This window comes from Grampus griseus (genome assembly GCF_964374135.1).
Source record: "Grampus griseus genome assembly, chromosome: 4".
Lineage (NCBI taxonomy): Eukaryota > Metazoa > Chordata > Mammalia > Artiodactyla > Delphinidae > Grampus > Grampus griseus.
In genome coordinates this window covers 33853163-34429878 of record NC_138997.1, presented here as the reverse complement: position 1 = coordinate 34429878, position 576716 = coordinate 33853163, and the positions used below count along the sequence as shown (strand labels likewise).

Below are 576716 nucleotides of genomic sequence, written 5' to 3'. Positions count from 1 at the left end.
TTGTAATATGGGGACTCATGAAAACCTAGCAAACAGTCTATAATGATAAGCTCATGGAAAGTAAATAATTTTTTAAAAGCCCACTCTATACTGGTTAGAACTGTAATGCAGTATCTTTCAGATATCCATCTAAAACTTTGTGTTCACAAACTTGTGTTCTTTTAGAATAAATTTCATAGGTTACTTTTCTTATTCTTCATTTTATCTTTAAAAATATAGTTGAGTCATTATTTTGACCATGTTGAGGGAAAATGAGCATATCAATATATAAAAGAAGGTAAACAACCCCTCAAACATAAATATCAGAATAAGAAGACTTACTGTGCCAGGTGACCAGAGGACAATTAGGAAAGCTGCTTGGAAGTGTGACAATGACCCTCGCCCTTTGGATTTCTCACATTATTATTAGACTGGCTAATGACCAAGGTGTGAAGGATTAGGATTCTGAGCCTTCAGTAATTAGCAGCATGTAACGTGTTTTGATTGGGATGACACAGGGAGGTGGAGGCCACTTCTGTGGGGGAGGGGGAAATAAGATGAAGGACTCGGTAGTTAACTGTGTATTCCTGACAAGGCTTGTTATTGTGTTATTCTTATTGCTACTATTTGAGTTTCTTCCCTGTCAGCCTCAGACCACGTTTCCTGCTCTGTGAGTAAAAAGCTATCTTCATGAACAATAAAATCATCTGATAGTTGTACAAAGTGAAAAGAAATCACTTGAATCAAGAGGTGAAATGATTCAATCATTTTGTGCGGTCATATGGTGAAAGATGTCCTTAATCAATAGCTCCAAAGTAATTTTTTGGCAAAATCAGGGCTGGATTCTCCCATAGGTAGATTAACATAATTTTGATAGGTACAAGGGAGAGATCTGCCCTGGAGAGAGGGCCTTGACAGGGGTCTCTGAGCAAGTCTCACCCAAGGGAACAGTGTACTTACAATAAAAGGAGAAGAGAGAAGAGGGTAACAGACAGTCAATGGGAACCAGCAGAAAAGACGCCCTGTGTTTTTAGTTTTGATTAAGCCCCTGAGCAGGATAGGGGAGAAAATATATCAGTTGCACAGTTATCTTCAAGTTGTTTTTTGATATTAATATTTTGTCCTTTAGTTTGTTCGCTGACTTTGGTTGATGTTATAAACTAAGCCGTCACTCAGCTTCCTCACTGGTCGAATGCCAGTTGAACCACTTTTAGCTTCTAAATGGAAAGTTCTGGTTTTCTTGCAAGTATCCACACTAGTGTGATTTTTCTTTCTTTTTGCAAGTTCCAGGGTCTTTTCCTCTCTGTTATGTACACTCCAGGGACAGATGACAGAGGAAAATACCACTTGTTTGACATAAGACACTGCCTGGTTGGGGCTGTGACTGTCATGCTGGGAAGCAGTGGTTGTCTCCAAGGAAGCATTGACTGTTACATCACTGGAGATTCCAGCACCTGGTGGTGATTTGTTTTGCTGTTGATTGTGTACTGCCTTATATTTTTAAACTTGATGTATATGTCTCTGCAAACTGTTAACCCCTAGAGGACAGAGACAATGTCAGCTTTTATAGCCTCCAAATAACAAGAAACACAAGAAAATTAAACAAATACTTGATAAATTATATTCAACACTGGACTGTAATTTTCATGAGGATAGGGCTGTGACCATACTGTTCACCATTATATCTCTAATGCTTAACACAGTTCCTGATGTGTAGTTAAGTGCTTCACAAATATTTGTTTAATTGAATAAATGAATTTTTAAAAAAATTATGAATTGTCAGCTGAGATTGAGGTTGCAGTGAAGGGCAAGAAGAGTGGAGTGGAAAAACTTGCTGCTCTTGGAGCTGTGCTGCTGAAGGTCCCATGAAGACGCCTCCTCTCAGAGGGCTTCCTCTACCTCATTGGCCTGTGGTCAAAAATACGGGTGGAGTCGGAGAAACTTGGATGGATCTAGTTATACTTTTAAATCTTTAGAGCCAGGATATATGTCACCATCCAGTAACCCATTCCCAACTCCCAGTTCCCTCATCAAAGGATGGACTTGGGCTGGACGCTTCCCTGTGTTTTGGTTAGAGGACCCGCTTCTCTTTTCTGGTCAAGTAATATTATCCTTTGTGAAATTCACAGCATATGGTTTTGATCATTTTACACTTTAAACTCGAAGGAAAAAAACACTCTGTCTCTGTAACATGTTCTGCTCGGCCAGTTATAGCTCCCAGTGGCAGGAGCACTCGACTCACACACAGACTCGCAGGCTTCACCCACAACCTGTTAGTTCACGATTTCAACACATCATCTATTCTGTCCTCTTTTCACACACTAAATTAAGACTTACGTGCCTTGCTTTAGGCATTCTTGTATCTCCCACCTGGCACATGATGTGTTCATTAGTATTTGTTAAATGACTGGCTGAATGGAAGCTCATCGTATTTTCTCTTACTACTAACACATGTTCTTTTTCTCCTTGAAAGGACTTACTATTTTTCAGGATATATCCATTACTCCTCTGATTCATGTTCATGTCCTGTATTTTAAGACCTCATGCTGGAAAATCATAGTTTCCTATGTCATAAGGTTGATTTGACAACTCAAAATCTTCTTAACCTTGGTTTGTTACTGCAAGTTTCCAGCATTCTGATTCATGATAGCCTCATTAAAATCAGCAAAAAAAATATACAGAGGGAACATTTTCCCTACATTTTTTAGGATATATTTTTTTCAGCTCTCCCTCTGCCCATCAGTTGAAACTATAGCTAGGAACTTAAAAAAATAAAGCAGCTGAATGGGTATTTCAAATTACAATTTGATTTACCTGAAGATAAATATGAAAAGGGAAAAAAAAAAACCCAGTCTAACCACGATCATCTAATTTAGTTAAGAACGTGTTTAGTAATCCATTTAGAAAATGCAAATGAAAAACATAATATTGATATATTTTTAAAACATAAGTGCCATTAGGTTGTAATGTACAACATGGTGACTATAGTTACCACTGCCGTCTGGTTTATAGTAAAGTTGTTAAGATTTCTGATTATTAATTTCTGATTATTAATGATTATTAATTTCTGATTCTAATACTATCCCCTCTAAGATTCCCAAGACTATCCTGTGAAATACTTCTCTTTTAGAAACTTTATGCTTTTCATCCTAATCTACAAATCTGACTTCCTGAAATAGTTTTTGAATATACTCTTTTTTGCTTCCCAGTTATAACAAAAGGAGATGAAATAATTTATCTTGGAATAACTCTGAGAACTTTCACAAAATTATAACATAGGTTACAACTTGACCTTGGTCCCATCCCTCTGTCTATCCCACCTGCTTTCCAGCCCTCTAGGCCTATCTGGAGCCCAAGAACCTCATTCTCAGCTGTTATTAAATACCTGGAAAAGGTGTTGGCTGGTAACTTAAACTGTATGGTCCCCAGTAATATATTTTATCACAGGATTTTATAAACAGAATATCCTTGAAAATTCAGAAGAAATTATTGCTAGTGATGATATTTCTTGGGACAATATTTTAAAGTGTCCTATGGTGGCCACATGTTCCGGTCAGACCCTGTGAACAGACAATTTAGGAAGGACTGTGCTAGTGGTAGGGTTGGATAGATGTTGTAAAAAAACAAAAAAACAAATACAGCAGGCACAATGTATGTGTGATCAGATAACAGATACTTTCTTTGTTATTTCTCCAAAAGTTTTTAGGAAACAAAAATGTCCCCTGCAAATTGTCCATATATATGCCTCAAGATATTCAGCAGGTGGTTGTGTACATAAATAAGGTAGGTGGGTTGTAAAGAAGCAAAATGAGAAAGGGGTTTGTTGGTATATGTCCATCGACAGAGAAGAGGTCAACTACCAGACTCTAGAAACCCAACCAATTTTCTGATGGAGAAATGTCAGGTGGCAAGGTCCCTGAACACTGTATAAATCTACGGTTTACTCTCTTACCAGCTGTAGAATCACCTCTTGTACCAAATGACCTAGACTTTAAATTTCAAGTCTTTAACTTTTCTAGTTGAAAATCTAAAAGTACCATTACAACTTTAAAATAATTTTTATCATATTAAAGCTTCCTAGAATATTTTGTACATATATTTTACAATTACTCTTAATTTGTGTGTGTACGTGTGTAATTTTTTTATTTGTACATACTCATGTTTATTTGCATTTTATTCATAAAAATTATAAAAGGGGGCTTCCCTGGTGGCGCAGTGGTTGAGAGTCCGCCTGCCGATGCAGGGGACACGGGTTCGTGCCCCGGTCCGGGAAGATCCCACATGCCGCAGAGCGGCTAGGCCCGTGAGCCATGGCCGCTGAACCTGCGCATCAGGAGCCTGTGCTCCGCAACGGGAGAGGCCACAACAGTGAGAGGCCTGCGTACTACAAAAAAAAAAAAAAAAAAAAAAAAAAAAAATTATAAAGGACTTCCACTTCTAATATATATATATATATATATATATATATATATATATATATAAAGAAAATGTTCATAAGTATGCATAAGTACAGTTTACATACAAGTTAAAAATACCTAATCTTTAGAAATCTAGGTTATAATGTGAATAAATAATGGCATCTTGATTTGCTTTCCCTGTCATTCCATAAAAATACTCATGAAAACCCAAAATAGAGAAACAAAGACTCACAATTATTTTTATTCTCTGTTTTAAATTCTGCTTTTTGATCCATTTAAGCAGCTCTTACTACTATTGTCTTTTCTTTTTCATCTTTTTGTGCTATATTTGGCATGTCCAAAGAATACATGTGACATAGATTTAATTTATAAGGTATAACTAATAAAATGAATGACCATGTACCTAACACCTCTGTGCTCTTTTCCTATCCTGTCCTCCTGCCTCACCTTCTAGGCATAACCACTATTCTGAATATTATGTTTGCATCCTCCCCACCTTTTTTGGTTTTATTGTGTATGTATACAGCCCTAAATATCATATTGTCTTTTCTTCAACTCTAAGAATGTTATCATACAATCACTGTGGTTTGGTTTTTTCACTCAACATTGTATCTTTAAGATTCATCTTTGTTGTATATAAATTTACAGTGTTATATGCATATACCATAATATATTTATCCATTCTTCTGCTGACAAACATTTGGGATCTCCCAGCTTTTTGATACTGTGAAGTGATGCTATAAACATTCTTTTACTTCTGGTGCATATGTATAAACCCTTCTCTAAAGTAAGTACCTAGGAGAATTGCTGATTGTAGTGTATGAACATCTTCAGTTTTAGTAGGAAATGTTAATTATTTTTTTCTAAATCTGTTGTGTACATGTCCTTAACAATACTTGGTACTATCAATCTTCTTAATTTGTCCCAATTTAGGGAATAAAATAGAAGATCACAATGTTCTTAATTTGCATCTCCCTGATCTTTAATGAGATTGATACCTTTTCATGTACCTATTCACTATTCTTGTTTTCCCTTCTGAGAAATGCCTGTAGATATTGTCTTCTTATTTTTTTTTATTGCATTATCTGTCTTTTACTGATTTGTAGGAATTCCTTATATATTTTGCATACTAGCTGTTTATTGGTTGTATGTTACAAATATATTCTTCTAGAGCGTGGCTTGTTTTTCACTTTATTTATGGTGACTTCTAATGAATACAAATTCTTAATTTTTAATATAGTGTAAGTTATCAGTCTTTACTTTTGTAGTAGTACTTTTTCTGTCCTCTTGAAGAAATACCTCACTGAGAAGATTGGATTTTCCCACAGTGATGTGTTCCTATTTTTGCCCTAAAAGTTTTAAGTTTGTCTTTCACAGTTAAATCCTTAATCTGTCTGATAATTATTTTCATATGTGTTGTGAGATGGGATCCATCTTCAGTTTTTCCATATGGCTGCCCAACTGTCCCAGTCCTATTTATTGACTATTTTCCCACAGTTATTAAAAATACTCCCTGTACTGTATAGTAAATATCCAAATAAGCGTGGGTATGATACTGGGTTATCTCATGTTTCACTGGTCAATTTATCTACTCCTGTGCCATGTTTTTTAAATTAGTATAGCTTAAGAGTAAATGTGCATAAACATAAGGCAGGGCCCCACCTTATTTTTCTGCTATAGGACTGTTTACTTGGTTATTTGTTTTTATGCATAAATTGTAGAATCATCCTGTCAAATTTACAAAGAACTCTAGGGATTTTGATAAAACTAACATTAAGTTTACAGAAATTTGAGTGATAATTAAAACTCTGTGATACTGAATTCCCCTAGCAATAAAACTGTTTATCTCCTCATTTATTTAGATCTACTTTAATACCTTTCCTAAAAGTTTTATATTTTTCTTAATAAAATATTTTCACAACTTTTGTTAGAATTATTTTTAGGTATACAATATATTTTGCTCCTATTGTATTGAATAAATGGTAACAGTCTTAAAATCTGATTTTCATAGTATTTGGTGCTGATCTAAAGAAATACAAGGGTATTTTGTTGTTGATCATACCTCCAACCAGCTTGCAAAATTTGTGTTTCTAATAGTCTGTAAATTTGTGAGGAAGTTTTGTTTTGTTTTGTAAACAATTATATAATTTGAGAAAAACAATTTTATTTCTTCCTTTTAAGTGTGGATAACTTTTATTTCTTTTTCTTGTATTACTATACATATAGTATAGTAATATAGTATATATTACATATAGTATAGTAATTTCTTGTATAAATTACATTATAGTATAAATTACATATAGTATAGTAATTTCTTGTATTATATATTTCTTGTATGCTAGCGAAGACTGCTGGTACCATATTTAATAGCATAGTAAGATTATGTGTCCTTAACTCATTCATGCTTTTTAAAGGAATTTTCCAACTGTTTCACCATTAGCAATGATGTTTCCTTTATCGTTTTGGTGGAAACCTGTTACCAGATTAAAGGAGCTTCCTTTTATTCCTACTTTGCTAAAAAATGTTATCATTTGCAGTGCTGTGTTTATGAAATTTTTGTTTTGTATGTAATTAATATTTGATGTGGTGAATGATATTTATAGATTTTAACATGTTAAACCACTCGTGAATTCCTGGGATAAATACAATTTGGTCATTTTTAACTAGGTTTTTTATCCATTGTTGTATTAACTTGGGCCTATTGCATTTTTATTTGTGACTGAAACAGGCCTTTAATTTTCCTTTCTCATATAATCCTGACTTTGGTGTCAAGGTTGTTTTGACTTCAAAAGAGGAGTTGGGAAGTATTTCTTCAACTATCTTTAAACATGTATATAAGACCAAAATATTTGGTACCTTGAATGTTTTGTCCAATTTGTAAAACTATTATGTTCCATGTTTATTATATGCATATTTTAACTACTGATTCAATGACTAGTATACATTTAGACTATTCTTTTTTGAATCAGTTTTATAAGTGCTATTTTTCTCAAAATTCACTCATTTTACATATATTTTCAATAATAGAAAGTTTATCTTGGTATTTCTTTATAGTCTTTTAATCTTTGCTATAACTGTAGTTTTGTTGTCTTTTTAATTCCTTTGGTTGGTTGTTTGTGTTTTTTTTTAAGTCTTACTCAGAGAGAGCAGATTTTTAAAAAAATTAATTAGCCAAATACTCCCATTCTGCTGTCAATATCACCCTCTGTCCAACACAAAATGACTTCCAAAGACAGGTAGAGAATAAAGGGTACACATCATTAAGAATAAATTTGTCTATAGGTGGAATATTTTTCTTTGTCATAATAGTATCCTTCTAAGGTTTGCCCTTCAGAATTCTTGCTATTTTACAATCTTCAGGAAATTCCAGTGAACAATGAAAATCTAGTTTTTATTATACGTTTTCTCACTGAGGCTGTTTCTCCATGTCTATAATAGGACAGCAGGCAAACAAATCTCAAATTCCATGATTCAATACAATTCTTCTATGTTGTCTGTTCAACATGATTGAAAAAATGTACAGACTCCTGCTGATTGATCTAAACTTAAATTCATGACTGCTACCATCAGTTTTATTATATTTACCCAGTCTTTTGATACTCTCCCCCACATTTTTGCCCTTAATTATATCATTTCCATTATTATTCAAGTATGCTGTAACTGCATTTTAAATATTCTCTCATTACCATAGAAGACTTCTCCAGGTATTGCTTAATTTCACTATTCCTTTACAGCAAATGTCGTGTAAGAGTTGTCAATGTTTTCTGTCTTCATTTGATTTCTATTTTCTAACCAAATGCAAGAAGACTTACCCTCACTGATGTTCTCTCATCCAGGTCACTCATTTTTGACTGCTAAAACCAATGGTAATTTTTAACCTCCTACTCTATACATCAATCAGCATTTGAAAGAGTTCATTACACTTTGTTAGATGTTTTCTTCACACGTCCTCCAGGAGTCATTCTCTCCTAACCCTCCTCTAACATTACTGGCCTCACTCTTCTCAACTTTATTGTTCAGAGAAGACCAGAGCTCAGTCCTGCATCTCTACTCGAGTCAACTCACCCTAAATACAACCTCTTATGTCTCATGATTTTATATTCCATTTATTTCTGAGGACAAAAAATTAAATTAACAGATTGAACTTTGACCTAAAACCTAACACACAAACATCTACAAAGACCATTAGGTATCTAAGCAGTTCAAAATTTCACATGTAAGATGCACAAAACCAACTGCTTGGTTTGGATCCCCACTGACTCAGAAAGTAGCTTCTTACTTAGTTTTCTGCATCTCCATAAAGGGAAACATTATTCAGCCTTTTGCTTTGACAAAATTGTTTACAAAGCCCTTGATTCCTATTTTTTTTAAATTTTATTGGAGTATAGTTGATTTAAAATGTTGTGTTAGTTTCTGCTGTACAGAAAAGTGAATCAGTTATACATATACATATACCCACTCTTTTTTAGATTCTGTTCCCATATAAATCATTACAGAGTACTGAGAAGAGATCCCTGTGCTATACAGTGGGTCCTTATTAGTTATCTATTTTACATACAGCAGTGTGTATATGTCAATCACAATCTCCCAATTTAACTCTCCACCCCTTCCCCTCCTGGTAACCATAAGTTTGTTTTCTACATCTGTGACTCTGTTTCTGTTTTGTAAATAAGTTCATTTGTACCATTTTTTTAGATTCCACATATAGGCGATATCATATGATATTTGTCTTTCTCTGTCTGACTTACTTCACTCAGTATGACAATCTCTAGGTCCTTCTATGTTGCTGCAAATGGCATTATTTCATTCTTTTTTATGGCTGAGTAATATTCCATTGTATATTTGTACCACAACTTCTTTATCCATTCCTCAATTGATGGACAGTTAGGTTGCTTCCATGTCTTAGCTTCCATTGTTGCTTCCATTGTCAATAGTGCTGCAATGAACACTGGAGTGCATGTATCTTTTCGAATTATGGTTTTTCTCAGGATATATGCCCAGGAATGGGATTGCAGGATCCTATAGTAGCTCTATTTTTAGTTTTTTATTGAACGTCAATACTGTTCTCCACAGTGGTTGTACCAATTTACATTCCCCCAAATGTAGGAGGGTTCTGTTTTCTCCATAACTTCTTCAGCATTTATTATTTGTAGATTTTTTTGATGATGACCATTGTAACAAATGTGAGGTGATACATCATAGCATGTTTGATTTGCATTTCTCTGATAATTAGTGATGTTGAGTATCTTTTCATGGGCTTTTTACCCATCTGCAGGTCTTCTTTGGAGAAATGTCTATTTACATCTTCTGCCCACTTTCAATTGGGTTTTTGTTGTTATTGAGCTGTATGAGCTGTTTGTATATTTTGAAGATTAATCCCTTGTTGGTTGCTCCATTTGAAAATATTTTCTCCCATTCTGTACATTGGCTTTTTGTTTTCTTTATGATTTCCTTTGATGTATAAAAGCTTTTAAGTTTAATTAGGTCCCATTTGTTTATTTTTGTTTTTATTTTAATTACTCTAGAAAGTAGATCAAAAAAGATCTTTGCTATTTATGTCAGAGAGTGTTTTACCTATGTTTTCCTCTGAGTTGTACAATATCTGTCCATACATTTAGGTCTTTAATTCATTTTGCACTTTATTTTTATGTATGGTGTTAGGGAGTGTTCTAATTTCATTCTTTTACATGTAGTTGTCCAGTTTTCCCAACACTATTTATGGAAGAGACTGTCTTCTCCATTGCATGTTCTTGTCTACTTACCATAGATTAAGTGACCATAGGTGCTTGGGTCTATCGCTGGACTTTCTATCCTGTTCTAGTGATTTATATTTCTGCTTTTTGTGCCTGTACCATACTGTTTTGATGACGGTAGCTTTGTAGTATAATCTAAAGTCAGGGAGGCTGATTCCTCTAGCTCTGCTTTTTTTTTTTTTTTTCCCCCTCCGGATTGCTTTGGCTATTCAGGGTTTTTGTGTCTCCATACAAATTGTGAATTTTTTTTGTTCTAGTTCTGTGAAAAATGCATTTGGTAGTTTGATAGGGATCACATTGAATCAGTAGATTGCTTTGGGTAGTATAGTCATTTTCACAATGCAGATTCTTCCAATCCAAGAACACGGTATATCTTTCCATCTGTTTGTATCATCTGCAATTTCTTTCATCATCCTCATATAGTTTTCTGCATTCATGTCTTTTGCCTCCTTAGATAGGTTTATTCCTAGGTATTTTACTCTTTTTTTTTGCGATGGTAAATGGGAGCGTTTCCTTAATTTCTCTCCCAGATTTTTCATAATTAGTATATAGGAATGCAAGAGATTACTGTGCATTAATTTTGTATTCTGCTACTTTACCAAAATCATTGATTAGCTCTAGTAGTTTTCTGGTAGCATCTTTAGGATTCTGTATGTATAGTATCATGTTATCTGCAAACAGTGACAGCTTTACTTCTTCTTTTCTAATTTGGATGCTTTTATTTCTTTTCTTCTCTGATTGCTGTGGCTAAAACTCCCAAAACTATATTCAATAATAGTGGTGAGAGTGGGCATCTTTGTCTTGTTCCTGATTTGGGAGGAAATGGTTTCTGTTTTTCATCACTAAGAATGATGTTGGCTGTGGGTTTGTTATATATGGCCTTTATTATGTTGAGGTAAGTTTTCCCTATGCCTACTTTCTGGAGAGTTTTTATCATAAACTGGTGCTGAATTTTGTCAAAAGCTTTTTCTGCATCTATTGAGATTATTGTATGGTGTTTATCCTTCAATTTGTTAATATGGTGTATCACATTGATTGATTTGAGTATGCTCAAAAATCCTTGCATTCCTCAGATAAAGCCCACTTGATTATGGTGTATGATGCTTTAATGTGCTGTTGCATTCTGTTTGGTAGTATTTTGCTGAGGATTTTTACATCCATGTTCATCAGAGATATTGGCCTGTAGTTTTCCTTTTTTGTGACATCTTTGTATGGTTTTGGTATCAGGGTAATGGTGGCCTCATAGAATGATTTTGGGAGTGTTCCTCCCTCTGCTATATTTTGGAAGAGTTTGAAAAGTATAGGTGTTAGCTCTTCTCTAAATGTTTGATAGCTTTCCCTTGTGAAGCCATCTGGTCCTGGGCTTTTATTTGTTGGAAGATTTTTAATCACAGTTTCAATTTTGGTGCTTCTGATTGGTCTGTTTATATTTTCTATTTCTTCCTGGTTCAGTCTCAGAAGGTTGTGCTTTTCTAAGAATTTGTCCATTTCTTCCAGGTTGTCCATTTTATTGGAGTATAGTTGCTTGTAGTAATCCCTCAAGATTCTTTGTATTTCTGTAGTGTCTGTTGTTACTTTTCCTTTTTCATTTCTAATTCTGTTGATTTGAGTCTTTTCCATTTTTTTCTTGATGAGTCTGGCTAGTGGTTTATCAGTTTTGTTTATCTTCTCAAAGAACCAGCTTTTAGTTTTATTGATCTTTGCTATTGTTTCCTTCATTTCTTTTATATTTATTTCTGATCTGATTTTTATGATTTCTTTCCTTCTGCTAACTTTGGGGTATTTTTGTTCTTCTTTCTCTAATTGCTTTAGGTGTAAGGTTAGGTTGTTTATTTGTGATGTTTCTTTTTTCTTGAAGTAAGATTGTATTGCTATAAACTTCCCTCCTAGAACTGCTTTTGCTGCATCCCATAGGCTTTGGGTCATCGTGTTTTCATTGTCATTTGTTTCTAGGTATTTTTTGATTCCTCTTTGATTTCTTCAGTGATCTCTTGGTTATTAAGTAGTGTATTGTTTAGCCTCCATGTGTTTGTATTTTTTACAGTTTTTTCCCTGTAATTGATATCTAGTCTCATATCATTGTGGTCAGAAAAGATACTTGATATGATTTCCATTTTCTTAAATTTGCCAAGGCTTGATTTGTGACCCAATATATGATCTATCCTGGAGAATGTTCCTTGAGAACTTGAGAAGAAAGTGTGTTCTGTGGTTTTGGGATTGAATATCCTGTAAATATCAGTTAAGTCCATCGTTTTTAATGTGTCTCTATAAGTTTCCTTATTTATTTTCATTTTGGATGATCTGTCCATTGGTCAAAGTGGAGTTTTAAAGTCTTTTCCTATGACTGTGTTACTGTTAACTTCCCCTTTTGTGGCTGTTAGCATTTGCCTGGTATATTGAGGTGCTCCTATTTGGAGTGCATAAACATTTACAATTGTTTTAACTTCTTCTTGGATTGATCCCTTGAACATTATGTAGTGCGCTTCTTTGTCTTTTTAATAGTCTTTATTTTAAAGACTATTTTGTCTGATATGAGAAGTGCTACTCTAGCTTTCTTTTGATTTCCATTTGCATGGAATATCTTTTTCCATCCCCTCACTTTCAGTCTGTATGTGTCCTTAGGTCTCAAATAGGTCTCTTGTAGACAGCATATATATGGGTCTTATTGATGTATCCATTCATTCAGTTTATGTCTTTTGGCTGGAGCCTTGAAGCCATTTACATTTAAGGTAATTATCGATATGTATGTTCCTGTTACCATTTTCTTAATTGTTTTGGGTTTGTTTTTGTAGGTCTTTTCTTTCTCTTGTTTTTCCTGCCTAGAAAAGTTCCCTTAGCATTTGTTTTAAAGCTGGTTTGGTGGTGCTGAGTTCTCTTAACTTTTGCTTGTCTGTAAAGGTTTTCATTTCCCTGTCGAATCTGAATGAGATCCTTGCTTGGTAGAGCAATCTTGGTTGTAGGTTTTTCCCTTTCATCACTTTAAATATGTCCTGACACTCCCTTCTGGCTTGCAGAGTTTCTGCTGAAAGATCAGCTGTTAACCTTATGAGGATTCCTTTCTATGTTATTTCTTGCTTTTCCCATGCTGCTTTTAATATTTTTTCTTTAATTTTTGGTAGTTTGATTAATATGTGTCTTGGTATGTTTCTCCTTGGATTTATCCTATATGGGACTCTGTGCTTCCTGGACTTTGGTGACTATTTCCTGCCCATGTTAGGGAAATTTTCAACTATAATCTCTTCAAATATTTTCTCAGTCCCCTTCTTTTTCTCTTCTTCTTCTTGGACCCCCTATAATATGAATGTTGGTGGGTTTAATGTTGGCTCTGAAGTCTCTGAGACTTTCCTCAATTCTTTTCATTCTTTTTTCTTTATTCTGCTCTGTGGTAGTTATTTCCACTATTTTATCTCCAGGCCACTTATCCATTCTTCTGCCTCATGTATTCTGCTGTTGATTCCTTCTAGGGAAATTTTAATTTCATTTATTGTGTTGTTCATCATTGTTTTTTTCTCTTTAGTTCTTCTAGGTCCTTGTTGAACATTTCTTGTATTTTCTCCATTCCATTTCCAAGATTTTGGATCATCCTTACTATCATTACTCTGAATTCTTTTTCAGGTAGACTGACTATTTCCTCTTCATTTGTTTGGTCTGGTAGGTTTTTACCTTTCTCCTTCATCTGCTGCATATTTCTCTGTCTTCCCATTTTGCTTAATTTGCTGTGTTTGGGGTTTCCTTTTCACAGGCTTCAGGTTCATAGTTCCTGTTGTTTTTAGTGTCTATGCCCACTGGGTAAGGTTGATTTAGTGGCTTGTGTAGGAATCCTGGTAGAGGGGACTCTTGCCTGTGTTCTGGTGGGTGGGGCTGGGTCTTGTCTTTCTGGTGGGCAGGGCTGCATTTGATGGTGTGTCTTGTAGTGTCTGTGAACTTAGTATGATTTTAGCAGCCTCTCTGCTAATGGGTGGGGTTGTATCCCTGTCTTGTTAGTTGTTTGGCATGGGACATCCAGCACTGGAACTTACTGGTTGCTGGGTGGAGCTGGGTCTTAGCATTGAAACAGAGATCTCTGGGAGAGCTCTTGCCAATTGACATTACATGGGGCCAGGAGGTTTCTGGTGGTCCAATGTCCTGAACTCGGCTCTCACACCTTAGAGGCTCAGGCCTGACACCAAGCCAGAGCATGATGACCCTGTCAGCCACACAGCTCAGAAGAAAATGGAGAAAATATGAAAGAAAAATAAATAAATAAATAGAAAAGAATTAAAATTTAAAAAAATTAAAATAAAAAAAAGAAAAAGTAATAAAAGAAAAGAAGAGAGCAACAAAACCAATAAACAAATCCACTAATGATAACAATCGTTAAAAACTGTACTAAGATAAACATAAAAATCAGAAACAAGTCAGTCACAGACAGCAAACCCCAAGCCTACAGCTGCTCCCAAATTCCACCACCTCAATTTTGGGAACATGTGCTGTCTATTCAGGTATTCCACAGATTCAGAGTATTTCAAATTGATTGTGGGCATTTAATCCACTGCTCCTGAGGCTGCTGGGGGAAATTTCCTTTTCTCTTCTTTGTTCATGCAGCTCCTGGGTTTGGCCCCACCTCTGAGTGTAGGTCGCCCTCAAATCCCTGTTCCCACCCAGACAGGACGGGGTTAAAGCAGCGGCTGATTAGGCGGCTCTGGCTCACTCAGGCTGGAGGGAGTGAGGGATACGGAATGTGGGGCGAGCCTGCAGGCAGAGGCCAGCATGATGTTGCAACAGCCAGAGGCACGCCTAGTGTTCTCACAGGGAAGTTGTCCCTGGATCAAGGCACCCTGTCAGTGGTGGGCTGCACAGGGTCCCAGGGGCAGGGATGTGGATACTGACCTGTGCTTGCACATGTCAGATTCTTGGTGGCTGCAGCAGCAGCATTAGTGGTTCATGCCTGTCTCTGGGATCCAAGCTGATAGCTGCAGCTCTTGCCCATCTCTGGAGCTTGTTTAGATGGTGCTCTGAATCCCCTCTCCTCGCGCACCCTGAAACAATGGTCTCTGGCCTCTTAGGAAGGTCAAGCGTTTTTCCCAGACTCCCTCCTGGCTAGCTGTGACACACTAGTCCCCTTCAGGCTGTGTTCACACAGCCAACTCCAGTCCTCTCCCTGGGATCTGAACTCCAAAGCCTGAGACTCAGATCCCAGTATCCAACCGCACTGGCAGGTGAGCAGACAAGCCTCTCAGGCTGGTGAGTACTGGTCAGCACCAATCCTCTGTGCAGGAATCTCTCCACTTTGCCCTCTGTAACCCTGATGCTGTGCTCTCCTCCTTGGCTCTGAAGCTTTCCCTCCACTAGTGAAGCGGCTTCCTAGTGTGTGGAAAATTTTCCTCCTTCACAGCTCCCTCCCAGAGGTGCAGGTCCCATCCCTATTCTTTAGTCTCTGTTTTTTCTTTTTTCTTTTGCCCTACCCAGGTATGTGGTGGTTTTCTTGACTTTTGGGAAGTCTGAGTTCTTCTAATAGCATTCAGTAGGTGTTCTGTAGGAGTTGTTCCACATTTAGATATATTTTTGATGCATTTGTGGGGAAGAAGGTGATCTCCACCTCTTACTCCTCTGCCATCTTGAAAGTTCCCTCAGTTCTGGCTTTATTGATTTGAAGCCTCTCCCTTTTTTTCTTGATGAGTCTAGATAAAGAGTTGTGGATTTTGTTTATCTTTTCAAAGAACCAGATTTTAGTTTCATTGATCTTTGCTATTGTTTTCTTACTTTCTATTTCATTTATGTCTACTCTGATCTTTATGATTTCTTTCCTTCTACTAACTTCAGGTTTTGTTTGTTCCTCTTTCTCTAGTTACTTTAGGTGTAAGTGTAGGTTGTTTTAGATTTTTTGTTTCTTGAAGTATAATTGTATTGCTATAAACAATTGCTCTCAGAACTTCTTTTGCTGCATCCCATAAGTTTTGGATCATCATTTTTTTTGTCATTTGTTTCCAGGTATTTTCTGATTATCTTTTTGATTTCTTCAGTGATCCACTTGTTATTTAGCAACATATTGTTTAGCCACCATGTGACTGTGTTTTTTACAGTTTTTTCATGTAATTGATTTCTAATCTCATAGTGTTGTGGTTGGGAAAGTGGCATGATGTTTTCTTAAAGTTTCCAAGGCTTGATTTGTGGCCCATGATGTGATCTATGTTGGAGAATGTTCCATGTGCACTTGAGAAGAAAGTGTATTCTGCTGTTTTCAGATGAAATGGTCTTTAAATGTCAATTAAGTCTATCTGGTCTAATGTGTCATTTAAGGTTTGTGTTTCCTTATTGATTCTGCCTGCATGATCTGTCCATTGGTGTAAGTGGGGTGTTAAACTCCCCCAGTATTATTGTGTTACTGTTAATTTCCCCTTTCACAGCTGTTAGCATTTCCCTGATATACTGAGATGCTCCTAGGTTGGGCGCATATAAATTTACAATTGTTATATCTTCTTCTTGGATTGATCCCTTGTTCATTATGTGGTGTCCTTTTTGTCTCTTATAGCAGTCTTTATTTTAAAGTCTATTTTGTCTGACATGAGTATTGCTACTCCAGCTTTATTTTGATTTCCATTTGCATGGAATATCTTTTTCCATCCCTTCACTTTCCGTCTGTATGTGTCCCTAGGTCTGAAGTGGGTCTCTTGTACTCAGCATATGTATGGGGTTTGTTTTTGTATCCATTCAGCCAGTCTATATCTTTTGGTTGGAGCATTTAATACATTTACATTTAAGGTAATTATTGATATGTATGTTCCTATTGCCATTTTCTTAATTGTTTTGGGTTTGCTTTTGTAGGTCTTTTTCTTCCCTTCCTCATTTGTTCTCTTCTATTTTGGTTTGATGATCATCTTTAGTGTTTGTTGCTGTTAGTTTTTTATTTGTATCTATTGTTTATTGGTTTGCATTTTGCATGAGATGCTGATATAGCAGTCTATATATATATAAGGTTGTTTTAAGTTGCTCATCTCTTAATTTCAAATGTAATTCCCATTTTCTGCATTTGTACTGTCCTCTTCTCATGGTTGTTGGTTTTGATAGCATATCTGTGTGTGGATGATTTCCTACTTTTACTGTATGTTTACCTTTACTAGTGAGCTTTCCTATTTGTGAATTTCTTGTTTCCAGTTGTGGCCTCTTTTCTTTCCTGCCTAGAGAAGTTCCTTTAGCATTTGTTGTAAAGTTGGCTTGGTGGTGCTGAATTCTCTTAGCTTTTGCATATTTGTAAAACTTTTAATTTCTCCATTGAATCTGAATAAGAGCTTTGCTGGATAGAGTCTTCTTGGTTGTAGATATTTCCTTTTCATCACTTTAAATATATCATGCCACTCCCTTCTGGCCTGCAGATTTTCTGCTGAAAACTCCAGTGATAACTGTATGGGGCTTTGCTTGTATGCTATCTGTTGCTTTTCCCTTGTTGCTTTTAATAATTTCTCTTTGTATTTAATTTTTGTTAGTTTGATTATATGTGTATCTCATGTTCCTCCTTGCATTTATTTTGTATGTGATTCTCTGCACTTCCTGAATTAGATGACTATTTCCTTTCCCATTTTAGGGTAGTTTTCAACTATATTTTGGAAGATAGATATTTTCTCAGGCTCTTTCTTTTTCTCTTCTTCTCCTGGGACCCCTATCATGTGAATATTGGTGCATTTAATATTGTCCCAGAGGTATCTAAGACTGTCCTCATTTCTTTTCATTCTGATTTCTTTATTCTGTTCTGTGGAAGTCATTTCTACCACTCTGTCTTCCAGCTCACTTATTCTTTCTTCTGCCTCAGTTATTCTGTTATTGATTCCTTCTAGCATATTTTTCATTTCATTTATTGCATTGCTCATCTCTGTTTGTGCTTTAAACATTCTAGCTCCTTGTTAAACATTTCTCGTATCTTCTTGGTCTGTGCCTCCATTCTATTTCTGAGATTTTGGATCATCTTTACTATCATTACTCTGAATTCTTTTTCAGGTAGATTGCCTATCTCTTCTTCATTTAGTGGATCTTGTGCATTTTTATCTTGCTCCTTCATGTTCAAGTTATTTCTCTGTCATCTTATTTTGCCTAACTTACTGCATTTGTGGTATCCTTTCCACAGGATGCAGAATAGAAATTCCTCTTGCTTCTGGTGTTGCCCCCTGCGGAGAGTGAGGTTGGTTCAGGGGCTTGTGAAGGCTTCCTGAGAGATGGGGGGACTGGTACTTGCTCACTGGTGGGTGGAGTTGTGTCTTATCCTTCTGGTGGGCATAGCCATGTCCAGGGGTATGTTTTGGGGTGTCTGTGAGCTTAGTATGACTTTAGGCAGCCTGTCTGCTGGTGGGTTGGGCTGTGTTCCTATCTTGCTGGTTGTTTGGGGTGAAGCATTCTGTCCCTGGATCCTGCATGCTGTTGAGTGGGGTCAGATCTTTGTGTCAAAATGGGGACCTCTGGGAGAGCTCATGCCAATTAACATTACACTGGGGCCTCTGCTACCAGTGTTCTTGCCCCCACAGTGAGGTATAGCCAACCCCCACCACCCCAGGAGAGCCTCCAAGATGCGTAGGTACATGTAGTCCACGTTCCTATGGCTATACTGTTTTGTGATGGGTCCCAGTGCACATGATACCTTGTGTGTGTGTCCTCCATGAGAGGAGTCTCTCTTTCCTCCAGTCCTGTGGAGCTCCTGCCCCCAATCCCTACTGACCTTCAATGCCTAAAGTTCTGAGAGTTCTTTCTCCCAGTGCCAGACCCTCAGACTGTCTTGGAGGGTTATTTTTATGTGGGAACATCCTTGCATAGGCTGAGTGAGTTATTTATTTATTTTTGTGTGTGAGGGCTTATTTTACTATGGTTATCTGCCACATCTTTCCTCAGTGCATGCTAGCCGTTATCCCCATGAGAGGGGGTTTTGACTGGTCTTGTGGTGACCTGAGCCTGCCCTGGATATTGAGTGGGGCCTCCCCTTTGCTCTGTGGTTGCCACTGCCTTTTCTGTGTTGGGTCTGCTCTCTAGATTTTGGAGTAGAGACCCTCAGATCTGTTTCTTAGCTCTGTTTCTGATTTGCAGTGTGAGGTAGGCAGGATTGGAGCACTCCCACTTAGAGGGAAGCCACTGAGTATTCCTCTTCTGGAGATGTCCACTTATGATTGTGTTCTGTTGTGTCACCTTTCACCCGTTGGGTGAGCTCAGAAGTTACTCTGTTTTTGGCACTGATCTCAGTCCCACCTTAACTGTGGGTATGCTGGCAATTGGCCCTGGTGTCTCCCAAGCATTGTTTTCACCAGGCCACCAGAGTGGATCCACTGACATCAGGTTCCAGGATTGCAGTATCATGGATCTGGCCTGGTCCATTCCCCATGTGTATGTGCTCAAAGTCCACAGTGCTAAACTAGATTCGTCTCGGCTGTGGGAGCACTCTTTGACCATTCAGATGTTTGTAGCAGCTGAGTTTACAAAGCTAGTCTCGGGGGTGTAATTCCACAGTTTGTGCAGTCATGAGGAGAGATTTCAGCTCTTCTTCCTTAGTTGCATGAGCCCTGGAGCTCAGCTGTGGTTTCAGCTCCACCTCTGTGTGTGAGCCACCCACAGATGTCTGCTCCCAAGGCTGCGCTAGAGCACAGGAGCCCACCCTGGTGGGGATGGTTCTTTCAGGGGAGCCAGCGGCCCCAGGGGTGAAAGAGCCCGCCCTGGAAGGAGGCCTTCCTAATGCCTTGGGAGACAGGGTTCAGTGCATGAGGAGAGAGGGTGCGATGGTGGCTCCACCCTTTGTGTGTCACATGGCAGGCTTCCTCCAAGAGCATTCCCAGTTGTGGAGCTCCTCTATCCCGTCCCATCAGGCTTTCTCCTTGCAGTGGACAGCAGTTCTCTCCCCTGGTCTGCTCTCCAAATCACACGTTCCAGTGCCTGGCCCTGTCTGCACTGGTGGACACACATCTCAGGCTGGGACATGCAGAGCTATGGCTCAGACTCTCTGTGTAGGTGTCATTCTGTCCTGCCTGGTACAGACTGGTTGCTGCACTCTCCCTTGAGCCCCCAAATCTCCCCTTCTGTCACCGCTGATCTCTCTGTCTCTGATGGGGCTTCCTGGTTCAGGAATGTCTCCTCTCTTTCAGCTCCCACCCCGCAACAAGGGTCCCATCCTGCTTTCTCTCCTCTTCCTTTTCCCTTCTTTTTTCTTTCATCCTATCTGGTTACACAGGGATCCTCCTTTTCCTTCTAGGTGTCCTTGATCCTCTGCTAGTGTTCAGCATGTGCTCTGTGAGAATTGTTCCATTTGTAGGTGTACTATTGATGTGTTTGTGGGGAGAGGTGAACTCTACATCCTCCTGCTCCTCCACCATCTGACTCCCTCTCTCTTCTTTTTCTTGAAAAGTATTTCTAGAGGTTTGTTTTTGCTTAGCTCTTCTTTACATCACTTATTTCCACCATTTAAAAAAGGATCTCCTAATTTCTATATTGTTTGATTTATTCTGTTGTTCTGTTTTTACATTTTGGATGATTAGCTCATTAATTTTTGTTTTTCTTTGAATATAACATTTATAACTATAAACAGTTATACTTCAAAGTACTGCAGTTACAGCAATTTACAGGGTTTGATATTAAATAATTTGTATAATTGTTCAGTTCTATGTAAATTAAAGTCCCCATTATAGTCTTTTTTTAACCCATAAATCACAGGCATACCTCAGAGATGATATGGTTTCAGTTCCAGACCACCACAATAAAGTGAATATTGAAGTAAAGTGAGTCACACCACATTTTTCATTTCCCAGTGAATATAATAGTTATGTTCTACAACATACTGTAGTCTGTTAAGTGTGAAATAGCATTATGTCTAAAAAATGTACATACCTTAATTTAAAATACTTTTGCTAAAAAATGCTAACATCATCTGAACCTTCAGTGAGTTATAATCTTTACACTGGTGGAGGGTCTTGCCTTGATGTTGGTGGCTGCTGACTGATCAGGGTGATGCTTCCTGAAGGTTGGGGGTGGATGGGGCAATTTCTTAACATAAGACAACAATGAAGTTTGCCACATCAATTGGCTCTTCCTTTCAGGAACAATTTCTCTGTAACATGCAATACTGTTTGAGAACATTTTACTCACAGTAGGACTTCTTTCATAATTGGAATCAATTCTCTCAAACCCTGCTGCTGTTTATCAACTAAGTTTATAATATTCTAAATCCTTCGTTGTCATTTCAACAATCCTTACAGCCTCTTCACCAGGAGTAGATTCAATCTCAGTAAACCACTTTCTTTGCTTATCCATAAGATGCAACTCTTCACCCATTAAAGTTTTATCATGAGATGGCAACAATTCATTAACACCTTCAGGCTCCACTTCTAATTCTATTTCTCTTGCTATTTCCATCACATCGGCAGTTATTTCCACCATTGAAATCTTGAACCCCTCAAAGTCATTCATGAGTGTTGGAATCAACTTCTTTCTAACTCCTGCTCATGTTGTTATTTTGACCTTTACCCATGAATCACATATATTCTCAACGGCATCTAGAATGGTGAATCTTTCCCAGAGGAAATTACTTTGCCCAGATTCATCAGAGGAATCACTATCTGTGACAACTATAGCCTAATATTTATATATTTCTTAAATAAGCACTCAAAAGTTGAAATTACTCCTTGATCCATGGAATACAGTATGGATGTTGTGTTAGAGGCATGAACACAACATTAATCTCATTGTACATCTTTATCAGAGCCAATGCCCCTTGGGTGACCAGGGGCATTTTCAATGAGTAGTAATATTTTTCAAGGAAGCTACTTTTCCCAAGTGATAAATCTCAATAGAGGTCTTAAAGTATTCAGTAAACCATGCTGTAAACAGATGTGCTGTCATCCAGGCTTTGTTGTTCCTCTTATAGAACACAGTCAGAATAGATTTAGCACAATTTTTAAGGGCCCTAGGGTTTCCAGGATGGTAAGCGAGCACTGGCTTCAGGTTAAACTTACCAGTTACACTAACCTCTAACAAGAGAGTCAGCTTGTCCTTTGAAACCTATTTGTTTGTTTGCTTTTTATTTTATTTATTTATTCAATTGTTGGTTGGTAAGTTCATTGGTTTATGGACCATAGATGCAATCACCTCTATTGCTTGGGAATTTTTTTTAATTGAAGTATAATTGACTCACAATATTATATTAGTTTCAGTTGTACAGCATAGTGATTCTACATTCTTATATATTACAAAATGATCACCACAATGAGTCTAGTTACCATCTGTCACCATACAAAGTTATTAGAATATTATTGTCTATATTTGCTATGCTGTACATTATGTGACTGTGACTTAGTTATTTTATAATTAGAAGTTTGTACCTCTTAATCTACCTCACCCATTTCTTTCATTCCCTAATCCCCTCCCCTCTGGTAACCACCAGTTTGTTCTCTTTATCTATGACTTTGTCTCTGCTGTGTTGTGTTTATTCATTTATTTTATTTTATAGATTCCACATATAAGTGAAATCATATAGTATTTGTCTTTCTCTGTCTGACTTATTTCACTTAGCCTAATACCCTCTAGGTCATCCATGTTGTTGAAAATGACAAGATTTCATTTTTTTATGGCTGAGTGATATTCCATTGTAGTATATATACCACATTTTCTTTATTCATCCATCTATCAATAGACACGTAGGTTGCTTCCATATCTTGGCTATTGTAAATGATGCTGCAATAAACATAGGGGTGCATATATCTTTTAAAATTAGTGTTTTTGTTTTCTTTGGAAAAATACCCAGAAGTAGAATTGGTGGATGATACTGTAGTTCTACTTTAATTTTTTGAGGAACCTCAATATTGTTTTCCCTATTGGCTGTACAAATTTGCAATCCCACGAACAGTGCATGAAGGTTCCCTTTTCTTCAATCCTCCCAACAATTGTTATTTGTTGTCTTTTTAGATAATAACCATTCTGACAGGTGAGAGGTGATATCTCACTGTGGGTTGATTTACATTTCCTTGATGATTAGCAATGTTGAGTGTCTTTTCAGTTGTCTGTTGGTCATCTGTATGTATTCTTTGGGAAAAAAAAATCTCTTCAGGTCCTCTCCCTGTTGTTTAATCTGGTTGTTTGTTTTTTGGTTTTTTTTGATGTTGAGTTGTATGAGTCCTTCATATTGGGTTGGCCAAAAAGTTCATCTGGGTTTTTCTGTAAAATATTATATATATATATATATATATATATATATATATATATATATATATATGATATTAACCCTTTATTAGCAGTATGGTTTGCAAATATCTTCTCTTATTCATTAGGCTGCCTTTTCATTTTGTTAATAGTTTCCTTCACTGTGCAAAACCTTTTTAGTTTGATGTAGTCCCATTTGTTTATTTTTGCTTTTGTTTCCCTTGCTTGAGAAGATCCAAAAAAATACTGCTAAGACACGTCAGAAAATATGCCTATGTTTTCTTCTAGGAATTTTATGGTTTCAGGTCTTACATTTATGCATTTGGAGTTTGTTTTGTACATGGTGTGAAACGGTAGTCTAGTTTGGTTCTTTTGTTTTCCCTACACCATTTCTTGAAGAGACCCCATTGTTGCCTCCTTTGTCTTAGATGAATTGATCACATAAGTGTGGGTTTATTTCTGGGTTCTGTTTACTATTCCATTGTTCTATGTGTAAGTGATTACCTTACATCTATGATCTCTTAAGTTGAACTCATTCTAACCAGCCTGGACTTTTACTCCCACTTGTCTCATGTAATGTTTTTGACATATTTTACATCTTTTTGTTTTGTGTACCTCTTAACTACTTAGTGTGGATATAGATAATTTTACTACTTTTGTCTTTTAACCTTCTTACTAGCTTTATAAGTGGTTGATCTTCTACGTTTATTGTATGCTTGCCTTTACTCTTGAGATATTTTCTCTTGTAATTTTCATATTTCTGGTCGTGGTCTTTTCTCCTTAGAAAAGTCCCTTTATTATTTCTTATAAGGTCAGTTTAATGGTGCTGAATTCTTGTAGCTTTTCTTTGTGTGTAAAATTCTTTATTTCTCCTTCAAACGTGAATGAGAGCCTCATGGGTAGTGTGTACTTGATTGTAGGGTTTTTATTTTCATCACTTTAAATATATCATGCAAGTCCCTTAAGACCTGTAAAGTCTCTGCTGAAAAGTCAGCTGATAATCTTAGGAGATTTCCCTTGTACATAACTGTTGATTTTCTCTTACTGCTTTTAACATTTTCTCTTTATATTTAATTTTTACTTTTCAATTACCATGTGTCTTTATGTGGACCTATTTTTGTTCAACTTGTTTGAAACTCTCTGTGCTTCCTGGACTTGGATGTCTGTTTCCTTTCCCAATTTTTAGGAAAGTTTTTGGCTATTATTTCTTTAAATAAGTTCTCTGCCTCTTTCTGTCTGACTTCTCCTTCTGGGATCCCTATAATGTGAATATTAGATGCTTGCTGTTGTCTCAGAAGTCTCAAAAATTACTCATGTTTAAAAATTATTTTTCTATTTTCTGTTCAGCTTGGGTAATTTCCATAACTCTGTCTTCCAGTTGCTGATTCATTCCTCTGTATAATCTAATCTACTCTTGATTCCTTCTAGTGTAATTTTGTTGTTGTTGTTGTTTCATTTCAGTTATTGTATTCTTCAGCTCTGTTTTATTCTTCTTTATATTTTCTAACTCTTTGTTAAAATTCCCCCTGTGTTCATCCATTCTCCCAATTTTGTTGAGCATTTTATGATCATTTTCTTGTGCTCCTTATCAGGTAGATTGCTTATCTCCACTTTGTTTAGTTCTTCTTCTAGAGTTTTGTCTTATTCTTATGTTTGGAACATATTTCTTCATTTCCACATTTTGTCCAATTCTCTGTGTTTATGTCAATGTATTAGGTAGTTTGGTTATATCTCCCAATCTTGGAGAAGTGACCTTATATAATAGGAGACATCCTAGGGGGCCCAGCAGCACACTACCCTCTTGTCACCAGAATTATATGCTCTAGGGGTGCCCCCTATGTGGGCTGTGTGGGCTCTTCTGCTGTGGTAGGGCTGACTACTGTGGGAGTGATGGTTGGTGGACCTGACCCTTGGCCCTGTTGACTTCTAGGTCCTTCCTCTTGCAGTGACTGCCAGCCTACCTGTTTTCAGGTTAGGTCCCAGGATGGCTAGATGCACAGCCTTGGGTGGCATGGGGTTGGTCTCAGCTCACTTGTGGTAAGGGCCATGAAATGGGATAGCTGGATATTCAGCCTAGTGTTGTCCCAGAACTGGTACCAATCAGATGGTGGGCAGGTAAGTTCCCAGCACTAATAACCTAGAGAGAGGAATCTAAAATGGCAACAACAGTCCCTCATGGTGGGACCAGCTCCCCAAAATACCTGCCACCAGCATCCATATCTCCATGGGAAATTAGCTGGCTCCTGACTTCAGGGAGGCTCTCCAGTATCAGCTTTGGGTCTGACTCAGGCTCCTTTCACATTTCTGCCTCTACAGTTGTCTCAAAGCATGTGAGATTTTTGCATGAACCCTTCAAGAGCAGTGTCTCTGTTTCTCATGGCCCTGTGACTCCTCATACACAAGCCCCTCTGGCCTTTAAAACCAGATGTCCTGAAGGCTCATCTTCCTGGTGCAGGACCCCTTGGCTTGAGAGCCAGATGTGGGGCTCAGACCTCTCACTCCTTGTGGTCATCCTTCTGTTTGTAGGTTGCCCACTTGGGAGTGTGGTTCTTTACTGTACTGCATCTCCACTCATCCTACATATCTCATTGTAGTTCTTCCTTCACACCTTTAAGTTGTGGAAAATCTTTTCTCCTAGTCTTCATGTCATTCTCAGATATAGTTGCTTGGTAAATAGTTTTAGTTTTGGTGTGTTTGTAGGAGGAGGTGAGCTCAGGGTCTTCCTACGTTTCCATATGTAGAGTACCAAAGGCCACACCCATCCATTGAAGCTTTGAAGCCAGGCACTGACTTCTCCTCTCTACCTATGAAAGTCCTAGATGGCATCTTCTTCCACCATAAGAATGTTTTATCTACACCAAAAATCTGTTTTTTAGTGTAGCCACTTTCATTTGTATCTGGATACAAATGAGCTATATCTGGATAACTTGCTGCAGCTTCTACATCAACAATTGCTGTTTCATCTTGTACTTTTATCTTATAGAGCTGGCTTCTTTCCTTAAGCCTCATGAACCAAATTCTGCTAGCTTCAAACTTTTCTTTGGCAGCTTCGTCACCTCTCTCAGGCTTCATAGAATTGACAGGAGATAGGGCCTTGTCCTGGATTAGATTTGGCTTAAGGGAATGTTGTGCCTGGTTTGATCTTCTATCCAGAAAACTCAAACTTTCTTTATATCAACAATAAGGTGTTTCACTTTCTTACCATTCATGTATTAACTGGAGTAGCATTTTTAATTTCCTTTAAGAACTTTTCTTTTGAATTCATAGCTTGACTGTTTGGCACAAGAGGTCTAGATTTTAACCTAGCTCAGCTTTCAACATGCCTTCCTCACCAAGCTTACTCATTTCTAGCTATTGATTTAAAGTAAAGAGACATACCAGTCTTCCTTCCACTTGAACACTTAGAGACCATTGTAGAGTTATTAATTGGCCTTATTTCAATATTGATGTGTCTCACAAAATAGAGTAGCCTGAGAAGAAGGAGAGACACAGGGAACAGCTGGTTAGTGGAACAGTCAGAACCCACAAAACATTTACTGATTAAGTTCACCTTATTTTATGGGTATGGTTCTTGGCAACCCAAAACAATTACAATAGTAACATCAAAGATCACTTATAACAGATCACCATAACAAATATAATAATAATGATAACATTTGAAATATTGGGAGAATTATCAAAATGTGACACAGAGACATGAAGTGAGCAAATGCTTTGGAAAAATGGCCCTAATTGCTCAATGTAGGGTTGCCATAAACCATCAATTTTTAAAAAGTGCATTATCTGTAAATCACAATAAAGCAAAGCACAATGAAATGAGGTGTGCCTATATTTAGGAATGTGTTTTTTAGGTTACAAATATTTGTTGTTATTGTTGTTTTTAAATTGTGTTTTAATTGCACAGTGTCCAGAGAATATGGTCTCATAAAATTACTTTTTAAATTATCTTAGACCTGAATTTGACCTAATGTATGGTTACTATTTTATATTTTTTTAATTTACCTTTGTTAAAATATTTTCAAGAAAATTTTATTTTTTTTACAAAATCATTAAAGGAAAAACTAGACTTTGTAGCAGAAAACCAGAAGTAGATTTTTTTGGTATGTGTGGTTAATTCTTATAAATGTTTTATGTACACATTAAATAATATGTATTCTCTAATTGTTGCATGCAGAAATGAAATTTTCTAATCCTGTGTTTAGATTTTCTCTGTCTTTACTAATTTTTGACTGTTTGAACTGTCAATAATTGAGTGAAATATGTTGAAATTTCTCTCTTTAGGTGGATTGACATTTCTTCCCTATTTTCAATGTGTTCTTACTTCCTATATTTTAATACTAATTTTTCCCTAAAGGAATCTGAGTTTAGACTTGTTAGATACTCTTGACAAATTAAAACTTTTATAGGAAAAAATATTTGCAAATGTTGCAAACAAGTGCTTAATTTCCAAAATATACAAACATATAACTCAACAAACAAAAAAACCAAAAACCCAATCGAAAAATGGGTAAAGACCTAAACAGAAATTTCTCAAAAGAAGAAAAATAGATTGCCAATAGGCACATGAAAAGATGATCAACATTGCTAATTATTAGAGAAATGCAAATCAAAACTACAATGAGGTACCACATCACACCAGTCAGAATGGCCATGATTAAAAAGTTTACAAATGATAAATTCTGGAGAGGGTGTGGAGAAAAGGGAAACTTCCACACTGTTGGTGGGAATGTAAGTTGGTGCAGCCACTCTGAAAAACATTATGGAGAAAACATTCCTCAGAAAACTAAAAGTAGAATTAGCATATGATCCAGCAATCCAACTCTTGGAGACATATCCAGAAATAAACTATAATTCAAAAAGATACATGCACCCCTATGTTCATAGCAGCACTATTCACAATAGCCAAGACATGGAAACAACCTGAATGTCCATCAACAGATGAATGGATAAGGAAGATATGGTACATATATACAATGGAATATATACTCAGCCATAAAAAAGAACAAAATAATGCCATTTGCAGCAACATGGATGCAATGAGAGATTATCATACTAAGTGAAGTAAGAAAGAGAAAGACAAATACCATATAAGATCATTTGTGAACCTATCTATGAAACAGAAACAGAATCAGGGACATAGAGAATAGACTGGTAGCTGTCAAGGGGGTGGAAGTGGGGGAGGGATAGATTGGAAGTATGGGATTATTAGGTACAAACTGGTATATAGAGAATAGATAAAGAACAAGGTCCTACTGTATAGCACAGGGAACTATATTCAATATCCAGTGATAAACCATAATGGAGAAGAATATGAAAATGAATCTATATATAGGTATAAATTAGTCACTTGGCTGTAGAGCAGTAATTAACACAATATTACCTATAGTAAATCAACTGTACTTCAATTTAAAAAAGTACATTTTAAAACATGAAAATTAAAAAAAAATTATCATTATTTAATTCCTTCTCTCATCTTTAACAATGATTTTTATTTTAAAGTCAATTTTGTCTGATTGAACCTAGGTAGCCTCATCTTTCTTTTGATTGTATTCCTTTGATATATTTTTGTTGTAGCCAGCCTTCACAGTGACCCCCAATGGTCCCCAGCTTTTGGTAATCACAGCCTTGAATAGTTTCCTCTCATAATGAATAGGGCTGACCTGCATAATCACTATGATATTGTATAAATGGCAGTGTGTGGCTTTAGGCCCAGGTTACAAAGGGCACCATGGCTTCTTGAGTCATCTACTCTGAGGGAAGCCAGATGTCATGTTGTGAGGGTATCAGGCCTATAAGAGGTCCTTCAGCCCCAGTCAGGCCTTGAGATAACTGCAGGTCCAGCCTATATCTTCACTGAAATCTCTTGAGAGACCCTAAGTCAGAAACATGCAGTTAAGCCACTTCTGAATTCCTGATCTATAGAAAATGTGAAATAATGCTTGTTCATTTTAAACCATTCCATTTTGAGGTAATTTGTTATGTAACAATAAATGCAGATAGATACATAGATAGATAGATAGATAGATAGATGATAGGAAATACAATCTAATTACTTCATTTTACTTAGTCTTCCCATGTTCTTATACTAGGGATAAATAGCATATAGTTATATTTAAAAATCCAATCCAATAATCTGTCTTTTAATTAGGGAGTTTATTGATTTACTGTGATTGTTGATATATTTTGACTTATTTCTACAATTCCTTTTTTTTTTTTCCTGCGGTACGCGGGCCTCTCACTGCTGTGGCCTCTCCCATTGCGGAGCACAGACTCCGGCTGCACAGGCTCAGCAGCCATGGCTCACGGGCCCAGCCGCTCCGCGGCATGTGGGATCCTCCCGGACCGGGGCACGAACCCATGTCCCCTGCATCAGCAGGCAGACTCTCAACCACTGTGCCACCAGGAAACCTCATTCCATTTTTTTAAATTGTCCCAGTTTTTAATGTTCCTTTTCTTTTTTCCCCCTTTTTAATTAATTGGTTGAGTTCTTTCTTATTTTATTTTTCTTTGTATAATGTTAGCATTTAAATTATATTACTTTTAACTTAGTGTTTTTATAGAAAGTTTTGTCATTCATAACTAATTTATAATTTCTAAAGGTAACTGAAGTCCTGCCAAAATATTATCAAGCTGTAAGAATACAGTAACACTGATTATTCCCACTTCTGACTTAACTGTGTTTTTGCCCAGTATTTTAGAATTCACTTTCTAAATAAAACTACAAATAATTAAACACAATTTTTATTACTTTACACAGACACCATTGTTTAGATCAAGATACATGTCTGTCATCTTTTCACAATTTTTTCTTTTATCTCAGATTGTCCGTCTGTGATGATTTTGTTTTGCTGAACTACATCTAAAGAAGTTCCTTAAGTAAAGAATTGTTAGTGGTAAGCACTCCCTGTTTTTGTTTATCTGAAAAAGACTCATTTCACTCTTACTTTTGAAAAATAACTTTTCAGGGAAAAGAATTTGCTTACAGCTACAATAGTTCAGCACTTGCTGTTGAGAATTCTCCCATCCACTTAATTTCCAGTCCTTATTAAGCGACAGGTCTTTATTCTCTTGATGTTTTTAAGAGTTTCTCTTTGTTTTGGATGTTCTGCAATTTTGCCAAAACACATCTAAATGTGGATTTCTTTTTATTTATATTGATAGAAAGCCATTATGTTTCCTGGATCTGCAAATTTAGGTTTTTCATTTATTTTGCAACTTTTCAGCCACTAACTATTCACATATTTCCTCCCCTCCATTATCTCTGTTCTCTCCTTTTAGGCTTTCAACTACACATGTTGTAGAGTTTCTCATTCTATCTTCTATATATCTTAACTTCTTTTTTTTTCCTTCTGCACTAAATTCTGGTTAATTTCATCAGATATGTCTTCAGTTCACTAATTATTCAGCTGTGTCTAAAAAGGTGTTTAACTGGTTTATGGAGATTTTTTTTTAATTTCAAAAATTGTATTTTTCGTTTCAAGAAATTCCATCTTGTTTTTTTAGTCTTTCTGACCACTACAGATGGTTGTGTATTGCTTACTCATGTTTGTAGCTCTATATTTCATTTTCTTAAGAATTTATGATATAGCTTGTAGTAGGTAGAATAATATCCATGTTTTAATCACCAGATTAAATATGTGAATATGTTAGGGTACAGGGGAAAAGGGAATTAAAGTTGCGGATGGAATTAAGATTGCCAATCAGCAGGTAGGGAAATTATCCTGATCATCTATGTGGGCCCAATATGATCACAAGGATCATTAAATGTGGAAAAGAGAGGCAGAAGAAGGGTCAGAGGAAGAGATATGACAATAAAAGCAGGATTGGAGACACATAACATGAATGGCTTTCAAGATGGAAAGAGGGTCATGATCCAAGGAGTTTAGCTGGTCTCTAGAAGCTGGAAAAGGCAAAAATGTAGATTCCCCTCTGGAAGTTCCAGAAAGGAACAGAGCCCTGCCAACATCCTAATTTTAGGACACCTGACCCCCAGAATTTGTGTTATTTCAGAATACTAATTTTGTGGTTATTTGTTATAGTAACATTAAAAACTAACACATAGTTATTATATATTCCGTATTTGGCTACTTCAATATCTGAAGTCCCTAAGAGTCAAACACAGTTGTTTCCCATATATGGCTTTATTCTTGGTGATACTTGTATTTTGAACTTATATATATTTTTTGATATTAATTTGTAGGAATTCTCTCGGCCTCATTGGGAATGTTTTCCTCTACCTCTACCAGAGATCTAGGGGCAATAAAAACCTAAAAATTAATTCTCTGGATAATTGCTTTTTCTATCCAAATACAGCTATCAAATGTTTGTTTAAAGGAAAAATAATATATGTCATTTGAAACAAAATTATTCTTAACTTCCTGCTCCAGTTTTCACGTTACGATGGTCAGAGGTAAAATAAAAAAAAAAAAAAAAAACCTTTTTTTCTCTTCAGTTGAAATGTTCTTAAAAACAAGATTAAGGATTGCAGTCTTTATGTATAACATGTTTACAGCCAAAAGGAAAACTTGAATGAATTGGAATAATTTGACTCTGTATATTATTTATTGAAGGATCTTGTGTATGCTTATGTATCTTTCTAGTTAGAACTTAATTCTGCAGTACTTAGTTGTATAAACTATAGATAACTATTTATTCAACTTTAGCCAGTTGTTTTCATTTACACTTCCATGAGATATATTTTTTTAAATTTTATTTATAATTGGCTGTGTTGGGTCTTTGTTGCTGCACTTGGGTTTTCTCTAGTTGCGGCAAGCGGGGCTACTCTTTGTTGCAATGCATGGGCTTCTCGTTGCAGTGGCTTCACTTGTTGCAGAGCAGGGGCTCTAGGCATACAGGTTTCAGTAGTTGCAGCATGTGGGCTCAGTAGTTGTGGCACACAGGCTTAGTTGCTCCACAGCATGTGGGATCTTCCCAGACTAGGGATCTAATCTGTGTCCCCTGTATTGGCAGGTGGATTCTTAACCACTGCGCCATCAGGGAAGTCCCCTTCCATGAGATTTAGAGAATGGAAAGTAAAAATGTTAAAAGCAATATGAATAAATAAATTTTGCCATCACAAACTTGGATAAGAAACTTGAAAAGAGGAACTTTAAAGCCAATGATGGACATCAGATTTTATTATCTCTGATTTTCACCAGTCCAATTTATTCATATATCTCTTTTTCACAAACAAGTAGAATTATTTGTGGTTCACATCAACTGATTGTATGACTAATTCTTAGGTATAATCTTCTAGATCTATTTAATTGCCCTAAGGGAAACACATTAAAGTTGTCAGCACTATCTTTTCTGCTTAGACGATGATCTATTATTAGTGCAAATTGTGGGCATTTCTGGGAAATAATTTACAAGTGTACTTATTTTAAAGTAGATGAATTTATACTATTCTAAGCTCAGCCCTAGTCTCCTCACCAATGACCAATTCAGGAATGGACAGTTTGCTCCATCCTGCCAATAAGATGAGAAGGCTTAGGAGAAGGTCACATGAAAAGTTGTCCCTCTTGTTCCTCCTGACATTTTCCTGCTCAGAAGAGATACCTAGAACAAGCTGCAGGCTGTTTCCTAGCACTTTAGGGGGAAGCTAAGAGTGAGGGTGTCAGACACAAGGACTGAAAGGACCTTGGTCTTTGATGACCTTGGTGAGCACTGAATCAACCATCCTGGAAATTTGCCTGACCTCTTGAAGTCCTATTATATAACAGTTAGTGCATTTCCTTATTGTTTAGCCAGTGTAAGTGGGACTTCAGGATACTTGTAGAATGCATTCTATCTCATACAAGGCAGGCAGAGAAGCAAGTGTATGTTCAAAAACGTCAACCGAAGGGGCCAAAATCATTGCTGGATTTCTAAAATATAATTTTGTCTGATATTTACATATATGCACACAGCACAAATCTACATATATTCATTCTGCCTTTGACTTTGACCAAGTTGCTGGAAGGTTTCTATGTCATGCTCCCATGTGCTGTGACTAATAAAATAGAGGACAGGTTAAATTTTATATTTAAATCTTGAAATGAAGAGGAATGATGATTTTATTCTTAATGTATAAATTTGTGTACTCTTCCTTATAGATGCTTCTACTGTTCACACCCAACTTTAAAAAATCCAGCAAAATACCAAGATTACTACTCTCTTTAATTCCTCACTTGTCATCCTTTCCCACCCACTACAGTCTCTGATCAGGAAGGTCACCAATAATATCTTCACTGTCAAATCTAATGGACTGACTTAGTCCTCAACTTCCTGGTTTCTTTTTAGCTCTTGACTAAGGTGTGCATCCCTGTCCTTACTGAAACTTTTACTCACTTGGCTCATGAGGCACTGTAATGTTTTGTCCCTCGTTACACTGCTGACATTACTCCTTTCTGTCTGTTCAGTTAGCATTTCCTAATTTTCCTTCTCTTACAGGAATGTGTGCCTTAAGTTCTCTCTTTATCCCTCTTTTCTTTTAGTTTTCTGACAATATCTTCTTTGTCACACATATTCATTTCAGAGATGTATAGATAAATAAGCAATATATCTGTGAGTCGCTTTGATCTGTTTCACTGGGAAATAATGACATGGCTATCGATACATGAATCTTTCAGAAGACTGAATTACATCCCTGAGATTAGTATAAAATTACACTACAGGAGTTAAACCTGTCTTCATTCATTAGTCAAATTTTTCTGACTGATTATTCTAAAAATAATCACATGACAATTTTAATATCTAACCTTATTTCCTGGGACCTTTTCTGGTATGATATATGATCACTAATTTTCATAAACAATCCACATTCAACAACAAGAAATAGCATTGATCTTGGAAAAATTTAATAAGTTCTATAATTGCTTGAGATTACAAATACAAATTCAGGGACTGTTAAGTTCATGTAGCAAAAGAGCCAAAATCTAAGCTAATAATTTTATAGAGCTTGCAGCAACAATATATATGCTGGGAGATGTTTATTTTCTGTGGAACAATGAAAGCTTCTGTAAAACTTTGCTTGTTTTCTGTTACTCTATTGAAACTTAATTAATGTTTTTTTCCATATTAAGTATTTCTGAAGAAATAAAATCATAGTCAGAAAAATTCTTATTCTTTTTGAAATCATTTATTGTGATTAGCCATCTTCACACACAACACTGTCTGGAAGAGATGAACTGTATCATGTTTTAAAGACCCCTAGAGAAAAAGGTTTTAGAGCTTACCTTTGGTGACTTATTCCAATAAGTCCACAGGAAATTATTTCTCATGAAACCTGAATATTTCACAATAGGCTTAAATGTTTCCTTTTATTATCTGACAATGTCTGTAAAGAAACTTCTTTAAACTGCAAAACCATTTTTAAAATTACTCCTTACCAACTTTCTTTAATCTAACTCAAGTCTTTAAAAAAATTAAATCATAAATCATTTCTAAGATACTCTCAATGCTTTCAAATTTAGGTTCTCATTTCATCTAAAATTTTAAAATTATGTTATGTAAATTCATTTTTTTCCTGATATACAGATCAGAACATCCTATATTGTATCCATTTAAATATACATTATTATAAAATATATGCATTTAGTTAGACTTACAAAAAATATTTTTTGAACAAACCCTCCATCAAGTTTATACCAATGACAAAACAAAACAAAAAGATGGTCTAAGGATTTTTCTTCTTTTTACTGTTCTTTTCAACTTCCTGATTTTTGTGGATGCTGTAACTCTTAAGCAAGATTATCACAGTGTAACATAAATAAGAGATTAACTTTACAGTCACTCTCCATTCACCGTAAAACTCCTTGGCCTACTCAAGTCCAGTAGGGTCAGCGTTTTCTTTGGCCAGCTTGAGTCTTTGGCTGTAGTAACATGGGGCTCACGCCATGAAATACTGTCAGCACAAGGGATATCCTTTGGAAAACAAGGCAAACTCGCCCTCTTTTTTTGCATACAAAAGTAGGGAAACTATCATTCGTTAATTCATTAATGTCAAAGAGTCTAAAGAAGTTTGTAAGGACAAAGAAAGGCCCAGCTAATTAACCATTGTGTTGTAATCATAATCAAGACTTACAAAGTACTTTTTGTGCCAGGTAGCACATAGATTGTACAAAAGACAATTTCTGCTGACAAATTTTCTGCCAGCCCTGTGTCTCAGGTCTCAACAGTTGAACTCTTTGTGCCAAAGACTACTGATTAATTAGGAAAATTCAACAAGCAATTATGAAAATAACTCCCCAAGTCATTTAGCCACAAGGTAGTGTTTTCCTGTTATATTTCAAGTAAACAAAAGGATATTGGTTGATTGTTGGAAGGGAGTTGATTATAACCTTTTGGCTCTGAATAATGAGTGTGTCTTAATTCCATTTAATGGTTTGGAATTCCAAAGCTATGGAGTTCATTAGGGAAGCAGAGGAAGTAAACACATGAAAAATAGGGAAGGAGGCCCATTGAATCTCAATCAGCTTCCCTTCCCCAACATTAACTTGCAGGTGGACTAAATCCACAGCCACTTCTAAATGGCTTCTAAATAAATAAACTAAATAACTTTTAGATGTCCCCATGCTATCTTTCAGCATAGAAGCTGACTGTGCACGTGCTCAAATGAATTGACAAGGGGAGCAGTGTCGCGGGATTTTGGACTACACATGAGTAGAATTACTGAGAAGCTGATAGAGACGGGATGTTTTCAGTTACAATTTTAACTGGACATAATGGCTTCCCCACAGGAAAGCTTGTGGATCCATAAACCTAGGCCACTTCTCCCTTACAGGAAAGGAGCTGTTTATTACTGCAGCCCATGCCACCTGCTCAACCATCAAGTGTACATTTGTTCTTTGGGGAACAACAGGGTGGGGTATTTACTAGAAACAGGGCTGAGAGCCAGCAGTATTCCACTTCCAAATTCTGGTTGACTCCTTTAGTGAACTCTGTCTAGTCCCCTCAATAAAGCTAACCGCTGCTTATTTAAAACTGGAGCCAGATATGCAGTGCCTTAGGAAATAGCCACACCTCACTGGGATTTCTTTGGCACAGAATGCATTCAACATTACCCCTGTCACCAGCAAATATTTTTTGGACACCTTCTATTAATGTGTAATAAATGAGTCAAAGGGCTTATAGTATACCTGGATTTACATGATGTGCTTCTGAAAACTAAGTGTGTAATAAAAGGGATTCTTTTATACATTTTTTTAAAGCTTTGGATTTTAAAAAAAGAATTCATGTAAATTTATCCATTTAATATTTCTGTAAATTGAGTCAGCTCTGTAGTATCTTATTGTTAGGTGTTATCTATATGACACAAAATTAATTTTAAAGATAAACATCAACGACAAAACAGAACGCAAATTTCCCCATACAAAGAATCAGAATGCTAATATACAAAATAAATTCTTTTTATTGTTATTAGATTGGAATTTTTAAAAAACTTGCTCTCCTTGGAACTCTATATTTGCACAATTAGAATCATGAAGGTATATAATAACAAAATATTCTCTATGCCCTCTAAAGTAGGTGACAGCTCTTGGACATGGTGATATGCCATAAACAGCTCAAGTAGCAGAACATCCCTAGCAGCAGAATTCACTGGCAGCTGACCAACTTGAATGTTTTTGTACTATCCTTGACTTCTATAGTTGGCAAAGAGAGAGAAAAAACTGTTCCAGAAATGTTGAAAGAATGGATGTCTAGAAATGGAAGATGAGGGAAGAGAAATGCTTCTCTCACATTATTAAGCACTGGAAACAGTTAAGTCGTTACTCCAGAGATCTCAAATGTTTTAGAAATAGAAAAACTAACAAAATCTCCTGGTGTTTTAAAACCCAGATCACTTAGCTTAGTCTCTTTTTAAGAACTTTAGTGTTACCATACAATATTAGAGAAACAAATAGTAATAGTCACAGTGAGATACACTTACAATCTCATAAAAAGTTCACTTATGAAAACTGTTTCAATAAGGACTTGGGTCCTGCTAAGGTAGCTCTGAACAGTAGCACTCAGCCAAGCACGTGCCTCTACGCCCACCTGCTGCTGTTGGAGCCTTGTTTTGTTTTTTTTCAAATTCTTAAGAAATTACTTAGCTGGAGTTGAAGATAGAAGAGAACATAGATGTAGAAGCACAAAACATGAGAGTACACTGTTAGTTGGAGTCTCAACTAGTTCTTCTATGACTCAGTTTCCCATTTGAGAACAAGACCACCTAATATATATATACTTATCACAAATATCTTGCTACTGACAGCCTCAGGACAAAGTAGACAAGAGATGAGCCATACAGAAGTACATCTGACTCCATCAGAAAGACATATTACTAGTTTTTTCCAGTCATTTTTCAAGATGCACACTAGAGGTATAGGTTATCTGAGAGAGCTCTAAGTTCTGCCCTGTGATTGTAAAGCTCTCTTTTCCTAATTTTTACACATGTGACATCATTGTTTTTGGGTGCCATCAAATCCCCATCAGGAATGATGTACTAGTCTACTTGGGCTGCCATAACAAAATGCTGCTTACTGGGTGGCCTAAACAATGGAAATTTATTTTCTTATAATTTGTGAGGCTAAAAGTGCAAGATCAAGGTGCCAGCAGTTTGTTTTGTGAGGACTCTCTTCTGGCTTGCAGATGGCTACCTTCTTACACTGTCTTCACATGACCCATACTTGGAGAGAGAGAAAAAGTGAGAGAGATCTATCTCTAGTGTCCTCCTCCTCTTCTTATGAGGACACTAGTATCATTAGGGACCCATTCTTACAAACTCATTCAACATTAATTAACCTCCTTAAAGGCCCTACCTCCAAATATAGTCACACTGGGGATTAGAGATTCAACATATGCATTTTGTGGGACACAATTCAGTCCATAACAAATGATAAATATTGATTAGTAATTATTAACCAGGAATATGCACAGGGAACTGATATTTTCCAATTAAATTACTAATACTAGGTAATAATTGTATAAACTAATTAATAAAATAAGTCAGTTGAAGACATTATGCTAAGTAAAATAAGACAGAGAAAGACAAATACTCTATGATCTCTCTTACATGTAGAATCTGAAAAACCTGAACTCGTGAAAACAGAGACCAGATTGGTGGTTGCCAGAGGCAGGGGTGGGGAAATAGGTGAAGGTGGCTAAAACGTACAAACTTCCAGTTATAAGGTAAATAAGATCAGCACGGTGACTAGAGTTAACACACTGCACTGCATATTTGAAAGGTGAAACGGAGCATGTCTTAAAAGTTCTCATCTTAAGAAAGAAATTTGTAACTATGTGAGGTGGTGGACTTTAAGCTCATTGCGGTAATCATTTTGCAATACATAAATATATCAAACCATTATTTTTTACTCTTTAAATTAATATAATATTATATGTCAGATATATCTCAACAAAACAGGGGAAAAAAAACTTAGGCGACAATACCTGGCTTTATGTCACAGACAAATGTAAGAGGTATTTAAATATCACAAATAACACTGTATTTATTAGAACCAGATTGGTTTGGAATCCCAATTCTATCACTAAGTAGTTATGGATACTTGGGCAAATAGCTTAACCTCTTTGATTTCCAGGTTGTTAGTATGAAAGAGGGTTACTATAAGAATTGACATGAAGTACTTTGTATTAAGTATTTAGCACAATGCCTGGTGAATAGTATATACTCAGTATATCATTCCTATTATGCTGATGTAAATATCAAAATTGAATTAACTTCATTAGCAGATGGACATTTGTCAGAATTCTGTAGTAAGTTACAGCTTTTGTATTCTTCACACTGACAAGCAGGAATTTTCCTGGACTACATTAGGGTTGTAACTCAGAGCAATATTGTTCTCTCTGGTGATATGTAAAACCCCCAAAAGGCTTAGAAACTTGCCTTAGGTTTGGATATGGGCACTGGGCACATCCCCACAAGATGCCTGGAAGTTCAGGTGCCTTCTTTGGTTTATTAATTTTTATTGGAGTACACTTGCTTTACAACGTTGTGTTAGCTTCTTCTGTGCAGCAAAGTGAATCAGTTATACTTATACATATATCCACTTTTTTTTTTAAGATTTCCTTCTCATTTAGGTCACAAAGCATTGAGTAGAGTTCCCTGTTGCTATATAGTAAGTTCTCATTTTTTATCTATTTTATACATAGTAGTGTATATATGTCAATGCCAATCTCTGAATTCATCCCACCCTCCTTTCCCCCCTTTGTAACCATAAGTTTGTTCTCTACATCTATGACTCTATTGCTGCATTGCAAAAAAGTTCACCTGTACCATTTGTCTAGATTCCACGTATAAGTGATATTATACAATATTTGTTTTTCCCTTTCTGACTTAGTTCACTTTGTATGACAATTTCTATGTCTACCCACATTTCTGAAAATGACACTATTTCATTCCTTTTTATGGCTGAGGAACATTCCATTGTATATATATACTACATCTTTAGCCATTCCACTATTAATGGACATTTAGGTTGCTTCCATGTCCTGGATATTGTAAATACCACTGCAATGAACATCGAGGTGCATGTATCCTTCTGAATTCTGGTTTTCTCTGGATATATCCCTAGGAGTGGAATTACTGGGTCATATGGTAGCACTATTTTTAGTTTTTTAAGGAACCTCCATATTGTTCTCCATAGTGGCTGTACCAACTTACAGTCCAACCAACAGTGTAGGCGGGTTCTTTTCTCCACACCCTCTCCAGCATTATTGTTTGTAGATTCTGACCAGTGTGAGGTGATACCCCACTGTAGTTTGGACTTGCTTTTCTCTAATAACTAGTGATGTTGAGCATCTTTTCATGTGCTTTTTGGCCATCTGTATGTCTTTGGAGCAATGTCTAGTTAGGTCGTCTGTGCATTTTTTGATTGAGTTGTTTACTTTTTCAAATACTGTGCTCCATGGGTTGTTTTTGTTTTGTTTTGTTTTTTAACATCTTTATCGGGGTATAATTGCTTTACAGTGGTGTGTTAGTTTCTGCTTTATAGAAAAGTGAATCAGTTATGCATATACATATGTTCCCATATCTCTTCCCTCTTGCATCTCCCTCCCTCCCACCCTCCCTAGCCCACCCCTCCAGGCGGTCACAAAACACGGAGCTGATCTCCCTGTGCTATGCGGCTGCTTCCCACTAGGTATCTACGTTACGTTTGATAGTGTATATATGTCCATGCCTCTCTCTCGCTTTGTCACAGCTCATCCTTCCCCCTCCCCTTATCCTCAAGTCCAATCTCTAGTAGGTCTGTTTCTTTATTCTTGTCTTACCCCTAGGTTCTTCATGAAAATTTTTTTCTTAAATTCCATATATATGTGTTAGCATATGGTATTTTTCTCTTTCTGACTTACTTCACTCTGTATCACAGACTCTAGGTCTATCCACCTCATTACAAATAGCTCAATTTCATTTCTTTTTATGGCTGAGTAATATTCCATTGTATATATGTGCCACATCTTCTTTATCCATTCATCCGATGATGGACACTTAGGTTGTTTCCATCTCCGGGCTATTGTAAATAGAGCTGCAATGAACATTTTGGTACATGACTCTTTTTGAATTATGGTTTTCTCAGGGTATATGCCCAGTAGTGGGATTGCTGGGTCATATGGTATTTCGATTTGTAGCTTTTTAAGGAACTTCCATACTGTTCTCCATAGTGGCTGTACCAATTCACATTCCCACCAGCAGGGCAAGAGTGTTCCCTTTTCTTCACACCCTCTCCAGCATTTATTGTTTCTACATTTTTGGTGATGGCCATTCTGACTGGTGTGAGATGATATCTCATTGTAGTTTTGATTTGCATTTCTCTAATGATTAATGATGCTGAGCATTCTTTCATATCTTTGTTAGCAGTCGGTATATCTTCTTTAGAGAACTGTCTATTTAGGTCTTCTGCCCATTTTTGGATTGGGTTGTTTGTTTTTTTGATATTGAGCTGCATGAGCTGCCTGTAAATTTTGGAAATTAATTCTTTGTCAGTTGCTTCATTTGCAAATATTTTCTCCCATTCTGAGGGTTGTCTTTTGGTCTTGTTTATGGTTTCCTTTGCTGTGCAAAAGCTTTGAAGTTTCATTAGGTCCCATTTGCTTATTTTTGTTTTTATTTCCATTTCCTTAGGAGGTGGGTCAAAAAGGATCTTGCTGTGATTTATGTCATAGAGTGTTCCCTATGTCTTCCTCTAAGAGTTTGATAGTTTCTGGCCTTACATTTAGGTCATTACATTTTGAGCTTATTTTGTGTATGGTGTTAGGGAGTGAACTAATCTCATACTTTTACATGTACCTGTCCAGTTTTCCCAGCACCACTTATTGAAGAGACTGTCCTTTCCCCACTGTACATTCCTGCCTCCTTTATCAAAGATAAGATGACCATATATGCCTGGGTTTATCTCTGGGCTTTCTATCCTGTTCCATTGATTTATCTTTCTGTTTTTGTGCCAGTACCATACTGTCTTGATTACTGTAGCTTTGTAGTATAGTCTGAAGTCAGGGAGCCTGATTCCTCCAGCTCCGTTTTATGTTCTCAAGATTGATTTGGCTATTTGGGGTCTTTTGTGTTTCCATACAAATTGTGAAATTTTTTGTTCTAGTTCTGTGAAAAATGCCAGTGGTAGTTTGATACAGATTGCATTGAATTTGTAGATTGCATTGGGTAGTAGAGTCATTTTCACAATGTTGATTCTTCCAATCCAAGAACATGGTATATCTTTCCATCTATTTGTATCATCTTTAATTTCTTTCATCAGTGTCTTATAATTTTCTGCATACAGGTCTTTTGTCTCCTTAGGTAGGTTTATTCCCAGATATTTTATTCTTTTTGTTACAGTGGTAAATGGGAGTGTCTTCTTGATTTCACTTTCAGATTTTTCATCATTAGTGTATAGAAATGCCAGAGATTTCTGTGCATTAATTTTGTATCCAGCAACTTTACCAAATTCATTGATTAGCTCTAGTAGTTTTCTGGTAGCATCTTTAGGATTCTCTATGTATAGTATCATGTCATCTGCAAACAGTGAAAGCTTAAATTCTTTTCCAATTTGGATTCCTTTTATTTCCCTTTCTTCTCTGGTTGCTGTGGCTAAAACTTCCAAAACTATGTTGAATGAGTGGTGAGAGTGGGCAACCTTGTCTTGTTCCTGGTCTTAGTGGAAATGCTTTCAGTTTTTCACCATTGAGGATAATGTTGGCTGTGGGTTTGTCATATATGGCCTTTATTATGTTGAGGAAAGTTCCCACTTTGCCTACTTTCTGCAGGGTTTTTATCAGAAATCAGTGTTGAATTTTGTCGAAAGCTTTCTCTGCATCTATTGGGATGATCATATGGTTTTTCTCATTCAATTTGTTAATATGATTTATCACGTTGATTGATTTGCATATATTGAAGAATCCTTGGCATTACTGGAATAAACCCCACTTGATCATGGAGTATGATCCTTTTAATGTGTTGTTGAATTCTGTTTGCTAGTATTTTGTTGAGGATTTTTTCATCTATGTTCATCAGTGATATTGGCCTGTTATTTTCTTTCTTTGTGACATCCTTGTCTGGTTTTGGTATCAAGGTGATGGTGACCTCGTAGAATGAATTTGGAAGTGTTCCTCCCTCTGCTATATTTTGGAAAAGTTTGAGAAGGATAGGTGTTAGCTCTTCTCTAAATGTTTGATAACTTTCCCTTGTGAAGCCATCTGGTCCTGGGCTTTTGTCTGTTGGAAGATTTTTCATCACAGTTTCAATTTCAGTGTTTGTGATTGGTCTGTTCATATTTTCTATTTCTTCCTGATTCAGTCTTGGCACGTTGTGCATTTCTAAGAATTTGTCCATTTCTTCCAGGTTGTCCATTTTATTGGCATAGAGTTGCTTGTAGTAATCTCTCATGATCTTTTGTATCTCTGCAGTGTCAGTTGTTACTTCTACTTTTTCATTTCTAATTCTATTGATTTGAGTCTTCTCCCTTTTTTCCTTGATGAATCTGGCTAATGGTTTATCAATTTTGTTTATCTTCTCAAAGAACCAGCTTTTAGTTTTATTGATCTTTACTATTGTTTCCTTCATTTCTTTTTCATTTATTTCTGATCAGATGTTTATGATTTTTTTCTTTCTGCTAACTTTGCGGTTCTCTTTTTCTTCTTTCTCTATTTGCTTTAGGTGCAAGGTTAGGTTGTTTATTCCAGATGTTTCCTGTTTCTTAAGGTAGGATTGTATTGCTATAAACTTCCCTCTTAGAACTGCTTTTGCTGCATTGCATAGGTTTTGGGGCGTCATGTCTCCATTGTCATTTGTTTCTAGGTATTTTTAATTTCCTTTTTGATTTCTTCATTGACCACTTCATTATTTAGTAGTGTATTGTTTAGCCTCCATGTGTTTGTATTTTTTACAGATATTTTCCTGTAATTGATATCTAGTCTCATAGCATTGTGGTCAGAAAAGATACTTGATACAATTTCAATTTTCTTAAATTTACCAAGGCTTGATTAGTGACCCAAGATATGATCCATCCTGGAGAATGTTCCATGAGCACTTGAGAAAAATGTGTATTCTGTTGTTTGTGGATGGAGTGTCCTATAAATATCAATTAAGTCCATCTTGTTTAATGTATCATTTAAAGCTTGTGTTTCCTTTTTTATTTTCATTTTGGATGATGTGTCCATTGGTGAAAGTGGGGTGTTAAAGTCTCCTACTATGAATGTGTTACTGTTGATTTCCCTTTTATGGCTGTTAGTATTTGCCTTATGTATTGAGGTGCTCCTATGTTGGGTGCATAAATACTTACAATTGTTATATCTTCTTCTTGGATCGATCCCTTGATCATTATGTAGTGTCCTCCTTTGTCCCTTCTAATAGTCTTTATTTTAAAGTCTATTTTTTATGATATGAGAATTGCTACTCCAGCTTTCTTTTGGTTTCCATTTGCATGGAATATCTTTTTCCATCCCCTTACTTTCAGTCTTTATGTGTCTCCAGGTCTGAAATGGGTCTCTTGTAGACAGCATATATATGGGTCTTGTTTTTGTATCCATTCAGCCAATCTGTGTCTTTTGGAGGGAGCATTTAGTCCATTTACATTTAAGGTAATTATCGATATGTATGTTCCTATTCCCATTTTCTAAATTATTTTGGGTTCGTTATTGTAGGTTTTTTCCTTCGTGTTTCTTGCCTAGAGAATTTCCTTTAGCATTTGTTGTAAAGCTGGTTTGGTGGTGCTGAACCCTCTCAGATTTTGCTTGTCTGTAAACGTTTTAATTTCTCCATTAAATCTGAATGACATCCCTGCTGGGTAGAGTAATCTTGGTTGCAGGTTTTCCTCCTTCATCAGTTTAAATATGTCCTGTCAGTCCCTTCTGGCTTGCAGAGTTTCTGCTGAAAGATCAGCTGTTAACCTTATGGGCATTCCCTTGTGTGCTAATTTTCTCTTGCTGTTTTTAATATGCTTTCTTTGTAGTTAATTTTTGACAGTTTGATTAATATGTGTCTTGGTGTATTTCTCCTTGGATTTATCCTGTATGGGACTCTCTGTTCTTCCTGGACTTGATTAACTATTTCCTTTCCCATACTAGGGAAGTTTACAACTATAATCTCTTCAAATAATTTCTCAGTCCCTTTCTTTTTCTCTTCTTCTTCTGGAACCACTATAATTCGAATGTTGGTGTGTTTAATGTTGTGCCAGTGGTCTCTGACACTGTCCTCAGTTCTTTTCATTCTTTTTTCTTTATTCTGCTCTGCAGTATTTATTTCCACTATTTTATCTTCCAGGTCACTTATCCATTCTTCTACCTCAGTTATTCTGCTATTGATCCCATCTAGAGTATTTTGAATTACATTTATCATGTTGTTCATCATTGTTTGTTTCATCTTAAGTTCTTCTGGGTCCTTGTTAAATGTTTCTTGCATTTTGTCTATTCTATTTCCAAGATTTTGGATCATCTTTACTATCATTATTCTGAATTATTTTTCAGGTAGACTGCCTATTTCCTCTTTATTTGTTACATCTGGTGGGGTTTTATCTTGCTCCTTCTTCTGTGGTGCGTTTTTCTGCCTTCTCATTTTGCTTATCTTACTGTATTTGGGGTCTCCTTTTTGCAGGCTGCAGGTTCGTAGTTCCCATTGTTTTTGGTGTCTGTCCCCTGTGGCTAAGGTTAGTTCAGTGGGTTGTGTAGGCTTCCTGGTGTAGGGCACTAGTGTTTGTGTTCTGGTGGATAAGGCTGGATCTTGTCTTTCCGGTGGGCAGGTCCACGTCTGGTGGTGTGTTTTGGGGTGTCTGTGGACTTATTATGATTTTAGGCAGTCTCTCTGCTAATGGGTGGGGTTGTGTTCCTGTTTTGCTAGTTGTTTGGCATAGGGTGTCCAGCACTGTAGCTTGCTGGTCATTGAATGAAGCTGGGTGTTGGTGTTGAGATGGAGATCTCTGGGAGATTTTTGCCATTTGATAGTATGTGGAGCTGGGAGGTGTCTTGTTGATCAGTGTCCTGAAGTTGGCTCTCCCACCTCAGAGGCACAGCACTGACTGCTGGATGCAGCACCAAGAGCCTTTGATCCACACAGCTCAGAATCAAAGGGAGAAAAATTAGAGAGAAAGAATTAGTAGAAGTAGGAAGAAAGAAAGAAGAAAGAAAGAAGAAAAGAAAGAAGGGAGGGAGGGAGGGAGGGACAGAGGGAGGAAGGAAGGAAGGAAGAAGGGAAGGAAGGAAAAAAAGATAGAAAGAAGATAAAGTAAAATAAAATAAAGTGAAATATAATAAAGTTATTAAATTAAAAAAAGAATTATAAAGAAAAAAATTTAAAAAAAAACGGATGGATAGAACCTTAGGACAAATGGTGGAAGCAAAGTTATACAGACAAAATCTCATACAGAAGCATACACATACACACTCACAAAAAGAGGAAAAGGGGAAAAAATCATAAATCTACCTCTCAAAGTCCACCTCCTCAATTTGGGATGATTTGTTGTCTAAAGGAGGGAAGGAAGGAAAGAAAGAAAGAAAGAAAGAAAGAAAGAAAGAAAGAAAGAAAGAAAGAAAGAAAGAAAGAAAGAAAGAAAGAAAGAAAGAAGATAAAGTAAAATAAAACAAAGTTATTAAAATAAAAAATAATTATTAAAAAAAATGGACAGATAGAATCCTAGGACAAATGGTGGAAGCAAAGCTATACAGACAAAATCTCACACAGAAGCATACACATACACACTCACAAAAAGAGGAAAAGGGGGAAAAATAATAAATCTTGCTCTCAAAGTCCACCTCCTCAATTTGGGATGATTCGTTGTCTATTCATATATTCCACAGACCCAGGGTACATCAAGTTGATTGTGGAGCTTTAATCCACTGCTTCTGAGGCTGCTGGGAGAGATTTCCCTTTCTCTTCTTTGTTCTCACAGCTCCCAGGGGCTCAGCTTTGGATTTGGTCCTGCCTCTGCGTGTAGGTCACCTGAGGACGTCTGTTTTTCACTCAGGACGGGGTTAAAGGAGCCGCTGATTCAGGGGCTCTGGCTCACTCAGGACGTGGGGAGCGAGGTACATGGAGTGCGGGGCGAGCCTGCGGCAGCAGAGGCCGGCATGACATTGCACCAGCCTGAGGCGCACTGTGCATTCTCCTGGGGAAGTTGTCCCTGGATCCCGGGACCCTGGCAGTGTCGGGCTGCACAGGCTCCCCGGAAGGAAGATGTTGATAGTGACCTGTGCTCACACACAGGCTTCTTGGTGGCAGCAGCAGCAGTCTTAGCGTCTCATGCCCATCTCTGGGGTCTGTGTTTTTAGCTGTGGCTTGCACCCATCTCTGGAGCTCCTTTAAGCAGCGCTCTTAATCCCCTCTCCTCGCGCACCAGGAAACAAAGAGGGAAGAAAAAGTCTCTTGCCTCTTCGGCAGCTCCAGAGTTTTTCCCGGACTCTCTCTCAGCTAGCTGTGGTGTACTAACCCCTTCAGGCTGTGTTCACACCGCCAACCCCAGTCCTCTCCCTGCGCTCCGACCAAAGCCCGAGCCTCAGCTCGCAGCCCCGCCTGCCCCAGTGGGTGAGCAGACCAAACTCTCGGGGTAGTGAGTGCTGGTTGGCACCGATCCTCTGTGTGGGAATCTCCCCGCTTTGCCCTCCGCACCCCTGTTGCTGCACTCTCCTCCACGGCTCCGAAGCTCACCCTCTCCGACACCCGCAGTCTCTGCCCGTGAAGGGGCTTCCTAGTGTGTGGAAACCTTTCCTCCTTCACAGCTCCCTCCCACTGGTGCAGGTCCCATCCCTATTCTTTTGTCTCTGTTTTTTCTTTTTATCTTTTGCCCTACCCAGGTACATGGGGAGTTTCTTGCCTTTTGGGAGGTCTGAGGTCTTCTGCCAGCGTTCAGTAGATGTTCTGTAGGAGTTCCACGTGTAGATGTATTTCTGGTGTATCTGTGGGGAGGAAGGTGATCTCCGCGTCTTACTCTTCCGCCATCTTCCCCTTGTCCTCTGCATGGGTTGTTTGTATATTTTGGAAATTATTCCCTTGTCAGTTGTTTGTTTTGAAAATATTTTCTCCCATTATAAGGGTTGTCTTTTCATTAGTTTATGGCTTCCTTTGTTGTGCAAAAGTTTGTATGTTTAATTGGGTTCCTTTTGTTTTTATTTTCATTACTCTAGGCAGTGGGTTGCAAAAGACCTGGCTGTGATTTATTTCAAAGAGTGTTCTGCCTATATTTTCCCCTAAGTGTTTTATAGTATCTGGCCATATATTTAGGTCTTTAATCCATTTTGAGTTTATTTTTCTGTATGATGTTAAGGAGTGTTCTAATTTCATTCTTTTACATGTAACCATCCAGTTTTCAAGAGACTTATCGAAGAGACTGTCTCTTCTCCATTGTATATTCTTTCCTCCTTTGTCATAAATTAAGTGGCCATGGGTGTGTGGATATATCCCTGGACTTTCTATCCTGTTCCATTGATCTGTATTTCTATTTTTGTGCCAGTACCATACTGTCTTGATTACTATAGCTTTGTAGTATAGTCTGAAACCAGGGAGCCTGATTCCTCCAGCTCTGTCTTACTTTCTTAAGGTTGCTTTCACCATCTGGGGTCTTTTGTGTTTCCACTAATATTGTGAAAATTTTTGTTCTAATTCCCTGAAAAATGCCACTTGTAATTTGACAGGGATTGCATTGAATCTGTAGATTGCTTTGGGTAGTATAGTCATTTCCACAATATTCATTCTTCCAATCCAAGAACATGGTATATCTCTCCATCTGTTTATGTTATCTTTTATTTCTTTCATCAGTATCTTAGAATTTTCTGAGTAAAGGTATTTTGCCTCCTTAGGTATGTTCATTCCTAGGTATTTTATTCTTTTTGTTGCAGTGGTAAATGGGATTGTTTCCTTAAATGCTCTTTCTGATCTTTTGTTGTTAGTGTATAGAAATGCAAAAGATTTCTGTGTAATTAATTTTGTATCTTGCAACTTTACCAAATTTATTGATGAGCTCTAGTAGTTTTCTGGTAACATCTGTAGGCTTTTTTATGTATAGTATCAAGTCTTCTGCAAACAGTGACTGTTTTACTTCTTTTCTAATTTGGATTCCTTTTGTTTCTTTTTCTTCACTGATAGCCATGGCTAGAACTTCCAAAACTATGTTGAATAAAAGTAGCATGAGTGGACATCCTTGTCTTATTCCTGATCTTAGAGGAAATGTTTTCAGCTTTTCACCATTGAGTATGATGTTAGCTATAGTTTTGTCATATATGGCCTTTATTAGGTTGAGGTAGTTTCCCTTTAAGCCAACTTTCTAGAGAGTTTTTGTCATAAATCGGTGTTGAATTTTGTCAGAAGCTTTCTATGCATCTATTGAGATGATCATATGGCTTTTATTTTTCAGTTTGTTAATGTGGTGTATCACATTGATTGATATGCATGTATTGAAGAATCCTTGCAACCCTGTTGTTGGATTCTATTTGCTACAATTTTGCTGAAGATTTTTGCATCTATGTTCTCAGTGATATTGGCCTGTAACTTTCTTTTTCTGTGATCTCATTGTTTGTTTTTTGTATCAGGTTAATGGTGGCCTTGTAGAATGAGCTTAGGAGTGTTCCTTCTGTAATTTTTTGGAAGAGTTTCAGAAGGACAGGTGTTAGCTCTTTTCTAAATGTTTGATAGAATTAGCCTGTGAAGCCATCTGGCCTTAGACTTCTTTTTGTTGGAAGATTTTAATCACAGTTTCAATTTCAGTACTTGTGATTGGTCTGTTCATATTTTCTATTTCTTCTTGGTTCAGTTTGGAAAGTTGTATCTTTCTAAGTATTTGTCCATTTCTTCTAGGTTTTCCATTTTATTGGCGTATAGTTGCTTGATGTAATCTCTTACGACCCTTTGTATTCCTATGGTGTCCATTGTACCTTCTTCTTTCTCACTTCTAATTTTATTGATTTGGATCATCTCCCTTGTTTTCCTTGATGAATCTGGCTAAAGGTTTATCAATTTTGTTTTTCTTCTCAAAGTACCAGCTTATAGTTTCATTGATCTTTGCTATTGTTTCCTTCATCTCTATTTCATTAATTTCTGCTCTGATTTTATGATTTCTTTCCTTCTACTAACTTCAGGGTATTTTTGTTCTTTTATCTCTAGTTGCTTTTAACTGTAAGTTGCTTATTTGAGATATTTCTTGTTTCCCAAGGTAGGAGTGTATTGCTATAAACTTCCCTCTTAGAACTGCATTTGCTGTGTCCCATAGGTTTTGCATTATTGTGTTTTCATTGTCATTTGTCTCTAGTTATTTTAAATTTGCTCTTTTATTTCTTCAGTGATCCATTGGTTGTTTAGTAATATATTGTTTAGTCTCTACGTGTTTGGTTTTTTACAGGTTTTTCCTGTAATTGATTTCTAATCTCATAGTGTTGTGGTTGGATAAGATGCTTGACATGATTTCAATTTTCTTAAATTTACTGAGGCTTTATTTGTGACCCAAGATGTGATCTATCTTGGAGAATGTTCCATGTGCACTTGAGAAGAAAGTGTATTCTGCTGCTCTTGTGTGGAATGTTTATAAATAGCAATTAAGTCCATCTGGTCTAATGTGTCATTTAAGGCTTGTGTTACCTTATTCATTTTCTTTCGGGATGATCTATCCATTGGTGTGAGTGGCGTGTTAAAGTCCCCCATGATTACTGAGTTACTGTTGATTTCCCCTTCTATGGCTGTAAGCATTTGCCTTATATATTGAGGTGCATATAAGTTGGGTGCATATATATTTACAATTGTTATGTCTTCTTGGATTGATCATTATGTAGTGTCCTTCCTTGTCTCTTTTAACAGCCTTTATTTTAAAGCCTATTTTGTCTGATATGAGTATTACTACTCCTTTCTTTTGATTTCCATTTGCGTGGAATATATTTTTCCATTCCCTCACTTTCAGTCTGTATGTGTCCCTAGGTCTGAAGTTGGTCTCTTGTAGACAGCATATATATGGGTCTTGTTTTTGTATCCATTCAGCCAATCTGTGTCTTTTGGTGGGAGCATTTAGTCCATTTACATTTAAGGTAATTATCATTATGCATGTTCCTATTTCAATTTTCTTAATTGTTTTGGGTTTGTTTTTGTAGTTTTTTTTCTTGTGCTTCCTACCTAGAGAATTTCCTTTAGCATTTTTTGTAAAGTTGGTTTTGTGGTGCTGAATTCTCTTAGCTTTTGCTTGTCTGTAAAACTTTTGATTTCTCTGTAAAATCGAATGAGATCCTTGCTCGGTAGTAATCTTGTTTGTAAGTTTTTCACTTTCAATATATCATTCCACTCCCTTCTGGCTTGCAGAGTTTCTGCTGAAAGATCAGCTGTTAACCTTATGGGGATTTCCTTGTATGTTAATTGTTGCTTTTCCCTTGCTGCATTTAATATTTTTCTTTTCATTTAAATTTTGTTAGTTTGATTATATATCTTGGCATGTTTCTGCTTGGATTTATCAGGTATGGAACTCTCTGTGCTTCCTGGACTTGGGTGACTATTTCCTTTCCCATGTTAAGGAAGTTTTCAACTATAATCTCTTCAAACATTTTCTCAAACCCTTTCTCTTCCTCTTTTGTTTGGACCCCTATAATTCGAATTTTGGTGTGTTTAATGTTATCCCAGTGGTCTCTGACACTATCCTCATTTGTTTTCACTCTTTCTTCTTTATTCTGTTCCATGACAGTTATTTCTCCATTTTATTTTCCTGTCACTTATCTGTTCTTCTGCCTCAGTTTCTCTGTTATTGATTCTTTCTAGAGTATTATTCATTTCAGTAATTGTATTGTTCATCACTGTTTGTTTGTTCTTTAGTTCTTCTAGGTCTTCATTAAACATTTCTTGTATCTTCTTAATCTTTGCCTCCATTCTGTTTCTGAGATCTTGGATCATCTTTACTATCATTACTCTGAATTCTTTTTCAGGTAGATTACCTATTTACTCACCCTTTATTTGGTCTTGTAGGTTTATACCTTGCTTCAGGTGCCTTCTTGAAGCTGTACTATGAAAGAAAAGTACTAGTCAGTGGGCAGAATAGAGCTAGCAATTGATGTATTTATCATAGTTTTACCAAAAATCACATGTACTAATATAATGCTTGGCTTGTTATACGGCCTCAGATCATAGACCAGTACTTGCCTGTAAGTGTAAGTGAAGATGGATGTCTGGATTTTCAGATGTAAAATCTATTCTTGGCCACATTGACTTCAGTGTATTTCAGATCTTATAAGCAAAGCAGTAGAAGATTTCTTGTGATTATTTTTAAGTTACTACTCCTCCTACAGTTTTTGACATTTATAAGCAATTTAGCTCTTTCCTAAACATGATTTTATAGATTTTTCTAGGTTCGGCATTGCACTTGCTTCTTGGCTCTACATTATGTTACTATTTTTTTTTTTTAATGAACATGACAGTGTAGATACTGAAATGGAAACTGGGAGCCAAAACAAAGTTTGTATTCAATTGGAAGAACCGAAAGGCTGACATTCAAATATTAATGGATCCTCTACTCACTTTTTTATTGTAATATTTATTTTAAAAATATGTTACTGTCAGATTAAGCTATATCAATTAAACAGTATCAGTTTAATTTCCATCACAGATAATATTCATAAGTGCTTTAATTTTAGTTGTCTCCTAATGACTTTATACTTGAACATATCCTTCAAAATTAATGCTATTCAAATATTTATCTCCACTCATCCTTCCTCTTCATAAAAAAATTTAAGAGGAGGAGAGATTGTAAAACTCTGTTAGGTATCATTACATAAAATTAATAAAAGTATTTTGATTTTTAAGTTGCTGTTACAGTCTAGATATCCACATTTGATTTTTCTCAAGCTAAACTTCACTTTACTTTAATCGCTCCAAGTGGCATAGTTATTTTAACATGTAACTAGAAGATATTTACATAATTATTTTTTCCCCTCCTAAAACCTGATAAGGTGAAAGGTTTTATCTAAGGTTTTTTGGTTTCACACTTAGGGAATTTACTTTCTAAAAAGAAGAAAATAATTACCAGATCCTTTGGAAATGTATGCAGTGAAATTTTGTCTGGTCATTTTTTGAGAGATCAGGAAAAATGCTGTCAGCCATAACACTAAATTTAGAAGTGCAATGTCATGCCAAAGGGTATTTTAGCAAGGCTGATGCTACACTTGAGAATTTGTCAGGTACATAAATAATATATCATAGCACATTTGGCTGTGGGCAAAGTAGATACAGAATTTATTCTTTACCCTAACAACAAGAAATACCACACATTTAAAAATGTATTAGGGTAAATTTCTCCATTCTGTTCTATTTATCTTTATGCTGCTTATTAAGGAAGTACCAAAGCTTCTTTTAAATTTTCATATCTTAGCTAACACCATGAAATTTTATCCAACACGTGAGCTTTGTGTTCAGACAGCTAATGGGAAAATTAATAATTTAATCTGGACACTTGGACAGCAAAAACTTGCTGGTTAAACCAGCTGCTGGCTGGTGAAATAAAGATATTTTCCAATTCGCTATCCTTAAATACTCACTCAACTGTATCTCATTCACCTGTTGCTGCTCTTCCAGAGCCTCTGGTGAAGACAGTGGCAAATGTGCAAGGATAATTGATGCACGATCATGTCTGTGGTGAAAATACATCCACTGAGGAAAGACATTCTATTAAAATGTTGGAGTTCAGAAGTACCTTGGAAAAACAATTCTGACCAGGTTTGCATGAAAAGACATATACTCTTAGACATGTTAAGTCAGATCACAATAGTCAACTAATCTAGGGCCCTTTTCATTGCACCATGGTACTTTTTGCCCTAAAATAGGTTATTTATGATAATTTGTCAGATTTGTATTTGTTTGTTTACATCTAGACTTTTGTGTTCTGATACTAATGATTGAAAAGAGAAGTTGCTTCTCACAAATCCACAGATTTTAGTTTTTGAGAAGGGATTACTTTTTAAGGGGAGACATTTTGTTCCCCTTAACACCCAGAAAGAGCCCTAGATTTGAGGCCTCAGACACCACCCCCATTAAGGCACTCCCTGACGACGTACCCACAGCCTTTCAAGTAACACAACCTTTAAAGTAACTTTTCACGATTAACGTGACAATTCACATTTATTGAGCACTTTACACTCTTTAAACAGTTTAACATCCCATGACTGTTTTCATCCTTATTTCACAGATAAACTGAGTAAATTGCCACAAATCATACCAGCAAGTAAAGACAGGAGTCAGAAATTGAAACCCAGGAAGGCCAATTTCTGAGCCCAAGCTTTTAACAGTTACTCTACTCCTTGTCTCCTACTCCAGAATTGGTGGTATCAAAGGCCATGTTCTTACTAAGTTTGATTAATATCTTTTATGTTTTAACATCTCTCATAATGCAGAAAAGTTTTCTATATATTTACTTCATAACTATGACAACATAATTTTAAATAAACAAACTACTTCTTTTATAATTTTACGGAATTTAGGCAGATAAATTAATTGTAATCTTACATTTATAACACATTATAATCATTGGTCAATGTAGGGCTCTATTTTTTGCTCAATTAATTTAAAATTTTATGATTATAGTCTGCAAAACTGTCATTCAAGAACTAAAGTGCTACCAGTAATTTATACTAACCAGGATATGCTTCCTCCCACTGACCCCTTCCCCTCCCTACTGCCAATTCTATTCCAAAAGTAATATCTATCCTTAATTTCATGTTCGTATGTCCCTTAAATTTTAAAAAGGACTTTATCATATATGTAATAAAATATTTTTAAAATCTTTACTTATTTTTGAACTTTAAATAGCATTATATTGTATATAATTTTTCAGTAATGGATATAATTATAGTTCATTAATTTTTACTTCTGTAAAATAGTTAATTCTAAATATAATAAAATTTATTTACCCATTCTCCTATTGATGGATATTTTAATTATTTCCAGGTTTTGCTTTTAAATAAAATAGTATATATATATACTATTTTTAACAAAATAGTATATATAGTATATATATATTCTTACATATCTTCTAGCACACATATGTCTTCTTAGGCATAAATCTAAGAGAGATAATGCTGGATTGCAAATATTAAAATTTATAAGATAATGTCAACTTATTTTTCAAAGTGGTTGTACCAATTTACACTCGTACTAATAATATGTAAGCAATAGCACTGATTTATTTTTCTTCAACATTTTTTTATTGTCAAACTTCTTAATTTATGAAAATCAAAATGGTAGCTCATTGTGGTCTTGATTTGAATTTTGCTAATTTCTAAGAAGTTGAAAACCTTACATTTTAATTGGCTCTATGTGTTTACTTTTAGGATTAATGCTCCTACACTCTCCCATTCTCCTGCTAAGCTGACTTTTTTTCTTATTCATTTGTAGGAATTCAATATATAGTCTATAATAATTATCCTGTGTTGACTATTTGTGTTGCAAAATTGTTGTAATAGTGATTATTGTTTTACCTTTTATAACATTTTTTTGATAAACAGCTGTTAGTTTGTACATATTCTAATTTGTCATTACTTCTATGTTTAACAATGTTTATAGCTTATATAAGTTTGGTTATATATTCTTTAATTTTTTATATTCTTTAATTTTTATAAATTTTGTTTTTCATAGTTGTCTTTAATCCATCTAGAGTTAACTTCTGTGTAGTTATGACAGAAAGACACAATTTTATTTTTTCCCCTCACTGTTAATTATTTTTCCCAGCTTTTTTTTTTTCAATAGTTTCACCTTTCTTCACTGATCTATCATGGTACCTATGACAATATTAACATTCCTTGTATATGTGGATCTGTTTGGGGCTTTCTAGTACCTTCCACTGGTAATTTGTCTTTCTGCCGGTTCTACATTTACTTTAATTAGTACTATAGTTTTACAATAAGTCTTGTTATGTGGTAGGAAGTCCCTTTTTCATTTTCCCCTGCTCTTTAGCTCTACTCTGGCACCTCTGAAATATTTACTCTTCCATATAAATTCTTTTAAAAACCATGAGAAATCCCATGAAAAATACTATTGAAATTTTAATTGGAGTTATGAATTGGAATTTATGAATTATTAGGGATATTTAACATCTCTATATATCAATTTTCCTAGTCTTGAACATGGCCACCTCCACTTTTTAAAGTCTTCTGTAATCTTTTAAAGTAAAATTTTATCCTTTCCTTTTTAAGATCTTGCAACTATTTTAAGTGTAGTCTTTGATACTTTGTAGTATTGTTGCTACGTAAATGGTGTTAATTAAAATTATATGTTGTATTTTTTCCCTGTTGTATAAATATGTAATTGACCTTTGTATATTGATTTTATATCTGGTCATCTTGCTGACCTATATTTTAATGTATAATGATTTTTGAAGGTTTTATAGCTATATATATAATTAAGGGATGTTATATAATAAATTATTTGTCTTCACAATAAGATAGTCTTCTGTATTTTCCTCTTTTTATCTGTTAATCTTGTGAAAGACATTTATAGATTTTCTAAAATTTAACTAACCTTGTATTCTAGATATATTAGTTTATATTATGTTATGTTAGGTTATACGAGTCTAGGTTTATTATCTTTTTTCCCTCCACATTCCTGGTTTCAGATTGCTGTTATTTTGTTAAGTTTTTTACCAATAATTTTTATGAGCAAAATGGGTTTGTAAATTTCCTTTTTAGTTCTCACCTCATTGAATACATAGAGAAGTATTCCTAGTTTGTTCTCTAGACAGTTTACATAAGATTAGGATAATCTGTTCCTTGAAAGGTTAGTAAAACCAGCTTATAAAGTAATTTGATCCTGGTCTTTTGCTTGTAGAAAGATTTTAATTATTGCTTCAAGTTCATTAATAATTATAGCACTATTCAGGTTTCCTATTTATTGTTGTCAATTTTTGATATCATATTTTTCTGTAAATTTATTCATTTTATCTAAGTTTTCAAATTTATTTGCCTAGTTATTGATTATATTCTAACATTATCTTTTTAATCTTTTACATCTGTATGTCCCCCTTTTAACCATAATCTTATTCATTTTTACCTTTGGTCCAGAGTTTAGCTAAGCTACCCCATGGTCTGCATTCTGTGTGGCTAAGTGGTCTGCAGGGTCCTTAAACTGACCAGCCCCTCATGCAAATGAAGCACACTCCTTGGATAGCAAAGAAAGGTCACAAGCAAATGGAAGTTCCTGATGTGACTCCCCAACAACCCTTGTGATCAACAGTCTCCCTGTCTCCCAGGGCCTGTTTACCTTATGCACCCCTTAGATATGACCCCTTGGGGCTTACCAAAACTGGTCTTTTGGTTTGAATTGACCAAACCCTAATAAACGCATGTACCCCAGGTCCGGAATCTGTCTGCACCCTGCTTGACCTCCCCGTATGGCCCTTCCAGGGATGCTTGAATTTCCTCCAAGACTTGTGAGTAACAAACTTCTGTTTCAACTTTTCTTGTGGTCTGTTGTTGAACCCTGGCTCCCCACCCAGCACAGTGTGCTCCATTTAACAGGTGTTGAGTTAAAGTCCTAACTCCTTCTCAATATTTTTCCTTCCTAGTCTCACAGAGATTTAATTTTTTAAATAAATACATTTCTCTTTTGTTAAACCTCTCTAATGTATTCTGGTTTTCTATTTTATTGATTTCACATAATATATTTATGATTTCCTTCCTTCAAATTCCTCTGGATTTATTCTATCACTTTTCTCCCCTAACTTAAATTGGACAGTTTATTAATTTTTAGTCTTTTTTTATTTAAGTATTTAAGTCTATAATTTTCCTTTGTATTGCAACTTTCACTGCACTCCCAAAATTTATAATATATTCTTATTCTTTCAGTTATAAGTATGTTTTACTATTTGCTATAATATTTTCTTTAACACGTGGGTTATTTAGAAGTATATTTTATAATTTTGAAATGTTCAGGAATTTTGAAATTTTATCATTTTTTAATATGTTCAAACAAAATTGCTTTGCGGTCAAGGTATGTGGTCATTTTGAAGTCCACTTTCTGATATTTATTGAGACTACCCTATGTTCCCCTATTTTATCAATTTTGGTCAATTTTAATAAATACTTAAGAAGAATGCACATCTATAATAATGGTATGCAGAATTTAAAATATGCTATTAGACCAATTTTTTGCACATTTTCTGTCCCCATTTAATTGATTCATTTTTTATTTTTATTGAGGTGTATTTTATATACAACATTATATAAGTTTCAGGTGTACAACATAGTGATTCACAATTTTTAAAGTGTATTCCATTTATAGTTATTATAAAATATTGGCTACATTCCCTGTGTTGTATCCTTGTAGCTTATTTATTTATACATAGTAGTTTGTACCTCTTAATCCCCTACCCTTATCTTTCCCCTCCCCCTTCCCTCTCCCCAGTGATAACCACTAGTTTGTTCTCTATATCTGTGAGTCTGTTTCTTTTTTGTTATATTCACTAGTTTGTTTTATTTTTTAGATTCCACATTAAGTGATATTATACAGTATTTGCCTTTCTCTGTCTGACTTATTTCACTTAGCATAATACCCTCCAAATCTATCCATGTTTTGCAAATGGCATAATTTCATTCTTCTTTTATGGCTTAGTAGTATTCCATTGTATATGTACACCATATTTTCATTATCCATTCATCTGTTGATGGACACTTGGGTTACTTCTATATGTTGGCAATTGTAAATAGTGCTGCTATGAACATTATGGTGCATTTTCAAATTACTGTTTTCATTTTGGGGGGGGATATATATCCAGGAGTGTAATTGCTGGGTCATTTGGTAGTTCTATTTTTAGTTTTTTGGGGAAACCTCCATGCTGTTTTCAAAAGTGGTGTACAGAGGTTACCTCTTCTCCACATTATTGACATCACTTGTTATGTGTGGTCTTTTTAATGATAGTTGTTCTGACAGGTGTGAGGTGATATCTCACTGTGTGTTTGACTTGCATTTCCCTGATGATTAGTGAACTTGAGCACCTTTTTATATGTTTACTGGCCATCTGTATGTCTTCTTTGGAAAAATGTCTATTCAGGTTCTCTGTCCATTTTTTAATTGAGTAATTTGTTTTTTGATGTTAAGTTTTATGAGTTCTTTGTATATTTAGGATATTAACCCCTCATTGGGTATATTTTTGCAAATATCTTCTTCTATTCAGTGAGTGGTCTTTTCGTTTTGATGAAGGATTCCTTTGCTGTGCAAAAGCATTTTAGTTTGGTGTAGTCCCATTTATTTATTTTTGCTTTTTTTGTCCTTGCCTGAGGAGAAGACACAAAAAAATATTGCTAAGACTGATGTCGAGCCTACTGCATTTATTTTCTTCTAGGAGTTTTATATGATTTCAGGACTTACATTTAAGTTTTTAATCCATTTGGAATTTTTTTTATGGTGTGAGAAAGTAGTACAGTTTGATTTTTTTGGCAGGTAGCTGTCCAGTTTTCCCAACGCCATTTATTGAAGAGGCTGTCTTTTCCCCATTGTATACTCTTGTCTCCTTTGTTGTAGATAAATCAACCACATAAGTGTGGGTTTATTCCTGAGTTCTCTTTACTATTCCGTTGTTCTACGTGTCTGTGTTTGTGCCAGTACTATACTATTTGATTATTGTAGCTTCGCAGCACAGTTTGAAACCAAGGAATGTGATAATCCCAGCTTTGTTTTTCTTTCCCTAGATTGTTTTGACTAATCAGATTCTTTTGTGTTTCCAAACAAATTTTAAATTATTTTTTCCCGTTCTGTGAAAAATGCCATTGGTATTTTGATTGAGATTGTATTGAATCTGTAGATTGCCTTGGATAGTACGGTTTTTAATAAAAAAATCTTCAATTACAAGTCTTTTACTTCCTTGGTTAGCTTTATATCTAGATATTTCTATTCTTTTTGATGCAACTCAAAATGGAATTTTTTTCCTTACTTTCTCTTTCTGATAGTTAATTGTTAATTGTATAGAAACTTCACAGAATTCTGTATGTTAATTTTGTATCCTGCAACTTTACTAAATTCATTTATTAGTATAATAGTTTTTTGATGGCATTAGGACTTTCTGTATCATGTCATCTGCAGACAGTGACAATTTTACTTCTTTTCTAATTTGGATGCCTTTTATTTGTCTTGTCTAATTGCTATAGCTAGGACTTCCAGTACTATGTTGAATAACACTGGTGAGAGTGGACATCCTTGTCTTGTTCCTCATTTCAGAGCAAAAGTGTTTAGCTTTTCACCACTGAGTATGTTGTTGGCTATAGGATTGTCATATATGGCCATTATTATGTTGAGGTATGTTCCCTCTATATGCACTTTATTGGGAGTTTTTATCAGTAAACAAATGTTGAATTTTGTCAAAAGCTTTTCCCACACCTATTGAGATGGTTATATGATTTTTATTCTTCAGTTTGTTGATGTGATGCATCACATTGATTGATTTTCATATATTAAACCATCCTTGCATCTCTGGGATAAATCCCACTTGATCATGGTGTATGATCCTTTAAATATAATGTTGGATTCAGTTTGCTAATATTTTGTTGAGGATTTTTACATATATGTTAATCGGTAATATTGACCTATAATATTATTTTTTTTGAGGCGTCTTTGTCTGATTTTGGTATCAGGATGATGTTGGTCTCATAAAATGTCTTTGGACATTTTATTCCTTCCTCTTCAATTTTTTGGAATAGTTTGAGAAGGATAGGATAAATATTTGGAAGAATTCACCTGTGAAGTCATCTGGTTCTGCACTCTTGCATTTTGGAATTTTTTAATGACTAATTCAATTTCATTACTGGTAATTGGTCTGTTCATATTTTCTATTTCTTCAGTCTTGTGAGATATATATTTCTAAGAATTTGTACATTTCCTCTAGGTTGTCCATTTTTATTGGTGTATAATTGTTCATAGTAATATCTTATGATCCTTTGTATTTCTGTGTTGTTATAACTTCTCTTTCATTTCTGATTTTACTTATTTGGGCTTTCTCTCTGTTTTTCTTGATAAGTATGGCTAAAGGTTAATCAATTTTCTTACCTTTGCAAAGAACCAGCTCTTAGTTTCATCAATCTTTTCTATATTTTTTAGTCACTATTTCATTTATTTCTGCTCTGATGTTTATTATACTTCCCTTCTACTAACTTTGGGTTTTGTTTGCTCTTCTTTTTCTAGTTTCTTTAGGTGTAAGGTTAGATTGTTTGTTTGAGATTTTTCTTGTTTCCTGATGTAGGCTTTTATCACTATATACTTCCCTCTTAGAACTGCTTTTGCTGTGTTCCATAGATTTTGGATCATGGTGTTGCTATTTCTGTTTGTCTCCAGGTATTTTTTAAAAATTCTTTTGATTTCTTCATTGACCCAGATGTTTAGCTTCCATGTATTTGTGTTTTTTGCAGTTTTTTTCCTTGTAGTTGATTCTAGTCTTATACCATGTGGTCAGAAAAGATGCTTGATAAAATTTCAATATTCTTAAATTTATTGAGATTGTTTTGTGGCTTAGCATGTGATGTATTGTGGAGAATGTTTCATATGTACTTGAGAAGAATCTGTATTCTGCTGCTTTTAAATGAAATGTTATATATATATTAAGGCCTAATGTAGCATTTAAGGCCAGTGTTTTCTTACTGACTTTCTGTCTGGATAATATGTCCTGGATCATCTGGATGATGATATGTGGATGATATAAGTGGGGTGTTAAAGTCCCCTATTATTATTGTTACTGTCAATTTCTTCCATTAAGTTTGTTAATATTTTCCTTTGAATTTAGGTGCACCTATGTTGGGTGCATAGATATTACAATTGTTGTAACTTTTTATTGGATTGATCACTTTATCATTATGTAACATCCTTCTTTGTCTCTTGTGACAGTTTTGTTTTAAAGTCCATTTTGTCTGATATAAATATTGTTACTGTGGCTTTCTTTTAATTTCCATTTGCATGAAATAATTTTTTCCCTCCCCTCACTTTTAATCTGTGTGTGTCTTTAGATAAGAATTCTCTTATAGGCAAGATATAGATGGGTCTTGTCTTTATCATTCATCTACTACTTGTTTTTTGATTGGAGCATTCAAGACTATTACATTTAAAGTGATTATTAATAGGTATGTACTTACTGTCATTTTGTTAATTGTTTTCAGATCACTTTTAGTTCTTTTTTTTCCCCTCCCCTTTTTTTTGTTTTTTGCTCTCTTCCCTTGTGATTTGATGACTATGTGGTTTTATGTTGGGATTCTTTTCTTTGTGTGTGTGTGTGTATCTATTATAGGTTTTTGATTTGTGGTTGTGGTTACCGTGAGGTTCATATATAACAATATATTTATACTTGTATTAATATAATTATTTTAAGTTGATGATCTCTTAAGTTTGAATATATTCCAACAACCCTACATTTTTACTCACTTCCCTGACATTTAATATTTTTGATATCATATTTTACATATTTTTGTTTTGTGTACCTCTTAACTACTTATTGTGAATATAGATGATTTTTACTACTTTTGCTTTTTAATCTTCCCTTTATCTTTATGAGTGCTTGACAACCAACTTTCTGTATATTTATCCTTACCAATGAGATTTTTTTCTTTTGTACTTTTCATATTTCTAGTTGGGTCTTTTATTTTTCCCTTAGAAAAGTTTCTTTAACATTTCTTATAAGGCTGGGTTAGTGGTGCTGAACTCTTTTACCTTTTACTTGTCTGTAAAATTATCTCTCCTTCAAATCTGAATGATACCTTTGTGGGTAGAACATTCTTGGTTGTCTCGGTTGTAAGTTTTTTCCTCTCATCACTTTGAATATACTGTGCCACTCCCTTCTGGCCTGCAGTTTCTGCTGAGAAGTCAGCTGATAGTATTATGGTAGCTCTGTTGTACATAACGGTTGATTTTCTCTTGCTGCTTTTAAGATTCTCTCTTTATGTTTAATTTTTACTTTTTAATTACAATGTGTCTTTGTGTGGACCTCTTTGTGTTCAACTTGTTTGGAACTCTGTGCTTCCTGGACTTGGATGTCTGTCTCCTTTCCCAATTTTTAGGGAAATTTTCAGCTACTTTTTCTTCAAATAAGTTCACTGCCCCTCTGTCTTCTCCTTCTGGGACCTCTATAATGTAAATGTTAGTAAGCTTGATATTGTCTAAGAGCTCTCTTAAACTATAGTAATTTTTTAAAGTTATTTTTTTCTTTTTCATGTCCAGCCTGGGTGATTTCCACTACTCTGTCTTCTGGTTCACTGATCCATTCCTCTCTACCATCTAATCTACTGTTGATTCTGTCTAGTGTATATTTTATTTTAATTATTGTTTTCTTCAGCTTTTTTTCGTACTTCTTTATATTTTCTAACTCTTTGTTAAAATTCTCCCTGTGAATTCTTCTTTCATGTTCAATTATGATCATTATCTTGAACTCTTTATCAGGATGATTCCTTATCTCCACTTCATTTAGTTCTTTTTCTGAGGTTTTGCCTTGTTCCTTGGTTTGTAATATATTCCTTTGTCTCCTCATTTTGCCTAATTCTCTGTTTTTATTTCTATATATTGGGTAGGTCAGTTATAGTTCCTGATCTTGGAGAAGTAGCCTTATTATGGAGGGGTGCTGTGGGGCCCAGCAGCACTCTCCCTTCTGGTCACTACAGCTATATGATCTAGAGGTGTACTCTATGTGGACCATGTGCACCCTTCTGTTGTGGCAGGACAGTCTACTGTGGGCACCCTGGTAGGTAGAGCTGGCCCCAGCCCAGCTGGCTGCCAGGCCCTGCCTCATGTTGTTGCCAGCCTGCTGGTGTGTGGGGTCTGGTCCTGGTGCAGTTGAATGCATGGCCTGAGAGATCCTGGGGTTTGAGCTGGTCTGCTGGTGGATGGAGCTGGTCCTGTGGTTGCTGGCTTTGGGGCTGGTGGGGGCTGGGATTGATGTCAATTGTTTGGTGGACGACTAATCCCCTGGCTCTAATAGGCTAGGTAGTGGAGTCCAAAATGGTGCTTGCCAGCACCAGTGTCCTCATGGTAGAATGAGTACCCAAAATGGCTGCTGCCAGTGTCTATGTCTTCAGGGGGAATCCCAGTTGTCTCCTGTCTCTCTGGGAGGCTCTCCAAGATCAGTAAGTGGGTCTGACCCAGGCTTCTTTCAAATTACTGCCTCTTCACTGGGTCTCACAGTGTGTGAGAATTTTTTTTTTTTTTTTTTTGCCGTACACGGGCCTCTCACTGCTGTGGCCTCTCCCGTTGCGGAGCACAGGCTCCGGATGCGCAGGCTCAGCAGCCATGGCTCACGGGCCCAGCCGCTCCACGACATGTGGGATCTTCCCGGACCGGGGCACGAACCCATGTCCCCTGCATCGGCAGGCCGACTCTCAACCACTGCGCCACCAGGGAAGCCCTGTGAGATTTTGTGTGTGTGTGTGGCCTTTAAGAGTGGAGCTTCTGTTTCATACAGCCCTCTGTCTCTCCCGTTTGCAAGCCCCACTGATCTTCAAAGCCAGATGTCCTGGGGGCTTGTTTTCCCAGTGCAGGATCCCAGGCTGGTGAGTTCAGTGTTGGACTTAGACCCCTCACCCTTTGGGGGGAACCTCTGAATTGTAATTATCCTCCAATTTGTGGGTCACATACCTGGGGGTGTGGGTCTTAACTATATTGTGTCTCCACTCCTCTTCCTTGTCTTGCTGTGATCCCTTCTTTATATATTTAGTTTTGAAAAATATTTTCTCCTAAACTTCAGGTTGTTCTCATAGATAGTTACACTGTAAGTAGTTGTAATTTTGGTGTGCTGGTGTAAAAAAATGAGCTCTGTGTCTTCATACTTTGCCATCTTGGACATCCTAATTTCATCTGATTTTTAATGTTATTTTAAATGCTAATACTACAAAATTTTAAATTACATTGCTTCTCACATTATATTTCTACTGGACAGTGCTTGTCTTAGCAATTATATCATCTAAGCAATTTCTCTATGCTCAAGGGTGTGAGGGATACAAAAATAAGGGAAATTCTGTCCACTAGGAATTTGTATACTAAATGATAGATACACAATCCTATCCAAAATCTTGTTTTCTGGGACTCAATAATACTAATTTATGAATAATTAAGGATAATAATATGAAAACCTTCAGAAAAGGGAAGATATTTGAAGCAAAATTAATATCAAATGTATCAATAACAAAAAATAGTTTTCCCAGCAATTGAGATGTTTCTTTTGACACTATTAGCAGGATTTCGTGGAAGGGACGCTATGGTGACTTCATTTTCTCAAAGTTCTCACTAAAATTAGTAGAATTTAACAAGAGTTTAATTGCTTTAAAATTTTATAAACATTGGGTCAATTTAAACACGATTGCATAAATATGAAATACTTTAGCTAATAAATTTCCCAAATATTTTGTGTCATTGATATTTTGAAATTAATTTGATTTCAAGTACTTCAATCTTGAAGGAAATGTAATTTTCACTAAAAACTTCTTAATTTAGTTATTATCTGACAATTTGTACTTTCACTGGGTATTTGGTGAATGCTTGCTAAGGATATGGTGTCATCTCATACCCAGTAATTATACAATTACTAAGGATAGAGGAACCCAGCTGTGTTTTGGTTTCATTGAGCATCTTGAACTATTATTCAAACATTTTGGGTAAAATAAAATCTAAAATGCATTTGCCAAGGACTTTTCTTCTATTTAATTTTAAACCCATGTACATTTCAAAGAAAATCTAACCCATATGTTTCTGATTCATTTACAATTAACTCATCAAAGTTTTTGGTATGTAAGAACTGTATGATGTTCATGAAGTTGGATAAGCCATTTCATGATGCTTATTTGTCCATTTTTTTCCATTACCTAAAAGAATGTCACCTTTCTGAAACAAATACTGTTTTAAACCACGTTATAAAACTCAAAATCAACAATTTTTTAGTTGTTTCTAATTGTGTCTAACATGAATTGTTCCCTTATTATTGCAAAAACATTTTGGAAGACTGAGTTATCATTAGTAAAAAAAAAAATTAAGAAGCCTAGTGACAAAATCTGATTTTGTGTAATACTCCTTTTCATTGGCAACTTAAAGCAGGGATTAAATATTTGCTAAATCACTATTTTGTATACTGCTTTTAACTTAAAGTAAGGAGCAGCCAACACAAAGCCTGGCAAAGAGTTGGAACTTAAAAATATTTTTTAAATGAATGGATGAAAAAATGATTGAATATATTAAGCTCAACTGGGGAATATGGTGCACCTTTGTTATTTGATTTTAGATTTTATTTAATAGGACTGCTATGTAAACAAAACAATGTAATAATCCTATGTTGATAATTTCTTTTTAAAATTTGTTCAAGTGCTAAACATTAATGTAAAATGAAAAGTATACATTTATTCACTCAATCATTTGGTTGAGTTATACATATTATACACAGATGTTATACAATGGACATAATATGTAAACACATTGTATATGATATATCTTATGTTATACCTATATTATATATGCATATGTTATACTAAAATATGTACATATATACACATAGTTTACAATATATACATATAAGGATTATGTATACTGTATATTATTATATATGCTATATTATGTTATATAACTATATGTAGATATATATTCTTACACTATCTCATCTCATTTGATATTCACAGTGATACCATGATGTATTAACCTGATTTTCTAGAGAAAGATACAGAAATGTGCTACTCTTTGTCTGTATATATCTGAAAAATCTGAAGTCTCCTTTAAGCACTTTCAAGATGAGATACTATTATTTCACTGATTTTTTGCTTTCTTTGGCTATATTAAAAAGATAAACATTCTCTAGACATGTTCTAGATTTTACAGTAGAATTATACAATAGCAAGATATACTCCATACAAGGTGCAGGATAATTAAGATTCCTGAAATCTTGCCAGGCCAAACTGTTGAAACCACTAATCTAGGGGATTTTCCACACCACTGAGCTGTTGGATCTTCCTCTTCCTTTCATCTCTCTCTCTAGTCTTTCTTAAATCACAAAAAAATTATAGTTGTATAACTCTTGTAATAGGTAATCTGTCCTTCAATTACTTTGCACTTAGAATGAATAATATGATAGAAACCGTAAGGTTGTACATAAAAAATGAAACATGTACATCTCATTTTGCTTTGTCTATATCCAGGAATAGGAAATAAGCAGTTATGGGTATCCTTTACATCTTTTACTATAGGCTGTCTTACTGATTGTCAATGAACTCCCAGAATAGTGAACATTTAGCAGAAATTTGTGCTGCCTGATCTGTTTTATATGTTGGAGGACATGAAAGTTAGACATTCTTAGAAAAATGTTTCTTCATTTTTCTTTATACTCTGTGACTTATGTACTTTGGGTGCATTGAAAGGTGCATTTATCTTAAACTTTCATTTCATCAAAAGCTCAGATCTTTCCTAATTCATTACAAAACATTCATTATTGAAAATGTTCCCAGAGACATATGCATTGGGTGCCTTTTCTTAAACTAAAAGATAAACAAATAAAGAGTGAATTCTGTTAAGTGAACAGATGCCATAATTTTATATTCTATATCTATCACCAGACTGTGAAAATCCTCATCTATTTCTGAGAACTGTTAGAACATTAGCTCTGGTTTTAAATGATGTTTTTCTAGCAGGCTTGCACATGCCATATGAATTTTATGTACACATGTAAAGCATGGCCTGTGGTTCTTCTGTCAAAAATAAACTGTTCAAGGACATATCAAATTCTGATGGTACTGACATCCAGATTGGTTTTCTGTACACAGATTCGAATATGTTATGCTGTTACATTTGACATCTCTCTTTAAGATTGTCCTGTTAATTTACTCTAGATGATATACTCAAGAAAAATAGATTGACTGTTCTCATTTACTTCAGTTGGATTTCTTTTTAGATTAACTTCCATAGCAGGTGAAATTCCTCATGGTTTTGTATTGCAAACTGTGCACAATTCCTTTGTCAGCTTTTGCTAGAGTGTAAGCAATGAATTCTTCCTTGTTAAGGGTCTCTCTATAAACCTAAGAGGGAGTCCCACTTTTCTCCCAGCCACCTGAGCCTATCCATGTGGAGAACTCGCTCATAAGGGAACGTGCTCTAGCACACACTGGTCACACACACCAATTGTGCACTCTTTCTTTCTAAATAAACATTTCATTATGTTTTTTGGTTTTCACTTGGGAACTGCCCAACCACACACAGAGCTGATTTGAAATTAACCTTTCCACTCAACTCAACAGAAAGGGCAACTTTGCCTGGGCAGATGGTCATGTGCACTGCCATGTGCAATCCATTTTCATGTCAGTGGGCATTCTGGACTTTTCAGAAGCAATTTCAAGTATATTTTAAAATAAAATGTGTTGCAATGAGTTGTGCTCTAAATTTCTGGATTAGCCAACAAACCCCATTTTCCTGCTTTAGGATAATAAGCTAATTAATGTTAAGTAAGTGAAATCAAGTTATAAAGTAATCTTTTGCACTTTGTGTGTATGTGTTGGAGTGGGGGATTTTAGCCTAAATAGCATAAGAGTTTTAATAAGCTTCTAGCTTTACCACCAACAATAATTTCTGAGATAGGAACATGTGGAGACAAAATTTTCTCATAAGAAAATATTAGTTTGCCATCATATTATATAAAATATCAGTTTTAGAAGAAATAAAAGAAAAAAATCACTGGACAAGATAAGGATCTACAGTTTCTAGTACTGTCTCTGCCATTACCTAGCCACTTAATTACCCTGGATTTTAGTTCTGTCACATAAAATAAAAAGTTCAATTTATATTTCTGAAAGTAAAGTTGTACCCTAGCTCTTCAAGATCCACAGTTAAGAGTTGCATGATCACATAGGTTAAATAAACATAAATATTGTAATTCTACCACATTTAGGAATTCATGAAGAAATTTGCATTTGAAAGACTTTTAGAGGTACAACAGTAAAGAAACCATGTAACTCAGTGTTTCTGAATTTTATTTGACCATGAAACATTGCATCTATTAAAATGCTAGGAGACATACTTTGGGAATCAGTCCTTTAACTAATTTCTATTCTGATTATTAAAATGATCTTGAATTAAAAAAATAGTAATTTCTAAAAATCTGTTATTCTAAGTTTTATGAATTTTTATACATCTCTGATGAGTTGATTAGTAACATTAAAAATTCAGTATTTTAATTAATATAACACATTTGATATTTTACCATTTAAATTTCCCTATCCCATGTATTGAATACCTCATATCTCAGAAATGAATATAAATAGTGTTGAGATAATGAACAATTCTGGTTTTCAGATTTCATGGTCATGTTCTTTATCCTCATAAAACTTGTGTTTTTAATAGTCTTTACTTTTTAATTAACTGACCATTTTGAACTCACATACCTTACAACCATTTAGTATATTATTAATTTTATTATTGTATCCTTAAGTGCCAAAAGAACTTGAGGTCCAGTAAATACCTGCTGAAGTTAGACCTCAAAGTTCAGATGTTTTGTTCTGTGGCTTAATTTACTGGGCTCTGCCCCACACAAATGGCTAGAATGGTCCAAACACTTTAGAAGAAAGTAATAGATCACTTTTATTTAAAACTCTAGACAAATCACTATGGTGCTTGGTTTATGGGCAGTTTGCAGTAGAGATGATAAAGTTTTGGTGGTATGAGGAATTGATGAAATACTGTGGGGTATAATTAACAGTAGCTTAAGAATAGTAATCTCTATAAATTACATGATAAGAGAAATAAAAACATTTGGGATCGCCCAAATTACATTAGCTGTCATATAGCCTGGTCATCTTGAAATGATACAGGCAATAATTTGGCAGCAGTCACATTGTGGGTGCCATATGTCTGGTGATCTCACAGAGCTGGCTTGATGTCTTCTGAATCAGCTTCATAACTGTGATTCATACTCTGTGAGATAATCACCCTACATCCTTTACCTCTCATGCTATTTTAGCCTCTTTCTTGTTCTGCATCTCATCTCCATAACTAAACACCTAATTATTCCAGAATGGGTAATGAATGAACAGAGAAGACGTACAGTACTCCTCATACTTACTTCAGAAAATTGTTAACTTATGAGAGGCAAGGTTTGACTAATGTTTGTTCTTTAAGGTAATACTAATTCTAAACCGCCCCCAATTATACAAAGGTGCTTTGTTGAGTACTTACTATGTTCTGGTAAAATACGAATCATTTCCCATGAATTTTCTCCTGTAATTGTCAAGACAACACTAGAAGTGCTTTGAAAATGAGGAAAATGAAGATTAAGTCAGGCAGCTAGTATCAGAGTTGTAAGTTAACTCTACCCTCTCACAAAACTCTACTATCTCCTGACTACCATTTTCATAATGTCTGATCTTCAGGAAAGGAAGTTTTATAGCCTCACAAATAAGGCCAAATACATTTCTCTATCATTTGATTAATATTGATGTTTTTCTACACGTTGAAGATTCAGCTTAGGAAGTAATAACATCAGCATAAACAAAAAAACTACATAGTATTTAAATAAATATTTGAGAATAAGAAGATGTTTGTTAGATTAATTAGATTAAAAATCCACTATTAATTAATTTAAATGTACATTGAAAGCTATGCATAATGAAACGTTGGAATAAGCCTATGAATTCTTATTTTCAACATTACACCCAGAAATCAGTCATAACTGTTTAAATGAGTCTATGCAGAAACTTACGCTGTTGGTTTATTCCACCTTCCAATATTCTCCTGGTACAAACCGACATGAATGTATTACCACTGGTGCTAAGTAGGAATTTTCTCAGATATGTTGGCTAAAGTCAACTGTTTGCAATAGAATACTGTAAAAGCTGTTATGGCATTTCACCTGATTTTCACAGCTATTATTGGGAAAAGAAGTCATAGCTTGGCTATAGTCTTGGCCAGTTTTAGGTGGAAAAAGTAAACATTGTTTTACACACCATTCCATTAAAAGGAGATTTTGATTTTAAATTGTATCAAGCTGGAAAAACCAGTACTATAATGCCAAGCAAAGCAGGAGAAAAAAGAATTTAGGACAACATTCAAAATTACATTGCTAATCTAATACAATAAAGAGATAAATTAAGAAAATATTTCCTAGATTTCACCTCACAGATCACCTAGATTTTAATTCATGAAAAATGTGTGAAAATATCTCCCATCACAAAATAGTGCATCTGTTTCACTACTGTGTAAGGGCTAAATTCTGAGGCATCTAGAAAATTGTACCAAAACCCACTCATTCTATCCCCACCCCACTGCCACAGCTTTGCACATCTGCACAATGTCAGCAACTCCAATAAAGCTTCTGAACAGACAGAGGAGTCCATCCAGGGCACCTTGCTTCTGGAGAAGTCTAGTGTCAGTAGGAACATATTTTGCGTGGGGTAAGAGACAGGAAGAACCTGGGAATGCCTGCTGGTTTACATACAACTTTGTTTGAACTGTCAGAAGAACATATTGCAGGATGATAAGAGACCAGCAAAACATAGCAGATTTGCAAATGATGAATGTCTACACTGAGAACTATGCACATAGGTCTCTTCTCCAATTAAAGATTTGAGAAGAGAATCTGGCTGCCATACAATTTAATCATAATTCACACTCTCTGACAGCTGATGAATACTTAAGGTGGATAAAATTAACCTTGGAAAACAGGAAAAAATAAAGCTCCTTAGAACCTATGAAAAGGCACTGAAAAATAGCAAAATGAAGGAAAAGGGATCACATTATAAAGCTCAAAGAAAGAACATATTTATGAAAATTATTTTTATATATCAAGAAAAATTTTCAGTCAACTGTTAAGCATCCTCAGAAAATGCAAGAAGTTACAGTCTTAAAGAAATAGGAGGATGTCAAAAGATGAGAAAATGCTGAGATGAAAAGGAAGAGGAAAAGATTATAGGATGAAGAGAAAATGGAAAATGGATAGATGACAGACAGTTGTAAGAAAAATAGACTGTAAAAGCAAATTAAAACCTACAAGATAGGCAGTAAAAAGAGAAATTGATATTTCAGGAAACTATTTTTTTGATGGCAGTAAATGTAAAATTATCTACTAAACATGATATGTGAGACTGTTAAACTAAATGGATAGCCATGTGGAAAATGACAAAATTCCTTAAAGCATACACCAGGATAAATTCCAAGTCAATCAAAGAAGTAAATGAGAAAGAAAAAAGCACACAAGTACTAGTAGAAGCATAGCTGTGTTCCTCTAACACCTCAGAGTTTGTCAGACTTTCCTAACTATGACCCAAAATCTAGAAGCAATAAAGGAAAAGTGTGTAATTTGATTACATAGAAGATTTTAAAAAATCTGTTCAAGGCAAAAAGTAAGTAAAATAAAATGACAAATGACATACAGAAATAATGTTTGCAAATTATATTAGAAGCATAGAGCTAATATCCTTTTGATATAAATAGCTTCTAAAGAAACAGAGTGGGAAAATAAGGCCAACAATCCTATAAAAGGGGAGGGGGTAGAGACATTAAACTGACAGATTACAGAGAAAAAAAAATGGCTTTTAAGCATGTAAGAATATACTCAAACTTACCCATAATATAAATGCATATATAAGCTACATTCAGAGATCACCTAACAGATTAGCAAAATTCAAAATTTTAACCAGTTAGTCGATTAGTGATTCCTTCATATAAACTGATAAGAATGCAAAACAGTATGAACCCTATGGATGTGAATTTGGCAATATCTAACAAGTTACTTATCCTTGTAACTTTTTAAAAAATTATTCAAATTTATTCTTGTTTAACTTCAGTAATAATAAAAAAATTGAGTATTTCTGGAAAGACTGTCTAGGTAGGATACCTTAATATTTCTTTGACAGATATAGGAAATACAGCGTTCTTCTCTTATTTACTTAAGTGTATCTTACATAATTATTCAAGTCCATGAATTCTCAGAATCTAACAATAAAAACTCAGAACTGAAGGCAACTTTTTATGTTTTAAATAAAATCCTTGTGACTTTTGATGAAGGAATTCTAGGTATTGATCCCAAAGATACACAGGAAAAATAATTGAAATAGTAAATTCAAATTTGTAAAAGTAAAGTTTGTAATAGCAAAAGACTAGAAATAACCCAAAATATCCATCAATTGGGATTGATTAAATAAACTATTATAAATCTACACTATGGGGTACTGTGTAACTGTCAAAATGAGTGAAGACTCTCTCTATACATTGTAATAGGATAATCTCCAGAATATGTGGTTATGTAAACAACAGGAGAGGAAAAGCAAGATGGCAAAAGTACATGCAGTGTGCTAACATTTATCTAAGTAAAAATATATACTTGTTTTTAATAAATGCATATATATTTGCTTTTAATAAAGAAAAGTAGTGGGAAGATAAATTATTAAAATTTTATAAATGTTTTCTTTTTCATGAGGGAGAAAAGGGATAGGATTGTGGAAAAGGGTAAATTTTAGACTTCTTTGAATATAGCTGGTTTTGGAGATTTGACTTCAGAACCAAATATTTTTCATAAGTATACAATAAAATAAAAAAATTTAAAATTTTGAAAGTTAAAATAAAATGAAACAAATGACTAAAAATTTGTACCCATTTGATAGCATTTTCACACAAAGAGAAATCATTGTAAGTGATCATAAAGAACAGTAATTTGATTCTGTCTCTCTAGTGTGATATATATGCCCAAAGAACAAAAGAAAGCACAAAAAATTTTAGATCATTTAGTAATTAAATTGTTGGTAGTATTATTTGATATTGGTATTCTAATAGTGTATTTATATTATAAAATAAGTCAAATAAATCATTATGTTGCCTCCTTAGGGAGGTTTATTCATAGGTATTTTATTCTTTTTGATGCAATGGTAAATAGGATTGTTTCCTTAATTTCCCTTTCTGATTTTTCATTGTCAGTGTATAGGAATGCAAGAGATTTCTGTGCATTGATTTTGTATCCTGCAACTTTACCAAATTCATTTATTAGTTCTTGTAGTTTTCTGGTGGCATCTTTAGGATTTTCTTTGTATAGTATCATATAATCTGCAAACAGTGACAGTTTTACTTCTTCTTTTCCAATTTGTATTCCTTTTATTTCTTTTTCTTCTCTGATTGCCATGGATAGAACTTCCAAAACTATGTTGAATAAAAGTGGCATGAGGGGGCATCCTTGTCTTGTTCCTGATCTTAGAGGAAATGCTTTCAGTTTTTCACCATTGAGAATATTTGCTGTGGGTTTGTTGCATATGGTCTTTATTATGTTGAGGAATGTTCCCTCTGTGCCCACTTTCTGGAGAGTTTTTATCACAAATGAGTGTTGAATTTTGTCAAAAGCTTTTTCTGCATCTATTGAAATGATCATATGGTTTTTCTTCTTCAGTTTGTTAATATAGTGTATCACATTGACTGATTTGCCGCTTGATCATCGTGTATGGTCCTTTTAATGTGTTGTTGGATTCTGTTTGCTAGTATTCTGTTGAGGATTTTTGCATCAATGTTCATCAGTGATATCGGCCTGTGATTTTCTTTTTTTGAGTTATCTTTGGTTTTTATATCAGGGTGCTGGTGGCCTCATAGAATAAACTTGGGAGTGTTTCTTTCTCTGCAAATTTTTGGCAGAATTTGAGAAGGTTATGTATTAGCTCATCTCTAAATATTTGATAGCATTTGTCTGTGAAGCCACCTGGTCCTGGACTTTTGTTTGTTGGAAATTTTTAAATCACAGTTTCAATTTCAGTATTTGTGATAGGTCTGTTCATATTTTCTATTTCTTCCTGGTTCAGTTTTGGAAGGTTGTATCTTTCTAAGAATTTTTCCATTTCTTCCAGGTTGTCCATTTTATTGGCATATAGTTGCTTGTAGTAGTCTCTTATGATCCTTTGTATTTCTGTGGTGTCTGTTTTAACTTCTACTTTTTCAATTGTGATTTTATTGGTCTGAGTCCTCTTCTTTTTTTTTTTTTTTTGGATGATTCTAGCTAAAGTTCTATCAATTTTGTTTATCTTCTCAAGGAAGCAGCTTTTAGTTTCATTGATCTTTGCTATTGTTATCTTCATTTCTATTTCATTCATTTCTGCTCTGATCTTTATGATTTCTTTCCTTCTACTAACTTTAGGTTTTGTTTGTTTTTCTTTCTCTAGTAGCTTTAGGTGTAAAGGTAGGTTGTTTATTTGAGAATTTTTGGTTTCTTGAGGTAGGCTCACATTGCTCTAAACTTCCCTCTTAGAACAGCTTTTGCTGTACCCCATAGGTATTTGGTCATCATGATATTGTTGTCATTTGTCTCTAGGTATTTTTTAATTTCTTCTTTGGTTTCTTTAGTGAGCCATTGATTATTTAGTAACACAATGTTTAGCCTCCATGTGTTTGTGTTTTTTACTTGTTTTTCCCTGTAATTGATTTCTAATCTCACAACATTGTGGTTGGGAAAGATGCTTGATATGATTTCAATTTTCTTAAATTTACCAGTGCTTGATTTGTGATCCAAGATGTGATCTGTCCTGGAGAATGTTCCATGTGCAGTTGAGAAGAAAGTGTATTCTGCTGTTTCCAGATGGACTGTCCTATAAATGTCAATTAAGTCTATCTGGTCTAATGTGTCATTTAAGGCTTGTGTTCTGTTATTAACTTTCTGGTCCATTGGTGTAAGTGAGGTGTTAAAGTCCCCCACTATTACTGTGCTACTATTGATTTCCCCTTTTACAGCTGTTAGCATTTGCCTTATGTACTGAGGTGCTCCTATGTTGGGTGCATAAATATTTACTATTTTTAAATCTTCTTCTTGGATCATTATGTAGAGTCCTTTCTTTTCTCTTGTAACAGTATTTATCTTAAAGTCTATTTTGTCTGATGTGAATATTGCTACTCCAGCATTCTTTTGATTTCCATTTGCATGGAATATCTTTTTCCATCCCCTCACTTTCAGTCTGTATGTGTCTCTAGGTCTTAAGTGGGTCTCTTCTAGACAGCATATATACAGATCTTGTTTTTGTATCCATTCAGCCAGTCTGTGTCTTTTGGTTGGAACATTTAATCCATTTACATTTAAGCTAGTTACCCATATGTATGTTCCTATTGCCATTTTCTTAATTGTTTTCAGTTTGTTTTTGTGGGTCTTTTTTTCTTTCTTTCTTTCTTTCCCTTTCTTTCTTTCTTTCTTTCTTTCTTTCTTTCTTTCTTTCTTTCTTTCTTTCTTTCTTTCTTTCTTTCTTCCTTTCTTTCTTTTCTTTCTTTCTTTCCTTTTCTTTTCTTTTCTTTTCTTTTCTTTCATTTCCCACCAAGAGAAGTTCCTTTAGCATTTGTTGCAAAGCTGGTTTGGTGGTGCTGAGTTCTCTAAGCTTTTGCCTGTCTGTAAAGCTTTTGATTGCTTCATCAAATCTGAATGAGAGCCTTGCTGTGTAATCTTGTTTCTAGGTTTTTCCCTTTCAGTACTTTAAATATATCCTGCCACTCCCTTCTGTCCTGCAGAGTTTCTGCTGAAAAATCTGCTTATAACCTTATGGGGATTCCCTTGTATGTCATTTGTTGCATTTCCCTTGCTGTTTTTTTTTAATTAATTAATTTATTTATTTTTGGCTGTGCTGGGTCTTCATTTCTGTGTGAGGGCTCTCTCTAGTTGTGGCAACCAGGGGCTGCTCTTCATCACAGTGCACGGACCTCTCACTATCACGGCCTCTCTTGTTGCAGAGCACAGGCTCCCGACGTGCAGGCTCAGTAGTTGTGGCTCACGGGCCCAGTTGCTCCGTGGCATGTGGGATCTTCCCAGATCAGGGCTCAAACCCATGACCCCTGCATCAGCAGGCAGATTCTCAACCTCTGCACCACCAGGGAAACCCTCCCTTGCTGCTTTTAATATTTTTTCTTGTATGTAATGTTTGTTAGTTTGATTAATATGTGTTTTGGTGTGTTTCTCCTTGGGTTTATCCTGTATGGGACTCTCTGTTATTCCTGGACTTAGGTGACTATTTTTTTCCCATTTAGGGCAGTTTTTGACTACAATCTCTTTAAATAGTTTTGCAGACTCTCTCTCTTTCTCTTCTCCTACTGAGACTGCTACAATTCTAATGTTTGGTGCATTTAATGTTTTCCAGAGGTCTCTGAAACTGTCCTCATTTCTTTTCATTCTTTTCCTTTATTCTGCTCTGTGTCAGTTATTTCCACCACTCTGTCTTCCAGCTCACTTATCCATTCTTCTGTCTCAATTATTCTGCTATTGATTCCTTCTAATGTATTTTTAATTTCAGTTTTTGCGTTGTTCATCACTGTTTGTTTGTTCTATATTTCTTCTAGGTCCTTGTTAAACATTTCTTTTATCTTCTCTATCTGTGCCTCATTCTATATTTGAGAGCTTGGATCATCTTTATTTTCATTACTCTGAATTCTTTTTCAGGTAGATTCCCTATTTTCCATTCATTTATTTGGCCTTGTGGTTTTTTATACCTTGCCCCTTTGTCTGCATCACATTTCTCTGTTATCTCATTTTGTCTCACTTACTGTATTTGTGGTCTCCTTTTCATAGGCCATGGGGTCATAGTTCCTCTTGCTTCTTATGTCTGTCCCCTGGTGAGTGTGATTGATCCAGGGGTATGTGTAGGCTTCCTGATGGGAGGGACTTGTGCCTGGACTCTGGTGGGTGGAGCAGAGTATTGTCCCTCTGATGGGCAGGGCCATGTGCTGGAGTGTGTTTTGGGGTGTCTTGAGCTTAGTACAACTTTAGGCAGCATGTCTGCTGAGAGATGGGGCTGTGTTCCTGTATTGCTTGTTGTTTGGCATAATGCAATCAGCACTGGAGCCTGCAGTGTTTTGGGTGGAGCCATGTCTTGATGTCAAGATAAGCACCTCTGTGAGAGCTCATGCCAATTAATATTCCCTGGCACTGGGAATTCTCTGGCAATCCTGTGTCCTGGACTTGGTGCTCTCACTCTTGATGCTCAGGCCTGACCCCGGCAGGGGAACAAAAACCCCTGCAGGCTGCATGGTGCAGCAAAAGAAAAAAAAAAAAGGAACAGAAAACAAACAAGCAAACCCAAGGCAAACTGTAAAAGGAAACCAAACAAATAAAAAGAAAAATAGACAAAAAAGGAAAGAAAACAAAAAACAAGAGAACAACCAAACAAACACAAGAATCCAAAAACAATAAAAGCAAAGCTAAAAAAAAAAGTAAAACAGAGAGCAAACTAAAAAAAACAAAGAAAACATAAAGTAAACACATAAAATGATGAATAAAGTTAAAAACAGAACAAAAAGAAAAAAAACACAAAATAATAAAAAAGTAAAGTAGAAAAATAAAAAAATATTAAAAAATTAAAAAGAAAGAAAACAAAAAATAAATTTAAAATAAAAAATATAATAATAAACAACAGAACAAAATGAAACCAAAAAATAATAGTAATAATAATATTTTCCTGGGGCCTGAGCTGTCAGTGTCCTTGTTCCCACCTTGAGCCATAGCCAACCCTGCCTCCTTAGGAGGTCCTCCAATACCTCTAGGTAGATCTCTGGACCCACTGTGGGCACTGTGGGGGCAGCTCAGACTCTGACCTGGCCCAACTTCCACATGTACTTGCCCCCAAAGTACACAGCTGCTAAAGCTAGACAGGCTCACAGGAAGGTGGTGGCAGTGACCTGCACTAGCTCACAGGATCCTTATTGGCAGTGACAGAAGTAGTAGCAGTCCCCTCCCACCTCTGGGGTACAAGATGGAAGCTGTGGCTCGTGTGCACCCCTGGAGCTCATTTAGGTGGTGCCCTGCCACCTGTGAGTGCACAGAGAAATACACTTTTATGACAGACCCACCTCTCGTCATGCACCCCCCGACAATGGTCCCTGGACTCTGGCAGGCCCAGGCTTCTTCCTGGACTACCTCAGCTGTGGTGCACTACATTCTGACCTCCTAAGGCTGTCTTCACACAGCCAATCCCAGTCCTCTCCCCGGGGTCTGACTTCCAAAGCCCAAGCCTCAGCACGGAGCCCCCACCTACCCCAGCAGGTGAGCTGACAAGCATCTCAGGATGGGGAGTGCCAGTCAGTGCTGACCTTCTGTGCATGTCTCTCTCTGCTTTGCTCTCCACTGACCTGATGCTGTGCTCTCCTCTGAGGCTCCGAAGCTTCCCCTCTGTCCACCCCAGTGAGGGGACTTCCAAGTGTGCAGAAACCTTTCCTCCTTCACAGCTCCCTCCCAGAAGTGCAAGTCCCAACCTGATTGCTTGCTTTCATTTTTCTTTTGACCTATCCAGTTATGTGCAGATATTCTTGCCCTTTTGAAAGTCTGAGGTCTTCTACAAGCATTCAGTAGATGTTCCACATGTAGACATATTTTTGTTATGTCTGTGGGGAGAAGGTGAGCTCCACGTCCTACTCCTCTGCCATCTTGATCTCCTCCCCAAGTATTTAGTTTTAGACAATAATGGCATTCAAATTGGCTTGAGAAAGATTATTTGATGAATCTTTTAGATATTCAATTAGTCTGATAACTCTGTGTTTCCTGAAGTATGATATTGAACAGCAATTTTGGAGCATATTAAAAGGTGTGATGTGAAGTAAAAGATTTCAAGGTTCAAAAAAGACTAGATAACAGCAAACATTTTTGTTAAATTCAGAGACAGAAAAAAAAATGAAGAGAATACATGGGTAAAGCAACTCACCATAGAAAATAAAACAGCCAATAAATTGTTTAAAATGTTACTATTCTCTAGTCAAGAAAATGCAAATAAAACAAGATACTGTTTCTTAACTCAGCAACTGGCAAATATTAAAAAGTTGTAAATAAAATACCATGTCACTGACTAGAGAAATATTATATGCTGCTGATAGGTACAAATTTTTCTGGCATGTAATTAGTCAGTATGTACCAAACTCTTTAAAAGCATCATATTGCTTATTTCAGATATTACATTGGTTGGAATTAATCCTTAAGGGCACAATATACTCAAAGATGTTTCTCACAGCTTTATCAACTGAAATATTAGAAACAAGCTCAATGTTTAACAATAAGAAATTGTGGCAGCTGTTTAATGCTGATTTAACTTATTTTCTTAGAAATCAGTTTTTGAGGACATGTAAAGTCTGAGATAACATGTCCCCTGAAAAACCTTTGGACAAAGTTAATTTTCAAATAGGTTATCTACCGCAACTACTGAGTCTGTGCTCTAGAGCCTGCAAACCACAACTATTGAACCCATGTGCCACAACTACTAAAGCCCATGCAACTAGAGCCCGTGCTCTACAACAAGAGAAGCCACCACAATGAGAAGCCTACGTACCTCAACAAAGTGTAGCCCCCACTCACTGCAACTAGAGAATGCCTGCGTGCAGCAACGAAGATTCAACACAGCCAAAAATAAATAAATAAATAATTTATTTATTAAAAAAATTCCTTTGACCTTCAAAAAAATAGGTTATCTATTCTAGAAAACAAACAAGTGTCAAGGTAAATTATTAGAACTTGATGTTTATATTTCCAAAGATGAAATTCTATGTAGTCATTGAAAAATAGTGTCAAAGAAGAATAGTTTCTCATGAGTGGTCTGTGGAGCCTTAGTGATTCCATGGGGACACAAGAAGGTCACTTAGGAGGGAGATGTGAAAGGAGGGCTCTGGACATTTCACTTAACTCCTTGTTTCAAGGAATCATTCTGGTTTAAGTTTCTATGACTTTTCTGATTAACTTTTACTTCTGAGGTAGGTTCAGATGGCTAAAACAACACTGAAAATGTTCATAAAATGTCAGGAAAAAATTTGAAAGACTTTTGAAATGGGGAAAAACACATTATTGAGTGTCTGTGAGTGGTACAAACTGACAATAATGCAAATGATTCTTGTCCATTGAAATACAAATGAATCGAGTCTTCACAGATGCAATTTATTATTGGCCATAGAGTAGGACATTTTGTATCTATTTGACAATTCATTTCAACATTCTTTATTTGCCTATTCTTGTGTGGTTCTTTGAATTTTCCTTTGAACTGATTATATCACTTTACTGATTCTGTCATTAATTATTGAGTAAAATAAAATCATATGTTCATTTTACATATGATGAGTCATAATTTCATTTTATTTAAAAAGATATTAATTATCCTTTAACATAAGTGTCTTTTTTTTCAGTAAACTTTATCTTGGATAAAGGTTTACTCAGCTAAAATAACTTTTTCCAAGCAATGGAAAATATTTAATGACACACCTGTTTACAAAACAAGTGGAAAAGTAGGTAATAAAACAGAATGCATCATACTAGTTTTTTGCTGACGTGCCGTAAATTTAACAGGGTTATTTCTTATGGTCTCTCTCTCTCTCCTGTCTGTTGCTTTGGGCTTCTTGGCTAGTTAACTTCTGTTTTTTGTTTGTCAGTTTGTTTTTAGTGTATCTCCTTGATTTACTTCTTCCTAAGTGTACACAGGAGCACTCTCAATTTTTCCAAAACCCACCTAACAACAGGCTTAGAGTTCAATAAAATGTTACAGAAGGCTTGGAGGAAAACAAACAGGGAATTAAAATGGAAAGAAAGGGGGACAAGTCTTAATGCTAAGTATTCTAAATTATTGTATGTTGAGTCCACCAACAATGCTGCTCTAAAGAAGACCATTCACCATTGGGTGTTTGTTTTCTCAGCTGTGTTCTGCTGCAATGTTGCAAAAACTTCCTTACTTCCCATGATGTAGGATAAGGAAGTGCTGCCTTCATAATAATCTCTACAAAAATCCAATTTTGTCTTTAAAGAACAGTTTCCTTCATATTTCAATAAAAATTATCTACATTGATTCCTTTATTCTTAAAATATTGGGAAGGGGCCAACCTTACATTTTCATGTCTAATGTCGCCTAGAACCAGGGGAGATACTGTCCCAAATACCAAGTCCATATTGTACCCTAAGAAGAAAGAGTTAATGGCTCCCCTAATAGCTGTTTTCTGTCTTACACAGTGTTTAATCTTCAAATTCCACATTCAGCAACAGGAAAAAATTTTGACAGTATAAAAACCAGCAGCTTTTCAATATTACATGAATGTTCCATATTTTCTTTGAGCCCCTAATAATAAAAATAATAAGAACAAAAACTACACTATGATAATGATTACAATGGAAACAAGGAACTAAATACAAGTGAAAAAAACATCTAAATGAAGGGGTTTGAGTGATACTGGCAAGGTTTCAGTTATAACAAAATATAATATTTAGTAAAAATTTCTGTTTTATTAGTTATTATTTTATTATAGCAATATATTCTGCAAAAAAGTACAAGGCATAAGCTACCACACCATCTGATGATAATCTCAACTGAATAAATGTGTGTTTTACTTGCAAATAAAGATAAAACCCAAATCCATGTGGTAACATTTGATTTCCCAATCAATATTTTTTTCTGGACAATTTTGTCTTAGCTCTGAAGGGAGAGTGTTGTGAGACTGCTAAGGTGATGACTTTTTTCTCAACACATTAGGTTAGATATGGAATAGATGATCTAATATGTTTCCAGCTAATTTTTAGCTAGCGTATTTGGGGTTTCATTAAAATGCTTTGATATATTGGGATCTTAGCATATTTTGAAGTCATGAACTCATATACACACACAACTGTTTTTATGATACTTTTGAATTTCTGTCTATTTTTTTTAAATACAGCAAAATGGTCCCATAGCTGGGTTAATCCTATTCATATCTCCTCAATTTCTCTGATTGGCAGTAGATGGTCTTTGGTTTTCTTGGTCACTATCCATGACGCAGCTTTCTTAACCCAAATACATTATTTATTTTCCTTAATGTGTAAGTTTTCTTTGTGATTTGCTTTGTAGAGGGATTGAAAATATGTAGCATATCCTACTGGGAAGATACAACTTTTGGAAAACTTGGCAGAAGTGGCTTTTTGTATTTGTTACTTAGAATTACTGACACCCAGAACAACAGAGGGGTTTATAGTAACCCTGGGGAAAATTTCCTTTAGTTCCAACTACTATTTTAAATTAATAGAAAGTTATAAAATTTAAATCAGTAGCAGGTTTAAAAAGTAAAGAATTTACTCAGAGTTTCTGTTTTTGAATCTTCAGACAAGGAGTAGTTTGCTTTTTAAAGAGCTATACAAAAAATTTAATTTTTGGTCTTTGTCCAGGGAGGCAAACAATGTCAAATTTTGTTATTCTTATTTTACAAATTGAACAACAGAAAATGAGAATTTGGTTCCATAATATGAGATGATTTAGTAGGTATTAAAACTCATGTGTGTTTGATCTTCATTTACCTTGCTTCTTGCCTGGTATTACACACATACACACACAACATACATACATATATACAAGTATATTAACAATATTATATATGAAATCCAACTGCTGATGAGGAAAGTAATAAAACTGGAGAGAATTTAATTCATTCTCCCCATGAATTTTATTCAGAGTTTACTATGAAAGAATCAGTTCAAAGTTTGGTGCTTTTTTTCATATTTACATTTATTCAGGCAACTTGTTTCTTTTTTAATCTCCATTTCAGGAACAGAAAGGCTCCTCTAGCCTTAGTTTACTCTTCTGTCACTCCAGAAAGACCTCCAAATATTTAGAGTTTAGAAAGATTCCAACTAAAATGTTGGCTGATGATTGCTGTTTTCTCAAAAAGTTCTAGAATTAAGAAAGTTCTTTGTTGTACAAGCAATGAGTAGAATGGTTTGAAGTTTAGTAGAGATACCAAAAAAAGATTACACATTATGAACACAGGAGAATTGAAGGATTCAATGCATTTAAAATTCTTTGCAACAAAAAACTACAATTCTTATCTTGTTGAACCCTTCTCTTATTTTTCACATATTGCTATTTGATTAGCTTCTTTTCATTTGATAATACAAATAAATGCAAAACAGGGCATGTAGATTATCCTGATAACTTAATTCAGTTTCACTCTTGAAAAATATTAAGCTTAGGCACAAGTTCTGTAAGCTGTTATAAAATGAAACTATTAGTAAGAAAGCCATTTGATTTATTTTTTTCCTGTAATGATTTCTTGCATCTAAAGGTTGTCCATATGTAAACATTGTATTCTTCCTGGCTGATCTTACTATAGGGTATGCATTATTATAGTATAGCTTTGTGAGAGTGTGTACTAACAAGTAAGCATGTAATGCAGTCATTATGTGAGTACATAAGGCTGGCATTGAGGGATTCAGTCATACTTCATAGTAGTCTGAATTTAAGATAGATGTACACCTGTGTATCATTGCCATTATTATTTCCTCGTTGTTGATAGCAGAACATTGTCTAGAAAGCACTTTTATTTTTAGCTTATTTAAATCACAGGCCTTTTCTTTCCTTTGGGAAAACGCTTACCTCCCTTACAACTTACATATTAACTTGACATTTCATAGACTATTATTTGAAGCAAATGATGTAGCATTCTTATGGAAAACATTTTTCATAAATTCAGAGATACTTGGAATTTTTCACATTCTAAAAACAGAACTATCTTTGTGTAGACTGATCAAGTATTTAATATTATTTTTGATGTTTATTTCTAAAAGTTATAATCATTTGAAAGTATATCTTATATGGAAATTATATGGAAGACTTTATCCTATCACATACATTGTCACTGTTAAATAATATGCTTTGCAATAATTATAGTAGTAATGAAAAATAATAATGATACTTTACCGTCTTGAGTCAGCTTTCCACAGAGGTGGAGGAGTGGGAAAGAATTCAAAAGCTTACATTCTATAGGTGAGGGAATAGAAGTCAGAGAGAGTGGACATTTTGCCCCTGGTCATGGAAGGTATTATTTAAATGCTATGATTCTACCATGGATCTCTTTGACACTAAAATCCATACCCCTAAAAGACTGGCTATAAAAACTGAGACAAATCTGGCACTGGAAATTACCATGCTTTAACTACTTGGGAAATAGATTTATATGTAATCAAGTTTACCAGGCCAAAAATTGGGTCTACGAAACAATGGTCACTTTACAACTTTGATGCACTTCATTTAATTCAGGTATATAGTGTTCCGTTGTATGTGCTCAATACAAAGTTTGCTTTGTTTCACAACTCCAGGGTCCACAATTTACATTGTATTCTATGTCATGTGGATCCCCAGGAATACATCTCTCAGCAGTGCCAATGACCTTATGGAAAATACAGAAAATTACAGCAGATGCCTGGTTAAAGATGCTTCTAATTTTAGTTCATATATAGTCCTTCCACAAACAGTCAAACAACTTGCAGAGCAATACAAAAACTTAAAATAATTTAATTGTGAGTTAAACATGTGGTAAAGGCACAGCTTCTAGCAAACTGTGGAGCATTTAAAGTTTTTATTTGGTGGCTTCCCATTCTTACTTTTCTCTATTTGCACTGCATGGACACTCATGATGTGTCACCACACTGGCCTCCACAATGGCTCATCAGCACAGTCATGTCTAAGCTTCTAAAGTAATTCCTCTTGCCTATGGAATTCCTTTAAAATTCTCTCTTTATCTAGTTTGTGTGTGTGTGGGGGGGGTGAGTATTTGTGGAAGGGGATGATATCTGATTAATCCAAAAAACTGGAGGACTCATCCTCTTCAGGAGTGTCTGTATGTCAAGAAGTGTGATCCAAAGGAATGAATCTCCAAGAGTTGAACAGGAAGTAACTTGATTTCTGAATTGGTAAGACAACTGTGCTGGTCTTTCTGGGTGTGAATCTGTTGTCTTCAACAATTTAGGATCACCTCTGTCATTACCTCTTCAAAATTGGTGGGGGAGGGGCCAAGTCAAAAGAGTGGAATTGGAGAACATGGAGTTCACCTCTCCCCACAAGTACACCAAGAACATATCTACAAATTGAACAATTCTCACAGAGCACCTGCTGAACAATAGCAGAGGACCTCGGACACCTAAAAGGATATGAAAAATGCCAACACAACTGAGTAGGATGAAAGAAAGAAAAAATAAAGGGGAAACAGGGTGAGACCTACACCCCTGGAGGAGAGCTGAAAGGCAGGAGACATGTCTGTACTCACGGAAGCCCCCTCACTGGTGGGGAGATCAGGTAAGAAAGAGTAACACTTACAAGGATGGTCCATGCCACAGCCCTGTATGCCCCAGCCTGAGTCGTGTGTCTGCTGGTGTGGAGGAGGGGCTGATTGTTGGAACATGGGGTTTTGAGAGTGGACCCAGGGAGGGGATGGCTGTTGGCCAAGAAGAGACAGTCTGAAGGGATAGGAGTGAGGAGCTCCATAACTGGGAAATTTTGTGGAATAAGCCCCAGCCAACATAGAAGCAGGACAATATTGTTGAGTGGTGCACAAGGGGCAGGGTCACCATTGCAGACCCCTTCCCCAACAACTGGCCCCTGCTGTGTGAGCACTCAGACACACTTCTGAGGAATGGACAAGGTCAGAATCTGAGCTGCCTCCATAGCTCTCACAGTGGGTACAGTCCATAATTACTACAGTCCTGGGACTGACTTTGGCAGATCTGCACTGGTAACCTTGTGAAAACAGTGCCTGAGAGACACCAGGGCCAATTTCTGGCATACCCATGGTTAAGGTGGGTCTGAGAGCAGTTCCAAAAAGAGTGTAATTTGTGAGCCAGCACAATGGGTAAAAAACAACACAACAGAGTACACTCACAGTTGGAGGTGAACAACTCCAGAGGAGGAAAACTCAGTGGCTTCTCTCCTACTAAGAGTGCTCCAGTCCCACCTACCTCACACTGAGGATCAGAAACACAGCTAAGAAACAGATCCGGGTGTGTCTACTCCAACAACTAGGGAGAAGACGGTACCCCTGACAGGACAATAACAACCAAAGAGCAAAGGGGAGGCCCTGCTCAATATCCAGGGCAGGCTCCAGTCACCACAATGTCAGTCACACCTTCAATCAAGGGGATAACAGCCAGCATACACTGAGGAAAGTGGTGGCAGATATTCATACTAAAAACATCCCTCATACCAAAAAATATTAAACACACAGAAAATGCACAGGGATGTTCCCACATGAAAATAGCCCTCCAAGACAGTCTGAGGGTCAGGCATAGGGAAGAAGAACTCCCAGAGCATTTTGCTTTAAAAGCCAGTGGGACCTGAATGCAAGAGCCCCACAGGGCTAGGAGAAATAGAGACTCCACTCTTGGAAGGTGCACACAAGACCTCAAATGAGTTGGGACACAGCACAAAGCAATACCTCCATAGGAACTGGGGATAGACCTACCTAGGGGTCTGAGAGAGTCTCCTGGGGAGGCAGAGGTTAGGTGTACCTCACTGTGTGGGCAAGGACACTGGTGGCAGAGAACCCAGAGAGTATTGATCAGTGTGAGCTTTCCTGGAGGTTCTTATTTCAGTACCTAGACCCAACCCCACCCCAAAACTTACAGGCTCCAGAACTGAAATGCCTCAGGCCAAGCAACCAGCAAGACAGGAACACAGCTCCACCCATCAGCAGACAGGCAACCTAAACTTGTGCTGAGCTCACAGCTACCTCAAAACACACTGGTTGACATCAGAGGGAAAAGACCCAACTCTACCCCTCAGAGAGAAGGCACCAGTCCCTCCCAGCAGGGACCACTGGATCACCCTCACCCACCAGGGGGCAGACACCAAAAGCAAGAAGAACTACAATCCTGAAACCTGTGGAACGAAGTCCCAAAACACAGAAAGTTGAACAAAAGGGGATGACACAGAAATGTGTTGCAAATGAAAGAATAAGAAAAAAACTCACAAGAACAACTAAATGTAGAGGAGATAGGCAATCTACCTGAAAAAGAATTCAGAGTAATGATAGTAAAGATGATCCAAAATCTCAGAAAAATAACAGAGGCAAAGATTGAGAAGATACAATAAATGTTTAACAAGGAGGTAGAAGATTTAAAGAACAAACAAACAGAGATGAACAATACAATAACTGAAATGAAAAATACACTAGAAGCAATCAATAACAGAATAACTGAGGCAGAGGAACGAATAAGTGAGCTGGAAAAAAAAGTGGTGGAAATGACTGCCACAGAACAAAATAAAGAAAAAAGAATGAAAATAAATGAGGACAGTCTCAAAGACCTCTGGGACAACATTAAATGCATGAAAAATCAAGTTATAGGGGTCCCAGAAGGAGAAGAGAAAGAGACAGGGCCTGAGAAAATATTGGAAAATATAGCCAAAAACTTCCCTAACATGAGAAATAAAACACTCACTGAAGTCCAGGAAGTGCAGAGAATCCCATACAGGGTGAACCCAAGGAGCAACATGCAGAGACATATATTAATCAAACTAACAAAAATTAAACACAAGAAAAAATATTAAAAGCAACAAGCGAGGGCTTCCCTGGTGGCACAGTGATTAAGAATCTGCCTGCCAATGCAGGGGACACAGGTTTGAGCCCTGGTCTGGGAAGATCCCACATGCTGTAGAGCAACTAAGCCTGTGCTCCACAACTATTTAGCCTGGCCTCTAGAGCCCACAAGCCACAACTACTGAACCCGCATGCCACAACTACTGAAGCCCACGCACCAAGAGCTCATGCTCCACAACAAGAGAAGCCACCACAATGAGAAGCCTGCAGACTGCAATGAAGAATAGCTCCCACTCACCACAACTAGAGAAAGCCCACATGTAGCAACAAAGAACCAATGCAGCCAAAAATAAATAAATAAAATAGATACAACATTAAAGAGATAGAAAATGTTTTTTTAAAAAAGCAACAAGTAACATACAAGAGCATCCTCACAAGGTTGATAGCTGATTTCTCAGGAGAAATTCTGCAGGTCAGAAGGGAGTGGCATAATATATTTAAAGTGATGAAAGGGAAAAACCTACAACCAAGAGTACTCTACCCATCAATGTTCTCATAGAGATTTAACAGAGGAATTGAAAGCTTTACAGACAAACAAAATCTAACAGAATTCAGCAGCACCAAACCAACTATACATCAAATGCTAACGGAAATTCTCTAAGAGGGAAAGAAATCAGCAACTTAAAACAACCTTGTACACATATAGACTGATATATCAAAACCTCATGGGGAATGCAAACCAAGAAACTACAATGGATACACACACAAAATAAAAAACAACCCAAACACAACACCAAAGATTGTTATCAAATCACAGGAGAAGAGAACAAAAGAGGAAGAGAAGAAAAAAGAACTACAAAAAAAAAAATTAAGAAAATGGCAATAGGAACACACATATCGATAATTACCTTAAATGTAAATGGATTAAATGTTCCAACCAAAAGACAAAGACTGGCTGAATGGATACTAAAACAAGACCCATATATATGCTGTCTACAAGAGACCCACTTCAGATCTAGGGACACATAATGAAAGTGAGGGGATGGAAAATGGTATTCATGTAAATGGAAATCAAAAGAAAGCTGGAGTAGCAATACTTATATCAGAAAAAATAGAGACTTTAAAATAAAGACTATTAAAAGAGACAAGAAAGAACACTACATAATGATCAAGGGATCAATTCAAGAAGAAAATATAAAAATAGTAAATATATATGCAGCCAACATAAGAGCACCTCAATATATAACCCAACTGCCAACAGCTGTAAAAGGGGAAATCAACAGTAACACAATAATATTGAAGGATTTTAACACACCACTTTCACCAATGGACAGATCATCCAGACAGAAAATTAATAAACACCAGCCTTAAGTGACACATTAAACGAGGTAGAATTAATTGATATCTATTGGACATTCCATCCAAGGGCAGCAGAATACATTTTCTTCTCAAGTGCACATGGAACATTCTCCAGAATAGATCACATCTGGGGCCACAAATCAAGCCTCAGTAAATTTAAGAAAATTGAAATAATATCAAGCATCTTTTCTGACCACAACCCTATGATATTAGAAATCAATTACAGGGAAAAACCTGTAAAAAATCACGAACACATGGAGGCTAAACAATATGTTACTAAACAACCAATGGATCACTGAAGAAACCAAAGAAAAAATTGAAAAATACCTAGAGGCAAAAGACAATGAAAAAAGAACCATCCAAAATCTATGGGATGCAGCAAAAACAGTTCTAAGAGGGAAGTTTATAGCAGTACAGTTTTAAGTCAGAAAACAAGAAAATCTGAGATAAACCTCCTAACTTTACACCTCAGGCAACTAAAGAAAGAAGGACAAACAAAACCCAAAGTTAGTATAAGGAAAGAATAAGAAATATCAGAGCAGAAATGAATAAAATAGGGATGAAGAAAAGAATAGCAAAGATCAGTGAAACTAAAAGCTGGTTCTCTGAGAAGATAAATAAAATTGATAAACCTTTGGTCAGACTCATCAAGGAAAAAAAAGGAGAGGACTCAAATCAATAAAATTAGAAATGAAAAAGGAGAAGTTACAATGGATACTGCAGAAATACAAAGGATTATAAGACTTCTAAAAGTAACTATGCACCAATAAAATGGACAACCTAGAAGAAATGGAAAAATTCTTAGAAAAGTACACCCTTCCAAGACTGAAGCAGGAAGGAATAGAAAATATGAACAGACCAATCACAAGTACTGAAATTAAAACTGTGATTAAAAAATTTCTAACAAACAAAAGTCCAGGACCAGATGGTGTTGTAGGCAAATTCTATCAAATATTTAGAGAAGAGTTAACAGCTATGCTTCTGACAAACGAAGGAACACCCCTAAGTTCTACAAAGTCAACATTATCCTGATACCAAAACCAGACAAAGATATTACAAAAGAAGAAAATTACCAGCCAATATCACTGATGAACACAGACACAAAAATCCTCAACAAAATACTAGGAAGCTGAAGCCAACAACATATTAAAAGCATCATGCAGCATGAACAACTGGGGTTCATCCCAGTGATGCAAGGATTTTTCAATATAGGCAAATCAGTCAATGTGATACACCACATTAACAAACTGAAGAACAAAAACCATATGATCATCTCAGTGTATGCAGAAAAAGCTTTTGACAAAATTCAACACCATTTATGATAAAATACTCTGCAGAAAGTGGGCATAGAGGGAACATACCTCACATAATAAAGGCCATATAGGACAAACCCACAGCTACATCATTTTCAATGGTGAAAAACAGAAAGCATTTCCTCTAAAATCAGGAACAAGATAATAATGGCCACTGTCACCACTTTTATTCAACACAGTTTGGAAGTCCTAGCCACATCAATCAGAGAAGAAAAGGAAATAAAGGGATCCAACTTTGAAAAGAAGAAGTAAAACTGTCACTGCAGATGACGTGACACTATACACAGAAAATTCTAAAGATGTTAACAGAAAACTACTAGAGCTTATCATTGAATTTGGTATAGTTGCAGGATACAATATAAATGCACAGAAATCTCTTGCATTCCTATAAACTAAGATTGAAAGATGAGAAAGAGAAATTGAGGAAACAATCTCATTCACCATTGCAGCAAAAGGAATAAAGCACCTAGGAATAAACCTACCTAAGGAGGCAAAAGACCTGTACTCAGAAAACTACAAGATACTGATGAAAAAAATCAAAGATGACACAAAGAGATGGAGAGATATAACATGTTCTTGAATCAGAAGAATTAATATTGTAAAAATGATTATATTTCACAAAGCAACCTACAGATTCAATGCAATCCCTATCAAATTACCAATAGCACTTTTTGCAGAATTAGAACAAAAATATCACAATTTGTATAGAAACACAAATAACCCTAAATAGCAAAAGCAATCTTGAAAAAGAAAAACAGAGCTGGAGGAATCAGGCTCCCTGACTTCAGACTATACTACAAAGCCACAGTCTTCAAAATGGTATGGTACTGTCACAAAAACAGAGATATAGATCAATGGAACAGGAAAGAAAGATCAGAGACAAACCCCCACACCTATTGTCTCCTAATCTTTGACAAAGGAGACAAGAATATACAATGGAGAAAAGAATAAGTGGTGCTAGGAAAACTGGACAACTACATAGAAAGAATGAAATTAGAACACTCCCTAACACCATACACAAAAATAAACTCAAGATGGATTAAAAACCTAAATATAAGGTCAGAACTATAAAACTCTTAGAGGAAAACATAGGAAGAACATTCTCTGATATAAATCATAGCACAATCTTTTCTGACCCACCTCTTAAAGTAATGAAGATAAAAACAAAAATAAACGAATCAGACCTAATTAAACTTAAAAATTTTGTACAGCAAAGGATACCATAAACAAAACAAAAACAATCCACAGAATGGGAGAATTTGCCAATATTTGCCAATGAAGCAACTGACAAGGGATTAATTTCCAAAATATACAAACAGCTCATGCAGCTCAATAACTAAAAGACAAACTACCCAATTAAAAAATGGGCAGAATATCTAATTAGACATTTCTCCAAAGAAGACATACAGATGGCCAAAAAGCACATGAAAAGATGCTCAACATCACTAATTATAAGAGAAATGCAAATCAAAACTACAATGTGGTATCACCCCACACTGATCAGAATGGCCATCATCAAAAATCTACAAACAATAAATGCTGGAGACGATGTGGAGCAAAGGGAATCCTTCTACACCATTGCTGGGAATGTAAGTTATTACAGCCACTATCTAGAACAGTATAGATGTTCCTTAAAAACCTAAATATAGAGCTACTATATGATCCTGTAATCCCACTCCTAGCTATATACCTGGGAAAACTATATTTCAAAAAGATACATGCACCCCAATGTTCATTGCAGCACTATTTACAATAGCTAAGTCATGGAAGCAACCTAAATATCCATCCAAAGATGAATGAATAAAGAAGATGTGGTACATATATAAAATGGAATATTACTCAGCCATTAGAATGAATTAAATAATGCCATTTACAGCAACATGGGTGGATCTAGAGTGAAGTAAGTCAGACAGAGGACAGACTTTGATAGTGCTTATATGTGGAATCTAAAAATGTGGTAAAAATGAACTTATTTACAAAACAGAAATAGAGTTACAGATTAGAAAATAGTCTTACGGTTAACAGGGGGAAAGGGGGAGGGATAAATTGGAATATTGGGATTGACATATACACAATACTATATATAAAATAGCTAACAAGGACCTACCGTATGGCACAGGGAACTCTACTCAATACTCTGTAATGACCTATATGGGAAAAGAATCTAAAAAAGAGTGGATGTATGTATATCTATAACTGAATCACTTTGCTGTACACCTGAAACTAATACAACATTGTAAATCAACTATATTTCGATAAAAATTAAAACAAAACAAAATTGCCTTTCTCCCATTCTTTCTCTTCTCTCTTTACTTTATCCTCCATGACTTTTTAATCTACATTACATATTTCCTAATTCTTTGTCTCTCCATGCCACATTCTAAGTATTTTCTTCATATTTATCTTCTAGTTTACTAATTATCTTTTTGGTACTGTGTAATCTGCTTTTAAAGTAAGGGGTAATTAAATTTTCAGTTATTATAGTTTTGTTTTTAAAAGTTCTAAGTTCTTTTCCATAACTGCTTTCTCCATTTTTATAGCTTTTGGTTGATGCTTGTATATAATTTCAATGTCTTTTATTTAAACATAGTAGATATTATTTTATATTTTAATCTGATTATTCAGTACCTGAATTTCTAAAACATGTGTCTTCATTCTTTTGTTTCTGTTGCTTCTTTAGGTATTTCATAATATTTTACTGTGCACTCATGTGTTTTCAGAACTTGTCTGTGGGAATTAAGACCTTGGCTCAAAGTAAGTTTTTCCTCAGAAAACTGTATTTATTTATACCAGGTAATTGAGGGCACTTTCAGCTCAAGACTGAATAAATTCTCAATTTAAAGTTTTGAAGATGCTGGCAATGAGAAGCCCATGTGCCACAACAGAGTAGTCCCTGCTCGCCACAACTAGAGAAGGCCCATGTGCAGCAATGAAGACCCAACACAGCCAAAATTAAATAAATAAATTAAAATAAAATAAATTTAATTTAAAAAAATTAAAAAAAAAATCTGACCTCAAACCCAGGTGATACTCCGTTTATAGTTTTTAACTATCAGGACATTTTTTCTTTTTAACCAGATAAGACAGGCAAGTTTTCTTGCTATATATTTCTGTTCTTAGTTGTATTTTTGGATTTCCTTTATACTCAGGGAATAACTCTTTGCATTCCTCATTTTAGTTTGGTGTTTCTATTAGCCTTCCTGCCTCCCTGGAAAGCCTGTAGACTATGTTTTCTTAGCTTTTGACACATTCAGACTGAAAAATGAAAGTTTGGTGTATGCCCTCGGGTTAGAAGCTACCTTCAGTGCTCACTTACTCTTTAGATTCCTGCTTTTACCCCATTTTTGTCTGCTTAAATTTCCTTCCTTTTCATTAGGTTAGCAATGAATTTAAAATACTTAAGAATATATTTATCACAAGCACCACTTAAACAAGAAAAGAAGAAGACAGAAAAAAAAGGAAAATACTAGAGGCAAATTTCCATTCCAAAGAGGAATTTACCCAGAGAAGGAAAATGATGAAGTACTGTAGGAAAACGTGTTTGGTTGTCATTACTATGACTTTACCTGTGGAATATCAGGTACCAGTGTTCTGTAATCTGTCCCACTTCACAGTGGAGGAATATTCCTCAGGAGAGTGACATTGATCTGCTTCTCCTAACTTTCTTTGTTCCACCCATAAGACTCACACAGTTATCCATCACTGCTCTCCTATCATGTACCTGGGGCACATCTCTAGGAGCCATGACAAAGCCTGTATCCCCTCTACCACCCCACCATCACCACGTCCCTGGTCAGCCCTGTACTGTTGGATCTACCAAGGTGGAGGAAAGATGGTGGGCATGGGGGTGGAGATGGAGATGCTATTAGAGGAGAAAACAGTCCCACAGAAGTTTTAAGCCTCTGTACTGTGTTATTATTTAACTTTAATCTTCCTCCCTACCTCCCCTCCCCCATCACCTCATATACTCTCAGACCTATAGCTCCAGGAATTACTCTCTTGCCTAGATCTCAGTTTATACCCATCTTAGCAGCTCTAATCCAGTCAGAGGAACACATCCTGATTAAAACAAACAAAAAACTAACACAGTCCTTGTTTCTGTATCCCATGATGTCCTATAGTTTTTGTAGTTGCAGTTATTTACACTGAAATAGGAAAGGAATATAGTGATATCTTCACCAATTTACATTCCCTCTCTACTTCCTTCCTATTTTCAGTTTTATTTATATAGATATGCACTGCTTAACAAATACATGAAGCATATTTATTGTTAGTAATTTTTTTAAAAATTCTAGCTCTCAATTTTAGATGTTTTACTGACAAACTTTTCCGGAACGCTAATTCTACCTATTGTGAGAATTGAAGGTCCTCTCTAAGTTTTTATTAAAATAACACTTTTGATCTCCCCAAAGAATTGACTTCCCTAAATGTGGTTTTGATAAACATCTTGACTTATATTTATAAGTAGCATAGCAGCTGGCAAATAATTAAGATATTATTCCTGAAAACACTCACTCAGAAAATATAACCTGGTAGTTTTTCCAATTACTTGGCAATTCATCATGACTTAGAAAAGCCCTTCATAAGTCCAGTCCTGTTGGAGCCTCAGTCCTGTTGGAGCCTCACTATATTTCTGAGTTTCCCATTAGAAACAAGAATGCCCTGAAACCAGTTGGGATATCCAAGGAAGCAGAACTGTTAAAATCAGTTTACTCTGGTTTCTTCATTTGTATCACAGAGTGTTACAAGGAGCAAACAAAAGAATAGATTAAAAGCACACTGGACAGGGGAAAAGTGCCACAAACATGTAAAATAACACAAGACTTGTTAGAACTGTAAATGGGGTAACTTTGTGGTAGGAAAAATTGGAGTGCAAGAAGTTGGTCATGTCCCAGGTCTTGAGTGAGTCCCTGGGATGGGCCTCCAAGTGAGGGTCCTTGGCTTCGTGCAGGAAAGAATTCAAGAGCAAGCCATAGTTAAGTGAAAGCAGGTTTATTAGAAAAATACACACTCCATAGACAGAATGAAGACCATTTCAAAAGGCGAGAGCACGCCTAGGTGAGGGGTGGTTAGTTTTTATGGGCTGGGTAATTTCATAGGCTAACAAGTATAAGGAATATTCTACCTATCTTGGAGAAGGGTTGGGGATTTCCAGGAATTGGGCCATCGCTCACTTTTTAGCCTTTTATGGTTGGCCTTGGAACTGTCATGACACCTGTGGGTGTGTCACTTAGCATATTAATGTATTACAATGAGTGTATAATGAGGCTCAGGTCAAATGGAAGTCGAATCTTTCACCATCTTGGGCCTGGTAGGTTCTAAACGTTTTTTGACATATTCTGTTCTCTATGGTTGTATCATTCTTTTAATGGTTGTGCCCTGCCCCGTTCCTTCCTGTCTCACCTTGAGAATATTTTTTTCCCCAGCTTCATTGTCCTTGAGACTACATAAACCACTGCAGGTACCTGAGGAATTTGACTAGCACTAGAGTGACTGGGCACTCAGCTAGGGCAACAGTTCCCCTCAGCAGCCTGCAGTGCTTCCAATCTTCCTTGTTTTTTTGTTGCCCTTCCTGGTGAACCAGGAGTATTAGGCTGGATAAGTTTGAGTAAAACTCCTAAAACTGGTAAAAAATAAAAGTAATGACTACTATTTATTCTTCTACAAATGGAATAGTTTCACTTTAATGTCCTTTGTTCTCCATTCTTTTCCTATGATTGTCCAAGATGGTCCTCTAACAAGCACGATGTGACAAGAGCATTTCCAGGACACTTCCCAGAAGGTGCACTAGTGTGACAATTGCCCCTTAATGATTCTAGATTTTGGTTAAAGACTGTGGTTTGCACAGCAAAAACATTCAACTAGCCAATAGTCCTGTTTTTATTCAGTTACTGTGTACACAGATATAGAAAGAAGAAGAAAGACATGGGCCAAGGAAGGGGATGCTTTCCCAATAGTGAGGAAATTGCCAATAATTCACAAAGGTAGAGCTTCAAAAAGTTGAAAAGGTCACTCTCCCAGCTGTGACAACAGTGGGTATTTGTTTTATACAGGAGTTATGCACATTGTTATCTGTTATATGCTAACTGTATAAATCATTTTGACCTGTGTTACTTCTTAAACAAAATTACCTAATTAGAGTTGCTTCCTATCATGATGCCATCAATATTTATATCTTTTTTATTATGTTAAAATTCCAGTGTAATTTTAATAGACTGTTTTTGAAACTAGAATTTTTACTTGCAACATTTTGATGTGATATATGAATTTTAAGGCAAAGTTGGAGTTTCTTGAAGCCAGATTTTAAGAGTAGGGGAATTCAACTCTTATGTGAATCAGATAGAAATAGAAGATTTCGAAAGCTGCTGTGGTTATAAAATATTAATTAAATTATGATTTAAACTCATAAAAGTAGCACAGTGGAAATTTAACACTAAAAAAGCCTTAAAAATTATGTCTGGTAAAAGTCACTTCCTGTGGAACACAGAATCCCTACCATATGATGGCATCTATAAAGTGGTCTTCATTAATTTAGAAAAGTTTTGGATTTTTTTTTTTTTTTGGTCAAATAACCCTTTTAAGAAAAGTGTTTAATACATAGATTTGATTATCTTCATTAAGAAAAGTTAAACTGAAAAAGAAGAAAGGGGGGCTGTAGCTCTCCTATAATAAACATTTTCTCTGGATGGAATCTGTAAATTCTTTCTAATGCATCATGAACGAAACATAAGTCACAAGGGCCACTTGACCAGCATTTACCACGATACAAACTAAGACAACTACAAACACATTTCCTTTCTGGAAGTAGCAAGGTTTTGCCTCACTTGCTTCTTTCAGAAATAGCTAATGGAAATTGGGTGTTCTCTTCAAATGTTTTAAGAGTAAACAAATCAAAGGTAATGTTTTGTTATTCATACAATATTTCTATCACTCCCTATTCTCCACCTTCTTTTTGTATGTCGATTAAGCGATTTTCCCCTGACCCTTACTGTGAATAATATTCCTCCAACAAGGATTCTGGTCAGGTGCCACATTCTTGGGCATCCTCTGACATATTTGAAAATGCTTTCTAATCTATCAAGTCTTTGAGTTGTATTAATGAGGATTATTGTTTAAACGCTCATTTTTATGTTTGTTTCTTTTCTTTGATAGAATATTCACAACATGTTGTTCATTAGACCCAGAGTGAAAATAATGTGATTTCTGGTATGATTATGATTTTTTTACATACTATGTTCAATGTCCTTTAAAATGTATAATTCAAGTGGTACGCTACAAAGACTTCCTTTGATTTTTTCTTTCTCACCTTTTTATATCTTTTTTTTTTTGCGATATGCGGACGTCTCACTGCTGCTGCCTCTCCCATTACGGAGCACAGGCTCCGGACGCGCAGGCTCAGCGGCCATGGCTCATGGGCCCAGCCGCTCCGCGGCATGTGGGATCTTCTCGGACTGGGGCACGAACCCGTGTCCCCTGCATCAGCAGGCGGACTCTCAACCACTGGGCCACCAGGGAAGCCCACCTTTTTATATCTTAAAGCTTGCTTCCAAGCATACTATGAATAGGCTGAAAATTTGGCTACCTTTTAATAACATCCAGTGATAATAAGGCAATATGACCATTGTTGTTATAGTTCTTTGTTTCTATTTTGTTTTGAAATCCCCTGCCTTTTATAAGTTGATTCTGTTGTAAAGTTTAAAATATGTACTTGTATATATGAATGTAGATAAATGTGCTTGAGAAAGAAATGAAGAGAAATGCTAGTACCATTTAAATACCCACTCTTTGATCTAAATCAGCACAAGACACCCTAATAGGTCTGAGGGGAAAATGTGAAGAAAAAAAAGTCCATTACAGTGTTTTAACAGAGTCATTATTTACTTGTTAAAAATGAGGAATTATTTAGATCATAGCATCTATCTTTGTCCCTCTCCATTGGATTTATTTGGTTTACTTTGTCTTCAGCAAAACTTATACATGCAACTTGAAGTAAATTTGCTTGACAGAAAATACCAGAAGGAAGAAATTTGGATTACTGACTTATTACATATTCCCAGCCAAACCTAAATCTAACAACAGAAGAGTCTGTTTCTGTTGGTTTTATTTGCTCCAGGTCAGTTTGTGAGGGCAGACCAAATAGAAATGAAATATTTATTGTTGATAAAAAATAAAGTGTTTATCTGAAGAACAGAGGCAAATGGAAGACTGAAAGGAACATTCTATTTCAAGTGACTGGATTATCAGACAAAGTTACACTGCCCCATGCTCCCATGATCAGCTAGAAGATAAGGTCTCCACCATCTGTTCTCTGGAGGTCCTGAGTTTAAATCTCAATGGAAGACTACTGCAGGATGCCAGGGGAAAGGGAAAGGTAATTTGTAAATAGTTCCTTCTTTATGCCAAAGCAATAATGATTCTTGCATACGTTTGTTTATGAGAAAGGATAGCATTCCACCCACACACTAACGTTAAAGAGACTACCATCAAATAAAAAATCAAGATCCATTTTAATTTACCTTATATGTTTCAATTTTAGCTTATTGGGACATACTATACCAATAAAAAAGGTGTCAGCAATATTACCTACTGTTTAGTTTGTCTAACCATTAATGCTGTTGGATTCTGACATTGTTTAAATTGGAGTTGGCTGATGAAATTTAAAAGTATTTAAAAATTCCATCAAATGTAATCTTGTATTTTTACCTAATTCTGGAAATACAGTAAATTAAGGGTTCACAATCATGTTGAAGTTGCATTAGTATTAAAACAAAATAAAACAAAATAAATACACTTTTAGATGTATACTTGTATGTTTGAAAATAACCCAGCAGATATTGGCATCTGATGCTATCTAAACTGGACTTTAACAGCCAAAGATAACCGGTTGCAATGGTTGTTATAGTTACTCAAAAGGAGAAGGGTCATACATTTCTCCATATATATCAGGTTTTTTGCATCATGTCTATTTCAATTTCCTGTAATTTCTCCTGGTATCCCAGAGAGACAACATTTATAACTCCAAAAAGCTTTAATACTGAAAGCATTTATATAAAATATAACATTTTTTTCTTAAAACAACAAATGTCCTAAAATACAAAAGCTACTTCTCCATTTCCTCTCCTTTTCCTGCTCACATCCACCCATGTTTGTCTCTCTCTTACCTCCATGGTACATGTAATCATTTCATAATGAATGAAAGAATATGTCCAGAGAAACACATTGGATATTTTTAAGGGAGTATTTATTGTCTGTGCAATGCAACACACAGTTGTGCCCCTTACCTAAGGACCTTAAAGGAAAGGTCTGATCTTTACTTTCTCTGGACACTGCAACTGGAGCAACCTTGATATCTCTTTAGTATGTAACCCCCTTGGTCAGAGCCTTCCTTGCCCACTGGCTGCCTGATGAAGCACAGACATTCAAAGCCCTTCACAATCTGGCTTCTGCCTATCTCTTCCAGGTTTATTTCTGTTTTCATATACTACTCTTCAGCCAACCACCCATTATTACTGTAACAAATCATGCTTTCTCCTGCCTTTGTGTTCTTGTTCAAATTTGTTCTTCCTAGAACATTCTTGGGACCTTTCTAGTAGTTCTGTTAATTGATTTCCTAACAATTTTTCAAGATCTAGGCCAAATACCTCTTCATTCATGAAGACTTTCTAGATAGAACCATTGAGAAATAATTTCTCCCTTCTTAGTATTTTGTAACTCTTTTAGCAAATACCTTATTTTAATGATATTAATGTAAATTATACATAACTAATTACATTAAGGCAAAAGTTATGTCATTCATCTTAAATTGTTTTCTCCAAATTATCTTGCATACTCCCTGATAGAAAATACTCAGTAATTACTGAACTGAATGTGTTATAGACCAAATAGATGTTGCTTATGAAGATCTAAATGCTAAAGGTATATAAAACAGTCCTGGTTTTCTTATCTTTGTTTTCACTCAAGCGTTCATCTAACAAATATGTATCTAGTGCCTACCTGCCTCTTTTTAAAGCACTGTGGATATAAGAATTAACAAAACAGAGAGGTGATTCCTCTCTCATGGACTACCACTCTCTGGACTTATGGTTTTAAGAGATTTTAATTTCTTTATCTCTAAAATGAAAGGTTTAGATTATATAATCTCATAGCCTCCTTCCAATTTTAAGATTATGAAGATTTATAAGCAGAATATATATTTTTTATTTAATTTTTATTTTATATTGGAGTACAGTTGGTTTATAATGTTCTTTTAGTTATAGCAAAGTGATTCAGTTATACATATACCCATTCTTTTTCAGATTCTTTTCCCATATAAGTTATTACAAAACTTATATGGGAGTAGAGTTCCCTGTGCTATACATTAGGTCCTTGTTGATTACCTATTTTATATATAGTAGTGTGCATAGGTTAATCCCAAACTCCTAATTTATCCCTCTCCCACCTTTCCCCTTGGGTAACCATAAGTTTGTTTTCAAAGTCTGTTTCTGTTTTGTAAATAAGTTATTTGTATCATTGTTTTAGATTCCACATATAAGTGATATCATATGATGTTTGTTTGTTTGTTTTTTTTTTTGCAGTTCGCCAGCCTCTCACTGCTGTGGCCTTGCAGAGCAAGGCCGTTGCGGAGCAAGGCTCCGGACGCGCAGGCTCAGCGGCCGTGGCTCCCGGGCCCAGCCGCTCCGTGGCACGTGGGATCCTCCCAGACTGGGGCACGAACCCGTGTCCCCTGCATCGGCAGGCGGACTCTCAACAACTGCGCCACCAGGGAAGCCCTGATGTTTGTTTTTGTCTGACTTCACTTAGTATGATAATCTCTAGATCCATCCATGTTGCTGCAAATGGCATTATTTCATTATTTTCTATGTATAAGCAGAATATAGTTTATGAGATGAAATATCTACATTAGAGACATAAACTAACTTATGTATTATATATTTATAAATATAATACTTTTTCATAGATCCTATGTCATAAAAATATGACAGTCATAAAAAGCTGGGTTTGGGGGGAGGTAGAAAACTAATTGTCACTTGCTAATTAGATGTGGTAGTCAAAAAAGTTATCAGACAATTCCTCTGAATTTTGGGGATTTTGGATGAAAATATTATCCTTCCTCATTGTAGGAATCAAGAAACAAGATGATGTAGGAGACATGGAAATTTGTATATTATATATATTTTTGTCAGATATCTGTAATCTTTCTACATATCAAATTCACCATAATGTTAAATTCCCCCCTTTTCTTATATGTATTTTAAAATAGCACTGGGAATGTTTAAGATAGAAAATATGGTAATATTCTTGACATCATGTGGTCTGGTTGAATTAGTTCTTAAATCATTTAAGTAAAAGTTACATATGCAACTAAGTCTTCAATCTGAGGAAACTTTGTAAATTTTCTTCAGATGCTCTTTTACAGAAGATAGTGACTATGATGAACGTGGTTAGAAATAGCCATGCAGCTATGAGATTTTCTTTAGCCAATTAATCTGGCTGCATAATAGAATGACAGTTAATCCTTTTAAATCATTTAAAGCACTAATGAAAAGACACAGTATATTTCCAGCTCTGTACCAATGCTGATTAATCCTATTGTTCAAAACCTTTAGATGGCCATCATCAAAAAATTTACAAACAATAAATGCTGGAGAGGGTGTGGAGAAAAAGGACCGCTCTTGCTCTATTGGTGGTAATGTAAATTGATACAGCCACTATGGAGAACAGTATGGAGGTTCCTCAAAAACCTAAAAATAGAACTACCATACGACCCAGCAATCCCACTACTGGGCATATACCCTGAGAAAACCATAATTCAAGAAGATATATGTACCACAATGTTCATTGCAGCACTATTTACAATTGCCAGGACATGGAATCAACCTAAATGTCCATCAACAGATGAATGGATAAAGAAGATGTGGCACATATATACAATGGAATAGTACTCAGCCATAAAAGGGAATGTAATTGAGTTGTTTGTAATGAGGTGGATGGACCTAGAGTCTGTCATACAGACTGAAGTAATTCAGAAAGAGAAAAACAAATACCGTATGCTAACGCACATATATGGAATCTAAAAAAATGGTACTGATGAACCTAGTGGCAGGGCAGGAATAAAGACTCAGATGTGGAGAATGGACTTGAGGACGTGGGGAGGGAAGGGGAAGCTAAGACAAAGTGAGAGAGTAGCATTGACATATATACACTACCAAGTGTAAAATGGATGGCTAGTGGGAAGCAGCCGCATAGCACAGGGAAATCAGCTCGATGATTTGCGACGAACTAGAGGAGTGGGATAGGGAGGATGGGAGGGAGGCTCAAGAGGGAGGGGATATGGGGATATATGTATACATATAGCTGATTCTCTTTGTTGTACAGCAGAAACTAACATACCATTGTAAAGCAATTATACACCAATAAAGATGTTAAAAAAATAAAACCTTTAGATGACTCCAATATATAAAAATGAGTAAAAGTACTCTTTTGTGAGCTCTGTATTCTTTGAGCCAGGCAAGATGAAGAACTACAGTCCAGAAATGTGATATCCTGAATATTTGATCCTGTATTGGGGGGGTCTTTGGGGAAAACTATGTTTGTTTTTGATTGGATAATCTGGACACAGCAAATTCTCAGCAAAAGAGAGATAAAGTAAGTAGAGCAGAAAGCGGAAAGGGTAAAGTGGAAGAATTACTTAAACTCAAATAAGATCAGGATAATAATTACATTGTTTTCATTTAAATATAACCCTTATTCTATTATGAGAAATTATCAGACTGAGTGTAGGAGGTGAATCCATGTTTATACAGATGTGAAACTGGTGTCAGGGCTCATTATTCCGTCGTGACTCAGTTAAATCATGCTTGCAAAGGAGAGTGATTTGTATATTTGTGAACAGGTGGTAGCTTCATTGTACTCAGAGACCAATTATGTAAAGCAGCATGAAAATGGCCAGGGTGCCAATGCTGGCACAGAGAGAGACACACACACACACAGAGACAGAGAGAGAGAGAGAGAGAGGAGAAAATTTGCTACATATTACAAAAGCAATAGGGATTCAAGTTTTTAACAAGGAAATTTTTTGTTTTGTTTTGTTTTGTTTTTAAATATCCAGTGAAATAACTCCCTGCATAAGTGTCTATCATGTGAAATCCATCTGAGTACCTCGTAGTGAATCTATTAGTGCATGTAGTAGGAATGAAACTCAGCTCTATTATATATCAATGGTATTTTGCTTTAGGATATGCTGGATAGGCAGACTAAATGTTAAAAATTGAAAAATACCGATGGATGAGCTTGCAACCCCAAGAGATCTGGCTGCAGATACCATCCTTTCGGGTTAAAACATTACCTATCAAAGCTACTATAAACATGCAAATGTATCTGTTCAGTACAGATTTGTTTATTGAATTAGCTAGTTATCTCCTGGAAATGTAGAGAGAAGATCTTTAGAGAGATGAGGGACAAATCTGGTTAATTTTGAAAAGGGTGAAATAATCAGTAGAGTTGCTGGGAGACTGAAAGTTTCTAGGAACCAGGGATAGCATGAATGAACAGGACTCTGAGAGAGTAAAGTGTCTGCAGGAGGAAATAGAAGCCAACTGTTTTGCAGAGTTACCAGTGACTGCGTCTGCCAACAATTTTAAAAATGCTTTTCTCCAGTACTTCTGGGTAAAGGTCTTCTATACTAAAGTTTGCAAGTTTTGGCAGGGGATTAACTCATTTTACAGCTTAATGACAATTCTCACAAGCCCAAAGATGAGTTGAGCTTATTCCTTTAGCCTGGAAATGACTTAGATGATGGTAAACAAGTTAGAAATATAAAGGTGTTTAAATAATTGAGACTTGACCATATTTTTTGATTTTCACATGGCAAATCTTGTCTTCAGGAAATGAAAATATTAACAATAATCAAAACACTGTATTGTTTGTGAGTATTGGGGAAATAATGAATTCTCTTTGTTTCAAAATAAGTATTTTTTCAATAATTATTTGGGATTCAACTCCTGTGCTAAATACATTGATTTAGTAGAATAAGCGTCACTAGATTTTGACCAACCAGACACAAGCAAGTGGGATATTTAAAATGTATTGGGAATCACTCTGATTGAGCTCATCTTGACTTTACAACGATACAGTATGTAATAATGAATAACTTAGGTTTGAGGAAAATTGAGTTTCTGAAGGAGATTTTCTTGTGAAATGTTTTCAGGTCTCTCAGATGACATGCAGTTTCTTTTGTCATTTGGGAATGTGACACAGCTGAGCATGGAAATAAACATCCAGCTGCACCTATCTAAACACATAATTATTCCACCTAAGAGGTCTTCAGTGTAATCAGTATAATCAGCATTAATGAATTGTTTTGGGGTTGTAGCTGATGTTGACTCTCTCGTTAATGTCTTACGTGAATTTAAGCTTAGGCTAATAAGCAACTAGTAAAAGTTCTGTTACTATACAGATGTTTACACATAATTTAGGTTATAGCCTACTGTCAGGTTTAATGTTTCTTTCTGAATGAATCAAAATTTCTATCTATAGTTTGCTTAATTTAGATCAATTTTTGTAACTTCTGTTGTTTTAGATTTGTGTTTGCTTTTCCAAGGTGCTTACCACAGTCTCCTGATTTGGCTATTTCTATGTAATTTGGGATAAATCCCCAAGACCTATTAGAGGTATAGGAGAAGAAATCTACAGAATTGAGAACTTTTGTGGGAATAAAATGTTTCTCAGTTTTTAGAAATTTGATTAGTCAGATATGAATTATTAAAATAGCCCTTTTGATCTGTCTCCAGTGTGAGTTGGAGAGGAAAGGAAGCTGCAAACCTTGGGGGTTTTCAACACTTCTTAATTCAGTATTATTTGTGACTTTATTAGTATGCTACCTACCTTTTTAGCTAGATTTAAATAAAATTAGGTTATTCTGATTCCTCTGGCAGCACTTCATCATCCTTCATTGGATGATTGGATGATCTGGCAGCACTTAATCATCCCATCATTGATAGTCTAGACAATTTGCCTTCAATTTTTTCAAGGCTCTTCATCTTTTCATTAAGTTCCATTTTAAATAACTAACTTTTAGTTACATTATATTTGTCTGTCTCCAGTCTACTAGTTTGTTAATATGTGAGTCACTCATTTGAATTCTATTCACAATAGAAAACTATTCTAAATGTGAAAAAGCCTAGTAACAAATACATGTTAGAGATATTTTGTGTCTATAACATCAGAGCAAAAGTCTCATACTCCTGTATAATATTTTTTTAAGTAAAATGATCACAAATATTAAAATATTTTCCAAAGTATTTTGTTTCTGTTAACTGCTAACTTTTCTTCTGCAGATACCTTATGTGTGGGAATGAGCATAGTACACAAAGGGAAAAGGAGAGGAAATCTTTTAGGTACAACTATTCTTCCTGAATCTGTTTATCTGACCCACTGAACTGTTTTAGTGTCTCATGTAGTGTATTCAAGGCCCCTATACAGCTTAGCTCAGGTTTCTAGTTGGAGTCTGTGATGGGCATAACTGCTTAGATTTAACAATTTTTTTGGTAAATACAGAGAATGGTAACAGGCATGAAAGACTTTACTTAGTTTTTCACATACATTCACAACTGGATGGGGCAATATTTCATATGTTAATGTTTGTAATCTCCTCAAATAAAATTTACACATACACAAGTGACATTTTCCTACAATTCCCTAAATAAGAAGGATTTCTTTCCTAATACCATGATTCATTTTCCCTATAAGAATTACATACTTGCATGGTGAACCTGTGAGAGGTTTTGTTACTTATTTCACAAGAATGGAATATAAAAATACATAACTACAGGATTTTATATCAAGATAAAAGAACAATTTCTGCATTGGAAAAACAGCAAATTGAGGGATCCCAGTTATCAAACAACACAGAATCTAATCAGCCATGAAATAAACATATTGATGTCTACAAAGTCAATAACTGAATCTATCCAGAAAGCATGTAATATTTAAAATAACATTCTAGATGGCACCCAGGATCTTTCAGAACACCATGACTTCATAAAGATATGGACTAAAGCTCACTGTCCTACTCAGTCTCACCTGTAAGCTATCTTTTGAGTAGAAAGGCTACCTGAGTTCCATCATCAGCTCACTTCTAATTATTCATATCTGCAGATATGGGACATATTCCCAATGTCCTGATTTCTACAATTTAGCCTCCTCTCCAATTTCCATTTTTCTTTTCAAAACAACAAAAACAACTAGTATTGCGGTATGTAAATATGTGTATGTGTGTCTATACACCACCCCCCAACACATGCACAGTGTTCTAAGATGTTTCCACTCAGAGTTTTTTTGTGTATATATTTCTTGCCCATTTTTTTCAATAGATGTCTAAAACTCTCATGAAAACAAAATCTGATTACAACTTACTATTTACTGCACACTGGAGAGCCATTTCATATGAAACCCACTTTCAGTTCCTTTAAATGAGAAAATTCCTTTACTCAGTCTGGAGAGGATGTACTCTCATGGAAGGCAGCCAGTTGATTGTGCCAGAGAATTCTATCTCCACAGTCACTGGAAATTTCTCACATAGTGGTACTAGTATCCCTGGTGAGGACAATGATGACTTGGCTTTAAAAATTTTATCAATGATCAGTCAGATTTGGAATATATCGAGCTGTTTACAAATTGTTCTACTAATATATCTTCCATGAATATAATTAGGAAGGAAGTTACGCAGGTTAATAGAAGTTTCCAGGATTTCCCTGTTCTCTTTGTTTGGCGTTTACCTCCATATTTATTTTTCTTTAGTTGCTCTGACACCTGCTTAGATTTCTTTTAAAGTTTATTCTGAAATTCTCAGTTTAAAAATATTAGATTGTTAGATTTGCTTCTGATTCACATTTTTTCACTTTTCTATGTCAAATTATACTTTGCTATATTTATGAATTTTTTTTCTATTTCATTATCAACCTAGGATTCATCCCCATACAGTCTTCTGTCATTTAAGATGATTACACTCCTTATTTCCAAATTCTGCCACTTTTCTTGTCCCAAATAACTATGTTTTCTCTTAAACTGCTCATGAAATAATCACTCATCCTTTATTATCACATTAATAACAACAATCTATATTTCTGGAATACTTAATAGATGTAATGCTAAATGCTTTGGAATTAGTTTACTAGACCTTAGTAACAACCTTCTCATGTGGGTACCATTTTAAAGTTGAGAAAATTGAGGCACTGAGAGTTAAGTAATCCACTCCACATTTTCAGTTGCTTTCCAGTTCACCTATCCATTGACTAGATTAATACCAAAGCTTTCTTTTAAACAGTGATTCTTAACCTCTGCAGCCTTCTGAAGCTCCTTTTCCTTTGCTGGCTCCCCTCTACCTTTTTCTTGCACTGACTTTTCCTGACATGATTCTTTATTTGGGCTTGATTCTTTCCCAATATTTCCATTTAAATTGTGAGATCTTTTTCACCTCATAAATCCCTAAATGTTACCTGAGAGTCAGGAGGAAATCTGGGAGTACACAAGGCCCTCTTTACAGGTACGCTCTTAGAGGCAAGATAACTGGGAGCTGGGAGTCATAATGAGCATCTTTGTCAGTAGAGGGCAGGAAAGCATACTCCCTCAGTCATGTAGATTAGTGTTGATTATAACTGCCTGGAGTTCTCGCTGGGATACAAGGCAAAAATAATAACTTGATATTTGATTTATCTGCTTGGCAAACCAGAGGTTTATTCCACTGAAAATGTTTGTTATATATGAGCCTTCTCTGTTTGGTGAAGGATTTTTGGGAATGGGGTGAAGAGAAGGGAGGTAAATTCATTTTGTTGTCTTTCTCCTCCTCCAAATCTGGTGTGAAATTCCATTTGGCATACTTTCTAAGATTTGGCCAGAGTAGCACATACAATGATACACAGTGTATGCAGGAAGCAACATTCAACAGAGTACCTTTGGCTACCACCCATACTTATACGAAAGAGGAAATGGGCCATTATCCCACTCTCTACTTGCTGAACTTTGGCTACCACTGCTTTGAGGACAATATTTATCTTCATCTCACTTCATTCAAACTACTGTATTGTTTTCAAAGCACAGTATGAGGCAACAGGAACAAAACCCAAGCAAAACAAAATCTTACCTACCACAGCCAGACAGCTAATAAGTAAGAGAAAATACTTTACCAAATTGGGTATACTAAACGTTGGCGGTATTTGGATGTAAGGTAGTTTATAAGGTAGGAGTGGATAAATCACCAAGATTTATTCTCTTGAGGGCATTTAAAGTTTTTGAAATCATAGAATTTATAAGTGGAAAGGTCATTAGGTGTTGTTTAATTCATAGACAATTTACCAGTTTTACAAAAATGTTCAGAATACAGACATACAAAAATTTAGAATCAAAGGGAATAAACTCATTACCCAGTGTGAGATAGCTAGTAAGAGACAGAACCAAGTGCTGGATTAGGATCTCTGGATTCTCTGCCTAATATTCCTCACATATATTACATGCTTCTATATTGTTCTTCATGGTACCTGAACCTGATGTGAAGACTGAGTAGCTATGGGTTTGATTATAGTCAGCTGATTCTTACCCACATTTAACATATTCTACTTGTAAATTTTCTACCACAAAATTGAAATCTTGTGCTGTTTTCTCTATGATAGAGCACACATCATTCCACCTCCAACTTCATTTTACCAATATTACTTCATTGTAGCTAAATACTATAATTATTATACTGTTTCAAAAGAAGTACAGAGGGATTATTTCTGTCTGGAGGAAACTGGGGAAGCTCTCACAGAGGACCTTTAGCTCAGGATTCAAGAAGTGAAGAAGTTAACTAGAATAGGAAAGAGGGAAGCATGAACTGAGTCAACAGTCTGCATACTCAGCACCTAGGACAATGGCTGGTCCATTGTAGGTGTTAAATGGGAAAAGGCAGGGGTATAAAAACTTAACGCACAGGAGGCAATGAGAGAGAAAGGGAAAGGAGGGAGATAGAGATAGAGAAATAGACATAGATGAGAGACGGAAAGTGGAGAGATGGGGGAAGAAGAGAGAGAGAAAGAGGAAAGAAGAAGGAGGATGAGGAAGAGGGGAGAGGGTGGAGGAAGAAAAGGAGAGAGAAAGCACAGGATAGAGAAGAAAGAGAAAAATCCAGAATACTGCAACAGAAGAAAAAAGCAGCTATTTAAATCATTGGTGACAGAGTCACTCTTAGTGAGAAAATTGTTTTGTTGGTATATTTGTGTATTATGAAACATTTAATGGGTTATTTAAGAGTGACATGATAGACACTTTGAGGTTAGCTTCTGGAAGAAGCTGGCATAACAGTATATTAAAAGTAGTTGTAATTGATTGCATTATAAAAAGAGAAAAAACACAAAAAGTATAAGCTAAAAAAAAACAACTTTAGAGGAATCTGATTTTTAATTTATACAATGAAGTCAGTGGCAGAAATAAGCAATTACTAAAAATAGTATTGCAGTGATATTTCAGTTCTGCTTATTAATCTAACAATATTATATAATGCAATAACACTCTTATCAAATTAACATATTTAAATGTTCATTTAGCCAAAAATATTGAATCATTCATTTTAAGTCAGAAATTTAGCTCACATCTAGCATTAGAATGCAGAAAACCTTATTCACATACGTAACGCTTATTCAGTTGGGTCATAACTCTAACATGTCACTTCATGGTGATATGTTGCTGTAGACAGCAAACAGTTGTTTCTATGGGTTTGTACAATATGACACGGTGCAGAGAACTTTTGTAATCCATCAGGTGGATTCTCACAGAAACTCTTTGAATTCAAAACACTGTGACATTGTACAAACAACTTAACCTTCTCTATAATAAGCCTTAGATTACTTAGATATAAAGTGGAAATTATAATACTTATAGCTTTTTTTTTAACATCTTTATTGGAGTATAATTGCTTTATGACGGTGTGTTAGTTTCTGCTTTATAACAAAGTGAATCAGCTATACATATACATATATCCCCATATCTCCTCCTTCTTGTATAGCTTTCTTTTCTGAGGATTAAATAAAGTAAGATATGGGAAGCATGTACCACAATGCCTGATATGCATAGGATGTACTCAAGTATAAGTTCTTTTTCTACTTGCCTGTCTAATCTAAACACTGATATTTACTTTTTATCCCTCAGGGAGAAAAACATAATTCAAAAGACAGGAAGTTGAGTTAACTAGTAAATTTGAGATAGAGAAATATACCTTAATTTTTAAGGCAGTTTAATTTTTTTCTAGTACTACTAGAAAATCAATGCTAATATCCAGCTAATTTTGTGCTGAAGAAATACTTAGATTATTTCTCCAGACAATTCTGAAATCCATGGACACTAATCCAACTTTCTTTGTGAATAAGAAATCTTGCCCCTGAATAATGCACCTAGTGTGTATAAGCGCTGGAAGGAGAGCAAGGACAAACATAAAAAAGCAAAGTGCCCAATCTCGCCTCTCTTTCTAAGTAAAATAGATTCTAGACCCACAGATCTCTACTAAATTGTGATCATGAGGCACTAAAAGGAGATTCAGATCCTATTTACATAATTTCCTTTTTAAAGGACATTTTACAAAATTTTGTCTCCTCTCTATCTCTACCCCCCAAAGAACAACAAAAGGAGAAGAGAAACATTCAGCCAATGTTTTCCTGAGACTTACTCTACTCTGACAATTAATTCAGCTCAGCAATTGGTTAAAGCCATGCGAGTTGAAGTGCTGAGTACTCTTCCATCACTGCCTTTATGGAGGGTGACAGTTTAGCTGTCCTGCACTGTTTGTATTCTAAACTCAGTTATCTTCAGGACAGAAAGAGGGTGTCAGATTTCTCACTACTGCAGACAAATAATGCTGTATATTTTATGGACCTTCTTGTAGAGTTTCTGGTTAATTACCATTCTGAGAAAAACTAAACCCATAATATCATGTATGTCCTTAGGATCAAAATTCCTTGTAAAATTCAGACCTCTCTATTTATTTGTGTAAAATTTATAATTAAAAATCAATTATGGGGCTTCCCTGGTGGCGCAGTGGTTGAGGGTCCGCCTGCCGATGCAGGGGACACCCGTTCGTGCCCCGGTCCGGGAAGATCCCACATGCCGCGGAGCGGCTGGGCCCGTGAGCCATGGCCACTGAGCCTGCGCGTCCTGCTCCGCAACAGGAGAGACCACAACAGTGAGAGGCCTGTGTACCGCAAAAAAAAAAAAAAAAAAAAAAAAAAAAAATCAATTATGGTAACAATATTCATATTAAATATGCTATTAAACTAACAACACATTTTTTGCCCTTTGTATTTTTTCAAGTGTGGTGTGTAGTGAGTAAAATGATTTTTTTAAAGAAAGAAAATGCTTTGGTTTAGGCTCATTAAACTTCATTTTAACAAACCGAGCAATATCCCCTCCCTCTTGCGTCTCCCTCCTACCCTCCCTATCCCACCCCTCTAGGTGGTCACATATATGAATGCATATAGCTGATTCACTTTGTTATACAGTAGAAACTAACACAACATTGTAAAGCAATTGTACACCAATAAAGATGTTTAAATAAATAAATACATAAATAAATAAATAAATAAATAAATAAATAAATAAATAAAAGAGACATGATACATTTGCATCCTCTGATTAAATCAGGTTATTTTCTCAAAGCCTGACCATGTAAATAATTCAAATTCATTCATCACTGTACAATAGATTTAATAAACATAATAAACACTTTGAAGAAAAAAATACAAAGGCAGAAAAACTAGTATATTAAGAATGAAAGTTATTATTGAGCCAATAGAAAGAACTTACAATGCATCTTTTGAATCATGGTTTGACATATCTTAATAGTCTCAGAACTACTTAGATACACAAGCACACTCTCTTCCACATCTGATGTATCATCTGCCCCATTGTGAACAAGGGCCAAACACCTTCTCTGAATCAAACAATTCACAGCCTCTATCCCACTGTTTCTTACAGAAGCAACATCCTCTATATGGGCAATTTCCACTCCTGGGTAACATCATGTCTGTGCCACTAACAGAATGCCTGCTATCCTCCAGGACATTCTGTATCCTCCGTGTCCCCTTACCTGTGTTGTCCTGGATTACACAATGCTAGGAGCAGTAGGAAAGCATGGGCACCATTTTTTTTTCCCTAGTTCAAAATAAAAATCAAAATATTCTTCTTTGTAAACATAAATTATAATTAATTTCTGGTTTAGTATTAATCATATTTCCACCCTTATATCCTGCCCGCTCCTGCCCTTGAGTGCCAGAGAATCACTTCAACCTCAAGTTCTCTTCTACTTAGAACATCCTGTACTTTTGTGTTTACCCCATTGTGTTCCCTTTCTATATACCGTCCAGCCTCCCATTCTTACATTTTTAAAATTTACAGTGGATTACAGATAATCAAAATAAAAGGATTCATTTGTATTAGACACTAATTTATTTGTATTATACAAATATTGCTTAAGTAATGATTTCCTTCATACATGGACAGTTTCAGAAACTTTCTCAATTAAATTCAAACGATTGTCTAAACGTCAGATTTTTGCTTCTGCGCATTTTTTTTTTAATGTGAAAGACAACATGACTTATGTTTGGTCCTATGAATAAATGCATATTTGACCCTGTACTCTAATTAATGGATTTCATTTTCCTACCAGGTTTCTATTGGCACCCCAGGGTGGATCAGAGCCAAATTTCTGAGCTTGGTTGCTCGCTGAGTAGCTTAAACACACAGACACACAGACACACACACACACACACAGGCATGCACACTCACACATTCACTCACTCACACAGCAAATGGCATCAGCAAATGGGTGTTTAAGGTGCTCCTTCTGGAGCAGGTTCATTGCAAATGGAAATTTCTCCCTCCTCGTCAAATCCTTCCCTTTAAATTATATTTAAGTATAAAAACTTGTTTAATTTCTCTTGAGCTTTCATGCCTGATCATAGGAGATACTGACAACTCTCAGTATATCTTATCTTCCTCACCCAGATACTTTTTAAAAAATAATTTTGAACTGTAGATTAATTTAAAACCTTCTCACAACAAGAAGAATATGCAGTATAGGGTGGTGGTAATGAGTGCAGTCTCTGGGATGGACAAGACTGGATGATGACTCAGCCATTTAGAGCTATATGACTAGACTATTGCTTAATCCTTGTAAACCTCAGTTTTCATATCTAGAAAATGGGAACATTTTAGTATCTACCTAATGGCGCTGTCATATAGATTAACTGAGATTTAGCATTAGTGTCCAAGCACTCAGTAGATGGTAACTATTATTATTGAAATTATCGGGGTACTCTCCATCATGAAGATGTGGGCTATAATTAATTTTGATCCGTTTTAACCTGGCTAAAAGTGATCAATAGTCTCATCTTATTGGGAGATATTTTAACTTTCAGGATCTCTGAAATATTTATAGCAGTGAACGTAATTCTAGGCTTTAGAGTAGATGGGAGCACAGCTCAATCTCTCGCCAACAGACACCATAGCCTCTAATTCCTTTTTTTTTTCTTTTTTAAGTTTGAAAAAGACTATGTGCTGTCCAAGGATAAATAATATTTACATTTTCTGTCATTTCTTCTCAAGTGCACAAGGAACATTCTCCAGGCTAGATCAAATCTTGGTCACAAATCAAGCCGCGGTAAATTTAAGAAAATTGAAATCATATCAAACATCTTTTCTGACCAAAACACTATGAGGTTAGAAATCCATTACAGGAAAAAAAAAACTGTAAAAAATACACAAACACATGGAAGCTAAACAACAAGCTACTAAATAACCAAGAGATCACTGAGGGATTCAAAAAGGAAATTAAAAAATACATACAAACAAACGACAACGAAAACACAATGACCTCAAACCTATGGATGCAGCAAAAGCAGTCCTAAGAGGGAATTTTATACCAATTAAATCCTACCTCTAGAAACAAGAAAAATCTCAAATAAACAACCTAACCTTACACCTAAATCAACTAGAGAAAGAAGAACAAACAAAACCCAAAGTTAGTAGAAGGAAAGAAATCAGAGCAGAAATAAATGAAATAGAAATGAAGATAACAATAGCAAAAATCAATGAAACTAAAAGCTGGTTCTTTGAGAAGATGAACAAAACTGATAAACCTTTAGCCAGACTCATCAAAATAAAAAAAAGGGAGAGGATTCAAATCAGTAAAATTAGAAATGAAAAAGGAGAAATCACAACTGACACCGCAGAAATAAAAAGGATCATAAGAGACTACTACAAGCAACAATATGCTGGTAAAATGGACAACCTGGAAGAAATGGACAAATTCTTAGAAAGGTACAACCTTCCAAGACTGAACCAGGAAGAAATAGAAAATTTAAACAGACCAATCACAAGTAATGAAATTGAAACTGTGATTAAACATCTTCCAACAAACAGAAATCCAGGACTAGATGGTGTCACAGGTGAATTCTATCAAACATATAGAGAAGAGTTAACACCTATTCTTCTTCTCAAACTCTTCCAAAAATTTGCAGAGGAAGGAATACTCCCAAACTCATTCTACAAGGCCACAATCACACTGATACCAAAACCAGACAGAGATACTACAAAAAAGAAAATTACAGACCAATATCACGGATGAACATAGATGCAAAAATCCTCAACAAAATACTAGCAAACAGAATCCAACAACACAGTAAAAGAATCATACACCATGATCAAGTGGGATTTATACCAGGGAAGCAAGGATTCTTCAATATACACAAATTAATATGATACACAATATTAACAAATTAAATAATAAAAACTATTTGATCATCTCAATAGATAAAGGAAAAGCTTTTGATAAACTTCAACATCCATTTATGATAAAAACTCTCCAGAAAGTGGGCATAGAGTGAACCTACATCAACATCACAAACCCACAGTGAACATCATTCTCAATGGTGAAAAACTGAAAGCATGTCCTCTAAGATCAGGAACAAGACAAGGATGTCCACTCTCACCACTATTATTCAACATAGCTTTGGAAGTCCTAGCCATGGCAATCAGAGAAGAAAAAGAAATAAAAGGAATCCAAATTAGAAAAGAAGAAGTAAAACTGACACTGTTTGCAGATGACATGATACTATACATAGAGAATCCTAAAGATATCACCAGAAAACTACTGAGGCTAATCAATGAATTTGATAAAGATGCAGGATACAAAATTAATGCACAGAAATCTCTTGCATTCCTATACACTAACAATGAAAGATCAGAAAGAGAATTAAGGAAACAATCCCATTCACCATTGCAACAAAAAGAATAAAATACCTAGGAATAAGCCTACCTCAGGAGGTAAAAGACCTGTAAGAAAACTATAAGACATTGACAAAAGAAATCAAAGATGACACAAACAGATGGAGAGATATACCATGTTCTTGGATTGGAAGAATCAATATTGTGAAAATGACTATACTACCCAAAGCAATCTGCAGATTCAATGCAATCCCTATCAAATTACCAGTGACAATTTTTACAGAAATAGATCAAAAAATTTCACAATTTGTATGGAGACACAAAAGACCCTGAATAACAAAAGCAGTCTTGAGGGAAAAAAAGCAGAGCTGGAGGAATTAGACTCCCTGACTTCAGACTATACTACAAAGCAATCAAGACAATATGGTACTGGCACAAAAACAGAAATACAGATAAATGGAACATGATGGAAAGCCCAGTTATAAACCCATGCACCTATGGTCAACTAATCAATGACAAAGGAGGCAAGGATATACAATGGAAAAAAAAACAGTCTCTTCAATAAGTGGTGCTGGGAAAACTGGAAAGCTACATGTAAAAGAATGAAATTAGAACACTCCCTAATACCATACACAAAAATCGACTCAAAATGGATTAAAGACCTAAATGTAAGACCAGACACTATAAAACTGTTAGAGGAAAACATAGGAAGAACCCTTTGACACAAATCACAGCAAGATCTTTTTTGATCCACCTCCTAGAGTAATGGAAATAAAAACAAAAATAAACAAATGGGACCTAATGAAACTTAAAAGCTTTTGCACAGCAAAGGAAATTACAAACAAGATGAAAGGACAACCCTCAGAATGGGAGAAAATATTTGCAAACAAATCAACAAAAGATTAATCTCCAAAATATATAAATAGCTCACGCAGCTCAATATTGAAAAGACAAACAACCCAATTAAAAAAATGGGCAGACCTAAATAAACTTTTCTTCAAAGAAGGCATACAGATGGCCAAGAGGCACATGAAAAGATGCTCAACACTGCTAATTATTAGAGAAATGCAAATCAAAACTACAATGCGGTACCACATCACACCAGTCAGAATGGCCATCATTAAAATGTTTACAAATAAAAAACTCTGGAGAGGGTGTGGAGAAAAGGGAACCCTCCATACTGTTGGTGGGAATGTAAGTTGGTGCAGCCACTCTGAAAAACATTATGGAGGTTCCTCAGAAAACTAAAAATAGAATTACCATATGACCCAGCAATCCCACTACTGGGCACATACCCAGAGAAAACCATAATTCAAAAAGACCCATGCACCCCAATGTTCACTGCAGCACTATTTACAATAGCCAGGTCATGGAAGCAACCTAAATGCCCATCGTCAGAGGAATGGATAAAGAAGATGTGGTACATATATACAATGGAATATTACTCAGCCATAAAAAGAAACAAAATTGGGTCATTTGTAGAGACGTGGATGGATCTGGAGACTGTCATACAGAGTGAAGTAAGTCAGAAAGGGAAAAACAAATATCGTATATTAACGCATATATGTGGAATCTGGAAAAATGGTATGAACTGGTTTGCAGGGCAGAAATACAGACACAGATGTAGAGAACAAATGTATGGACACCAAGCGGGGAAAGTCGGCAGGGGTGGTGAATTGGGAGATTAAGATTGACATGTATACACTAATATATATAAAATAGATAACTAATAAGAACCTGCTGTATAAAAAAATAAATAAAATAAAATTCAAGAATTCTGAAAAAATAAATAATCATTTTGTTTAGAATTTTTTGAATTAATTAAATAAATAAATAAATAAGAACTCAATACTTTCAATTTGGAAAGAAATGGCTTGCACTGAAAAAAAGGAAAGAACCTGTTATTGATTAATAAAATATACTCTCCTTGAATTACTGCTCTTACGACTTAACATTTTTATTCTAATAAAAGAGATATTTAAACAATGTATTTTTTCCTTAAGTAATAAGACAATAAGACCTAGAGGTACTTGTCAAATCATAATGCAAAATAACAATTCATATCGCTTATCTAGGTCAGACTGATAACCTTTAATAAAACAGTAATGTTTCAAAACCATAAGTTTAAAGAAGTGACATTTAACATTTGATAAAGCTTGACATTTTGCAATAGATACTAAGATTAAAAAATAGTTTTAAATCAATTGCCTTTCTTTCTAATAGCATCAGGAAATTGTATTCTGTGGTGTCACCTCCATTTGGGCTTTAGGTCTCCAATCACATTTAAAAAAAAACAAAACTGTTTTCCTGTTGCAATACTGATCAGTCCTCAGCAATATTAGGTGAAGTCCAACTTAAAAAAAAAAGGTTATGGGGGTGGAGGTGGGAAGGGTGGACATAACTGATATATAAGATTTTTCAAGTGACACCTCTCATTTGTCTTTTATCATGCCTTTCCTAGGTCTCCTTCTTGAACAGTTTGTTATCACCGGCCATGTTCACAGGATAAACTCAGTATTTTCAAGTAATCTGGATCCAAATATGCCCTAGGCTTTTATCTCCAGGGCCAACTTCCGGTTTAAATCATTTGTACATCTTGACTACTTGAGAAAAAAAAATCAATATGCCTTGTAAAACATTTTTAAAAGGTATGTACATTCATTTGGATCATGTTTTGTTTATTAGATTTTCCTGGACTAAAATGAAACCATTGATCTCAGCACAAAAATATCCACTTGAAAACTCTAGAGGAGCACAGGGAAGTTACTGAAAATTGACTGAAGAATAACTGGCTGTCTTATCTATGTCAACCACACAATTCTTCTTGACAAGTCTTCTTATTGCAACACACACACACATTTATACACATACTCACACAAGCACACATACACAAGCACATACACTTTCAAATCTACAGAAGTGGCTAGTTTTGTGCATTCGTTTGTATGTCCTATGTTCTGTAGATCACAAAAACGTCTGCTTTCCTGTATGGAAAGAAAAGTTAGGCTTGCTATTATTCCTTAAATAGCCAATAAATTATATACAGGTTGTATATAGGTTAGACAAGAGAACAAAACAAGAAAGAGGGCTACTTGACATTCTTCTCTTAGCAATTCAACCAAACTCAGTGTGAGACGCCAGAACCTGGAATCATATGGTATCATCATCAGTCATTGTTTATTGTGTGCCTACCAAATACATGGTATTATTATAAATTACTTTTCTCCAGGCTCCTTAGGATGACCCTCAAAAATTTAATAGGCAAATTAAAACATAAACAAAATAATATTCACTCAAAAAATATCAATTGGTGATGACTCTTTTGAGAAAAGTTTTGCCAGGAAAAGTTCAATTAATTTTGAATCAGAATCTCTTGTACTTTTTCAAAAATCCCAAATGATTTTTAATCAATTTATAAATCTTCTCTATTTGCTCATACACAAATAAAAAAGTAACGGTTTTTGAAAATGTGTTTTTATCACGTCAAAACTCTCTCTCTCTCTCTGTCTCTCTCTAACCCTTTTTCTGTCTCTCTATATCCCTTTTTGTCTCTGTGTCCCTGTCTCTGTCTCTGTCTTTCTCTATATACATACATGATGACTTAGCCATTGTCTTTAACAAGGTCAGCCATTGTCTTTAACAAGCTCCTGACTTGAAATTTGCCAGTTTTGGAGCAAACATTAGTATCAGTTCTTCCAACAGATATTTAGTCAGTTTTCATTACCAGAAAACAATGTATTTCTACCATAATCTAAAAAATGTCATAAATTGTGAAGATGAATTGATATTTGTTATTAGATATTTGTATTAGTTAGATAGAAAGTTTTTCTTAGTGAGAACTTAGCCATACATGTGGAAGTTGAGTAGAGTAATTTGAAGAGGCCCCAACTTTCCAAAAGGGACTAAATGAAACTCAAAAACAGAGAGAAAACTAGCAACAATCTTGTTGAAAATTCTTGTTCTCTTCTTACATAGAAGAGAATAGATTTTTCTGTTTATTAAGTTAAGTTAAAACAAGATTTTTTCATATATTAAGCTCTTAAGTTATGACAAATTGTGAGACATAATTTTTTCAATATATAAATATGCATATAAATATTATTTTGATATACATATTAATATAACATGCACAAACAATTAATATAATACATGTTGGCATACACATTAATATAACCATGAGAAAAATTCCCACTTCTTTGAAGTATCAGAGGGAGCTTTTTAATCTTTTTTTTACCAGCATATTAAGAGCAAGGTGCTGTTCAATTTATTTGCAGCAAAGTAGTTTAATGCCAAAAAACCCATGGGATATATACAGTAATAATTGCCTAATTGTCTAGAAAATTTAGGCTTAAAGCACATTGCTTAGGGGAGAATTCTGAAAATAGAGTTACCTTCTCAACTCCCAAGTCCATAGTGTCTACTTCTGAGCTAAGCAGTGACTTGTTCTCAAGAGCTCCAGACAATCAGGAGGTGTCAGAGTCTCTGAGAGGCCCAGAGGAAGAAAAAAATAATGACATACTTTCTTCCTATGGCCTAGTGAGAGCCTGAGGCCCACTGTTGGGAGGTTCAGCACTCAGACCAGAAAAGGGTAGATCCTGGGAGAAGCCTCACCAGTGTGAATCTCAGTAATTCAAGATGAAGGCTGAATTTGGCTGATCCCAAGTGTGTCAGGACTCCCTGTTTCCCAAGGAGTCAGGATGGAGCTGCAAAGGAAGGCCAAATGTGTATGTGTTATTAAAATATTTTAAAAGAATAATAGTGACATTAATGATATTATCAAGATAGTTTAACTATATAGCTACTACTCAATAATCTCTTAGTGCCAGAATAATTGTCTTAATTGTTTTTGTACCTTATCTAATCAAATGTACATTTAGCCAGATCAGAGTTTGCTCTTTAATATTAGTATTCATTTTTATAATTCAGTTTAGAATTTAAAAATTTCATCAGAGTTTAAGAATAATGAAAGTGGAGCAGGCCCAATACTGGGCAATAATTTCAAAATAGGCTACTCTTGCAAGATACCAGGTCATTTGTCTAATGCCATAACTTCTGGGCCAAACAATGAAGGTAATGTCACAGACCATTCAGTGACATATTTTTGTTTGTTTGTTTTTTAACTTTCTCATTTATCATCTTTGAACTTAGGGAAACTGAATCTCAACATTATTTTTTTAAGCTGTGAAATCTGGCAGGCTCATCTCCTCATTTCATCTCTAATTTTCACATATTCATATGGTCTCTAGTGTTTGACTTGATTACATTTGCCACGACTTGACAAAGAGTTGGTATTTTTACTATAATACAGTATTAATTATGAAGAATTAAATTTAGTTATGTTTCCATTTGAACTCTGAAAGCTCATGCAGGCCTCCAATTGATCCTTTTGTGTTGGGTTAACATGGTGTCAGTCAAATGAAATGTTTTAATTTAGGGGTTTTCTTAAACTATATGAAAAAGTATACATTGATTCTTTTTTTTTTCTTATCTAAGGATATATTCCAGAAATATTGCTATATGTTACTGTAACATTTTAACTGGGTTAATTTCCTCTATCATAAGCTTTGTGTCTTCCAGTTTGTAAGGGAATTATTTTCCTTCTTAAATCATTCTTGCCCTGTGAGCTGCCATGGAGGTTAAGTTGGCAAGAGCCATTCCAGAGGTATGAATGTGGTTAAAAACTGGTTTTTCTTTCTTTCTCTTTCCCACATGCACACAACTATAACCTAAACACACACACCACACATTACACACACACAAACACAGAAAAACACTATTAATTTGTAGCAATCCAGGGGAATTCTAGGTTTAAGAGTCTTTGTTCTGCCCATAGGAAAATGAATTTTTGTTCATGACCTTTTGTGCCAGGACTACTGTGACTGCTAAAATGCACCATGATCACCTAAGAAGCATTGCCTCTCTGCCAGAGCTCAGTTAGCAAATTAGTATTATAAATATTACCAGCAATCATATAATATCCAGCAGCAATAGAGATTTCATTTTTCTCTTCTATATTGCCAATAAAATGGTTTGTAATTGCATGTGCTCTATAAATTATTTTTTACTATCAACTTTGATCATCTCTAACCACAAGTTAAATAATTCAAGGTTAATTATAAAGTCAAGTAACATGATATGTAAATATTAAAATAGTATTAATTTTTAAATATTCCTGACACAGAGGCTAATGTAAGTGAGCTATTTTTACTGTTCTTTCTGCCACTGTACTGTCTGAAGACTCTGGCCAGTATTTGAAAGCTCTTTCAACTCCAGTCTCCCTTAGATACTCTTTTATGACAAGGAAAAAGGAGGAAGCAGGATAACTTTGTGTTCTGTGTGATGAAGGATCAGAAACCACAGCATATAGATTTTTAGAAAGAATGATAACTTTTTAGAGAGAAAAGATAAAGATTATTAGCAACATTGACCTTGCAATCCAGTGTGACCATTCTTAAGACTAAATTGAAGAACTGAAGCAAATAACATGCTGACCCTCAAAACCACCTCATGTGACCATGAAGAATATGTAGCAGTTGGGCTGAGGCCATGAGGGGTTTAGTTTTAATTATAGCAGTAACATCAGGCTCACATAACAAACTCTAAGCAGTTTCCCCAATATTTTATCTTTTTTGTGTATACTAGGAGGACTGTAAATACTGTATTTTTTGGCTTGCATCATCGCTATAGTAAGCATAAAAATTATCACCTAAACTACAATACTTTTGAGAGTGCCAGGGATACTACTACTCTTCTGGAACCACAGGCATAAACTAGGACTGACTGGGAGAAACAAGGAAACGAGAATGCATGGTCACCTAGGAATATATTTGTGGTGGAGAAGAGATCTTATCAAAGAATACGCACTAGTATGCACCTTTTGGAACCTCAGTAGTAGCTTCTAATGATTTTTCACGCAATCTAAAAATAAACCAGTTCATCTTGTGAAGTTTGGTCAGCAGTGAGATTTGTTGCCAGAGGAAAAAGTGAGAGAGTTTCACCTAAGTTTTAAACACAATGCTTTAAAAGTTGTGTTCAATAAGCAATGATGATATGGTCTAGTAAATATCAGAAATGAAGTCTCATGTATGAGTTGCAATTATGATATAAAACATTGTTGAAATATAAGTCTATAAATGGAATATTCCTAGGATGCAGTTTTTGTTCTAAGTACCTGTAGAATATTGTGGAAATTCTAATAAAAATACATGTATGGCTCATCAAACAGAAATTCCATTATGTTTCTGTTTTATGGAAGGGTGTTTATAATTAATGTCTAGTCTAGAGACTGGAGTAGTCACAGCTAGTAATACTGAGAAATTCTTTAGGTAAAAAGAAATTTGTGTTGAAAATACTATCACAATACACATAAGTACAAAGGATTAGGCTAAATTTAGTTATTTCCTTCAACTGGCCACCTTAATTTTTAAGTCTGCTTTTATGTGAAATTGTGGCATTTGACTAAAATGTAAAATTTTCCAAAGTCAGCTTATTTGATCTAGGACAAATAGTAAATACATATATTTACTTTGAGTTTTAATTGAGTAAGTTGGCTTAAAAAGCTGAACAAGTGATATGTTGTGGCACAATCTGACTCTGTTTAGACATTCCAAGTGCAAAGTCAATCTGTAGGTTTCATGGATCAAAGAGGGAATGCTGAGATCACAACAAGGGCCTTGGTTTGTGGAACTGGTCCTGAGTGACTGGGTGTTGGTGGAACCTCTCTGAACCTCAATTTTCTCGCCTATAAAAATTAAACAACTGGATTAGATTGTACTGTAGGTCTTTTCCAGCTCTGACATTTTGTATTTCTGTCCCAGAGATTCAAACCATCAAAACCATTTTGCTATCATTTGGCCAATAATCTTCCTCTTGACCTTGTAAGTATTTATATATGAGAATGGCTTTCACTGAAATCCATAAAAAATTAACTGTTTTTAAATGAATAATGATACGAAAATTTTGGGTTTGGATTTTTAACCTCTAAGAAGTATATCTTTCTAACAGCTTGCCTCTAAACATCTTCATGTTAGCAATAAGCTGCACATAGTGTCATTCTCTAGGTAGTGTGTTTCAGCTGCATTTTTATTTCACTTTTACATGAGAAAATAATCAAAGTTGATTCATAAGGATTCACTTTCTGGAGAGATATGGAGGAAATTTCTGATTTTTTTCCAGAGGTACATCTGCCAGCTGCAAGTGAGATTCCATATGTTGTGTGGAATTCGAAGAGAAACTGTTTTTGACTTTTTTTCACACACAAACTACCCTATTTCAGATGTTTTGAAGAATGCCTGCCTGAAAAGGAGCTGCAAAATGATTATAAAATTATTTTGGTATCATTTACTGGAGAAAAATGCACAGTATTTACTAACATATTATCATACCAGCATGTATAAAAAAGGAAGCTAGTAAAGTTGCTAGTTACTAACATATCATTGAAAGCAACTGATTTTGGAATCTAAAATAATAAAACAAACACACATATATAACAAAACAGAAATCGTTCACAGATAGAGAACACACTAGTGGTTACCAGAGGGGAGAGGGGTGGGGGGAGGGGTGAAATAAGTAAAAGGGATTGAGGGGTACAAACTACTAGATATCAAATAAATAAATACAAGGATATATTGTAGAGCACAGTGAATATAGTCAATATTTTATAAGTTTGTATGGAATATAATCTATAAAAATATTGAATTACTATATTGTACACTTAAAACTAATATCATACTGTAAGTCAACTATACTTCAATAAAAATAATTAGGTTATTACAAGATATTACTTTTCTGTACACCTGAAACATTGTAAATCAATGTATAGTTAAATTTAAAAAAAGAATAAAAAATAAAATTGCAATGAATAAATAAATAAATAAAGCACGCAAGCAAGCAAGCAACTGAGTGAACAGAAAGGTTCTTTATATCTCTTTTTCTTGCTTGAAATGACTTCCACACTCAACTGTTACGCCTAGCTATGTGCTTTCTAAGATCCTGATCTTTCTCTGTAACACTTTACAATTATTAATAGTCCATTAAAATTTACAATATACAATCATAAGTATAAATGCACGTAATCTTGGTTTTGTGATGACAAACTTGAACATAATTCAAGTGATTTGTTCACTTGTAAGTGTTACTCCCTCCTTAGTAATTCTAACAATGCACTAGAGAATGAGAGCCGTGTCGGCACTAAATAAGTCCCTACTGACAGAGGCTATGCATAGCAGGACTGCTTGTGGGTGCAAGTTCAGTTATACAAAGCATTTATTAAACCAGATTCCACCACTGCAGGATCTTACTGAATTTTCTGAGGCTTGAATATAATACGCATTAATAAAGTCTCTACTGAAGCATAGAGAGTGAGAAACTGCCCCAAGAATAGATACCCTCTTGGTGTGAACATATAAATCTCTCCTTTTAAAATTGGTGCTCTTTAGACTGAATTCTAATAACACAATACAATACAACAGCTGAACATAATTGGTTCAATTTATTTCCTGCTATACAATTTTATGTATCTTTTCTTTAGTTGTGGCTATTTTTACGATATTAATGGAAAGGACTTTGCCTGGTATAGCATCTTGTGCATCATATTCTAAAACCTTTTTTTCCTGGAACCTTAAGAACAATGAAATGTACACGATGATGCAGAGATGCCTACAATATGAATCACTGTAGAATGCTACATAAACTGTTCTCTCAACAACAAGTAATGAAATATCATCTCTAAGTATTCCATATATAATCAGAATGTTGTAGCATATTTTTTCAAAGCATCTTTTTTTTTCTAAACTCAGAGAATGCCATGCAAAACCTTGAAAGTACTCATTCATGGCTAAAGCAGAAACATAAACATACATTTTTTACCAACTGGAATTTAATTATTTAGTCACAACTTGTTATGTTAAAAAATAAATAATTGTCCAAGAGACGTCCTTAAGCCTTGGATTGACTCTTCTGATTTTTAAGTCTGAACTAAACATAAAAGCTACATCCTATGACATGATGAAAACACAGTTCTGGATATACAGCTGTTACAAAGCAATGCTGACACCTACAGAGAATGTATGCAAATATCCAAGTTTAAGTGGTATGTACTTCATTGATTGGTATTAATCCTTTAAATTCCAGCTATCTTGATGTGCAAAAACAAAACATCTTAAGTTGGATTGCAGCATTTAAAAATGCTATTTGATTTAAAATTAAAAGGATATTTTATTGTCTGTTCAATAAACTTAACTGTTTTAACATTATTATTTGAGTGTAAAATCAAAATGATTTGGTTATTTTAATAATCAAGGGTGGAATTTATCTTACCAGCACCGTTGCTATGGGGCCATCTGCTGATGTCAGCTGATGACCTGTGTGAAATATGCTCACAATGAAAAACAAACAAATGTTTTTTTTCTTTTTCCTCCTGAATTTGTGTAGTATCTCTAGTGAGGAAAGAGAGCTAGTTGTCTCTTTCTGGGAGAATTAAGATAGGGTGTTCCCAAATCTATTACTGGAGGACAGGGAGAAGCATATTGCCCCTTATCCAGTATTCTCTCTAATGCCCTTCACCTCCATGCTGCAGAAGAACTATTCCCCTCAAATTAAAGCACATGTGAATTTGGTCCAATGAATATCTTTTATGTAGACAAAACTCAATACTCTCTTTAATGAGGATTAGCCAAAGGAAGGCAAAAACCAAATTCTTTATTAAACAAGTATTGGAGTGCCTAGTTGTCTGGGGGGCAGGGAGAAATCAGGCTCCTGCACTGATGCATAATGAGAGTCCACTGATTCCAGTTTAAGGCTCAGTATCCAACTAGCTACTCTGATAAAAAATATCCTATCTATTTTCAATAAAAATACTGAAGAATAACTTTTCAAATGAAAGTTCAGCAGCTTTATAAAGAAAAAGTAGGGAGACCTTCAAGATGGCAGAGGAGTAAGACGTGATCACCTTCCTCCCCACAAATACATCAGAAATACGTCTACATGTGGAACGATTCCTACAGAACACCTACTGAACACTGGCAGAAGACCTCAGACTTCCCAAAGGGAAAGAAACTCCCCACGTACCTGGATAGGGCAAAAGAAAAAACAGAGACAAAAGAATAGGGACAGGGCCTGCACTTCTGGAAGGGAGCTGTGAAGGACTAAAAGTTTCCACACACTAGGAAGCCCCTTCACTGGTGGAGACGGGGGGTGGGGTGGCGGGGTGGGGAGCTTCGGAGTCATGGAGGAGAGCACAGCAACAGGGGTGCAGAGGGCAAAACGGAGAGATTCCCGCACAGAACATCGCTGCTGACTAGCCTGAGAGGCTTGTCTTCTCACCAGATGGGATGGGCAGGGGCTGGGAGCTGAGGCTCGGGCTTCGGAGTTCATTTCCCAGGGAGAGGACTGGGGTTGGCTGCATGAACACTGCCTGAAAGGGGCTAGTGTGCCACAGCTAGCCAGGAGGGAGTCCAGGAAAAATTCTGGAACTGCCTAAGAGGCAAGAGGCCATTGTCTCAGGGTGCATGAGGAGAGGGGATTCAGAGCACCGCCTAAAGAAGCTCCAGAGAAGGGTGTGAGCCATGGCTATCAGTGCGGACCCCAGAGACGGGCATGAAATGCTAAGGCAGCTTCTGCAGCCACCAAGAAGCCTGTGTGCAAGCACGGGTCACTATCCACACACCCCCGCTCCTGAGACCTTGTTACAGCCCGCCACTGCCAGGGTCCCGTGATCCAGGGACAACTTCCCCCAGAGAACACACGGCATGCCTCAGGCTGTTGCCACGTCATGCCAGCCTCTGCCACCGCAGGCTTGCCCCCCATTCTGTACCCCTCCCTCCTCCCAGCCTGAGTGAGCCAGAGCCCCCTAGCCAGCTGCTTCTTTAATCCCATCCTGTCTGGGCAGGAACAGATGCCCTCAGGTGACCTACACGCAGAGCCAGGGCCAATCCAAAGCTGAACCCCAGGATCTGTGGGAACAAAGAAGAGAAAGGGAAATTTCTCCCAGCAGCCTCAGGAGCAGCAGATTAAATCCTCACAATCAACTTGATGTACCCTCCATATGTGGAATACCTGAATAGACAACGAATCATCCCAAAATTGAGGCGGTGGACTTTGGGAGAAACTGTAGACATGGGGTTTGCTTTCTGCATCAAATTTGTTTCTGGTTTTATGTTTATCTGAGTTTAGTATTTAGAGTTTATTATCACTGGTAGATATGTTTATTAAATTGTTGCTCTCTCCCTCATTTTTTTTAATATATAGATATATATATTTTTTTTCCTTTTTCTCTTTTTGTGAGTGTGTATCTGAATGCTTCTTTGTGTGATTTTGTCTGTATAGCTTAGCTTTACCATTTGTCCTAGGGTTCTGTCTGTCCGTTTTTTTTTCTTTTTTAAGTATAGTTTTTAGCGCTTGTTATCATTGGTAGAATTGTTTTTTGGTTTGGTGATCTCTTCCTTCATTCTTTCCTTTTTTATTACATTTTATTTTTTTAAATTTTTTATTTTAATAAATATATTTCATTTTCTCTTTCTTTCTTTCTTCCTTCCTTCCTTCCTTCCTTCTTTTCTTTCTTTATCCCTTCTCTTCTGAGCCATGTGGCAACAGTGTCTTGGAGCTCCAGCTAAGTATCAGGCCTGTGCCTCTGAGGTGGGAGAGCTGAGTTCAGGATATAGGTCCACCAGAGATCTCCTGGCTCCACATAACATCAAACGGTGAAAGCTCTCCCAGAGATCTCCATCTCAATGCTAACACCCAGCTCCACTCAACGACAAACAAGCTACACTGCTGGACACCCTACAGCAAACAGCTAGCAAGACAGGAACACAACCCCAACCATTAGCAGAGAGGCTGCCTAAAATCATAATAAGTTCACAGACACCCCAAAACACACCACTGGACGTGGTCCTGCCCACCAGAAAGACAAGATCCAGCTTCATCCACCAGAACACAGGCACTAGTCCCCTCCAGCAGGAAACCTACACAACCTACTGAACCAACCTTAGCCACTGAGGGCAGACACCACAAACAACAGGAACTATGACCTGCAGTGTGCAAAAAGGAGACCCCAAACACAGTAAGATAAGCAAAATGAGAAGAGAGCAAAACACACAACAGATGAAGGAGCAAGGTAAAAACTCACAAGACCAAAACAAATGAAGAGGAAATAGGCAGTCTACCAGAAAAATAATTCAGAGTAATGACGGTAAAGATGATCCAAAATCTTGGACATAGAATGGAGAAAAATACAAGAAATGTTTAACAAGGACCTACAAGAACTAAAGAGCAAACAAACAATGATGAACAACACAATAAATGAAATTAAAAATTCTCTTGAAGGAATCAAGAGCAGAATAACTGAGGCAAAAGAATGGATAAGTGACCTGGAAGATAATATAGTGGAAATAATTACCACAGAGCAGAATAAAGCAAAAAGAAAGAAAAGAATTGAGGACAGGTTTAGAGACCTCTGGGACAACATTTAACACACCAACATTCAAATTATAGGGATCCTAGAAGAAAAAGAGGAAAAGAAAGGCACTGAGAAAAAATTTGTAGAGATTATAGTTGAAAACTTCCCTAATGTGGGAAAGGAAATAGTCAATCAATTCCAGGAATCACAGAGAGTCCCAAACAGGATAAATCCAAGGAGAAACGTGCCAAGACACATATTAACCAAACTATCAAAAATTAAATACAAAGAAAAAATATTAAAAGCAGCAAGGGAAAAACAAGAAATAACGTACAAGGGAATCCCCATAAGGTTAACAGCTTATCTTTCAGCAGAAACTCTGCAAGCCAGAAGGGAGTGGCAGGACATATATAAAGTGATGAAAGGGAAAAACCTACAACCAAGATTACTCTATCCAGCAAGGATCTCATTCAGATTCGACAAAGAAATTAAAACGTTTACGGACAAGCAAAAGCTAAGAGAATTCAGCACCACCAAACAAGCTTTACAACAAATGCTAAAGGAACATTTCTAGGCAGGAAACAGAAGAGAAGGAAAAGACCTACAATAACAAACCCAAAGCAATTAAAAAAATGGGAAAAGGAACATACATATCGATAATTACCTTAAATGTAAGTGGATTAAATCCTCCAACCAAAGGACATAGACTGGCTGAATGGATACAAAAACAAGACCCATATATATGCTGTCTACAAGAGACCCATTTCAGACCTAGGGACACATACAGACTGAAAGTGAGGGGATGGAAAAAGCTATTCCATGCAAATGCAAATCAAAAGAAAGCTGGAGCAACAACTCTCATATCAGACAAATAGGTTTTAAAATAAAGACTACTACAAGAGACAAAGAAGGACACTACATAATGATCAAGGGATCAATCCAAGAAGATATATCAATTGTAAATATTTATGCACCCAACATAGGAGCACATCACTACATAAGGCGAATGCTAACAACCATAAAAGGGGATATGCACAGCAGCAAAATAATAGTAGGGGATTTCAACACCCCACTTTCACCAATTTCCAGATCATCCAAACTGAAAATAAATAAGGAAACACAAGCTTTAAATGATACAGTAAACAAGATGGACTTAATTGAAATTTATAGGACATTCCATCCACAAACAACAGAATACACTTTTTTCTCAAATGCTCATGGAACATTCTCCAGGATAGGTCATATCTTGGGTCACAAATCAAGCCTTTGTATTTTTAATAAAATTGAGATTGTGTGAAGTATCTTTTCCGACCACAAAGCTATGAGACTAGATATTAATTACAGGAAAAAAACTGTAAAAAATACAAACACATGGAGGCTAAACAATACATTACTTAATAACCATGAGATCACTGAACAAATCAAAGAGGAAATAAAAAAATACCTAGAAACAAATGACAATGGAAACACGATGACCCAAAACCTATGGGATGCAGCAAAAGCAGTTCTAAGAGGGAAGTTTACAGCAATACAATCTTACCTCAAGAAACAAGAAACATCTCAAATAAGCAACCTAACCTTACACCTAAAACAATTAGAGAAAGAAGAACAAAAAAAAACCCAAAGTTAGCAGAAGAAAAGAAATCATAAAGATCAGATCAGAAATAAATGAAAAAGAAATGAAGGAAACAATAGCAAAGATCAATAAAACTAAAAGCTGGTTCTTTGAGAAGATTAACAAAATTGATAAACCATTAGCCAGACTCATCAAGGAAGAAAGGGAGAAGACTCACAGTATACTACAATGCCACAGTAATCAAGACAGTATGGTACTGGCACAAAAACAGAAATATAGATCAATGGAACAGGATAGAGAGCCCAGAGATAAACCCACACACCTATGGTCACCTTATCTTTGACAAAGGAGACAAGAATATAGAATGGAGAAAAGTCAGCCTCTTCAATAAGTGGTGCTGGAAAAACTGGACAGCCACATGTAAAAGAATGAAATTAGAACACTTCCTAACATGACACACAAAAATAAACTCAAGATGGATTAAAGACCTAAATGTACGATTGGACACTATAAAACTCTTAAAGGAAAACATAGGCAGAACACTCTATGACATAAATCACAACAAGATCCTTTTTGACTCACCTCCTAGACTAATGGAAATAAAAATGAAAAAATGGGGCCTAATGAAACTTTAAAACTTTTGCACAGCAAAGAAAACCATAAATAAGAAGAAAACAGAAACCTCAGCATGGAAGAAAATATTTGCAAAAGAAGCAACTGACAAAGGATTAATCTCCAAAGTATACAAGCAGCTCATGTAGCTCAATATCAGAAAAACAAACAACCCAATCCAAAAATGGGCAGAAGACCTAAAGGAACATATCTCCAAAGAAGACATACAGATTACCAACAAACCCATGAAAAGATGCTCAACATCACTAATCATTAGAGAAATGAAAATCAAAACCACAATGAGATATCACCTCACACAAGTCAGAATGGCCATAGTAAAAAATCTACAAACAATAAATCCTGGAGAGGGTTTGGAGAAAAGGGAACCCTCTTGCATTCTTGGTGGGAATGTAAATTGATACAGCCACTATGGAGAACAGTATGGAGGGTTCCCTAAAAAACTAAAAATAGAACTACCATATGACCCAGCAATCCCACTATTGGACATACACCCTGAGAAAACCAGAATTCAAAAAGAGTCATGTACCACAGTGTTCATTGCAGCTCTATTTACAATAGCCAGGAAATGGAAGCAACCTAAGTGTCCATCGACAGATGAATGGATAAAGAAGATGTGGCACCTTTACAGAATGGAATACTACTCATCCATAAAAAAAATGAAATTGAGTTATTTGTAGTGAGATGGATGGACCTAGAGTCTGTCCTACAGAGTGCAGTAAGTCAGAAAGAGAAAAACAAATACCGTATGCTAACACATATATATGGAATATAAAAAAAAACAACAAATGGTTCAGAAGAACTTAGGGGCAGGACAGGAATAAAGACACAAATGTAGAGAATGGGCTTGAGGACACGGGGAGGGGGAAGGGTAAGCCGGGACAGAGTGAGAGAGTGGCATGGACTTATATATACTACCAAATGTAAAATAGATAGCTAGTGGGAAGCAGCCGCATAGCACAGGGAGATCAGCTCGGTGCTTTGTGACCACCTAGAGGGGTGGGAAAGGGAGGGTGGGAAGGAGACACAAGAGGGAGGGGATATGGGGATATATGTGTATGTATAGTTGATTCACTTTGTTATACAGCAGAAGTTAACACACCATTGTAAAACAATTATACTCCAATAAAGATGTTAAAAAATAAAAAATTTAGGTCCTATGTAACTGAAATTTAAGACATAAAATGAGGAAAAAAAAGGAAAAGTAGAAAACTTTCCTGAGAGACAATAAAGCTGATGTATATGAATAAAAGAAACATGTTCCTGAATAAAAACATGGATTAGTATAGAGATGTCAATTACCTCCTAATTAACTTGTAGTTTTTATATAATTACAGAAAATCTCCAATGGAGTTTTATTTGCTTAAGCTTGTTAGAAATTGTATAAGCCAGGGTTTTCCAGAGAAACAGTACTGATAGGAGACATATACATATATCTCTGAGACCCACACACATTGGGGAGGGCAGTCTCCTTTACTCAATCTGTTGATTCAAATGTTTGTCTCATTCAGAAATACCCTCATAGACACACCCAGAGTAATGTTTAACCAAATATCTGGGCACCCTCTGGTCCAGTCAATAAGTTTAACCATCATAGAAGTTCATGGGTAAAACTAGCTAAGAGCATTTTGCACAAGAAGACTCATAACAGAACAGTCTTAGCAAATAATTATATGCCTAAAGAAGTGTATATTCCATAATATATACTCTATGCCATATTAAATATATATAATATGAAATCAAAATAATTAAAACAATGTAGCACTACATAGGCAGACACTTCAAAAGAACAGAATCTATAGTTTGTAAGTAGACTGGTATCACAAACTATTGTGAAAAGAACAATTGGTCAATAAAATGGTGTTAAAAATTGATTTCTAGGCCCGTGTACCGCAAAAAAAAAAAAAATTGATTTCTTAGCTTATTAAGTTAGGAAAAATATAGAGAAAATATGCAGAATGTAAATTGCATATATCATCTGGTCTTTAGATATGAATGAAGAGATCATAAACTAAAATGAAATTGAAAAGTAAAGAGTGATTGAATTAAGACCCCAAAAAAGTAGAAATTGCTATGTGTTACAAATATGCCATGTGAATTAAAACAAAAATATCAAAGTTGAGGAAAATATTTACAATGATTATAAAAAACCAAAACCTATAAGGAAAATCCAAAATGTCCAGTTGAAAACTAGGCAAGGATTATAAAAGGGCCATTTCAGAAAAATTAATACAAATATTTAATAAATAAAAGAAAGCATTGTTCACTATAACTAGTATTTAATCAAATAAATTCTAGTTAATGTGATAATACTTTTTCGGAAATTAAAGTTGTCAAAGATTAAAAGTAGATTATATTCACTATTGGGTAGGTATGTATATGGTGAGAATACATACTCTTATATACTGCTGATAGAATATTAACGTAGTAAAACCTTCTAAAAAGATAATGTATGGATTAATGCTCATAATTTTTGATATTATTTTCACTATATGTTTTTATTCTTATTGAATTATGCTAAGAACTATATTCTAAGGAAATAACAAAAGTAGCCTAAGATATTAATACAAGTAAGAGCACTCACTTAAGCACCACACAATTGGGAACTGTCTAAATGTTCAACAGTTGAGAAATGGTGAAGGTGATTTTGCTGCTTCCATAAGGTAGAATATTATATAGCTATTAAGAAAATATTTTCAAAGAAATTTTAACATGTAAGACAGAAAATTCACTGAGATAAGAAATATGGCTACAATATAGGGTAAAGTCAGGATGGGGAAGATCTGTTTGGGTTAAGAACTTAACTTGTGTGTGCTAACGTTTAGCTGAATGAGAAGTATCCAAACAGATTGGCAATTGAATATGTGAGACCTGAGCACAGAGGAGATATAAATTGGAGAGTTAACATATCTTGCCAACCTTTTTATTTCTGTTTCTAGCGTCTCTGGTCATTCTGGCTAAAACTCTTTGTGTAGGAATTGACTTTTTTTTCCATATGCTGTCCCTTTCCACTGGAAAAATTTAATCTACTTTATCAAATTCTATGAATTACTCCTTCATAGTAATATATTTACTTAATGGAGTATTTAATATTCCATTCAGTGGACTGACATTTTCATTGTCATGAATGACATGAACTGTGGCAATATATTCCTCCACATCCTCTACACTAGATAATCTTCCAAAACCATCAGCTCTATTATGTCTCTCTCTTTCTCGATATCTTCAATGGATCCTCATTGCTTATAACATTAAAAATCCCACATTAGCTTTAGCAAACATTTACTGTATTGTCACAAGACCAACCTCGGATTATTTGTTCCCATGGGTTGTAATGTCTTCCTCTCTTCTATAACACTAAATCTTATTCATATTTCAAGAATCACATAAAATATCTTATCCTATATGGTACCATTTTTCAATCCCCACAGACAAAAAGTTTCCTCACACAGAACTTTTCATGGTTCCTATTTTTACTTTTCAGTTACATATATCCCATACTAACCTATATTTTGCTCATTTGTTAAATATTTTACTTCATCTCCTAACTCTAAGTTATTTTTAGCAAAATCGGAGACTTTTAAACATCCCTATCTTTAGCAGATCTCCTGGGGTTTAAAACAAAACAAAATGCAACAACAAAAATAATAAAACAAAACAAAAACAAGGGAGTGACAGTTTGACTAATATAAATAAAGACATTAACACATACAAATTAGTTTCTTATGTTACAGAAGAGAAAACCTGTTCCTTTCCCATGCCTATGGGGCTTTTACAAAGCTGGTTGGCAACACACACAAAAACCTTAATACATTCCAAACAGCAAAAAAATGCGCAAGACCATTTTCTTTGATCACACTGTAAAAAATAAAAGGAAATAAAAATTAATAATAAATTGGCAAAAAAAGAAAACAAAATTCAGATGCTTTGAGATTAAAAAAATAAATCTTCTAATTAATTTTCGAGTGAAAATTAATAAAATTAGAATAAAACTACATACTATCAAAAAGCATTACAACGAGAAAAATAAATTTTAAACTTTATGAGATATTGCCTAAGCTCTTCACTAAAAAATACTTCATGTGGAAGATATAGTGCCTTAGCTTGCTCAATACTCATTTCAACTTTCAGTCAGGGAGGCTTTCTGAATGACAGGAGCTAGAAAGCTAAAGCCTACTTTTACATGACTTCCTCACAACTAGATTTTTGGATGTGAAATTGGTTCTTCTAAGAGATGCACTCTTGTGAGTTTTAGAACAGCACTGTTCAATAGAAATTTAATCTGAGCCACACATGCAATTTTAAATCTTCTAGTAGGCACGTTATAAAAAGTAAAAAGAAAACAGATGAAATTAATTTTTAATACTGCATTTTACTTTACGCAGTATATTCAAAATACTGTTGTTTTAACATGTAATTAATATTTAAAAATTGGAATGTTTTACATTCTTTTTTTTCCCATTTAGTCTTTGAAGTCTGGTGTGTATTTTAAACTTAGAGTACATCTCCATTTGAACTAATCACATTTCAAATGCTCAGCAGCCACATGCGGCTAATGACTACCGCGCTGGGCAGCAGAGCTCTAAATAATGAAAACGGGGAGAAGCAGTTTCCTGCTGTAGAGGCAGTTTCTCCTGGTACACACTGGTAGAGAAGTTGGGTTTTCTGCAGGGGAAATAGATGAAGTGGTGATAGCGACTTGCTGATTTCTGGATCAAAGCTAAGTAGTGCGTTCATGAAGTCAGCATTTCCAGCAATTGGCATCCCAATTCCTCCCTTTCTGATTGTATCAAATGTGGTACCTCCCTAACAGGCTGGTTCTGTGGTCTTCTTCTGGGGTCATTCCTGCTGGATCAGAATCAAGCTTGCTTCTTCAGGCCTTCCAATGTCTAAGTGTACAATCCCAACAGATTTCTTTTTGCTTAAAATAGAACAGTTTTTCCTCCTGCAACTAAACTCCAAATGATATACTACATTATAATAAATCTTCTCAGGCTTAAAAAATAGAAGTACATATGCTGAGAATTTTTAACTGTTTTTAAACCCAACTTCAATAAGATGAGTATAAAATGTAAAAGAAATCAATTAATAGAAAGATAAATTAACTAAAAAAAAAAGAAAATCATTTTTACTAGTCTAATAAGTAAATAAAACCTAATTGGAAATTAGGCATAAAGCATAAAAGCATAAAAATGAAAACAGCATGAGTTGTACAATAAAAAACTAGAAAATTATAATAAAACACTGTGTTTACATCAGTCTTTGTAAATTTTAAAATCTTAATCAAACTAATGAAATGAAGGTCATAATTTTCTAAGAAAAATGAAATTATCAAATTTGATTCAAGATACAGTAAAAACCTGAATATCCATGAAAGAACCAGGCATCTCAAAAGATAGAATATCATCTTTCTACAAAGGAACTTCTACTAATGGAAAAGTCACTCTAATCCCTGTATCAGATGTACCAGTTGGAAAAAAATTAAAAAGTCAGCTGAGCAGAGACTAGAGTCTTTAAATTCTTTAGGTTGCATGCTGCTAAGGCTCCAAAGTTTAGAGCATGCAGCAATCAGAAATATTCATAAAAGTTAGTGGGGAAAACTCGTAATCTCAGTGATGAAAAGTATAATCTAAGCGTTCAAAAAGGTCTGTACATATGATTTATCTTAGAGCAAACAGGGTATTGATACAGAAAAACAGTTGATGCTTATGGGTAGATAATGTTTGACAGTTTAAAAGAAGCAAAATCTTTCTCCAACTTACTGTCATTGCCAAGATGAGTGTACCTTTCAATTCAGCTAACCAACAAAGTAGATGATAAAGTTACTCAGAAAGAAAGGCTATCTAGCATGTGATTTATGAATTAGAAATTAATGTTTTACTTACCTTTCCTTAATTACTAAAAAAAGTCATTATACAGAGCCTACTGTATCCAGCACTGTGCTCATGAAAGGGTGATAAAACAGAAATATAAAATATTGTAAAATATTCAAAAGATTCATACTCATTTCTTTAGGCAACATTTTATAGTTATGGACCCATTTTGAATTTCCATTACAGCCAAATAATCAGCTTCTGGATAACTATTTTCACATTACATAAAACATATTTTGCTTCATGTAAGAAATCATGTCTTTGCCTCTTTATTCCCTAGAGTACATAACAGAATGCTGGTTGAATTGAGTTGGAAATAAAATAAAATTGAATTTAATACCCTGCATTGGTTTACTTTGTGAGTAATAAAATAACACCAACACCACCAGCAACAAATTCTACCATATAATCTTAATCTTAACAGTTAACCTGTTACTAATTTCTCTCTGAGTAATTAGACAGCTTCTGAGTGACCACATCTGTTGCTGGTGTAAGAGACAAGAGAACATCAGGAGAGTGATCTGGATGTTTTTGGTCAGTTCCCCTTCATCCATTATGTAGAAGAAATTGCCATTATCCATACTCTTTTGTCTGTGGAGACACAGCTAAGCAATGCTGCTCCCAAGATCTGGCTACAAAGAACTTCAAGTACTTTCTAAAGTACGAACACTTAAAAACACTCCAAAGAATTTGTGCCAACCGGAGACTCAGTCATCTGACTCAAATCCTAAATCAGAAACTGAGAAAGAAAATTCAGACTAAACCCAAAGAAAATGACTATAGCTAAGAGTCATACTGGCTACCTGACACTCATGCAGGTCTCCAAGGTAAGAACAGATTCAATTATTTTAGAAATGAGAGAGTTGGACATGATCTATGATCATTTCAATTGTTATGATTCTGATGATCCATGCCAACAGTTTCATTAAAAGAGTCTAATAGCTGATATTTTAAAAATTAAAACAAGTTTTCTGACTACGTCACCTCACTCTATACATTTGTTTAGTTGAATTATATTGGTTGACTAATTTTAATTACATTTTCTAAATTACTAATCACAAAATTTGAAACTACCCCAGTATTGCCAAATATGATGGAGAAAAATATCATCTAATTCCCTGTTTTTTCTTATGATATTCTTTAGTTTAAAAACCAATTTACAAGAATTTTAGGAAGCTAGCTCCATAAGAATAGATCTAGAACTATTTAGACTAAATTCCCTACCTAAAAGAAAGAGAGAAAAGATAATCATAGCAAACAAATTACATACTATATGGCCAAATATAATCAATTTTGTGCTCAGTTGATTGAGAAAAGATTTCTATAGTCAATAATTATTCAATATCTTTGTATGGTAACTATTGTGACAATTATTTTGAAATGTATAGAAATATCAAATCACTATGTTGTGTAACAGGAACTACATAGTGTTATAGGTCAATTATACTTCAATAACAAATAAGCAAACTGATAGAGATTAGATTCGTGGTTACTAGAGTCAGGCGTGGGGAGGGCGAATTGGATAAAGGTGGTCAAAAGGCACAAACTTCTAGTTATAATATAAGTACTAGGGATGTAATGTACAACATTATTAGTATAATTAACACTGCTCTGTGTTATATATGAAAGTTGTTAAGAAAGTAAATCCTAAGAGTTCTTGTCACGAGGGAGAAATATTTTTTTCTATTCCTTTAATTTTGTACCTATATGAGACAATGAATGTTCACTAAACTTATTGTGGTAATCATTTCATGATATGTAAGTCAAATCATTATGCTGCACACCTCAAACATACAGTGCTGCATGTCAATTATAGCTCAATAAAACTGGAAAGAAAATTTTAAATTAAAGAAATTTTTAAATGCTTAAAAAATAAAATATTTTATTATTATCTGGGTAGAGTTTATCCAATGGAATCTTTAGGACATAATGAGAATCACTCTCACACTCAAATCTCAGAAAAATTACATGTGTAGGTAATAAGTCTTAAGAGATTGTCAAAAAGTTTGAGATTCAATTAAATTAAATACATTTACTTAGTCTGGGGGATATAAATTTTATAAATAAGTATAAAGTATAAAAAATAAATAAAATAGATACCCAAGAAAATATTTATTTGATCACAGAATCTTGCTCTTTTTTTTGAGGAAGGATTTTTTTTTGATTGAACTCATGTTTCTTGGAACATTTTTAAATGTCATAGCACTAAGGAGGTACGGAGCACTTCAGTTTTTCTAAGTGAGGATAAATTTATAATTCCCAAAGCAGCTATAGTCCTGAAATGTTGAAAAACTATATATAAGTGTTAAGTGTAAAACTCTTTTAAAATGTGTATTATTTATACCAAACACCCTAATGTAAACAATGCATTAATATGTTCACTACTGTTATTTCTATTAACAATAGAAAGATTAAAATACAGAAAGTTATAAAATATATGTGAAATTTAAGAAAAAATAGAAGGTTATTACCCAAAGTAAAATGTAAAGAGAGAATATTTTTCATAAATAAGGCCAAGTAAGATAAACAGGATTTAGACACACCAAAGGAAGCAGAAAGGTACTTGCTTTTTCCTCTTTCATTCTCCCTCATATTCTCTTTTAAGGTACAAGACCCCCATGAATACTCTTCCCTCATTCTCTAAAGTGAAAGCTATCACTTTTCATAGAACATCTATAAGCTTTCATTTGTTCATCATATAAGGTATTTATCACATTTGATCAAGTTACTTCTGACATCCACCTTACTAAATTGTACATTCAGGGTGATGACCATATGTCATTCATTTTTCTGTGCCTATGTTTTCCTGTTAATATATATTGATCTCAAACAACTAGGCATCATTATAAAAGTTATAGTTGTTACAACTAAATTTATCAGAATGCCAGGTGCTGTGCTATGTGCTTTGAGAGTTAAGGCCATGATATTCTCATTCAAACCGTATGTACTTATTTATGCATTTATATATTATGCATTTATATTTATGCATTGAAATATACTTAACTAATTACTTAATGTCTTAATTTAAGGAACTAAACTAAGCATAGTTGCTTTATGGGATTATAGTATAATATAGTAAATATAGTAAATATAGTAATATTAGTAAAATTATAGTAATATAGTAATATAGTAAAATTGTATCATTCTAAAATTTGAGCATATAAAATTTGCAAAAATAGTTGCTAAAAAATGTCAAATAACTGTCCAGTTTTATTTGTAATATATAGTCATTTTCTTTTTTCTTTAATACTTAGCTTATATCATCATTGAACTTTTCACACTTTTCCATTTATTTGTATGCATTTTAATTTTCTTTAGTGTAGTAACTGACTGCAATGAAATATCTGAAAATTTGAAGAAAACTTTCTAAAGATATATTTTCACCCTCCCAAACTTGAATTAATACTGTGATCTGAAAAAAGAAAAAGTATTCTACGAGCCTTGCTGAGGTTCTTTTCTGTCTTTTTCTGTAGTTCCTATAGGGACTCAGACTGGACGAGGAAATTTATGTTGGCTAACAACTTCTGGTTCTCACTAGAGGTCGCCGGATGTCAAATAACTGACCAGCCAACAAGGACATAGTTGCCAAATGTAGTCTGCATAAAGCATCCTTTTTGTACAATATGGGTAATGCCTCACACAGCACGCCAATTAGAACACCATACTCTAAAACATATTAAGGCCAATTAGTGCCTAGCTCCTGCACTGGTTCTGTCTTTGAAACTAAGAGCTTCAATGTTATGTGGCCTTTGAAGACCTGGCAGAAAAACAAGATCTGAAGGATTGGTATAACATTCTTTAGGGCAAATGCGTCAATGTAGTTAAGATTATCTGATGACTTAGGTTATTATTATATTTTCTCTCTTTTATGAAGTGCTAGACATATTTAATGAGCATCACAATCAATATTATAAATTCAACTTTTACAAAATCAATAATTCTTTAAGAGTTTACTTATGTTGCTAGAAAAGGATGTGACATCATCCTGTCCTTTACTCAACACACTTGAGTAGGTTCCACAGGCAAATATTCATCTGATGATCTCAATTTCCAAATTTCATCATATACAGTACTTTCAGTATTCAAATTCTGATGTGGAGCTCATACTTTTTTTTTTTTTTTTGCGGTACGCGGACCTCTCACTGTTGTGGCCTCTCCCTTGCGGAGCACAGGCTCGGGACGCGCAGGCTCAACGGCCATGGCTCACGGGCCCAGCCGCTCCGCGGCATGTGGGATCTTTCCCGAACCAGGGCACGAACCTGCGTCCTCTGCATCGGCAGGCGGACTCTCAACCACTGCGCCACCAGGGAAGCCCCTGGAGCTCATACTTTTGATTTTTTGCCCATCATATTAACTAGAACATTAATAAAATATGCTTAAAATATATACAAAAATATCTCACAACTATACATCCTCAGGAGAAATTTTAAATGGAGAAATCATTCCAAAAACATACCCTAAAATGAGTGATAAGGTTAAGGGGTTAATCTTATGGAAAAATATATTATGACAATTGGGGAAAACCAGATTCCATCTTCGAAATTCAAAATTAGAAATTTAAAACTTAGAAATTCAAAAGCCACAGAAAATCTTTCAGATCAAAAGAAATAATCACTTCAGCCTATAGTACTTGACATGTGAAAGAAACAACTAATTTTGCAATAAAATAAGTTCTATTGAGCTAAACGAAAATTTATCATCAGATTATTCACTTTACTATTTATTATTTTGGGAAATTATTTATTAAAAATAACTCAGATAACTGAGGTCAAAACAGTAAATATAGATTTAACTAGGGGCAAGTGAGTTTTGGGGGGTAACAAGAATACAATTTAGTAACTGGTCTGCTCTGATATTGTTTTTTGTATAGTTAAGATCATTAACAAAAGATATGAAGAGCTTATTGTTTTATGATCATTTTATTATTCTTGGAGAGCATGTCCTGTGAACTGAGGCATTTATGTACTGGGTTATTAGAATAAAATGGCTAGTAAAAGATTCTACTACATATTGAATTAATTGCTCTACTAATTGTTTTCCTGTCTTACTAGTAATTAAGAGCAAACAGCTCAGGTTCTCTGCATGTGGCCTGATGATTTCAAAAGAGAAAGCCATAAACTTTGCACTGATTTTAAAGCCAAACACATGACATTTTCCATCTCTCATAGCAATTGTTATTAGAGAGTAAGAAAACAAAGGAGAACCAACTCATTTTTACAGGTTCAAGAAATGTTTAAAACTTGTTATTCATTTTGAAATTATTAAAGCATTTTCTTTCAAAACGGAGCTGTATTTAGAAATTGGTCTCGCAATATAATTACTTTTTAGTTTGTTGTTGGAACCCATATGAATGAAACTTTTTTTAATCCTTCTGAAGAAAAGTGAGAGAGAGAAAAAAAGGTAGCGACCCACTACATTTCTGTTACCACCAGAGTACTTAACAGTGAGGATTTGGTACTAAGCACAGCCTTAAAAATGAACTGTGACCACAGTCACAGATGGTGTTTTTGGAGTAGTTCTAATAATTTGGAAAACACTGGGTATAACCTTCTATCAAATACATGCTAACTAAAGTAGGAAAAGGAGGAAATTATGCAGAAATGTCAGCACTTTTCCACGAGCAAAAAATGAGGGCACCACGCCCATCTTCATCTGAAATAGCTAAATAATTGATGGTGAGGGGTGCTTTCAAACCTTGTCTGAGTAATTAGCTTTCGATAACCCAGCTCTCCTCAGTACTCTGGCAAAGCAATGTGAATATTCCAGTGCTCTAGTGACCTGAAGAAATCGGAATCCACTGGCACAGCTGTGCTCTGCTCTGCTGACAGATTTTTTTCTTTTTAGTTTTAGTTGTCAGACATAGAGTAAGTCTGAATAAAAACTTCCCCAGGAAGTGAGGAAGAGGAAAAAATGAAGGAAATTGTCCCCTCTGAGTTGTAGCCACTTCAGTATCTTAGGGTTTTAGAGTTGCTGTTGCTAGCCTTGAACAAACCTTGTTCACCTATTTTAAGGACCATCAGTTAATGTTGTTAAAGTGCTTCGAAGATGAAAAGCAATAAATATACAAATAAACACACCTCAGATGCTTCATATTGATTGGGGGTTGGTTATACAGTGCAAAAATATTGCTTTAGTGGTTGGAAAATCGATCCAGAGTGAGTTATCATGCCTGAAGCTGAAGGCCAAGGTCATTAATTATTGCCACCTGAGAGCCGCCCAGTGCAGCTTACAAAATAAATCTGGCCTGGCCCCAGAACCAGACCCAGAGCATGATGGAGAGTTTAGAAATACTCACAGAAAAAAACAGTGTTCAAATGCAGCTGCAAATTGTGAATAGAGTTAAATAAGTTACAAAATAACTTGGTGATTTTACAATGCATCATAAAAACTGATGTCAAACAAATTTTAAATATATACCAACCAATTACCCAGCAACAGTTTTTCCAGTGTTACTCAAAGATGTTTGCTTTGATAAATCTAGGCTGTCAGAAATTTATTGTGAGAAGGTAGATTAATCAAGTTAGCTATGGGGTATTACTGCTACTTGGACATTTAGCTGCTTACAGGTAGGGACAAGAAAGGAGAGATAAAAGCCTGAAATCCCTGAGTGCTGTTATGAATATAGGCATTCTTCTTTTTCATTCTCCCTTCAGATTCTCTTTTTACCTCCAAAGGAATTATCTCGTATTTCCCAACCATTTTGTAAATACTTATTACAAGTTTCTTTTCAGGGTATCTGATTTGATTGTGATCTCATGGATATTTTTTATTTGTGGGCGTGAGGAGGTGAGGACTTCGTAGCCACAGATCTCCTGTCAAACACCATGTTCCGTGCTAAGTGATTTATATACCGGATATACGAGATAACCACAGGAGGTTTAAAGGTGAGAAAAATCAAGCTAAGACAGAATGTGTCCAAAGACATCTAATAAGTAGAACAAGGATTCAAGGACATTTTCTAATCCTAAGCTCTGCTTTTATATTAAATGTATAGATTTTTAAAATTAATTTTCACTTTTATTCCAATGTTAAATGTTTCCAGTGATGGCCTATATTACTTGGATTGCTGAAATAGGCTCAATTCTATTTTTGTCAGTTAAAAAATTATTTTGCTCTAGTACATATGTACATGCAAAATATGTGTTTTATGGGATTCATGCATGGGGAGGACATGGTCTAGATGAGAACAATGACTTGGATGCAGGCAGAGTAGGCACTTCTGTCTAGAATATAATCTGTAGAGTCAGGAAGGAACAATGCAAAGTGAGGCTTCACCAGAGGCCAAAGGAAGAATGCACTCTTACTGGGGCTAGAGGCTCTTGGCCACTCTTAGACGTGCATTTCCCCACTGCCCAACACTTGTCCACTGGATTAGCAGAACTGCATGCCCCCAAAGAACAGCCAGCTGAAGGAGCCAGTGGAGGGTCAGAGGTTACATGGTGACAGTAATATGTTCATGAATGACTCAGTCCTTCTAACTCTTACTCCTTATCTTCAAAAGAGCATAGGATCAGAAAAATGTTTGCAAGTGATCGACCTAGATAATGGGCCTTATGGAGTTTAGGTATTTCTTTCTCACAAGAGGCTGGTACTACTTCATTATTTTATTTTATTTTATTTATTTATTTTTATTTATTTATTTTTGCGGTACGCGGGCCTCTCACTGTTGTGGTCTCTCCCGTTGCGGAGCACAGGCTCCAGACGCCCAGGCTCAACGGCCATGGCTCACGGGCCCAGCTGCTCCGTGGCATGTGGGATCTTCCCGGACAGGGGCACGAACCCGCGTCCCCTGCATCGGCAGGCAGACTCTCAACCACTGCACCACCAGGGAAGCCCATTTTTTTATTTTTAAATTAATTTATTCTCATTGTATTGAAAGAATATAGTATGTTTCATGGAAAGCTTGAATGCCTGTTTTTTAATTTTCATGAGAAAAGTAGAATGAAATGAAGTACAAATGTTGTTTGATAGGGAAATTGTGTAGGAAAAATTGGAAGACCTACTTTATTGCTCATAATATGAAAATATGAACACAAGACCATATTAGCTAAATCAAGGGGACAGAAAATGGCCAGATGAAAAACGTTCTAGATGTCAGTCACAGGAGTAAATATACTTCTATAAATTGGGGAATTTATAAGCAACACCAGCAATGTCACCTAAATCTTTATTTCAATTTGATAGGTTTTGTATCAGTGGAATTTTTCAAATAAAACTGTCCTAGCTTTATTTAATTTGTAAACAGGTTTGTGTGTGTGCTGAATTTCTTGTGTGACAGTGGAAAAGATCATAATGTACAGGTTTTCCCCATAGATCACTAGGAAAATGCCAATTAATAATAATAACCACCCTTTATAATGTGCTTATCCCTGCAAGAAAGTACATTACACTTATAATCTTACTTAATTCTTAGTCCAACCCTATTAGGTATTTCATTCTTGCTTCAAAAGTCAGGAGAGTGGAGCTAGGGAGGGAACTTGCCCAAGGCCAAACAGCTCCTCAGTGGCAAAGTCAAACTTAGAACTCTGAGTTTTCTGCTAATGAAGTCTATGTTCTTCACCAGTCTATCCACTGCTTCTCTCCAGCATAACCTTGAATAAGTCACTCTGCCTTAGAGTTATACCATTTAGGTCAAAGTGAAGGAGAAGAAGGCTGTTTTCAATTAATGTGTTTTAGAAGAGCTGGAAATAGTTTGACTTTTTAAACTTATTTATGATGATAATAGCAAGCAAATACAAAAAGTGCGCTCTATAGTAGGAACTGTAAGTACATCACATATGTTAACTAACAATCTTTATAACAACTCTGAAATACTATGGAATAATAAGATAACCCCTGTTTTATGGATGAAGAAACTGAAGGCACATGAGATTTAAAAAGTGGGTCTAAAATTACCAAGCTATTAAGCAGAGAGCTGGAACTTGGATTGAGAGACTACTTCCAAGTGATACACTTGTACCTCCCTAGCTCAGTGCTCAGGGGACAACACTGAAGATTCAGTACAGACATACATTGAATACATACTGTTGAATACATATGGTGGACTCAAACCTATCAGTCTCACCAGGTGGGAAATGAGATGACCCCCCCACCCCGCCCCTTCTTACTCCATTCCATTCCCTCCATTTCTCTTTGGCAAAGCTGATGCCTGAATAAAGAATACAATCATACAATCATTTCCAGATGCCGTTAGGCAATAATACATGGTTTCTGAACAAATAAGTCAGTGGAGCCATTCTTGAGACTTCTATAGCAAATAATGCTTAAATAAGAGAACAAACCAAAAGTGCTGACAGAAAATACATGCAGCTTCTGTGCCCAAACATAGTCTTTCTGCATTGTGCTACTGGCAATGAGAATGGGTGATAAGCAGGTACGAGAAGGAATAGACTGCAGTACAGGTGCAATGATTTCAGTTCCTATGTCCCCCTACCTAACAAACAGCATCGGGTAGGGGGACATAGGAACTGAATTAAATCAGTGTTTATCAGACATCAGCTAACCTTCATGGGCTTCCTATATGGTTGACTTAATTTCATAAAGCAACTAACTTGTTTTTTAAGCTAAGCATCATTATAAGACATGCATATACAACTGCAAATTTGTTGATTTTTTTCTAACATACACACACATATGTAACTCTTAAAAATGTTTTAAGTTTATCACTATGTTACCCAAAATGATCTCATGTAGCATCAGTAGCATTTGGGACTCACTTAGAAATAAGAGGTGCTATGTAGAATGGCTCAGGACTGAGAGAGAGCCTTAGAAGAAAGAAGGTAAAATAAAGCTTATGTGTGCTGTAGAGGGTCCCATGAGAATGGGGCAAAAGGGAGAGTTAAAAGGTCTGGAGTAGCTAAAAGCCATAAAAACAAAGGGTGTCTCTGTCTTCCACAGCAAGGGCAAACTAGTAACAAGGGCAGTACAGCCAATCAGCAAGTACTAAGGAATGACCAGAGACTGTTAGGTCAGTAACCCCTGCTCAGACTAGAATCCACTGCAGAGAAGGAAGTCTCTTTTCTTTGTCTTCATTTCCTGGGGAGGTGTGTGTGTCTTTCTCTAAACAAGCAAACACCTTCTGTAACACTTGTTGTGAAACAAACATTGCCTTCTGTTCACTTCTTCAGTCTGTCTACTTGCTACTAGGAAACAGAAATAAGGGACAGATTTTTGACTGAACGCAGTATCATCCTAATTATCAAGAGTTGGGAACATTCTGCAGTGGGGATGCATGAAATAATGTGATATAAAAAGTCATAGAATGTAAGATTTAAAAATAAAGAAAAGAAACTGTGGGAGGTAAACACCATTGAGGCCCAGAGACTCATCTTCTCATGTAAAAATATTTGACTAAGATGCATATAGATTCAGAAAAACAACAACATTAATACAGAGTAGAATTTTTTTAAAGCACTTAAGTACTAGGTTGAACCTTATAAAATTGCCAATATTTGCTGTTTTCAACCAACAGATTAGACAATTTCATGGAGCCAAAATATATGCACACTACTTAGCTAGCAGGTTGACAGGGGTGAAACCAATGGAGAGAGGGAACCACATTTTATTCCATATATGTCTGAGTTATCTCTTTTTACGAGGAACATGAGCGGAATATATTCATGTATTACCTGGTTTCATAGCAAAAACAATCACTACTAGCTAATAACAAATTGACTAGATTAGAAAATAGATATTTTTAATTGATATTGTCTACAAGGCAAGTTTATTTTAATTACTGTGATAGCAAACAAGATATACCAATTGGCATAGAGAGTACCTCTTGCTTCAGCTATCTTTGGTGGCTTCCTCCCTAGGATTGCTGGGGTCGATGTGGTTCTGCTGCAAGTGGCAATGGTAGTCAGAGGCAGCTGCTGCCAGCTAGAAGCCAACGTTCACTCAGCATGTCTTACTGAAGCAATTAGTCTCCTCTTTTATCTTCTAAGGAGACTGGATTTACATAGGGCACATATCTATGGCTATATTCGTATGATGGAACACTCAACTCCTTTCTCGCATGCATATTGTTTTTATGTTTTCTTGTAAATTCTTGCAAATTTATATTTTTCAAGGGCAGGGCAAAATCTATTTTTGTTTGCAATCATACCAACTATAGAAATAAGGCTTAAAAGTAAGTATTTTATTATGAAAAACTTAGATTTAATACATATTTTAAAATAATATTTAAAAATAAATCAGGGATTTGAGGCCTAGGATACCGTGATGTAAACAAGCATCCTCTGCAAGTATTTTAGCTACAAAGAAACATTTCTACATTTTGATTTGAGCCTCTACTATGTCAATCATTCTAACTCTGAGTTACAAATTTATAAAATTGTAAAACTGAGCAAAGATAAATTCTGTAAGGAAAATATAATAGGTAGATGTCCCTATATTGTAACATTTTTTTCAGGACAAATGAATGAAACATACTTATTACTGCAAAGTAAGTGATGTTTAGGCAAACTCCAGGTACAAACTCTTACGTATGATAAAATAGCCTAAGGAAACGTTTGCAAGTCATTTAAATTAACAAGGGACATTTTAAAGGTCTGGGGGTAGGGTGTGGGGACACTGTCAGCAGCTCAAGAGGATCCTCTAAAAGAAAGCTGTATTTCCTGGGCTTTCAAATAGGCTAAACAAAATACATTCTTGTTTAGAGGATGCACTAGAGGAACGCCACTATTAATTATGCAAACATGTTTTTGATGGGTAAAAGAACTTGAGAATGACTCAGCAAGAGATTTCAAAACCAAATACTTCTACCTGCTAATTGAACATGTTCTTTCCAGATCTGCTCTCTTTTCTATGACGTGTGGTTAGAAGTTTGAGATTTATGAAAGGGAGGCTCCTTCACTTTAGTGGCTTTCTGAGAAAGCCCCAGTTTTGCCAGGAACATGGAATCAGTCAGTTCTACCCAGCCCTCCCATCCTTTTACTCTTAGTTTAACTTGGAAATAATTGATACCTCTTCAACTTTAGCCTCTAATTTTTCTTTAACAAACATAAAACCTAGTCAGATCCCCTAACCAAACACTGGGTCTACCTGTCAAAGGTTTGTGTGTTTGTGTGTGTGTGTGTGTGTGTGTGTGTGTGTGTGCATGTGTTTATGTATGTACGTGTGGATGTGTATGGTTGCCTTCATATTTCCCTCTAGATGAGATTGTATGTTGATGGTAACTCAGAAAAGGGGCAGACATTTAGAAGTCAAATTAAGATGTAAAGGCAACAGAATATTTTTTACAAGTCACTGCTAAAGTGACAGTTCAAGACTTAGTTGGAAAAGAGAAGGCTCCCAATCATGAGTCCTTTAAACTTGGGGGAGGAGAAGTCCTCTCACCTATTTTGGAAACTACTTGCAGATGTAGGGAAACCTCTGAATTGCTCACAACAGGGGTTTTGCAGAGATTTCCTCTGATTTTTTTTCCTCCCCAATTTCCCACAGCCTGTGTTTGTCCTGCGTCTGCTAGGCTGACATGTGGTTTACCTCGCTAATCCTGCTGCCAGGTTTTACACACTCTCCTCCGAAGTAAAACAACTGAAGCCAGAGGATACTGAGTAACTCTGGGCATGGGCGCCAGAGCTGTCACAGAAAATTTGCTTCCCAAGCGTTCCTTCCAACTTCCCTTCCTGAGCCCGCGTGAGCCACAGCGCAGCCCTTGGCGAGGTCTTCGCGTTTCCTGCTGCTGCAATCTGTAACTGGATTTTGGAATTTTTTTTAACTGCAGTTCTGAGGATCTTAGTTCGTAGCACAACTTTGTTGGTTGGGGGACTTTGAAAGCAGTTTCCTTACCTCGGTCGCGGGGGCCCAGACACTTTTCCTCCCCTCCGGGCTGCACCGAGGCGAAGGCAGCAAAGGGGAGTCGCAAGCTCCTTGTGTATTGGGGGGGAGAGGAGGTTTGAGCCGAGTTGTCACCATCCCTCGCCCACCCCCGGTCTGGCGTTCTCGGTTGGCACGTACATCATCTATTAACTACTGTTCCTGGACGCAGTGCATGATATATTCATTTTTATCTTTAGTAAATTATAAATGGAATTCTCGGCGCGCTCGTCTGTCTGCTCGTGTAGGGCTACCGAAAGGAGGCGGAGAGGAGGCTGTGGCCCGGATCCTGACCCTGATTGTATGAATAAGTAAGCAGGATGCAAGTGATTGGGTTAGATGCTGTGAAGATTTTTTTTCTTTTCTTTTCTTTTCTTTTCTTTTTTTTTTTTTTTAAGTTAGGAAGAGGGTAAAAAGACAGCCGGGGTGGGGGGGGAGAAGGCAAACAGTGCATCCCCAAATCCTCCCACTTTCGCCCTTCTCGCAGCCAGTTGCCGTGCTGCTTCTGCGGCTTTTAAGGTCTGGCGGCGCAGGGATGTCTGCCCCCCACCCGCGACCGCGGTCCCCACTTTCAGCTCAGACGCGTTGATGTGCAGAAGGGTCTCGTCCTCCCAGGGCGGTGCCGGGTCTTGGGTGCGGGACACGTGCGGGGCCTGAGCCCGGGGACCTGGGAGCCTGAGCCCGGGAGCCTGAGCCTGGGGCAGCCGAGCCGTTGAGCCGCAGGAAGGACGGCCGCGGGGAGGCAGCCTGGCCGCGCGCCCGCCCGGACCCGCTCCGTACCTGCCCCCGCCCGCCACCTAGCCCGCGCCGGGGGACAGGCCGCCCAGCCCTCTCTCGGCCCGACGGCGCCCCATGTCCCCAGACACCTGAGCGCCGGCCGCGCCGAGGAGCCTCCCACGAGGACAGCCACCGGGGCCCTTCCTCGCGAGGAAGATGGGGCTGGAAACGCTTTCCCTGGGGATGCTCGCGTGGCTGGTGGCCACGGGGGCTGTCCTCTGCGCGGAGCTGGGGGTCTGCGCCGGCCTCGACTATGACTACACTTTCGGTGGCAACGGAGAGGAAGAGGCGGAGGCGCTGGACTACAAGGATCCGTGCAAAGCCGGTGAGTGCCCTCTCGGGGCGAGACAGCGGGGGCGCGGCTGGCGCTGGGAGGGCGCCGGGTCTCACCTGTCTCTTTCCCACCCCCTCCCCACCCCGAGGGGCCGCGCCGCCTCCTTTGCCGCAGCTCTGCGCCGGCGGGACCGGGTGCCAAGCTCTGTCTCCGAGTTTGGGGACCTCCTGGAGTTCCTACACCCCACCCCCCACCCCCGCCCCGGCGCGGCGTGACGAGCCGCGGACGCAGCAGCCAGGACTCTGAGTCCAGCGCCCGCGGCCCGGCGCTTCTCTGGCGGCGCCGCCCTGCTGCCGGGCGCCCGCTATCCCGCGCTTGGGCGGGTGGACTTCACGTCGGGACACCTTCGCCCCCTCTCGGCCAGGGTCCTGTGTGCGTCCCAGGCGACAAGGGGATGGCGACATCCTCCAAAGCTCCCCCGCTGAATGGATTCAGCGCATTTGCCCATTTCAAGAAACCCTAAAAACACTTCCAAGTTGCCGTCCCATTCAAACTCGTTTCTCGCCCCCACACCCTGTTTGCACCCTTAGACCTGCGGTGGCACCGAGACGCCCCGCCCGGCCCTTCTCCCGCAGCCTGAGGTCAGAGTCACACGCCCTGGCCCCGGGCCCTGTTCCACTTAGGTGAGGCCAAGGTGAACCTGGGTCGGTGGACCCACCATTCACTTTGCGAGGAAAGTGATCACGAGGGTCCTGGGGCCGATTAGGTGAGTGTCTGTAAACAGAAGGCACGTTCTGCCGCATCTCAAGAGGAATGGAGGGCAAAATCCCCAAAGTAGCATTGCCGCTCCGATTCTGTGCGGATGGTCTGCCTGCGATGTCTTCCTTTCCTTAGCTAGGTAAACCTCTTTTGACCTCTCTTGGGCCTGAAGTTAGGAAAGATGTACGCAAATGAAGGAAAATGCTGGAAATTCCCTTGTTAACTTGTACCTTTGATGGCACATTGTTCTGACAAGGAGGGTATGTTTGTGACAGGGAACATATGTGTTCGCGTTGTCAGATCTTTCCTGGTGCACTCTTACTCGCGTACTTCTTCAAAACTTGGAGTAGCTTAGCAGAAATACGTCAGTCTGGAATTCAGAATTCTGATTTAATTCAATTTTGCTTATAAGTTTCCTCATCACCTTTAACACTCAGTCTATCCCACCAGAAGTTTCCTAGGCCTTCCTTGATAGTTTAGAGGACAAGACACCTTTCTGCTGTGGTTGGGCAGCCAGAACTCAGTATACAACTCCCTTAAACCTACTTTTTATTGAGAAATTTGTTTTGAATAATGTTTGCAACTGGGTGGAAATTGAGGGTTTTCTTGTTTTAGGAAAGGTAGAAATGAAGTATATTATTTCTAAAGATTGTCTACGAAAACACCTATTCTGATGCTCTGTTGTGTGAAAGATTCAGCCAGCTACCAATATAAGAAAATCAGGGCTTATCTATACATTGATCTGATTTCAGGAAAATAAGTGTAGTTTTCTATACACATTAAAGTAAAAGCTTATGCTTTAAAAAATCATTAACTTCAAATATGCATATATTATAAGAAGTATCAAAAGTTAGCTAATTCATTTTCAGAAGTTATGTTGTTTCAGGCTTATCTTAACATTAGAAATTGTATAGAAGAAGGTTCTGTGAACATGTGTGTTTTTCTATTTAAGAGTGCAATTTTACAATTTAGTTGTACCATGTGTATTGAAACACACCTCAAGCATAAATGTCTATTTTCTTCAGCACATAAACATCCAGGCAAGATAAAAACAACAACAACAACAACCTTAAGAGCATTTACTTTTATTTTTCCTTTATTACTGGTTTATTTTATTTTATTTATTTTCTTTTTTTTTTGGTTTATTTTTGAACAGAGCTGTTGAGGATAAAACAGCAATAAAACCAAATTTGTATGGATTATTATTCTAATCTTATTTCTTCCCAATTTTTGAGTACAAGAGGCAAACCTGTACATGTGTGTAATGAAAGAGATATAAGAATGGCCCAAGTGGAAGACTGAGAAGTATGGCCAAAATCTGAGATCACTTTTAAATGATCAACCCTGCTTTTTTAACTTAGTGAAATGAAAGGCTTTAATTTACCATCTTGGCTAAAGAGTAGCAAAATCTTAGTCCCTCTTTTTGGCACTGTATAAGACAAATAAAAGTAATAACAGGGAAAAATTAAATAGTGCATTGAAATCCCAAACAAGAGTCAAAAAAAGGTCACTAAAATAAGAAAGATGAAGACAGATATGTGAAAGATAGCCAAAAAGCAAGAGGGGGTGCTCTCCAGACTCCAGGATACCTTTGATCTGCCCTTCCCCAAGAGCAGAGTGGAGGGCATGGCCCACTGAATAAGGTGCCCTTCTCTAACAGGGGTCCTAAGGTTCCTGAAACTATATGGTAGCTTAATGTCATAGTGACTAGCATAGCTTTATGGTTTCAGAGCACTTTGAGTACATTATTTCAGCTCAATGCACAGCCCAAATAGTGGAATTTGTTAATGTTACCATTACCCAGATAGGAAAACAATTGCTCCATGAGCTCAAACCCATTTGTTAACGTTACCCAGAACTTGATTCCAAGTCTCCTTGCTCAAAGTCTGCTTGTATTAAACAATTATACTGTATTCTTAGCTGGCCTTTTGGAGGCCTTCCTTGAAATGCAAACAACAGAAATTTGTCCAGGTTTATCTGAGTCTAAACTAATAGAAGTGCAGTTACTTTCATTAACTGATATGAATGAAATGACTAAGAACGTAATTTTATCTTTTCTAAATACAGTGAGAATATAAAGTCCTTGAGGACAGAGATCATAACTGATTTTTAATGTTTATCACAGGGATGCATTAACATTGTTAGATATCTGGAAAGTTCTCAATACTTTCTCATATCTATAGACTATTAATATTGATCTTCATCCCTCATTTACATCTCATTCTAACCAAGATCAAATGTTACCCAAGGAGAAATATTACTTGTTAAAATTATGCCATCCTTAATATATTTGTGAAACAATATAACTTGTATGCCTTTCAAAACTCTGATTTGAAGTTCATGAAACTATAGGACAGAAAGGAAGAATTTGTGTTAATTTAACTTTGCTTTAGAAAGAAATTTTTGATATAAATAGAAGTAGGTAAGTCAGTGTAGCACAGCCTCAGATGTAATTTTTATAGCCAAATCCATTAGGACAGAAAAGAGGTAAATGATCTCTATATATAAACAGACACAGAGATGCAGATAATTCAAAGGAATGTCTGTCTTGTACATTAAGGTGTCAGCACAATACATAGTCATCTGAATTTGCAATCAGATTTCTCTTACTTTCTCTAGTTCAAAAGGGTCCTGTGGGATACTGAGAAGCTGATGCTGCAGGAGGTCATTCCAGAACAGAGACTGAGGTGTCCTGTTTCATTGCTGTACTGTACCAGTAGATGTTAATCTGCGTATCTGTGAATATCTGTGAAGAGCCTGGGCAAATTCAGTGTGCAAATTAATCTCTCAGATTTGTCTATAGATTACCTGGAAAAGCAGACATCTGATAAACCAACTCTGTGTTCTCTCCCTACTCCCTACCCGCTTCCTTCCTCCCTCCCTCCCTCCCCAAACCTTCCTCCCTTCTTTTCTCCTTTTGTATTTAAGGGGGTATCAGGAAAGCACAGGCAATTGGAAATATAATATCTAAAGAGGAAGAATGAATAAATTAGAATTTTGAATGATGAGTAGAGGCTGATAAGACTGATAAGGAAGGGTATCTTTATCCTCTTAAACAAGTGTGAAAACTCTGAAAAAAAGACTTCCCTACCTTTAATCTTCTGAGTAAATGGTTTATTTTTCTTGAAAAAAATCCAAGCATGATTAAAGGTCAGTGACTTGCAAGGTTAAATCTGTCTTTAGAGTGGCATATGCAAGCTTGTTTATATAGAAATAGGCTTTTGGTATCCTAAAGGATTATTCTTCCTGCTTTTCTTTATAACCAGTGTCCTAATGTCCTAGTATACTAATTCTTAGGGAAATTTTCATAAATTTATAATCTCTCAGTAAGATCTTATCATTTTTTGGTTCTCAGTGTTGTACTTTCTAGCTTCATTGGCAGCCTCCCAGGTATGGCATTTTAGAATTTGATGTTTAACCCTATGTCTACTTTATTCCATCATAATATTAAATATCCAAACATATATTTACTGCCTGGCACCTCTTTAGGTTGCCAAACCCTCATGTTAAAAATGTATTTCATAGAGCTGCTTCTCTTAGCTAGTCTCTTCTGTTTTAGTTTTCATTCCTCAGATCTTGATTTTTTTTTTCTCCTCCTGCCTCTAGTGCCAACTCAGAAGTGGTCAAAATACAGTTTTTGCAAAAGGGATGGATAAGAATTCTGTAGAGTTGAATTCTATTCATCATTTGCCAATAGTAATTCTTTAGCCCTTGTCCTGAGGGCCTACATTGATTTTTTTTTGGTCCACCAATGGCAGTTACTGATATTAGTTAGGAATAAGATAGATTGTTTTTTCTTAAATATATCCTCTCAGTCTAAGATGGCTCTAAAGCTCCTTTTTGTTTGCTTGTTTACACAGTCTCCTGAGATCTTCCCACTTTTTGTCTCTGAAGAGGGTAGTGTGCTTTACAAATTCAAAATTTAACTGGCATCCCTTCTGTGAGGTAGTTCCTGTAATAATTCATGGAACTTTTATGGTTTCCCTTCAAGTAGGTGCTCTTTGAGCCCTCCTTTCTCTGTTTAGGCCTACTTAGCCCACCGCAGAACAGTTAAAAGTGGGTAAGAGCTAGTAAAGGCTTTTTGAGAAAGTTAATATATAATTCCACAACTTTTCCTCTTGCCCTCATGATGGCTCACTTTTCTACAAAAGTCTAGTATATACCATATATAGTTTCTTCTACAGAAAACATATTTTCTTCCCCCATTGTGTATGTATGCATCTGATTTTTGTACATCTTAGCAACTTTCCCTGATTTAAAATTTAGACTCACTTGTTTGTAGTTACCACTGTATTCTTTGTAAACCTTAAGAATATTAGTCACATTAATGATCCTTTAGGCCTCTCAATCAGTGAGTGTACTGGACAGGGGTTACCCTTCATTGTTCCTAGAACTCAGGTAGATAGTATCAGATGCTAGTGATTTACTATCATTAATTTTTTTCTTTTTAGACTGTTATCTATTGTTTCTAATAGTATATTAGCACCATCTGCTTAAAATGTTTAAAACTAGGACCTTCCCTAAGCTTTTCTAACAATGCTTGGAAAAGATAGAGGCAAATAATCCATTTAAAATGCAACCTTGCACATCCTGCTGGGACCATCTGGTGTCTGGGGAGGTGGGGGAAGGGAGCTCTGCTGATCCCCCAAACTGTAAGGAAGGCCCCCGCCCACAGCATTTTGAGCCCACAGTGAGGCCTGGGCTAGGCCAGGGCTCAGGTGCCTGGCCAGATTCCTGGGGATATGAGATTTCCTCTACTAGGGGAATTTTGAGGACCCTTACAGCTCTTTTATGTTCCAAGATCTGGAATTAATCATGGACTTATCCTTCCTAAATTAAGGTGTAGAGAGTTCTCTCCCCAACCCTGGATACAATAGAATGATTTAGCAATGTGGCTTCGGTGGTTTATCTCCTTTAGTTATCTATTGAAGAATGCTACGAGAGGAGGAACATTAAAATATAATTTTAACTCAAAGCTATGAAACAAATTGCATAGAATGTGTTCTTTCTCAGAAATCAGAAGTGGGGGCTCCTTGCTTATTTATTTAGTTCTTGACAACATCAGCCCTGAAAGTGGGATATTGACTATTAAATTTTGAGACATTGTGGGCTGGCTAATGGAATGCTTGCTTTGTCAGCTTCTTACAAAATGTGTACTAATCCTGCCAAGCTGCATTTGTATTAAGAAGTATCGTAAATTAGGTGTTAACTGAAATTCAGAAAGTGAACCAATGAGGTGTTTGTCTTAATCAGCTCTTCTCCTGCAACTTACATTTATAGTTCAACCTAAAATATTTGCTATTGACCATATTAAAAAAAACACAAAACTTCTCAAATGATAATAGTTCCAAAAAGTTGAAAGCATGGTCAGAAGTGTTTCTAAATATACTACTTTTCCCAAAACTAAATCTAATTTTATGTATTAATATGCTACTAAAGCATTCATCTCAATGTTTGAAAATGACATTTCAACAATTTCTAACACACTGCCCCATTTTACAAATCAGGGAGTCATTACGGAGGTGGAGACACAAAGCATGTATTTACTATCAGTGTCTTCTGTGTTGATGAACTTCCTATTGATGACACTTAATTTGTGTGATGAGGGAGGAGGATGTGGAATAGTTTTTGTATTCCTTACATTTCTCACTTTTGTTAAATTTCAGCACATGGATTGTGTGCCATGGGGGCACCTCGAATGGCCCCTAGGCTGGTGGTTGATATCAGCAGGTTTGGAGTTCTCTTTCGCCATGAGTGGATTTGGAGTGTTTATTAAGATAATCCCGGCCCTTGGGCAGCATTGGAACCACCTTGGCCTTTGTTCAGTCAATTGACTATCCTGAAAGGAGGGAGCTCCATTCCTCTACCCTGATCTTTCTGATCCAAATGCCTAGTAGTTGAAGTTTATGGTTTTGTGTTTTGTACTCAGATTTTTGTGTTATTAAGTATCCCTCACTGCATGAAAGTTAAATACCAGGGGAGAGCATCATGCAGAACTAGAAAAGAGCCAAATGGAGAAATTTCCAGAGAATAAATCCTTGGACTCCATATACCTCACATATCTAGGAATTGCCTTCATGACTCATGTCAAAGTAACATAGCTCATATTTTTACATTGTAAAAAGTCTCATGTCTTCACCATACCCTTATCAATTAACATTATTGTTAACCCATTTGGACACATGAGGAAACTGAAACTCAGAAGGATCCAGTGTCTGGTCTGCCATCCCAGTTGATAAACAGTGAGAACTTGACCCCAGGTTTGGTCTGTGATGCCTCTCTTTTTATGAATCTCCTTTGCTGGCTCTCCAGTCAGTACAAACATATTAAGACTGGCAATTGAAGTGATGGTATTTGTGCCATGTGCATTCATCCACTGTGATTTTCTTTAGTGAGGGTACATCTTGCCTTCAACGTTCTTGCATTTTATAAGCCATATACTGTACTGTCAGAGTAAGGCCAATACTTACTTTCAATTGTATGGAATATTGGGCAGGCCCTACTCCCTTTCAAGAGGGTATTTCTTAAGTGTAGAGTCACAAATGAAATACCTCAACTACGTGTAAGACAAATGAAAATGAATACGACTAATTCTAATAGAGATATATTTGAGTGCAAAGTAGTCTGGGGAGAAACTGCTATATGTTGCCCCAAGTATATAAATTGTGACAGCAGGCTCTCCATGTTGTTTAAGGTGGGGGTTGAATCGGATTTGAGTAGAATTCAGTCATTAGTGTCTTGTTCCTGGCACAGGCCCTGGCGTTTTATGTGGTACCCATTAAATTGTTTCACATTTTAGATTGCTCTCTGAGTATTCATTGAATTCCTGCTTATGAGCCCATAAAGAGTGTGAAGAACATCCTTTCAAATGCAGGCTGTTCAGGAAAGTGGTTTACAGTGTACATTATATATGTAAATGATGTGTGAATGCCTTTGAGAAAACAAATATGCTGTAAGAAAGTACCTAAATAACTTTATCTTTTCAATTCCAACTTGTCTAAAAACCCTCAGGTCAAAAACTTGAAAGTTCGACGGCTCATAGAGTTAACTAAACTTCTTGGAACTCCAGTCTGGTTTCCTAAGAGTAGGAAGTCTGGCACATTCAAAATATATAGTATGTGTAATATTTACTATATTACAGTTTCTTAGAAGAAAACATATTACTGTTAGCAAATTATCATGTTGTCTAGGAGGAAGATTTTCTGCTTGTACTTTTCCTCTAACAAATGATTAAGAATGAAACTGGTAAAACAGTTTTTCTAAACCTAAGAACAAGGGGAGGTTTTCCTTTCATATTTACTTTTTAGTCCCAGGAGAAGAAATAATATATATTTGGATCTCCAAGAAGTGTGGCCTGCAGGCAGTCATCAGGGGAAGAATAATTAGGATTTGCCCCCTGGAATGGGTAACAGAAGTAATGACCTAAAAATCAGGGGTCTTGTGTTGCATTATGTTTCTATGCACAAAGAGATTGTGAGCAGTTTGCTGGGGGAACAAGTGACCAAGAATTAAATGCAGAAAGAAGATTCTGATTATAGGCTATACCTCCTGTGTGTCCCAGGATTTAAATGTTTATAATAAGAACAGATTTCTCGTGTATGTGAAGGTGGAATGGAGAATCATACACAAAGCTGTATGCTTCATAAACAAGTATCCTTTAATACCCCTTATTTCTGTATTGCATGGTACCTGTAGCTTAATGATAACATGTGTTATGTTACCCAATGATAGAATCAGAATTTGAATCCAGAATTCTGGATTCCATGTGCTGCCATGATGTTTCTTCCTTTTTCTTCTTCTCCCTCTTCTTCTTCTTCCTCTCCCTCTTCTTCTTCTTCCTCTCCCTCTCACCTTCCTCCTCCTCCTTCTTTTTCTTCTTCTTTTGGTATGAGGGCTTTTTTGCAACTTGGGGATGGTTTCAAAAATCATTTTCTTGGGCCTCCCTGGTGGCGCAGTGGTTGGGAGTCCACCTGCCGATGCAGGGGACACAGGTTCGTGCCCTGGTCCGGGAGGATCCCACATGCCGCGGAGCGGCTGGGCCCGTGAGCCATGGCCGCTGAGCCTGCGCGTCCGGAGCCTGTGCTCCGCAACGAGAGAGGCCACGGCAGTGAGAGGCCCGCGTACCGCAAAAAAAAAAAAAAAAAAAAAAAAGTACGTGGTTACCTTTTTCTTTGTTTACAAATTAGGAGAAGCAAAAGCAAATGATAAAACAGATGAAATGAATATCTAGTTTTTTTTACTTACACTATTCTACCGTGGTTTCAAAAAGTAAATGTAAATTTTTCTTTCTTTACATAATTCTAAGTGGGTAGTGGTATGTCAATTGGAAAACAAACTGGACTGGTAATTAAGAAATGTAATTTCTACTATTGGTTCTGCTGTTGTATTTTCACGTAACCTTGGGGACGTCCCTTGATTTTTCTTTACCTTAGTCTCTGAGACTTAGAAATCTCTAAGCCTGTTCAAGTCCCAAAGTTTTCAGAATCCTCGTTTCTCTGACATCAGAACAAGAGCTCTTCTGATGTGGTACCAAGAAATCTCAGGGCCAGTGACTCACACTGTCCACTCAGAGGACAGGGAAGATTTTACACCTCTTCAGTGGTCAGTCTTGATAAAGCCTGAGGTTTCTCATGGTTCCAACCAAATCATGACAGCCACCAGGTTGCAGCTGCAATAGGTTGTGCAGTTCCTTGACTTGACTTTGCCAAAATTGGCCTTGAAACCAATTTATGCATAATTTCCCACTGCTGTTTTCCAACCTCAGTCCATCAGTAAAAATCTGCCAGAGTAGTGACAAGTTATGTGGGCATCACATATGTGCTTATCAGAGCATGTTAGTCTCACAACAGCATCAGAATTGAGTGTTGTTCAGTCAGATTTGTATGTTGGATGAGCAGAACATGGTCAGTGGATGGAAAAAATCCAATTCTTTCAAGTTTTATATCAATATTCATAATGGAAAGAACAAGAAATTTAGGCAAGGAAATTGCAGGAAAGTTTTTCTGGCTCTAAGCATTTTTACTAAATTCACGACATATTAAAAGACACATTATATTAATCACTTATATCTATCCTTGAAAACATTCTTCCACTTGGTACAAGAGAATGATGCTAATTATCTTCATAAAATTCAACTTCTCAGACCTCCAGTTTACTGAATTGTCTAGTAAGGGACTACTCTTTTCATCATAAGTTAACTTATGTATATATTTTTTTAATGAAGAGTCTCAATTCTCAACCAAGTCTTTACCAAAGGAAGTTTTCATTCTTGAGCTTTTATAATAGTAAAGAACGAACTCCAATAGAAATTAATAGCATGACTCTAGGCAATGTAGTTTAAAGAGCACTGGATATTGTGCCAGGAGACCTAGGTGTAAGTCTTGACTCTTCTGTGTTTAATTACATTATCTTGGTCTACTTACTGAACATTTCTGAACCTAAATTCTCTCATTTGTAACATGGGGGTAGTGATACTTGGTCCATAAAACATGTAAGGGCAAAATGCACAAGGTCTTGGTAAACTGTGATGCACCATACAGATGCAAATTAACACAACCAGTATTTTGCAACTGATATGTTTCAGGAAGATGCTTGAAACAAATAAGGTGTGTTCCCTGATAGTAAGGATTTCAGTATCTGCCAGAAAAAAAGCAACATGTGTTTCAATTATCAATATGAATGTGTAATAAACAAAATACTGTGGTAACACAGAGGAAGGAATTCATTAATTATATTTGGAATTGAGAAGGCTTGTAAGGGAATGTGGCATTTGAACCGAATCTTGAAGTCTGTAGTATTGTTCCTGGAGAAAATGTGGTGTAAAACTTTAGAATCAAATAACTAAATAAAAACTGAAGTTGTGAAGATTCATGGACTTTTATGAAAGGACAGTAAGTGGTAAATAATCTAATGTGGGTAGGGTATGTTAGGGTTTGTGCTTTGGCAAGAAATGATTCTGTTAGGTGCAATGTAAAGGATCTTTAATGCCTAACTAAGGGGTGTGAATTTGATCCCCTTGGCAGTGGGATGGGGACTTACTGAAGTTTTGAAACAGGTCATTGGCTTGATAACAGCCAGATTTTTTTAAAGATAAGTGAGGATGTGAAGGATGGTCAGATGTAGTTGATGTAGGAAGTAAGGAGCAAGTGGGAGGAGGGAAACATGCTGGAGTAAGAGTAGAGGCAAGTGTTGATGAGTACTTTCATATGCACTGTGTCAGCAGTTGTAGAAAAGAGGGGTTCTATTTAAAAGACCAGTCAACAAGTGGATAACCTTGGGGTGGAGGTCGAGAGATATAAAGAAAAGGAAGAGTTCAAGATGATGTCTTCGTGGCTGCCTACGTGAGTGGCGTGAGAAACTGGTACAGATGAGCCACGTAAGAAACAGGATAAAAAACGCATTTGTGTTTTGTAAAGCAAGTAAGTTTGGATCTCTTTGAGTTGCACAAAATTTTTGATGTTTGTTATGCAGGTCTTGGCCTGTTGTTGTTCTTTAGGAGTAGATTGGTTATATCTGAGCTTTTGTATTCTGTATTAACTTTGAAATCAACTCATCATGTCCCACTGTTTGGATTTAGATGAGAATTGCATTGAATCTATGGGTTATTTTACAGAGAATTATTTTTATGATATTGAGTCTTCTAATTCACGGGTATGGTATATATCTGCATGTTTAGGCATGTTCTTTAATACTCTTAATATTTTTATCTCTAAAGTTTCTTTCTTCATGTTTGATAGACTTATTCACATATATTTTCTACTTTTGATGACATTTTGATATACAATTTTATAAAATTTCTCTTTTAAGTCATTTGCTGCTCTTGTGTAGAAATGTATTAGATTTTTGATGTAGTTAATTTTTATCCAAAATCTTTTCCAGTCTCTTATAAATTTTAATAATTTATCTGTATATTTTTCACATAGGTAATCAAATCATCTGAAATAAAAGTGTAGCTTTGTTTCTTCATTTACAATTCCTGTGCTTTTAGTTTAATTTAATTTATCTTACCTTATGTGCTGATAGTCTTCCAGTGTTACATAGAAGTGATAACTGAGACCTAGTTTACTCTGTTCCCAGTTTTAAAGAGAATGCTTTCAATTATTTATCAATTATGCTACTTGGTGTCTTTTTAAAAAATAGGTACCTTTTGTCAGATTAAGGATTTCTGCCTTTCCTGAGATGATATAATTATCCTCATTTCACCTTTTAATGTGGTAAATTAGAATAATTGATCTACTAATATTAACCCACTTTGTATTTCTGAGATGAACCCAATTTGATCACAAGCTATCATTCTTTTCATATCCCTATATTCAATTTGTTGATATTTAGTTTGGAATTTTTGTTTTATGGTCAGTAGTTAAACTGGCCTGAAACTTTTCTTCTTCTATTGTTCTTGTTAGGTTTTAGTGTCAAGGTATGTTTGCCTTATAAACACTCTGGAACAGTTTGTGGAAGATTGGAATTATTTGTTCCTTATAATGTATTGAAAGAGTTTCTCTTTGTTTCTGTTGGGTGTCTGGGAGTACTAACAATTCAGGACAAGTTTAAACTAAATTTTCTGCTTAAGTTTATTGGACTACCATGGTAATATAAATTTATAATGCAAAGCTACTTTGGGGGTGATTTTTGCTTATGAGATTTCAGAGGATATTAGCTTTTCTCCATTCTACTTAGGTTCAAGCTTTCAGAAAATCAGTTTTTGTGAAGTTACCTGGGGTGCTATGAGTCCCAAATTTGGGAGTCCCAGATTTTTGAGAGCTTATTCTATTATTCTTTTCAGCTTGGGTGGACCTTGGACTGTGTCTTCTGTCCTCTGAGCCCTGCTTGACAACAAAATTCAGTAGCCATGTCAACCAAGCTTGGCACATGCCCTCAGTTGAGGGGTGGCTTTATTTAGTCTTCTGCTTATCTGTCTGGATTCCCTCCTTCGCTCAGCCATGAAAATGTTTTACTCATGTTGTCATACATTCAGGGAGATTTTTAAAAGTATTTTATCTAGCATTTTTAGTTATGTAGGAAGCTCAGCCCCATAGTACCTAGTTTGTCATTTTGGCAGAAACAGCAGTCTTTAAAAGGGACTTTAAAAGTTAAAAAGAACTTTAAAATATTAAACATCATCAGGACATTTCCTTCTAGATCTTAAAAATTATGATGATTAAATGGCTTTATTTAAAAACTCATTTATCATTGTTTATTAAATATAACCATAGGTCTTCTATAAGAATATACCATATGTATACTTTGGTTAATTGGTAATTTCATAATGATCGAGGCTCCATTTGTCTTATCTGACCTTTCAGGATAGCTATGCACAAGAACTCCAGAAGTTTCATGAATTTTGTGTGACGACTTCATTGTAAATGTACACTTTTTTTTTTTTCTTTTTGCTGTACGCGGGCCTCTCACTGTTGTGGCCTCTCCTGTTGCAGAGCACAGGCTCCAGACGCGCAGGCTCAGCGGCCATGGCTCACGGGCCCAGCCGATCCACGGCATGTGGGATCTTCCTGGACCGGGGCACGAACCTGCGTCCCCTGCATCGGCAGGCGGACTCTCAACCACTGCGCCACCAGGGAAGCCCAATGTAAACATTTTTATACCCTTCACTTGAAAGGATTCAATTCAGATTTCACAGGGGAAGAACATCCATGTGTAAGTCAAACTAGCCATTGTGATTTGCAAGGGAAAGATGCACTGCTTGAATGAAGCAGTGTACAAGTTATCTGCACTGACTTGCTGCCTTTAGGCAAATTTGATTACTCTAATCTTGCAGGATTATGCTTTTCTTAAACTTTCCAGTGAGGTAGATTGGGAATCTGTTTCTACATCTTTTGATATTTAATGTATCTGTTTTACCAATTTTGAAAAAACAGAGAAGCAACCCACCATCATTCGATATCTTCAATTTTTAAAAAAATAAAGTTTTTTATTTAAAATAAGAATAACTTCTTTGGGGCTTTCCTGGTGGCGCTAGTGGTTGAGAGTCCACCTGCCGATCTAGGGTACACGGGTTCGTGCCCCGGTCCGGGAGGATCCCACATGCCGCGGAGCAGCTGGGCCTGTGAGCCATGGCCGCTGAGCCTGCGCGTCCGGAGCCTGTGCAAGAGTAACTTCTTTAACCTCTTCTCATATGACTATTCAAAGCTTTAAAAATACAATTTTAACCTCAATTGAAATTTACTCATTCAAACTTTCCTGTATTGCCTTTTTAGTTACAGGACCTCAAATGAAATCTTATTAAGTCATAGAAATGTAGCTCTGAATGTACTTTTAGAGGTTATAACCTCAAACTCCTCATATTAGAGACACTATAATATTTTGAAGTCCTAACCAATCCCAGTTATCATGCTTAACCTATTTTGGAGGAGATTATGTAAATCGATGAAGTTGGTGGTGGTGACTTGTGTATATGAAAAGAGGTAGATTAGAAAGGTCACTGCCATACACTGTGTCATTCACTGATTCGTTATTGTTTCCTGAAAATATGCCGTTAATGATTGCTTTGAATTAAGCACTGCTCTTTCTATGCCTCTTTTCTTTTAACACAAATACTCTTTGCTGGGTAAATGTTAAGTCATTAACATGAAAATCATTAATGTGAAAGATCAGACCTGTTTCATAAACATACTAGGAACACAGAAAATAAGAAGGTGGAGAAAGCAGCTCTGAGGACAACCCTAGCCTACTTTACCACTTTGCTTTTGGGTAGCTCCTAGTCTGGGTACTCCAATGACTCTCTTGCCGTTTAAATTTTTGCATTCCTTATATTGGTGCCTCTGCATTATGCTCAGTCATTCTTAGTGAGCCTTGATCTGGGTTGCGTTTATAGAGATTTTTCTTCTCTAAAAGAAAGTTTTAGAGATTTCATCTTTAAGATGGTAGCCATTTCCCTCAACTTCATTCTTTCTTTTAACTCCAAATTGTATTTGTCATTTTAAGTCATTAGTGAGCATGTAAGCTAGTACTGAGTTTTTGAGCGAGACTATCACTTGATAGTCTTATAAACTTCCGTAGAATGATAATAAGTTTTAAAGTGCTTTTTTAGTAGGTTTTCTAAATGAGTGTTCACTACTTAAATAAAATTTGATCCAAATTTAATGATAATATTTCTTGATATGGGACTGACTAAAATCATGCTAAATTCAAGCTGTGTAAATTTCTGCTTCTGAACAGGATGGAGTAACAGGGACCAGATTATCACTGTGCTTAAAACTGTACAAAATATAAGGAACAATAGTTCCCAAGACATTGGAGATCAGGCAACAAAGGAGAGTGGTCGTTGGGAAATAGGAAATAAATGAGGTGAGCCCTATGACTGCCCCAGCTTACTATGTATACAACAGGGCTGGAGAATCCAGGCAGAGACCAGAAGTTTCCCTGTTGAGGAGATGGAGCTGGGAGTCCAGAATCCAAAGAAGCTAGAGTTTATGAGGCAAAGTACCAGAGAGGAGAGAGCTGCATGGAGAAAATTTTGGAGACCTGCAGAGAATTCCCAGCAATGTCCAACCTGAATACTCAGCAAACTAGTGATTAGTGCATATATGTAAAAAGACTACCCAATACTCAGGAAATAACTACCCAAAAGGATAAGAGGGAAAAATCCTTGGAGCTCACATAGAGCTGGTAAGAATGCTCTGTTGTCACCCAGGAGAGTGGAAAAACCTCATAATTTACTGGACATCAGATAGAATCTGAGAAGAGTTTTTCCGCAGTATTGGGAATAGCTCTACCCTAAACCCTGCTCTGGTCCTACCTAACAAAGCTTGAAAAAAAGATCAGAAAAGATCCAAGTAATTTAACTGCTTCCCAGAATAAAACTCAAGAGTATTTATAGGAATATAAAGATATCCAGCAACCAACAAGTTAAAATTCAATCAGCATTGCTTCTGGCATCAAATCAGTGTTGCAGCATTGTTTTAAGAGGCAAAAAAAGAAAAAAAATATGGTAACAATGAGAATGTCTAATATTAGGAAAATGGTTGACTAAAATATGTTATATCCTTAGTAAAAAATAAAATGAAGATATTGAAAAGAATTAGTTAAAGCATATATGTGTTGATTCAGCTCTCTAAATCAACACATATATGCTTTAACTAATTCTCTATATTCATGAGTTAATGAATGAAAAATAAAAGCAAGCTGCAAAAAACCCCACAAAAATTATATATTTTGTCTATATATTGTTTACATATGAAAAATAGAAAAAGGTATGGAAGAACACATACCAGGTTGTTAATATTTGTTACCTGAGGAAATGGAATAGGCGTAGAGTGTACAGACTATATAATTTTTTCTTTCATATAATTGAATTGTTTTATTTGTAAGATAAGCATAAAGTACTTTGTAATTTTTCAAGCCTTAAAATATTTAATAGGAAAAATTAATGACAAAGACTATGTAGGGATATTAAATATTTTTATAATACAAAATGACAGTGTGGAAATATTAGTTGACTATATGCTTTCAGTACAACTGTAAAAATGGGATAAGCATGTAAAAGATAAAGACTAGTAAGAACTTGAGAGTTTTTTTTAAGGAATGCTAGATTTATGTATACTTCCCCCCTTTGTTATGTCTGAATGTTTGTGAGCGATAATAATGATAGTTCTATTATGTAAAGTATGTAAAATATAGATGGAAGTGGATGAAGTGTAAATGAGAAAACAAAAATGAAAGTTATTAGCATGGAAAGCTTATAAATCATTTTGCTTTTTCAATTTCCCCAAACTTTATGTAATGTTGTAATGTATTTATAATAAAGTAACTCAAAATCCAACTGGGCTTGCAAAGAACTACAAAAATATAATTCACAATGAGGAGGAAAATCAGTCAAATAAAATTGTCTCAGAAATGATACAGATGATGGAACTAGTAAACAAAGACATTAAACTAAATATTATAATGTTATTTCATATGTTCAATAAGCTAGAAGAAAGATTTAAAAAATAATTTTTAGACATGAAGAATATTAAAAAAGACCCAAATCAAATTTCTAGAAATGAAATATCCAACATTTGAAATTTACAATATACTGAATGGTATTACCAACAGATTGTACGTCGCAGGAGAAAAGATTAGTAAACTTGAACACAATACAAGAAACTATGCAAGATGGAGCACAAAGAGAAGAGACTTTAAAGCACAATAGAGTATCAGTGAGCTGTGGGACAATGTTAAGTGGCTTAGTGTGCAAGTAACTGGAGTTTCTGAAGGAGAAGAGGTAAATGGGGGTGGGGTGGGAGAGAACAAAGTCTAGAAAACTATTTGAAGAAATAATACCTGAAATTTTCTAAATCTGATGAAAACAGTAAATGTGTAAATGCAATAATCTAAATAAATCCCATGTACAAAAAGCACAAAAAAATCTGTACTATGTCACATAATATTTCTTATATCCAGTGATAAAGAGAAGATATTAAAGAAGCGAGAGTAAAGAACACATGACAGAGGAACATACAAAGGAATTACAGTTTACCCTTGAACAACTTGGGGGTAAGGGCACTGACCCCAAACAGTTGAACATCTGAGTACTGCTATCTGTTCCTCAAAAACAAAGGAATTGATAAATGACTCACCCAAGGGAAGGAGGCTGAATCATTTTGGATAGAATCAAGACTCAAATCCTAGTTTTTTTGATTCCACATATTGTGATCTCTAATTGAACACAAACTTTCCTCGACACTTAGTTAATTTAAAGATCTGTAAAATGAAAATACAGGCACTATGTTTATTGAAAAAAATCCATGCATGAGTGGATCCTGGCACTTCAAACCTGTGTTGTTCAAGGGTCAACTGTATATAAGGAGGAGCAAGGATAGGAATGACAGCAGATTTCTCATTGTAAGCAATGTAATCTAGTAGATGGTAGAGCAACATCTTCAAAATACTGAAAGAAAAACAGTGTAAACTTAGAATTCTTTACCTAGTAAAAACATCTGTCAAGAAATGAAGGCGAAATACTTTTTCAAACCTACAAAAGCTGAAATAATTTATCCCTATCCAACTGACCCTACAAAAAATGTTAAAAGAAGTCCTTCATATACAATGGAATGTTAGCCATAAAAAGGAATGAAATCTTGCCATTTGCGACAAGGATGGACCTTGAGGGATAAGTGAAATGTCAGACAGTGAAAGACAAATGATGCATGATTTCACTTATCTGTGGAACCTAAAAAACAAGTGAACAAACAATAAAACAGAAACATAGTTATAGATACAGAGAACAGACAGGTGGTTGCCAGAGGGGAGGAGTGTGAGGGGAGGAAAGAAATAGGTGAGGGAGATTAAGAGGTACAGAATTCCAGTTGCAAAATAAGTGAGTCACAGGTATGAAATATACAGCATGAGGTATATATTCAATAATTATGTAATACCATTGTATGGTGACAGCTTGTAACCAGACTTATTGTGGTGATCAATTTGAAATGTATAGAAATATCTAATCACTTTGTTGTATACCAGGAACGAACATAGTGTTATAGGTCAGTTATACTTCAAAAACAAACAGACTCATAGAAAGAGAGATCAGATTTCTGGTTACCAGAGGCAAGGTGTAGGGGGAATTGGAATTGGATGAAGGCAGTCAAAAGGTACAATGAATTCTACAAAATATTTAAGGAAAGAAACCCACCAATTTTCTAATTTTACACAAAATTTTCCAGGGAACTGGAGAAAAATCATATGATCATTTCAATATGTGAAAAAAAATCATCATGACTAAAAACTTAGCAAACTTAAGTTTGCTAAGAATATAATGGAAGTTCCTTAATTTAATATACATTACCTACAAAAAAATCTATAGCAAATATATCTAATAGGGAACTGTTGAATCCTTTTCCTCTAACATTGGGAATGAGGCAAGGATGCCCACTATAACCACTTCTATTCAGATTGTACTGGAGCTCCTGGCTAGTGCACTAAAGCAAGAAAAATAAAAGATTAGAAAGGAAGATATAAACATAAATGTCATTAGTAGTCAAGAAAATATGAAGTAAACCCACACTTACTAGAAGGACTAAAAAGAAAAAGCCAATACTGAATGGGAGAATGTGGAGCCACTGAAATTCTCATACAATGCTGATAAGATATAATCACTTTGTAACCCACTTAGCAATATCTACTGAGGGTGACCATACACACCCCCCACAACTCAGCAATCCTACTCCTAGGTATGTGCCCAACACAAATGCTTATATAGGTTTACCAAAAGGCATGTACAATAACATTCATTTCATAAAAGCACTATTTGTAATAGTTCAAACTGGAAACAAAACAAATGCCATTAACAAAAGAAAGATAAATTGTAGTATATTCACATGATTCGATACTACACATAGATAAGAAGAAATGCCCCACAATGCATACAACAATGTGGATGGATTCCACAAACATTATACTTAGGAGAATAAACGAGACACAAGAGAGAAAAAAAAAAAGAGTACAAATTTCCAGTTAGAACATAAATAAGTACTAGGGATGTAATGTACAACAAGGTAAGTATAATTAATACTGCTGTATATTATATATGAAAGTTGTTAAGAGAGTTAAGAAAGGTCTCATCACAAGGAAAAATATATTTTTTCTCTTTAATTTTGTATCTATATGAGATGATGGATGTTCATATTGTGATAAACATTTTATGATGTAAGTCAAATCATTATGCTGCACACCTTAAACTTATATAGTGCTATATGTCAATTGTACCTCAATAAAACTGGATGAAAATATAAGTCCTCCAAGTAGATGGCAAATGACAAGAGATGAAGATCTGAATATACTCAAAAGAATAAAAAGCATGGGAAATGGTAACTGCATTGCTAAATGAAGACTTTCTCTTTCATTATTTAAAATTTTCCTTCTGCCCTATATTATGTGTCTGATTTCACAAAGGATTTGATGTACTAAATTCTCCTGTTTAATGTGACTTTCCATACTCCATTTAGTTCTTATCTTCTGGGCCATATCCACCTTGTCATCTTCTCCCAGTTGTCTTCCTGTTCACTGGCAAACACTGCTTGCACCCCCTCCCTCCCTAGATTAAACACGCACACACCTACTTTTATAGAGGTGAGAGTTGGTTAAAATTAGCATCAAATACAACTTTGAAGGAGTCATGGAATAATTATGAGTGATAAATATTAGAAACGTTTAGGATTAGGAGCTGAAATGAAGATAGTATCTAAATGTGTTAAAACCAATTTTATGATTCCTAATCTGTTTTCTAAAAGCATCATCAGTTGCTTTTATGACTCATTCCTCAGTCGCTCACCAATGAGAGATCCCACAGATGTCCAGTGAGGCAGGTACCCACGTTATAGTCTAAGAATAATTCTGCTTGTGTTTTTAGAATAATAATGCCACAGCTCATTTCTAGGATAGGAGCAGTTTTCTGAACATTATGGTCCAGGAATCAGAAAACTGCTGACTTGTTTTTGTAAATAAAAGTTTTATTAAAAAAAGGTTTTATTGGAACACAAGCCATTTCTTTTACATCTTGTCTATGGCTGCTTTCACGCTACGACTGTGGAATTGAGTATTTGCAACCACTAGAGTCACAAGCCTTCTTGCAAACCTAAATTATTTACTCTCTTTAAGAAAATGTTTGCAGACTCCTATAGTTAATTAAAATTAATAGCAGCAAACACAGAACTTACTACGTGCCAGTTTATTTTAATATATTAATTAAAATATTAATTCTAATATACTTAAAAATCATATGAAGTAGGTTCTCTTATAATACTTATTTAACTGAGGAAACTGAGGCACAGAGTGGTTAAGTAATTTGTCCTTAGTCACAAAGCTAATAAGTAGTAGGGCCAGGATTTGAACAAAGGTGGCTTGACTCCAAAGTCTGGGCTTTTAACAGCTTGTCTCATACTGCTGCTCCAATTGAAAAAATAAAGGAAATACAGAATTTTTAAAAAGTTGAGCATGTGGAATACATGGTGAATTTATGGTGGACAGCCAGCCAATTTAGGTGAAAATCAGGGAATTATTTTAATTATAAGAAAGAAGATAAGAGATATTTAATTAGTTCTGGATTAATTACTGCAGTTTCTTCAGGCTTATTCATGAAAGAATAATTGTGAGAGGAGCCAATTTTTAAAAAATTGTAAGTTACTTTTTTGAATTAGGCCTGTATCTCAGTACAGTAATTTTACAAGACAGTAGACTCAGGCTCCTTTTATCAGCTTCTTCATTTCTCGATTTTGTCTTTCTGATTCAGTGTCATATCCGTGGAACTGTTTCACAGAGAAATCAAAATCATTTCCAAAATTTAGTTTCCTAACTTTGAGTTTTCTTTAAACCTGTTTTATATCTTCTGCATCAGTGTAGTACAGAAATCAGTAAACATTTATTCCAGTAATTTTTGCAACTAAAACTTGTGAAACGAAACAGGTTCGAGAGATTCTGACAACTTGCTTATTTTTCTTGAAGCTACTTGAGTTTGGATTTTTGACACAGTGGCCTCAAAAAAGTTTAAAAATTATAAGCGTACAATTTGGTAACTGTTTCTCCTTATGGAGATTATGCTTGTGACCAGAGTTTAGAGTTATGTTTTTATTAAAAAAACATTATGCCACAGCTTAATCCATTTTTGGACTCTAGGGCCATAATAGTTCTTTCAATATGCAAAGCATGAGTTTTTTTCATCATGAGGTGTTAAAGCAATTCCTGTTTATCGTATCAAACAGCCACAAAAACGTGTTCATTTCCTTTTAGTAGGTACCTGCGGAATATATGAGGAATTAAAGAGTATTTTGTGGAGAGTGTCATATCCTGCAAAGAGACTATAGTCTGGTAGGGAGTAGTAGAAAAAAGTATACAGATGATGGTAATAAAAAAATGCAGAAGTAAGGTCAACTTCACATAAGACACTATAAACTTGTGATAAGTTAAACAGCATTAAAATATTGAAATACTTGTTCAGGAAAGTATAAAATATATTATATATATATATATAAGTTGATATGGAAGATAACAAATCTTTGCCACAAACAATCTTATAGGACTTGAAAAGGAAGAGATACTCTTTTACTAGTTCACCTTTGCACTGCTTTACAAAAAGGTGGAACTGGGTTTTAGGTAGATAGGAAGGATTAGATTATAAGAATACTAAATATTTCTATAGCACTTAATTTTTTAAATGCTTTTTTATATCTAATCTGATTTTGTAGCAACTTAATAGAACAAGTAGTATTGTTATTCTAATTTTTAAAGTAATTTGAAACCAAGAGGGGTTCAGTGGCTTCTGTGTACACAGCTGGTATGTGGTGGAAGTACTATTCACACCCAGGTCTTCCAGCTCTGAATCCTCTTAAGTTCTGTATTGTACTACGCCTTAAAGAGAAGAGTGGAAAGCACAAAGCTAGAGTCAGTCTGCCTGGGATTCAGGGAAAGGAGGTTGGAAATTAGGCTGGGAGGCAGAGAGGGTCTAGATTCTGAAGCTCCTTAAATACCTGAGAATAGATTTGAAGTGGGAGCAGGGAAAGAGAAGATGAGTGGACCATTGTAGGACAGACATTATTGTGGCACAGACCAGGGTATTAGTAATTAGGTTGGAGAGAAGTGTTTAGATTCATTTTGAATATAGAGCCAACTGGATGCCTGGGGTTTTGAGAGGAAGAGAGAGTCAAAAATGATTCCAAAGCTTAAAACTTGAGCAACTAGAAGAATACAATTATGGGGAACACTGAGAGATGAGCAGGTCAGAGTTGAGTTTTAGATGTTTGCACTTGTGGAATAAAGATGCCAGTTACACATCCAAATGGTGGTGTCAAATGGGCAGTTGCAACACTTGAGTCTGGAGTTCAGTGGAAAGTCTAGGCTGGAGATAGGAATTTGGAAGCCATCAGAATGTGTATAGTGTTTATAGTGGTGAGATTGAGTGACATCACTAGAGGAATGATTGTAGATAAGAGGTCTGAGAACTTAGTTCTAGGGTGCTCCAGCATTCTGAGTTCTTGGAGATAAGAAGGAACCAGTATGGGGCTTGAGACTAATGCAGTTGCTTTGGAATAATAATAATAAAAACAGAAAAGAGGTTGCTGGATGTGGGAAGAGCTCTAAAGGCATGTTGATCTGTAACTTAAGAATGACATGGAGAAATGTTTTTCTAGATCATGCTATGGGCCTAATGATAATGTTAGGCAATGAATACTTCAAGGAAAGTTCATCCTTAAACACTGTATTGATTAAATATTTTTATTTATTGTATGAAGCAATGTTTATTTAGTTGTCATAATAACAGAGTAAGAAGTAAATAATAGGAATAATGACTCCCTATTATTCATTTTTAACATGAGGAAACTGGTATCAGAGAAGAGTTGCTTGTAGTTTTACAGTTAATAATAGCACTTTTCTTGGTTATTAAAGTCAAGTCAATTTTCAATACCTATTATAGCCTATGCTGCTAATTTTCTAGAGTGATGTGTTTTATAAGAAGGAACCAGTTAGAGACCAGAGCAAAGTAGAGAAAAGTGATTGATGTTAAGGAAAATAACAGAAGAACATTTAGAACAAAGCGAGATGATCTACAAGGACACAAAGAATCATGGTGTGGTGAAAAAGCACTAGACTGAGAATCAGGAAATTTGGAGACCAGTCCTGGCTGTTTAACTTTCTGGAAGCCTTGAAACTAATTTCTGAGAGTTCTGTATGTTGCTGAGGGCCTGACTTTCATGTAGGAAAGGATTTGTGGGCACATTAAAAAGGTCTGGGAGGACACACCTATCAAGGAGTTACTTCTGCGGAGAAGATAGAGCTTGGAAGGGCAAAGCAAAAGGAGACAATTTCCTCTATAGTGTTGTTTGATTAATTTACAATGAACACATATTACTTAAGTTTCATCAAAAATAAAAATGGTAAAATACTGTAAGACAAAATTCAATTCAGCAATTTCTAGACATCAGTAGAAAGAGGTAGTTCATACCCATTTGATCTCTAAGTTTCTCCTGTAAAATGAGGGAGTTTGACTAGAGCCCCCAAAACCAATTCCAGCTCTAGCAGCCTGGGGTCCTATGGAGAGCACAAATGTTAACATCTGGGGCCTTTTCCTCACTACTAGATAAAAAAGAAACTGAACTAATATATTCATGAAAATCGGGTAACCAAAATGCTGTGGTTCACCAAAATGCTGAACTTGTAATGTGGATCTATACTAAGTTATTTAGTAAAACAATACATTATTTCATATAACCATAATAATCACTTGAAATAGTTGCTGTTATTATCACCTGTCATCTAATTTTACATATGAGGACATTGGGGCTTATCAAGATTAACTGACATGCCCATGGTCACACAGCTGCTAAGTGACGAAACCCAAGCCTGAGTCCTACACCTGAAAGCTTAACCATGAAACAGTCTGATCTCAGTTTTTTAGGGGGTGTACACCTTCCTTGACGTGGAGAAGTAATGATTTATTTTAGTTTACAGAGTGGGAAAACCAGTTAGCTCGGTTTTTGTCAAGTACCTCATTTCTGAACCCGCTTTCTTTCAAGTTAATTTTTCAAGTTAACTCAGTTAACTGCTCACATCTCTTTCCTGTGCCTAACATTTTATAACTCTACCCTCATTCTTCAGACATAAATTGCACTGCCCCTTTAATTTGTGTTTCTGAAACACAAATCCCTTCAAATTTATGTCTGTTTAATGTGACAGTATTTATTTTTTCTACAGAAAAGTTAAAGGTTTTCTTTAAAATGATATCATCTCTGAATTCAGAGCATTAGATAATAGACTTTATGTTGGCAGCACTGCTTGCCCCCTTCAACAGCCTACAGACCCACACATCCAGCTGACTGTCTTCCCGGTCCTAATACACTGTCTTACTCAGATCTCCAGCATGAGTCTGTGACTTCATTTCTCTCTTAACTCTTGGACATAGAGCACTCCCAGGTCTGACCCACTTCTCTGCAACTTCCTAATTCTCATTCCAAAACGATTTGGTTTGTCTACTATTCTGTTTTCCTGCTCAGTTTCTATGACCTATGTGAACAGCTCTCAGACCTATCAGAGCATCAGAATCACCCAAAGAAATGTTTAAATTACAGATTCCAAAGTACATATCAGAAGTGCTAAATCAGTTGCTTGAGTTGAGAGCTGGAAATCTATATTGAAAAGAATTGCTTTCATGCATAGCCAAACAGGGAATTCCTGCCCATGTGATATCTTTACCTGAAACAGGTGTCCATGCCAGTTTTCTCCTGGTTCAATGATCTTTCTTCACCAGATATGGGAAGTTAAATAATTAGCTATCATTCTGTCGTGGCACCTTGATTAGAAACTTTGTATTTGAGAATTATAATAAGAAGACATTCTAATCTCCAGGAAAATGGTGTGTAAGCATTTTTCTGGAGATTAGAAAAATAGTTCTAAAAATAGAAATTATTTTTAGAATCATATTCCCTATAGAGGTGCTCATTTTACCAAAAAATAAAAACAAAATCTTTTAGGTTAAATCCTTTTTCTCTTTTACCCTCTTTAATGAAACATAAAACACTATATGCATTGGAGTTTACAAGCAAATTTTTCCTTAAAAATCATCATAATACCATATAAGCTGTGAGATTATTACATGTTTATTCCAAACAGTTTTTGAAATAAGAGATTTCAGCCAATTTTCCAATGGATATTTTTCTTAGTTGAATAACAAGTCCAGATCACTGATTTTTTAAATCCCTTTTAGTACAAGGTTTTTGTAATTAAAATAGTCAATGAAAGTAAACCTATTTAGGTTAATTTACTTAGTGAATGTTTAAAAAATGTCTACTAAATGCAAACAATCTTATTAGGTACTAAAGACAAACACAGTTTCTGTCTGCATTTTGCTGTCTATTGTCTATTTTCGTTGTATGGAAAGAGCCTTTACAGAGCTGAGTGTTCTTGTTTGGCACGTCATGTTACTTTTCTGTCTGAGGCAGCATATGCAGATTACTTTTTGAACTATGGCTTAATTACAAAGAACTGATTAAAGCAAAAAAAAGATATATAATTTATTCACCTGAGAAATTCAGGGTAAAGCCAGTCCTGCTTAAGCATGGAAGTCTAGTTGAAAATATGTTAATACTGTGTTCCAAAACAGAATTCCATATTATTGAGTTTTCTCTTCTGCATCTTACCCTTAATTTGCAGTTGTGCAAAATAACAGCTGTCTCATAGTACCACTTAAACTGAAGTACTATGTAAAACACTTATATTTCAGTTTCTAATTATTTACAGCGTACACTAGGGAAGTTCCAAAGCTATAAGAAGTTAATGCATTAAATCTCCATGATTCTCTCCTTCTTCACCATTTTTAGTTGCTTATAGCACCAACAAGAAATGATGTTTAAACTCTTTTCAGGAATGTTTGTTTTTTTATGTTCGTTATCTTCACTTGATAGTATTTTGTGTATGGCTTTTATTTTATACCACGTGTAAAATGTTTGTAGGTTTGTTTTTCCATTGCTGCCCCAGAGAACAGCAGGCTCTAGTAAAAAAATGTATTTATGCAGATTTGGAGAAGTCTTGAACTTATTCATGATTTTTCTTCAGATTTTCTTATCTGAATAAACATTTATAATTTTTGATTCCATGAAATGCAATTTGTACTGCTATTCAAACTCACGGAGTTCTCTCTGACTTCTGGAGAGTTATTGAAGGCTTGATGTTCAAGCCATTTCAGTGTTACCTGAGGAGAGACTTGGTGACCCCTCAGTTGGAACAGAAGGATGCACGGGATGACAGCACGGACAGTGATGATGCCCTTGTGAAAAACTGTGAAGGTCTGAGATTCCTGCAAACTACTTGCAGGCTGAGGGGTTAGCCGGCCACAGTTTCACAGATGCTGGCAGAAGCTTTTGTTTCTGAGAAAAACAACACCTAGTAAAGCAAACAGTATGGACTTCACATTTGTGGGAGTTTTTTATGCACCCCAGGTCCCTCGGGGGTGCTGTGGAAGGGTCGAGTAGTTGGCGCTAACGTGGAGGAGCAGAGTCGCAATCAGGGACCTCAAATGGGCTGCAGCCAAGCCTCTCCAAACTCTGCCCTGGAAAGAGATGCTATACTGCTCAGAAAATAAATCTGCCCACTGCCCTATCTGTCTAGACTGTTCTCTGTAAAAATTCCTTGAAAAGGTAGTCTAGAACGAAGGACATCAGTACTTACCACAAGATATGCCCACAAGAGACCTTTGGAGAATTGTCTCTCAATAGTCCTGAGCAATGAATATGATCATTTTAAACTATTCCTATCAGAATTTTATACCCATTCAACTAATTCTGGTTACCTGAGTTTACCTTGGAGTGTATCTTTTTATATCACCAGTATCATAGGCAATATTGATGGTTAACAGTGTGGCTAGAACATAATGCCTAGAAGCACAGAGGGAAGGGCAGCTCATCCTAGACCAGCCCCCTTTCATACAGATGAACACTACGTAAGCGGGTTCTAGGAAACATGTTCAATAACAATAGCCCAAACTGGAACTGCCTTTCAAAGAAGATCTGAGAAACAAAAAGGAAATAAGATATGTCAGCGAAATAAGGGCCAGCTTTTCAGACAGGACTGTTGAGAACAGTCTCTACAGTTGGAGTTAAAGCTCCTGGTTAGGATTGAGAGTTTAGGGGATGGTGTGATGTGATGAACTACAGGCTATCCTTTCTTTCTTTCTTTCTTTCTTTTTTTTCTTTTGCCAGGTACTTAATTGCCTGCATTAAGATGTCTCTTTTTTCTCTCTCTCTTTCTTTCTTTTTCTTTCTCTCTCTCTCTCTTTCTTTCTTTCTTCTTTCTCTTTCTTTCTTTCAATTGGGGTATAGTTGCTTTACAATTTTGTGTTAGTTTCTGCTGTACAATGAAGTGAATCAGCTATACGGGTACATATATCCTCTTGCTCTTGGACCTCCTTCCCCCCTCCCATCTAGGTCCCCACAGAGCACTGAACTGAGCTCCCTGCACTGTACAGCAGGTTCCAAATAGCTATCTGTTTTATACATGGCAGTGTATATACCTCAATCCCAATCTCCCAGTTTATCCCATAACCCTCCATGTCCAAATGTCTGCTCTCTACCTTTGCATTTCTATTCCTGCCCTGCAAAAAGGTTCATCTGTACCATATTTCTAGATCCCTCATATATGCATTAATATACAATATTTGTTTTTCTCTTTCTGACTTACTTTGCTCTGTATGACAGACTCTAGGTCCATCCACATCTCTACAAATGACCTAATTTCATTCCTTTTTATCACTAATATTCTGTTGTATATATGTACCACATCTTCCTTATCAATTCCTCTGTCGATGGACATTTAGGTTGTTTCCAGGTCCTGGCTATTGTAAATAGTGCTGCAATGAACATTGGGGTGCATGTGTCTTTTTGAATTATGGTTTTCTCTGGGCATATGACCAGTAGTGGGATTGCTCAGTCATATGGTAGTTCTATTTTTAGTTTTTCAGGGAATCTCCATACTGTTCTCCATAGTGGCTATATCAACTTACATTCCCACCAACAGTGCAAGAGGGCTCTCTTTTCTCCATACCCTCTCTAGCATTTATTGTTTGTAGATTTTTTCATGATGACCATTCTGAGTGGTGTGAGGTGACACCTCATTGTAGTTTTAATCTGCATTTCTCTAATAATTAGTGATGCTTAGCATCTTTTCATGTGCCTCTTGGCTGTCTCTATGTCTTCTTTGGAGCAATGTCTATTGAGGTCTTCCACCCATTTTTTGATTGTGTTGTTTGTTTGTTTGTTTTTGGTATTCAGCTGCATGAGCTGTTTGTATATATTAGATATTAATCCCTTGTCAGTTGCTTTGTTTGCAAATACTTTCTCCCATTCTGAGGATTGTCTTTTTTGTCTCATTTATGGTTTTCTTTGCTGTGGAAAAGCTTTTGAGTTTAATTAGGTCCCATTTGTTTACTTTTGTTTTTATTTCCATTTCTCTAGGAGGTGGGTCAAAAAGGATCTTGCTGTGATTTATGTCATGGAGTGTCCTGCCTGTGTTTTCCTCTAAGAGTTTTAGAGTGTCTTGTCTTATAGTGTAAAACCAAAATGGTTTTCAATCCATTTTGAGTTTATTTTTGTGTATGATGTTAGGGAGTGTTTTAAGTTCATTCTTTTACAAGTAGCTGACCAGTTTTCCCAGCACCACTTATTGAAGAGACTGTCTTTTCTCCATTATATGTTCTTGCATCCTTTGTCATAGATTAGGTGACCATAAGTGCGTGGGTTTATCCTTGGGCTTTCTATCCTGTTCCATTGATCTATATTTCTGTTTTTGTGCCAATACCATACTGTCTTGATGACTGTAGCTTTGTAGTATAGTCTGAAGTCAGGGACCCTGATTCCTCCAGCTCCATTTTTCTTTCTCAAGATGGCTTTGGCTATTTGGGCTCTTTTGTGTTTCCATATAAATTGTAAAATTTTTTGTTTTAATTCTGTGAAAAATGTCATTGGTAATTTGATAGAGATTGCATTGAATCTGTAGATTGCTTTGGGTAGTATAGTCATCTTCACAATATTGATTCTTCCAATCAAAGAACATGGTATATCTTTCCATCTGTCTCTGTCATTTCTTCTCAAGTGAACACAGAACATTCTCTAGGATAGATCACATCTTGGGTCACAAATCAAGCCTTGGTAAATTTAAGAAAAATGAAATCATATCAAGCATCTTTTCTGAGCACAACACTATGAGGTTGGAAATCCATTACAGGAAAAAAACTGTAAAAAACACAAAGACATGGAGGCTAAACAATAATCTAATAAATAACCAAGAGATCACTGAAGAAATTAAAAAGGAAATTTAAAAAATACATAGAAACAAATGACAATGAAAACGCAACGACCCAAAACCTATGGATGCAGCAAAAGCAGTCCTAAGAGGGAAGTTTATACCAATTCAATCCTACCTCTAGAAACAAGAAAAATCTCAAATAAACAACCTAACCTTACACCTAAATCAACTAGAGAAAGAAGAGTAAACAAAACCCAAAGTTAGTAGAAGGAAAGAACTCATAAAAATTAGAGCAGAAATAAATGAAGTAGAAACGAAGATAACAATAGCAAAAATAAATGAAACTAAAAGGTGGTTCTTTGAGAAGATGAACAAAACTGATAAACCTTTAGCCAGACTCATCAAGAAAAAAAGGAGAGGATTCAAATCTGTAAAATTAGAAATGAAAAAGGAGAAATCACAACTGACACCGCAGAAATAAAAAGAATCATGAGAGACTACTATATGCCAGTAAAATGGACAACCTGGAAGAAATGGACACATTCTTAGAAAAGTACAACCTTCCAAGACTGAACCAGGAAGAAATAGAAAATTTAAACAGATGAAACACAAGTAATGAATTTGAAACTGTAATTTAAAATCTTCCAACAAACAAAAGTCCAGGACCAGATGGTGTCACAGGTGAATGCTATCAAACATATAGAGAAGAGTTAACACCTATTCCTCTCAAACTCTTCCAAAAAATTGCAGAGGGCACAACACTCCAAAACTCATTCTATGAGGCCACCATCACCTTGATACCAAAACCAGAAAAATATATCACAAAAACAGAAAATTACAGACCAATATCACTGATGAACATAGATACAGAAATCCTCAACAAAATACTAGCAAACAGAATCCAACAACACATTAAAAGCATCATACATTATGATCAAGTGAGATTTTTCCCAGGGATGCAAGGGTTCTTCAATATACACAAATTAATGTGACATACAATATTAACAAATTAAATAATAAAAACTATATGATCATCTCAATAGATAAGAAAAAGCTTTTGACAAAATTCAACACCCATTTATGATAAAAACTCTCCAGAAAGTGGAGATAGATGGAACCTACCTCAATGTAATAAAGGCCAATATGACAAACCCACAACAAACATTCTCAATGGTGAAAAACTGAAAGCATTTCCTCTAAGATCAGGAAAAAGACAAGGGTGTCCACTCTTGCCACTATTATTCAACATAGTTTTGGAAGTCCTAGCCATGGCAATCAGAAAAGACAAAGAAATAAAAGTAATCTAAATTGGTAAAGAAGAAGTAAAATTGTCACTGTTTGCAGATGACATGATACTATACATGGAAAATCCTAAGGATGCCACCAGAAAACTACTAGAGCTAATCAATGAATTTAGTAAAGTTGCAGGATACAAAATTAATGCACAGAAATCTCTTGCATTCCTATATACTAACAATGAAAGATAAGAAAGAGAAATCAAGGAAACAATCCCATTTACCACTGCAACAAAAAGAATAAAATACCTAGGAATAAACCTATCTAAGGAGGGAAAAGACCTGTGCTCAAAAAAGTATAAGATACTGATTAAAACTGGCTCTTTCGAAGTGACTTTTTGTGTTAACTAGTCATATGATTGAGATTATTAATGCTGAGGAGTATTTAGTACCCCCCTCTCAAATCAATATTACCAACTAGAAAACTGAGGCCCAGGGAGTCTGGGAGACTCACCTAAAGTTACACAAGGGGGAGGGGCATATCTTCCTGGAGGTCGTTGGTTTATTCTAAAGGAGCACATTGTGTTCAGGTCGAAAATGAGTGAGACAAAGAGGTGTAGACTGACTGATCTCAGTAGGACTTTAATCCTCCATGTATAGAAAACTCCACTTGTCAGTGTAAATACCTACTCAAATTAGTATTGTATTTGCGAACTTGCCAGCATGTATGAAGGTGCATTTCAGTTTATTATTAGAGCTTGGCCCTAGTGTGGAAAAATATTAATTGCTATTCAGAATAATTTTTAAAAGATGAATATCTGAAATGCAAATACAGGATTGCCTTAAGCACAATAAACAATTAAATCAATTACAATTTACCAGTGAAACTTTCAAGCATTGAGATGCTTAGTGAAAGGCAGAGAATGTCAGAGTGGTTTAAATATTTTCATCTGCAGTCAGAGGCATTGGCCGTGCTGAGCTGGAAGGTATCTTGGCATCTGTTGGGATGATTTTCTTCCCTTTAAGGAGCCCCAAGCTCTTGAAACACTGGAGCAGGACAGAGGGACCCTCTGAGGGTTAAGATCTTCACTTTGACTTATTTCTAATAGAGACACTCTACTTTTACCTGTTTCACAGCTTGGCTTCTCTTATTTAGAAAACAAACTGAAAAACTTGCTTGTATAGTATTTTATATCTTTTATTTTTTATTGAATATAGTTGTTTTATATTAGTTTCATGTGTACAACATAGTGATTCAATATTTTTATAGATTGTACTCCATTTAAAGTTATTACAAGATAGTGGCTATAATTCCTTGTGCTATACAGTGTATCCCTGTTGCTTATTTATTTTATACATAATAATTTGTACCTCTTAATCCCCTACTCCTATCTTGCCCCTCCTCACTTCCTTCTCCACATTGGTAACCACTGGTTTGTTTTCTATATCTGTGAGTCTGTTTCTCTTTTGTTACATACATTCTTTTGTTTTAAGATTCCACATATAAGTGATAACATAGAGTATTTGTTTTTCTCTGTCTTCTCAAGTCATCTCTTGATGACTTATTTCATCAAGCATAATACTCTCTAGGACTGTCCACATTATTGCAAATAGCAGAATTCCATTCTTTTTTATGATTAAGTAATATTATATTTATATATATATATATACCATATCTATATACTATATATATAGTATATATATCCATTCATTTCTTCATGGACACTTAGGTTGCTTCCATATCTTGGCTATTGGAAATAATGCTGCTATGAATATTGGGATGCACATATCGTTTTGAATTAGTATTTTCCTTTTTGTCAGATATATACCCAGCAGTGGAATTGCTGGATCATATGGTAGTTCTATTTTTATTTTTTTGAGGAACCTCCATATTGTTTCTCATAGTGGCTGCACAAATGTACATTTCCAACAATAGTGTCCTAAGGTTCCCTTTTCTCCACATCCTTTTGAACTTTTGGTATTTGTAGACTTTTTTTTTTTTTTTTTTGGTGGTACTCACTCAGGCCTCTCACTGTTGTGGCCTCTCCTGTTGCAGAGCACAGGCTCCAGATGCGCAGGCTCAGTGGCCATGGCTCACGGGCCCAGCCGCTCCACGGCATGTGGGATCTTCCCGGACCAGGGTACGAACCCATGTCCCCTGCATCGGCAGGCAGACTGTCAACCACTGCGCCACCAGGGAAGCCCTGTAGACTTATTGATAATAGCCATTTTCACAGGAGTGAGGTGATATCTCATTGTGGTTTTGATTTGCATTTTTCTGATGATTAGCTATGTTGAGCATCTTTTCATGTGCCTGTTGACCATCTGTATAACTTCTTTGGAAAAAATGTCTATTCAGGTCTTCTGCCCATTTTTAATTAGGTTGTTTGCTTTGTTTGATATTGAGTTATATGAGCTGTTTATAGATTTTGGATATTAACTCTTTCTCAGACATATCATTTCCAAATATTTTCTCCCATTCAGTAGGTTGTCTTTTTGTTTTGTCAATGGTTTTCTTTGCTGTGCAAAAGCTTTTAAGTTTAATTAGGTCCCATTTGTTTATTTTTGCTTTTATTTATTTTGCTTTAAGAGACAAATCTTAAAAAAATATTGCTATGATATATGTCAAAGAGTTCTGCCTATGTTTTCTTCTGGGAGATTTATGGTCTCAGGTCTTTAATACATTTTGAGTTTTTTTGTATACGGTGTGAGGAAATGTTCTAATTTCATTCTTTTATGTGTGGCTTTTTTCCAGTTTTCCCAGCATCACTTATTGAAGAGACTGTCTTTTCTCCATTGTATATTCTTGCCTCTTGGTCATAGATTAATTGACCGTAAGTGTATGAATTTATTTTCTGGCCTCTTTATTCTGTTCCCTTGATCTATGTGTCTGTTTTTGTGCCAACACCATGCTTTTATGATTCCTGTAGATTTGGAGTATAGTCTGAAGTCTGGGAGGGTTATACCTCCAACTTTGTTCTTTTTGTCCTCAAGGTTGCTTTGGCAATTCAGGGTCTTTTATTGTTCTTTTGGGATTATTTGTTCTAGTTCTGTGAAAAATATCATGGGTATTTCAATAGGGATTGAATTAAATCATAGATTGCTTTAAGTAGTATAACCATTTTAAAAATATTAATTCTTCCAATCCAAGAGCAGGAATATCTTTACATTTCTTTGTATCATCTTCAATTTCCTTCATCAATGTTTTATGGTTTTCAGAATATGTCTTTCACCTCATTGGCTAAGTTTATTCCTAGGAATTTTATTCTGTTGATGTGATTTTAAACAGGATTTTATTTTTGCTTTCTGTTTCTGATAATTCATTATTAGTGTATAGAAAAGCAACAGATATCTGTATATTAATCTTATATCCTGCAACCTTTCTGAATTCATTTATTAGTTCTAGTATCTTTTTGGTGGAGAGACTTTAGGGTTTTCTACATAAAGTATCAAGTCATCTGAAAATAGTGACAGTTTTACTTCTTCCTTTCCAATTGGGATGCCTTTTATTTCTTTTTCTTTTCTGATTGTTGTGGCTAGGACTTCTAATATTATGTTAAACAGAAATTCTGAGAGTGGGCATCCTTGTCTTGTTCCTGATTTTAGAGGAAAACTTTCAGCTTTTTACCACTGAGTATGATGTTAGCTGTGATTTGGTCATAAATGACCTTTATAATGTTGAGATACCAACTTTGATGAACTTTTTTTTATCATAAAAGGGTGTTGAATTTTGTCAAATGCTTTTTTCTGTGTCTATTGAGATGATCATGTGATTTTTGATCCTACCTTTTGTTAATGTGGTGTATCACACTGATTGATTGTGAATATTGAACCATCTTTGCATCCCTGGAATAAATTCCACTCGATCACGGTCTATGATCCTTTATATGTATTGTTGGATTCAGTTTCTTAATATTTTGTTGAGGATTTTTGCATTAATATTCATCAAAGATATTGGCGTGTAATTTTCTTTATTGTAGTGTCTTTGTCTGGTTTTGGTATGAGAGTAATGCCCCATAAAATGAATTTGGGAGTGTTTCATCTTCAATTTTTTTGGAATAGTTTGAGAACAATTTATAACTTGATAGGAGTTTGGATGCATGCATTTGTATGTTTTATTACATTTGAATTTTATGTAAAACACTATAAACAATTAATGATCTCAATTAGAGCATGTTGAAGTATTTAGGGGGAGATATACTGATATCTGTGATTTACTTAGAAACACACCAAAAATAAGGTAGATTGATGGGTAGATATAGGATGGATATACAATGAAGAAAGTATAGTTGTCTGTTAATGGTAGCATATAGATGGAAGATCTTAGGTGTGCTTTTTTCAACTTTGCTGTACATTTATAAAACTCACCAATATAGTTCAACTCTCTCATTTTCAAAATGAGGAAAGTGATGTTTAGGGAGAAGAAGATTAATTCATTGTCAGAGCAGCAATTAGAACCAAAAGAACTCATTCGGCAGCTTGTCATTACATTCAAATTTGATCATTTGCCCCAAGATTTCTTTATATAAGTGTCAGAAAAATCATGAGTGTTATCAAAGATGAAAAAAGGCATTCTATGGTATTATTGAAACTCTTAATTTCAGGAAAATATCCTTTTCCTTCCTTTTTTATTTTTCATGCTTGTAGCATTGAGGCAGTTTTCATGCTTCTTTTTGTTTAGTACATTAGAATCAATTGTGAATTTATATATTCTGTGGTATTTATGAACCAACTATCCATTTCAGTTTTATATTCACATACAAATGAATACAACTGGCATTTCCTGATCAATGTATTCCTTTTAAAGTATAGCAGTGAAGGCAACTTCTTTAGAAAAGGTCCATGAACTTTACATAGATTCTTTTAATGTCTTTTTTGGGAAAACAAAAAAATGGCTTTGCATCTGGTGTTTGACTGGTATAAGTCATAATGAAGGACTACTAAAAAATGCTTCTCCTTGGTCTTATACTCTTCTAGAACATTTAGAGGGTAAGAATCTCTGAAGTCAAGACTACCTTAAGTTTAATTCTTGTGACATTTCTAAGTGTGAGATCTTGGGAAAGTTACTCAAGTTCTCTGAGTCTTTTTCCTTGGGTATAAAATAGGGATAATAATCACACCCTACTGATCAGGGTATTTAATAAAATCTATTATTACAATTTTATTAATGGTAACCTTAGAATTTGCTGGTGAATGACTTTTAGTTTTAACATTGTATGTTTATATTTTGTTTTGTTTATTTTACTTTTTATTTATAGCTGACATTTACTTTCATAAGAGATTGTGCTTCTGAATATTTATAGGATTTACAACTTCACTTGTCACGTCAATAAAACATGCACACTGTAATTCTTACAGTTCTTTATACAGAAACATGAGTCATCTATAAAGCACGTTATGATTGGGTTTATTTATTCCTTAACTCTGTTCTCCTTTAAGAGATTCTTTCTTATTTCTCAGATTTTAGTGTTGATTACTGCTTTCTAGTCTTCTCCCTAAAGATTTCAAAATGTAAGAATTGTAGACTTGTACAACTCAAAATGTAAGGAATGCAGACTTTTAAAAGGGTGAGAAATTAAAATTTCAATCATTACTGTAACTTTAAAAAATTGCAATGTAAAGATGCTACTTTTGGGCTTCCCTGGTGGCTCAGTGGTTGAGAGTCCGCCTGCCGATACAGGGAACGTGGGCTCGTGCCCCGGTCCAGGAAAGATCCCACATGCCGTGGAGCGGCTGGGCCCGTGAGCCATGGCCGCTGAGCCTGAGCGTCCGGAGCCTGTGCTCCGCAACGGGAGAGGCCACAAGAGTGAGAGGCCCGCGTACCGCAAAAAAAAAAAAAAAAAAAAAAAAAAGATGCTACTTTTTCATATTAAGTGGATAAAGATGTTCTTAATTGTAGTAGGCACCACTCAGACTAATGAAAATGTTAGCTGGGATATATACATAAATAAAGCAAATACATTTTATTCTAAAATATTAAATATATTTTATCCACCCCAGCATACATATACATATAAGATAATAGTATATCATTTGAAGGAGAAACAAATGTCAAAGTTTTATGTACTGTAGTTCAGTAGTTGTATAATGCTTTCTTTGTGTATCATCTCAAATTCTTTTTTTAATCATATTTTATAGTTTTCAAGGTGACAAAATGAGCTCACTGTACAGAATCATAAAATTTGGAAGGTTGGGAGGAAGCGTTGAGATCTGGAATTCTAAATTAGTGGTTTTTAATCCTTATTTCAGGAGGTTTTAAAAAATTACTAATGCCATACTCCAGCTGCATTAAATTAGGATCTCTGTGAATAGGGCCTGAATAGTCCTAGTTTTCAGAAGCTCCCCTGGTGATTCTACCATGATGTCAATGTCAGAATCATCCATCTGTTTTTGTTTTTTGGCAACATTTAGAAAGGAAACAGAAGTGCTCTAGATCTTGGTGAAGTCAGACTATTTGCCTTCAGAATTAAAAAAGAATCTTGGTCTCCTCTTAAACCAGTGCTTTTTCCACTCTCCCACACTGCTTTCCTTTGATTACTCCAGACTGTGTTTTTCTTAATGAGTTCGTGTGGTCCTCCAAACCCTTGGGAGAGATTATCATGTGTAGTCAGGCCTTGTTTTGGTGGATGAGCCTCACGGGTATCCTACATTTGTATTTTCTGAAGCACTGGGGAATGAGTGAAGATATTGGCTTAGCCCCTAGATACCTGAACTTGATTGGTCAAGCTGCTCCATAAACAGAGTTATTTCTGGCCAGGAGAAAGTACAGTGCACTTTTAGTTGGCTACTCTAAATTTTATGCACTGCATATTTATTATATTATATTTAATTTTTTTCTGTGATAATGTACTATATGTGTAATAGACTAGTTTTAATTATGGGTCATATATTAAGTTTAAAGATCATATAATAAAAAATAAATATTTAAAGTAATTTTACCTATTGTAAAATTATTTTATATTAATTCTTATGATTTTGTTCTCATTTATAGACAACAATATTATTCATATACTATCTAGTTAACTTGCCTTCTATGTATTTCAGAATTTTTTAAAATATGGAGTTACAATATTGTCATGCCATTACAGCTAATTTCCAAAGGAATCAAAATGTGGAAAATCTGTTCATAAACCTTTTTTGATATATCCTTTTGAAAAATACAGTTTATTCTAGGTTTTCATCACCATTTCTTGCTGTGGCGGGATAATGTTATAGTCTCAAGTGACATGTGGACAAACATGGATTCAAGGGTAGTGCCTCTTGAAGGCCTTGTTTAAAACACTCACTCTGGGATACTACTGTGCTTCTTTACTTCCAGACTGACCACTGCTCTAAGCAGTGTTGGGGCAATGCCTGGGCTGCCCGACCCCTTGAAGTTCAAGAAGAAGCACCAGGACTTCTCATGATGGGAGGTCAGAATCAATGTAAGTGACTTCCTAACAGGGACAGCTAAATCCCTTCAGTGATTTAGGTCTGTATGAAGTCTGCCATATAAAAGATTATTTCCAGTGTGTGGTGTTTGTCATCATCATACCCCAAAATCTTGCCTTTGACATAAAATGAAACTTTAGAAGCATTTCTCAAGTGTTAATTCTTATGTATCTCTGGTGAAAAGCACAGTGCAAAGATATAATGTGTTCAATTTGTTGTTTCCTTAGGATTACCCATCAATATTTTCAATTCCATTAAATATTAGTTTAAGGAAACTGGAGTTACTTTGAAAATTTCCATCAATGATAGCTTAGAGAAAACTTAGAAAGTCTAATTTAAAATTTTTGTGGACTTTAAAGATGAGCATAAATGTACTCATAAATGCATAAGTGGGCAAAGCTGCAAGATTTCTATCTTTGAGAAAAGTTTTAATTTTGTTGTAATTTGACATTGTTGTTGAGCATTGTTGCTTAGTACAGATTTATTTCTTTTCAGTGATGTTACTTCATGAAATCTCAACCATGTAGGAATTCCCAAAGATAACAGCTCAGTAAATTGTATCAGAAAACACTTGATGTGTACAAATGGATAATAGAAATAGTAGAAATAATGTTCATTTGTGATAAATTACACAAGACTAGGGTTGGATTTTTCCTTTGGGGCAAAATAAAGAAGTTGTAATATGATGCTTGTATTAAGATGGAGTTTTCATTAAGAATAGAAGAGGAGAAAGTGATGACGTAATAGAAAACATCATAATACCATCAAATTTATTCTCATCAAGTCCTGGGGATCTAAATATCTTTTCAAACAGTTTTCTTCTAACTGTTTATAAGTGACAAGGTTATGGTGTTTGAAGATAATGAGAGGATAATTTTCTTGTACTGTTGAACTCTAGAACTTTTGTGTAAAATTATAATACTTCATTATATAGAAAGGACAACAAAGTTCTACAGTAAGTAAAGATTCAAACTGGTTTCTGTTTTTCTATCTAATGGCTTGCATCTAACTCTGATAAACAAGTTTAAACTTATATCATATAAAGTAATGTTTCACATATTGCTATTTTCCTTCATTGAATCCAATCCATAACATATTAAAATAATGAGTACTGGAAAGTACCTAAAGCAAAAAGCCCCAGGTATATTTTAGGGTTCCCATAATCAGTTTAAAAGAGAGTCATTTAAGTTCTGTGAGTATCAGATCTGATTCCCTTCCCTGCCTACCCTCCTAGGCTGTTGTGAGGATGAAATGAGAGTAAATATGTAAAAGTACTATGTTAACTGTAACAGACTGTAGAAAATTTGTTAATCTTTTGGGCAAGATTTAGAACAAAACATTTAAAATAATCTGGGTATTTTATCCAGCAACGTTAGAGAAGGACATCTTCCTTATATAACTTTTATTTAAAAAGAGTAAGAAGGGACTTCCCTGGTCGTCCAGTGGTTAAGACTCCATGCTTCCACTGCAGGGGGTGCGGGTTCCATCCCTGGTAGGGGAATTAAGATCCTCTCCTGCATGGTGCGTGGTGTGGCTAAAAGAATTAAAAAATTTTAAAGAATTTTTAAAGATGTGAAAGAAAGAGTAAGAAACACAGCAATTAATATATAGTGGGCTGAAATACATAGAGTAACAACATCAAAATATTTACAAAAAGCAGCCTTAGCTATCACGGCATATACTGGAATCAGGCTGCCTTTGTCAGCCCTCCCTCCTCTCTCTCCCCTGCCCTCTCTAACTTCTCCACTTCCTTCTCTTCCTTTCTCCACTCTGTTTTCTTTCTACTCCCCTACTTTCCGAGGTTGGTAGGACTTCCTTGCTTGTCTCCTGACCTTACGTTTTATATTTTGTGGACCCTCTTTGTTGGTATTACATCACATAGACATCCTGGCAGGCTTTGTAGAAAGAGTTTGGACACCTTTCCCTTGGTGTTTTGTAGTGAAACAAGATGGAGCTCTCAGCTGTGGACCAGAGAAAAGAGAGCAGTCTTTGGTCCCAGTGAGTAACAAAACCACAGGCGGTGTTGACAGGAGTGTATGGCCGTGCATTAACTGAGACAGTTCTGTGGTTTGAAACTCTTTAATTGTATCTGTCACTACCATTTACAACTAAAGAAAAATTTATTGAATCTCACCACATGTTTAGAATGAAAACTCAAAGAAGGGCAGAACCAGAAAAGTAATGCATAAAAAGGAATGTAAGCAGAGTTTGAGAAGAAATACAAAGAAACCTGAATTGCATAAACAGGATGGCAGTCAAAGGTGAATTTTTCTGTTGGAGATGAGTTCTGGAAGGCTGTTGGATGAGAGAAGGACAGAGAGCTCATTATACCAGGGTTGCTGTGGCTTGTCAGGGCTGATTTCAGGAGAGCTGACTGGAGTTCTGAAACCTGGGGGACAGCACACACCAAGAACACTGGAAGGGAGAAAAACACCAAAAATGAATGGGTAGCAGGAGGTAAGGAACTCATTTATCTTGGCATTCATAGTTTAAACATCATAAACTTAAGAGGAATATGTTTTGAAACGATTTAAACTTATTAGCATCAAATACTTCTGTGATTCTTTGTTATTGGTTGTTTAGTTTTGAAGCCTGCAATTGAAAAAGTGAACATTGTATACCATTCTGTAATTACCCTGAGGTGGAAAATTGGGTTCTCCATTGTTCCCTTTTCTTCATTTATTATAATCATCCTTTTCCTTCCCTTTCTTCCTCTGTCTCTTTCTGCTTCCTTTCCTTCCTTGTTTTCAATTCTCCCACTGCAAGATTTTAGAATGATTTCTTTAGACTTACAGGTCCTCACTGGACAATGGCACATCTCACAAGTATTTTCTTCAAACATATCAATCATAGGCACCATAAACTCAAAGGAGATTAATGTGTCACAGTGAATTTTCAAATTTTCCCTGTTACATAAAGAAACTGATATTGACAAAGACAAAACAGTTAAAAAAAAAACAGAGCATTACTTCAATAATTTGGGCTATTTGTTAGCATTGTCTTATGATTTTCAGAATATATCTGTGTAAAAACTGGAAAATTTGGAATGTGATCTTTAGACAGAGGCTGCTCTTCTCTGAGGGTTAGAATCTGGTAACCAGTACAGGTTTTGAGAGTCGACCTCTGGTCAATTGACATTCCTTCCTCTGCCTGATTTTCTGCATTTGAGGGATTCTCAAGCTGCTGTAGTGTACCTCGGTCTCTCAGGTAGGAATATCGTTAACTAGCTTGTATTTGTCTTTGAATAAATTACCAAAAAAAGTGCCTTCTCTGAGCAGAAGAATTGCACCAATAGACTCTTCCTTTCAAGTGTGGCTTGGCACTGAGACTGGGCTAGGTTTAGGTCTCCGTATGCCACCTGGAAACCATCGCAGATGTATAAATAGTACTACAGTTACATGCAGTAGCCCTACCTCCAAGCCATAGGGCAATGGGAAAAATGGGAAATTTTCTCTAAACATGATGATGCTTTATATATTATCAAACCCCAAAATACAGCAAAAACTTGTTTTCACTCTTAGTCAATAATCAGGAACTGCTGACTTTTGGAATTAGCAGATTATCAACATTTTATCTGTCAGTTTTCAAAGTTTTAAACAAAGTATTATTTAACATATTATATAAATAAGTATCTTAACTATAGTAATATGATATTAATTATTAGAAAAGTAAATCAGAAAATTGTTTCAATGCTATTCAGTGAGGGCTTGGCGTAGAAAAATAATGCAATTTACATGAAAGATTAAATTTTGAATACTATCATGGGTCAAAGACTTGATGACAGTAATTTTGATTTGCCAGCCTTGGTAGCATCCCAGATTCTCAGATAACTTGGGAACCTGTGGGTTGCAATAGAAGTAAGATATCAAATTGTGCCTCTATGTGTGTGTGTGTGTGTGTGTGTGTAGGTTTTTTCTATCCAGTTATCTTTTTATCTCTATCTATCTCTTTTTCTTAACATATGAATTCAGGTTTTAAGACCTACTCAGGAGATAGCAAGCTGGATGGGAAAGGTTTGCAATTAAAAACTTTATATTTAAAGCTGTAATATTCCTCTTAAATGTATTTAAAACATGAATATTAAAACCCCAGAAGAAATGAAATTTGGAAATAATGTGATTGGCAATTTGCTCTTATCCTCTGGCTAACGTTCCTATGGGAGAAGGTGACTCAGGGAGGGAAACAGGAGGCCACTCTGTCTCAAGAAGCAGAAGGCAGAGGGTGAGTCTTGAGTATATTTTAGGTTCAATTTGCACAATCTAGTGATGAAATCACCTAGTTTTCAGGAATTCCTACTGTTGTTCTGGACATTTCAGCTGGCATTTGTGCCACGCATTCTTTTCATTGATATTTAAGCCAAAGTAGACAGGTGCTACCCAGTGGTGCCATACCAGAGCCAGGAGCTGAAAGTCAGACCCCAAGAACTCCCAGCCAGATCGCTGTACTGTCCAACTCTGTTGCTTCACTAACTTCGCAATATTGGAACATTATGGTTTATACAATTGAGCAACTACAGTTTTGGACTCTATTTATTAAATCATGATAAGGTTTTATTGCACTAGATGAGTGGAGAATACTAGGTTTATGTTATTCTTTTTTTGAAATTAATTCCAGCTTCTTTATCAAAATAAAAAGTAATAGCTCTGGCCATTGACTATTCATGTTTGATATTACAGTTTTGAAATGTGAATTTGATGTTATATTACTTATTTAGAATCTAGAGCAGAACTCTAACTACTGAAGCTACCTTTAAGAATTAAAAAAACAAGTATATAAAAATCTCAATTGGAAACTTTTGCTTCAATGAAGGAAGGCATGGCCTTTGGAAGATACATACTAAAATCAAGTGAAGGATATTAGCTTACTCTTTCAAATTTTTTATTTTCCTTTTATTTCCTTAGACTGTGTTTTATAGGAATATTGAATTTGTGATTCTTATGTTTGATACTGATGAAGGACCTTTAAGCAAGTTCAAAGTAAAACTAAAATAAAAATTATTAAGATTATCTCTAGAACATATTAAGTGTGTTTAATTCCCTTTAGAACTGGAAATTTTAGCTAGTTTTTAAAAAAATTTTTCCTGCTCTATCTATTGCATTAGCAACCATAGACCAAGTGACATGATTGTTTTTAATAAAACAGATTAATAAAAATGTAAGAAGATTAAGCATTTTAGATTCTGGCTTTTATGCTTAATATGAGAGTATTGGTTTGAAGCCAGTACATGCTAATTTATTGGCACTTTCCTTGAAGTAATGTAGAAGATTACCTCCTCTGAGATTGTTCACCTGGGGTAGTCATTCTCAGCCAAGGAGCAATTTTGCCCCCAGGGAACATTTGGCAATATCTGGAAACATTTTTTGTTGTCACAGCTGGGGAGGTGGGTTGCTACAGGCATCCAGAGAATAGAAGCCAGAGATGCTGCTAAACATCCTACCATGCATAGGACAGCCCCCAGCAAAGAATTATCCAGTCCAAAATGTCAAATAGTGCCAAGGTTGAGAAAGCCCTGGTCTAGGAGTGTTTATTGCTTCCTCCTATTGCTTTCCTTTTTCCTTTTCCTTCTTTCTTTTTCCATTCCTCTTACTTAAATAGGTATGTGTAGCTCTGTGGAGAAGGGTAAGTGGCTGTCTGTTTTGTACTAGATGTAATCTTTTAAGAGTTATTTCCTAAGGTGTGGCTTGTACAGAATGAAAAGGTGGTCGGGGGCCTGCACTTGGCTGTACAACCTTGGACTTGTCACTTACCTCTTTCTTTCTCTAAAAGTCAGAACTGAGCGAGATCTGAGGTTTCTTTTAGCCTAAGAAAATCAAAATATTTTGGCTAAACCATTCATTCAACCTCACACAAGCACCTTCTTGTGTCAAATGCCATTCTAGGTGCTGTGAGTGAACTGGTACAGAAGATCAGAAGACGTAGCTTCTGATTTCTCAATGCCTGTGATTTAACTGGGGAGACGGATGTGTAAACAAAAGTGATCACACACTGTGAAAAGAATTCAAATAAAAGAGGCTATTGGACGAAAGGAGGAATTTGCCAGAAGGGGAGGCAGGGCATCTCGGACAAAAGGAATGGCATAGGCGAAAGCTTAGGATTATGAAAGCCCTGTTAGGTTAAGTAATGTTGAAAAGTTTCAGTGTGATGGGGATATGGTTGCTGAATGAAAATGCTCTTCTTGTGTTGCTTTAAAATATCAAAAATTTACAAAAGAATTTTACAGCTATGAAAAATAAATATTATCACATAGTCCTTGCACTGGAGCCATTGGTTCATGTCCAAAGTGTTCATCACAAGCACAGACAGCCTGGATCACAGTCTGAGGATCCCGTCAGGTCCTGTCTTTCCTACTGTACTTGTCTTAACTTGTGCCTGATCTGCTGCTTCATTGTTAAAACTGTGGATTGTGGTGCAGAAGAGCCAGGAACAACGCATCCAAATTTTAAGAAGTGTCTGCTTTTCCCCTCTATCAAGTTCCCTGGAAATAGTTTAGAATTTTAATAATCCCCTTGGGGCAATGGACTTGGGTAATTAAAACAGCTGATTTAATTCACAAATGTAGGTGGGCCAAATGTAGTGTCATCCCATTTAACCCTCCTAAAACAAATAGAGAGCATGATGACAGAAATAGTGCCAAGGCTTCTGCCACACATGGACAACAGGCAGCACCGGTTTTTGGCTTGGTGACCAAACACTGGTCAGCATTGCTGAACTAGTGATTCTCAGCTCGGCCTAAGGCACCATCATACTCAATTGTCTTTTGCAGCTGTGAAAATCAGTATCTTCCCTTAGAGTATGTCATAAAAGGAAATGAGAGTATTCTGAGGGAAACTGATATTTTATCAGCTGTAAAGAAAGAGACAAATTTTGCATGAGTTTTCCCTCAGCAAATCTGACTTTTCTCAGGAGAAGGGAGTTTAAGTAGAATAACTCCTTTTGCTGCTTTTCTTTGGAAATATCCAGATATAAAAAGAAGTCATGTAGTAGATATCACAGTGACTGGAGAGTTCAGGAAATCTCTCTACTCTTTCCAGCCAAGAGCTGACTTTCTATTACGCTTAACTTCTTGACGTCTGAACTTCTCCTTCTAGAAATAAATCTAATAGTACCTGCTATTCTTGGCTCAGGACTTATGAAGTAATGTCTATAGAGTATTTGTGAAGAAAAAGGTTCTATAACACAAATAAGTATTTTTCCACCCTTGATATCAGTTAGTTTCCGGTTTGTATGACTAAATTCTAAGTAGTCTGACATTTGGCAACCTCTTTTTTTTCCCATCAGAATGTAAAATTCATGATTAGCCGCTCGTTATGAATTTGTCACAACTTCACTTAACCTAATAAATATCCCAGAAAGAGTTGACTTGGCTAGAGCTGAATCAGTACAGCTTTATGAATTTGGCCACTAAGTTAAGCCAATAGTTTTAAATCTGTACTGATCTAAGGACGAATGTGCAGAAAGCAAGACCTGGGTGCATTCTCCCAGAATCAGTGGAGTTCAGCTGTCAATCAGGTTGGTTAGAGGAGGAGGAGGTACAGATGAATGTGCAGAAGGTCAGCATGTCCCCCTTTGACATGTAGAGACCAGCAGTGGTACTAGCAGAGGAACCAACTGAAGAATTAGTGGGCAAGCAATCTTAAGTGTGACTTACGAGATTTAAAATGTTTTGAGTTCTTAAAGATTGTTCATTATGCCATAGGTGCATGTTCTTTTATGGTCTATTAGATTTTGTTTTCTATGTAAAAAATCATCTGCTGCCTGCTTAAGATACAGCTGTACATGCTCATTTATAGATAGGCTGTGGCTGCTTTTGCATTACAATGGCAAGCTACGCAGTTGCAACAGAGAATTTTATGGCCCACAAAGACTAAAATATTTACTATCTGTCTCTTTACAGAAAAAGTATGCTGACCCTTGCTTTAAAGAAATAACTTTGGTAAACAAAAACTATAGATAAATTCTCTCAGTGTCTAATTCACCTAGACAAATGAAATTATTTTCTTTTGAAGAAATGATAACCCCCAATACTTTCTTTTCATCTTATTTGCTTTATAATACCTGAGAAAGTCTTTTAAAATGCAAATATTGAAATAATGTGTAAAAGGAACCATGTTTCTTATGATCTATAAGCACTCCAGAAAAAAACATATGCATATAGTAGTATAGTGACTGCAAAGTGATCTCTAATAGTGTTACCAGTTGTATTAGGGAAGTGAATAAATAACAATAACAACAGCAAATGTTTATAATATGTTTATTCTGTATTAGACACTGTTCTAAGTACTTTTAAATTTTTTCTTCAGCAACCCTTTAAAGTAGGATAATTATTATTATTTCTTTAACATCTTTATTAGAGTATAATTGCTTTACAATGGTGTGTTAGTTTCTGCTGTATAACAAACTGTATCAGCTATACATATGGCATACATCCCCATATCTCCTCCCTCTTGTGTCTCCCTCCCATCCTCCCTCTTGTGTCTCCCTCCCACCCTCCCTATGCCACCTCTCTAGGCAGTCACAAAGCACCGAGCTGAACTCCCTGTGCTATGTGGCTGCTTCCCACTAGCTGTCTATTTTACATTTGGTATATATGTAAAATATATATGCATATATGTCTCTCTCACTTCATCCCAGCTTACCCTTCCCCCTCTTCGTGTCCTTAAGTCCATTCTCTATGTCTGCATCTTTATTCCTGTCCTGCCCCTAGGTCCTTCAGAACCTTTTTTTTTTCAGATTCCATATATGTGTGTTAACATATGGTATTTGTTTTTCTCTTTCTGATTTACTTCACTCTGTATGACAATCTCTAGGTCCATCCACCTCACTACAAATAACTCAATTTCATTTCTTTTTATGGCTGAATAATATTCCATTGTATATATGTGCCACGTCTTCTTTATCCATTCATCTGTTGATGGACACTTAAGTTGCTTCTATGTCCTGGCTATTGTAAATAGAGCTGCAATGAACATTGTGGTACATGACTCTTTTTGAATTGTGGTTTTCTCACGTTATATGCCCAGTAGTGGGATTGCTGGGTTATATGGTAGCTCTGTTTTTAGTTTTTTGAGGAACCTCCATACTGTTCTCCATAGTGACTATGTCAATTTACATTCCCCCAACAGTGCAAGAGGGTTGCCTTTTCTCCACATTCCCTCCAGCATTTATTGTTTGTAGATTTTTTGTTGATGGCCATTCTGACCAGTGTGAGGTGATACCTCATTGCAGTTTGATTTGCATTTCTCTAATGATTAGTGATGTTGAGCATCCTTTCATGTGTTTCATGGCAATCTGTATATCTTCTTTGGAGAAATGTCTATTTAGGTCTTCTGCCCATTTTTGGATTTCATTTTTTGTTTTTCTGATATTGAGCTGCATAAGCTGCTTGTATATTTTGGAGATTAATCCTTTGTCAGTTGCTTCGTTTGCAAATAATTTCTCCCATTCTGAGGGTTGTCTTTTCATCTTGTTTATGGTATCCTTTGCTGTGCAAAAGCTTTTAAGTTTCATTAGATCCCATTTGTTTATTTTTGTTTTTATTTCCATTTCTCTAGGAGAAGGTGCAAAAGGATCTTGCTGTGATGTATGTCATGGAGTATTCGTTCTGCCTATGTTTTCCTCTAAGTGTTTTATAGTGTCTGGTCTTACATTTAGGTCTTTAATCCATTTTGAGTTTATTTTTCTGTACGTTGTTAGGGAGTGTTCTAATTTCATTCTTTTACATGTAGCTGTCCAGTTTTCCCAGCACCACTTAGTGAAGAGACTGTCTTTTCTCCATTATATATTCTTGCCTCCTTTAGCAAAGATAAGGTGACCATATGTGCATGGGTTTATCTCTGGGCTTTCTATCCTGTTCCACTGATCTATATTTCTGTTTTTGTGTCAGTACCATACTGCCTTGATTACTGTAGCTTTGTAGTATAGTCTGAAGTCAGGGAGCCTGATTCCTCCAGCTTCGTTTTTCTTTCTCAAGATTGCTTTGGCTCTTCCGGGTCTTTTGTGTTTCATACAAATTGTGAAATTTTTTGTTCTAGTTCTGTGAAAAATGCCAGTGATAGTTTCATAGGGATTGCGTTGAATCTGTAGATTGCTTTGGGTAGTATACTCATTTTCACAATGTTGATCCTTCCAATCCAAGAACATGATATATCTCTCCATCTGTTTGTATCATCTTTAATTTCTTTCATCAGTGTCTTACAGTTTTCTGCCTACAGGTCTTTTGTCTCCTTAGGTAGGTTTATACCTAGGTATTTTATCCTTTATTTCGCAATGGTAAATGGGAGTGTTTCCTTAATTTCTCTTTCAGATTTTTCATCATTAGTGTATAGGAATGCAAGAGATTTCTGTGCATTAATTTTTTATCCTGAAACTTTACCAAATTCGTTAATTAGCTCTAGTAGTTTTCTGGTAGCATTTATAGGATTCTCTATGTATAGTATCATGTCATCTGCAAACAGTGACCGTTTTGCTTCTTCTTTTCCGATTTGCATTCGTTTTGTTTCTTTTTCTTCTCTGATTGCTGTGGATAAAACTTCCAAAACTATGTTGAATAATAGTGATGATAGTGGGCAACCTTGTCTTGGTCCTGATGTTAGCGGAAATGTTTTCAGTTTTTCATGATTGAGAACGATGTTGGTTGTGCGTTTGTCATATATGGCCTTTATTATGTTGAGGTAAGTTCCCTCTATACCTACTTTCTGGAGGGTTTTTTATCATAAATCGGTGTTGAATTTTTCAAAAGCTTTTTCTGAACCTACTGAGATGATCATATAGTTTTTATACTTCAATTTGTTAATATGGTTTATCACATTGATTGATTTGCATATATTGAAGAATCCTTGCATTCCTGGAGTAAACTCCACTTGATCATAGTGTATGATCCTTATAATGTGCTGTTGGATTCTCTTTGCTAGTATTTTGTTGAGGATTTTTGCATCTACGTTCATCAGTGATATTGGCCTGTAGTTTTCTTTCTTTATGATATCTTTGTCTGGTTTCTGTATCAGGGAGATGGTGGTCTCATAGAATAAGTTTGGGACAGTTCCTCCCTCTGCTATATTTTGGAAGAGTTTAAGAAGGATAGGTGTTAACTCTTCTCTAAATGTTTGATAGAATTTGCCTGTGAAGCCATCTGGTCCTGGGCTTTTTGTTGTTGGAAGATTTTAAATGACAGTTTGAATTTCAGTGCTTGTGCTTGGTCTGTTTATATTTTCTATTTCTTCCTGGTTCAGTCTCAGAAGACTGTGCTTTTCTAAGAATGTGTCCATTTCTTCCAGGTTGTCCATTTTATTGGAATATAGTTGCTTGTAGTAATCCCTCAAGATTCTTTGTATTTCTGCAGTGTGAGTTGTTACTTCCCCTTTTTCATTTCTCATTCTGTTGATTTGAGTCTTCTCCCTTTTTTCTTTATGAGTTTGACTAATGGTTTATCAATATTTTTTATCTTCTCCAAGAACCAGCTTTTAGTTTTATTGCTCTTTGCTATCATTTCCTTCATTTCTGTTTCATTTATTTCTGATCTGATCTTTATGATTTTGTTCCTTCTGCTAACTTTTGGGTGTTTTGCTCTTCTTTCTCTGATTGCTTTACGTGTATGATTAGGTTGTTTATCTGAGATGTTTATTGTTTCTTGAGGTAGGATTGTATTGCTATAAAGTTCTCTCTTAGAACTGCTTTTGCTGTATGCCATAGGTGTGGGATGGGTTGTTGTGTTTTCATTGTCATTTGTTTCTAGGTATTTTTTTTATTTCCTCTTTGATTCCTTCAGGGATCTCTTGCTTTTTAGTACTGCATTGTTTAGCCTCCATGTGTCTGTAATTTTTACAGATATTTTCCTGTAATTGGTATCTAGTTTCATAGCACTGTGGTCAGAAAAGATACTTCATATGATTTCAGTTTTCTTAAATTTAGCAAGGCGTGATTTGTGACCCAAGATATGATCTATCCTGGAGAATGTTCCATGAGCACTTGAGAAGAAAGTGTAATGTGCTGTTTTGGGATGGAATGTCCTATAAATATCAGTTATGTCCATCTTGTTTAATGTATCATTTAAAACTTGTGTTTCCTTATTTATTTTCATTTTGGATGATCTGTCCATTGGTGAATGTGGGGTTTTAAAGTCCCCTACTATGATTGTGTTACTGTCAATTTCCCCTTTTATGGCTGTTAGCATTTCCCTTATGTATTGAGATTCTCCCACGTTGGGTGCATAAATATTTACAATTCTTATATCTTCTTAAATTGATCCCTTGATCATTATTTAGTGTCCTTCTTTGTCACTTGTAATAGTCTTTATTTTAAAGTCTATTTTGTCTGATATGAGAATTGTTACTCCAGCTTTCTGTTGATTTCCATCTGCATGGAATATCTTTTTCCATCCCCTCACTTTCAGTTTGTATGTGTCCCTAGGTCTGAAGTGGGTCTCTTGTAGACAGCATATGTACGGGTCTTGTTTTTGTATCTCAGCCAGTCTATGTCTTTTGGTGGAGTATTTAATCCATCTACATTTAAGGTAGGTATCAATATGTTTGTTCCTATTAACATTTTCTTAATTGTTTTGGGTTTGTTATTGTAAGTCTTTTCCTTCTCTTGTGTTTCCTGCCTAGAGAAGTTCCTTTAGCATTTGTTGTATAGCTGGTTTTGTGGTGCTGAATTCTCTTAGTTTTTGCTTATCTGTAAAGGTTTTAATTTCTCCAACAAGTCTGAAATCCTTGTTGGGTAGAGTAATCTTGGTTGTAGGTTTTTCCCTTTCAACACTTTAAGTATGTCCTTCCACTCCCTTCTGGCTTGCAGAGTTTCTGCTGAAAGATCAGCTGTTAACCTTATGGGGTTTCCCTTGTATGTTAATTGTTGCTTTTCCCTTGCTGCTTTTAACAGTTTTTCTTTGTGGTTAATTTTTGTGGTTAGTTTTTCTTTGTGGTTAATTTTCTTTGTGGTTAATTTTTGATGGTTTGATTAATTTGGTTAATTTTTGATGTTTCTCCTTGGATTTATCCTGTATGGGACTCTCTGCGCTTCCTGGACTTGATTGGCTATTTCCTTACCCATATTAGGGAAGTTTTCAACTCTAATCTCTTCAAATATTTTCTCAGTCCCTCTTTTGTTCTCTTCTTCTTCTGAGACCCCTATAATTTGAATGTTGGTGCGTTTAATGTTGTCCCAGAGTTCTCTGAGACTGTCCTCAATTCTTTTCATTCTTTTTTCTTTATTCTGCTCTGTAGTAGTTATTTCCAGTATTTTATCTTCCAGGTCACTTATCCATTTTTTTGCCTCAATTATTCTGCTATTGATTACTTCTAGAGAATTTTTAATTTCATTTATTTTGTTGTTCATCATTATTTGTTTGCTCTTTAGTTCTTTCTGGTCCTTGTTAAACTTTTCTTGTATTTTCTCCATTCCATTTCCAAGAATATGGATATCTTTACTATCATTACTCTGAATTCTTTTTCAGGTAGACTGCTTATTTCCTCTTCATTTGTTTGGTCTGGTGGGTTTTTGCCTTGTTCCTTCATCTGCTGTGTATTTCTCTGTCTTCTCATTTTGCTTAACTTACTGTGTTTTGGATCTCCGTTTCACAGACTGCAGGTTCGTAGTTCCTGTTGTTTTGGGTGTCTGCTCCCAGTGAGTAATTGTGGTCCAGTGGGTTGTGTAGGCTTCCTGGTGGAGGGGACTGGTGCCTGTGTTCTGGTGGATGAGTCTGGATCTTCTCTTTCTTGTGGGCAGTACCATGTCCGTTGGTGTGTTTTGGGTGTCTATAAACTTATTATAATTTTAGGCAGCCTGTCTGCTAATGGGTGGGTTCATGTTCCTGTCTTGCTAGTTGTTTGGTATTGGGTGTCCAGTACTGTAGGTTGCTGGTCATTGTTGGAGCTGTGTCTTAGTGTTGAGATGGAGACCTCTGGGAGAGCTTTTGCCATTTGATATTACATGGGGCCATGAGGTCTCTGGTGGACAAATGTCCTGAACTTGGCTCTCCCATCTCAGACGCTAAGGCCTGACACCCAGGCAGAGCTCCAAGACTCTGTCAGCCTACAATGCTCAGTAGAAAATTGAGAAAATAAGAGAAAGAAAGAAGGAAAATTTTAAATAAATAACATAATGTTATTGGGCTTCCCTGGTGGTGCAGTGGTTGAGAGTCCTCCTGCCGATGCAGGGGACACGGGTTCATGCCCCAGTCTGGGAAGATCCTGCATGCCACAGAGCGGCTGGGCCTGTGAGCCATGGCTGCTGAGCCTGCACGTCTGGAGCCTGTGCTCTGCAACAGGAGAGGCCACAACAGTGAGAGGCCCATGTACCACAATAAATAAATAAATAAAAATTTAAAAATAAAGTTATTAAAATAGAAAGAAATTATTAAAGATAAAACAATTTAAAAGTAATAAAAAGCAAAAGAAAGAGAGAAGGAACATAGCAGGCAACCAAACAAAGAAAACAAATCCACCAATGATAACAAGTGCTAAAAACTATACCAAAAACAAAAAACAAAACAAAAACAAAAAAAAAGGACTGTCAGAACCCTAGGACAAATGGCAAAAGCAAAGCTATACAGACAAAATCACACAAAGAACCATACTCATACACACTCACAAAAAGAGAAAAAAGAAAATATATATATATATAAAATGAAAAAAGGAAGAGAGCAATGAAATCAATAAACAAATCTACCAATGATAACAAGCTCTAAATACTAGACTAAGATAAATGTAAAACCAGAAACAAATTAAATGCAGAAAGCAAACCCCAAATCTACATTTGCTCCCAAAGTCCACCACCTTAATTTTGGAATAATTCATTGTCTACTCAGGTATTCCACAGATTCAGGGTACATCAAGTTGATTGTGAAGATTTAATCTACTGCTCCTGAGGCTGGGGGGAGAAATTTCCCTTTATCTTCTTTGTTCACGCAGCTCCTGGGGTTCAACTTTGGATTTGGCCCCACCTCTGCTGTAGGTCACTTGAGGGCATCATTTGGAAAGTCTGAGGTCTTCTGCCAGTGTTCAGTAGGTGTTCTGTAGGAGCTGTTCCACATGTAGATGTAGTTTTGATGTATTTGTGGGGAGGAAGGTGATCTCCATGTCTTACTTCTCTACCATCTTGAAGGTGCCCCCTCAATAATTTAATTAAATTTTAAATGTTTTTCTACTAACTGATTGACGGTTATTTTCTGGAAGAGATGAGAAATTACTGCTAAGTTTGCTGCTGGACAATATGACAGAAGTTTTCTATGATATTTGAAGACTTTAGATGCCTTTTCTCTCAACTTAGAAAATGTAAAGTCAGCTGGAATAAGACAAGGTGCTTCCTAGCCATAGGAGCAGAGATGGGCAGGAGGAGAAATCTTGTTGTGCAGCATTTTACTTCTTAAAAGGAAATGTGAAAACCTCCTTTCCATTTAGGTCTCTTTCCCTTCCCCAACTTTAAATATTTAAATTTAAGTATCATTGTCTTAACAACTGTATGATATCACTTATATTTAGAATCTGAAAAGCTGAACTCCTAGCAATAAAGACTAGAATGCTGATTACCTGGGCCTGATGGGTGGGAGATATAGGGAGATATTGGTTCAATAGTACAAACTTCCAGTTTTAAGTTGAATAAGTTCTCAGGTTCTAATGTACTGCATGTTGATTATAGTAAATAATACTATATTATACACTTGAATGTTACTGAGGGAGTAAATCTTAACTTCTCACCACAAAAGAGAAATTGTAATTATGTGACATGAAAGAGGTGTTGACTAAAGCTATGATGGCCATCATTTTGCAATATACGAAGGTTCCAATTCAACCCATACACCTTAAAGTTGCACAATGCTATAAGTCAATCTTGTCTCAGTAAATCTGGGGAAAAAATAAATATCACTGTTTTGAGTAACAGATAGTATTATAATTTTCATTTTAATCATCAAATATGACTTATAAAACCCATGAGGAAGAGACCCTATTGTGTACCCACCCAAATTCTGCTCCTTCTCTTGTTCTTCCTTCCTTCATCATGCTCCAAGATCCTTTCATCTATCATTTATCATTTCTTGGCCTACTCACTGGAAAAACTATGAAATATCATGTATTTTTAAAGATGAAATACCTGATGTGTTCATTCAGATATTGCTAATTCAAATTTTGGATCTTGGGGTTTTCACTTATCTCTTTATTTCATTTTGGTTCTCAAGGACAACAGAGGGTATTAGAATATTCCATGATTATTCTGTCTCACATATCACACACAACATTCTCAGAATAACAATACTAGAATTATTATTACCAATTCTGATTACTGAAAACAATAAAACAAAATGTCTTTGCATATATACATCTATGAACCTCAATTTTTTGTCAGAGCTTATAACCATAACATATAATATTTTCTTCCTTCTAACCTTCATCATTTTTCTTTGTTCTGCAAATAACTACTTATTTAATGCTCCACACAAGTTCTTCTGTTGATGTCCCTCTAGACATTTTTATTGTCTGAAATTTGTTCTCTAATAGATTCCTGAAGAAGGGCTAATAGTAACCACCTTCTGTGAGTTCTTTCCTATTGATAACAGTTTACTTTGAAAGTCAGTTTTGTTAAGAATGATCTTTGGCTCAAATTTTCATTTTTTTGAGCATCTTAATCATACTCTCCAGTTATTTCTGAAATAGAGCACCACTTTGAAAGACAATTGTTTTCTTTCCCTTATACTTCATATACTCCTTTTATCTCAATGTCCACAGGATTTTATTTTTTTCTTTCAAGTCCAGAATTTTACTAGATTATCTGTTGATGTTGGTAGTTATGGGTTGATACTCTCAGGTATATTATGTGCTTTCTTAATATATAATTTTTAATATCTTTATTTTGGGAATTTTTATTATAATTTTTATTATTTATTTTGTTTCCTTCAGAGACTAGATATAAAATAATAGAGTGGTTATAAGGTCCTTTAATTATTTTGATAGTATTGCCTCAGTGATTTTTAGCATCTAATATTATGTAAAAATTCAGAAGCTGTTGTGATTCCTATTTTACTGTATGTTTCTCCTTTTTCTGACTCTTTTCATACCCGGTGTTCTGAAATTTCTCAAGTATTTGCCTTAGTGTAAGTCTTTATTCTTTCATTGGGCTAGGCACCAGGTGAAATGTTTTTTATGTAGAAAGTCTGGTTCTTCAGTTTGGGAAAATTTTCTTCTTTTATTTCTATTTTTTAATTGAAATATAGTTAGTCTCTGGTGTACTACATAGTGATTTGACACTTTTTTCAGTTAAGCAACAAATATTTATTGATTGATGTTTTAATGCTGAATAGGACAAACATTTCCTGCCCTCCTGGAACTTAGAGTTTTGAATGATATGGAAACAGTAGTCAGTGCCATTGCAAGGGTTGAAACTCATGTGCCTCTTTACTCTTAGTCTAGTATTTTCTCCATTACCATCTTCTTATTTTAGCTCTTATTGAAAAATTGCACTCCTTACTGAGTTTATTTTAAATTATATTTAATTATTATAATACCTAAGGATATTATGAATATCATTCATTGTCTAACTCAGGAGTATAGCTATAACTACCCAATTTCCAGAATTAATACAACCACTGAAAATTATGTTTTTGATGAAATGCTTAATGATTTGACATTTGCATATGTTATGAAATGATCACCATGATAAATCTAGTAACCATCTATCCCCATACAAACTTACTACCATATTATTGGCCATATTCCTTATGCTGTATATTACATCCCAATTGATTTATTTTATAACTGGAGGTCTTTACCTGTTAATTCTCTTCACCTGTTTCACCCAATCCTTGCCCCCAGGAATCACATATTTGTTCTCTGTATCTATGAGTCTGTTTTCATTTTGTTTTGTTCTTTAGATTCCACATATAATTGGGAGCATACAGTATTTGTCTCTCTCTGTCTTATTTCACTTAGCATAATACCCTGTAGTTTCATCCATGTTGTTGCCAATGGCAAGATTTCATTCTTTTTTATGGCTGAATAATATTCCATTGTATATTTTTACCACATCTTCTTTATCCATTCATTGATTTATGGACACTAAGGTTGCTTCTATGCCTCAGCTATTGTGAATAACAAACACTGTATTGAACATAAGGATACATATGTCTTCTTAAATTAGTGTTTTCATTTCCTTCAGGTAAATATCCAGAAGTGAAATTGCTGAATCATATTGCAGTTCTATTTTTAATGGTTTGAGAAACCTTCATACTGTCTTCCATGTTGGCTGCACCAATTTACAATCCCAACAACAGTGCATGAGTGTTCCCTTTTCTCCACATCCTCACCAACACTTATTATTTCTTGTCTTTTTGTTAATAGCCATTCTAACAGGTATGAGGTGATATCTCATTGTGGTTTGGATTTGCATTTCCCTGATGATTAGTGTCTTCTATTATCTCTTTAATTTTTCTCTCCTCCCTTTCTTAATTCTCACATTTTATAATTCTTATTAGTTGAATGCTTGGCTTCCTGAATTAATTTTCTAATTATTTTCCTTTTGTTTTGTAGTTTTTACCTGCTATAGTCTGACTGCTTGTGTCCCCACAAAATTCATATATTGAGATCCTAATCCCCAATGTGATGATATTTAGAGATGTGTAAGGTATAAGGTGGTTATGTCATGAGGGTGAATCCCTCATGAAGGACATTAGTGCCCTTATAAAAGAGGCCCCAGAGAACTCCCTTGCCCTTTCTGCCATGTAAGGACACAACAAAAAGAAGACTGTCCATGAACCACAAAACTGGCTCTCACCAGCCAGCACCTTGGACTTCCCAGCCTTGAAAACTGTGAAAAATAAATGTCTGTCATTTATAAACCACCCAGTTTGTGGTAATCTGTTTTAGCAGCCCAAAAGGAGTAAGGCACCATCTCTTTGCCTTTTTTAAGAATATAATTATATAATTTATAAAAGCCATGCTTTTCAAGTTTAAGTTTGATGTGCTGACAAAAGCATGCAGTCATTTAACTGTCAGCACAATATCCCAAACTTCCCTTGTGCTCCTTTGTTGTCAATCCCCTTACCCTGTTCTCATCTCCAGACAACCACCACTGTGTTTTCTATTCCTAGAGTTTCCCCTTAAAATCTCTGTCTTTTTGTTCTCTTTTCCTGTAAATTTCCTGAACTTATAGTTTTTCTAATTACCCTTCTAACAAGAATTTTAATTTAAGCTGTATTTTAAATTTTTCTTAACATCTTATTCTTATTTCATGGCTGCAATGTCATTTTATCTGTCTGTGGATATTAATTGAGGTTTCCTGAAAGTTTTTTCTGCATTTCCTCAGAGTTCCCTTTTCCTTTTGCTATTCATTTTTTAAAGTTGAATATATTTTTCGGATGTCCGATGGTTCTTAACTATCCAATCATATTCAGTGTGAAGTGCTGAAAAGCTGATTGGAAGTCTGTGTGCCTGGGTGGGTCTTTCAGGGTTTTGGGCTTCACTGCAGAGTGAATGTATTCATTGTTAACTCCAAAATTATTTGTAAATGTTTTGCTTGGTGTGGTTTGCTACTTCCAAAGAATGAGCCACTCATGTCCTTCCTGATTATTCTAGTCTTACAAATTTGGGGCAGGAAAAACAAATTTGGGGCAGGAAAAACAAATTTGGAGCAGGAAAAGGGGTCTGTGGATCTCACTGATGGCTATGAAAATATCACTTAACCATTTTGTTTGAATGCCACATCTCATCCTGTGTTTATTCTCTGCTTGGTGTTCCTAAGTCTGGAATCTGATCGGCTATGTTTCTCCAGAAACTATAAAACTTTTTTTTCTGGGAAGCTTGACAGATCTGGATAGGGTAGGGTTTGGGTATCCAACTATTCTTTAAACAGATTTTGAAAAGACCCACCTGTTTTCAGCCCCAGCCTCGTCTTAGCCTTCCACTATACATGGAGCTCTCCATACTTTAACCTTTCTGGGGTTCTACAGGGTTAATTGGCTTGCTTCCTCTTCATTATTTCTTAAGGATTATCTTTCTTCCATTTTGCTAAGTCACTTATGCTTCCTCTATCTACTTACTATTTAGATTTAAGGTATATCTTAGTTTCATTCAAGATGGTGTCTAGACTTTGCTTTCTTGTTCTAGCTATTGTTTATGGGATGTTTTTGAGAGTAGAAGAGTATGGAAATGTCTTTAAATATCCATCTTGAAATGAGAAGTCTACAGCTATATCCTTAAATATAGCTATGGACTTCTCATACATAAACTGCAGTCTTTTACAGCATTTGACACAACTAACATATTACTCTTTTTTTGAATTGAAGTACAGTTGATTTATAATATTGTGTTCATTTCGGATGTACAGCACACTGATTCAGGTTTTTTTCCAGATTATACTCCATTATAGTTTATTACAAGATATTGGGCATAATTCCCTGTGACTTTCATGGTTGTTATTACTTTTATTCTCTTATATCTTCCTTTCTCTATTCTTATGGTGTCACTGTCATCTATAATATCTGTTAAACATGGATGTAATTCAGCATTTTAAAATTATCACTTTTTTGACTTTCCATCAGTGATCACTTGGATGATCATATCTAACTTTAACCAAACTGCAATTCTGTATGTCCACCTTCTTACTGGGCATTTTCATTTCTGTGTTCTATCCATTTTAGTGAAAGTCGAATATTAAAATCAAAGATATATTTCTTACAAAACCAGCTTCTCTTCTCTTTCCTACTTCAGGACACTATAGTTTTCCTATGCAATCATGCTTGACATTTTAGAAGTACCTTTAAATACAGCCTACATATATAATTGGAAATTAAATCAATCCACTTGTTTTTCTTTAAAGTTTTATGTGATTGCAGTCAACGTTTTCTTTCCATCGCTGCTGCTTAAATCCAGTTTGAGCTATTTTTTCTTTTATTCTAATAAGAGATATACATTACACATTTGTATAACTAAAGAAATCTGCTCAGTGTAAATTCTGTCACACTGATGTAAGGAAGTTGAAATTCCTAAAAACTGTACAAAATAGCTCTTTCTTTACACACACACACAAACACACACACACACACACACACACACACTGTGTATATATATATATACACTAGGCATAAAGATAGCCAAAGAAATTGGTAATTTTATCATGGACAAATTTGTTGTATGGAGAGGAGAAATTTATTTCTTAAGTTGTTCAAGAAAATAAGGTTTCTCAATTATATGCACATGTGCAGAGTAGAAATTGTTCCAAGCAAAATACCATGAGATTTTTTGCCCTCCTAGATATTCCTGTCTGTGTTATTGTTAGGAAAGACATGAAAGAGGATGTGACTTTTACTTATCATATATCATCTGTTTTATTAAAGAGCAGAATGCACATGGCAACCTTTGTTATCTAATTTTTCAACTGAGTACAAAATTGGACAGCATCAAACTTGCTTGCATTTTGTAAGCATTCACCATGTATTGGGATATTTCTCCTTGGTGTTCTATATCCTGCTACTTAGCTGGAAATGTTATACATTTGCTCAGTCTTGTCTCTTAAGATTGCTTATTTCATTCTATATACAGAATAACTTAGAATTTAACATGATTTTGTTGTATCAGAGATTTCATTATCACTTTACATCATTTAGATCTGTGAATAAGATGTATTTTCTATATCTTCAGAGCTTTGTAATTGGATCAAGGTTATATAAAAACCTAAAATGAATGTCTTCTCAGTACATGTTTGAAAGACATGATTTGGTTTTCTGTAACTCTTGTTCTACTGTCTTTACTTCTGAACATAAAGCCTTTACTGAATTAATTTACTTCTTATTTACTGGTTTATAAAAGACAGAGCTTGAGAAGAGGTGATTCCTCTCAGGCCCTACAGAATAAATTGAGCTTGTTCTAATGATGAGGAAAGAATTAAATTTTGGGAGAAAAGTAGAGATAAATTGAAGACAAGAAATTGTTTAAAAGTATAAAAAGAACATATACCATGTATGAATGAAACAAAGTGCAAACCATTTTAGCATAGCTGAGAATTTATGAGGCGGGAAACAGAGGACAGGATATTTAATGAATGATGAGGCTAAGACATATTTTAATAATTCACTGTTGCTGAAATGTATCGACTGATCAAACTTAGCATTACACCTTAACAAAGATTGGGATTTTTATGTCCCAATACCAACATGAAAATGTATTTAAGTTTGAAGTACATTCATTTGAAAAATGAACTTAAAATTAAGTAAAAAATAGGAAATAATTGTCCAAAGTACTCCCACATATAAGGAGTAAATGCTGTTACCAATAGCTAATTTTTATTAGCTTTCCTTCCTTCCTTCCTCTCTCTCTCTCTCATTTATTTTTCTTTTTTTTTCTACATAATAAAACACAATTACTATATTCAGGCTCTCTTTCCTGTTATTTTTCCCTCCTTCCTTGTCACCTTGACTTTCTTTTTTTAAATTCTGGGATTTTAAAAAATTGGGGAGTTCCCAAGTAAAAAAATGAGGAGAAACAACACTTGTTGTTTGAAATGTGTTGACTTAAGGTAGGGTTAGAATCAATGACTTTAGAGTTCCTCCAGTCTGCGTTTAGACCTCAGCTAGGATACTTACTAGCTGTATGATCTAGGTCTAGCTACTTTTCTTCTGTTAGCTAATAATAGCAAATATTTGAATATGTATGGTGTTCTGGTCATTCTTTTACATTTTGGTTATTAACCCATTTATTCCTCACATTTAAGCCATTTTACAGATGAAGAGATGGGAGCACGGATAATAACTAAGTAGCTTTCCCAAGATAACATAATTCATGGTTCTTCATCAGGGACATCTGATATTTTTTCCAGTTTCACTTTTGGCCATTTCTCTACGCAAGCCTATACTTCCAACACCACTGGCATTTGCAGTTGCCATTTCATATATGTGTGACTTTGTAATGCACTTATCTCTGAGGTTCTTCCCACTACCGTGCCTATTTCTCTTCCTGGCCAACTTTTCACCCTCTTCCAAGACTCAGTTCCAACCCTAGCATCACTTCCAGCAGAAAGCCTTCCTTCTCTGTCCACCTATGGCTGTGTTAAAAAAAGAAGATGCTGGGCTTCCTTGCTTTACCTTTTTACTTTGCTGTATAGTTACTGCTTTATTTGTCTATCTCCATGATCAGGCTGAGGCAAAAATTACTTCCTGTCTTTCTATTACCAGAGTCTAGCTGAGTATCTTTTAGTATGGAAGAGCAATTGAGAGAAGAATATAATCTTTTAAATTATAAATTGGTATAATTTGAATAACTTACTTATTTTAGCTTTTGCTTCTTCAGTTGTACTTCAGTTGGCTTCAATACTATTTCCATCCTCATAGGATAAGTATGAGAAGTGAGATAGCATATGTTAAGTGCATACATGCCATGGGAAGCTTACTCAGTAAATGAGAACTGTTTCTGGATTATTATTAGTGTCCTAGATTATTCACATACATAGGCTTTCTCAGAACACCAAACTATGTTGATTATCACTGGTCATGGATCTTCTTGAGCACCATTTATTTTCACTTCAGACAAATATTTTCTCTGAAAGAGTATTTCATTTAAAGATTGGAAAGAGCAGAGAAAAATCTTTCAGTTATCAAAGGTAAATAGGACATTCAAGTTCTCTTTATTCCTCTCTAAATTTAAAATGTTTGTCTAGGTACTTTAAACCAAAATTAATTGCACTGCAAGATTAACTTCCTTGTTTATTTGCTATACTCAGCATAAAAGAAAAAATTGCTAGCTGATGCAAATAGAATAATTGCTTAAATGGATTTTCCTTCTCTCTTTTTTTTTTTTTTTGTGGTACACGGGCCTCTCACTGCTGTGACCTCTCCCGTTGTGGAGCACAGGCTCCGGACGTGCAGGTTCAGTGGCCATGGCTCATGGACCCAGCCACTCCGTGGCATGTGGGATCCTCCCGGACCAGGGCATGAACCTGTGTCCCCTGCATCGGCAGGCGGACTCTCAACCACTGCGCCACCAGGGAAGCCCCCTTCTTTTTTATTTAACAATTTAAAAACTAACTTTCAAAACAATACATTTTAAGCTTTCACACAAAGAAGCAAAATGTTAATTTTCTTAGAAACTCCTTGATTTAAAAAAATCTTAATTTATTAGTTGTATACACTGTAATATCAGTTTTAATTAATTAAAATTAGTTAATTTAATTAGAAATCTTCTTAGAGAGCTTTGAAAGTTCCAAATTTTAAGAGATCATAAGCTCTTATCTCTTGGTAGTATTTTACATTTTTTTGTTTCTTTTAGATATTCCTAATATGATTTTTCTTAAGAAGAGATAAAATGCATATAATATAAAAAGCTTTCTTTAAAAGAAAACCACTTATCTCCTTAAAATTGAACCTTTAAAATGTCATGCCAGGAAGTATTAAGTAAACCATGAATCTGAGTTCTAATCTGTGGTTATTCGGAAATTGTTCCCTTATAGTCTTCCTAAGCCACATGTACTCTTTGGAAAATGTGAAGCAAAATACTTATTACAGACCTCATCATTAAAGCCATAATAAGGAAAGTCATGAAAAAGAAAATGCGTGTACTACATAAAGCTGCTAAGTAGATTGGAGTTGTTTTTTTTTTCTTTATTACATTGTGCTGTGTATTTTATTTGAATTGAACATTTATACTTTTTTTATTGATGCTGCATATGCACAATTGTTTATTGACTTTTGCGCATCATGATATTTGGTTAAGCTAGTCAACCTTCCTTTTGGGGACTGACTTCTTTATGCTTCTGTGTATATATTTTTAGTAGTTTCAAATAAATTCTTGTTTCAGACTTTATGAACTTAACTATTTGAGAATAAGCTGATATAACTTCATAAAAAAGGATAAAATGACCCTTTGGAGGACATTCATTATTTGCAGATACTCTTTTTATCGGTGATCTCAACTGTTGATTTTGAGAGAGAGCCGTTAAAATACACTACATTAAAGTTATTTTTATACATTAAATTGTGTCACTCTATTGCTTAAACAACTCCAAAAGCTGTCCAAAATCCAAATTCCTACCTGATTAGGCCTTTATCTGCCCTCCTACTTTATTGCAGGACCTTCTGTTCTGACTCAAAGTGCTTGAGTCTCCATGGCCATATTTCAGTTCTTCTAACATAGGACACTCTTTCTGGATTCAGGGCCTTTGCACATTCTCTTCTCTTTGCTTTGAATGCTCTTGACTCATTTACTTAACTGACTTATGCTTATCATGCAGGCCTCAAATGAAATATTACCTTCTCAGAGAGGTCTTCTCCATCAACCCCAAATTACTCCTTCCCCCATGTCCCCATGTCGTCTGTCATGATATCATTTATTTACTTGATCATACATATATATTTTTTTCTTTTTTATTGTCTTCTCTACCATAAATGTTAGAACTTGAAGACCTGAGATTTATCTATATTGTTTAATAGGAGCAGCACAATATACTAAAGGTTAAGAATGAATGATTAAGAATATATTTCTTCCCACATAGAGAACAGTTTATGCAAAGTTCCTGAGGCAGGAAGGAGCCTGATGTGTTTCTTTTTTTTTTTTTTCTCCATTACTGCCATGGATGTCTTTCTATTTAGGCAACGTTTTAAAGTATTCTTAAAGAGCATATAGTATTGTACTACGTTTTCTCTTGTTACTTGCTTTATTTAGTGTTATCTTTGCTCGGTTCATCCATGCTGACACATAAAGATCTGTGTAGTTGATGTGCTTTCCTCACTATGTAGGATTCCCATGTAGGGAAATACAATAATTTATATATGTATTTTCCTGTTGATGGACATTTATTATTTTTTTACATCTTTATTGGAGTATAATTGCTTTACAATGGTGTGTCAGTTTCTGCTTTATAACAAAGTGAATCAGTTATACATATACATATGTTCCCATATCTCTTCCCTCTTGCGTCTCCCTCCCTTACACCCTCCCTAGCCCACCCCTCCAGGCGGTCACAAAGCACCAAGCCAATCTCCCTGTGCTATGCGGCTGCTTCCCACTAGCTATCTACCTTACTACATTTGTTAGTGTGTATATGTCCATGCCTCTCTCTCGCTTTGTCACAGCTTACCCTTCCCCCTCCCCATATCCTCAAGTCCATTCTCTAGTAGGTCTGTGTCTTTTTTCCTGTCTTTACCCCTAGGATCTTCATGACATTTTTTTTTCTTAAATTCCATATATATGTGTTAGCATGCGGTATTTGTCTTTCTCTTTCTGACTTGCTTCACTCTGTATGACAGACTCTAGGTCTATCCACCTCATTACAAATAGCTCAATTTCGTTGCTTTTTATGGCTGAGTAATATTCCATTGTATATATGTGCCACATCTTCTTTATCCATCCATTCGATGATGGACACTTAGGTTGTTTCCATCTCTGAGCTATTGTAAATAGAGCTTCAATGAACATTTTGGTACATGACTCTTTTTGAAATATGGTTTTCTCAGGGTATATGCCAAGTAGTGGGATTGCTGGGTCATAGGGTAGTTCTATTTGTAGTTTTTAAGGAACTTCCATTCCATACTATTCTCCATAGTGGCTGTACCAATTCACATTCCCACCAGCAGTGCAAGAGTGCTCCCTTTTCTTCACACCCTCTCCAGCATTTATTGTTTCTAGATTTTTTGATGATGGCCATTCTAACTGGTGCGAGATGATATCTCATTGTAGTTTTGATTTGCATTTCTCTAATGATTAATGATGCTGAGCATTCTTTCATGTGTTTGTTGGCAATATGTATATCTTCTTTGGAGAAATGTCTATTTAGGTCTTCTGCCAATTTTTGGATTGGGTTGTTTTTTGCTATTGAGCTGCATGAGCTGCTTATAAATTATGGAGATTAATCTTTTGTCAGTTGCTTCATTAGCAAATATTTTCTCCCATTCGGAGGCTTGTCTTTTGATCCTGTTTACGGTTTCCTTTGCTGTGCAAAAACTTTGAAGTTTCATTAGGTCCCATTTGTTTATTTTTGGTTTTATTTCCATTTCTCTAGGAGGTGGGTCAGAAAGGATCTTGCTGTGATTTATGTCATAGACTGTTCTGCCTATGTTTTCCTCTAAGAGTTTGATAGTTTCTGGCCTTACATTTAGGTCTTTAATCCATTTTGAGCTTTTTTTTGTGTATGGTGTTAGGGAGTGATCTAATCTCATACTTTTACATGCACCTCTCCAGTTTTCACAGCACCACTTATTGAAGAGGCTGTCCTTTCTCCACTGTACATTCCTGCCTCCTTTATCAAAGATAAGGTGACCATATGTGTCTGGGTTTACCTCTGGGCTTTCTATCCTCTTCCATTGATCTATATTTCTGTTTTTGTGCCAGTACCATACTGTCTTGATTACTGTAGCTTTGTAGTATAGTCTGAAGTCAGGGAGCCTGATTCCTCCAGCTCTGTTTTTCATTCTCAAGTTTGCTTTGGCTATTTGGGGTTTTTTGTGTTTCCATACAAATTGTGAAATTTTTTGTTCTAGTTCTGTGAAAAATGCCAGTGGTAGTTTGATAGGGATTGCATTGAATCTGTAGATTGCTTTGGGTAGTATAGTCATTTTCAAATGTTGATTCTTCCAATCCAAGAACATGCTATCTCTCTCCATCTATTTGTGTCATCTTTAATTTCTTTCATCAGTGTCTTATAATTTTCTGCATACAGGTCTTTTGTCTCCTTAAGTAGGTTTATTCTTAGATATTTTATTCTTTTTGTTGCAATGGTAAATGGGAGTGTCTTCTTGATTTCACTTTCAGATTTTTCATTGTTAGTGTATAGGAATGCCAGAGATTTCTGTGCATTAATTTTGTATCCTGCTACTTTACCAAATTCATTGATTAGCTCTAGTAGTTTTCTGGTAGCATCTTTAGGATTCTCTATGTATAGTATCATGTCATCTGCAAACAGTGACAGCTTTACTTCTTCTTTTCTGATTTGGATTCATTTCATTTCCTTTTCTTCTCTGATTGCTGTGGCTAAAACTTCCAAAACTATGTTGAATAAGTGTGGTGAGAGTGGGCAAGCTGGTCTTGTTCCTGATCTTAGTGGAAAGGCTTTCAGTTTTTCACCATTGAGGGCGATGTTGGCTGTGGGTTTGTCATATATGGCCTTTATTATGTTGAGGAAAGTTCCCTCTATGCCTACTTTCTGCAGGGTTTTTATTATAAATGGGTGTTGAATTTTGTCGAAAGCTTTCTCTGCATCTATTGAGATGATCATATGGTTTTTCTCCTTCAGTTTGTTAATATGGTGTATCAAATTGGTTTATTTCCGTATATTGAAGAATCCTTGCGTTCCTGGAATAAACCCCACTTGATCATGGTGTATGATCCTTTTAATGTGCTGTTGGATTCTCTTTGCTAGTATTTTGTTGAGGATTTTTGAATCTATGTTCATCAGTGATATTGGCCTGTAGTATTCTTTCTTTGTGACATCATTGTCTGGTTTTGCTATCAAGGTGATGGTGGCCTCGTAGAATGAGTTTGGGAGTGTTCCTCCCTCTGCTATATTTTGGAAGAGTTTGAGAAGGATAGGTGTTAGCTATTCTCTAAATATTTGGTAGAATTTGCCCGTGAAGCCATCTGGTCCGGGGCTTTTGTTTGTTGGAAGATTTTTAATCACAGTTTCAATTTCAGTGCTTGTGATTGGTCTGTTCATATTTTCTATTTCTTCCTGGTTCAGTCTTGGAAGGTTGTGCATTTCTAAGAATTTGTCCATTTCTTCCAGGTTGTCCATTTTATTGGCATAGAGTTGCTTGTAGTAATCTCTCATGATCTTCTGTATTTCTGCAGTGTCAGTTGTTACTTCTCCTTTTTCATTTCTAATTCTATTGATTTGAGTCTTCTCCCTTTTTCTCTTGATGAGTCTGGCTAATGGTTTATCAATTTTGTTTATCTTCTCAAAAACCAGCTTTTAGTTTTATTGATCTTTGTTATCGTTTCCTTCATTTCATTTATTTCTCATATGATTTTTATGATTTCTTTCATTCTGCTATCTTTGCGGTGTTTTTGTTCTTTTTCTCTAATTGCTTTAGGTGCAAGGTTAGGTTGTTTATTCGAGATTTTTCCTGTTTCATAAGGTAGGATTGTATTGCTATAAACTTCCCTCTTAGAACTGCTTTTGCTGCATTGCATAGGTTTTGGGTCGTCATGTCTCCATTGTCATTTGTTTCTAGGTATTTTTTTTATTTCCTCTTTGATTTCTTCAGTGGTCACTTAGTTATTAAGTAGTGTACTGTTTAGCCTCCATGTGTTTGTGTTTTTTACAGATCTTTTCCTAATTGATATCTAGTCTCATAGCGTTGTGGTCAGAAAAGATACTTGATACAATTTCAATTTTCTTAAATTTACCAAGGCTTGATTTGTGACCCAAGATATGATCTATCCAGGAGAATGTTCCATGAGCACTTGAGAAAAATGTGTATTCTGTTGTTCTTGGATGGAATGTCCTATAAATATCAATTAAGTCCTTCTTGTTTACTGTATCATTTAAAGCTTGTGTTTCCTTATTTATTTTCATTTTGGATGATCTGTCCATTGGTGCAAGTGGGGTGTTAAAGTCCCCTACTATGAATGTGTTACTGTTGATTTCCCCATTTATGGCTGTTAGTATTTGCCTGATGTATTGAGGTGCTCCTATGTTGGGTGCATAAATATTCACAATTGTTATATCTTCTTCTTGGATCAATCCCTTGATCATTATGTAGTGTCCTCCTTTGTCCCTTCTAATAGTCTTTATTTTAAAGTCTATTTTGTCTGATATGAGAATTGCTACTCCAGCTTTCTTTTGGTTTCCATTTGCATGGAATATCTTTTTCCATCTCCTTACTTTCAGTCGGTATGTGTCTCCAGGTCTGAAGTAGGTCTCTTGTAGACAGCATATATATGGGTCTTATTTTTGTATCCATTCAGCCAATCTGTGTCTTTTGATGGGAGCATTTAGTCCATTTACATTTAAGGTAATTATCGATATGTATGTTCCTATTACCATTTTCTTAATTGTTTTGGGTTCGTTATTGTAGGTCTTTTCCTTCTCTTTTGTTTCTTGCCTAGAGAAGTTCCTTTAGCATTTGTTGTAAAGCTGGTTTGCTGGTGCTGAACTCTCTCAGTTTTGCATGTCTGTAAATGTTTTAATTTCTCCATCAAATCTGAATTAGATCCTTGCTGGGTAGAGTAATCTTGGTTTTAGGTTTTTCTCCTTCATCACTTTAATTATGTCTTGCCACTCCCTTCTAGCTTGCAGAGTTTCTGCTAAAGATCAGCTGTTAACCTTATGGGGATTCCCTTGTGTGTTATTTATTGTTTTTCCTTGCTGCTTTTAATATGTGTTCTTTGTATTTAACTTTTGACGGTTTGATTAATATGTGTCTTGGCATATTTCTCCTTGAATTTATCCTGTATGGGACTCTCTGTGCTTCCTGGACTTGATTAACTATTTCCTTTCCCATATTAGGGAAGTGTTCAACTATAATCTCTTCAAATATTTTCTCCATCCCTTTCTTTTTCTCTTCTTCTGGAACCCCTATAATTCGAATGTTGGTGCATTTAATGTTGTGCCAGTGGTCTCTGAGACTGTCCTCCATTCTTTTCATTCTTTTTTCTCTATTCTGCTCTGCAGTAGTTATTTCCACTATTTTATCTTCCAGGTCACTTATCGGTTCTTCTGCCTCAGTTATTCTGCTATTGATCCCATCTAGAGTATTTTTAATTTATTTTATTGTGTTGTTCATCGTTGCTTGTTTCATCTTTAGTTCTTCTAGGTCTTTGTTAAATGTTTCTTGCATTTTGTCTATTCTATTTCCAAGATTTTGGATCATCTTTAGTATCATTATTCTGAATTCTTTTTCAGGTAGACTGCCTATTTCCTCTTCATTTGTTAGGTCTGATGGGTTTTTATCTTGCTCCTTCATCTGCTGTGTGTTTTTCTATCTTCTCATTTTGATTAACTTACTCTGTTTGGGGTCTCCTTTATGCAGGCTGCAGGTTCATAGTTCCCATTGTTTTTGGTGTCTGTCTCCAGTGGCTAAGGTTGGTTCCATGGGTTGTGTAGGCTTCCTGGTAGAGGGGACTAGTGCCTGTGTTCTGGTGGATGAGGCTGGATCTTGTCTTTCTGGTGGGCAGGTCCACGTCTGGTGGTGTGTTTTGGGGTGTCTGTGGACTTATGATTTTAGGCAGCCTCTCTGCTAATGGGGGGGAGGTTGTGTTCCTGTCTTGCTAGTTGTTTGGCATAGGATGTCCAGCACTGTAGCTTGCTGGTCGTTGAGTGGAGCTGGGTCTTGGTGTTGAGATGGAGCTCTCTGGGAGATTTTCGCCATTTGATATTATGTGGAGCTGGGAGGTCTCTTGTGGACCAGTGTCCTGAAGTTGGCTTTCCCACCTCAGAGGCACAGCACTGACTCCTGGCTGGAGCACCAAGAGCCTTTCATCCACACGGCTCAGAATAAAAAGGAGAAAATGTAGAAAGAAAGAATTAGTAGAAGTAGAAAGAAAGAAAGTAAGACGGAAGGAAAGAGTGAAAGAAAGAAAGGAGGGAGGGAAGGAGGGATCGAGGGAGGGAGGGAGGGAGGAAGGAAGGAAGGAAGGAAGGAGTGAAGGAAGGAAAAAAAGAAAGAAAGAAGATAAAGTAAAATAAAATAAAGTAAGATAAAATATAATAAAGTTATTCAAGTAAAAAATAGAGCTTCCCTGGTGGCACAGTGGTTGAGAATCTGCCTGCTAATGCAGGGGATGCGGGTTTGAGCCCTGGTCTGGGAGGATCCCACATGCTGCGGAGCAACTGTGTCCGTGAGCCACAACTACTGAGCCTGTGCGTCTGGAGCCTGTGCTCCACAACAAGAGGCCGCGATTGTGAAAGACCCCCGCACCGCGATGAAGAGTGGCCCCACTTGCCACAACTAGAGAAAGCCCTCACACAGAAATGAAGACCCAACACAGCAAAAATAAATAAATAAATTAACAAAAAAAATAATTATTAAGAAAACAAAAAACAACAGCAAAATGGACTGATAGAACCCTAGGACAAATGGTGGAAGCAAAGCTACACAGACAAAATCTCACACAAAAGCATACACATACACACTCACAAAAAGAGGAAAAGGGGAAAATATCATAAATCTTGCTGTCAAAGTCCCCCTTCTCAATTTGGGATGATTCGTTGTCTATTCATGTATTCCACAGATGCAGGGAACATCAAGTTGATTGTGGTGCTTATCTGCTGCTTATGAGGCTGCTGGGAGAGATTTCCCTTTCTCTTCTTTGTTCTCACAGCTCCCAGGGGCTCAGGTTTGGATTTGGCCTCACCTCTGCGTGTAGGTCACCAGATGGCATCTGTTCTTCGCTCAGACAGGACGGGGTTAAAGGAGCAGCTGCTTCGGGTACTCTGGCTCACTCAGGCCGGGGGGAGGGAGGGGCATGGAGTGCGGGGCGAGCCTGTGGCAGCAGAGGCCAGCGTGACGTTGCAGCAGCCTGAGGCGCACCATGCGTTCTCCCGGGGAAGTTGTCTCTGGATCCCCGGACCCTGGCAGTGGCAGGCTGCACAGGCTCCCAGGAAGAGGGTGTGTGGATAGTGACCTGTGCTCGCACACAGGCCTCTTGGTGGCGGCAGCAGCAGCCTTAGCGTCTCATGCCCGTCTCTGGGGTCCGCGCTTTTAGCCGCGGCTCGCGCCCGTCTCTGGAGCTCCTTTAAGCAGCGCTCTTAAACCCCTCTCCTCGCGCACCAGGAAACAAAGAGGGAAGAAAAATTCTCTTGCCTTTTTGGCAGGTCCAGACTTTTCCCCAGACTCTCTCCCGGCTAGCCGTGGTGCACTAACCCCCTGCAGGCTGTGTTCACGCTGTCAACCCCAGTCCTCTCCCGGCGCTCCGACCGAAGCCCGAACCTCAGCTCCCAGCCCCACCCGCCCCGGCGGGTGAGCAGACAAGCCTCTCGGGCTGGTGAGTCTCAGTCGGCCCTCATCCTCTATGCAGGAATCTCCCCGCTTTGCCCTCTGCACCCCTCTTGCTGTGCTCTCCTCCGCGGCTCCGAAGCTTTCCCCCTCTGCCACCCGCAGTCTCCGCCCGTGGATGGGCTTCCTAGTGTGTGGAAACCTTTCCTCCTTCACCGCTCCCTCCCACTGGTGCAGGTACCATCCCTATCCTTTTGTCTCTGTTTATTCTTTTTTCTTTTGCCCTACCCAGGTACGTGGGGAGTTTCTTGCCTTTTGCGAGGACTTAGGTCTTCTGCCAGCATTCAGTTGGTGTTCTGTAGGAGTTGTTCCACGTGTAGATGTATTTCTGGTGTATCTGTGGGGAGGAGGGTGATCTCTGCATCTTACTCTTCCACCATCTTCCCCTCATCCCCCTGATGTGTTTCTTAAACTGAAGGAAGACCAGTGTGGCTGGAGCATAATGGGTGGCAAGATAATGACATGAGATAATATTACAGAATTTAGCAGGGCCTGGAAGGCAGTATTAAACTAAATTGGACTTATTTCATAGTATAAAGAGAAATCCTTGTAAGGTTTTGAGAAGGGGATAAAAAGGTCTGAATTTAAAGGAGTTCAGATTCACTGCTCTTGAAGGTTGAATTAGGTGTAGAAAAGAGTAAAGCTGGGAAACTCCATTAGGAGCCTTGTGCAGCATCTAGGGAAGAAGATGGTAAGTTGGATTTCAAGTAGTGGTAGTAGAGTTTTTAAAAAAATGGGAACTTGAGAGAAGATAATGTTGGTGCATTTTCTGTAGATGTGTAATTCTGACATTTGTATTACAAGTTTGGGGTAGGGGATCAAAAAGATTTTGGACATGCTGTGTTGAAGATATCTGAGATACAAGTAAAGATGTCAACTAGGAAGTGGGTATGTGAGTTTTGAACTCGGATAAGAAGTTTTAACTAAAGAAATTAATTTGACAATCTTCAATATGTAACTGTTATTCAGATACACAGGACTGGATATAATTAACTGGGAGACGCTGTTGGGAAGGAAGAAAGTCCAGGGAAAAAAGCTTGAGAAATCCTAGCATTTAAGAAGTAGAATTTTGCAGAGTCAGCAAATAGACTGGGGAGGAATAGCAAATAACGTAGGAGGAAAGCTAGGATTGTGAGATTTTGAGAGAATAAGTGTTCTGCCTTGCGTGATGCTGCTGAAAGATTAAAATAAACCACCTGAAGTATTACTAATTTGACAAGAGAAGTTTTAGTGTTGTTGTGGGAGCAAAAATTGGTCAGAAGTTCGTTAAAGAGGAGAGGAGGTACTAAAGATAGCAAGTATAGACAACTTTCAAAAATCATCCTGAATGGTAAGCAGAGAATGGTATAATAGCACTAGGGATATTTTGGGGTAGGAGAGGACTTTGAAAAGAATAATAGGTATTGGAGCAAGTTTGTATGTTGATGGGAGTCATCTAGTAGAGAATGAATGGTTGGTGATTCAGCAGAAAGCAGAGAAAATTCTCTGATAGGGCTTTCAGTGTGCTTCATGTGGTGACATCATAAAGGGGGATGGAAAAGGACCTGTATAATTGTAAAGTCATTTATTTTTGCTCAAAGTGGTCAAATTGTTAATTCTAAGTTGATGGTATAAAGTGTGAATTATATATTGTAAGCCTTAGAACAACTGAAGAAATTATATAAAGCTATGTAAAAGACTATATAAAAGATTATGGTAAAAAAGTCAAGAAAATTAAAATGGAATTCTAAAAAATATTCAAAGTTATCAAAAGTGGGCAGGGAAGGAAAATCAGTGGGATGTAAGTTTTGTGGGCAGATTCTAAAGTTGTCCCCCAAGATTCTTGCCCACAGGTCATTCAGCCAAACACCAGTCTAGGTACTGCTCTGAGAGGACTTTGCAGATGGAAGTCAAGTTACTAAACAGTTGACCTTAAAATAAGGAGATTATCCTAGATTGTTCAGGTGAGTTCACTGTAGTCCCATCAGCTCTTGAAAGCAGGAGACAGAAGAATCAGTCAGAGAAATGCAGTAGAATAAGTCAGAGAGCCCTGAAGTGTGAGATGAATGTGGGAGGGAAACAGCTCCACCTGCTCTTGCTGGTGAAGAGTGAGGCACACAGCTGTAAGGAGCCAAAAGAGGCACCAAGGAAAAGGGATCTCGGGGATCTCTGCCCTACAGCCCCAAGGAAACGAATTCTTCCAACAACCTGAATGAGCTTGGAAGATCTGATTCTTCTCCAGACCTTCTGGAAAGGAATGTCACCTTACTGACACCTCAATTTCAGCCTTGTGAGACTCTAAGCAGAGGAACTAGCTGAGCCTGGACTTCTGTGCTTGGACTTCTGACCTACAGCAATTGTGAGATAAATGATGTTGGTTTAAGCAACAAAATTTGTCATAATTGGTTAGTGCAGCAATAAAAATTAATACATATTTTGGTACCTGGGAAGTAGGGTGCTTTTGTATCAAATACTTTAAAATGAAGAAATGGATTTGCACTCAAGGCTGTGGACAGAGGCTGAAAGAATTTTGAGCACTCTGATGGAAAACGCCTAGACTTCCTTGAATATGAAAGTGGACATTAAGGATGCTTCTGGTGAGAGCTTAGAAGGGAGTGAGGAATGTTATTGGAACCTGGAGGAATGGAGATCATTGTCACATAGTGGCAGAGTACATAGCAACATTGTGTCCTGTAGTTATGTTATAAGCAGAACTTGTAAGTGATGAACTTGGATATTTACTTGAGATTTCCAAGCAAAATATGGAGGATGTTATAAGGTGTATTAGTCTTCTTAGGGTGCTATAACAAAATACCACAGAATGGGAGGCTTAAACAACAGAAATTTATTTTTCACAGTTCTGGCAAGGTAGATTGCATTCTGAGGGCTCTTCTCTTGACCTGTAGGTGACTGCCATCTGACTGTGCTCACATAGCTTCTTCTTAATATTTGTGGTGTCTCTTCTTATGATGACACTAATACTATTTGATCAGGGCCCCACTCCTATGACTTCATTTAACCTTAATTACTTTCTTACTTGAAATACAGCCAAACTGGGGTTAGGGCTTCAAAGTAGGAATTTCAGGGGGACGCATTCATTCCATAACATATGGCTTCTTCTTGCTTATAGTAAATTGTGAGATGAGAAAGATAAATTGAGCAGAACATTATTAAACAAAAATAAAAAAGAACCTAATGATTTTGGAAGCTCTCACCCTATCCCGATGGCAAAAGACTCTAAAATTAAGAGAATTTATTGCCAGTAAAATGTGCTGTGGAGAAAAGTCTAAGGGTGTGACTCTACAAAAGATCAAAGTTTCAGGTACATAGAAGGGTCTTTGAAGAGATTAAGGGTGTGATTAACAGATCCCCTCATTCAAACCAGGGGCTTCTAGGAATCTGAAGAGTGTTGTTCCTCAGCCATCATAGCAGAAGGCAAAACTAGAGAAGACATTATCGAGAAAAGATCTGTGAAGAGATGTCTTGTCTAATGGAGTGCAGCCCTGTGAAATTCACAGAAAGCCGACACAGGTTTTAAGAATTTTATACTGGTAGGAACACTGCCAGCTTGGACAAAGAAGGACAGAGGAGTATGAAACTAATTAAGGCTGGCTGTGTGATCCCCCAAATTCTACTGGCAGATAAAACTCATGATAAAACTACTCAACTGCAAATAGGTGTTACCTTTCAGAGAAAACAGAGGTGTACTGAGCCCAAAGGTTGGGACTGGAATCTTAGAGGGCAGAAACAAGAGCCAAAGAGAATTTTCCCAAGTCTTGAAACCTAATGTACTTGTCCTACCTAGATATTAAAACTGCATTGAAACTGCGACTATGTTTTACCTTTCATTTTTTCCCTGCTGGAACTAGCATGTTTGTAACTGACACCCTATGTCTGTCTCACATGTGTATATTGGGGGCAGATAATATGTGTCTTTAATTTCACAGGTTCACAGAGAGTGAGAGATTATTTTCAGGAGTTCTATTTAATGGATTACTCACCCACACTTGATTTAAATGAGAGATTTTGGACTTTTGAGCAGATAAGATTTATATGAGATTTTTATGCTTTGAGCTGTTGCTGTAATGGAATGAAACTCTTGGGAACATTGGGAGGAGTGTGAATGTATTTTACCTTTGGGAGAGATTTGAACCTTTGGGGACCTGAAGGTATACTCTGGTAGACATAATCTATAAGATGTTTTCCCAAGATTCTACTATTCTGGTTATTCAATAAAGTTAATCCAACTATTGCTGCAAAGGGGCATTGCAGTTGTAATTAAGATGTAACCAGCTGATCTTAACATAGGGAGATTATCATGTTTTATCTAGATTGACTCCGTATAATCACATAAGATCTTAAAAGCAGAAGAAGAAGGTAAGAGAGTTAGAGAGATTCCACAAAAATAGAAGTCAGAGAGATTTAAAGTGAGAAGTCCTTAACTTACTGTTATTGAAGGGCAAGATGATGAGGAATGTAAGAAACATTAAGGATCTGAGAGGCTCCCAGCCAACAGCCACCAGTCAGCAAAGAAATGGGGACCTCATCTCTATTGCTGCGAGGAACTGAATTCTTCCGGCAACCTGAAAGAGGTTAGAAGCTCATTCTTTCCCAGAGCCTTAGTCAGTTTCAACCTGGTGATGTTCTAAACAGAGGAACTATTTGAACCACACTGTGCCTAGAAACTCATATAATTAATGAGTTATTTTAAACCAATCTATTTATACTAATTTGCTATAGCAGTGGTAGAAAACTAACACAACGAAACCTAAGGAATGAATAGAAAAGTAATACTAAAATGACAGACATAAATCCAACCAAATCAATTATGTTAAAGGTAAATGGTCTAACTACAGCATTAAAGACTGAGGTTATCAGATTAGATGTAAAAGCAAGGCCCAACTATATGCTATCTACCAGGAAACTCACTTGAAAAAAAAGGATGGAAAAGATATATCACACAATCTTGAATAAAAACAAAAGCTAGAGTAACTAAAGAATATCAGCCAAAGAGGGCTTCAGAACAAGGAAAATTATCACGGATAAAGAGGAATATTATGTAATGATGAAACAGTCAACTCACTAAGGCATAAAAATTCAAGTAGGTCTTTTACAATAAAGTTTCAAAACGTGAAGCAAAAACTAAAAGAACTGAAAGAAATAGAGAAATCTACAATTATATTTAGAGACTTCAACATTGCTTTCTCATTAATTGCTGTAACAAAAAGGAAATTAGCAAATATATACAGAAAACTTGAGAAACGTGATAAATCAACCTGACCTGGTTGACATTTATGGAACATTCTACTCAACAACAGCAGAATATACATTCTTTTCAAGTGTACATGGAACATTCACCAAGTTAGACCATATTGTGGGTCATAAAATAAGCCTTATTAAATTAAAAAAATGAAATTATTAAAGCTATTTTTACTATAATGGAATTAAAGTAGAAATAGATAACAGAAGAATAGATGGAAAATCTCCAAATATTTGGAAATACTAAATAATATAAATAACATACCAATAAATAACCCAAGTATCAAAGGAACAATAGCAAAGCAAATTAGAAATATTTGAACTAAAAGAATATGAGTCTACAACATATCAAAATATGCATGGTGTTGATAAAGCAGTTTTTAGGAGGGAATTTATAGCACTAAATGCTTTCATTAGAAAAGAGGAAAACTTCTCAAAACAATAACTTGATCTTCTACCTTTAGAATCTAGAAAAGGAGGAGAAAAAACATAAAGTAAGCAAAAGGAAGGAAATCATAAAGATCAGGGAAGAAATCTGTTAAATTGAAAAGAGACAAACATTAGAGAAACATCAGTGAAACCAAAAGCTGATTCTTTGAAAAAAATAAAATAAAATTAATAAACTTCTAGCCAGATGGACCAAGTGAAGAAGAGAGAACACATAAGTTACAAACATTAGGAATGAAAGAGGGGATGTAATTACTGATCCTAGAATTATTGAAATGGAAAACAACAAAAAAATCCTCTATGCACATAAAATTTGACAGCTTAGATGAAACGGACTGATTCATTGAAAGACACAGACTACCAAACCTCATCCAAGAAGAAGTGGTAACCCAAACACCCTATATCTATTAAAGAAATCAAATTCCAGTTAATATCCTTCCAAGAGAGAAAACTTAAGGTATAGGAGGGCTAGAATTTAGGACAAGATGTTGGGGAAAGCACAACAATGGGAAAATCACACTATGGTACAGTGGCCAAACACAGATTTATTGCACCAAGGGGAAATCTCAGACCCAGCCTGCTGTCAGGAATAGGCCACTGACATAAGGACTGTCTGGGTCACAATTGGCCCATGGACGGTTAAGGCCAGGCTTCAGTAGCTACATTCAAGAAGTTCTAGGTGGTCTTTGAAGGAGAGAAGGAGTCTCAAGAGGAACGTGTCACATTACAAAGGAAGGGCTAATTATGTGCATTACCCTAGTGATGCACTGGGTATGCAGAGAAGGATTTTGACTTGATTGTGCATTACTTCATATTCTGGTGGTACTGGTGGCAAAGATAGTTCCTCTTTTATCATTGGATACTTCCGTAGCTCCCTACTCAGCCACTGTGTCCTGCACTGGCGTGAAGTTTCTTTAGGTGACAAATATAAGCACCTTGCTATACTCCAGATAGTGTTTTAATTCCATTATAGTCATTGGTCCATTTCCACCAAATCAACCTAATTTCAGGTGTTCATGAATTTTTATTCTTTTTAAGCAGTGTGGTTGATCGTAAAGATCACAGTGCTAGAGCACTGCTGATCTACTCTGTATTACATTTTGTGTAGCATTGTGGTTATTTTCTACTTTTGTTATAAATCTGTACAACTGCTCTGTTGTATTTTATGAACAGGTAGAAATAAAAGGTTGACTTTTGCAGTTACAAATAGTACCTGTTAGAAAATATTTCTAAATGGAGAATTTCCTGCTCATCAAATTATTCTAATGAACCCTATAATTTTGGTCAAGTCAAGGAAAATGTGAAATGATGCTCTTCTAAATATGAAACATACCAAAAGGTTATACTAAATTTCTGTAATATTTCATTGTTATTTTGTTCATATTTTCCCCTATTAAAATTATGAAACCTTATGGCTCAGATATAACTTCTAAAAATTTTTGTACAGTCTTGAAGAAACATTTGGAACATTTGAATGATTCTCTATTCTGGTTTTGAAGAAAACTTGTCTGAGAGTGAATTATAAATTGTGCATTAACTTGAATATTTTAAAGAGTGATTTGAATAATGAAAAAGTGAAGTGGGGAGATCACTGGGCAAGGAATTAAAAGCCTGAGTTTTAGATATTGCTCATTATTTTGTGACCTGGGGCTCCTTACTTAGTTGTTGCCCTTCCATCTTATAGATTTCTTATGAAGATTGATGAGAATGGGTGGACTTACTTGTACATGAAAATACAAGCAAATAAATAAATGAAGGATTATAGGGTATTAGAAGATGTTGAGTGCCTTCTAAGGACATACAGATCTACTGTTTTCATGGTTCTAATATATTAATAGTCAGTGGAAGGCACAATAGAATTGACTGTCTGACAAAATACCTATGTTAACTCCCCAGTTCATATGACTGGGGAGAAAAAAATCAATATTTTCAAAAGACAAATAGATCCAATCATTTAAAGGAAAAAGGTCTTTATTTTTGTCTTCCAAATTATACTGCACAAAGTGTCCCACACTAGAGAGTAAAAATGAGCTTAAAAAGAGAAAGAAAACTTGAGATATTGTGAAGATTTTATTGCTGACATGTTTGCTTAATTTCCAACTTCACTTACATATATTTCCTTAATTATAATCCTGGTAGATTCTTTTTTATTTTTTTTACTAGTCTTTCAAAAAGACAACATGTCTAAGACATAAAGTCAAAATGAAGGTCAAAATCAGATGTTAAAAGCAGTTGCTGTCTTGTCAAGGCATAGTAGTACAAGTATTAGGTTTGACATCATGACTACCAGTGCCATGCTGAAATGATGAGTGACTTCTACATTTTGACAATAATCATGGCTTTGGATAATAGAGGCAAGTCCAAGCGAATGTGTTTGGTATTTGTCCTTTGTTTTTTACTGCTATTGCTCAAGTTCTCACCCAACCTCAGTTTTCATGAACCATGAGGGGCTGCCAGATGGACAGCCTGTGCTTCTCACATACCTGGCTCCCCCAAGCTTCACTTCTCCATCTGGAGTCTGGTTAACTGCGCCAGTGCTGAAGCCCCAGGAGCTAACTTCTACCTGCCTTTCCACTGCTGTGTTCTCTCCATGGAACATCTATTTATATATCACCTCATGCTGCAGCACCCAGCTGGTTTTGTTGTTGTTGCTTTCCATTTGCAGATATGTTAACTGCAGTGGTATTTATTTATCATTAAAAATGCCTTTGAGATAGGTCATCCATTCCCTCTTTGCCATATTTTTGGTACAAATGAAGAGAGTGAATTTCGCTCAGTTTAGTCAAGGACACAATGCCATTTATACACTTCTCTTTATTTAACAGTAGAGCATAATTTCCCTTAAATCTCTTTTTATAACTTTATTAGACAGAAGGTGTTTCTGAATTGGAATGTGAATGCTAGCCTTTTGTAATTGAAATAAATTCCATTGGAAAATCTTTGTGAGGTTCTAGGCCTAAGAAAGGATCCTGTGGCAGAATTGCTTATAATAATTATGGTATTTCCTTGAATTTTTACTTCCCTTCAAGTGATCTTTGTAATTAAACACAAGTGCTCACCTAATTTATCTATTTCAAACTCTGGTGGCTAGAATTCTTAATTTGGATACTACCTTGAAGTTTTTATTTTAAACTCAAATTTTATTTTTATTATATCTTATTTTGGATCTTTATTACTTTAACTCCTCTAATAATTACTGGCTTCTTTCCAACATTCACTAATTGGATTTGTATAAGAATGTTTCAGAGGGCCACACAACGTTACCCCATAACAGTGGGGGGGTGCCAAGTATATGGGGAGAGGAGGATTTTAAGAATGTCTGAGTAAGATAGACTATAACTACTTTTCTGAAATACTCAGAATACCTAAACACTTGAGAGGAGTGAAAGGGGTAAATCAGTTACAGGGAGCAAGTGGATTCTTCAAAAGGAAGATTTTTTTAACAATCTGGAAAATATTAATGGACTCATAAAAATGTAAATGGAATAAATTATGAACACAAACTTAATAATAGTACTGAGGGAAAAAACCCATCAGCCAAGCAGAGTATCGGGGTGTGATAGCAGTAGAAAGACTGAATTCTGAGACCATATTAATATTACAAAGACATTTAAATGAAGCACATATTTGGATTAGTTTCTTTTCATGATGGTCTTATCACTATTTTATGTTTGTCATGTCTCATATTTTCTTTCTTTGTCAGGGTAATTGGGGATATTATAATCTCAAAGCTCAGGGAGTGTTGCATTTTGATTCTGGAATTGTAAGATTTTTATAGTGAGGATTGAAGAATAATAGGCAAAAGATAATCCATATGAAGGGGAAAATGCATAATATTATTGGAAGACTGGAAGGATTGCAATTGTCTATAATTTTTCAGAAACTGTGAGGAGCAAGGGTGAAAGCTCAATAAAGAGTCTCTATCTACATCTGGTAGGAGAGGATGAGTCTCCATGGTGATGGCTCTGAGGTTTATGGATTCACAGCTGCTGTGCATTCAGCATGAAAATGGATTAAGTGAAAAAGTAAGGTTGGGAGAAATGGAAGGAGATACCAGTGCAGCAGAACATCACTAAAAATATCCCTGATCAACCAAATAACATGTGTTATGTGATATCTTTGCTAGAATTGTGTTGTCATTAAAGCCTTAATGAGAAACTTCTATATGCCAGAATCTCAAGATTTTAAGCTAAGTATGGCAGAGTCCCATTAAGATTTTATAACCTACTGGATTATATTATATTAAAATAAACATGGCGGTGTTGGCTTTCTGTCAGAGAAAATAGAAACCAATTAAGACACATTGATAGCCTAAAAGAGGAGTTTTTTGCCTATATTTTTTAAGAAAAAAGATTCAAACCATAATTTTTTTCTACCAAATATTATTTTTTCCAACCCATGAGATCAGAATTGTTTTATAGCTCATCTTTTAATTTAAAAGTCAGAGTTTTTCCCTCCATGTAACTGTAGCAATAGTTAAAAGGAGGCACATCAGGGGCTGTGACACCTTGGGTCAAAGAAATATCAACTGTGGTTTTGGAAAGCTACTTCCATTATTGCCTGGGTGGTGAAAGGAAAGAATATAAATGTGTATATGTTGATCCTTGAAGAACCTGGAGGTGTTTTGAACTGTTAATCATGGGGCCTTCTTATTTGAACCTGGAAATTTTGTCTTGTCAATGTTAAATCATATTCTAGTCCAGAATGCCTGAGTCCAATTTAAAATTTTAATTTGTGCCTTGATGGTTGGCCAGATAGCTTCAGTCATTACCAGTATGTTTTTATTTAATTATATTGAAATGCTTAGTTAGTCTATCCTACCATTGCATATGTAGTTTTACCTTTATTATTGTGTTCAGAAGACATTCATTTAGAAAGAGTCCAGGACCCTATGCCATTAAGCACCAAGATTGTCTCTAACTTTATTTGGTAGAGTTGGAGTGCATAACATTATAAATAGTCGTATGTACACACATTTTTTAAAAGCCCTGCATATATGCTGTATGTTTTCAAACAGGCTTCAAATTCTAGCTCTAACCCAAATAGTGAGAAAAACATGTGGAAAATATCCTCAAATGGATACAACTTATGATAGCAGAGAGTATCATAAATTGGTAGTTTTTTTTGTCATTGTTTTAGAGATGACCTGACAGAATTTACTCAGGGTCTGCTTTTCTCTTTCTTTCATGGGTGTGTGGCATTCTTGCTGTCATGAAAATAAACAATAGAGCACAGGTTCAGAATTATTAATCACTGTACTTAGAAGGACTTTTTCATATTAAAATATTGAAAACACTAACATCTTTTGAAGAATTTTGTTTTGTATATTTTATCATCACTAGAGCGTATTCTTATCATATAAAGTTTATGAGAAGTTGTTATTCCTAACTAGAGTTTTACTATATGTAATATTGTATGTATAATTTTATATGAATCTACCATTCCCACACAATTTTTCATTCTGCATAACTCTAAGGGAATTTGTTAATATTAAATACACAAACTAAGAAAGATTCTGAATGTCTCATTACTATATAAGATGTAAGCATTGAACTTCTAAAAAGTGTTCTAAGGCCATAGAAGACCACTTTTTGAAAAAAATAAAATTCAAAAATTTTAATTCTCTGTTTGCCTATTAATATTTGTAATTAATCAGGTTTTTAAAAATGTTTATTCACTACTTTTGTGCAATATTTTTAGAATACTCTAAACATTGCTCTTTCCTTAAGGAACCCTCTTTTCTTTAATTTCTTTTTTTATATGAAGTATAGTTGATTTACAATATTATGTTAGTTTCAGGTGTACAGCATAGTGACTCAGCATTTTTGCAGATTACACTCCATTATAGGTTATTACAAGACAGTGGCTATAATTCCCTGTGCTATACAGTATATCCTTGTTGCTTATCTATTTTATATATAGTAATTTGTATCTGTTAATCCCATACCCCTAATTTATCCCTTCCCCCTTCCCGCTCCCTTTTGGTAGCCATAACTTTGTTTTCTGTATCTGTGTGTCTGTTTCTCTTTTGCCTATGCATTCATTTGTATTATTTTTCAGATTTCACATATGTGACATCATACAGTATTTGTCTTTCACTGATTTATTTCACAAAGCATAATATTCTCTAGGCCAATCCCCAAAGCCACAAAGGGCAGTATTTCATTCTTCTTAAGGCTGAATAATATTCCTCTGTGTGTGTGTGTGTGTGTGTGTGTGTGTATCATATCTTCTTAATCCAGTCATCTGTTGATGTACACTTAGGTTGCTTCTGTGTCTTGGCTATTGTAAGTAATGCTGCTGTGAACATTTGGGTGCAAATATCTTTTTGAATTAATGTTTTTATTTTTTCTGGATATATACCTAGGAGTAGGATTACTGGATCATATGGTAGTTCTGTTTTTAGTTTTTTGAAGAACCTCCATACCCTCTTCCATAGTGGTTGCACCAATTTGCATTCCCACCAACAGCATACAACGGTTCCCTTTTCTCCACATCCTCTCCAACATTTGTTATTTGTAGACTTTTTGATGATAGGAGTGAAGGGATACCTCATTGTGGTTTTGATTTGTATCCCTCTAATAATTAACAATGTTGAGTATCTTTTCATGTGCCTTTTAGCCATCTGTATATCTTCTTTGGAGAAGTGTCTATTCAGGTCTTCTGCCCATTTGTAATTTTTTTTTATATTGAGTTGTATGAGCTGTTTGTATATTTTGGATATGAACCCCTTGTCAGTCACATCACTTGTACACATTTTCTCCCTTTCTGTAGGTTATCTTTTTGGTTTGTTGATGGTTTCCTTTGCTGGTTTTAGTACAGTATGTAGTACAGTCTGAAAACTGGGAGGGGTATAGCTCCAGCTTTGTTCTTTTTTACTCAAGGTTGCTTTGGCAATTCAGGGTCTTTTGTGGTTCTTTTAGGATTAATTGTTCTAGTTCTGTGAAACGTGTCCTAGGTATTTTGATAGGGTTTGCATTAAATCTATAGATTGCTTTGGATAATATGGCTACTTTAAAAATATTAATTCTGCCAACCCAAGTGCACAGGATATCTTTCCATTTCTTTGTATCATCTTCAATTTCCTTCATCAATGTTATATAGTTTTCAGAGTATAGGTTTTCCACCCACTTGGTTAAGTTTATTCCCAGGTTTTGTTTTTTCAATGTGATTTCTAACAATTTTTTTTTTTTTTACTTTCTCTTTCTGACAGTTCATTTTTAGTGTATAGAAATGCAACAGATTTGTATATATTAATCTTGTATCCTACAACCTTGCTGAATTCATTTATTAATTCTGATCATTCTTGGGTGGAAACTTCAGGGTTCTCTATATGAAGTATAGAGAAGTATCATGAAGTATCATGTCATCTGCAAAGACTGACAGTTTTACCACTTCCCTTCCAATTTGGATAACTTTCATTCTGTTTTCTTGTCTGATTGCTGTGGCTAGGACTTCCAATACTATGTTAAATAGACAAGGCAAGAGTAGACATCCTGGGCTTCCCTGGTGGTGCAGTGGTTGAGTGTCCGCCTGCCGATGGAGGGGACATGGGTTCGTACCCTGGTCTGGGAAGATCCCACATGCCATGGAGTGGCTAGGCCCGTGAGCGATGGCCGCTGAGCCTGCGTGTCTGGAGGCTTTGCTCCACAATGGGAGAGACCACAACAGTGAGAGGCCCACGTACCGAAAAAAAAAAAAAAAGAATAGACATCCTTGTCTTGTTCCTGGTTTAAGCTGGAAGGCTTTCAGCTTTTCACCATTAAGTATTGTGTTAGCTGTAGGTTTCGCATAAATGCCCTCTTTAATTTGAGATTTCTTCCCTCTCTACCTACTTTGATGAGGGTTTTTTTCATGATTGGATGTTGAATTTTGTTAGATGTTTTTTCTGCATCTATTGAGATAATCATGTGACTTTTATCCTCCCTTTTGTTAATATGTTTTTTCACACATATTGATATGTGAATATTGAACCATCCTTGTGATCCTGGAATAAATCCAACTTGACCATAGTGTATGATCCTTTTAATGTATTGCTGGATTCAGTTTGCTAATATTTTGTTGAGGATTTTTGCATCTATAGTCATCAAAGATATTGGCCTGTAATTTTCTCTTTTTTTGTAGTGTATTTCTGGTTTTGGTATCAGGGTAATGGTGGCCTTGTAGAATTAATTTGAGAGTGTTCCCTCCTCTTCAATTTTGGAGTAGTTTGAGAAGTATAGGTATTAGTTCTTTATATGTTTGGGAGAATTCCCCTGTGATGCCTTCCAGTCCTGGACTTTTGTCTTCTGGGAGTTTTTTTTAATTACAAATTCAATTTCACTTACAGTGTTGGTCTGTTCAAATTGTCTGTTTCTTTTTGACTCAGTCTTTACAGCTGTATATTTCTAGAAATTTGTCCATTTCTTCTAGGTTGTCTAATTTGTTGGCATATAACTGTTCATAGTATTCTCTTTTGATTTTTTCATATATCTATAGTATTGGTTGTTATTTCTCCCCTTTCATTTCTTATTTTGTTGACTTACGTCCTTTCTCTTTTCTTCTTGGTAAGCCTGGCTAAAGGTTTATCAATTTTGTTTATCTTTTCAAAAAACCAGATCTTTGTTTCATTGATCTTTTTCTAGTTTTTTGATCTCTATTTTATTTATTTCCTCTCCGATAGGTATTATTTCCTTCCTTCTGTGGCCTTTGGGCTTTGTTTGTTCTTATTTTTCTAATTCTTTTTGGTGGTAGGTTAAGTTCTTTATTTGAGGGTTTTCTTGTGTATTGAGGAAGGACTGTATCACTATGAACTTCCCTCCTAGAACTGCTTTTGCTGCATCCCATATATTTTGGAAAGTCGTGTTTCCATTTTCTTTTGTCTTGAGGTATTTTCTGATTTCCTCTTTGATGTCATCATTGACTCATTGGTTTTTTAATAGCATGCTGTTTAGTCTCCACATGTTTGTTCTTTTCTTGTTTTTCTTTCTGTAGTTGATTTCTAGTTTCATACTGTTTTAGTTGGAAAAAAAGTGCTTGATATAATTGCTATCCTCTTAAATTTGTTGAGTTTCTTTTATGACCTTGTATGTTACCTATCCTGGAGAACATTCCACGTGCACTTTGAAAGAATGTGTATGCTGCTGGGTTTGGATGTACTGAACTGTAGATATCTATTAAATCCAATTGGTGTGTTGTGTCATTTAAGACCACTGTTGCCTTACTGAGTTCCTATCTGGATGACTTGTCCATTGATGTCAGTGGGGTGTTAAAGCCCCCTACTATTATTTTGTTACTGTCTATTTCTCCCTTTATGTCTGTTAATGTTTGCTTTATATTTTTAGATGCTCTTGTATCAAGTATATATATGTTAACAAGTATAATATTCTCTTCTTATCTTCATACATTTATCATTATATAACACCCATCATCCTTTGTTATTGCCTTTGGTAAAATCTGTTTTGTATGATAGGATTATTGCCACCTCCACTTTCTTGTAATTTCTGTTTGCATGAAATATCCTTTTATGTCCCCTTGCTTTCAGTCTTTGTGTGGCTTTAGCCCTGAAGTGAGTCTCTTGTATGCAGCATATGGAAAGGTTCTTATTTTTTTTATCTAATCAGCTACCGTATGTCTTTTGATCAGAGCATTTAGTCCATTGACATTTAAAGTAGGTACTTACTGCCATTTTAGTATTTGTTTTCCAGTTGGTTTTTATCAATAGCTTGTCTCTATTCATTTCTTTTTCTTTTTGTTTCTCCCATTGTGGTTTAATGATTTTATTTTATATTATGCTTTGTTTCCTTTCTTTTTGTTTTTTTTTGTATCTATTATAGGTTTTGATTTGTGGTTTCCATGTGGTTCATATGTGTTGATCCATAATTATATCTTCTTCTTTTTTTAAAATTGGAGTATAATTGCTTTACAATGTTGTGTTAGCTTCTACTATACAGTAAATTGAATCAGCTATATGTATATATATATTCCCTCCCTCTTGAGCCTCCCTTCCACTCCCTGTCCCACCCCTCTAGGTCATCACAGAGCACCAAGCTGAGCTCCCTGTGCTATACAGCAGCTTCCCACTAGCTATCTATTTTACACATGGTAGAGTATATATGTCAATGCTACTCTCTCAGTTCATCCCACCCTCCCCTCCCCCACCCAATGTCCACAAGCCCATTCTCTATGTCTGCATCTCTTTTTCTGCCCTACAAATAGGTTCATCTGTACCATTTTTCTAGATTCCACATATATGCATTAGTATACAATATTTGTTTTTCTCTTCTGACTTACTGCACTCTGTATAACAGACTCTAGGTTTGCTTTAAACTCATAGTCATTTTAAGTTTAAAACATTCTAAAAGATCTGCATTTTTCCCCTCCCCAACACTCTGTGTTTTTGATATCATATTTTATATCTTCATGTTTATTCCTTTACTGTTTGTTGTAGTTATAGTTGGATTTGCAATTTCTGTCTTTTAATCTACTCACTAGCTTATTTAAGTGATCTTCAATACTTATTATATATTTGCCTTTCCTATAGGGATTTTCCCTTTCCTAGAGATTCTTACTTCTTTTCCATTTAGAGAAGACCCTTCAACATTTCTTTTAGGGTAGGTTTAGTATTGAGGAATTCTTTTAGATTTTGCTTGTCTGAAAAGTTCCTTATCTCTTCTTCTATTTTAAATGATAATCCTGCTGCGTAGAATATCCTATGTTTTTCCTTTTCAGGACTTTGAATATATCATGCCTGTCTCTTCAGTCTTGCAAAGTTTCTGCAGAGAAATCAGCTGATAGCCTTTTGGGGGTTTCCTTGCAATGACTCTTTGTTTTTCTCTTGTTGACTTTAGAATTTTCTCTTTAACTTTTTTCATTTTAATTATGATCTGCTTGGTGTGGGTCTGTTTGGGTTCATCTTGTTTGGGACCCTCTGTGCTTCCCATACCTGGATATATGTTTCCTTCTTTAGGTTTGGGAAGTTTTCAGCCATAATTTCTTCAAATACATTTTTGATACCCTTATCTGTCTCTTCTTCTTTTGGAACACTTAAAGTGAAAATGTTGTCACATTTGATGTTATCCCAGAGATCTCATGTGTTGTACTCATTTCTTTTTCATTTGTCTTTTTGTCTGCTGTTCTGATTTGGTGATTTCCATTATTCAACCTTCCAGATCACTTATGCATTCTTTTATGTCATTTAGTCTAGAGTGCTTCTAGAGTGCTTTATATCTCAGATATTAAATTATCCATTTCTGATTGAGTCTTCTTTATATTTTCTAGTTCCTTGTTTAAATGATCTGTGTTTAGATCTATTCTTTTCCCTAACTCAGTTAGCATTTTTATTACTAATGTTTAAATTTTATGCCTGGTAAATTATTTATGTTTCATTATTTTTTCAGGGGTTTTCTCTTGTTCTTTCAATTGGAAGTAGTTCCTCTGATCTGTGAATTTATGTGAAACAGTTACCTATTGTGATCTTGAAGGGGTGTTCTTATGTGGGAGTGTCCCTATGTAGACTGCATCTGCCCAACACAGTGGGAGGACCTGTGGTAGAGGACTGGATTTGATGTGAATGCCAGTCATGTCTTTACTCAGGATGTTTTGGCCACTATCACCTTATTAGGGGGAGTGGTTGGAGATGTAGGAGCTGGAGTTTGTGCAGGTTTTGAGGCAGGACTTCCTCTGCTCAGTGGCTGTCACCACCTTGTCAGGAGTGGGATCTGCTCTCAAGTTGTAGAGTGGAAGCCCTGAGGGTCAGGCTTAAACTGACTCTGTTTCCTTTACGTTTGTAGTTTTCCTTCTCTCTGTACTGGGGGCTTTGCCTCAAAGGAGAGGAGTGCTGAAGCAAGTGGGGCTAATGTGCTCACAGAGGTCTAATGCTCTGCCTGTGTAAGTGTCTGAAGGTCTGCTCAGATGCATCCCAAGGCTGTGTTTTTTCCCGTCGTGGCCACTCTAGGTCCAGTGCCACACTGTGCTGTGGAGTGTGCTGTGGTGCACAGCAAGGCAGCTGTGGGAATTCTGGCAGTTGCACTGCTTTCAGAAGTCTGGACTGCTTCTGGGACACTGCTTGAGTAAGCACCAACTATGACTGCCACCCCACCTGGGCTCTGTCCCAGGACTGGGTCATCTCTGCATCCCTAGGTCAAGTCTTTTCCCAAGTATTGGCTTCCCTAGATCCAGTGGCAAGGTATGGCATGGAGTGAGTGAGGCTAGGGTGTTCACTTGCCTCAGCCTGGGGAGCATGGTGCAGTAGCCGATGATAGGGCAGACCTCTAGGGAAGCACCCATGTACTCCTCATGAGTGGAATCTAGGCTTCTCCAGACCTTCTATTTGTCCCAGCAGTTCTACGAGCAGTGAAAGGGGCTTGTCTCCTATGCATAGGATCCCAGGACTAGGAGGCCTGATCTGTAGCTTGTCCTGCCCACTCCCCAGGGTAAGGGTCCACACATGTGATCTCCCTTTTCCTCTGATTCCCCTCCCAGGGGCACAGGTCCCGATCTGATGCTTTTCTTCTCATCCTACTCGATTACGTGTATATCTTTCTTACAGCGTTGGTTGATAAAGGAGTCCTGCCAGTTTCCAGTTAGTTTTCCATGAGAACTCTTCCATATGTAGATATATTTTTGATGTGTTTGTGAGAGAAAGTGAACTTCATGTCCCCTTACTCTGCTATCTTGATCTCCCTCCCTTCTTTGATTTCTACATGTATGAAAGAAGGAACACAAGAATACATATTCACAATGGCTCTGGAAATGATCCAATGGGAATTCACTACAGTGGATTCAGAAGTAACTGAAATATGACCAAATATTATATTCTTAAGCAGGTGAATTTTTTGAGATATTTAAAGTATATTAGAGAATATTATTTTCCACTCAATCTTTTTTTTTTTTTTTTGGAACCAGGTTCATTTATGTAACTAATGTGAACATAGCACTTATTATGTACTCAGCTCTGTATGTGAAGCTGAAAATTTAGCATTGAACCAGAAAAACAAAGTCTCTGCTCTAATAAACTTTACAAAGAATAATGTACAATGAATAGTTAAGAAATGAAATAATAAACAGCTAGGACCTACAGTATACAACAGGGAAAGAAAATATAAAAAATAATATATATGTATGTATAACTGAATCACTTTGCTGTACAGCAGAAATTAACAAAGCATTGTAAATCAACTATATGTCAATTAAAAAAAGAAATAATATAATTACAAATTACTATAAATGTTCAATCTTTGTTCTCTTCTGGTAAGTAAAAACTTTAGGAGGAGGTTGTGTCTCCATTTTAAATAGGAGATACAAGAATGCTAGCATTTAAAATAGAATTATTCTTTTGACTGTGTATAACTGGATTCTGAGAATATTTGCCTTTGCTTTTTTACCTATTCAAATTTCCTACTCTAGAGTATGCTTCTTAAAAAAGAAATTAACACATTATTTAAGTGATTATAGTTATTCTGTTTCAAAAAATAAATAGTCAATATAAAATTGAATTGGTTTACTGGTGATCCAATATTTTTGTGTGCAACAGAAATTGAAATTCATGAGTTTTTTTTCTCCCCAAGGTCACACCCTGTGGGTTGGTAGTTTTAGACTCTCCTTGGTTACTCTTGGTGGCTTATCTAGTGGATTCACCTACACAAACGTCCCTGAGGGCTCTAAGCCACCACTTATGGTGCCCTTCTCAGGCCATGGCTGCTGCATTTACAATAAAAATTGGTCAAGAAAGTATCATGCGTTTCCCAAGGGAATTAACTGCTGGCAAACATATTTCTCTATTGCCAAGTGTAAAACAGCAGCCCCAATTCCTCTGATAATCAGGGTCAATTCCCTTTTCAGGATGGTGATTCCATATCTTACCTGCTGGTGCCTTGGCACAAGAAAGCTAGGCAGCAGTCATAGTTTAAAATTCAATGGGATTCTTGCCTTGTCTTCAGGTGGAAAAGCTCTTTCTTTGTGAACAAAGACCTTTAAATGTGCAGAGGACAGAGCTGTGGGTGACTAGAAGCACAAATTTTCCAGTGGGTTACTGAGAGTGGTGTTAATAGGACCACTTCTATTTCTCCCTCTAGGCTTTTTATTGTGATGCCAGTCCACATTGAGCCTTTAAGAATTTGTTAATTTTAGATGTTTCCTTCTCATCCAGTTTTAAGGGGTATTTCTTTCCTCATGCTCTGTTTCCAACAGTCCTCAAAATATCTGTGTATAGTTATCCAAGGAAATAGCTTAGGCCTCTGTGGAACAACTGAAGAATCATTATTATATATTCTTTTCATGGTGTTACAGGATTCTTCTTCTTGGAACCCTGATTCCTTCTTCAATATATGGGTTCCAGGTCTGAACACTGGTTCATATCCTGAAGCTCACTGAGGTATTTTTTGGAAGGTAAGAGTTAACCACTCTCAAACTTTTCATCCTACAGCTTCCATAATTTTTATTGTACACATTGCATAATACTCTTAGTCGACTGCCTGTTTATTTTGCCATTTGGATGCCACATTCTATGAACTATCTCATAACTCTCTGAGCGTCAGGGTTTCTGCATGTGACTCCAACCTTGCCATGAATTATGATAACTGCCTCTACCTGGCTTGTGGTAATTGCTTATGTTAATTGAGCTTTATCCTATGACTTCTATTTTGGGGAGATTCTATCATACCCATTATTGTCAGCAAGCCCAGTTCTGTTAACACCATCTTCTGCCATCAGTCTTGGCTTTCAGAGGATTATCACTTCTTACTGATGTTGGCTCTTTCACCATTGTGTTCCTTATGTCCTTGGTAAGTGGTATATCTTCAGGGTCCTGCTATGTAGTATAGTTATCTGGTGGTTTTTCTGGCTGAAAATAATATGTCCATTCACTCATACTTACTTCTCTGAGCCTTTTAATCCCTCTGACATTTACAATTTTGGCATTTATCTCTTACTTAAGGTAGGTCAGTGCTAATAGCATGTTTATATTATCTTCTGGTGTCCTTTCAAGGGTATTAAAATCTGTATCCCAGGATAGCATTTCCAAATGAATAAACTCTCTCTTATATAACTTCATGTGTCACCCTTAGATTTGAGTCCTTTTGTACTCTCCGCTCCTCCAGGTACAAGTCAGCTAGGTTCTGTAGATACTTTCAGATACAGTCTCTTGCCTTCTATTTTAGGCCGAACTCATCCTGGTCAACTTATTTTGTGATTTAACCCCAGTTATTATTAGTTTATAAGCCAGAAAGGGTGGTGAGTGCAGATCTTGAGGGGAGCATTTTATCTTTCAGGGTAGGGTCACAGCATCATCTTTAAATAAGGGGAGAACACTAGTACTTCATAGGATGGAGTAGGCCACTTCTTCAGACTCAGAGGTTTCAGAGAGATCTGGAAGCTCAAGATTTTCAGGTGAATCAACTCATACTTCTTCATTTGTGTCAGGGTACTACTTTTTCCCAAGAAGAACATAACTTTGCTATAGCTGACCTGTTGAGATCAGGAGGATAGCCCTTCCTTAGAGCTCTATAACTCTTGGGACTTGGTCCTGGACCTCATCTTTAATTCTTCTCTGCCATCAAGATGTAGGAGACAAGAGCATATTTATATGCTACTGAGGAGGCTTTCTGGTTTTCACCCATAGCTTTTAATTACTAATTAATTGTTCTCAGTCTTTTGTTAACATTTAACAAACATCAGCGGTGTTTAGCATTAGCCACCTAATTTACTGTCCTTAGAGTTACTATTTCCCCTGTATTGCACAAAACCTGATACATTACACTAGCATTCCCTTATATGGTCTACCATCACTACAGGAGAAAAATTTAACAATTATACCGTTATCTTACGCCATAGGCTATTTGTGTTCTGCTTACAACCAGTGATGAAGTTCTCATTGACAGCCAAAAATCTCCATTGCCAAGATCTCATTTTAGTGTGTGCTTATGTGTACCAATATTGGCACAAAGTGTCACAGGTTGGGTTGCTTGGGAAGCAGACTTGATGATGGACATTAACATGTAGGGGTTTATCAGGGATAATTCCTGTGGGGAGCACCACTTGTGAAAGGAAGGGAAGGAAGCAAGATGGACAAAGGAAGATATTGGCCTATAATGTAGTCTCAGTGGAGGTCCCAGACAAATCTAGAGCTCTGATGCTAGGATGACTCATCAGAGGTGTCCCAAGTTGCATTGAGGTGGGGCTACACCCTTATGTATTCTCCTCTACCAGTTATTAGATGCTGGCTACCTACACAAAATGGGTTTGACTATGGATGGGGCAAGTCTTCAGCCAAGGGGACTGATAGCTGAAGTTTTTCAGTCAACAACCTTTCCAGGATCTGGGAATAAATTCTTCAAACAAGAGATGGGATGTCAGCAGCTTATCAAAGCATCCTCTAAAAAATACCATAGACATAGCAGCATTATTTACAATAGCCAAGATATGGAAACAACCTAAGTGTCCATCACCAGATGAATAGATAAAAAGGATATAGTATATATCTTATATATATGTGTGTATATATATATATACACATATACATTGTGTGTATGTGTGTATATATAAATGTATATATATATACATACACACACACACACACACACACACACACACACCCTGAAATACTACTCTGTCATAAAAAAGAATAAAATTCTGCCATTTGCAACAATCTGGATGGACCTGGAGAATATTATGCTTAGTGAAATATCAGACTGAGAAAGATAGATACTGTATATTGTCAATTATGTGTGGAATCTAAAAACAAAACAAATGAACAAATATAACAAAACAGAAACAGGCTCACAGATACAGAGAACAAACTAGTGGAGAGGGATGGGAGAAGGGGCTAAAGAGATGAAGGGATTAAGAAGTACAAACTACCAGTCACAAAATAAGTAAGTCATTGAGATGTAATATACAGCACAGAATATAGTTAATATTTTATAATAACTTTGTATGGTGTGTAATCTATAAAAATATCAAATTACTGTTGTACACCTGAAACTGATATAATATTATAAGTAAATTATAATTCAATAAATTAAAAAAATAACATGGAAAAGACTCTAGTAGTGGTACCCATCTCCCAGCCTGCTCCATATTTATAGAAGCAGTGGAGCGAGGAAACAACTCGGCTACTATTTAGAAAAAACATATGCCCTTAAATGTAATACCATGCTCAGACATGGGTACAGATCATTCCTGCCAACTGTTTAAGGAATAAATAATCCCACTCTTATACAAGTTGTCTGAGTAACTAGAAAAGAAATAATATCTGCCAACTCATTTTAGGAGGTTATTATAACTTTAATTCTAAATGTAGACAGGTGAAAATAAGAGAAAAATATTATAGGCCAATCTTTTTTATAAATCAAAATGCTAAAATTCAAGATAGGAACATAAGAGGCTTCTTTGACCTAATGAATTATCTTCCATAACCCTTTAGCTAAAAGCATAGTTAGCAGTAAAATATTACAAAGCTTCTCTTTAGAGATCCTCAAGATGGTGAAGGAGTAGGAGGATGTGGAGTTCATCTCTCCCCACAAATGCATCAAGAATACATCTAAAGGGGCTTGCCTCTGGTCCAGTGGTTAAGACTTTGCCTTCCTATGCAGAGCGTGTGGGTTCGATACCTGGTCAGGGAGCTAAGATCCCACGTGCCTCGCGGCCAAACTAAAACGAAAAATGTAAAACAGAAGCAGTATTGTAACAAATTCAATAAGGACTTAAAAAAAAAAAACGAATACATCTACAAATAGAGCAATTCTTACAGAGCACTTGCTGAACATTAGCAGAGGACCTCAGACATCTAAAACGACAAGAAAGATCCCCATCTAACCAGGTAAGCTGAAAGAAAGAAGGGAAAAGGAAGAGGAGAGGAAGCAGGATGGGACATGTGCCCCTTGCAGGGAGCTGAAGGTGAGGAGAGGTTCCCACATCTGGGGAAGCACCCTCACCGGTGGAGAGATCAGCTGGGACAGAAGGGGAGCTTCTGGGGCTTGGAGGAGAGCCCAGCAGCGGTCTGTGACAGGCAGCACAGAGTGAGACCTACACAGATGGTCCCTGCCACAGCCCTGTGTTCCCCAGCCTAAGATAGGTGTCCACTGATGTGCAAGGGGGCTGGATGCTGGAATGTGGGGTTTGGAGAGCATACCCAGGGAGGGGATTGCTGTTGGCTGTGAGTAGACAGCCTGAAAGGACAGCAGTGAGGAGCTCCACTATCAGGAATGCTCATGGAGGAAGCCCGGACCACCATGGAAACACGCAAAAGGTGGAGACGCCATTGCAGCATCTCTTCTCACCCTCTGGTTCCTGCCTCCACAGGCACTAAGGAGGGCTCCTACTGGAGCAGGCTCATGTGCCTCCGTCATCACCTCCTCCACCATTCCCCTCCTGCCTGGGAGACACGCTCTCATCGATCACCACCTCAGATCCCCCCTCCCTGAGGGGCTCATGCATTCCAATCGCTACATAGTAGTGTGTATATGTCAATCCCAATCTCTCAATTTATCCCTCCCTCACTTCACCCCTGGTAACCATAAGTTTGTTTTCTACATCTGTGACTCCACTTCTGTTTTTTAGATAAGTTCATTTGTACCCTTTTTTAAGATTCCACATATAAGCGATATCGTATATTTGTCTTTCTCTCTCTGACTTACTTCACTCAATGTGATAATCTCTAGGTCTATCCTTGTTGCTGCAAGTGGCATTATTTTGTTCTTTTTTAGTAATTGAGTAATATTCCATTGTATATATGTACCAAATCTTCTTTATCCATTCCTCTGTTGATGTACATTTAGGTTGCTTCCATGTCCTGGCTATTGTAAATACTGCTGCAATGAACATTGGGGTGCATGTATTTTTTTGAATTATAGTTTTCTCTGGATATATGCCCAGGAGTGGGATTGCTGGATCATATCGTAGCTCTATTTTTAGTTTTTTAAGTAAACTCTGTACTGTTTTCCATAGTGGCTGTACCAATTTATATTCTCACCAACAGTATAGAAGGGTTCCCTTTTCTCCATACCCTCTCCAGCATTTATTGTGTGTAGATTTTTGATGATGGCCATTCTGAGTGTTGTGAGGTGATACTTCATTGTAGCTTTGATTTGCATTTCTCTAATAATTTGTGATGTTGAGCATCTTTTCATGTACTTTTTGGCCATCTGTATGTCATTTTGGAGAAATATCTATTTAGACCTTACATTTTCTGATTTTTTTTTTTTTGATATTGAGCTGCATGAGCTATTTGTATATTTTGGAGATTAATCCCTTGTTTGTCCCTTCATTTTCAAATATTTTTTTCCATTCTAAGAGTTGTCCTTTCATTTTGTTTATTGTTTACTTAAAAGCAAAAGCTTTTAAGTTGAATTTCGTCCTATTTGTCTATTTTTGTTTTATTTTATTTAGGAAGTGGGTCAAAAAAGATCTTGCTGCGATTTATGTCAGAGAGTGTTCTGCCTATGTTTTCCTCTAAGAGTTTTATAGTATCCAGCCTTACATTTAGGTCTTTATTCCATTTTGAGTTTATTTTTGTGTATGTTGGTAGGGAGTGTTCTAATTTCATTCTTTTACATGTAGTTGTCCAGTTTTCCCAGCACCAATTATTGAAGAGACTGTCTTTTCTCCATTGTATATCCTTGCCTCCTTTGTCATAGATTAGGTGACCATAGGTGCATAGGTTTCTGGACATTCTATCCTGTTCCGTTGATCTATATTTCTGTTTTTGTGCCAGTACCATACTGTTTTGATGACTGTAGCTTGGTAGTATAGTCTAAAGTCAGGGAGCCTGATTCGTCCAGCTCCATTTTTCTTTCTCAAGATTGCTTTGCGTATTCAGTGTCTTTTGTGTTTCCATACAAATTGTGCAATTTTTTGTTCTAATTCTGTGAAAAATGCCATTGGCAATTTGATAGTGATTGCACTGGATCTGTAGATTGCTTTGGGTAGTATAGTCATTTTCACAATATTGATTCTTCCAATTCAAGAACATGGTATATCTCACCATCTGTTTGTGTCATCTTTGATTTCTTTCATCAGTATCTTGTAGTTTTCTGAGTACCAGTATTTTGTCTCCTTAGGTAGGTTTATTCCTAGGTATTTCATTATTTTTGATGTAATGTTAAATGGAATTGTTTCCCTAATTTATTATGATCTTTTGTTGTTAGTGTATAGGAATGCAAGAGATTTCTGTGTGTTAATTTTGTATCTTGCAAATTTACCAAATTCATTTATGAGTTCTAGTAGATTTTTGGTAGCAACTTTACAATTTTCTCTGTATAGTATCATGTCATCTGCAAACGATGACAGTTTCACTTCTTCTTTTCCTATTTGGATTCCTTTTATTTCTTTTTCTTCTCTGATTGCCATGGCAAGGGCTTCCAAAACTATGTTGAATTATAGTGGTGAGAGTGGACATCCTTGTCTTGTTCCTGATCTCGGAGGAAATGCTTTCAGTTTTTCACCATTGAGATTGAGGTTTGCTGTGGGTTTGCCATATATGTCATTTATTATGTTGAGGTAGGTTCCCTCTATGCCCACTTTCTGGAGAATTTATCATAAATGGGCACTGAATTTTGTCAAAAGCTTTTTCTCCATCTATTGAGATGATCATATGGTTTTTATTCTTCAGATTTTCATATGGTGTATTACATTGATTGATTTGCATATATTGAGGAGTCCTTGCATCCCTGGGATAAATCCCACTTGATCACACTGTATGATCCTTTAAATGTGTTGTTGGATTTGGTTTGCTAGTTTTTTGTTGGCGGTATTTGCATCTATTTTCATCAGTGATATTGGCCTATAATTTACTTTTTTGTGTGATATCTTTCTCTAATTTTGGTATCAAGGTGATGGTGGCCTCATAGAATGAGCTTGGAATTGTTCCTTCCTCTGCAATTTTTGGAAGAGTTTCAGAAGTATACATTATATCTCTTCTCTAAATATTTGATAGAATTCACCTGTGACACCATCTGCTCCTGGATTGTTGTTTGTTGCAAGATTTTTAATCACAGTTTAAATTTCAGTACTTGTGATTGGTCTGCTCATATTTTCTATTTCTTCTTGGTTCAGTCTTGGAAGGTTGTACCTTTCTAAGAATTTGTTCATTTCTTCTAGGTTGTCCATTTTGGGGCATAAAGTTGCTTGTAGTAGTCTCTTATGATGTTTTGTATTTCTTTGGTGTCCATTGTAACTTCTCCTTTTTTCATTTTTTAATTTTATTCATTTGAGTCCTCCCCTTTTGCTCTTGATGAGTCTGGCTAAACGTTTATCAATTTTCTTTATCTTCTCAGAGAAAAACCTTTTAGTTTCATTGATATTTGCTACTGTTTTCTTCATCTCTATTTCATTTATTTCTGGTCTGATCCTCATGATTTCTTTCCTTCTATCTACTTTGGGTTTTGTTTGTTCTTCTTTCTCTAGTTGCTTTAGGTATACACTTAGGTTGTTTATTTGAGATTTTCTTGTTTCCTGAGGTAAGATTGTATTGCTATAAACTTCCCTCTTAGAACTGCTTTTGCTGCATTCCACAGTTTGGGATCATCATGTTTTCATGTAATTTGTCTCTATGCATTTTTTGATTTCCCATTTATTTCAGTAATCCATTGGTTATTTAGTAGCATATTGTTTAGCCTCCATGTGTTTGGGGTTTTTGGTTTTTTCCTGTGTTTGATTTCTAATCTCATAGTGTTGTGGTCAGAAAAGATGCTTGATAAGATTTCAATTCTCTTACATTTACCAAGGCTTGGTTTGTGGCCCAAGATGTGATCTACCCTGGAGAATGTTCCATGTGCCCTTGAGAAGAAAGTGTATTCTGCTGTTTTCAGATGGAATGTCCTATAAATATCAATTATGTCTATCTGGTCTAATATGTCATTTAAGGCTTGTGTTTCCTTACTAATTTTCTGTATGGATGATGTGTCCATTGGTGTAAGTGGGGTGTTAAAATCCCCCGATATTATTGTGGTACTGTTGATTTCCCCTTTTAAGCCTGTTAGCAGTTGCCTTATGTATTGAGGTGTTCCTATGTTGGGTGCATAAATATTTATAATTGTTATCTCTTCTTCTTGGATTCATCTCTTGATCATTATTTAGTGTCTTTCCTTGTCTCTTTTAACAGCCTTTATTTTAAAGTCTATTTTGTCTGATATGAGTATTGCTACTCCAGCTTTCTTTTGATTTCCATTTGCATGGAATATCTTTTTCCATCCCCTCACTTTCAGTCTGTATATGTCCCTAGGTCTGAAGTGGGTCTCTTGTAGGCAGCACATATATGGGTCTTGTTTTTGTATCTTTTCAGCCAGTCTATGTCTTTTGGTTGGAGCGTTTAATCCATTTACGTGCCCACAAAGCCCACAGCTGCTAAAGCCAGACCCATCCCAGCTGCAGGAGCACTTTTCCCTTTCGGATGTTTCATAGGCGAGGAAGCCATCAGTGGAGGCATAACTCTGCGGTTCACACAGCTTCGAGGAGAGATTTCTGCTTTTCTTCCCTAGTCACACGGCCCCTGGGGCTTAACTGTGGTTTTAGCCTCACCTCTGTGTGTGTCCTGCCGAATGGAGTCTGCTCTAGAGGTTGCTAGACCACATGGGAGCCCATCAGGCAGGAAGGAGCCGAGGCAGTGATCAGGGAAAGAAGGCCACCCAGGTGGGAGGGGGTGGAGGAGGCGATGGCAGGGGCACACGAACCAGCTCCTGTGGGGTCCCTCCATAGTGCTCCTGTCCCCTCAGGCTTTCTTTTCACAGCCAACAGCAGTCCCCTCCTTGGGTTTGCTCTCCAAACCACACATCCCAGCACCCATTCCCCGTGCACACCAGCAGACACCTGTCTCAGGCTGGGGCACACAGGGCTGTGGCATGGACCATCTGAGTAGGTCCCACTCTATCCTGCCTGCCACAGACCAGTTGCTGAGCTCTCCTCCAAGCCACCAAAGCTCCCCTTCTGTGCCAGCTGATCTCCCACTGGTGAGGGGGTTTCCCCAGATGAGGAAACCTCCTTACCTTCAGCTCCCCACCAGGAATGTAGGTCCCATCCTGCTTCCTCTCCTCTTCCTTTTCCCTTCTTCTTTCTTTCCTCCTACCTGGTTACATGGAGATCTTTCTTGTCCTTTTAGGTGTTCAAAATTGTCTGTTAGTGTTTAGCAGGTACTCTGAGAATTGTTCCATTTGTAGATGTATTATTATTATTTTTTTTTCGGTATGCGGGCCTCTTACTGTTGTGGCCTCTCCTGTTGTGGAGCACAGGCTCCAAACGCGCAGGCTCAGCAGCCATGGCTCAAGGGCCCAGCCGCTCTGCGGCATGTGGGATCTTCCCGGACCTGGGCATGAACCCGTGTCCCCTGCATCAGCAGGCGGACTCTCAACCACTGCGCCACCAGGGAAGCCCTCTTTTTTTTTTTTTTAATAAATTTTGTTTATTTATTTTTGGCTGCGTTGTGTCTCCATTGCTGCAGGCGGGATTTCCCTGGTTGTGGCGAGGGGGGGACTACTCTTCATCACGGTGCACGGGGTTTTCATTGCAGTGGCTTATCTTGTTGCAGAGCATGGGCTCTGGGTGCATGGGCTTCAGTAGTTGCAGCATGCAGCTCAGTAGTTGTGGCTCATAGGCTCTAGAGTGCAGGCTCTGTAGTTGTGGCACACAGCCTTAGTTGCTCCACGGCATGTGGGATCTTCCCAGACCAAGGCTTGAACTCGTGTCCCCTGCATTGACAGGTGGATTCTTAACCACTGCAGGGAAGTCCTGTAGATGTATTCTTGATCTATCTGTGGGGAGAGATGAACTCCATGTCCTCTTATTCCTCCACCATCCTGGAAATTCTCTATCGATTTTTTCTATTTTTTTTTTTTTAGTCTCTATTTTATTTATATCCTCTGTGATCTTTTATTTCCTTCCTTCTGCTCACTTTAGGGTTTGTTTGCTCTTCTTTTTCTAACTCTTTTAAGTTAGATTGTTTATTTAGATTTTTCTTGTTTTTTGAAAAAGGCCTGTATAGCTATGAACTTCCCTGTACTTATTGCTTTTGCTGCATCCCGTAGATTTTGTATGGTGTGTGTGTTCTTTGTCATTTGTCTCAAGGTATTTTTTAATTTCCACTTTGATTTCATCTTTGACCCATTAGTTTTTTAGTAGCATGTGTTTAGTCTCCATGAAATCATATAAATGTTTATTTTGTGTTGATGAAATAAAGTGTGAACATTACAAAAAGGAAAAATCTCACTGATTAAAGCAAATATATGGCAAATGTAGTATATCAACCCCTTATAAAGCTAAAAAGAAGGTTAAAAGACAAAAGTAGTAAAATCACCTATATCCACAATAAGTAGTTAAGGGATACACTTAAACAAAATGATTTAAAACATGATGTCAAAGAAATTACATATGTGGGGATATTAAAAATACAGGTTTATTTATGACCTTTCTTTTCATTTTTCAGACATTGGTTGGTTTTATAAGACTACAGTGACTTTATTCAAGTAATAGATTTTTTCCAACTGTATTATTTTGCTCAATATTAAATATATAATTTTTGCTCATGATACACATTTGGTAGTTTATTTAGCTTCTAAGTTATTCTCTTTTTAAAAATAACTCATCACTATTGCTACAGAGAAACTGAAGGATTTAATGGCCAGTTTTCCAATTTATATCTATTAACTAAGACTTATGCCAGTTCTAAATATTTAAATTGAAATAATGGCATAATTATTTAATATTGAAATTTAAATAATGATTTATCTGGTATTTATAAAGATTTTATTTATCTAATATGCATGTATTTCATTTTACATTTCAACATCTATTTCCTTCTAATTTATTATCTAAAACCAGACTTGAAACATTACTGGAAGATTATTCAGTAATATTAATATTGCAACTAGACAATAAGCAGAGTCTTTGGTGTTTTCTTTCCTTCCAGCACGCCAACTATGACGAACTCCTTTTTTATTTAGTAGTACTACTAAAATACTATTTCTTTTGTAGGTCACTTCCAATTGTCAATGAAGTACATCATCTCCATATGCCAATGCAGTCCATCCTTGTTTCTCCCCATCCAAAAACAAAGGCACCTCTTCTCTTCATTTGCTATATGAGACCATCAAGTGGTTCATATGGGGCACCAGCATTACCTCAAATTGAAGTTTTTAGACAGACAGTGCTTCTGACTCAGAATCTTTTTTCTCTAAAAAATTACCTAAAGTTAGTGCCAATAAACTCCCAAATCAAATAAAGGGAGATAGTGTAATACAATGGGCAATAAGAGATGGTAAGTTTTTTAAAAAGTAAATTCTATCGGCAGGTTAATAATATGAATCTATATCCTAGAATTTTCTAAGGCTCAATTGGAATAATATTGATGAGGGTGCTTTATTAACATTAAGCACCATACATTTAATATCAATATAAGTTACTGACACTTTATGGAACGTTTACAAAGTTCAAAATAATATTGACCAAGGATATTTCACAGATATTTCAATTTTTTCTTGTTTTGGTGTGAATAAAGTTCCCTTTAATTATCCTTTCAATTGCTGAAGGTCTCTGAGGCTAAGAAGAGAAGGAATAGAAATCAGTATGCGGAGTCAAGTTTTTAGGATGTTAATGAGCTTTTAAATTTTGTAAAGCCTATTTCACTGAGCACATGTTGACTTGAGGGCTGTGCGACGGCATAAATTAAACAAAGAAAAAAGACTCCAACCTTTGACTTGTGCTCTAGAGGAAATCTTTTACAAAGATGAACAATGGCCAGAAAGGTTGGAATATAACATTTTCTCTCTTAACCTATTATAACAATAGACTAATAAAAATGGAAAGTGAGAAAAAAGATTCTTCTGTTTTTGTGAAGAGGTGACCAGCCAATGGGTAAAACATAGCTAGAATATAGAAAATAGCATTTTCATGAATGACCTTACTTCCAGGAAGGCATGAAGATTTACTCCAAGAGCTAAGGTCAATATTTAGAAAATAAACCAATTTAATTTAAAAATGTAAATTAATTTAAAAAGAAGTATCAGGGTGACTCCTACACTGGCCACAGATGTAGACAATTACAAGCCTAAGGGAAGGAAAAACAGGTGTTAGCTCAATTGTTATAAGACAGAGGACATGGGAAATATAAATAAACCAAATCTTGGTAGTGGTTGATTATATATTCATTATTTGAGCAATATAAGAATGGCAGTTTTTGGGCTTCCCTTGTGGCGCAGGGGTTGAGAGTCCGCCTGCCGGTGCAGCGAACACGGGTTCGTGCCCCGGTCCGGGAGGATCCTACATGTCGCGAAGCGGCTGGGCCCGTGAGCCATGGCCGCTGAGCCTGCGCGTCCGGAGCCTGTGCTCCGCAACGGGAGAGGCCACAGCAGTGAGAGGCCCGCGTACCACGAAAAAAAAAAAAAAAAAGAATGGCAGTTTTAAAAAACTTATGAGCTACAATAAACCATTTTTTTAAAAACTTGTGACGGAAAATACTAGGCCATACACAAAATAAGTTTCAGTATTTATTTTTACATTTCTTGATCAAAGTACTTTTCTGTCAGTGTTTTTTCTTTTGAGTCAAAGAGTTCAAAATGAGTATTTGTGATGTGGTTGACATTTTTAAAATGTCCTGAGAAACCTTATCCATGGGTATTGTGGGTTATAAATGCAGATTGACACGGTATTTTGATGGATCTTTTTTGTGGGAAAACTTTTGTTTTCTGACTTAAGAAGGAAGATACAATTATTTGAAAATTTAGTATTTAATCACATCCATATTGTAAAAGTGTATTAAAACAGAAAAAAAAGATTTAAAAAAGATAAATTGCTGCTTCTGTTCTGTGTTCGGAATCTATCCATCAATCTAGATTTATCTTGAAACTCATTAATATCATGAAAAATTATTATCAAATGTCTCCATATTCTGGAGGAATATTCCTTGCATGGTATATATGTACATGTATATGCATATGTTTATTTGTTTTGCATTTCAGATTGAACATTTGATTTTGTGCTGAGACTGTATTTTGTTTCCTGATTCAAGAAATAATCAAAACTGTGTTTAACTCGAGCTGCAGTTTTGTGTTCTTTGAAGTAACCTCTAAATTTGGAGTATGTTTGGACAGTTTTTTTTTTAAATAACGGCCCAAACAGTTAGCTTTTTATACTGTTTTATACCCCCTTCCTCCAAAACACCTGCCCTTGGTACATAGAGGCATCTTGTTTTTTGTTTTGTTTTTTTTGTGGTACGCGGGCCTCTCACTGTTGTGGCCTCTCCCGTTGCGCTCCCGACGCTCAGGCTCAGCGGCCATGGCTCACGGGCCCAGCCGCTCCGTGGCATGTGGGATCTTCCCGGACCGGGGCACGAACCCGCGTCTCCTGCATCGGCAGGCGGACTTTCAACCACTGCGCCACCAGGGAAGCCCGAGGCATCTTGTTTTAAAGTAGCAGATGAGAGTCATATTATCCAGAAGCACCTTTCAATCCAGTTTATCGGAGAAAGATGAGTAAACCATTTTATTTAACTCATCATTTATACTTCACCACGTCACACTTTTTGTAGATTGGATGATTTTGTTCAGCTTATGTGATAGTATATGGTAGAAGTTATAATGCAGATCTTGAAAAAACCCTATGAAATATTTTAAATAAAGCATTGCATATGATTTTTTTTATGAACAACCACTAAAATAACTGGACTACAAATTCTTTATTATTATTAGAAATTTAAGAAAAAAATGTACTACATGAAAAATTTCTTACCCTTTTTTTTTTGAAGATCATTTCTGAGAATCTATATAAAAATATATCTTCATTTATTTTAGTGTTGTATCAAGAACTTTTAAAATGTTAGATAATTGTTTCCCAAACTTTCATGTTTGTCATTTTGGGGAAAAAATTTATTCTGTGCATATGAAATGCCACCAGAACATTATTTCCTCTTTTAAGTAAGGTAACGTTGTCTCCAAAATATATATATTGGAACTTTTGCCAAATCTTACTTTTCCTTGGGAATTTGCTTAGTTGTCAATCATGTAAAAATAGTTGACTTTTAAGCCTTTGCTGTTGCCCTTGTCTGAGGAGATTTTCCCTAGGCCTATATTTTAGCCTACAGCAGCCAAAGTAGCTTTGTCAGGTCTTCACATGACGTCATCTTCCTCCCAAATTCCAACATCAATAACAGCATAAAGTTTAAACTGAAAAAGTGTGATAAGCAAGTCCTCTTGGCTATTGTTGAATCTTTAAGTTATTTCTCAAATCCTATATGTCTCAAGATAACTGATCTGTTAGTTCAGTCATGTATTTCCTGAGCATATTATTGTGATGTTTAGGAAAAAAGGATACACTTCCCATAACTACACTTAATAATATATGCTATTGGAATAAAAAGAAAGACAGCTACCTTTTAATTGTTTTTTATTTTAAAGTATAAAACAGTAATTCCCTCTAGCTTGAAAGGATTTGAAATATTCTTTGGAATGGTTGAACACCTAGTATTTGGGGTCATAAGGCAAATTTGTGAATTATGTCGCATGCCTAGCCTCATTTTTGTTATATACAGCTATACCCCAATTCATTTACTCATTCACAATTTTTGTGCCTCAAAACATATACTGAGGACTACTTTATGTCAGGCACTCTGGCAGTGAGTGTTTAAACATGAGCAACACATCCTTCCTGTGGTCAGTATTTTTAAACTTAGGTTGAGGAATCAAACAAAGCATGTTATGAAATCTTGTGTGTTGGAAAGACAGGCAGGCCATGGAGGCGGGTGAGACCCCTAAGGGTTAGCTGGGGAGAGGAGCTTCCTGGGGGCCTTTCTGTAAGAAATGCCTGAGGAGATCTGTCATCTTGTCTACTACAGTGTACTCCCAAGTAGTCATCAACTATCAAGAAAATATATTCGTTTTCTTGAGAATATTTAGTTTGTAAGTATTTTCTCCTGAGTGCATTGAAAGGCTCTGCTTTTTGCAAAAGTAGAGGTTCTTTACTTTATGTGACCCCTTTTGGCAATCTACTATGGACCTCTTCTCTGGAAAACATGTGGTGACTGTGTTTACAAACTCATACATATTTTTTGCATACAGGTTTTAGAAAATCACAGGCTTGAAGTGTCCTTAAAGCTGGTCCCTGTACCCCAGCTTCAGAATTGCAGGACTATAGATCACTGGGGAATTGGGATGTGGGTGGAAGAGACATCATTTAAAGTTAGAGTGTAGGGAATCACAACCTTGGATGGCTTATTTTCACCATATATTCTTTTATAAAATGTGCAATAAAAGCACCCTTTGTTTTTTTTTTTTTTTTTGGTCTCTGATTAAAAAAAAAATTTGTAGTACAGTGAATGCAAATAGCCTTTGGGGAAAAACAAAATCTGTGGTTTTCCAAGTAGTTTCAAAATGTTATTTTTGACATTTTATTTTGGCCTATTGGTTAACTACATCCCTATTTTTTGACTGGATCTGAGCAGAATTCCAAACAGATAGTAAATATTCTAATTGTACTGAACATTTCCCTAGTATAGTAATTTATAACCAGTTTCCTATATTGCTTCTGTATCTGATATCACTAAACTCAAATCACTGTATTAAATGGGGCTAATGACTGATAATATATAGTTTTTTTAATTAATTAATTTGTTTATTTTTGGCTGTGTTGGGTCTTCGTTGCTGCGCGCAGGCTTTCTCTAGTTGCGGCAGGTTGGTGATGCGAGGGCTTCTCATTGTCGTGGCTTCTCTTGTGGAGCACGGGCTATAGGCACGCGAGCTTCAGTAGTTGTGGCATGCAGGCTCAGTAGCTGTGGCTTACGGGCTCTAGAGCTCAGGCTCAGTAGCTGTGGCACACGGGCTTAGTTGCTCCACAGCATGTGGGATCTTCCTGGGCCAGGGATTGAACCCATGTCCCCTGCATTGGCAGGTGGATTTTTAACACTGTACCACCAGGGAAGCCTGATAATCTATAGTTTTAAAAGTATTTCTCTTTAATTTTTGTTTTTTGATGAAAATAAATAGAAAATACCATATAGAAAGAAAAACAAAAAGCTCCAAAGTAGACTTGAAAATTACAAATATCTTGGAGCCTCTATAAAAAATATATGTTGGATTACAATGCAAATTCTAAATCCATATTAATATAAATTGTCATCGTCCAACTTGCTATGCCAATGCATAAGTAAATATTTAACATGTAGAAATAAGTCACTTAGACTAAAGTAGAAGGTGAATTAAGGAAACCTTCAAATGTGTGCAAAAAAAAAGAAATTTTGCATTTTATACAATGTGATAGGTTGAAAATTCTAAGATGTCTATTTTTTGTTGCTGTAGATAATATCAAGATTTAATGGTGTATATGGCCTACAGTATATCGTCTACACACATACGAATTGGCTTAGTCACTCACTATTGCTCCTGAAGCAATTCATGGCATATTCAGAACTGCAAAGCTACTGAGGCTATTAGTTCAGAAAAAAATAACAATAAATGAAAAATAGGCTATGTACTCCAGAGCAGTTTTGTCTCCTTCGAGAATCATCTGGTCTTATGCCGTTCTTATCCCAGAAATATTTTTTTTTTCTTCTGTGAAGTGTTATATCAACTTGGACTGCTGATCTTCGTTTGATATAATCCATCAAGACATGAATCCTATTGTATGTGAAAAGTCACTACAAGAATATAAAAATCTAAAACACATTTGAGTTTTATTTTACTACTACCTTTATTATATAAATGTAGTACAGACAAAATACACTTTATTTGGTTGAATGCTTAAGCTTTCAAGTCAACCAGCTGATTCAGAGAGGAGTAAAATTTATTGTTGGAGAAAAAAAAATGATTCTAATAAAGATAATGACAATGATAATTATTTGTAGTAATGAGAGCTTCTTAAAAATGTAGATCTGAGACCTCTCCCCAGACCTACTAAATCAGAGCCTGCGTTTTTACCAGATTTGCTGTGTTTCCTGGAAAAATAAAAGAGAAGCACTTTTTTAGTGTCCTTAACTGTCCCCCAGCACTAGGGAAGGAATAGGCAGTCTGAGAGAGTCACTGCCAGTCGGTGTTCACAACTATGTGCATAGTAATACACGATAGGAGATTTAAATAACTAGCAAACTTGTATCTACCTTGGAATAGTGAAAAATCTTGAAAAAAAAGTGCAAAATTTATTTATGTAAATGAACCAGCCTTTATATAATTGAAAAATATTTTATTTAGGTAGGCCATCTATTTGTTAGGATGTCTGGCTTTAGGGATGGTGGAGACTTAGCAGTTCCTGCTGCATGTGTATGAAGCTGATTAGAAGCTGGATTCAATTTCAGGCATCAAGACCAACTTCTTAGTCAGCACTATTAACTCTTCTACAGACTTCTTCGTCTCTGATATCAAAAGATTGTAAGCATCACTTTACTTCTACAGACTGCCATTCCATTGACAGTAGGGCAGAAGAGAGGGGTTGATGAGCGAATTCTAATTCTAATGAAGATTTTTTCATATGTTGAACTGATAACGCGTCTTGAACTAGTTTCTATTTTCTTCCTTTCTAGATTTACACATAAATAAACCCCTTCTTATCTCATGTCAGTTTTGTATAAGTGAACTAAACTAAGTATACAATTTTATATGATAAACCTTTGATCAAAGCCTAAAACATTGTATAGCTTTCAGGATTGAAATTTATGACTTAAAACTAATTTTATTAATTAGTTTTTATAGCTAAAATTCATACATATTAAGGTTTGAATTTAGTAAAAGTGATTTGAAAAGGATGGATTTTGTCATTTTCTAAATATTTTTCACTTTTTAAAATTGAAATATAGTTGATTTACAATGTCGTGCTAGTTTCAGGTGTACAGCATGGTGATACAGTTATATATATATATATATATATATATATATATATATATATATATATATATATATATATATATATATATATACACTTTTTCAGATTCTTTTCCCTTATAGGTGATTACAATATATTGAGTAGGATTCTCTCTAAATTTTTTAATGTAAATTTCTCCTCGCCTTTTTGGTTTTGCAGAAGAAAAATCTGAAGAAAATATTTAAAAAGCAAATTTGTAAACCTGTATCAAGAAACAAGTATCCCAGAATTTCCATGGCATTTGTCAATGTTTTACTATTTCATGATTAATTTATTCTCTCTCTTAAATTTGCTACATTTCCTAAAGTTATTATATTTTGACATCTGATAGTACAAAGGGATACTTTTGGACTCAAATAAACAAGGAGGCCATTTTTTGTTATGCAAATGTATATTTCTGACCTTAAAAGAGAATTCACTTACTGGTTTAAATACATTCACAATGGTTTATAGAGCTTTGCTTTATTAAGTAGCATAAACTGCTGGGCATAAAAGATAGAGTGTTTCCAGGATCAGGGTAATGATTTTGATGCTCCTAAAAATATGGACAATGTCTTATTTGTCATTAATGATGAAAGGTCAGCACCTGGTCATTGCCTAAATAAAAGTTGACTTAATTTATACATTTTATAGAGACTCAGAGGCAATGCCATCTTTAGAGAAAGTGCATTATAACTGTATAAAAATGTGATGAATAAGTTGCTATAACAGTGCAATATTCTTTTGTCTCAATTGAACTTCACTTTATGAAACTATCATAGCACACGGTTTAGTTGCTACTACCTCTTCTTCTACCTGTCAGTGAAGACCTGCTGATCTCAGACATCCACTGTAAATATAGGCATTCTTATCAGATTTTCACTTATTTGCAAATTAGCCATGATTGCTGAATTTTCTTCTCTTAGAACCCCCCCACCCCATAAATCTGAGGCCATTTCATTCAAAGAAATAACTTTCTCCCTCTCCCCTCAAACATCAAAGTAAAAAGAGTGGGTCACATCCTTTCACAGGTGGCTCATATTACACTGTAACAGGTCCAGTAAGTTCAGTTACACTTACTTTCTGAAATATCTCTATATCTTTAGGGACCACATTTCCACATTTTTTAGCAATATTTTTTCTAATTAGCTGTGTTTGCGTCGATTTTTGTTCTTAAATAATTTATATTTTAATTGAAATTTTGTTTTTTAGCTGTGTTTTGGGGTGACATTGCCTTAGACGATGAAGACTTAAATATCTTTCAAATTGATAGGACAATTGACCTTACACAGAACCCCTTTGGAAAATTTGGACATACCACAGGTACAGTTGATTATTTGATTCAGTTTGCATTCATTTAGAAGAAAATATACTCTTGAAATGCTAAAATACTCTTTAGATCATTTTTAATATTCCAGTGATCAACTTTGATTTTCTTGATATGAATGAGCCTATTTAGAAATTTAAGTTTTATTCATAGTTTTAATTTTATTAATTAATGTATTTAACAAAGATATTGTAGTGTTTACCATGTACCATGTACGGGGCCTGGTTTAAGTACTCTGCAGGTGTTAGCTCTTTGAATCCTCACAATGACCCCATGAAGGTAGCTGCTTATTGTGATTTACAAGTGAGGAGATGGAGATTTACAAGGTTACGTAGTTTTCTTATTGTCACATAGCCAGGAAATGACTGAGTCAGGACCAAAATTCAATTCTGAGGAAGGTTAAATTTCATAGTCTTGAACATTATATTCAGTTGCCTCCTATTTAGATATTGAGATGCAAAAAGTAAATTATTCTTAGAGTCATTAAATACAAACTTATTTAGAAAAATTTATATATCTATTTTTATAATTTTTGTGGAAACCTGGAAGAGATTATCAATTTCAGCTGTTTGAACATATTTGAATTATGCCTATATGAGATTTGTAATATTTTAAAAGACATTTGGGTCCTCATTTTAAAATATCTGTACTAAAATTTAAAAAATATTTTATATTATCTTGATACAGTTTTTATTCTGTATTTTATTTTGGAGAAAAATTGCAAGGTTAAAAATTTTAAATTTATTTTTGTAGTTATTGCTAAAACATTTATTCAGTGTCATGCTTTTTGATTTCATTGAATCTCTCCTTCTGTCCAATGTTATTTTTATTTTCTTCTTGTATTCTATGGAAAATAAAACATATAGTTCCTCTGTGGTATCTAGCAGACAAATATATTTTAGTCTTAAGACTCTGCCCAATTTACTTTTTCGCAGCTTTTTATTATGACATGTTTCAAAGATATCTAAAAGTTGATAGGATAATGCAAACAACAACCATACACCTTGAAGATTCAGCAGTTGTTCAGTTTACCATATTTGCTCTCTGTATGTATGTGTGCATGCATACATGTACAAGTATGTATAAAATATTTTGAAGTGAATTGCCAACAACATAGCTTTTCAATATTAAATAGGTTAGCATGCCCTTTTAAGAATAAAGACATTATTGTACATAATCAAAATATTATTACATATAAGAAATTTATGTAAGGTAATAAAACTTAAATAATACAGTACTTAAAAATAATATGCTTTAGCCTTTTTATACATAGTGAGTCTTTTCTGAAACATACACCAAATATATGAGGGAAACTGCTTTGCAGTGTAATCGCAGATAGTACATTCCTATAGGTATGTTTATTGACAGACTCCAACCACTATCTCACACTTAACACTGTCACAGAGACAACGGATTTGGAACAAGAGAGCAATGATATAACTCAGCAAAATCTTAAATTTATCACATTACATTCTCAATTTTTATTAAAATTTTCATTAGATTCAAGCTTTATTCAGGTCATTTATTTAACCCATTGTCCTCTCTTTGTACTGGGGACATTCATTTTCTGTGATTTAGAACATTTTAATACTATGTAATTTTGTCATTTCATTTATAGTTAAGCTCTGAAATAGTAACATTTGGAAGTAAAATATCATTATTTAGATAAATAGCATAAAACAGAATTATACTATCAATTATAAAAATCATACTGTAAATATATATGTGAAAGGTACATGTTTCAAAGTAATTTGCACTATTCAGTTGAATTTCAAACATCATAAAGAATTCTATATTTTAGTTTTTTCTTACTCTAACTTTTCCCTTTCTTGTTAGTTTGTGCTGAATTGACTATATTTATTTTCTTATTTCAAAATGTATTGTCTTTCTCAAATATTTATTAGGTTTGTATATTTTTATTTTAAAAATTTTAGAATATATGAGAAACACATTATGAATTTTCCTTTTTTCTATTTCAGTGAACTATCTACACAGAATTTTATTTATATTGCTATAAAAATTATTCAAAAAACATTATTGACTTTAAGAGTCTTGAAATGTTTTCCCTAGCCTATAATTATTCTTATGCTTATAATTACCTTAATATTAACTAAGACATTTCTTTTTTCCTCCTTCTATAGCTATTTGTAGCCTCTTTCTATACCTATTTATATGTGTTTCAGACCTATCTAATATGCAATATAATTGTTATGCAATGGTCATTTCAAATACATTTTTACTATCCTTTAAGAATGTTTGTTGTAACTGCTTAGGAATGAATGCATTTAAGTATTACCTCATCTTTCTAAAATATTCAATGAAAAAAATTTCAAATCTTTTTCTCAAGGGGCACGGCAAAAATGTGACCATGTAATTCAAATGATTAAGCAGATTATTAGTGAACAAGCACTGTAACTTATTTGCCTTATAAGGACTTAATTGATATTTCCTATAAGAGGCTTATATATTAATAATTTTTATTATTGTTTTTGTTTGTTATTAGCTTCAATCTAGGTAATTAGGTTTCAGTATTAATTTCAAAGGGGAAAAAATATTGGAAGGAAATAGTTCAAACTATTTCCATGCAAGAACCCTTTGTGGTTTGCATGAATTTCTGGTCCTCTTTCATTGTCTAAGCCCAGAGGCTCATGAACCACTTGTTCTGATATCATTAGTGATCAAATTACTTGTTTATTCAATGATACCTCTTTGTATTTGTCTATCAAAGATTCAAGGAGAAGGCAAAATAAGAGATAAAACTGGGAGAGCATTTTGTTAAAGCCCTGGAATGAGAATCAGAAGATTTGGGTTTTCGTCAAATGATCTGCTTTCTGATATGACTTTGTTCTTAAAATTGCAAGGAGACATATTTCCTTATGTCACCCTCTCCTCTACATTTTGAGCTATAAAATTCTTTATATCACCTTTATAAATTTTGCAAATTGCATAACATAACAGTGTATTTTGCAGCTGGACGTCCTTTTGGATTCTCACCTTGTGAATTTTTTTAAATTTATGTTATTGGTTTTTATAAATTATAGAAACTAATTTTCAAAATTTATTTGAATACATTATAAAATGTCATATGCTATTAGAAATATCTCAAAATTTATCCAAGCTTTGGGGCAAAAGTTGCACTATACACTTGCTTTTTTTTTCCTGTTGCATTGAGAATTTACATACCTATGCTCTTCTAACATTTTTATTTCCATTTGCTGATTTGCCATCTGAAAATATTTAGTTTGTATTGGGAAAATAGCTGGAATGCACTCAACAGGAAAGAACAACTTGTTGTCATCTTATATAATACTATGTGATGTCAAGGTCACAATGAAGAAAAATGTTTCAAATTATCAATAGATGATGCAATTGCCATGATGTCCAAATAAAGTCATTTAGATTGCTCTCTTAATTTCTCTTACCCCTTTAGTTTTAGTTACTAAAATTTGTTATTGTAGAATTTTTACCCTCTTCCAAGATTTATGGGTATTCATTACTTTAAGACCACATAAAAAGAGATGTCCAAAGAGAAATCAATGTAGCCTATTACTATTACTTATTTACAAGAACTTTAATTTACAGTGAAGTTAACTTACTATTTTCTTTTACTCTTTAAGGTGGATTTGGAGACCATGGTATGTCAAAGAAACGAGGGGCCCTCTACCAACTTATAGACAGGATAAGAAGAATTGGCTCTGGTATATCAATGTTTAAAGTTTCAGACACGATGTACAGTGAATATTATACTCATAGTAGTTCTGTTTGCCATTAAGCTGCAAATTATGGAAAGGATATATGCTGAGAAAGAGTCCTTTATTCATTGTTATTTTGTTAGTTGATATCCAACGTAAGTTTTTTAGAACTTAATTGGGGACATTTGAAATATTTTAGCTTATTTTCAGCTTCTCTTTAATAAAAAAATGTATTAGGTGTTTATTTTATTGTTGGTATTTATTTCCAGTAAATTGGTATTTCTATCAAGCATGGAGCTACATCAGTTTTAGTCAAATGGAAAAATATCATGGCTGTTTCTTTTGAAATAAAATCCACTTAAAGTAAATTGTCAAACTGATTAATTAGATTAAAAAAAAATTGAAAATATTTTTTACCCTTCCAAAAATATATAGAGAAAACATTCAGAGAAACTGCCTTCTGGCTTAATGATTAGTTAATATTTAAAGTATTGAATTTATTAATCACTGTAGATTTTAGAGTTTCTTTTTCAAGTCTTCTGTTCAAAGTTCATATCCTAACATATCTTAAATTGATTAGTACTAATTAAATATTTTAAAGTGCCTACTTTTAAGGATTAATTTTCCAAAGTGAAGATACTTTGCTCCAGGATATTAAAAAGTTAGACATGTTAGGAACACAGGCATAGGGCGCATACATTCAGTATTCGTTGTGTCTGAAGTGTATGTAAGTGGTAAACTATTTGCATAAACAATGATATATAAATAAGAAAAAAATAATCATGAAAATGTAGGAAAAATAAAACAGTAACAAAAAATTATGAAGGGTCATCAAGAAAAGTTAGTGACTGCAGACTTGAAAGCTCTTCCACAATAGACTGCATTTTATGTTGGCCTGTTCACCTTGTGTACTGCTCTCTAAATCTTTTCTGTTGTGTGGATATGAATCCCGAGGAAAGTGACATAGAGATAGCCCATTGTCCCAGAATCTGAGACCATATCTGTCTTATTCTATTTCATTTACTATCTCTACAGTGTAATATTCACAATTTTAAACTGTTCTACAGAATATCAATTCTGATTTAAAGGACTAGGGATTTAGCAGGAGTAAGAAAGGTTTTGAACATCATAGGACTTTTTAAACAATGTCTTTTTAATTCTAGTGGTGAATTTCTTAGTGCTCTAGTAAAGTAGAAAACAAAAAAATTTTTCTGTGGCTTACAAAGTCTACCTGACTTCTGTCCACTGTGGGCTGTTGTATGGAAATTCATCAAATTTGCTCATAGAGCATTAGAAAATAGTATTTTGACATGAACTACTTAAATATTTTAACACTTTTTTCAAGTATGTAATATAAATGAAGTTTTTCTTTAATGCATTTTGACTTCAGGCATATTTATATAAATGTGTAAATAAGGCATTTTACCTTGTCCTTTAAGAGGTAAATGATTCTCTGACCAAGGACTTCTGTTTCACAGAATGTTTTAAATGTCACTGCAGGCTTGGAGCAAAACAACACAGTTAAGGAAAAAGTACCTCTAAAATTCTCAGGGCAAAATGAGAAAAATCGAGTTCCCAGAGCTGCTACATCAAGAACTGAAAGAGTATGGCCTGGAGGTGTTATTCCTTACGTTATAGGAGGCAACTTCACTGGTAAGATATTCCCAGAGAGTCTATTTTGATAAAGAATTAATAATTATCATATAGATTAATTGTATATTTTTAAAGAATACTAACATATAAAACATAGTATTAAATGAAACATGAGAAATATTCCATTCACCTGAGTTGTCAGTTAGTGTGTCTTGAAATTTAAAAATGTATTTAGTCTTGAGTTCTAAGAATCTAAAGAACTATTCTGGTTTTTAAATTGAATTTCAAATGTACCCATTAAATCTGGAAGCTGATTTCAGCTGACAGGAATAATGTATGTCTCGTTCACAGAGCCTTGTACACACATACTTGTAGAGACAGTAAGCTCAAGCCTACTGATTATGAAGGCAGTGTCCACTCTCAAGAGTGGCTCACTGCAGTGGTCGGAGCTAGTATTCTCTGGTTGATGATAGAGGTGTTGTCTGACCTGTGCAGCCAGACCTGGGTTGGAAGAGCCCACTGTTTTATTAATGTCATGCCATTTTTCCAGGCAGCCAGCGAGCCATGTTCAAGCAGGCCATGAGGCACTGGGAAAAGCACACATGTGTGACTTTCATTGAAAGAGGGGATGAAGAGAGTTACATTGTATTCACATATAGGCCTTGTGGGTAAGTAGAACCAGGGAATGACTTAAGTAAATTTAGAAGGGAAAAAAAAAATCCATAGGTAAGATTCACTTTTTAATATTTGCTTAGTATTTTGCCCATGGGAAAGTATGAATTTTACATAAGAGAATATTATATATTAAATAAATATACTCTTTGATCACAGACCTCTGTGCATCCTCCACCACCACAGCTGCCTTTCCTTCTGTTCTAACTATATGGTGGCATTGCCAACATCCCACTAACCTGAGTTAGAAAACTCAGTATTGTTTTTAGTGATTGAATTTTTAGTGATATCAACAGAAATATTTCTGTTGATATCCACTATGTCTTATGGTTTCCACTTTTATCCCATGTCAGTCCCCTGGTCCATTCATGTCTTTGTCCCCTCACACCGGCTGTACTCCAACTGCTCTCCAGTCTTGCCTAACCAATTCACTGCCACTAGAATTATCTTCAAAAAATACTCTTCAGAGCAAAATACTACACTTTTTGAGATTCCTCAGTGTTTCCTCCTACAGTGATATTTTCTAGATTTGCTTCTTACAGGATAATAATACTCTCTTCAAAATAAACTATTCTATAAGTTGTGAAAATGCTGTGTTAAATTTCAATAGGTATTTCTACAAGCAGTGTGCTAAACCTTACTAATATTCAACCAATTGAAAGAAATATAGAGTACAGTGTTCCCTAAACTTATTTTAAAAAGGGAACACCCATCTCACCCTGTTAATAGTGAAGAACGTATATCAGTATTCCAGAACACATTCTGGGAAATGCTAGCCTGAGAATAAAACCTAGATGCTTGGATGTAACATTTAAGGAATGCCATGAACTTACCACAGCTTCCATCTGCTGCTTCTGCTGCCACCATTTCTCTCCACAAATCCCATAATCTAGCCAAGTTACAGTAACAGCAGTTCTCCAAGCAATGCTGTGTACTTTAAAAGACTTTTCATTGTGAAAACTTTCAAATTTTTTCTCCCTATATTTCCAGTTAGTTGGAACTTATATTTAAATATTTGAGTATTTAAATTGTTTCCATTTTTGTTTGTTTGTTTGCTAAGAATACTTGATAGGGTGTGCTGTCTACTTTACACTGCATCACATCAAGAGGCACATATGCCTGGACCTACCACTTTAGTGATACTGTGATTGATCAGTGGATTCAAATGGTGACAGCCAGGTCCCTCAATTGTAAGTTCCCATCATTGCAAAATAGTCATTTTCTCATGTTGTTCTTTTCTTTTATTCCTTCTACATTTATTAGCTGAAATTCTTCTATAAAGAGGAATTATCTCTAATCAACTATAAGTATTTGAATACCCTCTATTATAGTTCACATAGAGAAGTAAAAATAAATGCATAATTCCTTTGGAGGAAATAGTTCATGCCCTAATGACACATATTTTCAGGGTGGAGGAAGTATATATTTCACTAGGTATTGGGGGCATTACATCATCTGGCTTTGTTCTACCATATTTTCCTAGAACATTTAACTTAACTTAAAAAGTAATGAGTTTTAATTTTGGCCCTACTTAAGTGACATTAGGAAAAATTATACATTATTATTTTTCTATATATTTTGATAGTACCATAATTTTTTTAGCTGACTTATTTAAGCAATGTTTTCTTCTAAATTACTCTAATTACTTACTCTTGATAAGTTTTGGTTACATTTGAAGTCCCAACTAATTCTTTATATGTATTTAATATTTTTAAATATTAAGGACATTTTAAGGTCCAAATCTAGACTGTTCTTCCTTCCTTCTGATTATCTAATAGGAGTGGATATAGCTCAGATTACGTATTTCTAAATATATAATGTATTCAAATCAATACATCTTTTCTTTACCCACCCTTCAATTCTGTAAATACATGCAAAGAACCAATCACTTGTTATTTTATTGCTCAAATTCTGTTTGTAACAAATTCATATTTATACTCATTTTCTTTTATTAATTTGGCTCTTTTCAAAGTTTTCGATTTCACTTGTTTTATCCTGCTAAACTATTTTTCCCCATTCACTATCATTCCTTCATGTTTGTTTTTGTGATGTTTTAGTTGCTTGAATGCCTTTACTTTCCTTTTTCATCAGTGGAAATCTTTCACATATTTCATGCTCACCCATTTTTGAGCTGCCTGCAGTGGGACTTTGCTCTACAATAGCTATAATAGCTCCATTTCCACTGTTGGTTCAAATGTCTACCTTCATCGATGATGAGAGCAGGGAGCTTACCTCTGTGTCCCTCATGACACACAGCACATGGCATTATAGGGAGGTGATCAGGAAAGTACCAACAATTTACATGTCAGCTAAAGTACATTGTGTGTAATCCTGATATTAAAAAATGTAAGAATTCGAAAGAGGTTTGAAGAACATGTACTTCATCAATTTAGAGATGTGAAAACTGAAGTTATGACTTTCCCCAAGGCACTTAAATCTGTAGTTACATTCCTGAAATTGGACTCGAGTTTATTTGTGACTGTTATAGTAGTAGTGTCGCATTTTGGTGATTTGTTTTGGTGCTCATTTTCCAGTTCAAAGTTTGCCCTGTATTATTTTTTCAGTGATAGGAAGGATGATACTTTTTATGAAACTTGATCATTGGCCTGCTAATCATTCTAATCATTTTGTGACTTCTAAATTTCATTTGAAATTACCATTATTGGCCACAATTTCATGAAATTATGGTTATTTCATCATTCTTGCTATGATAATGCTGCATTTATATCTCATAAAAATCAATTTAAATTATTAAAGAGTTTGACAGTTGGTATTACACAAAATAGTGAAAGCCATCTGGAATAAGATATATTTTGAGTCAAACATTTAACACTCTATTGGATTTAGTATTGAGTCTTTTCTCCTATAAGAGCTGTGGCATATAATGTATCACATTTAGCAATACCTAGTATAAATATCCATAGAATATGGAGAACCTTTAAGGTGGTGCCATTGATATGGATGACAACATTTATCAGTTCTGTTTCTAGCTTTAATCTAGAAGGCAAATGTGTCTTATTACTCCTTATCATTATCATCACTTTCATTGAGTTTACCCACTAAGTCAGACAACTTGTAGCTCTTGCAATTTTTAAAAATAAAAGCTAAAATAATCTCCATATTTATGGGAGGAATTATTAAATATGGAATCACCTATATCATTTAGAGCATTATATTTCCCATCTTATTCTGCTACAGTCAATTTTTATTCAATAAATATTTATTGGGTGTCTAGTTCCATATCAGGCCTTTGATAGGTGGGAAAATAATAAAATTTTAAAACACAAAAAGTAGAAATCAGACCTTTTTGCCATTTAGCTCTAGTGTATTTCTTATTTTTAAGTTGTATTATAATCGTACATTATGTTTATATATATCTGTATGCATGTTTTTAGGTATATGATATCTTTGCTTCATCTGCAGTGGACATAAGCTTTAACCCTCATTATTGACAAAAGGTTTGAACTGAGCTATACATAATTTTCAATGAATGTCTATTAGCTTCAGTGGCATTTATTTATTTTACAAGATTATTAATTATAAACAGCAAAATGTGAGACCATTTAGTAATAGAAGTTGTTTGATTTTATTCTTTGTAAGTCAGAGATTTATGTAACTGAATTTATTACCTTCATCTATTATATGCTGATTTTTAATGATTACTAAAAAACAATCAAACAAACAAACGTAGAGTTAACTTATTTTCTAGGTTTCATATGCTTTAATTGTATTTAACTTTTGTCAGTTTAATTATTCAGACTGTAATAGTAGTCACTTATTCATCCTTTCCTATTGAATTCTCATTTTGTGCCACTTACTATACTAACTTTGGGGACTATAAAATTGAATGTAAGTTGTTTTCTCTCTGCAAGGATATCATAGTTAGGCAGAGGAAGTGTGCTAGCCAGGATTCTTGTTCTCAAACAACAGAGACTGGCTAACTTAAGCAGAAAAAATAGTTTTTTAAAGGAATTTATAGAATTATACTAATAGAAAAAGTGGAGAGCCAGGCTGAAGGAGGAGTCTCCTTGCTGAAGCAAGAGCATGTTGAACCCCTCACCTTGAGCATTTCCACCACTTCTTTGGATGCTTGCTGTTAATTACTAGAGTTAGCTGTGTCCTGCACTTAGGAGATCTGTTCTTTCAATAAGTATTTATTTATTAAAATTTTTGACTTTTTATTTTTCAAAATTTTTCCAGTTTTATTGAGATATAATTGACATACAACATAGTGTTTTAGGTGTATAACATGATGATTTTAGACTTGTACATATTGTGAAGTGATCACCACAATAAGTTTAGTTAATATCCATCATCATACTTAGTTACACGTTTTTTTTTTTCTTGTGATGAGAACTTTTGAGATCTACTCTCTTAGCAACTTTAAAATATATGATATGGTATTAACTTTAGTCACCATGCTGCACATTACAGCCTCAGAAATTGCTTATTGTGTAACTGGAAGTCTGTACATTTTGACCCCCTTTGATCCATTTCACCCACCCTTAGTCCCCACCTCTGGCAACCACCAATATGTCCTCTGTAACTATTGAGTTCTGTTATGTGCCAGACTGTATTCTAGGAGCTAGCGTTATAGCATGAGCAAAACAGGTACACTTTCTGCCCACCAAAAGCTTATATTCTAGGTGGCGAGGCAAAAACCCTGCAAAGATAAATGAAATATAAAATGTTTTAATAGACAATAAATTCTAGGACAAAAAGGAAAGTAGTGTAAGTGGGATGGAAGGACATTTGCACAGAACTTGAAAGAGGAGGAAACAAGCCATATGTATATCTGGGAAACAGAGTTTCTGACAGAGAAAATAGACAGTAAAAAGACTCTGAGGCAAGAGTATTTCTGCATGCTCAGGGCACAACAAGGAAACTTCATGGCTCGAGTGGAGTGACAGGGATGATAATAAGAGACAATATCTATATGATAAGATATTTGTGTGTGAAGATTGTGTAAGATCTTATAATTTTTTTTAATAAGTGATTTGATTTTCCTCTGAGCAAAATAGCGAGACTGTGTCAGTCAGCTTAGGCAATTTATGACGTGGTAACAAACAACTCCCAAATCCCAGGAGCTAGAGCAACAAACACTTACTCCTTACTCTTACTATATATCCGCCACTGGTCAGCTGTAGCTCACTCCAGAGTCGTCACTATGGTGTCCAGTCTGATGGAGAAGCCTCTTTTTGGAACCTTGCAGTTGTAGCAGAAAGAATAGAAACAATATGGTCAACCATATTTGCTCTTAAAGATTCTCTCCAGAAATGACACAGTTTTTGCTCACATGATATTGTCCAGAGCAAGTCACACGACTAAACCCAGCAACAGTAGGGGAGGGATGTATAATTATCTCCTAGAGAGGGGTAATGAATACTTTTGAATATTGACACAATATTGTCATTGGAGAATATTGAGTAAAGAAGTGGAGTAATCTGAGTTTACATTTAAAACATATCTTTATGCTGAGAAAAGACTGCTGTGGGGAGGGCATAAAGCTTACAGGCAACTTTCTTTGTGCGTATAGGTTTTGCTCCACCAATCCGAGGCCAAAGTAGGGAATAGTGGGTTTTGGATTACCTTCTTACTCTCTATGGCTTAGTGAGGCTTCTCTAAAATTGGTAAAATATTTTCTTGAGAGGACAGGTAGGGCTTATAATGGCCAAGCTTTAAAAGCAGCACTCAAATTTGAAACAGAAAATCAAAAGCCATGTACAAGAAAATGGCCTCAAACCTGGATGGAATTAGAAAGAAACTCAGACATGTTAAAACCATGTTTTTATAAACTGTGCATATTAAAAATAAACTGTGCATATTAACCTGTCATTCCATACATAATTGTATGTGCATATATTTAGCTATTTAGTCATTTGAGCATCTAGAATTCTTCCATTCCTGGACCTGTAGTATTTCAGAAATCAAACCACCACATTTTTCTTCACAGGACCATTGTAAAAGCCAGTGTGAAATGTATTTTTGCTTTCCATTATGAAACCCTATCTTATTTATTGGAAATTGTTATAGGTAAAATTATGCTAATAAAAGGTGTTTTAGATTAAAAGAATCAACCACATTGCTTGACTATCTCCTGGATTTTGATTTGCAAAGTAGTTTTTTCTCTGAATATAACCAGCAAAAATGATTCAGTGTGGGTAATTTAGTTGCTGTATAATCCTCAGATATTTCACTTTCATCACTATTGCTTTATGGTAGCAAATATTTCAGTTTAAATCTCTCCAAAATTTGCAAATTTTGAGTTTTGCTACACCTAATACTTTACTATTTCAGTATGTAATAAATAACTATGTATGTATAAATTTAAAAGTCATGGTAAAAAAAAAATCTACCTGAGAGCAAAAATACAATTCCCTGATTTTTTTCCCTACCAGTTACCTCACTTTTCTTTCTTTTACTGATTTATTAAACTTAATTAACTCTTATAATAGATTCATAAATAATAAGCTGAATTACTTTTTCTAACTGGCATTTAAAGCCTACAGAAATAATTGGAATGAAAAATGTGCTTACTCTGAAAAGTGAAATTAGTGAAATGCATTTTAAAATTTTGGGCAATTAATTTTGGGCAATTTCCTCTTTTAACTTAATAAATTAGAAAAGATGTTCAGTGTCCGGCACATTATGATTCCCATCTATTCAAGACCAGTTATTTACTGCCCTCTGTTGCTGTCTAGAGGGGTGGCCCTTAGATAAGCTATTTTAATGTAAACCCTAAATTTTGAAGTTTTAAGTGTAATTTTATTTATAACTATGATTGTAGTTACCATATTATTATACCATTTAAAGCTTATTTTAAAGTGTGTCCGTATGTGTCAACCCTTGCATGTGTGTGCACACTCTCTCATGCACACTGACACACATGCATGTATGCCCACACACACAAAATGAATAAATGGAATATCTATATTTTGGGTAGAAAAGCATCACTGAATATGTATAAATATCAATAAATTAAAGAAAATTTGCAGGAAGATGCTTTGCGTCCTTCACATTCTGAAAGTCCAAGAGATTCTTTCAGAAGGTGAAATGGACTATCACACTAAACATTTGCCTGACCATTTGACACAGTCTCATAATTCTACCAGTTGTTGATTTACCTTCACCAGTCAACCATTAACCCTAGATAATTCACCTTTTGAAACTAATTTTCCTTGATTGACTTCTCTTAAAAGTTCTCTTCTTTAAAAAAATTCTCCCATGAAGAGGAAAAGTAATTCCTTTTTTAATTAACCAACATTTTTCACAAACTTAATTGTTTTTCTCAAAGAGGAAAAATAAACTTTGTTTTTATCTTTAATACTGAAATAATGGATTATTGTTAGATAACCATATTGACAAAGTGGTTACCTAAATGGGTTTTGAGGATAAAAAATTGTATTAGAAATACATGTGAGTTGATGTCTTGAGTTTAACTATATGTATAATAGCCATTAATCATCATCATAAGTATTTTATTTTCTGATTTATCTTCTGAATACTCCTAAAAATTATTTAAGGCACATCTTCTAATATATGAATTAGTACAAAGGCACTTCAATAGATTATTTGGGGACTTGTACATAAATCTACCAGGATTACTAGAAATTTTTATTAATGAAATATTTATTAATGAAAAACTGTTCTGCCTCTGAATGTGTTGGACTTTACAGTTCATTACAAAAGTTTCACCCTACTGTAATTCACTCAGAATCTCCCTGTCCACCACCATCTGCACTTTCTACTTTATTCCAGATGCTGCTCCTATGTAGGTCGGCGTGGAAATGGACCTCAGGCTATCTCTATTGGCAAGAACTGTGATAAATTTGGAATTGTTGTTCATGAATTGGGCCATGTGATAGGCTTTTGGCATGAACACACACGACCAGATCGAGATAATCATGTAACTATCATAAGAGAAAACATCCAGCCAGGTGAGAGGCTTCAGAATGTGTTGGGTTTAAGGTTGACTAAATATCTTTTAAATGTATTGTACTATTTAACTTCTTAAAAAATGTGAACTGATTTTGTTGATATTGTAGATCAACATTTTGCTTGATTTAAAAATAGCTGCTATGTTGTTAATTTTTTCCTGCAGATCAAATGATCTTATGCATTTTTTAGGCTTGCTTTTTTTCTTAAGATTTAGCTATTTCATATCCAAACTTCGGTGCTTTCCAAGAATGGGTGTAGGCTATTAAAACATAAATTAATATTAATAAATTTTTAAAAAGTATTTTCTATACTTAATTCTATAATTTACGTTGTTGGCTTTTAAAAAGGGTCCAGGGTTTGCCACAAAATGTGCTGCTGCCATACAAATCTATATTATATCAGGGACAATTTCTGGAGAAAATTCCAGGGAGGTGAGTCATTTCCAGGATAGTCCAAATATTTTCTTGAGATTTCCCCTGAACTACACTAAAGACAAATTCTTAAGAATGTTTTCAATAGTTTCAGTAGTTCAATAGTTAATATATAATTAAAATTTAATTTTCTCCAACAGTTGATGTGTGATAATCACCTCATTTAGTTTTTCATTTGTTTTACCTTTCATAATTCATAAAGATAAGTACATTTCAATTGCCAGAAGAAAAATCCTGTTGTTTAGAATTGTCTTAGAAAGTTGTGTGTATTTCAAGCAGAAGCAAAGCAGAAATGTGTCCTTATTTCCTTATTCATGGCCAGTTTTAAGTTACAAACATTTAATTCCTTAGAATTTCCTGTGATTTACAGCATTGCTCTATTTATTTGTTCATAGCATATTTGCTGCCAGTTATTTATCGAGGCACTATTAGATGTTGGAGATACTTCATGAAAATTACAGAGCTTAGTGTATGTATATCCATGTATACAAACGATTGCAAGTGAGTGAGAATAGTGTTATATTGAGAACACAATCCAGTTCAAGCAAGGTGTGACAAAATGTGCCTTGCGAGTCAAGGGAGACGTCACAAAGGAACTGAAATTTAGAAGTAAAGGGGTTCTAAGTGCCCAGAAGAGTGATGGAATTTCTAACTGGAAAAAAAATAAAAGCATCATGATCAAAGCTACAATTACAGATAATTGAATCATTTTTATTTTCCCAAATGGCTGCATGGTAAGTTACATGAGAGACTAGTTGGTAATTACCAAGGGAGATTAGATCATAGGGATTTTCTATCTGAAGCTAAGAAATTTAGATTTTATCCTCTAGCTACTGGAGAATAATCAAGGGATTGAAAGCAGAGCAAGTTCAGATTTAAAAAAAGAATTATTTCAGCTGTAGGGACTATTAACTGAGTATGGGGATATGGGGGTGGAGAGGATGAACGTGACATCAGGGAAACCTATTAGAAACTTAAATAAATTGTTTATAAGAGATGACTAAGTCCTCAGTTAGGGTGGTGTAGGCCAAGAAGAAGGAGAGGAATAATCTTTCAAAAATATTTTAAGAGAGACATCATGTGAAAGCAAATCTTCAAGATTTTATTTTTAGGCAACAGGGTGAATGGTGGCACCATCAAATGAACTAAGAAATATGGATAAAGCAACATATTTTTAAGAGGAAGAAAGACAAATAATTTCATTTAGCATATCCTTGAGTTTGAGAAGCCTTTAGATGGTCCAAGTGGAGATATTTAGTAGACAAAGGAAAGGTGAGTCTAGACTTTAAGATATCTAGAGATAGAAATTTGTTAGTGGATTTCACTGTCTAGGAAAATATTGGAGGAAGAAGAAAGTAAGATTGTGGGTAGAATATGGGGAACACCAATATTTAAGCAACATTTTGTAGAATATCTCTCAAAAGATTAAGAAAGTTTGGTCTAAGAAGTAGGAGAAAAATCAATGAATGTGATGTTACAGGGAAGAGATCACTTCAAGAATAAATAAGTAATCTGTAGTGTTGAAAGAGAAGTAAATGACATCTATACTCCCAATATAGAAGACTCTAATGCCTGACCAGCTATCAAGATTCATCTTATACTTTATATCATTGGGAGACAAAGAGAAAATATTTCTGAAAATTACTCCAATTACCAACTAAATGAAAAGTTTTCTATCAACCACAGTTACTAAGTTTCCTCTATTATGTGGACAAAATAACTTATAAAGGAAGTAACTTCCAAGAATGATTCTTGCTCTTAAAAATAGGACTCTGGTTCAACATAAATTTATGTAGCTAAAACAAGCAGAAATGTATAAATAGTATGTAAATGTATAATACTTAACACAGTGCTAAACAATTTATGGCTTTTCATATTTTTGAGTCAATATGACTCATAATGTTGACTCATATTTTGAGTCAACATTCAATCTAATAGAAAACAACAATTTATTGCATGAGATGTCATGAGTATTTGGAACTCCATGCACATTTTGTCATACCTTGTTTGGATTCAACGATATTCTCAACATATGATTATTCTCACTTTTCTCACTCACTTGCAGTCATTTGTATGTATGGACAGTTGGCCCTCCATATTCATAGGGTTTTGTATCCGTGGATTCAACCAACCTCTGAATCGAAATTTCTTATTCATTGTACTAAACCATTTTATATAAGGGACTTAAACATCCACAGATTTTGGTATCCAAGGGCTTGCTGGAACCAGTCCCCTGCAGATACTGAAGGCTGACCATACTATAGCAAGGTAATTCTAGTATGAAAAATTCATATTGGAGAATAATCTTCAGCAAATTTGTGACTTACTTTGGCTCAGAAATTTTAGATCAAGTGTTATTCTAAGGCAACATCTAATAAGTGTGGACTTCAGCTGCGTTTATATGCAAAATTAGTGACTATGATAGGAGCCAATTTGGTACAAAGATTGGATTACTTTAATCCACTTTAGAACATGCCTTCAAGAAGGAGGTTGTCATTTTTTAAAAAATTGTTTAGGGTGAGTTCCACTGGTGCTCTGTATCTCTGATCCTCTTCTCTTCTGTTATGAAATGTCTGCTTTTCTTTATTTGGACCAAGTATGGCTGTGTTCTTTTTAACTAGCACAAAACACTATGTCACGTACATGGTAACTGCTCAGTTATATACATCAAAATGTATTACTGAAGTTGCTTCATGTTCCACTTTCAGAAATTTTTATGAAACATTTTGCTTTAATTAGAGAGTATACTCACATATTGTGCTTGAAATTTGAAATCTCCAGTGGATTATAGATTAATATTAAAAAATCAGCCCCACAGCTTTATAAAAATCTCACCTTAGAATTGGTTGTACTAAAATATACTTACCACGTTTAATGAAGAAGAGAGTTTTTAGCAGTTACTTCTATCAAAGGTTGAAGATAATGCAGGGTATTTCCCGAGAATAGTTGTAATACAGACAGATAAACCAGAGATTTGTGGAACGTGTATTTTACTATATGGTGTGCTTAGTTCATTGAAAACTATTCATTGTGTGAATTCATTGTAAGGTGGATTGAAACACTTTACTCTGGGACTTGGGTTCTGTAACTTCATGCTGATTGTTTTATCTTTAATGCTCAAGTGAGTATATCAGACTTCCTTATCACATGTAGGAAAGATATTATACTCTGTGGCATCACTCAGTTTTTTTATTGCTTTTTGGGAAATTTTTAATGTAATATTTTTATATTCAGTAGTAATACAGCAGTTGGAATAAAATTAAAATAGTTACATAAGTGTTGTACAATAATAGTTCTTTTTTAAACTCCAGCCTTGAATTTGGAAGCCTAATAACTCAACTTTACACTTTGATGTTTCAAAATGAGCTATAAAAGCAGCCATCTTTGGCTGCTGAAATTGTGAAAAATGAATCACTGAAACCTAATCTCTGGGGAAATACTCTGCCTCTGGAACCATTGATGTAGATCTACACATTTAACACTATGTTATTTTCAAATTTCAAGAAATAATATTACAATACAGATACAAACAGGCAGTTGAGAAATCTATTAACATGAAGATGTCCAGAAGTTAAAAAAGCAGTCGTGAAAAGTAAAAAATGAAAAAGTATGTTCTGAAACATATTCTCTTGACCAAAAAAGCCCTCCAAATAGAGCCTCATTTTCATCAAAGAGAATCTTGTTTCAGTTGCTGTGGTTTTATCTTTAGTGACAAAGTCACATAGCAAACGCCTGCAATGTTCTGTGTACATACAAATACAGTTTTTATATTTTTTCCAGTGTTTCATAGAATCTAACACAAATAGGAAGTTGCTTTTTTTCTTGGTCTTGGCAAATATAGTCATAAGAGAGAGGTGGGAGACTTATTAAGTAAAAATGTAACTTTTTATAATCACAATATTGTTAAAAAAAAAAACCCCAGTAGTTTTAAAGAAACAAATATTTAGAGACGGTAAAAGAGTATACAAAGAAAACAAATCCAAAGAATGCTTTTGGTAATCTACCTTTTTGCCAAAATTAACTTATTAATTAAATTCAATATTACTCTTTCAGGATGATATTCAAGTGCAAGCATTGGCACTGGATGTACCCTTTTGCGAGTACCTGAGTGTTAGTGTATAAATACAACGTCGTGAAGATCAGCGATCGGCATTTGGTAGAGAGCAGATAGAGGCAGGAAGGGCTCTTCTGTTCTCTTTTCTGTCTGTTAAGAGGCTTCTGAAGTGCTTTCTGTGCCTAATTCTTAGGTCAAGAGTACAATTTTCTGAAGATGGAGCCTGGAGAAGTGAACTCGCTTGGAGAAAGATATGATTTTGACAGTATCATGCACTATGCCAGGAACACCTTCTCAAGGTTGGAGTCTCAGGTTATACCTTTTGACTTTTAATTCCTTTCCTCTGTGTGGCTCCTCACAAAACTAGGCTTAACATTAGAACTAGAACCACTTTCAAATACCGCTGTCATAAAGTACAAAATATACTTGATTGGTGTTTATAACCAACAACAGGCATTTGAGATTTTAAAAACACATTTTCACATTTCCTATCAAATAAATAGATTCTAAGTAAAAATTAAAATTTTTCGAATTATTTAATATTCTTAAATCTTAAAAAAGTTCAATTAAAATGGTTACCAAACCAATCTGCGTGTTAAATTGGCAAAGCACTATTAATGAAAATTAGGCATTTCAAGTCAAATAGCAAGCTCAGTTGTTGAGTTGGAATGTTATACTCTCATGTGACTTGTGTTTTTATTGTGTACTTTCTGTTGCTCAAGTACTAATTTCACTTGAAATATGCTATAGTAAAATAATTCTCAGAGAACATTTTAGGAAGATATTTTACTTCGTATACTTTCCAGTTATTAACCTTAAAATTATTTCATTAGTGACTGAATGCTAATTTTTAAGAGTGTAATAAATTTGGGTTTTGATCTATTTCACTCTAAACAAGATGTCATCAAGGCAATGGTTTCCAGGTAAGGAATCTGAAACTGTTAAAACCGCTGAAGTCATATCTTTTTCCCATTTTATACCCATTTTACAGTCATGTCCATTCCACTCATTCTTTTCTGATCACCATGCCCATTTCACAATTCATTAATGTCTATGTTTAAAGGAAGGGTCAGGAAGAAGACAGTAAATTCAAGTTAATTCCCTGTTTTTAAAAAAAATGTGTGGTAATAAGTAGAGAAGGGTGTAAACAAATTCTTAACACTTGGATAAATATTTAAATTATGCTTCTTTACAACCAAACTTTATTATTAACATAATTGAGTGTTAACTGTATTTTAAAAATCATTTTATTCTGAAGTATATAATCGTTCAAATATAATGACTACCCAAATACTTATTGTTTTTTGAATTGAATTGAAGTTTTAGCAGAAATACATCCATAAACTTGGCCTGAAATTAACCTTAAAGAATTGTAAAGCTTTGTTTTCATGCTTGGAATTGAGTTTTATTTAGAAACATGTGAAAAATGAGGATTGGGGTACCAGTTTAGCCAAAGTGCTTCTCTTATACTGTTGAGTTATATTAGTTAGAAATAAACTGAGTTTAGATTCTTTGGAATAGAGCAGGTACTGGAGAATGGAAAAGGTAATTTATTATTTCTGTCCCTGGTAGACAATGAACCTATACCAAAGTTTGAAACATACATTTTCCCTTATTCTGTACTCCTTTCATGTCTTTAAATTGTTGCTTTTCCATAAACCACGAGGTTCTTGCAATTTATCACCCACTACACCTAACTTTGGAGTTGCATGACAACTAGCCTTGAAATATTATTTTCTCTTATTGTTTCAAAATTTACCTATTCACTTTTCCCAAATAAACTTATATTCCTATAGTGAAAGTAACTGTATCTACCTGTTAGAAGAATTGATCCAATTCACATTATTTTTTTTTCTGAATTTCATGAGAGGAAACATTTCACACAGCTCTCAGCCACCACCTCCAAAGTATTTGATTTTTTTTATTATTGGTGGTAAAGAAACCTCAATATCAAATTTACTGTATTATCTAATTTTAAGTGTACAGTTTAGTAGTATTAAGTACATTCACATTGTTGTGAAACAGATGTCCAGAAACTTTTCATCTTGAAAAACTGAAACCCTATACCCATTAAACAAAAACTCTCCTCTCTCCCCCCACCCCACTGCCAGCCTCTGGACCACCTTTCCACTTTCTGTGTCTATGAATTTGGCTACTTTAGATACCAAGTAGAATCACACAGTATTTGTCTTTTTGTGACTGGTTTATTTCACCTAGCATAAAATTCTTTAGGTTCATCTATGTTGTAGCATGTAACAGAATTTCCTTCCTTTTTAAGGCTGAATAATAGTCCATTGGATGCATATACCACATTTTGTTTATTCATTCATTTGTTGATGGACATCTGAGTTGCTTTCTCCTCTTGGCTACTGTGAATAGTGCTGCCATGAACATGGGTATGCAAATATCTCTTCCAGATCCTGTTTTCCATTCTTTTGGATATATACACAGAAGTAAGTGGGATTGCTGAACTATATGTTTAATTTTTTGAAGAACCTCCATAATTTTTTTCTTAGATGCTGCACTATTTCACAATCCCATCAACAGTGCATAAGTGTTCCAATTTCTCCATATCCTCACAACATGTGTTCTTTTCTGTTTTGTTTTTTAATTTTTTGATAGTAGCCATCCTAATGGGTATGATGTGATGTCTCATTATGGTTTTGATTTGCATTTCTCTGATAATTAGTGATGTTGAGCATATTTTTATATGCTTGGTCATCAATGTCACCAATTACTAGAGAAATGCAAATCAAAACTACAATGAGGTATCACCTCACACCGGTCAGAATGGCCATCGTCAAAAAATCTACAAACAGGGCTTCCCTGGTGGCTCAGTAGTTAAGGATCCGCCTACCAATGCAGGAGACATGGATTCGAGCCCTGGTCCGGGAAGATCCCACATGCCACAGAGCAGCCAAGCCCGTGCACCACAACTACTGAGGCTGCACTCTAGAGCCCATGAGCCACAACTACTGAGCCCGTGTGCCACAACTACTGAAGCCCACACACCTAGAGCCCATGCTCCCAACAAGAGAAGCCACCACAATGAGAAGCCTGTGCACCACAATGAAGAGTAGCCCCCACTCGCAGCAACCAGAGAAAAGCCCACATGCAGCAACGAACACCCAATGCAGCCAGACATAAAATAAATAAAATAAAACAAATAAATTTATTTATTTTTTAAATCTACAAACAATAAATGCTGGAGAGCGTGTGGAGAAATTGGAACCCTCTTGCACTGTTGCTGGGAATGAAAATTGATACAACCACTATGGAGAACAGTATGAGGTTCCTTAAAAAACTAAAAGTAGAACTACCATATGACCCAGCAATCCCACTACTGGGCATATACTCAGAGAAAATCATAATTCAAAAAGGCACATACACCCCAGTGTTCATTGCAGCACTATTTACAGTAGACAGGACATGGAAGTAACCTAAATGTCCATCAACAGAGGAATGGATAAAGAAGATGTGATACATATATACAATGGAATATTACTCAACCATGAAAAGGAAAGAAATTGGGTCATATGTAGAGATGTTGATGGACCTAGAGACTGTCATACAGAGTGAGGTAAGTCAGAAAGAGAAAAACAAATATTGTATATTAACGCATATACATGGAATCTTAAAAAAATGGTGTAGATGATCTTATTTGCGAAGCAGAAATAGATACACAGACGTAGAGAACAAACATATAGATACCAAGGGAGAAGGAGGAGGGTATGATGAATTGGAAGATGAGGATTGACATATATACACTATTGATACTATGTATAAAGTAGATAACAAATGAGAACCTACTGTGTAGCACAGGGAACTCTACTCAGTGCTCTGCGGTGACCTAAATGGGAAGGAAATCCAAAAAAGAGGGGATGTATGTATATGTATAGTTGATTCACTTTACTGTACAGTAGAAACTAACACAACATTGTAAAGCAACTATACTCCAATAAATATTAGAAAAAAATGAAAAAATCTCCATTCAAATCTTCTGCATATTTTTAAATTAGATTACTCCATTTTTCTATTGTTGAACTGTAGAATTTCTTTGTATATTCTGGTCTCTTATCAGATATATATATCTTACAAATATTTTCTTTCCTTTTCACTTGATTGTTTCCTTTGCTGTGCACAAGATTTTTAATTAAAAGCCTAATCCCACTTACCTGTTTTTGCTTTTGTTGCCTATGCTTTTGGTGTCATATCCAAGAAATCATTGCCATATTCAATGTCATGAAGCTTTTCCCCTATGTTTTCTCTTAAGAGTTTTATAATTTGGGATCTTATGTTCAGGTCTTTAATCTCCTTTGAGTTATTTTTATATATGGCTTTGATAAGGGTCTAACTTTGTTCTTTTGCACATGGATATCCAGTTTTCCCAACATCATTTGTTGTAAAGATTATATTTTCCCCATTGAGTCAATACCTTTAACACCATTGTTAAAGGTCATTATATACACTAGGGTGTATTTTATTCCTGTTCAATTCCATTGTTCTATAGGTCTGTCTTTATGCCAATATCACACTGTTTCAGTTACTTAAGGTTTGTAATATGTTTTGAAATCTGAAAGCATGAGTCCTTCACCTTTGTTCTTTTTTTTCAAAATATGTTTGGCTATTCAAGGTCCTAAGAGAGTACATATGAATTTTAGAACTGTTATTTTTTTCTATTTCCACAATAAATGCCATTTTGGTTTTGATAGGGATTATGTTGATTGTTTTGAGTAATGTGAACATCTTAACAAATAAAGTCATCTGATCCATAAATATAGAATGTTTTTCCATTTGTTTGTGTCTTCTTTAATTTCTTTCAGTGATGTTTTGTAATTTTCGGTGTGTAAGTCTTTTGCTTCCTTGGTTAAATTTATTCCCAAGTATTTTATTCTTTTTGATGCTATTTTAAATGGAATTGTTTTCTTAATTTCCTTTTCAGGTTGTTCACTGTTATTGTATAGAAATGCAACTGATTTTTGAGTGTTGATTTTGTATCCTGCAACTTTGCTGAATTCATTTATCAGTTCTGATAGTTTTTGGGTGGACTCACTAGGATTTTATACATATAAGATTGTGTTATCTGCAAACAGAGATCACTTTACTTCTTTCTTTTCAACATGTATACCTTTTGACTCTTTGTCTTGCCTAATTTCTCTGACTAGGACTTTCAATACTATGTGAATAAAAATGGTGAGAGCAAACATCCTTGCCATCTTCCCGATCTTAGATGAAAAGTTTTCAGTTTTTCATTGAGCGTGATGTTATCTGTAGGTTTTTCATATATGACCTTTTATGTTGAGATAGTTCCCTTCTATTACTAGTTTGTTGAGTGCTTTTATCATGAAAGTGTGTTGAATTTTGTCAAATGCTTTTTCTGCATCAATTAGATGAACATGTGGCTTTTGCCCTTCATGTTGTTAATGTATTTGAAGTTTTATAGTTTCTTCTATTCTGAACCCAGATAGTCTATAAAAGTTTTAGTTGTTTTCATCAGTATTTCCCATGAGCAGATATAGGTACTTACTGTGGGAAGAACAGGGCTGCATATAGGGGGCTTTATATGCATAGATAATTTGTAATGTACATGCTTGCAAACTGGAACTGCCCATTTCTAATAAGAAAATTGTAAAATTTTATGAAGTTTTATGAAAAGCACAGTTAATTCACTCTCCTAATGTAGGTAAAACAAATGAAGATTAGTAAGTGACCCCATCTATGTTCTGTCTGAAAGAATGTTCAGGAAGAGCCTACATTGCTTAATGGCCTGGTTGTGGAAGGAGAGAATTGTTAACTTTCTGACCACGAAGAAAGATCAAAAGAATGGGTGACTGACACCCATACAAATGGAAGGCAGATTACCTCCGTAGATTAAATGAGCCAAAATTCATCATTCTATCCCCTGAGTTTGAATATATCTTCTACAAGATGTCCTTGACCTTTTAAAATTGAATCATTTTTTTTGAAAACTGGAAAAAACAAAATTTTTCAAAAACTATGGGGGTTTTTTTCCAAATAGGAATAGAAAATAATGAATACTCCATTAGTACTGAAGTACTGCAGAAGTTGTAACACTTCACTAATTTGGACTTACCTACTTAATGTATCTGTTGATTTGTGCAGCAAAGTTGAAGAATAACTTTTCTCGGTGCTACCCTATAGCTCAACATCCCCTTCAGTTGCACTGGCCTAGCTGGAGTTGTATTTTATTAAGTGTGTGCAAGCTCTCACTTTTGATGATTAGTTCCCCCTCCCTACCTTCATCTCAGGTAGTATACATATTGAGTTTTGTAGAGACTTAGATTTTGTTTTAAAAGATTTCCAGTATCTATTTGAGTTATCTGGGTTTTATCTAAAGATCACCACTCCTACCTAGAAGCTAGGGAGATAAGTCATAAGTTACTTATAGATCATGTCACACCTCTGTTTACCATCATCCACATATTAAGAGTTTTCCTCAGGTTAAAAGTTAAACTTTGACACTCAAACAAAGCATCCTCCCATCTCAGGGTTGCTGTATTTCTTAAAGTTCTTTCTGTCTGTGACTCTCTACTCCCAGTTAACCACATTTACCTTGCCTTCACTTCCTTGATGTTTGGCTAAAATGTCGACTTCCAAGTGAGCTTTTCTTTGATCACTCTTTTTAAAAGCTATCCCATCAGTGGATAATCAATATCCATCTTCTCTTCCTTATTTTTCTCCAAAGTATCTGTCACTATCTCAGTTAACAATCTTTGTTAAAGTCTTTCTCCCTCCATTAGAATGTGAGAATCTTAAGGGGAGGAATTTTTGTTTCTTTTATTTACTGCTATAAATCCAGGTCTATAGGTCTATAACAATGCTCAGTAAATTTTTTTTTTTTTTTTGGCCACGCCACACGGCATGCAGGATCTTAGTTCCCTGACCAAGGATCAAACCCCTACCCCCTGCAGTAGAAGCGTGGAGTCCTAACCACTAGACCACCAGGGAATTCCCAGTAAATATTTCTTAAAGGAAGAAAAAGTAGAGCTAAAATATTGTTCTTGTAACCTGCAGTTTAAATACAATTTTTCATTTAAAATTTTTGGAAAGAAGCTGTGATTCATCCCGGTTTCAAAGTTTGTTTGTTTTTTTAATAATTATATTTCTTAATTTAAAATACTTTTATAAAAAGTGTCTCTTTTTATACAATATTTCCTCACCATTTAGAATAGTCTCTCAATCCATTTAACTTTTAAGCTCAGTTACTTTCTTTAGAGCTACAAATGTTAATATTCCTTGCAAAATTAGACTGTATCTTTAGTTTACTATATTCACAATTTTTAGTCATGCACAGCAAGTTTGTATCACAACCTTGGGTGTGAAAAAGCTCAGTATCTGTAGCTTAGCATTATTAGTGCATTGCTTAGTTGTTTTTTTTTTTTTTTTTGCTTATAAATTTTACCATGAAGTTTTTACACATATAGTGTATAGTATATGTGTGTGTTTGTATTTATGTGTGTGTGACAAAATTATTTTGCTTTAAACTTACTAAAATTTGACACTCTTTGTTTTTCCTTGTTCTTGTAACATATACTGTGATAATTTGACTTCAAAAAATACTTAGGTTAAATTAGTAGTTTAATTTAAAAATATTAACATACTTGTTTTGTTTGACTTTTACAAGTTTAGTAATCTAAAAAATATTTATTTTAAGCTGTTCTTAAGAAAATAGATCTCTATGAGGAAGAATTGTTTGACAACTTGGTAATTTAAGTGTTTTTAGATCTTGAGCTACCAAAACAAGAACCATAGTGTACTTGATAGGGACTATATAGAATTTTAGATTTTAAAAAACAAATTATATACATTTTTAAGGAAAAAGTGAATGCCATCACTGACTTTATATTAGCCATACACATTTAACACACAATTTTCTTCTACTTTGATGAAAGTGTTTTGAAGGTCTGACACACTCTTTAAATTTTAACACTGATATATTTCTCCTTTGATTGGTTTGAGTTTGAAAAAAAAACATATTTGTAAGGAATATATGTGTTTTAATGTGGTGACTTATGTGTGACTTGCTTCTGACTTTTTTCAGGGGGATGTTTCTGGATACCATTCTCCCCTCACGTGATGATAATGGCATACGTCCAGCAATTGGTCAGCGAACCCGTTTAAGCAAAGGAGATATTGCACAGGCAAGAAAGCTGTACAGATGTCCAGGTATTGCACCACCCAAACTCAGAAGCATAATTGTGTCTGATAGTGCTCTTACAGATGAATAAGCCACAATTTTTTTTTTTTTTTCGGTACGCGGGCCTCTCACTGTTGTGGCCTCTCCCGTTGCGGAGCACAGGCTCTGGACGCGCAGGCTCAGCGGCCATGGCTCACGGGCCCAGACTCTGTGGCACGTGGGATCTTCCCGGACCGGGACACGAACCCGTGTCCCCTGCATCGGCAGGCGGACTGTCAACCACTTAAAGGAAGGTCTTAATAACAATGTACCAAGAAAACACTAATGCCTTACTGGTCCAAGAAAGAAAAGATTCTGCTTCCAAACTGGAAATACTTATTACTCTATGCACCTCCTATATACTCAAAATTCTTGAAATAGCTTATATCAAAGATACATGCTTGGCCTTCCCTGGTGGCACAGTGGTTAAGAGTCTGCCTGCCGATGCAGGGGACAAGGGTTCGTGTCCCGTTCCGGGAGAATCCCCCATGCCGCGGAGCAGCTGGTCACGTGAGCCATGGCCACTGGGCCTGCAAGTCCAGAGTCTGTGCTCCGCAACGGGAGAGGCCACAGCAGTGAGAGGCCCATGTACGACACACACACACACAATAAAAGATACATGCTTAACACAGCTTTACCCAAATTTTTTTGTTTATGGAAACTAATACCTATGGAATTCGCTTTTTGTTCCAGATACTAAGATCACAAGTGGTAAAATAACTAATAATTTTTTTTTTTTTTTTTTTGGTACACAGGCCACTCTTGTGGCCTCTCCTATTGCGGAGCACAGGCTCGGGACACACAGGCTCAGTGGCCATGGCTCACGGGCCCAGCCGCTCTGCGGCATGTGGGATCTTCCCAGACCGGGGCACGAACCCACATCCTCTGCATCGGCAGGCGGACTCTCAACCACTGCGCCACCAGGGAATCCCACTAATAAAGTTTTAACTGGCTGCTATTCTGATAATTTGTGCAGACATTCAGAGATAAGATGGGTATATTAATCATTGAAGTTTTGCATAGGCTTTGTTTAAATTTTATTTATATATATATTTAATTATTGGGAAGTTATATTAACTAAGTTTACTGTGATTATTGGTCCCAGTCCAGGAAACTTTCTTTGTAGAGTACAAGAGAGGGCTAGCTGATTCATTAACAAGTGTAATATTTGCTCATTAACATATAGAAATGTCTTCATGGGGCAGAGAATGGTCTTGTCTTCCCTTTATCCCGGTAATCAGCAATCTTCTTGTGAAAGAGATCCTCTCTGGGGTGTGTGAGTGGTGGTGCATCTTCTTCTCTTCATAAATGATTCATTTGTTCTCTTGTTCTCTCTCTTTTGGGGGGGGCCTTCTTTTTCTTGTGACTCTCATTTTCTAAATGTATTCTTCTCTACTTGGATCTAATTTTAGGATTACTTTCTTTTTTAATTTCTAAACTCCTGAAGCTGAACTCTTCTTCTAATACAGTCTCTTGTCTTTATTTGCATTTTCTCTTGATATAGTTTTTCTGTGGTCCCATGAACTTTTGGCTTATAACTACTTCATACTTATGTCAACTGTCAAACATAATATTCTCTCAGTAAATCTTCTTTAATTAAATGTCAAGTAAGATAATAAAACTAGGAAAAAATAAAGTAAATTAATATCTAAAAATAAAGGAGCTTCTGAGGATTAGAATGTTCATTATTATATAAAAGTGTATGTGTATTCACACATGAACCCACATACAAATCTATGTTTACAAATTTAAAAGTGTTGTTAAACATACAGTATATCCACGTCTATGGATGCACATCTGTGTGGTTGTAGGGATGGAAGACCAGTTTCAGTGTTCATGGAATTCGAATACTAGAAACTTTCTAAACACTCGTACATTAAATTTATTTTTTAATTAATATGAGGTTCTTTTTAGTTACCTAAAATATTAATCTCTTTAATTCCTTATATAATGCTCTGAGATTCCAGCCAGAATACTCTTGATATGTGTGCTTATGTACAATTCTTGGCTAAAATATATTGCCAACAAGCAAAAAGAATTTAGCTATTTTCCCACTTGTTCATGGACCCATTTATTCTTCTCCCATAAAACATTCCTTAGTTCAGTTGATGGTACCACACATAGATCTTCCCAAACCACAACCTGGAGGGCATCCTTACTTACTTCCTCCTTTTGCCTCACTTCCCACAACTAGTCAGTCCTGCTGCCTTCTTGGTATCGATCTCACGTTCTTGAAGTGAATCCCCTATCCTAGGGATCCTCATCTTTTGTCTGGATTGCTTCAATGCTTCCTAAGTAAGTTCTTCCCTCCATCCTTACATCTCTTTAGTTCTCTGGCCACACTGCTGTTCAAGTGACTTTTCAATATGTAAATTTTATTCTGCTTATTTTAGGATAAAGGCTGATTTCCTTCTCAATGTCTCCTTCAAGATTTTCCCCTGTCTCTTCCCCCAGGCTCTTCTCTAGGTATTTCCCTTACAACCTAGTTTCTCACCTCTACTTCATTCAGCCCCTGACACTGCAGTAAGCTTGCCTCTTGCTTCTTCCTCCAGCCAGAAAACTCTTAACTGCCTCCTGGCTAAATCCTAACTCATATTCAGAATTTGGCTCCTTTGTAACCTCCTACTTAAAAACCCAGTGGTCTCCCAGGAATCCCATGTTGCTAAATACTTTATTTGATTCTGGCCTTATGTCTTACTCCTATAATCATCAATTTACTTGTCATTTCCCACATTAGAGTATAATTAGAGTATAATCTTTAGGATTGGAGTTAGGCTTTTTCCTCAGGGTATTCTGAATCAGATATAAGTTAGGTGCTCAATAAGTAGTTGTTGTATGAATGAAATAGTTGCTTTAATATGGGAAAAGTACTGCACCAGATATTATAGCCACAGAGAAGGAAGCACAGATTATACACACAAATAGCCAATTATCTGTGGGATTATACAGACAATATTACTTGTTGAGGAAGTAAATCTCATCAGTAAAGGATGCTAAAGCAGTTCTGAGAGGGGTGCCTAAACTGAGCTGCACCCTGGAATGAGGAAGGCTTCTTGGAGTTGGTATTTGTGCTTCATCTTCAAAGATGATTCAAACTTGGCTAGGGAGTTACTATTGAAATAGATTTTAAAATATTTCAGTAATTAATCTCACCATTATGGCTCAGATGACTTGGGATTTCTTTTAACATTCCTTATCTTAAAATAATTTTAAATCTAAATTTTATTTATTACATATAAAAGTTTAAGAGAGGGCTTCCCTGCTGGCGCAGTGGTTGAGAGTCCGCCTGCCGATGCAGGGGACACGGGTTCGTGCCCTGGTCCAGGAAGATCTCACATGCCGCGGAGCGGCTGCACCCGTGAGCCATGGCCGCTGAGCCTGCGCGTCCGGAGCCTGTGCTCTGCAACGGGAGAGGCCACAACAGTGAGAGGCCCGCGTACCGCAAAAAAAAAAAAAAAAAAAAAAGTTTAAGGGAGCCATGGATTTATGAAAAAGTTAATTAGGTAGTGCTAAGTTGATTAGATATAGTTTTATTTCTTCCCCTACTCTAGAGTTTATCAAGATTTTTGGGGAAGAGATTTATATAATACATTATAGTCTGTTTTATTTAGAGTTAGTAACATTATAAATGTGTTCTTATAAAAAAAATGGAAAAAGGATTCTCAATCTTTGATATATGGTGGATGTTGCAGACATTTGCTTGGGAAAATATCTGTAGATGTAAATACAATCAGCAGTATATTTAACCATATTGTTAATAACACAAGAATTTGTAATAATTTCTCAGCCACACACAATCAAAGTAGCATTTATACAATTCAAACACAATTTTCTGTCTTGGAAGAGGTAAGTTACACTAGAATCATGTGATGCAAAAGTGAGATGGATCATAGAATAAAGAACTTTTTATTATTAGCTATTTTTTAACTTTGGTGAAACACACATAACATTAGACCTGTCCTATTAACAAATTTCTAATTGCACAATACAGTCCTGTTAACTATACACACATTGCTTTACAGCAGATCTCTAGAACTTTTCCAGCTTGCATGACTGAAACTGAAACTCTATACCTATTGAACAGCATCTCCCTGTTCCTGTCCTCCCAAACTCTGGCAACCACCATTTTACTTTCCACCTCTTTGAGTCTAACTACTTTAGAAACCTGCAGTATTTGTCCTTCTGTGTGTGACTGGCTTATTGCACTTAGAATAGTGTCCTCAGGGTTTATCCATGTTGTTAGCACATGACAGATTTCTTTCTGTTTTAAGGCTGAATAATATTCCATTGTATGTATATACCACATTTTCTTTATTCATTCATCCAGTGATGGACATTTAGTTTGTTTCTATCTCTCGGCTACTCTGAATAATGCTTCAGTGAATATGTGAGTGTATGTATTTCTTCAAGATTCTGTTTTCAGTTCTTTTGCATCAATATCCAGAAGTAGAATTGCTGGATAATTTGGTAGTTCTATTTATAATAGCTGAGGAAACTCATACTGTTTTCCACAGTGACTGCACCATTTTAATTTCCTACCAACAGTTAAAGTGGTTCCAGTTTCTCCACATCCTCACCAGCACTTGTTATTTCCTGTTTTTTGATAATGGCCATCTTAACAGGTGTGAGGTGATATCTCATTGTGGTTTGGATTTGCATTCCCCTGACGATTAGTGATGTTGAGCATTTTTTTCATGTATCTATTGGTCATTTGTATGTCTTCTTTGAACTGTCTATTCAAGTCCTTTGCCCATTTTAAAATTTGGTTATTTGGGGTCTGTTGTTCTTTGTTTGTTTTTTCGCTATTGAGTTGTAAGAGTTCCTTATATATTTTGGATAGTAACCCCTTATGAGATGCATGATTTGCATATGTTTTCTTCCATTCCGAAGATTGCTTTTCACTCTATTGATTGTTTCCTTCACTGCACAGAAGCTTTTTAGTTTGATGTAGTCCCCCTTGTCTATTTTTGCTTTTAAAGCCTGTACTTTTAGTGCCAATATCTGAGCAATCATTGCCAAGATCACAGTTATGGAACTTTTCACATATGTTTTTTCTTCTAGGAATTTTACAATTTTGGGTCTTCCTTTTAACTCTTTAATCCACTTTGAGTTGATTTTTGTGTATAACGAAAGAAAAGAGTCCAATTTCATTCTTTTGTATGTGTATATCTAATTTCCCCAACACCATTTATGCAAGAGGCTATCCTTTCCATGTTGTATAGTCTTGGCACCCTTGCTGAAGATCCCATTTTACTGTTTAGGTGTGGGTTTATTTTTGGCTCTTTATTCTGTCCCATTGGTCTATAAGTCTCTCTTATGCCAGTACCATATTCTTAATTACTGTAGATTTGTAATATGTTTTGAAGTCAAGAAGTGTGAGGCTTCCAGCTTTGTTCTTTTTTCTCAAGGTTGTTTTGGCTATTTAGGGTTTGTGGTTCTATGTGAATTTTAAGACACTTCTCCCCATTTCTGCAAAAAATGCCACTGGGAATTCGATAGGGAGTGCACTTAATCTGTAGATTGCTTTGGGTAGTAAGGATAACATTTTAACAATATTAAGTCTTCCAATCCATGAACACATTTCTTTGTCTCTTTAAATTTCTTTCAGCAATGTTTTGTAGTTTTCACCTTACATATCTTTTGACTTATTGGTTAAGCGTATTCCTAAATATTTTATTCTTTTTGGTGTTCTTATAAATGGGGTTGTTTTCTTAATTTCCTTTTCATGTTGTTTGTTGTTAGTTTATGCAACTGATTTTGTGAGTTGATTTTGTATTCTGTAATTTTGTTGAGTATTTTTTATTACCTCTAACAGTATTTTTTTTTGTCTGTGGAATCTTTATAATTTTGTACATATAAGATCATGACATCTGCCTAGAGAGATAGAAGTTTAACTTATGAATTATGTTTCATTTTAGAGTAATTTTGATTAGGAGAGTGATAATAATTTGCCTTTGTATATTTCTTTATGCCTTTTTTCTCTTAAATAAGACTGCATTTTGTAGCTCAAAGATATATTCTAACAATTAAGCGCACAGTCTTCCTACCTGTGTCAGAGGTATCTAAGGGTTAAAAAGAGAACTTTGGGCATCACAATACTTGACTCCTACAAAACAACTTTATGAAGTACATATTAATAAGATAGCCACTTTACAGAAGAGAAAACTGAAGTTGAAGGTTTTGAGACTTGCTTGTATGACATAATTAACAAGGGGTAATGCCATGACTCAACTTCTCTTTTCTCATCCACATAGCTTTCTGAGTAAATGGACAGACTATGTATTTAACTTAGTAGTACCATCTTTCCCTTGCTAATTTTCCTTTAGTTCTTTTAATATTAAAGTTTTTTTATATATCTTCGCATGAATCAACAAATGACCAGGAAAATTGATGAAATTTTCTGAAATAGTGATCATGTAGCCTGGGACAGCCACACTTATTGAAGAAAACGCACAAATGATTATCACAACTTGACAATATTGTTTGTACTTCTTGAATTATAAGCAGGTGCTATATAATAGATTTACTTAATTTTTGAATTATATTCTGTTTTTTTACATTTTAGAGAGTTTTTTTATCTTTTTTATCAGAACCATAGTGTTTGTTTACATTTATGAGTCAAAGATATTTAATTTTTTAAATTCCACTTTAGGAAATCCAGTACCAGCATTCTATGTGGCTTAGTGGAGTTTTCAATTATTTCAAAATTTATTTCTAAACTACTGTAAATTGCAGCTTTTTTTCTTTGAAACACACTCAATTCCCAAATGACTATTTAGCATCTAAACTGATCCTAGTTAGAAGCACATTGTTTGCATTAATAAATCTTAACCCTTTTTCTAAGGGTTCTTGTAATGTCACATTTACCAGTATCCTTAAGTGATTCTTGGAAAGGGCTGATTATATATTTTTTACCTTGAGCATTTTTGTTTCATTCTGAAGTTGCTTTTATCTGCCTATTCATCAGAATAAACACTGCTTGCTCTTACTTTAAATTTATTTTGTTGTGCAAACATAATATCTGTGTTTCTAAATAAACATTTATATCTTATCAGACTGTTTTTACAGCTCTATTTTATGTTTTCAAAGCCATCATCTTTGTTTCTTCATTTAAATCAAGATATGCAGAACCATTTATAATTTATTGATTTGATGACACAAGAGTTCACTTGCTGGGAGCTATGTTTCTATAATATGGTAGTATATCAGTTTTTATTTCAGTCTCCTTCAGAGGGAAGGAGCTGTTCTTTCTAATTGTTGAGTGAAGGTTATAAACATGTTTATATAAATCTTTATATAAACTGGCTACAGTATAGGAATTATTCTTGAATTAAGGATACTTAAAGCAGCCTAGGTTCATGTGGCTCATACCATGTCTTGCAAAAACAACAAGGAAATCTATTATAGAATGCTTCTAACTACAAACCTTGGCTGAAACAGAGTTAATTGTGCTCTGTTCTTGCCTTTGTTGAAATGGTCTATAGATATCAATCACACAGCTCTTGAGGCTGTGTAGCTGATTATTATTTGCTATTTCAGATGACTGGTAATCACTTCCAAGAAATTAGAAAGGCTTAGTAAGAGGAAAATATAATTGCTTTTCCAGTAATTTCTACTTATGATTGACAGAAAACAGAGAATAAATAAATGTCTACATCTTATTTAAAAATTTGTGTCTTCCGTGATGTTTTTATCTTTCAATTTTTTTCCAGTTTATTTTGAAAAAAAATTTTCATTGTGCTTGACATTTTGGCACCTCTTATTGATTATTTATTCATTATTATTTAAGATTTCTTTTTTCAACCTTGATATGGTATTCATTATTGAAATTAACCTCACTCTATACCAAATATACTAATGGAATATTTCGTATGGTCCCAGAGCCACATCAACTAGGTATTCACTGGCCTGAAGCTAAATATGGGTGACGTATAAGTTGGCTACTGGCTTCTTGAGAATGAATGAGAAAGGTTTCCATGAGGAAGAACTTTGTGGTTCTTCAGGTTATTTATCTCATTATCTTGTTATATGGTTAGCTATAGTAATCTGATTAAGTATACTGAAATTCTAGTAAGAAAGAATTAAGTAAGAAAGAGAAATTACTTAGAAAGGAAAATTGTTTTATAAAATACAAATATATATTCTTGTCTAACACCAAAAGACTGGAGATTTTATTTATGAGTCCAATGTCTTTCATAAAAATTAGAGAAAAATCTTATCTTTTTCATCTTTTAAAAAAATCAAAAAATTTTTTTTTCTTTCAGCATGTGGAGAAACCCTACAAGAATCCAATGGCAACCTTTCCTCCCCAGGATTTCCAAATGGCTACCCATCTTATACACACTGCATTTGGAGAGTTTCTGTCACTGCAGGAGAGAAGGTAGTTTATCCCATCAAGAGTTCTCCTTTAATCTCAGATGCAAAGGTTCATTTTCTTTCAAATATAATTCACTTTGTTTTTTATTCTTGTTTGATTAATAAAATAGCTCAGAAATTTTATAATGGAAATTACTCAAACTCCAGGAATTTTTTGAAAGATGTAATTTTAAAAGAAATGGTAAATGGTCTAAAAGGGTTGACATAATACAAATTATGTACTCAGACACACTGAAATTAAGTTAAAAGTCAGTATCATATGGATAACTAGAAAAATCCCACACATTTTAAAATTGAGAAATATACATCAAATATCCAATTCATTCAAGAAGATATTGTGATTAAAATTAGAAATTATTTTCAATTATAACAAAAATACTGAGAATACCAAACCTGTAAGATTCACCTAAAGCAGTACTTAGAAGGAAATTCACAGACCTAAAGGCTCATATTAGGAAATAAGAAATACCCAAAACTAATGAGATTGACATCCACATAAAGAGACTAGAAAAAGAGCAATAAAATAAATGAAAAAGTACATAAAGGAGGAAGTAATAAATAAAAGATAAAATATCATGGTATTGTATAAAGTATGGACAAAGTTGGTACTTGAAACAATTTAGAAAAATAGAGGAATGGTTGAAAAGAGATCAAGAGAAAAAAGAATAACAGAGAAAGCACAATTAACTAATATTTAGAATAAAACGATTATTATAACCATAGATACTTTAGGAACCAAAAGAACATTTTGAACATTATGCCAATAACTTTAAAACTGTAAATGAAATGGGCAAATTACTACAAAATATTACTTACTAAGTTCTTATTTGAGAAGAAAGAAAAAGCTTGAATGCTCCTATAACCACTAAAGAAATCAAATTACTATTTAATTGAATTATTAGTCAAAATTTTTTCAACAATGAAATCCAGGCTTAGATGGCTTCATCAGTGAGTTCTACCCAACAATCAAATAAGAATTAAGTGTAATCTAATATAAAGTCTTCCAGAGAATAAAATAAAAGATACACTCTCCTATTTATATGGCTAGCAAAACCTTGATAACCATCCTGATGACAAGAACAGTGTAAGAAAGGAAAAATTTAACCCAGACTCACACTTGAATATGTATGTAAAATCCTCCCCACATTACCAAACTAAATGCAAATACATATGCCTCTGTATGTCTGTATGTATCTATCAATCTGTAAATATATAAATAATATATACATATTTCAAGGGCAGATATATGCATGGATATATGTATATATGTATGATATATTATGTATATATGTTTGTGTGTATATGTATGTGTACATATATACAAGCACCATTAGACGAGTATCTCAGTTAAATCAAGAAAAAAAATCTATTAATGATTTAACAACAACAAAGCCTGAGCAAACTAGGAATAGAAGAGTATTAATCTTATAAAGAGAAGCAACAAAAATTAGTGCAAATACCATTATCATTAGAGTAATTCTGAAAGTATTTCCTTTGAGATAGGTAAAAAACCAAGTATGTCCACCAGTCCTCTTCTTTTTTTAACATTTTGGTGGAAATAGTAGCATGTTAAGGCAAGAAAACGAAATTACACATGTAAGGATTAAAAAGGAAGACATAAAATTCCTTTTATCATATTGTTTGTTTGGTTATAGAATTTAAAATTATTAAGAAGTGAAATGAATAAATCTATTAATTTCTGGATTCTGTCTGGAATGCTAACCTTAAAAGTCTTCCCAGACCAAGATTGTAATAATATTAATTTTTGTTTTTTACTAGTTATTAAATGATTTTTATCCTTCGTCTTTGACTAATTCATATGGAATGACTCATACACACTTTGAGTTTTGGTGAAAAAGCAAATGCAGTTAAGAAAGTTTCAACTCCCTGATAATTGAGTGTTGTTACAAGTATCATGGGTATGGAGTTGTCCAGGATGTTGCAATACTCACAATGAAAACTAAATGAAACTCTTTTGTAGCATAAACAGATTTTATACATAAAAAGTTACAACTGACTTGTAATACATGAATGCATACATAATTCTTTATATAGTTATTTTTAAGCATTGTGAGTCTACGTTGTAATATAGTTATAGGTGTTGATCAATTTCTGTTTAGATCCTTTGAATAAGCCCCTGAAAACATATTATGAAAATCATTATAAAGGTACTGAAGAGCAAGATATAAAAGATGATAAAGCTTCAGAGAAAGTTTAAAACTGTACATGATATTTTTTTTTCAGTTTTTCTTAGTTTTTTTAAAATATTTTTATTGGAGTCTAGTTGATTTACAATGTTGTGTTAGTTTCAGGTGTATAGCAAAGTGAATCAGTTTTACATATACATATATCCACTCTTTTTTAGATTCTTTTCCCATATAGGCCATTACAGAGTATTGAGTAGAGTTCCCTGTGCTATAGAGTAGGCCCTTATTAGTTATCTATTTTATATATAGTAATGTGTGTATGTCAATCCCAATCTCCCTTTATCCCTTCCCCCACCTTACACCCTGGTAACCATAAGTTTGTTTTCTACATCTGTAACTCTGTTTATGTTTTATAGATAAGTTCATTTGTACCATTTTTTAAGATTCTACATATGTTATATCATATGACATTTGTCTTTCTCTGACTTATTTCACTCAATATGATAATCTCTAGATCCATCCATGTTGCTGCGATATACATGAGTTTTTAAAATAAAGCATTGTAGAATATGGAAAGTTTTGGCACAAGATTAATCAAATTAAATCAGTTTGTAAGAGCAAAATGATACTTGGAAAAAAAGTTTCTCCTATCTAATTGCAGTACCCGTACCATCAGCATTCACAGTTTACTCAGTTTTCTTGTATGTAGGATTACTAATAAAATGGTATTTTCTAAAATGTTGCAAATAGGAAGAAATAAACAAATCTATCATTTTTTCTCCTATATTTTTAATATTGTGCACAATGATGAGCAAATAAATTTATTGTTATAAGTGTCCAATGAACAATATTATTCTTATATTTTTATTATTTTCTTTCAATATTTAAGTTCATTCCGCTCTTCTTTTTTATTTTATTGAAGTATTGTTGATTTACAGTTTTATATCAGTTTCAGGTGTACAGCATAGTGATTCAGTATTTTTATAGATTATACTCCATTAAAATTATTACAAGATAATGGCTATAGTTATCTGTGCTGTACAATATATCCTTTTTGCTTACTTATTTTATACATAGTAGTTTTTGTCTTTTATTCCCATGCCCCTGATTTGTCCCTCCTCCTTTCCCTCTCCCTTCTGGTAACTACAAGTATTTTTTTCTATATCTGTGAGTCTGTTTCTGTTTTGTATATACATTCATTTGTATTATATTTTAGAATCCATGTATAAGTGATTTCATACAGTATCTGTCTTTCTCCATCTGACTTTGTTTCACTAAGCATAATATTCTCTGGATCCATCCGTGTTGCTGCAAATGGCAGAATTTCATTCTTTTTATGGCTAATATTGCTATGTACATAGAAATATATATATATGGCACATCTTCTATATCCATTCATCTGTAGATTGACACTTGGGTGCTTCCATATCTTGGCTACTGTAAATAGAGCTGCTGTGAACGTTGGGGTGCATGTATCCTTTTGAATTAGTGTTTTCATTTTTTCCAGATATATACCCAGGGATCAAATTGCTGGATCATATGATAGTTCAATTTTTAGTTTTTTGAGGAACCTCCATACTGTTTTCCAGAGTGGCTGCACCAATTTACTTTCCCACCAATAGTGTAGGAGGGTTCTCTTTTCTCCACATCCTCTCCAGCATTTGCTATTTGTAGACGTTTTGATTATAGCCATTCTGACAGGTGTGAGGTGATATCCCCTTGTGGGTTTGATTTTCATTTCTCTAATAATTAGCCATATTGAGCATCTCTTCATGTGCCTGTTGGCCATCTGTATGTCTTTTTTGGAAAAATATCTGTCAGAAGCTTCTTTCCAGTTTTTGATTGGATTGCCTTTTTTTTTATATTGAGTTGTATGAGCTGTTTATGTATTTTGGATATTAACCCCTTGTCGATCATATCATTTGCAAACATTTTCTTTCATTCAGTAAGTTGTCTTTTTGTTTTGTTGATGGTTTCCTTTCCTGTGCAAAAGCTTTTAAGTTTAATTAGGTACCATTTGTTTACTTTTGCTCTTATTTCTTTTGCCTTAGGAGACAGATCAAACAAATATTGTTACTATTTATGTCAAGGAGTGCTCTGCCTATGTTCTCTTCTAGGATTTTTATGGTTTCAGGTCTTTCATTTAGGTCTTTAATACATTTTGAGTTTATTTTTGTATAAGGTATGAGGAAATGTTCTAATTTCATTCTTGTAAATGTAGCTGTCCCATTTTCTTAGCACCATTTATTGAAAATGCTGTCTTTTCTCCATTGTATATTCTTGCTTCCTTTGTCTCAGATTAACTGACTATAAGTGTGTGGGTTTATTTCCAAGCCATCCATTCTGTTCCATTGTTCTATATATCTGTTATTGTGCCAATGCCATACTATAGTTTTGTGTCTAGCCTGAAGTCTGGGAGTGTGATATATTCAATTTTGTTGTTTTTTCTCATGATTGCTTTGGCACTTTGGTGTCTTCTGTGGTTCTATATGATCTTAGGATTATTTGTTCTAGTTCTCTGAAAAATACCATGGATATTTGACAGAGATTGCATTAAATCTAGAGATTTAATGGGTCTTTTTTACTTATTTGGTCGAGTTTAACTCACTAATTTCAACCATCTTTCCTTTTATCATACAAACATTTAAAGCTATAAATATTCCTTTAAAAACTACTTTATCGGAATTTCACCAGCTTGACACATAGTATTTTTGTTATTTTTCAGTTTTAATTATCTTCTTCATCTTTTATCATTTCTTCTGCCCACATATTTTTCAGGAACATATTTTTTTATTTGCAAACATATGTTATTTTTCCAATCTTTCTTTTCTTATTAATTTCTCCTTTAATCACTTTTTGGAGAAAGACTGTAGTCTGTATGATATCACACTTTGAAATAGCTTGAGGTTGGTGGTATGAACTTGGAATTGACCAATATTCATTAAAAAAATGTATTTGCTTGAAAATGTCTTTTGTCCAACAGTTGGCTGCAAAGTTTTCTATATTCATGTTAATCTTCTTAATTGTGCTTTTTATATATTCTCTATTTTATTGATTTTGCTTCATCTATCAAATAGTAGAAAAGTATGTTTATATATAATAATACTAAAATATTATTTGCCACAATTTGGTAGATTTATTAAATGCTCTTTACAGTTTTAAAATATTTTTACACAACATTATTATATAATGTATACATATAGGTTTAGAATATTACATCTTCCTGATAAACATTTATCATTATATATGAGATCTCTTTATCTCTAGTCATCATTTAGGTTAAAACTCTATTTTTTTCTGATATTAATAAATCTACACTTTCTTTTGACTAATATTTCTGTCTGGTATATCTTTATCTTACTTTGCACATTTAGGCATTCAAGATATACATCTCAAGTGTGTTGCTTTTAGACAAAAAACAGTTTTCTTTTATTTTTTTAATGAATCCATGATGGTAAGTTTTGTCTTTAACTAGAGTGCTTATTGCAGTTACATCTATTATGGTTACTGATGTATTATTGCTCCTTATATTCATTCTCTGTGTCTCACTTGGTTTATTTTGTTCTATATTTTACCTTCTTATGTATTCAATTATGGTTTGAATTTCCACATTTCATTTTTTATCCCTCTACTGGTGTGGAAATATTAAATGTGTATTCTATTATTTGGTATCTTCTTCTACCAGCCTACACTTTTTTTTTAAACATCTTTATTGTAGTATAACTGCTTTACAATGGTGTGTTAGTTTCTGCTTTATAACAAAGTGAATCAGCTATACATACACATATATCCCCCATATCTACTCCCTCTTGCATCTCCCTCCAACCCTCCATATCCCAACCCTCTAGATGGTCACAAAGCACCAAGCTGATCTTCCTGTGCTATGCGGCTGCTTCCCAATAGCTATCTATTTTACATTCGGTAATGTATATAGGTCCATGCCACACTCTCACTTTGTCCCAGCTTATGCATCCCCATCGCCGTGTCCTCAAGTCCATTCTCTAAGTCTTCGTCTTTATTCCTGTCCTGCCTCTAGGTTTTCGCATCAATTTCTTTTTCTTTTTTCTTTTTTTTAAATTCCATAAATATGTGTTAGCATATGGTTTTTGTTTTTCTCTTTCTGACTTACTTAAATCTGTATGACAGTCTAGAGGTCCATCCACCTCACTATAAATAATTCAGTTTTTTCCTTTTTATGGCTGAGTAATATTCCATTGTATATATTTGCCACACCTTCTTTATCTATTCATCTGTTGATGGACACTTAGGTTGCTTCCTGTCCTGCCTATTGTAAATAGAGCTGCAATGAACATTTTGGTACATAACTCTTTTTGAATTATGGTTTTCTCAGGGTATATGCCCAGTAGTGGGATTGCTGGGTCGTATGGTAGTTCTATTATTATTTTTTATGGAATATCCATACTGTTCTCCATAGGGGCTGTATCAGTGTACATTCCCACCAACAGTGCAAGAGAGTCCATTTTTCTCCACACCCTCTCCACCATTTATTGTTTGTAGATTTTTTGATGATGGCCATTCTGACCGGTGTGAGATGATATCTCATTGTAGTTTTGATTTGCATTTCTCTAATGATTAATGATGTTGAGCATTCTTTCATGTGTCTGTTGGAAATCTGTATATCTTCTTTGGAGAAATGTCTATTTAGGTCTTCTGCCCAATTTTGGATTGGGTTCTTTGTTTTTTTAATGTTGAGCTGCTTGTAAATTTTGGACATTAATCCTTTGTCAGTTGTTCATTTGCAAATATTTTCTCCCATTATGAAGGTTTTCTTTTTGGCTTGTTTATGGTTTCCTTTGCTGTGCAAAAGCTTTGAAGTTTCATTAGGTCTCATTTGTTTATTTTTTTTTTCCATTTCTCTAGGAGGTGGGTCAAAAAGAATCTTGCTGTGATTTATGTCATAGAGTGTTCTGCCTATTTTTTCCTCTAAGAATTTAATGGGGCCTGGCCGTACATTTAGGTCTTTAATCTATTTTTAGTTTATCTTTGTGTATGGTGTTAAGGAGTGTTCTAATTTCATTCTTTTACATGTACCTGTAGAAATTTTCCCAGCAGCACTTATAGAAGAAGCTCTCTTTTCTCCACTGTATATTCTTGCCTCCTTTATCAAAGATAAGGTGACCATATGTGCGTGGGTTTATCTCTGGGATTTCTATCCAGTTCCATTGATCTATATTTCTATTTCTGTACCAGTACCATACCGTCTTGATTACTGTAACTTTGTAGTATAGTCTCTTAAGTCAGGGAGCCTGATTCGTCCAGCTCCATTTTTCTTTCTCAAGATTGCTTTGGCTATTCAGAGCCTTTTGTGTTTCCATACAAATTGTGAAGTTTGTTGTTCTAGTTCTGTGAAAAATGCCAGTGGTAGTTTCATAGGGATTGCATTGAATCTGTAGATTGCTTTGGGTAGTAGAGTCATTTTCACAATGTTGATTCTTCCAATCCAAGGGTATGGTATATCTCTCCATCTATTTGTATCATCTTTAATTTCTTTCATCAGTGTCTTATAATTTTCTGCATACAGGTTTTTGTCTCCTTAGGTAGGTTTATTCCTAGATATTTTATTCTTCTTCTTGCAAGGCTAAATGGGAGTGTTTTCTAAAATTCACTTTCAGATTTTTCATCATTAGTGTGTAGGAATGCAAGAGATTTCTGTGCACTAATTTTGTGTCCTGCTAATCTACCAAATTCATTGATTAGCTCTAGTAGTTTTCTGGTAGCATCCTTAGGATTCTCTATGTATAGTACCATGTCATTTGCAAACAGTGACAGCTTTACTTCTTCTTTTCCAAATTGGATCCTTTTATTTCTTTTTCTTCTCTAATTGCTGTGGGTAACTTCCAAAACTATGTTGAATAATAGTGGTAAGAGTAGGCAACATTGTATTCTTCCTTATCTTAGTGGAAAGGCTTTCAGTTTTTCACCATTGAGGGCGATGTTGGCTGTGGGTTTGTCATATATGACCTTTATTATGTTGAGGAAAGTTCCCTCTATGTCTACTTTCTGGAGGGTTTTTATCAAAAATGGGTGTTGAATTTTGTTGAAAGCTTTCTCTGCATCTATTGAGATGATCATATGGTTTTTCTCCTTCAGTTTGTTAATATAGTGTATCACGTTGCTTGACTTGCATATATTGAAGTGTCCTTTCATTCCAGGGATAAACACCACTTGATCATAGTGTATGATCCTTATAATGTGCTGTTGGATTCTGTTTGCTAGTATTTTGTTGAGGATTTTTTCATCTATGTTCATCAGTGATATTGGCCTGTAGTTTTCTTTCTTTGTGACATCTTTGTCTGGTTTTGGTATCAGAGTGATGATGACCTTGTAGAATGAGTTTTGCAGTGTTCCTCCCTCTACTATATTTTGGAGGAGTTTGAGAAGGATAGGTGTTAGCTCTTCTCTAAATGTTTAATAGAATTCGCCTGTGAAGCCATCTGGTCCTGGGCTTTTGTTTGTTGGAAGTTTTTAAATCACAGCTTCAATTTCAGTGCTTGTGATTGGTCTGTTCATATTTTATTTCTTCCTGGTTCAGTCAGTTGTGGATTTCCAAGAATTTGTCCAGTTCTTCCAAGTTGTCTATTTTATTGGCATACAGTTGCTTGTAGTAATCTCTCATGATCCTTTGTATTTCTGCAGTGTCAGTTGTTACTTCTCCTTTTTCATTTCTAATTCTATTGGCTTGAGTCTTCTCCCTTTCTTTCTTCATAAGTCTGGCTAATGGTTTATCAATATTGTTTCTCTTCTCAAAGAACGAGCTTTTAGTTATATTGATGTTTGCTATCATTTCCTTCATTTCTTTTTCACCTATTTCTCATCTGATCTTTGTGATTTCTTTCCTTCTGCAAATTTTTGGGTTCTTTTGTTCTTCTTTCTCTAATTGCCTTAGGTGTAGGGTTAGGTTGTTTTCTGAGATGTTTCTTGTTTCTTAATGTAGGATTGTATTGCTATAAACTTCCCTCTTAGAACTGCTTTTGCTGTATCCCATAGGTTTTGGGTCATCGTGTTTTCATTGGCATTTGTTTCTAGGTATTTTTTGATTTCCTCTTTGATTTCTTCAGTGATCTGTTGTTTATTAATAGTGTGTTGTTTAGCCCCCATGTGTTTTTATTTCTTACAGGTTTTTTTCCTGTAATTGATATCTAGTTTCATAGTGCTGTGGTCGGAAAAGATACTTGATATGATTTCAATTTTCTTAAATTTACCAAGGCTTGATTTGTGACCCAAGATATGATCTATCCTGGAGAATGTCCATGAGCACTTGAGAAGAATGTGTATCCTGTTGTTTTGGGTTGGAATCTCCTATAAATATCCATTAAGTCCATCTTGTTTAATATATCATTTAAAGCTTGTGTTTCCTTATTTATATTCATTTTGGATGATGTGTCCATTGGTGAAAGTGGGGTGTTAAAGTCCCCTACTATGATTGTGTTACTGTCGATTTCCCCTTTTATGGCTGTTAGTATTTGCCTTATGTATTGAGGTGCTCGTATATTGGGTGCATAAATATTTACAATTGTTATATCTTCTTCTTAGATCAATCCCTTGATCATTATGTAGTGTATTTCTTTGTCTCCTGTAATAGTCTTTATTTCAAAGTCGTTTTTGTCTGATATGAGAATTGCTACTCCAGCTTTCTTTTGATTTCCATTTGCATGGAATATCATTTTCCATCCCCTCACTTTCAGTCTGTATGTGTCCCTAGTTCTGAAGTAGTTCTCTTGTAGACAGCGTATATACAGGTCTTGATTTTATATCCATTCAGCCAGTCTATGCCTTTTGGTTGGAGCATTTAATCCATTTACATTTAAGGTAATTATCGATATGTATGTTCCTATTACCATTTTCTTAACTGCTTTGGGTTTATTATTGTAGGTCCTTTCCATCTCTTTTTTTTCCTGCGTAGAGATGTTCCTTTAGTATTTGTTGTCAGGCTGGTTTGGTGGTGCTGAATTCTCTTAGCTTTTGCTTGTCTGTAAAGCTTTTAATTTCTCCATCAAATCTAAATGAGATTCTTACTGGGTAGAGTAATCTTGGTTGCAGTTTTTTCTCCTTCATCTCTTTAAATATGTCCTACCACTCCCTTCTGGCTTGCAAAGTTTCTGCTAAAAGATCAGCTGTTAACCTTATGGGGATTCCCTTATGTGTTGTTTTTCCCTTGCTGCTTTTAATATGTGTTCTTTGTATTTAATTTTTGATAGTTTGATTAATATGTGTCTTGGTGTGTTTCTCCTTTGATTTATACTGTATGGGAATCTCTGTGCTTTCTGGACTTGATTAACTATTTCCTTCCTCATATGAAGAAATTTTTCAACTCTAATCTCTTCAACTAATTTTTCATTCCTTCTTTTTCTCTTCTACTTCTGGGACCCCTATATTTCAAATGTGGGTGTGTTTAGTGTTGTCCCAGAGGTCTCTGAGACTGTCCTCAATTCTTTTAATTCTTTTTTCTTTATTCTGCTCTGCAGTAGTTATTTCCACTATTTTATCTTCCAGGTTACTTATCCATTCCTCTGCCTCTGTTATTCTGCTATTGATCCCTTCGAGAGAATCTTTAATTTCATTTATTGTGTTTTTCATCACTGTTTGTTTGCTGTTTAGTTCTTCTAGGTCCTTCTTATATGTTTCCTGTATTTTCTCCATTCTATTTCCAAGATTTTGGATCATCTTTACTGTCATTATTCTGAATGCTTTTTCTGGTAGATTGCCTATTTCCTCTTCATTTGTTAGGTCTAGTGGGTTTTTGCCTTCTTCCTTCATCTGTGTGTTTCTCTGTCTTCTCATTTTGCTTAACTTACTGTTTTTAGGGTCTCCTTTTCGCAGGTTGCTGGTTCATAGTTTCTGTTGTTTTTTGTGTCTATGCCCAGTGGCTATGGTTGGTTCAGTGGGTTGTGTAGGCTTCCTGGTGGAGGAGACTAGTGCCTGTGTTCTGATGGATGAAGCTGGATCTTGTCTTTCTGGTGGGCAGGTCCACGTCTGGTGGTGTGTTTTGTGGTGTCTGTTGCCTTATTATGATTTTAAGCAGCCTCTCTGCTAATGGCTGGTGTTGTGTTCCTGTCTTGCTAGTTGTTTGGCATAGTGTGTCCTGCACTGTAGCTTGCTGGTCGTTGAGTTGACCTGGGTCTTGGCATTGAGATGAAGATCTCTGGGAGATTTTCGCCATTTGATATTACTTAGAGCTGGGAGGTCTCTTGTGGACCAATGTCCTGAACTTGGCTCTCCCATCTCACTGGCACAGCCCTGACACCTGTGGAGCTCCAAGAGTTTGTCATCCACACAGCTCAGAATAAAAGGGAGAAAGAAAGAAAGAAAGAAACAAACAAAGAAGGAAGGAAGGAAGGAAGAAAGAAAGAAAGAAGAAAGAAAGAAGGTAAAGTGAAATAAAATTATTAAAATAAAAAGACAATTATTAACAAAAAAATTTTTTTAAGTAATTAAAAAAAACAAACAGAGAGAACCTTAGGACAAATGGTAAAAGCAAAGCTATACAGACAAAATCACAGACAGAAGCATACACATATACACTCACAAAAAGAGAAAAAGTCAAAAATATATATACATATCCTTGCTCGCAAAGTGTATCTCCTCAATTTGGGGTGATTTGTTGTCTATTCAGGTATTCCACAGATGCAGGGTACATCAAGTTGATTCTGGAGATTTAATCCATTGCTCCTGAGGCGGCTGGGAGAAATTTCCCTTTCTCTTCTTTGTTCACACAGCTCCAGGAGTTCAGCTTTGGATCTCGACCCACCTCTGTGAGTAGGTCGAATGAGGGCGTCTGTTCTTAGCTCAGACAAGACAGGACCCCTCACCGGGATGGGTACGGATGTGGGGTGAGGCTGTGGCAGCAGAGGCCAGTGTGACGTTGCACCAGCCTCAGGCATGCAGTTTGTCCTCCCGGGGAAGTTGTCCCTGGATCCCAGAACCCTGGCAGTAGCGGGCTGCACAGGCTCCCCGGAAGGGGGATGTGGAGAGTGACCTGTGCTCGCACACAGGCTTCTTGGTGGCAGCAGCAGCAGCCTTACCGTCTCATACCCATCTCTGTGGTCTGCGCTGATAGCTGCAGCTCGTGCCCGTCTCTGGACCTCCTTTAAGCAGCACCAGTAATCCCCTCTCCTCGCGCACCAGGGAACAAAGAGGCAAGAAAAAGTCTCTTGCCTCTTTGGCAGCTCCAGACTTTTTTCCAGACCACCCCCCACCCCGCCCCGGCTAGCTATGGTGAACTAGCGCCCTTCAGGCTGTGTTCATGCAGCAGACCCCAGTCCTCTCAATGGGATCCGACCTCCGAAGCCCGAACTTCAACTCCCAGTACCCGCCCGCCCCGGTGGGTGAGCAGACAAACCTCTTGGGCTGGTGAGTGCTGGTCGGCAACGATCCTCTGTGTGGGAATCTCTCTGCTTTGCCCTCCACACCCCTGTTGCTGTGCTCTCCTCCTTGGCTCCGAAGCTTCCCCCCTCTGCCACCCGCCTTCTTCGCCCACGATGGGGCTTCATAGTGTGTGGAAACCTTTCCTCCTTCACAGCTCCCTCCCACTGGTGCAGGCCCTATCTCTATTCTTTTGTCTCTGCTTTTTCTTTTGCCCTACCCAGGAACGTGGGGAGTTTCTTTCTTCTGCCAGCATTAAGTAGGTGTTCTGTAGGAGTTGTTCCACATATAGATATATTTCTGATGTATTTTTGGGGAGGAAGGTGATCTCTGTGTCTTACTCTTCCATCATCTTGAAGCTCCAGCCTACTCTTTTAATGGAGTCATATATAATTAGTATCTTTATCCTCCTCCCAAACCATAAAAGATGCTAAAAAAGGATTATGATTCATATTGCCACATGCTATTGTTTTGATAAATTTTCAAACTTGTTTTCTTTCTGAAGCAAATGAGATGTTATTATTGTTTTTTGCACTTAACATTGATCTATATGCAGATATTTACCTAACATTTTTATTGTGATAAAAAAACATGCAACATAAAATTGCTGTCTTAACCATTTTTTCAAATATTGATTGACTGATTGATTGATTGATTTAGGTTATCCTGTGTCTTCGTTTCAGCACACGGGATCTTAGTTGCAACATGCAGACTCTTAGTTGTGGTATGCAGACATCTTAGTTATGACATGCAGAATCTTTAGTTGTGGCATGCATGTGGATCTGGTTTCCCAACCAGGGATTGAACCTGGGCCCCCTGCATTGGGAGTGTATATTCTTACCCAGTGGACCACTAGGGAAGTCCTTTAACCATTCTTAAATATACAATTTAATAGTGTTAGATACATTCACACTTTATGAAACAGATCTCCAGAACTTTTTAATCTTGTAAAACTGAATCTCTGTATCTGTTAAATAACTCTCCTTTTCCCCTCCCCTCAGTTCTAGTAAGCACTATTTACTTTCTGTTTCTTATGAATTTGACTGCTTTAGATACCTCATATAAGTGAAGTCACACAGCATTTGTCCTTTTGTAACTGACTTATTTTACTTTGCATAATGGCCTCAAGGCTCATTCATGTTGTAACATGCATAACTTCTCGGGGATTGCTGGATCATATTGCAGTTCTATTTTTAATTTTTTGAGGACCCTTCATACTGTCTTCCATAGTGGCTGCACTATTCAGAGTCTCTCCAACACCACACATGGGGTCCAATTTCTCCACATCTTCACCAACATGTGTTATCTTCAAATATTTTGATGCTCACCATTCTAATGGGTGTGAAGTGATAAATCCTTATGGTTTTGATTTGCATTTCTCTCATGATTAGTGATGCTCAGCATTTTTTCATTTGATTATTGGCCATTTGTACATCATCCTCAGTGAAATGTCTTTTAAAGCCTTTTGCCCATTTTTTAAATTGGATTATTTAATTTTTTCTTGTTGTGTTGTAGGGGTCCTTTATATATTCTGGATACTTACCCTTGATGAAATACATGACTTGCAAATATTATGTCCTTTTCTGTAGATGCCTTTTGACAATGTTGATCATTTCCTTTGCTTCACAAAAGCTTTTTAGTTGACAGAGTACAAATTATCTAATTTTTGGTTTTGTTTCCTTTGCTTTTGGAGCCATAACAAGGAATCATTGCCAGATCCAGTATAATGAAGATTTTCCCATCCATATGTTTTCTCCTCAGAGGTTTAGAGTTTTGAGTTTTATGTATAGGTCTTTAATCCATTGTTGAGTTAATTTTTGTATATGGCTTAAGATAAGAATCTAAATTCATTCTCTTCCACATAGAGATCCATTTTTCTCAACATTTGTTGAAGATTTACCGAATATTTTTATGCAGTATTCCTTCTCCCATCTCAGACTTCCATCAAAGCTCATTTTGTCCTGCTTATAGTTTATATTTTAAATTCGTTCTTTAGCTTAGCTGGCTTTGGTGGTATTTTTCCTAATTGAAATGTGGATTTAAAAAAATTAAAATATAGTTTATTTATTATATTATATTAGTTTCACATGTACAGCATAGTGATTCAATATTTTTATATATTATACTCCATTTAAAGATTTTTACTTGAATTCATGATAATATAGTTTCATTAGATATAATTAACTATATATTCAACTTATTAAAAATCGAAATTTGCAGAAATATTTAAAAAATATTTCTTAATATAGAATCCTGGAAATTCAAGTTATCAAAACTGATTTAATGAGCATGAAAAATGTAATAACTTAATAACCATATAAAATAAGGTGGCAAGTTATTTAGAGTGGTACTGATTGCTGATGATTTCTCAAAGAAGTTTTTTCAAATTGTACAATTCTGGATACTTCCTACATAATAAAATATATTTCAAGTGTATTTCAAAATAATGTGTAGCCTCTTCATTTATTTTATAAAACTAGTAAAATTCTGATAGGTGCACTCCATACAACACATATGAAAAAATTATGAAGTGCTTCACATACAAATATAAACACATAGTTGTTATATAAATATAATCAAATCAAATCAATCTCTATAATTTATAATATTACAAATGTTTTGATTTAGTAATTTGAGAGTAGTTCAGTGTTATAAAATCTGTTTATCAAATAATAATATCAAAATGGAAAACAAAACTCTAAGTTTTCTCATAAATGCTAGTAACATTAGAATTAGTATGCATATTTAATAATAATGAGGTGAATTAGGACTAGATAGTTTTATGTTCAATACAATGATTAGAAGAAACTAATCCTTATTCAGTGCTTACATATACAAGGTGTTTTGCTAACTTCCTCTAACCTACTCACACCCCACTGAGTTTAGTATTACAATTATCTCCATTTTACACCTAAAGAAAATTAAACTTAAGAAAGGATTGAGTCATCTGCCTAACATCACACAGATTGCATGTGGCAGAGATAATCATTACTTTTTTTCTTTTAGTTGTAGAGAATATCACTTTCCTCTTTTCAAAAATTAAAAAGAATCAAGGAAAACAAGTGTAGAGGTGATCAAATAAAAACAAATATATTAAAATGTAACAGACTTTAGAAAGCTGAAGACTTTACTGTGGGACTAACAGAATGATATATTGTGTATAAGGATGTAATATAAATTGTCAGTTTTTCCAAAATTAATGTATGGTATTAATGTAATTCCATACAAATTTGCAATAGATTTTTGTTTTATACCAAACCAAATTTTTCTAGAGTTTATTTCTAAAATAAAGGAATTGGAATAACCAAGACAATTTTTTTTTAACATCTTTATTGGAGTATAGTTGCTTTACAATGGTGTGTTAGTTTCTGCTTTATAACAAAGTGAATCAGTTATACATATACATATGTCCCCATATATCTTCCCACTACCAACTCCCTCCCTCCCACCCTCACAATCACACCCCTCTAGGTGGTCACAAAGCACCAAGCTGATCTCCCTGTTCTATGCGGCTGCATCCCACTAGCTATCTGTTTTACATTTAGTAGTGTATATAAGTCCATGCCACTCTCTCATTTTATCCAAGCTTACCCTTCCCCCTCCCAGTATCCTCAAGTCAATTCTCACGTGGGTCTGTGTCTTTATTCCTGTCTTGCCCCTAGGTTCTTCATGACTTATTTTTTTTCTTTTTTAGATTCCATATATATGTGTTAGCATATGGTATTAGTTTTTCTCTTTCTGACTTACTTCACTCTGCATGACAGTCTAGAGGTCCATCCACCTCACTACAAATAACTCAGTTTCCTTCCTTTTTATGGCTGAGTAATATTCCACTGTATATATGTGCCACATCTTCTTTATCCATTCATCTGCTGATGGACACTTAGGTTACTTCCATGTCCTGGCTAGTGAAAATATAGCTGCAATGAACATTTTGGTACATAACTCTTTTTGAATTATGGTTTTCTCAGGTATATGCTCAGTAGTGGGATTGCTGGGGGGTATGGTAGTTCTACTTTTCCTTTTTTAATGAACGTCCATACTGTTCTCCATAATGGCTGTATCAGTGTACATTCCCACCAACAGTGCAAGAGGGTTCCCCTTTCTACACACCCTTTCCAGCATTTATTGTTTGTAGATTTTTTATGATGGCCATTCTGACCGGAGTGAGATGATATCTCATTGTAGTTTTGATTTGCAATTCTCTAATGATTAATGATGTTGAACATTCTTTCATGTGTCTGTTGAAAATCTGTATATCTTCTTTGGAGAAATGTCTATTTAGGTCTTCTGCCCAATTTTGGATTGGGTTCTTTGTTTTTTTAATGTTGAGTGACTTGTGAATTTTGGAGATTAATCCTTTGTCAGTTGCTTCATTTGCAAATATTTTCTCCCATTCTGAAGGTTGTCTTTTCGTCTTGTTTATGGTTTCCTTTGCTGTGCCAAAGCTTTAAACTTTCATTAGGTCCCATTTGTTTATTTTTGTTTCTCTTTCCATTTCTCTAGGAAGTGATTCAAAAAGGATCTTTCTGTGATTTATGTCATAGTGTTCTGCCTATGTTTTCCTCTAAGAGTTTGATGGTGTCTGGCCTTTCATTTAATCTTTAATCCATTTTGAGTTTATATTTGTGTATGGCATTAAGGAGTGTTCTAATTTCATTCTTTTATATGTAGCTGTCCAGTTTTCCCAGCACCACTTATTGAAGAGGTTGTCTTTTCTCCACTGTTTATTCCTGCCTCCTTTATCAAAGATAAAGTGACCATATGTGCATGGGTTTATCTCTGGACTTTCTGTACTGTTCCATTAATCTATTTTTCTCTTTCTGTGCCAGTGCCACACTGTCTTGATTACCTTAGCTTTGTAGTATAGTCTGAAGTCAAGGAGGCTGAATCCTCCTGATCCATTTTACTTTCCCAAAATTCTTTGGCTATTCACGGTCTTTTGTGTTTCCATACAAATTGTGAAAATTTTTGTTCTAGTTCTGTGAAAAATACCAGTGGTAGTTTCATAGGGATTGCATTGAATCTGTAGATTGCTTTGGGTAGCAGACTCATTTTCATAATTTTGATTCTTCCAATCCAAGAGCATGGTAAAACTCTCCATCTATTTGTACCATCATTAATTTCTTTCATCAGTGTCTAATAATTTTCTGCATACATGTCTTTGTCTCCTTAGGTAGGTTTATTCCTAGATATTTTATTCTTTTTGTTGCAATGCTAAATGGGAGTATTTTCTTAAATTCACTGTCAGATTTTTCATCATTAGTGTATAGGAATGCAAGAGATTTCTCTGCACTAATTTTGTTTCCTGCTACTCTCCCAAATTCATTGATTAGCTCTAGTAGTTTTCTGGTTGCATCTTTAGGATTCTCTATGTATAGTACCATGTCATCTGCAAACAGTGACAGCTTTACTTCTTTTCCAATTTGGATTCCTTTTATTTCTTTTTCTTCTCTAATTGCTGTGGCTAAAACTTCCAAAACTATGTTGAATAATGGTTGTGAGAATGGGCAACTTTGTCTTGTTCCTGATCTTAGTGGAAATGGTTTCAGTTTTTCACCTTTGAGGACAATATTAGCTGTGAGTTTGTCATATATGGCCTTTATTATGTTGAGGAAAGTTCCCTCTATGCCTACTTTCTGCAGGGTTTTTATCAGAAATGGGTGCTGAATTTTGTCCAAAGCTTTCTCTGCATCTACTGAGATGATCATATGTTTTTTCTCCTTCAATTTGTTAATATGGTGTATCACGTCGATTGATTTGCATATACTGAAGAATCCTTGAATTCCTGGAATAAACTCCATTGATCATGGTGTATGATCCTTTAAATGTGCTGTTGGATTCTTTTTGCTAGTATTTTGTTGAGGATTTTTGCATCTATGTTCTTCAGTGATATTGGCCTGTAGTTTTCTTTCTTTGTGACATCTTTGTCTGGTTTTGGTATCACAGTGATGGTGGTCTTGTAGAAGGAGTTTCGGAGTGTTCCTCCCTCTGCTATATTTTGGAAGAGTTTGAGAAGGATAGGTTTTAGCTATTCTCTAAATGTTTGATAGAATTCGCCTGTGAAGCCATCTGGTCCTGGGCTTTTGTTTGTTGGAAGGTTTTTAATCATGGTTTCAATTTCAGTGCTTGTGATTTGTGTGTTCATATTTTCTATTTCTACCTGGTTCAGTCTCAGAAGGCTGTGCATTCCTAAGCATTTGTCCATTTCTTCCAGGTTGTCCATTTTATTAGCATACAGTTGCCTGTAGTAATCTCTCATGATCCTTTGCATTTCTGCAGTGTCAGTTTTTACTTCTCCTTTTTCATTTCTAATTTTATTGATTTGATTCTTCTCCTTTTTTTCTTCATAATTCTGGCTAATGGTTTATGAATTTTGTTTCTCGTCTCAAAGAACCAGCTTTTAGTTATATTGATGTTTGCTATCATTTCCTTCATTTCTTTTTCATTTATTTCTGATTTGATCTTTATCATTTATTTCCTTCTGCTAACTTTGGGGTTCTTTTGTTCTTCTTTCTCTAATTGCTTTAGGTATAAGGTTAGGTTGTTTATTTGAGGTATTTCTTGTTTCTTAAGGTAGAATTATATTGCTCTAAACTTCCATTTGAGAACTGCTTTCGCCGCATCCCATAGGTTTTGGGTTGTCGTGTTTTCATTGTCATTTGTTTCTAGGTGTTTTTTTTATTTCCTCTTTGATTTCTTCAGTGATCACTTCGTTATTAAATAGTGTATTGGTTAGCCTTCAAGTGTTTGTATTTTTTAGAGATCTTTTCCTGTAATTGATATCTAGTCTCATAGTGTTGTGGTCGGAAAATATACTTGATATAATTTCAATTTTCTTAAATTTACCAAGGTTTGATTTGTGACCCAAGATATGATCTACCCTGGAGAATGTTCCATGAGCACTTGAGAAAAATGTGTATTCTGTTGTTGTTGGATGGAATGTCCTATAGATATCCATTAAGTCCATCTTGTTTAATATATCATTTAAAGCTTGTGTTTCCTTATTTATTTTCATTTTGGATGATGTGTCCATTGGTGAAAGTGGGGTGTTAAAGTCCCCTACTATGATTGTGTTACTGTCAATTTCCCCTTTTATGGCTGTTAGCATTTGCCTTATGTATTGACCTGCTCCTATGTTGGGTGCATAAATATTTACCATTGTTATGTCTTCTTCTTGGATGAATCCCTTGATCATTATGTAGTGTCCTTCTTTGTCTCTTTTAATAGTGTTTATCTTAAAGTCTACACTGACTGATATGAGAATTGCTACTCCAGCTTTCTGTTGATTTCCATTTGTATGGAATATCATTTTCCATCCCCTCACTTTCAGTCTGTATGTGTCCCTGGTCTGAAGTGGGTCTCTTGTAGATGGCATATATACAGGTCTAGTTTTTGTATCCATTCAGCCAGTCTGTGTTTTTTGGTTGGAGCATTTAATCCATTTACATTTAAGGTAATGATCGATATCTATATTCCTATTACCATTTTCTTAGTTACTTTGGGTTTATTATTGTAGGTCCTTTCCTTCTCTTTTGTTTCCCACTTAGAGAAGTTCCTTTCATATTTGTTGTAAAGCTGGTTTGGTGGTGCTGAATTCTCTTAGCTTTTTCTTGTCTGTAAAGCTTTAATTTTTCCGTCAAATCTGAATGAGGGGATTCCCTGTTGGCGCTGTGGTTAGGAATCCACCTGCCAATCCAGGGGACATGGGTTCGAGCCCTGGTCTGGGAATATCCCACATGCCATGGAGCAACAAAGCCCATGCACAACAACTACTGAGCCTGCAATCTAAAGCCTGTGATCCACAGCTACTGACACCTGCACACCTAGATCCCTTGCTGCACAGCAAGAGAAACCACTGCAATGAGTAGCCCCTGCTCACCACAACTAGAGAAATCCCAGGAGCAGCAACGAAGATCCAACACAGTGAATAGTAAAAATAAATAAAAAATAAATAAATTTGTAAAACAAAAAGAAAAAAAACCTGAATGAGATCCTTGATGGGTAGAGTAATCTTGGTTATAGTTTTTTCTCCTTCATCACATTAAATATGTCCTGCTACTCCCTTCTGGCTTGCAAAGTTTCTGCTGAATGACCAGCTGTTAACCTTATGGGTATTCCCTTATGTGTTATTTGTTGTTTTTCCCTTGCTGCTTTTTGTATTTAATTTTTGATAGTTTGATTAATATGTGTCTTGGCGTGTTTCTCCTTGGATTTATCCTGTATGGGACTCTCTGTGCTTCCTGGTTTTGATTAACCATTTCCTTTCCCATATTAGGGAAGTATTCAACTCTAATCTCTTCGAATATTTTCTCAGTCCCTTTCTTTTCCTCATCTTCTTCTGGGACCCCCATAATTCGAATGTTTTTGTGTTTAATATTGTCCCAGAGGTCTTTGAGACTCAATTCTTTTCATTCTTTTTCTCTTTATTCTGCTCTGCAGTAGTTATTTCCACTATTTTATCTTCCAGGTCACTTATCCGTTCTTCTGGTTCAGTTATTCTGCTATTGATCCCTTCTAGAGAATTTTTTTTCTACTTCTTTTTTTTTTTTTTTTTTTTTGCAGTACACGGGCCTCTCACTGTTGTGGCCTCTCCCATTGTGGAGCACAGGCTCTGGACGTGCAGACTCAGTGGCCATTGGTCACAGGCCCAGCCACTCCGCAGCATGTGGGATCTTCCCGGACCAGGGCATGAACCCGTGTCTCCTGCAGTGGCAGGTGGACTTTCAACCACTGTGCCACCAGGGGAGCCCCTAGAGAATTTTTAATTTCATTTATTCTGTTGCTCATCACTGTTTGTTTGCTCTTTGGTTCTTCTAAGTGCTTGTTAAACGTCTCTTGTATATTCTGCATCTTATCTCCAAGATTTTGGATCATCTTTACTATCATTATTCTGAATCGATTTTCAGGTAGACTGCCTATTTCCTCTTCATTTGTTAGATCTGGTGGGTTTTTGCCTTGCTCCTTCATCTGTTTGTTTCTCTGTCTTCTCATTTTGCTTAACTTACTGTGTTTCGGGTCTCCTTTTTGCAGGCTGCAGGTTCTTAGTTCCCTTTCTTTTTGGTGTCTGTCCCCAGTGGCTAAGGTTGGTTCAGTGGGTTGTGTAGGCTTCCTGGTGGAGGAGACTAGAGCCTGTGTTCTGGTGGATGAGGCTGGATCTTTTCTTTCTGGTGGGCAGGTCCACCTCTGGTGGTGTTTTTTGGGGTGTCTGTGGCCTTATTTTGATTTTAGGCAGCCTCTGTGACAATGGATGGGGTTTCATTCCTGTCTTGCTAGCTTTTTGGCATAGGGTGTCCTGCACTGTACCTTGCTGGTTTTTGAGTGGAGCTGGTTCTTGGTGTTGAGATGGAGTTCTCTGGGAGATTTTTGCCATTTGATATTACATGGAGCTGGGAGGTTTCTTGTGGAACAGTATCCTGAACTTGGTTCTCCCACCTCAGTAGCACAGCCCTGATGCCAGGCTGGAGCACCAAGAGCCTGTCCTCCACAAGGCTCAGAATAAAAGGGAGGAAACAAAGAAAGAAAGATAGATGAATATAAAATTTTAAAAGTTATTAAAATAAAAAATAATTATTAGGAAATAAATTTTTTATGTTATAAAAAAAAAAAGGACCGACAGAACCCTAGGACAAATGGTAAAAGCAAAGCTATATAGACAAAATCACAGACAGAAACATACACTCCCAAAAAGAGAAAAAGGGGAAAAAACACATATATCATTCCTCCCAAAGTCCACCTCCTCAATTTGGGATATTTCCTTGTCTATTCAGGTATTCCACAGATGCAGGGCACATCAAGTTGACTGTGGAGATTTAATCCGCTGCTCTTGAGGCTGCTGGGAGTGATTTACCTTCCTCTTCTTTGTTTGCACAGCTCCTGGGGTTCAGCTTTGGATGTGGACCCGCCTCTGCGGGTAGGTCGCCTGAGGGCATCTGTTCCTTCTCAGACAGGGCGGGGTTAACGGAGCAGCTCCTTCTGATGTCTGGCTCACTCAGGCCAGGAGGAGGGAGGGGTATGGATGCAGGGCGATCCTGCGGCGGCAAAGGCCAGCATGACATTGCACCAGCCTCAGGTGTGCCGTGTGTTCTCCCAGAAAATTTGTCCCTGGATCACGGGACCCTGGCAGTGGCAGGCTGCAAAGGCTCCCAGCAGGGGAGATATGGAGAGTGACGTGTCCTTGCACACAGGCTTCTTGGTGGTGGCAGCAGCAGCCTTAGCATCTTATGCCCGTCTCTGTGGTCCGCACTGATAGCCGTGGCTTGCACCCGTCTCTGGAGCTCCTTTAAGCGGGGCTCCTAATCCCCTCTCCTCACGCACCAGGAAACAAAGGCAAGAAAACGTCTCTTGCCTCTTCAGCAGCTCCAGACATTTTCCGGGACTGCCCCCCGGCTAGCTGTGGCACACTCGCCCCCTTCAGGCTGTGTTCACACAGTGGACCCCAGTCCTCTCCCTGGGATCCAACCTCCGAAGCCCAAGCCTCAGCTCCCAGCCCCCACCCGCCCTGGCGGGTGAGCAGACAAGCCTCTTGGGATGGTGAGTTCTGGTCGGCACTGATCCTCTGTGTGGGAATCTCTCCGCGTTGCCCTCCGCACCCGTGGCTGCACTCTCCTCCTTTCCTCCAAAGCTTCCCCCCTCCGTCATCTGCAGTTTCGGCCTGCGAAGGGGCATCCTAGTGTGTTGAAACCTTTCCTCTTTCACAGCTCCCTCCCACTGGTGCAGGTCCCGTCCCTATTCTTTTGTCTCTGCTTTTTCTTTTTTCTTTTGCCCTACCCAGGTATGTAGGGAGTTTCTTGCCTTTTGCCCTACCCAGGTATGTAGGGAGGTCTTCTGCCAGTGTTCAGTGGGTGTTCTGTAGGAGTTGTTCCACATGTAGATATATTTCTGATGTATTTGTCGGGAGGAAAGTGATCTCTGCGTCTTAACTCTTCCGCCATCTTGAAGCTCTCTCCCCCAAGGCAAACTCTAAAATAATTAACAAAAGGGAGTGAATTGCACTGTAAGATAGTAGAAAAACATTATGAAGTTTCAGTAATTCAAATTCTGTGGTAATGTAAAATAGACTTCTGGATTAATCTAAAAAAGTCAGAATTATGCCTCAGGGAGGAGTAGACGTCACATACTCATTTATAGAGATGATGTCTCAAATAAATTGGGAAAAGGCTTTTTCAATAAATAATAATGAAAATATTTTTGAAAAAATTAAACTTTTTTATAAATTTATTTATTTATTTATGGCTGTGTTGGGTCTTTGTTGCTGCACGCAGGCTTTCTTTAGTTCTTCGTTGTGGTGCCTGGGGTTCTCATTGCGGCAGCTTCTCTTCTTGCGGAGCACAGGCTCTAGGTGTATGGCTTTCAGTAGCTGCAGCATGCGGGCTTCAGTAGCTCTGGCTTGTGGGCTCTAGTGCACAGGCTCAGTAGTTGTGGCACATGGACTTAGTTGTTCTGCAGCATGTGGGACGTCCTGGACAAGGGCTCAAACCCATGTCCCCTGCATCGACAGGCAGATTCTTAACCATTACACCACCAGGAAAGTCCCTAAAATTTTATTTTATGTTGCATATTTTTTCTAAAGAAAGCATAAGTGATTTGTTTTTTATTTTGAAAAAGATGTCGGGTACATAAATTGAAAATAAGAAAATGTAATAAAATAATTCTTAGAGCTATTTACATAAACTAAATCTCTTTTATAAAAATGCAAATATACATATTAAAATCAAAATGAAGAATATTATAGCACAAATGGATAAGACAACATTGATATTATACATATATGAAGAGCTGTCATAAATTAATAAATAAAGATTTGCACCATATTAGAAAATGACTGAAGAAGCAGAGTATTTATTGAAGTATCAGGGTAAATAGATATTTAATCAATGTATGAAATTGTTTACTCTCATTTTTTATCAAAGTGATGCTACAACAATGTGCTGTATTTCATTCATCGAATTGGCAAAGAAGGAATAGAATGATAATATCAAATGATGGTGAGAGTACCCAGCTCCTGGAAGTAAACATTGAGATAACATTTCTGAAGAACTCTGCTAATCTGTGTCACATTTTGCAAAACACTTTATCCTAGAAATTTATCCTACAGCTATTATGTTTATATGCAAAGATAGTTATTTTGAAAATTTGAAAACAAAATAAAATTTGAAAGCTGAAAGAAAACACTGATTGATTTTTTTAGGTACTAAATATTCTATTTTTAAAAATATACATAATGGCCAATGAAAAAGTGAAATGTTTATTTGATAATTTCCTTTTCAAATTATTTTTATTAAGAAGGAATAAAACATGGTATAAATGAGAAGACTGTCACTAAATTTCTCTCTCTGAAGATAATCACATGAGTTATTATTTTAAAATATCATGGCACCCGTATTACAAACTATTTTTTTTAAAGACTGTATTTCCTGGAACTAGAGACTATGTTTTCAAATTATTGGTAAGTTTAATAAGCAGGTTAAAAATCATAGGCATGAAAAGATCTAATTCTTTAAATTACATATGTTAAGACAAGATTGTAGAAGAATATAAGCATTGTGTTGGTATATACCAACACAATGCTTATTTCTCCTGGTAAGTTTACAAATAGGTTTTGATTTCTTCTTCCTTTCCTTTTCTACAATAAAAGTATATTATTTTATCCAGGAAAAAAATATTTTTTAAATAAGAGTGTTGTTGTGCAATAATGTGAATGTACTTAATGCCACAGAACTCTATACTTAAAATGGTTAAAATGTTAAATTTTATATATATTTTACCACAGTTAAAAATAAGATTGAAAATAATAATAATCATAATAAGATTGTTAATGTACATGTATGTCTTCCTAGGACTGAGGTTCCGAAGGTAAAGGCAGTCCTGTTCAATCCCAGGCCGTCCTTGACATTACACAGCAAATGCTGGGAACAGCCCAGAATGTGCCTCTGGGAATGTAGCTGTACTGAGCTGACAGAAGCAAATAATATCGGTTTTTTCATTCCTTAGAATTGATTGACCTTTCAACAAGGGCATATTGCTTATGTCTTGACTAGAGTTAATATTTTTTCTTTTCATTTAAAAACTATTATTTGACCTCTTTCATTTTGCAAAACTTTCTTTTTACAAAATCTAATGATTTACACATATGGGGTCAATTTACAATATAATATTTATATTGCCAAAGGCCACTGCTTAAATTTAGCAATTACTACGTAGAAAAATCTTTGATTTTATTAAAATAAATGCATCTGCTGGTTTGTGAAAGAAATCTTTGCCATCAAGAATCTTACAAACATATAACAAGGACAAGGCCTAGTAATATAATAGGCAAACTGAAAAATAGCTGAAGAAAGCAAGACAGAACTTGTCATGGATTTGCAGATGTAAGAGAGCTCAGACCTTGTTGTGAGATCCAGACATGACTGAAAAAAGGGCAGTATTTATTTCAAACTTTGAGAGATATGAAGAGTTTCTAGAAATAAGGAAGGGGAAAGTAGGATCCCAGGTAGAATTATGTATACCTTGAATAAAGGAATACTAAAATTGGGGTACTTTGTCAGGATGCAATAGCAAGAGTCTGGGATGAGTGGGATGAAGATTCTTTGTTTGAGATAGTGAAAGTGAGGCAGAAAAGGTAGGTTATCACATAGAATCTTTGATGCCCAGGCTTAGAAATTTATAAAGATGGATGTAAAGCCACCAATACCATGATGGGAACCCAACTTTACTGGGATTAAAATGATCATAGAGTGTAGGATGAATTGGAGAATAGTTCAACTAAAAAACAAAACTCATCTTGTGAAGCTCTTACATTAATTCAGAGAAGCATGGAGAGCACTGACAATGAAATAGAAGGAGGAGAACATTTTCAGGGGCATTGCAGAGCATCTATAGAAATTGACAACTGATTAGATATAGGGATGGAGTAAGGATTAAGGAAAGGCAGGTATAAAAATTGTTCCTGTGAATAGTTGGTGATGACAAATAAAATTTTCAAAATCCAGATATTATCATATATACTTAAGCAGAAAAATTATTTTCACAGCCTAATCCAGCTCCTGGGCTTCACCTGCCATATAATGAACCCCTGATGGAATTATGATCTGAGTCAAACAACTAGTCTGTTGTAAGGCAGGGGCTTAAACCAAGGCCCCAAGTTCTCCTGCCCATTCTTCTTTAGAATTTAAATTAAGAATCCCTTATTTTGACATGTTCATTTTCCTGGGAAACTTTAATGTTTTTATGTCTCCCAGCAGAGTTGGATTAAGTAAATTGGATTAATATTTTTATTTATTTCATAACTGTTTAGGATTCATTTTTTTAACATCTTTATTGGAGCACAATTGCTTTACAATGGTGTGTTAGTTTCTGCTTTATAACAAAGTAAATCAGTTATACATATACATATGTTCCCATATCTCTTCCCTCTTGCATCTCCCTCCCTCCCACCATCCCTATCCCAGCCCTCTAGGTGGTCACAAACCACCTAGCTGATCTCCCTGTGCTACGCGGCTGCTTACCACTAGCTATCTATTTTACGTTTGGTAGTGTATATAAGTCCATGCCACGCTCTCACTTTGTCATAGCTTAACCTTCCCCCTCCCCATATCATCAAGTCTATTCTCTAGTAGGTCTGTGTCTTTATTCCCATCTTACCCCTAGGTTCTTCATGACATTTTTTTTCTTAGATTCCATATATATGTGTTAGCATATGGTATTTGTCTTTCTCTTTCTGACTTACTTCACTCTGTATGACACACTCTAGGTCCATCCACCTCACTACAAATATCTCAATTTCGTTTCTTTTTATGGCTGAGTAATATCCAGTTGTATATATGTGCCACATCTTCTTTATCCACTCATCCAATGCTGAACACTTAGGTTGCTTCCATGTCCTGGCTATTGTAAATAGAGCTGCAATGAATATTTTCGTACATTACTCTTTTTGAATTATGGTTTTCTCAGGGTATATACCCAGTAGTGGGATTGCTGGGTTGTATGGTAGTTCTATTTGTAGTTTTTTAAGGAACCTCCATACTATTCTCCATAGTGGCTGTATCAATTTACATTCCCACCAACAGTGCAAGAGTTTTCCCTTTTCTCCACAACCTCTCCAGCATTTATCGTTTGCAGATTTTCTGAGTATGCCCATTCAGACCAGAATGAGGTGATACCGCAATGTACTTTTGATTTCATTTCTCTAATGATTAGTGATGTTGAGAATTCTTTCATTTGCTTGTTGGCAATCTGTATATCTTCTTTGGAGAAATGTCTATTTAGGTCTTCTGCCCATTTTTGGATTGGGTTGTTTGGTTTTTCTTTTATTGAGCTGCATGATCTGCTTATAATACTGGAGATTTATTCTTTGTCAGTTGCTTCATTTGCAAATATTTCCTCTTATTCGGAGGGTTGTCTTTTGGTTTTGTTTATGGTTTGCTTTGCTGTGCAAAAGCTTTTAAGTTTCATTAGGTCCCATTTCTTTACTTTTGTTTTTATTTCCATTACTCTAGGAGGTGGGTCAAAAAGGATCTTGCTGTGATTTATGTCATAGAGTGTTCTGCCTATATTTTCCTCTAAGAGTTTGATAGTGTCTAGCCTTACATTTAGGTCTTTAATCCATTTTGAGTTTATTTTTGTGTATGGTGTTATGGAGTGTTCTAATTTCATACTTTTACATGTACCTGTCCAGTTTTCCCAGTAAAACTTATTGAAGACTCTGTCTTTTCTCCACTGTATATTCTTGCCGCCTTTATCAAAGATAAGGTGACGATATGTGTGTGGGTTTACCGCTGGGCTTTCAATCCTGTTCCATTGATCTATTTTTCTGTTTTTGTGCCAGTACCATACTGTCTTGATTACTGTAGCTTTGTAGTGTAGTCTGAAGTCAGGGAGCCTGATTCCTCCAGCTCCATTTTTCATTCTCAAGATTGCTTCGGCTATTCGGAGTCTTTTGTGTTTCCATACAAATTGTGAAAATTTTTGTTCTAGTTCTGTGAAAAATGCCAGTGGTAGTTTGATAGAGATTGCATTGAATCTGTAGATTGCTTTGGGTAGCAGACTCATTTTCACAATATTGATTCTCCCAATCCAAGAACATGCTATCTCTCTCCATCTATTTGTATCATCTTTAATTTCTTTCATCAGTGTCTTATAATTTTCTGCATACAGGTCTTTTGTCTCCTTAGGTAGGTTTATTCCTAGATATTTTATTCTTTCTGTTGCAATGGTAAATGGGAGTGTTTTCTTAATTTCACTTTCAGATTTTTCATCATTAGTGTATAGGAATGCAAGAGACATCTGTGCATTAATTTTGTATCCTGCTACTTTACCAAATTCATTGATTAGCTCTAGTAGTTTTCTGGTAGCATCTTTAGGATTTTCTATGTATAGTACCATGATATCTGCAAACAGTGAAAGCTTTGCTTCTCTTCTGATTTTGATTCCTTTTATTTCTTTTTCTTCTCTGATTGCTATGGCTAAAACTTCCAAAACTATGTTGAATAATAGTGGTGAGGGTGGGCAACCTTGTCTTGTTCCTGATCGTAGTGGAAAGGCTTTCAGTTTTTCACCATTGAGGGCGATGTTGGCTGTGGGTTTGTCATATATGGCCTTTATTATGTTGAGGAAAGTTCCCTCTATGCCTACTTTCTGCAGGGTTTTTATCAGAAATGGGAGCTGAATTTTGTCGAAAACCTTCTCTCCATCTATTGAGATGATCATATGATTTTTCTCCTTCAATTTGTTAATATGGTGTATCACATTGATTGATTTGCATATACTGAAGAATCCTTGCATTCTTGGAATAAACCCCACTTGATCATGGTGTATGATCCTTATAATGTGCTGTTGGATTCTGTTTGCTAATATTTTGTTGAGCATTTTTGCATCTATGTTCATCAGTGATATTGGCCTGTAGTTTTCTTTCTTTGGCATCTTTATCTCGTTTTGGTATCAGGGTGATGGTGGCCTCATAGAATGGGTTTCATAGTGTTCCTCCTGCTGCTATATTTGGAAGAGTTTGAGCAGGATAGGTGTTAGCTCTTCTCTAAATATTTGATAGAATTTGCCTGTGAAGCCATCCGGTCCTGGGCTTTTGTTTGTTGGAAGATGTTTAATCAGAGTTTCAATTTCAGTGCTTGTGATTGGTCTGTTCATATTTTCTATTTCTTCCTGATTTAGTCTCGGCAGGTTGTGCATTTCTAAGAATTTGTCCATTTCTTCCAGATTGTTCTTTTTATTGGCATAGAGTTGCTTGTAGTAATCTCTCATGATCCTTTGTATTTCAGCAATGTCAGTTCTTACTTCTCCTTTTTTATCACTAATTGTATTGATTTGAGTCTTCTCCCTTTTTTTCTTGATGAGTCTGACTAATGGTGTATCTATTTTGTTTATCTTCTCAAAGAACCAGCTTTTAGTTTTATTGATCTTTACTATCATTTCCTTCATTTTTCTTTCATTTATTTCTGATCTGATGTGCATGATTTCTTTCCTTCTGCTAACTTTGGGGTTTTTTTGTTCTTCTTTCTCTAATTGCTTTAGGTGCAAGGTTAGGTTGTTTATTCAAGATATTTCCTGTTTCTTAAGGTAGGATTGTATTGCTATAAACTTCCCTCTTAGAACTGCTTTCACTGTATCCTATAGGTTTTGGGTCATCTTGTCTCCATTGTCATTTGTTTCTAGGTATTTTTTGAATTCCCCTTTGATTTCTTCAGTGATCACTTGGTTATTAAGAAGTGTATTGTTTAGCCGCCATGTGTTTGTAGTTTTTACAGATCTTTTCCTGTAATTGATATCTAGTCTCATACTGTTGTGGTCAGAAAAGATACTTGATATGAGTTCAATTTTCTTAAATTTACCAAGGCTTGATTTGTGACCCAAGATATGATCTGTACAGGAGACTGTTTCATGACCACTTGAGAAAAATGTGTATTCTGCTGTTTTTGGATAGAATGTCCTATAAATATCCATTAAGTCCATCTTGTTTAATGTATCATTTAAAGCTTGTGTTTCTTTATTTATTTTCATTTTGGATGATCTGTCCATTGGTGAAAGTGGGGTGTTAAAGTCCCATACTATGAATGTGTTACTGTCGATTTCCCCTTTTATGACTGTTAGTATTTGCCTTATGTATTGAGGTGCTCCTATATTGGGTGCATAAATATTTACAATTGTTATATCTTCTTCTTGGAACAATCCCTTGATCATTATGTAGTGTACTTCTTTGTCTCTTGTAATAGTCTTTATTTTAAAGTCTATTTTGTCTGATATGAGAATTGCTACTCCAGCTTTCTTTCTTTTTTTTTTTTTTTTCTTACCGTATGTATGCCTCTCACTGTTGTGGCCTCTCCCGTTGCGGAGCACAGGATCTGGACATGCAGGTTCAACAGCCATGGCTCACGGGCCCCGTCACTCCACAGCATGTGGTATCTTCCCAGACTGGGGCACGAACCCATGTCCCCATCGGCAGGCAGACTCTCAACAACTGCGCCACCAGGGAAGCCCCCAGTTTTCTTTTGATTTACATTTGCATGGCATGTCTTTTTCCATCCCCTCACTTTCACTCTGTATATGTCCCTAGGTCTGAAGTGGGTCTCTTTAGACAGCATATATACGGATCTTTTTTTATCCATTCAGCCAGTCTGTGTCTTTTGGTGGGAGCATTTAATCCATTTAAATTTAAGGTAATTATCGATATGTATGTTCCTATTCCCATTTTCTTAATTTTTTTGGCATTGTTATTGTAGGTCTTTTCCTTCTCTTGTGTTTCCTGCCTAGAGAAGTTCCTTTAGCATTTGTTGTAACGTTGGTTTGGTGGTGCTGAACTCTCTCAGCTTTTGCTTGTCTGTGAAAATTTTAATTTCTCCATCAAATCTGAATGAGATCCTTGCTGGGTAGAGTAATCTTGGTTGAAGGTTTTTCTCCCTCATCACTTTAAATATGTCCTGCCATTCCCTTCTGGCTTGCAGAGTTTCTGCTGCCAGAAACTTATGGGGGATTCCCTTGTGTGTTATTTGTGTTTTTTCCCTTGCTGCTTTTAATATGTTTTCTTTGTATTTAATTTTTGGTAGTTTGATTAATATGTGTTGTGACGTGTCAGCGTTCTGTGATTGTTCTATAGGAACAGTTCCACGTGTAGATGTATTTCTGATGTATCTGTGGGGAGGAAGGTGATTTCCGCCTCTTACTCTTATGCCATCTTCCTCAACTCCTGTTCAGGATTTATATTGTAAGGGATGCTCAAGTATGTACCATGAAAATAATAATACATGAGAATCTTAACAATGTATTTAGATTACTTTAGTGTTTTTCTACACATTATCCAATTAAATCTCTCTGATTTAATTCTGCTGAGATCAGCCTGATATGATGATCTCTATTTTATAGCAAGAACATTCATTCAATCTCAGAAAGTTTAAGTAAACTAGCAAACTGAGAAGCTAGAACTTGAACCTACACTTTTTCACTCAAAGTCACAAACAACTCCTAGTTGTGAAAATAAATGCAAATTTTCCCTTTAGTATGATATAGTTCAGCACTGAACAAACCCTTAATTATCAATTATTCTTGGATTTGGCAAATCTTTCTGGAGAGGATATACAGTAAATATTTTTGACTCTGCCAGGTATGCAGTTTGTTCAAGTACCCAGTGCTACCATTGTATTGCAGAAGCAGTCATAGACAATTTGTAAACGAATGTGTATAACAAAACTTTCTTTACAAAAACTGGCTACAGGCTGGATTTGGCCCATGGGGTATAGTTTACTGGTCCCTGATTTTGCCCCTAGTCTTATTTCTGAGAAGAAAATAGTTGTCTGCCTAGAGAGTTTATCAGACTTGTCCAAGCTGCTTCTGGATGGAGCCCTGAAATCTATTTTATTTTACTGCTTTTAATTCTAATATCTCTTTCTAAAAACTATTTAATAATATCAGTCTAATTGACAAGATTTCTACCTTCCCCATCCCCAGCACTATAAGGTATAAATATTATTCTAATTGGTCTTTTTATGGTGTTCATGGAATTAGTTTAGGTAGATGGTAATGTCTTAATCGTGCTGACAAAAGTTCACTGCTTATATCATTCTCTGGAGACTTCCAGACATCTAGTCCCTTGACTGTTGATCTGCCTTTCTTCAAGATTGTTCACTCTGTAAGATTGTAAAACAAAGTCTTTAGTAAGCAAACTCCACAGCAATTGAATCCATTTAATTTGCAGAATAGCAAGTAAGACCCCGAACAGATCACAGGAAATCTTAGAATTTTCCTTGTATCTCCCTCAATCCCATGTTCCAGAGGAATTATGATTAATTTTAAATTGAGAAATGGTAAACTGATACTTAACATAAGAAATAAAACATCTATATAATTGTGCTAGGTAGTTTTTATTTCATCATTCTTTGAAAAAAAGATGCAATGTATTTATATAAAATAGCATAATATAAAACAATCAAGTATTTTTCAAGTGCTTTTGATTTGTAATTCAATTATGGATTCTGCTAGCAACCTTATTCAAAGGCCAACGTTTCACTTCTACATCAGAGCCCTAAGATTTGATTTTCGAAAACCTATCTTTATTACATTTTCTGCTTCTAAAGGACGCTATGTTTTACATTAAAGTAGGCCAGTTTTGTTCCTTCACAGTGCTTGGAGTTTAAAATAGATTAAAAACAAGATAGGAAACTTTTCTGTTTAGAGTTACCCCCCTTCCAACTGTGTGTGTGTGTGTGTGTGTGTGTGCACGTGCACGCACGTATGTGTATGTGTGTGTGTTCCAGACTTCAAATATTAACTGTTTGTTAGCAATCCAACCACATCGTTTCAATTTTGAATAAATTTTGATGACACACATCCCTCCAATTTAGCTGATTTTTTCCTCATCAAGGAGGAAGTTGAAACTCTTTGCATACCATTATACAACTCCTTTATACCCCAGAAGGAAGCCACAAATGAGCCTTGAGGTCTACTGTTTGTGTCTGTATTCTAGTTTTGCCCTCTCTGCTATAATAAATTAGTTCTCATATGATCATACAGAGTTGAAACCCTGGTGGTTGCTACAGGGAAAATACAAATGGAGAATGAAACTTAATATCAGACAGTGGTAGTATTCCCCATTTGTAGCAGACTTAAAGTAAATATAAAGTTAAGGGGGAAAACCAGAAATTATTTCCTAATTATGTCCTAAGAATAACCTAATGTTGAATTGGTATTCAGAGATGGAAGAGCAAGCATATTGGTAACTACAGAAAAATAGTTTAGAAACTGCATTTTGATAATCAAGTATGGAGGGTTATTGAAAAAGAAAGGGAAAAAAAGGATTAGTTCTTTGTCCTTTGATATTTTGGAAATTCTTGTAAAAGGTTTTTTAGAATACTTAGAATGATAAAATCAGATGAAGAAAAAAAACAAAGGAAAAAGAAAAAAAAACTATAAATAAGGTAGAAAGAAATAAATGAAGTTTTATTAAACTGAAGCAAATTATGCCACACCTACTGCATTACAGTTAAACAACATCTTGTCTCTATTTTCACATCCTTGATAGATTTCACCCTTTTGTAATCAAGAAAGTACATGTTTAAAGAAACTGGTAAATGTTGAATTTAACGGTGAAATGTTAACACCATTATAAGGTACAACTGACTTTCATTATAGTTAGATAAATTCTTAATTTCCATCTCTGTGAAATTGTTATTTATATGGGCAATTAAAACCAACTTTGGCATACAATTTCATCAATGATCATCATGGTGCTGAGATATAAGATGCCATGAGAAATATTTATTGTTATGCTGTATCTTCATCCTAGGAAGAAGTAAGCTAGTTGAGTGAGGATGGATTTGCCATAATTAGTACTTACCTTTCTGTTAAATACTTTGCTCAAGAAAGGGGAGAAGTATATGTTTTCTAACACAAAAAAGGTAGTACTTTTAGGGAATATGGATTCAAAATTATGCTTTTTCTTTCCTTTTTTTTTCATTCCTCGAGAGTCTTCCTACATTGGAATTTTTATATTGACACAAAAGGATTCTGTAAATACTGTTACAACCTACAGTTTTATATTAGAAGTATGTCAAATATTCATAATTTGTTGCTTTTGGACAAAGTCCATTTCAATTTCTAGATTAAAGAACAGGTTCATTGTACACCTTAAGCATCTTATATGTTTTAAGCAGAATAGAGTTAGAATGAGTTTTTGAATATAAAAAAGTATTTTCCAAGTGAATTTTACCTCAGCAGATATATGCATTTTTATGTTAGTTTGGCTCTACTTTTTGGTGTAATCAACTAAAAAGAAAGTTAATTATATGAAAAGTAAAGTCTTTTTATAAAGCAGTAAGAAAACTGTCTTTTCTAAAGTTGCTCTTGAATTATCTTAAAAGGCAGCATCATTTCAAAACAAAGTACAGAATAAAGGGTCATGTATAAGATCTTCTAACTTAAAACGTCTTCGAATACATATTCTTGGATCTGGAGAAACATAGTGACATCTGTCTTTGATTATAGTTACATGGACAAATTTGAATTCTAGAGCTGTATTTAAAACATTTCAACATACACAATGATATTATGTTCCTGGAATATGGCACATGGTGGTTATTTTTAATGTAATTATAGATGTCTGAAATAAATTATTAAAAAGAAGACACTCAGTAAAATCAGAAGTTCTCATGGTTTAAGTCATGCTTATCTAAGAAAATTCAAAATAAACTATTTGAATAAAGACTTCTGTTTGTTTCACAATTGTTCAAATTAACTTTACAGAAACTTTGGTTTAATTGCTGAAATGTTTAGTTTCTTTATTGACATTGTGCTTCTAAATTGTTAGACATTAAAGTAAATGAGAAAATGGGTGTTTTTTTGAGGTGTTTATTTTAAAAATATTAGAGGGATACTAATACAGGAAAAAAATTTGCTATGAATCTCTTTTCACAGTAGTCCTGGGTTCCTAGCCATGTGAAGTTACAATCATTTTTAATCTGTGTATTCTTTTGTTACATTTTGAAGATTGTCTTAAACTTTACTACGATGGACCTATACAAAAGTAGTTTGTGCTGGTATGATTACATTGAAGTAAGAGATGGGTACTGGAGGAAATCACCTCTCCTTGGTAAGAGATTTTTTTGCCTCATGTGGCTATGCATGTAGTCTGTCTTGTCCAGAGACAATTCTTTCAAGAGTTATCTTAGGGTTTAAAATGTATGAGACCAACATTTTAATTTTTCTTATACTTTTTTCAATCACAGCAAAAATACTCACAGACAGATAGATAAATAGACAATTAATTGATTTAAACCAGTTTCAATTATGAGGTGGTATTTGGACCTGAACATAATGATTTAGAATAGCTTATAGTGAATAATCATCACATATTCTGTATTTTTAATTTTAAAATCAGAGTTTTAATGAGTAAACCAGATAAATTGTGTATTTGTGTGTGTATGTTGTTTTGCTTTGTTTGCTAAGGCAGTAGAGCATGAGCTGTTAGGTACACATTTGGTTGCTGGCTTCCTGCACCAAGGATATTGGTTCCTATTGTAGACGTCACAGTTTTGCTACTCAGGTTTTTGTGGCTGAGAAGGTGCATCTGTAGTTTGTGTCATAAATTGTAGCTCACATTTGGTGCTCATGAAAATATGCTACCAACATTTAACCACAGACCACATCACTAACTTACATTAGGCACTTTCTGTTGCCCTCTGTTTTACTTAAAGGTGAGAGCTGCTGTGAGCATGTGAGCATCTACTCTACTGACATTTTTTTTTGAGATTGTACTTCTATTTTTAGAAGTAGCTTTACTCAGCTGTGTTTATTTGCCTACATATCTTTTCTTCTTAATATCTAAAACCTGCTGAATGGACACTGTTGTATTAAAAGTGACAGCAGCCTTAGTAAGTCCAAGAGATCTGTAGAAATGCTTAAAAATAAGGAAAAATTAAGATTTGAGCTAATTTGATAAGTCAGGATGAGGAAAACATTGTATTGAACATTTAGTTTCTTAGCCTAGATGAAGCAATTTGTAATATATGTATGTGTGTTCCAAAGAAAACATTTCATTAAACTCATATTTGAAAACCAATTCTAAAACTGAAATATTGAGAACACTTTTTAGAGCGCCATCAGCATTACACACTGCAGGGTATAATGGCCTCACAGACTGGCTTAGTCTGATTACAATGCTCATGTGGAAAGCTTTCCCCACTATTTCCTCTGAGACCTTGTTCCTCAGAGTGTAGTTGTCACACTGGAAGCATCAGAATCACTTAGAAGGTTAGAAGTGTGGAAATGCAGGTCCCACTCCGTACCTTCTGAACCAGAGACTGCATTTTGACAGACTCCCTGGCAATTCATATGCACATTATAGCTTTTTCTCTTTTAGTCAGGTTACTTTCTTCCAGTTTCCTTTTTTAAAGAATTGAAGTATAGTTGATTTACAGTGTTGTTAGTTTCAGGTATACAGCAAAGTGGTTCAGATATAGATATATATTATTTTTTCAGATTATATTCCATTACAGGTTATTACAAGGTTTTGAATATGGTTTCCTGTGCTTTACAGTAAATCCTTTTTGTTTATCTATTTTATACATAGTAGTTTGTATCTGTTAATCTCATACTCCTAATTATCCCTCACCCTCTCCCTTTCCCACACATTACAGTTTAAGGGACATTGCTCTCTTTTACATGTCCCTAATTTACTTTGCCATTTAGGGAGACATTTTTTCACCTGCTATCTGTTAGTATGAATTTGTTTTAAGTTGACTGACATTTTTCATATACTAAAACTATGTATGACATCATTACCAAGGGCACACAAAAATGGATGACAATATATTATTCTTTGTGGAATTATTTCATGTGCATTGTCATATTTAACTTTCTGTCATCATAAAATCTTAGAGCACAGTAGCAGATATACAGTAAGCAACGAATATTTGTGGAAGGTTGAAGGAGGGAAGAAGGAATGACAGGCAATAATATATTTGCTCAGTATTATACTTGCCTGTGGATAAACAATCAGAAAAAATTAGAACTCATTATTAAGTCTTCTGATACTGTTTGCCATTCTGCCTACTACACTACATACTACAGCTTTATAGATGAGATGTATGTAGTAACATAAGATCCTTGGGCAGTCTGTGGGTTTCCCTGACAAGTTGCCATTGAACATGGCTAAACAAAGAACTATACTTTGAGCTGTCACTTCCCTACTAATGAGCAAATTGAACATTTGAAGCAGTTTTTCAGGATCACTTGTACTTTTTTCTGTTTTCCATAGAATAATATTCCCCACCTTGATATATCATGTGTCATTTTACAAATAGGACATGTTTTGAGCTAGCTGTTACTTAATTCTACAGATAATGATACTGACATCAGTCAGTTAATCTGAGAGTGATATGTTCCAATATTCTATAAATAAATATGAAGAGATTTATTTATCCACCTTTATTAAGTAAATATTAAAGAATAATTATAGCTCTAGTTCCTAGGGGTAGATACAGGAACCAAATCAGGTTTTATGTATGCAATTTGTAGCTAGTATGAAAAGCAATTAGAATATAAAGTCATATTTAGGAGTCTCTTTATTCTTTTATTTCTTTTAGGTAGATTCTGTGGGGACAAATTGCCTGAAGTTCTAACCTCTACAGACAGCAGAATGTGGATTGAGTTTCGTAGCAGCAGTAATTGGGTGGGAAAGGGCTTTGCAGCTATCTATGAAGGCAAGTCACATTGAGTTTAGAGATGGCTTCTTCTTAGACCTCTAAACAGAACTATCCTTTCTCTCAATTTCATTAGAATGATATTGTAACTGTATTTCAATTACAAAATTTTCTAAACCTGTATTATAATGTTCATTATGATGATTTTAATAAAAATACTTGGTAAATTTAAACTGCAGAAACAACCTGCTTTCTGGTACCAGTAATGTGGTAACATGTAAATGTACTCATCAGGGATGTGTGGGGAAAAAAAAACTCATTATAGAGATGTGTGGAAAACAACAGCAACAACAAACGGCAAAAGAGTTCTTAAACTTCGGTTGTTTTTTCATGACAACATTAAAATGTTATGAAGAAATTACCACTTCTCTTTGTGCTGAGTTTGTATGTGTTTGATGGCTATACCGCGGAAATGCCTTGATAAAGGAAACTGCACAGAAAGTAATTGCGCACAGTTCTGGAGCTTGCTTTGTCTAAATGAGAGTGTCAGCATTCAAGAAGAATTTACTAGAGGCTTTGTTCTATATGTATCTAAAACAGTAAACTGGCATTGTGCTTCCTGGCTTTAAAAACCTTCTTGCCAGATCGTGGGTAGAGAAGAACCTTCTTGCTCCTGCCTCTGCCAGCACAGAAGTTTAAGTTATTTAGAAGACAGAAGATTTCTGCTTCTCTTAGACTTTTAAGAGGATGGAAGCATTTGTTTTAGAGATTAACTGTGTGGTTGTGAAGAGTATGGTTTGGATGGAGCCACAGATGTTGAGCACGAGGGCCGCTCACAGCCAGAGGCCCAGAGAGTTTTGTGGCGCTTCTCTCCTGATCAGCTCCTCCACTGAGGTAAAAGACCTAAAGAAGCAGTTCAGAGAGTCAGAGAAAACTCACATAGAATAAATTACAAAATCTCAAAAGGTTTTTAAAGTTTTTTTTTAAAATGCTTGTTTTTGTAAAACTGTGAATTAACAGTGATAAAAAATCATATATTCCTCTGCTGACTGTTATCTAATATTTATAGTTAAGTGGCTAGGTTTTTTTTTTAACCAACTAAATATTTACAACCAGCCAACCTTGATTTTTATAACCTGGTTTTTATGTACTCAGCTCCAGGCACCAAACTAAAATGTTATCTTAGAAGCAAATGAAAATGAAATGGCATGTCTAGGTTTATTTATTTGTTTATTTTTGCTTTCCTCAGCTATCTGTGGAGGTGAGATACGTAAAAATGAAGGACAGATTCAGTCTCCTAATTACCCCGATGACTACAGGCCGATGAAAGAATGTGTATGGAAAATAGCAGTGTCAGAAGACTGCTATGTCGGGCTGACCTTTCAGGCCTTTGAGGTAAAGTCCTTCAGGCAGCCTTTGTGGGGCACATCCTCCATAAATGACAGTGCATTTAAGGGATCCTCATTAAAAAAGCAAAGAACTAGAGAATCAGCTTTTTCATCAACAAAGAAGCAAAGGATTGCCTATAAAATGCAACATCAAGAGCGAAAGAGGTTTTTTTTTTTTTCTTCTTTCCTCTTACTGCAGACATTTTCAAGAAGATTAAAGTGAGTTTACATTATCTGTGCTTTTTGAATTAGAATGTTTGAAGTACTGTCAATAGTTTCTTTTGACAAATGACCAGGCTTGTTTCACAAGAATGCTTGAAGAGTCCATTAAATAAAAAACTTTTATTTCTCTTCTAAACTAAGAGGTTAAAGGTAGATCATCTTTTTTGTTGTTGTTACAGTGTAAATCCATTTTTCACTTTTTATCATTATGCAGAAAATTATTTATATAAAAAAACAGGGATTTAAATATTCTTAGGAGCTTTTGACTTCATCAAAAATATTTATTGGGGAAGAGATCAGCACCGACATTGCATTATTAGATGAGGGCAGAATAAACCAAAGGCCAGTCAGAATCCTGGAGCAAAGTCTGCATCTAAAACTACTGCACTAGCTAATGAGTCATTTTTGTGTAGTGGGGAGAACTGAGTGAGGAATTAGAAGCTAAGAGATATGGGAATTGTCAAGAACTCCTGAGCATGTTTAAATTACAGAATCAGGCTAGAAATTGAGAGCCCAAGGTGGAGTAGGAAGGAATGATGAGGTGCTGGCAGTAGGTCCAAGAAAGAGTTAGAGATCCAGATGCCATTACTGGAGATTATTTCTTTACTGAAATTAGAAGGCCTACTTACTGTCCAAGTGATCAGAAGGCCAGTGTAGAGAACCCCATTCATTGCCAGGATGTGCTTGCCACTGAGTGTGGTGACTGTGTGGTGTCCCAGTCCCCATAGCAGGAGCCCCAGGGGAATCCAGGTGTTACTCAAAAGTCCAGAGAAACTCATACCCCCACCTGTAAACTGTGTAACATATTTTTTGGTGTTGTCTCTACCCCTTTGCTTGTACCTTCTAATTTTCAAGACATATTTCTTTTTAATCATGAAAAAACTCTCTTTTATGCTGTGATCACGATGTTTATGCCCCTGACCCCTTTGCATTTTTGGAAACCTTGGTCCTGAGATTATCTGATTCACATTTATTTTTAAATTTTATTGGATTGCAAACATTATTCAAATAGAACACTTTATTGTAAAGAGTAAACTAAAATTGGGTAGGACTCACTTTTTAGACCAAAACAACTGGTTCATTGAAAAATTATCTAATGACCACATTACATGTGTTAATATTTTGTGCTATTGCAAAAATTAAGTGATGAACTGCCTTTCAATATATAATTCAATGTTTTATAGAATTCTATTATAGTAGTGATGTCAGCAAATACATTCATTCCATGCATCTAAAAACTGAGATGCAGAAATTGCTGGCTTAGTTGGTTTGCAGTTTTTTTTTGGTTTTCTGGGTTTTTTTTGTTTGTTTTGATATATCAATATAGTAAGAGTGATATTCTTCAAAAATAGGATAATGTAAGGACAAATAAGAAAGATTTACACCTCAGGCACTTAAAACCATGCCTGACACAGAGTAGTCATTTAATAAATACTTGTTGATTAAGTGAATGAATAAGTTATTGCTAAGCTTTGGAAATGAGGTAGAGTCATGTCACAGTTTGGCTGATAGTGCATTTTATTTATTATCTCTAGTTTCCTGTCCTTTCTTCATTTTGCTTTATTTCCTTATGTTTTTCCTCCTTTATTCATATGCTGGACATATTTGAATGTCTAGTAGGCCTCTCATCTTTAACTGACTAACATCAAGCCTTTGATTGTCTTATTTTACCCACACTAACCCATTCACCTTCAGTCTTCCCTATTTCAGTATTTAGTGTTTCAGTATGTCACTATTTACTCAAGTAATATCCCTAATTCCATTTTTTGTCTTAAACCCCAAGGCCAATTAATAAGCATATTCCATTTGCTTTGTCTTCAAAATATACCACATACATGACCACTTTATACCTACTTTCTGGCCACCACTGTTGTAATCACTGCCTCTTGCTTTGGAACTTTGATGAACTCTTCACATCTCTACCCTTGCCCTACATATCCTGATATCCACACAACAGCTGGGATGATACTTTCACAATGTAAGTTATATCAAACACTCCTCTGCTTAAAGTTTTATCAAACACTACTCCCCATGTGCCTCATGGAGAAAATCTTTGTGTTAGACTTTCAGGCGTGCATTATAATGCTGTTGGCCATGAGTTCACTGTTAATGAATTTGAATATCTGTGAAGGTACCTTTAAACAGAAACACACATAAAGCAAGGTTAAGTATTGATTTGATGACAAAAATTTTGTGACCAGAAGCTCTCAGGAACCTAACCTTGTATTTCTCCAGGAGGCATGAATCAGTATTCACTAACTCAGTGTTTTCAGTGACTTTGTTGAACTCAACTACTGCTAATACTGAGAATCAACTGTATATATTTTTAATTTGGTCTAGTGGTCATTAGGTGGTTTGTTTCAGTTACTCAGTTATCTGTTTATATCAATTTGTTTTTGTTTACATAACATTTTCAATATACAGCTTATGCATTTTATATTTAAAATGTATAATTTTAAAAATATCTTCACTATTTCTCAGTGTTTTGTGTCTTTCTCTGACAAAACTGTTTTTATTCACTGATATCAGTCTTTGACTTTTTCAAACACTTTCTATTTTTGTAACTCTTTTATTCCCTATGTCACTCTCTCCCTTTTCAGATAAAAGGGCCCTTAAGATAAGCTAGTTCTGTTGAAATCTACTATAAAGAACTTACTGGCTGTTCATTATTTATGCCTTTCTGTGAATTTATGTCATGAATATTCACCTCTCCTAATGCTACTTAGATTTTAATGTAAGTACAGAAAGAAATCTGAACAAGTGCTTTTGTTAATGAGGGTAATAGAGTCCTAATACTTCTGTAATCATCACCTTTGGGAAGATTTTTCTTCTCTAGTAGTTACTGGTATGTTGTCTCTTAAGACCAATACTGAAGTGAGTTTGTACGTGAATGTAGATAATGTCTAAAATCATTTTGAAGAAATTGTCTTCTCTTCAGCAGTGGTGTTATTTGTAAAAAAGCCTCTATACTACTATTTCACTTGAGAACTTTCAGTATGCAGAAATACATAAGAGAAAAAGTTGGGGAGACTTTAATAGTACAACTTCAAACAAATGTCAGTAAAGCAGGAAATAAGTGAAATAAACCCAGAGCTTAGTTATGTTTAGTTAAAATCCCTACGTACATTTATTTAAGTGAGATTACATTTGAGGTACTTATAAATATTTCTACACACTGTGATTTGGTTATACTTTCCTTTTGAAAACCATAGTATATAATAGTCTTTCCCATAATTACTAGCAACATTCTAAACTACATACAAAAGTTTTTTATCTTGGTACAGTTGACCCTTGAACAACACAGGTTTGAACTGCAGGGATCCACTTATATGTAGACTTTTTAAAATAAACATAGTACCTGTTATTTTCATTTTACAGATCTTTAAGTGTGGGGGAAAGTTTGTGTTTGATTAGAGATCACAATATATGGAATCAGAAGAATTAGGGTTTAAGTGGTGAACCTCTGCAAACTATTTCAGCCTCCTTCCCTTGGGTGAGTCATTTATCAGTTCCTTTGTTTTTGAGGCAGAGATAGCAGTTGGCGGTTTTTCAACTGTTCTTGGTTGGCATTCCTAACTCCTACGTTATTCAAGGGTCAGCTGTACTTTGTGAATTACCTGATTAAGAGTAATCCTTTAATTCCTTTAAATATTTTATATTAGTTTGAGTTAAGTAGACTAGTCTTTGTGAATGAACTAGGAAGCCAAGACAAGATCTTAATTAGTTAACATTTTAATGCTTGCCCTGCACTATTTTTGGATATTTGGCTAAGAATATATATTGGTTAATGACTGTATAAGAGAATATGACTATATAAGAGCTACTATATAAAGTAGCTCTTCAGAATTATAGTTTAGGCTATCATTCTGCTCTGAAAGATTAGATTAAATAAACTTGCCCAAGGTCACACAGTTCTTAATTGGTAGACTGTGAGTGATACCAATTCCATGGCCTGGCACTCTTACACCCAGATCTTGGTAGCAGAATGAGGCATCTAATTCTCTCATGGCAATAAATTCTTTCCCATCATAACTATTGTCATTTGTACATTTGAGTTGTTTAATCAATAAATGCCTGTCAGTCAGGGACATGTCTGTTTATTCATCACTGTTTCTATACTATCAAGTATATATTTATTATCTGGTCATCACAGGTTTTCAGTAAATATTTATTAAATTTATGAATTAAAAATAATTGTGTCATGAAGGGAAAAAAAATCAAATGGCAGCATTGAGAAAACTGAATCATATAAAAGTAGACCTAACCCAGCCTTATGGTTTTGATTTTCACATGGTTGAGCATTTTGATTTTTCTCCTCCATTTTTGAGCTCTAATTGTATACATATCAATATTCATTAAGTATTAAATAGTAAAAATAAAACTAATACTAATTAATAAAATATTAAATATGACAGTGATACATTTTAAAATAATCTATTAAAATTTTCCTTTTTATTTAAAATTCTTTTTGTCATAGCATTTATTACTTAAATTTACTGTATTTTTCTCATTATTAAAATTAATTTATTTTTAATAATAAATGCTAATCTTGATTGTTTTTGTTAGTCATACTTTTCTTTAACATTTTACCCCAAAGCAAAAAATAATGACTTAGCATTGTTCCAAATGTATAGAACTTTAAGTTATATTATCTATAAAAGTTAAATCATTTATGGAGTTGATAGTATGAATTATAGTTTGAAATTACATTCTAACACTCATAGAAGACTTTTTTTTATTACTATTTTATTACTATTACCATCTAAACTATTTTTTAAGTGTATGACACAGTAGTGTTAAGTACATTCACATTGTTGTGTAATCAACCTCCAGAACACTTTTCATCCTGCAAAACTGAAACTCTTTACCCAGTAAGCAACAACTTCCCATTTCCCCGTCCCCCCAGCCCCTGGCAATCACTCTTCTGCTTTATGTCTCTTTGAATTTGACTATTCTGGGTACCTCATGTAAATGAAATCATACAATATTTGATTTTTTGTGTCACTTTTTAAAAATTTCACTTAGTGTAATATCCTCAAGGTTCATCCATGTTATAGCACTTGAAAGGATTTCCTTCCTTTTTATGGCTAATATCCCATTTTATGTATAGACCACATTTTGCTTATCCATTCATCCACTGATGGACATTTGGATTGCTTCCACCCCTTGGCTATTATGGATAATGCTGATATGAACATGGATGTACAAGTATGTCTCCAAGACCCTGCTTTCAATTTTCCAAATATAATACCCGGAAGTGGAATTGCTGAATCATATGGTAATTTTATTTTCAATTTTTCAGGGAGTACGGGAGAGTTTTACTGAAACTATTACCTAGAAACTTTGGAGTTTTCAGAGGTTTTTACAAATAAGTAGGTATTGCAGTAGATGTTTTTGCAATGTTATATTTATTTGGAAATTTGATTGTAAAATGAAAGCAAAGTGTGTGAATGGCCCCTGAGCCTGGGTATGGTGTCTTGCTCCAGGGCTGGCATTCCTTCAGTCTTAGAGCTCCCCCACATGCACTGACCACAAAGCTCTGCACTGGTTGGCAGTGTTAGAATGAGAGGCTGATTACTTTAGGTTACTTTTAATTGATTTTAGTTCTTGCTAAATAAAGTAACTCAGCTTTTTGATGCTTCCTCTCTAACCTGCCAGTAAAGACATGGACCCCCCACACTTAGTAATGAAATGTAATATTAATCCCTTCTGGCTAAGCTTTGTACTTATTCTTCTTTCTTTGTGTACTTGGATTTACTTCCAATATCATTTATATATCAGTTTTCTAAAGCAATCTTCAGAGCTTAATGTCACTTTCACTGTTTTCTTTATATACATATTAGGTCTGTTTACGTTATGATAAACTTGCCACATTCCTATATGGTTTGTGTTCTGATTACCTTAAAGTCTGTAATAAATCAGCATTATCATTACCAAACATATTTATTACATGTCCACGCTTTAAATCAAGAAGAGACTGTTTTTCCTTTTCTTTTTTTTATGAATTACTGACTTTGGTGTTCTTTTTCTCATGGTACCTAAGGTTACTGGCATAACATCAATGAACTTATCCACTTTTTAGCTTCAACCATATTTATTTTTTCAACTATATTTATACTAATTGATAAAGTAATCGATACTGCTGGAGAAAATGTTACACAAATAACATAAAATAACTCAAACTCTCATTTGTGCTCACCATCATTACTGTTATGTGGATGTAGTTGAAGAGGTATAATTATAATTAACACCAATAGAGAAGATTTATTGTGCTGGTATTGCAATTAGGATTAAAATAATTAAACTGGAAAAACATGTAAACAAAGATTATGGAGGTCATTGATATGATATGTAGGTCAACAACCATGGCATTTACTGTGTGAGACTACAGTGTATATTTCTATTGTTTTATCCCTAATACCAGGTGCATAATAATATATAAGTAATATGTAATTCATAAATAGGTACTGGTGAAATAATCCTAAAATTGGTCATTTTTATTCATTTTACCCATGAGATATTTACACTTTGTGTATCATATAAAATATTTAAAGCTCTAATTTTTACAACGTAACCAGTGAATATACTATAAATTAAAATTTAAAGAGTATTGTTTAACTGTTAAAGGAACAGAGTGAGTTTTATATACAGGGAAATACCCGCTATCCTATATCCTTTTTTTTTTTTTTTTTTTTTTTTTTTTTTTTGGTGGTACGCGGCCTCTCACTGTTGTGGCTTCTCCCGTTGCGGAGCACAGGCTCCGGACGCGCAGGCTCAGCGGCCATGGCTCACAGGCCTAGCTGCTCTGCGGCATGTGGGATCTTCCCAGACCGGGGCACAAACCTGTGTCCCCTGCATTGGCAGGCGGACTCTCAACCACTGCGCCACCAGGGAAGCCCCTATATCCTTTTAATTACTGATCATATGTAATTTTTTTCAACAGTGTCTCTCGTTTTCTTCGTACTGTAATTTTCAAAAGCAGTAATTTCTTCATAAATAGTAATTAAAAACCCATTTTAATTAACCTTCTTATTTTTTACTCTGGTATGACTGTTGATATGAAGCAACGTGATTTTTTTTCTATTAATTAACTTTCCATGGCAAGCAGCTACTTTCTTCATTGTGTGTTCTCACTCCCTTTCCTCTTCTAACTTAGCCTTTTCCCCCTTTCCAAAATAATTCATGAGTTGCAAGCATTTCATTCTGTGCTGCTCAAGCAGGTGAAGATAGATAGGTTGACTTGCTGAGACCTTCGGTTATTTTTCCTACAGTTTTGTTGTTTGTTCAGTTTTGCTTACCCTTTTATCAAGTTGTACACCCTGAGAGTTTTAGATGTTATTTTATATGTCCCCTTAACCAATGAATAGACTTTGGCCATCTGGAAATGTTCTCATATTTATAGAGAACTCTGATTTTGAAGGGACTGTATTAAAGACTGAGAGAAGAAGGTGTGTTATAGCTGGTCAGATTGGCCTTGTCACCCCAGTGACTAATTTTGTTCCTAGTGAGACTGCTAGCTCTCCCTCACCTCTCTATTTAACAGCTACTGTCTCAAAAGTATGCTTTAAATAATGAGATATTTTTAATGTTAAATATTTTCCAATTCTTTCCCATAATTCCACACACGAAGAGAATACATTTTTAGGGAAAAATCTGGATTTATGAGTCACAATGAGCTCCTACTGATAGTAAAATTGCAACCTTCAATCCCACCACCCCCACTGCTCATACTTCCTATCTTGTTTCACTTTGTATTCTTCCATAGAATGTATTATTTTCTAATATTTTATGATTATTATTTACCTTGTTTATTGTTCCTTTGCTCTCTACCCACCAGTATAAGCTCCAGCAGGGCAAGGCTCTGTTATTTTGATGAATGATGCATACTAAGCAGTGAGAAGAGTGCACAGAACAGAACCAGCACTGAATATTTATTGAAGAAATAAATGAATCCTGATTTGTGATTGGGAAAAGGGCAGCAGCAAATGCAGTACTTAGTTCTAACCAAATCTGCTTCAAAATCTATTTTTTTCTGTTTGTCCTTATGCTGCCTAATTTGAAGACTATCATTGTTAATGTATTGACAAATCAGGAAATGACTTCTTCAACCAACTATACCAGAAGTTTCATGCATACAGGTTGTAGTTCATAGAATGAATGTGTTCCCTGACATTCATTCTGTAATAGGAGAATTCCATAAATTAGTGAATTGTATGTTGAATGTTGGTTGACAACATGTGATACTTTTCATGGTTTATAATTATAGATGTCAGTGCTTTCCGGCTTCAAATACCTAATAAGTAGTTGACTCTATTAAGACTTCAGAGTTAGGGCCCATTTTCTATGAAAAAAACAAAAGCAAGAATTTATTTAGAAATTGTCTTACAATTTATAAAACAATTTGTAAATTTTGTTTTGTTTTTTGTAGAAGTTTAGAGCTAAAACAAAGGTCTACAAACATTCACTTCTTCATAAAGCCAATAGTCTGAGCTAGTATTTGCATTTAGTTGTTTAGGAAAGAGATTGAGTACATCCAGGGTGCACAGGTCAAGAATAATGTGTTAAGGTAAAAGTCTCATCTAAACATGCCTGTTACCCTGAGAGGGGCAGCCAGTGCTAGTTCTACAATGGAGTAGTCTTCCCACACAAAGCTATGCTAACTATGGATAAAGGATTTCATAGACTAGGAAGAAATGTAATCCCCATGTTATCAGATTTTGCTTCAAAAAGATATGTATAACCTAAAATAGTGCAACATTTGTCAATAATATGAATTCAGCCACTCTATTGAAAAAATAATGATTTTTTGATCAACTATGAGCAATTTTTATAACTATGTTTCAGAACAAATTATGCATTGTTTATAGCATATCTAGCCCAGATTTCTAATGATAATTATTAGTCTGGATTCTCTTAAATTCTATTTTCCAAAGAATTACTACTTGTATTTTTATTTTATTTTAAAAGGCAGTTAACTTCTATTGATCCTAGTGCATGTAGATGCACTTTTTCATAGATTTTTTTCCTCTGTCTCTCTACCAGAATAATACATCGTTTATTCATGGACAGTGTAGATATTACCATACACACTCAACAGAAATGCTCTCTTTTGGTATAAGTAATATGGCCATGTTAGTACTATGGCACTGAGAATACATGATACTTTTTTATAGAAATTGTTTTGTCTATTAATGAGATAGGTCACATATTTTTACTATTACAGATTGAGAGACATGACAACTGTGCCTATGACTACCTAGAAGTTCGAGATGGAACCAGTGAAAATAGTCCTTTAATAGGGCGTTTTTGTGGTTATGATAAACCTGAAGATATCAGATCTACCTCCAATACCTTGTGGATGAAGTTTGTTTCTGATGGAACTGTGAACAAAGCAGGGTTCGCTGCCAATTTTTTTAAAGGTAACTTGAAATCATTTAAAGTGGAAGATTTTCTCTGTCAAGGATAAATGTGGTATTTATCTTTGAGTTAGGGGAGAAATAAAGTAATATTGAAGATTGACGTATGCACTATTCATAAAGATATTTTGATGGTTTTTGATGGAATAGTTTACTGGTTATAAAACTGGAATTTGGAGATTTGTAGCACAGGGTAGGAACTCCATTAGGATATTCTACCACCTGTTTTTTAGGAAATAGTCAAAATCCAGAAATATACAGACAAGAGGAAAATATTTGCAATGTAATCAACAAAGGGTTCATAACCAGAAGGGGATTACTGATATATAGTTTATCAATTTATTTCCAGGTGGCAGCATCAAAACCATCCCTTAGAGAATAGAATTCTGTCACATTAGAAATAATGTATGGCCTCCTTAGTAGAACATTCTGATCCTTAAAATGTCTTTTTGACATTATTGCTGATCAGCTTTAATTTTGAATTGTATAAGCAAATTTTAGTTTATTTTCATGTCCCATGTTTGGTGTGTATTCCTCAGGTAAAAAGAAAGCTATTTTAGTGCAAATAATAACATCAGATTTGTATTTTGACAATTCATAGGCACTTAGGTTAAGTGTGTTATTATAGAATAAAATTCTTTTATGTGAAGAGAAAATAAATTTTCTCTATAATAATTTTTAAAGAATAAGTGATGGATTCAGTAGTGTATGTCAAAATTTAGTGTGAATAATATCTAGATATTTTCATTATTCAAAGAGCAATAATATAATTGATTTTTCCTGAGCATTACTTAGATGCTCACCATTTGAACTGAAAGGCAGAGAACCTTGGCACTTCTACTATATGTATTCCAAGTATTCATTAAATTGTTCATTTACATGGTTTAAATCTTCTCTATGTTATATTTTACAGTAGAAGAAACATATTATAAGAGTCTCTCTCGTGATGTTTGTGTATTTGCTTAACAAAATGCCTAGTCTTTGGATGATGCATAATTTCTCCAGAGAATATTGTTTGCTGTTTTCCTAACTCACAGTAGGTTATTCCTAAAGAGTGAGATTATGGAGTACCTTGTAATATGTGTTTTTTAAACAGTATATATTTTTCATATGTCTATTTCATATATATTTTCATGTTGCCATATACAATTAAAATAGTTTCTGTTTACAAAAATCTGGAATTATTGTATTTTCTGGATCAACATATCTATATAAAAAACAGTGAATGTTTTCAATTTAAAGAGGTCTATTAAGTTTCATAGTTTTCCTTCTTTTTAATTTTTAGTCACCATATTTTATTTCTTAATAATGATATTACTTTAAAAGCATTTCTTCAGGCTACCTAGCAAACTATACAATGAAATGAACAGGTGAATCCATGTTTTTTCAGTAAGTTTTTCTATTCCATTCTGAAAAATCTCTAGGTTTTAATAATCCTCTTTAACTTTAAAGTCAGAAAAAAACATACTGTGTCTGAGATGAGGTGATCTTCAGTTGGACCAGTCCTTCTGGTTCTTACACAATTCTTAGATTACAGTGACATGGGTTCTTCTATGTCATCAGTCAAGGCCTTGCAAATTGTTCCTGTTCCTTCGTTGAAGAAATCAATTGTCTAATTGTCGCCATTTTTATAGAGGAAGACGAGTGTGCCAAGCCTGACCGTGGAGGCTGTGAGCAGCGTTGTCTGAACACACTGGGCAGTTACCAGTGCTCCTGCGAGCCTGGCTATGAGCTGGGACCTGACAAAAGGACCTGCGAAGGTGGGACCAGATTTGCACGTGGGGTTCCCTGCCTGAAACCCCTACCCATTTCCTTCTATCATGTAGTCTCATTCTCCTTCTCTTTTTATGCCTCCCTCTTATACTAGAATAAAATAGACACAGTTATGAAGAAAATACAGTATCTTTAAAACACAGGACATTGTATTCCAGATAATAATGAAGTTATGTGGCTGTTATTTCCACATGACTACTAAAAATAAATACACTTTAGAAACTTACCAAATATGGTAAACCTGAGATTACAGGTAGTTTAAAAAATATGTTTATAAATATAGTAATATTTATATTAGTTAACATACATATCCACATATACATACATATGCCTATATATTCAAAGGCAATTCAAGAGACCAGTTACTTTAGCTAACTCTTGACTCCCTAGGAATTAATTAGGAACTGTGTACAATATGTTCATTTCACTTAACTTGCTTTTGAAACCCTAACTTTCCTAATTTCACTATCAATAAGAAAGAGAGGTAACATAAATAGTACCTGTTTTAAATAGATCATCCAAAAGAGAAAGAAAACCAGTTGCTAAATGGAGTTTTTGCAATAACAAATATGCTCTATTTACTATAGTTTACCTTGCCTTCTAGCTCAAGTAACTCCTTCCTTGTCTTGGAAAAAAAAAAAGAGTTTGGGGAAATAAACAATTGATTTTGGTCTTAATACATCATGCTGTATTGTACTTTACCTATACCTTTTTATTAATTCTCACAACAATCGTGTGGTGTAGGTATTATTATACACACTTAAAATATAAGAAATCTGACCCCCAGGTTTCTTTATATTGCTCGCCCAACTTTGAAGCGATCTAAAGTGTAAAGCCATCATTTTCTTCGCTCCATATCTACAAAATAACACTTTATAAATTGGATTAGATGATTAAAATAGTTGTACTAAAGATTAAGGAATAGAGACTGCAGCTTTCTAGATTTCGAAAAATCCAGAAGATGGTTGAAATTTAATACTGAGATGTTTGATTATCAATGGAAAGGTGCTAAGAAGGGGGTAGATTTATTAGGGGAAACCTTTCCCTTTTCTTTCTTTTTAGCGGCTTGCGGAGGACTTCTTACAAAACTGAATGGCACCATAACCACTCCAGGCTGGCCCAAGGAGTACCCTCCCAACAAACACTGCGTGTGGCAAGTGGTGGCACCAACACAGTACAGAATTTCTATGAAGTTTGAGTTTTTTGAATTGGAGGGCAATGAAGTAAGTGAATAATAAATATATTTTTTTATAAAGTGTTTTAGGAATCCCTAAAGACAATCTGGTAAACTAAAAAAAAAAGAGAGAGAGAGAGAAGAAGAAAGAAAGAAAGGAAGGAAGAAGGAAGGGAGGGAGGAAGGAAGGAAGGAAAAAAGGAAGGGAGGAAGGAAAATTGCAGTAGTACAATAGTATAAATGCTGTAGTCTTTCTTTGCTCTATTTCTCGTTTCTGCAACTGCTTATAATTCCTGCTGGCATTGGATGATATTTTAGACTGTCTCTGGGAGATTGAAAATTACCCCCCAGCATTTTCCTGATTTATTAAAGTACTACGAAAATATTAGGGTAATGTCACATAGATTTTTCTAGAAAAAATAAACCAAAATTCACTTGTTGAGTCATAACGAAAATACCTTTTTGGGAAAACCTGGTATATTTCACTTGTGGAAATGGGTATATTTTCATTATATAAGTAGTTTTTCATTATGAGTATGCTTATGGTTCACAGATAAAGTGAGAAAGATAGAGAAGAAGAAAGAAATATTTTTAACCTCAATAAAACATGTATTTAGTTGACACTATCTTCCCTTTGACTTTATAGCTTACCATAGTAAACATCCAGTTTTCTGTCTGGTGATCACTTTTAAACAAATGAAATCATTTATTTGAGAATTCCTATGTGCTGGTACATACACACCAAATTCAAATGGAATGTCAGGCCTAGAGATGACAACTTTTAGAACTGTGTCTTGTGTGATCGGTCAACATTAAGTCCAGAGAAAATGTAATAAATGTTTGTTCTATTTCAGCTTTTCTACTTTCTTTTCTTTTCTCTAACTCCCACATCCTTACTCCCAAAAACTTTTTTTTCCTGTGTTTATTTTAAAATGAATGAGATCCAAAAGTGTGATAAAATTCACTCAAAAATTATTTTGTCTTTGATGTATATCTGTTGAACACTCACAGAGAACTGAGAGAACAGAAATATAATGTATCTGTGCTCCTGGACAATAATTGTTGGTAATATTTGTGGGTTTTATACCGTAATTTTGTCTTTGTGTATGTATCTTTGCTTCTTCTTTTTTCCCCTCCCACTTATCCTTCTTTCTTTTAATCATTTTTTAAAAATTCTATTTGTAGTAGTCAAGGCATTTCTATGGTTTTGAGTTAAAAAGAAGTGCAGACTTTTGTGTTGCTTAAAGAAAATTAAAATATGAAGTGTAATACACTGATATTTCAGAGAATTGTACAATTTTAGAGCTCATTTTGAGATCTTCTTTACATCATGTAAGCTTTATGATGGAAAAGACTGCAATTTATATTTCTTACATAATTTATCCACATAAAACATCATTTTTCTTTAATAATTATCTTAAATTTGGGGAAATATTAAAATTAAGAATGTATTTTTATAGTAATCTTAGAACAGCTTTCATATGAGCAACACATTTTGAAAATGGGAATCTCCCTGCCAGTTCTTCAATGTAATGTGAGCTTAGTATTGAATGGCTTCTACTTTCTCAGTTTACCTAAAGCTGTTGGTTGTGGCAGAATGGCATTTTGATTCACTAATTGATAGATGTTCCTAAGAAGGATAAACGTTTATGTTTACGAGGAAGAAGGGTAGATGGTTTAAAATAAATGGGGCATTGTGCTTGAAAGCATTTTTCTCATGGTAGCAGTATTTATTCATGGAAGGAGCCTTTACAAACTCTGTAACATATCCTGGAATTCTTAAACTTATGATGAGGTTACTGTATGGAATCCTATTAATAAAATTCTGTGCATTTTCATAGTTTAAAGTCTTGAATGTTTAAAATAAAATCATGAGCAAAATCTTGACTTATAGAATACTGGGTTAAGTTATAACTTCATTGTTTTATTCATTTTACTGATATCTAAAAGGAAAATCAATATCAAACAACTTTAGCTTCAGTAACATTATCCCATCTTGTGTCAGAGCCCTCTCTAAATAAAAGTTGCAGTTGTAACAAAGTAGATAGAAAACTTATTTCATTTTTCCTAGCAACATTTTGCTTATTTATCACCTAATTAATATCACAAGAGCCAGTAATTTGAGTTGACATATTGCAAAGTACGCATCATGCCCAGAGTTCAATCATATGCTTTGTTAAACAATTATTCATCGCAGTTTTCCTTAAGTCTGTATTTTTTGGAAAATATGTATGCTGTAAATACATATATACAAGCATACATTTGTATATACATCTCTTGGGGCTATTCGGAGCAAAATTCTCTCATCTGTCTATCATGCCTTCTGCTTCATATTTGGACACTTTTCTTGATTTTTGGACCTGTTAAGTCCAGTTTGACTACCACAGGAGTAAAGAGGGAAAAACACAGTAAATTAAAAAAAAGTAAATGTCAATCATCTGATGCTCTCAAATCTGGTAATTACAGTAACCATGTTTATTTCTAGGTTTGCAAATACGATTATGTGGAGATTTGGAGTGGTCTTTCTTCTGAGTCTAAATTGCATGGCAAATTTTGTGGTGCTGAAGTGCCTGAAGTGATCACATCTCAGTTCAACAATATGAGAATTGAATTCAAATCTGACAATACTGTATCCAAGAAGGGTTTCAAAGCACATTTCTTCTCAGGTATCAGTATTCTCATGCTACATGTGTATATTACAGATTTTAAAGGTGGATTGGCTTAAATTGTATGCTATCCATTCTTCCCAGTTTTCTGTAAATGAACTTGGAGATACATAGAATGCATGAACATTTATCCTAGTTTAATACTTTTTTAAAATTGGGATATTAATAAGAATGGCCCTGATGAAATGCACCTCTCAAACACTTAGATCTTACATAAATTCTAATCAAATATTTCAAAGGCTAGTAAAAATAACACAAAATTATTATGGTAATATTTTCACACAGTGACTTTATAAGTAGATAGCGATAATGATACCAGACTTCCAAAAAGTGGCAGACTTTTTCAAAATTATCTTTGTCTTTGGAATATGTGGTCTCATTTTAGCAACATATTTTTTATTCTTACTGCTTAGCAACATGTTTATTATTCCTCTTCTTACTATTATATATTCATTCTTTTTATTAAGCAGATGTTAAAAATCATACTTTACCTCATCATTATAGAAATGATTGCAGTAAGAGACCTAGAAATATGGAAATTATAATTTTAATAAAAATAATATATTATTGGATACATTTAGCAGTTGACATGTCTACATTTGGAATTTAATGTTTAGTTGAACCAACTCACATTGAAAATTCCCTCTTAAAGAGCTGAAGTTTGATTAAAGGTCCCTAAATTTTAAGAAACATCAGTGAAATGCCCTTATTTTCCCAATTTCAAAATTGTTCCTTTTAAAAATATTACTCTGAAACTTCAAAATTAGATAAAATTGTAATAAGCCTTGCTAGATATAGCAATCTATTCTGCCTGAAAGACTGGCAAGCAATGTAAAGCAACTGAATTCCAATTATATTTTAATATCAGGTAATTTAGATTGAGTTAATTCAAAGTCTATTTATTCCAGTCCCCATGTATTTAAGATTAATGAGATTTACAGTGCCTGGGGTTTGTTTGGGGCTTTCAGTAATTGAAATTAATGGTTCACAAGTTCCATTGAGGTCCAAGTCATATAGGAAAGTACATTTAAAATACAATGGATCTTGGCTCCCTTGTTCTCATTCCCTTCCTTCCCTCAGATTTAATTGCCTTTTAAAAGTTCTTCTCAGATATAGAAAACAAACTAGTGGTTATCAGTAAGGAGAGGGAAGGGGGAGAGAGGCAAGATAAGGGGAGGAGATTAAGAGGTAAAAACTATTATGTATAAAATAAATAAGCTGCAAGGATGTAATGTACAGGGAATATAGCCAATATTTTATAATAACTTTAAATGGAGTATAATCTATAAAAATATTGAATCACAATGTTGTTTACTTGAAACTAATACAACATTGTAAATCAACTATACCTCAATATAAATAAATAAATAAATAATAAAAATTATTCTCAGGCATTCATTTAAGATTTGTTATTCAAAGTAGCATTTTAATATACTATTTTAATGAAAGGAAGACTTCCTTAGACTTTACTATTCTATAAATATTATGCAGTTTACAAATTTTAGGTGATCCAGTGTTTAGAGATGAGGCTTCTTATCTTAGAACCACCTAAATATTTATTTTAAAAATTAAAATTATAAGGTGAATAGGTTTTATTATATTATTAATATTCAGGATCCTATACTTTAATCACTCATTTTATTTAATAAAACTTTTTTTAAAAGATACATGCTACATATACTGGTGACAAAGTATAAGTAAATTTAAAGTTCCCCAGAGTATTTAAAATTTGTTATTTGATATTTCTGTTCAGGCAAAACTTCCTAAATTCTAAAGACAGGTTATTAGTCTGTGTCTTTAGGACAATAATATTGTTAAGTAAACTGAACAATGAAGTTCAGGGAAAATTAAACCCCAAACTCTCATGTTGTAGCTATCATTCTGAGAACCTATTATGCAGGCATACATTATGTCTTTAATAATCAAAGTAAAACTGTAATATTCTAAGTGTTCAGTGTCACAAAGTATTTAACCCCAGTTCATCTTGGGTTCTGTTCTCTTAACCATAAGAGATGATCACATCCTTTGCAAATAGCATTAGTTATGTGTTATGTTCAACATATCTGTGACCTGGAAAAAAATAGATATACTTTTAACTTCTTTATTAGATTATTATTTTGTAAAGTCCAAGATAATTAAGTATAAACATTCAGTGTTTTCTTTTTGATTCATTGAAAAGTCTTGGCAGTTTGTCAGATTCATATTTAAAATACTATAGTCCTGGATAATTAATTAGATCTATTTTACATTTAAATTCTTGGGAGTTTCTGCTAGTGGGGAAGATGTTTGCTCAGGAAAAGGGAAGATAAAAACATATTTGTTTTGTACAATGAAGAGATGGCAGTGTTACTTAATGTCCTGATTATGATCATCTTACCAAAACATAATTTACAAAAGATCACCCATTATAATATATAGATTCTGTTCACATTGAAAATATCATTTTAGAGTTCTAATAATGCTATAAGTGTAATTGTGTGTTAAAAGTCAAATAACTCATCGTATCTATTAGAAAGTAAGCATGTAAATCATGGAGATATTGTATTTCACAAAGAAAATTGAAGGATTATTTTATGTTAAAATTCACTCTTGGGGATTTGATAAGACACATTACTGCATTAATTGTGACAAATTCTTTAGAAATAAATTTAGCATAGGAATCAAGAATTATTACAATGACTAATCTGTTTGCTCAGAAATTCAATTCTTGGGACTCTTTCATAAAGAAATATTTCAAAATCTGGAAGAAGGATTTTCAATATACTGTGATAGTGACAGAAATTTTAAACACCCTTCAAATGCACTGTGTGAGCTCTTCCATACCATAAGGATGGTTTAATGATTTCATGGTTGTATATGATAAAATATTAATGGAAATATAGATATAAAGCTATATGTGCACTCTGCATACAGCTTAGCACGTGGGTGGGAACAGATCTGAACGATGCTATTTAAAAATCCCAAGAATGTTTGTGTTAAGGTGAAAAGATAGTGCAGTGTAGTTTCTCCACAATTTTTCTCAGTTTTCATCTGATTTAAATATAAAAATAACTTTAAAAGGAAAACACACATCATATTTCTACCTATCTTTTACCCCAAATATTTTCTAGATTTGAAAACATTACCTAATAGACTTTGATCTTTGAGAGTGAAATTTTTAAATCCACCTATTTGTTAATTAGTTAATAAATATTAATGCAAATTAATAATATTAATGCAAATGTTTTGAATGAGTTAAAGCTTCTAATTTTTATTTTTATAGTTAATTTATAATATAGACAATTGAATAAATGTTTGCTGTATTGTGTATGTTAATCCAGAAACATTTGATGGAGACAAACTTTTTTTTTAACATCTTTATTGGAGTATAATTGCTTTACAATGGTGTGTTAGTTTCTGCTGTATAACAAAGTGAATCAGCTATACATATACATATATCCCAATATCTCCTCCCTCTTGTGTCTCCCTCTCACCCTGTCTGGAGACTTAATCTTAAGTGGTTCTGTTTATAGCCAGTTTTCTAAAAAGTTTAGAAGTGATTATGAATTTATGAAAACATAATGAGAAATATACCATGTTTAGCTATTTTTTCAGCATACTTTTTCTCAGAAATATTATCAAGAAATTCAATTTAAAAAGAAACAATATTATAAGTGATTTCATATATTTTGTAAAGGAAAGCTATTTAAAAATAACTTCTAGCTGTCTTGCAACTAAGTGATACATCAAGGAAGAAAAAACACAAGGAAATGTATTTAGATTTTTAATGAATATAATGAAATAAACTTTAGTATTATTTTAAAAACTACAATTATTTAATGAAATAATCATACTGAGATTTTACTTATTTTTGCACATAGCCTCTGATTTTAAATAAGCACTTTATAGACCTAAGAAATGGAATTGGAAGAATGACACTAAGAACTTATTAGCAAAATAATTAATACAGATTTCTGTCACTTCCATGCACATCAAAGCAAGAAACCATCACATAAATTCTTATTTAGTGTCTTAAATTAGTCATGAAAAATGCTGTAGCTTGAAAATCTAGAAGTGATTGGTTTATACAGCAGAATATCCACAAGCTCCTCTGTAAAAATTAGTGTCATATAGTTCTGATATTAAGGGTATGTTATAAAGCAATATAATGAAATAATATGAAAGTAAATAAGGAAATTACAACTATAAAAGTAAGGCTATTTGAACATGATGTAAAATTACATGTCTATTAAATTTTTTATGTAATTCAGAATATAATGGCATAGGCATTTTCTAGAAGAGATCTGGTTCAACAATATAATACTGCTATTTTCTTGGAATGAATGAGGTTTGTTTATAGATTAACAATAATTACTTTACTTTTATGATAGTAAAACCAAACTTAATTTTATGTGATGTTATATTTTAACACAAGTATACAAATCTGCATAAGTATACATGATATAGTTTACTTATTTTAAGTGAGTAAGCAAAATTAATTGTATTCTACTCAGAACAAAATTATTTTTCTTTAAATAGGTTAAACTTAAAGGAAATATTAGTAGGATTTTATGCATGTAAAAGCAGCAACATTTGGGAAACTGGACTTTTAATTTAATCACACTGTTCATTATTTGGGAATAATGTAACAAATAACTTCAGGCAGTGAGAGCTGCGCATAGACATTCCACCTTCTTTAGGCAACCTGGTAGTGGTGAAAAGACTCAATGATGACTTGAAGGATAACCTCATTAAATGGCAGTCCCCCTCACGGGTAACTTAATGGGAACGTGATCCTTTCCTGATGGACCCAGTGACCTGCACAGTAGCAGAAATGCAGTAAAACCCAGATTTCTTGATTCCCAGTTTATTTCTGTCTGTAACAAATATAGGAGTCAGATAAAATGATTTGTGTGATATTTCTACCTCTGTATTCAAGTGATTTCAACTGACCTGCTCCTCATCTTATCTACCTTTCAGTGTTTATAGATATTTCTTTACATTGTTCCTCCTGTACACCATTTCTTTCATGGAATGGTCATAGGTATTTTTAGAATAAATTCAACCTGATATTATTCTAACAAAACATTAAATATTAGTGTGATTAATTTCAAATAGAGCTCTCCTATGATTCTGAATCCTGTTCCAAGTTTCATGATAAATGATATTTAAATATTTGCATGTTTTAGAAAGATCAAATTGTCTGTCGTTGCTCTCAGTAGAGCTTATCAGAGGTCTTTTGAAGGTGATTATTTTTTCAACAGTTTTATGTTGAAACCTGTGTGTGTCTTGTATGCGTGCACACATGCATGGGGTGTATGTGTGTATGCATGAATGTGTATGATCTGTTTATTTTATATTTGAGCATTTATTGTAAGTACATCTGCTCATGTGTTTCTGTTCTGGTGCGTGGACCCTTTACTTCTTTTTCCTACAGACAAGGAAGCTTTCTGCAAAGAGAAAATTTTTATTTTTGAATCTTGCAAGAACTTGATACAGGTTGCCACTTCAGTCCCATCCAGTATGTATTATTCATAGACTAATGGCCTCTGACAGTCTCAAGGATACTCTGCAGGCCTCTGATGGGAAAATGCCACTTCCTTTTTCCATAATAATGGACCTTTCCTTCATCTAGCATGAAGGAATGGAAATCAGATATGTCCATTCCAAAGAAGGAGGCTAATTTCCACCTGCAAAGATTAAATGTTTTGATTTCTACTCAATAAAATGTTTGTTTCTCTTACTAATAAAAACTATTTTTTAAATTCCATGCTTATAGTATGAAAATGTTAGAAAATTTCAAATGAATCATTGATAGAATTCTCAATTATTGAATTTGTTATGCAGACTTTCTGAGAAATTTTTAAAACTCTGCAACCTTCTTCCTTCTCTCTTTCTTTGGATTTTCATTGTTCAAAATATTAGTAGTTTGTGTCCTAAGAGGAGAAAAGGAAAGAAAGTGAAAACAGAATTATATTTGCTAATAGTATTTTTTTTTCCTCAAGTTTGATGACCTTTTATAATAAGTTCAGAATATATTTGTGGAACTCATCTTTTATGATATTAAGTTAAATAAACAGCTTTCTTTGTTTGTGTGATATTAAAAAGTCTGGATAATTCCAAGTATTCCAATGTTTACTAAAATTTTGTTTTTTCATATTGACTATTTGGCATATGCCAGCACAATTTTAAATGCTACTTTGCTGGGGATGATGACTTTTATCTGCTGCTTTTAATTTCTATTTTGATTTGTCCAATTTTGAATTTTAGCTGAGCTTTAGATTAACCTATACATATATTCTAGCAGTGTATTTGATAACTCAATTTTAATGTGACATCACTTGTATTAAGAAATGTTTGATGCAGGGAAGAAGACAGGAAACATTTATCAACTGGAACACTGAAAAATAAGATACTTAGACAATATGACTATATAAAATCTTCATGCTCCTCCTTCTCTTCTTCCTCATTTTATTCTTCTTCCTCTAAAAATTATTTTTCCAGCACAATAGAAATAGGAAAAACTGGCTACAAAAAACTACTATTCAAATATGAATGGTTTCACTTTCAACTTTATTTCTCTTTACTTACTATTACTGCAAGTCAGATTATGTTTTATCAGATCTAAAGAAAATAACTCTCCTTACAAATATCACCTAGCAACATGAGATTTCCACTAGAATGAAGTTTAAATGTTAGAAATATTTTATGTTTTGGAATTGTTTTCATTATAAAATGACTGTAGGTTTAAAAATTCAGCAATACTAACTTGTGTTCTTTCTTTTAACATTTTTATATCTCTCATGTATGGTAGTCTAAACAGATCCAAATGAAAGGATGACTCAGGCAGTCCCTGCCCTGATAGGTTTGTCACTGAGCAACCTGTTTACCAGTCAATTGCAAATGTGAACTAATTTTTTCTAAATTACTTTACTTACAATTCTTAGATTTCCAAACAACCCTCAAAAATCTGGTTGACCTAGAGTACAACTAAAGTTCACTATATCAGGTTTTAAGTATACCAAGCAAACATTAGATAAATATTTTTATAGGAAATATGTGTCTATTTCAGAGTAATTCTAGCACCAGAAATTTTTAAATTGGCTCTTTCCTTTTAACAATGATGAAGTGTATTTCTGCATCAACTCATGAAGAAGTATTTTTCCAAAGCATCTTAAGAGCCCCTAGAAAGGTGTGTTAAAATAGTAAATTTAAATCATCTACTGCTTGACTGTCTGAAAGGAAATGCAGGTAGCTGACAGCATGGTAGTAGGAAGTATGGTTCAGCATTCACCCATTCTGCACAGATCATTCACAACTTACCACATGTAATTTTCACTGTTGATACAATTAAGGTAATGGGACTTCCAAATTATGAATTTCTCTAAAATTAATTTTACAAGGCTAATTCTCTATTAATTTCTGATTTCTTATATATTTTGATGTTTGATGTTCTCTTAGAGATAAATTTTCTTTATTCTATGCTTTTTTTCTCCTCTGCTTAGCCTCCATAGTAAGTATTAAAAGTGTAATGGAAGTGTTAAGGATAGGTAGAGAACACATAAATTGCAGATATATTGATCCTGATATATTCTTTAGAACTTTGGGACTGCCTGTATGTATATAGAATATTCTTATATTGCCAATGCATGAATTGGCAATATAAGACATAGCATATATGTGCTATGTCGTGTTATCAGTCTACAAAATCGGAAAAAATAGTTGCATTCATAAAAATTACTATCAGATCCTTGGATAAAAATGTCTTTCCTAAACCCATCTCCATAGGGGGAATATTGATTTGATTACAAAGGCAAAAATAACATTTGCTATTTGTGTGCCACCATGAGCTCACAAATTCTCACTAGAAAAATCAGTTCACAGTATAAATTTTGAATTCAGCCTGACCTTTGATGTGACTGTCGTGCGTCCTTTTTGTTCTCTGTGCTATGAGGGTGGGGAAGGTCTGAGTGATGTGTCATCATATGTATGTGTCAGGAGCAGAGGCCAGTACTTACTTTAAAGGACAAGCCAGTCATGGAATGATAGCTAAGCAACATAATATGGTGGCTGATGCCTCTCACTGAATTGACTGTCTGCTAATATAGTTGGGATTTTTTCCCTGTAGTGAATTTGTTGTCAATTTCTTAAAGCTCGTATTTCCTATTCTGACCTTTACTTCTAGCACACTAAAAGCCTTTTTACTTATTAATAAACTGGTCTGCTAGAGGAGATTAGTTTAAAATATATAAATTGTTTCTTTTTTAAGATAGTCTAATGATGCCTTATTCTGTCTTGAAATATTATAAAATGTTCAGATTTATTAATGCTAAGCATAACTGCAAAGTTAATGAAAAAAATCAACTACAGTAATTATACTGAGTGATTTTTAAAAAACGATTACACACAAATCTTGGAAATGTGTTTAGCCTCTGCCTATACACCATGGTTAATATAGTGAAGGATTTCCCTCCACTTAAATGCCGTGATTTGCATTTAATCAAACTACTCACAATTTTTTATTTATTTTAAAAATTGGCTATAAATGTTTAGGATTAGTTGGAAAAATATTCTTTCATTTCCTTTACCCTACTCAAAACTTCTCTAGCATAGGAATGAAAGAGGACTACATGTTGTCACCCTGGTGCAAATGATCTTGGAAACAATTCATGGCACAAGGCTCCAAGCTAAAGAAGGAGTGGGTAGAACTAAGACACTAAATTTTTTGATTTTTTTTTTGTTTGTTTTATGTTGAGAACACGGAAAGCTGTGACTTAGTTTACCCTTTGCCAGTGTTAACCACAACTAAATGACTCTCCTTTGATATCCTTTGTTTTTAAAGCTACTTACTAATCTATGGGGTTATCTCTTTGCTAGACAAAGATGAGTGCTCTAAGGATAATGGCGGGTGCCAACATGAGTGTGTCAACACAATGGGAAGCTACATGTGTCAGTGCCGTAATGGATTTGTGCTGCATGAAAATAAACATGATTGCAAGGAAGGTATGAAAGAAGTGTTCTTTTTTTGACAACATCTAGAATTTCATGCAGTTTGGGTAAAGCAGTCCTTCCAGGTAGAGTTAATCATATCAATGAGTGTTAAATGTTAACTGTTCAAATGTCAAAAATAAAAATACATGCAGTGTTCAAAGATCCAAGTCATACTATTGGAAACCTTGTATTACCTAAAGGTACTGCACTTCATATATGGTTGGAATTAGAATAACTTTGTATAACAGACATAGAAGCTGCTGTGATGCCATCTGGCAGCCAGAAAGGCACTACATTATCCCTCAGTCTTCACAGAACAGACCTTATAACTATCTCCATATTTAAACTTAACTTCTGCTAAATGTTTTACATTTGGTTCAATTTCCCTCCCCAAAATATCTCATATATGTGCTACATGAGTGATGTCACTTTAAATACCAGGAGTATCAAATTCAAATGCCTACCAGAAGAAAGACATTTGAAAATACTGTGCCATTTAGAGTTTTAAGTCATGGTTTTGCCCCCTCCCCAGCACACACACACACAGAAGCATCCTAGTAACTCAATAGTAGCCTACCAGTTTTTGGTCCCAAATTCTTACCATATTCCAAGGTTTTATAAAGATAATTATCTTAATCTCCTGAGCCAATATGAGCTACATGGGAACAAGAAATAGTTATTCAGGTCTTATTTCTTCCTTTGTGGGTCTGCTCCTGAATTTTCCATTTAACTTGGATTTATTACTAAGGCAGGTTTCATAACTAGTCATTAGAACATGTAGAGTGGTGGGTGCCTGACTAGAACCACAGGTAGATAGCACTTCTTTGTATTCACATTCCAATAGTACAAAATACCCTGAATTGACCCTTGTTCCATTCAGTTCCATTCAAATATGGTCATACGTCACATTTTTTTCCTTTTTATTTCACAGAGTTAATGACATTGCCCAGAATCATATGCAAGTAGGATTTTTTTCTCTTTTTACTTTCATGTATGAGCATAAACCAATGAGATTGTGATATGTGTAACTTGGTAAAGTATTCTGATAAATCAATAGGCTGGGGAATAGGCCCAGTTATTTTGAAATGTGGAAGGTAATTCAGAAATAAAAAAGAGACAGCTTTTCAGAGTATGCATGTAGCCTGTCACTCACAGGTAGCAAATAAATTTAGATATCCAAAGTCTCTCTTCATTAGAGTAAATATTTTCAAGAAAGGACTTCTTTTTAAATGGAACTATATCCAGGCACCCCTAATAAAGTTCATCTTTACTGTTAGTAAAGGGGATGGATTTTCTTTCACCACTGCTATAGTACAGGTGCCTTATACAGTTTAGCAGTGAGCCTCTTGGCTTTGTCTTATAAACTAAACTATTTGCCAGATCTGGGAGATTCCACACTTCATATGGCCAAGGCAAGGACAGGGATAATGGGATTTAGGAAACCTTGTCAAGACAGGATCCAGACTTTAAGACTACTGTCTTGCTGCATGACCCTATATAGTTTGAAAGGAGCTAAATTTCACCCTTTTTTTGTGTTCCTTGGTTAAGAATCCAAATCTCCCTATGGAAACCCGGCACAATTAAAGCAAAGGTCTAGTCGGAGAGCATGTGCCAACAGCACAGTAATGTCAGTCATTTTGTCCTTACTGTGCAGCCCTGTAGTGCCACAAGTGTTTTTTCCATATAGTAGAGGATTTCCCCAGAGATTTCTTGGAAAATTTCACAGAATTAATTGTATTTTAGAATCGGTTACACAATACATAACAAATAATTTCCAGCCTAAGGCAGGATGTGCAGGGTGACACTTCATAAATTATATAGATAGAATACAGTCTGAGGATATTACATGCTTTTGAAGTTTGAAATTAACAATATTGGATGGTCCCCTCCAAGATGAAGTTGTTTAAATTGTAAGACCTAAAAGAAATTTCATGTTAATTGAATGACATTTTCTTAAATTAATTCAGAAGCTAGTAGCTGTTTACATATTTTTCCCCTTAGTGCTTCATTTCACTGTGATGAAATGACAGATAATTTACTTAAGCAGCTAAAATTATGGTTTAAGCATTTAAGTGTATACTTTAACAAAGAGAGAGAGAAAATGTAAAGACATGTTTCATAAAGTGGCTTAGTGATACTAGTTAGCTATAAATGATGTTTCTGTTAATAGGAAGAAAATAACTGAAAACGACATAGTCATTTTTGTTGTGGCATTGCATTAAATATTTTGCACATACCAAGAGTTGATAACTTTGATTGTCAATAATGTTGCTCTGTTAAAATCTAAACTTACAGATCCAGCAGTTAAAAAGAGTTCATTTTCTTGTAGACATTTATTTAATTCATTGTAAACACAATTTCATGTGAACCCAAAACCATTTTCTGATTATGATAATGATTATGCAACAGGTTTACCAAAGCAGATGAATATGATACTGGAGACTAGAGTGATGATTAGTTATTGAGGAAAATCTTTCATCAGGATAGTGTGTAAACAGGCTACTTCCTTGCTGGCCCAATTCTGGGCTAGATTTCCACACTAATTGATTTTATCATTATTGGCACAGCTGAGTGTGAACAGAAGATTCACAGTCCAAGTGGCTTCATCACTAGTCCCAACTGGCCAGACAAGTACCCAAGCAGGAAAGAATGCACATGGGAAATCAGTGCAACTCCTGGTCATCGAATCAAATTAGTAAGTGAGCGTGTTGTTCTTTTTTCTGTTAAGCTGCCTGCCCGTATATTGCACAGCTAGTGCATGGAAATAAAATAAATAAAATGAATGTTTATTTAATTGAATTGAATTAGTAGGCAGGTGAGAAAGACTTTCTTTCTTATGTTTTCCTACTAACACTAAATAAATTCCTGATTTCCTAGATCAAGGTGATAGTAATGGTAGCCATGTAGTTCTTATACAGTCTTCTTATCCTGGATGGGATGCTTTAAAAGGCATTACCAAAATTACTACAAAACAATATGTTCTACTTCCTAATATGTTATTGAAATAATGTTTCCAAATGGAGATATAAATGAAGGAACAAAAATATCAGAAATTCAACAAGAAAGCAATAAGTATTCACTTCAATGCAGCATAGTAAATTCTATCAGTTGTGTCAATTCTATATGACTCATATACAAAGCATATGTATTTTTATAATAAAACTAATTTTGTCTTATGGTTTATGGAATATTATTTTTGCATAATGTAGTTGCCCTCTTTAGATGAGTACCATTATCATTAGACTTCTTCCAAATTCAAATATGAATGTAATATATGTCCTCTCTCCTGTATTCTATGAATCTTGCATTCTGTCCTGGTCATCTGACAGTACATCTTAAATTTCATTATAGGCTACAGAATACTTGAAGAGTATACTTTAAAGAAATAGAATCATAGGAATATAGAAATTTTAACAATTTTCTGAAATATGCTGTTGTCAAAAGCAGGAAGGAATGCCAACTAACAAAGTTCAGGACAGTCTAACAAGAACCATAACAAAGGACAAGAAATTGTCTTAAGAATGAGGCTACCAGTCCACTGTAGCTTACTGGACCAGTCCAGTTAATTTTGAAAGTCTGTTTGAACCCTTTCCTTCAGTGGGTTTTTTTGGTCAATAAAGACATCTTATTCATATGCAACATAATAATAATATTATTAGAGACTGTCACTGAGATATTCATATTCCTATTATGGAGTTCCTTCCAATCACTGTATTTGTAAGATATCAGTGTATGACTTTTTGAAAAGAGACATCAATTCATTTCAGCCACTCTTTGGAAGGATGCTAGGTGCTAAGATAACAGCACTGTAGGATTTGATTGCTTTCCAGTCCTGTTGAAGACCCTGACTGAGATGATCACTCTCTGAAGCTTATGGGCTGAGATGCAAAGGCTGCATTCTTTTCAGCAGTGCAATAGCTAAGGCAGTTGGGAAAATGGATTTTCCTGAAGACTTTTGTGTGTGTGTGTACATCCAAGTTTCATCTGGTATCATATTCCTTCTCCCTGAAGAATTTCTTTTTATATTGTGTGTAGAGTAAGTCTGTGCAGAGTATGTATTTTATACTCAAAGATATTTTCATTGGGTATAAAATTCTAAGATAGCAATTTTGTTTTCTCAGCTGCACTTTAAATACCTGACTCCACTATTTTCTGTCCTTCATGGTTTTTAATGTCTGTGGTAAATCTTAATTTTATTCCTGTGGAAATAATGATTCTTTTCTCTGATGGCTGCCTTCAACATTTTTTTATCAGCACTTTGAATATAATGTATCTGGGAGTGTGTATGTGTGTGTGTGTGTGTGTGTGTGTGTGTGTGTGTGTGTCCATCTGTCTATCTGTTTAGTAATTTATCCTTCTGAGAAATCTTTGAATTTCTTGCATCTATGTTGTGATGACTGCCATGAATTTTTGAAAACTCTTGACCATTATTTCTTGACAAACTTCTCCTGCATTATTGTCTCTCTTCTTCTGGGATTCAAATTACACATATGTGAGATTGTTTCATATTATCCCATAACTCTTGAATTCTGTTATTTTTTTGCCACTCTTTTTGTCTTTAAGCTTGGGTTATTTCTATGGGCCGATCTTCAAGTTCAATGATTGTCTATTCAGTTGTCTTAAGTCTACTTATGAGTTTGACAGAGGTATTCTTTATCTCCCTTATCATGTTTTTTTATTTCTTGAATTTCCATTTGATTTTTTAGTAGAGTTCCTGTGTATTAGTCTGCTTAGGTGGCCATAACAAAATACCACAAATTGAGTGGCTAAAACAACAAAAATGTATTTTCTCACAGATCTGGAGGCTAGATGTTCAAGATCAAGGGACTGTGGGGACTGGTGTCTGGTGAGGCCTCTTTTCCTGACTTGTAGATGGCTGCTTTATCACTGTGTCCTCACTTGGTCTTTCCTCTGTGTGTACATATGGAGAGAGAGAGAGACAGAGACAGAGAGTGCATGCTCTGGTGTCTCTTCATCTTCTTATAAGGACATTAGCCCTGTGGGATCTGGCCTCACCCTTATGACCTCATTTAACCTTGATTACCTCCCTAAAGGACCTGTCTCCTAACGCAATCACATTGGGTTTAGGGCTTCAATGCATGTGTTTGGCCAGGATGCACAATTCAATTCATAACACCATCTCTGCTGAAATTTCTCATTTGATAGATTAAACATAGGGGTCATGTTTGAGTCTGCTCTGTTGATTATTTTCTCTCTTAACACTGTGCTTTTCTTCTTGCCTTTTTGTGTGTCATGTAATTTTTGATTAAACATCAGACATTTTGAGTTTAACAGTAGAGACTTTATGTCTGGAAATGGTTACATCTCTTCTGTTAGGCTGTTAGTGAATGTGTGTATATGGGAAGGGATGTTGTTGAGTGAATATAGTCAGTAATTAGCTGAGTTTGGGTTGTCTTGTTCCTATGATTACCTTCAGTGAACCATTGGCTTTAATTCCTTTCTCTTAGATTGAAGGCTGGAATTTCAGATGCATTTTCTCAATGTTTCTCCTTTACCTTTAGCTTCTGCTTTCATCTCTATCACAAATTGTATCCCTCTTCACACTTTTTTCCCTCAACCAGTGATAGACTGCAGTTACACACTGCTTGGTGCTTGGTAGTCTGGTGGTGAGGACAAGGGGTTCTCTACCTTAGACAGGATCTGTTTCTAGGTCTTAGAAATAGCCTTTCTCAGTGGTCCTGCCTCTTCTCTTCCTGGCAGCCAAACTCCATCTATCTCTGGTTGATCTTCTCTGGGAGAGTTTCTTTTCCCTCTCCCAGTTGTAGCAGGTCTCTGATATTATTGGTGTAGGCTCCTGAGTCCAAGACTTCCCCAGGGTTGGAAGTTTTATTTGTTTGTTTGTTTGTTTGTTTAAGCTTTCCTGTGGCTACAGTGGGTCTGCATGTTTGCCCTGGTGTTGACAGGTTTTCTGCTCCTCCCCCAGAGGCTTACTTTATTTTCCAGAGAAAGGTTGCAACAGGACTTCATGCTTTTCTCCTAGCAGTGACCACTTCCCCCTCCAAGCCTGCAACACCAAGAAAGGTACTTGCCTAACTCCTACTCTTCCCACAGTCTTTCTCATGAGCAGGAGATTGAAGTCCATGGAGAAGAGCCTGCAAGTGGGTGCAAACTCTTGTGTCTACAGCTCCTAGGGTGCTATACTCTAGTCCACAGCTGACCTTTACAATACATTACAATTGTAGCTGAATGCATCTAACCTAGTTATATGGAACCCAGCATCTCTTCTAGCTGTAGTCTGTCACTGGTGACATGCTCGTGTCTCATCTCTCCTTGGCAGGGGCTAAGAGTCAGTGGATTTTATACTACTTGGTTGACTAGTGACTTTGGCTCTTTGATGTGTTCAGCAAAGTTGTGATTTTTTTACTTTACATAGGTTTTCTTGCTAGGGTAGAAGGAACACTAGTCCCAGTTTTCTATATCCAAGGGGAAATAGAACTCCTAATATACCTTAACTCGAAAAAATGTCAATAATTTATTTTTTCTCAATTATATACCTTTCAGTTTATTGAGCATCCCTTTCAACTCTAGGACAGTCTGCTTCTTTACAAATTACAGGCAAATATTCCACTTGAAGATCAGGAGAGTCTGTTCAACAATGGTCATACATGCTAGTATCCTAAGAAGATAATTTTTAGAAGGAAAGGAGCTTTAATGCAACTATTGATCTTTGTTTTAAGTATTTGACTTTGTGATCTTTGTAGAAGTAGTTACAGTCTAAGCCAGAATATTAACAGACATCAGAATTAACCTGGAAGACTTGTTAAAACACATTTTTGCCACTCCAAGTTTTCTGAATCAGAGCGTAATATTGATTCCACTCTCTTATTTCATTAATCATGTTTATATAAAACCTGACTCACAATATCACTCTAACAATCAGGACCAGTAGAAAGTGTGTTGTAACAGATTAGCTACCAACTTCAAGTGATATTTTAGTTCTATACTTTTTAACTCTTACCATTTTGACATTATTGTTGCTTACGTTTACTATTTTTGTCTCCCTCCTTGTAATACAACTGTTAATGAATCTTACCTACTTTAAAACTGAAACCACTGTCTGTTACGGATCTCAGCCAATGGACATTTGGCCAGCACTGTTTGTAATATTCAAACCATTCAATTACCTACCTATATGTTTTGACATTTTATACAGATTATAAACATGACATTTTATACATATTATACAGATTTGATCAAGAAGATATATTGTTTAAAATAAATGCATTTTGTTTGGTTTCTTTAGGATCCTTAATTTTCATGGAGGAACTTGAACCCAAACTAAATTTGGAAAATAGATTCCAAGGAAACTTGGAAAATTCTGAAATCTATTAATCCTGTTAGGTCAAGAGCTACTGATAGATACTCAGTTCTAAGCTAGTTTCTTTATAGGTCAAGGCAAAAAAGAAAAGGCAAAGAAAAGATTTGGTGTCCCTGTGTGCACCATGGAGCTTTCTTTACAACTCATATTTACTCCTCTTACCTTAGGCTGTGTGGAAAAATAAGAAAACATTTCTAAATATTTTACCTATTCATACAGAAGCAAAGAAAAGGAAATTGTCCCTGAAGACAATTCCATGATATATTTTTTTAAAACACCTTGTTTATGAATTTTGAGAGTCTTACTGTTCTTTCTAACCCAGATATTCCTTTAACTTAACATAGAGTTGTATCGAGTGATGTGCAAGTAGTGGCTTATGGGTATAAGCAAGCCTCTTTCACTGCATCTGAGATAACCATTATTTTAGTTAATTTGGTTTATTTGTAAGACTACAAATGAATATTATTTAGGTTACTTAGATAATCTTGCCATTATGGAATATGAGAGGAATTACAATAAAATTCAGTGCCCTTTGTGAGATACAAGCATTCTTGTGCATAGTATTTATTTACCATAGTGTGGTTATCTATATCTAGTGTACAATAATTATGTGTAAGGACTGAACTATCAGTAGTGGTAGTTTATTACTGATTTATGGAAATTTAAGACTTCTGGCATTAATATGCAATTATTACCTTTTATGCACTGTTCTAGTTATCTACTGCTTCATAATAAGTTAACCCAAAACTTCATGACTTAAAACAAGAACCATTTTATAATATTCCATGGTTTTGTGGGGAAGAGGTCATGATTTGAGTAATGCTTTGCTGGCAATTCTTCAGTTGCCCATGGCGTTGATTGAGGTCAGTAAGTGATATTCACCTGGGACATGGTCTGGCTGGGAGGGTCAAGTTGGCTTTAATTTTATGTCTGTCACCTTGGTAGGGAGGGCTAGAAGGCTGACTTAGCTGGGACAACCAGAGCACCTACACATGACCATTCTAGCATGGTGGTCTCAGGGGAACCATACCCTTTACATGGAAGTTCTGGATCCCCAAAAAGAGTGTTCCAAGAGGCCTAGGGGAGTACCCAAGTAGCTCCTGAACATTACCTCTATGCATTCTATAGTAAAGCAAATCAAAAAAGCTAACCAGTATTGAAGGGGAAGAATATTAGACTTCATGACTCAATGGGAGAAGTAGCAAAGAATGTGTAGCCATCTTTAATCCCACACATGCGTTTAAGTGTATGAGACAGCATATATTTGGGAAAGTAAAGATGACACAAATGAGTTACTGCCTATACTCTCCTAAGTAGTTTCTCTAGGCAAAGTCCAGAATGTGCATTCAGAATACTGTTAGGTTGTAGTATACCACCTAGTATACAAACAGGAAATATTTAAAGGTAATTTTTTTCTAATTCAATACTAAATTCTATCCAGTAATATAAAATAGCAATTTGACTACAATAATAACATAAATTATGTCTATACGTAATGAACATAATCATCAATTTTTGTCTTTAAGTCATGAATTCCCTATTATAAAGCAAAATATGAAAATCAAGTAGAATTGTGTGTATGAGTCAATATAGTGGTTCTTGAGGATTTTTTGCATTCTTGTATATACCTTCTCTTATCTTTATAAGACCCTGGAATATTACCTTCATATAAATGCAGTAAGCTAGGGAGCTGGGATCCAGAGACCCTGGGAGTGTCATTTTTAAAAATTCTAAAATAGTCACTCTCTCATATGAAATTCTACAAGTAAAAATATGAATGTTCTTAAGTTTTCCATTTCTTGAAAATGCTCTCCAAATTGTAAAATGTAGCTTGGGCACATTTGTATCTCTTAAAACTGTACTTAGGCTAAGACTGTGTGTATAGTTCCCAATGGTTTCAAAGTGGTATCTTGTATATTACCTGAAGTTGATGTCATAAATGACAGTTATAGATAAGGAAGCAGTCCCAGGCATTTAGATGACTTGGAAAGTTTATAAAGGTAGTAGGAGTCTAACTACCTTCAAGCCCAAGCATTCTGTCTCTACAGAAAAATCTTATTTTTCCTTACAGCATCCTGCATCAGAGAAGAAAGAGATCCATAATTGCTGTGTACACTTATGCAATAATTTAAATGGAAAATAATCATATTTCCTAATATGATTAGGAAAATTTGTTAGAATAACATCCTAACAAAATTACAATGATTAAATAAATGATTAAACAGATATACAGCAGAGACTTCTGTCTAGATCTAGCACTTCTACTTACTAGTTGTGTTATCTTGGGAAGATACTTATTTTAAAACCTTGATTTCTTCATCTGGAAATTGAAGCTGCTGTTTACAAATTTTGTGTGTATACAAAATGAACTTGTATACAACGTATTTGGCACAGTGCTTTATTAAGTTCCAATAAATGCTGCTGTATGATATCATAATAATAATCATAATTATGATAATAATCTAAATTTTTTATTTTTATTGAAAATTCAATCATGATCAAGTTTTTGTGTAGCCTTATAAATTTGAAATTCAATCCTTAGTGATCCACTGATTGTTTAGTAGCATATTGTTTAGCTTCCATGTGTTTGTGTTTTTTGTAGTTTTTTTCTTATAATTGGTTTCTAGTCTCAAAGTGTTGTGATCTGAAAACATGCTTGATATGATTTCAGTTTTCTTAAATTTACTGAGACTTGTTTTGTAGGCTAGCATGTGACCTATCCTGGAGAATGTTCCATGTGCACTTGAAACGAATGTGTTCTGTGGCTTTCAAATGGAGTGTTCTCTACATATCTATTAAGTTCAGCTGCTCTAATGGGTCATTTAAGGCCAGAGTTTCCAGATTCATTTTCTGTCTGGATGATCTGTCTGGATGATCTGTCCATTGATGTAAGTGAGGTGTTAAAGTCCCCTTCTATTATTGGGTTACTGTCAATTTCTCCCTTTATGTCTGTTCATATTTGCTTTCTATATTCAATATTTAGGTGCTCCTATGCTGGGTGCCTGTATATTCACAATTGTTATATCTTCTTCTTGGATTGATCCCTTCATCATTATGTAGTGTCTTTGTCTCTTGTAACAGTCTTTATCTTAAAGTCTATTTTGTCTACTATAAGTATTGCTACTCCGGCTTTCTTTTGATTTCCATTTGCATGGAATACTTTTTTCCATCCTCTCACTTTCTGTGTGCCTATTTTTTTTTTTTTTTTTTTGGCCATGCCACATGGCTCTCAGGATCTTAATTCTCTGACCCACACCCCCTTCAGTGGAAGCACAGAGTCCTAGCCACTGGACCACCAGGGAATTCTAAGTCTATGTGTGTCTTTAGATCGGAAGTTATTCTCCTGTAGGCAGCAAATATATGGGTCCTGTTTTGGTATCCATTCAGCGACTCTGTGTCTTTTGGCTGGAGCAATTAGTCTATTTACATTTAAGGTAATTATTGATATGCATGTTTTGTTGCCACTTTGTTAATGGTTTTGGGGTTGTTTTTGTAGGTCTTTTTTTTCTTCCTTTTTCCCTTCTCTTGTCATTTGATGACTGTGTTTAATATTATGTTTTTAAAGTCCTTTTCCTTTTTATGTGTGCATATCTATTATAGATTTTTGGTTTGCAGTTACCACAGGTTTTTTTTTTTATAGCAGTCTATGTATATATGTGATTGTTTTAATTTGCTGATCTCTTAATTTCAAATGCATTTTAAAATCCCTGCATTTGTACTCTCCTCCCATAATGATTACTGTTTTGGGTATCATATTTTATGTCTAATTCTTTTGTGTATCCCTTAACTGCTTGCTCTGAATACAGGTGATTTTACTAGTTTTGTCTTTTAACCTCCTTACTAGCTTGTATGTGTATGATTTCCTAGCTTTGCTGTATGTTTGCCTTTACTGGTGAACTTTTTCATTTTGTAATTTTCTTGTTTCTAATTGTGGCCTTTTCTTTTTTGCCTAGACAGATTCCTTCAACATTTGTTGTGAAGCTGGTTTGGTGGTGCTGAATTCTTTTAGCTTTTGCTTGTCTGTAAAGTTTTTGATTTCTCCATCAAATCTGAACAAGAACCTTGCTGGGTAGAGAATTCTTGGGTGGAAATTTTTCTCTTTCATCACTTTAAATATACTGTGCCACTCCCTCCTGGCCTGCAGAGTTTCTGCTGAAAAAATCAGCTGATAGTCTTATGGGAGTTCCCTTGTATGTTATTTGTTGTTTTTCCCTTTCTACTTTTAATATTCTCTCTTTATCTTTTTGTCATTTTTTTAAACATCTTTACTGGAGTATAATTTCTTCACACTGGTGTGTTAGTTTCTGCTTTATAACAAAGTAAATCAGTTATACATATACATATGTTCCCATATCTCTTCCCTCTTGTGCCTCCCTCCCTCCCACCCTCCCTATCCCACCCCTCTAGGTGGTCACAAACCACCAAGCTGATCTCCCTGTGTTATGTGGCTGCTTCCCACTGGCTATCTATTTTACCTTTGGTAGTATATATATGTCCATGCCACTCTCTCACTTTATCCAAGGTTACCCTTCCCCCTCCCCATATCCTCAAGTCCATTCTCTAGTAGGTCTGTGTCTTCATTCCCATCTTACCCCTAGTTTCTTCATGATCTTTTTTTTTTCTTACATTCCATACAAATGTGTTAACATACAGTATTTGTCTTTCTCTTTCTGACTTTCTTCACTCTGTATGACAGACTCTAGGTCCATCCACTTCACTACAAATAATGCAATTTCATTTCTTTTTATGGCTGAGTAATATTCCATTGTGTATATGTGCCACATTTTCTATATCCATTCATCTGTTGATGGACATTTAGGTTGCTTCCATGTCCTGGCTATTGTAAATAGAGCTGAAATGAACATTGTGGTACATGACTCTTTTTTGTTGTTGTTGTTGTTGCTGTACGCGGGCCTCTCACTGCTGTGGCCTCTCCCGTTGCCAAGCACAGGCTCCGGATGCGCAGGCTCAGTGGCCATGACTCAGGGGCCCAGCCGCTCCGCAGCATGTGGGATCTTCCCGGGCCGGGGCACGAACCCGTGTCCCCTGCATCGGCAGGTGGACTCTCAACCACTGTGCCACCAGGGAAGCCCCGGTACATGACACTTTTTAAATTATGGTTTTCTCAGGGTATATGCCCAGTAGTGAGATTGTTGGGTCGTATGGTAGTTCTACTTTTAGTTTCTTAAGGAACGTCCATACTGTTCTCCATAGTGGCTATATCAATGTACATTCACACCAACAAAGCAAGAGTGTTCCCTTTTCTCCACACCCTCTCCAGCATTTATTGTTTGTATGTTTGTTGATGATGGCCATTCTGACCGGTGTGAGATGATATATCATTGCAGTTTTGATTTGCATTTCTATAATGATTAATAAGGTTGAGCATTCTTTCATGTGTTTGTTGGCAATCTGTATATCTTCTTTGGAGAAACGACTATTTAGGTATTGTGCCCGTTTTTGGATTCGGTTGTTGGCTTTTTGTTATTGAGATGCATGAGCTGCTTGTAAATTTTGGAGATTAATCCTTTGTCATTTGCTTCATGTGCAAATATTTCTGCCTATTCTGAGGGTTGTCTTTTGGTCTTGTTTATGGTTTCCTTTGCTGTGCAAAAGCTTTGAAGTTTCATTAGGTCCCATTTGTTTATTTTTGGTTTTATTTCCATTTCTCTAGGAGGTGGGTCAAAAAGGATCTGGCTGTGATTTTTGTCATAGAGTGTTCTGCCTATGTTTTCCTCTAAGAATTTGACAGTGTCTGGCCTTACATATAAGTCTTTAATCCATTTTGAGTTTATTTTTGTGTATGGTGTTAGGGAGTGTTCTAATTTCATACTTTTACATGTACCTGTCCAGTTTTCACAGCACCACTTATTGAAGAGGCTGTCTTTTCTCCACTGTATATTCTTGCCTCCTTTATCAAAGATAAGGTGACCATTTATGTGTGTGAGTTTATCTCTGGGATTCCTATCCTGTTCCATTGATCTATATTTCTGTATTTGTGCCAGTACCATATTGTCTTGATTACTGTAGCTTTGTAGTATAGTCTGAAATCAGGGAGCCTGATTCCTCCAGCTCCTTTTTTGAGTCTCAAAATTGCTCTGACTATTTGGGGTCTTTTGTGTTTCCATACAAATTGTGAAATTTTTTGTTCTAGTTCTGTGAAAAATGCCAGTGGTAGTTTCATAGGGATTGCATTGAATCTGTAGATTGCTTTGTGTAGTAGAGTCATTTTCACAAGGTTGATTCTTCCAATCCAAGAACATGGTATATCTCTCCATCTATTTGTATCATCTTTAATTTCTTTCATCAGTGACTTATAATTTTCTGCATACAGGTCTTTTGTCTCCTTAGGTAGGTTTATTCCTAGATGTTTTATTCTTTCTGTTGCAATGTTAAATGGGAGTGTTTTCTTAATTTCACTTTCAGATTTTTCATCATTAGTATATAGGAATGCGAGAGATTTCTGTGCATTAATTTTGTATCCTGCCACTTTACCAAATTCATTGATTAGCTCTAATAGTTTTCTAGTAGCATCTTTAGGATTCTCTATGTATAGTATCATGCCATCTACAAACAGTGACAGCTTTATTTCTTCTTTTCTGATTTGGATTCCATTATTTCCTTTTCTTCTCTGATTGCTGTGGCTAAAACTTCCAAAACTATGTTGAATAATAGTGGTGAGAGTGGACAATCTTGTCTTGTTCCTGATCTTAGTGGAAGTGCTTTCAGTTTTTCACCATTGAGGATGATGTTCGCTGTGAGTTTGTCATATATGGCCTTTATCATGTTGAGGAAAGTTCGCTCTATGCCTACTTTCTGCAGGTTTTTTATCATAAATGGGTGTTGAATTTTGTCAAAAGCTTTCTCTGCATCTATTGAGATGATCATATGGTTTTTCTCCTTCAATTTGTTAATATGGTGTATCACGTTGATTGATTTGCGTATATTGAAGAATCCTTGCATTCCTGGAATAAATCCCACTTGATCATGGTATATGATGCTTTTAATGTGCTGTTGGATTCTGTTTGCTAGTATTTTGTTGAGGATTTTTGCATCTATTTTCATCAGTGATATTGGCCTGTAGTTTTCTTTCTTTGTGACATCTTTGTCTGATTTTGGTATCAGGGTGATGGTGGCCTCGTAAAATGAGATTGGGAGTGTTCCTTCCTCTGCTATATTTTGGAAGGGTGTTAGCTCTTCTCTAAATGTTTCATAGAATTTGCCTGTGAAGCCATCTGGTCCTGGGCTTTTGTTTCTTGGAAGATGTTTAATCACAGTTTCAATTTCAGTGCTTGTGATTGGTCTGTCATATTTTCTATTTCTTCCTGGTTCAGTCTCGGCAGGTTGTGCATTTCTAAGAATTTGTCCATTTCTTCCAGGTTGTCCATTTTATTGGCATAGAGTTGCTTGTAGTAATCTCTCATGATCCTTCGTATTTCTGCATTGTCAGTTGTTACTTCTCCTTTTTCATTTCTAATTATATTGATTTGAGTCTTTTCCCTTTTTTTCTTTGTAAGTCTGGCTAATGGTTAATCAATTTTGTTTATCTTCTCAAAGGACCAGCTTTTAGTTTTATTGATCTTTGTTATCATTTCCTTCATTTCTTTTTCATTTATTTCTGATCTGATCTTTATGATTTCTTTCCTTCTGCTAACTTTGGGGGATTTTTTTGTTCTTCTTTCTCTAATTGCTTTAGGTGCAAGGTTAGGTTGTTTATTCAAGATGTTTCCTGTTTCTTAAGGTAGGATTGTATTGCTATAAACCTCCATCGTAGAACTGCTTGCACTGCATCGCATAGGTTTTGGGTCATTGTATTTTCATTGTTATTTGTGTCTAGGTATTTTTTGATTTCTTCAGTGATCACTTCATTATTAAGTAGTTTATTGTTTAGCCTCCGTGTGTTTGTATATTTTACAGCTCTTTTCCTGTCTTTCATATCTAGTCTAATAGCGTTGTGGTCAGAAAAGATACTTGATACGACTTCAACTGCTTAAATTTATCAAGGCTAGATTTGTGACCCAAGATATGATCTATCCTGGACAATGTTCCTTGAGCACTTTAGAAAAATGTGTACACTGTTGTTTTTGGACGGAATATCCTATAAATATCAATTAAGTCCATCGTGTTTAATGTACCATTTAAGCTTGTGTTTCCTTATTTATTTTCATTTTGGATGTCCTGTCCATTGGTGAAAGTGGGGTGTTAAAATCCCATACTATGAAAGTGTTACTGTCGATTTTCCCTTCTATGGCTGTGTGTATATGCCTTATGTATTGATGTGTTCATATGTTGGGTGCATAAATATTTACAATTGTTATATCTTCTTCTTGGATCAATCCCTTGATCATTATGTAGTGTCTTTCTTTGTCTCTTGTAACAGTCTTTATTTTAAAATCTATTTTCTGTGATATGAGAATTGCTACTCCAGCTTTCTTTTGATTTCCATTTGCATGGAATATCTTTTTCCATCCCCTCACTTTCAGTCTGTATGTGTCCCTAGGTCTGAAGTGGGTCTCTTGTAGACAGCATATATATGGGTCTTGTTTTTGTGTCCATTCAGCCAGTCTGTGTCTTTTGGTGGGAGCATTTAATCCATTTACATTTAAGGTAATAATTGATATGTATGTTCCTATTCCCATTTTCTTAATTTTTTTGGCATTGTTATTGTAGGTCTTTTCCTTCTCTTGTGTTTCTTGCCTAGAGAAGTTCCTTTAGCATTTGTTGTAAAGCTGGTTTTGTGGTTCTGAAGTCTCTCAGCTTTTCCTTGTCTGTAAAAGTTTTAATTTCTCCATCAAATCTGAATGAGATCCTTCTTGGCTAGTGTAATCTTGGTTGTAGGTTTTTCTCCTTTATCACTTTAAATATGTCCTGCCATTCCCTTCTGGCTTGCAGAGTTTCTGCTGAAAGATCAGCTGTTAACCTTACGGGCATTCCCTTGTGTGTTATTTGTGGTTTTTCCCTTGCTGCTTTTAATATGTTTTCTTTGTATTTAATTTTTGATAGTTTGATTAATATGTGTCTTGGCATGTTTCTTCTCGGATTTATCTTGTACGGGACTCTCTATGCTTCCTGGACTTGATTAACTATTTCCTTTCCCATATTAGGGAAGTTTTCAACTCTAATCTCTTCAAAGATTTGCTCAGTCCCTTTCTTTTTCTCTTCTTCTTCTGGGACCTCTATAATTCAAATATTGGTGTGTTTAATGCTGTCACAGACGTCTCTGAGACTGTCCTCAGTTCCTTTCATTCTTCTTTCTTTATTCTGCTCTTCAGTAGCTATTTCTGCTATTTTATCTTCCAGGTCACGTATCCGTTCTGCCTCAGTTATTCTGCTATTGATCCCTTCTAGAGTAGTTTTAATTTCATTTATTGTGTTGTTCATTGTTGCTTGTTTCCTCTTTAGTTCTTCTAGGTCCTTGTTAAATGTTTCTTGCATTTTCTCTATTCTATTTCCAAGATTTTGGATCATCTTTAGTATCATTATTCTGAATTCTTTTTCAGGTAGACTGCCTATTTCCTCTTCATTTGTTAGATTTGGTGCGTTTTTATCTTGCTCCTTCATCTGCTGTGTGTTTTTCTGTCTTCTCATTTTGCTTATCTTACAGTGTTTGGCGTCCCCTTTTTGCAGGCTGCTGGTTCGTAGTTTCCATTGTTTTTGGTGTCTGTCCACCGTGGCTAGGGTTGATTCAGTGGGTTGTGTAGGCCTCCTGATGCAGGTGACTTGTGCCTGTGTTCTGGTGGATGAGGCTGGATCTTGTCTTTCTAGTGGGCAGGTCCACGTCTGGTGGTGTGTTTTGGGGAGTCTGTGGCCTTATGATTTTAGGCAGCCTCTGTGCTAATGGATGGGGCTGTGTTCCTCTCTTGCTAGTTGTTTGGTGTATGGTGTCCAGCACTGTAGCTTGCTGGTTGTTGCATGAAGCTGTGTCTTGGTGTTGAGATGGAGATCTCTGTGAGATTTTTGTCATTTGGTATTACGTGGGGCTGGGAGGTCTCTTTTGGATGAGTGTCCTGAAGTTGGCTCTCCCATGTCAGAGGCACAGTACTGACTACTGGCTGCAGCCCCAAGAGCCTTTCATCCACATGGCTCAGAATAAAAGGGAGAAAAATTGGAAAGAAAGAAAGAAACGAGGATAAAATAAAATAAAATAAAAGATAAAATAAAATGAAGTTATTAAAATAAAAAATAGTTATGAAAAACAATTTTAATGTAAAAAAAAAGAACGGATGGACAGAATCGTAGGACAAATGGTGAAAGCAAAGCTATACAGACAAAATCTCATACAGAAGCATACACATACACACTCACAAAAAGAGGAAAAGGGGAAAAAATAATATATCTTGCTCCCAAAGTCCACATCCTCAATTTGGGATGTTTTGTTGTCTATTCAGTTATTGCACAGATGCAGCATACATCAAGTTGATTTTGGAGCTTTAATCCACTGCTTCTGAGGCTGCTGGGAGAGATTTCCCTTTCTCTTCTTTGTTCGCACAGCTCCTGGGGCTCAGCTTTGGATTTGGACCCGCGTCTTTGTGTAGGTCTCCTGAGGGCATCTGTTCTTCACTCAGACAGGATGGGGTTAAAAGAGCAGCTGATTCAGGGGCTCTGGCTCACTCAGGCTGAGGGGAGGGAGGGGTACAGATGTGGGGCAAGCCTGTGGTGGCAGAGGCTGGTGTGATGTTGCACCAGCCTGATGTTCGCTGTGCGTTCTCCTGGGGAAGTTGTCCCTGGATCACGGCACCCTGGCAGTGGCAGACTGCACAGACTCCTGGGAGGGGTGGTGTGGATAGTGACCTGAGCCCACACACAGGCTTCATGGTGGCTGCAGCAGCAGCCTTAGCATCTCATACCTGTCTCTGGGATCCGCGCTGATAGCCCCTGCTGGCTCCCATCTCTGGAGCTCTTTTAAGCAGTGCTCTTAATCCCCTCTCCTCGTGCACCAGGAAGCAAAGAGGCAAGAAAAAGTCTCTTGCCTCTTAGGCAGGTCCCAAGTGTTGCCTGGACTCCCTTCCGGCTAGCTGTGGTGCACTAGCCCCCTTCAGGCTGTGTTCACACCACCAACCTCTGTCCTCTCCCTGCACTCCGACTGAAGCCCGAGCCTCAGCTCCCACCCCCCGCCCGCCCCGGCGGGTGAGCAGACAAGTCTCTCGGGCTGGCGAGTGCTGGTTGGCACCGATCCTCCGTGCGGGAATCTCTCTGCTTTGCCCTCCCTGTGGCTTCACTCTCCTCTGCCGTTCCGAAGCTCCCCCCTCCACCACCCACAGTCTCCACCTGCAGAGGGGCTTCCTAGTGTGTGGAAACCTTTCCTCCTCCACAGCTCCCTCCCACTGGTGCAGGTCCCATCCCTATTCTTTTGTCTCTGTTTTTTCTTTTTTCTTTTGCCCTACCCAGGTATGTGGGGAGTTTCTTGCCTTTCGGGAGGTCTGAGGTCTTCTGCCAGCGTTCAGTAGGTGTTCTATAGGAGCAGTTCCACGTGTATATTTCTGATGTATCTTGTGGGGAGTAAGGTGATATCCACATCTTACTCTTCCGCCATCTTCTCAAGACCCCCTTTTTGTCATTTTAATTACAATGTGTTGGAGTGTTTGGTGTGTTCCTCTTTGGATTAATCTTATATGTGACTCTGCACTTCCTGGACTTGGATGACTGTTTCATTTCCCATGTTAGGGAAGTTTTCAGCTATTTTGTCTTAAAATTCATTATCAGACCCATTTTCTTCTCCTTCTGAGAGTGTAATGCAAATATTAGTACACTTGATGTTGTTCCAGGGGTCTCTTAAACTGTCCTCATTTCTTTTCATTCTTTTTTCTTTTCTCTGTTCATCCGCAGTGATTTCCACTACGCTGTCTCCCAGCTTGCTGATCTGTTTCTCTATCAATTAGTCTACACTTTATTCCTTCTAGTGTATTTTTCATTTCAGTTATAATATTTTTCATCTCTGTTTGGTTGTTCTAACTCCTTATTTAAACCTTCTAACCTCGTTTTTTGCATCATTCTCCTCCCAAGTTCTTTGATTATCTTTACAATCACTACCTTGAACCCTTTCTCATGTAGATTGCCTAGATCCACTTCATTTAGTTCTTCTGGGGTTTTCATTTTGTTCCTTCATGGAACATGTTCCTCTGTCACTTCATTTTGCCTAAGTTGCTGTTTTTATTTTTATGAACCTAGTAGGTTGGTTATGTTTCCTCATCTTGGAGAAGGGGACTTTTGCAGATGCCCTATGTGTCCCAGCAGTGTGCTCCCTTCTTGTCACCCAAGGTATATGCTCTAGAAGTTCTCCCTATTAGGCCTGCATGGGTCCTTCAGTTGTGGCAGGCTGACTATGTGGGTGGACTATTAGGTTTGGTTGGCCCCTGGTCTGGTTGGTTGCTTGGACCTGCCTTGTGTGGAGGCTGCCAGCTGCTGGTTGGTGGGGCCTGGTCACAAGACAGCTAGCTGCAGAACCCCGGGGGGCCCCAAGACTAGTGCTGGCTCACTAATGGGAAGAGTTAGGGTACATAAGACTCCGGGGCTGTTGCCCACACACTGGTGGGTGAAACTAAGTCCTGGTGTTAGTGCTGGACTACTGGAAGGCAGAATCAGGTTCTGGAGTCTGGTTACAGGGCCCAGGAGTGCCAGAGCTGATATAAGATCACTAGTGGGAGGGGTGGGGGCAGTTCCTGAAACACAGGTGGGTACTGGGTCTGGAGTGTTCTGGAGTTCGTGTTGGCCTGCTACTGGGCAGGGTCAGTGCCCACCTTGTCCCAGGGCAGGGTCTGGCCTGCTGTGGGCAGGTTAGGTCCACAGGTTATGGGACTGTCGTTTTCTTACGTCTGTTTTCTGCTCCCTGGTGGGTGAGGCTGATCCAGAGGCTACGCCAGGCTTCCTGGGGGACAGCACTAGGGCCCAGGGGATTCTGAAGCTGGTGCCTTCTCACTGGTGGGTAGAGCTGGGTCCTGGCCATCTACTGGGCAGGGCTGTGTCTAATGGGGTGTGGGCTCAGGAGGTCTTTAGGCAGCCTGTCTGTTGCTGGGTGAGGCCAGTCAATGCACAAATGAATGGACATGGTTGTGTTCCAGTAAAAGTTTAATTACGAAAAAGCAGGCTTCAAGCCAGATTTCCTCTATGGGACTTAGTTTCTTGACTGAGCTAATAAAGTTATGGCTGAAAGAGTTTGAAATCATTCAGTTATAAATGTTTGTCCTCATTTCTCCTGAGAATCAGAGGGTGAAAATATTTGGCCTTACTTTCTATGGTAGGCAGAATAATGCTCCCCATTCCCCAAAGATGACCTTGTCCTAGTCCCCAGAAAAGTGTGTTGTATTGAGTCACTAAGTATGTGTTAATTTGCTAGAGCAGCAATAGGAAACTAATATATTTGCCTTGTTTTTAGAGTGTGTATCTGTGTGTGTGTGTGTGTGTGTGTGTGTGTTTAATCATGAGATGCTAAATGCATGGTAAGAGTTTTAAAGTAAAAGAAACCTTGGTTGAAAGATACTTGGAAAAAGTCTTCCTACTAGAAGAGGGATAAAGTTCTGAATGAATAAAGGGATAAAGTTCTATCATTCCTGGCTTCACCCTGTCTTGGTTCTGAGAGGCTCAACTGATCATTAAATTTCTGGTACTTTTTTCATATTCTGAATTACTCTTCATTAAAAACAAAATAAAACAAATGAAACAGAAATAAAGTTCTAGGCATAAGAGCACACAACAATAGGCTAATACAGTTATGTCATTTTTATTTTATTTATCATATCCTAAAGCTTTGCTAAGTTATATAGCTGTAATTCACAGCTTCATATATGGGATATTTGGAAAACAAAACACCCACAAGTGTTATATAATTCTCCACCATAAATCCATTATAAGTATATTTGATCACTGTTATAGAGTATTCATGGGAAAGAAAGGTCTTTTGAATCAGAAGGCTGGGGTTTATATTCCACTGTGCCTTTTTTTTCCAGTGGCCTCCAATCCTTCCAACATCTTGTGGGAAACCAAATGATAGTTCTCACTGAAGGGAGGAAAAGGTGAAGGATGGCTAGAACTCGGAAGCTCTGAATTTCATCTCACAACTGCTCACATTGTATCAGTCTCTTTAATTCTCTTAGTTTAAATCTTAGCTAGATTTTATTTCCGCATTAAGCATTATCATTTTATTATGTTGTCCCTTGTGAATGTATCTTGTCCCTTGTAAATGTGACTTTGAATGGCCTTATCCTTTAGCCAGTGCCTGTATTTTCAGTAAAAGTACCTCTACAGATGTTCATATGAGGGAGCTGCATATGGAAGCTTGGCTGGTGGCCAGGAAGGTAGATTAGGCTTGCTTGGATGTTCCAGAAACACACAGTTATTCTTTCCAGAGCTTAAAATGAAAGTTCAATTTTATTCCTTTTGAATGAAACTCCTTAAATGCATTAGAATTTCTTACTAGGACTTACTGTTATTCACTCTTTTTGGCCTTTCTAAAACCTGGATTAGGAACCTTAAAATCATAGAAATATAATCATGGAGTGAATAAGGTTGAAATGTTTGAATACCAAACTGTCTGTAAAGTCTGAGTGTAAACGCTTAAGAAAAATATTTAAAAGTCCCCAAAAGAGAAGGTAGTGTTTCAACAGAATTCAGACTTCCTTACAGCTCCACACATCAGCTTTTCTGTTCTGTCTCCATTGTAAAGTTGAAGGACTTTGGGGGAATATTTTTTGGGAATCTAAGTGTCTTCTAGGGAGACATTTCTGTGCCATTGGTTTCTGGTGGCTGGAAATTTTCACATTCTGCATCATTTAGACATAGAGATTCATGGCTCAGAATGTGTGATAGAATAAAGTAATAAATTATGTATCTCATCTTATCTTTGGGGACTCTAAAAACTGTTTTTAAAGATTTTCTATTTTCCCATGGACTCCTATAATACCATTCTATGGCCTAGAAATATTTTATATTAAGGCAAAGTCACTGTATATGGAGGGGTCTCTACGTGGATGTCTCTATGATATTACAGGGCCGATTTATGAGATGTGAATTTGTCACATTTTGCTTGTGTGCGGTGGAGCATTTGGTTAAGCTGACTTCTGGAAAAGGACCAAAATGACCACCCAATTGTTGCAGCTGACCTAACAAGCTACTACTTATTCCAAGAAGAAAATTCAACAGTACTTTAATGAATGAGAGTTATTTGCATCGTTGAGAATGTGTCAGCTAAAAAAGCTTTGCCTACTCTGACTCTTATAGAGTCAGTCTGATTCCATTAGTAATTTGATAAAAAGCTGGAGCCAATTGACTCCAGACCAGGTGTCGGCATGCCCCCAGCCCACTAGTTCAATGCCACCTTGTACTGTATTGCTCTGCTCTGTAAAATATGTTATGATTTACTCCAGAAATCCTGCATTTATTTCATTAGAGAATGAAGTAGCCACTTAGTTATCTCATTCACTTAGTTTTCAATGGGCCAATCAAAGGACTGAACATGTGTGGTCTGCAAATTCTGATCCCATTTTTAACTTTTACTTAAAGGATAAGCTTTAGAATGCCATTATCCCCATCATTCTTAAATTTTTCTCTTGTACACAGTAGGTTTCTCTGCTCTTTAAATTTATAGATGAATGGTTCTAAAGCCCATTCAAAAGAGACAATTATTCAGCATGCAACAGTTTTCAGATATTGTTATATTTCTTTTTAAACAATATTTATCTTATTATTTAGAAGCTTGGTTGCATATTTAGCTAAAAAAAAAAACTCTTGGTGCAGTTATGCTGATTTTCTCTTATTGCTTTCTTAACAGTTACAAACTGATATTAAGACTTTATGTGTACACAAAGATAATAGAAGCTGACTGAGTACCATCTTATAAGAGGCAGATAACCAGAAGTTTTTGTTTGCCATGTCTATGTTGTTTCCATTCATAAGATTGGCCATAAAATGGGTTTAGGTAATTGAGTAGATGAATGGACAGCCTTATACAGACATCCAGCCAACAATCCATTCAGTGTCTTCTATAGTCCATGCACTGTGTGTCTACTCTGCTTCCTTCTCTGCCACTAGATTACAGAGATTAATAAGTGACAAACCATTTGGTGATGCTGTACTTTGAATATTTTGTTTCAGATTAAATAAAATCTGCTAAACTCTCCTTCTTCACTGTATTTTTCTGCACTGTTTCTTTCCAGTGAGATTCTTTGTGCTGTATTTAATATTTTTGAACTAGCCATAGTCATTGGTTGAATGAAGTAAATATTCCTTTTTACTCATAATAATTATAGCAAATAGTGATTCACTAATGTTTATTGGTTATAACAATTTTTTAACATCTTTATTAGAGTATAATTGCTTTACAACGGTGTGTTAGTTTCTGCTTTATAAAAAAGTGAATCAGTTATACATATACATATGTTCCCATATCACCTCCCTCTTGCATCTCCATCGCTACAACCCTCCCTATCCCACCCCTCAAGGTGGTCACAAAGCACCGAGCTGATGTCTCTGTGATATGCGGCTGCTTCCCACTAGCTATCTATTGTATGTTTGATAGCGTATATATGTCCATGCCACTCTCTCACTTTGTCACAGTTTACCCTTCCCCCTCCTAATATCCTGAAGTCCATTTTCTAGTAGGTCTGTATCTTTACTCCTGTCTTACCCCTAGGTTCTTCATGACATTTTTTTTTCTTAGATTCCATATATATGTGTTAGCATACGGTATTTGTCTTTCTCTTTCTGACTTACTTCACTCTGTATGACAGACTCTAGGTCCATCCACCTCACTACAAATAACTCAATTTCATTTCTTTTTATGGCTGAGTAATATTCCATTGTATATATGTGCCACATCTTCTTTATCCATTCATCTGATGATGGACACTTAGGTTGTTTCCATCTCCGGGCTATTGTAAATAGAGCTGAAATGAATATTTTGGTACATGATTCTTTCTGAATTATGGTTTTCTCAGGGCATATGCTCAGTAGTGGGATTGCTGGGTCATATGGTAGTTCTATTTGTAGTTTTTTAAGGAACCTCCATACTGTTCTCCATAGTGGCTGTACCAATTCATATTCCCACACAGCAGTGAAAGAGTGTTCCCTTTTCTCCACACCCTCTCCAGCATTTATTGTTTCTAGACTTTTCAATGATGGCCATTCTGACCAGTGTGAGATAATATCTCATTGTAGTTTGGATTTGCATTTCTCTAATGATCAATAATGTTGAGCATTCTTTCATGTGCCTGTTGGCAATCTGTATATCTTCTTTGGAGAAATGTCTATTTAAGTCTTCTGCCCATTTTTGGATTGTGTTGTTTGTTTTTTTATTATTGAGCTGCATGAGCTGCTTGTAAATTTTGGAGATTGATCCTTTGTCAGTTGCTTCACTTGCAAATATTTTCTCCCATTCTGAGGGTTGCCTTTTGGTCTTGTTTATGGTTTCCTTTGTTATGCAAAAGCTTTGAAGTTTCATTAGTTCCCATTTGTTTATTTTTGTTTTTATTTCCATTTCTATAGGAGGTGGGTCAAAAAGGATCTTGCTGTGATTTATGTCATAGAGTGTTCTACCTATGTTTTCCTCTAAGAGTTTGATAATTTCTGGCTTTAAACTGAGCTCTTTAATCCATCTTGAGCTTATTTTTGGGTATGGAGTTACAGAGTGATCTAATCTCATACTTTAACATGTACCTGTCCAGTTTTCCCAGCACCACTTATTGAAGAGGCTGTCTTTCTCCACTGTACATTCCTGCCTGCTTTATCAAAGATAAGGTGACCATATGTGTGTGGGTTTATCTCTGGGCTTTCTATCCTGTTCCATTGATCTATGTTTTTGTTTTTGTGCCAGTACCATTCTGTCTTGATTACTGTAGCTTTGTAGTATAGTCTGAAGTCAGGGAGCCTGATTCCTCCAACTCCGTTTTTCCTTCTCCAGATTGATTTGGCTCTTCGGGGTCTCTTGTGTTTCCATACAAATTGTGAAAATTTTTGTTCTAGTTCTGTGAAAAATGCCAGTGGTAGTTTCATAGGGATTGCATTGAATCTGTAGGTTGATTTGGATAGTAGAGTCATTTTCACAATGTTGATTCTTCCAATCCAAGAGCATGGTATATCTCTCCATCTATTTGTATCATCTTTAATTTCTTTCATCTATGTCTTATAATTTTCTGCATACAGGTCTTTTGTCTCCTTAGGTAGGTTTATTCCAAGATATTTTATTCTTTTTCTTGCAATGGTAAATGGGAGTGTTTTCTTAATTTCACTTTCAGATTTTTCATCATTATTATACAGGAATGCCAGAGATTTCTGTGCATTAATTTTGTATCCTGCAACTTTACCAAATTAATTTATAAGCTCTAGTAGTTTTATGGTAGCATCTTTAGGATACTTTATGTATACTCTCAAGTCATCTGCAAACAGTGACAGCTCTATTTCTTCTTTTCCGATTTGGATTCCTTTTATTTCCTTTTCTTCTCTGATTGCTGTGGCTAAAACTTCCAAATCTATGTTGAATAAGAGTGGTGAGAGTGGACAACCTTGTATTGTTCCTGATCTTAGTGGAAATTGTCTCAGCTTTTCACCATTGAGGATGATGTTGACTGTGGATTTGTAATATATGGACTTGATTATGTTGAGGAAAATTCCCTCTGTGCCTACTTTCTGCAAGGTTTTTACCATAAGTGGGTGTAGAATTTTCTCAGAAGCTTTCTCTGCATCTATTGAGAGGATCATACGGTTTTTCTCCTTCAGTTTGTTAATATGGTGTATCACATTGATTGATTTGCGAATATTGAAGAAACCTTGCATTCCTGGAATAAACCCCACTTGATCATGGCGTATGATCCTTTTAATTTGCTGTTGGATTCTGTTTTCCAGTATTTTGTTGAGGATTTTTGCATCTATTTTCATCAGTGATATTAGCCTTTAGTTTTCTTTCTTTGTGACATCTTTCTCTGGTTTTGGTAGCAGGGTGATGTTGACCTCATAGAATGAGTTTGGGAGTGTTTCTCCCTCTGCTATATTTTGGAGGAGTTTGAGAAGGTAAGTGTTAGCTCTTCTGTAAATGTTTGATAGAATTTGCCTGTGAAGCCATCTGGTCCTGGGCTTTTGTTTGTTGGAAGATGTTTAATCACAGTTTCAATTTCAGTGCTTGTGATTGGTCTGTTCATATTTTCTATGTCTTCCTGATTCAGTCTTGGCAGGTTGTGCATTTCTAAGAGTTTGTCCATTTTTTCTAGGTTGTCCTTTCTTTTGGCATAGAGTTGCTTGTAGTAATCTCTCATGATCTTTTGTATTTCTGCAGTGTCACTTGTTACTTCTCCTTTTTCATTTCTAATTCTATTGATTTGAGTCTTCTTCCTTTTTTTCTTGATAAGTCTGGCTAATGGTTTATCAATTTTGTTTATCTTCTCAAAAGACCAGCTTTTAGTTTTACTGATCTTTGTTATCATTTCCTTCATTTCTTTTTCATTTATTTCTGATCTGATATTTATGATTTCTTTCCTTCTGCTAACTTTGGGGGTGTTTTGTTTCTCTTTCTCTAATTGCTTTAGGTTAAGTTGTTTATTCGAGATGTTTCCTGTTTCTTCAGGTAGGATTCTATGGCTATAAACTTCCCTCCTCGGACTGATTTTGCTGTATCCCATAGGTTTTGGGTCGTCATGTCTCCATTGTCATTTGTTTCTAGGTATTTTTTGATTTCCCCTTTGATTTCTTCAGTGATCACTTCATTATTAAGTAGTGTATTTTTTAGCCTCCATGTGTTTGTAATTTTTACAGATCTTTTCCTGTAATTGATATCTAGTCTCATAGCATTATGTTCGGAAAAGGTACTTGATAAAATTTCAATTTTCTTAAATTTACCAAGGCTTGATTTGTGACCCAAGATATGATCTATCCTGGAGAATGTTCCATGGGCAATTCAGAAAAATGTGTATTCTCTTGTTTTTAGATGAAATGTCCTATAAATATCAATTAAGTCCATCTTGTTTAATGTATCATTTAAAGCTTGTGTTTCCTTTTTTATTTTCATTTTGGATGTCCTGTCTGTTGTTAACCAATGGGGTGTAAACGTCCAATACTATGAATGTGTTACTGTTGATTTCCCCTATTATGACTGTTAGTATTTGCCTTATTCATTGAGGTGCATCTATATTGGGTGCATAAATATTTACAATTGTTATATCTTCTTCTTGGATCTATCGCTTGATCATTATGTAGTGTCCTTCTTTGTCTCTTGTAAATGTCTTTATTTTGAAGTCTATTTTGTCTGATATGAGAATTGCTACTCCAGCTTTCTTTTGGTTTCCATTTGCATGGAATATCTTTTTCCATCCCCTCACTTTCAGTCTGTATGTTTCCCTAGGTCTGAAGTGCATGTCTTGTAGACAGCATATATATGGTCTTGTTTTTGTATCCATTCAGCCAGTCTGTGTCTTTTTGTGGGAGCATTTAATCCATTTACATTTAAGGTAATTATCAATATGTTTGTTCCTATTCCCATTTTCTTAATTTTTTTGGCATTGTTATTGTAGGTCTTTTCCTTCTCTTGTGTTTCTTGCCTAGAGAAGTTCCTTTAGCATTTGTTGTAAAGCTGGTACAGTGGTTCTGAACTCTCTCAGCTTTTACTTGTCTGTAAAGGTTTTAATTTCTCCATCGAATCTGAATGAGATCCTTGCTGGGTAGAGTAATCTTGGTTGCAGTTTTTTCTGCTTCATCACTTTAAATATGTCCTGGTACTCCCTTCTGCTTTGCAGAGTTTCTGCTGAAAGTTCAGCTGTTAACCTTATGGGGATTCCCTTGTGTGTTATTTGTTGTTTTTCCCTTGCTGCTTTTGATATTTGTTCTTTGTATTTAATTTTTGAAGTTTGATTAATATGTGTCTTGGCATGTTTCTCCTTTATTTATCCTGTATGGGACTCTCTGTGCTTCCTGGACTTGATTAACTATTTCCTTTCCCATATTAGGGAAGTTTTCAACTCTAATCTCTTCAAAGATTTTCTCAGTCCCTTTCTTTTTCTCTTCTTCTTCTGGGACCCCTATTATTCGAATATTGGTGCATTTAATGTTGTCCCAGAGGTCTCTGAGACTGTCCTCAGTTCTTTTCATTCTTCTTTCTTTATTCTTCTCTGCAGTAGTTATTTGCAGTATTTTATCTTCCAGGTCACCTATCCATTCTTCTGCCTCAGTTATTCTGCTATTGATCCCTTCTAGAGTAGTTTTAATTTCATTTATTGTGTTGTTCATTGTTGTTTGTTTCCTCTTTAGTTCTTCTAGGTCCTTGTTAAATGTTTCTTGCATTTTCTCTATTCTATTTCCAAGATTTTGGATCATCTTTAGTATCATTATTCTGAATTCTTTTTCATGTAGACTGCCTATTTCCCCTTCATTTGTTAGGTCTGGTGATTTTTTGCCTTGCTCCTTTATCTGCTGTGTGTTTTTCTGTCTTCTCATTTTGCTTATCTTATTGTGTTTGGGGTCTCCTTTTTGCAGGCTGCAGGTTCGTAGTTCCCGTTGTTTTTGGTGTCTGTCCCCAGTAGCTAAGGTTGGTTCCATGGGTTGTGTAGGCTTCCTGGTAGAGGGGACTAGTGCCTGTGTTCTGGTGCATGAGGCTGGATCTTGTCTTTCTGGTGGGCAGGTCCACGTCTGGTGGTGTGTTTTGCGGTGTCTGTAGCCTTATTATGATTTTAGGCAGCCTGTCTGCTAATGGGTGGCATTGTGTTCCTGTCTTGCTAGTTGTTTGGCATAGGGTGTCCAGCACTGTAGCTTGCTGGTCATTGAGTGAAGCTGGGTCTTGGTGTTGAGATGGAGATCTCTGGGAGATTTTTGCCATTTGATATTACATGGAGCTGGGAGGTCTCTTGTTGACCAGTGTCCTGAAGTTGGCTTTCCCACCTCAGTGGCACAGTCCTGATGCCTCGCTGGAGCACCAAGAGCCTTTCACCCACACGGCTCAGAATAAAAGGGGGAAAAAGTAGAAAAAAAGAAAGAAAGAAAGAAAGAAAGAAAGAAAGAAAGAAAGAAAGGGAATTAAATTAAATTAAAATAAATTTATTAAAATAAAAAATAATTATTAAGAAAAAAATTTTTAAGTAAAATATAAAACAGACAGACAGAATCTTAGGACAAATGGTGAAAGCCAAGCTATACAGACAAAATCTCACACAGAAGCATACACATACACACTCACTAAAAGAGGAAAAGGGGAAAAAATAATATATCTTGCTCTCAAAGTCCACCTCCTCAATTTTGGATGATTTATTGTCTGTTCAAGTACTCCACCAATGCAGGGTACATCAAGTTGATTTTGGATATTTAATCCGCCTCTCCTGAGGCTGCTGGGAGAAATTTCCCTTTCTCTTCTTTGTTTGCACAGCCCCTGGGGTTCAGCTTTGGATTCAGCCCCGCCTCTGCGTGTAGGTCGCCTGAGGGCGTCTGTTGTTCGCTCAGACAGGACAGGGTTAAAGTAGCAGCTGATTCAGGGGCTCTGGCTCACTCAGGCCAGGGAGAGGGAGGGGTACGGATGTGGGGAGAGCCTGAAGCGGCAGAGGCCGGCATGACGTTGCAGCAGCCTGAGGCGCACCATGCGTTTTCCCGGGGAAGTTGTCCCTGGATCGCGGGACCCTGGCAGTGGCGGGCTGCACAGGCTCCCATGAGGGGAGGTGTGGAGAGTGACCTGTGCTTGCACACAGGCTTCTTGGTGGCAGCTGCAGCGGTCTTAGAGTCTTATGCCTACCTCTCGGGTCTGTGCTGATAGCCGCGGCTCACGGCCATCTCTGGAGCTCCTTTTAGCTGCACTCTTAATCCCCTTTCCTCACGCACCAGGAAACAAATAGGGAAGAAAAAGTCTCTTGCCTCTTAGGCAGGTCCAGAGTTTTTTCCGGACTCCCTCACGGCTAGCTGTGGCGCACTAGCCCCCTTCAGGCTGTGTTCACGCCACCAGTCCTCTCCCTGCGATCTGACCGAAGCCCGAGCCTCAGCTCCCAGCCCCGCCCGCCCCGCCGGGTGAACAGACAAGCCTCTCGGGCTGGTGAGTGCTGTTCAGCACCGATCCTCTGTGAGGGAATCTCTGCGCTTTACTCTCCGCACCCCTGTTGCTGCACTCTCCTCCGTGGCTTCGAAGCTCCCCCCTTCCACCACCCGCAGTCTCCGCCAGCAAAGGGACTTCCTAGTGTGTGGAAACATTTCCTCCTTCACAGCTCCCTCCCACTGGTGCAGGTCCCGTCCCTATTCTTTTGTCTCTGCTTATTTTTTTTTCTTTTGCCCTATCCAGGTACGTGGGGAGTTTCTTGCCTTTTGAGACATCTGAGGTCTTCTGCCAGCGTTCAGTGGGTGTTCTGTAGGAGTTGTTCCACGTGTAGATGTATTTCTGATGTATCTGTGGGGAGGAAGGTGATCTCCATGTCTTACTCTTTCGCCATCTTCCCCCTCACCTCTGGTTATAACATTTTAATTTATATTTTTAAGTAGGGCACAGTGGAATGGGACATGAGAGATCAGCCCTTTTCCTTTTCTTTTGTCTCTTCTATCTTTTCTCCTACTCCCTAATTAATATAAATTGCTTCCTTCATTTCTTCCCTTACTCCTCTAAAGTCAGAAGTGAGAGCAGATGGTAGTGTGGTTGGAATAGATAAATGTGATCAACAGTGAGGGAGAACCTGTCTTAGTCACTTTTTTCTTTCAAAAATACAAAATGTATGCTTTAAATTGAGAATTATAATCACTTCACAAAACTGCATTAAAGAAAACATGTATGTAGAAAGTTTATGTACAAATATTTTATGCTGTAGGGATTGTAGCAAAATTAATACATTTTCAAGCATATTTTATATTTCCTCCAATTTATTTTATATATTTTTTAGCTTTGCTCTATAGGCTTAAGTAGGGGTGATGGTTTATTTCTTGAATGTATGATGGTTTTTATGAGGAATGGAAAAAGCCTTAATTGGCAATGGCAAATAACCTAGAATCCCTGGGATTATTAATAGTTTGGACAATTATTATTTTCAGTCAGTCTCAATTAAACTTTTCATCATTATATTTAATGTGTTAAATATTTAATAAACTTTTATTTTAAGAATTTGCTACACATAAAAAAACATACTAAACTTTGCAAGACTCCAAATATTAAAATAAATGTACCATCTCTCTGAACAGTTAACTAAAAATAATCTAGCTTAAAGTCATATTAGTGTTTTCTAATAATATGGGTTGTAAGATCTAAATAAAGAAATGTGTTATGTATTCTATTAAGATTTACTATATTTAATTTCTGTGAAAATAATTACTTGTTTAATTATTTTATGGAGTTTTCTTTTTAGTTTAAGTGCTCAATGGTATGATGATGTTCAGTAGTTTATGATCATTAACACCAGAAGGACTCATTTTTTAAATATAATTGTTTAAAATTTTCTGATCCATTAAGAATAAATTCAGAATAAAATATCATTTGTTATTATAATCTGTCTAAATTCTGGAGTAGACTTAATTTTAATAGTAGAATTAGTTGCAATAGTCAAATAGTACAATAGAATTTCACGTGAAGTTATTACATTGTTTTCCTCATTATAAAGTCTTCCTAGAGACTTCATATTTTATTGATTTCACACCCCTTTCGATAATGTGCTAGATGGATTGAATCATTTGCATGGCCTGGACATATTATTGTTCTGTATTTCTGCTCCAAAGAAAAGAATCCATTTTGAGTGATATGTGGCTTTTTTATTTTTTTCCCCTTTCTTTCTTTCTTTTTTAATAGATCTTTAGTGAGTTTGAGATTGAGCAGCATCAAGAATGTGCTTATGATCATTTGGAAGTATTTGATGGAGAAACGGAAAAATCACCAATTCTTGGACGACTATGTGGGAACAAGATACCAGAGCCCCTTGTGGCTACTGGAAATAAAATGTTTGTTCGGTTTGTTTCTGATGCATCTGTTCAAAGAAAAGGCTTTCAAGCCACACATTCTACAGGTCAGTAAATTAGGGGATGCTTCTCTTTTCTGAGTAAGATCCAAGTTTCTCTTCTAGTGTGTGCAGGGAATCTATAACAGGATTATAAATGAACCAGAAGAAGTCTCACTGAAGCACTGTGTGAAATACTTGAGAACCACATAGCATCCTAACTAAATATCTTTGTAGCTGTTGAACTAATTAAAAGAAACACAATAGTTTGATCTGATTCATGTTCAGTGTGGTATGATCAAGAAGAACTATCTCTAAATATTTATGTAGTGTATTCCATGTTAACTTTAGCAGTTTGATTTATATGTTATATTTAACGGATAGAAATCTATAGCTTGGAATTCAAAAATTTTGTTTTTGCTAAAATCCTACTTGTTTAGCTAACTTTCACATTAATATATTTTTGTAAACCAAATTTGGAATTTAACTCTCTGTTTTACAGAGTTTTATTTTTTTCCCTTTTATTTGGTAGGCAACACAGTCTTTTCCCTAATCCTAATCCCTAATTTGACTCTTACAGATTCCAGCTGTAATGGAAGTCTTTAAGAAATAAAATACAATTTAGAAAAATATGGAAAATTTTAAGCAAAAATTTCAAATAACTTTTTTATAATTTGGATCAAATTTATAATATATTCCATAAATGTCCAGTAAATATCCTTTTTTTATTCAGTTAAAAAAAAAAAAATCATATTTACTGAAATCATTTAGCTTATAGTGACACCTAGTGGCAGTTCTAATGCCAAAACTATTGAGACACAAGTCTATCTTGGCGTAAAATGCAGTATAATAGGCTACAAATTCATCAATGAAACAATTTTAGTGCAGTAATTTTTGTCATGGTTTCCTGATTATTGTTTTCTCCTTTCCTTTTATTTTAGAAAACATAACTTTATTCCATTGTCCAATATTATTTTCCACTCTAGTATATTCTGTTACGAGCATTGGATTTATATTGAAGTCTATTTGTGAGAAAGTGGATATTGTCTGATTCATGCTAGTAATGACTGGACTCATAAATAATACAAAATAATTATTTCTCATGATTAATATAAATATTCTGGTTTGAGAAAAATCTTTCATGGATTAAAATTTTCATACTAATGAAGGATTTTGTTATACACTTGATGTTTGTTCTTTAAATATTTTCCTGATAACTTGTCACACATTGAAGGAATGGAAAAATTGGAGTCCTATGACTTGATCAATATTTTTCTGAAGCACAGAGTTAATGGCACAATTTTTTAAATAATCGTGGCTGTCACAGGTTCTAAGAATGGAGTGTAAAAGTATGTTATCAAAACTCTTGAAAGAGCTGATACACTATTTTTAAATTACTTACCTATAAATTCCTCTGTCGTAGTTTCATAAAAACCTACTTTTATAGTTTCTCTTTTCATCTTTACCTTTACCTTAAATCTCAAGTTTTCTTGCAGCTATATAACTCCATGACTCCTTAATTTTCATAGCCTCTGCTCTGGACCCATTTCAGTGTTTGTATTACCATTTAGAATCCACTGTTAGGATCTAATTATCTTATCATAGAGATCATATATTGAAATCCAATTGTATATATAGCATGCACTTGATATTTCAGGCACATACATATACTTAATATAAATTACATACATTGAGTTCTCAAAAGAGCTATATGATGTATGAATTATTATCTTTATCTTCAGATAAAGAAATTTAAAATCTGAAGGATTAATTAATTTGCAAAGACTTCTAAAATTATATCAAAGCCTGGATTTTATCCTAATTCTGTTTCCAATGCTCATGCACTTTCTACTCTGGTATATTTTTTCTTAACATAAACATTTTGGATTAGGAAGGAAACCAATACAAAACTGGATCACTGTTAATTGAAACAATAGAGACTGAATGCTTCCTTATTTGTCTTAATCAAATCTTCTGTCCTAACTATCCAACTGAATAGGCTCATTTTTTCTCCCTGTTCAGTTCAAATCCAGTCAAATACCCACGTGATCAGCCTCAATCATAATTTGTAGGCAAAACATGATTCGGTCCTGTCATCTCAGAAATGAGGATTTTGAGACTAAGACTCAAATGAAACTGAAGTAGCACAAAAAATAATAGTTAGAATTAGAGTCCTAGCCTCCCAACTCCTGCTCAGTTGTGCTAGTCAAAATTTTTAGCATTACCTGTTTGTTTGTTTGCTTGTCTATTTTACATGTAAATTTTTGCTCTCACTTAACCAGCTGTCTTTGAATTTTCTGGGTAGATTTTATTTACACTGTTACTTTCAAGTAGCCATACATGATGAAATATTCTTATGTACTGCTTACTATTTATTTCTTTTGAAAGCTTTCTCTTTAACAAGTTTATTCCACAGTCTTTCATGAAATATTTATTTGGTACCTGCTTTGAATAGACACTGTAAAGTATTAGTAATTCATAGCAAAAAATTAGGAATTTTGTGGTAACTTATGAGAAAACAGAAGGAATTCCTGCCTTTTGACAGCTATAGTCTGATAAGTTAAACTTATGATTTTCAGTCAATTTTTACCACCAAGACAGCCAAGTCCAGTACCACATCTGTCAATTTCTGCTAAATGTATAAAGCATTTATTCATTATTTAATGTTTTCTAGAATACATGTAACTTTTATTAAGGGGCCCTGAAGTATACATTTTAATTTGCTTGAGTAAATTTATATTTCTATATACAATTTTAATTTTATCCACAAGGAAAGCTTATAATACTACAAATTTTGAAATTAGGTGAAGAGAAATATTAATATTGCTTTATAGCTATTTTTTTTTACAAGTAATACTATCCAAATCAATGGGAAATGGACTTTGTTGGAAAAAGTCCCTTTTTCCTCTAAAGGTAGGTCCAAATTCTAAAAGTCCAAATTTATTTTAATCAGGTAACAAATGGTGTTAGGCCAGCCTTAGATAAACTATTGAAGAAAAAAACTCAGTAAAAAAAAATAACCTATATATTCTCTCAGAGGATAAGGCTATAATACAGAAAAAGAGGGGGAGTGTGGAGAGAAAGTATTTTAAAACATGGCATGTCAGGTAGGACTTTATTCTGCAGCAGAAAGCATCATCCTAATTTAAAAATCAAATAATATATTATTAGGCTCCTTAGAAATTATTTTGATAGAACTTAATTAAATTATAGTGCCTACTAAAAGCATTTATTCCTCAAATTATAGGCCCTCACAGGGATTTAACACTTTACCAGGAAATGAACAGAAGTCTTTCCAAATTAAAATGAGGGCCACCCTTTCTGAAACATTTTAAGTCACTCTTAATTGTAGTTTAAGTCATTTGTTTTGAGTATTGTCATTTTCTAGAAGTTTTCAATAAAATCAAATAATGATGCCTCACATTTCAGATTCACAAAGGCTTTGTGAAATCTCTTTTTGTTTAAATACTTCATTTCCTTCTTGATTTCTGTTCTGATCTGGGGTTGACAGAGAATTGTCTCCTCTGGATCCTGATTTGTTTTGCTACTTTGTTTCTCTGAAGTAGGCACACAGAAGCCAGTGCCTCTCCCATAGTCCACCCCTTCCTGGGTTGTGGAATAAAAGTAATACAAGTGCTGACAGTTGTAAACAAAACAAATCACTGAATTATATCAAACTTTGAGAATAAGTCAAATTTTTAAAATATCTGTAAATGAGATTACACTGGTTTATACATTTATATATTGAATTCAGAAATACTTTCACAAAATATTTTACTGGCCTTCAAAAATATCCTTCCTTTCTGAAAACAGGTTAATAGTGCTTTAAATTGTTTTTCAATTTTTCTGGCTTTTCTTTTCATGCCTGAGTGGATCTCTAGGAGTATAGATGGTGGCATTTAGATATTCTGACTAGAAAATAATAACAAAATGATGATTGTGTATACTTATATGGCTTTTCCTATGTGCAAGGTATCCTTCAATGATTTTACATATATTAGCCCATCACTCTTCATCTAGACCCTATCATTTGAGTATATGTATGATCCCCAATTTAGGAATGAAGTGGGGAACAAAATCCCACAGCTGATGAAGCATAGAGCTCAGATTTGTACCTAGGCCAGTTAGCTGTGGAGTTCTGTCACACGGAGAGGACAATAATTCTTGGAATTACTGGAATAAGAGAAGCACCGTGGTGGGAAAGGAAGGATGCTTGCCTTCCAGTCTGTGACACTTAAGAGATGATTCCCAAGACTGATCAGTTTTACATCTTTCCAGAGTGGTTCTAAGCACATGTGTTTCTTCACATGTTTACATTTGTAATTGTGGCACCTACATCAATAGATTGTGCAAGACACCCCACCTACCATCTGGAAGACAAAGGGACATCATTTAACATGATGGGGAAGCCATTCTCATGATTGAAACCCTAGTTGGAAGTTCTTTCATAAGTTAGTCGCACAAAGGTCTCTGAATGTGCAGTTGTCTGTGAAAATGCCCATAGTTTTGGTTGAGCCTACTTGTATTCAGACACATCTAGATGGGGTTCCATCCTGGGAATTCAGAAATATTTTGTTACTTAAAATCACCAAACCACAATGTAGGTAAATTATATACAAATCTGAAAAATCTAAGAATTTTAGCTGTCCTAATTCACTTTCACTGGGTCCTGCCAAGGACAATCTGGTCACAGATGACCACACCAGGGTTACAATTGTGTTTTGATAACCAGAGGCTTAGCTGTCCAAATCTTTCCACATTGGATTTTTGTTTTTGTTCCCTCCCAACTCATATCAGTTTTCTTGGGACTTTCCTGGTTTTAGTACTGAAATTACTGTTTCCCAGGAACCTCTCAGTCATTGGCAAATAAGGGCAGAAAGAAACTCTACTTTCTCCTGACACTTTTCATATCCCTTTCTTTTTTTTCCCTACCCCCAGCCATATGTTTGTATATGTACTTGGTTGGAGGAGACATTGTAGACTTCCTCTACAATTTATTCTCTAGTCATTGTAAAATCTGGGGGCTCAGACTACAAAGAGTTCCTGAGAAAATTTTGAAAATTTGTATTCTCTAAATTACACTAACTGTAAACCTTATGCAGGCTTATATATTTCTTTGGTATATTTACCTCTAATTACAAAAGTAGTAACTGGTAAAGCCTATATTTATTAATATCTCTCTGAAAAAGCCATAAAAAGAGCATTTTAAATTCCTTTATTTGTTAAAATCACAAAATATAACTGACAAGGTGCTGGAACTACAAAAATAACTACAATTAATGATGTGTGTATGCTTTTCCCAACCAAGTTAGATAAATATTTCTACCTAAGTAAAGTAATACTGGTCTGTATATTCTATGCAGAGAGTTCTATATGACACATATACACATACACGAGTTTTATATATTTTGCTGATCTTTAAGTTATTTCTTATTCCTTTGGATTCTGGGTTCTTAAATTATTAAGATTAAACTCAAATTAAGACACTGACCTTTTTTCCATGAAAACAGTTATTTAAGACTGAAAACAACATGAGATATAACAATAAAAAAATGCATTGAGAGTTACTATATGGCAGGTACTGTTTTAAGTGATTTTCATGTGTTAATCAAATCCTCAAAACCCACTAAGATTGGTACTATTATTATCATCTGCACTTTACTCTTGACCACTTTACCCTATGGATAAGAGAAGTGATGTCACTTATCCAAAGTCACTGAGCTAGTAGGTATGGAGCTGAAATTCCAACCCAACAGTCTCTTTAGGGCCTATAGCAGTACTCACTATGCCATCTGAATCTTCAAATATAGGGAACATAACTGATGGTGGAAATGAATACAGAAGTTAGAGAGTGGTTAGACTATATTAAAAGACAAATTTGAATTGTTAAACCTCATTGAGCTCACTTATTTCATTTTTCTTTCCTGGGCAGAGTGTGGTGGCAGACTGAAAGTGGAATCAAAACCCAGAGATCTGTACTCACATGCTCAGTTTGGTGATAACAACTATCCAGGACAAGTTGACTGTGAATGGCTGTTAGTGTCAGAACGGGGCTCTCGACTCGAGTTATCCTTCCAGATTTTTGAAGTGGAAGAAGAAGCCGACTGTGGCTATGACTATCTTGAGCTCTTTGACGGTCTCGATTCAACAGCGGTGGGGCTTGGTCGATTCTGTGGATCAGGGGTAAATACAGTACGAGCAGGATACCATAGACATGATAAAAATGCCTATAAATTGGTGATTGATATGTGTAACATATGCAAATCAGCAGTGCTTTTACAAAATGGCTTGACAAGTTATAACATGCCTCTTCTTCCCTTACTTCTCCATCTCTAATGAATTTGCTCAATAGTATTGAACAAGACAGATGAATTCAATAGCTATAATTTCTTGTTACTGTCCACATCCTTTTTCGATTCATGTTTTTATTGTGCAATAAATATTTAAATGTTTAATTATCTAAAAGAAATATGCCTAAATACACACTTTTGACAATTTTGTAAGCTTCATAAATTAAAGCATAAAGCAAAAAGAATATGCACATCATTGGCATTCCTCTCTCAACAATATATTTGATAAGTGACAGTATCTACCATTGGTGTGGGGGTTTAGCTGGTACTATTGAATGTTGCTCCATTGCAGTGGGCACAGGATGGAGTACAAAACATAGGTCAGAGGTTGTCAACATGAGAAATAAGAAACAGGAAAGCTTAAGGTTTTCTCAATGCTTTTCCCCCACGATTCACTGCATTAATATCAAATGTTCATCTGAATACATACTTTGTTCTGAAGATATTAGTCCCATTTTTCAAATGTCTACCAGTGACCATTTCTTAAATAATATTGAACTCCTGTCCAAATAGCTACTGAAATGAAACAAAAATTATTCTTGGTACTTAGATTATTAAAGCAAGAAGGAATGGACGATTTGGATTCTGGAAGTGGCTCTGCCTCAGAGCACCTTCTGAAATAGATTTAATGTCCCTTTATCCTTTGTGAACCTCACTTTAATTACTTGTAAATCAAAGGAAATTGGCTTAAAATTTTGGGAAAAAACACCAAGTTTCAGAACTTGGAAGTAAACTTAATTATGTTCAAAGCTCAGCTATATCACTGATCAGGCTTGTGATATTGAGCATGTCATCTGTTCTCTGAAACTCAAGTTTTCTCATCTGTAAAATAAAGTCACTCTTATCCACTTTTCAATGTTGTTGGGAGGTTTAAATTATATACCAAAAAAATTCCCAAACATGAATTACATTGAAGAAAAAATAATTCATTCTTGTTGTTTGTTTATTTGTTTTGTTTGTTTTTGTCTTCAGCCACCAGAAGAGACCTATTCAATTGGTGATACAGTTTTAATTCATTTTCACACTGATGACACAATCAGCAAGAAAGGATTTCATATAAGATACAAAAGCATCAGATATCCAGATACCACGCATACCAAAAATTAACACCATAACCTCCATCAAAACATAAAGGAATGGGCATAATGGAAAGAAGATGTATTTCTTTTTTAAATGAAGATTTTAGCACAAAGTTTTATATAATGAGTTTGAGCAGAAGAAAACTGCAAGACCAGAATTATCTTTGTACTAAAAGAGAAGTTTCCAGCTAACCCTGATCAACATTACCAGGATATCTGAACTTCATTCTTGACAGTATAAATATAAATAAAGTTGGTGAAAGGGCATCTCATGCTTCAAAGAAGACTTTACAATCCTTTGTTCACAGCTCACCATAGCTGCTTCACAATTCAGACAGTCCCATTCAGGGTCTGTGACCCTGCAGAGTGTCCGTTTTGACAATTTTTCAATATATGGGAAAAGTAAAATGACCTTGCAGGTCATAAACTGGAATACCCTCTCCTTGTATCTTAGGATAATTGCTTTGACTTTGGATCTTGAAGACAGTGTAAACCAGACCCATATAAGTTGTTGTGAAGTGGGAGTCTCTTGAGGGTGGTTTATACTTTAAATGTGGGTATGACCAATGCTTGGAAACTGGAATATTTCAGCTTCATTATTTTCACTTGCAGGCTAAATTTACCTCTTTGAAACAAATGATCTCGAGACCACTTCCTTTTTGTGACATTCTGACAAGTTTGAAATGTCAATACTATCTATCATTGCAGTTAACTCTAGATATCATTTATTTAAGTGCTGGAAAATGCCCAGTTGATTGGTAAACTCAGTTCTTTCAGTGAAAGTTCTGTCTTTTCATACCAAATTCAAGAAGACTTGTGATGTCTTATGAACTTGATGAGACAACTCCCAACAGGTGTGAACAGGATTCTTCTAAGCGACTGCCTGGATGGTTCATACTCAAGTTCCACTGCTGCTATTGTCTTTCTTTTGTTGTTGATCTGTTGTAGTTAATGTTGATGTTGTCATGGTTAATGTATTTTTTTTTAATGAAATGAAATGAAGTGGAAGTAGGCCTTGTTAGAATTGAAAGATCTCTTTCTTTCTCTTCCTAGAAATCAGTTTTTTTAAATGCAATGTTGAAAAAAAAAACGATTTGTTTCTGAAAGACTTTCCATGGTGCTATTCCATAAACATTTTTTTAAACAAAATTTTTGACCTTTGAGCCAACCACCTGTAGACTATGAATGTCTCTGTCTGGCTGGTAGCACTTGAAGACTAAAGACTTAATGTATCAAGAGTATATCATTGCAAGGGCAACACTTGTCCTGTGGAACAACTGCTTATATTGCCTTAGAATTCTTTCACATGATCGAGCAGATCCTCCTAAGAGACACAACTTTTGAAAAGTTGAACATAATAGTGTATGTTAATTAGCATTTCTATGAGGAAAATCCATTTCTGTGACTGAGAGCATTGGATATAAGTATGGTGACCTGCTTTTACGGTAGAAAATGAATTTTCTGCTTTAAAGGCAGGTTTTTAAAAAAATATTAATGTATGTATATGTGAGGTTGTCTGAATGAGTGGAGTTACAAGGAGGTGAAAAGTAGTGGGTGGTTGAAAAGTTTAAATTTATGTGCCAATTTCTACTAAAATCCTAAAGTAGCACCTTTCATAGGACGTTTCATGGACAAATAATGGGAACTTCTAATTATTATCAACCCCATTTTAAAAAGGCTCCTTCCTTCAGAGAAACTCTATTTTCATATTTTTTGATATTGATATAGATTGCTATATGAAGTAGCTTTTGTTCTGTTACCTGTCCATGAACATTCAACATTTAATAAAATTGAGAATTTTTCTTCATTTTACAAAATTAAACTATACACACAGATTTAGCTTATTTGTTTTTTTTTTTTTGTCATTGTTGCCTTGGAAATCTTTTCTTGCATATGAATTTTATTATGTAAATACATTTTTAAAACCAATCTTTTGATCTTACTGAATGTTACTTTGGAAATGTATAACTAACGCCTGCAATATAATGAGCTTTTTAGTGGAGCTGATTTATTCCAGTAACTCTTCTATATTTTTTTTTACGAATCTCCAGTTAGCCAAAATATTGGGAATGGGAATTAGAGGAGAAAAAAAACATTAACACCTAATATACTACACTGTGCCCAGCCCAGTACTAGGCACATACACTAGCTCTTTTTAACCTTTATGCCACCCTTTGAGAACTGTGGTGATGTTCTCATTTTGTGGTTTAGGAACTGAGGCTCAAAGAAGGCATATAATGTTCCCAGGGTCACAGTGTAAAGTCAGATGTTAAAGCCCAGATTGTTTGATATAAAAATCTGTGTTTGTTCTACAAAATGTAGTAGAATCAATCTTGACCTATATAAATAGTAGATATATTTTATGATGAAACTTCTCCACATAAAGTCAATTTTAGAGGTGAATTACAGTAAAACTTTCAGGATAAGCATTGTTCCTTTCAGTAATAGCATGACAATTCAAATATCAACTGTAGATATCTTTAAGAACCATAGATAGTACTAGAAATGTGAAAAACAAAAAAACTACTATATAGTTTGGAGTTAGTAACTATGGGCCTTTTGTTAAAATAAATATATTAAATTATTTTATCTGGTGTAGTAGGAGAAATGTAGTGTTCTACTTTAAGAAATATTGTTAATATTCTGACTGACATCTTATTAGGCCACAATGAGCTGCCTTTGACACAACTGAGAAATAAAGTATTTAGAAGGCACACCACAGAGATGTTGTCATAACTTAGGTCTTCAATGGGAACATTAATTTTTTATTGTACCTTATGTCAGATATCAGCTCACTGAATATTATTTTTATATTAATTTGACTTTGGCTTAAGTGTGTTGTTAAATTCAAACACAAACAGCTTCGTTGTGATTGTGTTAATAATTGTTAATTACTGTTCTAGGCATTTTATTAGTTTTGTAAATTTATTTTCAACCTCTACTCTCTATCTGCCAAAGTTCTAACTCCTATACAATCCTCACTAACTATACATAGAAAAAAACTGCTCCCACTTTATATGATTTTACTAAATTATTTTTAAATTCAATTTTGAATATTAATCTAGTTTGTTTAGGAAATCTTGACAACTGAACAAAACAACATTTTTAAATAAATATATGAGAAACAGCAATTCTATTTCCAAAGTCTCCAAATGTCCCCTGCCTGTGTTGGCTGAATTTTTGCTATCTTGGATTAATTTTAGTATACCACAGTTATCAGATTCAAATTCTGTTCAATTTTGTTTTTAAATGTCTTAGTCTCTTTTGTTTGGTTTCTATTACTATATTTTTGATAGTAAGCCTCAGATAATGAAATTTTATTCTCACATATAGAAAATCTCTAAAGGCATCTAATTACTCTTCACAAGGCTAAAATTTTTTTAAAAGAAATATTAAATTACATATTTCTTTAGATTTAGTAAACTATAGCAATGTGTGACATTAAAAATAACTTTTCTTAAAGCAATTAACAAAATGTTTGGAAATTTTATTTAACAATAATTTTATTTAGCAAGAATATTTTGGATAAAGGAAAACCTTAATACCACTTATTAAATCCTGCATGGGAGGAAGAAAACAGGAAAAATAATTACCATATAAAGATCTATAACTTGAGCTGCAGTGATGACTTCTGTTTTACTAGAAAAAATATGTAATATGAGCTTATCAAAAAGAAAGAAAAGATGGTCTATGGATGCATTTTTACATCAATGCATAATAAATGGTTACCAATGAACATTTAACTTTTAGTCTTTTAGTGCTATTGTTATAAAATTGAGAAATTTTGTCATTAGCTTAGGAAATGATGGAAAGGTTGGCTCTTATACAATGCGAAATATTATTATTAGTCTCCAAACTTTCTTTTGACATGTACTTTTTAAATTGTTCAGCTTTCAACCTACCTACATTTCATTCCCCACCAGTGTACTCAAACTGAATTCAGGCTTACCATGTAATTCTAGTCAATACCATGACACCTACTTGGTGCAGAGGTCAACACAAGGTGATTCCAAACAGTGTATAGGGCCCTGAGCATGTCTCATATATATAATCTCCCTCTCGTCCAATATTTTGAATACAAATTCAGTGCAATAAATCTCAACTTCTAACTTTAGAAGACTTGTAGGTAAACTATTACTTGGGTTAAAGCCTATAAAAAGAGAAGACCTAAGCACCAACCTGTAGTATAAGACATGTGGATAGAAGGCCCTGGCAGCTGGGTCTTCTCCTGCATTTGCTGCCAGAGCAGAGGTGGTTGAAGTGGCAGGGAGAGGTCCATTTCAAGGAATGCCCTTAAAATTATTTAAACAGGAGAACACCCAGAAAGGACAAATAAAGTGAAAGGATTATAGATAATAAGGCTTGAATATGTAAATCTATCCTAAAGCATTATTTAATGGACATTCCGTAGAGAGGTATAATTAAAAATTAAATTTCAGAAAAATTTTCCACAGAGATGTAATAAATTTGTTAAAGTCATTTTTACACCATTGTACATCTATTAGTTATGTTTGAATTTTATGGAAATAGAGTCTTTTGTATTAATTTTTGTCATTTTTAAGCCAAAAGACATAGACATTTATTTATTCAACAAATATTTGCTTAATTCCTATAATATGCTAAGCACTATGTTAAATATTAAGAATTTAATGAGACTTTAAAAAGAAAAACAATCACAATCTTTTCTTTCTTGAAAGTTAAATTCTAGTTGAAGAGATAAATATTAATATTAATTAAAAGCAAATCACAAAAACACATAATTGCAATATAAAACATGCATGTGCAGAATTCCCTGGAAGTTCAGTGGTTAGGATTCCATGCTTCCACTTCAGGGGGCACAGGTTCGATCCCTTATCAGGGAAATAAGATCCCACGTGCCGCTGTGGTGCAGCCAAAAAAAAAAAAATGCATGTGCATTTTACTACCATTTGGGGGGCACTCTTCCAAACAGCATGGTTTGGATTTTGAGACAAGTATTAACATAAGCATCCTTTCCTTATTCTTGATTTTCCACTATCTTCTTACTTACATTTGTGCTTTCTAAAATTTCAACTTTTGTGTAAAATAACTTATTTTTGCATCAATCACATATTTTCAGCTTATAAATGAAATTATTTATTCTCATGATGAGCAATGAGAGTGGGATAACATATCAAAATTCTGATATTTATTTATGTAATTATTTAATAAACAAAACTAAACAATGTAATTTTATAAAAAGCACTACCTATGGAGGTAGCCAAGATGGAGAATCCTGACTTCACCTCCTCCCATGGACACATCAAAATTACAACTACTCACAGAGCAACTCTCTATGAGAACAACCTGAAAACTAGTAGAAAAGATTTTCCACAAAGACATAAGGAGGAAACCACAACGAGAAGGGTTGGAGGGGTAGAGACAAGACATAGTCAGACCCACAACCCACCAGTCAGCAAAACACAAAAGTATAGAATATCACAATTGTAGATGTCGTCCTCAAAGAGCAAGGAGTCCAAGCCCCACATCAGGCTACCCCACCTGGGGGTTGTGTGCCAGGAAGATGAGCCCCCAGATTATCTGTTTTTGAAAATCAATGGGGCTTGTGTGCAGGAGAGCCAGAGGGACATAGGAAACAGAGCTCCACTCTTAAAGGGCACACACAAAATCTCACAGGCTATGAGACCCAGTGCAGAGGCAGTAGTTTGAAAGAAGCCTTGGTCAGACCCATTTCCTGATCTTGGATAGCTTCCCAGAGGGGTAGGAGGCAAATGGAACTCCCGCTCATGATATAGGCACTAGCAGCAGATATTATTGTCAGCTCATTCCAATGGAAAAACATTGGCACTGGCAAGCACAATTTTGGAATCCTCCTTCTAGCTTATTAGGGCCATGGACCCAGCCCTGCTCACCAACAAGACCCACCCTACCCCCAGATCACACACAGATTATCATATTAAAATATCATATTAAAATAATCATATATATGGGGTTATATATGACCTCATGATAACCACATCCAAATTATAATAGGTACACATGCAAAAAAGTGAAGAGAATCCAAACATAATGCTAAATAAAAATTGTCCTCAAATCACAAGGGAAGAGAGCAAAAGAAGAAGAAAGGAACAAATAAAAATCAGAAAAACAGCCTGAAAACAATTAGCAAGATGACAACAAGTACATATCTATAATTAATTACTTTAAATGTAAATGGACAAAATGCTCCAGTCAAAAGATATAGAGTGGCTGAATGGATTTTTTAAAAGATCCATATATATGCTGCCTATAAGATACTCACTTCAGATTTAAAAACACACACAGACTGAAAGTGAGGGGATGGAAATAGGTATTCCATGAAAACGGAAATGAAAGGAAGCTGGGGTGGCAATATTTATATTAGACAAAATAGACTTTAAAACAAAGACTATAATAGGAGACAAAGAAAGACAGTTCCTAAGAATCAGGGATCAATTCAACCAGAAGACATAACAATTGTATATTTATATGCACCAAACATAGGAGCACCTAAACACATAAAGCAAATATTAACAAACATAAAGAAAGAAATTGACAGTAACACAATAATAGCAGGGGACTTTAAGACATCACTTACATCAATGGACGGATAATTCAGACAAAAAATAAGGTAACACTGAGCTTAAATGACACATTAGATCAGATGGAATTAACAAACATACACAGAACATTCTTACTAAAAGCAGCAGAATACACATTCTTTTAAAGTGCACTTGGAACGTTCTCCAGGATAGATCACATGCTAAGCCTCCAAAAAAATCTCAGTAATTTGAAGAAGATTGAAATCTTATTAAACATCTTTTCCAAACACAACAATATGAGACTAGAAGTAAACTACTAGAGAAAAACTGAAAAAAAAAAATGGAAACACGTGGAGGCTAAACAATAAGCTACTAACAACAAATGAGTCAATGAAGAAATAAAAAAGGAAATAAAAAATACCTAGAAATAAATTAAAATGGCAACATTGCAAACCAAATCTATTGGATGCAACACAAGCAGTTATGAAAAGGAAGTTTATAGCAATACAAGCTTACTTCAGGAAACAAGAAATATCTCAAATAAACACAAGCTAACCTTACACCTAAAGGAACTAGAGAAACAACAAGCAAAATCTAAAGTTAGTAGAAGAAAATAAATCATAAAGATCACAGAATAAATAAATGAAATGGAGACCAAAAAAATAGAAAAGATCAATGAAAGTAAGAGCTGGTTCTCTGAAAAGTTTTTAAAAATTTAGAAACCTTTACCCAAACTCATCAAGGAAGAAAGAGAGAGGGACCAAATAAATAAAATCAGAAATGAAAGATGATAAGTTACAACCAACACCACAAACATACAAATTATCGTAAGAGATTACTACAATTATATGCCAACAAAACAATCAAACTAGAAGAATCATACAGATTCCCAATACTGAATCAGGAAGAAACAGAAAATATGAACAGACCAATTACTAGTAATGAAATTGAACCAGTAATTAAAAATCTCCCAAGAAGCAGAAGTCCAGGACTAGACAGCTTTACAAGTGAAGTCTACCAAACATTTAAAGAAGAGGTAACACTTAACCTTCTCAAACTAATCCAAAATATTGGAGAGGAAGGAATATTTCTGAACTAATTCTACAAGGCCAACATCAGCCTGATACCAAAACCAGACAAAATTACATCACACACACAAAAAAATTTATAAGCCAATATCAGTGAAGAATATAGATGCAAAAATCCTTAATAAATATCAACATCTAAATTGAACAATATATTAAACACCATAATTAAGTGGGATTTCTACCAGGAATGCAAGAATGGTTCAATATCCACAAATCAATCAATGTGATACATCACATTAACAAAATGAAGAATAAAAGCCGTATGGTCAGGACTTCCTTGGTGGTCCAGTGATTAAGACTCTGCACTCCCAATGCAGAGGGCCTGGGTTCAATCCCTGGTCAGGGAACTAAATCCCATGTGCTGCAACTAAGAGCCTGCATGCCACAACAAAAAGATCCCACATCCTCAACTAAAGATCCTGCATGCTGCAACGAAGACCCTGCATGCCACAATTAAGACCTGGCACGACCAAATAAGTAAATAAATAAATATGCTTTCAAAAAAACATATGATCATCTCAATAGATGTAGGAAAAGCTTTTGATAAAACTCAACATCCATTTATGATAAAAGTTTTCCAGAAAGTGGACATAGAGAGTACATATCTCAACATAATAAGGGCAATATATGACAAAACCAAGCTGAATTCATACTCAGTGGTGAAAAATGGAAAGAATTTTCTCTAAGATCAGGGACAAGACAAGGATGCCCACTCTCACCATTTTTATTCGAGATAGTATTGGAAGTCCTAGCCACAGCAATGAGACAAAAAGAAATAAAAAGAATCTGAATAGGAAAAGAAGTTAAACTGTCACTGTTTAGAAATGACATAATACTATATACAGAAAATCCTAAAGAGGCTACCAAAAACGTTTTAGAACTCATGAATTCAGTAAAGTTGCAGGAAACAAAATTAATATATAGAAATCTGTATACACTGACAACAAATTATCAGAAAGAGGAATTAAGAGAACAATGTCATTTACATTTGCACCAAAAAGAATGAAATACATAGGAATGACTCTAACCAAGAAGGTAAAAGACCTGTACTTGAAAAATTATGAGACACTGAGAAAAAAATTGAAGATGACACTAACAAATTGAATAATATACAGTGCTTATTGATTGAAATAATTAATACTGTTAAAATGACCATACTCCCCAAGACAATCTATAGATTCAATGCAATCCCTAAGACAATACCAAAGACTTTTTTCACAGAGCTAGGACAAAGAATTCTAAAATTTGTATGGAAACACAAGACTCCATATAGACAATGGAACCTTGAGAAAGGAGAACAAAGCTGGAGGTATCACACACCCTGATTTCAAACCATACTCAAAACTATAGTATTCAAAATCGTATGGGGTTAGCACAGAAACAGTCACATTGATCAGTGGAATAGATGCCCTGAAATAAACCCAAACTTATATGATCAAATAATCTATGACAAAGGAGGCAGAAATATACAATGGGGAATAGACAGATTCTTCAATAAGTGGTGCTGGGAAAACTGAACAGCTACATGTAAAAGAATGTTACTAGAAAAATTTCTCACTCCATATACTAAATAAACTTAAAATAGATTAAAGACTTACATGTAAGACCTGAAACCATAAAACTGTTAAGAGAAATCATAGGCAGTATGCTCTTTGACATCAGTCTTAGCAATATTTTTTTTTGATATGTCTCCTCAGGCAAGGGAAATAAAAGCAAAATAATCAAATAAGACCACATCAAACTAAAAAACTTTTGCACAGTGACAGAAACTATCAACAAAATGAAAAGACAACCTACTGAATAAGAGAAGATATTTGAAAGCAATATATATGATAAGGGGTTATTACCACAAATATACAAAGAACTCATACAACCCAACATCAAAAAAAAAAATCAACCCAAATTTAAAAATGGTCAGAGGCATGAATAGACATTTTTCCAAAGAAGACATACAGATGACCAAAAGGCACATGAAAAGATGCTCAGTATCACTCATCATCAGGGAAATGCAAATCAAAACCATAATGAGATATCACTTCACACCTGTCAGATTGTCTATTATCAGTAAGTCAATAAATAACAAATGTTGGCAAGGATGTGGAGAAAAGGGAAACTGCACTGTGGGTGTGAGGGTAAATTGGTCCAGCCACTCTGGAAAACAGTATGGAGATTCCTCAAGAAATTAAAAATAAAACTACCATACAATTCAGCAATTCCACTTTTGGGTATTCATACAAATAAAACAAAAACACTAACTCAAAATGATATATGCACCCCTATGTTCATTGCAGCATTAATTATAATAGAAAGACATAGAAGCAACCTAAGTGTTCATCAACACATGAATGGGTTAAGAAGGTGTGATGCATATATATAAAATGCAATATTATTCATTCATAAAAATGAATGTAACCTTGCTATGTGCAAAAACATGATGAACCTAGAGGGCAAGAAATAAGTAGTCAGACAGAGAATAACAAATGTCATATAATTATACTTATATGTGGAATCTAAAAATAAAATAAAATAAATAAACAAAACAAAACATAAACTGACTCACAGATACAGAGAATAAACTGGTGGTTGCCAGAGGGGAGGTGGGTATGGGCATGAGTGAAATAGGTGAGGGAAATTAAGAGCTACAGGTTTCCAGTTATAAAATAAATAAGCCATGGAGATGTAATGTTCAGCATGGGAATATATTCAACAATATTGTAACAAACTTGCATGGTGACAGATGAAAATTAGACTTATCCTTGTCTTCATTTTGTAATGTATAAAATATTAAATCACTATGTTGTACACCTAAAACTAATATAATATTGTAAGTCAATTATACCTCAATAAAAATATTTAGTAAAAACGTTAAAAACAAGTTTTAAATGGATTCTTAAATAAAATAACATAACTGATGTATATTTATATACTTTATTAATTCAGAGTCAGTACCTATAGAGAGCACAATAAGTATGTTATTCCAATTTTGCAGATGAGGATCATGAATATATAATAAATTTAAAATTTTATAAGATTATATGATGTCTACAATAAAATATATTTGAAAAAGAGTTGATATATACACTAAATTTTAAATTGTAATTTGACATCCATGAAGATAACACTTTTATTTCTAATTTATTTATTTATTAATTTTTTTGTCCAAATTATTATCTTTCATTTTTCTAACATCTTTATTGGAGTATAATTGCTTTACAATGGTGTGTTAGTTTCTGCTTTATAAGAAAGTGAATCAGTTATACATATACATATGTGCCCAAATCTCTTCCCTCTTGCATCTCCCTCCCTCCCACCCTCCCTATCCCAGCCGTCTACGTGGTCACAAAGCATCGAGCTGATCTCCCTGTGCTATGCAGCTGCTTCCCACTAGCTATGTATTTTACATTTGGTAGTGTATATATGTCCATGCCACTCTCTCTATTTGTCACAGCTCACCTTCCCCCTCCCCATATCCTGAAGTCCATTCTCTAGTAAGTCTGTGTCTTTATTCCTGTCTTACCCCTAGGTCTTCATGACATATTTTTTCTTAGATTCCATATATATGTGTTAGCATACGGTATTTGTCTTTCTCTTTCTGACTTACTTCACTCTGTATGACAAACTCTAGGTCCATCCACCTCACTACAAATAACTCAATTTCTTTTCTTTTTATGGCTGAGTAATATTCCATTATATATATATGTGCCATATCTTCTTTATCCACTCATCCGATGATGGACACTTAGGTTGCTAAAACCTATTGTCTATTGTAAATAGAGCTGCAATGAACATTTTGGTACATGACTCTTTTTGAATTATGGTTTTCTCAGGGTATATGCCTAGTAGTGGGATTGCTGGATTGTATGGTAGTTCAATTTGTAGTGTTTTAATGAACCTCCATACTGTTCTCCATAGTGGCTGTACAATTCACATTCCCACCAGCAGTGCAAGAGTGTTCCCTTTTCTCCACACCCTCTCCAGCATTTATTTTTTCTAGATTTTTTAATGATGGCCATTCTGACTGGTGTGAGATGATATCTCATTGTAGTTTGGATTTGCATTTCTCTAATGATTAATGATGTGGAGCATTCTTTCATGTGTTTGTTGGCAATCTGTATATCTTCTTTAAAGAAATGGCTGCTTAGGTCTTGTGCCCAGTTTTGGATTGGGTTTTTTGTTTTTTTGTTATTGAGCTGCATGATCTTCTTGTAAATCTTGAAGATTAACCTTTGTCAGCTGCTTCATTTGTAAATACTTTCTCCCATTCTGAGGGTTTTCTTTTGGTCTTGTTTATGGTTTCCTTTGCTACGCAAAAGCTTTGAAGTTTCATTAGGTCTCATTTGTTTATTTTTGCTTTTATTTCCATTTCTCTAGGAGGTGGGTCAAAAAGGATCTGGCTGTGATTTATGTCATAGAGTTTTCTGCCTATGTTTTCCTCTAAGAGTTTGATAGTTTCTGGCCTTACATTTAGGTCTTTAATCTACTTTGGGCTTATTTTTGTGTATGGTGTTAGGGAGTGATCTAATCTCATACTTTTACATGTACCTGTCCAGTTTTCCCAGAACCACTTATTGAAGAGGCTGTCTTTTCTCCACTGTATAATCTTGCCTCCTTTATCAATGATAAGGTGTCCATATGTGTGTGGGTTTATCTCTGGTCTTTCTATTCTGTTCCAGTGACCTATATTTCTGTTTTTGTGCCTGTACCATACTGTCTTGATTACTGTAGCTTTGTAGTATAGTCTGAAGTCAGGGAGCCTGATTCCTCCAGCTCCATTTTTCGTTCTCAAGATTGATTTGGCTCTTCAGGGTCTTTTGTGTTTCCACACAAATTGTGAAATTTTTTGCTATGGTTCTGTGAAAAATGCCAGTGGTAGTTTGATAGGGATTGCATTGAATCTGTAGATTGCTTTGGGTAGTAGAGTCATTTTTACAATGTTGATTCTTCCAATCCAAGAACATGGTATATCTCTCCATCTATTTGTATCATTTTTAATTTCTTTCATCAGTGTCTTATAATTTTCTGCATACAGATCTTTTGTCTCCTTAGGTAGATTTATTCCTAGATATTTTATTCTTTTTGTTGCAGTGGTAAATGGGAGTGTTTTCTTAATTTTGCTTTCAGATTTTTCATCCTTTGTGTATAGGAATGCCAGAGATTTCTGTGCATTAATTTTGTATCCTGCTACAAGGATACAAAAGAACCAAATTCATTGATTGGCCCTAAGAGTTTTCTGGTAGCATCTTTAGGATTCTTTATGTACAGTATCATGTAATCTGCAAACAGTGACAACTTTACTTCTCCTTTTCCGATTTGGATTCCTTTTATTTCCTTTTCTTCTCTGATTACTGTGGCTAAGCCTTCCAAAACTATGTTGAATAAGAGTGGTGAGAGTGGGCAACCTTGTCTTGTTCCTGATCTTAGTGAAAATGGTTTCAGTTTTACACCATTGAGGATGATGTTGGCTGTGGATTTATCATATATGGACTTGATTATGTTGACAAAAGTTCCCTCTATGCCTACTTCCTTCAGGGTTTTTCTCATATATAGGTGACGAATTTTGTTGAAAGTTTCCTCTGCATCTATTGAAATGATCATATGGTTTTTCTCCTTCAATTTGTTAATATGGTGTATCATGTTCATTGATTTGCGTATTGAAGAATCCTTGCATTCCTGGGATAATCCGCACTTGATTGTGTTGTATGATCCTTTTAATGTGCTGTTGGATTCTGTTTGCAAGTATTTTGTTGAGGATTTTTGCGTCTATGTTCATCAGTGATATTGGCCTGTAGTTTTCTTTCTTTGTAACATCGTTGTCTGGGGTTGGTATCAGGGTGATGGTGGACTTGTAGAATGAGTTTGGGAGTGTTCCTCCCTCTGCTATATATTAGAAGAGTTTGAGAAGGATAGGTGTTAGCTCTTCTCTAAATGTTTGATAGAATTTGCCTGTGAAGCCATCTGGTCCCGGGCTTTTGTTTGTTGGAAGGTTTTTAATCATGGTTTCAATTTCAGTGCTTGTGATGGGTCTGTTCATATTTTCTATTTCTTCCTGGTTCAGTCTCAGCAGGTTGTGCATTTCTAAGAATTTGTCCATTTCTTCCAGGTTATCCATTTTATTGGCATAGAGTTTCTTGTAGTAATCTTTCTTGATCTTTTGTATTTCTGCAGTGTCAGTTGTTACTTCTCCATTTCCATTTCTAATTCTATTGATTTGAGTCTTCTCTCTTTTTTTCCTGATGAGTCAGGCTAATGGTTTATCATTTTTGTTTATCTTCTCAAAGAACCAGCTTTTAGTTTTACTGATCTTTGCTATCATTTCCTTCAATTACTTTTCATTTATTTCTGATTTGATCTTTATGATTTCTTTCCTTCTGCCAAATTTGGGTTTTTTTGCTATTCTTTCTCTAATTGCTTTAGGTGCAGGGTTAGGTTGTTTATTCGAGATGTTTCCTGTTTCTTAAGGTAGGATTGTATGCTATAAACTTCTCTCTTAGAACTGCTTTTGCTGGATCCCATTGGTTTTGGGTGGACGTATCTCCATGTCATTTGTTTCTAAGTATTTTTTATTTCCTCTTTGATTTCTTCAGTGATCACTTGGTTATTATGTAGTGTATTGTTTAGCCTCTATGTGTTTGTAGTTTTTACAGATCTTTTCCTGTAATTGATATCTAGTCTCATAGCATTGTTGTCGGAAAAGATACTTGATACAATTTCAATATTCTTAAATTTATCAAGGCTTGATTTGTGATCCAAGATATGATCTATCGTGGAGAATGTTCCACAAGCACTTGAGAAAAATGTGTAATCTGTTGTTCTTGGATGGAATGTCCTATAAATATCAATTAAGTCCATCTTGTTTAATGTATCATTTAAAGCTTGTGTTTCCTTATTTATTTTCATTGTGGATGTCCTGTCCATTGGTGAAAGTCGGGTGTTAAGGTCCCATACTACGAAAGTGTTACTGTTGATTTTCCCTTTTATGGCTGTGTGTATTTGCCTTATGTATTGAGGCTTTCCTATGTTGGGTGCATAAATATTTACAATTGTTATATCTTCTTCTTGGATTGATCCTTTGATCATTATGTAGTGTCTTTCTTTGTCTCTTGTAATAGTCCTTATTTTAAAGTCTATTGTGTCTGATATGAGAATAGCTACTCAGGCTTCCTTTTGATTTCCATTTGCATGGAATATCTTTTTCCATCCCCTCACTTTCAGTCTGTATGTGTCCCTAGGTCTGAAGTGGGTCTCTTTTAGACAGCATATATATGGGTCTTGTTTTTGTATCCATTCAGCCAGTCTGTGTCTTTTTGTGGGAGTATTTAATCCATTTACATTTAAGGTAATTATCAATATGTATGTCCTATTCCCATTTTCTTGTTTTGGGTTTGTTATTGTAGGTCTTTTCCTTCTCTTGTGTTTCTTGCCTAGAGAAGTTCCTTTAGCGTTTGTTGTAAAGCTGGTTTGGTGTGGCTGAACTCTCTCAGCTTTTGCTTGTCTGTAAAGATTTTAATTTCTCCATCAAATCTGAAGGAGATCCTTGCTGGGTAGAGTAATCTTGGTTGAAGGATTTTCTCCTACATCACTTTAAATATGTCCTGCCACTCCCTTCTGACTTGCAGAGTTTCTGCTGAAAGATCAGCTGTTAACCTTATGGGAATTCCCTTGTGTGTTATTTGTTGTTTTTCCCTTGCTGCTTTTAATATGTTTTCTTTGTATTTAATTCTTGACAGTTTGATTAATATGTGTATTGGCATATTTCTCCTTGGATTTATCCTGTATGGGACTCTCTGTGCTTCCTGGACTTGATTAACTATTTCCTTTCCCATATTAGGGAAGTTTTCAACTATAATCTCTTCAAAGATATTCTCAGTCCCTTTCTTTTTCTCTTCTTCTTCTGGAACCCCTGTAATTCGAATGTTGGTGCGTTTAATGTTGTCCCAGAGGTCTCTGAGACTGTCCTCGTTTCTTTTCATTCTTTTTTCTTTATTCTGCTCTGCAGTAGTTATTTCCACTATTTTATCGTCCAGGTCACTTATCCGTTCTTCTGCCTCAGTTATTCTGCTATTGATCCCATCTAGAGTATTTTCAATTTCATTAATTGTGTTGTTTATCATTGTTTGTTTCATCTTTAGTTCTTCTAGTTCCTTGTTAAATGTTCCTTGCATTTTGTCTATTCTATTTCCAAGATTTTGGATCATCTTTACTCTCATTATTCTGAATTCTTTTTCAGGTATACTGCCTATTTCCTCTTCATTTGTTAGGTCTGGTGGGTTTTTATCTTGCTTCTTCATCTGCTGTGTGTTTTTCTGTCTTCTCATTTTGCTTATCTTACTGTGTTTGGGGTCTCCTTTTTGCAGGCTGCACGTTCGTATTTCTCATTGTTTTTGGTGTCTGTCCCTAGTGGCTAAGGTTGGTTCAGTGTGTTGTGTAGGTTTCCTGGTGGAGGGGACTAGTGCCTGTATTCTGGTGGATGAGGCTGGATCTTGTCTTTCTAGTGGGCAGGTCCACGTCTGGTGGTGTGTTTTGGGGTGTCTGTGAACTTATTATTATTTTAGGCAGCCTCTCTGCTAATGGGTGGGGTTGTGTTCCTGTTTTGCTAGTTGTTTGGCATAGGGTATCCAGCACTGTAGCTTGCTGGTCGTTGAGTGAAGCTGGGTGCTGGAGTTGAGATTGACATCTCTGGGAGATTTTCGCCATTTGATATTATGTGGAGCTGGGAGGTCGCCTGTGGACCAGTGTCCTGAAGTTGGCTTTCCCACCTCAGAGGCACAGCAGTGACTCCTGGATGCAGCACCAAGAGCCTTTCATCCACATGGCTCAGAATAAAAGGGAGAAAAAGTAGAAAGAAAGAATTAGTAGAAGTAGAAAGATAGAAAGGAAGGAGGGAGTGGGGAAGGGAGCGAGGGAATGAGGGAGGGAGAGAGGGAGGAATGAAGGAAGGAAGGAGGGAAGGAAGGAAAAAAGGAAGAAAGAAGATAAAGTAAAATAAAATAAGATAAAATATAATAAAATTATTAAAATAAAATAGTAATTATTAAGAGAAAAACAAAACAGAAAACAACAGATGGATAGAGCCCTAGGACAAATGATGGCAGCAAAGCTATACAGACAAAATCTCACATACAATCATACACATACACACTCACAAAAAGAGGAAAAGTGGAAAAAATCATAAATCTTGCTCTCAATGTCCACCTCCTCAATTTGTGATGATTTGTTGTCTAAAGGAGGGAAGGAAGGAAAGAAAGAACGAAGATAAAGTAAAATAAAATAAATTTATTAAAATAAAAAGTAATTATTAAGAAAAAGTTATAAAAAAAAAACTGACGGATAGAAGCCTCGGACAAATGGTGGAAGCAAAGCTATTCAGACAAAATCTCATACGGAAACATACACATACACACTCACAAAAAAAGGAAAAGGGGAAAAAATCATAAATCTTGCTCTCAAAGTCCACCTCCTTAATTTGCAATGATTCATTGTCTATTCATGTATTCCACAGATGCAGGGTACATCAAATTGATTGTGGAGCTTTAATCTGCTGCTTCTGAGGCTGCTGGGAGAGATTTCCCTTTCTCTTCTTTGTTCTCACAGATCTCAGGGGCTCTGCTTTGTGTTTGGCCCTGCCTTTGCATGTAGGTCACCGGAGGGCAACTGTTCTTCACTCAGACAGGACAGGGTTGAAGGAGCAGCTGCTTCGGGGACTCCGGCTCACTCAGGTTGGAGGGAGGGAGGGGCACGGAGTGCGGGGTGAGCCTGCGGTGGCAGAGGCCGGCGTGCCGTTGCACCAACCTGAGGCCTGCTGTGCGTTCTCCCAGGGAAGTTGTCCTTGGATCCCGGGACCTGGCAGTGGCGGGCTGCACAGGCTCCCCGGAAGGGAGGTGTGGATAGTGACCTGTGCTAGCACACAGGTTTCTTGGTGGCAGCAGCAGCAGCCTTAGCGTCTCATGCCCGTCTCTGGGTTCTGCGTTTTTATCTGCGGCTCACGCCCTTCTCTGGAGCTCCTTTAAGCAGCGCTCTTAATCCCCTCTCCTCGCACATCAGGAAACAAAGAGGGAAGAAAAAGTCTCTTGCCTCTTCGGCAGCTCCAGACCTTTTCCCAGACTACCTCCTGGCTAGCCGTTGTGCACTATCCCCTTCAGGCTGTGTTCACGCAGCCAACCCCAGTCCTCTCCGTGAGCTCCCACTGAAGCCCAAGCCTCAGCTCGCAGCCCCACCCGCCCCGGCGGGTGAGAAGACAAGCCTCTCGGGCTGGTGAGTGCTGGTAGGCATCGATCCTCTGTGCGGGAATCTCTCCGCTTTGCCCTCCGCACCCTGTTGCTGTGCTCTCCTCTGCGGCTCCATAGCTCCCCCCTCCGCCACTCGCAGTCTCCACCAGTGAAGTGGCTTCCTTGTGTGTGGAAACCTTTCCTCCTTCACGGCTCCCTCCCACTGGTGCAGGTCCCGTTCCTATTCTTTTGTCTCTGTTTTTTCTTTTTTCTTTTGCCCTACCCAAGTACGTGAGGAGTTTCTTGCCTTTTGGGAGGTCTTAGGTCTTCTGCCAGCGTTCAGTAGGTGTTCTGTAGGAGTTGTTCCACGTGTAGATGTGTTTTTGGTGTATCTGTGGGGAGGTAGGTGATCTCTGCGTCTTACTCTTCCTCCATCTTCCCCTCCGACTATTATCTTATTTATCACTGTTTGTGTGCTCTTTAGTTCTTCTAGGTCCTTTTTAAAGGTTTCTTGTATTTCTCCATTCTATTTCCAAGATTTTGGATCATCTTTTCTGCCATTGCTCTGAATTCTTTTTCAGGTAGACTGCCTATCTCCTCTTCATTTGTTTGGTCTTGTGAGATTTTACCTTGCTCCTTCATCTGCTACATTTTTCTCTGTCTTCTCATTTTGTTTAACTTACTGTGTTTGTGTTCTCCTTTCCACAGGCTGCAGGGTTGTCATTCCTCTTACTTCTGTTGTCTGTTCCCAGTGGGTGAGGTTGGTCCAGTGGCTTATGTAGGCTTCCTGGTGGGGGGTACTTGTGGCTACCTTCTCGGGGGTGGAGCTGAATCTTGTCCCTCTAATGGACAGGACCGTGTCCTGTGGTGTGGTTTGGGGTGTTTGTGAGCTTAGTATGACTTTAGGCAGTCTGTCTGCTAATGGATGGGGTTGTGTTCCTGTCTTGCTAGTTGTTTGGCATAGGGCTTCCAGCACTGGAGCTTGCTGTTTGCTGAGTGGAGCCAGGTCTTAGTGTTGAGATGGAGACCCCTGGGAGAGCTCTCACCAATTAATATTCCATGGGACCAGGAGTTCTCTCATGGTCCAATGTCCTGGACTTGGCGCTCCCACCTCAGAGGCTCAGGCCTGACCCCCTGCCGGAGCACTAAGAGTTAGCAAGCTGTACGGTGCAGAAGAAAAGGAAAAAGAAAAACAAAGAAACAAACAAAACATACAAACAGACAAAACCCCAAGACAACTGGTAAAAGCAAAACTAAACAGACAAAATCACACAAAGAAACTAACACACACACACTCACAAAAAGAAAAGAGAAAACAAAGATGAGAGCAACCAAACCAATTTAGAAAACCCAAAAAGAAAACAAACACTAAAAACTAAACTAACAAAAACATAAAATCAGAAACAAATCAAATGCAGAAAGCAGACTAAAGAAAGGCAATGAAAGCATAAAACAAACACACAAAAATGATCAAAAACCTGTAAAGACAAAAGAAAGATGAAAACCAAAAGGAAAATATACAAAACAACAAAGTAGTAAAGTAAAAATAGAAAAATATAAAATATAGTTAAAAATAAAATGAAAACAAAGCAAAACAAAAGAAAAAAACAAACACAAGGAAAAAACACAATATAACAAAAAAGTACAGTACAAGCAGGAAAAAATAATAAATTAAATTTTAAAGATAGTAAAATAAAAGCATAAAAAAGAAAAGAAGTAAATAAAAAATTAAAAGAATAATTAAAAAAAGAACAACAGAACAAAACAAAACAAAAAAAAAGAAGTAGTAATATTTTCCTGTGGCCTTAGCTATCAGTGCCCTTGCCCCCACATTGAGCCACAGCCAATCTCTGCATATGCAGGAAGTCCTCCAATACTTCTAGGTCAGTCTCTGGACCTGCTGTGGACACTGTGGGGCCAGCTCAGACTCTGATCTGGCCTTACTCCCTCATGTACTTGCTCCCAAAGTCCACAGTTTTCCCCAAAGTCCACAGCTTCAATTGTGGGAACACTCATAGTCTATTCAGGTATTCCATAGACACAGGGTTTACCAAGCCGATTGTGGGTATTTAATCTGCTGCTCCTGCAGCTGCATGGAGAGATTTCCCCCTCTCTTCCTTGGTCTCACAGCCCCTGGGGTTCAGCTTTGTTTCTGGCCTCACTTCTGCATGTGGGCTCCCCTCAGGCGTCTGGTCCTGACCCAGGCAAGAGGGGGCAAAAGCAGTGGCTGATTAGGGCTCATTTGCTCACTCAGGCTGGGGGAGGGAGGGATATGGCAGTCACAATTGGGATGTGTGGGGAGTGCCTGCAGCGGCTGAGGCCGGTGTGAAGTTGCAACAGCCTGAGGCATACCATGCATTCTACTGGGAAAGTTGGCCTCAGACTGTGGGACCCTCAGGAGTGGCAGGCTGCACAGGCTACCAGGAAGTTGTGGACAGTGATCTGCCTTGAACACAGGACCCTTGGTGGCAGCGGTGACGCTCTCTGGGGTCTGAGATAACAGTCACTGCTCACACTAGTTCTTCTAGGTGTTGCTGCCCCTGGAGCACCCCACAACAAAGGTCTCCTGCCTCTCCAACAGGCCCATGCTTTGCCCAGACTCCTTCCTGGCTAGCCGTGTCACACTAACACCCCCCAGGCTGTCCTCATGCAGCCAACCCCAGTCCTCTCACTGGGGTCTGACCTCCAAAGCCCAAGCCTCAGCACCCAGCCCCTACCAGCCCTAGCAGGCAAGCAGACAAGCATCTCAGGTTGATGAGTGCTGGTTGGCACCGATCCTCCTTGTGGGAGTCTCTCTGCTCTGCCCTCCACACCCTTGTTGCTGCCTTCTCCAAGGCTCTGAAGCTCCCCCCACCCAGTCCCCACCAGTAAGGGGGCTTCCTAGTATGTGGAAACTTCTTCCTTCACAGCTCCCTCCCAGAGGGGCAGGTCCCATCCAGATTCCTTTGTCTCTTTTTTTTTTTTTTTTGCCTTACCCAGTTATGTGGGGATTTTCTTGCCTTTTTGGAAGTCTGAGGTCAATTCTGTAGGTGTTCTGTTGGAGCTGTTCCACATGTAGATGTATTTGTGGGGAGGAAGGTGATCTCCACGTTTTACTCCTCCCCCAGCTTGAAGGTCTCCAAGACATTCCAAATGGCCATGGGAAGGAGTGTAAGGTTCTGGCTCCAGAGTCTGTCACTGTTGGCAGTGGTCAGAACATAGGTGGGATCGGTAGGTGAAACCCGCCTGTTTCCATTCTCAATGTCTTCTTGCTGCAAATGCAAAACAGTCTTCCCAGGGGTAGAATACTTGTGCTGTTGCTGGCCAAGAGACGGCTTTTTATCATGCAGAAAGTTTCTGTTGTTATTATTATTGCTGTCTTCTTTTTAGTTTAGCAGTTTATTACAGGCTAGGTTAAAGGATACAGATGAACATCCAGTGGAAGAGATGCATAGGGCAAGGTATCAGGGAGGGGAATGGAGCATCCATGCCCTCTCCAAGCCCAAAACTCTGCCCAAATCTCCATTTGTTCACTGACCTGGAAGTCATTACTTTTTAAATAAGAACCATCAGTGAACCATGAGAGATCAGCATTATCCAAAGGAATTTCCTGCAGATCAACATGAGGAATCAGGAGATGATTTGCGTTAAGCAGTTGTAAGAGAGAAGCAGATGGAGGGGAGAAGTGTAGCCTAGTTAAGGTTATTTCAACATGAGTTATGTGAGGAGCAGTTAATAAAAGAACTTGACAGGAAGTGAAGTGGCTGACTGAGATATGTTAAATGTGATAAGAATTCAGGAGCACTTCTACTGTATAGGAATAAAAATGGTTAAGATAATCCTGCATGAGTTTCTCACTGGCCTTAACCAAAAGGACAGTGGTTATAATGGCTCTAAGGCAAAGAGGGTATCCCTCTGTGATAGAGTCCAATTGCTGGCTATAATACCGTATTTTTATACCTGATGGTAGTCCCTGTGTTTTGGGGTGAGTACCCCAAAGGCATTCCCTTCCTTTTTACATATACAAAAGAAAAAGAGGATCTGATAATTGAGATGTCAAGGGAAGCTGGGTTAATCAGACTCCCCTTTAAAACCCTGAAGGCTTATACTGTCTGCTTCCTCCCATAAAATTAGGTCCATGTTGTCAATGTTGATTAAAACATACAGAAGTCTAGCCATCAGAGAGAAATTTGGAATCCAATTTTGGCCATAACCAACTAGATTGAAAAAAACCTCACAGTTGGCCTCGCAGTTTGGGAAAGTTAGGGCACCATAAAAATCTATCTGGATCTAGGTGTTGCCCTTGTTCTAATATCAAATACCCTAAATATTAAACCTGGGTTTGGGCAAACTGCAATTTTTCTTTGGCAACCTTATGTCCTTGTAAGGATAAAAGGTTTAGTAAATGGATGCTGCCTTCCTGTGAGAAAGCTTGAGAAGAAGAGCAAGAAGAAAATCATCTACATATTATAACAAAGTAGAACCCCTAGAACTTTATATCATCCAGATCAGCTACAGGATTTGTGAAAAATAGGAAGGACTCAGTAACCCTGAGGCATTACTGTACAAGTGAATTGGTTTTTTTTTTCCAAGTGAAGGCAAAAAATATTAATTGTCTAGCTTCATCAACTGGAATACTAAAGAATGCACTGCATAAATCAATTACAGTAAAGAATTTACTTCTGGTGGGAAAAGATGTTAGTAATGATTGAGAGTTAGAAACAACAGGGTGTTGAGGGATAACAATGGTGCTTATTGCTCAGAGGTCCTAGACAAACCTCTACCTTCAGTCCCTAGATTTTCTCACCAGTAAAATGGGAGTATTACAGAGACTAGTACAAGGGATAATGAGGCTTTGAATCTTATTCTATTATGGGCTGAATGCCTTGAAGGGCTTCTTTACTTATAGAATATTGATTAATTCTGGGAAGAGGTTTCAAACCCTCAAGGTATCTATGTGAATCTTGATTGGAGATGTGCTAGGAGTTTTGCCAACATCATTTGGAGATTTTGCCCATAAGGAAAGTGGTAGCTGATTCAATAGGGACAAATGATCAATATTTCCAGAATCAGCTCTAGTACCATCAGAAATGGAGCAAATAAAAGTTGTCAAAGGTTAATTCACTTGGTTGGTTTATTTGATGACTACTGCCCATTTTCAGAATTAGTTCTCCCTTTTGGGAGAAAGAAACTCTGGAATGATATCTCTCTAAGACATCTCAGTGTAATAAATGGATAAGGGTAGAGGAACTAAGGAGAAAATGGTGGTCTCTCTCAAAGGGTCTAAACAAAAGGGAATGGGTTCAGAGACAGAAACCACTTGAGGTTAATTTGAGATCCCCAATATTTAAACTGTTTTATATTCCAAGTCAGGAACCACTTTATAGTGGTGGGGTTGAGCAAGAATGGTGCAGCTCCAAAATCAGTTAGGATTGGAAGAGATTTATTTCCAATCTGGAGAAATATTTCTCCAAGCTGATTAAGAGTGAAAATTGGGAAGAGCCCCTGTAGTTCCTCAGAGCCCAGTAATTAAAATTGGGAGACACTGGAAAGGCTGATTAGAGAGCTGAAAGAACTTGAAGCACTTAAATTTGTAACACTCTCTTTTCCAATGTCTTGGATCTTTGCAATAAAAGCAGAAATTAGGAAGGGTTTGGTTTTGTCTAGGGACATCGATTTGCTGGAATTGAAGATTAAGAATTTTAGTGGTCTTCATTTTAGATAACTTATGTAGAGTGTGAGAGAGCTGGTTTGCCAGATTAAATCTGGAATGTACCTAGTTTCCCATTTCATCCTGGCCCTTTTTACTAGAAGGGAAAGGCCCGTCCATTAACAGAGTTAAAAGTTACTCAGGTGGAATCAACATCTGAAGAAGACCAAAATTTAATTTTAAAATAATCTGAAATTGATTGTAATAGTCATGAACAGATTCAGCAGATTTTTGTGTGCAAGACTGAATTATGTTCAAATCAACAGGCTTTGGAAAAGCCCTAAGAATTGCTCAACAATGTCACCTAGCAATTGCCTAAGCCTGATCATATATTATCATGCTGGTCTCCCAGTTGTAATTCATCCAATATTGGGCCTGGCCTTCACTAACATGCATATGAACTAACTGATATGAGTCAAGTAAACCAGGCTCATAAGTCTAAATGATTATATTGAATTCCACAGAAAATCTGTGAGGATATTTGGTTACTGTTTTTTGTTTTTTGTTTCTTGTTTTCTGTTTTTTATTTTTGCTTTTGGTGTCTCAGATGTTTATATTGTTTGGAGTTAGATATATATGAAGCACATGATTCTGAAGTTAGGTAAAACAGTGAAGCTTTGTTTTCACTTGAAGTAAAAATATAAATGTTATTAGAAAAAATAGAAATAAATAAATTTTACCTCTGTTATTTATTTTATACTTTTATTTCAAGAATAACTATATATTTTGAAAAGAATTTTTTAAAATTTTTACCAAATCACACACTGGAGTGATTAGCTGAAATCACTAAGTTCCAATTAAAATAATTTCATATTCCTAATCAAATATATAATCTTTGTAATCTTTCCTACAAATAAAATTTGTTTTTAAAAAGTTGCTCTCCTTTCATCTTAAATACAGCGAAATAAAAGATCCTTGGTTATTACTGAATTCTAAAGAAGACTTCATTTCAAACAAAAGATGAAATTAACTTTGATTTAGAGACAGAAAAGTCTTTTAAGATCTATACTTCAACAAGTTGTTAATCTTGTGCCACTTTTAGCACTGTCACACATATAAACAAGGAAATTGGCTCTGTCTTATTCTAGCTCTGTATTGAATTAAAAGAAGAGCATGATGTGAAGAAAGAGTAAATTTCATCCTTTCTTTAGTAATGCACATGTATTTCCATACATTTCACAATCTAAAGGAGCCTATGAATTCATTTAATAAATACAAAACTATAAATTGTAATTCCAGAAAAGGGAAAGGTTTAAACATTTTTTTCTGATTTCTGATTTTCTGAAATGTAAAATCTGATCATTTTATGTTTGAAGGCTGAAAATTAATTACATACATTTTATTTTTTAGCAGGAAACTTCTGTATTAGGAATAAATCTAAATGTTACTTTGGAAAAATCTTTGACTATGGCTCACAGTTCAGCTTTAGTTCAGGAAATGTAAGAAAATAAGGTCTTAGCTTCTGGATCCTCAGAGGCTTAATTTTAAAGGGACATATTCTTATAAGTTCAGAGAAAAACAGACATTTGGCAAGAGAATTAGAATGGGGAACTGAGGGTATAGAGGTGGTGTAGGCAGCACAGAAGGAAAGGAGAAAGATGACACTGGAGGTGGACCTGAGTATGAGGAGCTGAGGGAGACAGACAAGATGACACCAAGGGTGGAGCCTGAGACAAGGAAGAGGTTCATGAGGCTTTGGAAGCCATTTTAATCTTTCTTTGTTTGCCTCAGTTAATCTTAGAATCTTATTTTGCAGAGAGGCAATTTTAGGCTCCTTGTAATGTTTGGAAGCCTCAAAATATAAATTGAAATAGGAATTCCATTCAGTTTTGGAAATTTTAGAGCTATGGTAGTCCAATTCAGTTTTTTTAATCACCTTTATTGGAGTATAATTGCTTTAAAATGGTGTGTTTGTTTCTGCCTTATAACAAAGTGAATCAGCTATACATATAAATATATTCCCATTCATTTACATTTCAAAATTGAAATACAGTTGATTTATGTTTCAGGTGTACAGTAAAGTGATTCAGGTTCTTTTTCAGATTCTTTTCCATTATAGGTTGGTACAACATATTGAATATCGTTCCCTGTGCTATACAATAGGTCCTTGTTTTTTATCTATTTTATATTTAGTCATGTGTATCTGTTAATCCCAAATTCCTAATTTATCCCTCCCTCCCCTCTTTACCCTTTGGTAGCCATAAGTTTGTTTTCTATGTCTGTGAGTCTACTCCTCTTTTGTAAATAAGTTCATTTGTATCATTTTCTTAGATTTCACATATAAGTGATATCATATGATATTTGTCTTTCTCTGGCTTACTTCACTTAGTATGATAGTCTCCAGGTCCATCCATGTTGCTGCAAATGGCATTATTTCATTCTTTTTCTCATGGCTCAGTAATACTCCATTGTATATATGTGCCACATCTTCTTTATCCATTCATCTGTCGATGGACACTTAGGTTGCTTCCATGTCCTGGCTATTGTAAATAGTGCTGCTGTGAACATTGTGGTACATGTATCTTTTTGAATTAGAGTTTTCATCATCTAATGCTATTTATTTAATTTTAATTTTTTTTAGTTTTCTCCATTGTATCCTCTATTTTCATGTAGTTAACCTATTTCAAATGGAGCCCTTCTATACGGTGTGTTTTACTCTTCCCCAGGTGTGTTTTTTTTTTCACACACACACACACACCGCATGTTATTTTTACAAGAGATAAATAAACTGACACCAGGCATTGGAAATGGATGACCACAACAGAAGCAACAATGACTGCAATTACCAAACACGAAACACACTCACACTATGTCATAATATTGACATTCACTGTATGTCAATATTGTATAAACAGGAATCTTCCACTGTAACAGCTCCTTTACTTTGCAGTGAAAATTGATTTGTATATTTTTTCCCTCTGAGTCTTTGTGGGATTTTTTTTTTCAATTCAAACATAAAGTCAAAAAATTGTAATCATCCTCATCAGTTCACTCAGTTCCATGTAATTTTTTTTAACATCTTTATTGGGGTATAATTGCTTTACAATGGTGTGTTAGTTTCTGCTTTACTTTGCAGTGAAAATTGAAAAGGAATCTTTGCACTGTAACAGCTCCTTTACTTTGCAGTGAAAATTGATTTGTATATTTTTTCCCTCTGAGTCGTTGTGGGATTTTTTTTTTCAATTCAAACAGAAAGTCACAAAAATTCTAATCATCCTCATCAGTTCACTCAGTCCCATGTAATTTATTTTTAACATCTTTATTGGGGTATAATTACTTTACAATGGTGTGTTAGTTTCTGCTTTATAACAAAGTGAATCAGTTATACATATACATATGTTCCCATATCTCTTCCCTCTTGCATCTCACTCCCTCCCACCCTCCCCATCCCACCCCTCCAGGCGGTCACAAAGCACCGAGCCAATATCCCTGTGCTATGCGGCTGCTTCCCACTAGATGTCTACCTTAGATTTGGTAGTGTATATATGTCCATGCCTCTGTCTCGCTTTGTCACAGCTCGCCCTTCCCCCTCCTCATATCCTCAAGTTCGTTCTCTAGTAGGACGGTGGCTTTATTCCTGTCTTACCCCTAGGTTCTTCATGACATTTTTTAATCTTAAATTCCATATATATGTGTTAGCATACGGTATTTGTCTTTCTCTTTCTGACTTACTTCACTCTGTATGACAGACTATAGGTCTATCCACCTCATTACAAATAGCTCAATTTCGTTTTTTTTTATGGCTGAGTAATATTCCATTGTACATATGTGTCACATCTTCTTTATCCTTTCATCCGAAGATGGGCACTTAGGTTGTTTCCATCTCCAGGCTATTGTAAATAGAGCTGCAATGAACATTTTGGTACATGACTCTTTTTGAATTCTGGTTTTCTCAGGATATATGCCCGGTAGTGGAATTGCTGGGTCGTATGGTAGTTCTATTTGTAGTTTTTTAAGGAACCTCCATACTGTTCTCCATAGTGGCTGTACAATTCACATTCCCACCAGCAGTGCAAGAGTGTTCCCTTTTCTCCGCACCCTCTCCAGCATTTATTGTTTCTAGATTTTTTGATGATGGCCATTCTAACTGGTGTGAGATGATATCTCATTGTAGTTTTGATTTGCATTTCTCTAATGATTAATGATGTTGAGCATTCTTTCATGTGTTCATCAGCAGTCTGTATATCTTCTTTGGAGAAATGTCTATTTAGGTCTTCTGCCCATTTTTGGATTGGGTTGTTTGTTTTTTTTGTTATAGAGCTGCATGAGCTGCTTGAAATTTTGGAAATTAATCCTTTGTCATTGTTTCATTTGCAAATGTTTTCTCCCATTCTGAGGGTTGTCTTTTGGTCTTGTTTATGGTTTCCTTTGCTGTGCAAAAGCTTTGAAGTCTCATTAGGTCCCATTTGTTTATTTTTGGTTTTATTTCCATTTCTCTAGGAGGTGGGTCAAAAAGGATCTGGCTGTGATTTATGTCATAGAGTGTTGTGCCTATGTTTTCCTCTAAGAGTTTGATAGTTTCTGGCCTTACATTTAGGTCTTTAATCCATTTAAGCTTATTTTGTGTATGGTGTTAGGGAGTGATCTAATCTCATATTTTTACAGGTACCTGTCCAGTTTTCCCAGCACCACTTATTGAAGAGGCTGTCCTTTCTCCACTGTACTTTCCTGCCTCATTTATCAAAGATAAGGTGACCATATGTGCATGGGCTTATATCTGGGCATTCTATCCTGTTCCATTGATCTATGTCTCTGTTTTTGTGCCAGTAACTTACTGTAGCTTTGTAGTATAGTCCGAGGTCAGGGAGCCTGATTCCTCCAGCTCCGTTTTTCCTTCTCCAGATTGCTTTGGCTATTCGGGGTCTTTTGTGTTTCCATACAAATTGTGAAATTCTTGTTCTAGTTTTGTGAAAAATGCCAGTGGTAGTTTGAAAGGGATTGCGTTGAATCTGTAGATTGTTTTGGGTAGTAGAGTCATTTTCACAATGTTGACTCTTCCAATCCAAGAACAAGGTATATCTCTCCATCTATTTGTATCATCTTTAATTTCTTTCATCAGTGTCTTATAATTTTCTGCATACACGTCTTTTGTCTCTTTAGGTAGGTTTATTCCTAGATATTTTATTCTTTTTCTTGCAATGGTAAATGGGACTGTTTTCTTGATTTCACTTTCAGATTTTTTATCATTAGTGTGTAGGAATGCCAGAGATTTCTGTGCATTAATTTTGTATCCTGCAACTTTACCAAATTCACTGATTAGCTCTAGTACTTTTCTGGTAGCATCTTTAGGATTCTCTATGTATAGTATCATGTCATCTGCAAACAGTTACAGCTTTACTTCTTCTTTTCCGATTTGGATTCCTTTTATTTCCTTCTCTTCTCTGATTGCTGTGGCTAAAAATTCCAAACCTATGTTGAATAAGAGTGGTGAGAGTGGGCAAGCTTGTCTTCTTCCTGATCTTAGTGGAAATGCTTTCAGTGTTTCACCACTGAGGATGATGTTGACTGTGGGATTGTCATATATGGCCTTTATTATGTTGAGAAAGTTTGCTCTATGCCTACTTTCTGCAGGGTTTTATCATAAAAGTGTGTTGAATTTTGACAAAAGCTTTCTCTGCATCTACTGAGATGATCATATGGTTTTTCTCCTTCAATTTGTATTATAAATAACAATGGAATTTAGTATGCTATTATACCTTCAGACCTACTGTAGGACATGCTGTTCTTTGCTATTCCAATTGTGGAAGGATTCATAGTTTTTCTAACAGGTACAGATCCCTATGCCTGATACTGTGAGGAAATGTTATACTTGGGCTCCACTCTTATCTCTCTGAGGCATGTTTTGGTATTGTCTAAAATGTAAATCCATACTGTCAACCTCCAGCATGATACCAGGCACATAATAGAAACCCAATAAATGTTTCACTGTGAGTGGAGTGTAAGTTGATAGAGTATATTTGAAGGTGGATTAGGCAGATTAGATTGATTGAAAACCTTTCAATATTTTGTGTTTGCATCTCTTTCATTCCAGAAATTCTATGTCTAGAAATTTATATATAGCTATACACATGTATAAAGAGGTTAACATTGCAGCCTATCTGTAAGAGAGGACAAAAACAAAAAACAAACAAAAACCACCAATCTGAAAAAAACTACAAGACCGTCAATATTGGACTGGCCATGTAAATTATGTAATGTGACGCAGCTATTAAAGAAAATGGAATAGATGTACGCGAAAACTGACTGGGAAAATGACTATCCAAGACAGATTGTAGACTGTCTGGTATGCTGCTCTTGTATTAAATACGTGATCTCCATTACGTAGAAATACTTACATACAACATACAACAAGTGTGAATGTCAGCACTTGGGAAATATCTGAAAGAACCACACAAGATACTGGGAGAGTGGGACAACTTTCCATGTCCCATGTGATTGGAATTCTGAAGGGTACACACACAAACTAATGGACCTCTGCTACCATCTTCCGGCTAAGGAGGGAATAGCAGGCGTCAGAATCCTCTTTACTAATAAGTGTCTCAGGCAGCCAGCTTGAGGACGTCATCTGGAAGGCCGGTGGCGAATGCGCAGTAGAAGGAGGTCTGCGAGTTGCGTGGGCTTGTGCCTAGGTGCTTGAGTTTCGGGGCCTTGTGCTGGCACCGGGGGCGCCGGGCTGGCGACTTTGGCACTCTTGGCGTTGGGTGGGAGGCATCATGGGGGTCACGTGAGCCAGTAGCATCAAGACCGCGGGCGCTGGGGTCAGCCTCGCGGCTTTTCCGGGGAAGTTCGTCGGACAGGACGGATGGCGGAAAGCACACCCTGGAAAGGAAATACGACTTGGCCCCTGGGCGTTGCCGGTGGAGCTCAGAGACCTTGGGGCTGGGCTTCGTCTCTTGTACTGTCTCCTGTGACTGTTGCCCACGCGCGCTGCCCCATCCGTGCTGTGCTAGCGGGTATTGGTCGTCTCGCGCCTCAGTTCACAGTAGCTGAAAGGGACAGTGTGTGATGTTCTGATTTCCCCCCATCGTTTTAAAAGGGAGGCTGTGGCCATTGCTCCTCGGGTAAAATGCAGAGGGACTGCTTTTTAAGATGGGACCGTCAGTGTTGGGGACACTCCTTCATTGCCAACATGGAGTCACCTTCAGTTCCTCAAGCTGTGTTGTTTAGGCACAGAAAATGTGCATACTAGTTACTGGAACTAAGTTTGAGTGAAAAAACGCACCGGTAGTACCGAATTTTCCATGGAGACAGTTGATTTGTGTTGTTTCTTGGAATGGTAAAGGGTGTACTGTTGCTTCCTAACCGGTGTCATTTGAGAGATCTACCTCAGTACGTTCAAATGATTCATTTTGAGACTTTGCTCATGTGTGCAGTAAACCCTTTATTTCCCTAAGACCTTCCTTTCCTCCATCTCATACCCCATTAAACCCACTTCAGTTTATCTCCTGAATTTCTCCCGAATGAGTCAATTCTTCCTCAGCATCCTAATACTGAACTTGCCTGTCTGTTGCAATTAGGTCCTAACTAGTGTCCATATATCTTCTTTCCTTCCAATCCATTCTGCACACAAGAAGCATTTAAAAGCAACTTGGAACATTGCTCATAGACATCGCTCAAAAACATTGTTTTGAGAGTAGAAAACAAACTGTTGGCCTTTAACACTCTGCGTGGTCTAGAACCCTCTCTGCTTCTCTAGCCCCATCTTGTGCCACTATTGCCCTCACTTTCTATGCTTCAGGTACACTGAATTAACCTTAGTTCTAACTCATCTTACAGAAGTCAGTTCAGATATTATTTTTCACTGTGATTCCTAGCATTAAGGAATTTTATTATCAGGTTTTGTATAAGGACTGAAAGTAAATTATGAAGCGGAAGAATTGAGTTTAAACTATTTCAGTCAACACGCATGTATTAATGATATGATACCTTAGTAGTCAACAGTGGGCTAGGTTCTATCATGGATACAGAAGTTCTGGCCATCTCTGGTTTTAGATATCCCTGATATTTGTTGAGACCGTTGCATTATTTTGTTGCCTTTTATCTGTTTTCAAGATGGGAGAACAGGAACAAGGGAAGTATAGGTTATTACTAGGTGGGGTTGAATAAGTGGAGCAGCAAAATGCAAAGCAGAAAGAAGAGGGACCTACCATAGAGGGATATGATTTCCATTTTCAAGGCGCATTCATCCTATGCAGGGAGACAGCCTACCATAAAATTTGCCTAACAAAAAATATATTAACAGGTGGAAAGACTATCTCCCAGTTGAACAGCGGATGCCTGGGACCCGTTTCATTGCTGTCAAAGTTCCTTTAAAAAAGGTGAGTGAAACTTAATACCGTATTCTTCCAGAAATCTGAAAACACCATATAGAGAGCCATGGCTCTCAACCCCGTCGTACTCCATTTTCCCTTTTTATAGCAAATAGTTTTTACTACCTCTTTTGCTATCCCGAAATGGAATTCATAGATAAATACAACCTACTTTTCTACTTAATTAATAAAAAGAAACCAATGGAATGCCCCAACTCTAAATAAAGAATAAAGTAATTTATAAGAAAATAATATGTATCTCTGTATGTAAATGTCTGGGGATGACTATACTAGAAATAAAGAAATAGTCAGTTACTTGTACCATGAATGCAATAAACTATGGACTTTGATTGATAATGATGTGTCCGTGTTGGTTCATGAATTCTCACAAAGGAAGCAGACTGGTATGACATGTTGATAATGGGGAAGGCTGTGTGGGGTGAAGGAGAGAGGGTATGAGTGGGAACTGTGTACTTTTTGCTCCGTTTTGCTGTGAATCTCAGACTGCTCTAAAACTAGTCTGCTAATTTAAAACGAAAAGTGTGTTGCTGGCACCTGAATAACTAAAGAGCTCAATCGAACAGAGTACATAATAAGCCAAATACATAAAAGAATATTTAGCAGTGAAAGCCATCCTTCATATAGGTAGATATTCAAGACGTATTTATTTATGTGTCTATTTACAGGCACTCTGCTTGGAGCTGGCAGTACAGCGGTAGGCAAAGTGGATGTGGTCCCTGCCTTCTGGGAGTTTACAGTCAGGTTAGGAGACCAACATGAAATAAACAAAGATAGAAAGAACTATATAGAAGTGAGCTTATTTTCTGCCGTCTAATCTCTCTGGAAGAAAGGATCGTAATACCGCTTGTAAACTCCAGAGGAAGAGACTTTACTTTGAAGCTCATATGTTAGCATCACAGGGTTTGAATAAATGGATGATATAATAAAGGATTTTAAACGCATGTTCTTTCTTATTTTATTCTTTCTGACAGAGATTTGAAAAGAATCTTGCTCCAGAAGAATGTTTCTCCCCCTTGGATCTTTTTTAACAAACACCAAGAACACAACGAAGAACTTGGGCTGATTATTGACTTAACATATACTCGCCGCTATTATAAGCCAGAGGTAAATGGAACCCGTAATTGAAAATGACCTTCTTTCTGATACTCTGATAATTCATAGTAGTTCAGTAGTTATCATCTTATGCTAAGGTGAATCCTGGCCTTCTTTCATGGGTTCCAAAAGGGAAGCTAGTGGTTTCCTTAAATACACATTTGTAATTGCTGTTTCAAAATGAGATTAAAGATATGAATTGAACTATAGTATTTGGCAGTAGGCTCTAGATATGCTTAAGAAGTGCTGTAAGCTTCCATGTTCTGTATTTTGAAAATGCAGTAAATTTTTAGTAAGAGTAGTAGTAGCCTAAAAGGAAAGAAAGGTATGTCCGTTATGTCTTTGGCACTTATGTTAAGCAGTTGCCTGAGCGTGTTTAAGCATCGGGGTAAAAGACAGTTGTTCTCTAAGTTTTATGCTTTCTTTTCCTAATACCTTCTGATACAGTAGAGAAACCCATATATTCTCTGGGCCCATGTAGGACATACCAGTGCAAAAGAATTACCCTTCTTCTGACCTGTTCCATGGCCTTGGGAGACAGGAACACCTAATGTTTGTTAATATTTGTACAGCGGTTTGCCCTTTAGAAAGTTCTTTCATATCCATTGACTTTGTGAATCTTCACAACAATCCTTTGCTGTTGACGTGGAAGTAGTACTGATACCTCCTACTGAATGCTTACTCTGCACTAAGCTCAGAGGATAGACAACTACAGTTACTAATTTTACGGACGATGAAACTGACTCTCGGACAAGGAAGAGTTGAAATTTCAACTCAGTTGTTCCTCTTGTTTTCATTGTGGTAAAATATACATAAATCATATTTATTTTAACCATTTATAAATATGCAGTTCAGTGGCATTAAATACAGTCACAGTGTTGTGTAACTATCACCACTGTCTATAACCAAAACCTTTTCATCATCCTCAACAAAAACCCTGTAACCATCAAACAGTGACAACCCCATTATCCCTCCTACCGGCCCTTAGAAACCTCGATTCTATTTTCTGTCTGTGAATTTGCCTATCCTAGGTGCCTCGTGTAAGTGGAATCTACAATATTTATCCTTCTATGTCCGGCTTATTTCACTAAACCTAGTGTTTTCAAGGTTCACCCATGTTATAGCATGTAAGGAAATGCCATTCCTTTTTTGGCTTAATGAATCCCACTGTGTGTATATACCATATTTTGTTATTCATCGGGTGATTGACACTTGGGTTGTTTCCACCTTGTAGCTATTGTGAATCATGCTGCTGTGATCGTTGGTGTACAGATATTTGCTCAAATCCCTGCTTTCAGTTCTTTTAGATGTGCAGTGTAGGTAGTAGCAGAGTTGTTGGATCGTACGGTAGCTCTACGTTTAACCCTTGAGACACTGCCAGACTGTTTTCTGCAGTGTCGTCTTGTCTTTAAACGATTATCACAAATTTTAAACATGTACAAAAGTATAAAAATACTGTGAGTGTTCCTTGTATACCCATGAACTCATCCGGCTTTATTATTTACCAACTGATGGCTGTCTCGTTTTATCTATACCCCCACCTGTTTCACCCCATTCCATATTATCTTGAAGCAGCTCCGAGACAACATGTAATTACACCTATATATATTTTTTTAATTAATTAATTTATTATTATTATTTATTTTTTGCTGTGTTGGGTCGTCGTCTCTGTATGAGGGCTTTCTCTAGTGGCGGCAAGCTGGGGCCACTCTTCATCGCGGCGCGCGGGCCTCTCACTATCGCGGCCTCTCTTGTTGTGGAGCACAGGCTCCAGACGCGCAGGCTCAGTAGTTGTGGCTCACGGGCCTAGTTGCCCGTGGCATGTGGGATCTTCCCAGACCAGGTCTCGAACCCATGTCCCCTGCATTGGCAGGCAGATTCTCAACCACTGCGCCACCAGGGAAGCCCCAGCTATATATTTTTGGTACGTATCTTTAAAATATAGGACTTTTATTCCTTAATATCATTTTTTAATAGTAAATACCCAGTGAGTGCTCAAATTTGCAGTTGTCTCTTAAATGTCATAAAAAATTGTTTTTAAGAATTTTGAGTTAGATCCAAATAAGGTCCACACTTTGCCATTGACGGTTAGGTCTCTGAAGTCTTATTTAATCTCTAGGTTCTCCCTCCATGTCTCTCTCACTTTTTTTTATCCTCCTTGCATTTTATTTTTAAAGAAACCAGGTAATTTGTCCCGTCTAGATTTTGATGATTATATTCACCTCTCTAAGTGAAGTGGCACAGGAATACTGGCCTTGCCTGTCGTTGCCAGGATTAACTGAATAGTGCCTTAGCTGCCCTAGTGCTCAGGTGTTGAGTACACGGTGATTTACATACCAGGCCCTATTTGTGGGCCTCCTGATGCAGCAGTTCCCTTGGCTCTGCCCCTGTCGTCAGCTGCCCCTAGGATAACTCTGAGCCCTAGCCACCTCTCTGGTAGATTTCCCTATCCCCCCACTATAATCACACCTGGATATGGCAACTCAAACCTTTCAGAGATGTGTCCTGAACCTCTTGTTTTCTTAAATACCTATCTGGTGGTTGTGAGACTTAAGGCCAACCTCCCCAAGAGACTTTTTCTATTTCTCCTAGTAAACCTAGAGTCACCTTCTGTCATCTTCAACTCTACTCAAATTTGGTTCTTTCAACCCTGACCTCTGACCCTGCTTTTTACTTCTGCCATTTCATCCTCACTCCTGCTTCCTTTCATAAATCCATAAATCTCTTTTGTCCTTCCTAGCCCTGGGCCAAGTTCCTTCCTCTTTCCTCAGTTTTTACCCCTTTCCTTCATTCTCCCATCCAACTTTCAGTCCTTCCTTTCTCATGCAGACTTTGATTCCAACCCCATCAAAAGCAAAACAAAACAAAACAAAGAAACACACCACAGTTAGCAGCATCTCAAAATTCAAAAGGTTTATTACTCATCTATTAATTCTGTTTCTTTTTTTATTCAGTTTTATTGTTTTAAAATATACCAATATAAATAAACTTATGCCTGTCTTATCTACATATGGAAGAAGAGGTGGTCCCCAAGGTGGCAGCAACTATCCTAGCATCTGTTACTTTACATATCCGTAGTAGTCAGCAATTTCCATTTCTCTTTGCCTCTCAATGAAAAATTGCACTTTCCCCAAAGAGGTGTATTTGGCAGCATTCTCACGTTGTTGTTGGGCCCGCCTCTTCATGGCCTCCCGCTCGGGCCTCTGCTGTAGTTCGATGGGCTTTGACATTACTGGCTCAGGAACATTGGGTTCCCTCCACGGAACTGGTTTCTTGCTGAAGTCTTGGAGTAGAAATGGGGTTTGGAGCTTGGCTGGGGACTGGCGCTTAGTCACAGCAAGGGGGACAGGCTCCCACTGGAGAGAAGTGCATGATGAAGTTTTGTAGGGTGCAGGCCTAGGAGCAGCAGACTGAGGGACACTAGGCTGTGTATGGTCGGTCCAACCCGGTTGGGTTGCATTGGTCACAGTTGGCTGAGCTGGTTTGGCAGGACCTGGCAAAGAGGCAGGAGCTGGCTGGGAAGAACTGACTGCAGCAGGTTGAGCTGAGTCAGTAGAAGCAGGGTGGGCACGGTCAGCAACAGCAGGCCGATGTGAGGCCGGAGACTGTGGCCTCCAAGGAGCAGGTCGAGCTTGAGGCTTGTCCCAGGCAGAAAAAGGCAGAGGTATCAACTTGATGTTCCCAGGAGGCAGCAGCTCATACTGGGATGGAGAGGGACACTCTTTTTCAGCACTGCTGTCTGGGTTCTGGGCTTCGCCTTGAGTTTTCTCAGGGCCCTTACCCTCACGTGGGGTATTCCGCCATGGCTGGATAGCTGGGGGTGGCTGGGGGTCTTTAGAGTTGCTTGAATTTCCCAAGACCCGACAGGAGGAGAGCCCAGTTCTCTTATCATTCTTCTCCCCCAGTGCATGAAAAACCTGCACAGCCTCCAGCATGCGCACGCGTAGGGCGGTTCGAGGCTTTTTAAAACTCTCTTGGATAGGCTCAGTTTGGTGTTCCTTTCGCTTCGTCTGGGGAATTGTTGGCTTCTCTCCTGCCTTGACTTTGCTCCCTGACTGCTTATTCTCTTCAGCCTTCTTTCTTCCTCTGGTCCTTTTGGTCTTTTCCTGCCCGTGGCTCTTCGTTTTGCTGATCTTCCTGGATGCAGCTTTCCGAGGTTTGCCTTTAGAACCCTTGGCCGTGTTCACAGGAGCCCTGTCACTGACTGCAGCATTGCATAGAGCCACTTCTCCCGCTAACAGGCACTCTGGATTCTTTGGCTGGATTTTGGCCTTGGGAGCAGCACTGATAGGCTCAGAGGCTTTATGTTTGTTCTTTCTGGGTTGATCAGAGGGAGCCTTTATGACACTTGGCTTTTCCCGCACCTGATTCACCTTAATGGCTCTGTTGTCTTTGGCTTTGATCACGTTGGGACCTTTGGATATAGAGGGACCATGTTATTGGGGTCTGCAGTTTTATCATACTGGGCTGCCATAAACATGGAGGAAGCAGCTGTGTGCTGGTCAGTGACGGCCAGAGTAAAGTCTCCGAGTGAAGAAGAATTCTTTTCAGTGCTTCCTGTGATGTTCCAGTCAAGAACACCTGGATAGGAAGCAGCTGAAGTGGAGATCTGGCTCTGGTCAGTAACTCCAGATAACGTAGTTGTGCTAGACTGTTGGTGAAGGTAGGCACTACACGTGTGTCTGTGTCTGGAAGGAGGTACCTACCGGTAGCTGATGCCGAACCGACGGCAGGAGCAGAGACTCTGGAGAAGTTGCAGGCACTTCCTGTCAGGGAGGTTGCATTGCTCACCACAGGAAGAGAGTGCTGCAGAGAATTTAGAGTTCCAAGTAGAAATGGATTTTGGAAATTTTCTGTAAGAACAAGAGGGTAATGAAAACATCAGGGAGATTGATAAATTCTCACTATGTTTGAGGAACAGCATTATCTTAAGGTTCTTGCTATCAGGACACCTCTAATGTCAATACTTACTGAGAAACCAAAAATCAGACCGTTATGATGGTTGTAAGGACTGAGCAGTTTTACACTCTTCTGTGTTAACTGCCTGTGCTGCCATGTTGGGCACAGATGGGCAGAAGACCCAAGTGGTATGGCTCAGACATTGTTCCCTAGGCTGGAAGCAACCTTCTGCCTGCCCTATCTTTCCCTTCAGCCTGCACTAGTATTGACTTCTATGCTGTTTCCTAGACTGGAAGCATTTTAGAACTAGGAGGTCCTTAGAGAACTTCTATTTTCACAGTGTCATTTCATGAGGAAGGAAACTGAGGCTCAGAGAGGTCGGGTTGACTTGTTCAAGTTCTCTCATTATGTTAGTATCCTTACCAGGTTTCAGAACCTAAGTATCCTGACTTCCTTGCCAGGACGCTACTCTGAGCACGATACTGCCAGAAAGCAGGAGAAATAGAACTTACACTATAGGCAGTTTTTTTTTGTCCGTTAGAAAACAGTACGGCTATTACCATCGTGATCTTCAGTGTCTCACTTTGCTTGTGCAGTTCCCACGCTATTACCTAGAGTTCACATACAGCTCAGTCCAACTGGTAAATTTAAAGAGTCATTTTTACCCTCTTCAAGCCTGGTTTCTCATCCTACCTCAAAATGATTACCCGAAAGTGAATTTCTTAAGTGCTTTTGGAAAGAAAAATGTTATCTGATTACTTCAGATTACTCATCTGTAAAGTGGTTATAACACCACCACCAATAATAATAGCAGTAATAATTAATCCATGAATAAACTGGTATATTGTATATGATTTATATGGAGGAAGATACAATAAGTTCTAGAAAGACAAAGAAAAATCAGGAAAAAATATTACATAATAAAAAAGAAATACATAGTTATGAAAACTGGGGTATGTGGCAAGTATCAGAGCATAATGAGTTTACTAACAAATGACATTCTGTACCATACATGCAATGTTATGAAAGTGAATTTTGCCCACTGTATTTTAGTGAATACTGTTAACCCAAAAACACGATAGAAGGTGATTTTGAATGAATTCCTAGCCGATACATACAGACAGAGAAGATATATCAGTAAAAATGCCTAAAGAGCAACAAAATTCAATCAATGTGAATGTATAGGTAGCCACAATATATGCAGACAAGTATTTCAATGAAAACTGGTACAAAGCAGACAGCAAAATAATAAGTGTAAAAGAATTTCATTATTGTGCTCATTCATATTTTTACCCAGCAAGTAACAGGTATTCAGCCTGGTAGAAATATATGTTTCAAAGAATAGAAATATATAATAAGCAGAAAGGAAGCTTAAAAAGTATCAAGAAGGTTTTTGTATTTATCCTAGAACTTAGAAGACTTCTTGTCATCCAAGAAGATGACATCCCAAAACCTAAAAAAACCATCATCACTAGAATCCAATTAAAAAAGATTTTCAAATGTAAGAACATCGAAAGGACTCCGTAATATTGTACTAGATAAATGTGGAATTTTTTTTTTTTTTTTTTTGTCGAGCCGCGTGGCCCTGGCAGTGAAAGCACCGAGTCCTAACCACTGGACGGCCAGCGAATTCCCTCAATGTGGAATTAGAGATGTGGGGCTTGACTTTTTCTTTTTCTTCGTAGGTAACTAAGATCTAAAAATGAACGATGGCTGTTGATCAATGTACTCTCTGTGTTAGGAAGGAAAGAACTGTAAAGATGAAAAGCAACCTTGCCTTAGAAGCTACATATCACACAAAGGAAATAGTCCTTCTGATTCAATCTCGAAGATATCATTTAAAGTGTTTAATTGGTAAAACGTCTACATAGTTTAAAAATTAGGAAGAATAAAACATTGAAAAGCAGATCCCTAGATAACCACTTTGGTTTCTTGTATATAGGAAGCATGATTTCTAGGACATATTTCTAAAATGTTTACATTCAAGACTGTCAAGTGCCAACTGTATTCAGAGAGGCAATAAAAGAAAAAAAAAACACTGAGTATGACTTTTCTGGTAAGCTGCCTTTCCTGGTGATACCCTCTTCTGTCCTTACTTTCCTCTTAGTCTGTTAAAATAAGGACTTGCTACAATCAACTTTGTTTTGCCCTGCTCTGAGCAGAATTCACTCTCTGCTGTTTGTGCTGTAATTTAAAATCTTTGGTTCCCATCAACATTCCATTGCAAACTATGTTTTTCTTGAGAGCTCCTCCATTCTTCCCCTCTTCGTTCTTATATTTTTTCCTATGTCTTGGTTCCTGTTGGCCTGTGCTGATGAAAACAATCCTAAACTGCCTTACGTTTGACTCTGTGCCTCCCTATATAGCCCAGTACTCTCCATCCTCTCTCCCTATTTTCTCTTTTCAACTAGTCGAAATATTAGTGGAGGGAGACCATTAGAGATGAAACATCTTGCTATATATTGCTAGTTTTCTATGTCACCTGGCTTTTCTGTTTCTGTTGAAACACTCTTGAGAAGTCTCTGATTTCATTTTCTACATGGGTACCCTTTAAGGCTCAATATTAGAAAAGACAGGGATCAGAGTGATCAACCAATGTAGTATCCTAATGTAACAGATAAGGGAAAAATCAGGCTTTGTGAGACAGTCAATGATTTGTCCAAAGTCACACAGATAGTAAATGCCAAAGTCAGAACTGAAATTAGGTCTCCAGACTTCTAGTTCAATACGTTCCCTCATTATTCCATGCTATTTTGAATCTACTAGTAAATGTAGGGGCAAAATAAATCTAATGAAAAACTTTAAAAAGTTTCTTTTCTTACCTGACATGGTCAGAGAAGAAGAGAAAACATCAACTGCAGATACAAGGGATGAGGAGGCAACAGCAGAGGATGTCTGAGTGGCTGCAGCTGAACGGCGCATGTGTCCAGTACAAAGGTCACTGGTTACTGCTCACTGGTCACTTATATGATATAGGAGAATGATGTCACAAAGCAGGCAGTGTCAAGGTATGAGACAGCCAATAGGGAGGTCCGATCCCCAACAGGAAGGCGGGGTTGGGTGGAGAGAGTGTAGGAGAGCTAAAACAACACCTGAATTTCTGAGCTCTGGGGAGGAAATCCTAGAAGACAGATTTACCTCCCCCAGGCTCTTACATTAGGGAAATCATTGCAACATTTCTCACAGACGTTCATTAATATAATTTACTAACAGTTACCTGTATCCTACACAGTATTATATTTTATGTATCATATAGAGCTTAGAGCTGTATATATCTTATGTAATTAATATCCTTAGGAAGGCAAGAGCCATCTAGTTTGAACTATTACGGTTGTTCTGAAATCGTATCTGTCGAATTAGTGAACTTATAGCAGCTTTTAAGGAGCCAAAGGAGGGATTAAGAAGCTCTTTTTGTAACTTGGTTAAAGCGTAGGGTGAAGTTTGTTGAGTGTACCTTGTGGAGAGTGTTGTGGTCCAAGGCTCTTCTCTTAGTTTCGTCTCCTTGACTCCTACCTTCCTTGGACTGGGCCAGGCTGGGCCAGGGGCTGGACTTGCGACTTACATTTCTCTTCTGCTTTCTTTTTTCTTTCCATTATGGGCATTGTTTCTAGGACAAGCCTTGATCTTGCCATTCTTACCCTCATGGATGTTACTTCCTGTCACCTTGCAGCAGCAGGAGTCTTCTTTTCAGTGCTTGATGCTTCACAAAATAGACTCTGCCCGTTGGACGCAGATACCAGAGAGCTAGGAGACAGAGCTGGTTGCAAACCTTTCCTCTTCCAGCCTTTGGTTGCCATTGTTTTCCCCATAATTTGCTACCTCTGGTTCCTTGGGCCACACAGGTATCCTGCCATCCAGCTCTTTTATACGTGAGAGACATTCTGAATACTGTCCCTTTTTCTTTGCACAGAAGTATATACAGTGTGGCAGTTACTGTAATCTCCTGCCCCTTGCAAACAGCCACTCTAGAATCTTGGACCTCTAGGATTCTCTGTCTTGCATGCTTGGGTGCAAGGCCTAGCAAAATGAAGGGGAGAATAATTAGAGAAGGAAGAGGACATTTCGTGGAGAACTGGGAGCAGATAAGGTGAAAGGGCACAGGAGTAAAAAGATTCATGTAGATTTTGTGGTTTCTGTGGGAAACAAGTTGACACACTTTGGCCTCATTTTGTATTACCAGGACAGACAGTCCTATAGATATAAGTAGCTCAATAGTGCAGCAACTGCCATGAATTCTGTACACTAAAGGGAACAGTCTTACATATAGTTCTCATTTTGTTTTATGTCATATTACCTTATTAATAGCATTCACTGGTATGTTTGTAGAATACAGATTTTTTGAAATGCTCTGGTTTTGTCTACATGGTTATTTCCTTGTCATATTTTGAAGGACTCCAACATTGTAAGACATACTGCATGTTTCTCTCTTGACGATTGTTTATCTTGAAGCATCATGAACGAACTTGACCTGTTGGATTTTGTGGAGAAACTTTAAAGGGGGTCTGTGAAAAAGGCATTGCAGTGAGTCGCGTTATGCACCCAAGCGTAAGGAGCAGACATGTGCCATCAGCCCAACTTGGCCTGGGTTGCCTCTGTTTTAGTTCCCGTGGTTAGTGCTTTGCTCCCTAACCACTCTTGTGACTGTGATAATGTGAGTAAGGGCCGAGTTGCTAATGATTTATACGTGAGGTAAGCTGGTTTGAGGGAGGAAATCTATGGATCTAGTCATTGTCCTTGGTGGTAAGCTTTCAGGGAGGGGTGCAAAGATTGATCTTTCTGGGGACTTTTCTAGTACCAGGAAGATGTCCCATAGATGGGACCTCCAAAGACACACATTTAATTTTTAGGCCTGTTTTTCCTATTATGAGATACGAGTTTTTTCACTGATGGGGATGATGCTTATCTGAGAAGAAATGGTGAAAGGTGCTGTTAGTATAGAGATGTGGCTTAAGCTTTTAAGTGTTTTTCAAGGTTTTTCCTCTAAGCTTCCTACTTCAGATGGCCTACTTACGTGATACTAGTATGTGATGTGAGGCTAACAACTTACTAAATACCTGCAAGCCAGATCAGTGTCTCTTTTCTCTATATTTCCACGGAAATCAAGGGACCCGTAGCCACTGCAGGTTAGGGTGGGCGGTGTGAGATTGGGGGAGTGTGGTAAGACACATTTTGGCATCAGTAAAATGTTTACCTATTAAACTATGCAGTTCCAACATTCAATTCTGTTTAGTTAGGCAAACCCTTAGTTAGGCTTTTCCTGGTTCCGAGCCTATGTAACTTATTTTCTCTCCCTAGTTCCAGCCATTTAACTTTAGCTTGCAGGCTCAGCATCATCTTAACCTCTAAAAGAATCTTCCATGTAGGAGGAAGAAACTAAAGAGCTCTATTTCAGCACTTAGGAACATGAGGCCCTACCCTGACCGAAACCTTTATTCTTACAGTTAGGGTATTGTCTTGTCCCAGCATTTTGAACCCATCAGGTTGACTGAGACATGTCTTGGTGTAACATCCCCAGTTCGTCTACCCCTGAGGCTGTCCTTAATTCCTCCCATTGTCACATTTTGATTTAATTAAATACTGGAATCCCTCAAACCCTTGCATGGTACCTGAGGCCCTATGGGATACTGGTAGATTTTGTTAGTGTCAAATACTTCGCTGTCTGATTCTCCAAATATCCCTTGCTCCTAGATTTTCCGTCCCAGCATACTACATACCCATTTAGGCATTGTTTCATCTCATGTTGGACCCACTCCCATCCAGAGGCCTACTCTTTGCTAGTTCGCATACTTTCTGGAAACCCCGTTATGGCCAGGTCTGGATGTTTTTGTGTTCCCACCCAAAGCCTGTATCTTTTAGCAAGCTGGAACTATAAGACCAACATAGATTTTCTAGTTTCCTATAGATTTATGTCACAATTTGTACATTGTCATGTCTATAGATATTTGTATCATTTGTACTTTTTGGCCATTACATGCCCATTGGATACTTTTCATAAATTGCAAAAGAATATTTTATGACTTAGCACCAAATTGAATGTGCCTAATTGTAAGTTTGTAAACTAGGTTGTGCTAACTTGTATCTTTTCTTTATCCAAGTAGTAATTGACTACTGTTGTCCCATTTGTAAGTATGTGGAAGTTTTCAGAATTATAAATAAATGCTTGTGGATTGAAACTTGGTTAGACTATTGACTGTCCCAGATACGTTAAAGCTAGTGATCTTTTTACTCTTTCATTCATTCATTCAATAATTCTGACCTTCCTGACTCAGTTTACCCAGCTCAGATGGTTGTGAAGATTACTAACAGTGTATGTAAGATACTTTCAGAAACTAGAAACTGAAAAGTAAAACTAACAAAAAACATTTGTTATTATAAATAACAATGGAATTTAGTATGCTATTATACCTTCAGACCTACTGTAGGACATGCTGTTCTTTGCTGTTCCACTTGTGGCAGGATTCATAATTTTTCTAACAGGTACCGATCCCTATGCCTGATACTGTGAGGAAATGTTATACCTGAGCTCCACTCTTACCTCTCTCAAGCATATTTTGGTATTGTCTAAAATGTAAATCCATACTGTCAACCTCCAGCATGATACCAGGCACATAATAGAAACCCAATAAATGTTTCACTGTGAGTGGAGTGTAAGTTGATAGAGTATTTTTGAAGGTTGATTAGGCAGATTAGATTGATTGAAAACCTTTCAATATTTTAAGTTTGCATCTCTTTCATTCCAGAAATTCTAAGTCTAGAAATTTATATATAGCTATACACATGTATCAAGAGGTTCACATTGCAGCCTATCTATAACAGAGGACAAAAACAAACAAACAAACAAACAGAATACCCCCAAACTGAAAACAACTAAAAGTCCATCAGTATCGGACTGGCCGTGTAAATTATGTAATGTGACACAGCTATTAAAGAGAATGGGATGGATGTACGCAAAAATTGACTGGGAAACTCAGGATCCAAGACAGATTGTAGACTATGTCTGGTATGCAGCTCTTGTATAAAATACAGGATCTCCATTACGTAGAAATACTTACATACAAGATACAACAAGTGTGAATGTAAAGCACTTGGGAAATATCTGAAAGAACCACACAAGATACTGGGAGAGTGGGACAGCTTTCCATGTCCCATGTGATTGGAGTTCTGAAGGGTGCACACACCACGAACTAATGGACCTCTGCTACATCTTCTGGCTAAGGATGGAATTGCAGGCGTCATACTCCTCTTTAGGAATGAAGCGTCTGGGCTTGTGGACGTCATCTGGGCGGGCGGTGGCGCGTGCGCATTAGAAGAAGGAGCGCGAGCTGCGTGGGCTTGTGCCTAGGCTTGTGTGTTTCGGGGCCTTGTGCTGGCACCGGGGGCGCCGGTCTGGAGACTTTGGCACTCTTGGCGTTGGGTGGGCGGAACCTTGGGGGTCACATGAGCCAGTGGCATCATGCCCGCGGGCGCTGGGGTCAGCGTCGCGGCTTTTCCGGACGTTCGTCGGCCAGGAGGAAGGGCAGAAAGCACATCCCGGAAAGGTAATACGCCTTGGCCGCTGGGCGTTGCCGGTGGAGCCCAGAGCCCCTGGGCCTGGGCTTCGTCTCCTGTGCTGTCTCCTGTGACTGTTGCCGCCGCGGGCTGCCCCGTCCGCGCTGTGCTACGGGGTATTGGTCGTCTCGCGGCTCAGTTCACAGTAGCTGAAAGGGACAGTGTGTGATGTTCTGATTTCTCCCCATCGTTTTACAAGGGAGACTCTGGCCATGGCTCCTCGGGTAAAATGCAGAGGGACTGCTTTTTAAGATGGGACCGTCAGTGTTGGGGACACTTCTTAATTACCAACGTGGAATCCCCTTCAATTCCTCAAGCTGTGTTGTTTTGGCACAGAAAATGTGAGTAAGAGGACCTGGAACTAAGTTTGAGTGAAGAAACGCACGGGTACTGCCGAATTTTCCATCGAGACAGTTGATTTGTGTTGTCTCTTGGAATGATAAAGGGCGTACTGTTGCTTCCTAACCGGTGTCATTTGAGAGATCTACCTCTGTACGTTCAGATGATTAATTGTGAGACTTTGCTCATGTGTGCAGTAAACGCTTTAATTCCCTAAGACCTTCCTTTGCTCTATCTCATACCCCATTAAGCCCGCTTCAGTTTATCTCCTCAATTTCTTCTGAATCTATCACCTCTCCCTCAACATCCTAATACTGAACTTGCCTGTCTGTTGCAATTAGGTCCTAAGTAGTGTCCATATTTCTTGTTTCCTTCCATTCCATTCTGCACACAAGAAACCTTAAAAGCAAGTTGGAACATTGCTCATAGACATCGCTCAAAAGCATTGTTTTGAGAGTAGAAAACAAACTGTTGGCCTTTAAGACTCTGCGTGGTCTAGAGTCCTCTCTGCTTCTCTAGCCCCATCTTGTGCCACTATTGCCCTCACTTTCTATGCTTCAGATGCACTGAATTAACCTTAGTTCTGACTCATCTTACAGAAGTCAGTTCAGATATTATTTTTCACTGTGATTCCTAGCATTACGGAATTTTATTATCAGGTTTTGTATGAGGACTAAAACTAAACTGTGAAGGGGAGGAATTGAGTTCAAACTATTTCAGTCAACACGCATGTATTAATGATGCCTTAGTAGTCAACACCGGGCTAGGTTTTATCAGGGATACAGAAGTTCTGGCCATCTCTGGTTTTAGATATCCCTGATTTGTTGAGACCATTGCATTGCTTTGTTGCCTTTTATCTGTTTTCAAGATGGGAAAACAGGAACAAGGGAAGTATAGCTTATTACAAGGTGGGGTTGAATAAGTGGAGCAGCAAAATGCAAAGCAGAAAGAAGAGGGACCTACCATAGAGGGATATGATTTCCATTTTCAAGGCGCATTCATCCTATGCAGGGAGACAGCCTACCATAAAATTTGCCTAATAAAAAATATATTAACAGGTGGAAAGAGTATCTCCCAGTTGGAGAGCGGATGCCTGGGACTCCTTTCATTGCTGTCAAAGTTCCTTTAAAAAAGGTGAGTGAAACTTAATACCGTATTCTTCCAGAAATCTGAATTCACCATATAGAGCCCTGGCTCTCAACCCCGTCGTACTCCATTTTCCCTTTTTATAGCAAATAGTTTTTACTACCTCTTTTGCTATCTCGAAATGGAATTCATAGATAAATACAACCTACTTTTCTACTTAATTAATAAAAAGAAACCAATGGAATGCCCCAACTCTAAATAAGGAATAAAGTAATTTATAAGAAAGTAATATGTATGTCTGTATGTAAATGTCTGGGGATGACTATACTAGAAATAAAGAAATAGCCAGTTACTTGTACCATGAATGCAATAAACTATGGACTTTGATTGATAATGATGTGTCCATGTTGGTTCATGAATTCTCACAAAGGAAGCACACTGGTATGGCATGTTGATAATGGGGAAGGCTGTGTGGGGTGAAGGAGAGAGGGTATAAGTGGGAACTGTGTACTTTTTGCTCCGTTTTGCTGTGAATCTCAGACTGCTCTAAAACTAGTCTGCTAATTTAAAAGGAAAAGTGTGTTGCTGGCACCTGAATAACTAAAGAGCTCAATCGAACAGAGTACATAAGTAAGCCAAATACATAAAAGAATATTTAGCAGTGAAAGCCATCCTTCATATAGGTAGATATTCAAGACGTATTTATTTATGTGTCTATTTACAGGCACTCTGCTTGGAGCTGGCAGTACAGCAGTAGGCAAAATGGATGTGGTCCCTGCCTTCTGGGAGTTTACAGTCAGGTTAGGAGACCAACATGAAATAAACAAAGATAGAAAGAACTATATAGAAGTGAGCTTATTTTCTGCCGCCTAATCTCTCTGGAAGAAAGGATAGTAATACCGCTTGTAAACTCCAGAGGAAGACTTTACTTTGGAGCTCATATGTTAGCATCACAGGGTTTGAATAAATGGATAATACAATAAAGGATTTTAAACGCATGTTCTTTCTTATTTTATTCTTTCTGACAGAGATTTGAAAAGAATCTTGCTCCAGAAGAATGTTTCTCCCCCTTGGATCTTTTCTAACAAACACCAAGAACACAACGAAGAACTTGGGCTGTTTATTGACTTAACATATACTCGCCGCTATTATAAGCCAGAGGTAAATGGAACCCGTAATTGAAAATGACCTTCTTTCTGATACTCTGATAATTCATAGTAGTTCAGTAGTTATCATCTTATGCTAAGGTGAATCCTGGCCTTCTTTCATGGGTTCCAAAAGGGAAGCTAGTGGTTTCCTTAAATACACATTTGTAATTGCTGTTTCAAAATGAGATTAAAGATATGAATTGAACTATAGTATTTGGCAGTAGGCTCTAGATATGCTTAAGAAGTGCTGTAAGCTTCCATGTTCTGTATTTTGAAAATGCAGTAAATTTTTAGTAAGAGTAGTAGTAGCCTAAAAGGAAAGAAAGGTATGTCCGTTATGTCTTTGGCACTTATGTTAAGCAGTTGCCTGAGCGTGTTTAAGCATCGGGGTAAAAGACAGTTGTTCTCTAAGTTTTATGCTTTCTTTTCCTAATACCTTCTGATACAGTAGAGAAACCCATATATTCTCTGGGCCCATGTAGGACATACCAGTGCAAAAGAATTACCCTTCTTCTGACCTGTTCCATGGCCTTGGGAGACAGGAACACCTAATGTTTGTTAATATTTGTACAGCGGTTTGCCCTTTAGAAAGTTCTTTCATATCCATTGACTTTGTGAATCTTCACAACAATCCTTTGCTGTTGACGTGGAAGTAGTACTGATACCTCCTACTGAGTACTTACTCTGCACTAAGCTCAGAGGATAGACAACTACAGTTACTAATTTTACGGACGATGAAACTGACTCTCGGACAAGGAAGAGTTGAAATTTCAACTCAGTTGTTCCTCTTGTTTTCATTGTGGTAAAATATACATAAATCATATTTATTTTAACCATTTATAAATATGCAGTTCAGTGGCATTAAATACAGTCACAGTGTTGTGTATCACCACTGTCTATAACCAAAACCTTTTCATCATCCTCAACAAAAACCCTGTAACCATCAAACAGTGACAACCCCATTATCCCTCCCACCGGCCCTTAGAAACCTCGATTCTATTTTCTGTCTGTGAATTTGCCTATCCTAGGTACCTCGTGTAAGTGGAATCTACAATATTTATCCTTCTATGTCCGGCTTATTTCACTAAACCTAGTGTTTTCAAGGTTCACCCATGTTATAGCATGTAAGGAAATGCCATTCCTTTTTTGGCTTAATGAATCCCACTGTGTGTATATACCATATTTTGTTATTCATCGGGTGATTGACGCTTGGGTTGTTTCCACCTTGTAGCTATTGTGAATCATGCTGCTGTGATCGTTGGTGTACAGATATTTGTGCAAATCCCTGCTTTCAGTTCTTTTAGATGTGCAGTGTAGGTAGTAGCAGAGTTGTTGGATCGTACGGTAGCTCTACGTTTAACCCTTGAGACACTGCCAGACTGTTTTCTGCAGTGTCGTCTTGTCTTTAAACGATTATCACAAATTTTAAACATGTACAAAAGTATAAAAATACTGAGTGTTCCTTGTATACCCATGAACTCATCTGGCTTTATTATTTACCAACTGATGGCTGTCTCGTTTTATCTATACCCCCACCTGTTTCACCCCATTCCATATTATCTTGAAGCAGCTCCGAGACAACATGTAATTACACCTATATAATTTTGGAATGTGTATTTAAAATATAGGACTTTTATTCCTTAATGTCATGTTTTAATATTAAATACCCAGTGAGTGCTCAAATTTGCAGTTGTCTCCTAAATGTCATAAAAAGTTGTTTTTAAGAATTTTGAATTAGATCCGAAGAAGGTCCACCCTTTGCCCTTGATTGTTCGGTCTCTGAAGTCTTGTTTAATCTCTAGGTTCTCCCTCCATGTCTCTCTCACTGTTTTGTCCTCCTTGAATTTTATTTTTAAAGAAACCAGGTAATTTGTCCCATCTGTATTTTGATGATTACATTCCATGTGCTGATAACGTATTCTTCAATCCTTTTATTTCCTGTAAATTGGTAGTTGATCAGAATGAAGCTTGCATGTTTTGTTTTGGCAAGACAGTGTCATAGGTGATGATGTGTTCTTCCATGGAGACATAGGTAATTGTCTCTTTCTCTGATATTAGCAGTCACTGATGATTCATACCGACATCCATTAGTTCAGTTGAGACTTCAAAAAATGGTGAATTCTGTTGTTCTTTTCTTCACTTATTAGGTGCGTATATTTCTCTGAGGAGAAGACTCCCCTCATCAGCTATTTGGTTGCCCAGTTGTAGAGGCATGATTCTCTTCTTTTATTTAACAGTTTTCAGAATAATGAGTTGATTCACAAATATCCTCCAGTGGTGACCAGTTTTGTAAAATTTATTTATTCATATCACCGTGGACTCCGTTATAGTTATCATTCTAACTGAGGCCCTATCTTTGGCCAGTTGGAGCTTCCCAGGGACTCCTGAGTCCTTTTGACATGACATCAGTTGTTTCTAGACTTTTTCAGTGGTCAGAGCTAGGAAATATGTATGTTTGTTTTTAATAGTTTTAAAATATGTCATAGGTTCATACTGCTACTTACCATTTAAATTCAGAACTAGAGAATTTTCACTTATCCTTTTCTGTCTTCTGTGGATAGTCTACTTTCTCCCACCCCAAGAATACCAGTTCTCAACAATGCCTGAAATTGGCTCTATTTCCTAATTCAAATCCAAGTTCTTCTGACTCTATTCTACTTAAATCACAGCCGCTTTATGGCCCTTGAAATGTAAGATAGAACATAAATGTAGGTAGAACTGTTTATATCATTTTGAGTTACATGTGCATTCATTCACATAGATTTGCTTTTCCTTTTGCATGCCTAGTAACTGTCCATTCTGCAGTTTTAATGAAAATCTAGTGATAATTACTGCTTAAAGCAGCTTTGGAAAAAATGGCTCTTATCAGAATGACTGACATACTAAGTTTAATGTACTCTCCTGGTTTATATTCTGCCTCCTCTAATTAATTTTTTATTCTTTCCCTAAAAAGGAAATAATACATATTTTCATGGTTTTGCCTTATAGGACTTAGCAGAAACCATTCCTTATTTAAAAATTTGTACAATTGGGCATCAGGTGCCAGATGACGACACTAGTTTTAACTTCCAGTGCGCTGTTAATGGGTTTCTGAAAGAAAGTAAAGATAATGGTGAGTTGTTTTCGTGTGTGTTTGTTTTTTCCTTTTCATTTACCTGAACTTTGGTATGCCTTTTGAGTGGGGTTGGGGATTTTTAACATTTTTAATAGTTCTGACATTAGGCCTGTTGTGTTTGGTAACATGAAGGTGGAAATGTCAGCTGGTGCTAATAGAGTACGGTGTTTTTCCTGTTTATGGTCACAAACAATTTAGTTTAGTTTGGAAAGTGATTTTTGTGAGAAATATGAACTGAACTAGCTTACTTATCTCTTTTTCAAAAATTTGAATGGAAAATACATAAAAATGTTGTTTTGTCCTATTTATTGGTTGAGAGGTGGAAGAAAAGGTTAAGACTCTCAGGTTCTTAGCGTATATAAAAGAGAAAACAAAAAGCAAAGGTTCGGAGTGAGACAGATCCCTAGAGGCAAAACAAAACCGAGTGGACCAGAAGAGTGGCTTCCTCATCATATGTGTTTAAGATATTTTTGCTGCTTTTACACTTTGGGTGCACGTGAGGAAGAACGCTACCACCTCTTATTCTCATCTTCAGACGGGAAGAACTTAAAAGGCTGGTGTTTTCTTGTTTCTGCTTTAAGATCTACTCTGTTGATAGTAGGTCTTAATGGCGTGTGAATTTCAGGGATCCACTTGCCTTTCTGTAGCATCTAACTATCAGAAGGAACATGGTGTTTGCCAGGTTTTAAGACTGAGGAATCTTTTGTCTTCGGAACACCACTGACCCCCATGAGAAAGTGTTCATTTTGTCCTCTTTCTAAATTTAGCCTGAGGAGTGTGCACTTTATTAAGTAAATCTAACAGACAGTAAATATTCCGTGTATATATAAAATGATGCACGTATATACCTAAAACAGGGAGTAGGGGAGAAGGAATAGAGATGGAGGTGGGAAGATAGGGGATAGGAGGTGAGAGAGAGAGGGAGAGACTGGAAGTTCAAGATAAATTTTCATTCTGTAACCTGGTTGCTTAATGCAGGTACTAGCTCTTAAATATCTTAAGCCCTATTCACAGATCTACCCTGTACTTTAGCTTTAAAACTCGAGAGGCTTGGCCTGTCCTGTGATCACCAGGGTGTCTAGAAAGGAGGCAATTGATCTGATTTGTGTAAACTGTAGTCACAGAAATGTTACCTCTTAAGATGTTAGGGTGCAGCTGCCGGCCTACTCACTTCCTCCGGGCTCCTTTGTGTGTGTTCTGTCTGCTCCGCGTGGGCTAGAAGATCCTTACAAGTGCATGAGAACATGTTTGTAAACCTTGACTGTTCACACGTTATACCAAGTGTAGCCCATTGCATATGCTGACTCCTCTGAGGGTCGTCTGCATGCAGTGGGCTAACTTCACCATGCTCTCTGCCATGGCAGTCTCAGGACCTTAGTTATGATCCATTGGTGACTTCCTCTGCTATAAGGCCCTCCCACAGATGCCAGGCTCACTGATAATGAGGAGGAGACTGTACTGTCCACTCCCTAGAATTGATAGAGACTCAGAAAATAAATTGTTTCAGTGAACACCGAGAGCCTTATAGGTTTGTTGTTAGGGCACGGGGATACAGAGGTGAGTAGAAGTCTTTGTTCAGTAGCAACTTACAGTTATCTAGGAAGATAAACATGTAGTGACTATAAGTGGGTTAATTATGATAAAAGAATCAAGTGAGGCAGGAATATAGAGGAGAAATTGAGGAAGGGCCTGACTGAGGAGACAGCGTTTGAGCTGGGCTTGGAGGAAGAGGATTTTGCCGGAATGAGGAAAGGACAGCCCAGGTATTGGGAACAGGTACAAAAGGCACAGGGCTTGAACTTGTGCTCTGGAGGGGCAGCCTCTGGTGTGACTAGAGGGTCGTGTGAAAGGGCAAAGAATTCATACATTCATTTTCAGCCAATATTTGTATAACACCTGCTAAGTTGAAGGCACTGTTGTAGGAAGTAGCAAGAGAACAAAGTTCTTGCCCTTACGTACTTTACATTCTCGTGGGGGAGAGAGATGAATAAATAAGTCAATATATGGAGTGTCAAGTGGTGGTAAATGCTTTGGAGAATAACAAAAGAAGGTGAAGAGGCGAGGGAATGTGGTAGGTGATCAGGGAAGTCCCCTCTATTAAGATGTCGATTGAGCAGAGCCTTGAAGTGAGAAACAAGCCATTGGATATGTGGGAGAGTGGAGATGGGGTGGGAGGGTGTGTTCTGGGAGAGTGGAGATGGGGTGGGAGCGTGTGTTGTGAAGCAGAAGGAATAGTATGTGCAAAGTTCCTGAGGCACGATTGTGCTTGGCATGTTTGAGGAATAGTAAGGAAGCCAGTGGGGCTGGACAGGGGAAAGTGAGTGAGGGCAGGGCAGTAGAGGATGAGATCAGGGAGGCTAGGCTGGCAGGGCAAAGGAGGGAGGTGGATGATGTAGGTCCTTGTAAGTCATAGTTTGAACTTATAATTCAGTTGGAGAGACAGACTGATATTTGTTTATGAAGAGTTCTCAGTGCTGTGCTAAAAACTTGGGCTTTATTCTGTGCTAAGTGAAGATGTTTAAGCAACAGAGCAATCCAGCCAAGTTTATATTTCAGAAAGATAACAGCGTCACTATCCAAGACACATTGTAGACTATGTATACAGTATGTAGTATATAGTATGCCTGCTCTTCTATAAAACACAGGATATCTGTTAGGTACAAATACTTACAAAGAAGATACAAGTGTGAACGTAAGCACTTGGGAAATATCTGAAAGAACCACACAAGAAACTGGGAGAGTGGGACAACTTTCCATGTCCCGTATGATTGGAATTCTGAAGGGTACACACAGGAACTAATGGATGTGTGCTACCAACCTCCGGCTAAGGAGGGAAATTGCAGACATCAGAATCCTCTTTACTAATCAAGCGCGTTAATCCGCCTGCGTGATTGACGTCATCTCGACGCGTGGTGGCGCATGCGCAGTAGAAGGTGGTCCGCGAGCTGCGTGGGCTTGCGCCTAGGCGCCTGTGGTTCGTGGCCTAGTGCTGGCATCGGGGGTGGCGGGTTGGCGACTTTGTCACTCCTGGCGTTGGGTGGGCGGTATGTTGGGGGTGACGTGAGCCAGTGGCATCATGCCCGCGGGCGCTGTGGTCAGCGTCGCGGCTTTTCCGGACTTTCGTTGGCCAGGAGGAAAGGCGGAAAGCACATCCCGGAAAGGTAATACGCCTTGGCCGCTGGGCGTTGCCGGTGGAGCTCAGAGCCCCTGGGCCTGGGCTTCGTCTCTTGTGCTGTCGCCTGTCACAGTTGCCCCCGCGCGCTGGCCCGTCCGCACTGTGCTAGGGGGTATTGGTCGTCTCGCGCCTCAGTTCACGGTAGCTGAAAGGGACAGTGTGATGTTCTGATTTCTCCCCATCGTTTTACAAGGGAGGCTCTGGCCATGGCTCCTCGGATAAAATGCAGAGGGACTGCTTTTTAAGATGGGACTGTCAGTGTTGGGGACACTCCTTAATTGCCAACATGGAATCCCCTTCAGTTCCTCAAGCTGTGTTGTTTAGGCACAGAAAATGTGCGTACTAGTTACTGGAACTAAGTTTGAGTGAAAAAACGCACCGGTAGTGCCGAATTTTCCATGGAGACAGCTGATTTGTGTTGTCTTTTGGAATGATAAAGGGCGTACTGTTGCTTCCTAACCGGTGTCATTTGAGAGATCTACCTCTGTACGTTCAGATGATTAATTTTGAGGCTTTGCACATGTGTGTAGTAAACCCTTTAATTCCCTAAGACCATCCTTTCCTCCATCTCATACCCCATTAAGCCCGCTTCAGTTTATCTCCTGAATTTCTCCCGAAGCTGTCACCTCTTCCTCAACATCCTAATACTGAACTTACGTGTCTGTTGCAATTAGGTCCTAACTAGTGTCCATATACCTTGTTTCCTTCCAATCCATTCTGCACACTAGAAACCTTAAAAGCAAGTTGGAACATTGCTCATAGACATCGCTCAAAACATTGTTTTGGGAATAGAAAACAAACTGTTGGCCTTTAATGCTCTGCGTGGTCTAGAGTCCTCTCTGCTTCTCTAGCCCCATCTTGTGTCACTATTGCCCTCACCTTCTATGCTTCAGATACACTGAATTAAGCTTAGTTCTAACTCATCTTACAGAAGTCAGGTCAGACATTATTTTTCAGTGTGATTCCTAGCTTTAAGGAATTTTATTATCAGGTTTTGTATAAGGACTAAAAGTAAATTATGAAGTGGAAGAATTGAGTTTAAACTATTTCAGTCAACACGCATGTATTAATGATATGATACCTTAGTAGTCAACAGTGGGCTAGGTTCTATCAGGGATACAGAAGTTCTGGCCATCTCTGGTTTTAGATATCCCTGATTTGTTGAGACCGTTGCATTGTTTTGTTGCCTTTTATCTGTTTTCAAGATGGGAGAACAGGAACAAGGGAAGTATAGGTTATTACTAGGTGGGGTTGAATAAGTGGAGCAGCAAAATGCAAAGCAGAAAGAAGAGGGACCTACCATAGAGGGATATGATTTCCATTTTCAAGGCGCATTCATCCTATGCAGGGAGACAGCCTACCATAAAATTTGCCTAACAAAAAATATATTAACAGGTGGAAGGACTATCTCCCAGGTGGACAGCGGATGCCTGGGACTCGTTTCATTGCTTTCAAAGTTCCTTTAAAAAAGGTGAGTGAAACTTAATACCGTATTCTTCCAGAAATCTGAATTCACCATATAGAGCCCTGGCTCTCAACCCCGTCGTACTCCATTTTCCCTTTTTATAGCAAATACTTTTTAATACCTCCTTTAGTATCCAGAAATGGAATTCATAGATAAATACAACCTAGTTTTGAACTTAATTAAAAAAACAACCAATGGAATGCCCTAACTCTAAATAAAGAATAAAGTAATTTATAAGAAAGTAATATGTATCTCTGTATGTAAATGTCTGGGGATGACTATACTAGAAATAAAGAAATAGCCAGTTACTTGTACCATGAATGCAAAAAACTGCTTGGAGCTGGCAATACAGCGGTAGGCAAAATTGATGTGGTCCCTGCCTTTTGGGAGTTTACAGTCAGGTTAGGAGACCAACATGAAATAAACAAACATAGAAATAACTATATAGAAGTGACCTTATTTTCTTCCGTCTAATTGTACGTTTGTAAACTACGTTGTGCTAACTTGTATCTGTTCTTTATCCAAATAGTAATTGACTACTATTGTCCCATTTGTAATTATGTGGAAGTTTTCAGAATTGTAAATATATGCTTGTGGATTGAAACTTGGTTAGACTATTACTTTCCCAGATACGTTAAAGCTAGTGATCTTTTTACTCATTCTTTCATTCATTCAATAATTCTGACCTTGCTGACTCAGTTTAGCCAGCTCAAATGGTTGTGAAGATTACTAACATAGTATGTATGCCATCTGCTGATGGCAGATATCTGCTCCTACCAGAAATTAGAAATTAGAGACAGGAGAAGATCGTGTAAGAGTAGGACGCGGAGATCACCTTCCTCCCCACGGATACCTCAGAGATACATCTACACGTTGAACTGCTCCTATAGAACACCCACTGAACGCTGGCATAAGACCTCAGACCTCCCAAAAGGCAAGAAACTCCCCCAGGTACCTGGGTAGGGCAAAAGAAAAAAGAAAAAACAGAGACAAAAGAATAGGGATGGGACCTGCCCAGTCGGAGGGAGCTGTGAAGGAGGAAAGGTTTCCACACACTAGAAGCCCCTTCGAGGGCAGAGACTGCAGGTGGCGGAGGGGGGAAGCTTCAGAGCCCTGGAGGAGAGCACAGCAACAGGGGTGCGGAGGGCAAAACGGAGAGATTCCCACACAGAGGAGAGGTGCCGACCAGCACTTGCCAGCCCGATAGGCTTGTCTGCTCACCCGCCAGGACAGGCGTGGGCTAGTAGCTGAGGCTTGGGCTTCGGAGCTTACACCCCAGGGAGAGCACTGGGGTTGGTGGCGTGAACACAGCCTGAAGGGGTTAGTGCGCCAAGGCTAGCCGGGAGGGAGTCCGGGAAAAGTCTGCAGCAGCCGAAGAGACAAGAGGCTTATCCTTGCCTCTTTGTTTCCTGGTGCGCTACAAGAGGGGATTAAGAGCACCGCTTAGAGGAGCTCCAGAGACGGGCGCAAGCCGCGACTATCAGCGCGGACCCCAGAGACGGGCATTAGACGCTAAAGCTTCTGCTGCAGCCACCAAGAAGCCCGTGTGCGAGCACAGGTCACTATCCCCACCTCCCCTCCCGGGAGCTTCTGCAGCCCGCCACTGCCAGGGTCCCGTGATCCAGGGACAATTTCCCCTGGAGAACGCACGATGCGTCTCCGGCTGGTGCAACGTCACGCCGGCCTCTGCCGCCGCAGGCTCGCCCCGCATCCGTACCCCTCTGTCCCTGCAGCTTGAGTGAGCCAGATCCCCCGAATCAGCAGCTCCATTAACCCTGTCCAGTCTGAGTGAAGAACAGATGCCCTCAGGCGATCTACACGCAGAGGCGGGGCCAAATCCAAAGCTGAGCCCTGGGGGCTGTGTGAATAAAGAAGAGAAAGGGAAATTTCTCGCAGCAGCCTCAGAAGCAGCAGATTAAAGCTCCACAATCAACTTGATGTACCCTGCATCTGTGGAATACCTGAATAGACAACGAATCATTCCAAATTGAGGAGGTGGACTTTGGGAGCAAGATAGGTTATTTTTTTCCCTTTTCCTCTTTTTGTGAGTGTGTATGTGTATGCTTCTGTGTGAGATTCTGTCTGTATAGCTTTGCTTTCACCATCTGTCCTAGGTGCAAAGTAACGTGAGGAAACCGTTGTAATGTAGCATTGCCAGTGGAATTTTAGCCTTATTCAAAGAGACCGAAGAGTTTCCAAAGCCGATTCAACCTAATGTGTGAAGATTCTGAGACGTAGCATGCATCAGACTCCCCCATGGCCTTCGGAGAGCAGCTCATAGGATGCACATTTTACACATCCTTCACTGTCGGCGATGCTACCGTGCTCACTGAGGTGAGTGCAGGTTTCAAGTGCCTCTTGTTAATATGCCTGGTTGTGCCCTTAAGGGCGCCCGGCGCACTTGACTTCCATTAGATCATCCAGCTAAGGAGAGGGCTCGGCACGTAGAATTCCCTGCAGTCCCCAGGAAGCAAGCCCTACTCTCTGTGTAAGAGAGACAGGTCTCCCCAGGTAACACTAAAGACTCAGCCTTTCAAATGATTCCACCAGTGGTCACCGTTCCCAATGAAAGCTGCCCTCAGCAAAACTCTGAGCAACGCCAGGGCTCCACAGAGAGTGGCAATTTCTCCTTCTGTAACATTACCTTTTTCTCACCCACCAGGAAGCAAGGCCCCTCCCATGGCATTGCAAACAGGCTTTCTGCCTCAGGAAGAAAAGTCCTTCTCCTTTGCAGCTGGAATGCTTTTTCCTGTCCTTCTCAGTTAACTTCCACAGGGAGGAGGGTGTTCAGCTTAAGCTATAAAACCAGCAACGACCAAAGCCCTATACCTGAAGCTCTCCTTGCTTGAGGCCAAGTGCGAAGTCCCTCTCCACTGAGGTCGTTGTCTTCTCAACCATCCTCCTTCTGGCTAGGAAATCTCACATGTATTTTACCAGTTGGATACCAGCCTTTCGTGCAAACGAAAGGAATTCGCCTCTACTCACCCTAGGAAAGTAAACTGAGCACTTCTCGTCTTTCGGCTGAAGGCGAAGTGTATTTCAGAGCTCTGCAACTTTTCACCCACCCACCCAGCTTCCTCTGGTGGGGACTCCATGACAGAGACAGTACACCGTGAGCGAAATCCTGTTCGTCTCCATGTGACAGGACAACAATGTTTACTGCTCCGGAAACGGGCCTTTTTACATAGAGGAAACACTGTCTAGCCAACTCAGGCTTGCACCTCCTACCTGAAGGCAGCTATAAACTAACGAGAGGAGACCGTTGTAGTGCCGGCTTGCCGGGCGAATAGTAGCCTGTGTTGTTGTGACTGAGGAGTCTCACATGCCGAATCAATACAGTGTGTGAAATTTCTAAAAGCGAGCACGCCTCCGAATCACCCATGACCTAAGGAGAGCAGCTCGCAGGATACAAATTTCACACAGTGGTTGCTTCTACCGGGTACACGGAGATGAGTGCAGTTTTCAAGTGGCTCTTCACATCTTGCTTGGACTGCCGAGTTAACAGAGCTCCCCAGGTACTTGACTTCCACATGTTCATCCCCCAAAGGACAGAGTGCTGCTCTCTAGACTTTCTCTGCAATAGAGTGTATGCAAGCCGGAATTGTAGCCTTATTCCAAAGTGACCCAAGAGTTTCAAAAGCCAAATCGATACAATGTGTGAAATTCCTGAAATCTCGCTTGCATCAGACTCACCCTTGGCCTCCAGAGTGCAGTTCGTAGGATACTCATTTCACAGTCTTCACTCTAGACGCTTCTACCTTTTACGCTGAGACGAGTGCTGCTTCTTATCTTGCCTCGTTGTCCCTTTAACAGTGCTCCCCTTGCACTTGATCCTCCACCTAAGGCGATGGCTCTGCCCCTAGACTTTCTCTGCAGTATCCAGTGAGCAAGTCCTACTCTCCGTGTACGAGAGACAGGTCTAACCAGGCAACATTAAACTTGGCCCTTGCAAATGCTTCCACCAAATGGTCAACGTTCACGAAATCTACCCTCGGCAAAACTCCTCTGAGCATCACCAGGATTCCACGAACAGTGTGAATTTCTCCTTTTGTAATATTATCTTTTTCTCAGCCCTCTGGAAGAGAAGGCCCTTCATATAGCGTTGAAGAAAGGGTTTCTGCTTCAGAAAGGAAGGTACTTCTTTGTGGCAGGTTGAAGGTTTTTCCCTACCATTCTCAGTTAAATACCACCGGGAGGAGGGTCTTCAGGTTAGGCCCTAGAAGCAGCAGCGACCAAAGCCCTATGCCTGCAGCTTTCCTGGCTTGATCCAAGCACGATAGTCCATCTCCACAGAGGTTGGTGTCTTCTCAACCGTCCTTATTTTGGCTTGAAAACGCACATGTGTTTTACCAGTAGGACACCAGCCTTTCAAAAAAAGTAAAATGCATTTGCCTGTAGTTACCCTCGGAAACTAAGCTGAGTGCTTTTTGTCATTCGGCTGAAATGAAGAGTATTGCAGAACTCTGCAACCATTCTCACACACTGCTCCCTCTGTGGATGACTCTTTGACAGAGACAGCACACAGTGCCCGTATTTCCCTTCTTCTCAATTTGAAAAGACAAAAATGTTTTCTGGTTGGAATACAGATCTTTTAAGGCAGTGGAAACGCTTTCTAGCCAACTCACCCTTGCCCCTCTTACAGATACAAACTAACGTGAGGAAACCGTCATTGTGTAGGCCTGCCAGAGGGGTTAGCCTTATTTGGAAGTGAGCGAAGAGTTTCAAAAGGTGAATGAATACAATGTGTGACGTTTCTGAGATCTAGCATGCATCAGACTCACCCGTGGCCTTTGGAGAACAGCTCATAGGATACACATTTCACACAGCCTTCACTCTAGACGATTCTATCGTGTACGCTGAGATGAATGCATTTTTAAAGTGCCTCTTCTTAATTTGCCCGGTTGTCCCTTTAACAGGGCTCCCCATGCACTTGAATTTCTTTTGATCATCCACCTAAGGAGAGGTATCTGCACCTAGTCTTTCCCTGCAGTACCCAGTAAGCAAGCCCTTCTCTCTGTGTAAGAGAGACAGGTCTAACCAAGTAACACTAAGGATTCAGCCTTTCAAATACTTCCACTAAACTGTCAACTTTCGCAATGAAAGCTGCCATTGGTAAAACTCCCCTGGGCACTGCTTGGTCTCCATGCACACTGCGATTTTTTCCTTCTGTAACATTACTTTTTTCTCACCCACCTGGAACACAAGGCCCTTCACATAGCATTGCAGAAAGGCTTTCTGCTTCAGAAAGGAAGCTACTTCTCTTTGGCTGGTTGTATGCTTTTCCCTCTCATTCTCAGTTAAATACCACAGGGAGGAGGGTGTTCCGTTTAGGCCATAGAAGCAGCAGATGCATGTCTTACACCTACAGCTCTTCTCTCGTTATCCAAGTGCGAAAGTGCGTCTCCACAGAGGTCAGTGTCTTCTCAGCCATCCTCTTTGTGGCTAGGTATACTCACATATGTTTTACCAGTAGGACATCAGCCTTTCATACAAACTTAAAGGCATTTGCCTCTCGTCACACTAGGAAACTAAGCTGAGCCCTTCTCGTCATTCGGCTGAAGACGAAGAGTATTTTAGAACTCTGCAACCATTTTCACACCCTGCTTCCTCTGGTGGTGACTCTTTGACAGAGACAGTACACCATTAATGAAATTCCTTTCGTCTCAGTTTGAGAGGACAAAAATATTTACTGGTCGGAATACGGGCCTTTTAATAGTGGAAATGCTTTCTAGCCAACTCAGGCTTGCATCTCTTACCTGAAGGCAGCTATAAACTAAGCTGAGGAAACTGTTGTAGTGCAGGCTGTCAGACGAATAGTAGCCTGTTTCCGGTGTGACCGAAGAGTTTCACGTGGTGAATCAATACAATGTGTGAAATTTCAGGTATCTATCATGCATCCGACTACCTATGGCTCGCAGGATACAGATTTCACACAGTGGTTGCTTGTACCAGCTACCCTAAGACGAGTGCATTTTTCAAGTGACTCCTCTTATCTTGCTTGGCTGTCCCTTTAACAGGGCTCCCCATGCACTTGACTTCCATTTGATCATCCACCTAAGGAAAGGTCTCTGCACCTAAACTTTCTCTGCTATAGACAGTAAGTAAGCCCTACTTTCCATGGAAGAGAAACAGATCTAACCCGGTAACCCAAAGCCTCTTCCTACGAATTGTTTTCACAAACGGTTTCACTTGCCATTTCATACCACCCTTGGCAGTACTCAGCTGAAGATCACCAGACCTCTAACTGCACTGGGTATTCCATCCTTCCTAATATTATTCTTCACTGAAACGTCCGTGCCTGGCCTTGGTACACATGGGTGTGAAGAAAGGCCTTGTACATAGGAGAGGAATCTGTTTCTGCTAGGAGGGGTGAAAACTTGTGTCTTAACCATTCTTGGTCAAACACCTTATGGAGAAGCATTTCAACTGTGGCCCATATAAGTCTCGAAAAGACCAGTCCTTCCCCAATGCTTTCATCTCTTGGTCACTGGCCTAAGGTCAGTCTCCCAGTCTTTGGTATGTTCTCCCGTTCCTCCTAGTAGCTTGCAAAACTCCGTATGTTTTACCCAGTAGGATGCAAGCCTTGCAACAGTCTTAAAGGCATTCATTTCTAGTCACCCTAGGAAATTAACCTAAGTCTGTCTCTTCATTTAGCTGGAGATGCAAGAATATTGCTGAGCTCAGGAACAATTCACGAAGTCCTACTTCCTTTGGGAATGATTTGTTTTGTTTTGTTTTTTTACAGAAAAAGTACATCATGCCTGAAATTCCTTTCCTCTCGCTTTCAGAAGACACATAGGATTACTGCACAGAATGTGGGACTCGAGGGACATTGTTCCAGCTAATGATTAAGAACTCTCCAGACAATAGGGGCTTCTTAGACAATAGGTGAATTTCCAGGATGTCCGGCCCCCTTCCGAGAAGGAGGGAGATAACAAAATGTAAAAAAGGTGTCTGTCAAAGACCAATCAGGAAGCTGGGGAGAAGGAGGGAGATAACAAAATGTAAAAAAGGTGTCTGTCAAAGACCAATCAGGCAGCTGGGGACAAGTTCCCTCTCTGGTCCGAGCCTAAGCCGGGACCAATCAGCAGGAGAACACAACCAAATCTATAATTTACATACGGGGAAGTGGGAACCTATAAAACTGACATATTCGCGCCCAAAAGGGTTCCTTCTTCGACCTCCTGCGTGAGGACCAAGGAGCCCCGGTGCACCGGCTTTCAATAAACCTCTTGCGTTTTGCATCGACTTCCGACTCTTGTTGTTTCCTGGGCGAGTCGAAACTCCTAGGAGACCGCGCAGGTCTAACAAGAACACAAGCCTGTTTAGGCAGTGGAAGTGCTTTCTCTCCAAGTCACCTTTGCACCTCTTAGCTGAATGCAGTTGTAAACTAACATGGGGAAAAAAATCGCCCTGTAGGTACTTGTTTGAATTACAGCTTCTGAGTTCGAATTATGAGGAATCATGCTTCTCCTGCTGTATTCATGTATGTCTGCTTAACAGCCCCAAAATACATACTGCTATATTTGACTAAAGACGGCCAGTGTAGTTCGTCATGTTTGTCTTTCTTCAAGATTCTGATATTCACCTTCTATAAGCTTCTTGCTGTTCTTCTCCCACAAATCGGCCCTGGTATTGATTGGTAAGTGCACTTGAATCTGGACTCTTTCTCCTATCCTCTGCCAACATAGGCATTCAATGTTTAATGCAAATAAAATCTTTATCAGTTGACACCCAGAGGGATTTGCTTTTGTAGCATACTTCTCAAGATGTTAGACACGTGCTGTATGTTTTCAACCAGCACTGCCTGTGAGTACAAGATCAATTTTCTCTAACTGCCCGTCAGAAGACTTAACAATTTGCCTGTTCTTGTGAAGGCAGGGAAATTTTGAAGAAGAGTCACTTTTCATTTGCTTCTTGATCTGGAAGTGGAGCTTCTCACTCCCCTCCTTGCCCCTCAGATAGAACAGTGTTAGCCTCCATATTCATAGACCATTTCCTCTGCTTAAAATCCCTCCTTATCTCCTAAATTCATTAATCAACTTGAATTCACTTTCTCTGTGAAAACTCTTTAGAACCTCCAGGAAGAATTTTTCTCTCTTCAGAGCTTCTTACTTTGTATTCCTATAGAGAAATTCTCACAGTGTACAGTCATTATGTGTTTACCCAGCCTTCTAGCTCTCTCTAGTCTACAGGATCCCCAGGCAGGGACGTAGTCTGCTTTACCCTTGGAACTCACCAAATCTGACCCAAAATGTTACGGGTATACTTACTTATTGAATGAATGAATGAAGGCAAAGTTTGGAAATGAGAAGAGTAGTAAACTCAAAAAAGTTTGCTAGGCAAATACTTCTGTGGTCAAATACATATTAGAAAAGTGAAATATAGAGAAAATGTTACATAAGCTACTGAAATTTTGTGTGTTGGAGTGTTTTCATTTTCTTGAGTATCCATGAGCTTTTATAGGAATGTTCCAAAAATTATTTTTCAGCTTTAAATGCTATTTGTTTATTCTTGATTTCATTCATTCAACAGTTATTTATTGCAAACTATACATCAGAAAACATCATGCTATTAATTCAGGTTTATATAATGTTATTAACATATTATTATACTGAAGCTACCTGAAAATATTAATAAAATGCATAATATTCTGCTGCTTAACGTAATAGTGGAAAGACATTGTGCCTTAGGGCTTGTGAGAAATTAACTAGTTCAGGTTAACTGTCTTATTTACTATAGCTACGTATGGCATAGCTTTTATATCCTGTATTAATTATTTTGAATTAAGTTAAAAATAAAATCTAGTGGGTTCTGTAAAAAAAGATAGACTCTTTCCTTAAAGGCTCTTTTTATTAATATCTTTTTGAATTTTATTTTCTTAAGCTGTATCTAAGTGAAAACTATATTAGCCAAATGGATGAAAAAAATGAACAGAGCATTTTGAATGAATATAACTATTTCAACATAAGCAAATTAGTACTTCACATATAAGGAAAATGTGGACATTGTCCTTTCCTTGTGGACACAGGTACTATGATGGAATCATATTTGTTGATTAATAACTTATATGGGTCAGAAAGTTAACAGTATGTGGTGAATGAAAAATCTTTGATGCAGACATCCAAAAATGTTTGAAAACATCAAAGTTAAGCAAATGTTGATCAAACTGAGTTTTTCAAACAAGGACAAGTTGCGCATAAACTGAACGTAGTATTTAAAAAATTGCACTGCACATATTGTTAAAAGCATAGGCTGTTTTTTACACTAAATTTCGTATTTCTTGTTATGCACATTTGGTTTTTCAACACATTGATTTATTAAACTTATATCTCAGTGTGATTTGTTTATAAATAATTGTTGAACAAGTGAAAATAAATTTCAGAGTCAGGGGAAAAATACCGGCAACAAGTTTAATTACTTGTCAGTGAATAATAACTGCATTCAGACAATTTAGGATTGAGCTTCTTTTAAATTAAAAAAAAGTAGAAATCCTTGTTATTTTAAAGTCTTTAAAGAAAAGTATTTGTTTAAGGATTACCTATCCTAATTAAGTGGTGTTGATTTTGGTTACCTTATCAGCACACAGTCCTCTGCCTATTAGATAATTTTGTGGACTGGTTTGATTTTAGCCAGATTATCCACTGAGTACATATACAAAGCGGGGAACTTTACATTAAAGAAACACTCAGAATGGGTTTTCAGCTGTGTCGACAAGGGATGACTTCTATCCAGGCCCTTTGTGGCTGAGTTGCACAAAGAGAGTATCTAACATTGACAGAATGCAATCCCAGGCACTCTTCCAAGTATTCCATCTGCATGATTTCATTGAGTACTGACAGCAACGCTATTAAGGTGGCTATTAATATTATTATCTTTATTTATTTATTTTACAGAAGAGGAAACTGGGGTGTACAGACGTTAACTTGCACGATGTCACACGGACAGAGGGAGGTGCACCAGGATTCAAACGCGCAGTTTGACTCCTGAGCCTGCAAACGTCTCTGTCTTGCTATTCTGTCCCATCTGTCAGTGCACTAGTCCGTTAGTACACTACTACGATTCACAGAACTTCATGTCTGTAACAACTGTGGCAAAACGAACGATGGATGTGCTTTGTGCGGCTGAAGATCCTAACGCCACTGACAAGCGCCAGCTCTCAACTCGCAGGTGGGAGCTGGACAGGTCCTGTCTCCTACGTAATGACTGAAGCACAGGCGGCCTATAAAGCACCCTTCTCCCCAGACCCACAGGGCTGATGTCATTTCCTTCGTCTGGGCGGTCGCACCAGTGACACGGCGGGCTGTAGGGCGGTGTTAGGTACCCGAGAGACCTGCGGCGCGGTATGTCACTTCCTCCCGGAGACGCTGTTTCCTAGCAACCGCTTCCCACCTGCGTTCTTAGTACCGCCTCCTCGCTCGCTGCAGTGTTGGTCTCAGAGAGCAGCCAGGCGCAGGCCCAGGAGAGGGGCCAACAGCTGGTTCCTCCGGTCGCGGGGAGACATCCGCAGGAATGCAGAGTAAGTACAGACCGCGGGACTTGGGGGTTGTGGAGAATCGGAGCGGAGGCGGCGCTCGGCTGTGCACCGACCTTGCTAGCGGCGGGTGCTTGGTCGGCGACACGGGGCAGAGCGGGCAGGGACAGGGCGCCACCTGGCCGGGCCGGAGCAGTCCGCCGCCCCGCGCTGCTGAGCGCGGCGGAGAGGGTGAGCAGCCTCCGCCTGGAACACTGGAAACGTCCACAGGACCATTTAACAGAGATTTTAATGCAGTCCATCGCAGAAGCTTCCTTTTTTTTTTTTTTTTCCCCTCGGTACGCGGGCCTCTCACTGTTGTGGCCTCTCACTGTTGTGGCCTCTCCCGTTGCGGAGCACAGGCTCCGGACGCGCAGGCTCAGTGGCCATGGCTCACGGGCCCAGCTGCTCCGCGGCATGTGGGATCTTCCCGGGCCGCGGCACGAACCCGTGTCTCCTGCATCGGCAGGCGGACTCTCAACCACTGCGCCACCAGGGAAGCCCTTCTTTTTGTTTTATCTAATAGTATTTCAACACTTGTGAGAGGGAAGAGTGGCTGGAAAAATATCACTATTTACAATCTTTTTCTTTCCCAGCACTGTATGTAGACTTTTTTTAAAAAATGGTGATGTTCTTAGTTATGTACACTAATTCCCCTACCTATGAACCTTCAAGTTGCGAACTTTAAAAGATTCGAACCTGCGTTCTCACGTCCAATCACGTACGTTAGTTCACGTGTATGGTGTACACTGTCACGTGTGTGCGTCCTCTACAAGTGGTTGTACTTTTGTGTACTTTACTGTACAGTACTGTATAGGGCACAGTAGTTCAGTATCTTTATTTCAAGCCCAGGATGCCCGGAAGCAAGAGGGTAGATAGAATTGAATGCAGCCAGGAAGCAGAACATGTGCCATCAACGTTAGGCGTGAGTGAAATTGCAGCTTGCCCTCCGTCTCCTATTGCTGACAATCCTTCAACTCTGCCATCTCCCACCTCCTCTCTCTCCTCCAGTCAGTAACTCTTCTTGCCTGTTCACCTGATGCCGGCGCTTATATGCTAGTTGTTGTACTGTACTACTGTTGGGTACCTAGGCTAAATTTGTTGGACTTACGAACAAATTGGACTTACAAACACAATCTCGGAATGGAACTCATTGGTATGTAGGGGACTTTTGTACTTTAGGGGTCCCCAACCCCAGGCCGCAGACCCCTGTTAGGAAACAGGAACCGGACCGCACAGCAGTGGGTGAACGGCGGGCGAGTGAGCGAAGCTTCATCTGCCGCCCCCCATCGCTCCCCATCGCTTGCATTACTGCCCGAACAATTCCCTCCACCCACCATCTGTGGAAAAATTGTCTTCCACGAAACTGGTCCCTGGTGCCAAAAAGGTTGGGGAACGTTGCTGTACTTTATGCTGACAGTCGTCTTCTTGGTAGCCTTTTAAATAAGTATGGCTGTTTTGTAGGCTATATTATACTTTTCGAATGGAAGAGAGGTGAAAAAGTTTCTATTTTAATTGGCAACAACCTATTGCACTCATTATTTAAATGAGTGCAATAATTGTAAAACTTATTTAGGATAATAAAATAATTGTAGAAATATTTTTGGATAACTTCAGTTTGAATTTTATTTTTCTGAAAACAAGTTTGATAGTAGAATTTGCTTTTTCTTTACAAAAACTCTGTTTACTACTCTGCTACTTAAAAGTGAAGATATAGCTCAATGTTCATATGATGCTTTTCTGGTTTTTGTTTGGCTTTGGGGGCAGGGAGGGAGTACTAAGTGTAGTAATGGAAATTCTCAAGCATGCAAAAAAGTCTGATTTGTTTTTTATATATTTCAGCCACCATGAGAGGTTGAATTATCCCTATCATTTGTTAGCCATTTTATAAAATTAGAGAATTAAAATAAACACTATGTCTGATGAAGTTTTTAGCACAACTTTGGCATATACAAAGAGTCCAAAAGTCACCAAAAGAACTACTTTCCAGGTAAAGTATTTTTATTTTGAATAATTTTAAAAGGTAAACACTGTATTGGGAATATTGGACTTGAAAGTGCTTCTATTCAATACAACAGTCCTATGTAAAGCTGGAGTAAATATATGTTTCTTTTGAAATTTTTCAGATGATTGTATTTGGGCTCCAGTATTACCAACTCTTCTGTGTGGCTTTAAGACTACCAAACTAAACTCAATACTAGGTTCTTAGTATATTAAAAGTTAAATTAGCTTTTAAAAGTTGAATAGCAGCTTCTAATTGCCATTTTCATATAAAAAATGTTCCCCCCCCGGTGTAACATTATAACATTTAGGCTTTCTCTGTCCAGTCACTACAGTTTTGAACTCAGCCTCTAAATTTGCAGTATTGATTACATCTGTTAACAGCAATACACTGAAACAAAAGATCATAAAGAATACCAGTTTCTTCCATAATGCCAATTTATAATGAACCCTAAGTTGAGTCCTTCAATTCATTTGCTTGGTGTTGTCTGTCTTCTTTAATTTAACCCAAAGCTCCATGAGGAAAGGAATTGTCTGTGATGTTCTGCATTGAGTCTTAAGGGTTGGGTGCATGGCATAAGGTAGGCTTTCAGTGAATATCTGTTAAATGAATGAAACCTAAGTTTTAAGGCAGTTATTAATCAAGCATTATTTGTTTAAAGAATTAATTCAATATATGAGACCTCCACATTTGGGTAGAAATTGATTTCAGTTCTCATTTCAGGATGAACTAATAAAAGCAATTACAGCTCGCTCAGCTAGACAAAGAAGTTCTGAATACTCAGATGACTTTGACAGCGATGAGATTGGTATGTGAGAACATGGGAAAGTAAACCACTTCTCTTATTTTTGCTTCTTTAGTTAGGTTTAGCCCAACCCTGAAAAAAAATCACTATGTTAAAATAATACCTATGAATTCACAGGTTTTAGATCTCTAACTTTTTAATGAATAAAAAGCCACTCTTAATTTTAAAGAAGTTGTATGATTGTCCTTGGTTTTTTTCTGAATGTGTGTATGAAAATAAAATTTAACTGACAGCAGATTTGCTTGTTTGTGGTAAACCATATTGGAGATAACAAGTTCATCTTTAAGGTCAACCCTATGAGGAAATAACTAGGGCCCATAGAACTAAACTTTGTGCATGTTAGGATCACTTTTATAATGCTTTTTATAAATCAAGGGTTTTTTGGCTATGAAAGGGAATCAGTTTAAAAAACCCAATATATCAGTACTGTATGGTTAATTTGGTTTCTTTTGATTATGTAAAATATTAATATTTTACATTTCAGGATAAATATACAAAATTCTAAACTTGAAATTCAGTGTTTTATACTTTCAGTGAATAACTCTCAATGTTCTCTGTAAAAGTAATCAGAACAATAGTTAAATCATTGCTTTATAGTTCGGTTAAGCATTCTTTATTATTCTTCTCATAGTAAAATCTAATACTGTGGTATGGATGGAATTGCATTTCCAGAATTTTTATGAAAAAACATTATTAGCAAATTCTTCCATTTACAAATATTGTTGGTTTTATGAAGTTTTTGAAAAACAAAAGAAAAGCTTTACAGTCCAAAATCTAATTTAAATGTCCCTGGCTGATTATTACTTTGAAGAAATTTTGAAGGAGTTTTCTCAGAGCAAGCACAGTGCTTGGCTTGACAAACTATTCATACTCGATAAGTATGTTTTGAATAAATTAATGAAACTGAAATTTTTATTTTATTTTATTTAAAACCTGCCAAAGTTCGCTGTTTTTTAGGGCTGCAAATCTATTCACAGTTGTAAATTCATTTCCAGTCTTTAAGGTAATCTTTTTGATTGATGTAATCTTTAAAACTTTAAAATACACTATTGAAAATATTTTTTCTCTTCTGTTTTTCAGTTTCCTTAGGTGATTTTTCTGACACCTCAGTAGATGAAAATTCAGTTAAGAAAAAGATTAATGATTTTCATATATCAGATGATGAAGAAAAGAATTCTCCGAAACTGTCTTTTTTGAAAACCAAGAAATCAATCAATGATGTGAGGAAAGATGAGCCAGTAGTCTCTATCAAAAATGATGAGATGGCACCTGATGGTGGTAAAGGCATGATTGTAAATCCCTTATCTGAATCTCAAAATAAACAACAAGAAGTTGAAAAAGAGAAAATTAAAATGGAAACGAAACCTAGAATTCTTCCAATCAAAAGCGCATCTTCAGGTAATTTGTTAGGATACTGTAATTGCATTTCTTGAAAATTTATTTTAAGATAATCACAAAATACTTTTATATGGTAGCTAATAGATTTTTTTAATTATTTATTTATTTATTATTTATATTTGGCTGCGTTGGGTCTTCGTTGCCGCTCACAGGCTTTCTCTAGTTGTGGAGAGCAGGGGCTACTCTTCGTTGCAGTGCACAGGCTTCTCATTGCAGTGGCTTCTCTTGTTGTGGAGCATGGGTTCTAGGCGCGCGGGCTTCAGTAGTTGTGCTGCATGGGTTCAGTAGCTGTGGCTCACGGGCTTTAGAGCACAGGCTCAGTAGTTGTGGTGCATGGGCTTAGTTGCTCCGTGGCATGTGGGATCTTCCCAGACCAGGGATCGAACCCGTGTCCCCCACATTGGCAGGCGGATTCTTAACCACTGCATATGGTGGCTAGTAGATATTTAAGGAAAAAAAAATCAGACTTAACCTTTCAATTTTACAGATATAAATAAAAATAATAGAACCGTAGAGAAAAACCATAATTCTGATGTCCAGTTGTACGTTCAGTTTTATATCTCTGCTAGTGCCTGATAGCTGGCCAAAGTACCTTCAGTTATCCCCAGCTGTGGCTCCAAAGCTCCTGGGTCCAACCTTGCTTAGGCCTGTGAGCTCCAATTTTGTTTTTAGCAGTGGAACTACAATGGAATCCTTTCTAATCCATTTCACACTCCAGACATCAGGGTTATAGCAGCATTGGGGCTAGTCCTTAAAACAATAATCATTTCCATACAGCCATTTGCCAGAATATTTGTTTGGCATTTGTATATTTGAAGGGGGTGGTGGGGGTAGGTGTTGTTGCTGTCATTGTTTAAGCCTCCAGATTTTCCTTAAGAAAAGAGAATCTCCATTTGGTTTCTCTGTTCCTCAGGAAAATCCACTAAAACTCGATTTTCTGTGGGGATGTTCCTGGTGTGATTACAGTAGTTTCTTCACAGTTCTACTGAGCTCTGTGCATAGTGCAGCAGAGATGGAGTGAAGCAGGCACCAACTGCTGTGACATCCCCTGGGCTGTCATGCAGAAACAAGGGCATAGAAGTTTAAGGATTTGGAGTCTTCCAGTCTTTTTATGTTCTATAGAAAAAATAGTAGTTGATGCTAACCTTCACAAAAACCTCTTTCCTTCATATCATCATTAAATATGGTACTGGTAAGTATTTCATACTTTACATAATAGCACTGGTAACCTTAGGCAAAGCTATATTTCAGACACTCCTTTTTCCACCCCCACAATTCCTTCCACTTTCAAATGAGGAGAAGATACAAGCAAGCAGGGATACTAGGGGAAAAGCTACTGCAAGTTAGTTATGTGTGACCTCAGCCGTAGGGTAAGCCTCACTGTCTTCATGAGGAGGGGGAGGAAACCTGCTCTCCTTTCCTACAGAATTGTTTTAAGAATCTACTGAAGTATGTCTCAAACTATAAACTTCTACAAAAGTGTAAGCACAAGGCCTAATGAAACACAATTAACTTGCTAAAATGTACCTTCCCAGTGTACTGAGTAAAATCAAAAATGGAGAGAAGGGAAATGTAATCAAAGAGTGAATAATCCATTACATCACCATTTCCCAAAGTATGTTCCACAGTTTGTTCATTGGTATTGAGGGGAAAACACAGAGTTATAGGAATTTTAAACCAATTTCTTTATGAACTTCTTGGAACTGTTAATAAAGACATATGCACGGTGAATCTTCAGGAAAGAATATGCAGTGTTTCCTAGTCTTAGTTGAGTTTAAAAACCTATTTTTATGGATTACGTTTATCCTATTTGTCCTGATTCTAAAAAGCTTTTCATTAGGTTAATAAGAAAATGTGAGCATATTATAGAAGCTAAAAATTAGTCTGATATAGATAGAAGTATATAATTAGAACTTTATGGTAGATAATCAGCAATAATCCACCCATTTAATATCTTTTTTAAAACCTGTGACAAATTATAAAATAACTAGAGAAATACTGTATTTTGACCACAAGATAGCTCAGGATTCTAAATGTGCAATACTGTATTTTTAAACAATCATTAACCATTTGCAATTCAGTATATGTAGGATAAAAAAATTACCAAAACAAGTAATCATTTACATTTGATTGTAAAATAAAACATTTTGATAATGTAGAGATGTATTTTTTTTTCTTTCTGAAAACTTGATGATGCTTCTGGAAGTGGAATTTTGGTATAAAATATATTAAAATCATTATTCCTAGGTTATTCAAGTTGAAGAAAAAACTTGAGGCTGCTGGTTAGTGCCTGGCATGTAGAATTCATTAAGTATTTGAATGTTTAAATGAATAATTCATTCATTAAAGAAGGAAAGTGGTTAATGAGCTTAGCTTTATCCTTCTCTAAATTTTTAGACTTTTTTTTCTTATAGAGTTTAGAACTTAATATTTTTAATGTGAGATATTGCTGAGTATCACTTAATGCTTTATAAAAATATTAGAACCTGAAAATTTCCTTTGTTCTTGCTTGTCTGCTGTAACTAGTACAATAATCAAACTCTTTCACTTTTATCAGGTAGTGGTCACATTGGTAGTGATTGTAGAAAGTAATTTTTACAGGTTATGCTGTTTTTATTTTAACTTTAAAGCAGGAGAACCTTGACTACATTAGCATTGGAGTCTGGGTGCTCCTGCTTTAATCCCACAAACTAGAGTTTATGACTATGGGCACATGACCTCTTTGTTCCTCATTTTATTTACCTGTAAAATGGAGACAAATTTGAACCACCACTAGGGGTTTGAGGCAATTAAATTAAATTCATGTATTTGAAGTGCTTAGAGCAATCTTGGCATAAATTAAGTACTCTATAAATGCTTTTACTATTCATTTTATTATTCAGCATTTGTTCATAAGCAGATCATCTTATTTATCCCACATATTTATTGTGGGTACGATATGTTTCACTGTTACAAGCACTGTGATAGTAGCTATCACTGTGGCATTACAAAGACTTAGTACCAATCCTCCAATACTGTCTTAGGCCGTTCGGGCTGCTGTAACTGAATACCACAGACTGGGTAGATTATCACCAACAGAAACCTATTTCTTACAGTTCTGGAGGCTGGAAGTCTGAAATCACAGGGCTCACATGGTTGGATAGGGCCCTCTTCCGGGTTGCAGGCTTCTCATTGTATCTTTATGTGGTGCAAAGGGCAAAGGAACTTTGTAGAGCATTATTTTAAGCGCATTAATCCCATTCATGAAGATTTTACCCTCATGACTTAATCACCTTCCAAAGGCCTCACCTCCTAATACGTCACTTTTGGGGTTAAGATTTCAACATAAGAATTGGGTGGAGACACAAACATTCAGACCATAGCAAAGACTTTACAATTTGGTGGGAAGGTGTATAAAAGGTATAGTAAGAACACAGGAAAGTGGGCATCTAAATTTACCTGAGGGCATCAGGGAAGGCTTCCTAGAGGAGCTGGTGTCAATAGCTATAACTGACAAATAATAATACCTGTAGTCAGGACTCTCAGATGCAAATGACCCAATTCAAACATCAGTGGAAAGAGTTTATCCCTGTGTTGAGCATGGATGTCAGAAGTCCTTGCTTTAGGTGTGATTAAGTATAGAGAATCAGTATTTCTATATCATCAGGATTCTCTCTTTTTACTTTTGTCCTCCCTCCCTGACCCTCTCATTCTCTCCTCCTGCACTGTCACTGCCCCATTAATTCCATCCCTTGGTCCATTTTTCTGTCATTTGGTTTCTTTGTCTCAGACAGCTCTTCACTTGGCAGCAGAGAATGCCACTAGTGGTCTCTAAATCACATCCTTCCAGCTCCATGGCCTTAAAGGCATATCCACCAACTCCAAGTAGAAAAATCCTGACCTCCTGACGGCCTGCTGTGGTCAGGGGAAATGAAGTTTCTGTGATAAGCTGCACAGGAAGGAGAGGGCTACATCACATGCCCATCATTCTCACTGAGGTATGGAGGAGATATTTATTAACCCACAGAATCACATGGATAGAAAGGAGGAGAGGATACCCAAAAAGAAAACAGGAGTGGTGGACAAACCAGAACAGGAAATGTCTATACAATCATTGATATTCATTGAGCACTTCCCATGTGTCAGGCACTGTGTTGTGTGCTTTGTATGTATTATCTTACTCAAGTCCCATGAGAACTTTAGCAAATCTTAGCTAATTCTACCTATAGGAAAACTGGGGTGTGTGACAGTTATCTGATTCGTGTAAGTTTACAATGCTAATAAGTGTCAGAACAAGATTCAAATATGAAATATCTGAAATAGGCAACCCCATACAGAGAGTGGGTAGAATGGTGGTTATGAGGGGCTGGAGGAAGAGAGAAATGGGAGTTGCTAGTCAACAGATGTAAAGTTTCAGTTATGCAAGATGAATAAGTTTTAGAGCTCTGCCTTTTGGCATTGTGCCTTTAGTTAATAATACTGTAATATGCACTTGAAAATTTGTTAAGAGGGTGGATCTCCTATTAAGTGTTATTACCACAATAAAAAAAAAATGACTCAAAACCAGGCATTATACAATATTCTGCTTAAACTGAGGTTCCAAAGACAGGCAAGCATTTTTCAGGAGGAGAAACAGGAAGTGGACATCCTAGGCAGAGGGAGAGCTTGGGTGGCAAGCTCTGGTGGCAGGAGGCATGTGGCACAGCTGCAGAAGGACAGTGAGCCCAGCATTTCAGGACAGATTACTAAGTGGGTGTGTCAGTGATGAGGCAGCACAGGTAGCCAGAGACAAAACCATGAAACATTTTATATTGTTCAGAGGCAATGAGCTTTTTATTCTGTAAGACTGGCTGATGGGGAGCCATTGAAAAATTTTGTGGAGAGGAGTGATGTGATCTGATTTGTGTTTTATAAATATCACTGAGGCAGTAATCTAGGCAAGAGTGGATGAGGAACTGAGAGTGGGGATGTAGAAAGTGGGATAAATGAGAGAGAAATTTAGCAAGTAGAATGGATAGGGTATTGTGATTCTTTGGATTTTGAGGGAGGAATCTAAGATGACTCTTGGATTTTGGATTGGACATTTGACCAGAGTTTAGGACATACCTAAAATTGGTAATGAAACATTTATAGTGGTTCCAATTACCTATGGTTGTAGAATCTTCTAGCAGGATTTATAACTCGACTTATAGATAAAAAGGATAAAGGTATTAATTAGTTCAGTTTTGAAGTTTCATCAGAAGAATACATTGGTAGAACAATGGAGAGATGGATATGTATAACAGGTAAAATTTAGGGAAAAGTTCATGGAAAATGTTTCTTATCATGTTTTGAGGGCTGGAAGTATACCAGCATTAGATTGTGTTTTAAACTTAGAAGTGATGAAATAGTAACTGAGAAATTTTAATAACTGCTGGAGAGGTTTTATGGACTCAGAGAACAGCAGCTCACAAGTTATCCAGTTGTCTGTTCCTCCTTCCAGGGACATTTGGCTCTTCTACTCCCTGTACTGACATCATCTTTATACATGTAACAGCACTTACCTTTGTCTTATAATTTTATTTGTTCAGAATCGGCTCCTTTCCCAACCTCTAAAATCCTTGGACAGGGCCATTGCCAGTGTCTTGATTCTGAGGTCCATTAATGTGAGTGATGTGTATGGGGCCTGGCAGCAGATACTCAATAAAGGTTTTGATGGATGAACTGCCTCATTTTATAAAGGCTGAAACTGAAGCAGTTTGGTTTTGTTTGTTAAAAAAAAAAAATTTTTTAATACTATGAGAGTTGATGAGTTTACTCACAAAAATGAAGTATACTAGTTACTTCCAGGATGGCAGCCATTAAAAAAAAATTATTTGATTATGAACTATCGCCTACTTGTACTTTCTGGAGTTCTGTGTAGAGAAGGGTGTGGGCTTCTTCTAGACTCTCCAGGATAGAAAGCCAAGGTGCTTGGGCACAGGAGGGAAGTGTGGTGGCACCTGCGGTGTAGGAGAAGCCATTGGCATTTTAAAAATGTATTTTTTAGTGTATTAAATTTTATTTAATGCATTAAAACATTGTATTTTTCTGCAGAAAATAACAGCAGCCTTGAAGCAGACAACCACTTTAAGCCTTCACCTCGGCCAAGGAGCATGTTGAAAAAGCACAGCCACAGGGAAGAGAAAGACAGGCTAGGAGAAGACAAAGACACTGCCCTCCATGAAGAATTAGAGGCATATTCTGCACCTTCATTCCTCCTGAGGCTGAATGGCAGACAACCAGAAGCTGAGAAAAATGCATTCTCTGAAAACCTTGACCCTGAGGTTAGCGCTACTGCTAAACTGTGTTTCTAATTCAGGTTTTTGCATCTGATTATGAGAGAAAGAATATTTGTGTGTGAGCGTGCATGTGTGTGTGTGTTACATGATTTCTTCAGCAATTGATAAGGAAATAATTTTAAGTTTTTAAAAATATATTATATTTTATTGGATCTAAAACTCAATTGTAAGATATAGCAAAAATACAGCATTATTTTATGTACTGCTAAGAAAGAAGAAAACTGCTAAACTGTAACATATGATACATCCAATTTCAGAGAAAGTAAAATGTGAAAAAAACTTGCCTTTTTGAATCTATGCAACACTTTAATTGCAAGAGTTTTTATTTACATATCTTTGAATTGTATAATTTATGGCCAATGTCATTTTATTCATTTGGTTTCAATCACTCAACAAATGTGTAATGAATGTTCACGGCACAGTCCTATATTTTTTGGGATATACCAGAAGGGATGTAGATGTGATCCTTCAGGACTTCATCAGGAGTTTACTGTGTATTGTTATTAGGGAAGAACACTTGGCCGCCTGTCTTTACATTTCACTATGGTTAGAGAAGTTCCACCTCACATTTCAGAAGGGATAAGTATGGGAAGAACATTCCTCCTCCACAATCTGCTTGAGCAGATCAGAGAAAAGGAACTAAACAGTACTGGCTAAGCTTCTTTCTTCTTCTCCTGACTCCTCTGTGTTACTGATGTGAGAAAAGATCTGCTCCCTGGGAGGTGGTACAAAGGCAGACAGAGGAAGTCCTTTGTATCACAACTAAACAGAAGAATCTCTCCAATTCAGGTCAGAAGTATGAGCACAGTAGGCTCTGAGTCCACTCTTATCCTGTAGGTTAGCTTTACCAGAAAAGCTGGCAATTTGATATAAGTCTGCCTGGCTTCAATGTGCTATGTCCTAATTTGTTCTGAAAATCAGGTGAAGAGAGGGTGTTATCAAAACCAAACAATTATTTTGTTTAATAAAATCATCTGGTCAAGTGGATATTGTGTTAGTTCACTGTAGCTGCTGTAACAAATTGCCACAAACTAGATGACTTAAAACAACAGAAGTTCTCTCAGTTCTGGAGGTCAGAAATCCAATATCAGGGTGTGAACAGGGCTATGTTCCCTCTGAAGGCCCTAGGGAAGAATCCTTCTTTGCTTCTTCCAGTTTCTGGTGGTTGTCAGAAATCTTTGGTGGTCCTTGGCTTGTAGCTGCATCACTCCAGTCCTTGCCTCCGTCAACCCATGGTCTTCTTCCCTGGGTCTCTGTGTCTTCCCTCACTTTTGTCTAAAACAAGACACCAGTCATTTGATTTAGGGTCTGCCCTACTCCAGTAGATTCTCATCTTAACTAATTCCATCTGCAAACACCTTATTTTCAAATAAGATCACGTTCGGAGATTTGGAGTAGACATGAATTTTGAAGGAACACTATTCAAACTGGTAGTGATACCTAACTTTAATTGCTCTTTGTGATGTATTCTATATCCCTTGATTAAAGAAAGAAGTATTCCTAAACTTTTTAAAGTAACATTATATTATGACAGAAAATTTAATTGAAAAATATCTACCCATAATCCCATCACCTAATGACAACTATATTCATTATTCTTACTCCACTTTTGGGCTGTTTTTCTGTACTTGTTTTTATAATATTTGTCATCTTAACATTCACAATGTTTTGTATCATGCTTTTTGGTTTAATCTCTTAACATTAGGTCATGACATGTTTCCATGTTGCTGGGTGATCTTGAGACTATGTTCACCTTAATGACTATAACATAGCCCATATTGTAGAGCTATTATCTTTGTTGGGTATATTAGATACTGCTGTTTTTAATAGTCTAAATTTTCCTTATTCCTCATTATAAAGTTTTCCTGACCATGCTCTGAATCTTCTTTAAGCCCACATTTTCAGGGATTTCCCATTTATTTTTTGTCCAACCCTTCTCTCTCCTATGTCTATAATCTTTGGCTCCGGAAGAGTCTGTTTTCATCCACATTCAACGATGCTGAAGCCTCTTTAACTTTGTACAAGCTTTCACATGACACTGCACTTCTCTCCCTATTGCCTTACCTTCCTGCAAATGTCACAGCTGGGTATCGAAAGGGTGACATTTTCTTTCTCGATACAACCTCACTTCCCACCTTTCATTTGTGTGTGCGTGTGTATGATGATATATATCTATGTTTATATGTTAAATTAACTCATTATTCCTGGGATAAAATCTAGTCCATCATAGTAGACTATTTTAGTGTGGGATTTGATTTTTTAATATTTTGTTAAGACTTCTACATCAATATTTATGGAAGTTGACTATAATTTTTTCCTTATAATGTTGTTATCAGGTGTGAGTATCATATGAATTGGGGAGTGTCTCTTCCTCCTTTATTTTCTAAAAGTTTGTTTGGTATAAAACCAAAAGTTTAGTATCATTTTCCCCTTAATTGAGAGAATTCACCAGCGAAATTATCTGGGCCTAGAATTTTCTTTGTGGAGAGGTCTTTGACACGAAGTTTGATTTTTTTGGGGGGGGGGCGTAAATATTTGGTATCCAGATTTTCTCATCAGTTTGGTAATTTATGTCTATTTAGAAATTTATGCACTTTATCTGAGATGTTGAATTTATAAAGTTGGTTGTGATATTCCCTTATCCTTTTGATGACGGTAAAATTATGACATTCCATCTTTCATTTCTAATATGTAGTTTGTGTTTTCTGTCTTTCTTGTTAAATTTTGATAGGCATTGCTCAGTTCTGTTAAAACTTTAACTCTGTTAAAAGAACCAGTGTTGGCTTTGTTCGCTTTCTCTGTTGTTTGTTTCCAATTTCATTGATTTTCACTCTTTATTATTTCTTTCTTTTATTTTCTTTGGGTTTAATTTGCTTACCTTTAAGTTAGAAAATGTGTCCATCCATTTTAAGCTTTTCATCCTTTCTATCAAAACCTTTGAAAACTATAAATTTTCCTCTAATGCACTGATTAGCAGCACTCAATTTTTTTGATGCCATTTATTTTCATTATCATTCCTTTAAATACATTTTCTAATTTTCCTTGTGATCTCTTTTTTGGCCAAATGGTTATTTTATGGTGAATGATTTTATTTCCACATATTAGATCTTCTCTAGATATATTCTTGCATAAATTTATAATTTAATTTTATTATGATCAAAGAATATATCTTATATGAATTCACATTTTTTTAAATTGTTGGGTTTTTTTTTATGGCCCAGACTAAGTGTGTCTTGTGAAAGGTTTCATTTGTATTAACAAAGAATGTGTGTTCTGCAGGTGTTAGATATAACGTTCTGTAATTTCAGTTTGGTCAAGATGGTTGGTAGTGTCATTCAGATCTTCTCCTTTCTTACTGAATTTTTGTCTAGTTGATTTACCATGTACTAAATAGAGTGTGTTAAAATCTCCAATTATGTTTGTGAATTTCTCTGTACTTCCTTTTTGTTCTGTCAGCATTCCATGACTCTGTAATTAGACACATACACATTCATCATTATTAGTTCTTGACCCTATTTAGCCTTATGAAATTTTTGTATCTCTGGTAATGCTTCATATCTTGCAGTTTGTTTTGCCTGACATTTCAACATTTCAGTATTTGCATGGTATAACTTTCTCCATAATTTTCCTTTCAAACAATTTTTTTCTTTTTCTTTAAATGACTCTTGTAATAGCAGTTTGGTATTACTTTTTTATCAAGTCTGACAATCTGCTTTTTAATTGCGATCTACTTATGAATCCATTATTCCATTTATGAGTGTTTAGTCCATATACTTTTTTTAATAAATTTATTTATTTTATTTTTGGCTGCATTGGGTCTTCATTACTTGCACGGGCTTTCTCTAGTTATGGCAAGCGGGGGGCTACCCTTCGTTGTGGTGTGCGGGCTTCTCATGGTGGCTTCTCTTGTTGTGGAGCACGGGCTCTAGGTGCACAGGCTTCAGTAGTTGTGGCTCTCGGGCTCAGTAATTGTGGCTCACGGGCTCTAGAGCACAGGCTCAGTAGTTGTGGCTCACGGGCTTAGTTGCTCCATGGCATGTGGGATCTTCCCAGACCTGGGCTTGAACCCATGTCCCCTGCATTGGCAGGTGGATTCTTAACCAATGTGCCACCAGGGAAATCCAGTCCATATACATTTAATGTAAGTACACTTAGGGCCAATTTGTTGCTGTTTGTTTTCTATTTATTTTATCTATTTTTTTAAAATTGAAGTTATTCCTCTACAACTTCTTTCTTGCCTTTTTATTCAGAGTTAATCACATAGGTTTTAGTTTTCCATTAGTTTTCTCTGTTGCCTTTTGACTATACCTATTTGTGTTATATTTTTAGTAGTTGTCTTATGGATTACAAAATGCATCTATAAATGATCACAATACAGTTGACACTGTATTGTTTCACATTTAAAATAGAAACCTTGTAACAGTATAGTTCCATATACTCCCTCATCCATCATGCTGTTGATGTCATGTATATTACACCTACATATGCTATAATTTCCACGACACAGAGTTATAACGTTTCTTTAAAGAGCCTTTTAAACTTTTTTTCTTAGACCTTTTTTTTTTTTTTTTTATGGTACGCGGGCCTTTCACTGTTGTGGCCTCTCCCGTTGCGGAGCACAGGCTCTGGACGTGCAGGCTCAAGTGGCCATGTTTCACGGGCCCAACTGCTCCGTGGCATGTGGGATCTTCCCGGACCGGGGCATGAACCCGTGTCCCCTGCATCAGCAGGCAGACTCTCAACCACTGCACCACCAGGGAAGCCCTGTCTTAGACTTTTAAAGAACTAAAAGAAGAAAAGAATAAACATTTATAGTTTTCTTAGATATATATACCATTTCTAGGGATCTTCATTTCTTCCTGTAGATCCAGATTACCTTCTAGTGTTATTTCTCTTCAATCTTAAAAACTTATTTTTGCATTTCTTGGTTTGCCAGTGATCGATTCTCTCAGTCTTTTCTTATGTAAAACATATTCACTTTATCTTCATTTCTGAAGGATGGCTTACTTGAATATATACTTCTTGGCTGACAGTTTCCTTCTCCTATCCCCAGCTCTTTATAGGTTTCCATTGTTACTGGCCTCTATTATTTCTGTTATGAAATCAGCAAAAATTTATTTTGCTATCCTCATTATACAATGTTTTGTTTTTTTTCTGGCAGCTTTCAGAATTATTTTCAAGGTTTAGTCTTTTTTCTTTGAATTACAACAATTTGACTATGAGGTACTTAGGTGTGGTTTTCTTTATATTTATCCTGCTTGGGTTTTGTCAAGATTTCAGGATTTGTAAACTGATATTTTCCATGCAGATGGGAAGTTAAAATTTTTTTCTGTTTTATTTTCCTTCCTCTTGTTTGTAATTACATGCACATTGAAATTTTTGATATGTCTCACTGATCTCTAAATTTCTTTCTTTAATCTTTTTTCCCTTTGTTTTTTTAGATTGAATTAGTTGTATTGTTCTGTCTTCAAGTTCACTGCCTTTTTCTACCATTCCTGATCTGCTGTTAAGTCTATCAGTGATTTTTTTTTTAATTTTAGTAGTGTTCAACTCTAGAATTTCGATTGGTATTTTTTGTATTTTCTGTATCTAATAATAAGGTACCCTATCTATTCAGCCACTATGTATATATCTCCTCCTAAGTGCTTGAACATATTTATAATCCCTACTTTAAAGTTCTTGTTTGCTAATTGCAACATCTGGGTCATCTCTGGCTTGGTTACTATAGACTGCTTTTGTTGTGTTTGTTTTCATGAGTATGTGTCACCATTTTTTTTTTACTTATTAACATCTTGATTGACTACTGAACATTATGAATGATATGTTGTAGAGATTCTGAATTCTGTTATGTTCCTCTGAACATGTGCTCTAGCACAAAGATATTATGGCTAGACAAATTCCCAGCTCTGTCTCCCTTGCCATGGACATTGACTGAAATCTCTGCTTAGATTTTTCACTTTCTAGCTACTGTGATTTTACAGGACCCTTGAGGTCTTTCCCATGCCATGCATAGATGATCCAAGTGTTTGAGGTGGATTTATGTGCAGATATTGGGGTTCATGCCTTCTGCAGCTCTTCTCCAAATTTATTGCCTGATCTTCTAGTCCTAAACTCTATCTTCTGACCCCTCAAGCCAGCTTAGTAATGCTGCAGCCTTCTACTAAGCTGCACAGTTGGGGGAATTTCCTCAGGAAAAAGGCTACTAACTTGTAAGTCTCCTTGGGTAAATCTTCCCTTCTCAGGGTAGACTTCAGTGTTTGAGCCCTCCTGCCATCTGCCCAGATGGTTTCTCTCTATTGCTTTTGACATATAATTTTCTTTGTAAATATTATGGGAAAGAAAATTAAAATTTATTATCTATGCAACAAAATCAAACTTCTTACATTATAATATCAACACCTTTAGACTAGAGTATTATTCTATAAAGAGATGTTTAATTTATACACAAATATAATTACTTCATTTCATATATAATAATTATTTTAATTCAGATATAGGAATTTTGAGGAAAACTAAAGTGTATGAAATCTATGTAGTTTTTTATCTAAAATATTTGGAAGTAACTGTCTACTTGGTTTTATAAATTGCTTTCATTTGGTCAACAAGTAATATTTGTTTGAAACTAAGGGTTTTTACCTACTATTTCCTTTATACTTTCTAGGAAAATATATACTTAGAGAAAAACATGTCAAATATTTACCTTAAATATTTCTGAGATTTGATTTTAGAGCAGTAGGAGTTTTGAAAACATAGAGGTTTCAGTTAAAGAACTGGAATAGCTCTTAATGACCTATTGATGATCAAGATATAAAGGCTTGAAAGTAAATCATATTATAACCTCCTTTGACTTACTTTTGGTGTTTAGCAGAAAACTAATAATGCAGATTTCAGAGTTATGAAGTAGTTTTAATAATCCTATTGCCCCCCACAAATCTTGAGAACTAAACTTACTAGTAAATATATTTTCTTTAAATAGGATGCATGGTTAACAAGTCTATCATCATCATCCCTTAAAGAAAGTCTCGGAAATTCCTCTTCACCAGTATCTGGGGAAAAATCCTCCATCACAGGTGATTATATCAAATTATTCTACCTTATTTTATTTATGAACTCTGTATTGCTTAGAATGCTATTTGTAAAAGAAATAACACTTTACACAGTTATAGGAACAATATATGTTTGTGTTTGCCTGAGTTTTAATCCCCAAAACACAATTTATTAACCATGTGATTGTAGATGCAGAACTTCATCTCTCAATGCCTCAATCCCCCAAGTTATAATAAGACCAATCTCATAAGGCTATTGTGAAAATTAAGTGATACTATGCATTTTAGCCACTAACTCAATTCCTGGCACAAGTAGAGTATTCACTAAATGTGAGCTATTATTATGTAGGCGTTGCTGCAATAGTCAGCATAATGGTTAGGTGAACTTTTAGAGTGAGACTAAGCTGGATTTGAATCTAGGTACAACTACATGAGAAAGTAACTAACCTTTCTGGCCCTGTATGTTGCTCTTTAAAATGGACTTAGTAAGAGTAGGGTGGTTGTGAGAATTAAATTAGTTTTAATACATGTAAAGCATATAGAACAGAACCATCGTTAGCACATAGTAAGTGTGAGGTATGAGTAGTTAACATTGTTTCTTTCCTTAGTCTTATGACATATAACTTAATGAGAGCTAAAGGCATAGCTGTTTTTAAGACTGGGATGTATAACTTATATTTATTAAGTGCTTAGTATGTAGTATAATTTTTGTCATATTATGGATGAGAAAAACTGAAGTGCAAAGATATTGGGAAACATACCCGAGGTCAGTGATGGAGCCATAATTTGAATCTTTTGCTCCAAAGTCCTTGTTCTTTTCACTGAGTACTTTGATTAGCAGCTCTAAAGAATCCATTAATGATACTTTGAATCATGAGTAGTCTCCAAATATGAATGTATAACTGGAATTATAAAGTGATATTATATCTAGCTTACCTAGATATAAAATGAGTTCCCCAGAAATGGCTGGAATGAAAGCCTCATAATTAAGACTTTGACAGTAAAGATACAGGTTGGCCAGTAGGTGGATCCTAGTAGAACTGAAAGTTGGTGATCAACACAGAAAGCACTGATTTTCTGTTGAACATTCTAAAGTGTGGTAGAATCACAATAATAGAAGCAATTCTGTAAAAGCAAAACTGAATCCTCCATGCCAGAGCTTAAGCCTGTCCCTTGAGCACTGAGAGGGTAAGTACTAGGCCTTCCTTTCCTGCCCTTTTGATATCAGAGGCAACACTGCATCTTAGTGGAGTAAAACTCTAAAGGATGGCTTTATTCTCTGTGTTGTGGCCTCTTCTAGAACTGCATTGATTCTTGGTCCTCTCTACACCTGTACAATACTATAAGTGCATTGCTAGTAACTGTAGTATCTTAGAAATCTGTGCCTCTTGCTCCAGCTAAGAAACACAGGCTTTTGAATAGAATAGATACTGCCATTTCACTTACTTGGTTTATACACCAACAAGGGCTTGTGGCATGTCTATGGTTTAGGGTTGTTATTCCATTTTCTAAGGTGTGTCAAATGCTTTAGTAGATTTAGTAGCCATTTTTTCTTTTGTAGCTCACTTGGGAAAAAAGTTTATTCAAGTTGAATATGATAGTTTTCTCCATTTATTATTTTGCAAGAAAGAGATTATAGGCAGTTTTCATTTAGCAGAAAGCAAATGAATCTGTTACCCACCTTATTAATTCAGAAGGGAGATTTAGTTCTGTTACTCTGTCACAAAATAGATCAGAATGAAGAATGCACTGAAAACCATAATTCCTTGAAATCAATTGAAAATGAAGAGAACTCAGTTTTGATAGACTTTGTTACTACACTTGAGAAAGCCAAGGAAAGTCAAGTGACTACTGATGACCTTGAAGAAGAAAAGGAGAAAGCTGAACTGATTATGAATGATAACGTAACAGTTGATGATCCACCACTGTTTCAACTTCAGAGTATCTTACGCACTGAGTCTGCAAAGGTATTTATATAAAATTGTACCTTCTATACTACAGCTTAAAATTCAAAATAGAACTTTTAAATATTTTATCTTCCATGTTAGGTACATCTGAATTATTCGTGGAAATAATGGTATTATACTGTCAAGTGATTCTTATTCAATAGAATTTTAACTTCAGGGAAGGTTTGCAGTGAAAATAATAAAACCCAACATTTCATTAAAAGTTAACAGAAGTATATGATCATAATATACTTTTAAATGTTTCAGAAATACATACCCAGAAGTGGGTATGTTTCTGTAGGTCTTCATGTTATAAAAATGCAGCTGTCTGGAATAATTTCTAAGGTTTTGAGTTAGTGAAGGATATTCCTTTGGATATCATTTTAAAATATTTTATAAATTTTAATAAAAATCTTTAAGAAAAGTTTATAGCATCCATACTTACTTAAATGGATGGACAGGATCATTATCAGGAATATTATTATTATTACCTTGAGAACCAGATTTGTGATATGTAGGATTACTTGTCCCTACACTACGTTGCACCAGAGTACTATACTGTTAAAATTTATGGGGAGCATTTTTAGTCTTTATTTCTCCTAAATTTTCTTTTTTGTGTGTGTGGTATGCGGGTCTCTCACTGTTGTGGCCTCTCCCGTTGCGGAGCACAGGCTCCGGACGCGCAGGCTCAGTGGCCATGGCTCATGGCCTAGCCGCTCCGCGGCATGTGGGATCTTCCCGGACCGGGACATGAACCCGTGTCCCCTGCATCGGCAGGCGGGCTCTCAACCACTGTGCCACCAGGGAAGCCCTATTTCTCCTAAATTTTCTTTATGCAGTTTCTCCTGCAGTTAATTGGTGGCTATGTATACTTATTACTAGGGAAGATAACAGCTGAAAACTTGTGGTTGAACAGGACTTTTATAAACAGAGTATTAAGTTTTTATTAAATTTTATGGAGAAGGTTCATTAAGCCACATTCCAGGTATATTGTCCTTAACCAGTTTCCTTAGGAAAAAGCTCTAATGCCAAGTTAGGGGTGTGTTTATATCTGCTCTCTCTTTAGTATTAGCACCCATCTGTCCATGTAAAGTAGAAAAGTTATTCCTTAAAAGGACGAAGGGTATTCTGGAATTTATAGACAGGTCTTAGAAATGTTTAACAGAGGTAATTCTAAATTAGAACAGGTGATTTATATATAACAAGTAAGATTATAGCATATTTCTTTTGAATGAATCTTTGGCTTTATTCTTACTCTCTACTGAGTGATCTGAAGTCTGATTAATCATTCCCCTCTAAGGTCTCTTTGTTGGATTCTCCCCATGGAGTAAAAAGCAGACTCCTCACCACTGGAGATCTCATACGATTCTTCCCGGACCTTATACTCCTCAGCTTTCCCTGCCATTCACTGTGCCTCAGCATCTTTCACCATTTTTGGTTTCTCAAAATTATCAAGCTCTCCATAGAACATCATGTGGCCCTTTGTTATTCATCATTTGTCTGAGCTCTGATGTCGAGCCTTCAGGGAGGCCTTCCCTGACCAAATTCATTATTGTGGCTCGTCAACTCCACTCTGTCACTGTCACTGGACCCTAGTTTATCTCCTTCATGAGTGACATTAGTTTACGTGTTTATTGCCAGTCAACCTCCCTAAAATGTAATATCCTTATTTGTTCCTGGTGCCAGCTATACTTGACACATAGTAGATGCTTAAAAAACATCGATTTACTGGAAGATTGGCCTCTAAGTCTAACTGTGATAGATACAGTGAGTAATCCATCTTTGGCTTTTTCTATTTAATAGAAAATAATTCAAGATAGAAATATGAAGAGTAAAAAGTCAACAAATAATAGAGCATCCAACGCATCTGGCAGGTAATAAAGTTATCATTTTCCCTCAGTTATGGGTTTACATTCCAAGAAAACTAGTTTTAGTTTAACTTCTGTACAGTAAATTTCATTTGGTGTTACTTAATTTTCTTCGTATGAGAAGAATGAAGTAGTTACTTCATGGTAAATCCCTCTAGTTGAATATATTCATTTATAAAAAGGAATTGATTAAGGATCCTCTATGTTCTGCATTGCTCCTGGGATATAGTTTCTTTCTCCTATTTTTCCTGAGACAGTAGATATACAGTGGTAATAAAGCTGAAGTCCAGCATTCACCTTCTCTATTAAATGTCTTTGTCCAACACATGAAAAATTGTACTTTAAACTTAGAGGTTCTATGGACTAAGTTGGTTTATTAAAATGATAAGAATTCATAAATGCTATTCAAAACCTTCTGAATCTTTTAAATTATCATTAGTCAAATATAACAGGGGTCAGCAAACATTTTCTGTAAATTTGTGAGTTAGTACATATGTCAGGTCTTGTAAGCCATATGATCTCTGTTGTAACTACCCAGTTCTGCTATTGTAGCAGGGAAGACACTGTTGGCATTATGCAAATAAATGAAAAAGCCAGGGTGCAATAAAATTTATATACCAGAATAGATGGGGGGCCAGATTTTCCCACCAACCCTGAAATAGAGGTTACTAGTCTAACTTTATATTTAAGATGGTTTATGTAGCAAAATAACATAAGAAACTATTAAAACCTACTTATTAATATTGTCTTTTCCCATGTAACTTGAGTCCATGTTTGTTAAAAATGTTTTAATTACAAAATCTTGAAAGAAAAATTGCATTGAAGCTATATAACTTAAAGTAATAAAATTTAAATTAGGTTGAATAGGGGTCTTTGTATACTAAGGACACATCACTTTCAAAGTAATTATAATTTATTAAATTATAATGTAGTTTTCAAATATAGTATTTGCAAAATCTAATGAATCTGTCTTCTACCAAGTGCAGTTGTAATAGTTTATCTTGATTCATTTGGATCTTTTCAGATTAGTGACCTCTGAGTTAAGGAAACCTGGTTCTCTAAGGAGAACTCCGTTGACAGTTCCCACTTCTCACTATTTAGGGACTTTGAGAGTCTTGGACCAAAAGCCCTCACAGAAACAGAGCACAGAACCTGACAGAGCAGATAACATAAGGGCAGCTGTTTATCAGGTAAAAAGGAAAATATTTTTTTAAAAAATTAGAAGAATTAATCACTTACATAAGGTTTGTTTATCAGGAAGTAAAATGACCCTGTCAAAGATGACGATTTAATGTTTAATTTATTTCCTTTATAATACCTGAACAATCCAAAGCTGTTTTTGTAATATATATATACTAAATTATCTCCTTCTAGGCTTTGTTTAACTGATCATAGTTGTTTTTAAAGAAAGAGAATATGCCATGGCAATTGATAAAAATACAGCAAAAGCAAAATGTAGTTGAGGTACACCTATGTTCTATACTTTTTCTCCTTTAAGTTTATATAGTTATGAACAAAAAGAGTTTTAATTTTTTTTCTTTCCTGAGACTTTCTGTATTTGAGTTAAACTTACATAGAAGAAAGCTGTCCTAATTTTTTCACAATTCCAAAAAAGAAGTCTTTTTTTTTTTTGTCTTATTTGTTGTACAGAATATAGTACACTTTGGAACATTGTCCATGTGAATTTCAGAGAAAAATGTTAATATATGTAGTCATTACATTACACATTATATTACACATATATAAATCATATACACATGATTTTCTTAATTCTTGCTCATCTTTACATATTAGAATATCAGAAAAAGAATGATACTAGTACATATAAAATCTGTAAGTTTTATGTTTTGCTTTTTTAAAGTTTTAATCATATATTCAGAAATAAGAATTCTAATTCATTTGCAAAACTTTGAATATCATATAGCCTTTTTCTTGTTCCCACAGGAGTGGTTAGAAAAGAAAAATGTTTATTTACATGAAATGCACAGAATTAAAAGAATCGAAAGTGAAAACTTAAGGATTCAAAATGAACAGGTATTCTGAATATAGAAGTAAAAAATATTCTGGATTTTTAAGTCAGTAAAATAGTCTGAATGTTTAATATTTTTAAATCAACTGTTTTTTAAATGGTGAAATAAATTGTATATAAAAGAATTGATTTCTGATTTTATTTCTCTGGTACTTTATACATTTTTAGTTTGATATGAATATAACTGTTTTACATGAAAACATGGATACACAGAGATTTTTATTATTTATATGTGAGCAATAGCTTTGGCACTACTGATTATGAACTTATTTTTTCTTGTGACCATGTACCTATTTCATTATTAAAAATTGACTTTGATATTACAACTTAGCCAGGAATATAAAGGGTCATCAGACATTAACCTTCAGTTTTCCCCTTTTCTATCTTGAGTTTTGTATGTATCTTCAAGACCAGCCTCTACCTGAGTATTTGCCCCTATCCTTCCCACTGACTGGAGCTGGGCTCTTATTTCAGTCTCTCCTGTACTTCACCTTCTGCCTCTAACTCCTTCCTACAACATGCTCCAGTTCTTTCCCATCTTCTAAAGTAAAATCCCTGAAAAAAACAAAAGAAAAAAAAACAACCCTTCATTGTGCTTTTTTTTTTTTTTGCGGTATGCGGGCCTCTCACTGTTGTGGCCTCTCCCGTTGCAGAGCACAGGCTCCGGACGCGCAGGCTCAGCAGCCATGGCTCACGGGCCCAGCCGCTCCGCGGCATGTGGGATCTTCCCGGACCGGGGCACGAACCCGCGTCCCCTGCATCGGCAGGCGGACTCTCAACCACTGCGCCACCAGGGAAGCCCCCATTGTGCTTTTAATACTACCATGGATAGAAACATATTTCCCCAGCGCACAGCACTGTGTGGAGCAGCCCTGCAGGGGACATGCCTGGACACTGGCACTGCCTTTGCAGCATTATCTGCCACAGTCAGCGCCAGACACCTCATTTGCTCTTCACAACTCAGTGAGGGAGCTCATACTTTTACTTCTAAATTATGTTATCTCTATAATAAAGCTTTATATCATTTAATGCTAAGCAATATTATAAGGCAAACATAGAATATTATGGGATTGGATTGAAGTAAGTAAAGTAATAACATACTTGCTATATGTTCACCTACATATTTTCTAATCTGGCACATGTTTTCAACACTTGGGATATGTTTATGCAGTAAGAATTTTATGCTCTGATGTCAGTCAAAACTCAGGGTTAAAGCACAGATCTGTAGTTTACTGTGTGACTTGACCAATTTACCTTACTCTGACAGGCCAGAAAGGTAAAGTTAAAGTTAAAATATCAGGAAAGTTACAGGCCAGACAGGTAAAGTATATAACTTTATCTTTCTGGCCTGTAACTTTCCTGATATTTTTCTTTTAGTGCAATATTGCATTATGAGCACTTTGCAGTACCAATTAGCCTTTTACAGTTTATTTTCATAGCATTTGTTCAGTACACTTCCAAAAAAAATTCCTTCCCATACATGGTAGTAGATCAATATCTGATAAATGTTTAAGAAAGGACATTTTAAAATGCAGTGAATAATTCAGATAACATTCTTTATCAATTAACTTCTCTAAATCTATTTTAAATAGATTGCTTTGAAACCTAATTTGATGAATATGAAGGGAATTTAAAAAAATGAATGTATGTATATCTATATCTATCTATATTTGTCTATTTATACATATACATATTACTGTCTATTATTTTTCCAAAATAGAAAAGAGCTGCTAAGAGAGAAGAAGCCTTAGCATCATTTGAGGCCTGGAAAGCCATGAAAGAAAAGGAAGCAAAGAAGGTAGCTGCAAAAAAAAGGCTTGAGGAAAAAACCAAGAAGAAAACTGAAGAAGAAAATGCTGTGAGAAAAAGAGAAGCACTGCAAGTATGCAATGGTTTTGACTATCTTAATTATTTTTAAAATATTTGAAAATTAATGATTAACTGTGGTTTTACTATTTTATTATATTCACATTAAATAAGAGTAACTCTGAACTTTTTCAGACTTTTGAAAAATGGAAAGAGAAAAAGATGGAATATCTTAAAGAGAAAAGTAAAAAAGAGAAAGAATATGAAAGAGCAAAGAAACAGAAAGAGGAAGAAACTGTTGCTGAGAAAAGGAAAGATAACGTAACTGCTATTGAAAAATGGTAATCCAAAATAATGAATGTTTTGATAGATCTTAAATTAGTAACACTTTAGGCTTTTCTAAAATTCATTTACTTGAATGTTACTAATGCACTTAGTCTCATTATTGCAAAGACACATTAGGGAATCTTTATTATATATTCTCCTTTAACTTGCCAGTGTTTTGACTATCCTACATAGGAATGAAAAAAAGGAAGCTGTTTTCAAGGAAAAGGAAAAAGAGAAAATAAATGAGAAAAGAAAAGAAGAACTGAAAAGAGCTGAGAAAAAAGATAAAGATAAACAAGCTCTTGAAGAATATGAAAAATGGCTGGTAGGTGTTATTTGTTAATGCACTGTGTCTTTTAAACGTACTTGTTCTGACTTTTCTGTCCCTAATTCCAGTTCTATTTGTCCCATGCCTACTGACCATTTCTACCTGGAAGCTACCTTGTTGAATTCATTCTCTCCTACATATATCATAATTTATTTGATCTACTCATTTCTATTAATGATTCTACTATTCCTTAAAACACTCAGGCTTAAAACTTTAGTCATAATAATGTTCCTTACCTGCATCCCCACATTTAGTCACTTACCAGTCATGCCCATTCGTCCTTTGCAATGATTCTCCTACCTAAAATTATAAAAAAGTGTACTGACAAGTGTATTACTGAAGCTATACCAGGTTAATTTAGGTGGAACTTGGTCCTGACACACAGTAAAATTGTATTTAATGAGAAAGTTATTCCATTTTTTATTTTCTTTTGATCTTTCTGATGACCTCGAGGAGAAGGTCTTATTTAAGTGTTTTTTTAATGAAAGCAATCAAGTATGAACGTTGGGAGAAATGATATCTAGCAGGACTTTATATTCTTTGTTTCAATGTACTTACGTTTATAGTTACTTTTCAGTGATGGCAAGCAAAATACTGTTTTCTGTTTTAAAATATCAATATAAATATATATTTTATTCATTTAATTTTGAATAAGTAAATAAGTAATACATTTCAGATGCATAAGTACTTTATGTGAATAGTTAACACGTTCACATGTTCAGCAATCAAAAAGTGCAGAATTTCTCCACAGGGCTTAGGGTCCAGTAGGGTTTCTTATCAAACTTTTTTGAATTCATGTCTATCAGCAAGTTAAAAAAATGTCATCCAGAGTATTTTTTTATTTGCATTTCTCTGGTTAGGATTGAGCTTGAGTATCCTTTCATTTGTGTGAGGATAATTTATATTATTTTTCCTGTAAAGTGTCAGTTCATAAACAACATTTTTTCATTGGTCTTTTTCTTACTGATTTCTAGAAGCTTTTTTATGTACTAGGGAAATTAGCCTACCATTTCTGATATGAGTTACAAATTTTTTCCCATTGTATTGTTGGTCTCTCAACTTTGCTTATATCATTATTTTAGTAAATTTATTTATTTATTATTTATTTTTGGCTGTATTGGGTCTTCGCCTGTGCACACAGACTTTCTCTAGTTGCGGCAAGCAGGGGCTACTCTTCATTGTGATGTGTGGGCTTCTCATAGCAGTGGCTTCTTTTGTTGTGAAGCATGGGCTCTAGGGTGCATGGGCTTTAGTAGTTGTGGCACGCGGGCTCAGTAGTTCTTGCTCACGGGTTTTAGAGAACAGGCTCAGTAGTTGTGGCACATGGGCTTAGTTGCTCTGCAGCATGTGGGATCTTCCTGGACCAGGGCTCAAACCCGTGTCCTCTGCATTGGCAGGTGGATTCTTAACCACTGTGCCACCAGGGAAGTCTTATATCATTTTATTCCATGAAGAATTTTATTTTATTTTCAGGTGTCAAATCTATCAGTCTTTTTTTATGGCTTCTGATTTTCAGGTGTAGTTGAAAGGACTTTCTCCAAAACTTAGGCTCCCATTTTTCTTTGAATAACTTTATGATTTTATATTTAACATTTTAACATTTGCTCCACTTAGAATTTATCCTAGTGTATGATGGGAAATATGATTCCATCTTTATTTTTTCCAAATGCATCTTTCATAAAACAGCATATCTTTTACCCACTGATTTGAGGTACTGCCTTTATTATATGATACATTAGATCATTCCCATATTTTCAGGTCTGTTTATTTCTTAACTTTCTGTTCCATTGGTCAATCTCACTGTACATACTCCAGTACAACACTGTTTCATCATCAGGACTTTATATATTTTCATATATGTTTGGATTAATCTCCCTTCATAACTCTTCATTCAATGTATTTCTGAATATTCTTGGGGGTTTTTTTTCCACACAAATTTTAGAATCAGTAGTAGCTAGAGACACACACAGGACCCAAAGCAGGCTATTTAAAGATAGGATAAAAAGATGCAACACTTAGGAATAAACTTAGGAAATGTGCAATACCAATATAGAGAAAACTTCTGAAGGACACAAATGAATACCTGAGAAATTAGAACAAAACTGTCCTTGTATAGAAACAATCTTATAATGATGCTATAAAGATGTCAGTTTTCCCTGAAATAACTTACAAATTTAATGCAATCCTAATAAAAATACCAACAGAATTTATTGTTGTTTATGTGTTGACTTTAGTACTGCTATAATGCTAAATACATGCAGATAAACAGTAATAAGGCGATCAAAATTGGTTCAGTCGTTTGAATGAGGATAGTAGTGTTCTATGATGATTTCCTTAGATTAAACTCTTAAATAATGCTTTGTTCTAAGAAAAATTTAAAATCTTCTTATATTAAGGAGACGTATGCTAATTCTGCTAGTATCTTTTAGAGTAGTAACTGAATGTAAATGTTTCAATTTTCAGTTTTATTTTCACATTGTCTTGAAAATGAGATATAATTTCCTTAGTGACTAAGTCATAGTTAGGTACACAATGTTTTATTACAGTGGTTAGTCACTTTCTCATTCTAATCAATCCTCTGGAAAATAAAAACTCATCAAAGACCTAAGACAAAATAACTTGTTTTGGTATACAATATATCCCTACAATACAGCTCTACCTAAAAAAAAAAATCCATGTACAACATGTTACAGCTCTGTTTCCCATCTTACCAATTTCTTATTGAAATTTGTTTGCAGAGAGAATGGAAAAATACCCCTATACAGAAGAGCTAATTACTTCAATTTTCATGTAAAGTAACATCTCAAAATTTTGATGTACAACCTAGTTTGGGGAGTGAGCAATTGATGGGTCACTGTTTTAAGTGAAAATTGTAGCCAAAGATCAGGTAAGATGCTTCTTCAAGCTGGTTCCCAGATTAATTCATAGTTACCTTTAATAAGAAAATAAGCAAAAGATTCAGACCCCAACAAACAACAGACAGGAGGACTTTTTAAGAAACCTCTTTTAATTATTACTCAAGATAACATTGATTCATGTAAATTGACATTAAGGTTGATAATTAATTGCCTATTTTCTGCCCTAACTTTTTAGCACCTGCCAGCAAACTCAAGGTTGCTTCCAGTTCCTCTCTCTCCCTATCTTAAATGGAATGGACAGTGAGGTTTTTTCAGTCAGTTTCTGAGGACACAGCATGGTCACTGCTTTTCTCTCACCTAGCTAGAGGGCCTGCCTCTCTCTAAAGTAATAAGATGATTGACCGTGGTCCAATTACAGCTTTTATTTTCTCAGTTAGGATTCTGAAAGGAGGTTCTCTGTTTATTAGAAATAACAAAGATGAAAACATTCTCATGACGAAGAGCAAAATGTTAAGACAAAAAGAAAATTTCACACCTCTCTTCAATCCTTCTGTTGTTTGTGAATAATTACATGTTAATGGAACCTTACATTACCATATTCTTCTTGTGATATTATCAATTCCATTTATGTACTGATGAAAGAAGCATAGACACCTAATAATTTACCAAAATACCACTCCTCCCAAGCCATTCAGCCTGCAGAGGCAGGATTGTCCAAGTGTTCCGTGACACCACTGCTCTTTGGAATACAAGGAAACCACTAAACTTTATAGTTTTAGCAGAAACTTGAAGAAATGGAGAGACAATCCAAGCTGCAGGATGAAAGGCCAAATGCTATTAACATTTCAGGTATTCCTAGATCATTGTTTAGATTTCATATTAATCCTCAGATACTCAGTCATTTCTTGGAAGGGAGTATAGCAGGGAAACGAAATGGTTCTAAAATTCACCTGGTATAATAAAAATGTGAGACGATGGAAGATACTATTTTCAAAATAATATGAAGCAGGACTGTACCAATCAAGCAATGAAATATGAATTTACCATTTCACTCTCCTGTGAATCTGCATTCTCCTACCCTCCTGGATTATTCCCATCAAGTCTCAGGATAAGTAATCTTAATAAAAATAAACTCTCTTAATTCTTCATTTCCCTCCAGCTATGATCCTCATCTTTTTTAATAGCTAAACTTCTGGAAAGTTTGTTTACACTTCCTTAGTTCTTCATATCCTTTTCATCCTCAGTAAACCCCCATCTTATCCCTTTTCTGAAACTAAACTAAACTTTGAGAGTTATGATTTTGCCAGAGCATCTAGACTATAGTATGTATTCTTTTCTGCCCTGTTTCCTAGACCTCTGGGCATTCTGCACAGTCGATTTCCTCTTCCACTTGAGCTTTCTCCTCCTCTGCTGCCATGTTCCCCGGTTTACCTCTCAGCATTCTGCCTTTCTTCTCCAAATCACCTGTTGACAGCTCTTTTTTTTTTTCCAAACCTGTGTTCTAAATGTTACTATGGCCTGTCAGGCCTCGCCTGATCTTACACGTATACCTTGTCATTCTCATCTGGACCCCGCTCCCATCTCCCGCCAGGCTTTATTCACACTGGCTCTCTGGCTTCCTCTCCCATCCCAAGTTTTCCCCACTTGTCAGAGTCCTCACACACACTCTTCTGTCTGCGTGGGGTGCCCTCCCCTCAGTGCACATCACCAGTGGCTCCTCTTACCCATCACCTCTCAAAGTGACTTTCCCTGAATCCACTTTTCTTTGAAAGTAAGTACTTCCTTTCATTTTTTATCAATCACAACAGCTTATTTATATGTTTCATAGAATTTCACACAATTTGGAATTATCTGTTGTTTATGTACTTGTTTATTAACCATCTATTTTGAAAGTTCCCTAAGGGACAGGAACAGTAACCTGTGTGTTTGTATTTTATAATCACTTCATGCATGGCTCCCTGTATACTGCTTGACCCAGAGTAAGATCTCAGTGCTTAACACTGAATGAATGAGCACAAATTATAGTATAGTACAAGTAGAATAATAGCTTCAGAACCTGTTACCTGTAAGGATGTACTATATAATAAAGGAACACAAATTAATGGATGTGAGGCAATAACAATTGGGATTATTTGTGACATATGGATATAAAATCACTTCAAACAATTACTTTACTGCAATACAAACTTCAGAAGATTTAAACATTAAATATAAAATGCCAAACAATAGAATACAGCATATTAATAATAAAAAATCAGTATATTTGCTGGCTGGAGGGTAATTTCCTACAACTTTGGAGAATAAATCATTATTGTCCAGCAAAGTCGAACATATTCATACCCTACAAACTGGCAATTTCACTCCTAGGCATATACTTGGAGAGAAAATCTTGGCTTATAAGCACAAGGAATCAAACAGGGATATATTTACAGCAGCATTGTCTTTGTGTGGAAAAAACATTAGAACATCATGTCTTCAACACCAAAATTGATTAGTAAACTGTGATATGTTGATATACTGGAATTCTGTGCATCAGTGAACTAGAGCTACAGCTCCATATAGATGGATCTTAGAAATATGGTCATAAATAAAAGACAGATGCAAAAGAATATATAGCATGGTACCTTTTAGCATAAACTCAAAAAACCTGCAAAACTCAAAAAACCTGCAAAACAAAATTATTTGTTGTTTGGGGATGAATACGTGTGTGTGATAAAGGTATTAAGGGATGCACTGCAACTATAAGCACTAAATTCAGTAATGGTTATCTCTGGATGGTGGAGAGAAAGCAGGTGTGGTGAGGGAGTGGGTACAAGGGCTGCACAAGTATTGGTCATGTTTTATTTCAAAAGGCAGGTAGTGGGTACACAAATTTTGACTATATTACTCTTTAAACAGTTTAGTTGTCTATGGTTGAACTATTAATTTTTTGGTAAAAAATTAAGGACTAAAAACGTAGATAAAATGCTGCAAGGATAATATTTATTATATGAAAATGTAAATTGCTAAAAATTACAAGCACCAATAACCATACAGTTAGAAGAGCCAAATAACAGAGCAAAAACTTCACAAAAGCACTAAAGAAATGAAAACGTACTCAAGCTCAATAACAAGCAAAGAAACATGAACCTCAATATTCAAATATTTTTAAACACTGTGAAGTATCCTCTGCTGCCATCACATATTCAACCTTTGCACCCAGTAAATTTATTTCTGAGACTCTGTTCTCAGAAAGTCATCACTAACTTGTAATAATTATTCTCTTTGAATTATGGGATTACAGGTCTTTTTTTCCTATTTTACATAATTCTTTTTAAATATTATCACTTTTAATATTTAAAAAATTAAGTGGTGCGTTAATGCCTATTGATAGTATGCTCATAAATTAGCAATATTTCCTAGCTGTTATTACTTTATAACCAATTAAGCTAGCAAATGACATTTAAATACCTTATAATGATTATTTTGTTCTTCAGCAAGAAACTTGATTTGAAAATAATGGTCATATTTGTATATAAATTTATATATAAATAGTTTTCTATTTTCTCTTTAGGAAAAAAAAGAAAGGAAGGAAAGAATTGAACGGAAACAAAAGAAACATCATCCCTTTCTTGAAAATGAGGCACTTCCTCCATGGAGCCCTCCAAGCAGAACTGTGTTCTCAAAAGTGTTTTGATAATTCTTATTCTTGCATTATTTAGTTATTTATCAATTTACCATTTTTAGCCAAACTAAATTTAAAACTATTAATTCAATTATTTATAGTTAGAAGAGTCTATTTTAATTAAATGCCGGTCACTTCTGCTGACAATGAAAAAGATGCTTTACAGTTTAATCAGTGAAAGCATTGAAAGCATTTTTGAACTGTAGATAAACTGCTTCAAATGAAGAGCTAATAATCATATTGCTTTTACCATTGAAATACATAACCCTTTATCATGTCCTGATCATTTGTATAGTCTGATGATCCATGATCACTTTCCCTAACCTGTGCATGTTATTAGTATGTTTATTCTCCAATATAAAAAGAAAACCATCTAGGTACCATAATCATAGATATAATTGATTTTGCGAATGATTGCACCTCTAGATTCGGGTTTTAAAATGAATGGTCACTGGGGAGTATGCAAATATTATTTCTTCTAAAACTAATCTTTAGCTCAAAGTAGTTGCATTTGCACTGTGCAAGTTAGACTTTTGGTCAACTGAGGCAGTAGTTCAGTAGAATCATGCAATCACTGAGGCATTTTCTTTAAGAATGTTGCCATATATTTTAATATGAGTATACTTTATCTGTTTTTGCGTAAGTGACAGTCATAGGTGCTTTATAATGAGCAGACCTCTGAAATGTGTCTTCCTAAATTCTATCTCACTTTTCTATTTCATTGATATCAAAAGATGTCCATTTCATGGTAATTATATACATTACTTATGGAAATTCCACAAGAGTCCAAGGTCATTATCACTATTTTTATTTTCCAAACTAAAGCCATAAAGATGATAATGGCAATTTTTGTCCTCTTAGCTAATCCAGAGTCATCTACCTTATATTTAGAAGACAGCTGTATGGGAAGGTAATTTGTAGAAAATGTGCAAAGAATCTATTTATTTGATCTCTGCATATCCTCATTAATCGGACTCATACTTGAACTGGTCAACTAGTTTATCACAGACCAAATATATGCTCTCAGAGTTGAAATGCTACTGCAGCCAATGATGCAATGCAATGATAGATGAGAAAAAAGTTACTATTTATGAAGTACCTGTTGTATCCTCTCTACTAGATCTTTACAAGTATTATTTTTGATCTTTACAACAACTATTCAGAGTATGTGTTATTAGCTTCATTTTGCAGATAAAAATACTGAGACTCAGAGAAATCAAAGAACTTGCCACTCATTTAGCATGTGACTGAGCTGGGATTAGAGCTAATGAAGTCTCTCTACCTCTAGAATTCAGATGCTCATGTTCATGCTCTCATGTGACCTCAGAGAACTGTAAATTCTGTCAAGACCTCTGTATTATATCAACCTTAAAAACACATTTTACTTCTCAGATCCTAAAATCATGTATTGTTATCCAGAGATTATCTTCCCTTTAAGAAATAGCTGTTTGTTATTAGAAACAGTTAACCTCATTAGATCTTCAAAATGAAAAAAATAATTCATAGTATTTATGGAGTTAGTCAAATGCCCGTGTCTAGTATTAGAATGTCAGAGCACCCAGCGGGTTATGGAACTTAGGCTTTCAGACAGTTACTCGGGAGGTTTCACACTCTGAGGATTAGCCTTCTTGCTGCAGTGGATGTGCAAGGTAAGAAAGATGTCGTGGATCACTTTGTAAGATCACATCAGTGCTACAGATAAATTTAAAAATTTCATAAATAAAACTGGAAGCCTTTTTATACTACTGGAACTAGGAGAATCTGTCGTGAAATTGAACTAATTACCAGCAGTATCAGTATGGGATTTAGGGCCTCCCTTAGTTCATTTGTGTGTCCCCCACAGTACCAAACAGAAAAGATTAAGTATTTATTGTATTGAATTCTATTCAGGGCTTAAAAGATATTTGCAAATTCCAGGGAAGTAAAAGGAAAAATAGAAAAATGTACAGCTACTTTTATGAATGTGAGATCTTAAGTGTGTGTGTCATAGATTTCACATTAAATATTGACTTAAGCATTCTGAACATTTTCTTCTAATTTATCATGCATAGTGGATTAACTGTTATCACCTCTGAGTTGTGAGAATTGAAGTTAGTTAATTAATATAAAGAATATGGCACATAAGAAAAGGCTTAATAAATGTTCATTGTTTTCACTTACTTCCTACCTTGAGCCGTTTGTTTCCCCACCTCATGTTTGTGAGAAGGTTAACATGGATGAGGCTGATAATGATGAGTTAACATTTCACTTGGTTGGCATATAAGAAGAAATCTCTGCTTTCCTTACCAGTCTAGGTTGTAGCACGCAAAAGAGAATATAGAGGTGACCTGCGTTTGGGACCTTCTAAAAAGAAATCTAAATACTAATTCCTTACCATTACTTGTGAGGTCAGTGAAAAGGGAAATTGAGGTGTTTGCAAAGACCCAACAAGTCATTTCCCTCAAATGGGATTTTCATCTTGCTACGCTATATAATATATTATTTGCTGTTTACAGCAAGCTGTGCTGATTGAATTGTCTAGTTGAATGAAATCACCTCTTTGCCTATAGCAGAAATAAAGCTGAGTTCTCAGAGCTGGATGAAAATACAGTGCTATTTACTTTCTGAGATCCAAAGGGGAGAATCAAGCCAGGTAATATTCTCCTGAATATATTTGTCTATTTAAAGTGTATGCTTTCCCCATATTTCGTTAGAAATTATCAGATATCAATATCATTAACTTTCATTAAGTTTTTATTATGAGGGAATGTTAATTCAAATGAAAGACACTAAAAGCCTATAGATTTTCAGATTAAACTTCTAGTTGTGTAAACTGTATTGAGCACTTAAAGAATGCTGACATTTAAAGTAAATAGGAATTTAATGAATATTTTAAAACATTACTGAGAATAATTTCCCTAGAAACTTAAATAATAATACTAAAAAATAAAATTTTATTCAGAAATGAAGCTTCATAATAACCAAGAAAATTAGTGACATAAATAAAAAGAAACATTATGGCATTTTAGATCAGTAGGAGGTTAAAATTTTCTTAATGTAAGAAAATAAGAACTGTTCAGGGATAACAATATTCCAGTGGTTTGTATTGTACCACATTTTGAAAATGTTAGTAGTTCATTTATTGTTTTATATAGTATTGAAACTGATATTTTTCATGTTGCCAAAGCAGTACCTGATAGTAGTTAGGTGTCCAAAGGTATATGTACCTTAGAGTGATATAACTGTGAATCTGAAAGGAATTTTAATAAGCCTGGCCCAGACTTATTTCTAAATTGAAGAAACTGATTTCCAAAGCCTCTGACTTGCTCACGCTCACACAAATGACTATAAGAAATCTAGAGTGACAACTCAGGTATCAGGTTTCCCAGCTGTAGACTGTCCACCATTCCACAATTTTGATAATCTGATAAAAGTTTTGCACTAACTCTTCTAATTGTGGTTATTATTAATGTCATTGATTTTTATCCTCTCAGATGTGCCCTTGCTCTTTCACAGCCTTCTCCATAACTGTCCACCAGATCAGAGCTGTTTGTGCACCTACACTGTCACTGAAAATGTGGGGAAATACTGACATTTTTAAAATCCTGAGTCATGGGCTAAGATACAGTAGAGAAAAAGTATTTTACAAAGTAGGAGAAATTGATGTTTGTCAAAATAGCTCCCAAGAATAAACTAATACAGAAAACACATTTTCCTGATTTAATTTTGACTCTGCTTTCAATAGTGCTCTATCAAAAAGTATTTAAACCCATATGCCTCCATTCTACACAAAGCAAAGGTACTATCAGTTATCCTGCTTCCTAGGTACATTGGCTGACAGAAATAATGAATACTATGTAACATTTAACTGAAGACTTCTCTGAATTCTTTTTACTTTAAAATTTCCTGTGATTTGGTTATTTTGAAACATGTGTTACATATAGTTGTATAATGTTAACTTGGGTCAACTAAATCCTTGGTATTAGATTTAGGATGTTTTAAGAATTATTTTAGGAGATGTGTTTAATGTCTGCTTTTTAGTAGCATATTTTCATGTAATGTTTAATTAAAGTGAACCATACAAGATTTATTTTATTGGGTGATATTATTTATTGACTGTGCCCAAATGTATTTCATAATGATAGAAAATATGGCATGAGTTATATTTGTGGGCTAAAGGTGAAATAATCATATTTTGTTGATATATCTTACTAAAAATCACTGAAAATTTGGATATAAAACTTTTTTACTTAAAACACTACACAAATTACAAAGGTAATGTAAGTATTGCAGATAGCAAAAATTACCCACATTGTCTTTTCCCAAAGACAATCATAATTATTTTGTTTTCTTCCAGTTTTTATTTTCTAGTTCATTTTCCTCCATACATGAAATTAAGCTGAGAGTCAATAATGTAGAGGTACAGTTCTCTCTCTTTTCTCCTCTAATTTTCTCTGTGTCTCTGTTGCTCTACCATGCTGCTATATGTCTGTATACATATGTGTGTAAAGGTATGTGTGTATATTATATAAAATACAATGCATGCACATACATGCATATATTCAAACATACATATTTTTATTCTTTAAAAATGAGATCAAACTACATATTTGGTAACCAGATTTTTTCCACTCAACAGTATATAATGAACATATTTCCATGTTATTACACCTTTCAAATAATCTTTGATGCAACTACAATTTATTTAACCTATTTTTGAGCAATTTGTTTCCTTAAGAATGTTGACTATAATAAGTAATAATACAGTCAACATTCTTGTAGTCAATAGCCTTGTTATTAGTGATGGTAGACCTCATTAAATTTGTGAAATGAAAAAATAATTCAAAATATTTAAGGAGTTAGTCAAACGCCTGTATCTAGTATTAAAATGTCAAAACATCCAGTGGGTTATGGAACTTAGGCTTTGAGACAGTCACTCAGGAGGTTTCACACTCTGCGGATTAGCCTTCTTGCTGCAGTGCATGTACAAGTTGAGAAAAGTGTCATGGATCGCTTTGTAAGATCACATCAGTGCTACAGATAAATAAATTTCATAAGCTAGGAACAGATTCATACTGCCAGGACTATAAGACATGGAATGGGAGTTTAATGGGTACAGAATTTCAGTTTTGTAAGATACAAAGAGTTCTGGAGATTGTTTGCACAACCATGTGACTATCCTCAAAATTATGTAACTGTACACTTAAAAAGTGATTGCATTATGTTGGGAAAGCTTATGTATATTCTAATATTTACAGTTAAATAGATTGAGTCCTATCAAGAAAACTCTCTTCTTTTTTCTTGGTGTACTTCTTATTTTTTTACTTTTTTTTTTTTTTTTTTTTTTTTGCGGTACGTGGGCCGCTCACCGCTGCGGCCCCTCCCGCTGCGGAGCACAGGCTCCGGACGCGCAGGCTCAGCGGCCACGGCCCACGGGCCCAGCCGCTCCACGGCACGTGGGATCCTCCCGGAACGGGGCACGAACCCGCGTCCCCTAGATCAGCAGGCAGACTCTCAACCACTGCGCCACCAGGGAAGCCCTTGGTGTACTCCTTTTAAGCAACAACAATGAAAAAAAAAAAAGAGAGAGGAAGGAAGGGGAAGAAAGGAAAGAAAAAGAAAGGAAAGAGAGAAAGAAAAGAAAGGAAGAAAGAAAGAAAAAGAAAAGGAAAGAGGGGAGCCAGACTAGGGCTCACTGGCTCATTCAGTCTAAAGCAGTGGTCCCCAACCTTTTTGGCACCGGGGACTGGTTTTGGGGAAGACAATTTTTCCACGGACTGGGGGCGGAGATGGGGATGGTTCAGGTGGTAATGCGAGCGATGGGGAGCAGCAGATGAAGCTTTGCTCGCTCACTGGTCACCTCCTGTACGGCCCAGTTCCTAACAGGCCACTGACAAATACCAGTCTGCAGCCCAGGAGTTGGGGACCTCTGGTTTAAAGAATGAATCCTGAGTAGAACTATTTTTTTAACTAGGGCTGAAATTCAGATATGCCCAAGTGTGGATGCTGAATCCAGACCCTGCAGCTGTGCCTCGACCCTGATGAGTGGAGGGAGTGGTCACTCTATAACTACTTGTTTCTCAGTAGATCTAGAGCTCAGAGTTACACTTCTAAAGCTTGTGATTGTGATCTCCACAAATGCTACCAGATGTTGATTGTTCCATATCAAAACTGTTAGTTCATCAAGTGGTGAACAAGCTGCCATATGCCAGACTCTTTTATGAAGCTTTTGGGATATGGCAGTAATAGACAGACACGGGAACTTATATGCAAGTTGGGAGGAGACAAACAGAAATCACTGAACAAAAAACAAAATAATTTTAGTCTCTGATAAATTCTGTGAAGAAGTTAAAATAATTTAATGTGATAAAGCATGACTGGGATCTAGAAGATTTTTAGCAATTTTTTTTTAGCAATAAGAATAGAGGAGGCATCTCTGAAGAAACAATATTTGAGTTGTGACCTGAAATGATGAGAAGACAACCCCAGGATGACTGTTGGAAGAATGGTCCAAGCAGAAGGCACACTGAGTGCAAAGGCTTTGAGGAGGAAAAAAACCAACATTGCTTGGTGATGAACAAGGAGCAGAGAGTAAGGAAATGAAGCCAGAAAGGTATGTAGGCTCTAGCGTATGCAAAGAGTTAGAAGCCATTTTAAGGAGTCTGAATTTAATTCCAAGTGCAATGGGAAGGTTTTAGTTTGGGACCTAAATGATCTGACATGTACTTTAAAAAGTTCCCTCAGGCTCCTGTGTGGGGGATAGCTTGTTGGAAGATTTCTTTCCTGTCCTGGTAGATATTGATGAGACTTGGTCTGGGGTTGTAGCAGTGGAGGTAATGAGAAGTGGTTGGATTTAAGATACAGTTGGGTGGTAGAAAAATAGACTTTTCTAATGGACTGAGTAGGAGATATGAAGGATAGAGAAAAGTCAACAACGACTTCAGGGTTTCATCATAGCCTGAGCCAATGGATGGGTGGTGATGCCTTTTATTCAGATAAGCATGAAGGTGAAAGATTTTGGGGTGTGAGGGGTGGTGATAGATTTGAGGGAATTGGTCCTAGACATTTCAGAGCCTAGTGAAGAGATTAGGGGAAAGAGATGCTGATTGACCTGAGTATATGTCTGACCCTGCTTGCTCCTTAATTAATGTATACCTACAAAACCCCATGACACAGTTTCATTCAAGGGGCACTTCAAGCCTGGGCCATGATCTTTACCAGGATGCAGTCACGTCTTATGACAACCAATGCCTGGTATTAAGCCCAATCACACACAAGTCCAATGACAACTTCCCTTGCTGTTTGGTGAGTCTTTTCTGCCTTCTCCCACCATATTTAGTAGGGGCTACTTCAGTATATCATGTCCAGGGGTAATGGTAACAAAAGAGATTTCTCTGTGTTTTTACTTCCAGGAAGTTGCTTGCCCCATGTGACTTTTTTTTTCACTCTTTTTCCAGCAACTTTCTAATTTTGCATATCAATAAATATATGGGAAGATCAATGTTTGTCAAGCAAAACACAAACACAAACTTAATATTCTACTCCAGAGCTAACAGCTGATAGATTCACAAAATACTGAATTCACAAGTGTTTTATTGTGATTTATAATAAAAATACATACATATGTAAGTATATATATATTTATATATATAATATATACATTTTTATATATACATATATATATATATATATATGTATAGGTCTTCATCCCCATTTCTGGCACAGAGCTCCTAAAACCCTTGGAATTTTCTAATAAGTGATGACAGCAACATAGATGTCTTGTGTTATGGTAATGAGGTCACCTTTGGAAACCCTTAGGTAACAAGGATGGAGGCTGGTTGCCAGGAGACCCAACTATGTGATTGGAGAATTGGAACTTTCAGTCCTACCCCCTAACCTCTGGGGAAGGGAAAGGGGTTGGAGGTTGAATCAATTGACTATGTCTAATAATTTAATCAATCATGTTTATGTAATGAAACCTCCATAAAACCTCAAAAGGACGGGTTCAGAGTGCTTCAGGGTTGGTGAACACGTGGAAATTTGGAGAAAGTAGCATGCCTGGAGAGGGCATGGAAGCTCTGTGCCCTTACCCGTATCTTCCCCTATGTACCTCTTGCATCTAGCAGTTCCTTAATTATATATTTTTATAATAAACCAGTAATCTAGTGAGTAAAATGTTTATCCGAGTTCTGTGAAAACTCTAGCAAATTAAACCAACCCAAGAAGGGGGTCATGGGAACCTCCAGTCTGCAGCCCATTGGTCAGAAGCACAGGTGATAACCTGGGCTTGTGATTGGCATCTGAACTGGGGTGGGGGACTGGGGTGTGAACACAACACAGTCTTGAGGAACTGAGCCCTTATATTGTCAGAATGGAGTTGAATTGTAGACACCCAACTTGTGTCACAGAATTGCTTATTGATGGTGTGGGAAAACCTCCACACATCGGAATCTGAGTGCAGAACCCACTTAACCAGTTACAAAAGAGTATACAGTAAAAAATAAGTCTCTCTACTGTTCTCAGCCCCTGGTATCCCTTTTCAGAAAGCAACTGTCATTACTAGTTTTTTGTTTGTCCTTCCAAAGATGTCGCATATATTAAAAGTATATAATTATTTGTTCTCTTAACCCCTTCAAATGATAGTATACTACATGTACTATTCTGCACATTGCTTATATCTTGGAAAACTTCCCAGATTAATGCATCTAGAATTACCCTGTTCTTATTTATAGCTACATGCTATTACATTACATGGATATTTGATAGTGTATTCAAACAGTTCCCTTTTGAAAGACAATTTCTTTCCAATCCTTTGGTATTACAGTGTCAAGTAATAGATCAGCTATACAGTAATTTTAACATTAACATGCTATTTTACTCGTATACAGGGGAAACCAAGCAATAGATTGATTTCATCTAAAAATGAAAGAAAAAACCAACAAGAATTATATAAGAGGAAAGAAAAAAAAGGCAAAGGGAAGAAGAAAAACGTGCTGACAATGTGTATATGTGACCTGTATTTTTCTATCCTTGGGTAAGCTGCTGACTACCTCACTGGCAGTGCTCAGAGGCCAGTTGGGGTATTCTGCCTTGGACGATCTGGATAGATCATTAGAGAAAACAATTTCAGTTGGTTACAGAGTCTTTGAAAAACCTTGAGATTGGAATCAATAAAGTATATCTGAAAGGCTGTCCCAGGAAAATCATTTTCTGTGTCTCTGGTTAGCAGTTTACCTTATTCAAGCCAGGACTGCACCATTTCCCTCATTGGATTTCCTCACAAAAATACTGCAGGGAAGAATTTTGTACATGTGAGTTTACATGTGGAAAAGTATAATGGTAGCATCAACGCTGACAACTGGATTGCTGGATTGAAAGATATGTGCATTTTAACTATGAGAGATGTTACCATACTGGCCTACACAATATACTGTCAACTTTTTCCTCTTTACCTCCAACTCACATTTAATTTCTAGTATTTCAATACACACTGACTTGATTTAGAACACAAGAATATTTCAAATTTTACCAAGAAACTTAATTGCTCTTATTTTTCTTAAAACATGGAGCCATTTCTTTTTGTATTTTGTAAATAGATATTTATTGGAGTTATAATTGCTTCACAATACCGTGTTAGTTTCTGTTGCACAACAAAGCAAATCAGCCATATGCATACACATATCCCCATATCCCCTCCCTCTTGAGCTTTCCTCCCATCCTCCCTATCCCACCCCTGTATGTCATCTCAAAGCACTGAGCCAATGTCCTTGCGCTATGCTGCCGCTTCCCACCAGCCAACTATTTTACATTCAGTAGTGTATATATGTCGATGCTACTCTCACTTCACCCCAGCGTCACCCTCCCACCCCATGTCATCAAGTCCATTCTCTATGTCTACGTCTCTATTCCTGCCCTGAAACTAGGTGCATCGTACCATTTTTTTTTTACATTCCATATATATGCGTTTGCATAAGGTATTTATTTTTCTCTTGACTTACTTCACTCTGTATGACAGACTCTAGGTCCATCCACCTCACTACAAATAACTCAATTTCATTTCGTTTTATGGCTGAGTAATATTCCATTGTATATATGTGCCGCATCTTTTTTATCCATTCATCTGTCAGTGGACGTTTAGGTTGGTTCCGTGTCCTGGCTGTTGTAAATAGTGCTGCAAGGAACATTGTGGTGCATGTCTCTTTCTGAATTATGGTTTTCTCAGGGTATATGCCCAGTAGTGGGATTGCTGGGTCATATGGTAGTTCTACTTTTAGTTTTTTAAGGAAGCTCCATACTATTTTCCATAGTGTTTGTATCAATTTACATTCCCACTGACAGTGTAGGAGGGTTCCCTTTTCACCACACCCTTTCCAGCATTTATTGTTTCCAGCTTTTTTCATAATGACCATTCTGACCAGGGTGAGGTGATATCTCATTATAGTTTTGATTTGCATTTCTCTAATAATTAGTGATGTTGAGCGTCTTTTCATGTGCCTCTTGGCCATCTGTATGTCTTCCTTGGTGAAATGTCTATTTAGGTCTTCCACCCATTTTTTAACTGGATTGTTTGCTTTTTTAGATTTAGCTGCATGAGCTGTTTGTATATTTTGGAGATTAATCCTTTGTCTGTTGTTTGATTTGCAAATATTTTCTCCCATTCGGAGGGTTGTCTTTTTTTTTTTCTTCTTTTTTTTGGTACGCGGGCCTCTCACTGTTGTGGCCTCTCCCGTTGTAGAGCACAGCCTCCGGAGGCGCAGGCTCAGCTCCATGGCTCACGGGCCCAGCTGCTCTGCAGCATGTGGGATCTTCCCGGACTGGGGCACAAACTTGCATCCCCTGCAGGCAGGGGATGACTCTCAACCACTGCGCCACCAGGGAAGCCCCGGAGGGTTGTCTTTTGTCTTCTTTATGGTTTCCTTTGCTGTGCAAAAGCTTTTAAGTTTACTTAAGTCCCATTTGTTTATTTTTGTGTTTATTTCTGTTACTCAAGGAGGTGGGTCAAACAAGATCTTGCTGTGGTTTATGTCAAAGTGTTTTTCCTAAGTTTTCCTCTAACAGTTTTATAATGTCTGGTCTTATATTTAAGTCTTTAATCCATTTGGAGTTTATTTTTGTATATGGTGTTGGGTAGTGTTCTAATTTCATTCTTTTACATGTAACTATCCAGTTTTCCCAGCACCACTTATTGAAGAGGCTCTTTTCTCCATTGTGTGTTCTTGCCTCCTTTGTCATAAATTAGATGCCTATATGTGCATGGGGTTATCTCGGGGCATTCTACCCTGAACCACTCATCTATATTTCTGTTTTTGTGCCAGTACCATACTGTCTTGATTACTGTAGCTTTGTGCTATAGTTTGAAGTCAGGGAGCCTGATTCCTCCAACTCAGTTTTTCTTTCTCAAGATTGCTTTGGCTATTCAGGGTCTTTTGTGTCTCCATACGAATTGTAAGATTTTTTGTTCTAATTCTGTGAAGAATGCTATTGGTAATTTGATAGGGATTGCATTGAACCTGTAGATTGCTTTGGATAGTATAGTCATTTTCACAATATTGATTCTTCCAATCCAAGACCATGGTATATTTCTCCATCTGTTTATGTCATCTTTGATTTCTTTCATAAGTCTTTTATAGTTTTCTGAGTACAAGTCTTTCACCTCCTTAGGCAGGTTTATTCCTAGGTATTTTATTCTTTTTGTTGCAATGGTAAATGTGAGTGTTTCCTTAATTTCTCTTTCTGATTTTTCATTGTTGGTATATAGGAATGCCAGAGATTTCTGTGCATTAATTTTGTATCTTGCAACCTTACTAAATTCATTGATTAGTTCTAGTAGCTTTCTGGTGGCATCTTTAGAATTTTCTATGTATAGCATCATGTCATCGGCAAACAGTGACAGTTTTACTTCTTCTTTTCCAATTTCTATTCCTTTAATTTTTTTTCTTCTCAGATTGCTGTGGCTAGGACTTCCAAAACTATGTTGAATAAGAGTGTTGAGAGTTGACATCCTTCTCTTTTTCCTGATCTTATTGGAAATGCTTTCAGTTTTTCACCATTGAGTATGATGCTTGCTGTCGGTTTGTCATATATGGCCTTTATTATATTGAGGTAAGTTCCCTCTATGCCTATTTTCTGGAGACTTTTTATCATAAATTGGTGTTGAATTTTGTCAAAATCCATTTCTGCATCTATTGAGATGATCATATAGTTTTTATTCCTTAATTTGTTAATGTGGTGTATCACATTGATTGATTTGTGTATATTGAAGAATCCTTGCATCACTGGGATAAATCCCACTTGATCCTGGTGTGTGATCCTTTTAATGTGCTGTTGGATTCTGTTTGCTAGTATTTTGTTCAGGATTTTTATATCTATGTTCATCAGTGATATTAGCCTGTAATTTTTTGTGTGTGTGATATCTTTTTCTGGTTTTGGTATTAGGGTGATGGTGCCTTCATAGAATGAATTTGGGAGTGTTTCTCTCTTTGCAATTTTTTGGAAGAGTTTGAGAAGGATCAGTGTTAGCTCTTCTCTAAATGTTTGATAGAATTCGCCTGTGAAGCCATCTGGTCCTTGACTTTTCTTTGTTGGAAGATATTAAATTACCATTTCTATTTCATTACTTGTATTAGGTTTGTTTAGATTTTCTAATTCTTCCTGGTTCAGTCTTGGAAAATTGTACCATTCCAAGAATTTGTCCATTTCTTCGTGGTTGTCTATTTTATTGGCATATAGTTGTTTGTAGTAGTCTCTTATAATCCTTTGTATTCCTGCAGTGTCAGTTGTAATCTCTCCTTTTTCTTTTCTAATTTTATTGATTTGCATCCTCTCACTTTTTTTCTTGATGAGTCTGTCTAAGGGTTTATCAATTTTGTTTATCTTCTCAAAGAACCAGCTTTTAGTTTTATTGATCTTTGGTATTGTTTTCTTCATTTCTATTTCATTTATTTCTGCTCTTATCTTTATGATTTCTTTCCTTCTAATGACTTTGGGTTTTCTTTGTTCTTCTTTCTCTAGCTGTTTTAAGTGTAGGGTTAGATTGTTTATTTGAGATTTTTCTTGTTTCTTCAGGTGTGATTGAATTGGTATAAACTTCCTTCTTAGAACTGCTTTTGCTGCATCCCATAGGTTTTGGGTTGTCCATTTTCGTTGTTATTTGTCTCTAGGTATCTTTTTATTTCTTCTTTGATTTCTTCAGTGATCTCTTGGTTATTTAGTAGTACAGTGTTTAGTCTCCATGTATTTGTGTTTTTTACAGTTTTTTTTTCCTGTAATTGATTTCCAATCTCATAACGTTGCTGTCAGAAAAGATGCTTGATATGATTTCGATTTTCTTAAATTTTCTGAGGCTTGATTTGTGACCCAAGATGTGATCTATCCTGGGTAATGTTCTGTGTTCATTTGAGAAGAAAATGTAATCTTCTGTTTTCGGATGGAATGTCATATAAATATCAATGAAATCTATCTGCTCTATTGTGTCATTTAAAGCTTCTGTTTCCTTATTAATTTGATGATCTGTCCATTGGTGTAAGTGAGGTGTTAAAGTCCCCCACTATTACTGTGTTACTGTCGATTTTCTCTTTTATAACTGTTAGCATTTGCCTTGTGTATTGAGGTGTCCCAATATTGGGTGCATATATATTTATAATTGTCATATCTTCTTCTTGGATTGATCCCTTGATCATTATGTAGTGTCCTTCCTTGTCTCTTGTAACATTATTTTAAAGTCTATTTTATCTGATATGAGTACTGCTACTCCAGCTCTCTTGATTTCCATTTGCATGGAATATCTTTTTCCATCCCCTCACTTTCAGTCTGTATGTGTCTGTCCCTAGGTGTAAGTGGGTCTCTTGTAGACAGCATATATATGGGTTTTGTTTTTGTATCCATTCAGCAAGCCTGTGTCTTTTGGTTGGAGCATTTAATCCATTCATATTTAAGGTAATTATCAATATGTATGTTCCTATTATCATTTTCTTAATTGTTTTGAGTTTCTTTTTGCACGTCCTTTTCTTCTTTTGTGTTTCCCACTTAGAGAAGTTCCTTTAGCATTTGTTCCTTTAGCTGGTTTGGTGGTGCTGCATTCTCTCAGCTTTTGCTTATCTGTAAAGCTTTTGATTTCTCTGTCCAATCTGAATGAGATCCTTGCCAGGTAGAGTCATCTTGATTGTAGGTTCTTCCATTTCATCACTTTATATATATCATGCCACTCCCTTCCGGTTTGTAGAGTTTCTGCTGAGAAATCAGCTGTTCACCTTATGGGAGTTCCCTTGTATGTTGCTTGTTATTTTCCCTTTGTTGCTTTTAATACTTTTTTTTGTCTTTATTTTTTGTCAATTTGATTACTATGTGTCTTGGCATGTTTCTTCTTGGGTTTATCTTTCCTGGGACTCTCTGTGCTTCCTGAACTTGGGTGGCTATTTCCTTTCCCATGTTAGGGAAGTTTTTGACTATAATCTCTTCAAATATTTTCTTGGGTCCTTTCTCTCTCTCTTCTTCTGGGACCCCTATAATGTGAATGTTGGTGAGTTTAATGTTGTCCCAGTGGTCTCTTAGGCTGTCCTTCATTTCTTTTCATTCTTTTTACTTTATTCTGTCCCACAGCTGTGAATTCCACCATTCTGTCTTCCAGGTCACTTATCCATTCTTCTGCCTCAGTTATTCTGCTATTGATTTCTTCTAGTATATTTTCATTTCAGTTATTGTATTGTTCATCTCTGTTTGTTTGTTCTTTAAGTCTTCCAGTTGTTTGTTCTTTAATTCTTCTCGGTCTTTGTTAACCATTTCTTGCATCTTCTTGATCTTTGCCTCCATTCTTTTTCCGAGGTCCTGGATCATCTTCACTATCATTATTCTGAATTCTTTTTCTGGAAGGTTGCCTATCTCCACTTTGTTTAGTTGTTTTTCTGGGGTTTTATCTTGTTCCTTCATCTAGTACATAGTCCTCTGCCTTTTCATTTTGTCTGTCTTTCTGTAAATGTGGTTTTCATTCCACAGGCTGCAGGATTGTAGTTCTTCTTGCTTCTGCTGTCTGCCCTCTGGTGGATGAGGCGATCTAAGAGGCTTGTGCAAGCTTCCTGATGGGAGGGACTTGTAGGTAGAGCTGGGTGTTGCTCTGGTGAGCAGAGCTCAAACTCTAATCCCCTTGTCTGCTAATAGGTGGGGCTGAGTTCCCTCCCTGTTGGTTGTTTGGTCTGAGGCAACCCATCACTGGAGGCTACGGGCTCTTTGGTGGAGCTAATGGCAGACTCTGGGAGGGCTCATGCCAAGGAGTACTTCCCAGAACTTCTGCTGTCAGTGTCCTTGTCCCCACAGCCAACACTGCCTCTGAAGGAGACCCTCCAACACTAGTAGGTAGGTCAGTTTCAGTCTCCTATGGGGTCACTTCTCCTTCCCCCGGGTTCTGATGCTCACACTACTTTGTATGTGTCCTCCCAGAGTGGAGTCTCTGTTTCCCCCAGTCCTGCTGAAGTCATGCAATCAAATCCTGCTAGTCTTCAAAGTCTGATTCTGTGGGAATTCCTCCTCTCATTGCCAGAACCCCAGGTTGGGAAGCCTGACTTGGGGCTTAGAACCTTCATTCCAGTAGGTGGACTTTTGTGGTATAGTTGTTCTCCAGTTTGTGAGTCAGCCACCCAGCAGTTACGGGATTTGATTTTATTGTGACTGCACCCATCCTACCATCTCATTGTGGCTGTTCCTTTGTCTTTGGATGTGGGATATCTTTTTTGGTGAGTTCCAGTGTCTTCCTGTCAATGATTATTCAGCAGTTAGTTCAGCAGTTAGTTCCAGTGCTCTCACAAGAGGGAGTGATCACACGTCCTTCTACTCTGCCATCTCAAACCAATCTCTAGTCAGCTGTTTCTTATGGACAGAAGTCCATGAGCTGCTAGAGGAGTTTCTTTCTTGGGTGTCCAAGAAGCACAACTATGGTAGAACCAATGGAAATGTGATGTGCCTGGAGGCCAGGTGGAGTCTCCCAGAGGGCACAGTTCTGTCTTCAAGTATATGCTGCATTTTATAGTTTGTGTGAGTTTTCAGTAGCATTCAAGCTAACTGCAGGGTGACAGCTCTGACCATTCTCATCATGCAGGTGCTATTCTGCAAAACAGAGTTCCATGATTATTTTGGTATACTATATTTGACATGAAAATAGTCAGTATGATTTGAAGTCCATTTGCTTTGTCACAAGAAATTTTAACATTATAATTATTCATGAAAAACAAGAAGTCTATTTGGTTCTTTAGATATAATTCCAATTGTATGGTTTTGATTTATACCAATCAAATTGTTAAAAGTAGCAATTACCAATATGTAAGTTACAAAATATCTTTTCAAAACTTTATTAACTATTATGTTAGCAGTATGTCCTGTCTACAGGGATGACTAAGAGTTGGATGAGATTGTCTTTAAATGGCCTGATCAAGATTACATATGGAAATCTCAAATATAAAACCCAATTTGAAGAAGTCACATACGAAAAGCAAATTCAATTTGTTGTTTCAAATTTTAAAATATTTTATTTTGAAAATTTTATACAAGTTTATTATTTAATTTATTTTCTAACAATTTATGGTTTTGTTTTTTTTTTTTACTTTCATATAAGGAAAATACTATTAAATTTGTTAACTAAGCCTGATGCAGTCAGTAATAACATTGTTTTCTCTGAAGCCATTGAAGCATCTTCAAAGCACAGCTTTACCCTTTCTTCATTCTTGGATATCTCTTGTTTCAGAAATACATAATCAAAGTTGTGACTCTTCCAGAACAAAGAATATCTGTTCAGATTGACTCATTTTCTCCATGCTAGGTATAGAGATGAATGGCAAAAATTTCAATGATGCCTTCTTTTGTTGAAAGAAAATGGAGATGATGAATCATCCTGGGTAGTAGACAAACATAATAAAAAATTGCAGAGAGAAAAATAATAGAAAAATAATTCTGTGGGTTACAGGAATGATTTTGGCACTATTAATGAACCTATATAATGTGGAAGCCTAGTAAATGGACTAGATATGCCAAGTGCTGGTCTAGGTACTCAGTAAGCCTGAACAGATAAAGCAAAATTTCTGCCCTCATGTAGTGTATATTCCAGTAGGGAAGAGAAACACTAAATGAACAAGTATGTATATGATGTAATGTTCATCAGTTCGAAACAGGGTAAAGAGATAGAATAATAAAGGCTGTATGTACAATTATCAGAGGTCTGTCTGATGAGAAGAGGTCTGAACAAAAAGCTAAAGGGAGTGAATAAGAAACCATGTGAGTACCTGGAGGAACAGCATTTGGACTTACAAGACATCACTAAGTGTAAAACAGACTGGTTTTATACTAAGTATTATAGTATAAAATTGGAGAATTAATCGCCATGACTTCACAAGATCTTATGATACAGAAAATTTCCTTAGACAATTGGGGGAACAATAGACTGTAGGAGGCAAGAGTGAAGAATTTGGAAGCTATTGCGACTTTTTAGGAGAAAGATGATAGTGGTTGAAAGAGCTGCCACATCATCAAATTCCAGGTGTGGTTTTTTTTTTTTTTTTAACATCTTTATTGGAGTATAATTGCTTTACAATGGTGTGTTAGTTTCTGCTTTACAACAAAATGAATTAGTTACATATATACATATGTTCCCATATCACTTCCCTCTTGCATCTCCCTCCCTCCCACCCTCTCTATCTCACCCCTCCGGGTGGTCACAAAGCACGGAGCTGATCTCCCTGTGCTATGCGGCTGCTTCCCACTAGCTATCTACCTTACGTTTGGTAGTGTATATATGTCCATGCCTCTCTCTCGCTTTGTCACAGCTTACCCTTCCCCCTCCCCATATCCTAAAGTCCATTCTCTAGTAGGTCTGTGTCTTTATTCCTGTCTTACCCCTAGGTTCTTCATGACATTATTTTTTTCTTAAATTCCATATATATGTGTTAGCATACGGTATTTGTCTCTCTCTTTCTGACTTAGTTCACTCTGTATGACAGACTCTAGGTCTATCCACCTCATTACAAATAACTCAACTTCATTTCTTTTTATGGCTGACTAATATTCCATTGTATATATGTGCCACATCTTCTTTATCCATTCAACCGAAGATGGGCACTTAGGTTGTTTCCATCCCCGGCCTATTGTAAATAGAGCTGCAATGAACATTTTGGTACATGACTCTTTTTGAATTATGGTTTTCTCAGGGTATATGCCCAGTAGTGGGATTGCTGGGTCATATGGTAGTTCTATTTGTAGTTTTTTAAGGAACCTCCATACTGTTCTCCACAGTGGCTGTATCACTTTACATTCCCACCAACAGTGCAAGAGGGTTCCCTTTTCTCCACACCCTCTCCAGCATTTATTGTTTCTAGATTTTTTGATAATGGCCATTCTGACAGGTGTGAGATGATATCTCATTGTAGTTTTGATTTGCATTTCTCTAATGATTAGTGATGTTGAGCATTCTTTCATGTGTTTGTTGGCAGTCTGTATACCTTCTTTGGAGAAATGTCTATTTAGGTCTTCTGCCCATATTTGGATTGGGTTGTTTGTTTTTTTTGTTATTAAGCTGCATGAGCTGCTTATAAATTTTGGAGATTAATCCTTTGTCAGTTGCTTCATTTGCAAATATTTTCTCCCATTCTGAGAGTTGTCTTTTGGTCTTGTTTATGGTTTCCTTTGCTGTGCAAAAGCTTTAAAGTTTCATTATGTCCCATTTGTTTTTTTTTGTTTTTATTTTCATTTCTCTAGGAGGTGGGTCAAAAAGGGTCTTGCTGTGATTTATGTCATAGAGTGTCCTGCCTATGATTTCCTCTAAGAGTTTGATAGTTTCTGTCCTTACATTTAGGTCTTTAATCCATTTTGAGCTTATTTTTGTGTATGGTGTTAGGGAGTGATCTATTCTCATGCTTTTACATGTACCTGTCCAGTTTTCCCAGAACCAATTATTGAAGAGGCTGTCCTTTCTCCACTGTACATTCCTGCCTCCTATATCAAAGATAAGGTGACCATATGTGCGTGGGTTTACCTCTGGGCTTTCTATCCTGTTACATTGATCTATATTTCTGTTTCTGTGCCAGTAATATACTGTCTTGATTACTGTAGCTTTGTAGTATAGTCTGAAGTCAGGGAGCCTGATTCCTCCAGCTCTGTTTTTCATTCTCAAGATTGCTTTGGCTATTCGGGGTCTTCTGTGTTTCCATACAAATTGTGAAATTTTTTGTTCTACTCCTGTGAAAAATGCCAGGGGTAGTTTGATAGGGATTGCATTGAATCTGTAGAATGCTTTGGGTAGTAGAGTCATTTTCACAATGTTGATTCTTCCAATCCAAGAACATGGTATATCTCTCCATCTATTTGTATCATCTTTAATTTCTTTCATCAGTGTCTTATAATTTTCTGCATACAGATCTTTTGTCTCCTTAGATAGGTTTATTCCTAGATATTTTATTCTTTTTGTTGCAGTGGTAAATGGGAGTGTTTTCTTGATTTCACTTTCAGATTTTTCATCATTAGTATATAGGAATGCCAGACATTTCTGTGCATTAATTTTGTATCCTGCCACTTTACCAAATTCATTGATTAGCTCTAGTAGTTTTCTGGTAGCATCTTTAGGATTCTCTATGTATAGTATCATGTCATCTGCAAACAGTGAGAGCTTTACTTCTTCTTTTCTGATTTGGATTCCTTTTATTTCATTTTCTTCTCTGATTGCTGTGGCTAAAACTTTCAAAACTATGTTGAATAAGAGTGGTGAGAGTGGGCAACCTTGTCTTGTTCCTGATCTTAGTGGAAATGCTTTCAGTTTTTCACCATTGAGGACAATGTTGGCTGTGGGTTTGTCATATATGGCCTTTATTATGTTGAGGAAAGTTCCCTCTATGCCTACTTTCTGCAGGGTTTTTATCATAAATGGGTGTTGAATTTTGTCGAAAGCTTTCTCTGCATCTATTGAGATGATCATATGGTTTTTCTCCTTCAATTTGTTAATATGGTGTATCACGTTGATTGATTTGCGTGTATTAAAGAATCCTTGCATTCCTGGAATAAACCCCACTTGATCATGGTGTATGATCCTTTTAATGTGCTGTTGGATTCTGTTTGCTAGTATTTTGTTGAGGATTTTTGCATCTATATTCATCAGTGATATTGGCCTGTAGTTTTCTTTCTTTGTGACATCCTTGTCTGGTTTTGGTATCAGGGTGATGGTGGCCTCGTAAAAGGAGTTTGGGAGTGTTCCTCCCTCTGCTATATTTTGGAAGAGTTTGAGAAGGATAGGTGTTAGCTCTTCTCTAAACGTTTGATAGAATTCGATTGTGAAGTCATCTGGTCCTGGGCTTTTGTTTGTTGGAAGATTTTTAATCACAGTTTCAATTTCAGTGCTTGTGATTGGTCTGTTCAGATTTTCTATTTCTTCCTGATTCATTCTTGGCAGGTTGTGCATTTCTAAGAATTTGTCCATTTCTTCCATGTTGTCCATTTTATTGGCATAGAGCTGCTTGTAATAATCTCTCGTGATCTTTTGTATTTCTGCAGTGTCAGTTGTTACCTCTCCTTTTTCATTTTTAATTCTATTGATTTGAGTCTTCTCCCTTTTTTTCTTGATGAGCCTGGCTAATGGTTTATCAATTTTGTTTATCTTCTCAAAGAACCAGCTTTTAGTTTTATTGATCTTTGCTATCATTTCCTTCATTTCTTTTTCATTTATTTCTCATCTGATTTTTATGATTTCTTTCCTTCTGCTAACTTTGGGGTTTTTTTGTTCTTCTTTCTCTAATTGCTTTAGGTGGAAGGTTAGGTTGTTTATTCGAGATGTTTCCTGTTTCTTAAGGTAGGATTGTATTGCTATAAACTTCCCTCTTAGAACTGCTTTTGCTGCATCCCATAGATTTTGGGTCATCGTGTCTCCATTGTCATTTGTTTCTACTTATTTTTTAATTTCCTCTTTGATTTCTTCAGTGATCACTTCGTTATTAAGTACTGTATTGTTTAGCCTCCATGTGTTTGTATTTTTTTACAGATCTTTTCCTGTAATTGACATCTAGTCTCATAGCATTGTGGTTGGAAAAGATACTTGATACAATTTCAAGTTTCTTAAATTTACCAAGGCTTGATTTGTGACCCAAGATATGATCTATCCTGGAGAATGTTCCATGAGCACTTGAGATAAATGTGTATTCTGTTGTTTTTGGATGGATTGTCCTATAAATATCAATTAAGTCCATCTTGTTTAATGTATCATTTAAAGCTTGTGTTTCCTTATTTATTTTCATTTTGGATGATCTGTCCATGGGTGAAAGTGTGGGGTTAAAGTCCTCTACTATTAATGTGTTAGTGTCGATTTCCCCTTTTATGGCTATTAGTATTTGCCTTATGTATTGAGGTTCTCCTATGTTGGGTGCATAAATATTTACAATTGTTATATCTTCTACTTGGATTGATCCCTTGATCATTATGTAGTGTCCTTCTTTGTCTCTTCTATTAGTCTTTATCTTAAAGTTTATTTTGTGTGATATGAGAATTGCTACTCCAGCTTTCTTTTGGTTTCCATTTGCATGAAATATCTTTTTCCATCCCCTTACTTTCAGTCTGTATGTGTCTCTAGGTCTGAAGTGGGTCTCTTGTAGACAGCAAATATATGGGTCTTGTTTTTTTATCCATTCAGCTAACCTGTGTCTCTTGGTGGGAGCATTTAGTCCATTTACATTTAAGGTAATTATCGATATGTATGTTCCTATTCCCATTTTCTTAATTGTTTTGGGTTCGTTATTGTAGGTCTTTTCCTTCTCTTGTGTTTCTTGCCTAGAGAAGTTCCTTTAGCAGTTGTTGTAGAGCTGGTTTGGTGGTGCTGAACTCTCTCAGCTTTTGCTTGTCTGTAAAGGTTTTAATTTCTCCATCAAATATGAATGAGATCCTTGCTGGGTAGAGTAATCTTGGTTGTAGGTTTTTCTCCTTCATCACTTTAAATATGTCCTGCCAGTCCCTTCTGGCTTGCAGAGTTTCTGCTGAAACATCAGCTGTTAACCTTATGGGGATTCCCTTATGTGTTATTTGTTGTTTTTCCCTTGCTACTGTTAATGTTTTCTTTGTGTTTAATTTTTGACTATTTGATTACTATGTGTCTTGGCGTATTTCTCCTTGGATTTATCCTGTATGGGACTCTCTGTGCTTCCTGGACTTGATTTACTCTTTCCTTTCCCATATTAGGGAATTTTTCAACTATAATCTCTTCAAATATTTTCTCAGTCCCTTTCTTTTTCTCTTCCTCTTCTGGAACCCCTATAATTTGAATGTTGGTGTGTTTAATGTTGTCCCAGAGGTCTCTGAGACTGTCCTCAGTTCTTTTCATTCTTTTTTCTTTATTCTGCTCTGCAGTAGTTATTTCCACTATTTTATCTTGCAGGTCACTTATCCGTTCTTCTGCCTCAGTTATTCTGCTATTGAACCCTTCTAGAGTATTTTTCATTTCATTTGTTGTGTTGTTGATCATTGTTTGTTTCATCTTTAGTTCTTCTAGGTCCTTGTTAAATGTTTCCTGCATTTTCTCTATTCTATTTCCAAGATTTTGGATCATCTTTACTATCATTATTCTGAATTCTTTTTCAGGTAGACTGCCTATTTCCTCTTCATTTGTTAGGTCTGGTGCATTTTTATCTTGCTCCTTCATCTGCTGTGTGTTTTTCTGTCTTCTCATTTTGCTTATCTTACTGTGTTTGGGGTCTCCTTTTTGCAGGCTGCAGGTTTGTAGTTCCCATTGTTTTTGGTGTCTGTCCCCAGTGACTAAGGTTAGTTCAGTGGGTTGTGTAGGCTTCCTGGTGGAGGGGACTAGTGCCTGCGTTCTGGTGGTTGAGGCTGGATCTTGTCTTTCTGGTGGGCAGGCCCACGTCTGGTGGTGGGTTTTGGGGTGTCTATGGCCTTATTATGATTTTAGTCAGCCTCTCTGCTAATGGGTGGGGTTGTCTTCCTGTCTTGCTGGTTGTTTGGCATAGGATGTTCAGCACTGTAGCTTGCTGGTCGTTGAGTGAAGCTGGGTGCTGGTGTTGAGATGGAGATCTCTGGGAGATTTTCGCCATTTGATATTATGTGGAGCTGGGAGGTCTCTTGTGGACCAGTGTCCTGAAGTTGGCTCTCTCACCTCAGAGGCACAGCCCTGATGCCTGGGTGGAGCACCAAGAGCCTTTCATCCACACAGCTCAGAATAAAAGGGAGAAAAAGTAGAAAGAAAGAATTAGTAGAAGTAGAAAGAAAGAAAGAAGGAAAGAAGGGAGGAAGGGAGGGAGGTAGGGAGGGAGGGAAGAAGGAAGGAAGGAAGGAGCGAAGGAAGGAAAAAAGATAAAGTAAGATAAAATATAATAAAGTTATTAAAATAAGCAAAATAATTATTAAGAGGAAAACAAAAAAACAACGGACAGATAGAGCCCTAGGACAAATGGTGGAAGCAAAGCTCTACAGACAAAATCTCACACAGAAGCATACACATGCACACTCACAAAAAAAGGAAAAGGGGAAAAAGTCATAAATCTTGCTCTGAAAGTCCACCTCCTTAATTTGGGATGATTTGTTGTCTATTCATGTATTCCATAGATGCAGGGTACATCAAATTGATTGTAGAGCTTCAGTCCGCTGCTTCTGAGGCTGCTGGGAGAGATTTCCCTTTCTCTTGTTTGTTCTCACAGCTCCCAGGGGCTCAGCTTTGGATTTGGCCCCACCTCTGCGTGTAGGTCGCCAGAGGGCGTCTGTTCTTCGCTCAGACAGGATGGGGTTAAAGGGGCAGCTGATTCGGGGGCTCCGGCTCACTCAGGCCAGCGGGAGGGAGGGGCATGGAGTGCGGGGCGAGCTTGTGGTGGCATACTCCGGCGCGACGTTGCACCAGCCTGAGGCACGCTGTGCGTTCTCCCGGGGAAGTTGTCCCTGGATCCCGGGACCCTGGCAGTGGCGGGCTGCACAGGCTCCCCGGAAAAGGGGTGTGGATAGTGAACTGTGCTCGCACACAGGCTTCTTGGTGGCGGCAGCAGCAGCCTTAGCGTCTCATGCCCGTCTCTGGGTTCCACGCTTTTATCCGCGGCTCACGCCCATCTCTGGAGCTCCTTTAAGCAGCGTTCTTAATCCCCTCTCCTCACGCACCAGGAAACTAAGAGGGAAGAAAAAGTCTCTTGCCTCTTCGGCACGTCCAGACTTTTCCCCGGACTCCCTCCCGGCCAGCCATGGCACACTAACCCCCTGCAGGCTGTGTTTGCGCCACCAACCCCAGTCCTCTCCCTGCGCTCCGACCGAAGCCTGAGCTCAGCTCCCAACCCCGTCCGCCCTGGTGGGTGGGCAGACAAACCTCTCGGGCTGGTGAGTGCTGGTCGGCACTGATCCTCTGGGCGGGAATCTCTCCACTTTGCCCCTCGCACCCCTGTTGCTGTGTTCTCCTCCTCGGCTCCGAAGCTTTTCCCCTCCGCCACCCGCAGTCTCCGCCAGTGAAGTGGCTTCCTAGTGTGTGGAAACCTTTCCTCCTTTACAGCTCCCTCCCACTGGTGCAGGTGCCGTCCCTATCCTTTTGTCTCTGTTTATTCTTTTTTCTTTTGCCCTACCCAGGTACGTGGGGGGTTTCTTGCCTTTTGGGAGGTCTGAGGTCTTCTGCCAGCGTTCAGTAGATGTTCTGTAGGAGTTGTTCCACGTGTAGATGTATTTCTGTTGTATCTGTTGGGAGGAAGGTGATCTCCGCGTCTTACTCTTCCGCCATCTTCCCGGAAGCCCGCAAGGCTGAGTTCCCAGGTGTGTTTTGAGAGAGAAGCTGCAGGATTTACTGATGAGTTCAAACAGTGTTCTAATAATGGAAGAATCAAAGATGGGCAGAGTAACTGGGTGAATGATGGTGCCATTTATTAAAATATGGACACTTGGAAACCAAGTTTGGGAGGGAAATGACGAGTTCTTCACAGTAAATGTTAATTTCAAAAGGAAATATCTTTGTAGGTAATTTGGATATTCAAATCAAAAAAGAAAAGCTCCAGCAGTGTAAATCTGGGCATTACCAGGATACAGGTGATATGGTATTAAAACATGGGATTAGGTGAGGTCACCTACAAAGACATTATAATAGAGAAGAAAAAGGGGTCCCAGACTAAACTCTAGGGCAACCCAACATTTAGAGGTCAGAAAGAAGAAAAGGCACAGCACAAGAGACTGGAAGAGATGTGCCAGTGTGGTAAGAGGAAATCCAGGAGAGATGGATTCCCTGGAAATCAATGGAATCTATGTTTCAAAAAGGAGAATTGATGCACAGCATCAAATCTTTTTGAAAGATCAAGTGATCAGGAGACTGACAATTGACTTATTTTGTAAAATGAGAGTCAGTGTGACCTAAAAGTAAGATTTCAACGGAGTAATGGGGATGAAGACCTGATTAGAATGTTTCTAAGAAAAAGAGGGAAGAAAGGAAATTGGACAAGTATAAACCACTCTTCCAATAGGCTTTGCTGTAGCCAGGAATAGAGAAATGGAGGGGTGCCATAGCTTAAGGGGATGTAGGGTCAAGACTGGGTTTATTTGTTCTTAAGAAAGAGAATTTATAGCTTATTTGCAATAATTAGTTAACAAAGATAGAAAAGAATTATGCCTCATGTGTTTTACAGGCAGGACATATTGCAGAAATCAACTAATTTAGATGAAAATGATCTGTGCCATTCTGACAATAATGTTCCATTTTTCCCCCTTAGCAAGCATAATCTAATAATGAAAAACTATCTTAAGTAATGAAATTAAAATGCAATGCTTATATGTCATAAAAATGATTTGATGCCTGTCAAGGTTCTTTCACATCAGTGTTACAAATTTCTACCCTTGTTACTTTATATTAACCAGCCCTAAAAGTTGGCAATAATGAATGTTTATCTGGACTATTTACAGACAAAAATACAAGGCTTTCGATAAAATTCCCTAAGCAACAAACACGTTTATTTGGAAACTCATTTAAATAATTATAATTGACTATATAGTAACATGTAATTATTTAACATGTATTAAATAAATATAACCACAAAATTACTTTTTATGTTGAAAGAAACACTTTTGAGGAAAATAAATAGAATATATAAATGTTAAACATTCATATAGAGTACACCAAAATTCTCATTAGTTGCTGAATATCTCAGCTTAAACTACCCCATCACAAAAAGAAGAAAGAAAATGTCAACTTTCAAATAAATGATAATAATTATCATTCATGCGTCATGACAGCAACTGAAATCTGTCATAAATATATCATATAAAAGCAGCTTCTGGATTTTTTTTTTTTTTTTTTTTTTTTTGGCCACGCCATGTGGCATACGGGATCTTAGTTCCTGGACCACAGTAGAAGCACAGCGTCTTAACCACTGGACAGCCAGAGAAGTCCCTCCAGACATTTTTGACTGTGTGAAAGTATATGTTTTATTTATGAGTCACACAAGAGAGTTGCTTAATTAGAAACTCCTGGTAAAATACATCAAAAAGGAAGCCAATGTGTTTTTCATTGCCATTAACGCTCAAACTCAGAAAGGAGATTATTAGCTGATTAATTAAAAATTAATATTAAATTGAAATGTTAAAATTTGATTAAATAGATCAGTATATGGTACAGTTTGAGGCTTTAATCCAGAAAACTTTTATATGTACTTTCTCTTTTCTTTCCCCCATCATTTTAGAAGTATTTATACACATCATATATTTTTAAAAGTATCTTCCTCACTGTGTGGTGAACCAGAACCAAGTACATGAATACAGCTGGGTTTTCAGGTGGCAAGTGGTTTCCCAGGTGGAAGCAGAAGTTATAAATATATGACAGTATATGGCCTTTTCAGAGATAGATTATTTTGGTTAGCTTTCAGCATTTGGTAAAAATAGATTCACTCCTGACTTTTTCTGAGTTTCTGTATCCCCTATATTTGTCTATACCTAGAGCCAAAAATCAGACACGTTAGAGTTCATTGTTAGCCATATAAGTTACAGATAGTGTCACTTACCTAGCCACTATTCATTCCTCAATTCTTCCTTGATAACAGAACCATATTAATGTCTGGGGCAACAAGGTACCCAGTAAATATTGACTTTCCATCCTTCCTGTGGCTAGTTGTGACTAGATGACACACTTCTGCCAGTTTTGAATGGATGTCTGCTGAGAAGTATATATTCTTTGACTTTCCTGATTTTATCAGGAAACAGATGCAGTGAGCTTTGCTATCTTCTTCCTGCCCTATACATGGACATGTTAGTGGGAGCTGCAGCCATAATATTGCAATCAGGAGGAAAAGCAAGAGATTCCCATATATACTGGCTGCCGAAATAAGGGAGTAACTGCTACTTCTGGATCTCTGTTCTATAAGAAAAATAACCCCCTAGGTGTTAAAGCTGCTGGAAATTGAGTTTTTAATTGTAAAGCAATTATACTCCAATAAAGATGTTAAAAAAAATGTAAGATGGAGAGTGCCATGAAATAAAGCTACTGATTACATGGAAACAAGCTCTGAATGCCTAGGTGAAATATTTGTAATTTTATTATAGAATATAATTCAAGGGAGGACCCAGGTTGAGTTATAAATTGAGTATACTAAAGCCCAGGTAAAGAGAGAATTTATTAATCTAAAAAATTAGTATCAAATTTAGTATTAAACACACAAATTTAAGTTCAAAAAGATAAGATACAGAATAACATGCAGAACATTGTTAACATTTGGTAGGGACAAAAGATTTATACATGGATATATATTTACATATCCATAGGAATATTTATATATTTACATCTTCATAGGAATGCACAAATACAGTGATTATTACTGGGAAGGGGAAGTGAGTGATGGGGACAAAGATAAAAGAAAGGCATAATTTTCATTCTATATGCCATTTTGTATCTCTGGAATTTTCTACCATGAACTTGTATTAGCTATTGTAAAGTATAAATTATTTTATAAAGTACCAGCAACATGAGCAAAAACAAAGAGGTTTGAAAGAACAGATGTGTCTGAGGAGACATTTGGTAAGACTGATCAAGTAGAGGAATGGTGGGATGTGTGGCTGGACAGATGTGTGAAGATTCCTTTATGTTTTCCTCAGGATTTGTTTAAAATTACATCTCTGTCAGCTGACAAGACTGGGCCACAGAAAGTGGTTAATATTTTAATGAATGAAAACAAAAAGGAAAAAACTGCAATCCATGAAGCTGCTCTTGTATGACACTGAGTATTCTATACTCCTCTCTGAGCCTAATTTCTTACCACTAAAAGAAGGGAGTTGGGCCAGGATATTTTTTAAGATCCCTTCCTGTTCTTATAGTCTATGATTTTGATGCACAATTCTCTTCCTTTTGGCTAAATACAAGAGCTCTGATTATTTCACATCACTGAAGCATGATCAAGAATCAATTCTCTTTTGTCAGAAGATTTCCTCAAAACTAAAACTTTTCATCCAGATTCTCACATACTTATTGTCTTCAAAATACAGTGAGTATCTTCTGAAGAGAGTGTTTTCAATGGTAATTTATTATGATAATAGTGATATGAGGCTATGAAGGATGTAAATATTTTACTTGGGTTCTGTTTACTAAAATTCATAAGTAGGTAAGTAGTTACTAAGGACAGGTACTACATTGAGAAAGTACAGTTTCCAATCTGAACAGCATGTATCCAAGACTCACCTTCCTATGGCTACAACACTTTCATTGCCCCCACCAAACGCTGCCTCTCCCAATGTAGATCATCTTTTTCCTCAGTCCTGATGAATAAATCATAGAAGTTCTAAGACTTTCCTTACTTGGGCTGTTAGATTAACTCTACAGTCTCTTCTTCCTTTCTTTTCTCCCCAGACTAAGGTATGTGTCCACAGTGTAAATACAAGTAGAATTGGATATCCATGAAGATAAATGTGTTCACTAAAGGCTGTTCTTTTGCATTGTTTGCAAAAGACAGGATGTTTTTTGAGTCTAATCTCATACTCTCATAGTTTGTTTGTTGAATCTTAGACTATTCAGTTAGTCTTTTTCTGACTTTTTCAATTAGTCTCAGCTTTCTCATATCTTTGAAGAAGGGAGGTTAACATCTGTGCAGGAATTTGACAATGCCTCTATCTCCAAATTATTTCCACGTCCAATAGTAAAACTTAACCCAAACTACATCAATCTGATACAAACAGGGCCACTGAAGACCGAGACCACTAAGGAATAAAGGTGTAATGCTAATAAGTGATTATGACCATGCTCTAAAACATAGAAGCTAAAATGTTCTGAAGAGTGAGTAAAAAATTCTATAACAAATAAATAAATTATGCAGTAGATTTATTGAGCTAATTTTTCTTTCTAACAATATATATTTCATAGGGAATGTACTACCTGTTCATTCTGATTAGTATAGTATGCCTCCACTCTGAGCCTTAATTTATTCACGTTTCAGTTCTTTAAGCAAACAATGTCAAGACCTCTTAGAAGAGCCCTTCTTCATACACCCAACATTATCAGACATGCATCAGCAACTCAGCAGTGAACTAGATCCATGCTTGTTCTACCCAGAAAAAGAGCCACCCTACCACTAAATGCCAGGCACTGGAACTAAAGATAGGCTCCCACGTACTTCACCCAGGACTGGTGCTATGAGGGACCAGGACTCTAAACCTCAGAGCAACACAACGTCAATATCCGGCTTTAGCACCAAATGATAAAATGGAAAAGAAAAATAAGGAGAAACTCTTCAAAGTACATTGATCCAGGACTCCCAGTTTTAAAAAGCTATCCTACCAGTGGCCTGCAAATGCATTAGTGAACCTAGCGAAGATCAGCTGAACCTGGCACAGGTCAGGAGACCCATAGATTCTTTATGAATAATACCTGGTTTTAAACCACTAAATGTTGCAGTTGTATGTTATGAAGCAATATGTAGTGATACAGTTCTTCCTGTTCTAAGGCTATTTCTTACCTTCCCCTTCCTTACTGGCAGAGCCTACCTCCCATATATTTGCCTTTTACAGGTCATGCATATGACACATGCTGGCCCATGGGGCCTGAAGGGAAGGCTTCTGCAAACTTCTCACAAGAATCCTCTCCCTTCCTCCATCCTTTGAACTTTTCTGGGAGGGTATGAGGCTTGCTGCTGCTAAAACTGCTCTGTAACCATTAATATCCATAGGGAGGATTTAATCAATATGCCTATGTAATGAAGCCTCCATAAAACCCCAAAAGGACAAGGTTCAGAGAGCTTCTGGGTTGGTGAACATGTGGAGATTCAGAGAGAGTGGTGTGCCTAGAGAGGGCATGGATTCTCTGTGCCCTTTTCCCACTACTGTGCCCTATGCATCTCTTCCATCTGGCTGTTCCTGAGCTATATCTTCTTAAAATGAACTGGTCATCTAGTAAGAAAATATTTCCTGAGTTTTGTGAGTCACTCTAGCAAATTAATCAAACCCAAAGAGGGAGTCATTGGAAGCTCCAATTTATTGCCAGTGGATCAGAAGCACAAGTGACAACCTGCAGAAGTGGGGGAGGGCAATCTTGTGAGACTAAGCCCTTAACTTGTGGGATCCAGGTAACATTCTATCTACTTTTTTTTTTTTTTTTCACTGCGTTGGGTCTTCATTGCTGCACGCTGGCTTTCTCTAGTTGTGGCCAGCGGGGGCTACCCCTTGTTGTGGTGCTTCGGCTTCTCATTGCGTTGGCTTCTCTTGTTGCAAAGCATGGGCTCTAGGACACGCGGGCTTCAGTAGTTGTGGCATGTGGGCTCAGTAGTTGTAGCTCACAGGCTCTAGAGCGCAGGCTCAGTAGCTGCGGTGCACGAGCTTAGTCGCTCCGCAGCATGTGGGCTCTTCCTGGACCAGGACTCGAACCCATGTCCCCTGCATTGGCAGGTGGATGCTTAAACACTGTACCGTCAGGGAAGTCCTGGTAGCATTCTATCTACTTGAAGGTAGTATCAAAATTGAGTTGAATTGTAGGATGCCCAGCTGGTGTCAGAGGATTGCTTGGTGGTGGGGGAATTTTCCCCCACCAGTGGAATTGGGTGCGGAATCTTACTATCTAAAATATAACTTTTCTTGTTTCTGATCATTATTTATAGTTGCTTCTCTCTGAAAACAAAGGATATCCTTCATTTTTAATGCAACACTGTTTACATTTTGTGATCTTTAATGTTGGCATTGTTAATGTGAATAAACAAAATTACTACAATGATAACAGACCAAAGTGGAAAAAAGACTGAACTAGTAACCAGGAGAATGGAGTGTTTTTGTTTTTTTTTTTTTTGTTAGCTCTTCCATTTGCAAACAGTGTGGCCTTGACACATCTTTGAGACTTGTGCTCCTCAATTTATTCATTTGCAAATTGAGGTGATTGATTCGATTATTTCTAAGACATCTTTCAGATAGAGTTTATGACTTAAAAAATCTTTTAAGTGAATCTTCATAAAACAGTCCATTAATAACTGGTTGAAAAAATCTCATAACACATTGGTCATTAACTGTTTTTGTAGATCTCCTTGTCCTTATTATTGTAGAACCCTTGGAGCAGCTGTTCTAAGCACTGAAGTCTCTCTACTGGAATTGAGCACTTGGGGGAAAAGTGCAGGTTCAGGCTAGTACAGCTCATTGCATTACTTCTTTACTTGCTCTTAGAAGAGAAAAACTTAGGCCTTGGCAGGGACAACACCTATAAAAATGTCATTTAGCTGAACATTTTGTGTGAGATATTTGTCTTTTCCAGAAAAAGAAATGAAGCATCAACATTCAGAGGAAGTACAAATTTATTGCAAGGATTTACAAAAACTTCTACTTAAAATGGAAAGAGTACCGTTAATATTGTCAAGACTTTCATAGAATAACTGTCAATCTTTAAATTTCTATCATGCTCTAGTACATTTTATATAGTACATGACAATTTATTTACATCTACTGTGTAATATATTTAGTCCATGCATGCGTGTTTTCCTATTTTTCTGTCTTGGAAGTCCACAAATTTTTTTCTTTTTCTTTTTCTTTTTAGCAATTATACATATAAAATATTTACATGGACTGGGGAGAAATTTTAGAGACCCTGTTTCTGCTCTTTTTATCAGCATTCAGTGTGAAAGATTGCGTACTTGCCAGTCCCACAGCTAGATTTCCTGTCTTTATTGCTGATACAATACCACTTAAAGAAGATTTTTGGCATCCACATACTTTTTAGGCCCCTCCCTAGTCCCCAAGGAGGAGTATAGTTTTGCCCAAGCCAATCAAGACAGTTCCATCGTACTTGCCAATGATTCCTTTAAGCATGGGTGTCCTGGCCAGAAGAGTTTAAAGGCAAGTATTGGTGGGGTTTCTGGGGCAGTGTTTCCGTTCCTGCCTTTGTACACTGAGTGCCTGATGTTGGGAGCTTCTGCAACAATCTCAAGAGTATGAGGGAAAAGCCAAGAGGATCACAGAATTTTGAGCTAGAGTGCTGACTCTGTTGAGTTGTTGAGGTAAATAACCTACCTCAGAACCAGGTACTTCCAGACCTTTTGTTATATGGAATAACATGTGTTTCTATTGATTAAACCACTTTGGGTAAGTTTCTCTGTAATTTGCAAGTGAAAGCATCCATATTATTTCCATGCACTCCTCTCATTGTCCTATGTGGTCCAGTCAGGAGTTGGGAAAGAACTGTCAGTACAGATTCTGTATTCCCCCAAAATGGGCCTGAGATTGTACCCATCAAATAACAATGTTGGAGTGTACTATCATCTCATATTAGTCGTAAACAAAATGCTATTGGAGGACTCTGACCTTATTTTACAAAAGAAACAGCACAGGAAATGCACATTTGGCAATTTTGTTTTATATGAACAAATATGAATAACTTTTCAGATTCTCCAACTATCTGTGTTACAGAAAATTCTGTACTTTAAACCACTTTCTTTTAATAATTTCTCCTGTATTCAAAATCTCTTCTGGTTTCTTAAATGGTTATTAACATTGATTTACAAGATCTCAGAATTTTCCTGCAAGTTGCATCTAATACTTCTATTTGTATCTCATTAGCCAGAATTTAGTCACATGGCCACTTGCTGCAAGGAAAACTGGGAAATGAAATATTTATTCTGAGTTTTAGTGCCCAGCTAAAAAAACAGGGTTTTATTACTAAGAAAGAGAGATGTAACAGACCCTGGGAACTGCTAGCAGTCTTTGTCATGTAAACTTAGAGTGGTGTAAGACAGCTTGATTTTCACTTTATATTTTTCTGCTCAGTAAAAAAAATTAAATTGAAAATATTAAATATCAAGTTTTCAGAAAACTTGAAAAACATAGAAAAATAAAAGTGTAAAAATAACAATTATAATCCAACAAAAGGTAACTACTGCTGGCATTTTGAGATATGCCTTTTCAGAGCTTTCCTATTTACTAATATATTTTTCTACACAATAGCACCTAAATATCATTGGTGGTCATCTTTTGTCTCTCAGCAATGTGTCATTAATATTTTCCCCTGTAAATAAAAATTTTTAATGGATTCTGTCTTAGAAAAGTGCGATAGTTAAGTTAAATGTTTCCCTATAGTAGGTGACTGACTGCTTCCAGGCTGTGGATATTGTGAATGTCTTATGATAAACATTGTTTTATTTAAGAAATCTTCTTATTAATCTATTTCATCATGATCAATTCCTAGAAGTGGAATGCAGATCATATGTCCAGTGGCAGTTTTAATGACGATGCCTGTATCTCCACATTTTCAGTTGCTCAAGCATCCCCAATTCTCTACCAGTTGGCAGGTAAAGATAATTGCTATTAAGGACTTCCCTGGCAGTTCAGTGGTTAAGACTTAGTGCTTCCACTGCAGGGGGTGTGGGTTTGATCCCTGGTTGGGGAACTAAGATCCCTTCATGCAGTGTGGCCAAGAAATTAAATAAATAAAATGTTAGAGGGAAAAAAGTTTGACTTTAAAAAAAAGATACCTGATGTTATTGCTTTATTTCTTTTATAACTAGTGATGATAAACTTTTTCTTTCAAATTCTTTAGTCATAATGTAATGATTTCATTACATTTACCAGTGCAGGATCATATATTTAAAATCATAGATAGGTTTAGGTCTTTGATGCTATATGCAAGGCTAGATAAAATTTCTTCTTACTGTGATTTTTAAGCTTTTCAATGGCAGGAAAGTGACTTTACATTTTGTCATTTATCTCTGTGAAGTGGAACCACAATCCATGCTGAAAAGATAATGAACAAATAAAGGATTTTATGTCTTAGGTTATTTCCTTGATTCTGCACTTTCTGATTGTCTCAGCTAATTACTTACATGATTAGAAATAGAATTCATAAATTTCCACTTTTTAAAGTGCCAGCACTGGGGCACTTGAAGATGGCGGAAGAGTAAGACGCGGAGATCACCTTCCTCCCCACAGATACACCAGAAATACATCTACACGTGGAACAACTCCTACAGAACACCTACTGAACGCTGGCAGAAGACCTCAGACCTCCCAAAAGGCAAGAAACTCCCCACGTACCTGGGTAGGGCAAAAGAAAAAAAAAGAAAAAACAGAGACAAAAGAATAGGGACGGCACCTGCACCAGTGGGAAGGAGCTGTGAAGGAGGAAAAGTTTCCACACACTAGGAAGCCCCTTCGCGGGCGGAGACTGCGGGGGGCGGAGGGGGGAGCTTCGAAGCCGCGGAGGAGTGCACAGCAACGGGTGCGGAGGGCAAAGCGGGGAGATTCCCGCACAGAGGATCGGTGCCGACCGGCACTCACCAGCCCGAGAGGCTTGTCTGCTCACCCGCTGGGGCGGGCGGGGCTGCGAGCTGAGGCTCTGAGGCCCGGGTTTCGGTTTCGGACGGAGCGCAGGGAGAGGACTGGGGTTGGCGGCTTGAACATAGCCTGAAGGGGTTAGTGCACCACGGCTAGCTGGGAGGGAGTCCGGGGAAAAGTCTGCACCTGCCGAAGAGGCAAGAGACTTTTTCTTCCCTCTTTGTTTCCTGGTGCGTGAGGAGAGGGGTTTAAGAACGCTGCTTAAAGGAGCTCCAGAGACGGGCGCGAGCCGCGGCTAAAAGCGCGAGCCCCAGAGACGGGCGCGAGCCGCGGCTGAAAGCGCGGACCCCAGCGACGGGCGCGAGACGATAAGGCTGCTGCCGCCGCCACCGAGGGGCCTGTGTGCGAGCACAGGTCACTCTCCACACCCCTCTTCCGCGGAGCCTGTGCAGCCCGCCACTGCCAGGTTCCCGGGATCCAGGGACAACTTCCCCGGGAGAACGCACAGCGCGCCTCAGGCTGGTGCAAAGTCACGCCGGCCTTTGCCGCCGCAGGCCCGCCCCGCACTCCGTGCCCCTCCCTCCCCGCCGGCCTGAGTGCGCCAGAGCCCCCAAATCAGCGGCTCTTTAAACCCCGCCCTGTCTGAGCAAAAAACAGACGCCCTCCAGCGACCTACACGCAGTGGCAGGGCCAAATCCAAAGCTGAGCCCTGGGAGCTGTGAGAACAAAGAAGAGAAAGGGAAATCTCTCCCAGCAGCCTCAGAAGCAGCAGATTAAAGCTCCACAATCAACTTGATATACCCTGCATCTGTGGAATACCTGAATAGACAACCAATCATCCCAAATTAAGGAAGTGGACTTTAGGAGCAAGATCTATGATTTTTTTCCCTTTTCCTCTTTTTGTGAATGTGTATGTGTATGCTTCTGTGTGAGATCTTGTCTGTATAGTCTTGCTTCCACCATTTGTCCTAGGGTTCTATCAGTCCATGGTTTTTTTTAAAAATTTTTTTTCTTAATAATCAATTTTAATTTTAATAACGTTATTATACTTTACCTTCGTTCTTTCTTTCTTTCTTTCTTTCTTTGCTTCCTTCCTTCCCTCCTTTAGACAACGAATCATCCCAAATTGAGGAGGTGGTCTCTGACAGCAAGATTTATGATTTTTCCCCCTTTACCTCTTTTAGTGAGGGTGTATGTGTATGCTTCTGTGTAAGATTTTGTCTGTATAGCTTTACTTCCAACATTTGTCCTAAGGTTCTATCCGTCCCTTTTTTTTTTTCTAAATAAGAATTTTTTAATTCAATAATTTTATTATACTTTATTTTATTTTTACTGTATCTTCTTTCTTTCTGTCTTTTTTCCTTCTTTCCCTCCTTCCTTCCTTCCTCCCTCCCTCCCTCCTTCCTTTCTTTCCTTCTTTGCTTCTTTCTTTCTTTCTTCTTTCCTTCCTTCCCTCCTTTCCTTCTTTCTTTCCTCATACTTCTACTAATTCCCTCTACTTTTTCTCCCTTTTATTCTGAGCCGTGTGGATGAAAAGCTCTTGGTGCTCCAGCCAGGAGTCAGGGCTCTGCCTCTGAGGTAGGAGAGCCAACTTCAGGACACTGGTCAACAAGAGACCTCCCAGCTCCACATAATATCAAACGGCGAAAATCTCCCAGAGACCTCCATCTTAACACCAGCACCCAGCTTCACTCAACGACTAGCAAGCCACAGTGCTGGACAACCTATGCCAAACAACCAGCAAGACAGGAACACAACCCCACCCATTAGCAGAGAGGCTGCCTAAAATAATAATAAGGCCACAGACACCCCAAACACACCACCAGACGTGAACCTGCCCACTAGAGAGACAAGATCCAGCCTCATCCACCACAACACAGGCACTAGTCCCCTCCACCAGGAAACCTACACAACCCACTGAACCAACCTTAGCCACTGGGGACAGACATCAAAAACAGCAGGAACTACGAACCTGTAGCCTGCAAAAAGGAGACCCCAAACACAGTAAGATAAGCAAAATGAGAAGACAGAAAAACACACAGCAGATGAAGGAGCAAGATAAAAACCCACCAGACCTAACAAATGAAGAGGAAATAGGCAGTCTACCTGAAAAAGAATTCAGAATAATGATAGTAAGGTTGATCCAAAATCTTGGAGATAGAATGGACAAATTGCAAGAATCAGTTAACAAGGACCTAGAAGAACTAAAGATGAAACAAGCAACGATGAACAACACAATAAATGAAATTAAAAGTACTCTAGATGGGATCAATAGCAGAATAACTGAGGCAGAAGAACGGATAAGTGACCTGGAAGATAAAATAGTGGAAATAACTACTGCAGAGCAGAATAAAGAAAAAAGAATGAAAAGAACTGAGGACAGTCTCAGAGACCTCTGGGACAACATTAAACGCACCAACATTCGAATTATAGGGGTTCCAGAAGAAGAAGAGAAAAAGAAAGGGACTGAGAAAATATTTGAAGAGATTATAGTTGAAAACTTCCCTAATATGGGAAAGGAAATAGTTAATCAAGTCCAGGAAGCACAGAGAGTCCCATACAGGATAAATACAAGGAGAAATACGCCAAGACACATATTAATCAAACTGTCAAAAATTAAATACAAAGAAAGCATATTAAAAGCAGCAAGGGAAAAACAACAAATAACACATAAGGGAATCCCCATAAGGTTAACAGCTGATCTCTCAGCAGAAACCCTACAAGCCAGAAGGGAGTGGCAGGACATACTGAAAGTGATGAAGGAGAAAAACCTGCAGCCAAGACTACTCTACCCAGCAAGGATCTCATTCAGATTTGATGGAGAAATTAAAACCTTTACAGACAAGCAAAAGCTGAGAGAGTTCAGCACCACCAAACCAGCTTTACAACAAATGCTAAAGGATCTTCTCTAGGCAAGAAACACAAGAGAAGGAAAAGACCTATAATAACAAACCCAAAACAATTTAGAAAATGGGAATAGGAACATACATATCGATAATTACCTTAAATGTAAATGGACTAAATGCTCCCACCAAAAGACACAGATTAGCTGAATGGATACAAAAACAAGACCCATATATATGCTGTCTACAAGAGACCCACTTCAGACCTAGAGACACATACAGACTGAAAGTAAGGGGATGGAAAAAGATATTCCATGCAAATGGAAACCAAAAGAAAGCTGGAGTAGCAATTCTCATATCACACAAAATAGACTTTAAAATAAGGACTATTAAAAGAGACAAAGAAGGACACTATGTAATGATCAAGGGATCAATCCAAGAAGAAGATATAACAATTGTAAAAATTTATGCACCCAACATAGGAGCACCTCAATACATAAGGCAAATACCAACAGCCATAAAAGCGGAAATCGACAGTAACACATTCATAGTAGGGGACTTAAACACTCCACTTTCACCCATGGACAGATCATCCAAAATGAAAATAAATAAGGAAACACAAGCTTTAAATGATACATTAAACAAGATGGACTTAATTGATATTTATAGGACACTCCATCCAAAAACAACAGAATGCACATTTTTCTCAAGTACTCATGGAACATTCTCCAGGATAGATCATATCTTGGGTCACAAATCAAGCCTTGGTAAATTTAAGAAAATTGAAATTGTATCAAGTATCTTTTCTGACCACAACGCTATGAGACTAGATATCAATTACAGGAAAAGATCTGTAAAAAATACAAACACATGGAGGCTAAACAATACACTACTTAATAATGAAGTGATCACTGAAGAAATCAAAGAGGAAATCAAAAAATACCTAGAAACAAATGACAATGGAGACACAACGACCCAAAACTTGTGGGATGCAGCAAAAGCAGTTCTAAGAGGGAAGTTTATAGCAATACAAGCCCACCTTAAGAAGCAGGAAACATCTAGAATAAACAACCTAGCCTTACACCTCAAGCAATTAGAGAAAGAAGAACAAAAAAACCCCAAAGCTAGCAGAAGGAAAGAAATCATAAAAATCAGATGAGAAATAAATGAAAAAGAAATGAAGGAAACAATAGCAAAGATCAATAAAACTAAAAGCTGGTTCTTTGAGAAGATAAACAAAATAGATAAACCACTAGCCAGACTCATCAAGAAAAAAAGGGAGAAGACTCAAATCAATAGAATTAGAAATGAAAAAGGAGAGGTAACAACTGACACTGCAGAAATAAAAGAGATCATGAGAGATTACTACAAGCAACTCTATGCCAATAAAATGGACAACATGGAAGAAATGGACAAATTCTTAGAAATGCACAACCTGCCAAGAATGAATCAGGAAGAAATAGAAAATCTGAACTGACCAATCACAAGCACTGAAATTGAAACTGTGATTAAAAATCTTCCAACAAAGAAAAGCCCAGGACCAGATGGCTTCACAGGCGAATTCTATCAAACATTTAGAGAAGAGCTAACACCTATCCTTCTCAAACTCTTCCAAAATATAGCAGAGGGAGGAACACTCCCAAACTCCTTCTACGAGGCCACCATCACCTTGATACCAACCCCAGACAACGATGTTACAAAGAAAGAAAACTACAGGCCAATATCACTGATGAATATAGATGCAAAAATCCTCAACAAAATAGTAGCAAACAGAATCCAACAGCACATTAAAAAGATCATACACCATGATCAAGTGGGGTTTATTCCAGGAATGCAAGGATTCTTCAATATACACAAATCTATCAATGTGATAAACCATATTAACAAATTGAAGAAGAAAAACCATATGATCATCTCAATAGATGCAGAGAAAGCTTTTGACAAAATTCAACACCCATTTATGATAAAAACCCTGCAGAAAGTAGGCATAGAGGGAACTTTCCTCAACATAATAAAGGCCATATATGACAAGCCCACAGCAAACATCATCCTCAATGGTGAAAAACTGAAAGCATTTCCACTAAGATCAGGAACAAGACAAGGTTGCCCACTCTCACCACTCTTATTCAACATAGTTTTGGAAGTTTTAGCCACAGCAATCAGAGAAGAAAAGGAAATAAAAGGAATCCAAATCGGAAAAGAAGAAGTAAAGCTTTAACTGTTTGCAGATGACAAGATCCTATACATAGAGAATCCTAAAGATGCTACCAGAAAACTACTAGAGTTAATCAATGAATTTGGTAAAGTGGCAGGATACAAAATTAATGCACAGAAATCTCTGGCATTCCTATATACTAATGATGAAAAATCTGAAAGTGAAATCAAGAAAACACTCCCATTTACCATTGCAACAAAAAGAATAAAATATCTAGGAATAAACCTACCTAAGGAGACAAAAGACCTGTATGCAGAAAATTGTAAGACACTGATGAAAGAAATTAAAGATGGTACAAATAGATGGAGAGATATACCATGTTCTGGATTGGAAGAATCAACATTGTGAAAATGACTCTACTACCCAAAGCAATCTACAGATTCAATGCAATCCCTATCAAACTACCACTGGCATTTTTCACAGAACTAGAACAAAAAATTTTGCAATTTGTATGGAAACACAAAAGACCCTGAATAGCCAAAGCAATCTTGAGAACAAAAAAAGGAACTGGAGGAATCAGGCTCCCTGACTTCAGACTATACTACAAAGCTACAGTTATCAAGACAGTATGGTACTGGCACAAAAACAGAAAGATAGATCAATGGAACAGGATAGAAAGCCCAGAGATAAACCCATGCACATATGGACACCTTATCTTTGATGAAGGTGGCAGGAATGTACAGTGGAGAAAGGACAGCCTCTTCAATAATTGGTGCTGGGAAAACTGGACAGGTACATGTAAAAGTATGAGATTAGATCACTCCCTAACACCATACACAAAAATAAGCTCAAAATGGATTAAAGACCTAAATATAAGGCCAGAAACTATCAAACTCTTAGAGGAAAACATAGGCAGAACACTCTATGACATAAATCACAGCAAGATCCTTTCTGACCCACCTCCTAGAGTAATGGAAATAAAAACAAAAATAAACAAATGGGACCTAATGAAACTTCAAAGCTTTTGCACAGCAAAGGAAATCATAAACAAGACCAAAAGACAACCCTCAGAATGGGAGAAAATATTTGCAAATGAAGTAACCGACAAAGGATTAATCTCCAAAATTTACAAGCAGCTCATGCAGCTCAATAACAAAAAAACAAACAACCCAATCCAAAAATGGGCAGAAGACCTAAATAGACATTTCTCCAAAGAAGATATACAGGTTGCCAACAAACACATGAAAGAATGCTCAACATCATTAATCATTAGAGAAATGCAAATCAAAACTACAGTGAGATATCATCTCACACCAGTCAGAATGGCCATCATCAAAAAATCTAGAAACAATAAATGCTGGAGAGGGTGTGGAGAAAAGGGAACACTCTTGCACTGCTGGTGGGAATGTGAATTGGTTCAGCCACTATGGAGAACAGTATGGAGGTTCCTTAAAAAGCTACAAATAGAACTACCATATGACCCAGCAATCCCACTACTGGGCATATACCGTGAGAAAACCGAAATTCAAAAAGAGTCATGTACCAAAATGTTCATTGCAGCTCTATTTACAATAGCCCGGAGATGGAAACAACCTAAGTGCCCATCATCGGATGAATGGATAAAGAAGATGTGGCACATATATACAATGGAATATTACTCAGCCATAAAAAGAAACGAAATTGAGCTATTTGTAATGAGGTGGATAGACCTAGAGTCTGTCATACAGAGTGAAGTAAGTCAGAAAGAAAAAGACAAATACCGTATGCTAACACATATATATGGAATTTAAGAAAAAAAAAACGTCATGAAGAACCTAGGGGTAAGGCAGGAATAAAGACGCAGACCTCCTAGAGAACGGACTTGAGGTTATGGGGAGGGGGAAGGGTGAGCTGTGACAGGGCGAGAGAGAGTCATGGACATATACACACTAACAAACGTAGTAAGGTAGATAGCTAGTTGGAAGCAGCCGCATGGCACAGGGATATTGGCTTGGTGCTTTGTGACAGCCTGGAGGGGTGGGATAGGGAGGGTGGGAGGGAGGGAGACGCAAGAGGGAAGAGATATGGGAACATATGTATATGTATAACTGATTCACTTTGTTATAAAGCAGAAACTAACACACCATTGTAAAGCAATTATACCCCAATAAAGATGTTAAAAAAAATAAAAAATAAAAAAATAAAGTGCCAGCACTATATCTAACATACAGGAAGGCCTAAACCATTCCTTGAATGGGTACATGAATTAAGAAATAATAGCTAACACTGATTTTATTGTGAATGAAATCTATTTGTGCAAATCGTGTGAACAGATTTGTTTCCACGTGTTTTCAACATTTTTAATTTTATTTTATTATAATCTCAGTAATGTTAGAAATATTTTCTCCATTTTCTTTCAGTTTTAACAGGAAAATTAGAAATTTTTGCGCCATGTTTAGAATTTTGCAATTCAGTTATATATATGAATTAAATTATGATTGTAGAAGGTGTAACACTAAACATTAACAGAAAATAACATCCTTAATAGTAAATTATTTGGGCCTTCTATTCTGACTATCGGTAAGAAACGAAAAAGGCATCTCACTATCTAAACATTATTTCTGAAAATATTTCATAGTATTCTTAGGATAAATCATACTCTGTATAATATTAATTTTATTTCTTTTCTGTTCTCACAGAGATAAATTAATTTTGATCCCATGAATTATACACATATGGTAATGGCTTTCGTTTTTCTGGGTTTAATTTTATTTTCTCCTGGGAATGTTGCTAATTTTATAAAATTTTGTGCACTAAAAATAAGCTGAATTGTTTTAAATGTTAGATAGGTACACAGGAATTTTTAATATTATAAATATTTATTTAATAACTGACAAGGCTGCTTGTGGAATTTATAAGATTGTATTTATTACTAACCTAATATAATTGGTAGATTTTGTTAAAACAATACCTTGGATTTATGAACTTAACTTGTCTTTGATTCCATACTTATTGAGGGCAAAAACTACTTTTTTTTTCCTCATCCATAAGATGGGTAAATAATCACAGCTACCTCAGGATCACTGTAAATAATTTAAGGCAAATTAATTGTTTAGAACAATGACTGGAATGTACAAAGTGTTCAATAAACATTAGCTGATTCGTTTTCTTTCCATTTGTGTTGTTATCATAATCTTTTGCCTATGTTAACTGTTCAATGTTTACTAAATGAATTAAAAATATTTGGGGAGACTTCCGTGGCAGTCCAGTGGTTAAGACTCCATGCTCCCAATGCACAGGGTATAGGTTCAATCCCTGGATGGGGGACTAAGATCCACATGCCGTACTGTATGGCCAAAAAAATAATAATAATAATTAAAATATTTGGATATTATATCATAGAACTTTAGAAGTGTGAACAGAGACCATGTTTTATACATCTGTTATGTTCTGCACAGGGCCTCTCATAGGGCCTGGGCATTGTGTCAAGTGTTAATTTGAGCTATCTCTTTGATTCCATGTTCAAGTTTGCTAGATCTTCTTCATTCATCTTTTAAAAATAATTGGCAAACTTTATATGCCACACACATTTTCCCAGCATAAAGATAAGGATACAAAAAGAAATGGACCTAGATTTTATTTTCCTATGAATATATGGGAACCTACATTAATTGTTAAGAATGTCCAAATATTTGTAATACAGAACATTATCCTTTATCTTAAAAAATTTTCTTATAGTCATCTCTCTCCAATGTTTAATAATTGTCTATTATTTATGAAGAAACACAAATTTTAAAACATCTACAATATAGCATTAGAATTTCTGTCTTAGAACTTTAAAAAGTGTAACAGATCTATTATATAAGAGTAACAAACTATCTGTACTTATTAATAGAGAAACAAGTAGGGAAAGGACTCAAATAAATTAGTTTCTCAACATATAAAAATTATTTTATACAGAGAAAAATAACGTTTTTGTACTTTCACCATTATCATCACAAAAATTTACACAGCTCACAGCATAGATACATAATGAAATGTCATTAGCATATGTAGAAAATATTCTCTTCTAATGCAGCAGGACCCTATGGGGCCTTCCCAGAACAGGCCCTCCACCATATCTTCTGCTTTATTTCCTCTCTGAAGGACCTAGATAACAGTATTTGATGCTCATTTCCTGAGTTGTTTTACAGATATGAAAACCCCCCACCCCCACCAAATGAAAGATGTTAAGTAGTTGATGGCCATGAGCACAGAGCCCCAGGCCTCTTGGGTCCTAAGGACTGATACTGTTAACCCCTGTGACACCACCCTGTTACCTCGCCATCAGCCAATCAAAGAATTGTGCATGAGCTGATCACATACCCTGAGACCCCCTTCCCTCACCTGGCTTTTTTTTTTTTTTTTTGCGGTACGCGGGCCTCTCACTATTGTGGCCTCTCCCGCTGCGGAGCACAGGCTCCGGACGCGCAGGCTCAGCAGCCATGGCTCACGGGCCCAGCCGCTCCGCGGCATGTGGGATCTTCCCGGACCAGGGCATGAACCCGTGTCCCCTGCATCGGCAGGCAGACTCTCAACCACTGCGCCACCAGGGAAGCCCCTTCACCTGGCTTTTAAAAATGCTTTGCCGAAACCCTTTGGAGAGCTTGGGGTTTTTTAAGGCATGAGCCACCATCCCCTTGCATGGCCCCGCAAGAAACCTTTCTCTGCTCCAAATGAGACATTCTGGTTTGTTTGGCCTCACAGTGTGTTGGGCACAGGAACTTGTGCTAACACCCTGACTTCACGTGACCTATGAGGGTGGTGTAAGGTTGAAGAGATACCAGGGTATGGCTTTTAAGCTTTATAATAAATGTGAGAGTTGAAAAATACTGTCTCATAAGGGAAGTGACAAAATTAATGTGTTTGACACAAGTTCATCAATTCTTATTTGAGACTGTTTCAGGTAAGAAATGCGTATGCATGAAAAGCACATAATACTCAAATCTGCTGCAAGCTATTACTTTAATGACAAATCAGCAAATGCCACGGAATACATCTTATTGCATCTGCCCCAAGAGGGAGGGTGACTGGGTAAGAAATAGGTTCACTAAGGAGAACAGTCTCCAGTGGTTCCATTCAAAACTTTTGTGATTGGAAATCCTATCAACACTTTACCAGTAAGTGGGTTATTATATGAAGAAACTGGGGTCAAGGATTCTAGAATTATTATTCCTTGTAGGACATGAATTAACTAATTTTTATTCTGGTTTTAGCTGGGTTATAAATACCATAATCTTTTCTCAACAACTGGTGGTAGGATATTCTGTTTCTCTTAAACTGTCCATCAGCTAAAATTCAAAGCCTGGGATTGTTCCTGGTGAATTTGAGGTTCTTGAGGTCTCGTTGCAGAAAGAATTCAGTGAGAGACAAACTGATAGGTAAGAAGTAGATTTATTTAGAGAGAAACACAATCCACAGACAGAGTGTGGGCCATCTCAGAAGGTGAGAGGCTTCAAAATATGGTGTGGTTGGTTTTCATGGGCTGGGTAATTTCATAGACTAATGAGTGGGAGGATTATTCCAAGTATTTGGGGGAAGGGGAGAAGATTTCCAGCAACTGGGCCACTGCCTACGTTTTGGCCTTTTATGGTTAACCTCTAAACTGTCATGGCACTGGTGGGTGTGTCATTTAGATGCTAATGTATTACAATGAGTGTTTAATGAGGCTCAAGGTCCACTGGAAGTGGAATATTCCGCCATCTTGGACCTACTTGGTTCTAACAAGTTTTTGTCATGTCTTATGGCTATGTCATTCTTTTAAAGGTTGTGCCCTGCCCCCTTCCCTCCTGTTTCAGGATGATCATCCAGATTCATCTTTTGGGTGACTATCCAGATAAACAAAGCAAAACAGAGAACATTGGCCTAAATTATTAACCATGAGGGAATATTTTCCTCAACTCCACATTTTGCAAATTGGGTTTATAATGGGTAGTTTACAGGACACAGCAGGCTTCCCAGCTTGAAAATTCACTCTCCCTCACTGCAGGAGTAAGACATGTCTGGGCATGCCCAGTGGGTAAGCAGGTTGGGCTCTTCAGAGGACTCTTGGTGTAAAGGTTTGAGGCCCACTGGAGGAGAAAGGGGATGCACAAGCTTTGCCTAACAGTGACAAATGGAATATTGCCTGCCATATCAGTAAACAAAGGATGTCACAGTCATCAGTGATTGCAGCCACCAGCCGAAGGTGAGCTCGTGAGCTCTGAGGGACCTCAGGAAAGAAACAAAGAATACCTGTCATCTCTCAGCTATCAGACTGCAGTCACCCCCTGACTGTGAGTAAGCGAGCCCTGAGGAAACTCAGGATGTGAAGACTCAGGATACTGGACCCAGATAGCTGAGGTACATATCAAAGGAGTGTTCTCAGTGATCCCAGACTCTTGCATCTTTGTATACATATAAAACCGCTGATTTCCTTAATTTGAGATATCTGGTTTTCTTTAATTAACAATTATCTTTTGATGTTCAGACTACCTACCTTTTGCAAAACTCCTATATATCCTGGCTCCCTCCTTCGTCTCCTTGAAGCAGTTCTCTCAGGGTTATTTGAGATGCTGCCTCCCAGGCGTGAAGTCCTAAAAATTTCTGCCAAATGAAACATCACTCTCAACGTTTAGGTTGTGAATAATTTTTTATTCGACAAGAGCAGTTTCATATTATCAGAGAGGAAGAGTGATTTGGAGAAATCTGCAGTTCAATTTTGTGGGCAGAATATTTTCTGCTCCCCTTCAAATTGATAGGTTTTGGCCCTAACACTTAGCACCTCCGAATGTTGCTGTGTTTGGCAACAGGGCCTCTAAAAAGGTAATTAAAGTTGTTGGGAGAGGGCATCCCTGGTGGCACAGTGGTTAAGAATCCGCCTGCCAGTGCAGGGGACACAGGTTCGAGCCCTGGCCCAGGAAGATCCCACATGCTGTGGAGCAATAAGCCTGTGTGCTACAACTACTGAGCCTGCATTCTAGTGCCTGCGTGCCGCAACTACTGAAGCCTACGTGCCTAGAGCCCGTGCTTTGCAATAAGAGAAGCCACTGCAATGAGAAGCCCACACACTGCGATGAAGAGTAGCCCCCGCTTGCTGCAACCAGAGAATGCCCGCATGCAACAAAGAAGACCCAACACAGCCAAAACACAAACAAGCAAACAAACAAAAAGTTGTAGGGAGAAAAATCTTTTCCTCCACCAACTTATGATCTGGTGTTTGTGTGTGTGTGTGTGTGTGTGTTGGGGGGTTTGTGCAAATTAATTGACAATACACAGATTAACAGAAAAAAAGACAAAGTTTATTCACATGTATACAAGAGCACTCATAGGTGAGTAACTCACTGAATAGACAGAGGTAAAGTTTTATATACCAATATATCAAAAGTAGGTGATTAAGGGCTTCAGTGGGATAGTATGGATAGCTCTATTAGGCTAATTTTGTTGCTAATGGGAATTGGCTGGAAGCTCCCCCAGAGGGGGTGGTTTATAGCAACTGAATTTCCACTACTGGTGCCAAGGGTCAATCTCCCAAACATGAAACTCTCTAAGTGTGGGTCAATGGCAGCTGTACTTTCAGAAGGCTCTGCTTAAGTTTAGGTAATGCTTCTTTCCCTGGTTGTTGATTGTTCAGATATTTTCAGCTTAAAGTAATCTTTACATGATTTTGATAGGCTATTAATCCCTTCATGGTTAAATGGGGTCATTAGGGTGGACCCCAATCCAATATGACTGCTGTCCTTATAAAAAAATGAGACATGGATACACAGAGGAAGAAAACCATGTGAACAGGAAGACAGCCCATGTACAAGACAGAGAGGCCTCAGAAGAAGCCAACCCTGACAGCACCTTGATCTTGCACTTCTGGCCTCCAGAACTGTGAGAAAATTAATTTCTGTTGTTAAGCCACCCAGTCTGTGGTATTTTATTATTGCAGCCTTAGAAAATGAATATACACAATTTTGCTTTGTTTTGTTTTTTCTTTCTGATTCTTATGAATTACATCAAAAAGTAACAAAGTCTGCATGCAAGGATAAAATAAAGGAAGTGTTTACTCATAAGTCTTTGTGAAATTTGGGGTGTTCAAAGAGGCATTTTCTAAGGTCAAGTGAAAAGGTGGCAAGAAAGAATTAACCAACTTTAGTACAGGCCTGTCAGTACTGTAAGGCTCTGCTAGAGTACAGCTTGGTGGGAAGGGGTTATTAATAGCCAGAGGCACCATCTCCAGCAATAGATCCATCTTCTAGAGGCCATGCTTTTAGATAATGCATCAGAGCCTTCAGCGGGTGAAACTATAGTAAAGCACAGCAAGGCAGAGCTCAGGAGACACTGAATGCTAAGAGGACTTGCTTGTGGCCATATATGAAGCCCCTCTAGAAACACCTGGAAGTAATTTGGAGAAACACTAATGGTGGGAGATGGGATAGATGGATATGGGTTAATAATCTACCATAGCTGGATGGTGTTAATCAGCACCAGAGAATTCTTTCTTTTCTCTTCTTCCCTTTCTCTTTCCTTCCCTTCCTCTCTCTCTCTCTCCCTTTCTTCCTTCCTTTCTTTCTCTCTTTCTTTCTTTTTCTTTCTCTTTCTTTCTTTCTGCCTCTCTTTCTCTCTTTCTTTTTTTTCCTTTCTTTCTCTCTCTCTCTGCCTCTCTTTCTTTCTTCCCAGACCAGGGCTCAAACCCATGTCCCCTGCATTGGCAGGCAGATTCTTAACCACTGCGTCACCAGGGAAGTCCCCAGAAACCATTTTAAACAACATAGTGGTCATCAAACAAGGCCACTGGGTATGGTGGAGTAAGGCACAAGCAAGAGCACTCTGTGATCATGTCATCACATAGGATCAAAAGAGAATTATGAAATCACAAAAATGAAGAAATATTCTCCTAGTCTAGCTAACAAAACTGACTTGTTTCCTTACAAGTTAATTTTAGCTCCAGTCCAAATAAACCAACCAGTTCTAAGACATACTTTCTTTCTTTTCCCTCAATAAAATGTAACTCCATCCCTCATACCTTTTTCTACTGAAAATACACATTCTACTTTCCTACTGTATATTGAAATGTTTCCATATTATTCCTATTAGTTTTAATTACATGTTTAAATTAGAATCCTCAACTCTTAAAAACCTTAATTTTTAGTGAATGTTAAGAAGTAAGCAGTTATGAACTGCCTTTAACATTAGCATTCTGTAGATTGGTGAACATAAATATTAGTGATAATTTCTAAAAGCATTTGTTTTCTTATAGAGAACATCTCAGGGTGGCATCAAACATTTTCACCAATAGTCCTAGATGCCTTTAGTTTCTCTACTTAGGAATTGATATCTCAGTATCTTATTGTTTTTTAGAAATTTATCTAGCTATTTAAAATCCTTTCATCACTTAAAATTAGTACAACTCTAGAACTTTAAGTCACCAAGTACCTGGAAAAATCACTTCTAAAATATAATTATTTTTAAAGAGTTTACCCATAAGTTCTTATCTCATTTACATTTAAAGTCTCATCATATGATGTTATTTTCCTTGCAACAGGTATACTAAGGTCTTATTTGACTTCTATCAAGCCTCGGTACTGTAAAGTATTACACTTCATGTTGATGACTCTAACAGCATGTCTATATTCATTAGATCAACCAGCTTAAACTTTAATACCAGGTATCAACTTAATATTGTTTATTTCTCAGTTCACGTGAATCTGAAAGTCATTTTGGCTGGTTTCTTTATTTGTAAGTGCTTTCTTTTATATTAAATAGAGCTATTTATAAATTCAATTTTGATAATAATTTCCAGAGGTAGAGATATCCCATATGTATAATGTGTACACAGACATGTAATATAAACAGGCACAACTAGAGATCTCATGGCTTCACTTAAAAACTTAGTTATGAATCAGGTATCACTTATTAGTTTACAAAGAACAGTTGGAATACATTAAAGTTCCTTATTTAGATGACTCAGGCTTTACTATTTGTAAAGTTTGCCTGAGGGAGCATTCCCAGTGGTTTGAATTTTAAAACTGCCATTTTTCCCCTTGGTTTCAGATCTTGCCTGATTGAGCTAATTAGGCCCAGTGTCAGGTCCCTGTGGCCTTATGTACATTCTGGTTTGTAGAGATCTGTACGAGAAAGACAGCTGCTTTTAGTTCCCCAAAGAGCATGTCTGTCACCTAAATGATACTAAAAGATTTTATCAGTGACACGACTTCTTACTAAACTGAAATTTATTTTATGAGTTCTATGTTCTAGAACTTTAGAGTTTAATTTATCATGCCTTCAAAGCTTTGTATAAGGCATTCAGCAAAGACCTTCATTTTGAGTTCACAAGTTAAGCTCAAAGCAAAATCACTATTTTTATTTTTATTAGCCCTTAAATGTTAGTTCCCAGTTTTTACTTATTAGTATGGCTCAGGTAACACTATTGGTTTCCTTTAGTATGTTTAATATTTTCTGAGGGGCAATATATATGCCTTGTCTTCTAATACCATGGAGGGGAAGCATTCCCTAGTGAAACATGCTTATCCCACAATATAATTTTAAAAAAGGGATGTAACCATCTTATATAAAGTTCATTTAAATATACCAATTTTATACAGTTTCATCTCAATTCTGTCAAATTTTATACCTTTAACTTTAGCTTTTATTAGGATCCAATCAACAAGCTTTTATCTTACAGGAGGAGTTCTAAAAGTTTTTCTTTTTGTTCTCTGTCCATTTTATCTATTTTTATATAAAAGGCTCTGGGATCCCCAGAGTAGGGTTGAGCCAAGAACTCAGACCATTTTGCCTAACTGTTGCCCCAAATAATTGCTGGTCAGGTATCACAGTGTAAATTTTTTTTTCAGCCTCCTAAATATATTTTAAAACTGGGTAAATAGAATGGACTTGTTTGGCTTTTAATGTTGAGAACCAGTAGGGAGTCCCTTCTGGTCCATTTAACCTTAGGTAGTGTAGTAATATCAAAACCTCATGTTTTAATCATATAAATGTCCATTTTATTTATCCCATTTTAAATAACCATGTAAAGATTTTTTCATTCATTTGAGATAATTCCTTTCAAAATTTCTACCTTGTTGGAAATAGTATCTAGACTTTCCTTACAAGATTTTTCCTGTTAACATTAATTATTCTAATGCTTTATTAGCATCTATAAGACTCATTGAGGGGACATAAACACCCCAAATGAAGCTTCCCAGACCAGTTTTCCTGTTCTAAATTAAAGACATCCTTAGGTTAATCATTAGATATATTTTTCCACCTTTAATTTGACTTTTGTTTTTATAGTTACCAATAAAACAGCTGTTTATGAAAGTGCTCTAGATTCACCAATTTGTTAGTTTCTCCAATTTTAAAAGGATCCATCATTTGGCCATGAATAATATATATATATTAATAGTGATTCAAACCACTAAGACACAAGTGTTTTCCCCATAAAAGAGTGGGGGAGGATGCCCCGTCAGTAAAATCCAGAGAGTTTATTCTCAAAAATAGTATGACAGAGGTCAAGTTTTCAAAACATGTACATGCATGTTCACACAGAATGTCCTACAAAGATCAGGTAGAACACTTACATCTCAAAAGACACAGAGAAATGCATGTTTCCCCTTAGAAGGCCTTTGTTTAAAGTCAGAATTCTGGAAGGATGTTTTTACCAAGCAGTCTTTTTAACCTCAATTTAACTTAGCTACATATGCCATAAAGGAGCCCCCTCATTTTTACGGTGAAATTTCCAAGTAAGTAAATACTTGTGAGTTTTATACATACATTAACTTGGCTGCGGTATTAGTTGGAGGCTGGCAATCTGTCATTCTTTTTTTAAATTTTGAAACCTTTATTTCCATTCTGTTTGTCAAAATAAAATTGCTAGTGACAATCGTGTGGTGGGCCAGGGTGCTGCTTGAGAGCTTAACTACTCTAGGTTTTGCCCCAGAGTTGTTTCAGCCCCGTCTTATGTGTCTTGGGCTCTCCCAGTGGTGTATAAGACTACCACAGGTGCTCAGTTTGCGGAATGGCCAGTTATTATGTGTACCCGGTTGAGCAGGTTGTTAATTAAATGAGTGGGTTTCTCTACAGGGACAGCTGCACAGCATGAGGTCTCACCTCCACCACTCCTGCAAGTTTCTCAGTTGCCTGAGAAAGCCGTTGCCAGCCAGGAGGAGAGAATCCCTTCTTCGGAGCTCAGAAGGTCTCATAAGATTTTAGTTTTTATTTCGACAAACTCTATTAAGGTAGCCAATTCAAGGAAAAATGACAGTGCGGTCTTCCCCCTAATAACTCAGTCCCATCTTACTCAGTGTTTAACTGAGCAAAGTCTTCCCAGTCTCTAAACTGAGGATAACTACTCAGTATCCTAACTGAGTCTGTCTTCCCAGTGCCTTTTACACTGAGGATAACCCACTCGAGCAAAATCTTCCCAGGCCTTTGACTGAGGGTTACCCAGGTACCTCTTCTTGAAACCAAGTTTCAAGGATAACCTATTCCCTCACTGGATAACACTTAGGATTATCAACCAATAATGTGAGATCCTAGAACCAGGAGAGACTCACCAAATTAGTCTGGACTGGCCGAGGAGGCGGATGGGCACAAAAGGCCTCTGCTGACACCAAGGCTCCAGATCCTCGTAGAGTTCAGGAGAAGGAGAGGAATCTGCTCTGGTCCCTTCTTCAGTCGCCATAACTGTGGACTTAAAAAATTATTCACAACCTAAAAGTTAAGAGTTATGTTTTATTTGGCAGGAAGTTTTAGGACTTCAAGCCTGGGAGGCAGCATCTCAAGTAACCCTGAGAGAACTGCTCCAAGGAGGCGAGATGGGGAGCCAGGTTATATAGACGTTTTGTAACAAAGAACAGGTAGTCGGGAACATCGAAAGGTTATTGTTAAGGAAAACCAGGTATCCCAAGTTAAGGAATTTTGTGCTTTTCTATGTATGGGAAGATGCAAGAGTCTGGGCTCACTGAAATCATTCCTTTGATCTGTACCTCAGCTATCTGGGGCCAGTATCCTGTGTTTTCACATCCTGAGTTTCCTCAGAGCTTGTCGTAGGGAGTGGCTGCAATCTGATGGCTGCTGATGGCAGGTGTTCTTTCCTTCCTGAGTTTCCAGGGCTCACTGGCTCACATTGGAGGGCTGCAAGTGCTGATGACTGTGGCATCCTTTGTTTACTGATATGGCAGGAAATATTCCATTTCTCAATAGGAAAGAAGCAGGTTCTTGCATTAGCATTTGAATAAAGCAGACAAAACTATAGATGCATCAGAGATCACACTTTGTGGTCAATGCATTATTCTGTCTCCAGAATAGAATTTTAATCGATTAGATCCTTCTCCATTAAATCCACCTGGATTGTATATTAAATAATAATTTATCCTTCCCAGATTTGTGTTGATTTAATAAGGGACTACAAACCTCTATCTTTATTAAGGACCTGAGCATCCTATGAAAAGTAACTGGTTAACTAATGCAGAAAAGTGTCAAGCAAACTCCATTGATTTAGTAGAAATCTGCCTTTTAGTATTTTTAGCCATGAAAATGATTTAACAGAAGGAAAAGAAAAATGCTAATTCAATAGTTTTGAACAATAACCTTGGTTTATCTAAAGAATGTTCCTTGAATTAAAAAACTATAATACAGTATTACATTTTAAAATTATCATTTTTGCCAAAGGACTTCGAATCATGTATTGAGGTGTTATTTTATATATTCTAGCTCAGCATACCCATGTGTCAATATCATCACTGTTTTATTTTATGAAGAATCAGAATTCTTCTCTTGCTGTTTACAAAGTAGCTACATCAATGTCTTGAGACCTAAAAGATGACAGTAGTGTGTTTGCAACCCACACCCAAACCATTTTAGAGATTTCAGCTGTGATACAGAAATGACTTTTAAATAGCATACAGGTAATTAGTGGAAAGAAGGGAGTGGAAACACCTTGATAAAGTTTGCTTCTTGATTAAAGGCATACAGCCTGTGTGCAACTTCAAATCTGTCTCCTGCACTGGCTCCTCACCTGGAGGCTCCTTCTCCATGGCTTGCCCACCCCTGCATCTCACTCAAGTGTCAGTTCCTCAGGCAGACCTTGCCTGGCACCTTATTTAAGAGAGTACCCTCATCCTTCATTACTCTGTTTTTTGTTACAAAACCTATTCCACCTGAATTTAATAATACAGGTTTATATTTCCTTAGCAAAAATATTTGAGAACAATTAATTTTAGAAAGAAAATGTGTGGTTTTTACTATATATTTGTAACACCCTAATACCCCTGGTCTGGGCCACCATCTCATAATGAAATTCATTAATATCAATTTCTAGTAGGATAAATAAAGACTGTAGATAGCTTCATGTCAGTTCAAGGGAGCTATTATCATGAGATAAGTTATAAAAATTTATATCTTTGGCTTTCAGGCCTCTTGGTGTTTAGAATTGTAAATAGGGGATTTGGAGAAATATATATGTTTCTATATGTATATAGAAACAAGCATATATTTATTAAACAAATTATATATATATATATATTGTCTTCCTCTTCCACAAAATGTAAGTTCCATATTGGGGCAGCAAGGCATGTCTGTAGATACACAATAAATTTTTTATGACTAAATTAACAAAACCACTTTCCATGTGATGATTGCTTTGGACCACAATCAGTAGACAATAATTTAGACTTTCCAAAATCTTTCAAGTGGATGTTAGAGTTGTTGATCTGAGTAGCACTGGAATCTGACATAGCAGAGGCAGTGTCATATAGTGGATAAAATTATGAACTCTGAGACCAAGCCAAACTAGCTTCCTAGGATGACATTTGTCCTATCATATTCTGTCTTCATCTGTAGAAAGAGTTTCAATGTCTTCATCTGTAAAAATAGAGAAGATAAAGTACTGTGGATAAATGAGTGCGCCAAAGTGTTAGGAAGGAATGGGGAAAGGATTCCCAGAGTTATCAGGAATATCAATCCTTTTCTAAGTGAAGGAAGAACTCTGCTAATTATCCTTCTCTAAATTTTAAGTGATTCCTTCCTTTTTTTTAAAAAAAATATTTATTTATTTGGCTGTGCAGGGTCTTCATTGAAGCACTCAGGATCTTTAGTTGTAGCACGTGGGCTCTTTAGTTGTGGTATGCAGGCTCTTGTAGTTGCAGCATTAAGAATCTAGTTCCCTGACTAGGGATTGAACCTGAGCCCCCTGCATTGAGAGGGTGTTGTCTGAAGCATGGGACCAACAGGGAAGTCCCTAAGTGATTCCTTCTTTCCTTTTTGTCCCTAGCCAATCAATTCTGCCCCAGTGATAGATATGAAGTTCTAGCAGACTGTCCTCTTTGTTGTTAAGATAAAACTAGTTATATTACTTGAGGAAAAAATGTTGGAAATTTTAAATTTTTTAAGGTTTGCAAAAAATCTGTAATGCCAGTAATCAAGATAGTGTGGCCTTGGCAGGAGAATAGATATATAGATCAATGCAACAGAATAGAGAACCCAGAAATAGACCCTCACAACTACTCCAACCTCATTTTTGACAAAGGTACAAAACCATTCAGTGAAGTAAGAACAGTTTTTTCAATAAATGTTGCTGGAGCCATTATACATCCGAAGACAAAAATATGAACCTCAACCTAAACTTCATATTTTATACAAAAATCAACTAAGAATCAACCATGGGCTTAAATGTAAACTATAAAACTTTTAGAAAAAAATATATAGGAGAAAATCTTTGAGACTTTAGGGCTAGGCAAAGAGTCCTTAGACTTGTCACCAAAAACATGGTCTATGAAAAGAAAAAGTGATAAATTTGATCTCATCAAAATTTTTTTTAGAAAGACCAAGTTTTGCTCTGTAAAAGACCCTGTTAAGAGGATGAGAAGACAATTTACAGACCTGGAGAAAATATTTGCAAGCCCCATATCTAAGAAAGACCTTGTATCTATCTATATATATTAAAACCTCTTAAAGTATATTCTTGAATTATATTTATATTGAATATATTAAAACTCTCAAAACTCAAGTATAAAACAAGCAATCCAATTAAAAAACAAAAGACATAAATAGACATCCAACTGAAAAGAATATATAAAAATGATAATCACATGAAAGGATATTCAACATCATTAACCATTAGGTAAATGCAAACTTAAAGCCACAATTATTAGATATCCCTACACATTTATCACAATAGCTAAAATTAAAAACAGTGATAATATCAAATGCTGGTGAGAATGCAAAGATACTAGATCATTCATATATTGCAGGTGGGAATATAAGTAATACAACCATTCTGGGAAAGAGTTTTGTGGCACTTAGGCAACGCCCCAACAGTTGTACTCGTGAATATTTATCCCAGAGGAATAAAAAGCATATGTTCATACAAAAACATGTACACACATATTTATAGCAGATTTATTTATACTAGCCACAAGCTGTAAAAAACCTAGATGTCCTTCAATAGGTGAATGATTAAACACATCCATACCATGGAAAATTACTCAGCAATAAAAAGGAACAAATTAGTGATACATACAACTACATGAATTCCTCTCAAGAGAATTACGTTGAGTGGAGAAAACAAGTCACTGTCAAAAGTTCATATACTATGTGATTCTCTTTATAAAACATTCTTTATTTTTTCATTACATAAATTTAACTATTTAATTTTAGTACACGATTCTGAATTTGTGCATGCCATCAAACATACCATATCCCAATTCCCAATTTTTTTTTTATATATATGAATCAGTTATATATATACATATGTTCCCATATCTCTTCTCTCTTGTGTCTCCCTCCCTCCCACCCTCCCTATCTCACCCCTCCAGGCGGTCACAAAGCACCGAGCTGATCTCCCTGTGCTATGCGGCTGCTTCCCACTAGCTATCTACCTTACGTTTGGTAGTGTATATATGTCCATGCCTCTCTCTTGCTTTAAAACATTCTTGAAATGACATTCTTGAAATATGGAAAACATATTGTGGTTGCCAGGGATTAGGAAGATGGCAAGAGCACAGCTGGAGGGGTGTGTGACCATGGTGGGATATTTGTGCTGATGGGATTGTTATGTATCTTGACTGTGGATGGGCTTCAGGGCCCACTACCCCACAATACAGCACCTTGGCAGATTGAATACTGTATCTTAGCTGAAGGTGTTTGAGAAAATGGCAAAACCAGAAAGGTTATTCTGACCTCCCCCTGCCCTTCTTCCCTAAAATCAGGAGATAAATCTCCCATGTGAGAGGTATCCTTCTGGACCAGAGGTAAAGGAGATATTCTTATCACCAGAGACAGGGAACTAGGGCTTGAGAAATCTATGCAAATAGACCTTGTTGAACTAACCCTTGTCTTCCTAGTTACTTTTTCATTATTTACTACTCCCAGCCCAAACCCCTTTGCCTCTTCACAGATTTATTGTTTTAGGTCTAAAAGATGTAAAAGTCACTTCTTCAGGTCTTCATTCGCTAATGAAGGCTCCCATGTACATGTAAAAATTTAAAGTTTGTATTCTTTTCTCCTGTTAATCTGTCTTTGTCTGTTAAATTTTCAGACCCAGCCAGGAATGCAAAGAGGCTCATGGAAAACTTTTTCCTCCTCTGCACTGTGATGGTGGTTAAATGACTCTATATCTGTGACAAAATTGAATAGTATTAGTAAAACTGATGAAATCTGAATAAGTTTGGTAGGTTGTATCAATATCCTGTGTCAATTTCCTGTCAGTGATTCTACACCACAGTTACACAGGACACTTCCTTTGGGGAAAACTGAAGGGTACTCAGATTTTTCTGTATCATTTCTTACAACTGCCTGTGAATTTACAGTTAGCTCAAATAAAACAATAATTTTAAAAATGGCTGCTCATGAACACTTTTTTCTCTTAGGATGAACCAGTAAGTGGGATATATTTTTTTCTGATTCTTAATAATTTAATATTTTTTTATCCTTTTATAGTCTGGAATTTTTCCATCACTAGATGATAAATGATTCATATAAAAGGGTTAGCAAGCAATTGGAATTCATTAATTAGAAAATGAATATTACGAACACAAATCAGCTTGAAATGGAAATATTTACCCTTTGTGTCTGGAAAACTTATCTTTCCACTTTAGTCAGCAGTTGGATTTAAAATTCATGCATTCATAACCAGATAAAAGTCAAAATGTTCAGAATTTTGGCAAACATGATCATTATTTCACAGAAACATTTGGTTTTGATTTTCCTATAAAGCCAATAGGCAATGATAATTGTACTCACAACTAATCACTCAAATTCCTGTTTAATAAAAAGGTAGATATGCCTGTCATAGATAAATATAATTTTTAATAAATGTTTTATTTTATAATTGTTTTAGATACTCCACATCTAATTTCCCATGTTTTCCACATCTTACATTATTATGGTACATTTGTCACAATTAATCAACTAATACTGATACATTATTATTCATTATTATTAACTAAAGTCTATACTTTATTCAGATTTCCTTATTTTCTGTCAGCGCCCCTTTTCTGTCCCAGCATCCCATTCAGGACACCACATTACTACATTCAATTATCATGTCTCCTTGACTTCTCTTGGCTGTGATGGTTTTTCAGATTTTGCTTGGTTTTGGTGACCTTGTTTTGGACAGTTCTGAGGAGTACTGGTCAGATGTTTTGTATGATGACCTCTAAGTGGTATTTGTCTGATTTTTTTTCACAGTTAGACTGTGGTTATAGGTTTGGGGGAGGAAGACCAGAGGTAAAGTGACATTTTCATCACAGTACGTCAAGGATATTATATGATTTTGACATCTGGAAATTTAACATGAGGGAATCTACCAACAGCTCTGGAGAAACAACCAGGAGGAGTGGGCTCTGGTTCAGTTCTAACAGAAGCAGCTAGATGACTGTGACCCATGAGCTTGCCTTCTCTATGTTCTTGTTCACCCATCTGAAGACTACATTTTCTTCCATTCCTAAAGTTCTGCTATTCACACCAGCCAAGGACATTGGGACTATTCTGTGGGATAGAGCTCATTAATTCTTTTGGAATATGGGCCATCTCCGTGAACAGACATTTGTGATTCATGCAATGCTGGTAAGAAGAACAGTCTAAAGGCCTGCATCCTAAGTCATGCTGCCTGAGCCATAGGGCAGAGCACCTGCGTTTTGCTACTGGAAAACTTTATCAGTGCCAAATCAGGAATTTAGTTCAAAAAATGAAATACATCCCTCCTCCATACTTCCTCTGTCTTGCCACCCCTCCTGCTTCTCTGTCACCACCATTACAAACCCAGGCCTGAGTTAAGTCAACTTTCAGTTACTGCAAGTTTAAGAATTGTTATAATACTTAATTGATACATATGTAAACCTCTTGTATCTGCTTCCTTTTACACACAGAAGTTAAAATCAGATTTTTCTGAAGCACCACAGCTAAAAATTTTAGTATTTCTTTTTTTTTCTATTTTTAAAAATTCCTCCTCTCATCATTTGCTATAGTTTCCCAAAAGCACTAAAAAGGTAGCAGGATAAGAGAAAGGAACTTGGGTGGTCCACAAATTGGGTCATGTGTCTTTGACAAACTGAGAATTTAACTGTGGTGAGCGGTGTCCTGTGTCCTCACCTCTTTCCCCTCAAACTTGCAGGACGTAGGAGGCTTTGTCCTTGGTGTGTGGTCATTGATAGCAAGTCACCAAGAGAAATCTAAGCAAGGCATAAATCCCAGATCCCTGCAATGTTCAAAAGTTTGACAAATACAGATGGTTCCTTCTAAGAGATAGGTAAATACATCAATTTTCCTCTAGTGGAAAACTGCTATACTAAAACAGAAAGAAAATTTTCCCTGACATTTGGAAAATATCAGTGTCCACAGATGGGAAGAATAGTCTATTGGCAGTAGAATTAAACTTCTACATTTTAAATAGGCAAACACCAATCCCAGCGTGTACACTATGCATGTATGCATTGTTTGCTAACTGTTATTCTAAAATAGAATATTTTGTATATTTCCATTAAAATTTTATTTCTCAACTTTTTGTATAACATTTAAAAAAATTATCCAGAATTAACCATTGACCTTGAGGAGTGACTTTAATGTTTGGGAGAAAGGAAGCTGAGTCATGGCGGGAAAATTTCTGCCTTGACAGCTTAGCCCCCCCCCTTTTTTTTTCCTTTTTTTTAAAACAAATTTGCTTATTATCTCAAACTGTTCGTGTTCCCCAGAATTCCACGTGTACCCCTATTACTTTATCACTGAACCTGAAATCTCTGAAAATCAAATGGAAACCTAAATGTTCAGCTGAAACTTCGGTACATTTACACCCTGTTCACCCCTAAGCTCTCCAGCCCTCTACAAATCATACACTATGACTCAGTAATTCAGCGTCTAAAATGAAAATTCACTTCCAAGTACCTGCACTCCAGAGACTCATTTCTGTATTCTTCCTCATTGGCCAAAGCCCAGCAATATCAAGATTGGGGAAATTTTTGAATATTTGCTCATAACAAAACATAATTCTCAACACTTTTCAGTATCTCCTTTTTCCCCTAAAATTGTGTGTTAGAAAAAGATTACTAACAATCCTTTTCATAGTAAAAATAAAATCATAACAATTAAGGAGTATCTGTGTTTTGAGTGCTGCCCACATGTAGGGAGAAACCTCCTATGTACCATGTTTCTCCTATTTTTCATCTTCCTTGTCCAACAATAAAAATTCCTTGTCCTCAAGACCAGGAAATTCCTTTTAGTTAAAAAGAATATGGAAGAAGTTGGTGCTTTAACTAGAATTTCTTTAGAGGGATGACAAGTAGTTACTTAGGGAAATGTATGGGAGACTGAGGAAAATCTAGGTATGTATTTAGGAAGTACTAACTTAGATGTTAATAAACTGGTTTTACTCACACTTCTGACATCAAATATGTGGGTTTTCCACAGCAAACAATTCTTTAATTATCTGCAGGTACCAATTGGATGCCTTATAATTTAATTCGATTCTTACACTACCCAGAGTTAGAACAAACCCCAAAGGGTAAGGACTCAGTCCCACAAGACTCTTCCCCACTTCAGACGCCAGTCCCAAGTCCCAGATTGTCACTTATATTTCTGACCAACCAGCTGTAAATTGGGGACTCCCATAACACCCTACTTGGGTTTGATAATATGCTGTAACAGCGCACAGATTCTTGTTACTTAAACTTTACTTATGTTTATCAGTTTATTATTAATAATATTATTAGTATTCTTATTATAAAGGATACAAATGAGCACCCAGATGAAGAGGTACATAGGGCAATGTCCAGAAGAATCCTGAAGATAAGAACTTCTGTCACTGTGGAGTTGGGTGCACCACCCTCCTGTCATGTGAATGTTTTCACCAACCTAGAAGCTCTCCAAACCCAGTCCTTTTGGGTTTTTATGGAGGCTTTATTGCATACACATGACTAATTAAATCATTGGCCATTGGTGATTAACTGAAATATTCAACCCTCCTTGGTCTTTCTGGCAAGAAGCCCTATCCTGAAGCTATCTGGGGGCCCCCACTATCAGTCCTTAGTATACAAAAAGATATTCTTAACACAATGGAGATTCCAAGGGTCTTAGAAACTCTTGTATAGAAACCAGAGGCCAGGACAAAATATTTATTAAAAAAAGATGCTCCTATCATCACCCCTATTATTTAGAAAATTACAAGGGTTTTAGGAGCTCTATGCCAGGAACAAGAGACAAAGACCAAATATTTATTTACTTTTTATTATATTACATTTTCATACATGTTATGACAGAAAACCATATGTATTAAAGGGAAATCATGTGTGAAATATCCCAGTTGTCATAAAGTATCTGACAGAAGATGAATAAGCTTTAAGTAGGCAGCTGTCAGCATGGTGAGCCCTCCTTCTTCAACCACAGTCTCCTGTTCTCTTTGCCCTTCCAGAATTTCTGAATGGAGAGAGGACTCTTGTTGTCCATATGTCCCCAGGAACCAAGCTAAGTCTGATAATTCATGCAGGGAGAAGAAGAAACCCCATAATTCCTGATGCCTACATTTGGCATGTAAGCTTTAGAGGTCAGCATGGAATAAAGAGAGATTCAAGATAGTAAAAATACGTTCTAAGTTAGTAAGACTAAAATTTTGAAATTTGAATAGTTGCCCCAAAATTATTCACTTAATTACTCTTCTCTGAGTTTTTTTTTTACCTTCCTCCTCTGCCTTCCTCTTGTCTTCCCACCTTTCCTCTGACATACAATCCTTTCTCCACCTAGATAATTAGAGTGTTCACTCAACTCAATTATGCCAAATAAAGAAGCAAGCATCTCAGACTTTGGTTATCTGCAGAGCATTTTCGGGTTCTTTTGTTTTGTTTTGTTTGTTTTGGCCACAACGAGTGGCATGGGGGATCTTAGTTCCCTGACCAGGGATGGAACCATGCCCCCTGCAGTGGAAGCACAGAGTCCTAACCACTGGACCATCAGAGAATTCCCTAAAGCATTCTGTTATTGAGTTTAGAAGAGGTATTAGTTTTCTATTGCTGCACAATAAATGAGCACAAATTTCGTGGCTTAAAGCAGCACACATCAATTATCTCATAGTTTTTCATAGTTAGGAGGCTGGTAACAGTTTGAGTCCTTTACTTAGGGTCTCACAATCAAGGTGTTGGCCAGGATGTGTTCTCATCTGGAGGCTCTGTGAAGGAAGGATCTGCTTCAAAGTTCATTCAGGTTATTGGCAGAATTCATTCCCTTTCCAAGACTGAGGGCCCAAGATGTTTGCTAGGTATGAAATGGTGATGTAATGTAAGAGGCTGCCCTTAGCTCCAGAGACCAGGCATGGTTCCTAGAAGCTGCCCATAGTGTCTTGCTATGCGGTTTTTCCAACAAGGCCACTTACTTGACCAAACTAATAAGGAGAATTCCTAGCACGAGTCTTCTAGCAAGAGTCTTATATACTGTAATATAATTAATCACAGAAGTGACATTTCATCACTGTTGCCATACATTATTGGTTATGAGAAAGCCTGAGGTCCCACCACCCACAAGAGGAGGGGATTACACAGAGTAACAAAAACTAGGAGATGGCCATCATGGGGAGACATCTTATTTCAGCCTACCACAGTAGAGGTTGGGAACACTAAAGAATTATATATACAAATTATATAATAAAGTAAGTTATATATATATAAAACTTACGTGCCTTACTTGAAATTGATCTCCAGAATGGCTACAGGTTAACAGTAAGCTTAAAGGTAACCTAGCATGTTGATACATGTCACGTTGTATAGTGCTCAGGGGTGACCTTTTATTAAAAATTATGATTCCTTTTAAGGAAGCACATATAAGGGTGTACAATGGACTTCTTGCTACTCTTATATACTGCCCATTAGCTATCTTATGCACAAAAATATTCAATACCAGTGTTTCATCCACCGCACTCTCACATCAATCTGAGTCCAGAGACTAAGATATCAAGTGCCTATGTTTAACAAAATACATTTCCTACTAGGAAAGATACACCGTGTCTACTGAAAAGTTAAACTCCAGAGGATTCCAAAAGAATTCTTGCAAGCTGTGCTCATAATTCTACCCATTTTTCATAATCTTTACCCAGAGATGGTAAAGCCAAACAGAAAATATGTACTGAAATTCAAATAAATAATTTATATCCTCTGCAGAAATATATAACATTTTTTCACCAAAGACATTACATTTTAAACTTCTTTCTTTCTCACAGGTATCTGTACTAGCACAAAAGAATTCAGTCTACACATTAATGTTTTCAAAGACCATGTATAAAGTATTTCAGAATTAATATCTGGCAAATGATATACATCAACACACACTGATCACATATCCCTACAATGCTCAAATCCCAGAGAGTAGATTCAGAAAATGAAATTTTAATTTAAAGGAGGATGCAAATATTTAATCAAGATTATCATGGGTTCTTTTGCATAAATTACCTTCTCTTTGCATATCTGGGGGTGGGGATGTGCAATTATACCACCTAAATGCTGCTCTGATTTTCTCCTCCTCTCCATCTAGTGATCTCATCTGGGCCACTTTTACTGTCCATCTCTCTTTATCCAGTTTTTCCACCCGTAGTCTATGTTTTGTAATGTAATTTTTCTAATTAAAAACCTTCAGTGGCTCCTCATTACTTGCAAGGGGAAACCCAGATTATTTAGCAGAACATGCAGACTCTTCCATTATCTGGCCTCAACCTGCCTTTCCAGGATTAGCCTTTGCTACTCTCTGTCTCACCACATAGAACTATGCTCACTCATCTCTAAATGCATATATTTTTGCAAGATCCTTTCCATTTATATAAATAGTATTTCTATACAATGTTCACAAAACTAGTTCTCTTCTCCTCATGCTCTTGATGATCTCCTGTGCATCTGTCAAGACCAGACTGGAAAATCTACTGTCTTGTTGATATAATGTACCTTACCCAGCTTTCCAAAGAATTACAAAAAGGCTTTATTCTTATTGCAATTTAAAAAGAAAGACATAATTGAACTATTGTGTAATTATTTGTTCCCAAACTAGACTGTGAACTGCTCAAAATCAGGGATTGTATCTTATATTTTTTATTCTAAGCACTTTCCATGGTGGTGCTCCATGATGTAAAGGCTCTCTAATTGTTTATTAAATTAATGTTTTGTTTTATACATATTTGAAATCTGTTTTTTTGAATCACTATTCATTTTAATTATTAAATTAATACATGTATCTCTATTTATTTAGTCAACTGTGTTGTTTTTTCCTATTAAGAAAATACAGAGATGTGTCAATAAACACTTTTAAATTCTTCAAATATAAATTCATCAAACATTTATTGGACTCTCACTATACTTAATATGCATTTATTGTACCTCTACTACACTTAAGACACTGCTTAAACACTAGGAATTATCTCATAATCTAAAAATAAAGAGATTAATATAAACCAGAAAAACTACACTATATTTAGTGCTATGCTAGAGATATTTATAAAATGCATGGGAACATAGAAGAATAAGTAATTAATTATGATTAAAGAATTCAGAGAATAATCACTGGAGTGTTGGCATTCAGGCTGTCTTAAAAGATATGTCAACAAGTTTGAAATATAGGAGTGGAGGATCCTAGAGAATGCCATGTACAAAGATGTATAAACATGGAAGAAACAGGAGACAGTTACAAGACAGAGTTTAGAGTGAAAGGGATACAGGTGAGAAAGTCAATCAACATAAGTCTGTAAAGATAGGTTGTGAGTTTAGTTATGTAAGAGGAAAGCACAGAAGGGAGTGGGAATTGTATTAAGTTGCCAGTAGGAAAGCTTCACAATCTACTCCATTTGACTTCCATTTGTTATCTATTCCTGTTTTTATGACCATGTTAAACTTCCAAACAACAAAAAGAATAACATCATCTTCCACTTAAAATGATGCAATTCTTCCTGTACAAACCAAGATGAGCTTAACTACTGTCCCCCAAATAAAATCAAAGTCCCAAAAGACACAGTATTCATATCTACAGTACGTTATTTCCTCTTTTAACTAGTCACAGTCCTGAATATTTTATAACCTAGAGACTGAATTATTAATTTAACTACTATCAACACTCCCTATGTAAGATACTTAGTTAAACAAAGAGGGAAAATGAATACATAACAAAGGAAGAAACCATGTATAGCTGTTAGAGTCCTCATCTCTGTAACTGGTCATAGATCATAGATGATATTAACTGCATCCCTGGGACCTAAGAGCTCTTAACTAGTAGAACCCAAGGTTGTATTGACAGTAAGTAACCACACATTTTGTGAATGTGTCATTAGGTGTTGGACAGGGTTTATCAGCCTTAACACTATTGACATTTCGGAGTGGATTATTATCAGTTATAGGGGGCTGTCCTGTAGGATGTTTAGCAGCATCCTTGCCCTCTATCTCTAGATGCTAGTAGCACCCTCACAGCCATGAAGATAAAAAATGTCTCCAGACATTTCTAGATATTTCTGGCTGGTATGAGAGGTTAGGGAGGAGACAAAATCCTGCCCAACTAAGAAAACTACAGAGAATGATAAAAATCACTTTTTTACACTTCTTGTTTCCTGAAACTTTATGTACTGCTGTTGTCTCAAAGCATACATCAAAACTTTATTTACAGCTCAGCATCTTTGAAGGGTTTGCCATCCAGGTAGGGATGTTACTAAACCATTACTAATCAGGTTATTCCTCCATTTCATCATGCCAGCTGATGGGGTATGTGACAATACCTGTGACTCTCACGAGTGCTGGCTTTTTCCTCACTTATTTTACTGTAAAATGAGTTCTTTGCTGAGTGTTGTGTCAGATACCATAATGGCATTCAGTAACTCCACAGATGGTAATACTGATGGAAGCACTGCAGGTAGGAAATGTAAATTTATACCCAGAATAAGTGTCTGCTTGAGAACAAATCCTCACTGCTGCCTCTATGTGATCAATCCACCAGCGAATATTTTGTTGGCTTTCTGATGAATGGTGCTAGCTAACTGGAGGGCTCAACAATGATCTGTATTCTTGACAGGTTTGACACACAGCTGTCCACTTACTAGCCAGATGAGCCATCATGTCTCCCTCATGACTCAGACTTGGTGAAAAGACAGATCAAATGCTCTCTGCTCCTGGTTGCACTCTAGCTGATTATGGTAGGAGGAAGAGCAGCCAAAGCAGGAAGTGAGGGAGAAGGGCTAGAGTTCTGACAATCCTATTTCATTGACTCTTTCCAAGGCCCAATCTTTATTTTACTTGTTTCCCAAGTCCTTGTGTTTGTTTTCACTAATTTGAGATTGTAAAAAGAATTCAGGATTTGCAATTTGTTTGGATATATGGCAGTCTGACTTTCAGAAGTCCAAGATCACAGTTAAAAAAAGCTTCATTATTGCTGCAAGATAAGTAGCTTGAGATATAGTAGCCCACAACTCTAAATAACTCAGATGTTTTTTGACTAATTAATAGATAAACCAAACAGGTTATCCTCGTACAATGGAATACTATGTATCAATGATAAGGAACAAACTATTGATATATGCAATAATATGGATTCATCTTATATCTCAAAAAACAGCATACTGAGAGGAAAGAATCCAGAAACAAAATTGGACACTCTGTATGACTTCATCAAAATGAAATTCTAGAATTGACAAAACTAATCTGCATTTAGCAGAAACCAGATCAGTGGTCTGTACAACTGGGAATGGGATAAATGAAATCAAAGGAACAGGAGGGATTTCTTTGGGATGATAGGAAGGGGTATCTTGAGTAGGGTGGTAGTTACATACGGTGTATGTATTCTTCAAAATAGTTTCTACACTAAACATAGTGTATTTTTAATGTAAATTTACCTCAACTGTGTTCGTTTATGTAGAAAAAAACAGAAATACAGAAGGAAGAGCAAGTTTCAGCGATGAAGGCAATGAACTCAGGTTTCTCAAACAACCTACTAGGATGTTGAAAAGAATTGACTTCAGGTTCTCAGACACATATTTAGCAGAGGTTTGAGTTCAGGATCTTGAGTATTTAAAGCAGTGATTCCCAACCACAGCTGCCTGTTAGAGCCGTTAGAGGAGATGCTGGGCACACTAAATGCCTGGCCTTTCCCAGACATTAGTTTGGAGAGAAGGGCAGAATGTAGCATTTTTTAAAAAGCAGACAGGTGTTTCTCATATGCCATCAGGCTTGGATACTGTTGCTATGAAGGGTTATTGAAATTATGGCATTAGATCAGAACATTTTTAGATAGCTCATAAAAGGAGAAAAGAGGAGCAGTAAAAATCATAGTCTACAAGATAGCAATATTTAAGTCTAAAAACTTAAAAAGTAATGAATCTTTAGTAGAAGTCTTAGGATGGTAAGCTTATCAACAAAGACATTAAAAGGATAATAAAATAATACTATGAAAAAGTTTATGCAAACAAATTTGACAACTTAAAAAAAAAAGACAAATTTTTGGAAAATACAACTTACCAAATCAACATAGGAAGAACTAGATCTATATCTATTACAGAAATTAATTTTTTTAACAAAACCCTCTGAAAAGGAAACTGCTGGCCCATATGGTTTCACTGGTGAATTATATAAAAATATTCAAGGAGGAAATAGCACTAATCTTGCACAAATGAGTTAGAGCAGGTAGAATAAATGCCCAGCTTATTTTATGAGGCCAATAAAACATTAGTACTAAAATCTGACAGACATTATTAAAAAACAGAAGAATATTACAGATCAATAGACCTCATGCAAATAGATGAAAAAGTACTTTTTAAAAATTAGGAAATCAAATCCAAAAATCCATAACTAATGATAAATTGTCCCTTGAGCACAGGGATTGACCATCACAGAAGAACCATATGGGATGTGGGAAGAGCAGCTTCAGAGTGAAAATGGACATTTAGAAAACAAACAAACAAAAATGACTAGTGCCTACTACAAATGGTGCAATTTCTGATTATTTCTAATATAATTATGCATATTTTTGCTAAGGGTGATTAACCCAGAATTTAAGGGTGTTATTTTTTCTTGAGTAAATGAATGTACCTCCCTGAATATCAATGGAGAAGTGCCTAAGACAGAGGGAAGAATATGTTTCATTAAAAAGACCCCTAAACCATTAGAGAGTGGTAGGAATAAGATTTTAAAACTTCATTCCATAACACTCCCTAGTTAGCATAATTAAACTTTCAAAAATGAGTTCTAAGCTCTAACAGTCTTGCTTATTCTCTACTATTAATGTGCACTTAATATACTCATTATAAATCTGATCATTGTGACCTAATTACTACACAATACCTTGCTTCTAAAGTAGGACATATTTAGATATTTTCTATCATCTCTGTATGATGTAATCATCATAAAAGCCAGTGGAAGATATTACTTGTCTCTACTTTAAAAACATACCATATTCATGATATCTAAATAGAGCAATATATAGCCAATTAAGCCTACTCTAAGTAGAATGTGTGAAGCTTCAAGAAATATGCTCTTTTATGTCATTTCAATTACATTTGAAAACTTATGTCTTGTGATCTGGCATCCACTTTCCTATTCTTGGCTGGTACCATAGAAATTTAAATTAAAACCATTATTTTCTTGCTGAGCTATGATCAGGTTTAATCATGCAACAAAATTACCTGGAAGAGACTTCTTTTTGTACTAATCTTCAATCTTATCCACAATTTGGAAGGAAAAGTGGAAAAATAAGATCATTTGAGATGCTGGACAGGGCACTTGGCTTGTCAAGGCTTACTGTTTTAAGATGTTCTAAGGAGAGGAAGATAGAACCACTGTAAGTTATGCTATCTTATATCATAGCTCGGAGGAAGTAGCTCTTTCTATCTCAGTGACAATAATCAAGCTAGATGGTATTCAGAAGTGCTACTCACTTGTAAAGAGATGATGGGGTCCTGTGTGGGGAGATCAGTGAAAGGAAGGAGAAGAAAGGGAAAAAAGACATACAAGGAGAAAGTGATGTAAAGATTGATAAAGAAATAGAAATGACCAGATACTTTCTAGGATCTAGTGCTAGAAAACAACTGTCATGGTAGGCTAGATCACATGATAGTAAAAAGTAACTTCTGAATTGCTGTGGCCTGATGCCCCACACAAACTGCATGCTCCTTGCCTATCATGATCAGCTAAGGAACTCTGCTCATTGTAATCACAGAGGGGTCCAGGCTGGTGAAGCAGCTACCATCTAGAACATTACCAGTTCTGTACCAGATAACAAATGCACACCAGATCTTTGTTTTCCCTATGAAATGACACATATCATTTCTCTCAATTCTATTGGCTAAACCAAGAAAAATGGCCCCACCTATTTTCAAGGTGGTGTGGAAGCACTATCCTGACAATGTGCCTTGTAAGGGAATCATAAATATTTGGTCAAGTAACAAGCCTATATGATACTATATTGCCCTGCCAAAGAGTGAAGTATATACCCAACAGAGCACTGTGTTCAATTTACTACACGGTATCCAATCTCCCTTTATTTCCTATCAACAATATTGTTTTTCTTCAGACGGTAATCTGAACATTTAAAAATGACATTTTCCATTTTCCTTTGTATATAGAGGTAGTTTTTGACACAGTTCTGGCTAACAATACATGGTGGGGCTTCTAGGAAGACTGTAAAACAGGTACAGACTTAGCCAGCTCACGCCTTTCTTCCTTACTTCTGGGAAATGGATATGATGCCAGAAGAATGGGGAAAAGAGATATCTTGCAACTATGAGGACAAGAGAAAGCCTAGGATGCTAATGAGACTGTGATCTTAATGGATTACCAAATTTCAAACTCCCAGATATGTAAAAGAGAAAAAAAAAAACAACCCTCTATTTTGTTCAGCCACTTTAAACGTGATTTTATTTTATATATGTTGTTGAATCTATTCGTATGTGATCCAGAATTTGAAACCAGTAGTATGGTGAAACAAGTAATGCATTCTAAAGTACAGATTTGACTTTGTTTAAAGACACCTTGCAGTAGTAGGAGTTAAGATTCTACCCACTTGTATTTCCCTGAATCTCATTAAGCACTAGGGCAACAAAACAGCAACAACAACAACAACAAAAGAAGTCATAAGGATCCCTAACACCATGTCTTTTTTTCATTCCTCTTCCTTCATTCATTGATTTCTATACTTATTCATTAAGTAAATATTTATTGAGTTACCAACAGATGCTAAACAGTGTTAGGCAGTGAAGCTGCAAAGCGAGATAGAACCCAGTAGACCATTTTCTCTCTCTAGAGTGTCACGTCACCATTTCCATACCAACTTTATATGAGGATTAGCAGAGAAACAGTGTGAGTCTCTTCATTATTCTTATGGAAGTTGATGCTCTTTATTTAAATATCAATAAGTTAAAGAAATCTAATGTAGAGTTTTATCTTCCTAATGTTTTATTGAAAAATAATTTTATGAATGGATTTTGGTTTTATAATACACACCATTTAACCCCACTAACTAAACTTAAAAAGGATTCTCTATACCCACTTAGCAATTTTCTTTTAAAGATAACATCGCTTTGCCCTTTCCTTTTGTTTTTTTAAAAATATTTATTTAGGCTGCATTCGATCTTAGTTGCAGCACGTGGGATCTTTAGTTGCGGCATGCATATGGGATCTAGTTCCCTGACCAGGGTTCAAACCTGGGCCCCCTGCATTGGGAGCACGGATTATTACCCACTGAACCACCAGGAAGATCCCCACTTAGCAATTTGATTAGACCTTATGTCGTAAATATTTGAGTTGAAACTTTACCCTTCACTTTTATTTCTTTCGATAGAAGTTTCCTTCACCCCTAATTCTTTCAATTATTTGCTCTTTCCTTGTAAAACTCGTACATTTCTATGAGCCACTTTAAATCTTTTGTAGATGAAGGTTTAGTGTAAAGAACAAAATTGTCTACCGTGTCTCTTGGAGAATAAAGGTGATTGTAGCTCTTTATATGGATCATAATATTTAAGTTGTTTTTAATAGCCAGCATATTAAAAACAACTTTAAAAAATTTCATATACAATTCCATAGTTAAAATGAACTCTAAGATCTTAAGAACTAAGAGTATATCATGGTCTAAAGAAGATGTGGTATATATATATATATATATATATATATATATATATATATATATATATATATATATAATGGAATATTACTCAACCATCAAAAAGAATGAACTCATGCCATTTGCTGCAACATGGATGGACCTAGAGATATCATACTAAGTGAAGCAAGTCAGAAAGATAAAGATAAATACCATATGATATCACTTACATGTGGAATCTAAAATACGATGCAAATCAACATATCTATGAAACAAAAACAGACTCAAAGATAGAGAGAACAGACTTGTGGTTGCCAAGGTTGGGGGGTAGGGGAGGGAAGGATTGGGAGTTTGGGGTTAGTAGAGGCTAACTATTATATATAGAATGGATAAACAACAGGGTCCTACTGTATGGCACAGAGAGCTATAGTCAGGATCCTGTGACAAACCATAAAGGAAAAGAATATGAAAAAGAATATATAAATATGTATATTTATATGTATAAGTTTCACTTTGCTGTACAGAAGAAATTAACACATTATAAATCAACTATACTTCAATAAAACTTAAAGAAAGAGTATATCATGGTCTATCAAATATTTTGAAAAGAAATGGAAGGATAGATATTAACTTTTATCAGCAATTTATTCATCTGTCAATGGACACTTAAGTTGCTTCCATGTCCTGGCTATTGTAAATAGAGCTGCAGTGAACATTGTAGTACATGACTCTTTTTGAATTATAGTTTTCTCAGGGTATATGCCCAGTAGCAGGATTGCTGGGTCATATAGTAGTTCTATTTTTAGTTTTTTTGTTGTTTTTATTTTGAATTTTATTTTATTTATTTTTTATACAGCAGGTTCTTATTAGTCATCAATTTTATATACATCAGTGTATACACGTCAATCCCAATCACCCAATTCATCACACTCCCCCCACCCCCACCCCCCACCCCCACCGCTTTCCTCCCTTGGTGTCCATACGTTTGTTCTCTACATCTGTCTCTCAATTTCTGCCCTGCAGACTGGTTCATCTGTACCATTTTTCTGGTTCCACATATATGCGTTAATATACGATATTTATTTTTCTCTTTCTGACTTACTTCACTCTGTATGACAGTCTCCAGATCCATCCATGTCTCAACAAATGACCCAATTTCATTCCTTTTTATGGCTTTATAATATTCCATTGTATATATGTACCACATCTTCTTTATCCATTCGTCTGTCGATGGACATTTATGTTGCTTCCATGACATGGCTATTGTAAATAGTGCTGCAATGAACATTGGGGTGCATGTATCTTTTTGAATTATGGTTTTCTCTGGGTATATGCCCAGTAGTGGGATTGCTGGGTCATATGGTAATTTTATTTTTAGTTTTTTAAGGAACCTCCATACTGTTCTCCATAGTGGCTGTATCCATTTACATTCTCACCAACAGTGCAAGAGGGTTCCCTTTTCTCCACACCCTCTCCAGCATTTGTTGTGTGTAGATTTTCTGATGATGCCCATTCTAACTGGTGTGAGGTGATACCTCATTGTAGTTTTGATTTGCATTTCTCTAATAATTAGTGATGTTGAGCAGCTTTTCATGTGCTTCTTGGCCATCTGTATGTCCTCTTTGGAGAAATGTCTATTTAGGTCTTCTGCCCATTTTTGGATTGGGTTGTTTGTTTTTTTTAATATTGAGCTGCATGAGCTGTTTATATATTTTGGAGATTAATCCTTTGTCCATTGATTCATTTGCAAATATTTTCTCCCATTCTGAGGGTTGTCTTTTGGTCTTGTTTATGGTTTCCTTTGCTGTGCAAAAGCTTTGAAGTTTCATTAGGTCCCATTTTTTAATTTTTGTTTTTATTTCCATTTCTCTAGGAGGTGGGTCAAAAAGGATCTTGCTGTGATTTATGTCATAGAGTGTTCTGCCTATGTTTTCCTCTAAGAGTTTTATAGTGTCTGGCCTTACATTTAGGTCTTTAATCCATTTTGAGTTTATTATTGCATACAGTGTTAGGAAGTGTTCTAATTTCATTCTTTTACATGTAGCTATCCAGTTTTCCCAGCATCACTTATTGAAGAGGCTGTCTTTTCTCCATTGTATATTCTTGCCTATTTTATCAAAAATGTGACCATATGTTCATGGGTTTATCTCTGGGCTTTCTATCCTGTTCCATTGATCTATATTTCTGTTTTTGTGCCAGTACCATACTGTCTTCATTACTGTAGCTTTGTAGTATAGTCTGAAGTCCGGGAGCCTGATTCCTCCAGCTCTGTTTTTCTTTCTCAAGATTGCTTTAGCTATTCAGGGTCTTTTGTGTTTCCATACAAATTGTGAAAATTTTTGTTCTAGTTGTGTGAAAAATGCCATTTGTAGTTTGATAGGGATTGCATTGAATCTGTACATTGCTTTGGGTAATATGGTCTGTTCTTCACTCAGACTGGACAGGGTTAAAGTAGCAGCTGATTAGGGGGTTCTGGCTCACTCAAGCCAGGGGAGAGGGAGGGGTACGGAATGTGGGGTGAGCCTGCAGCGGAGAGGACAATGTGACGTTGCAACAGTCTGAGGTGGGCTGTGTGTTCTCCTGTGGAAGTTGTCCCTGGATAATGGGACCTGGTAGGGGCAGGCTGCACAGGCCTCCAGGACAGGAGGTGTGGATAGTGACCTGTCCTTGCACACAGGCTTCTTGGTAGCTGCAGCAGCAGCCTTAGTGTTTCATGCCCATCTCTGGTGCCCGTGCTGATAGCCATGACTCGCACCCATCTCAGGAGCTCGTTTAGGCGGTGCTTTGGTTCCCCTCTCCTTGCGCACCCCAAAACAATAGTCTCTTGCCTCTTAGGCAATTCCAGACTTTTTCCCAGACTCCCTCCTGGCTAGCTGTGGTACACTAGCCCCCTTCAGGTTGTGTTCACACAGCCAATCCCAGTCCTCTCCCTGGGATCCGACCTCTGAAGCCAGAGTCTCAGCTCCCAGTCCCCACCTGCCCCGGCAGGTGAGCAGACAATCCTCTCAGGTTGGTGAGTGCTGATTGGCACCGATCCTCTGTACGGGAATCTGTCCGCTTTGTCCTCTGCACCACTGTTGCTGTGCTCTCCTCCATGGCTCCGAAGCTTCCCCCCACATCCCCATCTCCACCAGTGAAGGGGCTTCCTAGTGTGTGGAAACTTCCTCCTTCACAGCTCCCTCCCAGTGGTGCAGGTCACATCCCTATTCTTTTGTCTCTGTTTTATCTTTTTTCTTTTGCCCTCCCCAGGTACGTGGGGAGTTTCTTGCATTTTGCGAAGTGTAAGGTCTTCTGCCAGCATTTAGTAAGTGTTCTGTAGGAGTTGTTCCACATGTACATGCATTTCTGATGTATTTGTGAGGAAGAAGGTGATTTCCACATCTTACTCCTCTGCCATCTTGAAGGTCTCCCTGCCCCAGAAGGCCGAAATTAACTTTAAGTGCCATTTCAGTATTTGTAGTTTGTGAATGTATATGTACTGGATATATTATATAGATACAAAAGAGACAAGGAATAGGAACTGGGCACAACCATGCAGGGGGAACAGATTGCTATATAATCAAGTTCTGTAAGAGGAAGGGAAGTAGTGGTAGATATCTGGTGGGAAACCAAAGTTATCGACTATAATGTATAAAACAATACTATAGAAATCAAGAGCAAAATAATCTTCATTCTCTAATATATATTGTTAATGAGCTGCTTTAGCTTTCCTTCTACCTACAAATATGGGATCTCTCACAACATGAATATAGTCCTGACTGCCACAATGCAAGTTTTGTTTTATTTTTTAAAAGTTTTATTTATTTATTTTTGGCTGTGTTGCATCTTCGTTGTGGTGCGCGGGCTTCTCATTGCATTGGCTTCTCTTGTTGCGGAGCACAGGTTCTAGACACGTGGGCTTCAGTAGTTGTGGCTCACGGGCTCTAGAGCGCAGGCTCAGCAGTGGCGCATGGGCTGTGTTGCTCCGCGGCATGTGGGATCTTCCCGGACCAAGGCTCGAACCTGTGTCCCCTGCATTGGCAGGTGGATTCTTAACCACTGTGCCACCAGGGAAGCCCCTGTTTTATTTTTAATTTGACATGTCTTTACTGCCAAGAATGGGTGAGGACAAATTCTCTCACTACTTTTCTTTATTTGAACTCCTTTGAAGATCTCATTTATACAGAACATTGTGATATCAGTTAGACTTAACATGGAACAACTACATTTGTATAAGTAAATGCAAATAAATTTTGTGGCAGTATTAGGTCATAAAGTGATCCTGATGTGCTTTTTTATTATTTTAATTTTATAATACAAAAAAAGTAAAAATTCTCATAGAATACTCTTATACCAAATAGAATATTTTCAGAAACTCTCAAACTCAATTTGACAAATAAGTTATGGTGAGAGACATATGGAACAGCACTCTAGGACTGTTGTGGCAGAAGCAGAGATCAAAGACAAATAAGACTGACTAAACAGAATGCTCATTTACTGGAGGAGAGATGAGTGAGGGTACACAGAAAGGTCTGGGGAGAAAAAAACAAGTCAAACAGGACTTCTCCTCTCTGACCACACATTTGTAAATGATTTTTTTATATTTGCAAAACAAAATCTTGAATGGATTATTATTTACAGAAGGATTGGAAGATGAAATTCTGCTCAAGAATAAATGGTTTTCTATGCTCTTTATAGTGACTCAGAAATAACTCCCATAGCACTTGACTTAAACAGCTCATGGGTAGTTCCAGGCTAGATAACTGGAAGAGGTACAGGGAGAATGAGGCAATGGAGAAGTCACATCTCACCTTAGTTCTCTGCTTTCAGCCTTCCTAGCTTTGTGAGTGATGGCTGAGTGACAACTGCTGACTGTGCTAGCATAGCAGACAGAGACACACCATCAAGCAGAGAATTGTGCCTCTTTTCTCTGAAAGCAGACTAGGAGGATTGAAGTGCTTTGGGTTCAACATGAGAAGTTTAAAAAAAAATTCTGAATATAAAGAACTGATTTTGGTTGCTTTAGGTCTCCTTAGTTGGATTATGTGTTTTACAAGGTCTACAAATGAACAGGGAACAATCTGTGTGAGCTGAAAGGGCTAATACTCAGCCCAAATGTCTCCTTTGCAACTATAGGTGATTTTCAGTGGGGAAATCTGGCCACTCGAATTATAACTGTTCAAACAGATTTTATTATTGACAGTATTAAAGGTCACTAGAACCTTACATTTATGAAGATAGTATTTTACCTTGGCTTTTATACTGACACCAAGAATGCAGGGTGGTGACATGTGGTCAGCCTGGCACAGAATGTCAGTAGTCCTTCCGGAACACTTCTCATATCCTTGACAAAATATTGTATTTTCTATAAGCAGTGGTCCCTCCTTTCCAAATCTGAAACAATGGCTTGTCAACAAAACTTCACAAATTTATGAGTATGCATGCAAAAGCAAAGGGGGGAAAGACTCAGCGTTCCCTTTGTGAGTGGGAAGTAAGTCATGAGCATTTATGAAATGACTGTGTAAGAGTAGTTAATCATTTGGGAAATGTGGGTTGAGGTTACTTAGCTAAGACCTATTATTAGAGCTAATGCCATACCCCTGTGGCTTCATTCACCTCAAAATATATCTAATACAGCCCAATGTGGTCAAGAGTGTACTTACTGCTGCTTCCCCCACTAATGAATTTAAAATGACTTGCAGCCCGGGTATCTTTTGATTCTGATATGTGGCTCTAATGGGAATTCACGCAGCTTAATCACTACTCACTTGACTGAAAATACAGTGCTATAAAGCCAAGTGGTGAAACCAGCCTCATATATTCTGATTGCTGCTACCCGGGGTAATTAGTGATGGTTGCAGGTTTTGCAAGAGGTGGCTCTGTTATGTTTCTATGTGCAAGGAAAGGAGGTCTGCTCACAATGGCACACTTGGGGAGAGCAAGTTCTCTGAATGACTTGAGATTTACTTCTTAGTCTTTAAAAATACATTAAGATTGGCATTTTCCAAGTTAAATTGCCTGGGAAGATTTTATTGCTTTGGTTAGTTAAAATTAAGAATATAAATTATTGAGTCTATACTTTAATGTTCTCTTGCTTTAAATAGTTGACAGGCATATTGAGAGCTGAAAATCTCACTTATCGGTAATGAAACAGTGCTGCAAAATTACATTAGATATGAAACACAGATTTTCTATACGGTTACATAATTTTAAAAGTTAGCATTACTATTGATTTATATACAATATCAAAGGTAAAACATAAAATAAATCATTTTCTATTTTTTTCTTTATATGGTGATAATGCATAAAATCTATTAATACTAATGACTTTCTGCCCTTTATATATTCCACAATAGAAACAGGTGTACAGATATACACACAGAACCCAGAACACCATTTATTTTTGCTAAGAAGATGAACGCTTCTTTGAAAATGGTATATTCCTGAGCATTTACCCATAAAACAAATTATTGTGAGTTAATCAGTTATATTTTGAAAGCTGGAGTTTTTTAAAAAAATAAAGAGATAAACCTGTTTAGGCTGAAAGGGGGAAACGAAATCAGGCAGTAGATGAGCAAGTTGGTAAAATCACAATTGAGACTGGTCAATTGTGCTTTGGAGTCAGATCTATCTGGTTTACACACCAGCTGTGCAACTTTGGAGAACTTAACCTCTCCATCTCCATCTCAACATCTTCATCTTTAAAACTAGATAATAATTCTTACTTTACAAGTTTTTATAAAGATTAAATAAATCTTATAAATAATGTAGCTCAGAATTTTACATACAGTATATTTTTAAAAATTAGTACCCATTAGAGTTACTCCATCAAAATTAATTTTAAAAATATTTATGAGGTCTATTTTGTGTTAAGTATTTAGGGATAAACTGGTGAGCAGAAGTGAACATAGTCTGTATTAAAAACAAAAAACAAGCACAGTGCTAACCCTCTTGGAGCTTCCCAGTCTAACAGGGAACATAGTCAAATAATCCCATAAATAAATTTAAAATAATTATAACTGTGAAAAGCATATGACACTGTCAAAGCATGTAATGAGGAAGATGAACAGGGGTGATTTCCTTGAGAAAATGATGATTCAACTGAAATATGAAAGAAAAGAGGAAGAAAATAAGTGAAGAGAGAAGTGAAGGATTTTCCACGTAGCATTTATGAAGCATTGTTCTTTACAGGAACTGAAAAGAAGCTGTTGTTACAGAACCACTTCAAGTGAGGGAGGAAGGAGTTGAGGTGAGGCTCTCCTAGGAAGGGCTGTTTCCATTCACAGGAGTCTTGGAGAGTTTTAAACAGAGGGCAACATGAATAAACCTGAACTTGAAAAGATGCCCCTGGTTGCAGTGATAAGAATGGATTAGAGAGGAGCAATAGTGAATATGTATAAGCCAACTACGAAGCCAACTTAGTAGTTTAGGCAAGAGGCAGTGGTCATTTGGACTAAGGTAGCAGTGGAAATGGAGAGAAGTAGATGAATTTGAGGAAAATTTGAGTTAAAATTTATATGGCTTGGAGTTGAGTTGTATATGGGCTTTACTGCTGAAGACGTATAATACTACAACCCATCCCTTGTCCACT

The 576716-nt window shown here is 36.3% G+C and overlaps 3 protein-coding genes across 3 annotated transcripts; 2 read left to right on the top strand and 1 right to left on the bottom strand.

Annotated features, from left to right (window-relative positions):
* Window positions 1–151046: 151046 nt before the first annotated feature.
* On the top strand, window positions 151047–399389 carry TLL1 (tolloid like 1; the record flags this gene model as incomplete). Its single annotated transcript, XM_082653600.1, has 21 exons — window positions 151047–151215; window positions 260890–261000; window positions 264622–264702; window positions 266197–266349; window positions 266840–266957; window positions 274720–274898; window positions 279578–279683; window positions 287447–287571; window positions 295846–295961; window positions 331474–331576; window positions 334071–334187; window positions 335377–335522; window positions 344961–345156; window positions 346788–346913; window positions 347989–348149; window positions 350586–350766; window positions 359623–359748; window positions 362304–362431; window positions 391788–392001; window positions 397865–398115; window positions 399255–399389. 21 exons carry the CDS (start codon window positions 151047–151049, stop codon window positions 399387–399389), a joined length of 3042 nt encoding a protein of 1013 aa, XP_082509726.1.
* A 35974-nt stretch (window positions 399390–435363) lies between these two features.
* Window positions 435364–440125, bottom strand: LOC309822246 (uncharacterized protein C2orf78-like; the record flags this gene model as incomplete). Its single annotated transcript, XM_082653990.1, has 3 exons — window positions 435364–436718; window positions 437011–437157; window positions 440026–440125. The coding sequence occupies 3 exons, from the start codon at window positions 440123–440125 to the stop codon at window positions 435364–435366; spliced, it is 1602 nt and encodes a 533-aa protein (XP_082510116.1).
* Window positions 440126–467507: 27382 nt separating this feature from the next.
* Window positions 467508–498344, top strand: MAP9 (microtubule associated protein 9; the record flags this gene model as incomplete). The annotated part of the gene is made up of 13 exons (XM_082653582.1): window positions 467508–467582; window positions 468318–468402; window positions 469480–469797; window positions 475852–476081; window positions 483073–483166; window positions 484874–485109; window positions 486892–486962; window positions 487981–488146; window positions 488901–488990; window positions 490706–490867; window positions 490987–491132; window positions 491311–491443; window positions 497858–498344. The coding sequence occupies 13 exons, from the start codon at window positions 467508–467510 to the stop codon at window positions 497978–497980; spliced, it is 1929 nt and encodes a 642-aa protein (XP_082509708.1). The 3' UTR covers window positions 497981–498344.
* Between the last annotated feature and the right edge of the window lie 78372 nt (window positions 498345–576716).